This window comes from Loxodonta africana, chromosome 8 (genome assembly GCF_030014295.1).
Source record: "Loxodonta africana isolate mLoxAfr1 chromosome 8, mLoxAfr1.hap2, whole genome shotgun sequence".
Lineage (NCBI taxonomy): Eukaryota > Metazoa > Chordata > Mammalia > Proboscidea > Elephantidae > Loxodonta > Loxodonta africana.
Genome location: NC_087349.1, coordinates 64,497,239 through 65,073,954, shown reverse-complemented (window position 1 = coordinate 65,073,954; position 576,716 = coordinate 64,497,239). Strand labels below are relative to the sequence as shown.

Here is a 576,716-nt window from a genome sequence, read left to right as displayed (position 1 = left end):
TATCCCACTCCTAAACTCATTAAAATTTTTCATAAACTTTTACATGTTAATTCTAAAATTTATACTAAAGCATAAATTTGAAGAATAGCTAAGATATTTTTGCTAAAAAAAGGTAACTGGGCTGGAGCAATAAAATTTGTTCAACTGAATGCCCAATTGTAGTATAAAGCCACAGTGATTAAAATAGTGTGTTATTGGCACAATAAAAAAAAGACCAATATAAAAACAAATTAAGGTTCCCAAAATAGATCCATGAATATATATGAAAACCAAATAATAGAAGAATTACAATGGCAAATCAGTTTCCAAAGATACTTGACCTCAGGAAGATTCAGTAGGATATAAACAAAAAAGGAAAGCTAGACACCTTTTTCCATACGGCAGTCTGGCAAAAAATAAAAGGCTTATTGGTGAGGAGAAGCAAAAAAAAAAAAGGGTATTTTCATACTGCTGGTATATTAGTACAACCACTCTGGGGAGTAATTTGGCAGCACAGTAATTAATGAAAACTAAAAATGTGCATATCTACTTTTAAGCACTTCCTCTATAAAAACACTTGTACTTTTGCACAAGAAACAAATTGAAGATAATTATTTTCAGAATTATTCATAATGGCAAAAAAAATTGAAAACAATCTGAATGCCTGCTGTTAGAGGAACAGTTAGATAAACTACAGCAAATTCACGGAGTGGAATACTATACATCAAAGAATCAGGTGCCACTATGAGAACTAGCACCAACATGGAAAATATGCACACATTCAGAGATTTGCAGAATTCATTCAGATATAAATTAAATATCTGTAAGAGTTTTGTAAGCTTCAGTGATAGGCAGTGTTGGTAGGTGGTATGTGAAACAAAATTTAGGAAGAATCAGGAAAACTGAAAAGTATTTAGAGTTAGAAACAAACCCATTGCCCTCAAGTCAATTCTGGCTCAGAGTTACCCTGTAAGAATAGGTAGAATTTCCCCACGGAGTTTCTAAGACTGTAATTTTTACAGAAAAGCAATGTCACATCTTTCTCTCTTAGATTGGCTGGTGGGTTCAAAGTGCCAACCTTTCAATTAGCAACTAAGCACTTAACCACTGCATCACCAGGGATCCTTCATTTTATACATAGGGATGCAAAATTTAAATCAAGAGATATTGCCAACTGGATGGGAATTACCCATGGAAGCAGCAGTAAAGAAATCAAAAGACACATTGCAGTGGGCAAATCTGCTGCAAAGGACCTCTTTAAAGTGTTGAAAAGCAAAGATATCACCTTGAAGACCGATCCAAGCCATGGTATTTTCAATTCATCATACGCATGCAAAAACTGGACAATGAATAAGGAAGACCGAAGAGGAATTGATGCCTTCGGATTGTGTTGGTGAAGAATTTTGAATACACCATGGACTTTGGACATGTTGTCAGGAGGGATCAGTCCCTGGAGAAGGCCATCATGCTTGGTAAAGTACCAGGTCAGCAGAAAAGAGGAAGACCCTGAAAGAGGTGGATTGACACAGCGGCCACAACAATGGGCTCAAGCATAACAAAGACTGTAGGGATGGTGCAGGACCAGGCAGTGTTCTGTGATAACATAGGGTCACTATGAGTCAGAACTGACTTGATGGCATCTAACAACAACAAACAATAAAAATCTGATTTAATTGATAGATAATGATATGACTCAAATTCAGGGATGTAAGCTTCATATGTGGCCAACCCATTTAAGAAGCTATAGAGTCACTGATGCTGCAACTATTCATATAAATAGGGTTCAGTACACATCATCACTGTCACACTGATCCAATCACATCCCAGTTTGTATCCTCTGTTTGTTAGAAAATTTCATCAAGCAAAGAAAGCAATCCCAAAATTATGTAGAAAGGTAACCCTAAAAATCATGTGAGATGACACAATTTTTCTTTAGTAGTCTTTCAACCACAAAAAGATTTAAAATTAAGTATAGAAGTGTTGAAATAAAAAATTTGTATTATCAATAAATTAGTATTGAGAAATTTGTGCATATTTATAGTCTATATACCTGTAATGTTTAGAACTTGGTCGAGTAGAGTTATTTATTAGAATAACAGTTTTGTGATTCCAATTTAAACTGCATTGTTGGGTAATTTATTTAGATTTGTGATTTTAATTTAATGTGTATGCTTCATAAACATTCTTGGAACACCTATTTATAAATATAATTTATTTTATCTATGAGTTATTTAAGTACTCGGGAAAGTTTTATTAAACAGACAATTTAGAATTTAAAAAGAAATAGAATATATCGGCATTATGAATGTAGTTTGAAATAAAGTCTAAGTTTGTAAAAAGATCTTAACATGAATCAAAGACCTGTTACTAGTGATTGTTAAAAGTTCCTAGACTCCTGAAAAGAATAATAAGATTTGTAAAGCCTACCTTAAAAGTAAGAATGAAGCTTCATAATCTGTAATTTTAATAAGCTGTTAATTTTTAAAATCAGTGACAATTCTCTTAAGAGTCTTTTTTGCAGCAAAAAAAAAAAAAATCTTCAAGACATGAAAAAAATGAGTTAATAATATTTTTTAATAAACACACACATAATATAAAACCATGGTTCTATTGGTACATATATAAGGAAATAATAGGCAAAGAAAAGAATACATAAGAAATTGAAAGCAGCGTTTTGCTCTGGAGAAAGGTTAAGGAGACTTTAATTTTATCTGTCATCTTTGAATATTCTTACAATGAGAAAGCATTCAGGTATTGCTTGTGTAAGTAAAAATATTAAAGAAAATTCTTTGGCACGACACATGTAACCATTTGGGATTCAATAGTCATGGTCAACATACTTCTGACTCTGTATTGTCTCAAAATGAGTCTGTGTCAGGCTGAATTAACCTCACTTCTTTTATTATTAACAAAGATTTGTTCTCCTAGCACTACCATTTCCAACCATTTTCCTGTTTGAGGGGCTTTATATAATGAGTAAAACTAAAAAAATATAAACAGGACTCCAGAGGTAATTTTGGTACTAACGTTGAGAGCTTAGTTGTACGTGTCAATATTACCATACAAGAAGCAAAATAGTTTAGAGAATACCTATGAAAAAAGCAGGAAAGCACGATTGAAAAGGGGCACCATACTGGGGAACAACTGTCATACAGGGCCGCATTTTCCAAATATTGTTGTTTGGTGCTATCAAGTCAATTCTGACTCATAGTGAACCCATGTGACGGAGTACAACTGCCTCATAGGGTTTTCTAGACTGTAATATCACCAGGGGCAAATTGCCAGGTCTTTTCTCCCACAGAACCTCTGTGTCAAGTTTGAACTGCCAATCTTTCAGTTAGCAGCCCAGCTGCTTAACCATTGTGCCACCTTTTCCCAGGTATAACCAGGAGAAAGCACTTGTTAGTTTCAAAGGGCTATACGACAGGATTCCTCTTAGGAATGTGAAGCTCTTGTTTGTTAGCAAAACAACAACAGGCAGTTGGTTGTGAAATGATAGGCTTTGGGTCATGGTCTGGAGGAGAAGGCAGAACAGAGGGAAGGTAGAAATTCTTGGTTTATAGATTTCATCCTAGAGCAAAGTCCTTTTTTAAATCGTGGTTTATAATCTTCTCTTAAAGAAAAAATTAGCATGCCCTGAGATAATATTTAAACCAAAAACATTCTCTGAAATCTTAAAACCAAACAATAGCTGGCCTTAACTAGTAAAGAATGTCCGCCTTGGAGCATTGTGCTTTTTAAGGTCCATCTATATAGGATCAAATTGACAACAGCAACTCAAAAGATTAGACAGGAAACTTAGAGGGCCGTGAGTTTATGGTTAATGGGGGAGGAACAACTTGGAAAAGGAGGGGTAAGAATGGTTGCATAGCTAGAAGAATGTAATCAATGTCACTGAATTGTGCAAGTAGAAAATGTTGAATTGGTCTATTTCTGCTGTACATTCTCAAAAACAAAAATAAACTATAAAACAAGAAGAAATCAGCAAAATAAAATGACACTATTATATGCAAAAGTTTGCAAAAGACAGGATGTTTTATTAAAATTACTGCTAAGGAGCCCTGGTGGAGCTACCTGCTGAAAACTTGTGATTAAGTTAAAACATATTATTATCAAAGCCAAACTAGTTGCCATAGAGTAAATTCCAACTCCTGGCAATTCCATGTGCGTCAGAATAGAATTGTGCTCCATAGGGTTCCTATAGCTGATTTTTCAGAAGCAGATTGCCAGGCTTTCTTCCACAGAGCCTCTGGGTAGACCCAAACCTCCAACTTTTCAGTTAACCACCAAGCACGGTAACCATTTGTGCCACTTAAAAAAAAAAAAAAAAAATCACTGCCATCAAGTCAATTCCAACTCATAGCGACCCTATAAGACAGAGTAGAACTGCCCCATAGGGTTCCAAGGAGCAGCTGGTGGATTCCAACTGCCAGCAGTTGGTGGATTCCAACTTCCAGCAGTTGGCGGGTTCCAACTGCTGACATTCTGGTTAGCAGCCAAGCTCTTAGCTTAGAGACACCAAAACATTCTATTAGGTTGTAAAATTGTGGGGTTTTAAATTGTTTTTCCCCTTAAGAATTAAGTCACTAGAGTATATTGCCTTTCTTGATAAGGCTTTAGTAATATCCTACAAGATTATAAAACACCTTGCTAAAATTCTGTTTAAAAACTGATCAGGCATAGCCCTTCCCTCCCCACCCACCCCCCCCACCCCGACCCCACGACCTAGAAACTGGATCAAGAAGCTGAAAGGCCTGGTGCAACTTTCCTTTGCCTTCATGTATCCATGAGTAGGAATTGACTTTAGGGCATTTTTTTTTTCTTTTTAACATCTCAGAAGAGCAAGAATCCCAGTCTGCTCAGGTGAGACAGCCAACCACTTAGGCACAATTATATCTGCAGGGCTCCCTCACCCCCATAGGTAAGCAGGGGCTTTCCTCTACCAAGTCCCACTAGAGGGCAACAATAAAAATCATTTCTGTTCCCACCTAGTCAGGCTGTTAATGTACAATTAATGGAGGGAAAGCAAATTAAGATTATTTACAGAGAAACGCCACCACTTCTCTGTCAATTTGCCTTACTGCGGTGGCTTATGTGTTGCTGTATACTGGAAGCTTTGCCACCAGTATTTCAAATACCAGCAGGGTCACCCTTGGAGGGCAGTTTTCAGCAGAGCTTCTGGACTAAGACAGACTAGGAAGAAGGACCTGACAGTCCTTATGGAAAAAATTGGCCAGTAAAACCCTTATGAATAGCAGCAGAACATTGATATGGTGCTGGAAGATGAGCCCCTCAGGTGGGAAGGCACTCAAAATAAGCCTGGGGAAAAGCTGCTTCCTCATGCCTTAAGGACGTGAATGGAGTGAAGCTTTCAGGACCTTCATTTGCTGATGTGGCATGACTCAATATGGCAAGAAACAGCTGCGAACATCTGTTAGTAATAGGAATGTGGAAGGTACCAATTATGAATCTAGGAAATCATCAAAAATGAAATAGAATGCATAAAAACAGATATCATAAGCATTAGTGAGCTGAAATGGACCCGTACTGGCCATTTTGAATAGACAATCATACGATCTACTATGCCAAGAATGACAAATTGAAGAAGAATGGTGTTGCCTTCATTGTCAAAAAGAGCATTTCAAGATCTATCCTGAAGTACAATGCTGTCAGTGATAGGGTAATATTGATACCCCTACAAGGAAGACCAGCTAATAAGACTATTACTCAAATTAACACACTGACTACTAATGCCAAAGATGAGGAAATTAAAGATTTTTAGCAATTTCTGCAGTCTGAAATTGAAAAAAAATGCAGTCTACATGCACTGGTGATTGGGATGTGAAAGTTGGAAAAGAAGAAGGATTGGTAATTGGAAAATACTGCCTTGGTGATAGAAACTACACCAGATGTGACATGATTAGATTTTTGCAAGACCAACAACTTCTTCATTGCAAGCGCCTTTTCTCAACAACATAAATGGCAACTATACAGGTGGACCTTACCAGATGAAATACACAGGAATCAAATCGACTATGTCTGTGGGAAGAGAGGCAGGAAAAGCTCAATATCATCTGTCAGAACAAGGCCAGGGTCTGACTGAGGAGTAGACCAACAATTGCTCCCATGCCAGTTCAAGTTGAAACTTAAAATAAGTCCACAAAAGCCAAAATATGACCTTGAGTACATTTCACCTGAATTTGGAGACCATCTCAAGAATAGATTTGATGCATTGAACACCAATGACTGAAGACCAGACTAGCTGTGGGAAGACACCAAGGACATCATGCACAAAGAAAGCAAAAGATCGTTAAAAAAAACAGGAAAAAAAGAAAAGACCAAAATGGATGTCAGAAGAGACTCTGAAACTTGCTCTTAAACTTAGAGTGACAAAAGTGAAAGGAAGAAATGAAGTAAAAGAGCTGAACAGAAGATTTCAAAAGACAGCTTGAAAAGACAAAGTAAAAAATTATAATGAAACGTGCAAAGACCTGTAATTAGAAAACCAAAAGGGAGGAACATACTTTATATTTCTCAAGCTGAAATCACTGAAGAAAAAATTCAAACCTCAAGTTGCAATTTTGAAGGGTTCTATGGGCAAATTACTGAATGGCACAGGAAGCATCAAAAGCAGATGGAAGGAATACACAGAGTCACTGTACCAGAAAGAATGGGTTGATATTCAACTATTTCAGGAGGTAGCATGTCTTCAAGAACTGATGGTATAGAAGGAAGAAATCCAAACTGCACTGAAAGCATTGGCAAAAAACAAGGCTCCAGGAATTGACAGAATATCAATTGAGATGTTTCCACAAATGGATGCAGTGCTGGAGATACTCACTAATCTATGCCAAGAAAATTGGAAAACAAGCTACCTGGCCAGCTGATTGAAAGAGATCCATATTTGTGCATATTACAAATAAAGGATATCCAATAGAATGTGGAAATTATCAAACAATATCATTAATATCACTTGCAATTAAAATTTTGCTGAAGATCATTCAAAACCGGTTGTAGCAGTACATCAACATGGAACTGCCAGAAAGTCAAGCTGAATTCTGAAGAGGACATGGAACAAGGGATATCACTGCTGATACCAGATGAATCTTGACAGAAAGATGTTTACCTGTGTTTTACTGACTACACGAAGGCATTCAACTGTGTGGATCATAACAAATTATGGATAACATTGTGAAGAATGAGAATTCCAGAACACTTCATTGTGCTCATTAGGAACCTGTACGTAGACCAAGAGGCAGTCTTTTGAAGGGGGTACTGAATGGTTTAAAATCAAGAAAGTTGTGCATCAGGGTTGCATCCTTTCACCATACTTATTCAATCTGTATGCCAAGCAAATAATCAGAGAAGCTGGACTATATGAAGAAGAATGGGGCATCAGGACTGATGAAAGACTCATTAACTCATTAACTGTGATATGCAGATGACACAAACTTGCTTGCTGAAAGGTAAGAGGACTCGAAGCACTTACTGATGATGGTCAAAGATTACAACCTTCTGTACGGATTACACCTCAATACAAAGAAAACAAAAATCCTCCCAGCTGGACCAATAAGAAAAATCATGATAAATGGGGAAAATATTGGAGTTGTAAAGGATTTTGTTTTCCTTGGATCCACAATCAACACTCATGGAAGCAGCAGTCAGGAAATGAAATGACATACTGCATTAGGCAAATCTGCTGCAAAAATCAAAGACACAAGGGAAAGATTAGTCCAAAGGACTAATGGACCCCAACTACCACAACCTCCACCATACTGAGCCCAGAACAACTAGATTTTGCCTGGTTACCACCACCGACAGCTCTGGCAGGAATCACAATAGAGAGTCCCGGACAAAGTGGGAGAAAAATGTAGAATGAAATTCAAATTCACAAAGAAATAAAATAAAATAAAAAGACCAGGCTTGTGGGTCTGACAGAGAATGGAGAAACCCTGAGAGTACGGCTGCTGGACACCGTTTTAACTCAGTGCTGAAGTCACTCCTGAGGTTCACCCCTCATCCAGAGATTAGACAGGTCCTATAGGGCCAACAATAACACACATGAAGGACATACTTCATAGTTCAATCGTGTATACAAGACTAATGGGCACACCATCCCAAAATCAAAGCCAAGAAGGCAGGAAGGGACAGTAAAAACAGGGAACTTGGGGTGGAGAAGAGGAGAGTATTAACACATCATAGAGCTGGCAATCAATGTCACAAAAAAAATTGTGTATTAACTGTTTAATGAGGAACTAATTTGTGCTGTAAACTTTCATCTAAATCACAATAAAAGAAAATCTGCTGCAAAAGACCCCTTTGAAGTGTCAAAAATCAAAGATGCCACTTTGAGGACTAAGGCGCACCTGACCCAAGCCATGATATTTTCAGTTCCCTTATATGCATGTGAAAGGTGGACAATGAATAAGCAGGACTGAAGAACTGATGCCTTTCAGAAATGGCATTGGCCAAGAATATTGAATATACCGTGGGCTGCCAGAAGGACAAACAAGCCTGTCTTGGAAGAAATACAGCCAGAGAGTTCCTTAGAAGCAAGGATGGAGAGACTTCATCTCATGTACTTTGGACATGTTATCATGTCCCTGGAGAAGGACATCATTCTTGGTAAAGTAGGGAGGGTCAGAGAAAAAGAGGAAAACCGTCAATATGATGGATTGGCACAAAGGCTGCAACAATGGGCTCAAACATAACAATGATTGTGATGATGGCGCAGGACCAAGCGGTGTTTCGTTCTGTTGCACGTAGAGTCACTATGAATCAGAACCAACTTGATGGCATCTAATAACAACAGAGAAACATCCTTCACTATTCTCCTGGGACAATAAGAAAATGCACAAAATTTTGCTTTTTCCCCAGGCAGATCCAAGAGGGAGAAAGAATGCCAGAGAAATGGATTAATGGCAATACAAAATGGGGGACCACTGGGCCCAAGGAGAAATTAGGACCAGAGAGAAATGCCTGGTGGTGAGGACAACTGGCAGCTGGAACAAGGATATGCAAAATAAGGATATTTACTAATAACTTTTATATTGTGTAGTTGGCTGTGCTGTGAGAACTCCCCACCCATCCTCAGTACCCAGTGGCATATACATTTATTATCTTAGTGGTTCTTTATGAATTAAAATTAAAAAAAAGGGAAAGAGGCTGAATGTCATAGGGTGGAGAGAAGAGAAGAAACACAAGAAATAAGACACAGAGAACAGGTGCAGAATTCAGTGTAAACAAACTTCACCTCAGGAAACTGTGGAGATATTTGGAGCAGTAGATTAAGTGAGGTGTGGCTTGAACAAGTTTAAAAAACATATTAAAGTGAATGACACTCCAAAATTTGTAGGTCCGGAGACCATGCAGAAAGCTGGCATGTGTATTAGCTAACCATTGACGCCAGTCAGACTTGGATAAATGAAGAGCTCAAAGATGGTTCTACATATTCCAGTGGACTCAGATTCATTTTCTACTTTCATCCATCCATCCATCTAGCCATCCATCCATTCTATCACTGAATTTATATATCAGCTTGTCTACCCCCAATATTCCTTAACATCACTCAATTTCTTGTTGTTATATGCCATCCAGTCAGTTCCAACTCATAGCAACCCTATGTACAACAGAACAAATATTGCCAGGTTCTGCGCCATCCTCAGAATCGTGGTTATTTTTCAGTCCCTGTGTCAATCCATCTTGCTGACGATCTTCCTCTTTTTCTCTGACCCTCTACTTTACCAAAAATGATGTCTTTCTCCAGAGACTGGACCCTCCTAATAACATGTCGAAGGTATGTGAGATGAAGTCTCTCCTTCTTTGCTTCTAAGGAACATTCTGGCTATACTTCTTCCAAGACAAATTTGTTCATTCTTCTGGCAGTCCATGGTATATTCAATATTCTTCACCAACACCACAATTCAAAGGCGTCGATTCATCTTCAGTCTTCTTTATTCATTGTCCAGCTTTCCCATGCATGTGAGGCAACTGAGAACTCCATGGCTTGGGTCAAGCGCACCTTAGTTCTTAAAGTGACACCTTTGCTTTTTAACACTTAAAAGAGGTCTTTTGTAGCAGATTTGCCCAACGCTATGTTTTGTTTCATTTCTTGACTTCTGCTTCCATGAGCATTGATAGTGGATTCAAGAAAAATGAAGTCCTTTACAACTTCAATATTTTCTCTGTTTATCATGATATTACTTATTGGTCCAGTTGTGAGTAATTTTGTTTTCGTGGTATTAAAGTGTAATCCACTCTGAAGGTTGTGGTCTTTGATCTTCATCAGTAAGTGCTTCAAATTCTCTTCACTTTCAGTAAGCAAAGGTGTGTCATCTCTATACTGAGGGCTGTTAATTAGTCTTCCTCCAATCCTGATGCCACGTTCTTCTTCATGTAGTACTGCTTTTCAGATTATTTGCTTAGCATACAGATTGAGTAAGTATGGTGAAAGAATACAATCCTGACACACACATTTCCTGAATTTAAACCATGCATTATCCCCTCGTTCTGCTTGCCTCTTGTTCTATGTACAGGTTCTTCATGAGCACAATGAAGTGTTCTGGAATGCCCGTTCTTCACAATGTTATCCATAATTTGTTATGATCCACACAGTCGAATGCCTTTGCATAGCCAATAAAACACAGGTAAACATTTTTCTGTTATTCCCTGCTTTCAGCCGCGATCTGTCTGAAGTTAGCCATGACATCCCTCATTCCATGCCTTCTGAATCTGGCTTGAATTACTGGCAGTTCCCTGTTGATGTGCTGCTGCAACTGATTTTGAATGATCTTCAGCAAAATTTTACTTGCATATGATATTGTTTGATAATTTCCTCATTCTGTTGGATCATCTTTCTTTGGAATAGATACAAATACGGATCTTTTCCAGTTGGTTGGCCAGGTAGCTCTCTTCCAATTTTCTTGGCATAGGCAAGTGAGCACCTCCAACTGCATCCATTTATGGAAACATCTCAAGTGGTATCCTGTCAATTCCTGGAGCTGTGTTTTTTGCCAATGCTCTCAGCACAGCTTTGACCTGTTCCTTCAGTACCATCAGTTCTTGATCATATGCTACTTCCTGAAATGGTAAAGTGTTGACCAATTCTTTTTAGTACAGTGACTCCAAGTATTCTTTCCACATTATTTTGATGCTTCCTGCGTCGTTTAGTATTTTCCCTGCAGAATCCTTCAATATTGCAACTCAAGGCTTGAATTTTCCTTCAGTTCTTTCAGCTCAACAAGTATAAAGTGTGTTCTTCCCTTTCGGTTTCCTAACTCCAGGTCTTTGCACATTTCATGATAATATCTTACTTGTCTTCTCAAACTGTCCTTTGAAATTGTCTGTTCAGCTCTTTTACTTCTTTATTTCTTCCTTTCACTTCAGCTACTCTAAGTTTAAGAGCAAGTTTCAGAGTCTCTTCTCTCTTTTCTGTCTTTTTAACGACATTTTGCTTTCTTCATGTCGTTAGTGTTCAATGCATCAAATCTGTTCTTGAGATGGTTTCTAAATTCAGGTGGGATATACTGAAGGTAGTATTTTGGCTCTCATGGAGTTGTTCTAATTGTCTTCAACTTCAGCTTGAAATTACACAGGAGCAATTGATAGTTTGTTCCACAGTCGGCCTCTGAACTTGTTCAGAATTTATGATATTGAGTTTTCCCATCACCCCTCCAGAGATGTAGTCAATTTGATTCCTGTGTGTTCCATCTGGTGAGGTCCACATGTATAGTCACCTGTTTGTGTTATTGAAAAAAGGTATTTGCAATGAAGACGTCATTGGTCTTACAGAATTTTGTCACGCGATCTCTGGCATTGTTTCTATCACCAAGGCTGTGTTTTCCAACTACCAGTCATTCTTTGTTTCCAGCTTTCACATTTCTATCACCAGTAATTATCAATGCATCTCAATTCCATGTTTGATCAATTTCAGAGTGCAGAATTTGGAAAAATCTACAATTTCTTCATCTTTGGCCTTAGTGGTTGGTGCATAAATTTGAATAATAGTCATATTAGCTGGTCTTCCTTATAGGCATATGAATGTTATCCTATCACTGACAGTGTTGTACTTCAGCACAGATCTTGAAATGTTCTTTTTGATGATGACGGCGACACTGTTCCTCTTCAATTTATCATTCCCAGCATAGGAAATCATATATTGTCTGATTCAAATGGCCAATACCAGTCCATTTCAGCTCACTAATGCCTATGAAAATGATGGGTTTAATGCCTATGAAAGTGATGTTTATATATTCCAATTCATTTTTGACAACTTTCAATTTTCCTAGATTCATATTTTGTACATTACATATTACTATTATTAATGTTTCTTCTAATTTTGAGTCATGCCACATCAGCAAATGAAGGTCCCAAAAGCTTGACTCCGTCCATGTCATTAAGGTCAGCTCTACTTTGAGAAGGCAGCTCTTTCCCAGTTGTATTCTGAGTGCCTTCCCACCTGAGGGGTTCATCTTCCAGCACTATATCAGACAATGTTCTGCTGCTATTCAAAATGTTTTCATTGGCCAATTTTTTCACAAGTAGACTTCCAGAAGTAGTCCTTCTTCCTTGTCTGTCTGATTCTGGAAGCTCTGCTGAAACCTGTCCTCCAAGGGTGGCCATGCTGGTACATAAAATATCAGTGGCAAAGTTTCCAGTATCACAACAACACCCAAGCGACCACAGTACAACAAACTGACAGACACATGGTGGCTTCAATGCATAAAGAAATTTCTTTTCTTGTTAATAATAGTGGTCCAAGCCAAGCCTGTTGCCATGGAGTTGATTCCAACTCATAGTGACCATATAAGACAGAGTAGAACTGCCCCATATTTTTTCCAAGGAGCAGCTGGTGGATTTGAACTGCCCACCTTTTGGTTAACAGCCAAACTCTCAACCACTATGCCAACAGAACTCCAATAATAGTGGTAGATAGTGGTAGACTTATTAAAAATGGATGCCCAATGTAAAGTCTGTGGTCACACCAACCTAAATCAAACAAATGAAAAAAAAAAACACACAGTCCTTGTAAACAGGACAACTGAGTGACTGATGTGTTTTTTCTTGCAGTTTCTTTCTTTGGTGGCAGGTGGTCACTTACCAAGGATCTAGGAGACTGCCTAGGTGAGTTTTTCTGTAGCTCTGGGGTGCCACGGGGACACCTGCAAATTCCAGGTCACCTCTAAAGCTGCCTTTGGGCTTGGAGGAGTCAGCGGTCCACTCTTGTGGGCAGGCACAAACCTGGAGTCTGAGCTGAGGCTACTGCCCCACAAGCCCTCCGTCCTCTTTCCCACTTCTCCTGTCTGCTCCTCACTGTTCTTTGTCCGATTTCCTCTACCAGACATTTTCCATTTTCCACTGACCTGCCAGGACACACTCCTTTGATTTTTTTGTACTCATGGGCCTCTAAGCAGTGCCCCACATTGCCAGATTGGCTTGTATTCTTTCTCTCAAGACACTGAAGTAACTGCAGCCTCTTCTTACAAAAGAGTCATAGACTTTTTAAGATTGTTTTTCTGATATATATTACTGTTAAGGAAAATAAAAGAGGTTATTTCATCTCCACATGGAAGGAGATAATTGGAAATGAGAGATAAGGCCGCAAAGGATACTGAGAACTTAATGTAACACCTTCTTCTCCTCTGCAATTAATCATACTCCGTGGAAACAGCCATTATATTTGCTTACTTTAAGTCAACATATATGATAAGCACTACCTGCATTGAGAATAAGAAATAGGCATGCAGCTAACTCCCATGCCAAAAGGGAGCTCACCTGCCCTCTAAGCATCCAGGAAAATTCAAGCTCCACAGCTTTTGTGAAATAGAAAATAATGGAAAGAAAATGCTCAGGCTTAAAAAGAAATAATAATAATAATAAACTGTTTGGAGGGGAAAAAAAAAGAAAGGTAGAAAGGAAATGAAGGATGTCTCCAAAAGCAATTCTGTACTACTCTTATATCTATTCTCTTTATATAATGCATATGAAATAAAATGTAAATTCATCTTGCTTCTCTGTGCGGTTATACAGATACCTCATTTAGCAAAGGCGATGGGTTCCTAGAAGTGAGCATGAAAAGAATGAGCAGTCTCAGGGTTTTTACAGTATTGTCATTACAGCAATAGTTTCTGGCATCTCCTATGGACTATCACTGTTTTTTCTCTGCTTCAGACTGTGGTTTGTTTTGGTTTCTGTTCACTAAAATGCTGCCTGTCCTCCCAGGCTACAGTCAGGTTCCTGATGCCCCTCACAATGTCAAGGGCTACCCCCAGTCTCTGATGATCTCCTGATTTTTACACCCTGTTCCTCCAATGTTTACTTAGACATGCTTTGAGTGCCTCATCTGAAAATGACATCTGCCATGGTATTCTTTGTTTCGTTTTGGCAGGCCCAGTTCTATCATTTGCATTCCTTTTGTCAGCCTGTATGAATCAAAACTGTTCACCAGAACATAGAGCAAATAGCAGGCAAGGATCCTTAAAGAAGAAAATGATAAGCATTTCAGAAAACTCACCTTGGGATAGCACAATTACTAGAAGGAATTATCAGAAGTTTTTGCTTTAGTTCTCACTAGATGAGAGTACATGGTAGCCCTTGTAGCTTAAGAAAAAAATACTTAATAATGTACCATGATGGGCTATTTTATGTGTATATGTATGTAAGAGGAATTGTGATGTTGGTAAAAAATATTGAACGTACCATGGACTGCCAAAAGAACAAACAAGTGTGCCTTGGAAGAAGTACAACCAGAATGCTCCTTAGAAGCAAGGATGGTGAGATTACATCTCACAGACTTTGGATGTGTTATCAGGAGGGATCAGTTCCTGGAGAAGGACATCATGCTTGCTAAAGTAGAGGGTCAGCAAAAAAGAGGAAGACCCTCAACAAGACGTATTGACAGTGGCTGCAACAATGGGCTGAAGCTTAACATTAATTGTGAGGATGGAGCGGGACAAGGCAGTGTTTAGTTCTGTTGTATATAGGGTCGCTGTGAGTTGGAACTGACTCGACAACACCTAACAACAACACCTAACAACAACATACGTAAGATGAAAATATTTCAGTAAAAAAAATTGCATTATAAAAATTAGCACTGTGCAAAGAGGGATTAAATAGAGTATGTATGAAGTGAGAGGCTACCATATTTTAAAAAGAAGGCAGACATTAAAGTAGTGTCATTTCCTTCCAATGGACATAATTTAACATAAGTCCTCTTCTCTATTCTGTCCCCATTAAATGTAAAAGTTTACTGCACTTTGATCCCATTTATTTACTCACTTAATAAACACTTGTTGAATCCCTCTATGTGAGTCTTTCCCATCTCAGCTAACGGCACCTCCATCATTTCAACTGCAGGACAATAACTTTTAATTCATCTTTGATGCCTCTCTTTTTCTCGTTTCTCACATTCAGTTCATCAGTGAATCCTGTCTCTTCTCTCTCCAAAAGCTATCTAGAATCCCAGCACATTTCACCATCTTCTGTGTGACCACCCTGGTCCACGCGCTATTGTCAGTCTCCTAATGTGTGTCCCTGCTTCCAAACTTGCCCCACTACAGTTTATTGACAACACAGTAGCCAGAGTGATTCTGTTAAAACATGAGGCAGGTAAGTCACTGCTCTGCTCAGCCATGCACTCCTACCCCGTGCCTTCCCATCTTGCTCAGAGTAAGAGCTAAACTTTATATAATTCCCAACAAGGATCTTCATGGTGTGACCTCCCCCTGCTACTCTCTATCTTGCTCGAGGCCTCCTTGTTGTCCCTCAAAAACACCAGGTATGCTTCCTCCTCAAGGCTTTGTGGCCTTTGTACCCTCTACCTCCTCTTTTTCCTGATAACCACAGGGCTCACTCTCACCACTTCTTCAAGGAGCTATTCAGTGTTGCTTTTTGGTGAAGCCTTCCAGAAACACCCTTATTATAATAACAATCCCACTTCCCACCCTTCGCATTTCTCGTTTTCTTTCTTGCTTTGTTTTTCTCCACAGCACTTATCACCAAATAACATAATACGTACTTCACTTATCTGTTTGGAGTCCTTGCACATGACTGGTAACCAAAAGGTTGGAGGTTTGAGTTCATCAAGAGGCATCTTGGAAGAAAGACCTGGTTAACTACTTCCAAAAAAAAAAAAAAAAAAAGCCATGGAAAACCCTATGGAGCACAGTTCTAATTTGACACACGGAAGTCACCATGAGTTGAAGCTGAGTCAGTGGAACTGGTTGGCTGTTTATTGTCCACCTTTTCCCTCAGAGTGAAAGTATGAAAGCAAGGATTTTTATTTGTTTTGCCCCAGCACCTAGAAAAGGCCTAACTCATAGTAGAAGTTTTTGAATATATATGGAAGCAGGGAGAATGGTTAAGAGCCTTTGAAATATTCTAGGCAAAGGATGACGATGTTCGAGTAGATTGGTAATATTGAAATAGTGAGATTCTGGATATATTTTGAAAATAAAATATGGATGTGGGGTATGGAAAAAAGAGAGGAGTTAAGAATAACTAAGATTTTTGGCCAGGTAAGGAGAATAAATGGGTTGCCACTTACTTAAATGAGGAAAACAACAGGAGACACAGCTTTGGGAAGGAGCATAGATCAAGTTTGATTTTGACCTAGATAAATTGGAAATTACTTAGCATTCAAGTGGAGATGTCAAATAGTTAGTTGACAACATGAGATAATAAGTCAAGTAAGAGGTCCCAGCTGAAGAAATACATATGGGAGTCATCAATACATAGGTGGTACTTAAATACATGAACTGGATGAGATCAACAAGAAAAGAAATGTGAATTAAAAAAAAAAAAAGATGTTGAAGCACAAATCCCTGGGGCATGAAAAGAGACTAGGGTTTCCTAGCAAAGGAGACTGAGAAGCAGTGGTCAGAGAGGTAGGTGGAAAACTAAGAGGGTAGGGTATAGTGTAGACTCTCTGGGTGGTACAAATGGTTAACAGGCTTTAGTGCTAACAGAAAAGTTGCAGGGTCAAGTCCACCCTGAAGGTGCCTCAGAAGAAAGGCCTGGTGATTTACTTCCAAAAAATCAGCCATTAAAAACACTCGAAGACATTATGTTGAGTGAAATAAGTCAATCGCAACAGGACAAATATTGCAGGACCTTATCTATATAAAAAGGCAAGAAAAGGCAAATGTATAGAGGCCAAAGTTTATTAGTGGTTACCAGGGGCAGGAGGGAGCGGGAAAGAGGGGGAACGGTTAATTTAATGAAAAAAATCACATTGATAAAGGGTAAGTTGCACAGCCAAACGCAATCGTAATTGCTGTCAATAAGTTGTGCACCCGTAAAAGCTGAATTAGCAAAAGTTGTGATAGATATATTTACAACAATGATTTAAAAAAAAAAAACAAGTGTAGCTTCGGAGGCTGCTTATGTACAACCAAAAATCTCATGGAATTTGGTTCCTTGGTTTGGAGGTTTAGGGTCATGGTTTTATGGGACATCACAGTTAGTCGAGCTAATAAAGTACATAGTGCTTCTGTTCTACCTCCTAATTCCTTGCATAGTGCCTGGGATTTTAAAAGCTTGCAAGCAGCCATCCAAGGCACAATTTGTTTCTGTTTGTCTGAAGCAAAGAAGGAAGGAGAGTCAGGAATAGAAGGAGGATATAGAACGTGTAGCTAATTGCCTCCATGAACAACTGCCTTGATTGCCATGAAACCAGAAGAACTGGATAATGCCTGGCTACCATTGCTGAGCATTTTAATCAAAGATTTTACAGAAGAATCCTGATCAAAAGGAAGAAAATACATACAGAAGGGGATTTCAAATTCTCATGGACTCCAGGCTTTCTGAAGCCATGAAGCCTGGATGAACCCCTGAAACTATTGTCGTGAGATAATTTTTAAACCTTAAACCAAAAATATCGCCTGAGGTCTTCTTAAAACCAAACAATAGGTTACCTAGTAAAAAAGGCCTGCCTTGAGCATTATGCTCTTTTAAGAGCTATCTATATGGGATCCAACTGACAACAGCAACTTGAAAGATTAGATAGGAACTTCAGGGGGCAATGAGTTTATATTAATGTGGGAGGAGCGACTCAGAAAAAGAGGGTGAGAATTGTTACACAGCTCAAAGAAAGTAATCAATGTCACTGAATTGCACAGATAAAGACTGTTGAATTGGTGTACATTCTGCTGTGTTTATTTTCAATAATAACAACAAAATAAAATAAAAACCCTATGGGGCACACAGTTCTACTGGGACGCACACAGGGTTGCCATGAGCTGAAACTGACTTGATAGCAATTGGTGATGGTGGTAGTATGGTACAGTGAAAGCCAAGTGAAAATGTCTACAAGGGAGTGACCTGCTGGTAAGTCAGGTAAAATGAGAACTTACCAAAGCAATCATTTAATTACGTTGATGAGAACAGTTTCACTAAAGTGAGGGGGTCAAAAACCTGAAGAGTGTTAGTTTAAAAGACAATGATTTTATAAATAGATCACTTGACAGTGGTGGATGGTTCGGAAGCTTAAGAGTGGAGGCAAGGGGCCAGTGAGGACAGAGTTATGATGGTCTGGGTGACACTCTGGCTGAGGAAGATGGGAAACTGCCTCAAACACTTCACTTCAGATGACTTCTCCCTGCTTCATGAGTCTCAGCCAAGGTAGGAAGCTTTGGAGACAGCATGGAGCTAAATCAGGCATCAGCACGGCCACCTCAACCACCATATCAGGAATGATAAACAATTCCGACTCATCCTGTATACCTAATGAGACATACTAGGTAACAGTGGACTGAAGAGAAGCAATTGAGATAGGTTGAAAAAATAGGCCTTATTCTGCCTAAAGAGATTTATGCACTGGAGAAGATGAATCAGAAAAAGGGTCCAGGAGTGTTCGGCTGTATAAAGAGAAAATGGAAAGAGAGGAATCGGTGAGTGTTGGGCCTGGATAAATATTTCAAGTAATGTTGCTATAAAGGAGAGCAGAGACATGAGAAGGGTAAAGTGAGACCAAGAGGGTTTTTCTTTTCAAAAGGACAAAAATTACAATATGTTTAGGTACTGTTGAGAATGATGCAGTAAAGAAGAAAAAAATGATGATGCAGGAGAGCATGGGGACAATTGTTGGCAATATGTCCTTGGGTATACAAGGGAGGATTGTATCCAGGTGCTCAAATAGGGAAATGGCCTCAGTAGCAATTAGGCATGAAGATAAATATTTGGGACCAAATGCAAGTAGGTGGGTTGATGTGGCAGCAGAAACATTAGAAAATCTTCTGTTGGTATCTATAAGTTCAGTAAATTGGGGAGCAATGTTATCAGCTCAAAGTAGCTGGGGGTAAGGATGGAGATGTAAGAGTAGGACAATGAGTGGACCAATGAAAGGTGTTAGGATTGCTGGGCTGCTTTAAGCACATATCTGAGGTGGTTATTGTTATTGTTAGTTACCATCCAGTCGATTCCAAGGTTAGTGGCCATGAATTTGATGTAAAGGAGTCAGTGCAGTTATATGTTTTTCTCCAGCCAATTCAGCTGTACATGGGTAAGTATAGCGTAACCCGTTGCCATCTAGTAGATTCCAACTTATAGCAACCCTATACAACAGAGTAGAGCTGCCGCATAGAATTTCCAAATTGCCAGCCTTTTGGTTATCAGCTGTAGCACTTAACCACTACACCACCAGGGTTTCCAAATATAGCATAAAAACTAGATTTAACAAAGGGTTGGAGAGTTACCAAGAAAGTACGCAGAAAGGAGAAAGGGAGGAAAGGGAACCGAGACATATGTAAGGGAGTGAATATAATGACACATCATGGAATCTGAGCTGTATAAAGTGGGAAGAGAAGACATGACAGGAATCAGGGACAGTGAAAAGGTGATAATTAGTGCATTGCAGTTTCAAAGAATTTTTGAAGGTGGAGTACTAGAAAGAATGAGCTAAAAATGTAGGTGGCGATTGGAAAATAGGATCTCAAAATTGAGATTTTAGAGGTGTTATAATTACTGTCAATGGCACAGGCTTAGAGTATACCTACCAGGAGTAAGTGGCAGAGAAGGGTAGAGACAAGGTCACTGGAGGAAAGGAGGTTATGGAACTGAAAACTTAGGGTATGGAATGGTTTTACATATATGGAAATCAAGAATTTTGACGGTGTAGTGTAACAGGGAGTGATCATGAGCCAGGGGCTAGAACCTTCAAGGACAGAGGGGAAAGTGACCTGAAATGGAGGTCAGTAGACAGCACATCAAGTTGAAGAGAATATTTATAAAAGACATTGAGGATATAGGGGATTTTGTTAAAGACTGACTAAATTTCAGAGAACACAAGAAAGAGTTTCAGAAGTTGGGGGAGAAGTGAGAGATGGGGCAAAGTACTCAGCCATGTGGAGACAAAAGTCCGAGGATAAAGGTTGACTAGGGAATCTGGGCTTCAGCAGGTGACCACAGAAAGATAAAGGATCTAATGAGATTATGCAGATATTGGAGGTGAGCCAATGTGTTGAAGGAATGAGGAAGAGAAAGGTCTTGCCAGAGCCAGAAACATGCTCCAATTCTCCCTTGTCACTCTTACAAATGGAATTATAGAAGCTGGGAAAGGGGCTGTCTTACGTGTTTTTTTTTTTTTTTATGTCAAGCACAAGTTAACCCTGGACATTCTTTCCAGTTTCTCCCCCCACGCCATATTCCATGTGGTTTCCAAGCTCGGTGGAGGGATGGCAAAAAGGTTTCATTCTCTGTGGACTGGTAGAGACTACCTTGAGAGCTATGTTGTAAGAATTTCAAGTCCCCATATCCAGACTCATGGAAAAGGGAAAATGGCTGCATTTATGCCAGAATCTGCTTTCCCTAGTTTAGGGTGAACCCTAAAGCTTAATTCCTAACTCTCTAGCCCACTTCCTACCTTTCTACCTGTCTCCTAGCCATTTAAACAGACCCATAATTTTTTTTTTTTAAAGCTTTTACAACATTTACATTTACCACCTCACTTCAGGTTACAGCCTCAAATGTTCCTGAAGGTCACCTACTCAGCTTGCTGAGCTCTCAGCTAATGACTCCCAAGTCTCCACCTCCAGGTAAGATTTCATTCCTAAGCACCAGACACTTGTCTGCAATTGCTTCCTGAGCTTCAAACACACCAAATATGACGTGTCCCAAACTGTACTCATCATCTTTCCCCCAACTCTGCCACCCCAATCTGGTCCTCCTCCGTCCCAGTGTTGTTGTTAGGTGCTGTTGAGGTGGTTCCGACTCATAGGGACCCTACATGCAACACAAAGAAACTGTGCCCGGTCCTGTGGCATCCTCACAATTGTTGCTATGTTTGAGGGCATTGTTGCAGCCGCTGTGTCAATTCACCTCGTTAAGGGTCTTCCTCTTTTTTGCTGACTCTCTACTTTACCAAGCGCAATGTCCTTCTCTAGGGACTGGCCCTCCTGATAACATGTCCAAAAGTACATGAGACAGTCTCATCATTCTCTCTTCTAAGGAGCATATTCCCATTCACCCATTTAAACAACCCAAGTCATCTTCAATTCCTTTTTTCTCCCCACATCCTACCAGTCAACCATGTCTATTCATCCAACCTCTGAGATTCCTTAAATCTGTTCCCTTGTCTCTTTCCCCACTACTTCCGCCTTGTTTGCATCTGTATCTTCTCTTAAGTAGGCTTGAAGCGTAGACTCCAACCTACCTTCCACACAGCCATCAGAGTGATCTTTGCAAAACATGAATGTTTCTCCATCCCTTCAATGCCTTTAGTGGCTTTACAGTGCATACGAGATAAAGATCAAAGTTCATAGTCCCTGACACATAACAGTCTATGTGTTTGTCTAGGTGTGTGACCTGTCACGCTAGACTGTGACCACCATCGAGGCAGGAGACATATGCCTCCTTTATCTTTGAATTCCCAGTACAGAACGTGATGTTAAGTGAGTTAATGCAAGCAGGCAGAGGAAAAACATAAAAAACAGCTGAGTTTTAAACTCTCTTATGAGAATTTATATGAGCTTGTTTACAATTGTATCAGCTCATTCATCTCTGCTCTTACCATGGGTAGCAAAAGAAAAGAAATCTATTTATTTGACAAATAACAAAAGATTCATTAAAGCGGGGATGGGGTCTGCATATAGATTTCTTATATTGATCCTGGCTCCACTATGTTCCAGGCATATGGGAATAATAATACAGCAAAATCTGCAGAAGCCGGAATCTGTGTAAGGCAGAAACCTATCCAAGAAGGAAAACTCAAATGTTTCCCACTAAAACAAGCAACAGGGAAGTGGTAAGACCGCATCCTGTCAAAAGTAGAAAACTTGTGAGGCCCAGAAAAACAAGGCAGTCTTGTCAAATTCTGGCTGTCACAGGTTTCCCTGTATTACCTAATTCCAATGGTGGTTGCGGAGATTAAATGAAATGGTGTATGTATAGTGTATGGAGTAGGAAGTGCTCTGTGGTTATTGTTTCAGCTGACCCTAATCCCTGTGGTTTCTGAAAAGGGTTGCACATATGGTTTATTGATAGAAAACTAGATACAATTTTGCTATTAAAAAAAAAAAATTTTTTTTTTTTTTGCTAATCGATTTGGGAAATATGCATGGATTTCCTAGGATATGGAGAAATATGTTGCCTTAGTTGCCTTGAGCTACTGTAACAAAAGATACCACAAGTGATGGCTTTAAAGAACAGAAGTGTACTGTCTCACAGTTTTTGGAGGCTAGAAGTCCCAATCAGGAGATCAGCTCTAGGGTAGAGTCCCTCCTTCGTAGGTAGCCCCAGGAGTGTCTTGGCATTCTTTAGCATTCCTTGGTGTTCTTTGGTATCAGTGTCTTCTTATAAGACACCTCTCAGAAGTGATTAGGCTTAGGGCCCACCCTGCTCAGGTATGACCTAATTAACATAACAAAAGAAAACCATTGTTTCCAAACAGGGTCACATTTACACGTGCAGGGACTAGAACTTCAACATAATTTTTGGGAGGATACAATTCCATCCATAACATGTCTTTATTTTTTCCATTGAGTTCAGGTCATACAGAGTCAGTCTCAGATGGAAGTTGGGGAGCTTTTGTCTCTGTCTCTCCCTTTTCACTCTCCCAGTCTTTTCTACTACTCTGTCCTCTCTCCCTCAGGGTTCCACTGCTCTTGGGAGAGGGGCTGCAAAGTCCCACGGCCCTCATAGAAGTAGGGTTGTGTCTGATAGGAACAAGTGGGCCATCTGACCTAGACTTCAAGCTCACCAAGGACCTGAAATGTTGACTTTGAACTTTATCTCAGAATTCATTTATTCCTACATCATAGAGATACATTAGGAGCCCTGATGCTGCAGTGGTTAAAGCACTCCGCTGCTAACCAAAAGGTAGATGATTTGAAGCTACTAGCCTGCTCCACGGGAGAAAGATATGGCAGTCTGCTTCCATAAAGATTTACAGCCTTGGAAACCCTATAAGGCAGTTCTGCTCTGTACTGTAGGGCTGCTATGAGTCGAAATTGATTCGACAGCAGGGTGTTTGGTTTAGTTTAGAGGTACATTGGCAGGATCAGGAAAAAAAAAGAAGCATATCTGCCTTAGTTATCTAGTGCCGCTATAACAGAAATACCACGAGTGGATGGCTTTAACAAAGAGAAATTTATTCTCTCACACTCTAGGAGGCTAGAAGTCTGAATTCAAGGTACCAGCTCCAGGGGAAGGTTTCTCCCTTTGTCAGTTCTGGAGGAAGGTCTTTGTCATCAATCTTCCCCAGTAGAGGAGCTTCTCAGCACAGGAACCCCGGCCTAAAGGATGCGTTATTCTCCTGGCTCTTGTTTCTTGGTGGTATGAGGTCCCCCTATCTCTCCGCTCTCTTCTCTCTTTTATAGCTCAAAAGAGATTGACTCAAAACACAATCTCATCTTGTAGATTGATTTCTGCCTCATTACCACAACTGCCTCTAATCCTGACTCGTTTACATCATATAGGTAGGATTTACAACACACAGAAAAATCACAGATGACAAAATGGTGGACAATCACACAATACTGGGAATCATGGCCTAGCCAAGCTGACACACATTTTTTGGGGGGAACATAATTCAATCCATAACAACATCTCATTCATTTTAAACTTGAGTTCCGTTACTAGACAACTCGTCCTATAGTAAACCAGTGATAAATGTACAGTGATTTTGTGACTAGCACATTATGTCTTGTTTTATATTCATGTATGTTTTTAGAAACCCTGGTGGCGCAATGGTTAAGTGCTACGGCTGCTGACCAAAGGGCCGGCAGTGCGAATCCGCCAGGCACTCCTTGGAAACTCTATGGGGCAGTTCTACTCTGTCCTATAGGGTCGCTACGAGTCAGAATCGACTCGACGGCACTGGGTTCTGGGTTTTGAGTATGTTTTTAACCTCTACAAACAGCAATTTCATATTGCTTAACATAAAATTTGAAGAAGGTTAATTTGTTAAGTATAAATATTAAAAATACACAATCATTTTTCTGGATTTGTTAGTATATTGGAATTCTTAGAAAATGGCTTGAGAAGCCCTGGAGTGGAACATAACAAGGAAAATCTTTCTCATGCTAATAATAGGCATATTTTATAACATCTCTTCAATGTATTTTTGTGTTAAAAGATCTTCCCTCTTTTTAAAACAGAGGTAAGGAGTAGAAAGAATAAAGGGGATATGGAGGGACCACCTTGTCTGTCACATATAAAAGGACAATCATCTTGAGGCATCTATTTCACAAAATTACCATAAATATTATATGTGATAATACACTGCAGTGAGGTTTAAAGAGTTAAAAGTACAATCATAAAAGGCAGTGCCACTTCAAGTAGGGTCCAAGGACCATTTTAGTCTGTGAACTCTGTTTTTGATCCATGGTGAGGTAAGTACGAAAATTGATAGTAAGCATTTAGAAAACGTTACAGAAATTTGACAAAGTAATTCTATGCCTGTTGAATCAAATAATAAAAGATTTGGGTTTGTATTTTTTATGTCTGATTTTTCATTCATTTTCTAATTATTCCTTTTCATTGTATTTTACAAAAGTGTCAGTCTGTGACAAATTGGAAATAAAGAAAAACTCGTCCTTCACTAGACAGTTTGAGAAGCACTGACATAAGGTATCATTATTTTTGAAATTTTGCTTAAAAACCATAAAATTTCTAATTATAATCTAATCTTAAGTTATTATTTGATAAAGACTGTTCATACCAAGTATAAGGAGTTGCCAGCATATAAACAGGTTCCAGGGAAATTTGTTTTATATTCAGTAACTTGATTATTTGGTAGTCAGAACCAATTTTCCACATGAAATAACATAAACTGGGGGTTATGTTCTTGGTGTAGCCTATAAATCCCAGTTATCTCAAAACATTGTTAAGCTCTCTTATAACATTTAATAGCCAGTAATAACAGATATAATATTCTTAGAGGAGCCCTGGTGGTACAGTGGTTAAAGTGCTGGGCTGCTAACCAAAATGTTCTTTGTTCGAACCCACCAGCTGCTCCACGGGAGAAAGACGTGGCAGTCTGCTTCTGTAAAGATTTACAGTCTTAGAAACTGTATAGGGCAGTTCTACTCTGTCCTGTAGGGTTGCTGTGAGTCAGATGGCAATGGGTTTAGTTTTAGGGGCCCTGGTGGCGCGGCAGTTAAGATCTATGGGGAGCTACAGCTGCTAACCAAAAAGGTTGGCAGTTCGAATCTACCAGCCACTCTTTGGAAACCCTATGGAGAAGTTCTGATCTGTCCTATAGGGTTGCTATGGGTCAGAATCAACTTGATGGCAATGGGTTTTATGACATTCTTGGGGACACTGATGGTTCAGTGGTGACATTCTTGCCATATTTACAGGAAACTGGGCTTGATTCCAGCCGGTGAACCTAACGTGACACCACCACTTGTCTGTCAGTGGAGGCTTGTGTGTTGCTATGATGCTGAACAGGTTTTAGCAGAACTTCAAGGATAATAGGGACTGGGAAGAAAGGCGTGGCCATCTACTCCAAAAATCAGCCAGTGAAAACCCTACGGATCACAACAGTCCAATCAGCAACCAGTCATGGAGATTGTGCAGGACCAGTAGCATTTTCTTCCATTGCACATGGGTGACCATGAGTTGGGAGCAACTCAGAGGCAGCTAACAACAAACCCCATAACGTAACAACTGGAAAAGATATATGTTTCTGATTTCCTAATTGGAAAATATCTCTTCCCATCCACCTGTGAGAAATGATGATTTCTAGCCCTAGCATGGTAGTGGGGCTGAGAAGATAGAGCTTGTGGGAGCTCATTGGTCATGTTAGTAAAAATTGAAATGACGTTTCTCTAAGATTCTCTAAGATTGTGGTTAGGTAGGTTTTGCTGGACTCGAAAGCCCTGGCTCTTTACCACAACTGCCTCTGTGCTAAATTCCAGGACACTGTTCTCTTTGGAAGAGCTTGGCTGCTAGCCAAAAGGTGAGCAGTTTGAATCCACCAGCTGCTCCTTGGAAACCCTATGGGGCAGTTCTACTCTGTCCTATAGGATTGCTGAGTTGGAATTGACTCTACGGCAACAGGTTTGGTTTGGCTTTGGTTCTCCTTGACTTCCCAGCACCAAGATGGCAAATAGGGTTCATCCTGGATTGAGATCTGTCAGTGGCCACTTCAGGGATTTGTATTTCTCTTTTTCTTTTGTTTTTTGAAAAGATTGTGAGGACAAGTCTGGTCTTGGTAAGAAATTAGTGATGTCTGACATGGGCAAGGGGAGGAGTCAGCACTAGAGCTATTTTTTTTTTACAATCTTGAGACCAGCCTAAAAAATGCAGACATTCTACACTTTAATTTCTGTGTAATAGCCAAAAAACAGACCAAACTATGAAGAACATGACTTTTCTAAAAATGGGGAATGATAAAAGGGAAATAACCTTATAGAATAGCATGCAACTAAAACTAAACCAAACCCATTGCCATCAAGTTGATTCTCACTCACAGCGACTCTATAGGACAATGTAGAACTGCCCCCATACGGTTTCCAAGGAGTGCCTGGTGGATTTGAACTGCCAACCTTTTGGTTAGTAGCTGTAGCTCTTAACCATTAGACCACCAGGGTTTCCAGCATGCAACTAGGTTTATCTTAAACAATCTTGGGTTTCCTCATTTTGTGACACATGTAGGGAGTCCTCTGAGTCTGGCTCCTGATTTAGAGTCCATGAGGCATAGGTTTTTGTATTGCCTGTATCCAGGAATCCTTGAGAATAAGGCTTGCAGACTGGCCAAGGGAGAAGCACAGGCAGTTGTTACCGACACTCTGTTTTAGGTCCTCATTTTACATTCTGATTTAATATTTGAGGCTCTTCACTTCTCCAGTGATTGACATCAAAAAACGTCCCTGCCTACCTATACAGATATGCCCCTTTCCACCCCTGCCTACACAGACATAGCTTTACCCTATGGAAGGATTCTTTTGTTGTTGTTTGTTGAGAACATACACAGAAAAACATACACCAATTCAACAATTTCTACATGTACAATTTAGTGGCATTGATTACATTCGAGTTGTGCAACCATTCTCACCTTGCTTTTTTGAGTTCTTCCTCCCCCACTAACATAAATTCACTGTACCCTAAAGCTCCTATCTAATCTTTCCAGTTGCTGTTATCAATTTGGTTAAGGAAGGATTCTTAACGCAAGTTACGAAAGGATAGAATTCAGTGGGGTTCATACACCTAGATGAAAAAAAAAATTTTAATTTCACATGGTGCAAATGTTTAATATGATTGGCTGCTAACGAGAAGGTTGGTGATTCAAGTCCACCCAGAGGCACCTCAGAAGAATGGTCTGCTTATCTACTTCCAAAAAATCAGCCATCGAAAACCCTATGGAGCATGGTTCTACTCTGACACACATGGGGTTGCCATGAGTTAATTATGAAAGTAGACAACAAGCTCAGTGGTATTACCAGTACTTCTGACTTTGTTACTAATAGAAATGGCAGTTATTTTCATTATTACATTACAGTTATGGCAGATATCTCGAAATAACATTTAGGCTTATCACTATTTGAAAGAATGGTGCTCCATCTTGTTATTTAATATGTCAATAATGTAGCACACATAATACTATAGCAAAAAATTGTTTTTGTTAATATTTTGATAGTTGCATTTCAGAGTCATTGGTTTCCTTTGCAATCCTACGTATTTTATTATATACACTCACAAACATTATTCTGAGAAGGTATCTGTAGGCTCACCAGACTGTCAAAGAGGCATATCACACAAAAAAGGTAAAGCCCCTGGACCTTCGAAGGACAACTGTATCCACCATCCAGTAGAACTCAATATTCATTAGGCCTGAATTAGGCATAAGCACAGACAGAAGGAGGAGAGTCATTTTTGGAGGGAGGCCTTAGGGGGAAGGTGAGAAATTGGCGTCTGCTTTTATTTACTGGTTGTTAGTGAAATCGTTGTTGAGAATTGTTTTAACTGTGACATTTCTGCCTACATACTGTGGTGCTGGGCAAAATGGAAGGCAACGGTGACCTAGCGGTACCTGGCTCTCCGCTATCAGACCTTCCACAGGCTATAGTGTGAAAAGTAAACACTGAAAATCATCAGCAGCTTATTTCTGATCTACTCATGTATAACTGCCTCAGGCTTAGTGGGTAAGTTTCTCTTTGATACATATACATATGTATATGTTTTCCTTTATTTCTTCACGTTGGTAAAGTTAAAAATAAATTAAAAAAAAAAAACTTTTAGTCCCATAAACTGGGTTTGGATCAAAAAGAAGTGTCTAAATCCTTAGGTCTCTAGGCTAGATGAAGTATTACTAAATACAGGACGTTCCTTTCCTCTCATTACCATCCTGTTGTAAAAAGTGGTAATTCTGACGTGAGATACTTACATGTTCGTTTCCTTTTTTTTTTTCCTGGTAATTAAAAAATAAAAAATATTAGTTTCTTATCAGAATAGCGAGTAAGGAACCTCTTGGAAGAGTGGGAAGTGAGAATGGTACGCATACTGCTTTTGGGTTTTGTGTGGGCTGGTTGTTCGGAAAAGGAGGAGAGGGAATTCCAAGTTTCAGCCGTCAGCTTAGACCAGGGCATGGGGGACGGTTCCCCGTGCCATGGAAAGTATCTGGGGAAGTATGCTTTGGGGGACATAGGTTTCTGGGGACAAAGGCCGAGGGCTGGGCCGAGGGCGGAGCCTCCGTGGCCCCGGGACAGGGGCCCCGCAGAAGCCGGTGACGGGGCGGAGCCCGGCCAGGCGCCGGCGTAACAGGGAAGCGGGCACCGCCCGTTGCACTGCCTGCCCAGGCCGGACGAGGCGTGCGCCCGGCTCCCGCGCCATGGGGCGGCTGGTGGCTGTGAGCCTGCTGGGGATATCGCTGGCGCTCCTGGGCGAGAGGTTCCTCGCCCTCAGGTAGGTGAGGCCTTCTCCAATGGAGCCCTCGTGCGCGCAGCCAGGCCAGCGAGGTGTGCCCCCGGACACCCCTCCCCGGCAGCCTGCCCGGGCCCCTGGGTCCCCAGCCTCGGTTGCGGGAGCCCGCAGGCAGCCGCCGGCAAGGGCGGAGGCCGGGATTCCAGAGGCGCGATTCTGGGGCCTGGGACCCTCGGCAGGAGTTGAAGAACTTTTGATTGTCTCTGCTCACTAGTTAGTTGAATATCCCCGCCCCCACGCTCAGCTTTTGGTTAAACCAGCCAAGTTAGGACAGAATCTGGGCAACCTTCTAGACAGTTTCTAAGCCTCTGCTACTTTCTTTTCAGCCTAGGTTGACAAGCTGTTGCTTTGCATTGGTTCCAGGGCAAACGTAATGTTTTAACTTAAAACAAAAGTAATTACTCATGCATTGAAACTTTAATTATAAAGACTTATTTGAGGTCATTGGTATTGCTTTTCTTTTGTTGCTCACGCCAGCCCGCGTCCTTAGTAAAATTGTTCTTCATCCTTCTCTGCATAGTTTGAGAAACTTCTGCTCTCTAATCCTGGCCCTGTAGATCAAAAACACTTGAGATACTCAGCTACTGCTCCTACATCACTTCCGTATTTACCTATTCACCTGGGAACCCTAAAGTTCAGAATGCCGAATACATGCAGGCACTACTACGGCTCACATTTTGGTTATAGCCAAAAAAAAAAAAAAAAAAAACTGCTGGTGGGTAGACATCATATTTTTTTAAGGTACCAATTCAAATCTTATAAGCCTCATGAAAAAAATTTCAAGAAATCTGGAACACCTAACGATGGATAATATGCTTTTCTAGGTACTTGTAATAGAGTACTAAGGCATTTACTGTATTGTAAGGGAGGAAGAAATTAAATATATATCCAGGACAGATATAAGCAAACCCCTATAAGGCTTGAAGAGGAGGGATTACCTTCACTGAAGATGGAGTTGAAGAAGGAGGAGGAGACATTGACATTGGCCTTGAAGGATGGGTGGAGCACTCTGGGGATGAAGGAGGCCATACCAGATGGAAAGTGCAGTGTGAGAAAGGGCAGTAAGATGGGAAAGTTAGGAGACTAAAAATAGACCTATTGGAGAGTAGTATAAAGTTAAGGGATGAGAACAGTAGAGGATGGGTAAGGATAGGTTTCGAGACTGTTAAAATATAGGTTGAAAAGTTGGCAAAGGGAGACTATTGATATATATATATTTTTATTGATATATATATTTTTAAAAAGGATTCTGTGTAACCAGTTGGAAAGAGCCCTGGTGGTACAATGGTTAAAGCACTCAACTGCAAACCAAAAGGTCAGTAGGTTGAACCCACCAGCTGCACGGAAAGAGAAAGATGTGGCAGTCTGCCTCCATAAAGATTTAAAGCCTTGGAAACCCTATGGGGTAGTTCTACTTCATCCTCTAGGATCACCGTGAGTTGGAGTTGACTCAACGGCAGTGGGTTTGGTAGATAACCAGTTACGTTTTCTAGAGATGAACCTGGAAGGATGGAGTGGAGTAGAGCAGTGGTTCTCCATTCCGGCTGCACATCTGGGTCTGCTGAAAGGCTGATGTATAGGTCTCACTCCCAGAGTTTCTGATTCATTTGGTCAGGGTAGGGCCCAGGCATTGGTAGTTTTTATTTTTAAAGGCTCTCCTGATAATTCTAATGTGCAGTCAGGGTTAGAAGTACTAGAACACAGAAGAGTATGCTAGTTATCTGTGGAGTCAACTCCAACTCATGGTGACAGAGTAGGACTGTGTCCATAGAGTTTACAATGACAGATTTTTTTGGAAGTAGATCACCAGGCCGTTTTTCCTAGGTGCCTCTGGGTGCACTAGAACCTCTGACCTTTTGATTAGCAGCCAATCGTGTTAACCGTTTGCATCACTCAGAGACTCCAGAGAGCATAGATACAGGGAAACTAGTTAAGACACTGCAGTACTTTGGAGAGAATAACAAGAGTCCAAACTCCTGAATCCCAGGGATGACAGGGAAGTCAAAGGTAATACTAGAGTTTTGGACTCAACTGTCTAGTGGCTTCATCTGATGAAAAAAGGATGCAAGGAGAGGGGTTACATGTATGGGTAGGGGGTGCCGGATATGAAGGAGGAGGCTTAGAGGTAGGATATGGACCTCCTGAGCTTACCTTTCATGTTATGTAAATATCAATCCTGCTCTGCAGACCATTCCTGAATTGGATGATTTTGTATAATCTGTCCTACCCTCAGTTTCAAAGACAAATCAAAAAACCCAAACTCGTTGCTGTCTAGTTGATTTCGACTCATAGCAACCACCCAAATTCACAAGCCCGTGAAGTTGTCACTGATGTTCACACTACCAAGTTAGAGTTTTCTCCATTAACAGTAAATGTTTTTCTCTTCTTATTAATTTTAAGGTTTTAAATTTAAGCCCCTTTGAATGAAAACTGTTATAGTTGCAAACTAAGAAAAGGTAAATAAGGCTTATTGACATAGAACACGCCTGATAGGTAATTTATAATTTATTCATCTTTTCTTAATAATGACTGTATGATAAACTTTATTGGGTAATAACTTTATAGGGCAGTAACTTTATTGGATAAGAGGCCTGGTGGTAGAATGGTTAAGCACTTGGCTGCTAACTGAAAGGTTGGTGGTTCAAACCTACCCAGCGGCTATACAGGAGAAAGACCTGGCAATCTGCTTCCGTAAAGATTACAGCCAAGAAAACCCTCTGAGGGCAGCTCGACTCTGTCACATGGTTGCTATGACTCAGACAGAGTCAACTCGATGGCACCCAACAGCAACAACTTTATTAGATAATTGAAGCCCCAAATAAGCTGATGTGAGGATGTTGGTTTGGGATGAGAGTTGCTAGATTTAGCAAATAAAAATACAGACTGGCTGTTGAATTTGAATTTTAGATAAACAACAAATCATTTTTAGTATAACTATGAAATATTTGAGACATCATTATACTAAAATATAATTCATCATTTATCTGAAATTCGAAATTTACCTGGGCATCCTGTATTTTACCTGGCAGTCCTATGTGGAGGTGAATGAGGACAGGAGCCCACTCTTTACAGAGTTTGCTGGAGTGCTCAAAAGCATGACATTTTTCCTTTGGGAAGCTTAGAGTCTATCTGCAAAAGTAGCATGTTCCTACCTTCCCAAAAAGGAAAGACTCTTCAGAGGAAGAGGGAAGGACAGAGGCTGTTTTTGTTGTTGTGTTGTTTTGTTTTTAACTCCAGTCGGGTGCCTCCTATTTCACTATTCTATTTTTGAAGATGATGCTTTGTCATTAAAGTTATTTTTTTTCTCCCCAGAAATGCACAGATAAATTTCAACTTGAATTTCAGACCAACAATGGATAGTTTTTTAATATAAGGTGTCCCAGATGAGAGTCCTGGGTGGCGCAGGTGATTTAGCGCTTGGCTACTAACCAAAAGGTTGGTGGTTTGAATCCACTCAGAGAAAGCCCTGACAACCTACTTCCAAAAGATCATAGCCATTGAAAGCCCTGTGGAGTGAAGTTCTTCTCTGAAACACATGATACGTCACCATGAGTCGGAATTAACAACAACTGTTTTTTGTTGTTGTTGCTGTTTTTTAATGTCCCGGATAAATAAATGTAATTAGAGTTGCCTCATTTTCCTTCTGAACAGTAACTGGCTAAGGTTCCCAGGGGAAGATGACATACTACACCTACCTTTTCTACCCCTCCCTAGTTGAGCCATAAAGGAGAAATGGAAATACGCAAATATTCCCAGGCCAGTGGCTCGCTATTGCAAAGTGCATGACTTGGAATGAATCGAGATACTAGTGTGCATCAAACACCTATGAGAGGGCAGGAACTCCCCAAAAAATTGTCTGAACATTTCACTGGATGCCAGAGAGAGACCTTTTATGACAGCTCCACCAAGAAGCTATCCAGTCTGCATTTGAACACACCTCTGAAGGAGCCTCCTTTTTTTTTTTTTTTAACCACCATCCTCACCATTTATTGTGTAGCTACTATGTGCTGGTCACTGTGCAAAAAGTCCCAAAGTGTAGAAGGTTCTTTATATTAGACCAAAGTATCTGACATTTGGGAAGAAAGCCCTTTTATATTTATGCCTTCACTATATTCAGCCTTCAGAGATGTCTTCACTTCTATATTATAGATGTCAGAGCAGGCTCGGCGAGGTTAACTAATTAGTCTGACAGGTAGGTAGTGCTGGAACCTTGACTCCAAGCTAGGCCTTCTGAATTCAAACACAGTTTGCCTAGTTCCTCCACAGACTCTTATTTTCTGTGGGAAGATTTTCTGCCACTGGAGCACATTTTCTCCCAGCTTTACATGCCTAAGCCCGAATTCGTAGTTAATTAGTGTAGGTATCACAGGGGCCCCAGGAGCTTTGCAAAGTCTGTGTATAAAAGATAAAGCTCTAGTTCGTCTGTATGTAAATGTGTATATAAAAGGATTTCATAATCTACGGATTGCAAACCAGTGTTTCTGAACCCAAAGGCAGTGAGATGTGGAACAAAGTAACACCAGGTGGTAACACCCTATTTCCAATTGGCCGAGGGATAGTGGCGCCACAGCACAGTGTACCCTTGCTGTACAGCAAATGCACGGTGATGCAAGAGGGTAACTAACAACCCCAAAGAACACCACACAGTCTCATTCCACTCGGGATGGGGAATGCTATTTCTGAAGTGAAAGAAATAGAGATTGATTTCGTGTTAATAACTGTTGGTTAAGAGTTTGTGCTTTAGGGCAGATAGCCTGAACTAATTTCCTGACTCCACTAAACCAAACCAAACCCATTGCCCTCCAGTCCATTCCAACTCATGGTGACTCTCTCTGTAGGACAGAGTAGAACTGCCCCATAGGGTTTCTAAGGCTGCAATCCTTATGGAAGCAGGCTGCCACATTTTTCTCCTGCAGAGCAGCTGGTAGGTTCAAACTGCTGACCTTTTGCTTAGCAGCTGAGCGCTTAACCACTGTACCACCAGAGCTCCTTAATCTGTAGGCTGGAGATAATAATACCACCTGCCATGGAGTGGGATTGTGAGAAATAGATGATTTTATACATGCAAAATACTTAGAATAGCGTGTGGGTTCAGTGCCGTGCACACACATAGTAAGTGCTCAGTAGGAGTCCCTGGGTGTGCCAACAGTTAACAAGCAACTCAGCTGCTAACTGAAAGGTTGAAGATTCCAGTTCACCCAGAGGTGCCTTGAAAGAAAGGCCTGATGATCTGCCTCCATAAATCAGCCTTTGAAAACCCTATGGAGTGCAGTTCTACTCAGACACATATGAGTCGATTCTGACTTGACAGCACCTGGTTTTATGATGACAGTGATGTCCAACGTAGGTTCTTGAACGTTTTCTGCCACGGACCCCTTTGGCAGTCTGGTGAAGCTTTGATGACTCCTCAGCATAATGTTTTTAAATGCATAAAATAAAATACATAGGATTGCAAAGGAAGCCAACCATATTTAAATACTGTCATCAAACTATTTTTAAAATCTAATTTATGACATAATAACATTGTTTCTTTTTAAAGTATCTGAATAGAATTTAATGTAAAAGTAATAAAAGATCTAGATGTAGATTGATATCTAGCAGTAGATATTTTGGCAAAGTGGTTAGTGTAAATGGTATTTGAGATATCTACAACTGAAATATGTTATAAAAATATCTGTAATTTTTCTTCGTGACAGAGTCAAAGATACTGCTGGTAGTACTGTGGTTTGTTGCCCACATTCATCATCAAAGGAAATGCTCATTTTCCGTTAGAGATTAAAATAGAGATTATTTTTTTCACGACCCAAGTTCCTTGAATTCTGTCCGTGGACCTTTTGAAGGTCAGTGGACCCCTGGTAAGAACCCTGATCACATGTTTCCTGTGAGGGTCATTTGGGCAGTGACTGCCAGCATAATTGAAGGAAGCCAGTACTGTATATGCTTTTTCCTGAATTATGTTGTTGTTGTGTGCTGTTGAGTCGATTCTGACTCATAACGACCCTATAGGACAAAGTAGAACTGTCCCATAGGGTTTCCTACTCTGAAATCTTTCTGGGAGCAGATCATCAGGTCTTTTCTCCCATGGAGCAGTTGGTGGGTTTGAACTGCCGACCTTTCAGTTAGTGGCTGAGCACTTAACAAGTGCACCACGAGGGCTTCTTTGCTGTATTATACCCACTGTATAATTGTAATTAAAAGGAAAATAACAGAATTCCAGTGGAAAAGCAAACAAAAAACCAAAAAATGAAGGAAAAGAGAGAAAAACTGAAGGAACCTAGAACGGATAAAGCAAATAGGTCTCATCTTGAGTGTCCATTTTAATAGATTAGTAGTGGTTGCCTTGAACACCCTCTGAAGTTGGCTCTGGGTGAAAGGGAAAGACTGGTGTGATTGATGACGTTCGCATGGCGGCAGAGTGGAAACAGCCACGCAGTCTGAGAACAAACTGGGTGCAGTACTCTGCAAGTGGCTACTGTTATTATTTACGGCAATAGAGAACAGAAAGAGAAGGTGAGAAAACCTATGTGTGTCCTTCAAAACGATAGGTCCCACATGTGGTTGCCCAAACTGCTTCTTGAGAGGAAGGGGGAAGATACCCTATTCGTGTTCAACATTCTCTCATTATTATTATTTTTTATCTATTTATTTATATCAAGGGAAGAAATGTTATAGGAGGAGCAGTTAAAGTAAATGAATAAATATTAAAAAAAAAAAAGATAAAGAGTGCAGGATTGTGCAACGATGTAATATGTTTCTAAGCCAACACTATTTGGCTTGATACATGATCTTTTCTTTGTGTGTGTGCTTTAAGTGCAAGTTTCCAGTTCAAATTAGTCTCTCAAATTAGTCTCGTTGCTTTCTCTATAATGTGACAACACACTCCTCCTTTCTACCCTGGATTTCCCTTGTCCGTTCAACCAGCTCCTATCCCTTTCTGCCTTCTCATCTCACCTCTGGACAGGAGACACCCATTGATTAGTCTCATGTGTCTACTTGAGCTAAGAAGCACACTCTTCACAAGTATCATTTTATGTCTTGTAGTCCAGTCTAATATTTACCTGAAGAGCTGGCTTCGGGAATGGTTTCAGTTTGGGGCTAACAGAGAGTCCAGGGGCCATGTCTTTCAGGGTCGCTCCAGTCTCAGTTAGACCATTAAGTCCTGTCTTTTTACGAGAATTTGAGTTCTGTACCCAACTTTTTTCCTGCTCCGTCAGGGACTGTCTGCTGTGTTCCCTATCAGGGAGGGCATTGGTGGTAGCTGAGCACGATCTAGTTCTTCTGGTCTCAGGCTGTTGGAGTCTCTGGTTTATGTGGCCCTTTCTGTCTCTTGGGCTCATATTTTCCTGGTGCCTTTGGTGTTCATTCTCCTTTGCTCCAGGTGGGTTGGGACCAATTTACGCATCTTAGATGGCCACTCGATAGCTTTTAAGACCCCAGATGCCACTCACCAAAGTGGGATGCAGAACATTTTCTTAATAAACTTTGTTATGCCAATTGGCCTAGATGTCCCCTGAAGCTATGGTCCCCAGACCCCTACCACTGCTACTCTCTCCCTCTAAGTGTTTGGTTGTATTCAGGAAACTTCTTAGCTTTTTGTTTAGTCCAGCTATGCTGACTTCCTCTGTATCATGTATTGTCCTTCTCTTCACCTAAGATAATTCTTGTCTACTACTAGTTAGTGAATTTGCTTCTCCCTCCCTCCTGACTCTCATAACCATCAAAGAATGTTTTCTTCTCTGTTTAAACCTTTTCTTGAGTTGTTATTATAGTGGTCTCATACAATATTTGTCCTTTTGAGACTGACTAATTTCACTCAGCATAGTGCCTTCTTGATTCATCCATGTTATCAGATGTTTCGCGGGTTCATTGTTGCTCTTTATCAGTGCGTAGTATTCCATTCTGTGAATATACCGTAACTTGTTTATCCATTCATCCGTTGATGGGCACCTACGTTGTCTCCATCTTTTTACTATTGTTAACAGTGCTGCAGTGAACATGGGTGTGCAAATATCTATTCATGTGAGGGCTCTTATTTCTCTAGGATGTATTCCAAGGAGTGGGTTTGCTAATTGTATGGTAGTTCCATTTCTAGCTTTTTAAGGAAGCACCAAATCGATTTCCAAAGTGCTTGTACCATTTTACATTCCCACCGGCAGAGTATAAGTGTTCCAGTCTCTCCACAACCTCTCCAACATTCATTATTTTATGATTTTTGGATTAATGGTAGCCTCGTTGGGGTGAGATGGTATCTCATGGTAGTTTTGATTTGCATTTCACTAGTAGCTACTGATTGTGAGCATTTCCTCATATATCTGTTAGCTGCCTGAGTGTCTTCTTTGGTGAAGTGCCGGTTCATATCTTTTGCCCATTTTTTAGTTGGGTTATTTGTCTTTTTGTTGTTGAGGTTTTGGAATATCTTGTAGATTTTAGAGATTAGATGCTGATCAGATTTTTCGTAGCCAAAAATTTTTTCCCACTCTGTAGGTTGCCTTTTTACTCTTCTGGTGAAGTCTTTGTATGAGCATATTAAGCATTTGATTTTTAGGAGCTCCTAGTTGTCTAGTTTCTCTTCTGGTGTTTGTGCATTGTTAGTAATGTTTTGTATTTTATGCCATGTATTAGGGCTCCTAGCATTGTCCCTATTTTTTCTTCTATGATCTTTATTGTTTTAGATTTTGTTTTTAGGCCTTTGATCCATTTTGAGTTAGCTTTTGTGCATCGTGTGAAGTATGGGTCTTGTTTCATTTTTTTGCAGATGGATATCCAGTTATGCCAGCACCATTTGTTAAACAGACTGCCTTTTCCCCATTTAATGGACTTTGCGCCTTTGTCAAATATCAGCTGCCCATAGGTGGATGAATTTACGTCTGGATTCTCAATTCGGTTCCCTTGATCTATGTATCCGTTGTTGTACCAGTACCAGGCTGTTTTAACTACCATGGTGGTATAATACGTTCTAAAATGAGGTAATATGAGGCCTCCCACTTTGTTCTTCTTCTTCTTCAGTAATGCTTTACTTATCCGGGGCCTCTTCCCTTTCCATGTGAAGTTGGTGATTTGTTTCTCCATCTCATTAAAAAATGCCATTGGAATTTGGATCGGGATTGCATTGCATGTGTAGATTGCTTTGGGTAGAATAGACATTTTCACAATGTTGAGTCTTCCTATCCATGAGCAAGGTATGTTTTTCCACTTGTGTAGGTCTCTTGATTTCTTGCAGTAGTGTCTTGTAGTTTTCTTTGTATAGGTCTTTTATGTCTCTGGTTAGATTTATTCCTAAGTATTTTATCTTCCTGGGGGCTATTGTAAATGGTATTGATTTGGTGATTTCCTCTTCAATCTTCTCTTTGTTGGTGTAGAGGAATCCAACTGATTTTTGTATGTTTGTCTCATATCCTGATACTTTGCTGATATCTTCCATTAGTTCCAGTAGTTTTCTTGTGAATTTTCTTTGGGGTTTTCTGTGTATAAGATCGTATCATCTGCAAATAGAGATACTTTTACTTCTTCCTTGCCAATTTGGATGCCCTTTATTTCTTTTTCTAGCCTAATTACTTTGGCTAGGACCTCCAGCACAGTGTTGAATAAGAGTAGTGATAAAGCACATTCTTGACTGATTCCCATTCTCAAGGGGAATGCTTCCAGACTCTCTCCATTTAGAATGATGCTGGCTGTTGGCTTTGTATAAATGCCCTTTATTATGTTGAGAAATTTCATTTCTATTCCTATTTTGCTGAGAGTTTTTATCATGAATTGGTGTTGGACTTCGTCAAATGCCTTTTCTACATCAATTGGTAAGATCATGTGGTTCTTGTCTTTTGTTTTATTTATGTGATGGATTACGTCGATTGTTTATCTAGCGTTGAACCATCCCTGCATACGTGGTATGAGTTCCACTTGGTCACTGTGTTAGTCATCTAGTGCTATTATAACAGAAATACCACAAGTGGATGGCTTTAACAAGAGAAGTTTATTCTCTCACAGTTGGGTGGGCTACAAGTCCAAATTCAGGACGTCAGCTCCAGGGGAAGGCTTTCTCTCTCTGTCGGTTCTGAGGAAGGTCCTTGTGATACATCAGTCTTCCCTTGGTCTGGGAGCATCTCAGTGCAGGAACCGCAGGTCCAAAGGACACGCTGTATTCCCGGCACTGCTTTCTTGGTAGTATGAGGTCCCCACTCTCTGTTAGCTTCACTTTCCTTTTATCTCTTGAGAGAGAAAATGTGGTGCAGGTCACACCCCAGGAAAACTCCCCTTACAGTTGATCAGGGATGTGAACTGGAAGGATATTACAATCCCACCCTAATTCTTTTTAACATAAAATTACTATTCCATCCTAATCTTCTCTAACATAAAATTACAATAAAAAATAGAGGACAACCACACAATATGGGGAATCATGGCCCAGCCAAATTGATACATACATTTGGAGGAGGGGGGACATAATTCAGTCCATGATAGCCATAGTGAATTATTTTTGTGTTATGTTGTCGAATTCTATTGGCTAGAATTTTGTTGAGGATTTTTGCATCTATGTTCATGAGGGATATTGTTCTGTAATTTTCTTTTTTTTTTTTTGTGGTGTCTTTACCTGGTTTTGGTATCAGGGTTATGCTGGCTTCATAGAATGAGTTTGGGAGTATTCCGTCCTTTTCTATGCTCTGAAATACCTTCAGTAGTAGTGTTGTTAACTCATCTCTGAAGCTTTGGTAGAATTCTCCAGTGAAATAGTCAGGGCCAGGGCTTTTTTTTGTTAGGAGTTTTTTGATTACCTTTTCAATCTCTTCCTTTGTTATAGGTTTATTTGTTTTACCTCTGTTTGTGTTAGCTTAGGTAGGTAATATGTTCTAGAAATTTGTCCATTTCCTCTAGATTTTCAAATTGATTAGAGTACAGTTTTTCATACTATTCTGTTATGATTCTTTTAATTTCAGTTGAGTCTGTTATGATATCCATCTCATTTCTCATTTGGGTTATCTGCTTCCTCCCGTTTTTCTTTTGTCAGTTTGGCCAATGGTTTATCAATTTTGTTGATCTTTTCAAAGAACCAGCTTTTGGTCTTGTTAACTCTTTCAATTGTTTTTCTAATTCTCAATTTCATTTAATTCTGCTCTGATTTTTATTATTTGCATTCTTCTGGTGCCCAAGGGCTTCTTTTGCTCCTCTCCTTCTGTTTGTTAGAGTTGTAGTGTTAATGTTTTTGATTTTGGTCCTTTCTTCTTTTTGGATGTATGCATTTATTGCCATAAATTGACCTTTGAGCACAGCTTTTGTTTTGTCCCAAAGGATCTGATTCTATGAATTTCTTTATTTTGTCCTTAATTTCTTCTATATAACAGAGTAGTTTTTGAGCAAGGTGTTGTTCAGTTTCCATGGGTTTGATTTTTGTTTTTCCTTGCTTTTTCTGTTATTGATTTCTACTTCTATGGCTTTATTGTCAGAAAAGATGCTTTGTAATATTTCAATGCTTTGGATTCTCTTAAGGATTGCTTTATGGCCTAATATGTGGGCTATTCTGGGCAATGTTCCATGTGTGTTGGAAGAGAAAGTATACTCGGCTGCTGTTGGATGGAGTGTTCTCTATCTGTTTATGAGGTCAAGATGGTTGATTGTGGCATTTAGATTTTCCGAGTCTTTATTGAGCTTCTTTCTGAATGTCCTGTCCTTCACCAAAAGTGGTGTGTTGAAGTCTCCTACTATTGTTGTGGAACTATTTCTCTTCTCAATGCTGCTAGAGTTTCTTTTATAAATTTTGGAGCCCTGTTGTAGGGTGTATAAGTATTTATTATGATTATGTCCTCCTGGTGTATTGACCCTTTAATCGTTATATAGTGTCCTTCCTTAATCCTTTGTGGTGGATTTTTCTTTAAAGTCTATTTTGTTAAAAAAAATTTGTTAGAGATTAATAATGCAACTCCTCCTCTTTTTGGATAGTTGTTTGCTTGATATATTTTTTTTCCATCCTGTGAGTTTTAGTTTATGCCTTTAAGTATAAGCTGTGTCTCTTGTAGGCAGAATATAGGTGAATTGTGTTTTTTTTTTTTTTAATCCATTCTCCCACTCTCTGTCTCTTTATTGGTGCATTTAGTCCCTTTACATTCAGCGTGATCATTGATAGGTATTAGTTTAGTGTTGTCATTTTGATGCATTTTTTTGTGTGTATGTGTGTTGTTGACAGTTTCTTCTTCCTGATCTTCCTGAAGTGCTCTGTATATTAATCTTTTGAATTCTACCTCCAGTAATTCCAAAAAATTGCTTGCTGAATCTATCATGGTCTGCCCCTTTATGTGATTTTATATTGACTCTTGTCTCTGAACCATCAATAAGTTATTATATTTATTTAGTTTATGTTTGCTTAATGTGTCTTAGATTCTTGTTTTGTTTCATTTTGATATGCCCAAATAGGCTGTTTGTGTGAGCTAGTTTGATTATTGGTGCCACTCACATCCTGTCACCCGGTGGTTAGAGCTACTACTAGGTATGTGAGCCCAGAGTCTGTTTACTTTTCTTATATGAATTCAGCTCAGGTGTCCTGGACTGGAGGCACCACTTATTCGTGGACCACTGTCATGGGTGGTTAGGTAGTATAGGTGGATCCACCAGTCCTCAGGCCCCTGATGTGGGTACATGAGGACCCTGCTTAATGGGCAGAGTAATGTCAAATGATTCAAACCTACCACTCTACCTTATATGTGATACAGTTGAAATTAGGCTTCAGGGACTGTTGCACTGTGCTAATGAGGGCTACGCTGTTGAAATGAGCCCATACAGGTCTATGCAAGGGTGGATGGCATTCAAGGTCTGTGGACCTCTTCTGTCTGTTCCTAGGCAAAGGAGCTGTTCCTGCCCTGAATTCCCAGCTTAGAGGAGGTGGCAGATTATTTTTACCTGTTTGCTAATTTGTTCCCTCTCTGAAGCCAGGAGAATGGCTCAGGGCACACTGCTTCCAGCCCAGGGGACATGTTAATGCTGAAGCCGGCCCAGACCCAGTGCAGAGTGGGAAGGGGGCAGGTAAATGGGAGAGAGGTTCTTCCCAAATGGGGTGTTTTTGATCTACATAGTAGATTAGACGCAGGTACTTATTTAGACACATGTACTTATCTTTTGCCGACTGAGTGCCAATTCTCTCCGGTTCTGGAGGGTTGAGCAGACTCTCCACTGCTCAGTTTCTCCTGATGTGGAAAATGCGTCCTGAGCGCCACTGCTTGCCTCACCATGCACACCAGCTGATCCAGCCTGCAGGGTGCTGGTTCCTGCCGGGTCAGGTCTGGCAACTTCTTGCTGCTTCTGAACTATCTCTCCCTCCCCCTGCCCCTCAGTCTGATTCCTCAACTTTGCCGTTGATGTTCAGGGCTCCTAGATTATCATACTTAATCAATTCACTTGTTTTTTTCTGGTCCTTGTTTTAAGAGGGACTGCATGAAGCGTTTGACTACTCTGCCGTCTTGGCCCCTCCTCCTCTCATTATTTCTTGATCGTAGTTTTCTTGAAACAACACCACCAAAACTCATGTTTTGTTAAGTAGTTGGTGTTCTCCAGCCTTCCCATCCCAGTAAATACTGTCATGGGGATGATACTTTCTCCTCTCTCTTATTTCTTAATAAATACTTGTGGGGTTTCTTTTGTGTGCCAGGCTCTAAGCAAGGTCATTTCCTCTTGGTCTCCTTTCCATCACTGTATGATGCTCATATGGTCATTTTTGCAGAGGATTGGAATGTTGTTTGGCTCCTCTATGGCCTCGGATTCTACTCTTTTCCCAGACACTAGAGCTGTGAGAAATATGACCTGGTGTCATGTTTATATTTGCAGAGAAATTTGCATTGGAAGTTTTATTTGATGAGTTATTGGCTTTCTTTTGCCACCTTATCCCTATAGAACTGTGTGATATGCACTTTTTGTTTTAACTTGTTTTCCGTTGCTATTTTATGTTCTTATCCTTGTTTTTCTAGCTTCTTTCATCTGCTTTAGATTTATGCTGTATTTTATATATTACTGTAAGCCTCCTTAAGTCCTTTCTGAAACAAGGCAGGGAATACATAAACAAATAGATGTTTCTTTTTTTAAAACAGAAATCGACTTAGAGCCTCTGGAGGAGTAGAATCCGTAGACCTTCCAAACTGCCACCTGATTAAAGGAATTGGTATGTATGAAAAAATGCTTATTATACAAGCATCGTGTGGCCGCCAGTACTAAAAAAAAAAAAAATCATTACCAGGATTTTGGCATGCAGTTAATGTTTTCCAGCTTATAAATCAGACCAGATGAACAAAAAATGTCTTTGGTCAATCTCTTTTGATCTCATGGACCTTGTATTTCTTCTCTCATACCCTCACTGTAATTTATTATTTATATAATCTTATGTTTATTGTTTGATTTCTTGCTTGTTTAGTGACTTTTCTGAACTATTTTTATAAGTTCTGTGATCTTTGTCACGTGTGGCTACTGAAGTCTAAGTTCTGTTAGCTTAGCGATCAGTTAGTGAAGGTAAGTCAGAAAGAAGGTAAGTTCATATAGGCAGTAGTAGTGTTTATCTTGCTTGCTACCCTGTAACCAGCATCTGGTCTGCTTGATGCATAATTGGGGCTTCACAAATATGTACTGAAAAAAAAATTATTCTTATTTTATCTTCTAAAGCTGTGGCTGAAGAGGGAGAAAAATTGTGGGGTTGCCCTATCCTCTTGACTCTGTGCAGATGCACATAGTGCCAGAGTCTTTGAGGGGGGATCCTGGGAACAAGCCTTCGTTCTCCTGTGGATAGAGGGGCCTGTCCAGATTCACTCCTCCCACTGAGGGTCTCCTCGACTTGCCTACAAGTTCTTCCAGGACAGAATCCATGTCTTGCACTGCCTTGTACCCCCTACCATCTACCAAAGTACCTAGTATGTAATAGACACACAGTAAATATCATGGAATTAATAATGAACAATAAAAATATTGGCTGTTCTTAGAGATAGTTCAAGGTAGGATAGAATCAAAAAGAGTTGTAAGTCAAGACAACTAGTTTCTATTTCTGGTTCTGCCACAAATTTGTAATGTGACTGTCATGGATTAAACGGTTTCCCCCAAAATTTGCGTCAAGTTTTCTAGGCCATGATTCTCAGTATTGTGTGATTGTCCATCATTTTGTTATCTGATGTGATTTTCCTATGTGTTGTAAATCCTACCTCTATGATGTTAATGAGGTGGGATTAGTGGCAGTTAATGAGGCAGGACTCAATCTACAAGATTAGGTTGTGTCTTAAGTCAATCTGTTTCGAGATATAAAAGAGAGAAGCAAGCAGAGAGACACGGGGACCTCATACCACCTAGAAAATAGTGCAGGGAGAAGAGCATGTCCTTTGGACCCAGGGTCCTTGCGTGGAAAAGCTCCTAGTCCAGGGGAAGAGAAAGACCTTCCTCCAGAGCCAACAGAGAAAGAAAGCTTTCCTCTGGAGCTGACACCCTGAATTTGGACTTCCAGCCTACTGGAGTGTGAGAGAATAAACTTTTGTTTGTTGAAGCTATCCACTTGTGGCATTTCCGTTATAGCAGCACTAAATGACTAAGACAGTGACCTTGGGCAAAGCTGGCCCTTGCGTTTTTCACTTGGGATGATTAATGTGTGATTAGACTTTCAGAAATCTTGAACCATTTATTTACAATTTTACTCTGAGGGCCACAGTGTGGAAATAATTAGATTACCACCATGTCTCTTCTAGCCCTTATATAATTATATCCCTTTCTGGAAATGGGAGAAACAGTTTAATGTTTTGTTTTTTAAGAAATTAAAATTCGGGTTACACTGACATGTCCTACTCCTCATAAGTAAAATTGTTAAACAATTTTTGAGTTTCATATATGAATTCTTACACACACACACACAGTTTAAAAAAAAACACAAATGGGATCAAATTATACACATAACATTTCAGAACTAGTGTTTTACACTTAATGTTTTGGAAATTTATGTCAGTACAAATGGAGTTTTTTGTCTTTTTTTTAACAACTACACAGTATTTTTAAATTGTGTGTGTATTATACACGTGCACGCATGCTCATGCTGACAATACGTGTTAAAGCAGTACAGAAAGACATAAAATGGAAAATAATAATCTCTCAGCAAACTCTCCACCTTCCCATCAAAACAACCCCAGAAATAGAGTTTCTAGAAATGTTCAAAGATACACAAAATATATGCATACTCATATGTCTTTTTATCACAATTCCATCTTTGTATAAATATTCTGCAATGTACTTTATTCATAATACAATGTGGACAGCCTTCCATATCAGCACACACAAACTTAACTCATTTCTTAAAATATTTGCAGGGACCATGATTTATTTAACCTATTCCCTCTTAATGCGCATTTGGATTGTTTGCAGTTTTTAGCAACTACAAACAAATCACAAAACATCATTGTACCTATAGTTCTTGTATCTGCGTATCTGTCGGGAAGATCCTTGGCGATAGAGTTGTTGCTCAATTGACATATATGTTTAAAATCGTGATAATCTTTGCTAAATTGCCCTTTAATTGGCAAAACTAAAAAACTCATTACCTCACCTTTGTAACCATATTCACTCCAAACAGCATTCACAATGCCCTTTTTTTTTTCAAATAGGTTTTATTTTTTAGAGCAGTTTTAGGTTTACAGAAAATTGCACAGAAAGTACAGAGCTCCCATAAGCCACCTCTTACCCCTGCACACAGTTCCTCCTAACTTCTTGCATTAGTGTGGTGCATTTGTTACAATTGAGGAGCCAATATTGATACATTATTCTTAACTAAAAGCCATGGTTTACATTAGGGTTCACTCTTCGTGTTGTAGTTTTTTCGAATTTGGCAAATGCATAATGTCATGTATTCACCATTATGGTATTATGCAGAATAGCTTCACTGGCCTAGAAATGCCTTGTCCTCATCCCTACTGTCCTCATCCCTATTGTCCTCCCCGCTGAATCCCTGATAACCACTGATCTTTTTACTGTCTCTACTTGCCTTTTCCAAAATATGATATAGTTGGAATTATAGCATATGCAGCTTTTTTAGACTGGCTTCTACAATGCACTTTTCAGAAAAGCAAACTAGTGACCCTTCTCTGGAACACACACAAGAAGGCTTCACTTTCATGAAACCATCGGTTTCAGAGCATCCTTTCCAGCTTCAGTCTCTTTGCGGTTATTATTTGCCTCTCATCCTTTACACATCTGTTTCCCAGATTTTATCTCCTTTTCTTTTTTCCATTGCTACTTTTGTGTTTTTCCAACCCTATTTCCCTTTGCCTTGGCTGCTTCACTTCTTTCTCTTCAGGTTTCTTCATTTCAGTTGCTCAAACACTTAGCAAAAACAAAAGAAAAAAAAAAGCCCTTTGCCGTCAAGTGGATTCTGGCTGATAGCAACCCTATAGGACAGAAGTAGAACTGCCCCATAGGCTTTCCAAGGAGAGCCTGGTGGATTCGAATTGCCGACGTTCTGCTTAGTGGCCATAGCTATTAACACTATGCCACCAGGGGTTTCCAAACCCTTAGCAGGAGGTTACAAACTCATTACCACATATAAGATTGACTAGATTTGTGCTGGATAATGCAGACAGTTCTAGAACAAAGGTTATTCTGGAGTTCCAAGAAACCCAGTGACTATCCTGCCTTCTGGCCAAAACCAAGAAAAGACCCCTGAGAAGTGGTCACCAAGTAGAGGCCAGATGGCATGTGTCAGGGGTGTAATACAAGGTTAGGAGGTGGGATCAGTGATCTCTGAGGTTACTTTTGCTACTGAGTTAATAATTATCAAATTATTAAACAGCCCTTGGTCCTGTGAAGCCCACTTTCTGTGAAATCAAGTCTCAGAGTGGACACTAAGGCACAGCCAGATACATTACAGGACAAACTGCCAAGTGTATTGCAGTTACAACTCACTGAGTGGAGGGCTCCTCAGAAGACAACAAGCCGAGCAACATTTGTATTCCAAGCAGGCATCTGTCTGTGTTTGTGACCTTTATGTTGTGATGTGTGTGAGCTGCTGTCTGGAATTGCAAAGAATGAGGAAATATGTCACCTATGGCCTCTCTTGTGAAGTGTTTAATGCCTCTGAGGCACTTCAAAAGGCAACAGAGCAGAGAGGATGAGTGATTAGAAACACATCTGGGATACATTTTTAGATCTAATTAGAGTTGTGGTTTTTTACTTTTCCTCTGTGGTTAGCACATACCCTATGAACATTTGTTGAATGCTGTATTAGTGATACGTAATGGTTAATAATAACTTGTGGTTATATATTTTTAACAACAGTTGCTTATTCATACTCTGATATTACAAAGAAGTAACAGTGTGCTAGGCATACATTCCCATATAGACAAAAGCAACTTCTTAAGGTAGACAGCAAGGGTAGAGAGTTGTTTTTAGTTTCTACTTTGGAAACAGTAGTAGCCATGCCCTTGAGGTGACATCCCTCACCCACTCCCCCCTTGCCCTCTACCTCCATAAATGTTTGTGTGTGTAAGTACACACACACACACACACACAAACACTCTACAATGCTACATTCACCATCACTGAAAATGAACTCTTTCCAACTCTTGGTGCTTGTCTCATCTCTTTCTCTTTTAGTAGTCATCTACCATGTATCATACAGGGTATGTGCCTTCTAGGGGGCAGAAAGTAAGTTCACTGTTTATTCCATTTATGTACCCCTTCCAACTCTATCATACAGGCAGAAACTAAGCTTTTACACCCCCAAGATTTGGCATAGTGTCAACATCTAAATAATAAAAGTTGTAATGACAAGAGCTAGTTAATTCTGTTTGAGACTCAAAAGTTAAAAACATCTTATTTTCTAAATGTCTTTGAAAACACTGGCATTCTGAATGCTGGACTAAAACAAAATTTCGAATGGACTATGTCTCTTGAGTTTTATGCATTTAGTAGTTAAGAGCTTCACAATAACTGCTGATCAGGAAATTTTTTTTTTTTAATAAGAATTTGTTGCCTTTTTTGTCATGTAATTTACAATCTTCCTATGATTTTTTTTTAATGAAAAAAAGGAAAACAAGCAAAATAACCACCATGGTGAGATATAGGTCTAGGTTTTTTCTTTTGATGACAGATAAGGAATTGAGGTTAAGCAATTTTTGCAAATTCTCTTTCTAACCTAGTATCTTTTTCCAGGGTGATTAACATACATAGGTTGCTCCATTAACCCACTGCTGTGGAGTCGACTCTGACTCTTACACACCCTATAGGACAGAGTAGAACTGCCCCATAGGGTTTCCTAGGCTGTAAATCTTTAGGAAGCAGACCGCCACATCTTTCTCCCTTGGAGTGGCTGGTGGGTTCAGACCACTGGCCATTCAGTTAGCAGCTGAGCACTTAACCACTATGCCACCAAGGTACTAATGAACTAAAAAAGTAGAAAACAATAGTCCACGTACTGCATTTTCTATTGGGTATGGTAAGGACTAAGTTGCTGTTAAGACATTATAGAAACTTAGAGAAGAGAGAGGTTTGTTCTTCTCTTGCATAGCAGTCCAAAGGTAAGCAAGAGACTGTTGGGGGTTAGATAGCTGTGCTCCATGTGGTCATTCAGGGACTCAGTCTGGGGAAGCAACACAGCTATCTTCAACTTACTGCCTCCATCTTGGTCCAAGGCCAGAACTCCAGTTGTTGCCATTTCCCAGGTAGATAGGAGTAGAAAGAAAAAGGATGTGAACGTTCTTTTTATTTTACTTTGACTCAGTAGTTGCATATGGCAGCTATTTTCACATCCCTGTGACCCACACTTAGACGCATGGCCATCTACCAGCAAGAAACGATGGGAAATATCTGTAGCTATGCTGTCATGGGCTTATTGCTAAAAAGGAAGAAGTGGAATATGAATACTGGGGACTAGCTGGTCATCTCTGACACAGATACATATTTTCTAAAGGAATAAGAAGGGATCAAAATCAGGTGTGCTAAGCTAGGAAGCCTTTCTAGAGAAAAAAAGGGTTTTGAGAGAGGTTTTAAACAAAAGTGAGGGATTTGAATTGATGAGGAGAAGTAAGGAAATTATTCTTGGTGAGAAGCATAGAAGCAAGAATTTGAGGGAGAAAGCCAACAGATGGAATTGACCACAGTGGAATTTACAAAATGAAGTGTCTTTGGAGAGGTGGTTCTAACAAAGGTGTTTCTGAAAGTATATTATTCAATGTTAGGTTGGATATTTTGATTTACTTTTTAAGTCAGACCAAAAGGTTTTAAGTCTCAGCTTCGCACTTTGTAGTTCGTGACTACGAGCAGTTTGTTCAACCTTTCAAAAGCTCTATATTCTTAAGCCTAAAATAAGGGATAATAACATTGCTTCTCAGGATTATGAAAATAATATGAAACCCTCTTTGTAAAACACTTTGCAAAGAGCCTGGTAGTTTGCACTTAATACATGTTAGTGGCTATTATTATTACTACCATCATCATTATTATTATCATTGGAATTAGAAAAGAAAAAATATCTCAGACCAAAGAGGTAGTACAAAGTGATACAAGCCTAGTGTGGTAGTAACTATATGAATGAAAATGAAGAGAGGAAAGTCAGTCTGGAAAATATTGCAAAGAAAACTACTGGTACTACTCAGTCTTTTCATTGAAATTAGGCAGCGGGATTAAGGGGAAAGAAGTTACAATATGGTTGAAATGAAAATATCTTTTAAAAATAGTCTTCTTTTTTTGATTATTAAAATAGTACGTGCTATTTTCAGAAAAAATTTAAACAAAGTTTTAAAGAATTAAAAGGTTTAAAGAAACACTTAATTTTCTTAAAATCCTATCTTTTTTTTTTTCTATCTGTAAAAGCATATACACATTGAATTCATTTTCTTAAATTTTCAGGAAAAACAAATTTTAATTAATTGAGCTCATACTAAAAGTATCTAGAAAGCAAAAGTGGGACTAGAATTTGACCGTGTGTGTGTGTGTGTGTGTGTGTGTGTGGATTTTCCCCCAAAAAACAAACAAACAAAAAAAAACCCAGGCTCCTGTTAATTTCCAGTTGAGAACCACTATAGGATTTAGCCATTTGGGGGGATCACAGATCCTTTTTTGAATCTGCTGAAAGCCAAGGTCCCTTTTCACAGAAAAATTCTCATCTGCATATACACAGGAAATTTTGCATAGAATTTCAGGGGATTCATAGACCCTTTGAAGCCCACTTAGGCTCCTTGGGAATCCACAGGCCACAGATTGAGAATCCCTTCACTATACTATGCTTAAACTTATATTTTTCTTACTTTTAAGGAACAGGCAGATGGATCATCTTTACTAAGTGAAGTTCTTGGCATTTGTACTTCGTTTTTGCTTTTTCCCACTCTGTGGAGCCAGTAACACTGGAGACAACAGGCTAAATGCAAAGTCATGAATCAAAAGCAAAATGGCTGGATAGGTAGACGCTGTTGGGTTTTGACAACCTAGAAATAATCTTGAAGAAATCCGTTGGAGGGGAAGATTGTGGACTCAAAGAATGTGCCATGATTTGGCTTAATTTAAGCCATCTTTATTCCTTTTTTCTTGTGTTTGGGTCTATTATCTATCTGCAGAATTTACACAGTAAGGCCACTGGGAAAGTCTTATGTCTAATTATTTGCTGTGCTCCGTGGAATGTACTGCAGACAATCAATAAACAATCAATAGTAACTGTAGCCTGCCTCAGAGACAGGAGCTAGAAGCTTCAACTGGCTTAGGTACTTGGTATTTTTCATTAATTTTCTTTTGCTAGTTTTTTCGGTAATTTAAAGTCTAAATTTAAAGATTAAATGGAAAGCTTTCTTTGTTTATGAGAACAAGCAGGCATTGTTTTTTTAAAGAGGGCATGTGTAATCCCAGGTGTTTCTTCTTTGTTAATGAGGGAAATGTCTGTGTTTACTTCAGTTTGAATGAGCAGAGAAGGGGACAAGGATATTTGCATGGTTAAATGACTATGAGTCCTTCCTTCTGAAAGTAATATTCCCCTGATGTCAATTACTTTTAGGCAGACATCTGGATGTTTATCATGAGATCATGCAGATGTCAACTTTTTCCGTGTTGTAGCTGTAAATGCGGTGATTACTTGACTTTGATTTGAGTAAACATGCAATATCTAATATTTAAAGTCAGCAGTTCACTGCAGGAAGGAGTTTAGAGTGACGTTTATTAAAGAGAGTGATTCGTTGGAAAAAATCAGAACCATCCCTAAAGATACACTCTGATGAAGTAAACAGAGCCCTAGTTATGCCCTACCTAACAAATAACAGAATTTGAGTATGACATTTATCTACTCCTTGAACTTACAGAAGCTGGCTCTGAAGATATTGACATACTTCCCAATGGTCTGGCTTTCTTTAGTGTGGTGAGTATCTTCTTCCTTCCCTGATCTCAGGAGGGGAGGTGCAAGGGTATTTGACTAGGCCTGCAGAGCAATAACTTGTTTTCCCAAAATTCCATCACTTTCTGAAATGTGTCCTGGTAAAAAGACAAGTCTAACAGGCTCTTGGAAAATTTCCTCAAGCTGATCTAAACATACAGCTCGAAAGTGTTTACCAGCTGATTTATTGCTCTTTATATCCCTCTGCATTGCACTAAAATGTTCCAGCACATTCAGTATGTTAAAACTGTACCATTAAAAAAGATATTTGGGCATTATTGTGCACGTTAGATACTATCGTTACATTGTTTTAAATACTACATCCACACTTCCTCTCATTAGATATTCAAGTTTAAACAAATATTCTTGCTGTTACTTATTTTCGAACAATGTACCGGCTCTCCCAAACCGAGATGTAAGGTTGTTTTATTGTTTTGTTTCATTTCCCTTTATTTCTTCTTTCTGAATAGCTTATCATAAGTAAAAGCCATTGACTATTTATATGCTTCACTTCTGCCTTCATTCATGTTTTTCATTCTGAAAAATAACATCCTTTCTGGGCACATAATAAAAGACTTTAAAATTGATTGACCTTGGTGATGCTGGCCCACACTTATATCCATGCTGATTGGAAATCCATGAAAGTGGCCTGATGAGGAGGCTCTGACCACCTTCATTCCTGGCTTGGCCAGCAGTGAGAGTCTGGGGCATCTTCATGGGTCCATTTTTCTTGAGAAAGCAAATATCCACCTCTGAAGGTGGCCTGTAATTATTCTGTTCTCTCTCAGCACCCATTATTTTCAGGCTCTGCAACTCGAAAGAAATATGAGAAAGGTGGAGATACTTTAGAAGACAACTAATAAAATAGTTGTCAGATTTAAGAGAAAGGTGAGAGAATGTATCTTAGAAGGGAATGAGAGAACACTCTTCAGTCTCCTATGGTTATTAGATGAAAGACTGTGAGCAGCTGGTTGTTACCACTGAGAGGAAGAAGAAATACTGTGAACTTTTAGCAGAAACATGAAAATTTATACTTAATGAAAAAAAGAAATACAGTTTCAAAAGAAAAGTTTTACCCAGTTACCTACACAGAGTGAATAAAGTGATAGAGAGAGGACCCTGGGTTTATTTGGAAGCACGTGCTTGCGCCTGTGTCTATATAAAGTGTCTATAGGCTTAGAAAACACACTGGGACTGCAAGTCAAAATTATTCATGCATTACAATACAAAAATCCTGAAGGAAGTAGAAGGCAGTTACTTTTGCTTATTTTTTTTTTTTTTTTTTTGCAGAGAATGTGTTCTCAAAGATTTGTGTAATCCAGAGTTTACCTATTTCAAGATTTTTCCTTCGTAGGAATAAATCTGAAGTAGGAGGAGTATGGTCTCCAAGCCTGTAATTCTACAGCCATTTTGATTATTTTTTTATTTAAATATTATTTTATTGTGTTTTGGTGAAAGTTTACATGGTAAATTAGGTTCCCTTTGGACAATTTCTATACAGATTGTTCAGTGCATACATTAGTTACATTTTTCACAATGTGTCAGAATTCTCTTTAATGGTGTTCTGGTTGTTCTGTTCCCAGTATTCCAGTTTCTCTGCCCCCTTATCTTCTCATCTTTGCTTTACAGTAAATCTGGACCTTTTAATCTCATATAGATGATTTTTTAGTAGATCGTCATACTTATGGGTAATATCCTTTATTTTGTGCGCCACTCTGTTATTTCATTAAAAACGTAATCTCAGAGAATAGTTTTGGCTCAAGGTTGAAAGAGTATCTCCGAGTGATAGTCTCAGGGAGTCCTCTGGTCTCAACTGGTCCAGCAAGTCTGGACTTTTTAAGAATTTGAGTTCTGTTCTGCATTTTTCTCCCCTTCTCTCAGGGTCCATCTGTTACTGCCCTGATTAGAATGATCAGTAGTGGCAATTGGCACCATCTAGTTTGTTCTTCTGGTCTCAGGCCATGGCTTGTGTAGGCTTCTAGAGCCATTTTAGCTGAAGGGCAGGCTACAGTGACAGTGATCTTGTAGCCATGTGAACAGAATTTTTTCCACATTTTTCCTGCTATCCTTCTTTGGTTTTATGACTTTTTTTGCATATTTAAAAATGTTTTCATTTTAATACTGCTTTTAATTTATTCAGCTTTGTCCTTAGTACTTCCCAAAGTGCACTGCCCTCTAAGTAAAAAGCAGGTACTCATGGCAGTTACTTGGCCTTCTTCCTAGCATTTTAGCCCATCTAACCCATCCTATTCCACAGTTATGGGTATGAGTGTCACCTCATAACTAACACCACACTCAGGGAGGGATTGGACAACATTGCTATAAAAAAGATTTAAATAACAGGGAGCATTCAAAGAACCGTGAATAGCTATCACCATCACTGGTAGAGCTTCCTATGCATGTAAACCATGCTATTGTTTATAGGATACTGATGATGAAGAATGGAAATCATTAACAGCGAAGCATCCCTGTCATACGGTAATAGAAAAACAAGCCAAATCCCCTGCCACGTGGCCAAGTCCGACTCATAGTGACCCTGTAGGACAGGGCAAAACTGCCCCGTAGGGTTTCCAAGGCTGTAAATCTTTATTGAAGCAGACTGCCGCATCTTTCTCCTTCGGAGCAGCTGGTGGGTTCTAACTGCTGACCTTTCTGTTAGCAGCCAAACTTTAACCACTGTGCCACCAGGGCTCCTTGGCAATAGCATAATCCCAGTTTATTCTCTTTACTGGGCCTGCCAGCTTTCAAATTATCTCATGGTTGATAGATTTTTAAGAATTGAAGGGAATTCCTATTGTGTCCAATTTTGTGCATAATGTAAGGCTTTACTATTTTTTTTTTTTGCATTCTTTTAAGTGTACATGAAATAGAATTGCATTTTGTTAGTTAATTCAGTAAGACAATGTATTAAAAAACAAAAACAAAACAAAACGACAACAATGCATTTTCACCAAGAAGACTTAAGACTGTAAGAATGAATCAGCATAAAATGTATATAATTTACGAATTAACTGATTTAAAAGAGAAAAGGCTTAGATCGTTCCGGTGAGTGCTGAAGAAGCACTAAATAAAATTCAACATTCATTCTTCACTAAACGCTCCAAGTGAACTAGAAATAGAAGGAAACTTCCCAGAAACCTGCGGCAAATAGCATCCATAATGGTGTAACATTACATGCCTTCCCATTAACGTACAGAGTAAGAAGAAAATACTCAATAACGACACAACTATCAGTACAAGAAAAAGAAGTGTGAGATAGAAAGTAAAATTAAAATGCCATTGGTTTCAGACAATGTAAATCCCTCTTTTTTAAAACAATCCAAGAGACTAACAGACTCTAGAACTAAGAGGAAAGGTTAGTGAAATGATTGGCTTCAGAATGAACATATAAAACTCAATGACATTCCTATGCACTAGCAAAAATTAACTAGAAAATGTAGTAACAGTCAAGTTCTATCCAGAATATCAAATTAATTTCTAGCATTTATACAGAGGAATAAATGAGCAGAAACAGTTAAGACTGTCTTGAAAAATTAAAGCAACAAGGCTGTGGGGACTTGTCATTCTATATGTCAGAACGGACGATAAGGCCGTAGTAATTTAAAAAGTCGCATATTGGCGCAGGACTGGGTGTGATAAGTCAACATAACAGACTCCCCAAGCAGACCAACATGGAAATGGTGATCTAGTTCATGAAAAAGGTGGTATTAGTGGAATAGGGTGGACTAGATGCCAAGCACTACTCCAGGCACCAGAATCCAGCAGTAAACAAACGAGACAAAAATCTCAGTTCTCACAGAGCTTGTGTCCCAATGGGGAGAGAGAGATAATGAACAGATGTTCTATATGTTAGATAGTGTAAATGCTTTAACAAAAAATAAAGAAGGGTGAGGCAATGGTGAGGATGGAGTCACACTGCTACTTTTAGATGGTTGCACTTTAGATAGGGTCTCTCTGAAAAGTGACATTTGATCAGATATCAGTTGGAAGCAAAGAAGTGAGCCTTGCAGATTTGGGGGAGGAGACTCAGACAGAAAGAAAAGGAGCACAAAAGCTTGGAGGAGGAGGTGAGCTTGCTGTGCTTAAGGGACAACAGTAATTTTTTCACTAGCTTTTCTGTTTCTACTCGTAAACCCTTAAGTTTATAGTATTTATATATGTATATATGTCATATGGTGATACGGGTAGTGGAGAAAAGTAAACCAGGGTAAGGAGGACAGGGAGCAGCAGGACAAGGAGGCGTTTGGGTTGGGGATGGTCTCACTGAGAAGGTGTCTTTTGGGCACAAACATGAAGAAATTGAGGGAGGGAGTCCCAGATCTCTGGAGAAAAAGCATTCCTGGACAGAGGGAACAGTGTGTATGAAGGCCCTGAGTGAGAATGTGTTGGGCTGGTTTGAAGAACATCAAGGCTAGTGTGGCCAAAGTAGCCTGATTGAGGAGAAGAGTAGTAGAGATAAGGGCAAAGAGATGAGGTGTTTGGGATGGGGAGAATGATGAAAGATGAGAAGGGCAGATCATATAGGGCCTTCAGGTAATAGTAAGAATTGCCTCTCTTAATCTGAATGAGTTGGGAAGCCATTAGAGAGTTTTGAGTGTGATATAACCTGACATAATCTGGATGCTGACTTGAGAATAGACTGTAGGGGGTTAAGGACAGAAACAGGAAGGCCAGTGATGGTGCCTGATATAATAGGTGATGGTGGTTTGGATCAGGGCCATCATGGTGAAAGCAGTAAGAAATCTTCATTCCTCATAAATCGATGAATTTTCAAGGTAAAGTCAAAAGGGGTTTCTGATAGATTGAATATGGGATGTGAGACAAGGAAGTGAGTCCAGACTTACTCCATTGACCAAGATTACTGGCAATCAAGAAATGAAATGGTGCATTGCATTGGGCAAATCTGCTGCAAAAGACCTCTTTAAAGTGTTAAAAAAGCAAAGATGTCACATTGAAGACTAAGGCCCACCTGACCCAAGCCATGGAGTTTTCAGTTGCCTTAAATGCTTGCGAAACCTGGAGAATGAATAAGGAAGACTGAAGAAGAATTGACGCCTTTGAATTATGGTATTGGTGAAGAAATATGAATGTACCATGGACTGTCAAAAGAATGAACAAATCTGTCTTGGAAGAAGGACAGCCAGAATGCTCCTTAGAAGCGAGGATGTTGAGACTTGGTCTCACATACTTCGGACATGTTATCAGGAGGGATCAGGCCCTGGAGAAGGAATCATTCTTGGTAAAGTAGAGAGAAAAAGAGGAAGACTGTCAACAAGGTGGATTGACACAGTGGCTGCAACAGTTAGCTCAAGCATAGCAATGATTGTGAGGATGGTGCATGACTGGGCAGTGTTTCATTCCGTTGTACAAAGGGTCCCTATGAGTTGAAACCAACTCGATGGCACGTGACAACAGCAACAACAACTGGCATTTGGAAGCAAATCACAGACCAGTGCTTAAGTCAGTATGTAAACTTTCACTTTTTCTCACTCTCAACTCTGCCTAGTGTCTCATGCCTACCAACCTTCTGTTTTACCCTCTGAAGGGAATAAACTCCATCTTCTTCCCCAACCCAGCAAAATCAGTTACTTTCCAGCTTCAGATTGTTTCTATTGTTTCCTCTGTTTTCTTTGTGTTTGTGGCTTTTTGCCATGATCTTTAACCAAAGTCCCTATCATTTATTTGTAGTTCTCACTTTAGTTCATTAAATTATTTAAGCCATTTGTATTTAGCTTTTTTTCCCCCGCTCTGTTTTGGAAAAAGGGTCTAAAGCATCCAGGACTCCACAGCTTTGCACCAGATAAGCCTGGAGGAATACTAATGATGGATTTGAAAGAAGAAAAACCGCGGGCACTGGAATTAAGAATCAGCCGTGGGTTTAATTTGGCTTCATTTAATCCACATGGCATCAGCACATTTATAGACAATGGTAAGAGCTAAAGAATTATAAACATTAAGAAACATAATTGTTTACACATGACTATGGAAAATAGATTTGGATCGTATTGATTGGAAGAGAAGAACAATTAGCTTATGAATTACTGTGTTTTTCTTTATGCAAATAAGTCAATTGTTTGACTCTTCGGCTAGCAGTAAGTTATGCTACATTTTGAAATTCTAACAGTTAATACCTGAAGGATGGTTTAGATTTCTTAAACTTTTCATATACCTATGATCAAAGCATTAAAAATGGCTATGTTCCTGAACTAAACAGTAAACAGATTATTCCTGAATTCTGTCTATGGAGTGGGAAACATTCTATCTTAAAGGTCAGAGGACCACTGATCAGAGATAACACCAGATAGACAGTGATGGGAAAGATGGGGAGAAGAATGCTTCCTTAGGTTGTGTAACAGCTAATACATTCAACCGTTCCTTGCCTGTGGCATTTAAATGTCAGTGTCTGCCCAAAGGTCCTATGGTTATGTCTAGTACATTACAGGCAGTCCCTGAATTAGGAACATCCAGTGTAGGTACAGCCCGTAGTTATGAACCAATCCCTGTGAAGCCTATTATATTAAAAATTCAGTGGTTCGTAATCACAAATGGATGCAACTTTGCAATGCGTATCAAAACGTTATTATTATTACTCTATTATTATGTTAAAGATGTTTTAGTGTAACTGGAAATGTTTCTTTAATGTTTTTTATATATATGGAAAGGTACACTATATACTAAGACAAACATTTGACTGACTTTAGATATGAGCCATATGTAACTGTCCCAACTTACTTACAAATTCAACCTAAAGATAGATTTAGGAACAGATCTTGTTCATAATTGGGGAACTGCCTGTAACTCTGTTCTTTCCATTTTTTAGATGACACAGTTTATCTCTTTGTTGTAAACCACCCAGAAAGCAAGAATACAGTGGAAATTTTTAAATATGAAGAAGAAGAAAATTCTCTTTTGCATATAAAAACAGTCAAACATGAGCTTCTTCCAAGGTACTTGCTCCTTTTGTTCGTTCTCCAATTTATCTCTAGTATTTTCATATATTTCCCCGTGGTGGTCCTCTCAACTTTTATAAGAACCAAAAAAATGTAGTCTTTAGAGCAGGGAGAACAAGACATATGAGAGTGGATGTCAGCCATTATAATAATCAATGCTCTGTGTGGACTTCTTTGAGAAAGGATGAAATGCAGGGCTACAGAGGAGGAGCTGTTTGGGTCCATCTTGAGAGTGGAGACAAACTTCACCATTTTTTCCTGCTAGCTCTGTCACCTTCCATCACCAGAATAATAATGATAATACCTATCTAGCTGAAGAAGATTAGCCTGCTTTATATGCAGTTTGTATGAGACTTTAGCTTTCACAGGGTTAGTGGGGGCTTGGGCTAATGGGCCTGCACAATTGGAGGGATTGGAGTTGGAAGTGAGTCACCACTACTTCGAGAACAGAAAGCTAGCTGATAATGTGGCTGAAAAGAGAATCCTGTGTACCTCCTGGACTAAGCTTGCATTAGCATATTGCTTCTTTTATTTTAAACTTGATGAATATTTTTAATTTCTACTTCCCTATCTAGGGCTTAAGCATGTTTACTTCTGATTATTCTTCCATAAACGCACATCATAATAACTAGGAGCATAAATACCTTTCAGGCATCATGGTGCTCTTTTAGAAAGCGGGGACCCATCTTCCCTGTAGCTTTGTTATTTTTCATTTAACAAAGGATAAAGCAGCTCTTTCAGAAATTTCTGCATAAGGTAATTGCAATTTAAATTTAATAACACCCTTGCCTAACTGCTTTTAAAGATGGAATTGTTTTTGGTGTAGAACTCTCTCACCTGAAACATTGTACTATGGCAATTTCATCATCCATCTCTCTGCAAGTGTTTATTGAGTACCTATTCATTCTCAGCAGGTTGGCTTTGTGAGTAAGGTAGAAATTGAACAGTCAAGCTTAGTTTGACTAATAACTAAGCAGTGGAACTCAGGAAAATCCAGCAACTGAGTAAATGGGAGCTAAAAAAAGGAGCTAGGTGAATGTTATTGACTGCCTGACCAGCTCACCAGCAAACCAGGCTCTGTCCGTCTTTATACCATGGACAGCTCTGTCCTTACATATTGTTTCTTGAACCTTACATTTTTTGCCATTAAAAAACATACCCTGGTAGCTAAAAAAAATGATAATCCTGCCATAATTGCTAAATGACCTGTCTTCAAATTACCTGGTATAGTAAAAAATTGTTCTCTGGCAAACAATATTATAGTGTATTGCATATGACTATAAATCCGTTAAAACCCGTTGCTGTCAAGTCGATTCCAACTCATTGCAACCCTATAGGACAGAGTAGAACTGCCCCATAGGGTTTCCAAAGAGCAGCTGGTGGATTCAAACTGCCAACCTTTTGGTTAGCAGCCAAACTCTTAACCACTGTGCCACCAGGGCTCCAATACGACTGTAGTCTTGTAATTTGAGCTGATCTTTCAAAAATTTAAAGCCTATGTGTAATCCTTCTGGATACTTAATCTTTAATACAGAGACAAACAAGGCTTTTTTTTTCTTTAAGCATGTTATTTTTCTTTTTCAGCGTGAATGATGTTGTGGCTGTGGGACCTGCACATTTCTATGCCACCAATGACCACTATTTCTCTGACGTTTTCTTAAAGTATTTGGAAACATACTTGAACTTAAACTGGGCAAATGTTATTTACTACAGTCCAAATGAAGTTAAAGTGGTAGCAGACGGATTTGATGCAGCAAGTGGCATCAGTATTTCACCTGATAAGAAGTATGACCCTTTACAGAAATATCTTCATTTCTCAATCATGGTGGTGGGCCAAGTTTTTTTTTTTTTTTTTTCTCAGTATGGAAATATCCTTCTTGACATTTTTCTTATAAAAATAATATATGCTTATTGTAAAAAGAATATAGAGACTGTGGAATCATACAAGGACAAAAAGCAACAATGTGGATACAAACACCAGTTAAATTTTGGACATTGTCATTGTAGAATTTAATTTTATATAAGTAAATTTTTACAGAATGGTGTAATATTTATTTATACATATTAAAAAATCTGATAGGTCTTTTCTTTCAAATAAATATGTCATCATTTTTATTGGCTGTATCTTATTATAAGGATAACCCTTAATTTAACCAATTTCCTGTTGATGGATAGTCAGGTTATTTACGATCTTATTGTTCTAAACCGTTGTATAATTCTTGTTTACTGCTGAAACTTATCCAACTATCTTTTTAGGAAGAAATCCTGCTAGCTCTGTCACCTTCCATCACCAAAATAATAATGATAATACCTATCTAGCTGAAGAAGATTAGCATTATAGTGTAATGGTTAAGTTTGTCAATTTTGGAGTCGTACAGACATGGGTTCAGATCCCAGCTAGGACACCAGCTAAATGTGGTTTTAGGAGCCCCACTTCTTTGCACTTTTGTGCAAGCATTTCTGTAGAACAGTCCCCAAACTATTTGCTCAAACTATATTAACACTTTAAAAGTTAACTTTAATAGATATTGCCAAATTGCCCTCCAAAATTATCTTACTACTTTTATATGCCTATAAGAAAGGATATTAAATTCTTTACTAGCTTTCTCTTCTACTACCTTACTGCCTAGAACAATTGAAACTACTAAAAAATACAACAAAATAAATTTGACAGTTTCTGACAACTAAATTTCCCAATGTGGAATCATTTGAATAGTCTATAGCCAAACTGGTCCAACCTCTCCAGCCAAACCTGTTCTTCTCCTTAGTTTTCAAACTTCTGTATGAGACTCAAACTTTACAGTCACCCAAGCTAAAAACAATAATAATAAATAAAAGAGGAGGGGGCTCAGGTTTAACTCCTTCTTCTCTTTCATATCCATACCCAACCAGTGAGCAAGTGCTGTGGATTCTACCTGTGCCTCCTCCTCCCACTCTCATCCCCCTTTTCCTTTCCCGTTGACACCTTGGCTTAGATTTGCATTCTCTCTGGCTAGAGTATTAAACTTTCTTCCAGGTTGTTTTCAGTCCACTTGCATTTTTTGCATCGTTACCAGTTTTGTCTTTTTATATTCCACTGCCCTTTAAGGGCTTTATAAGAGGGTGCTCTGTCATCTTCACTTTTGGCTCCTCACACTGAGCACAGTGCCACGCACAGAGCAAATACCCAGTAACTGTGGGACAGAACTGACCATTTCTTATGGTGCCACTTCTTTATTCTAAAAATTCAGTGGACTGCAGTTGCTAATCAGCTTAAGGCAGGACTTTTTAAACAGGCTAACTCCAACCTCCCTTTTCTACTGTTCCCATACTTGCCATGCTTCAGATAAAGAACTCATTGTTTTATTAACATGCATCCCTTGTTCTTGCCTCTGTGCTTTTGTGCATGTTTTCTTTGGCCTGAAAGCTGCTTCATCCTAATAATCTTCTGTTCAAATCCGGTCTCCATGCCCATATTCGGTGTAACTGCTTTCTCTTTTGTAAGCCCTTCTGTGCTCTCAAGACCTAGTTATTGCTCCCGTTTCTTGATCTTAAAAACTTCTTATAGTACCAATTATGCTGTTTGAGGTATTTAAGGTGCACGAACCAGTCTGATCTTCCCGACACACCGTAAAACTTTTGAGGACCGAGAAGTGTGTCTTGCTCATGTTTTTATCTTCCACAACCACTGAGTTCACAGCTTTACACATGGTAATTGCTCAATAGATGCTTATGAAACAATTGGAAAAGTAAAATTACCTTAAAAATACTGTATTTTTATGCAAATAATGTGCGCCTTCTACATTTATTTGCCAACTGCTCCCTCTCCCCATGAAGTATTTTCATAAGCGCTGCTATGCTGTTAAAAAAAAAAAATTAGCATAGTGCACTTACAAAAATACCTTGTAGGGGGAGGGTGCAGTTGGCAAACGAATGTAGAAGGCATCCATTATTGGCATGCATTACTTGCACAAAATCAGTAGCCGCTTAATTCATCCCCTCCTAGATGTAGACAGATTGTTCTAACTAGATGCTTATCTCTTAACTCTTAAAAATCTCAGTATATGAATAGTTTACTAAACTGTACATGCATCATCTATTTTTACATGTAAATTATACCTAGAAATATCAAATTAAAATATGGACTGCAGAAACTTTTTTTATGAAGCCAGAACGTATTAGTTTGGTTGTCCTTTCGGTGACACACATCATGAATTTTATATTCAAAATAATGTCATAATATTATTCTTTACAGACCTTTTGAAAAATAATTTAAGAGTTTCGTGATTATTGTCACAACACTGAATTGATTTTGAAAGCTTACTTTTTAAATAAAAATTGACCTTTATCAAGCATTCCTTGAGGGCCTATCATTGATTAACTTCTTGACAGGTTGTTAAGACTTATTCTTACATTCTGTATTAATGAAGCTTTATATTGGCATGGGTCTCTAACCAGTGTGTCCTTTCTGCAAAGGTACATCTATGTTGCTGATATGCTGGCTCATGAAATTCATGTTTTGGAAAAACACACTAATATGAATTTAACTCAGGTGAAGGTAAATTATTTATTTATTTTTTTTTAATAACTTTTATTAAGCTTCAAGTGAACGTTTACAAATCCAATCAGTCTGTCACATATAAGTTTACATACATCTCACTCCCTACTCCCACTTGCTCTCCCCCTCTTGAGTCAGCCCTTTCAGTCTCTCCTTTCTTGACAATTTTGCCGGCTTCCCTCTCTCTATATCCTCCCATTCCCCCTCCAGACAAGAGTTGCCAACCCAATCTCAAGTGTCCACCTGATATAATTAGCTCACTCTTCATCAGCGTCTCTCTCCCACCCACTGACCAGTCCCTTTCATTTCTGATGAGTTGTCTTCGGGGATGGTTCCTGACCTGTGTCAACTGAAGGTCTGGGGAGCATGGCCGCCGGGATTCCTCCAGTCTCAGTCAGACCATTAAGTTTGGTCTTTTTATGAGAATTTGGGGTCTGTATCCCACTGATCACCTGCTCCCTCAGGGGTCCTCTGCTGTGCTCCCTGTCAGGGCAGTCATCGATTGTGGCCGGGCACCAACTAGTTCTTCTGGTCTCAGGATGATGTAGGTCTCTGGTTCATGTGGCCCTTTCTGTCTCTTGGGCTCTTAGTTGTCATGTGCCCTTGGTGTTCTTCATTTTCCTTTGCTCCAGGTGGGTTGAGACCAATTGCTGCATCTTAGATGGCCGCTTGTTAGCATTTAAGACCCCAGACGCCACATTTCAAAGTGGGATGCAGAATGATTTCATAATAGAATTATTTTGCCAATTGACTTAGAAGTCCCCGCAAACCATGTTCCCCAGACCCCCGCACTTGCTCCCCTGACCTTTGAAGCATTCATTTTATCCCGGAAACTTCTTTGCTTTTGGTCCAGTCCAATTGAGCTGACCTTCCACGTATTGAGTGTTGTCTTTCCCTTCAACAAAGCAGTTCTTATCTACTGATTAATCAATAAAAAACCCTCTCCCACCCTCCCTCCCTCCCCCCCTCATAACCACAAAAGTATGTGTTCTTCCCAGGTTTACTATTTCTCAAGATCTTATGATAGTGGTCTTATACAATATTTGTCCTTTTGGCTCTGACTCATTTCGCTCAGCATAATGCCTTCCAGGTTCCTCCATGTTATGAAATGTTTCAGAGATCCATCGCTGTTCTTTATCGATGCGTAGTATTCCATTGTGTGAATATACCACAATTTATTTACCCATTCATCCGTTGATGGACACCTTGGTTGCTTCCAGCTTTTTGCTATTGTAAACAGAGCTGCAATAAACATGGGTGTGCATATATCTGTTTGTATGAAGGCTCTTGTATCTCTAGGGTATATTCCTAGGAGTGGGATTTCTGGGTTGTATGGTATTTCTATTTCTAACTGTTTAAGATAACGCCAGATAGATTTCCAAAGTGGTTGTACCATTTTATATTCCCACCAGCAGTGTATGAGAGTTCCAATCTCTCCGCAGCCTCTCCAACATTTATTATTTTGTGTTTTTTGGATTAATGCCAGCCTTGCTGGTGTGAGATGGAATCTCATCGTAGTTTTAATTTGCATTTCTCTAATGGCTAATGATCGAGAGCATTTTCTCATGTATCTGTTGGCTGCCTGAATATCTTCTTTAGTGAAATGTGTGTTCATATCCTTTGCCCACTTCTTGATTGGGTTGTTTGTCTTTTTGTGGTTGAGTTTTGACAGAATCATGTAGATTTTAGAGATCAGGCGCTGGTCTGAGATGTCATAGCTGAAAATTCTTTCCCAGTCTGTAGGTGGTCTTTTTACTCTTTTGGAGAAGTCTCTAGATGAGCATAGGTGTTTGATTTTTAGGAGCTCCCAGTTATCGGGTTTCTCTTCATCATTTTTGGTAATGTTTTGTATTCTGTTTATGCCCTGTATTAGGGCTCCTAGGGTTGTCCCAATTTTTTCTTCCATGATCTTTATCGTTTTAGTCTTTATGTTTAGGTCTTTGATCCACTTGGAATTAGTTTTTGTGCATGGTGTGAGGTATGGGTCCTGTTTCATTTTTTTGCAAATGGATATCCAGTTATGCCAGGACCATTTGTTAAAAAGGCTATCTTTTCCCCAGTTAATTGACACTGGTCCTTTGTCAAATATCAGCTGCTCATACGTGGATGGATCTATATGTCTGGGTTCTCAATTCTGTTCCATTGGTCTATGTGTCTGTTGTTGTACCAATACCAGGCTGTTTTGACTACTGTAGCTGTATAATAGGTTCTGAAGTCACGTAAGGTGAGGCCTCCCACTTTCTTCTTCTTTTTCAGTAGTGCTTTGCTTATCCGGGGCTTCTTTCCCTTCCATATGAAATTGGTGATTTGTTTCTCTATCCCCTTAAAATATGACATTGGAATTTGGATCGGAAGTGCGTTAAATGTATAGATGGCTTTTGGTAGAATAGACATTTTTACTATGTTAAGTCTTCCTATCCATGAGCAGGTATGTTTTTCCACTTAAGTATGTCCTTTTGAATTTCTTGTAGTAGAGCTTTGTAGTTTTCTTTGTATAGGTCTTTTACATCCTTGGTAAGATTTATTCCTAAGTATCTTATCTTCTTGGGGGCTACTGTGAATGGTATTGATTTGGTTATTTCCTCTTCGGTGTTCTCTTTGTTGATGTAGAGGAATCCAAGTGATTTTTGTATGTTTATTTTATAACCCGAGACTCTGCCAAACTCTTCTATTAGTTTCAGTAGTTTTCTGGAGGATTCCTTAGGGTTTTCTGTGTATATAATCATGTCATCTGCAAATAGTGATAACTTTACTTCTTCCTTGCCAATCCGCATACCTTTTATTTCTTTGTCTAGCCTAATTGCCCTGGCTAAGACTTCCAACACGATGTTGAATAAGAGCGGTGATAAAGGTCATCCTTGTCTGGTTCCCGTTCTCAAGGGAAATGCTTTGAGATTCTCTCCATTTAGAGTGATATTGGCTGTTGGCTGTGCATAGATGCCCTTTATTATGTTGAGGAATTTTCCTTCAATTCCTATTTTGGTTAAGAGTTTTTATCATGAATGGGTGTTGGACTTTGTCAAATGCCTTTTCTGCATCAATTGATAAGATCATGTGGTTTTTGTCTTTTGTTTTATTTATGTGATGGATTACATTAATGGTTTTTCTGATATTAAACCAGCCTTGCATACCTGGTATAAATCCCACTTGATCAGGGTGAATTATTTTTTTGATGTGTTGTTGGATTCTATTGGCTAGAATTTTGTTGAGGATTTTTGCATCTATGTTCATGAGGGATATAGGTCTATAATTTTCCTTTTTTGTAATGTCTTTACCTGGTTTTGGTATCAGGGAGATGGTGGCTTCATAGAATGAGTTGGGTAGTATTCCGTCATTTTCTATGCTTTGGAATACCTTTAGTAGTAGTGGTGTTAACTCTTCTCTGAAAGTTTGGTAGAACTCTGCAGTGAAGCCGTCCGGGCCAGGGCTTTTTTTTGTTGGGAGTTTTTTGATTACCGTTTCAATCTCTTTTTTTGTTATGGGTCCATTTAGTTGTTCTACTTCTGAATGTGTTAGTTTAGGTAGGTAGTGTTTTTCCAGGAATTCATCCATTTCTTCTAGGTTTTCAAATTTGTTAGAGTATAATTTTTCATAATAATCTGAAATGATTCTTTTAATTTCATTTGGTTCTGTTGTGATGTGGTCCTTCTCATTTCTTATTCGGGTTATTTGTTTCCTTTCCTGTATTTCTTTAGTCAGTCTAGCCAATGGTTTATCAATTTTGTTAATTTTTTCAAAGAACCAGCTTTTGGCTTTGTTAATTCTTTCAATTGTTTTTCTGTTCTCTAATTCATTTAGTTCAGCTCTAATTTTTATTATTTGTTTTCTTCTGGTGCCTGATGGGTTCTTTTGTTGCTCACTTTCTATTTGTTCAAGTTGTAGGGACAGTTCTCTGATTTTGGCTCTTTCTTCTTTTTGTATGTGTGCATTTATTGATATAAATTGGCCTCTGAGCACTGCTTTTGCTGTGTCCCAGAGGTTTTGATAGGAAGTATTTTCATTCTCGTTGCATTCTATGAATTTCCTTATTCCTTCCTTGATGTCTTCTATAACCCAGTCTTTTTTCAGGAGGGTATTGTTCATTTTCCAAGTATTTGATTTCTTTTCCCTAGTTTTTCTGTTATTGATCTCTAGTTTTATTGCCTTGTGGTCTGAGAAGATGCTTTGTACTATTTCGATGTTTTGGACTCTGCAAAGGTTTGTTTTATGACCTAATATGTGGTCTATTCTAGAGAATGTTCCATGTGCGCTAGAAAAAAAAGTATATTTTGCAGCAGTTGGGTGGAGAGTTCTGTATAAGTCAATGAGGTCAAGTTGGTTGATTGTTGTAATTAGATCTTCCGTGTCTCTGTTGAGCTTCTTACTGGATGTCCTGTCCTTCTCCGAAAGTGGTGTGTTGAAGTCTCCTACTATAATTGTGGAGGTATCTATCTCGCTTTTCAATTCTGTTAAAATTTGATTTATGTATCTTGCAGCCCTGTCATTGGGTGCATAAATATTTAATATGGTTATGTCTTCCTGATCAATTGTCCCTTTTATCATTATATAGTGTCCTTCTTTATCCTTTGTGGTGGATTTAAGTCTAAAGTCTATTTTGTCAGAAATTAATATTGCTACTCCTCTTCTTTTTTGCTTATTGTTTGCTTGATATATTTTTTTCCATCCTTTGAGTTTTAGTTTGTTTGTGTCTCTAAGTCTAAGGTGTGTCTCTTGTAGGCAGCATATAGATGGATCGTGTTTCTTTATCCAGTCCGTGACTCTCTGTCTCTTTATTGGTGCATTTAGTCCATTTACATTCAGGGTAATTATAGATGAATAAGTTTTTAGTGCTGTCATTTTGATGCCTTTTTATGTGTGTTGTTGACAATTTCATTTTTCCACATACTTTTTTGTGCTGAGGCGTTTTTCTTAGTAAATTGTGAGATCCTCATTTTCATAGTGCTTGACTTTATGTTAGTTGAGTCGTTACGTTTTTCTTGGTTTTTATCTTGAGTTATTGAGTTGTTATACCTTTTTGTGGTTACCTTATTATTTACCCCTATTTTTCTAAGTATAAACCTAACTTGTATTGTTCTATATCGCCTTGTATCACTCTCCATATGGCAGTTCAATGCCTCCTGTATTTAGTCCCTCTTTTTGATTATTGTGATCTTTTACCCATTGACTTCCATGATTCCCTGTTATGTGTATTTTTTTTTTTTAATTAATCTTAATTTGTTTGTTTTTGTGATTTCCCTATTTGAGTTGATATCAGGATGTTCTGTTTTGTGACCTTGTGTTGTGCTGATATCTGATATTATTGGTTCTCTGACCAAACAATATCCTTTAGTATTTCTTGTAGCTTTGGTTTGGTTTTTGCAAATTCTCTAAACTTGTGTTTGTCTGTAAATATCTTAATTTCGCCTTCATATTTCAGAGAGAGTTTTGCTGGATATATGATCCTTGGCTGGCAGTTTTTCTCCTTCAGTGTTCTGTATATGTCGTCCCATTCCCTTCTTGCCTGCATGGTTTCTGCTGAGTAGTCAGAACATATTCTTATTGATTCTCCCTTGAAGGAAACCTTTCTTTTCTCCCTGGCTGCTTTTAAAATTTTCTGTTTATCTTTGGTTTTGGTGAGTTTGATGATAATATGTCTTGGTGTTTTTGTTTTTGGATCAATCTTAAATGGGGTTCGATGAGCATCTTGGATAGATATCCTTTCGTCTTTCATGATGTCAGGGAAGTTTTCTGTCAGGAGTTCTTCAACTATTTTCTCTGTGTTTTCTGTCCCCCCTCCCTGTTCTGGGACTCCAATCACCCGCAGGTTATCCTTCTTGATAGAGTCCCACATGATTCTTAGGGTTTCTTCATTTTTTTTAATTCTTTTATCTGATTTTTTTTCTGCTATGTTGGTGTTGATTCCCTGGTCCTCCAGATGTCCCAGTCTACATTCTAATTGCTCGAGTCTGCTCCTCTGACTTCCTAGTGCGTTGTCTAATTCTGTTATTTTATTGTTAATCTTTTGGATTTCTACATGTTGTCTCTCTAGGGATTCTTGCAACTTATTAATTTTTCCAGTATGTTCTTGAATAATCTTTTTGAGTTCTTCAACAGTTTTATCAGTGTGTTCCTTGGCTTTTTCTGCAGTTATCCTAATTTCATTTGTGATATCATTAAGCATTCTGTAAATTAGTTTTTTATATTCTGTATCTGATAATTCCAAGATTGTATCTTCATTTGGGAAAGATTTTGATTCTTTTGTTTGGGGGGTTGGAGAAGCTGTCATGGTCTGCTTCTTTAAGTGGTTTGATATGGATTGTTGTCTCCAAGCCATCACTGGGAAACTAGTTTTTCCAGAAAATCCGCTAAAAAAAAATGCAGTCAGATCCCTATCAGAGTTCTCCCTCTGGCTCAGGCTATTCAGATGTTAATGAAGCCGCCTGGGGAGGGTGGGGGAGGGAACAGAGAGATAGGAGAGTAGCACCTCAGAATATAGCCAGAGTTGCTTGTCTTGCTTGGAATGACTATTATATCTGAGATTCCCGCGGGACGTGTCGCGTATGTGTGCTGGCTGTGTGGAGATTGCCCCCGGGGGGTCTGGCCCGCTGGAGTCACGGTCAGATCCTCCGCTTCCAGCCCCACGCCCAGCGTCAAGGCTCCCCTACTGGGACGGCGCACTCTCGACTCCAAAATCAGTCGCTGCCTCCCGGGGACTTCTCTTCCCTCCAGCCACGTGGCCGTGCCGCACCCGAGAGCCAGTTGGGCCTCCTCCCGGGGTTAGTTCAGATGGGTGGAGCAGCTCCCCGTGCTTGTGCCGTGACCGAGTGTCCCGGCTGGGATGCTGTTCTCCCCGCTCCAATACCAGTCGCTGCCTCCCGGGGACTTCTCCTACCGGCTGCGTCCCACGCCGCCCGCGCAACCCGGCTGGTCCCCTTCCCGGGGTTAGTTCAGGGGGGTGGAGCAACTCTCCGTGTTTATGCCGTACCTGCGTCCAGTCCAAATCCCTGCGGGACGGTTCCCCGGCTCGGACGCTGCTCTTTCTGCTCCAAGACCAGTCACTGCCTCCCGGGGACTTCTCCTACCGGCTGCGTCCCACGCCGCCCGTGAAACCGGCTGGTCCCCCTCCCGGGGTTAGTTCAGGGGGGTGGAGCAGCTCTCTGTGCTTGTGCCGTACCTGACTGGTACGCTGGCTCCAGGCTCTGGAAACAATCGCTGCTTCCCCGTATTAGTTCGTTCTCCGTCTCTAAATCTGTGTTTGTTGTTCAGCGTTCGTAGATTGTTATGTATGTGATCGATTCACTTGTTTTTCCGTGTCTTTGTTGTAAGAGGGATCCGAGGTAGCGTCTGCCTAGTCCGCCATCTTGGCTCCGCCCCCCGGTAAATTATTTTTATATATGTAATGCAGATTTTCATCTGTTGTATTTTGAAATTATATAACTATAATACATTTTATCATCATCTTATTTAGAACAGAATGTGAATGCCAGGTGTAACTATTCTGGGTTTTTTGTTGTTGCTGTTTGTTTGTTGTTTTTTAGGATTATCTTCTTCCAACTAGAGAAATCTCTTGTTCCCAACCATGACCATGCAGCAGTGGGTTGGGAGTGATATTTGCATCAGATTTAGGGAATCGAGGGCACTGGGTTCCATGAAGTACTGATGGCAAGAGATGAATTCCAATAAGAATTTCCACAATTGAAAAGACTAATAGATGAATTCTCAAATGAAGACTTATGCATGTTGCCAGTTCTTTCAATAATAAATGAGGTAGAAATTGAATTCCACACCATTATTATTTTCTTCCGGCTTGACAACACATATTTTAGGCTGATTAAGAATTTCCAATCTTGCTTTGATTGAGTTCCTTGAGCTAAATTTTCATCGTGCATCGTTTAAGGGAGAAGGAGTTCATTTTTTGAGCCAGATATTTAGATAGATTGATTATCACCCTAACTTCCTTAATTTCAGGGAAGGATGAAAAGTGGTTCCAAACCCACTTATTAATTTTATTTTAAGCAATATTGATGCCAGAAAGATGGAAGCATAGAGATGTGTGTAATTTCCCCACATGCACAGAGGCAGCAAAGGTTAGCCCTGAATTATTTAATCCAGTCTCTCATGTCATCATTTAGATATTGACATTTTTAAATTTGAAAGGTACTCAAGTTGGATACACTGGTGGATAATTTATCTGTGGATCCTTCCTCGGGGGACATCTGGGTAGGCTGTCATCCTAATGGCCAGAAGCTCTTTGTGTATGATCCGGACAATCCTCCTTCATCAGAGGTTTTTATGTTTTTAATTTTTCAACCTTATTCAAGTCATTTTTGAACTAATAATACAGTAAACTGTTATGGGGGGTTTGTTTAGTCCCTATGAACCTAGAACTCACTAAAGTATTATGTAGTGGCTTTGTAATTGCTTTAAGCCAATAATTGGCAGATTTTAACATTGTGCGTGTTCTTTAACAAGGGTAAATCTTTTGATATGTTCAATTATGGTGGAAACTAGTCAAAAAGCATTTTTATAAAGACATGTCCTTCTTGTATGGTATACTAGCAAAGTTTTAAATACCTGGCTTATTGTCAGGTCACCACATGACATGATTTTTGTTCATGTTAAAGTGGCATGACAGTACATACATTACTGTGGAAGTATATTTATTAATGCTGAATAACTATAATGACACTAAATCCTGTATTGTCATGGGATAACTAGATGGTTTAAGAAAGTACTTTCTTTGAAGATTTGAGAAAGTACTTCAATTTAAACATTAAAAACATTGGTAACTGCTGTTTTCAACAGCAAGTCCTCTTAATCATTGTGTCATTGTGGAAGATAGGGACTAGGTGATTGAGTGACATGGGCGTATGTATGGTGGTTCTGTAGTAATCCTTTGTATCTCCTGAACAGATTCTCCGTATCCAGAATATTCTAACTGAGAAGCCTCCGGTGACTACAGTTTATGCCAACAATGGATCTGTTCTTCAGGGAAGCTCCGTGGCCTCAGTATATGATGGGAAGCTACTCATAGGCACTTTATACCACAGAGCCTTGTATTGTGAACTCTAAATTGTACTTTTGGTATGCAAATAGGACAACTTCTCTTAACAATTTTCTAGGAATTGCTAATTCTGAGCAAATCTACCCACAAAATTCACCAAGAAATGTATGGCATGCACAGTCCTCAGTGTCTGCAGGTTTCACATCTGTGAATTCGACCAACCACAGGTTGAAAATATTCGGGGCAGAAAAAAACCTTTTTTTTTTTGGTCGTTATTCCCTAAACAATACATTATAAAAACTATTTTACATAGCGTTTACATTGTATTAAGTATTTTAAGTAATCTGGAGATGATTTAAAGTATATGGGAGGACGTACGTAGGTTATATGCAGATCCTATGCCATTTTATCTAAGGGACTGGAGCATTCTTGGATTTTTGTATCCATGTGTGGGGTCCTGGAACCACTTCCCTGCAGATACTGAGGGACAACTGTATAGTTCATTTTATTTCAGTAAGGAAAGTCCCCTTCAATTCTTATAACATTTTTTATATAAGAGGAAAATGAACACTTAAAAAAAAATGCCAAGAATGAAAGAAGAAAGCTGCTTTCGGGTAAAGTAAATACCCTTTGCACAAAATAAGCCTCAACTTTGCCTTCCTAATGCCAGAGCATGAATTCCACTGATCTCCATTGAGTTTTATCTCCTTAAAATGCGAGGGACCTCAGTTCCAACTGTGAGACCACTGTGACTGTTTAGAACTACTGATAGAGAACATTTACTGATGTTTTGCCCTTACAATTTTGTTTACTGCTTACAAGTTGGAGTTATATTAAAGACTAACTAAAGTAGGAGTTATGTCGGTATTTAATTCACAAGGCATGCCCTCAGGAGGAATGACAAGGCAGCTGCTTCTGTATGGTGTTTCCTTGAAAGAGGAGGGCATGGCAATGTTAATTTCTCTCATTGAAAGCTGAATGTGAATGGGCTCTTTATTTAAAAAAAAAAATGAAATGAAACAAAAGATCAACTAAATACTGTAACTTGAATTCTCAATTAGTATTGAGTATTCCACCAGCCATCTTCCCTAATGGGAACCTACCCTGGACACAAAGAGGAAATAAAAGGCTGGAGCTGGCAGATCATCCTGCCTCCTCACTGAACAGATGTGTGAACTGGTGCCAGGAGAGATGAAGTCAACAGTCCAGGCCACAAGAATAACCAGCAGCAATGCTGGGATCAGCCTGCCTCATAGGGGAGAGCTCTTTCCACTCATTGTACCTCCCAGAAGACCATCTTAAACCTGGAGAGAGACTTTCATGTTTCTCTACACTGCAACCTCTCAAAGCACTTTACTTCAGGTCTCATACTTTTTTCCCATCTTCATCATCATCAAAATATTTGCTAATTACTTTCAGTGTGCCAGATAAAATCCCAAAACCAAACCCATTGCTGTGGAGTTGATTCCAACTCATAGCAACCATATAGGACAAAGTAGAACTGCCCCATAGGGTTTCTAAGGCCAGAATCTTTATGGAAGCGAACAGCTATATCTTTCTGCCTTGGAGCAGCTGATAGTTTGAACTGCCGACCTTTTGGTTAGCAGCTGAGCACTTTAACCAGTGTGCCAGCAGGTCTCCAGATGTGCATGATAATAACCTATAATGATTACATGCATTATCTCATTTAATCCTAATCAGAGCCCTGAGGGAGTAGGACTAACAGTTCACAGACATTCAAGATACCCACCTAGTAAGGGTTGGCTCTCAATCTACCTCTGATCCCAGAGCCTGCACCCTTATACTACGTGAAGCTACTACCATAGTACTAATGGTTTTAAAATATAATTTTACAGAAGTATTCTTCAATTTGGCCTCTGTCAATTTGGCCTGCGCTTTTACTTATATTTTAAAATAATCTGTTAATAATGTATATTGGATATAGTTTATGCTAAAATAATTACTGTTTTTTGCTGTCTCCATTGGAAAGTGTTAAGTCACAGATGAATACAGCGAGATTAAATATCTTTCACCAACTGACCCAAAACCAGTAAGTATGTCTTTTAGATTTTAAGGGATTCTAACATTGATTACCTATAAAGCTTTATTCATAAAAAGTTCCTGAATACAATAGGCAAAAAATAAACTTCTGTTGTCTTTATTACTTATTATCTTTGTTAAAAATTTTATTTGGCAAAAGTAGATATAAGTTAATAAATATATGTATTTATTTGAGATAGGAATTTTCAAAATAAACTTTGATTTGTGGCCTCTGTGTGCCATGAGGGAGTCTTTTTCATCAAATCATAAGTATTTTTGTGCACCTATGTATGGTGATCTTATTGTGATCATTTACGGACTTTTAACAGTTTGGTCATTGACAGGTCAGATCATTCAAAAGAATTGAAACTGCAATTCGGATATGTCACCACTAGGCGGACATAGGTGACATATTTGAGTGTGTGTGTGTGTGTTAATCTTTTAAATCTGAGATCCTATTCAATGACAATATATAGGATGTAGAACATTTTCTTTACAAACGGTGTTATGCCAATTAAGCTAGATGTTTCCTGAGACCATGGTCCCAAGCCCTCAGCCCAGCATTTCAGTCCCCCACGGAGTTTGTTTGTGCATATGGGGCTTCCATGACCTTGCCTTGGTCAAGTTGTACTGGCTTCCCCATTATTTTGTTCTGTCTTACCCTTCACCATAGTTACCATTTACCTATTGTCTATTTAGTGTTTTTCCCTCCCCACCTGTCCCCTCCCTCAGAATCATCAAAGATTGTTTCTTTTTGTGTGTAAACCTTTTCATGAGTTTTTATAATAGTGGTCTCATAAAATATTTCCCCTTTTGCGATTGACTTATTTCACTCAGCGTAATACCCTCTAGATTCATCTATATTGTGAGATGTTTCCCAGATTCATCATTGTTCTTTATTTTTGCGTAGTATTCCATTTTGTGTTTAAACCATAGTTTATTTATCCATTCATCTGTTGATAGGCACTTAGGTTGTTTCTATCTTTTTGCTATTGTGAACAATGCTGCAGTGAACATGGTGTACATATCTATTCATTAGACAGATCTTATTTCTCTAGGATATATTCCTAGGACTGGGATTGCTGGATCATACAATATTTCTGTTTCTAGCTTTTTAAGGAAGCACCATACTGTTTTCTAAATTGGTTGTACCATTTTCCATTCCCATCAGCATAGCATAAGTGTTCCAATCTCCCCACAATCTCTTCAATATTTGTTATTTTCTGGTTTTTTGATTAGTGCCAATAATGTTGGGGTGAGGTGGTATCTCATTTGTGGTTTTGATTTGCATTTCTCGAATGGCTAGTGGGAAACTCTGGTGGCATAGTGGTTAAGAGCTATGGCTGCTAACCAAAAGGTTGGCAGTTTGAATCCACCTGGTGCTCCTTGGAAACTCCATGGGGCAGTTCTACTCTGTCCTATAGGGTTGTTATGAGTAGGCATTGACTTGACAGTAGCGGGTAATGGCTAGTAATTGATTGTGAGCATTTCCTCAATGTGTCTGTTAGCCTCCTGAATGTCTTCTTTGGTGCACTATCTGCTCCTTTGCCCATTTTCAGTTAACTTTTTAAATTTCAGTGTATTGAATGGCTTTCATATGGCCAGTCCTGAGCTAACCATTAGGATACAACAGTGAACCAGACACAATGCTTGTATTTCTAGTGGGAGATTCAACAAACGAGCAACAAAACAAAACAAAACAAAAGGAGTGATGATGAGAGGAACAGCACAGAGAAATGTGATTAGAGGATAATTTGGAGAAATCAAATAAAAAAAATTTAAGTCTACAGAAGAGTTGAAAGAGTAACGCAGTGACTTCCTTATACTCTACCTATAATCTGTTATCATCAATTATCACTTTGTCACATTTTCCTTACCTTCCTGAGTATAGATGTTTTTATATTTCTGAGCCATTTGAAAGCAAGATGGAGATATGCGAAACTTCATTCCTGCGTACTTCAGCTTGCAACTCCTAATAATAATGTCATTCTCCCACATAATCACAATGCTATCATTTAAAGAAAAAAAAAAAAACCGTTCCCGTTGAGTCGATTCTGACTCATAACAACCCCACAAGGACAGAATAGAACTGCTCCCGTAGGGCTTCCGAGGAGCAGCTGATGGATTCCAACGGCCGGCATTTTGGTCAGCAGCTGAATGCTTCACCACTGCACCACCAGGGCTCCCAATGCTATCATAGCAGGTAAGAAAAAGGAGTGATACTTCGATAATATCTAATATCTAGTCCAGATTCAAATTGCTTCAGTTGTCTCCAAATGTCTTTAATAGCTACTTTCTCTCTCCCGTCTCTAATCCAGGATCCAGTCAAGGTTCGTGATTCATATTTGCTTGTTATATCTTTAGTCTTTTAATCTAAAAACGTTACTCTATCATTTTTTTGTTTTGTTTTTCATGGCACCACCTTTTGTTGAGTGCAGGCAAGATGTTTTGTGGAATGTCCTGCATTCTGGATTTATTTTTTTATTTCTTCTTGGAGGTCTTAATTCAACATCATTTATATTCCCTGTAAATTGGAAGTTACTAGAGGCTTAATTAGATTCTGGTTTGCCAATTTTGGCAAGAAAACTTCACAAGCTGTATGTGTTTCATTTTGCATTGTATCAGAATATAAGGACAAGTCGTTCTGCTATTGTTGTTGTTAGGTGTCGTGGAATAGATTTTCAACTCATAGCATCACAATGTGACAGAGTAGAACTGCCCCATAGGGTTTTCTAGGCTGTAATTTTTACAGGAGCAGATCGCCAGGCCTTTTCTCCTGCAGAGCCACTGGGTGGGTTCAAACCTTCAAACTTTTGGTTAGCAGCTGAGTGCTTAACTTTTGTGCCACAGGGCTCCTAGTTCCACTATCAGTGATACAAAATCTGAACAATAGGTTAAGGTGGTGATCACCAGCTCTATAAAGATAATTTTTTTTTTCTATTTATAAATCTGGATGAATACCCTGTTTCCTAAAATCTTTCAGCCAGTAGTTTTAGCACATATTAATGACTCTGGCCTGATCAGTTTCTGGTAGTCCCTGACTTAAAACGGAGCTCCATTCTGACAACTCCATCGCAAGTTGGCTCTGATGTAATTCGAATACCTCTTTTTTTTTTTTTTAAGTTTTCATTATTATTGCCTTTTATTTTCGGTATATTTATAAATCATAGCATTGAACATTTGCAAGTGAACATCTGAGAATTATAACATCAGCAAATTATGTACTGCAACACTGTATGTAGTACATATTACTAACAATAAGGTGTACAAAAAAAAATAAACAGATGGTCCCAAGTGTGGTTTGTCGTCACTTGAATACATTGTAAATAAGGGGCTACCTGTATTATATTGCAAAATAGTGCTTTTTTCCTACCATTTTTTTGTACATATATTGGTGGGCAGTACTCTATTTAAAAAAAAAAAAAAAAAAAACTCTCTTTGCACTGCTCTCATTCTGCCCCTCAGGCTCTTGTGTATTCTCTCTGTGTGTCTCTCTTTCTGTATCAGTTATGGATTGTGGATTTTTTTATTCAGTGAGTTATAATCAGTTATAATGGTAATTTGGGATATTCAGCTTCTCTCACATTGAGCCAGAAGAAGCCCATCAAGCTGGCTCCAGTGTTGTCATGACATAAGCCGATCATACTAGAGCCCCCCTTGCTTTTTGGCACAATGTCATGTCCCAGACTCTGTTCTTTCTCTCCTCCAGACTTGGAGTCAGCCACCACTGATTCCAAAAAAAAAAAAAGAAAAGAAAGGAATTCTTTGGAGAAATCAGTGCCTGCCAATAGGGTCTCTATGAGTCAGAATGGAACTTGGTGGCAACAGGTTTGGTTTTGTTTTTTTTAATATGCCACTACTAGGTGGATATAGGTGCCATATTTTTGTGTGTATGTGAATGTGTTTTAATCTAGGATCCTGTTCAGTGTCAAAAAAATATCCTTTTGATTTTTCACAAAACCTCAGCTCTTTGACAATGGCTGGGTGGGAACATGAATACCCAATACAGTGAGCAAGAGAAATTAAAAATAATAGATGTGCCGCTAGTGGTGGCATATAGGTACTGATTTCTCTATGGAATCCCAATTTCTTTTTTAAATTTTATTGTGGTAAAATATATATAAGGAGCCTTGGTGGCACAATGGTTGAGCACTCTGCTGCTAATCAAAAAGTTGGCAGTTTGAACCCACCCAGCTTCTCCACAGGAGAAAGACCTGGAGATCTGCTCCCATAGAGATTACAGCCTAGAAAACCCTATGGGGCAGTTCTACTCTGTCACATGGGGTCATTATGAGTCAGAATCAATTCAGTGGCACCCAAAACAACTATATATGTATCTCTCTCTCAGAAAGTTTGCCATTTTAACCATTTTTAAGTGTATAGTTCAGTGACATTAATTACATTGACCATGTTGAGTTACCATCACCATAATCTATTTCCAGAAGTTTTACATTACTGCAAACAGAAACTCAGTATTTTTTCAGCAATAACTCCCATTTCCTCCTCCCCCAGCCCCACTTTTGAATTCCTCTGTCCTCTCTTTCACTGACAACAAGCGCTTTTTATATACCAATGTACCTAGTGGTCTCTGGATGAAGCCAATTTGACCTATTGTCAGAGTTTTCTGTGTTTTGTTTTTTTTTTTTTGGCTCACTGACCATCAGTAAGGAGCCCTGCTGGCACAGCAGTTCAAGTGCTTGGCTGCTAACCAAAAGGTTGGTGGTTTGAACACACCAGCCCCTCCTCCGGAGAAAGATGTGGCAGTGTGGTTCCTTAAAGATATACAGCCTTAGAAACCCTGTGGGGCAGCTCTTCTCTGTCCTATAGGGTTGCTATAAGTCAGAATCAACTCAATGGCAGTGGGTTTGGTTTTTTCGGTTTTGGGCCATCAGTAGCCTTCAAGGGTCGTTATGAGTCGGAATCGACTCGACGGCACTGGGACTGGGTAGACTTCAAAGATAAGATCTGGATGAAGGCCCCTTCCCCACAATCTCACTACCAGGTGGTATGGTCCAATAACCACAAGTCTCAGGGAAAATCTGCTACACAAGTATTTATTAACAAGGAGGTGTAAAAATTTTGCCCTATAGCTTGTTTGGCAAGCTCAGCAATGTCCCAGCTCAGTTCTTTTCATTATTTCAGCAAGCACCTGACAAAAAGTTTCAGTCTGAGGCAAAGGCAACAAAATTCTGAAAAGATTTAGCTCATCTCAGGAAGGAATTCACAGAGACACTGTACCAAAAAGGACTTCAGGAAGTAGCATATGATTAAGAACCCGTGTACTGAAGGAAGAAATCCAAGCTGCATTGAAGATATTGGCGAGAAACAAGGCTCCAGGAATTGATGGAATACCAAGCGAGATGTTTCAACAAATGGATACAGTGCTGGAAATGCTCACTCGTTTATGCCAAGAAATTTGGAAGACACTACCTGGTCAGAACTGGAAGAGATCCATATTTATGCCTATTCCAAAGAAAGGTGATTCAACTGAATGCAGAAATTATCAAACAATATCATAAGTATCACAGGCAAGTAAAATTTTTCTGAAGATCATTCAAAAGCAGCTACAGCAGTATATTGACAGGGAACTGCCAGAAATTCAGGCCAGATTCAGAAGAGAACATGGAACCAGGGATCTCTTTGCTGATATCAGATGGATCTTGACTGAAAGCAGAGAATATCAGAAAGGTGTTTACTTGTGTTTTATTGACTATGCAAAGGCATTCGACTGTGTGGATCGTAACAAATTATGAAGAATGGGAATTCTGGAACACTTAATTGTGCTCGTGAGGAACCTGTACTTAGACCAAGAGTCAGTCATTTGAACGGAAAAAGGTGATACTGCGTGGTTTAAAGTTGGAAAGGTGTGCATCAGGGTTGTAGCCTTTCACTATACTTATTCAATATGTATGCTAAGCAAATAATCTGAGTAGCTGAACTATGTGAAGAAGAACATGGCATCAGGATTGGAGGAAGAGTCATTAACCACCTGTTATGCAGATGACACAACCCTGCTTGCTGAAAGTGAAGAAGACTTGAAGCACTTACTTAGTGAAATCAAAGGACGACAGCCTTCAGTCACGGATTATGCTCCACATAAAGGACACAAAAATCCTCACAACTCGGCCAGTAAACAACATTATGATCAACAGAGAAAAGATTGAAGTTGTCAAGGATTTAATTTTATTTGGATCCACAATCAACACCCATGGAAGCAGCAGTCAAGAAATCAAATTGCATTAGGCAAATCGACTGCAAAAGACCTCTTTAAAGTGTTGAAAAGCAAAGACATCACTTTAAGGACTAAGGAGCACCTGACCCAAGCCATCATGTTTTCAATCACCTCATATGCATGCAAAAGCTGGGCAATGAATAAGGAAGACCAAAGAAGAATTGATGCCTTTGAATTATGGTGTTGGCAAAGAATATTGAATATACCATGGACTGCCAAAAGAACAAACAAATCTGTCTTGGAAGAAGTACAGTCAGAATACTCCTTAGAAGCAAGGATGGCAAGACTTCATCTCATATTTTGGACATGTTATCAGGAAGGACCAGGCCCTGGAGAAGGACATCACGTTTGGTAAAGAGGGTCAGCAAAAAAGGAAGACCCTCAACGAGATGGACTGACACAGTGACTGTAACGGTGGGCTCAAGCATAATGGTGATCATGAGGATGGCGTAGGACTGGGCAGTGTTTTGTTCTGTTGTACATAGGGTCACTATGAGTCAGAAGCAACTCCATGGCACCTAACAACAACAGCGACAGATCAGAAAATAATCTTCTTTGGTTAGTCATATGAACACAGCACCCAACAGGGTTCTAGAGCTACTTGTACAATGTATCTTGCCCATCCACGTACTTCAGACAAAACCTGTTTCACTATGAATAATTATTTCTAATCTCTTGTACAAATGAATGAACTGTCCATGTGCAGATTCAGATGATGTCACTTGATAGGGCAGCCTCCAGAGTCTGAAATTCAATTCTAACTAACCATGCTGGGGTTGTGCATTATTTATTATCATATTCAGATGGTAACTAACCACTCTCAGGTTTAAAGTTAATGTACACATACACATATCCCTCTGGCTAAAATGAAGAATTTTTAAACGAATTACAGATAACACAGCTCACTCAATCACTTGCCTCCAAATCTGCCTCTTCCCTTCCTACCTTCTTCATGCTGTGTTGAGAGGCAACAAGCAATATGAGGAACATGAACCCTGGAGTCACTTAACTGGAGTCCAAATGGATGCTGTAACATTTCTTAGTTATATAACCTCAAGTGAGTTATTACTTGACCTCTCCAAGCTTCACTTTCCTTATTTGTAAAACGAGGTGTCGTGGATTGAATTATGTCCCCCCAAAAATGTGTGCATCAGTTTGGCTGGGCCATGATTCCCGGTATTGTGTGATTTTCCTGTGTGTTGTAAACCCTGCCTCTACGATGTTAATGAGGGAGGATGGGTGGCAGTTGCGTTAGTGAGGCAGGACTCAATCTACAAGATTCAATTGTGTTCTTGAGGCAATCTCTTGAGATACAAGAGAGGCGAGCAGAGAGAGAGGGACCTCATACCACCAGGAAAGCAGTGCTGGGAGCAGAGCGTATCCTTTGGACCCAAGGTCCCTGGGCGGAGAAGATCCTAGTCCCAGGGAACATTGATGAGAAGGCCGACAGAGAATGTGTCTTCTCCCGGAGCTGACGCCCTGAATTTGGACTTTTAGCCTACTTGACTGTGAGGAAATAAATTTCTCTTTGTTAAAGCCGTCCATTTGTGGTATTTCTGTTACAGCAGCATTAGTGACTAAGACATAAGGATAACAAAAACATAATGTGATAGAGCATGTAAAGCATTTAGCATATAGTATGATTATTACTATTTTCTCTTCTACGCCATTTCTTCTTTAAAAATAATATTATTGTGGTAAATACATATAACAAAAATTTGCAATTTTAGCCATTTTTAAGTGTATAATTCACTGACATTAATTACATTCACCATGTTGTATAACAATCACCCCTATTTTCAAAAGTTTTCAGTGTCCCAAATAGAAACCCAGTAATCCTTAAGCAATAAGTCCCCGCTCCATCCCTAGCCCCTGATAACCACTTATAAACTTTTGTTTGCGTTTGTTCCCATTCACCTATTCTAGATATTTCATATAAGTGGAATCATACAGTATTTTGTGTCTAACTTATTTCACTCAGCATAATGTTTTCAAGGTTCATCCTTGTCATAGCATGTATCAGAACTTCATTTCTCTTTATGGCTGAAGAATATCCATTTGTATGTGTATACCCATTAAAAACCTTTTGCCATCAGTTGATTCTGACTCACAGCGACCCCATACGACAGAGTAGAACTGTCCCATAGGGTTTTCAAGGAGTGGTGGTGTATTCCTACTGCTTACCACTTGGTTAGCAGCCGAGTTCCTAACCACTGCACCATTAATGCATTCATCAGTTGAAGGACACTTGGGCTGTTACTACCTTTGACTATTGTGAATAATATTGCAGTGAACACTGATGTACAACTGTCTGTTGGAATCCCTGCTTTCAAGTCTTTTGGGTATATACCTAGGAGTGGGATTGCTGGGTGATATGAAAAACTGCCACAGTACTTTTCGTAGCAGCAGCGCCATTTTACATACCCACAGCAATGCACAGGTGTTCCAATTTCTCTACGTCCTCACAACGTTACACCTCCCTCCCCCTTTATTTTTATAATGGCTATTCTAGTGGGTGTGAAGTGGTATCTCCTGATTATAATTTGCATTTCCCTTATGACTAATGATGTTGAGCATATTTTCATGTGCTTATTGACCATTTATATATCTTCTTTGGAGAAACGTCTATTCAAGTCCTTTGTCCATTTTTTAATTGGGCTGTTTGTCTTTTTGTTGTTGAGCATTCCATTTTTTTTATTTTTCCATTTTTTCCTTCTCCCAAGTCCATACTTTGTATCCATCAATCTAATCGATATTTATTGAGCAACTATTAAGTGCAAGGTGCTATGGCTGGCACTGGAAGACCCAGTGATAAATGGCATGGGACCTCTCCCCACAACTGAGCCTACAATCTCACATGGAGTTTCAGACTTAATATCCATTAGTGCCAAGTTTATTCTGACTCATAGCAACCCTATAGGACAGAGTAGAACTGCTCCATCGGGTTTTCAAGGGGCAGCTGGTAGATTCAAACTGCCTACCTTTTGGTTAGCAGCCAGATGCTTAACCACAGCACCACCAGGGTGGCTCAGACTTAATAATTATGTTTATTGACCTCTTACAATGTAGCAAGCACAGTGCTGAGAACTTTACACTCATATAAGGAATTTATGAGGTGGATGATATTTTACAGAAGAACAATCTGTAGCTTAAAAGAGTAAGCTTTTCCAAGCTGGATCCAAACCCAGTGACTTGGCTCCCAAGCCCAAATTCTGCACACACACCTGTACCACACTCTTGGCCCCACAGCTCCAGGGCCCTCCTCTCTTTGTCATATCTTTCCTCTTAAGTCCTAGTGAAAACAACATCAAATTCATCCTCTTTTAAAATTAATCAAGTTAAAAATTCTTTTAAAAATCTATAGGTTTTACAGTGTTCTTTTAGGACAATCCATCTTCCTTAGCTTTAACAGAGGTAGCATGGTGGAGGCAGCACTGTTAAGGGCACAGGCTTTGGAGCCAGACTGCTTGGCTCTGCCACTGAGTGACCTAGAGCAAGTTACTCAACCACTCTGTTCCTCAGTTTCTTACCTATAAAACTGGGATAATGTTACCTACCTCGGAGGTTGTTCTGAGAATTAAAATCATTAACATATGAAAAGTTCAAAATTCTAAACTTTGAATTAGTGTGAGCTGTGTTAAGTGTTAGGCTTCATTACTCACAGTGTAATTATGTATTCATACTATAATTATGTATCCCATAGGTAGGGACCAAATTTTTTAATATCTCCAGGTCTAGTAAACCTTGGTCTCTCAACAAGAAATATTTATGCTTAAACTCAGTAGGGCTACCATTTCTTTCTGTTGGTAAATAAAAACGGATCATGCTTGAAGATTCTACCTTGCTGTGCTCAAACTCCTCAAATTTTCCCCATCATCTGCCATTGGTCCAGCCCCTTCCCTCCAAGGTGATCTTCATTATGAAAGCGGAAAGGGCATTTCTCGCCTAGAGGAACTGAAGGCCTAGGACAAAGATCAAGTCTTTTGAAAGCCTAACCTACCAAGGAACCCTGCTCATCTTCCTTTTTCCTATCTTATTTCCTTTCCTTCTCTCCCTCTAATTTTTTTGTTAATCCCATCAACAATGGGGGCAGATAATGGTATTCACAAAGATTAACTTGGTACGCCCCGTTTTCGACATTCAGGTAGGGCATGGAGGCCATGAGACAAGGTCCGGTGCCCTAAATCTTGGAGAAGCTCTTCGCTTCAATTATCCCTTCCCTCGACGCCTCCGTGTAGCTCGAGCGCATTTCTGTATCTCAACTCATAACCGGTGGTCGGTCCAGAAGCTCGAAGTTCCGGGTTCTGAACTCAAGCTCCCCGCCACTCTGCTCTTTCACCCCTCCTTCCCCCCGCCCCCCCGTCGATTTAAGGAGCTCAGGTAGAATGCTGCGACTGTTAACAGCAAGTCCCCTCCACCGTCCCACCAGCTGATGTGTTGATGCCAAAGCTGCCAGAGAACGCCAGACCTTCTCCCGGCTCCCTCTCTGGGAGTTCAGCCTTGAAGGGGGGAAGGAGGTTGGGCGGAACTTTTAAACTTTCAGATCTTGAATCTTGAAAGTTGGCCTTGAACCCCAAACAGCGGAGAACTGGCGGGAATCCCTGCGCAGAGCAGCACCGCCCGGGCCGCGCATCGGTCCCGGGAGAGGCCAGTGGGCGGGGCCGGCGGGCACCAACCGGCTGAGGAGCCTGCCTGCCAGCAGCGCCCTCAAGCAGCGCCCCGAGTCGGTTCGCCGCAGCCTGGCACCCCTAGACCATGGGGAAGCTGGTGGCGCTGACCCTGCTGGGGGTCGGCCTGGCCCTGATTGGGGAGAGGCTATTGGCGTTTAGGTGAGTTGGCATTTTGGTGGGGGCTTCTTCTGCCCCCTTTCTGGCCTCTTCCAAGTTGGTCAAGGGCTGCCCGGTGCCCCCTCGAGGCCTCACTCCTCTCCGATCCCTTGGGAAGCTTCCTTTGTGGAAAGTGGACTGTTGTACTTTCTAAGAGGGTGCCCCCGTTTATTTTCTGAAAGTCATATCCCCTGTCTCAGGTCGCCCTTGCCATTCCGCTCGTGCGGAAACAAACTTCCAACTTAAACTTCCAGCTTGGAAGTGTTGGCCGTGGGGGAGGAGACCAGGCTCCCAGCTGCGTGTTTATGGCTGACACAGGCTTTGCCCAAGCCTGGTTAACCACTGAGAAGTACTCGGTTACAGAACCCTCCAAGATTAAAAGAGCTAGCCAGACAGGGGGGAAATGAGCAGGAGGGATCCGGCATATTCTGGGTATCCAGCCTTTTTAAGCGGAAGATCAGGTGGTAATATCCATCTCAGAAATGCCTCAGGAAAAGTCAATACTGGGCTCGAAAGCAGAAATATTAAGTGATGATATGCAACCCTGAGTGACTCTAAAGCCTCTACTAGCTTTCGGTTGTCTTCGTATTGTTTTTATTTATTTCCCTAAGTAGAATCTGGTATCCTCCAGGTTTTACATCGAGAATTTCTTAAGGTGCCTAATGCCTTTTGGCAATAATTTCTAGTCCAGCTTGAGAGTATTTATTATTATATTTGCTACCTGTGTACCCAAGTGAATCATTTAAAAAAAAGATTAAGAGGTATTTTTCGAAGTGACAGTAAGTATAAGTCTTTCTGAACACAGTTTAATAGAAGTTGAAAAAATTATCCCTGTATTTAGAAGAGTGTTTCAATGTGAGAACAAGAAGACTATATTGAAAAATAATTTGGCCAATTGCTTAGATTGTGGTCAGGTTAATGAATTTATGTACTTGTAAAGTAAGTCAGTATAAAATTAAGAAAATAAAGCTAAAGTAAAAGTTAAAGGATATAGCTATTGGGAGACCCTATTGATTTGGGGGAAGGCAGTTGAGGGGTTCAAAAAGCAAAATATTGGGGTTCGGGGGGAAAGTGCATATTTATAATAGTACGTTGGCAAACTAGAGAATGTTATTTTGTATATTTAAATTAATAATATTGTTCAATGAGGATACTATTAAATTTTGTCCTTTATTTGGGCAGCAAAGTATTTTCCTTATATAATCAGATTTGTATCTTGTAATAACTGAGTGAAGTTAGCATTATTATCTACATAGTGTCCACATTTACCAGTAAATAAAAAGAGGCTCCAAAAATTTACTTGTTATGTCACCGTTGAATTTTAATAGCGCTAACCAATAGGAAAGCCACGTTTAGACATTGATTTTGGATGTTGTACAGTGACCTTCAGTGTTGGTTTTTATCTGCAACAGACAAAGAATGAATGTGTCACGAGAAGTGGAGCCAGTAGAGCCTGGGAACTGCCACCTGATTGAGGGAATTGGTATGTATGTGCAGTACCAAAAGGGGCCAGCACAATTTCTTGATCACCATCTGCCTGAGTGCCAAGTTAAGCCTCATTACTCCTTAGACCCTCATAGTAGCGTTGTTATCCCCATTCACTTTACCCAAGCTACTCCATCCAAGGTCTCCATGGATCTCCTGAATGCCCAAATCTGGCTTTTTTCTCAGTCCTTTTCCTTACTAACGTCTCTCTGCCATTTGAAGAATGTCAATGACTACTCCTTTCCCTTTGGTGATATCTCATATCTGTTGCCTGTGTTGCTTTTTTGTTTGTGTGTTTTTTCCTTCCCTCCTTTTCTCCCTCCCTCCCTCTCTTTGATGACATTTCTTGTTTCAAGTGTGACTTCTTTCAAAATTTATCTGCAAGTATCAAGAAGAATATGACTTAGCCCTTACTCTAAGAACCTTCCAGCCTCCTGAAATTCTAAAAAATAAACCTAAAAGCTGTAGCCTCATCCCCAAACTCTCAAACTGCCGGCCTTCATTTTCCAGCACCAAAGGGTAGTTCCACCTCAGACTCAGCCTAATGTAAAATCTACTTCATGTTTCTGTAATTTCCTTCCTCATTTCCCAACTCATAACCATCTATTCATTAAAATTTCTCCTCTTTAAGGCACCCCCATTCTCAAGAGACTCAGTTTAGAATCCAGGGACCGTTTATTTTCCCTTTGTCCCTCATACTCCATGTATGACATGCTGCCATGATTTTTCTTCTCTGTCTCTCCACACAAAACTCATTTTATCTACTAGCCACTGTCAGAACTCCTTATCTGGGTTCTTACCCTCCAGTTCTCCCTGGCACTGCTACTAGAAAAAAAAAAACTTCAAGTTAGATTCTGTTCACTGTTCTGGGAATGTGTTCCTTCAGTGTCTCGCCTTTGCTCGTGAATTCTCTCCACTTATTTCTCTGTCTCTCCTTGCTGAAAAAAAAAAAAAAGAAAAGCAGCTGCAAATTCCTCTCCTTCCTCTGAACTCTCACAGCACTCTGCAACTATAATTTACTTACGACATCAACCACACTTGTTTATTTTGGAGCTCTGAGTGTTCTCTCTAACTCTCCCTATCAGATTTTAAACTTCCTGGGGTCAAGGACTGTGCCACATTTATCAGTGTATCATTGATTGTGATGTGAATTTGTGTTTTATTTTTCTTACTATAAAAGAGACAGAAAGAATAAGAGCCTTTCATGATTTTTTTTTCTTTTCTTTTTTTAATTTCTTCCTCTTAATTTCTAAAAAAAAAAAGAACCTTGTGCTCCTTAGTCTCAGGAGAGGTTTGTGCTAGGGGGTGAGAAAAGTAGAAGTAGCTGAAGACAAATCCCTTCCTGACTTTTGTTTTCAAAAACCTGAGCTCTTTCTAGGGACTATGATGGAGAAAGGATAGAATACGTGGATTTTTTTAATAGCAAGGACTCTTGCCCCAATGCCTGGTAGCATTCTGGGGAAGGAGCAAGACCTCAGAAGGAATGGATACAAGGTATATTTAAGGAGGCTAGACCCTTTGCATTGTGCATCTCAAAGACTTTGCACCCAAACATGGCATGAAAGTGACAGAGCTATCTAATGTAAAGAGACCACATGGGCATGGCAGTGAGTAATCAGTGGTGGCTAGTGTAAAATGAAGACCGTATGATCTTCGCAAAATATTCCGCCCAGTTTTAAGGCCTACAACCTAGGATCTTTGCACACCCTAGCAAAGAGACACAGTAATTGCTTTGATCAGCCTAGTAAAATGTGGGCTCAAGGTCAGATTGAATTTGATTTAAAAAATAACAAAACATGATATTCATTCATTTATTTAATGTTTTGTTGAGTAATATTCGTACTTGCAGTATATATAAAAAAAAAACTCCAAAAATATGAGTCTGCCCAGTAAGTTAGAGGGGTAGTTAGACAAGATGATTGCTAAGGTCTGATATGGCTCTCAAATTGTATAATTAAACTAGAGCTGAGAAGAACCTTTAGCTAATATTGTAAGACATAGGCCAAAGTTCTGATTATCCAAATACTTTAAATAGAATGACTTAAATGGCTGGAAGCTGGCTGGGAGAAGAAAAAAATGCCATGTTTCTTGTGTCTGTTGGCATATTTGAACTAAGCAAGCTGGCATGATTATAGGACATTTGTCAATAGGGCAACACTGATATTATATATATGTGTGTGTGTATATGGTGTGGGTATATATATACATATATATATAATAACAACTCAACAAGACAAGCAACCCTATTAAAAAATGGGCAAAGGACTTTCATAGACACCCTCCTCCCCCTCAAAAAAAAAAGTGTGTATATATACAAAGGGCCAATAAGTTCATGAAAAGGTACTTAACATCATTAGCCACTAAACCTGTTGCCATCAAGTCAATTCCAATTTGTAGTGACCCTATAGAACAGAGTAGAACTGCCTCCATAGAATTTCCAAGGCTGTAAATCTTTATGGAAGCAAATTGCCACATCTTTCTCCAGGGGATTGGCTGGTGGGTTGAAAAGTCCAACCTTTCTGGTAGTAGCTGAGTGCTTAACCACTGCACCACCAGGGCTCTTTCATTAGTTATTATGGAAATGCCAATAAAAACCAGGAGATGCCACTTCACACCCACTAGGATGGCTATTATCAAAAAAGGGGGGAGGATAAGAAATGTTGACAAGAATGTAGAGAAATTGGAACCCCCATGCACTGCTGTGGGAATGTAAAATGGTGCAACTGCTGTGGAAAGCACTTTAGCAGTTCCTCAAAAAGCTAACATAGAACTACCATATGGCCCAGCAATCCTACTCCTAGGTATATACCCAAAATACTTGAAAGCAGGGACTCAAACAGATATTTGTACATCAATGTTCATTGCAACATTATTCACAACCGTTAAAGGTGGAAACGACCCAAGTGTCTTTCAACTGAATGGGTTAACAAAATGTGGTACATACATACAATGTATATAAAGAGAAATGAAGTTGTGATACATGCTATGACAAGGATGAACTTTGAAAATATCATGCTGGGTGAAATAAACCAGACACAAAAGAATAAATATTCTATGATCTCACTTACATGAAATTTCTACAACAGGCCAATGCATAGAGACACAATTTTATTAGTGGTTATCAGGAGCTGGGAGAGGGAGGCAATGGGAAGTTATTGCTTAAGGGTTCTTGAGTTTCTGTTTGGGGTGATGAAGAACATTTGGAATAGAATAGTGGTGATGGTTGTGCAAAATGGTGAATGCAATTAATGTTAGTGAATTGTACACTTAACATGGTTAAAATGGCAAATGTTTGTTATATACATTTTACCACAAAAAAGTTCAAACGTATATAAAATATGATGCCATTCCAGTTACAACAATAAAAATTATCAATACTAGCAAAAAAAAAAAAAGCAGCTGCCTTATCAAAGGCTTACTGTCTATGAAGCATGCTGTTGGCTGTTGAGTCCTATACAAACACCTGTGTCATCCTCTCAACCCTCCTGTAAGGTGAGTGCTGCTATCTGTGCTTTGCAGATTAGGAAACTGACAGTTGGAAGAATTAAGTTCCTTGCCCAGTGATCCAGAACTAGTGGGCGACGTGCCTAGATTATGAACCTAGGGTTGTTTTTTTCTTCTATGCCTGTGGACTTTCTGTTGTGTGACACTGTCTTTGCTATCTACTGACAACACATTTTTATTATGGAACCTTCAGGAAAGAAGTACTGCAGCAGCAGGAAACAAAATCTGAGACCAAAAAACAAAATATTAATAAATAGGAGCTGACCAAAACTCTGAAAAGGGCAAGCTAAATATTCAAATAAAGATATCTATTAAGACTATAATAAGCAATAGAAAACCACTGAAGTATTTTAGTCAGGGGTGTGGTGGGCAGTAACAGAGCTGGCGGAAAGTTCTGATTTATGTTTTCTTCAAGACCCAGACATTTGGAGTCAAATTTATTGGTGGAAGAAACTCTTCCTTTTTTTCTTTTTTTTTTTTTTTTAATTTTCCTTCCCCAGTATTCTTTCTGGAAAGAAAGGTTGGAAGATTGAACTACTTTTCCCTCCAGAATCATATCTTACAGATGTTTCTGTATGAAGCATATTTTTGTTCCAAGACTTTGAAGGTCAAGGGTTGTTTTAACCAGGAAGTTTTTTGGCTGTCCTTGACATTTGACCAAAGCTGAACTTGAAATATGAATAACGTTATCAGGGCCTGCCCTGGGCAGAATTATCAAGGGGATAACCCTTGTAATTTATATCTTCCTATTTTCCCTTAGGAAGTCTTTTCTCCCTTTCTCTGACTTCTCCACTCTCCACGATATGGTTCCACCCCAAAGTCGGTCCCAGTTGTTTTCTTAGCTGGCTTTCAGAATCCTCTCTCCAAATTGTGAAATGATAATGATGATATTAACTGGTAGTAATTTTTGATGTGACCGTTTCTCAGGGTTCCTGTAGTTTCCAGTGTATAGGGGAATAGCTGGAGGCCAAAGAAATGAAGTTATACCAAATACTGGGATTAACGGGTCAAAAGCAGAGACCCTGGATGGCACAAAAAGTTAAGTGCTCGACTACCAGCCAAAAGGCTGGTCCTTTGAACCTGTTTAGAGGTGCCTTGGAAGAAAAGCCTGGCAGTCTGCTCCTGAAAGGTCACAGCCATGAAAACCTTGTGGAGCAGTTCTACTCTGTATACATGGGATTGCCATGAGTCAGAATCAATGGCGGCTAACAGCAATAACTATTCATGAGGCTGATTTTAAGTTTAGGATTGGGGTTTTAATGATAGTTGAGCATAGGCTAATGAGTAAGTAGGGAAGACTCACAGGACAGTGTCATATTCCCATAGGTGCCACTGTTGTTGAGATGCACTGGGCCCTGTGAAGCAGGTACAATGTTGGCAGGGGTAGGAAAGAACGGGAATAGTGTGCAGTCAAAGGGTAATTTTTTCCACTTTTGAATGCAAAGTACCAGCTTCCCCATGTTCTAGATGGAATGAGTAAATAAAAACAGGTACAACCTCTCTGAAAAACTGCCTACTCCTGTTATTATAGGAGTGGGTAGGTTTATGTTGTCTTAGGAAATATGCAAAATGGTGTTGGAATAAGAAGCCAAGCCAGAGAGCAACTCAGGATATTTTGTTCTCAGAAATTAATACTCTCTTGCAGCCGTTTAACCCGAGACTCAAAGTACAAGAAACTAAACTTGTTTGTCTTGTTTATTCAATTAACCAGCACTTCTTGCATACTTTTGCAGTGAAAATGTAGGCATTAAGTTAAGTGCAAGGGTACAGCATGAGAAAAAGACCTGGAGATTTATTCCCATAAGACTTCAGCCCAGAAAACTCTCTATGAAGCAGTTCTACTCGTCACATGGAGTCTTTACAAGTCGAAAATCTATTCAAAAGCGCCTAACGACAACAAGGATACAGTACTGAATAAACCCGGTCCTTGTCTCCAGGAAGCTGACTGTCTAGTAGGAAATTAATAAGTAAACAGATGATTGCAGCACAATGTGAAATATCTGATGATGGAGGTAGTCACAGGTGACAGTATTAGTACATAAAAGGGACTCAGGCCCCAAGGAGGTAGGAAAGGCTGAGGGCATGGCTCCCATGGTTATCCCCAAGAACTTAGGTACTAAGCCAAGGGTAGGTGAGGGTGTGGTGGGAAAGGTGCAGGTGTGCCAAGAAGGAGAGAGAAGCATGTGCGTAGGCATGCAGGTGAGGAGTCTGCACGTTTTACAAGCTATTAACACGAGTACTTTAGCACAACTGGAATGTGGAGTAAAGTGTGTAAACTGCAAGAATGGAGCCTGGGACCAAGATGTAGAGTGCTTGGGATCCCAGACCAAGGAGCTTGGGCTTCACACAACAATCTCTGGTGAACCTCTGAAGGGTTTTAAGCAGGGGAGTGACAAGGTCAACTCAGAGATTAAAAAAAATGATTCAATCTGCTGTGCAGAGGATCATTGTAGGGGAGCAAAGCTGACTTATTAGGAACCTATTGTAGAACTCTAGGAGGGAGTTCTAGAGTTTAAATAACTGGTGAGCCATTGAATTTGGGGAAGAGGGGGGCATTAAAGAAACTCCAAAAGGTCTGTTTTGGGTACTTGAAGAATAGAAGTGCCATCCAATGAAACAGAAATAAAAGAAATGGAGCTGATTCAAGGGGAAAATGTCCAGGTCGGTTTGGGACCTGTTAACTTTGAGAAGTCCAGGTAGAAATGGCCAAAATACAGGTGAATTCAGAGGTCTAGAACTTGGGAGAAAGATCTGGGCTTGATTTAGAGACTGCGTAAGTCAAGAGCATGCTGGAGGAAGCTGAAGCCATGGTAGTGGGGTAGATCATGCAGTGGAATGGATGCTCTGCCGTAAGAGCGAGCCAAGGGCAAAGCTTGTAGAATATCCACATTTAAGAGAGAGGTGGGGAAGAGGTTAGGGTAAAAGGAAGACAAGCAGGGGTGTTCAGAGAGGCAGGAGAAACAGCAGAAAAGTAACCAAGCAGTGTTCAATATGATTTTTTTAATTTTTTAATTTAATTCATTGGATTTTCCCAATGTCAGTGTTACTCCATTTGGAAATAGCATTAAATATTTCAGGCCATGAAGGTATCATCTACAGGTAAAACTTGATTAACCAGAATTCTTTGAAAATAGAAGTTCTTATTAAATTAATTTTCAGGTTACTAATTGAGGATGAGTTTTAACCTTTAGTATAATGAATAAAATTAAATATCTGCTTTCCAATTTTCAATGCCTGTTGTCCACCATTCTAATGATTCAAATTTGCATTTTCTTTGGCTTTGTCCATTTTTATTTTCTGAATTCTCCCCTGAGCTCTCCCAATTGCCCATTGGCACTCTAGGAACCCATTTCCCCAGGTAACCATTTTCCCACATGTTCTAATTACTATGGCTGTGTAATAAACCACCCCAAAAATTAGCATTAGCTGAAAACAACAATATTTATTTTTCTAACAAATCTACAATTTTGGCAGGGCTCAGTAGGACAGCTCATCTCTGTTCTATTTGCACCAACTAAGGTGACTAAAACACTGATAATTGGAGTCATCTGTGGCTCCCCAAGCCTTTCTCTGAACCTCTGTGTGTCTCTATAGACTCTTTGTAGCCTCCACTGTGTAGCTTCAGAGAAGGCAGATTTCTTACATTTGGTTCAGGGCTTGCAAGGTTCGTGCCTTGGGAGAGCAAGAGAGAGAGAGAGAGAGCAAAAGAGAGAGAAGTTGAAAGAGAGAGCAAGAGAGAGAGCCAGATGGAAGCCCTACCACTTTTTATGACTTATCCTTAAATCTCCTAGCATCACTTTCACCTTATTCCATTGGTCAAGGCAGATGCAAAGGTATCTGGAGGCCCCTCCCTCTTGATAGAAGGGTGTCAACATCACATTTGGAGATCATGTACCTGTGATATATATTGGTGCTGCCATATTTTTAAAATACAGTCTGATACATTGGATACCCATCACCTTCACACGGCCTGCTTAGGGTGTGAGAGTCTCTCTCTCTCTACTTGGAGCACCTTTTTCATCCTGTTCACAATTTAACCTATTATTTGCCCTTTTCCACAGGGTAATGCTCCAGATCCACTCTCAATGAGGAAGATAGAACTGACTCTTTCAAATCTATTTATACTCGGTAGTCTGACCTTAGACCTGTTACTTTTATAACAGAGATCAATTCTTCAATAATTTTCCAATATGCTTATATAATACGTTTTTAGGTCTCAACAGCAAGTTGGAAGAGGAAAGAATTTTGACAGAAAGGGCTTCATAGTGATGACTTTCCAAATTTTCTCACTCAGTCTGTTTGACCAGCCTTGCATGGAGAATAAGGCTCAATGCTCAGGACACACCCTGGAAGTTGTTACTTAGAGAATAAATTTAGCTTATGAATTTGTTTTCTAGTTATTTGTCTCTTTCTCCTGAAAGCGGAGTTCCAAAAAAAGAATTTAGTATTTGAGGAGTCTGATTTAGGTTTTATTGTAGAGTAGCATGCCTGTGGTATTCCTGAAAGTTAATATTTTCCCAAGAAAATGGTTGAAACAGTCAGTGTAGTTTCCAAAAGAAACTCAAAGTTTGGACTGTGAGATTTATTTTTTAAGCCTTCATACATGCATCTTTTTGATCCCACACTTCTTTTGCAGAAACTGGCTCTGAAGATATTGATATACTTCCTAGTGGGCTGGCTTTTATCTCCAGTGTAAGTATTTTCTGTGCCCCTCAGATGCTCATATCAATAGCTATATAGACAGTGCATTAATGTTGTTTGCCAGAGTTGCCAGATGGACCCCTACACATTTATACCACCTCCTGGTAAACTCAACCCAAACCCATTGCCATCAAGTCGATTCTGACTCATAAACCAGTCAACTAAAAATGCCTCAACGGGCTTCTGGAGAACTAATCAGGACACCACAGGAAGGCCCAGCCTTGCCTGACCCATGGTGGGCAGCTTCCTGTGGGCAGATGTACACTCAGTAGGGTCTCAGTAAATGCATATCGATTTCAAGTTGATTCCTGGGATAGTCTCTAAATCTGTCCTGTTGCTCTCCATCCCCATCATCACCTTACTTGGCCAGGCCTCAGCCTCTGTTAGTCGTCTTCTCACTAACTAGTCTTCATCTCACTGTACTTGCCTGAGTTTGGAGCTCTGTAAGTGTTTGCAGATAGAATGATACCATGTTACTTGATTCTAAACCCTACACACTTTCCACCTTGCATTCCTTGCCCTTTCTTCCAGGTCTTTGAAAGAAAAGTAGAGAACAGCCTACCTTTATTCCCAATACCATCTTCACAGGTTTTGTGATGATCAGGAAGCTATATGAGGGACTGAATTTCAATCAACTAAAAATGCATATACTGTGAAGATGTTGAAAACTATCATGTATTTGTTAAATCAATTATAATTTGGAGCAGGAAATAGATTTTGAAAAGATAAATCCCATTTTCAATGTGGATTCTTATTACTGGAATTGCTTGTCTAATATTCCATTTTCACCAGTAGAATACCACCAAAGAATAGGTTATTTTAAAATCTAAATATTTGCTTCCAAACAAGGGGCGTATATAGTAACCCTTAAACCAAAACTAAAACCATTGCCGGTGAGTTAATTCTGACTCATAACAACCCTATGGGACAGAGTAGAACTGCCCCATAAGGTTTCCAAGGAGCAGCTGGTGGATTCAAACTGCTGACCTTTTGGTTAGCAGCCCGAGCTCTTAACCACTGAGCCACCAGGGATCCATACTAACATTTAGCAGCCTGAATTTTTGAAATTCTTCAGGGTGCACAGTAAAGTATACGAAAAAAAAAAAAATTGCTGTCGAGTTTCATTCCAACTCACAGCTATCCTATAGGACAAAGCAGAATTGCCCCCATAGGGCTCCCAAGGATTTACTGTTTACAGAAGTAGACCGCCATATCTGTCTCCCACAGAGTGGCTGGTGGGTTCAAACTGCAGACCTTTCAGTTAACAGCCAAGTGCTTAACCACTACACCACAAGGGCTCCCTATAGTAGAGTACAGTGAAGACCTTATCTGTGGATTAAACTGCTGAGGCTGGTGATGGTGGTGGACTTGTGTGTGAAAGGGATTTCATTTCTTTACTTTTCCACCAAAACCAAAGATAACACAAAGCTGTCTATAACAGCGTTTCTTTGCTGATTTAAATTTTCTATTGTCAACTTATATTTTCAATGTTATGCCAAATAGCCTTTTTTAAATGATTATTCTATAGCTAGGAGATCTCTTTTCTGTTAGGAAATCATATTTGTCATTCCTACTGTATGCTTTTATTTTATTTTCATTGGAACTGAAAACACGGAATTATTGCTATAAAGAAAGTAGAGATTTTCGTCACAAAGAATTCCATGAGAAACAGAACATGAAGCTCTAAATAAGAGAGCTGTTTTTGTAAACTAACAACCCATGCTTATAGGCAAAGGAGCATGTTCTTTGCTTATTTTTAATCTTTCTGCACTATAATAAATTCAAGTCCTCATTGTCCTTGGTTTCTCTTACCGCCCTTTCTTGCCATTCTAGAACATGGTTTGGAAGCTACTGATTTAGAGAGTAATTCCACTCAATAGGTGCTTCTAGTCTATTTAGAGGTAGCAAACATGTTATGTGCTTCCCTGAATGCTGTTCTTTGCTTGCAAGATTGCGCCCTTCTTCACACATTGCTGGTTAACTTCTATTTCTGTGTAAGTCTTCCTGTGGGGGCATTTTACTTCTTCCAGAAAGTCTTCACTAGCGCTCTTCTGCTGGGTGAGGTATCTCTTCTGTGGTCTCCCACATCCTTTGTGCTTAGGCAATTTTTTACCATACTGATGTGCTTGCTTGTTGGTGTGTCATTGGCATATGCAAGTACTGAAATATTTACTAAACATTGGCTGAACACATGCAATCATGAATGAGGGTAGTGGAGGCTTTCAGTCCCTGTATTAAATAAAATGCCTGCAACTCCAAGTGATTTTCACCATTTTCAGTGGCGAATGATATCGAAAGAATTGCTTACAATCGGTAGACACCAGTGGGGCTGCTGCCCTAAATTTTTACCCAACTGCCTTGAACAGAAAACTAAGTGAGTGTGCAGCTGTTTGTCAGAGGAGTTTCATATAATATAGGCCAAGTTTGTTTGCACTGCCCCATCCTCACCTCCATATCAGATCATTTCCATTTCCAGAGCATCTTGCCCTTCCACTAGCTGACAGTATCCTTACATGTCCCCAAGGCTCCTTGTGGTGTTCTGCCATGAGCTGACTTCCTGAGAAGTAGTCTCTACTTTCAGAGATCTGTACAATTAACAATCTGATGATTTAGGCAAGTCACTTCTCTGGGCTTCAGTTTCCTCACATGAAAAGGGAAGGTGTGGGATTAGACGATCTTGACCTTTTTTTCCAGTGCCAAATTCTCTAAGTCACTAGGCTTGGTGACAGGCTGACTATTGCGGGAAAGGTGGACTTGAAGACTGACTTATATGGCCTGGCATTGGGAAGAATAGTGATGCTCTTAGACAAGAATAATAGATACAAACAAGAAGGATTCGAGAGGAGAATTTTGATTTTGACAAGATTTTGAGCTGCCCTCAGAAGGAAGCTGGGAATGCAAGCTACAGTTACAGAAAGAGGTTACAGCTAAGTATGAATATTTTAAAAGCCTTGGTGAGCTCTGGTAGACAGTGGTACAGAGAAACTGCCTGAAACTGCTGAAACCTTATGAATGAGACCCACGAAAAATGAATACAGAGTGAGAAGAGAGGAGGGAAGGGTGAGGACAGGAGAAGGAAGAAATCCAAGAAACAAGAAGAAAATCAGCTCTTCTATCTGGAAACTCTTTCTGCTTTTGACTTTTTGACAAGAAATAAGGGGGTATACTATAGCATTAAATGCTACAGATATGCAGATAAAGATAAGTAGACCCATTGCAGTCGAGTCGATTCAGACTCATAGTGACCCTAGAGGGCAGAGTAAAACTGTCCCGTAGGGTGTCCAAGGATCGGCTGGTGGATTCAAACTGCCAACCTTTTGGTTAGTAGCTGTAGCTCTTAACCACTGCGCCGCCAGGCTCCAAGATAGTTAGAGGAGTTATTAAACAAGATATTTTGGAGAACATGGATATGATCTTGATAGAGCTGTTTCTATAAACTGGTAGTAGTAGATACTAAATTCAAGAAATTGAGAGTTAAGCCATTTAAATCAGGCAATAAGATCAGATGATGTTTATAAGAAATTTGGTGGTGAAGAGGAGAGATAAATATGTATTTAAAGAGGTAGCAAAGGTAGGAGAAGATTTGGTTCAAGGAAGAAGAAACATGAGCGATTTTGCAGGCCAAATAAGAGACCTCTGATGAAGTATGAGTGGGAAAGCAAAAGAAAGGGATTATAATTAATAAAGACAGGCCCTAGAGAAGAGTGAACCAAGAAAACAGGTGGAGGTGTTAACCTAAGAACAGGAGAGGAATATTTCTCCCTTGAGAAAAAGGGAGGAAGGAGAGGATAGATAAAAATGAAGAAAGAATACTGAGACAGAAAGAAGGGAATCAGAGGAAATTCATTTAAAATGGCATGATCTTTTCGCAGAAGTCAGAGGTGAAGTCATCCACTGAGAATAAAGAGGCAGAAGAGGTGAGCTCTAGAAGATAATGGACCAAATTTAGAACAGATACTTGGAGAAATGCAGTAGGTTAGCTATCAGAATGAACACAGGATTGATAAACAGTATTGAATGTGTGACTGAGGTTGGGATAACTACTTTGTAGTGGAGTTTTTTAGCATAATTTTAGACTTGCCCCATGTAGGAACTAGGAGCCCTAGTGGTTCAGTGGTTAAGAGCTTGGCTGCTATTCCTTGGAAACTCTGTGGGGCAGTTCTACTCCTTCCTATAGGGCTGCTATGTGTTAGAATCGACTGGACAGCAACAGGTTTTGGTTTATGTAGGAACTAGGCCAGAGAAAAGGGAGTTGGTGCAGAATTTGAAAAGGAAACAGTAAGCACAGGGCTGTTATGATGTATGATGATACAACTGAGGTCTGGAAGCAAGGGTTTGTGGCCAGGGGCATGCTGATTCCTCCTGCAGGTGTGGTGACATAAGAATGAAAGAGACACCTTCTCTGCTGGGCAGTGCTGCCTGGGGAAAGCCAGCTTTTCCATAAGGTGTAGGCAAGGAAGGAACTGTTCTAAGAAAAAGGTTGAGGATATAGGTAAGTTTGTTCAGAAAAGAATGACTACCCCAAGGGGGCCTAGTGGAAGAGCCAATAATAGTATTATTATAAAACCAAAAAAAGCCCAAATCCATTGCTGTCAAATCAATTCCGACTCGTACAGACCCTGTAGGACAGAGTAGAATTGCCCCAATGGGTTTCCAAGGAGCCATTGGTGGATTCGAACTGCTGACCTTTTGGTTAGCAGCTGAGCTCCTAACCACTGCACACCAGGGCCCCAGTATTATTGTAAATTTGGATAAAAATGGATTAAAAAAAAAAAGTTTGTGAGAGAGACAGACAGAAGGAGAATATGAAGGGGAGATTTTAAATTGTGCATAAATGGAAATGGTGGTCCAAGAGAAAATATAACGTTGTTGATAATGTTGTATGTCAGAGTAATGGAGGAGGGACATGGGGGAGGAAGTACGTTGAGTTTTGTGGTTGATGTAGAGTAAACCAACCCCACGTTTTGACACAGTGACAGAGCAAAGGCCCGATACATTTAGCATGCCTGTTATTGGTTGATAAACTCCTGGTCCTTCTAGTAAAAAGAGCTAGTCTTCAAATTAGTGGAATCAGTTTTTCCTCCCTATGTTAATTCTTGGCCTGATTCTACTACTTGCTACTACATACAATAACCAATCTGGGAATGGAATCAATCAAATGAAACTATACATCCTTTCTCTCTGCTTTGAGAAAGGTTAATTATAGAATATCGGGACTAGAAAGATCTTAGCAATCACTTAGTTAAAGTTCCTCATTTTAATATATGAGGAACCTGAGGCACAGGCAGGTCATGGGACTCATACAAGTAAACACAGCTGAGTCTTTTGTGCAGTACTCTTTGACTTAACCCCTACTCACTCATATTGAAAATTCTATCTTATCTTGATTCTTCCCATATGCATGGCCAAGGCTTAGATGACACTGGTAGCTCCCCAGATCAGATAATGACAACAGCTGACAGCATGAAAACTTCCAGAAATCTAAAAGAAGTTTAGAGCTCTCAGTGTTTTTGTTTGGCTTCGAGATTTTAGCTTCGGCATAAAAATGATGTTTTGAAATGTGTATGTGTACTTACTTGTTTTCTGTTTTTCAAAGGGATTAAAATACCCAGGCATGCCAAGTTTTGCACCAGATAAGCCAGGAGAAATCTTTTTGATGGACCTGAATGAGCAAAACCCAAGGGCACAGGCATTAAAAATCACTGATGGATTTGACAAAGCATCATTTAATCCACATGGAATCAGTACTTTCATCAACAAAGGTAAAGCCTGGATGCATAAGAATAAGGGGGAAATGAAGAATATCCAAACCACACATGCCCAACTACTCAAAATTTATGTAAAGGTAGGGGGATGGTATTTTACCATAAAGATGTATATTATAACAAGATGTGTGTTTTTAAAAAAAATTTAAACATTACCTTAAAGAACACAGACTAATACCTTTGGCTGTAGATGATCTCTTTTTTTTCTCCTGCTCTTCTTCTTTCTTATTTGGCTATCACAGCCAGCTTGAATACTGTTCTTAGAAATTTAACATATAAACTAAGGGCTCCTTGAGAACAATTCTGTGACATTAAAAAAAATAACATAACCAAAGGAAAAATAGATAAATTTCATCAAAATTAAAAACTTTTGTGCTTCAAATGTTACCATGAAGAAAATGAGAAGATAACCCACAAAATGGGAGAAACATTTGCGTATTATATATCTTATAAGAGACTTATATCTAGAAAATATAAAGAATGGTTATAACTCAATCCAATTAAAATGTGTAAAATATCTGAGTGGACATTTCTACAAACAAGATATACCATTGATCCCATGAAAAGATGCTCAACATCATTCGTCATTAGGGGAATGCAAATAAAAACCATAATGAGATACTACTTCACACCCACTAGAATGGTTATAATAAAAAAGGCAGACAATAACAAGTGTTGGCAAGTGTGTGAAGAAATTGCAATCCTCATATGTTGCTGGTAGGAATGTAAAATGGTACAGCCCCTGTGGAAAGCAGCTCGGTACTTCCTCAAAATATGAAACATATAGTTACCACATGACCTAGCATTTCCACTCATTGGTATGTACCCAAAGAATTGAAAACGTATGTCCACACAGAAAACTGCACTAATGTTCATAGCAGTATTATTCATAATGACCAAAAAAGTAGAAACAACTCAGATGCCCAACAACTGACTAGTAGATAAACAAAATATAGTATAACTATATAGTGGGATATTATTTGGCAATAAAAAGGAATGAAGTACTGACATGCTGCAATGTGGATGAACATTGAAACACTCTGCTAAGTGAAAAAAGTCAGTCACTAAAGATTACATATTGTATGATTCCATTTATATAAAGTGTCCACATTGGGAAGCTCACAGAGACAGAAAGTAGATGAGTGGTTGCCAGGGGCTGGGGGAAGTAGGGAATGAGGAGTAACAGTTAACGGATAAAGGTTTCTTTTTGGGGTGATGAAAATGTTCTGAAACTGGATAGTGGTTATGGTTGCACAACTATGATATTAAAAACCACTAAATTGTACATTTTAAAAGGGTGAATTGTGTGATATAGGAACTAGATCTTAACAAAGATGTTATTAAAAGAAAATATAACATAGTTATTAGTACATTATATATCCTTTAAAGCAATAATTTTTTTAAATTGTACTTTAGATGAAGGTTTACAGAGCAAACAAGCTTTTCATTAAACAATTAATACACATACTGTTTTATGACATTGGTTGCCAACTCCACAACATGTCAACACTCTCCCTTCTCAACCTTAGTTTCCCCATTGCCAGGTTTCCTGACCCCTCCTGTCTTCTCGTCCTTGCCCCTAGGCTGGTGTGCCCATTTAGTCCCATTTTGTTTTATAGGCCTGTCTAATCTGGCTGAAGGGTAAACCTCAGGAATGACTTCATCATTGAACTAAAAGGGTGTCTGGGGGCCATACTCTTGGGGTTTCTCCAGTCTCTGTCAGACCAGAAAGTCTGGTCTTTTTTTTTTTTTTTGAGTTAGAATGTTCTGCATTTGAGAAAAATGTTCTACGTTTTTCTCCAGGTGTATCCAGGACCCTCCTTTGTGATCCCTGTTGGTCAGTTGGTCATGGTAGCCAGGCACCATCTAGCCAGGCACCGTCTAGTTATGCTGGACCCAGTCTGGTGGAGGCTGTGGTAGTTGTGGTCCATTAGTCCTTTGGACTAATCTTTCTTTTGTGTCTTTGGTTTTCTTCATTCTCCCTTGCTCTAGACAGGGTGACACCAGTGTAGTATCTTAAATGGCCACTCACAAGCTTTTAAGTAGAATGTATAACATTTTCTTTATAAACTATGTTATGCCAGTTGAGCTAGATGTTTCAAGAGATGATGGTCATCCCCATAGCCCTCAGCCCAGTAATTTGGTCCCTCAGCGAGTTTGGGCATGCCTACGGAGCTTCCATGACATTGCCTTGGTCAAGTTGTACTGGCTTCCCCATTATTGTGTACTGTCTTACCCTTCACCAAACTTACCACTCATCTACTGTCTGTTTAGTATTTTTCCCTCCTCACCCCTCCCTACCTCGTAACCATCAAAGATTGTTTCTTTTTGTGTGTAAATCTTTTCATGAGTTTTTATAACAGTGGTCTCATACAATGTTTGTCCTTTTGTAATTGACTTATCTCATTCAGCATAATACCCTCCAGATTCATTCATGTTAAAACAATAATCTCTAATATTAGTTTTGACTTGTTCATAGTTCACAACTCCAGACTAATTTAATTTTTAAATACACGACTCGACGGCACTGGGTTTGGTTTTTTTTGGGAGGGAGGGCAGGTCCGTAGAGCTTATAGAAAAACAATTGTTACGACAGGAAGGGAAGCCAAATTGGAGTGTTGAAATTCAGAATTTTTAAAGAAATGGGATTTTAATGCTCCAAGTACATACTGGAGTTACAGAGTAACTCTGCTGAGAATGATTTTAATGAATAGAATGGAATGATTAATAATTATTTCCGTCCACTTATCCAGCAGATCTTTGTTTGATTCCTTTGATCTGAATCAACACAGACTTTTTTCATTTGTAAATAAATGGGTTGCTTTTAAAATGTTTGAATACTGCTCTATTAGGTACGGTAAACCCTGAAACTGCATATATACTATTTATTTGCTTAGTAAATCCTGCTTTAAAAGATAGTTGTACCTAGCAAGTAGGTATTGCTTTATAGTTTACAAAGCATTTGCATATATAACAGCTTATTTATTCCTCTAAATAAAACCCTGGGGACCAAACTTGACACCTTCCTTCTCCTCTGACTTACTCATTCAACTCGTCACAATGTTCTGTCCAATCTACCTCTCAAATATCCCTTCAGTCTACCCACTTCTCCCATCTTCACTGTTACCATGCCAGTCCAAGCTCCTGTCATGTCTCCCCTGGATCCCTCAGTGGTCCCTAAATACCTCCCCATCTTCCTTTTATACCATTTCAGTCCATTTTCATAGCCAGAGTTATTTTTATGCAGATTTGATCATGTTACTCTCTTCTTAAAATTCTCCATATTGCTTCCCTTTACTCTGTAGATAAATACCCCAATCTCCAGAATGGTCTGGATTTGTGGACTCTACCCTCACCTTCTGTTTCTGTGTGCTCTCTCCAGCCTCTCTGGACACCATTCTCCTCCTGATTCTCTAGACCAACAACACTAAATTTCTTTTAGTTCTATAAAATGCCTCATGCCTCAGGGCCTTTGAATCTGCTGTGTCCTCTACCTGGAATGTCTTTCCACTACCTCTGGCTTACACATCTTCATTATTCAGGCTTCAACTAAAAAGGTTGCCTTCTCAGGGAACCCTTCTCACCAGGTTCCAGGTTATGTACCTTGTTATATTCCCTCTCAAGGCACTTCTCCTTCTAGCACTCATTAAAATAGTAATTAATGTTTTTTATTGTTAAAAGATACCAATGTTCTCTCTCTCTCCTGCTGTTGCTCTATAGCAAGCTCCTTCTCATTTTCAGAGCCAAGCTTAACTGTCACTCTCAGCTAGTGACACTGTAAAGAAGGCATCTCCCCACTCCAATTTGTGTTTTTAATTTATTTACTAATGACTTCCTCCCTGTTTTCCTGTCTAGAATATGAGCACCATAAAGGTGTATGTGACTTGTTCCTTCCTGGATTTTCAGAGTCTAGAACAGTATCTGATGCACAGTAGGTGCTCTGTAAACATGTGTTAAATGAACATGAATGAACCCCAGGAAACAGGCAGAACAGATATTAATACTCCATTTTATAAAAAAAAAATTTTTTTTTTGATGGGGAAGATGAGGTGTAGAGAAACACATTCAAGTGGGACTTCTTTTCAGTAGTTAGTTAATAGCAGATTCAGAATTAGAACCAGATTCAGTATTAGAATAGTGTGCCCTTTCCAGGGGTGGGATTGTGTTCCAAGCTTTATTTAAACAATTCGAAAGTCACCACTTTCTTGCTTGATACCATACTAGACATAAGATGCATTATTTGAGTGGGTATAATGAATGATCAGATAAACCTAGGGTTGTTTCATTGCATAGGATAGTGCTAGGGATGTTTTTAGTTGTATTTTTACTTTTGTTTTACTGAGATGAGACTTGTTTACAGATTGACCCTCTGGCATATATAATCAGGCTTTCACAAGTTGAATATGTTGTTATTGACAGCTTATTTTATTTATTAGTCACCCTCCTTTGTTGAATATCTAATTTATAAGGCAAAACATTATACCTACAAATAGAAGTGGGATGAGAATATAGAGGACAAAAGCATTCTCACCAGGCATATTTGATATGGAAGAGGGGTCCAGGAGTTGAAGGCGTAAAATCAGGGCAGCACATATGATTGTTCAGTCTGTGTCCAGCAACAGAGTACGTGCTTGAAGGGACTCATGGAGGCTGAGGTCCAGACCTTGCTCTGCTTGCCAAACTCCGGGCCCTAGCACAAAGCTGGGTCAGTCCAGAATCTACAAGAGCACCTTTCCCTAATTTGCATAAAGTTGCCCGATATGTTTCAGGGAACTAAGCTCTGCATATCAGGACTTGGGCTTGCTCCATTGCATGCTTGGAAACTGTGTCAGGGAAAGGAATAAAGAAGAAAACAGATCAAGTCCCACTGTGGGAGAGCGGGGCCATGTCCTTTAAAACTCCAGAGATCATCCTGCCTGGAGCTCCTGATACCCAGAAAACAGCTCTGTGAGAAGCCAGGTTACTGTACTCAATGCTGTTCACAGCAGTTCACGTTCCAATATGAAAACAAATAGATGCACATTCTTCAGTTTGGTAATACCTGGAATTGTCTAGTTTGTTTTCTCTTGCATTCATATTTACTTTCCATACCCATTGGGTTCACTAAATGTTGTTATTATTGCAACCTCAGGTAGTTCACTCGTGTCAGAAGCTCATTCTCTAGATGGGAAATGTTGCTTATTTTAAGGTATTTGCACAGCCTTGACTTTTATTGAACTTGTGTTGCAATGTAGACAATTGTCACAAGAAAGAACTCTCAGCAGATTTTTGTTTGTTTGCACCTACTTCTCTTGTTGAAGGGCCACCCAGGGAAACCACATCCATGTTTATGCACCACTGTAGAGAGAGGATTTGCAGGTCATGCTGAAGAGACCATTGCAGAAACGTCCTGGGCTTGGCTTTGCCTCATGGTAGTAGTGAAATGGCTGAGGAGTCATTAACCTTCTGAGCCTTAATTTCCTTAACAAAATGAGGATTCTAGAATTTCCTTGACTTACCTAACAGGTGGGCTTTAAGTATCAAATGAAAGATGTTTGAGAAAAGTCCTTGGAAATGGCAAAGTTGTACAACAAGTTTAATAATGGTGTTGCAATAGAAGTAAACTTTAAATTATGCCTTCTTTTCATTTTAGACCATTCTGTGTATCTTTATGTTGTGAATCATCCCCACATGAAGTCCACAGTGGAGATATTTAAATTTGAGGAACAACAACGTTCTCTCGTACACCTGAAAACTATAAAACATGAACTTCTCAGAAAGTATGGAATTAAAGTATTTTATGCTTCTATTTATTTTGCACCTCTTCTGTGTGCTTTGTTTTCTTTGCTTCAGCAGGCTTTCTTAAACTTTTGTTTAGTAGCATTTTTTAATAAAGTTTTCCAAAGGTTCCCATGGTAACACTGCCCAGCACCTTACTAGAAATTGCTGTATTCAGTATTGAATATCCCTACATTCTCCAACATTTTGAAAGCATTTTAATCCTATAAAGGTGCTCAATTAGATTCCCCACTTTAATTCCATCCTGTTTACCACAGCAACTTAATACCTACTATAGGGCACTCTTTAAACACCTACACTCTTTTCTAGTTGTCCTAGTAGGTTATATTCTGAGAGCTTCACCTGCTGGGTGCTATAACCAACCTCCAGATGGGCCATTTCTTTGTTCGCTTGAGCTTTAAAGTAGGATTTGAAAAAGAGTCCATGGGCACTGATATAAATTCACATCTATTAAGCATTGACTGCATCCCAGGCATTACACCAAACATACTAATTTAGTTCTCACAACAGCCTGTAGTAATAAAAAATAGACATGAGTAAATTGAGACTCAAGGAAGCTCTGTGTTAAGTATCTTGCCCAAGTTGCACAATTGTAAGTGGCAGAACTGGAGTGTAAACCTAGATTCATCTGAATTCAAACTGGGGCTTTTTATCTCAACATTGAACATCTTTCTTATTGTGTTCAGAAAAATAATACGTTTTTAATGGATGAACTGCCTGCTTCAAGGCTGGAACAAACAATGAAGAATTTGTGTTTTATAAAATGGACTTAATACTAAAAGATAAGCTCTAAAACGGTGGAGGTTGACCTTTCCATGGGATAGGAATATAAGAAAAGGAAAGGAAGCTGATCTGTCCCACCTTTACTCTCTTTCTAAATATCACTTATGAATTTATCCCCATAGGATTTGGAGACAACAAGAGCAGAGAGCAGAAGTCAGGGAAATTGAAGTTATTGAACTCCTTCTGTGGTACATTGTGCTGAGTTTGAGGCTGCAGTGAGGACCAGGGTGGTTGGGAAACTGAATAAGACAATATTTCTGTGTCTGAATTTCCTCAGCAAAGTAGGGTTCTCTCAGTGACTGACTCACCTAACTGTAGATTGCGAGGATCGAATGCAATAACATATAGCCTCACAAAAAAAAGAGTTCCACAGAAAGCACAACCTAAGGGAAAACATTTTAGATAGCAGCCATAGCTCTTAACCACCATGCCACCAGGGCTAACCTACTACTTTATTAGGGTGTACAATTCCAGAAAGCAGAAATGAGAGAACAGCCTGAGGCAGGGAAGGGGAAAGAGCCTATACCAAATGTATCATCAGGTCAACCATTTCTTAGTGCAATTGAGTGATTGAAATCATGGGGTTGTCCTCTAATAAGCAAAATGAACCTTACTTCAGGACAATCTGGCCAAGATAAGAAAGAGAGAAGAATTTATCCACTGGCCCCATCTCCTGTTAGTCAGAAGTTTGCCTCAAGGGGCATTAACTCTAGGGACCCTTGCAACCCCTGCATTCCTGGTTGTACATGTGCAAGTCACATCTCGTGGCACCCTAAGCTTCGATATCAACAAGGAAGCCAGGAGGCCCACACTGAGCATGAGGGAAGGTACTATCAGGTTGCATCTGCGGGAAGTCTGTCAGATCCTGTATTTGTGGGAAGTCTGTCAGATCCTGTATAGAGCTGATCAAAGGACAGATGCTGGAACAAGGCAGGTGAAGCTGCAACAATCTGAAGAGGTGCTCAGGAGGTGCCTGGATACACACATTGACCAAGCAATCACAAGGGAGCAGAACAGTGAGCTACTGGAAGCAACTGTGAGGGAATATCACTTCATCTAGGGTGCTCAAGAGATGCCTAGATACGCACATTGACCAGGAAATCACAACAGGGCAGAACAGCAAGCTGTTGGAACCAACTGTGAGAGAATTCACTTAATCTAGGGTGTCAGGGAATACTATTTGGAGGAAGGGACATTTAAGCTGAGACCTGAAAATAAGTAGCCCAATGACCTTGCAAAAGTCATTGTACCACAGAACCTCAAAGTATTTCCTTATTTACCCAACTTTTTCTTTCCTAAAATTTAAACTAAAAATGTTTAATCTTTTTTTGTTGTGGTGGCAGTGAAATATATATAACAAAACAATTACCATTTCAACCATTTTCACATGTATAATTCAGTGGCATTAATTAAACTTCCCGTGTTATACAACCATTATCACTATTCATTTCTAAAGTTTTTATCACTCTTAACAGAAACTCAATACCTTTTAAGCAATACCTCTCCATTCACCTCTTGCTTAATCCTTTTTTAACATTTCCAAGTCATTGTGCTCTTTTTTTTTTTTTCCAAAATTGAAATGACTTTATTGTTTTTTATTGGTTGTAAGAGTAAAACTTGCTTAGTTTAAAAACCTTAATGGTATCAAAGAACATAAATAAGAAAGAAGATCACCCATCTACTCAAAGAAAATGTAATGGTCAGGATGGACATGGTTATACTACAATAACTGAAAAGAAAAAAACCCTAACATCTTAGAGGCTCAAAACTACAAAGCTTTATTTTGTTTTTGTTGTGTTGTGTTTTCTCACTTATGCTACATATCCAACATGGGTGCCTTAGGGACTCAGTTTCATATTTTCCTCACTTAGGACCCTAGAAGAATGACACCCTCTATCTTCAGCAAAGTTGCTGAATTCTGTGGCAGAGTGAGGGAAACACGGTGGATCATGCACTGGTTCTTAAAGTGTTCCACCTGGAAGCTGCACACATCCCTTTATTTCATTGGCCAAAGCAAATCACATGGTTATGCCTAGCTTCAAGGGGATAGAGAAGTAAAATTCCCCCTCCCCCCCCCCAAAAAAAAGAACCAGAAACGACACCACAGGTAACCATTATTAACATTTACAAATCAACATATTTTGGAGTTTGAGGTTTACCTGTATGTTTATTTATGTTTTGCTCACTGCTGGGGAAGAGAAGAGTGATAAAATAATAAAAGTTTAAAAGAAAATCCATCAGGGCAATGCAATATCATGCATTTTCTCTGAAATTATTTAATTCTACTGTTGTTATTGTTGTTGAGGAGCCCTGGTGGTGCAACAGTTAAGCACTTGCCTGCTAACCAAAAGGTCAGCAGTTCAAACCCACCAACCATTCTTTGGGATAAGATGTGGCAGTCTGCTTCCATAAAGATTGCAGCCTTGGAAACCGTATGGCTCAATTCTACTCTATCCTATAAGGTCACTGTGAATTCGAATTGGCTTGACAGCAGTGGGTTTGGTTTGGTTTGGGTTGTTGTTGTTAAGTGCCCTTGAGCCAGTTCTGAATCATAGCAACCCTTTGTACAACAGAACAAAACTGCCCAGTCCTGCACCATCCTCACAATTGTTGCTGTGTTTAAGCCCATTGTTGTATCCACCATGTCAATCCATCTCATTGAGGGTCTTCCTCTTTTTCATTGACCCCCTACTTTACCAAATTCCTACTAATTCATGTATAATTTTTAAACCTGATGAACAGATTAGTCTTTATAGAATTGTAATGATTTTCACAAATGAACAGAATATTTCAATACCTCATGGGTTTTTTCTTTCTTTCTTTTTTCACTTCAGTGTGAATGACATCGTGGTTCTTGGACCAGAACAGTTCTATGCCACCAGAGACCACTATTTTACCAACTTCTTCCTGTCACTGTTAGAGATGGTCTTGGACCTTCACTGGACTTATGTTCTTTTCTACAGTCCACAAGAAGTAAAAGTGGTGGCTCAGGGATTTAGTTCTGCCAATGGAATCACTGTCTCACTAGACAATAAGTAAGCTCTCTTAGAATTTTCCCACCCTTTCCTCTTGGCCATTGACATTCTAGTGGACTCCTTCCCTAGACAGATGGCTCCTTTCTTAGGCTTAAGTAGTCAATAATGTGGCTCGTCCAGGGCTCACACTAAATGTGTCATCTTAAGCAAGCCATTTTTCTCTGGAATTTCAAGTTTCCCCCAATAAAATGAGGGATTTGGATTCAAGGATCTAAGGTCCTTGTTCCAAATTCTTGCATCAACACACTTAGCACACTGAAGAGGAAAACAAATGTATAATACCTCTGCCTTTGTAATGAGGCTAAAAGGGGTTTAACCCTTATAGTAAGTTCAGTTACTCAAAAGCTCTTCTTAGAGAGGGAGGCCCAACTTAGATTAGGCATGTGATTGTGTAAGTCACAGACTTGCTGATATCTTACAGCAGAATATTCTCTGAGGAAGTACTCTTTATTTTATGCAGCAGGAAATTTTAAGAGAAAATACTCTTTAGAAATGTTTAAAAATAGAAGATTAAAAAAAAGTACCATGAATATTAACATGTAATTTTGAAATAATGAACAGACATGCTCCCTGTGGAAAACAACTCTAAGTATTCTTCCTCTTAAAAAATGACTGTGACTGAGCTTCATGATCATCAGATACTTCTTTTCAAGCACTTGTGTTTGGAGCTATAGGTCCTTATGGCCTGGTAACAGATCCACTTATCTTCGCTCGCTTAAAAAAAAAGTGGGACTCCAAAGTAGTGAGATTGAGCCTATATGTCATCTAAAAACACCAGGTTTATTACTCTTCAGTCATATCTCATATTCAAAGCCTACTTAAAGCATTTCAAGAATATTAAAAATACCACTCCATTATCTTACTGTGGTTTAGAAAGGCGTTGCAGTGATACTTTGAACTACTGTGAATTTTTATGCCTCTTCTCCAAACTAAAATTAATGTCATCTCTCATTACTGCATGTTTAAATGAAAATATTGTTTACTTCAAAGGTATGTCTATGTAGCTGATGTATTTGCTAAGAACATTCATGTAATGAAAAGAGACGACAACTGGGGTTTAACTCAACAGAAGGTAAAAGCACCCTGATTGATCACACAACATGGCTTCTTATATTAGCTCCACACTTGACCTCAGAATGTGCTCCTTCAGGGAAGGAAACATGATGATTTTACAGGAATGCTAGTAAGATTGTGCTTTCACTTCTAAAATGCCCATGAAAAATATCAATTTCTGAAGTAAAAAGGTGGTGGTGGGAGGGAGGGGTACAGAGAAGGAAGTTAAGAAAATGTCTTCACTACTTCCTCTTCGTTGGAAGGTAATACAGTTGAACACCTTAGTGGATAACTTAACTGTTGATCCTGCCACGGGAGATGTTTTAGCAGGTTGCCATCCTAATGCCATGAAGCTGCTGGTCTATAACCCCGAGGATCCTCCAGGGTCAGAAGTAAGTTCCTATACTTCTCTCAGCTCACACACAAACCTGCAACAAAAAAATTGTTGAGGTAACAGGAGAATTTAAGCAGGTCATATTTCATGTTCTAGAATGGAACAAACCTACATGAGGAAAGACTAAAGACTTTGGTGGGATGGGGAGATATGGCCACCAGGTGCCGAAGTAATCCCAGTGGGTGCCAGAGAGCACGTCCCTTCATTGCAAGAGTTTAACTTGTTATTGGCAGTAATGGGAAAACATGATCCTGTTTATTTATGCTGACCTAGGTTGCCATATCATATCTTCAGTCAGAATGTAGGCTCTGAGCAGGCCTAGCAGTTAAGCAAATGGAGAGTCATGAAGCTCAGATAAAAGGGTTTAAGTGACTATAGTCTCAAAACGAAATTAGTTTTTGCCTACAGGTCTTAAGATACATGATGGTGTTGGTTAACGTCTCACATTAAAGGTATCATTCGTGTTATTTAAAATATCTCTTCTAAAACAATAGTATAAACTACTGAATTTTCTATGACATTGAGTGTAGGATTTTAAAAAAAAGCTGTAATGAATTTAAACATAGATATAATTTTTTGGCACATATGCTTTGGGAGATTTATTCACGAAAATTGATTGAGCACCTGTAAAGTACCAGGCATTGTTCTAAGGTTATATCAGAAAAGGAAAAGGACAGAGATACCTGCTCTTAAGGAGGAGGGACAGATGATGAACAATAAACATAAGAAATAAGTAAATGATATGTTCGAAGGTGATAATGTCTATAGAAAAAAATAATACAGCAGAGTAAAGGGGATCAAGATTGCTGTGAACAAGGCAATGGGTAGTTCCCATGATTAAATATAGTGATCAGTGTAGGCCTCACTGAGAAGGGAAGATTTGGGAAAAAAAAAAAAAAAAACGTAACGTTTGGACCCAGATTTGGAGAGTTGAGAAATTGAGATTCAAATACTAGGCCAAGAATTGGCCCAGTGGCTAAATTAGAACATGTACTTATTTTGCTTCCAACATTGCTATTCTTCAGTTAAAAAAATAAGACTTTTATTGACATATAACTCATAGCTTCTTAAAAATAGAACACCAGAAAATATAAAAACAAACAGATGTGCAGCCTGAGCCTAGAGTCAAAGAATTGCTACCCTAAGCTAGCAAGTTACCCTTGCCTCAGAAATATGCCTTAAGAAGTCATAGATAAACCTTTCCCCCAAATGCCCAATAACAATGTTTTTTGTTTTATTTTGTTAGTTGCCATAGAATCAATTCCAACTCATATGACCCCATGTGTGCAGAGCAGAACTGCTTCATAGGGGTTTCAAGGCTGTGACCTTTCAGAGGCAGATCACCAGACCTTACTTTAAAGCCACCACAGGTTGGGTTTGAATTGCCAAACTTTCAGTTAGTAGTCCAGTGTGTAACCATTTATGCCACCCAGGGACTCCTCATGTCTGCTTTAAGGAAATGAAAATATGATCTATAGAATGATTTGAAAATTAATAGTCTAGAGTACCTTTTTTATACCTATTTTCAAGTTTAATCATTTGTATATTTTAAATAAGACTTCTTACTTCCAAATCACTGATACCCGTTACTTCAGTTGAATCTCATGTTTTCTACACAAAGATCCAAGCTTGAGTATCTTTGTGTAAAAAAACCTGAAATCAAGGCGTACAATCTTCCTAAAGACAAAAAACAAAAACAAAATAAACCTCTATTCTAATAAGAAATGTCAACACAGACTCATAGGAACCCTGGTGTTGTAGTGGTTAAGCGCTTGGCTGCTAACCAAGAGATTGGCAGGTTATAACCCACCAGCCTTCAGTGGGAGCAAGATGTAGCAGTCTACTTCCATAAAAATTTACAGCCCTGGAAACTCTTTGGGGCAGTTCTATCCTTTCCTGTAGGGTTGCTGTAAGTCAGAACTGTCTCGACAGCAATGAGTTTGGTTTTTCTGGTTTATATGGACTCGGGGGCACTGGGTCTGGGATAGACACATAAATTTCCAATTTTTTTTATTTTTAATTCCTATTTTGTTCTGTTTAAGAGAACTACATCCAGGCTGCTTGGAAACACGAGCTCTTATATATTTACCAATTAGCAAAGTGTATTAACCATGGGGATCAGTTACAGTATTAGGCAGTGATGTGTTAGATTGAATTTCAAAGTATTTATTCCTTAAACTCCTTCACCACTTTGTGGGTGTGAGGGCCCCCCTCTGTGACGACTGCCATCCCACTGATTACCCAGTTGGGTTGGTTGGGTATCTGGATTATACCTTTGTTATTTTGTCTTATCTTTCCCTCCCCATGCTGTGGAACTCAGTCAAAGGCAAGAACCTTCCTACAGAGAGAGGGCCATTGTCTGTTCAATAATTAGATAAGGACATCCACTGGCTCTTACCTCCTTCTATAAGAGACACCTGAAACTATTGAAATTGCATAAACCATATTTTGAGGGATTTGGCTAATATCAGATAACCAATTTGCTTTAGTAGATAGATATCGTTAGGACATTAGTACTTTAATCAGAATAAGATAAAACTATTGAAGATATACAGATTTTAGTTTACTGATCTCTGAAAAATTGAGTCCTGGAATTTGGGAAGGAAAGCATTACTGGATGGCTGTGTATTCCTACTGTATACTAATGAATGTCTTCTCTTGACAGGTACTTCGCATCCAGAATGTGCTGTCCAAGAAGCCCAGGGTGAGCACAGTATATGCAAACAATGGCTCTGTGCTTCAGGGCAGTACTGTGGCTTCCATGTATCATGAAAAACTTCTCATTGGCACGATATTTCATGGAGTTCTGTACTGTGAACTCTAGACTCCAGATATTCATGAAAGTGAAAAAAAAAAAACAAAAAACCCTAAGTGTATTGAAATTGGAACTGTCAGTAAATAACAAACACCAACAAGCGTGTGTCTGGATTTTTTTTTTATGCATAGAAGTAAAAGAACACATAATATCTACCAAATTGCAAGTCAAATTAGTGACAGTCTAAGCAGAAGCCAAACCTCTCAACTCTTTGTTTAGCACTCCTACAATAAGATGTTGTGGTGTTTGGTAAGCAAGGTCTCCATGCCCACCTAAAGCCCCTTGGTAAGTGTGACAGCAAAATTACCATGTACAACTGTGATATTATGAGCCTCCTGCAGTCCAGGAGAGAAGCTAATGTTCAAATATTTGCAATTCTCCTCTTTCCCCAGTTGTGCTGGGCATAAACTGCTAATCAAGTGCTCAGCTCCACAGATAAAAGCAAGCATTGGTGTTACGAGATGGTCCAAGCCCTCCTCTAACTTGCATTCTTTCTGAGTACGGATGCACAGGGCATCAGATTCTGGGAACTCTGTCAGAGATGAGCTTCGCTGGCTATTGTAGAGCAGGGCTGGATGTATCTATTCATTTGTAATAAGTTAGTAGTTCTACTGACACGTGTATATCAAGTATTGCTAATCTCTTGGATCTGAATGAAGCCTCAGGGTAGTTATCTTCAACCGTTTTCAACTTGCTCATCTGGTTAATTCAATAAAAATACTTATTAGGCAACGTTGAACAGACTTAGCCCTAAGGAATTAGAAATGAATAACACAGTTCCAGCCTAAAGTCCTGCCTAAGAACCAAATCAAACTTAGTATAATGAAAATGAATAGATGTATTCCTTTCTAGCTCAAAAACCAGGATAACCTTTAGCAAGTCAATAATGGGATTCAGTATACCCAAGCACCCGTCTCCCCTTTTTGTGACTTTTATTAGGGGGAGATTGGGTGATTTTTATTTCCCTTCTGAGGATGAGCAGTTGGGGAAGTCTCTTTCAATCCTAAAGATATGGCTTGCTGATGCATGTGGGCTAATTATTGTAAAAAAAAAAAATTTTTTTTTATTTTTTTATTGTAAGGGTACCTGAATTCATTCTTAACCTTTTGAGGTCAATCTTTAAGGAGCATCATGGGTGTTGTCAAGGGCTCTTGTAGTTGTTGTGTGCTGTTGAGTTGATTCCAACTCAGAGTCAAGGGCACTAAAAGGGACTATAAAATACAAGAAAAACCACAATTACTGAATTTAACTAGGGATTAGGTAGAGCTGAAGAGATCATTAGTGAAATGAAAATAGTTCAAAACAGATTATACCCAATATAACACAGAGAAACCAAGAGATGGAAAATCTGAAAGAGATATGGAAGTTAAAGTGAGATCTAGCAAATGGCAAATTGCACCCCTAGAAAGAAAGTTAAAAAGAAAAAATTGGGTTGAGAAAATGTTTGAAGTAATGTTGCTGAGAATTAGAAAACCAGACCTCGACAAATCTTGGTGGAACTTCAGGACATTAAACTCAAAAACTTTAAAACAGCCAAGGGTGGGTTATATCATTATCAATCAAAATAGACCATAAGAGAAAAAGCATTGCCAGGGATAAAAAAAGATTACCTGGAAGATATAACAATTCTGTCCTAAAGGGTCACTATGAGTTAGAATTGACTGAATGGCAACAGGTATTTTTTGTTTTTTATGTAACTTCTAATACAGCCTTGAAGTATATAAAGCAAAAATTGACAGAATTGTGAGGAGAAAAATACAAACAGACTATAGCAATGGTGGAGTTCATCTCACATTTCTTGTTTATTGATACAAGTAGCAGATAAAAATATATTAGTAAGGACAGATGCTAAAAACACACAATTAACAAATATGACCTAATGAACTTATATAGAACCTTGTGCCAAGTAATTATAGAGCATACACATTTTCAAGTTCACAGGGAACATCTACAAAAATTAACTATATCCTGGTCCATAAAGTAAGTCTCAATAACAGTATATGTTGCCTGACTACAATACAGTCAAGCTTGGACTCAATTTTTTTTTCAAAAAACTTAGAAAATCCCATAGATTTGGAAATCAAGTAACAATTCTAGATAACCCGTGAGTCAAAAGAAGAAAATGGAAATTAAAAAATGATTTTAAGTGAAAAATAAAAAAATTCCTATATAGGAAATCTTATAGGAAGCAGCTAAAATTGACACGAATGAAATTTATACTCTTAAATGTATGCACTAAAAAGAAGAAAGCTGATACTAAAGAAGTAAGCAAATTCATTAGAATTCATGGAAAAAAACAGAAAAATAAACCCAAAGAAAATTCAAGAAGCAAAATAGTAAAGATAAGAGCAAAATTTAATGTAGATAATTAACCAGCTCCGAGATGGCCCACAGTAATCCTTACTTCCTGCCATTAGTGTCCTTGCATAGTTCTATCCCACATCATATATGACTAACATGTAACCAATAGGGTAGTCTAGAAATGATGTGTAACTTCCAAGGCTAGGGAAAAAAAAAAAAAGGCAGTATCCACATTGCTTACAGAAACTGTGTATCATGATAAAAATTTCTGGTTGTCTTAAGGTGCAGAGTTTTGGAGTAATTTGTTATGATAACTAATACACCTAATAAAACAGAAAATCAACATACACTGGAGAGATGGACAAAGTCAAAGTTTATTCTTCAAGAAGATTAATAAAAATGAATACACATCTGTTGAGACTTATCAAGAAAAAGGATGGCTCAAACAACCAATGTCAGAAATGAAAAATGAGACACGCAGTTGCTATAAACATACAAATATAAAAAGAAGTTGATGAACCACTTTATTTCAACAAATTTGAAAACTTTATGAAAAGGACAAACTCCTAGGAAAAAAAACATAACTTACTCTATTAATTAGAGTAAGGCGAAACTGCTTGTCATGGATTGAATTGTGTCCCCCAAGAATGTGTCAACTTGGCTAGTCCACAATTCCTGGTATTTTGTGATTGTCCACCATTTTGTTATCTGATGTGATTCTGATGTGATCAGAATGCCTAATGTCTTAAGACCAAGAGCTAGAAATGACACGCATCACTTCTGCTTACCTCCTGTCTCAGTTATTTAGTGCTGCTATTACAGAAATACTGTAAGTAGATAGATGGTTTTAACAAATAGAAATTTATTCTTTCACAGTCTAGGAGGCTAGAAGTCCAAATTCAGGGCACCAGCTCCAGGAGAAGTCTTTATCTGTTGATTCTGGGGAAAGACCATTGTCATCAATCTTTTCCTGGTCTAGGACCTTCTTAGTACAGGGACCCTGGGTCTAAAGAATGTACTCTGCTTCTAGCACTTCCTTCTTGGTGGTATCAGGCCTCTCTCCTCTTTGCTTGATTCTCTCTTTTATATCTCAAAAGAGATTGACTCAAGATACAACCTAATCCTATAGATTGAGTCTTGTCTCATTAACATAACTGCCTCTAATCCTGCCTCATTAACATCATAACCCACATCATAAAGGTTAGGATTTACAACACATAGGTTAATCACATCAGATCACAAAATGGTGGACAACACACAATATTGGGAATCATGGCCTAGCCAAATTGATACACATTTTCGGGGGGCACAATTCAATCCATAACACCTCCCAATTGTAAAAACATTTCACCCTTTGGCCCCCAAAATTCATACTCTTGCCACATGTAAAACACGTTTGCCCCATCATATCATCCCAAAAGTCTTAAATCAACTCCAGGTCCAAATTCTATCCTGGGGCAAAATTCTTCATCTGTGAAATCTAGAATGCAAGTTATTTGCTTCCAAAGTACAATGGTGGAACAGGCACAAGGTAGACATCTCCATTATACATGGGAGAAATTGGAGGGAAAAAAGGAATAACGGGCACTGTTGTTGTTGTTGTTACGTGCTGTCGAGTCAGTTCCAACTCACAGTGACATTGTGTAGCACAGAACGAAACACTGCCTGGTCCTGTGCCATTCTTACTATCATTATGCTTGAGCCCATTGTTGCAGCCACTGTGCCAATCTATCTCATTGAGGGTCTTCCCCTGTTCCACTGACCCTGTTCTTTACCAAGCATGATGTCCTTTTCCAGGGACTGACCCCACCTGACAACATGTCCAAAGTATGTATGCCATCCTTGTTCTAAGGAGCATTCTGATTGTACTTTTTCCAAGACAGATTTATTGGTCCTTTTTACAGTCCATGGTGTATTCAATATTCTTTACCAACACCACAATTCAGAGGCATCAATTCTTCTTCAGTCTTCCTTATTCATTGTCCAGCTTTCACATGTGTACAATGTGATTGAAAATACCATGGCTTAGGTCAGGTGCACCTTAGTCTTCAAGGTGACATCTTTGCTTTTCAACACTTAAAAGAGGTCCTTTGCAGCAGATTTGCCCAAGGCAATTCATCTTTTGATTTTTTGACTGCTGATTCCATGGCTGTTGATTGTGGATCCAAGTAAAATGAAATCCTTGACAACTTCAATCTTTTCTCCGTTTATCATGATGTGGGTTATTGGTCCAGTTGTGAGGATTTTTGTTTTCTTTATGTTGAGGTGTAATCCCTACTCAAGGCTGTGGTCTTTGATCTTCATTAGTAAGTGCTTCAAGTCCTCTTCACGTTCAGCAAGCAAGATTGTGTTATCTGCATAATGCAGGTTGTTAATGAGTCTTCCTCCAATCCTGATGCTCCATTCTTCTTCATATAGTCCAGCTTCTCAGATTATTTGCTCAGCATACAGATTGAACAGGTGTGGTGAAAGGATACAACCCTGACACACACCTTTCCTGACTTTAAACCACTCTGTATTTCCTTGTTCTATCCGAACAACTGCCTCTTGATCTATGTACAGGTTTCTCATGAGCAAAATTAAGTGTTCTGGAATTCCCATTTTTTGCAATATTATCCATAATTTGTTATGATCCACACAGTGGAATGCCTTTGCATAGTCAATAAAACACAGGTAAACATCCTTCTGATATTCTCTGCTTTCAGCCACAATCCACCTGACATCAGCAATGTTATCCCTGGTTCCACATCCTCTTCTGAATCCGGCCTGAATTTCTGGCAGTCCCCAGTCGATATACTGCTGCAGCCATTTTTGAATGATCTTCAGCAAAATTTTACTTGGGTGTGATATTAATGACATTTTTTGATAATTTCCACATTTGGTTGGATCACCTTTCTTGGGAATAATCATAAATATGGATCTCTTCCAGTCTGTTGGCTAGGTAGCTGTCTTCCAAATTTCTTGGCATAGACAAGTGAGCACTTCCAGCACTGCACCCATTTGTTGAAACATCTCAATTGATAGTCTTTCAGCTCCTGGAGCCTTGTTTTTCACCAGTGTAGTGCAGCTTGGACTTCTTCCTTCAGTACCGTAGGTTCCTGATCATATGCTACCTCTTGAAATGGTTGAACATCGACTAATTCTTTTTGGTATGGTGACTCTGTGTATTCCTTCCATCTTCTTTTGATGCTTCCTGCGTCATTTAATGCTTTCTGCATAGAATCCTTCACTGTTGCAACTCAAGGCTTGAAGTTTTTCTTCAGTTCTTTCAGCCTGAGAAACACAGAGTCTGTTCTTTCCTTTTGGTTTTCTATCTCCACCGCATGTCATTATAATACTTTACTTTGTCTTCTCGAGCAGCCCTTTGAAATCTTCTGTTCAGTTCTTTTACTTCATCATTTATTCCTTTTGCTTTAGCAGCTTGACATTCCAGAGCAAGTTTCAGAATCTCTTCTGACATCCATCTTGGTTCTTTCTTTCTTTCCTGTCTTTTCAGTGACTTCTTGCTTTCTTCATGTTTGATGTCCTTGACGTGATTCCACAACTCCTCTGGTCTTTGGTCATTAGTGTTCAATGCATCAAATCTATTCTTGAGATGGTCTCTAAATTCAAGTGGGATATACTCAAGGTCCTATTTTGGCTCTCATGGACTTGCTCTGATTTTCTTCAGTTTCAGCTTGAACTTGCATAGGAGCAATTGATGATCTGTTCCACAGTTGGCCCCTGGCCTTGTTCTGACTGATGATATTGAGATTTTCCATCATCTCTTTCCAGAGATGTAGCTGATTTGATTCATGTGTTTTCCATCTGGTGAGGTCCACGTGTATAGTTGCAGTTTATATTGGTGAAAAAATGTGTTTGTAATGAAGAAGTCCCTGATCTTGCAAAATTCTACCATGCCATCTGTAGCATTGTTTCTATCACCAAGCCCATATTTTCCTACTATTGATCCTTCTTCTTCATTCCCAACTTTCATATTCCAATCACCATTAATTATCAATGCATCCTGATTACATATAAAAATCTTAAATTTCTTCATCTTTGGCCTTAGTAGTTGGTGCATAAATTTGAATAATAGTTGTATTGTTTGGTCTTCCTTGTAGGTGTATGGATATTATCCTATCACTGACAGCGTTGTACTTCAGGATAGATCTTGAAATGTTCTTTTTGACGATGAATGCTACGCCACTCCTCTTCAAGCTGTCATTCCCGGCATGGTAGACTATATGATTGTCTGATTCAAAACAGCCAGTACTAGACCATTTGAGCACACTAATGCCTAGGATATCAATGTTTATGCCTTCCATTTCATTTTTGATGATTTCCAATTTTCCTAGATTCATACTTCATACATTCCAGATTCTGATTATTAATGGATGTTTGCAGCTGTTTTTTCTCATTTTGAGTCATGTCACATCAGCAAATGAAGGTCCCGAAACTTTATTCCATCCATGCCATTAAGGTCAACTCTACTTTGAGGAGGCAGCTCTCCCCCAGTTGTATTTGAGTGCCTCGAGGCTTGAAAATAATCCTCTGTTCTCTGAGATCATCTAGGCAATGCTCCTGCTCTGCAGACTCTGGGTGTTGGCCATGCTCTCTGGATTCTGGGTGGAGGGTCCTTGACCCTGGGCTTCAGCTTCACCTAGTCCATCTAAGTGGCAACCCTACCCCCTCTGCCCTGGTAGGCCCCATTCTTCAGCCCCACCCCCTCTGATTTGGGCAGCAGATTCAGCCCCAAGCCCCTGGCACTTATGAATGGTAACCTCACACTCCGGAACTGAGTTGGTGTAGATCTGACTCTTTGAAACCTAGGAGGATGTGGCCCCACTCTTTGAGTCCCAGCAGGCTGTGGCTCCACCCTTTGAGACCCTAGATATCATGGCCCTACCCTTTGAGACCTAAGCAGCTGTGCTTCCTATGTTCCTTATCTCGTCAGCTTCTGCTTTCTGGTTCCTTGTCCTCTCAACCCCTTGGTCCTCAGGCTTCTTGGGTCAACTCAGCCTCTGCCCTGCTCAGGCAAATGTTACAAAGCTCTTTAGTGCCTGGAGCACCAACCCCACCAGTAAGCCTCTGCCTGAAGGCAATAAGCTCTCTCACTCTGTGGGTTGGCAAGCCTAACTCCACCAATAAGTCCCCAGAGGCACCCCACTCCACCAGAAAGCCTCCATCAAGAAGGCACCCCATTCTCTTACTCCATAGTTTGGCTCCCACACCATCTCATGCCAGTCTCCCAGTTCTGCTCCTGCTGTTTCTCTGCTGCTACTTCTTGCCATCTGCGCCATCCCTGGTATTACGGCTCTCCTCACTTCCTTCTGAGCCTTTACCAGAATTACCTTCGATGTCCATAATTCCACCAATGGTCTCTTCAAGGCAATCTAGGCTTTTACTATTTCAAACCCAAAACCAAACCCATTGACATCTAGTAGATTCTGACTCATAGTGACCCTATAGGACAGAGTAGAACTGCCCCATAGAGTTTCCAGAGAGCAATTGGTGGATTTGAACTGCCGATCTTTTCGTTAGCAGCCAAGCTCTTAACTGCTATGTCACCATGGTTTCCATTAGGCACCTTAAAACTCTTCCAGTCTCCACCCATTCACAGTTTCAAAACCACTTCCACATTTATCTCTTGTAAGAAAAAAGATGATGAAGGCCTCACCCCAGGGGAACTCTCCTTACATCAGATCAGGGTTCTGGACTGAATAAGGGTGTTGCATCTCTCCAATCCTCCTTAACATAACCTAATCTTGCCTCATAGGGTCGCTATGAGTCAGAATCGACTCCACGGCACTGGGTTTTTTTTTTTTTTTTTTTGGTAAACTTGCCTCATCAACCACAGGCAGAGATTAGGATTTACAACGCATGGGACCATTGCATGAGACCTCAAAATGGAGGACAACCATACCTAGCCAAGTTGACATACATTTTGGGGGGACACAATTCAATCCATTGCAAGACCCAACCTGGAAATGGCACAAACCGCTTTTCCTGACAATACGTTGGCAAGACCAGTATTATGGTTACACCTAATTGGAAGGGAGGCTGGGAAATTTAGTTGGGCATTGGCAAAAAACAAGGCTCCAGGGATTGATGGAATATCAATTGAGATGTTTCAACAAACAGATGCAGCACTGGAGGTACTCACTCATCTATGCCAAGAAATATGGAAGACAGCTTCCTGGCCAACTGGCTGGAAGAGATCCATATTTATGCCTATTCCCAAGAAAGGTGATCCAACTGAATGTGGAAATTATCGAACAATATCATTAATATCACAGGTAAGCAAAATTTTGCTGAAGATCATTCAAAACCTGCTGCAGCAGTATATTGACAGGGAACTGCCAGAAATTCAGGCGGGTTTCAGAAGAGGACATGAAACCAGGGATATCATTGCTGATGTCAGATGGATCCTGGCTGAAAGCGGAGAATACCAGAAGGATGTTTACCTGTGTTTTATTGACTATGCAAAGGCATTCGATTGTGTGGATCATAACAAACTATGGATAACACTGCAAAGAATGGGAATTCCAGAACACTTGATTGTGCTCATGAGGAGCCTTCACATAGATTAAGAGGCAGTTGTTCGGACAGAACAAGGGGATACTGATTGGTTTAAAGTTAGGAAAGGTGTGTGCCAGGGTTGTATTCTTTCTCCATTCCTATTTAATCTGTATGCTGGACAAATAATACAAGAAGCTGGACTATACGAAAAAGAATGGGGCATCAGGATTGGAGAAACACTCATTAACAACCTGTGTTATGCAGATGACACAATCTTGATTGCTGAAAGCGAAGAGGACTTGAAGCACTTACCAACGAAGATCAAAGACCACAGCCTTGAGTAGGGATTACACCTCAACATAAAGAAAACAAAAATCCTCACAACTGGACCAATGAGCAACATCATGATAAATAGAGAAAAGATTGAAGTTGTCAAGGATTTCATTTTACTTGGATCCACAATCAATTCCCATGGAAGCAGCAGTCAAGAAATCAAAAGATGCATTGTATTGGGCAAATCTGCTGCAAAGGACCTCTTCAAAGTGTTGAAGAGCAAAGATGTCACCCTGAAGACTAAGGTGCGCCTGACCCAAGCCATGGTATTTTCAACCACATCATATGCATGTGAAAGCTGGACAGTGAATCAGGAAGGCCGAAGAAGAGTTGATGCTTTTGAATTGTGGTATTGGTGAAGAATATTGAATATGCCATGGCCTGCCAAAAGAACAAACAAATCTGTCCTGGAAGAAGTGCGGCCAGAATGCTCCTCAGAGGCAAGGATGGTGAAACTGCGTCTTACATACTTTGGACATGTTATCAGGAGGGATCAGTCCCTGGAGAAGGACATCATGCTTGGCAGAGTACAGGGTCAGCGGAAAAGAGGAAGACCATCAACGAGGTGGATTGACACAGTGGCTGCAACAATGAGCTCAAGCACAACAACGATTGTAAGGATGGCGCAGGACCGGGCAGTGTTTCATTCTGTTGTGCATAGGGTCGCTATGAGTCGGAACTGACTCGACGGCACCTAACAACAACCTAGTGTCCAGAAAGAAGGGGAAATGGATTTTGATGGGCAGCTAGTACCCTATACTAGAGTTGATTGAACTAACTGAAAAAGAATGTGGAAATAATTATAATTCTATAAGCATTAAAGAAACAAAATTAATAATTAAAAAAAAATCTCCACATAAAACGAAACTAAAAACCCGAAACAATGAAATTTCCATAAATATTGAAATGGAAATAAACCTTAGTGTATTTATACAATGAAATACTATATAGCAATCCCACCAGCATTGGGTAAGGGTTCCAATTTCCTTGCATCTTCACCAATATTTGTTATTATTATTTTTTTAATCTTTGCCTTCCAGTGGGAATGAAATGGTATCTCACTGTGGTTTTGATTTGCATCTTTCCAGTGGCATAGTGGTTAAGAGCTAAGGCTGCTAACTAGAAGGTCAGCAGTTCAAATCCACCAGGTGCACCTTGGAAACAGTATGGTGCAGTTCTATTCTGTCCTGTAAGGTCGCTATGCGTCAGAATCGATTCAACAGCAATGAGTTTTGGTTTGGATGGCTAATGACATTGAGAATTTTTTCATGTGTTTGAATGTCCTCTTTGGTGAAATGTTTATTCAAGTCCTTTCCCCATTTTATGGTTGGGTTGTCTTTTTATTGTTAAGTTGTCAAAATTTTATGTATTAGATTCTTGCTTGGTTTCAGGAGATATTCTCCCAGTTGGTAACTTGTTTTCACTTTTTTGGTAAAGTCTTTTAATGATCGAAAGTTTTTAATATTTATGAGGTTCTCAATAATTTTTAATGTATGTGTAAAAGTAAGTGTTCATGAAAAGCTAATTCAATTTCAAAAAACAAAAATTAATATCAATGGTAGATGTCAAGGATTGAGTTGTGTCCCCCAAAAAATATCTGTCAACTCGGCTAGGTCATGATTCCCAGTATTGTATGATTGTCCATCATTTTGCCATCTGATATTATTTCCCTATGTGTTGTAAATTCTATCGCTATGATGTTAATAAGATGGACTAGCAGCAGTTATATTGATGAGATCTACAAGATTAGATAGTGTCTTAAGCCAATCTCTTTTGAGACATGGAAGAGAGAAGCAAGCAGAAAGACTCTGGGACCTCATATCATCAAGAAAGCAGCACCAGAAGCAGAGTGCATCCTTTGAACCCGGGATTCCTGTACAGAATCTCTTAGAGCAGGGGAAGATGGGTGACAAGGACCCTCCTCCAGAGCTGACAAAGTGAGAAAGCCTTCCTCTTAAGCAGAGGCCCTGAATTTGGACTTGCAGCTTGCTAGACTGTGAGAGAATAAATTTCTCTTCGTTAAAACCATCCACTTGTGGTGCCTCTGTTATAGCAGCACTAGATGACTAAGACAGTAGACATAATAATAAAAACAGTATAGTGCTGGTGCAAGAAAAGACAAATAGACCAATGGGACACAGTGGAGATATCAGAAACAGACTTATTTATGTACAGAGGAAAAAAAAATTTTTTTTGAGTTAATATAAAATAAAGTTAACAATACCAATCAATAAGGAAAAGATGTTCTGTTTAGAAGATGGCATTAGGAGAACTAGTTCACCTTGTGGAAGGAAATAAAACCGTATCTTACCGAACACCACCGGGTAACTGCCTTACAAGTGTCAAATTTGGGTGGGTTAAAAAGCTAAAGGCAAAAGATAGCCTTTAGAATTAAAAGAAGACAATGCAGGAGAATATCTTTATGACCTAAGGGTGCATGGATTTTTTTAAACAAAATTTAAAAAGCATAAACCCTGATACAAAAAAGTACTTAAGTTGGAGTCACCAAAATTAAGGATTTTCATTCAGTGAAGGACACCTTGGACAAAGATAATAAATATCAGAATGAGAAATATTTTAAATGTCAAACTCAAAAAGTATTATTTAGTAGACTATATCAGGAACTCATGGGAATAACAAAGTGCAAATAGTAACCCCAAGGAATAACAAGCAATGGTTTGAAGATGCAATTTACGGAAGAGCAAAAATAAATAAATAAATAAAGGACATAAAAGATACTCAGAGTCTTTAGTAATCTGAGAAGTGCCAATAAAACTAGCATTCTCAAATGGTTGTTAGGTGCTGTTGAGTTGGCTCTGACTCACAGCAACCCTATATACAACAGAAGAAAACACTGCCAGGTCCTGCATCATCCTCACAATTGCTGCTATGTGTGAGCCCATTGTTGCAGCCACTGTCAATCTATCTCATCGAGGGTCTCCTTTTTTGCTGACCCTCTGTCTTACCAAGGAAACCCTGGTGGTTAAGTGCTATGGCTGCAAAAAAAAAGGTCCACAGTTCAAATCCATGAGGTGCTCCTTGGAAACCCTATGGGGCAGTTCTATACTGTCCTATAGGGTCATTATGAGTCAGAATTGACTCGATGGCAATGGGCTTTTTTTTTGTTGTTGTTGTTATCTTACGAAGTATGATGTCCTTCTCCAGGGACTGGTAGCTCCTGATAACATGTCCAAAGTACATGAGACAAAGTCTCCCCAACCTTGCTTCCAAGGAGCACTCTGGCTGTACTTCTTAAAAGACAGACTTGTTCATTCTTTTGGCAGTCCATGGCATATTCACTATTCTTCACCAACACCATAATTCAAAGACATCAATTCTCCTTTGGTCTTCCTTATTCATTTTCCAGCTTTCACATGCGCATGAGGCAATTGAAAACACACTGGCTTGGCTCAGGTGCATAGTCATGGATTAAATAATTGTATCCCCGAAAAATACCTGTCAACTTGGCTTGGTGATCATCCCTAGTATTGCATGATTGTCTCTCACTTTGTCAACTGTGATTTCTCTATGTGTTATAAATCCTATCACTATGATGTAATGAGATGGATTATCGGCAGTTATATTGATGAGATCTACAAGATTAGATAGTATCTTAAGCCAATCTCTTTTGAGAAGCAAGCAGAAAGGCATGGGGACTTCATACCACCAAGAAAGCAGTGCCTAGAGTGGAGTGGGTCATTTGGACGCCGGGTTCCTGCACAGAGAAGCTCCTAGATCAATGGAAGGCTGATCTTTGTTTTTTTGTGTGTGTGTGTTGAGGTGTGATCCATAATGAAGGCTATACTCTTTGATCTTCATCAGTGAATGCTTCACATCCTCTTCACTTTCAGCAAGCAGGGTTGTGTCATCGGCATAATGGAGGTTGTTTATGAGTCTTCCCCCATCCTGATGTCCCATTCTTCATATAGTCCAGCTTCTTGGATTATTTGCTCAGCATACAGATTGAATATGTATGGTGAAAGAATACAACCCTGATGCACACCTGATGACAAGAACCTTCGTCCAGAGCTGACCAGAGACAGAAAGTCTTCTGCTGGAGCCAGAGCCCTGAGTTTGAACTTGTAGCCTACTGGGCTGTGAGAAAATAAACTTCTCTTTGTTAAAACTACCCACTTGTGGTATTTCTGTTACGTGCACTAGATGACAAAGAAATGCACGTTAGTCCTTAAAGTGACATCTTTTTTTTTACGTTTTAAAGAGGTCTTTTGTAGCAGATTTGTCCAGTGCAATGCTTCTTTTGATTTCTTGACTGCTGCATCTGTGGGCGTTGATTATGGATCCAAGTAAAATGAAATCCTTAACAACTTCAATCTTTTTTCCATTTATCATGATGTTGCTTATTGGTCCAGCTGTGAGGATTTTTGTTTTCTTTATGTTGAGGTGTAATCCATACTGAAGGCTGTGGTCTTTCATCTTCATTAGTAAGTGCTTCAGGTCCTTTTCACTTTCAGCAAGCAAGGTTGTGTCATCTGCATAACGCAGATTGTTAACCAGTCTTCCTCCAATCCTGATGCCCCGTTCTTCTTCATATAGTCCAGCTTCTCATATTATTTGCTAAGCATGCATATTGAATAAGTATGGTGAAAGAATACAACCCTGATGCACATCTTTCCTGACTTTAAACCAATCAGTATCCCCTTGTTCTGTCTGAATAGCTGCCTCTTGATCTATGTAAAGGTTCCTCATGAGCACAATCAAGTGTTCTGGAATTCCCATTCTTCACAATGTTATCCATAATTTGTCATGATCCACACAGTCGAATGCCTTTGCATAGTCAACAAAACACAGGTAAACATCCTTCTGGTATTCTCCGCTTTCAGCCAGGATCCATCTGACATCAGCAATGATATCCCTGGTTCCAGGTCCTCTTCTGAATCCGGAAGGAATTTCTGGCAGTTCCCTCTGAATGTACTGCTGCAGCCACTTTTGAATGATCTTCAGCAAAATTTTACTTGCATGTGATTGATATTAATGATATTGTTCTATAATTTCCACATTTGGTTGGATCACCTTTCTTGGGAATAGGCATAAATATGGATTTCTTCCAGTCATTTTGCCAGGTAGCTGTCTTCCAAATTTCTTGGCATAGATGAGTGAGCACTTCCAGCACTACATCCCTTTGTTATAAATCTCAGTAGATACTCTGTCAATTCTTGGGGCCTTGTTTTTCATCAGTGTCTTCAGTGCAGCTTGGACTTCTTCCTTCAGTACCATCAGTCCCTGATCATATACTACCTCTCGAAATGTTTGAACATTGAACAATTCTTTTTGGTATAATGACTGTATATTTGTTCCTCTTCTTTTGATGCTTCCTGCATCATTTAATATTTTCCCCATAGAATTCTTCACTATTGCAACTCGAGGTTTGAATTTTTTCTTCAGTTCTTTCAGCTTGAGAAATGACATGTTCTTCCCCTTTGGTTTTCAATCTCCAGGTCTTTGCACATGTCATTATAATACTTTGTCTTCTCGAGCTGCCTTTTGAAGCTTCTGTTCAGTTCTTTTACTTCATCAGTTCTTCCTTGAGCTTCCAGGCTACGATAGACTAGGAAGAAAGACCCAGCAGTCTATTTCTGAAAAGATTTATCCAGTGAAAACCTTATGAATGGCAGCAGAACATTGTCTGATATAGTGCTGGAAGATGAGCCCCCCAGGTTGGAATGCACTCAAAAGAAGACTGGGGAAGATCTGCCCCCTCAAAGTAGAGTGAACCTTATGACATGGATGGAGTCAAGCTTTCGGAACCTTCATCTGCTGATGTGGCATGACTCATCATTAGAAGAAACAGCTGCAAACATCCACTAATAATCGGAGCGTGGAATGTACAAAGTATGAATCTAGGAAAACTAGAAACTGTCAAAAATGAAATGGAACACATAAACATTGATATCCTAGGCATTAACAAGCTGAAATGGACTGGTATTGGCCATTATGAATTGGACAATCATATGGTATAATATGCCGAGAATGACAACTAGAAGAGGAATGGTGTTGCATTCTTCATCAAAAATAACATTTCAAGATCTATCCTGAAGAACAATGCTGTCAGTGACAGGATAATATCCATATGCCTACAAAGAAGACCAGTTAATATGACTATTATTCAGATTTATGCACCAACCACCAAGGCCAAAGATGAAGAAATTGAAGATTTTTACCAGCTTCTTCAGTCTGAAATTGGTCAAGTATGCAATCAGGATGCATTGATAATCACTGGTGATTGGAATGCAAAAGTTGGAAACTAAGAAGAAGGATCTGTAGTTGGAAAATAATGGCCTTGTGACAGAAATGATGCCGGAGATGGCATGATAGAATTTTGCAAGACCAATGACTTCTTCGTTACGAATACCTTTTTTCATCTACAGAAACAGTGACTATACACGTGGACCTTGCCAGATAGAAAACACAGGAGTCAAATCAACTACATCTGTTGAAAGAGAAGATGGAAGAGCTCAATATCATCAGTCAGAACAAGGCCAGGGGCCGACTGTGGAACAGGCCATCAATTGCTCATATGCAAGTTCAAGTCGAAACTGAAGAAAATGTGAACAAGTCCACGAGAGCCAAAGTACAACCTTGAGTATATCCCACCTGAATTTAGAGACCAACTCAAGAACAGATTTCATGCATTGAACACTAATGACCGAAGACCATATGAGTTCTGGAGTGACAACAAGGACATCATACATTAAGAAAGCAAGAGGTCATTGAAAAGGCAGGAAAGAAAGAAAAGACCAAAATGGATGTCAGAAGAGGCTCTGAAACCTTATGAGTTACAGATACCAAATTACATCCTGTGCTTTGGCTTCAAGAGAGTTTGGGAAATGTAGTTTCTAGTTTCTGCCTCTGCAGGGCAGGAGAGTGTACTACAAAAGTGGAGTCTGACATCCCCACCTAGATGGGGTCCTGACACCGTTATTTTATAACAGCTCCCCATGTAATTTTAATCCATCACCAGGTTTTAAAACCATTGCTCCTTTATCAAAGATCTGTTGAATATGTTTGTATGGGTCTGTTTCTGGGCTCTCTATTATGTTCCACTGATCTATTTGTCTATGCCTTCACCAATTTCACAATATCTGGTTCACTGTAGCTTTGTAGCAAGTCTTGAAGTTGGGTGGTGTCAACCCTCTAACTATATTCTTTAGTGTTGTGTTGGCTATTTGGGGCCTTTTGCCTTTCCATGTAAACTTTAGAATCACTTTACTTATATCCACAAAATAACTTGCTAGGATTGTGATTGGGATTACAACGAATCTATAAATCAAGTTAAAAAACCCATTGATGTTGAATTGATTCTGACTCACAGTGACTCTGTAGGACAGAGTAGAACTGCCTCATAGAGTTTCCAAGGAACGCTGGCGGATTCGAACTGCCAATCTTTTGGTTAGCAGCTGTAGCTCTTAACCACTACACCACCAGGGTTTCCATAAATCAAGTTGGGAAGAGTTAATATCTTAATAATATTAAGGATATTATTAAATTTTGAGTTTTCCCATACCTGAAATTGCTATATATGTCCATTTATTTCCATTTTCTTAGTTTCTATCAGTAACATTTTGGAGTTTTTTGGGGTAAAGGTTTTGCATATCTGCTGTTAGATTCGTTCCTAAGAATTTGCCATTTTTTATGGTATTTTAAAGAGCATATTTTTAATTTTTTTTTTCATTTTCGAATTGTTTGTTACTATACAAAACCAGGAGCCCTACTGGCACAGCTAATTTACTAAGAATTTTTTTTATTATTTTTTAAACTCTAAATGAGTTTGAATATTAAAAAAAAAATCATTTCTGCATTTTTTGAGATGGTCATATCCATTATTATGTTAATTATATTGATTGATTTCAAACATACTAAACTTGCATACTGGACATCAACCCACTTGGTCATGGTATATTACCTTTTTATATATTATGGTTCAATTGGTTATATTTTGTTTAGGATATTTACGTCTGTGTTCTTGAGAAAGACTGGCCTGAAATTTTAATTTTCCTTTCTTGTAACTGACTTGTCGGGTTTTGGTATTAAGGTTATGTTGGCCTGATTAAAGAGTTGAGAATTCCTTGTTTGTCTATTTTCGGAAGAGTTTGTATAAAATGTACTGGTTTTTCTTCCTTAAATATTTGGAAGAATTCACAGGTATAACTACCTGGAACTAGAAATTTCCCTCAGGGAGATTTAAAATTATGGATTAAATTTCTTTAATAAATAACGGAAATACCGAGATTTTCTCTTTCTTCTTCTGTCTGTTTTGGTAATTTTAGGAATTTGTCTTATTCATCTAACTTTTCAAAATAGTGGAATAAATTTACTTTTTACAAATATATGTATGTGGGCTTATAAATTTTTTTAAGCATTGCTTTGGCTTCATCTTCCAGGTTTTGACATATTCTATTTTTCACTATCATTCCATCTAAATATCTTACAATTTGCATTGTGATTTCTTTTTTAACTTACGAGCCATATAGAAGTCAATGGCTCAATTCCCAAAGATTTGGGAATTCTCTAGTTATCTTTCTGTTATTGATTTCTACATTAATTCTATTTTTATTTTAATCTTCTGAAATTTGGTCCTGATTTTTGCCCAGTGCATGATCTGTTTTGTAAATATTCCATGTGCAATTGAAAAAAATGCAGTTATTTGGTACATGTTCTGAATATGTCTATTAGGCTAGGTTTGTTAATCAAGTTGTTAAAACTGCTATATACTTACTAAATTTCTTGTTCACTTGTTCTATTGATTATTGAGACATGTTACAATCTCTCAAAGTGAGTATAAAAACCAAACCCTTTTCTGTCGAGTCAATTCCAACTCATAGCCACCCTACAGGACAGAGTAGAACTGCTCCACAGGGTTTCCAAGGAGCGCCTGTTGGTTTGAACTGCTGACCTTCTGGGTGGCAGCTGAACTCTTAACCACTGTGCCATCAGGGTTTCCAAAAGTGTTATAGATTTGTCTCTTCTCCTATTATTTCTGTTCGTTTTTGATTTATATATTTTGAGGCTCTGTGTTTAGATGCATATAAATTTATGATCAGCAAATCTGGACTTGCAGATTTGGGGCTCCTGGTGGTGTAGTGGTTAACAGCTATGGCTGCTAATTAAGAGGTCTGCAATTTGAATCCACCAGGTGCTCCTTGGAAACCCTATGGGGCAGTTCCACTCTGTCTGATAGGGTTGCTATGAGTTGGAATCAACTCGATGGCAATGGGTTTGGTTTGGTTTTGATTATACTTCCTACTGGATGACTTTTTCTAAAATTTTAGCCCTACCCTTTTTACCAGGATGCTGCGAGATAATAGAGGTGAAAGCACCTTGTAAACTTTTAGGCTTGGAAAGAACTTTATAGTATGCATTGCATTGCTTTACATCTGTATAGTGGTTTTACAGACATTTTTTCATTTATTTTATACTGCAAATGTGCAGGAATTCTCTCCATTTTATAGATGTCATTGCCGCAAATATAGAATCCAGTGTTCAAAGTCCAATTTTTTTCTCTCTACCGCAGCTCCCTCATGCAGAATGGTATTATTGGCATTCTTCTGATATTGGAATTTTGTGCTTTCAGGCACTTGAGAACATTGCAGCCATAGCCAAAGAGGTTCAGCCTCTTCCGTGGAGGAAAATTACTTAGCATAGTAACCAAATCTACCAGTCTGTGCCTGCACACAATTAAACTTTGCAAATTTGGCTCTGGTTCTCTGCCAATGCATTGGCAGTTTTTACTGAATACACAGTGAATCAGGCTCTTTGTGGGAAAACAAAAGAATTAGTAGACATGCTCTTCACCAAATATATTTAGGAAGTAACATATGAATGTACGCAAACAAATAAGTGTTTAGCATCTGAGGGTGGAGGGGAAATGCAAAGGAGTTATAAAAGTCAAGGGGAGGTCTGAGTTTTTTTGTAGAATTTTTTTTAATGTTGGGTTATGAATTGGTGGTGATAAAAAATTGTAAATTATAAGAACTTCCATAAATTCAAAATTTTCATATCTCATGGACTTTAGTATATACTTTTTTGAACATTTTAACACCTATGATTAGAAATTATTCTATAATCAATGGTATCTTAGCTCTGTGTTGTAGATTAATTGTTTTTTTCCTAGTGGTACACAAAATAAAATTTTGTATCTTATCATTGATAGCATCTTAAGGTAAATAAAATACAGTATAATAAGTATTCCAGAGTCTCCTGTAACTCTTTCTATTTTTCTACCATTTATGTATTAATTTATCCAACAGTATTTATTGATCACCTACCTTGTGTTAGGAGTTATATCAGGCACCACGGTGTTATGGGATGAATTTTTCATCCCCACCCCCCCATCCACCCAATATGCTGAAATACTAACCTCTGGTACCTGTGGATGTGATCTTATTTGGAATAAGAACTCTTACAGATATAATTAAGGTAACATGAGGTTGTATTGGAGTAAGGAGGGTTCTAATCCAATATGACTGGTGCTTTTACAAAAGGAGAAGAGGCACAGGTAGAGAGACTCTGAGGGAAGCCGGCCATGTGAAGACAGAGGCGGAGATTGGAGTTATGCTGTCACGAGCCAAGGAAGGCTTGGGGCTACCAGAAACTGAAAGAGATAAGGGTCTTGCCTCTAAGGTTCTCCCTTAGAGCTTTTGAAAAGCTCTTGGCCCTGCCAACACCTTGAATTCAGACTTCTAGCCTCTAGAGTTATAAGAGAATAGATTTCAGTTGTTTAAAGACACCCAGCTTGTGGTACTTTGTCATAGCAGGGCTAAGAACAAAACTAATGCTGCCTGTTAAGGACTCTATCACTTCTGCTTTTATAACACTCCTCACCCTATGAAATCATCATGTTTATCTATTTCTTTCCTTGTATGCAGCCTGTCTTCTTCCTAGCCTATCAGGCACTTGAGAACATTGCAACTACTGCCAACAACGTTACTTCCTCTCTTGGAAGACACTAATACCCAAACTCGTTGCCATTGAGTCGATTCTGACTCATAGCGACCTTATGAGACAGAGTACAACTGCCCCATAGGGTTTGCAAGGCTGTAATCTTTACAGAAGCAAGCTGCCACATCTTTCTCCCATGGAGTGGCTGGTGCATTCGAAAACCATCAACCTTTTGGTTAGCAGCTTAGCACTTTAACCACTGTGCCACTAGGACTCCTTCAAAACTAATACACAGGGCTATAATAAAAAATAAAAAATAAAAAAAACGGAATTTTTATAAAGGCTTACTGTTAGTGAGAAAAACTGAAAAGTAATAGGGTAGTAAGTAATAAGGGATAAGAATTATAATAAAGATGCATGGTAGAATGAGACATATGAGAAGACTAAGATTTAGGGATCAGAGAACACTGCTGTTGTTGTTTTTGTGTGCCATTGAGTCAATTCTGACTCACAGCGACCCTAGCAGAACACTTCAGGGAACCTAGCAGAAGTGAATTCCAAACTGATGTCGGAAGGAGGAAGTAGGATATAACCTGTTGCCGTCAAGTGGATTTTGGCTCATAGCAACCCTATAGGACAGAATAGAACTGCCACATAGGGTTTCCAAGGAGCGCCTGGTGGATTCAAACTGCCAGTCTTTTGATTAGCAGCCGTAGCACTTAACTACAATGTCACCAACGTTTATATAGCCAGGCCAAAAATAGAGAATAGAGAGATTATGGACAAAAGTGTTTTTAGACAAAAGGAGAGGGGATGCAAAGGCCTACGGCAAGAGGTTCACAGAGAGTAGACCATTTCAAAGTAATTGATAGCCCACTGGATATCATTAACTATTCAATAGGGTTCACATTTTTTTTAGACAAGCATTCATTATATCTGGGAAGGTCAAGGTGGGCTTCAGGGATGAGTGTATGAAACCCTTGGACTCTAATAATCATGTTGTGTGTAGGTACGAATCTAAGGATATGGTTTACTGCATTCTTCAGTCTCAAAGTGGGTTGGTCCTTTCAAAAACAGGTATGAATCATTGCTATAGTGTCTCACAGAGAAGAACAAAGAAATTGGAAAGCAGATGCATATTGTATAATTTATGGATGATTTGTACTATAAACTTATGCTTTAAATGATAAAACCAATGTGAGCATCCATTCATATTCCTTTATAAAGAGGTCTCTGGATGTTGACAGTAATGTTCTATGGATTTTACTCTTGGAAGCACCAAGAATCTCGTTCCTGGGGCTAAGTATTTATCCTCCTTTATTCCAACAAGAACTGAGAATGACTCTCCCTTAGAAAACATGTCACAGCCTGAAATAACTGGGCCACCCTTATCTATTGTACTCCATGCACCCTCAGAACACAAGTTGACACATAGCAACACTTAAACCAGCACCCCTAAATTCTACCTCACCCCCTCACCTTTACTCTTGACTTTAGAAACTTTAGCTCCTTCAAGTAGCTTCAATCATCTTATGATTCTAGAACCAAGTGTGGAAATACTTCATGCCCTGTGAACCTTAGGGGAAAAAAGACAGGGTAAGTTGGAAATAAGAGAGGAAGAGAAATAATGGGACCTCCCAACCCCTTTATGGACTTACCAGTGATTAATCTTTCCAAATAGACTGGAGAATAGTAAAAGATAAGTTCTCAATAGGGAGTAGCAAATCGTATGCTCAGTTAGATTCTGACTTCAGAGAAATACACGCCTCTCCCCTAAGAGATGGGGATCAGAAGCCAAGGAGTATCTTCTTTTGGATTTGGATAGTCATCCTCTTCCCTCCCCTCTTTTCCTCCTCTCTTTACATAGTAAATTATCCTGTGAATATTGGGGGTGGGGATGGGGACACATTTAGTTAGATTAAGTGTTTGGGTCACAACAGAAGTCAACTATACAACATATAGTCTCTATCTTTGCAGCACATCCCACGTTGCTCTATCTCGTGGGTTGACTTGGGCAAAGATCGTTCTTGGCTTTGAAACAAATGAATAGGCTGGGAAGGGAAGGAGGATAAGATTGGCTGAGAAAAGAGAGAAAGGAGTACAGAGGACAAACATCTAATAGAATTTCTGTGTGGGAAAGTCTACCTGTGCTCTTTGATAGGACGACTGGGTCAGAGGAAGAGGGGAAGTAATATTTTGTCTATTCAACCCACCCTTCATTCTTGCCTCCTTATGCCTACTTTATATGAATTTGCTGTGAAGACAGAGGTGATAGTGTCTTTAACAACCGGTATAGCATAGCCTCAATCAGCCACAAGTTAACAGGACACCATTTGTGAGCAGGATCCTGGAGATCTCTGTTGTGGCAGGCAGTAACTCCTTAGTTGCTGGACCATGCTAAACTACGGGAGTTCCAGGAGAGGGTAATGGTTCTTGTTGTGGGGGAGCTTTTTGGAGGGGCTTGAAGAAGTAGCTATTTACCAGCCAGTATGGAGAAGTATGGAAACCCTGGTGGCGTAGTGGTTAAGTGCTATGGCTGCTAACCAAAGAGTCGGCAGTTCAAATCCGCCAGGCGCTCCTTGGAAACTCTGTGGGGCAGTTCTACTCCGTCCTATAGGGTCGCTATGAGTTGGAATCGACTTGACAGCACTGGGTTATGGAGAAGTATGTCTCTATTCTAACAATCAGTAAGTCTGGTGCTAACTGTTTTGACTATCAGCTCAAAGGTCTTAGTGATTGGCAGTAGGAGAGTGTGTGGGAGGAGGCTACTGTAGATAGCGGCGTTGGAGAAGGCCTCTCTGAAGAAGTAACATTTTAGCTAAGATCTTAATGACAAAGAAGAGAAATGGAAGGAGCAAAGAGAAACTGGAACAGATGAGAGGATGGGGAGAGCATTCCAGCCAAAAAAATCCAAAAACAAAAAAACCCAAACCTGGTGCTGCATAGAGTTTCCAAGGAGTGCCTGGTAGATTCAAACTGCTGACATTTTGGTTAGCAGCCACAGCTCTTAACCACTATACCACCAGGGTCTCCTGCCAAAGGATAGCAAAGGCAAAAAGGTGAGATGGAATAAGTGCAGCATGTTTATAGAATGTTACGAAAGTAATGTTTCTGGAAGATTATACTTAGTGAATGATAAGAAATTAGGTCAGATGAGTAGGCACCAGCCAGATCATATGGGACCTTTTAAGTCAGGATAAGAAAGAAAAATGAGAAGCCATGAGAGGGAGAAATTTGAGCAGGGAAATGATATGATCTGATTTACATTTTTAAAAGATTACTCTAGCTGTGGCGAGGAGAATGAATTGAGGAGTCAGAGGAGACAGCAGTGAAGAGGTTGCTCCAACCTAGAGACAATGGTGGCTTGGACCAGAGTGTTGGCAGTGGAAATAAAGAGAGGAGGATTGATACAAGATTTATTTGGAAGTTATGATACCTGTAAAAATATGTCCACACGTTCTCTGATATACCTCCCCTCCAGAGGTGGAACTTAACTTTCTTTTCCCTTAAGTGAGAGCTAGACTTGGTAGAAATTATGGTGATGTCACTTCCAAAGTTAAATTGTTAAGAGTCTGTAGCTTCCATTTTGAGGGCACACACTTTCTGTTTCTTGGATTGCTCACCCTGGGGGAAGCCAGCTACCTTATCATGCTACAGCTCTGTGGGGGGGTCATGTAGTGAGGAACTGAAGCCTGCTAACAACCATGTGAGAGTGCTTGGAAACTGATCTCATGTCTATACTTCCAGTCCAGTTGAGCCTTCAAATGAGACCACAGCTCTGGCCAATGGCTCAGCTACAAACTCATGAGAGAACTTGAACCAAAGGCACCCAGTTAAGCCAATTCCAGATTCCTGACACACAAAAAGTATGAGATAATAAATTTTTATTGTTTTAAGCAGCTTAATTTTGGCTTGATTTATTGCAATAGATAACAAATGCCAGAGGAGAGCTTATGGGACTGACTGATCTATTTGCTGCAAGAGAGTGTGGGGGTTTGTCTTGAGCAATTGGATGGTAAGTGGTGTCATTTCTTGAAGTGTGAAACTTGGAGAAAAGAACATGTTGGGGTGGAAGGATAAAGAGTTCTGCTTTGGATACATTTTGAGGAGCCTATTTTATTAGATATCCAGACTCCCTGAGTCGTGCAAATAGTTAAGGCATTTGGCTGCTAACTAAAAGGCTGGAGGTTCAAGTCCACTCAGAGGTGCCCCAGATGAAAGGCCTGGTGATATACTTCTGAAAAATCAGAAATGGAGTGCCGTTCTACTCTGACGCACACAAGGTTGCCATGAGTTGGAGTCAACTTGGCAACAACCGGTTTATTAGACAGCCAAGTGAGATTGTCAACTAGGTAGACAGTGAGTACAAGGTGAACATACGCCAGCAGCTAAATATCTAATAAGGAACCACTCTTTGTCAGGCTCTTTCCTATGTCCTGGGGTCATAATGAGGAATAAGACAAAGTCTCTGACATCACGGAGCTTCTATTCCTGCAAGCAGCAACAGACTATGGATGTATAAATAAATAAGATTATTTCTGAAAAAAATGAAGTAATGAAAAAATTGGATAATGTCAAAAAGTTGCTGGAGGTGGGGTATGCTACTTTAGCTCAAGTGATCAGCAATGATTTGTTGGGTGGTTAAATGCATGAATCAAGAACTACAGTGAGAGGCTTGAGCTGGGCGTATATATTTTGAAAATATCAGCGTATTGATGGCATTTAAATCCTCTGGAATCGATGAGGTACCTCAAGGGAGAATGTAGAAACAGAGATATCTCAGGACTAGTTGTAGGGTACTTCAGCATTTAGAGGTCAGTGACAGGAGGATCCTGCCAAGAAGACTGAGAAATTATGAGGGAAAAAAAAAGCAAAACAAAACTGTGTGAGAGTGGGACCACCGAATCCAAGAGAAGAAAGTGTTTGAAAAGATGTGAATGGTGATCTGTGTCCAATGTGGTTATGAGTTAAGTATGATTAAGGCAGAGAAGTAACTATTGGGTTTGATAACATGAATGTTATGGGTGGTGTTAATAAGAACGAATTCTTCAGTTGAGAAGAAAGAACACAAACCATATTAGAACAGGTTAAAGAGAGAATAGGAGACTGGAGATATTCCCCAAAGTTATTTGCTACACCAAGCAATCATTTTATTATGCTCCTAGTGAGTAAGGGGCTTGGGCACAGCTCAGCATATAGGTTCTTCTGTTCCACATAATGTCAATTGGGGTTTATCAGTGATGTTCAGGTGGTGGCTGAGCAAGTCAGGAGGGTTCAAGAAGACTTCACTCACGAATACTTCATGGTGGAGACGGCTGGATGGCTGGCTTTAGCTGACCACACCCCCTCTCCATGTGTCTCAAGGCCTTTCACATGGACTGTCCAGCGGGGTAGTCAGATTTATCACACAAAGGTTCCAGGTTTAATAGCAAGTGTTCTAAGTGGCAGGAAGTAGAGGCCACTGTCTTTTAAGGCTGTGTCTGAAAACTGTACCATTTGTTGTTATTAGGTGCCGTTGAGTCAATTTTTGACTCACATTGATGCCATGTGACAGAGTAGAATTGTCCATAAGGTTTTGTAGGCTGTAATCATTGCCAGAGCAGATCACTAGGTCTTTCTCCTGAGCAGCTGCCAGGTGGGTTCAAACCATCAACCTTTCAGTTCACACTGGAGTGCTTATCCATTGCACCACTATTATCTCCTATTAACTAAAGCATTAACAGAAACTGCACAGATTCAAGGAGAGGGGTCAGAGGCCTTGCCTCTCAATGGGAGGAGTATCAAGAAATTTGAAACCATTTTTAATCTGCTATGGGCACAATAAAATGGAACCAGGCACTGTTGACAAACCTTTGGAGGAGATTTAAAAAAACAAAAACGAAAACAGGAGGAACAAAGAGAAAGGAAAGAGTGATGCTAAATCATATTAGTATCTAACAGCAATATTCCAGGAGAGAGAAAGAGAAGAGGGTTGCAGGCGAGAGATGGTGTAATTGTGAGTCCAAAATCTTTAAGGAGGAAAGGAGGAAATGGACTGGGGACAAATGCAGGGGCTGACCTTTACAGAAGCAAGAAACACAAGAGAGATGGGCTTACAGAGGTACTGCCTCAGGTCTCTGCTTCAATGTCTCCTATCATTGAGTCCTTCCCTGACTTCCCTTTCTCAACTGGCATCTCCATCATTGCCTATCTCCCTCCCCTGATTTTTCTCCATAGCATTTTCCACTATATATGTAATGGAGATATATTTTACTTATTTATTATCTCTCTCCCCCTTCCCTTCCATTGGAATGTAAACGAGATGGGAATATTTGTCATGTCCTTCCAGCATCTAGAACAGTGCCTGGCACTGGGCAGGTGGTCAGTAAATGTGTGTGGAGGGAAGGAATATGGGAGTGATGTGCCTGAGTTTGGCTGTAAGGACAGGAATGGTGATGAGAGAACGAGATGCTTAAAATCCAGATGTTTGAAGGTGAGGGAAAGTGGTAGCTGGGTGGGAATGGAATTAGATTTCAGGGGTCCCAACCACATCTTTCCCTTCTTTGCCTCTTCTGGCTGTCACCCTGATCAAGTTACTGCACCTGCCTGGGTCACAAGGATTAAGACCTTGTTAGTACAAAGTGAGCGCTCACCAAAGCTTGGCTCCCCTTTCCCACGCCTCTCCATTTTCTCCAATTTGCTTGCTCTCCCCACCTTGCAGGGTCTAGGCGACTGTTCTCAAAGTCCTCTCTTTAAAATCCGGTGGAGCAGTACGAGGCACCTGACCCAGAGAGAGCAGCTCCGGACCCGGGCGCTGAACCCGAGCCCATGCCGTCGGTGCGCGCCTCCGGCCCTGCGAGCTTTGGACCTGGCGGGGCGGGGCCGGGAGGGGTGCGGCGGGACTGGTCAATCTCAGCGCGGCCAGTGCTGGGCTCTAGCTGTAGGCAGGCAGGCAGGCTCTCCAGGCTTGTCGGGGCATCCACGCGTCAGACCATCTGTCCGTTCAAGGCCATGGCGAAGCTGATATTACTCACCCTCCTGGGGCTGGGACTGGGACTCATCAGGGATTACCGGTCTACTTACCAGTAAGTTGGGTCGTGGGGAAGGCTGCAACCCCCTTACCCCCACCTCCACCCCACTGGCCCCAGGAGCCCCAGAAGGAAGGACCCCAGTTCTGAACAGAAAAATCTACAGGCAGGTTGGATGTATATCCTGCAGGGGTTGTGCAATTTTCATGTGCCACTTGAAAATTTAGCCTTGCCCACAGTCTGAGCAATGTGGTAAGGAGACCATGGTCACTGATGTGAGTAGCCAAGTTGTAGGCATGTCCAAATAACTTTTCCTGCAGAGCTGTGTGCTTTGGCTACAGATTCACTTTTTAGCCTGTCTTCAAAACAGATGAACCGACTGCCTGCTGCCCCTCTCCACCCCCCACACTTGTGTGAATCAGTAAAAGGAGCCCCAAACGTGGCTGTCTGGGCCTGGTGGAAACCTAAAGACTTGGAGATTCTCAATTTGAGGCCATGCTGAGAGACAACAAGGGAGCGTGTGGACCCTGGCAGATGCGAGCCAACGTGCGCTGTGTTGGGCCCTCTGCTCCAGGGGGTGCGGTGGAAAGAACACTGGACTTGACATTTGATGCCCTGGGTTCTGGCTTCTGCCTCTTCCAGTGTGGGATGTTGGGCCAACGACTTTCTATCTTTAAAACTAGTTGTTAAGTTGCCCTCAAGTCAGCTCTGAGTCATTGCCACCTTATGCATAACTGATCTTAGCTGCTTCAGTAAACTGGAAAGAGTAATATACATGTATATATGAAGTAACCAACACATTGCCTAGTACCTAATAAGTATTCAGTAAATGTTAGTTCCCTGTTCCCCCTTAAAGTGCTCTATAAACTGTTTGGTGTTATACAAGATCAAAGAGCGTTTTAAGAATCTGTAGTTTTGCTGACTTTTTTACAGGGGTCAAAATCGAGAGATCATCCTATTCTCTAAGGCTTAGGCAATAGTATCTTTTTATTTACTCTGAAGTAAAACATTAATAGAAATTAAATTGAACATTTTTGTTTTTTTTTTAATTATATGATCCTGTGGATTGATTAAAAACTTACATTCAGAAGAGGTTTTTTAAAACGTTTGTTTTTTTTTTTTTCTATTCGTTAATTATTTTTGAAATCACAGAGTGTTAGAGAAATGTCAGGCAAGAAGCTGTTGGTGATTTTGGCTTTTAAATCATGTTAAAATTACAGTTTGTGAATTTTCATTAGTCATTTGCTGCCAAAGGGTTTTTTTTTTTTTTTTTTGCCACAGATTATTAAAACACTTTTTTTCCCCCTCATATTAACCTGGAATAGAAGGAAATAAGATATTGTAATCATCCAGCACCTGATCTAGACTTTTTCAGCCTCAGTTCTCCACTTCCACCTACACGTGGATTTGTTCTGCTCACACTCTCCCAGTTGCCCCACACCAAGATGGCTTCCAAAGGATAACAGGTCTGCCAGGAAGGAGGGAGGGTCAAGCTTTCTGCTTTACTGTTCCTTACTTTACTTTAAGAATGGAGACGACAGGCATCTTTTATAGGTTTTTGTGTAAAAGTATGGTTTTACCATCCCTACCCTAAAAAGTTTCTCTTTCAACATGAGGTCTTAAGTGCCGTTTTATTGAAAATTGGTGTTTTCCCAAGTTCTTTCAACTGTGTGTCATGAGATGTGCTCCATAAAAGGAGGGTTCCTTGGACAGAAGTTCGGGAAATGTTTTTTATTAATACCTTTCTCTTAGAGATTGGCAGTGTGCTCTGGGATATTAAAGGCCTTCCGTAAAGAAAACAATTTTGCTTTAAGTCAACATTTTGCTGAATTATTTGCCCACAACCTTCACTCCCTTTTTTAGTACCAGCTGTGAACGTCCTACAGAACTCTGGGACACACTTTGAAAAGGGCTATTCTGTACCACTAAATTGCAACAAGACTTAGATTTTAACCCCCAAAATTGGATCTTGGCTTTGGACTGAGTAGGAATCTATATATAAAAATAAAGAGAATTGTCAAGGGCAGTTGGTTTCTGGGCCCCAAGCTAATTCTGATCCACTTTTTCTGAGAGGGAGCAAAGCACGCTGTGGCCCATAGCTAAACTCATTATTTCAACGTGAAGTTAGAGGGACCAGTGTTGTCTTAGTTCCCTGGTAGCAGCCCTCCTTCTTTTGGTGGCATTCCTCATGGTTGGATGTGGCAAACAGGGTGTCTACAGGAAATACTTTGACACCAGGGATACTAGAGTGGGAAAACCTGGAGTCTGATTTGTAATTAAGAATGTACTATTTTATTTTCCGGGGTTTGGGAGCACCTGGATCCAGTGAGCATGAAGGGGGCTTGGTCCTCTAGCTTCTGGCTATAATCAGATGACTGAGAAGAAAAAAGAAAAGTGGTAGTGGGACTTGCTTGCTTTTAGAATGGAAAAGAGGGTTAGGTAAGTCACAGCAGGAATAGGAGCAACGTAGGGATGAGAGTGGTAAAGTGGAGTCCCAACCAAAACAAGAGAAACCCTCAATGAAATAGAGTGACACAATAGCTTCAACAATGGACTCAAACACACCAATAATCATGAAGATGGCACAAGACCAGGCAATGTTTCATTCTGTCATACGTAAGGTTGCCATGAGTTGGAACCAACTTGATAGCAACTAACAATAACAACAGGGATGAGAGGATGGTGGTCATAGGAATAGAGGATGGAGTAAGTCCTCCTGGGATAATACAGACAAAGCAAGGTGGGAAAATTTCACTGACTGTCCAAAAGGCACCAAAGCCTTGCTACTCAAAGGAGTCTATGGACCAGCTGCATCAGCATCCTGGAGCTTGCTGGACATGCAGGCTCTCAGACCCCACACCACCCCACTGAATTTGAATCTCCTTATTAACAATCTCCGCAAGGGACTTTCATAAACTTCTCTAAAGGACATTCAAATCTCTCTATTACCCATGTTGGAACCAGATCAAAGTCAAGAGATCCTGGAAGATCAGTAAGCTACCTTTACCCTCATTTTAGAGCTAAGGTACTGGAGTCCTGGAGATCAGGGACCTGCCCAAGGGAAAGAAGGGAAGTCCTGAGGCCTGCCATCGAAGGAAAACTGGATCCTCAGAGTGGAAACCAACTTTTTTTTTTTTCCAGGAATGGAGCATATGGTGTGCAGATGGCCCGAACGTCAACTTTGCATTCATACTTTGGTTCCAGTCCCAGCTTAGCCACTTTATAACTTCGTGACCTTGGAGAACCACTTACTTTTAACTTTGTCATCCGTAATACAGGGAAAATAATACCTTAGGAAGGTGTTCGAAGATTAAAGGAAGGTGTTACAGTACCTGAAATGTAGTAACAATGATTATCCTGTTGAGATGTGACTTGTGTGGGCCACATATTTGAACTCAAAGCAACTGGGTGCTAACTTAATGCTTTTTTATGTACCTTAGACTCCCTCTTTCAGGTTAGAGATCATCTTCAAGAGCAAAAAGTGTGAATTAGAATAATTATAATGGGGCTGAAAAGTTCTGCTTTTCTCTGTCCTCTGTGAGCCCATCACATTTATGAACCTTTCAAGTCAGGCAGCACGCCTATTAATCCAGTGTGGTTTTGAGGCTACGAAAAAACAATTTGGCTATCTTTGGCATTTTTCATAAATCTTGGCCTACTCAGCAATTTCGTGTCTTTGAATCTCTTCTTCCGTACCACTCTTCACATTGTCCTTGGTCATGACCCTCACCCTGACTTACATCTTGCACCTGTCTTTTGAGTTCTTTGGGGCACTCCATGAATATTCCCTATGCCTTTTCTAGACCAGTATTTTCAAAATGGAAGGTCACAAATTCAATTTAGTAGGTTATGACCAACATTTTAAAATAAATGAAATATCGTTGAATAGAAAAGGTTAGAATGTATCACACGTATTAGGGTGAGGATTGTTTTATGAATCTTGTTTCAGATGCATGTGTGTGTGCATGTATGTGTATACTGTGTGTCAATACTGTGTGTTTGTACCATATAAAATGCTTTTCCTAATGTGAGTCTCAGTCTCAAAAGTTTGCAAATCACTGCCCTATTGCTTCTTTCCTTTATTTTGATATTTTGTGACTGTAATGCCAGATTTCTATTTTTGAAATACCTTTTAGTGTCTCTGGTCATGGGTTGAGTCCCAACTTTCCTTTCAAGCCTGCTCTCTAAATTCATGTCTATCATTCAGCAAACTCCGACCTTGTTGTAGACTAAGCTTTACTCAGGTCTTCATCTCTCAGCATCTCCAGCACTCAGTTTGCTGCTCCTTGTGCCTCAAGATGAACTGTGGTGCTTTTAAAAGTGGATTATTGGACCCATACCTAACGTCTTAAGTCAGGTGCTCTTATAGGGTGGAGTTGATAGCCATGGCATGATACATAGTGGGAACACACTGTATTTTTTCTGAATGAATGAAAAACCAAATTGCCTCCAAATTCCTATCACTTTGTACCATATTGGTAAGAATTTTATCTAGAGTATCAGTTCACTTCTATGCATTCTCCTTCTGTGAAATTTAAATTCTCAGTAAGGCAAGTTAAGCATTTATATATCTGTTAATTTATATTATTTGGTTAATTCATATTAACCAAATAATATTTCTAGGGATTCTTGGATAATTGTCACTGCTCACAGTAACTATATTATTTATTCTCAATAAATGTTTATTGTTTAAACCTCTTCACTGCTAACTTTGTAGTCTGTATCTTTTTTTTTTTTTTTGTATCTTTCAAATGCCTCATCAGTAAATTTGCTGTGGTCAGTGGCCTGCTGGGTACTTACTTCTCACATCTGTTCTTTTTTCCTTTGTCCTTTGCTCAAATGTTCGCCATGATGTTTATATGCTCAGATTTAATAAGTTGTGTTGTACGTGTGTGTGTGAAATGCTTTGTATATGCTGGCTTTGGGTATGATTGTCTGAAGTTATAAACTCTTTGGGCACACCTGCATTATTCAAATGACACGCTGAGGCCAGGCTGTGGAGCCAGACTGGCCAGATGGGCAAGAGGCCCATCTGTCAGCAGGCCTAAAACATCAGTGGAAGAAATTGGGACCATGTTGTTATTGAACCCAGATTTCCACATAGGACTCCTTATATACTGTTGAAATTGTTTCTGCTCCTGCTAAAGTGTACAGAGGAAAGGATACTACATATCTCTTTTGTGTATCTGTACACCCCCACTAAATAAATATTAAATGTTGTGCCCCTCACGTGTCTTGCTCTGGCCTTGTGTGATAGAATTGTCCAGGTTTCAGGAACCACTAACTCTGGGGTTGAAACCTAGGCAAAGTAAAGAACTTTATAGGTTGCTTACCTTTGAAACTTAATTCTGTTTTCTGCATAGTTTTATATGTATTTTATTCCTCCCCCGCCCTTACAGAAAACGACTTAATGCGGCCCGAGAAGTGACACCAGTGGAGCTTCCTAACTGCCGTTTGATTAAAGGAATAGGTGAGTATGTGAGAGGAGCGAATACCTCATTTGTACTTGTCGTATTATCTTGCTACTTAGTTGATCAATACACCTGCTTAATTTTGTTCAAAAATAAAACTTTGAACCGGAAGAGTATTATTAACTCAATAACTAGTAGCTGTTGAGTTGACTCTGACTCATGGCAACCCAGTGTGTGTCAGGGTAGGACTGTGCTCCACAGGATTTTCAATGACTGATTTTTCAGATATAGATCACCAAGACGTTCTTTCGAGCCATCTCCGGGTGAACTTGAACTTCCAACTTTTTGGCTAACAGCAAGCTCGTTAACCATCTGTACCCCCTGTACCCCCAGGGATTCCATTAACTCAGTAGGCAACTAAAAACTAAGGCATTTGATTTTGACTTCGTCAACATATTGCCAAAATGTTGACAATTTTTTGTTTATCTATTTTTCTTTTTGTTTGGTCAGTTTTGTAAGTACAATGTTCAGAACAATATTTATAGTAATATAACCAGAGGAGTTGGAAGAGAGATGAAAGGAAGAAAGACGAGGGGAATAAAGCAACGAGTAAAGGATATATTTTTTAAAAAGCAGTCATACATCTTTACAATTATCACGAGGCTTCTCCTCACTCATCTCGCTTTTAGTATTGGGGAGGAAAAATTTTCCCAGAATTCCTCAGCAGACTTCCTCCCCTATCTCATTAGTGAGAGCTGAGCAACAGCTCATGCCCTAGCTGTAAAGGAAGCCAGGAAAGTAATTATCTGGCCTCTGTTGTGGGAGGCTGGCTCTGTCAGCAAGAATAAAAGGGCAGGGGAATATCTGTTGGAGGACAACAAACAGCATCTGTCACAGGGCTCAAATCTCCATCTGATCTCAACTAACCAGCTTCGTAACTTGAGGACAGCTTGTTTGTGATCCGTGGGTTTTTTGTTTTTTTTATTTGTTTATTGTTTTAGTATTGTTTATCTCAATTGACAAAGGTTGAGAGAATACTATATAGGCTGGAGCAGAAGACATGTTCAGCTAGCATCATTAAACCTGGCCAGATATGGTGTAATTTTTTTTTAGAAACAAATATTACATTTGATCTCATTGGGTATTCTATAAAGAAACATCTCCACCAAGAGTATAAACACAAAATCACACATGTCATTTGTCTCCAGATTATTTGAAATTTTTAAAATGTGCATATGCTTAAAGTATAACTGGAAGATAGTGAATTTTACCTATATTTATAATTAATAGTAAATTTATATTCTTGGTTGTTTGAAATATGTCCCTGTTTTAACTTAAGCATTTGACACTTGCTTATATTTCCAACATAACTTTCAAATGTTTTAATTGATTTGGAACTATTAAGTATCAATGCATATTTGTAGTTTACTCTGTATCTTTAAAAAAAACCAGCAAGCTCTTTTCAAATAATCATAATTTTTTGTGTGTTATATGAATTTCCATAAGTTTACATGAGGTTTCAAACTCTGAGAAAAGAAGTTCTAGTCCATCAATTTAAAACATGTTTATTAAGGTATGGATTTAATTATACTTATTTTTTATTATACTCATATCTTTTACTTTTCATTTAATCACATTAATCAGTGAATTAAGAAATTGAAAGAATGAATTATTCTGAACATATCAAAGAAGAGCTAAATACGTCACCCCATTTTCCAGTCAGGAGTGATGAAGAAATGGACCACTGATGCTTTCTGCAATAGGCTGAAACAATCCGTTCTGTCTGTTCTCTTTCCCGGCAGACACTGGTTCTGAAGACTTGGAGATACTCCCTAATGGACTGACTTTCATTAGCACCGTGGGTATTTTCTTTCACTTATTGTGCTCTAGAACATTTTATAGGACTGACAGCTTAAGTCTTTCCTTTAAAACCCATTGCTGTCCAGTTGATTCTGACTCATGGCAACCCCACGTGCTACAGAATAGAACTGTGCCATAGGGTTTTCTTGGCTGTAATCTTTACAGAAGCAGATCACCGGGCCTTTCCTTCTGCAGTGCCATTGAGTGGGCTCGAACCGGTAACCTTTAGGTTGAATGTAAACCATTTACGCCTTCCAGAGACAGGCACTTTTAAGTAAAGTGAGAAGAGTCACATGTCTCAAAAACAAACTGTACAGGCATTTACCACTAGTGTAATAATTATGATGGTGTGTATTCTGTGCATATTTGTATTCTGAGTGTACATTGAGCCCTTATCTTACCTTATCTTCCCATGTAGCAATTTATTAAGAGCGGCTTCCCATTCAAGTGTTTACACCTTAAAGCACTTAACTAGCATACTCAATATTTGCTCAGTAGAGTATATGTTTGTGTATACCCTGTGACTACATAACATTTAGATATTTACTTTTTTTTTTTTTTTTTTTTGCAATTTTCAGAATAAACCATTTAATTTAAAATTGTTGATAGGTCTTTCCGTGATTTCCAAACCTTGAAGGGAGAATCCACCACGTTTGTTGAACAGCTCTTGTATACAAATCACTATGATTAGGTGAAACAGCTCAAAACAAAATAAGCCAACAATCTGGTCTAGAGATTTACAACATAGCAAACAGAGTTGATAGGATACAATGTACGAGTCATCCAGCCATTTAAAAGCCTTTGCTGCCTGTTATAATTTTCTCTTACAGAGCACTAGTCATCCTCTAAAGCAGTCCACTGCAAACCTTTTTTTAACTAACGAAATGCGTATTTCAAGCAAAATCTTATATGGAACCCTAACATATAAAACAAATAGCAGCTTTGTTGTACTGACTGTAAGCTAAGAAAGGAAAGTTACCAGGGTCTAGTGGATTTTCCTTAAACCTCTGTCATCTTCTTAAGGTACTACCAAGGAACCTGCCAGGGGACAGTTTGGAAACCAAACCAATGCTCTTTCTGTATTCCTTGCTTGTATTATTGCAGACCATTAGTGATTGCCCTTTTGGTCTGTTTTTCCATTGTTGCTCTTCTTCATGGTCTGGAAGCTGTGGTTTGGTGCAAATGTGGCTTTGCTTGGGGTGTTGGAAGAGCCTGTGCTGATGTATTGTGTGGGGGAGCCCAGGAACATGTGTCTTTCAGGGATCTCCATGGGCCTGTCTTGAAAGTCAGCCATGAGGCTTCCTGTGTGGTCCTGTGGCCTATCCTGTGGCCTCGAGCAGACGAGGTGAACCCATGTGCTATCTGGCAGCTCCAGCAGCATTTGAAGTATTTGTATGTACTGTTTACCCTCTTCCGTTTTCTATAAGGGATTACAATATCCTGGAGTAAAGAGCTTTGAACCCAACAAGCCTGGAAAAATCCTTCTGATGGACCTGAATAAGGAAGACCCAGCAGTGTTGGAATTGAAAATCACTGGCAATAACTTCAATTTGTCTTCATTTAACCCTCATGGGATCAGCACATTCACAGATAAAAGTAACAATATTTAATTTTTATTAAAAACAAAACCAAATTTAAAAAATTCTAATGAATGAGTATTTCTTCTTATCCAACCAAAGTGTAATCATGAATAGTGTTCTAACTCTAGGTTTCAAGCTTCCCTGTATGTTAATTAAATATAATATTATAACCACTTAAATGCTTGAAAATGTGAAAATATTTAAGATTTGTGAAGCACCTAATTTTCTTTTAGTAACATTCACCTTAGCCTTATAATTACTCTAGCAATAATATTCAGCCCTAATCTTTATGGGGGTTTTCCATTTTAAATAATTTTATAGACATTTAGAATAATTTTATAGATCTAGGCATTAATAAGAATAGATTTTTCTAACCTAAGGCATCTGCAACCTATAGATCCAAGGACAGAAAGTCACCATTGTCAGCTTCTTTCAGCCCCTCATCTTCAGTGCCTCCTTCTCTACTAGTTCCTCTGTTCTGTCTTCAAGCTGGTCCTTCACATTCTGGAACCCACCGCTTTTACTTTCTTCCCATGTCATCCTTTCTATTGGCTGCCATTTACTTGATTTGTGCATGAATTCTCAACCCCAGTTGCACACAGATTCACCTGGGAATTTATAAAAACCTGTTGCCAAAGCCCTAGCCCCAGAGATTCTGATTCAGTTGGTCTGTTCAGTTGATTAGAAGTGCGTTCGGTGGTCAAATGTAAGGTCAGGGCTGAGAACCACATCTATGCCCACAGCCTCCATTTGCTCATCAGCCATTCCTTCTTTCAGTCCTTTTCCCAGACTTTTCCCCATTGTGAATGGCTAAAATTGCTGCCTTGAAAGTCATTAGTGGTATCCTTATAAATAAACCTTCTCTGTTTCTTCCCTCTTCCTTTTGTCTTTCTGTCTCCTTTCCTTCCTCTCTTACTCCTTTTTTGCTGCCTTCCTTCCTTCCATTCATTTCTACCTCATTTTAAGCTGTTGAGCATTTCTCCTTCAAATGACTTGCTCCTCCCTAGTATTCCAAGACACTTTCTGTCCTCATTCTGATCCTGCTGCAGCTTTCTCCCCTGCTCATTGGTTGGTCTTTTCATTTTCAACTCTGTGAGCATGCCCCAATGACTTCATCTTCAACTTCTTTCGTAGTTTCTCTGTTTCAGAAAGTTCACCCATGTTACAGCTTGCTTTTGAGGAGAATGCCTCCCAGTGTGGGGCATTTATTTGTTTATTTTTTAAATAAGCTCTTCAGCTCTACCCCATTACGTGCTTACTAGATACTTTGGCTTGGATGCCTCTCTTTTGGTCACTTTAAACTCAGAAATGTCAAAAAATGATTTCAGTTCTTTTATCTTCCATGCTTTTCCCCATATATATTATATCCATATGTATATATGGAATGTATATATACGTTTCATGTATGTGTATACTTCCTTAAGCAAAAAAGAGGTACTATTACATAAACGCTTTTATAAATTGTTTTTGCGTTAAACCCTCCATCGTGGACTTCCTCTGTGACAGTGCATTCATTTAGAACTACTTTGCAATGGTTGTGCGGATTCAGTTGTGTGGGAGTACCACAATATAGTTTATCTGCTGATGAGAGATATGTGGGTTGCTCCCAACTTTATGCTTATTGCAAGCAATGTCAAAACAAACATTCTTGTGCACCTCTCTTTTCTGTTTCCTTAGGATATATTCCTAGAAGGAGTCTGCTAGGCAAAATATTCACCAAGGTTTTAATCCTCACTTATGTTTAATTTCTAACTCTCTCATTCCTCGGCCATCACCAAGGTTTTTGATTCTTCCTCTCAAATACCTGTCTTTGCCTTTCCTGCCTTTTCTTGTCAGTGCCATCCTCCTGGTCCAGTTCCTTATCTCCACAGCCTGATTATTGCTGTAACCTCAGGTCATGGAGCTCCTTGGCTCAAAGCCCTCCAATGAGTAAGCCCTGGATCCTTATCCTGAACTCTAGCAAGACTGAGCCTCTATGACTTCATCCCTCCCACTTTCCCACTCATTCTACTCTCATCTCTCTTGACTTCTTGCTATTAAGTGCATATGCTGGGGAAGCTCCTGCCTCAGGGCCTTTGCACCCTCTCTTCTCTCAGCTACCCACGTGATTTGCTCCTTTACTTCATTCTGGACTCTGTTCTAACGTCACCTCATCAGAGAGAATATCTCTGACTCCCCTGAAGAAAAACAGCCCTTTACTCTCAATAAAGGTTATCCTGTTTTATTTTTTCTCTGTAGCACTTCAAAAAAAACAAAACTGTAGCACTTAACACCAACTAAAATATACTAAACACTTGCTTGATGAATGCACTAATGAAGAGCCTCCTTGCTGGCTTCTCTGACTGCCGTGTCTCTTCAGTTCAACCTGCCAAACTTTGCATTGTTTTCCTTGAGGCATCAATTTGATCATGTCCAAGGCTTCCAAAGACTTACTGTTTCTGAAGGCAAAGACCATAATCTAACTTTACTTGCCAAATCTGGTCACACCTCCTTGACCACTTAGACTGGTCTCCATATCTCAAAGTCTTAGTGACTCATGGAAGCTGCCTTCCTTTGCTACTGTGTCTCAGGTGTTCCTCTCTGGAATGTATTATCTTCCCCTGTGTAAGCCTGCACTTGCCATCTCATATTGGTATTTCTTTCGTCTTCTATCCCTTTTATCTCAGTTCTGCATCTCACTGAGAGCGGGTTGAACTAGAAAGCTTAACAAGCTTTTTGGAGTTTTAGTGTCAGTGGTGATCATTTTTAAGTTGAGGATTTTTTTCCCCCTATGGAGCTTTGGGTTTTCAGAGACTGTCACTGGCTCTTCCTTTAGCCACTTTTCTTTGGAGCAATCACAAATGCTTCTCTCTACAAAGAGATGAAAATATTCCATCTGCCTGACATCCTAAATACTACTTGGAGGTGGGTTGAAATTGCTTTTTGGAGACAGGGCTGACAGCTGAGAGCTCAGTTAATGTTTCAATTTTTGTTTTTAATCTCTCAGATAACACTGTGTACCTGCTGGTGGTGTCCCATCCAGATCTTAAGTCCACGGTGGAGTTGTTTAAATTTCAAGAAGAAGAAAAATCGCTTTTGCATCTGAAAACCATCAGACATGAACTTCTGCCTAAGTACTGTCCTCAGATTTATCATATTTTTCTTTAACTTCAGTGGATGACTAATGCCCTTTTAGTTTTTCTTTTGGCCAGGGTGACTATAGCTGTTCAACTTTACCTTCTAGTGATCACAGACTCTTCCAAATGTTTCTGCAAAAGCTTTTGAGGATGCAAGTCCCTCAGAGACCCTCTTCTTTCCTCATTTCAGGGTCTGCATTTGACCTTTACCAAGAAAAAAATGCTGCTTTTCTCACAAAACAGACTTAACATTTCCAACCTAAATTCCGTATCTTCAGTTTTATTTATTATTTTTTAAAAAATATAGTCTTAGATATTTCTGTGAATTAGAAACACATGTCTAAGAGGAAACCTGATGCATTTAGGACCTCACTGTGCTACCTCTGCTCCCGTTTATTTGCACATAGCCTGTGGAATAACAGATCCGTGGTACCACTCAGCTTGATCCTAGGCTCTTTGACAATATAACATATGGAAGAATGAAAACACCCAAGGATCCCTGATCCTGGTTAACACACACAGAATCAATTTTTGTCTCCTCTTGCCTATGGGAATTTGGTTTATAAGACCAGCAAAAATTTTAGGATAACAATCTGCCACTAGCTTTCAAAACAATTTTTACCCCTAGTCAAGATTTTGTCTAGAATCTGAAACTCTATGTAAATCTAGATTTCTATTAAAGAATTGATTATTTACATATTTACATGCTGTACCTAGCAAAGTGCCTGGAACATAGCATGTGCTCTGTCTTACCAGTGACCATTCTTCTCCTTTTTATCTGGTGGTTTTTAAGATGAGGAAACTGAGATTGAGAAAAACTGAGTTACTAGATGAAGGCCAATCAACTAATTAGTGGTTGAATAAGAACTACAGTGCAGGCCTTAGTCTATGATGAGTGAAATTTCCAAGAGCAGCTTTTGGTGAGAGAGTTTATTAGTGCATTCATTTAACTAATATATTTTGAAGAGAGAATAATGTCATTGGGTGACGGGAGAATGCGCATAACGGCAAGCTCTAACTCAGGAAAACCGATGTAGAACAGAGAAGCTGGGATAATAGTAATAGTAGCAACTTAATGGGCTTTAACTCTAACCAATTGAAACAGATTATTATATTGACTTTTTGCAGATACCTTCTCTATTAGGTTTTACTATTATGCCCAATTAGATTTAAAAAAAAATGAAGGGTTGGAGTATTCATGAATTTGCCACAGAAGACACAATCAGTAAATGCTAAAGCTGAGATTTTAATCCTGGTAGCTTGGAGTTCATGCTCTGAACCACTATGATTCAATGAAAGCCTATTTTATTTGTTTCACTAATTCTGTAAATCTCTGGTTTGTCCAATTTCTTGGAGTTAATGTATTGTTTTTCTGGTCCAGTTGCAAAAGTAGTAGTCTTTGGCATCACTGAGCCAGACTGAAAATAACCACAGTAGTGCAGCAATTAACCAGAATTCCACTCTCTCAACCCAAGGATTAGTGAGGCTTTTTTTTAATAACATTAATATCCCTGTTACTAAATCTATTACAATTTATTATTATTAATAATAAAACAGTGGTCATTATTGATCATTTACTATAGGCCAGGTATGGTTCCAAGGCCTTTACATTCATTATTTCATTTTATGCTTACCCTAACCTTGCAAGGTACAGAGGGGAAACTGAGACTCAGAGAAGTGGTTGGGAGTTTAGTGATGTGCTGTGGCCTCGGCAATGATAACAAATGGGGTCAGGATTCAATGGCAGTCCATCAAGTTGCAAAGCTGCTACTTACTCTTAATCATTCCACAGACTTCTTTTTTTTTTTTTAATGAAAAAACAGGCCAATGCTAGCAAAGCCTACTAATTTCAGAAATTTACTGTTCAAAAAGAGAGAGGAAATCCAGCTTGCCAATTTATTTTGGTGCCTGTGCAGAGTAATCCAAACTTCCTAGACCTTTTTTTCAGGTAGTAATAGTGGCTACCATTCATTGAGGATTGAGCAGGTGTCAGGCTCCCTGAGAAACACACAGCAGGCACTGTCTCATGGCCATTCCCACCGCAACTCCACAAATTAAGATTCTGACCCTTCGTCTTCTGCTAATGAGCTGTGTGACCTTGGAAAAATCATTTAAACTCCCTTTACAGATGAAAAAACTGAGGCTTCGCGAGCTTATATAACTCGCCCCAGAGCCCAGAGCTGCATCAGAGCTCCTGTTTTGGTGATTATGCTCTTCTCAATGGAACAAAGATAATTCTCGCTCAGATAGTGGCCCCAGCAATTTCCATCACCTCAATCAGCATGGAATGACTCACTTATGTGTTCAGTATTGTACCTATTAAAGCAGAAAAATAGACTCATATATCTTACATTCTCAGTAAGAGAGAGAGAACCAAAATCAGAAAATAAGCCATAGCATCCTATTTCTGAGTATTCCTGTTCACAGACACTTTACTCAGTTTAGAATTATGAAACTTTCCAGCTGAAAGTGATCCTTTAAAGCTGAGAGATAGACCAATCCATCACCCCCCTTTTACAGAAAAGCAAATTCAGGCACAGACACATGAAACCGTTTTTCTTAGATCACACAGCTAATAGTAGGGGCTTTAACTCTCCAGACTGCTGGCCAGTGTGTGTGTGCATGTGTCTGTACGTGTGTGTGTTGTTGTTGTTGTTTGTTTTTATGATGCTTTGGACTGACTGGAGTTAGATTCTGTATAAACACAGATTAATTTTGCCCTGATAGTGATTCCTGGCCTAACTTAGTGTCTACTGAATTTAGTACATCTAGACATACACACACACACTATATACAGTATTTTTAAGTAATTATTGTCTTTAACGATTGTTTAGGTGGAACCGATCTCTTATTACTTCTTTGCCACAATAGCTAGTGTAAAGGCTCCATCCCATATCTTGATTTTAGGAATAGACATTCATGAATGTCAGTTCATAAGTCCATCATGTACGATACCTTCACCTGTATATCATGTGTATTTTAATTGCAGTTTGAATGATCTTGTCGCTGTGGGACCAGAGCAGTTTTATGCCACAAATGATCACTATTTCGTTGACCTCTACTTACGATCCTGGGAAGTGTATCTGGGTTTAGCATGGTCATATGTTGTTTACTACAGTCCAAACGACGTTCGTGTTGTGGCAGACAGATTCGATTTTGCTAATGGAATCAACATTTCACCTGATGGGAGGTATGTGAATTCTTTAATATGAAATGCATTTCCCCACATTCTCATTAGATATCTTTATAATATATTCCTTTTTTAATTAATGTAATGGATCTTAACATGTTATTCTATTAGTAAGAAATTAGGCAAAGCGTAAAATATCTTGATATGTTTTTAGAGATGAAATTTGTCAAATCATAATTTTCTACTTTGCAAAGTCATACTGTCTTTTCTTGTTAGAAAAAAAAGATATGCTTCAAGAAGGGAAACAGTCATAGACATTTAGTATTCTTAAATAACTCTGCTTTTAGGGATGAGTTTTGAGTGTATAATGGGATTAATAAAATGTAGAAATTTATTTCAGTAATGCATGCTGGGGACAAGAGAAAGAGCTTAGACCAAAATGTAAATCAAGGCATTGCTTCCTTCATCAAGAAAGTCTTACCGTGAAAAACAGTCAGCTTAGCTAAGCCGTGTGCTTAGTGATACAGCTGATCTACATTATTATCTTGTGGTGGCCCTGCAAGAAACAATTCATGGAGGAGTGATGGTCTGTGGGCCACACTTGAGATAGCCCTGATAACATATACATAGATACCTACATCTATTTTATACATACATAAAATCTATGTATCCATCTACCTATGCCTTCCTTACCTTGTATTATTGAAGATTTCAGAAGGTTAGTCACCTATATTTAGTAAAAACTACATGGACATGGACGGCTTTCAGTTATTCATATCATCCCCTGTTCTTCAAACTAGCGATAACCAAGCACTCTTTTTTCTCTTTTTGTTCTGGGATACATCGTGTGCTTAGACTAACTACATCTATTTATGTGGTGTTATACTCTGTGCGAAATAGCAAACCCACAGGTCCAGGACAGGCTCAGAGTAGGAAGACTTCACTCAGATCCAGGACAAGCATTTCGTCTTCTCTCACATCTTCGCTAGCCGAAAATCAGGGCCTTGTCAGAAAGCTTTCCTGCAGCTTGTCTCCCTAGAACTCCCTGGCCTCTGTCATGAAGAGCCTGGGACTTGCCTCTATATTGATAAATAAAGACAGCCAATGTAATGCATTTTGCTCCCAGATACAAATCGAGAGCTGGTGTTAGAGTTAAAATTCTTCCCTTCTGACCGGGAACAACTAGATTCCCACTTTTAAAAATAACTTTTCAGATAATAAACCCCTTCATGCCCTGCAAACTCATAGAGTTCTTTCAGAGTTTGGTGTGTTTTGAGATAGGCTCCATTTTCCAGTCCCTAAGCAAAGTTCTTCCCTAAGAGGAGTTATTACAACCCCACCTTCTCCTTTTGAATTGCATTACATCAGGTGCTTTGATGTACCTCTTTCTTCTTTGAAGGTATGTCTATGTAGCGGAATTGCTGGCTCATAAGATTCATGTGTATGAAAAGCATGCTAATTGGACTTTAACTCCATTGAAGGTAAGATGTATTAACAGTGTAAGTTTGCAGAGTGTTAATTAGATTCTAATCGATTTGCGAAATTAAAAGTGAGGAAAAAAGGATTGCCTAATGGGAATGGGTGAGAACCAATTTTTCACTCCTTTATTAAGAGTCATCAGCATCATTATGTGTTTGTTGTTCACTTTTACTCAACTTCAGAGTGCGAAGCAGCACACTACATGTCTCACCAGTGAGACTTTGATTCTTTTTGCTCTATGGAGATTTTAGCTTGGCATTGAATTCATAGGCTTTTCCTTCCTCCCTTCCTCTTCCTTCCTTCCGCTCTCCTTCTTCCCTCTGTTCCTCTTTTCCTTCCTTCCTACCTTCTTCTCTCCCTCCCTTCCTTCCTTAATTTGAGACCACAGCCAAGATAAACCCTCAAGTTGTATTGAATACTGGAGTGCTTTCCACAATATTTATAAAGCCCAAGCGCTCACAACGGCCACCTGTCACCTCTCTGCCTTATCTCCTGCCGTTCTCTCTCGCTTCTCTCTCCACCTCTCCTGCCCTGGCTGTTCCTGGAACAGACCAGTGTGATTCTGCCTCAGGACCATGCCCGTGGTGCTTGTTGCCTCTGCTTGGAGGATCTTCCCCCCGGAATTCTGTTGCTCCCTCCTTCATCTCCTTTGGTTTTTACTAAAATGTCGCCTCAACAAGACCTTCCCTGGCCACCTCATCTAAGCTCGCAACTTCTTCCACCACCACCACCACACATATATCCTATCACCTCTACTGCTTTATTTTTCTCTTTAGCATTTATTACTAACATACTACATAGTTTATTTATTTATTCTTTTTTTTTTTTTTTATTGTCTGACTACTACCAGGGTATAATCTCCACAAGGACAGATTTTTTTTCCCTGTTTGGTACTAAAAGAGTTTGCAACACCTAGTAGGGACTCAGCAAATGTGTCAAATTAGTTAATAGGATGAGGCTGGACATACACCAAGGGTTCATCTTCTACCACCACCAATTTTGATCCGTTCTAAGTTTTGGGTAAAAGGGGTAAAAACACAAAAGCAGGGAAAGGGAGACTGAGAACATAAAAACAAACAAACAAAAAAACCCACTGCCATCAAGTTGATTCCGACTCATAGAACCCTATAGGACAGAGTAGAACTGCCTCATAGGGTTTCCAAGGCTGTAATCTTTTTTTTTTTTTTCTTTTTGTACTTTAGATGAAGGTTACAAAACAAACTCGCTTCTCATTGAACCGTTACTACACATAGTGTTTTATGACATTGGTTAACAACCCCACGACATGTCAGTATTCTCCCTTCTTGACTTTGGGTTCCCTATTACCAGCTTTCCAGTTCCCTCCTGGCTTCTAGCCTGTGCTCCTGGTCTGGTGTGCCCCTTTACTTTTGTTTTGTTTTATGGGCCTGTCTAATCTTTGGCTGAAGGGTGAACTTCAGGAGTGACTGAGCTAAAAGGGTGTCCAGGGGCATACTCTCAGGGTTTCTCCAGTCTCTGTCAGGCCACTGTCTGGTCTTTTTTTGTGAGTTAGAATTTCGTTCCACATTTTTCTCCAGTTCTGCCCATGACCCTCTATTGTGATCCCTGTCAGACCAGTCAGTGTGGTAGCTGGGACCCATGTAGTTGTACTGGACTCACTTTGGTAGAGGCCGTGGTAGTTGTGGTCCATTAGTCCTTCGGACTAATCTTTCCCTTCTGTCTTTAGTTTTCTTCATTATCCCTTGCTCCCGACAGGGTGAGATCAGTGGAGTATCTTAGCTGGCGGCTCACAGGTTTTTAAGACCCCAGACGCTACTCACCAAAGTAGTATGTAGAACGTTTTCTTTATAAACTGTGTTATGCCAAGGCTGTAATCTTTATGGAAGCAGATTGTCACCTTTCTCCTGTGGAGCGGCTGGTGGGTTTGAACTGCTGAACTTTCAGTTAGCAGCCAACTGCTTTAACTGCTGCACCACCGGGGGAGTGTTATTTTCTACAGTAGCCCACCTCCCCAAAAAACAACACAACATTGCTCTCCTGTTGTATATGCCCACAGCATGAAGCACTATCACAGAGAACTGTGTGACTGTTCCCACTAGCATGTCTGAGGTAGTCTTGTGAAGCCTCACAGCAAGAAAATCACCTCAAAGCAACATCAAATGTAACATCATGTTTGCCATTAGAAGTCATTGGCAGAGCTAGTTTGGTATTAGCTGAAGTAAAATGGAATTTCATACACTTATACAGGAGGGAATAAAAACAAACTATGGGTATACCAACGTGCTTCTGTAAATTGAAAGTTACAGAATTTTATAAGAAAATCTACTCCAGTATATCCAACAAGAGAGAAGGCCAGGCTTCTGGTAGGCCTGGCCCCCAACTGGGGCAAGACCAGTCCAGCCTTCTATGGGAACAGCCTAATGGAGGCCTTTCTTCAACTCTAAGGTCACTTTTCCTTTTGAATGATCATATTAATCAGTATCAGCTTATAAAATTATTTGAGAGGGCTAGGATTAGCTGAAGCTAAATTCCATGAGGAAACCCTGGTGGCATAGTGGTTAAGTGCTACAGCTGCTAACCAAGAGGTCGGCAGTTTGAACCTGCCAGGCGCACCTTGGAAACTCTATGGTGCAGTTCTACTCTGTCCTATAGGGCCACTATAAGTCTGAATCAACTCCGTGGCAGTGTTTTTTTTTTTTGGCTTAAATTCGATGAGATATGCGTGGGTTTCTATCCTGCTCCCTCTGTGGACTTCATAGAAATTATGTTGGAGGTCAACAGTAGGGCCGTATAACTTAAGTCAGAGTCCCAGGCCCTAGGATTGGTGGGGAAGATTTTTTGGGTTAGTTGGACCTTTGAAATTACACGATGAGCATGTCACACTCAATGACTAGTAAGATTGCACTAGTCAGAGTCTATCTTCATGCAGAGTTTTCGAATAAAGTTGAATTTGAAATGAATGCAAGACACATTAAGTTTCCAAGACCCAGTCAGTGAATTAGTTCCACTTCAGTGAACTCTAATTATCTAAAAATTGAGATATTTGTTAACAGAGAAGACAGGTTTTTTTTTTTTTTTTTCCAAAGGAGACTAATTTGTTAGAAGTTTTCTTGACTGAGGAATACAGAATTTTCCACTTGGTTCTGTGGAAGTGTGGTGTGATACACATGTGCACTGTGGTGCATTGGCATTGCTAGGAACCACTTATTTGCAAGGCAAGAGTTTTCATGGCTGTATCCAGAGTGGGATCCCTGCTGACTGTTAGCTCTTGGATGGTAGGAGCCATATTTGCCCTGTACTTAGCACTCCCGACTCATGGTGACCCCATGTGTGCAGGGTGAAACTGCTTCACAAGGTTTTCAAGGCTGTGAACTTTTTAAGGCAGATCATCAGGCCTGTCCTCCAAGGTGCCTCTGGGTGGGTACAAACTGCCAACCTCTGAGCTAGTAGTTGAACACTTAACCATTTGCACCACCCAGAGACTCCTAGCACAGGGTAGGAGCTCAATAATTGCATAATGAATGAATGAGGCCCCTGGGTTCTGTGTCCTTCTCCCACTTGCCCTGCCACTCTCATCTCAGCAGGTTTTCCTCTGCCACAGAATTCACCCATAGCGGGTACTGACCCTTCCAAAGATAATAGCAGAGCCTTGAGACAAATGTCAAACGCTTTCCTCACTTAAAGACATTAATGTATCAGAGTGGAGCATCTGATGCTGTGATGGATGGGTGGAAAAAAGGCCTGGAGCTGATTTGGACCAGGGGATGCCTGCTTAGTCCCCCCATCTCTTTGGCCAACTTTTCCAATTTTCAGGGTAAGAAGGATGATGACTCCACATGCAGGTGAGAAAGAGACTCCGATGCTAGAAGGCCACCAGTCCCTTCGGTGGATGGACATGTGGGGACAGCTCTTACTTTGAGTGGGAAGCTTGGGGCAATGGTGACTCACTGCAGCTGCCTGCATACGTGCCGGCCTTTGTAGTGAGTCACAACCAGTTATTACGGAGTCTCTAGGTGCTGAGGTATGCTGGGCTCTGCTCGAGGTATAGGGTAGATATTGTTTTTCCATCTGAGAGTTAGAGGTAAACAAATAGATGGAATTTCTCCCTGGTAGAAGGCAGCCAAGATGATGAATGGTGGAATTAAGAATCGTTGGTATTATTTATGACTCTGGTACAAAGCCTTGACAGCAATCTGTGCAGTCATCGCACACTTGCAACTTATATTTAGCAAATAAACAGCAGAAGAGCAGGAAGTTGAATAACCTCGGGAAACTAAACAAGAAACTTTTCTTCTACTCCGAGGCAAAAATTAGACCCAAGTGATCATTTCTTCTCTGGTTCTCAGCCTATGTTTAGCCATTAAAGAAGTGCCTAGATTTCATCAATGTCTTTATCAGAAATGAATCTACATTTCCTGGTGCTTTCTGAATGCTTATAAAAATATCATTTGTGTATGCTATTTTAGGAACCGCTCTATGCTACACTTAAAAACTTTTCTCCCCCCAGTTTTTGGTTTATGCAGTGTTAGGGCTGATATATTCAAATGATTTAATCCAACTTTTAATAGCCCCTTGTAGCTTTCCATATCTCCCCCCTAGCCATCTCTCCTAGAAACTGACAAAATACTAGCATGGGTGGAAGGTCAGAGAAATTCCCTGTGCTCAGTTGCAATGGAGCAGAATTGTGGTATCCCTGGAACCTGCAGTGTGATGGCCAAGGATAACAGCATAGTTTTCCCTGACATATTATTCTACCACATCTCAATTTCTCTTCACTTTCTGTTTTTTTGTTCTCTCCTTGTTTTTAATCTTGGAAGTCGCTGACCTTTAACACATTGGTTGATAACATATCGGTGGACCCAGTGACAGGGGACGTTTGGGTTGGATGCCATCCCAATGGCATGAGACTCTTCTCCTATGACGAAAAGAATCCTCCTACATCAGAGGTTAGTTTGAAAAATGAATCAGATCTGTGACCTTATTCCAAGCTACCATTTTCAGTTGAAAAACATAACTCTCACTTATTTGTGCAAATAAGAGAAGGGAAATGGATAGATGATCCAAACGTTCAGAAATAAGGAGGAATTTGACCCAAGGAGGTGTTGCAGTCAGAGTCCAGGCAGAAAACAGAGGACACAATCAAACTGGGTAATGTGAGGGGAGTTTAATAAAGGAACTATGTAACAAAGTGTGGGCAAAGTATAGGGAAATCAACAGGGATAATGCAAGAAGAGTCCCTAGGTGGTGCAAATGGTTAAGCGCCCAGAGGGACCTTGGAAGAAGGACCTGGCAATGTACTTCCAAAAGGTCACAGCCATTGAAAACCTTATGGAGTACAGTTCTACTCCGAAACACATGGGTCACCATGAGTTCAGGGAATGAATACCAGAAGCCAGAAGAAGAAGAGAGCTAAGTATGGAGAGGATTGCCTGATAAAACTCTGGGCAAGGGAGAAAGCCTGGAGGGTAAATACCCCAGTTCTCTCAGTCCTCTCCTACCCATACTCCTCATTGGCCAAATCTAACTGGAAGCCAGAGGGAAAGGGAGCCCCTCAAAGTAAGCCTCCATACTAGTAAGAGTTGAAGGCAGCCTGGAGGACTGGGCTAAGATATCCAGCACTGAACGTGGTTCCATACCTTTATTTGAATAGTTTTTTAGTTGAAATTTGTTTGTCTTTTCTCCTATTTGGGAATTCACAGTAGTTTAAAAAACTTAATAATGCCACTCTGCTATGGTCTAATCATTCGTTATCTGCCTTCTTACTCAACTCCCCCTTCCTGTGTGTCAGTATCACCTCTCAAGTTAATACAAAGGACCAGCCCTAAAACACAATGAATCGTCCTTTCTAGACCATTCCTACAGAATGGGAAGATAAATCATTTGCTGGAGTTATTTTGGCTTAAAAGACCTTTTTCTTCCACCTTCTAGTTACAAATCTTTCAGTTTTACAAAAAGACTCTATTTGTGTCCGTGGTCTTTATTCAGTGGGCTATTTTGGCCATGAAAATAAAATGTGAAACCAACTTTGCCATAGACATTTGAACACTTACTAAGACTTCTCTGGTGTTTTCTCTTTTGGGTTTTCACTACGTAATAATTGTTTTTACATCAAGTACGTGATTTCATTTTTTATATACTTGTCTACTTCTCTGTATTTTTATTTTTTTGTCCCCCTAGTCTATGGCCCCTCACCTTGAAGGCTAGAAACTTCACTCCGTGAGGTGTTTGGTTATGTTTAAGAAGTTGCCCTATGGCCCTTGTGTGCCCTATTGTCTATATTAATATATAAGCAGCACCTACAGTTATGTATATAGAAATACCCACCACCAAACCAGTGTCTGTGGATGGGTGGATTTCCTTATATGCTCCCACACCTCTTGGTATACCAATCTACCTATGTCTGCATTTGTAAAATTATTGTTTATTAATACTATTGTTGCAGGATTGTCTATGCTATAGTAATTACCATTGTTGGCCTTTGTTCTTGTGTTCCTCTCAGTGTCCTCCCATGCCTTGGTCATGTTTTGCTGACTTCCCCCATATTGTGTATTGCCTTTACCTTCACCAATATAAACATGTATCTTCTCTTTGGTAATTTTCCCTCCCTCCCCCTCCCATCCCTGGTAACCATCAAAGAATGTCGTGTGTGTGTTTGGAAACCTTTCCTTGTTTCTTTATATATATTTCTCTATATTTTTAAGGCTTAGTTGTAAGAGTCAGTTGCACCTTCCCCAACAGTATGAAAAAAAAATTAAAGACTGTCTTCGGATTAAAAAAAAAATGAGTATTTTCACATTACTTTATGGCCCTTCATACATTTTCTCCCTACGTTTATTTGACAATTGGGATCATTTTTAATGGCAATCCTTTGTGCCTTTTGCTAGACTTTAGCTATTAGGATTGCTATATGCTGTGATAGAATTGAAGCAATATATGCTGTGGGGTGTTCGCTGTTCAGAGCTGAGCAGAATGTTAGATTCTAATTTGTTCTTGCTTGTTAGCTCATTTGGGGAAATTGGGTCATTTGCTATAGCATGGACTTGGTTTGTCGTTCTAGAAAAATACTTTCTAATGATGGATCTGGGAAGGAAGAGCAAAAATTACTAACAATCCATTATCAAATGCACCGCTCCATAGAAGAGTGACTTAGCATTATTAGAAAAGTCTTCCTTAGGCCAAGGTGCACCAACTATTTTCTAGTATAACTGCTGTAACTTAATGCTATGGCACTTTCCTAAGAAATCTGTCTTTGGTACCAGCTGTTTTAAAGAGGTGATTTTAAATGCTCCCACTGACTCTTTAATATCTAAGCACCGGCCTTCCTAATCTGCAATACTAGTTGTTTTCATGACATAGATATCCTTTCTGGAAGTCACCATATTTCGTACTAAAGTCTGAAGAGTAAAATTAGGGCTTGAAAGGGAACTAACAGATAACTCAGTCCCACTCACCTCATTCTACAGATGAGAAACAAATGGTGAAGTGGATCATGTAAACGTGACCTGGTTCTCCTGCCTCACGGTGTAGTGCTCTTTATAATAAGTTGGAGCATATAAAATTGCCATTCTTATAGATTAAAACAGTCAAATATTATCATTTCTTCTGGGCAGCCTAACAATAATACTACACTGCTGTTAATTAATGATACAATCAAATTGCTCCTTAAGTAGGTGAAGGAGACTGAGCTTATAAAAGCTTCCACATTTAGAGCTGGGACCTTAGAAGAATGGATAGGTGCAGTGAAGAGATGTGTTATTAGGCCATACTTTTTTTTTTTTTTTTTCTGCTTTAATTTTGATAGCCAGCATTTAAAAACCAGGGATTAAATGTAAATGTCCAAATTCCTAGCTTATTTAAAAAAAAGAAAAAAGGAAATTGACTTGAAATTCCAGCATGACAACAATTAGCTGTGACTGAGTAGCAGCTGCTCCTCCTCCATTTATCATAGTCCCCAATGCTCCCTAATGTCTTACATCCTGGCTATGCTACGTATTTACATTTCCTGACTAGCCATTATAGGCCTATGTGCTCATTACCTCTGTTAAAGATCATCTGATCAAAACCTGTCATCCAATGAACGAAGCATCAGATGTCTTAAATATACAGTAATTATAGAACAAAATATGATTTACCTAAAGGCATCTTATGGAGGAATGACCCCATTTTTAAAGTTATGTTTAAGTGACCTTTTGTTTATTATTAATCTAATGCTATTTCTTTGATAGGTGATCCAAATCCAGAACATTTTAACAGATGAACCCAAAGTAACAGTAGTTTACTCGGAAAATGGCACAGTATTGCAAGGAAGTACAGTTGCTTCTGTGTACAAAGGGAAACTGCTGATTGGCACCGTGTTCCACAAAGCTCTTTACTGTGAGCTGTAACAGGCCTATTTGCATTCATACCATGGAAACCATCATTTTCAACCAGTTGCCACATTCTAAGGGGCTGCAGTGATCTCATCTGAACAATGAATTTAGACCCTAAATTTGGACATCATGAGGGATCAACGTGCTATTTAACTTGTAGCAGATACAATGTGTAAGGCTGTTCTGAGTATGAAATCACTTTGGTCTCAGAATACTTGAAAACTTCACTCACCAATAAAAATTCTTTTCAATAAAATAGCTGAAATTGTCATGTCAATCATGATGTCTTAAAAAGTTGTTTGTGACTTAAAAAGTACTTTCTCTAAAACATGTGTCTTCTTCAGAAAATAAAGGAGAACAGAATGATCTCATGTAATGTCAGAATTCCAGTACCACCCAGGGATGCCAGTTCCATGGGCCAGAAAGCTAAGTGGGCGTTAATAAATTACATCTCAATTCCAAGAGTATCTCCTTAGTTATGGCCTTAGACATACTGGCATAAAAAAAAATTTTTTTTCCTTCTACGTACAGCTTTCTTAGCAAATTAATCTAATTACTCCAACTCTTCTATTACTCTTGCTTTTCCAGTTCTAGCAAAGGCATGTAGGAAAATCTTAAAATTCGGGGAGTGTTGTCACATGTGAAAATTGTAAGAGTGACTGTTATCTCAGCATGGACATAAGGGTAGCAAACCTTAAGTTACTACCAAAATTGTACACACTGGTTTCTTTGACCAAGTTAAGGAGGTGGTTTGTTTACTTCAATAAATGGGTACAGAATGGATTTCATAATTATCTGAGGTAAAGCCAAGTACCCCAAAGAGTACGTTGTTGTTGAGGTGGTAGTAATTGTGGTTTCTTCTCCCCTCCATTTAAACTTGTGAATGTTGAGAAGAGAAAAATAGAAAGGTAAACAAAAATTAAAAAAAAGATCAACAACATTTGGCTATCCTGTGAAGGATATAACCTAGGAGGAAAACATGACTTCTTAAAAAATCATTTTCTTAGAAAAGCTGGTATATAAAGGAGTCCCTGGGTGGTGGTACAAATGGTTAACATGTTATGCTGCTAATCCAAAGTCACCAGTTAAGTTCACCCAGAGATGCCTGGCATCTGGCGATCTACTTCAGAAAAATCAGCCATTGAAGACCCAATGGAACATGGTTCTACTCTGACACACGTAGGGTCGCCATGAGTTGAAATGACTCGACAGTAGCTAGTCACTGGTTATCTTTATTTTTTGTTGTTGTTGCTTCAGAGGTATGGACTCCTTGCTGGATTATTTCTTTAGGACGTTAAGGCAGTCACTTTAGAAACAAAGTTTTTCTAAGGCACTTAGAGAATGATGGTGATTTGGCATTTTGGGAAAACTGTTTTTCTGAGAAATTGGGAACCGCCAACAGTTTAAGACCACTGACTTAAAGTAATAACAGAAACATTTTGTAAGGATCAAAAAGCACTTTCCCTCACATCAGGATTTGAATTACTTTTTTTTTGGTGCTATTTCTGTGGAGCACAATATCATGTGCCCAATGAGTGCTCAATTATTCAGTGACGCTGTTCATAACCCAGGGAGCTGTACTCTTCTGAAATACTGTTTTGAGATCATCAACTATGGCGCTTAGGAAAAAAAAAAAAAAATCACATATTTCCTTTAAAAAGAATCCACTTGAGAAGCTAGCCTCTATAATATTATCAATAAAATGACCCCTACTCTGGTTCTCTTGTTCTTGATAAAACAAGCAAATTCTGCCAAAAATAAGAAAGCTACCCAATTTACACAGGTAACACTCAAGATCACTCAAAAAGGGACACGTGCTTCCCCTTGCTTAGGGATTTCATAACACACTCCAAGGAAGAGGAAAACAGCTTAATTCACGCATTCCATGATGCCCAGGTCTAAACTTTTACATTACCAAAGATTTAGTTACAGATAACTGTGTGTGTGTTGAGAGAGAGAGAAATATCCCACACCTCATTTGTTACATCCAAGTCTTCTACATTTTTAAGGTTTTAGAAATAAGACTATTTAAAAAAAACCCTGTACTCACATGGGCCTGGCTTTTTTAGCTTGGCCTACACTGTGTGAGGCCAACTGCTTCATGGATTTGTCACAGACCTTTTCCTGGCTGACAGGCATCAGAAACTGATGGTTAAGCACCAACATGGGAACAAAAAGATGGGTGAGGGAGTTTTTGGTGGAAGCTCTGCTCTTTTAACTTTATGCCTAGCCCCATAATTGTGCTTTCAAATGTAATTCTAGCTGCCAATTTACACTTTACCAGAGTTAACACTTATTTTTAGTTTCATTTCCATGGAAAATGTGCACTTTGCTCTTGATTGATAGATATATTTTGACAGTTAATACCGGTTTACTCAGTCAGGGCTTGTTTTAGTTGAAGGTGAAAATGGAAGAAAAAAAAATTACTTTGACAGATTCTAGTATTTTTCTTTTTATTGCATTCGTTGTCTAACAACAATAATACTCATTGGCAAGAAATTTATGTACACTAACAAATTAAATTTAACCACAGGTATTTTTAGATTGGTCAGAAAACAAAGGACCACTGTGATATTTTTCTTTGAGTGTCTCTGAAAGCCATAGACTAAGGAATGTCATTTAAAACGGAACGATCTAGAGAAGTACATATTAACCAAGCACAAGAGAACAATTCAGACGTGGCACTATTGTCTCTTCCATGCAAATGATCAGACGTCAAAAATGTACAAATTAAGTTTCAGATAACATGCTATCCATACTTATTGGACTTAAAATTATTTTCAAACAACTCTTTTCCTTTAGTGATAGATAAAGATGAAAATAAATCAACTTCTTACAGTGGAACAGAGTTCAGTCTTTTTTTTTTTTTTCCCCAGCTGCCCAGTTTTATTAGTAATATGTAGCAGGTATATTAGTGGTTTAACTGCAACACCACTAAAAAATACAAAAGCAGTAGTTATGACATTAAATACTATTGAGGAAAAATATACATATATATTTAAGGGATTTCACTAAGCACTAAGTTTGATGTTGCTGGGAAGCATTACCTAGCTAGAGTGTCACTTAAATTTCTACTTTTTAAGGTAATTTAATAATTTTGGCCAATTGTTCTTTCATGAATGAATGATAAAATCCTTAACAGAAAATCTAGGTGTATGGATAAAATAGCTGAAAGAAACAGAAGTGTACACCTTCCAACAACATACTCGTGCTCAAACCCACTGCATTATTTTTGGCATTGATCCAACCATGCCATCACTTGGGACATGAATAAGTGGTCATGTGATGGCACGCTGCCATCAAAGAGTCAGTAGTTTATGACTTAGGCATCACAGCTACCAAATATGTCGTTTGAGAAATGTGAACAAATGCGTGAGAACACACAGTGCAACTTTTAGTCAAGAAAACTCCAGTCTTCAGTTGAAAATGCACAAAGCTGCATAAACTTCTGAGCTCCAACTCAAAAATGTGCAATCTTGACAGCAAAGCATTAATCAAACATTTGAGGACATTTTACCTTGTTTAAAATACCAAGTTATCTAATAAAGCAAATTTACCAAAATATATAAACATTGTAGAAGATTAAGTGCATTTAGCAGAAATATTTACATTAAAAAAAATCTCTTAAAATCTTATGAGCCATTCAATGTATACACAACACAAAAAGTGGCAATAAGGCTATGATTACAGCTCTGGGTCATAACTGACATTACCAAGTTACATATACAGTATTTTTGTTTATGCCATATGATTGCTGTGTGTGTAAAGGTGGAGATGTATTCACACATACGGAGTTCTATACGTCTACACAAGTGGCATGCACGTGACTGAGATGTCTGTTGACCCTCTGTCTACCTGAAAATAAAATTTGATGCTGTCATTTTTCAGGAAGAAATTGATTCTGCAGGCTTTTTTCTTCGCCCTCCAACTTCACTGTTGGGCTGATTCTATGCTGCTACTTCAAGTTATTCAAATGTGTTTTGTCTAGCATTATTTTTTCCCCAGTGTTTTGGACCAAGGCTGAGTTTCCCGAAAATTTAAATACCTAAGATGAATGCAAACAAAGCCTGCCTACATACCCAGGCTGGTGTTCAGGAGCGCCTCAATGAAGGAGTGCATCGCTTCACATTTCTTGCGACACTGCTTTCTTTTGAAAATGAGCCTCGCCCCAGGCCCAGCGTAAGGAAAACTATTCTAATAGACATTATGGATATTTTATTCTGGACCGCATCCATAAATGCTTAGCTTTAGAATCACGTCCAGACAGATCCTTGATTAAAGGTAAATTTCAGAAAGCACTAAGGCTTTAGCATTAAGTAGGTGACCACTGCCCACCAAAGTGAAATGCCCCCAACCTGCTGCTCTGTTGGGAGGTATCTTTTGTTACTCAAATTGAATTTGGTCATCCTTATATCTCAGTGTAATGAAGGGGACAGGGGGACAGCACAACCAAAGCATAGATGTTTCTATACGTTGGGTTTCCACTCTTGAAGCTTGGTGTATGTAACCTTTAACCTTTAAATGAGAATCTCCACATAAACTCAAAATGGCGTTTACCTTTTTTAATGTATTTTTAAATCACATGCTAATCCTATTGCCCAAAGAACCTCGATGAGAATTCTTTGTCTTCACCAAAAACCATAAAGGCTGGGATGCTAGATCGAACAACCTGTGACCATTTTTCTAGCTGGGGCCTGGGATATTTTAGGATTTCAGGCAATAGAGGACTATAGGATCATAGGCAGTGTCAAGGGTTAATTTGGTTCCTCACTTGTCCTCCTCCCACTTTGTTCCCAAGTATGCGCACTGTAGATGTTGCCATCTCATGTCTGTTGAAAGTTGTTTGGCATTAGCACCTATCATACTTCAATCAGGATCCAGTGTGGGTTAAAAAATGCTTATGTGATGTTGGGGGTGGGCAGCCAGTGTTAACCCCAGCTCAAGAATGCTAGACAAGAATAGCTGATTGTCAAGAACCTAAAGCTGAACTTCATCAGTGTGTTAGATTAAGCAAAATTAGGTTTCTGTCTTAACATCGCTCTGTAGTAAATTACTTCTGATTCAGGTCAAACAAGGAATGAGGAAAGTATTACGGAAATTGAGTTACTTTACAGGAGATGGTTTTAAAGTAATCTGTTATAAAACTAAAGTATTTTAATGGAAAACCCTGACCCAGACACTCAGCTCATACAATGCTGTCTACAACTTCGACTCACCATTTTCCCTCCCCCGCAAAGCATTGTTATTTTAGGTGCTATCAGTTCTGACTGACAGCGGCCCTATGTACAAAATACGCCTGGTCCTGCACCATCCTCACAATTGCTGCTCTGCTTGAGCCCACTGTTGCAGCCACTCTGTCAATTCACCTTGTTGAAGGTCTTCCTCTTTTTTGCTGACCTGCTACTTTACTAGGCATGATGTACTTCTCCAGGGACTGGTCCCTCCTGATAACATGTCCAAAGTACATGTTGAAATTTTGCCATCCTCACTCCTAAGGTGCATTTGGGCTATACCTCTTCTAGGACAGACTTGTTCATTCTTCTGTCAGTCCATGGTATATTTAATATTCTTTGCCAATTACATAATTCAAATGCAAAGTGTTACTATACCCAAAAAACACTTTTGGCTGGTTTTAGTATCATACTGAGCTGTCCTTTAGGGAATACAGTTCATGGTAACCAGATATTCCCTTTTTATTCACTATCTGATAATTCATTAAAAACCTGCAAAATCTTTAAGGTTCATGAAGCAACAATTCTGTGTTAAATTACACAGACACTAAAAACTACTAGCATTAAAGTAGAAGTTGTGCAACACACTGGAACCTTAATTAGGCATCATGCACTAAAGTCAATAAAAGAGAGAATAGGAAAACAAAATGCTCAGAAGATCTGTGGTCCTTCACTTTGTTTTCATGCCCTTAGATCAGATCAGTCAGCTTATCTTTTATCCTTTGTCAGAGAATCAAATCAAACATCTCTTACAACTTCAGCAGTATTAAGAAGCAATGTTAAAACAACTCATTAAAACCTAAGATTACTATAATTTAACTTAAAAAAATCAAAACAGTTATAAGCTCAATGATTCGAAGAATAAGAATTCGATTTATAACAATGTCAGCTGGGCGCTGATCTAAACATTGGAAATGTAAAAATAAAGTTATAAACACAGAAGAATCCTTTTCACACATTTAAGAAAACTCAATAGATCATAAATTATGTGCAGAGATTTATAGATATTTCCAGTATATACATCTATTTTCAAATATAACCAAACTATAAACACAACTCATGATAATCACTCGACTTCTATTTCCACTCCTGAAATGACTACAGTGAAACTCCCAGTGTGATCCAGGCCACTGTTTCCAAAGTTAAGCAACAATCGCACCCACCACATTCACCATGACAAGCTTCACTATTACCAGGTTTTGACTAATTTAGTCTTTTAGCGTCACAAAGATTTGTCGCGTTTTGTGGTTCATTAATAGTGGTTCTTTGTTTCTCACGGTATTAATAAATAGCAAAGTACCAGACATCTCAAGATAGTGATAGAGTATCCAGCATGGCTGTTTCATTATCATACCCAAATAAAGATAGAGAGAAAAACATACATGATGGCTTTGGTAGTTGAAAAATAAGATGTTACTTTATGTCAACCTTTTTGAGGAATGAATAATGATTTGTACCTATTGACGAAAGAGTTGAAGCTTAACAGATGCCACTCGGGCACGAAAAGGAACAAGTCCTGGGGCCGGGGGCCAGGGAGGAGGGGAGAACAGGATTAGACTTCTAGTTTAGATAATTCCAGAACTCGGATATTTAGACAAGCAAAAAACAAAAATTACAATGTTCAAAAAAAAAGATGGGGCTGTATGGGCAGGAGCCCCCTCAAATTATCTGTAACCTGAGATCTTCAAAAGCCTTCTCCCAAGCTCTGCGTATACGTGTCCAGCACGAGGTATCAGTACTGCTGGGAACAGAGCAGTGAGCCTTGTGTAGTAAAGGAAGTAAAATACTTATCCATGACTTCTCCCGGCCTTGTCTTATTCTGAAACCCGGCCCCTGAAAAGGTCAGTGGTGATCTCATTTTTAGAGCCAATGCAGCAAAGAAAACCAGAGACGTGAACATAAAAAGCAAAAAGCCATCATGTGAAATTTCTCCATGAGTTTATTTCCTCCTTCTGTCCCAGGCCCCTGCACTTGAATTAGCTTGATGAAATACTGAAATCCTTAATACTAGCTTTGAAATAAGTAAATCAGTATAACTTCCCCCATTGCCAGACTGCACCCTATGTACTGTCTTAAACTTTAACTGTAAAGTGAAACTCACTAAAGTGCCAAGGACAATGGTTCAGAAAAAACATTCGAAACATCTCTAAAAGGTAAGTGATAACTCTCCTTTACATGAACATTCTGTTTGCTCAAAAAAATTGGTTCTCTGGCTGAATGTTACTCAAAACTAAATTTTCTCTAACTAGTATTTCTATTTTCCTTAAAGGTACATTTGTTAAAACCCTAACTGAGCCCACCTGGGAAATCTACAGCAGAAAATACGTGATGTTTCCCAACTGTGTCATAGCCAGGCTGAAGACCAGCCAGAATGTTCCCCAGGAGAGTAATCTGAAAATGTAGGTTTCCTTAAAAATCAATTTCCTGTTCAAAATGTGTTGGGGGACAAAAAGGAACTGTATTGTGTGTGTCAGTATTCCTAAAACACTGAACACGAGGCAGTAGCAAAATAAACAACAGATCCCAATACCCGTGGCTTGCACTAGTGTCTACTTTCTTCTTTGTTCGGCTATATCTGGAGGATAAATAGTTTACCTTAGAACCCCAAGGTAATACCCACATCCACATTTTCAAGGCTTTGTTTCCTTCTGGGGTTGACAAATAACTGAAACTGTTTTCTCTTTTTCTGATGCCCAACCAGCAAGCAGAACAGTCCACTTGCTTTTTCCCACTGCAGGTAACTATGTGACAGAGCACCCACGTTTCCAGAGTGGGGCTGTCTCACTGTGCAGACACAGAGGTGAGGGGGAGCCTTTGCCGCACATTGGAGCAGGTTTCACAGCCCTAGAAGAAAGGACTGATCCCAGGTCCCATGGTAAGGTGATGCTCTCTGTCACACGGATACATGCAAGTGCAGTTTCAGAACTCCCAGAACCCTACACTGAGAACTCACGATGCTCCACTGACAACATGGGGATGTATCACACTCTTGCTGGGCGGGGCTGCACTAGCTCTCTAAGTGACACAACAACCAGAGATGTTGGTAAGTAAGAGAAGGGAAAAACACGGTCACTTGTATCTCTCACAACTGAGATCCCCGTTTTTTTAATTAACCAAAGGTGGTTCGGGATTATTTCAGTAGGTTAAAATACACTCTGAAAATGCAGTTACTCAACACACGGTTCGTCAGCCCTCTATCGTCAGTTTCTTTTGTCCTCTGGAGATGAACAGAGAAGGAAGAGGTGGGACTCTCTTGGAGCACCTCTACCCTCTGTACTGGGGGTGTGTTACTGCTCACTAGCACCTTCTGTTCCATCTGATGTTGTCTTTTCTGTCTTTTTGGACTTCCTTTGCATTTGATCTTGTTCCTTCCGCCTCAGCTTTTCTCTTTGTTTTTCCATTTTCTCTTGAGCCTTCCGGGCCTTCTCTAAAGACATCTTCATTTCCTTGAGTTTTTTTTTGACGACAGCTCGGTCCTGGGATGATGTCATTCCAAGAGCCTAAGAAGGAAACACATATGCAAACCAAATTTGAGAAACTGATGACCTCTCTGCTTATGATGAGGTTGGCATCACATTGTGTTCAAATTCACAAACTAATTTAAGCATAGACAGAAGACGTAAGAACTGAGAAAGAGCTGATTATATTTGCCAAAGAATACATTGGAGGGCTGTGCTTTACTTGTTCTTCTAAGACTCCAGCACAGTATAATCTAAACCTCACTAAGTAAATGCTTTTCAGATTGGTAATTAATCGATGGATGAATGACAAAAAGGGCATAATTCTGCTTTTCCAACATTTGGGCTGTAGACATTTACAGGCAAAAGGATTGTTATATTCATAAACATTTTCAAAGGGTAGTAGCGGACACCTGAGGCTACAGAGGACTCCAAAAAGGGCAGGAAGAATAGAAATGGTTTCCTTTCTGCTCATGCATTCATTTACAATGAGAACCAAAAACATCTTTGGGACCAGAATGCTCACGTCAGCAAGACCAGCCATTCTCTTCCTGTAGGCAGGCCTATAAAGGAAGCCTGATTATAATGAGGAGACTTTCGAGGAGCTTGGAATTCAGAATAAGGGGACTTGGTTATATACTTTAAATGTTTCATGACCTTAAGAATCAACAGCCAGATGCATCCATCTCCCCGACAGGGACAGCCTTGTCAATGGGGCCTTCATATTCACAGGCTATTGATTGATCTCTAACCTTTTCAAGGCTGTCAAGAGACACTCATCTGCCCATAAGCCTAGCAGGCGGTGGAGGAGGAGCTGGCTCTAAGCTCCTTTTTTGTCCTTTTTGCACAGGAGTGGGTTCCACCTCAGTCTCTAAGAGAGATGAACTGGATGAGTGGAAATGAAAGTACGATGGAGGGGAAGGGAAGAGAGGGGCTGCATGTATTTGGGGAACAAAGTTCTGGGGAGACTTTTGGAGTGGTATGCAGGGAACAGTGGGTGTGGAGGAGAAATGAATAAAGAAGGGAAGATGCATGAATTTGGTTCTTAATTCTGAGGTGATGGAAGAAGAGTCGACACTGGCCGTTATTAAAACTCATACTACATAGGAAGTAAGTAGGTTAATATATAGACCACGTATTGCCAGGTGGAAGCAATGGAGCGGTCCCTCACTCTCCCAACCAGCAGCCTACTGTTGGATTTCGAATCCCTAACGGGATTACTACACTTCACTTACTATTCAGAAATAAGTCAATGTCCTTTCTGCTGACTGTTGATGAGAATTACCTTTCAGATAAGCAGAATGCTCTTATCTAATGAAAACATTTTAGGTGCTACAAGTAACAAATTATACCTGGTAACCTAACACAGACATATCATTCTTTACCTTAAGTTTACTTCCATCCAACTGCAGGAGTTGCTCTCCAGTGATGTTTTGGGCACTGAATTCAGATACATACTGCTCCAGATTTAGGCTCATTAACCAGTGAGAAACCTGCTGCACACTCCATTCATGAACGGCCCGATTCTGACACTGACTGTGTTTGGGAGACTGTCCATCATCAAGGATCTGAGATAGGAATGTCATGCAGTGTTGTTAAAGGACCACAATGCCATGGCTCAGCGTGGCACATTATGCTGTAAAAAGGAGTTTCTTGCCTACTAGAGCCACACTTAGTTTTAACTCATAAAATGATAAGCTAATGGTTCTGGTAGCATATATATATGGTTAAAAAGAAACATACTTATTACCTACATGTTTTTAGATATTTGTAAATTTTAAAAAATTCCCCCAAATAAAGCAGTATTATTAATGTAGGAAGTTTAATAGTGAAAATACACTCTGATGTTGCACCTTGTACGTTAAAACACTTTGGAAACATTATCACATGTAGATAACAAATATTTCATCAATGGTCTCTATATACAATGCACCACTCTGTATTTGTCCTCTGATAAGACATTAGAGATATTTAGAAATGCATTCTAAAATACAGCAGGGCCTGCCACTTGGAAGAGGAGAGCATTAAGCCCTCAAGCATTCTTGGGGAAATGTCACATCCAGTATTCCATTTAAGCAGCAAAGCAAACCTGAGAGTAAGGTACAGCAGGTCATATTCACAATTACTTCTAACAGATGAAGAAATTGAGGCTCAGAAAAGTCTACATGATCTGTCCAAGTGGTAGAGCTCAAGAGTGTGCTTGTATTCCCAATCCCAGGCTTTGTCCAGAGCAGAATATTGTTTTAATAGTGAAAAGGGGCATGTCGTTCCTAGAACCACTAAGCTAAGAGGAGATGGAGGTGATGATAGGTCTTGGGGGAACATAGGTGTCACCTTGGTGACCCTGCAGGGAACATAGAATAGGGGATGGGTTAAGCTGGGATGATGTAAAGAAATGAAACAGAATGGATCATATCAAGGCGATGGTGATGGGAGACAAAGAGAGGAACTCTGAAGGTGGAATTGGAGATCCTCTTAACTCAGGAAAGCTTTTTAAACTAAGATATAGACAAGGGCAGAGAGTGAAGCTTTTTAAACACAAGGAACTCTTCCACTCTAGAGGAACGTTTTCTTGTACCGTTTGATTTTTATAGTATCGGCAAAGAGAGAAAACAAGGTTCAAACAATATCACACGAGCCACCACACACAGCCCCCTGATAGCTCACCTCGTCATCTATCATGTCCAGACTCTGAGTGAGGGAGCAACAAAGGAATCAAAAAGAAAAGTGTTATAGAAACACAAGACACACAAATACTGTGTAAAGTCTTATAAAAATTAACATCGCACCAAGCTTGAGGAATATGGGTAGAAAGGTTTAGTCATGTCAGAAAGGAAAATACAAGAACAAATATTTAGAGCGAAAATACCTTTGTTTACAGTGTCCCCCCTCCTCCCCAAATACTCACATATATATTTTTTCTACTCATCTTTTGGGGGAGTAAGTCAATCACAAATGTAATTTTTTACCTCTGTTGTACAAGACAGAGGGAAAAAAAGAAATAATCAGGACTTCATATTAAATATAAAACCGTGGCCCTGATGATTTATATGTAAAATCTACCCTAAAAAACATTTTCCCAGAGATAGCTCATGGATAAACTGTATGATTTCAGGAAGCCATGCACGCACCTCATCTGATGACAGTGCTAAGGACTGAGAGAGTCCTGGTGTTTTAGGTTCTGCTCCCAGGCCACTCAGCTCTGCCGAACTGGTACTGCTGGGGCTGAAGTCATCATTGAAGGTAAAATTCTGAAAAAATAAATAAAGCCCAGTGTTAAGTGAACACAGTGAGTGAATTCGAGGTAGGTGTGTTTCCAAGTTCTAAAAACGTTCTTTGTAAATAATCTTATAAGAAATTCATGTTCAACTTGGTGATGACCTTCAACCGGGCTGTGGTTGAGAACACTGCCTCTTTTGTGGCTGAATGGGAATTCTGGGTGCTCTCTCCATCTGATAGAAGGATCGGTGTTTTAGAGAAATGATTCTTCGGTCTTTCTTCAAGGGTACAGAATACACTGTCCTCTGCAACTGCTCAGAGGAATAATATTAATAAGCCTATCTTCTTTGGCCCTAATTGTGATGAGTAACAACAGTGTAAGTAAAAATACAAGATGGTGTGGAGAGGCTGAGTTATTAGGAACAGATGGCAATCCATATCAGAAAGGTAGCTATAGCACCTCCAGGGAAGGACTGCTTGTTGTCGGCCATGATAAATACTGTAAGAAATGGCAGATCCTCTCCTAGATGTACCCTTCAAGATGATGAGCTCTGGGGGAGGTCAGAATCTGACAATACACCGGTAGGCACATGCTAAAATACAACTCACGCAGCTCCAGCCGATTATCGAAGAGGTTGCAGCATAGAGCAGATACACGTTCCTAAACGAACACCTGGGGTGGGGGTGTGGGTGGGCTTTAAATAAAACTTCCCCAGAATTTCATTAAAAATGTTCAGTGAATATTAAAAGCAAATAAATTAACAATGGCTATGTAGCTACATTTGGGAATACATTTTAAACAAATCTGGAGACTCTCCAGTGTAAGATAATGGCAGAATTATTCAAAAAACATTTAGATGTTTCAGATACGATGCTGAAAAGGTTTAAAAGTCAAAGTGGCCTACTGATGTCAAAACTTTTGCTAATAATGGTATATGGCTGGCTCCCCAGGAACTCTAGGCACTTGACCAACACCATCTTGTTTCATATTCCACTTCCTTAGGAATTGGACCGTTACCTTTCAGTTAGGTTCCATTTTATTGGGTTTAGTTGGATGTCAATAATAAATACCACACCAGAGGCTAGAGAATTCAGTATCAAACAAATTCCATGGTTTTCTAAAACTTCAGAAAGGGAGTCTAAATCAGAGCACATGGAGCTAGGCTAGTAGAACATTTAAGCAGGAGGGCATTTAACACAGAACATTACCATCTGACATCATCTATGGAGCCACCACCCCGAACCCTCTGAGCTGTGGACTTCAAGAAAAGAATTAAATTCAAGTAACATTAATCACACGTTTCTGTTTGAGAAAGAAAAGCGAACATAGATAAAAGGAGACCAAACAACATGTGAAAGTTAGCCACCATATGTGTTTCAATAAAATGTTAGGTAAGGTTTGCAGCGTCATGCTGGAAATAACCATCGTGTGTTTAAAAACAAGTTAACACCCATGCATGTAATTCCTAATTCTGCTAAAGTTAAAGGACTTTGGTGATAGAATAATAAGTTGTTCAACATTCAGTTTGATATTAAAAGAAGAAATAAGTGAGGGTGCTATGTCAGCTTTGCTTTGTTTTAAAGAGTTTCACTTAGATGTATTGAACATACATTCAGCCCTAAATTTATTTGTTTTCCAGTAAATCTTGAAGAGCACAGCAAAATAGTTTTGTAATGTAATTTAAAGTGGAATACTTGGTAAACAAATCTATCATACTGTTCAATGATTCAAATGCATCTTTCCCAGCATGGCTTAACTGTCAAACTGAGATTAAATAGTCATATGTGAAAAGACAGGCAAATCAAAGAGTAATGTACAATCTAGAATGGAACAGTATTATAGAGGTGATGGTTAAATAAGGCTTTCTCTTTTCCCACACAACAAATACCATGCATTGTTTACTGCCGTGTTATCACATTGGTTTCTCAGATCCAGAGTACACACACGAGTTGAGAGTGCCTTCCAAAGACTGAGGAGGAGAATGGGTTTGGGTTTTTCTTGTTTGCTTTTTTAATCCATGTGTTTTCTACCTTGGACCCCTTTTTATCTGAAATTAGAGTCTCAGGAGAAGGCTGAAGGGGACTTGTAGGTGAAGGCAGGTTCTTGAAGGAATAAGATCCTTTTCTGCTTTCATGAAACCATAAGAAAGGTATGCAAGGTGAGCGAATGGAGGCCTGAGCTGTGGAGGGTGGCTTGGGCTTCCAATTTTCCAGTCTGCCTCTGAAGACCCTGTTTTATAAAAAGAATGAATGTGTTAGACAATGAAGGGACAGATGTAAGACTTACTGAATTCTGAAGGAACCCTGAATACAATTTAAAGTAATAGATGGAGAAACTGTGTTACATAATGGAGAATAAAAAAATGTGTGCTTTTGACTAGAATATTAATCTTAACAGTTACTTTTTGCATCTAAATGGGTTCTATAACAATGATCAACATTCTTGTACTGCTACTGCCATGATGAATTTTTATTAAATGTGCCTATTAAATGTATGTGGATATATTAAAATCACAGAAGGGCACAGTCTCTTAGGAACTTGCTATGGGTTTAGCCATCACGGCATTCCCTTTACCTGAGTGACATCCCAGTAGCTCACTGCTAGTGATATTAGCTCAAGACCAGCATTCTTTCCTGTCTTCCAGCGGACTCGTGCTCTTGGTTTGGGACTTTAGAAAATTATATACTTAAATGACTCAGAAATTTCACGGCTCACAATACATGAAACAGAACCCACATCCCACTGGTTGTCATCACAATTTTAGTGCCTAACACTGTAGTTGGAGGTTCAGGATCTACCGCCTCCTGAGTACATGGCCTTGGTCTTCTCTCAGCCTCTTGTTTCCTCATCTGTAAAATGTGGATAACTTACAAATCTCATAGGTTGTTGTGAAGAGTTAATGAGAGAATGCCTTATTTGAAAAGGTCTTTTAGTAGCCCCAAATCCTGGACAGGCAGCTTTTGAAACAAAATCTAAAGATGACATTTAATTAAAACTCTTTCACAACATTCTCACTGAAAACAAATGTTCTAGACTAAATTCCACATGGGCTTGTATATCCAGCACTAAGGTCAGGGCCAGAGGCCACACTGTGAATGTGGTCTGCTGGGAGCCAGGCTGCAAGGGCGGCCCCTCTGCACCCACTGCCCCCAGCATAAACATCAAAGAATCCCTGAAAAGTCAGGAGGAGCCAGGCTGCAAGGGCAGCCTCTCTGCACCCACTGCCCCTAGCATAAACATCGAAGAATTCCTGAAAAGTCAGGAAGAGCCAGGCTGCAAGGGCGGCCCCTCTGCACCCACTGCCCCTAGCATAAACATCGAAGAATTCCTGAAAAGTCAGGAATATCTCTGTCATCTGTGTTATGTTTCTGTTTCATTTTCAGCCTGTGTATAGCAGAATGTATAAGCATAAAATTCCATTATAGATTTAGGGACCTTTGGACGGGGGGCGTCCTACTCATAATCCCCTGGTGAAATCCCGGGTAGGGACAGCCCGTGTATTACTTGGGGATCAACATGAAGTTGTCTTAGGGGAAAAACAAATAGCTCGACTATGGAAAACAAAAACAGGATGGTGGAATCCTGGTATTTACCGAGGCCCTTTTTGTGATTAAACCACCACCCACACATGATCCCATAAAAGTGGAAAAACAAAAGGCAGTAAGTTCTCTCAGCCAATTTCTCAGCCAATTACAGGTCAACCTTCTCGTCTACCCCGCTCACTGCTGCGCTTGACTGGTCTTTGGGTATAGAGATTGGGCTAATTGTCCTTGGCATAATCGCGGACAATATGACGTAACCCAAAGTGGCTGGACTTCAAAAAATCTGGCCACCCTGGACAAAATGGACAAAGCCTATGTGGCAATGGTTTTTGCAAAAAGATTAATTATTATAAAAACTGTGGAAGGAATTGCAAGATTAAGCATAAGTGTAAAGCAGTATGAAGTCAATTGTTACTTTGTGTAAAAATCAACAAAATATTCTCTTCAATTAAACAAAAACTCATTGTACTTGTGTGTGTATGCGGAACTGTACTATGTGTCACTTGGAAAATTATGTCTCTGGGAAATGATGTTTATGATTATATCTTGTACTGCCCCTTTATTGATCATGCGATGTTATGCTTTTGTAAGCTTATGATATAAAAGACCATGTAAAAAATAAAGAGCAGGCTTCTTTTTCTGCAAAATGAAAATATAAGACACACTACCTCTCATTCTTTTTCGCCGAACTCTACCCCTCCTCTGGTAACCCTGTTCATTGCTGAGGCTGGCCCCCGGCAGTGGTCAATGAGATCAAGGAAGTTCGTCCTCTGGCGATACCAGGAGCTTTCTTTCTCCAGCTTCACGCACCAAGGTGACGTGTGGAATGGTGGGACAGTGAAGTAGAAAGGAAGAAAAGCCCACTTCTAAGGAGACAATCACTATCTGACTGCCACATCCTGAGGTATGCTCTGAAGGGCATTTTCCAGTTCTCCAAGAGGCGTGACTGGGCCCTTGCTGAGGCTATATCCTTATTTCTTTGTGTATCTTGACTCCAAAAACGGATGTAATCTCTGTGTGTTTTCTAGTATCCTTAAAGGGTTGAACAGTAGCATGCATCCATCTACACTAGGGTGTAGAATATATTTTTTTTAAAAAGTAAACTTTCTATTACTTTAAAATTACTGACCTATCAGCTTACCTGGAGCCCTGGTGGTGCAGTGGTTAAGAGCTAGGCTGCTAACCAAAAGGTTTGCAGTTCAAATCCACCAGTCACCAAACATTTTTTCTAAAATATGTGCCAATTTCCTTCTGGATAAATCAAACTTGTGGGCCTACAAAAGGAGGAAGAAGGGTTTGGGAACAGTATTCTATTACTGACCGCTTATAGTCTGTTCCACTTTGTGGAGAAATTTCTTAGGAATGACATGAAATTCTTTCCTAATTACTTCCTTAATTTCTTCTTTCCTTCATTTCCCCCTCCCTTTTTTCCTTTTAACTTTTTTGACTCTGAGGGCAGTTTACGGGTTAAGCTGCATAAACTCAATATAGATCTTTAATGATTCCCCTGAAAATGGACGTTGGTAGAAATGAGCTCTTGATGGATCTGAAAATAATTTCCAGAGGATCAAAACAGGTATATGTTCTATACTCACTTTTTACCTTCATTTTTAGATTGTACCAATAATGGCTTGCTATCATTTTGAGAAAAAAAAAAAAAAATAGAATTAACAAGTCACCATCATACCCCTGATAGCTTTATTATTGGGGACTAGGAGAAATAATGGGTTCAAATCAGGTCTTTACAATCCAAAGTTGTCATTTTTGGGGGGGTAACTGTGCCCTGACATTTACGGTTTTTACACCCACTCCTCACTTATTGACATGGTTAGGTTCCAAAGACTGGGTCATTAAGCGAAAATAGGCATTATGCAACCACATCACATCACGACATGGAGGGTAACTACATCGTTACACAATTGGCAAATTATATCATTACCCCCCCCAAGAAAACCAAACTGCCGTAGAGTTGATTCCAACTCACAGCGATCATTACATAACTGTTAAAGTACATAATTACATAACTGCCAAACCACTGAAAATCATGGCCTAACCAAGTTGACACGTAACCTTAACCATCACAGCCAGTGTTACTTTTGCCTTGTATCTCAGCATTTGTTACTGCCAGATGTACATCGTTAATGCACAAAATAGTTGGATAGTAGATTTTTTACTACTGTAAATGCTAAATGTCTGATAACAAGACAGTCGATAAGTGAGGAGTGGGTGTAGTTAACAACTCTGCATAACAACTCATTTACATACATCTTGAAACCAATTTATCTCAGGGTGTGAGCATCTAAAACTTAAACTACTCAGTTAAACATTCCACGGTGGTGTTTTTTTTCCTTGCTTTAACTTTGAGTAAAAGATGTGTAAAGTATTCAGAATCTAAACTTCTGGAACAAAAAACATATGAAAAGAATATACAGCCCAAGAAGGCTGTCCAAACTCCTTGCCATCAAGTCAATTCTGACTTATAGAGACCCTATAGCAGAGAGTAGAACTGCTCCGTAAGACTTCCACAACTGTACTCTTTACAAAAGCAGACTGTCACATCCTTCTCCTGTGGAGGAACTGGTGAGTTCAAACCACTAACCTTTTGGTCAGCAGCCCAGTGCTTAACCACTGCACCACCAGGGCTCCTTAAGAAGGTAGTAAAGGAGGTTAATTGAACAAAGTTAGCTGCAACCAGAGAAAGGTTGTGGACTTCAATTTATTGAAATAAGTAATTCTGTAGGGTTCTAACATCTACCAAAGAGATGGGTTAGAAAGCCAGCCCCATCTGAAGGGGACTTGGAGACTCTACTGCATAAAAGCTATGGAAAACACATATCCATCTGCTCAGAGACAACCATCCTGGACATATTCTGCTCCCAGATCCCAAGTTCTGATTAAATCTCTGATCAATAATCACTTAAGCGCATATGAGATGGTTAATGTAGTCTTCAACCTTAACTCACTTAAGATGGTAAAACTGTTTCCTTAATGAGTCTTCCCAACACTGAGAGGGTTGAAAATGAAATAGCAAGTTGATCATGTAAACCACATTCATACTATCGAAACACAAATGTTAAGTTTAGGAATCATACAGTGTTTAAGAAAACCTGCACTATTAAAATTCTGAGAAATTTGTCTATTGATTCTACCTTAAAACATTTAAGCTGATTTTAGACTTGTGTTTTTAAGGTGTAAAATAATTTAACAACATTGTTAAGAGCAGTGGGATGTTAGAACCGCTGTATTTTGTGTATTTATAGTTTCAACTTATTAGATTTATGAGAGGTTTTTAAGTACAGAGAACTGTTTTGCTTGTTAGGAATGTAAGCTTGTCAGGTTTCAGCTATTTGGAGTGCTTAAAAAGGACAGTGAATACATTAAATTTATAAATGCAGCTATAAATGAGACAGCCAGTCAAGGGGGATAAAGTCTACCCTATTAAGGCTAAAGGAAAAAAAAAACCCAGTGCCAGGCTAAGCAAACATTAAACAAAGGTCTCCACGAAAATGATGGCTTTTATTTTACATAAAATTTTACAGAATGTATGAACAAAATAACAAGATTTGTAAGTTGAATGAAAACTCCTAAAAAATACTAGATTTTGAGATTTGAGACATTAATAAATAACTCTTCATTTAAAACCCAAGTAATCCTTTCTTTGAGCAGCTCTACCCTGTTGCTGAGTAATCTCAAACTCACTGTCGTGCCATGATTTGTCTAAAGTTCCTCTGAGAGAAATAACATCCATGAAGGATTGCCTAGAGTATAATCCATATACTTCACTCATTCTTCAAGATATTAGAAAAGTTATCCTTGGATGAGTAAGACTGCCAGCAAAAAAAAAAAAAAAAAAAACATATGGAGAATACTTTGTTTTATATTCCTTCCACCAGAGTTGCTTTAAATATTAATAATAATAATGATAGCAGTTTATATTTATTAAGGACTTAAAATGTGGTTAAATGTGACTCAATCCTCCCAAAGCCCGGTGAGGTATGTATATGTCTCTATTTATGGATGAGGAAAGTGAGGCACAGAGAGGTTAAGTACTTGCCTAAGATGACAAGGCAGAACTGGGACTTGAACCCAGTCAGTCAGTCTCACTCTACAGCCTGCCTCTTAACTACTTTAACATGCTCCCGGCTTTCACTGAAGGCCATTATTACATTTACTGTGAAGATATTGTTGAAAATGTATACTAAGTGCCAACCTTTACTTACTTTTTGCTTTATCTTATTTCCTTCTACCCAATTAATTTTTTTAAAGAAAATATATTGTGATATTGTATGTACTTTTATATATAAACAAATTATTTTTGCAAAAAAAGTAGACAAAAAATATAAAAAAACAAACAAAAAATTAATACATGTTGATTTATAGACTAAGTGAATAATGAGTTAGAAACAAAAAATTTGTTTTTCACAGAATCATACACAGTCAACACTGCCCAAGAGAAACAAAATGTGAGCAACATATATAAACTTAAATTTTCTAGTCACGTTAAAAAAAAAAACTAAATAATAACATATTTTTAACCCCAAATATCTGAAATACTATTGTTTCTACATGTAATCCATATTACAAAATTATTAATGTGATATGTTACATTGTTTTTTTGTTTTTTTTTTCATATTAAGACTTCAAAAACAAACACGTATTGCCTCCTATGGCACATTTCATGGACTAGCCACATTTCAAATGCTCAATAGCCATGTCTGAGTAGAGGCTACCATGCTGAACAGTGCAGATACGGATGAGTAGGAAGTTAGAGACATGTAGTTTTAGTCCAACTCCCCCTTTTTTTTCTTTTTATAAGAAACCCAGGTCTAAGGAATTTAGACTTACCTACAACAAAAAAAAAAAAAATTTTTTTTTTTTTTTTTTTTACAACAAAGTCAGGGTTTCCTTGGGATATACTGGATTCCAACTCAGTGTTCTTTCTACCACTCACACTTCTAAGGTGAGTGTAAGTTTCTTTCCACAGACTTCCCTTCATCTCCTTTCCCCATCATTTTCCCACACACCATCATTCAGTCAGGAGCCTCTCCCACAGAGCTCCAAAGTAATGTGCCGCTGACATCAGTGGCTATTTACTCTAGGGTTTAGGATGATATTTTACTCTTTAATGTGTACTTTAAGGAATACATAAACACTGACAACAAAATGTTGCCTGCTTTTATCATCTGCTATCCTGCCTGCTTAAACCAGATGTTAACTGAGCACATATTTGAAGAAGACAGAACCATATCACATTTCTTTGTGGGGTTTATGTATCACTATTATTTTTAGCTCATCTAATTTCTCTATTTGTCTCATGCTGGTCTTGTATCTCAGTCATTAGGTCATCACATGAGACACAACAGAATAAACTCTTTACAGTCTAGGAGGAAACCACTAAAACCAAGACGAAACTTAGCAAATATCTTGCCTTTTTAAAGTCAGGTCATAGCTAACTGAATGACCTAATCAGATTATAACAACCTAATAAGAACTGGATGAAAAGCCTAAGAGATATGATTTAGTAAGTCAATTCCTGAGTGGTTCTCCTCCTGTTTCCAAGAAAGCCTCGCAGGGAGGTGAGTTTATTGCCAGTTCTTCTCCTCAACTGCAGCGTGACCCCGGAGCCCAAGGCACTTACCACCCCCCTACCTTCAGGGACCCTGTGAAACCAACTCAATTGATTAAGCTCCTACTGGGCAGTAATTCTGCTCTTCCTGGAATATGTTTTATAATGTGCTGGGCCCATTACCAATCTTTACAGGAGAACAGAGGCTGTCATTAGGTTTGATTAGTGCTAACCAATTACTGTGATAGCTCAGAAATAATTTTTTTAGACACATAAAAATGTTCCTCTTCTTCCCTTCTTCTTCTCCTTCTACTATTTCAGTGTCATGAATTCCTTTCAGTTCTGCCAAAAATCCTACTGTAATTACAAATAATTATAAAATTATGTTTCTAATTGGAAACTATTCTGTACTGTTGGCACATGTGGAACACTGCACTTTGTGACTACTGAAACAGAGGGACTCCAGAGTTCATGTTTTACAAATACAGAGATGGCCAGGAAGCTGGCTAGAAGCCTGGCTGCTGGTTCAAAAGCTGACAGCAGCTGTGGTAAAGCAGTGTGCTGAGGACAGCTACCACCCACTAGCCCCCGGGTTTATCCCTGCTTTTGCTAAGTGAAAACTCACCAACAAAATCAAGATTTACTTGATTTTCAACTGGAATTTATACAATGAGAGGATAAACTCTGGCTACTATGACTGAAACTCAGACATTCTCCCTGTTGCTATATGTCTGTGGTTATCTTTTTTAGGGAGGAGCCTCCAAGGTCAGAGGTAGTGACTTCCTTTGATGGCTGGGACCAAAAGGAGGGCACTGTCACTTCAAAAGTGTCCGAGTTTCTCTCCCATTGTGTATTTGTGTCTCTCTCTCGCCCATGAATGGAAGAATGTGCTTTTATTTCTGAATATATTTGATAGTTTTCTATTCTTAATCTTAAGGCACAATGTAGATCATTTTACTTCTCATTCCAAAACCAAACAAAGTTAAATTGCTTTTGACCTGCATATGGTCTCTGATTTACCTTTATTTTTCCTGAGGTGGCTGTTTTCAATATAAAAAGTTTCCTATCCTTTCTTCATTATACAGCATAAAGAAAACACAGACTAATAAAAATGAGTAATTTGGGAATTTTCTCTCCTCATCTCCCACTCCCTGTCGCTTGTAATCCCAAGAAGAAGGTACAACTTCCTCATCAAGGATAAATGCCCAAAAACAGAAAAAGAAGAAAAAGAAACATAGAGAAGACAAACTATAAAATAGATAAGTGGTCCTCTAATACTTTTACTTTCTTTTTTCCTTAGCATTTTGTCTGTTTCTTCCTTAATCTATCATAGAGATGATTCTAAAATTTCACAAAGAAACTTAAAGGTCATTAGATGCATAACTAACTGGAGGTAGCATGGTGTGCTGGGAAGAGATTTAGACGGAAGGCAGAAGCCCCAGCGTGACATTAATTGCCTGCTGCTTAACCCTGAGCACATCAATTAAATTCTATGAAGGTGAAGTTCCTCACAATAAAGGTACTGTTATCTGCCCTCCTAATCTTATTGTAAGGATCAAATGAAGAAATAAATGTAGAAGTGCTTTGTAAATTGCAAATAATAATAATAACAAAAAATAATACCAAATTGCTACCTTAATTATTATTTTTGAATACGTTCTATGTGCTGGGTACCATGTTAAGTACTTTACATAAAAACTCATTTAATCCTCACAATTACTTTATGAGGTAGGTACTATTATTACCTCCATCTCATAGAGAAGAAAATGGAGGCACTGAGGGTTAAATAACTTGTCCAACATTAAAAAGATGGCAAGAGGAAGAGTTATGATTCAAACCTAACAGTCTGACTCCAGGGCCTTATCCTTTGTCTTCCTATACAAACCTAAATTTAAAATTTATGTAATCTCAGGATAAAATTAGAAAAACTTGACAACATGTTATAGAAAGCTCACTTCTAGGGAAGTCTTTATTGAACAGTAAGCATAGTCTTAAACCAAAAACCAAACCCGTTGTTGTTGAGTCGATTCTGACTCATCCAAAAGCCAAACCCATTGCCATTGAGTTGATTCCAACTCCTAGCGACCCAGTAAGGACAGAGGAGAACTGCCCCAAATGGTTTCCAAAGAGCAGCAAGTGGATTCCAACTGCTGACCTGGTTAGCAGCCAGACTTTTAACCACTATGCCACCAGGGCTCCTTCAGACTCACAGTGACCCTAAAATCAATTAAACAGGCAAGGGCAGCCAGGACGGTGGCCATTCTTACATGCGTATGGAAAAGACAATCTTGAAAGACAACAAAGTAACTCAAACCATTAGGCCACCAGGGCTCCAAAAAGGGTGTCTGCCTTCCCATCAGGGAAAACCTTATGTGTGTCTAAAGTCTCACACAGAATTTTTATACTCTACTTAAAGATTTATGGAAACTGTTAATATGACCATAATTCTGCAATCAAGGACCAGTTGGTATGTCCAAGGCCTGATATGTGCTGTAACTGGAGATGGAAAAATATAGTCTGATTGTGCAGTTTTTCTTATATGTCAACTCTAGGTATTTCACTTCTGCTCAAAGATACCGAGCAGTGATTTCAGTTAACTATGGAAGGGGGTCAGAAAGTTCAGGTACAGAGATAATCTATGTTCCTAATCACTCTCCCGTACCTGCTACCTGGAGAAAACCTACTGGCTTCTTTTTCCTTTTCTTTCCATTTCTTCCCCTTGTTGGAATTCCTTCTCAAAGGCACCCTATAATGACAGCACACAGTCAGAAAGGGGAAGTTGAGATTTTCTTCTTTAATTTCCCTTTTACAGAAGGCTAGTTTTTAATATCATGACATGCTTACCCCAGATCCACAAACTTCTGCTTAATTTTTCCTCCTTGTATCACCAGTGAACTGGATGCCTTTAGTGATTTGGAACCTTTGGCATCATCTAGGACATACACATATATGGAAAAGATAAGTTATTATTATTATTATTTCTTTCAAGGCCCAATTATTTCCTGCTCTGAACTTTTTGCCGATACCATGCGTTTTCAGTAACGGAGGGCATGCTGGGTCATTGAGTGTATTTGAATTTTTGGTAGGAAATACAGTTTTTATTTTATGCCTTATCCCACAAATCTAAACTTTAGAATCCAAAGATACATATGTGTATCCTCTGACACCCCAAATTCTAGCCCCAGAGACCAGAGGTACATACGTATACCAAATAAAATTTTTCAAAATTTGTTTTTCCTACCAAAAATTTAATGATTCAGTACCACCTCATACAATACCCTGTAAAAACAGTAATTTGTGGTACATGCCCATTTTTTCCATTTCAAACTGTTATATAGGGCCCTGACTGCTGGCAGCACATACTGTCAGTGGTACAATAGCTCCCCAATGAACCCCAGAGGCTGGAAAAGTAGGTGTCAGCTACATATACCACAGGCCACGGAAGGGTTAAGGCTATGAATCAAAAGTCAGTGCATATCTGAATCTAAGGGATTTGCCTAAATTTCTAACTATAAAAGAGAAAATAAAAAGAATGTCTTTTTATAAGATGCAGGAAACAGCTACATTGGGGAGTATTCAGTTAAGCTAGCAGAAGTCTTGTTGGGCCTAATGTTCACCACAAAGAATTTTCACTTCAAACATACTAGAATGAGAAAGATAAGCAAGAATAAACACTATCAAATCATCCTTTGCATTCAAAGCAGAGATCAAAGGACTTTCCTTCTGTTCCTTCTTTAGCTACAACCCTTTGCTTCAAATGCCTGGGCTTGTCCTCCATGCCTTTGGTTAGTGCCTTCTAACACTTGTCTTTGGTTAATGCCTTCTGACATTTCCCTCATAACTTCAAAGCCCAGTACTGAACGTCACCACTGAGAGTCTGGGACATTTTGAGGGAAAGTGAGAAGAGAAGTGTTCCTTTTGGTCTCTGTTTTTAATAGGCTGTGGCCAGTCCTGGGACAGGGAAGGGCATAACATGGGGGAGACTCCTAAGCAGGAAATCAGCCATAAAACATTTGTATCTTGTGAAAGGTTCCTCTCAGAAGTTGGGTTTGAGCACAACTTGGCGGCCTCCCATGATGCAGAAGATGCCAAAATCTCATTGTGTGGAGCTGACTGATCTTTGCCTCTTTGAGTTATGCTGGCATTCTAAAGGGTAGCAGCTGCTGGGGGATGGGGACACTCGAAAGGACGCTAAAAAAACAATCAGAGGACAGGCTTTGGGGACCCAGTTTAACATCATACAGAGGAACTAGATTACTATAGTGGCACTTGCTCTAACTCCTAAGGCTATTCTTGGACTATTCAGATACTGTTTAGTTTTCTACTTCAGCATATCCGATTACCTGAGATGATTAACAAACTTAGTGTTTTAAATTTAATGTATATTTGCGTATGAAACTACCCTTCCCTAATTGTCTGTTGATGTCTGTCTGTCTGCCTTATCTTTTTAAGACTGTTAAAAATTTCAGGAACTTTCTGGAATGGAATGCAGAGAGAGTAAGAGTCCTGCTCAAAAAGGTATTCAATTAACCTTGCAGGTCAATTTTGCTTATGCTTTGTGTTTTCTTCAGGAGAAATTTCTAAACACACATACATCCTTAAAAAACATGAAGTGGTCACAGAGTTGAACCACAGTTAAGAGTCTAGGTTTAAATCTCTAAAGCAATACACCCACCCCAAAACCGGGCACTGACAAATGCTTCAAGGGTCTTTAGCAATGAGCTTTTCATATTTTCAGTTATGGTAATGATACTCAGATTACAATAATCAATTCTTTGACATGTACATAATGAAATCCAAGAGTCAGAAATATATCCATGTCAAAATTCACTTCTAGTCTCAGATATTTATTATGGATATTTACATCATGACTCTTTAGGTAACTGAATTAAATAGCCATAGATATGGCACATAAACACACACACACAAATCACAGACATGGTACAAATGCCTTCTAAGGTGATTCTGCCAAAGGACATTTAAGAAAAAAAGCAAGGCTTCAATTTTCTTAAAAGGGGCTGAAAACAAAAGTGCTGAATTCTTCCAGATCAATTCTAAAGCAACTCTGAACGGCTAGGACCGCACACAGTGAAAAGGGAGATCGCCTAATTATTTTCTGAATTACAGACAGCTGAGGATTTTTTTTTTTTAAACAAGTGGTAAGAACACCAGATGAGACAATGTACATGGAAGCATTCTGTAACCACTTATTTGGACATCTCGGGACTAAAAACCTGACTTTGTCAATAACAGAGCCCGCTGCTAGGCAACCTCCCATCATTTTCTCACACATTTACCAAATTGTGTTCCATGGAACACTTGAATGAATGCTTCCAAAAGGCTGAAGAGGCAAGATTAATAATTCACTTCCCAATTTTCAACCAATCCAATACATCATTAATGTATACGAGAACTTCTATTCTGCATTAAAACCAACATTGGCTTGGTATGATCTCAGCAAAAGAGAAAGAAACGTGACATGCTTTTATTATTTGTTTTGTTAGCTTTATGTAAGTTTCCATTAGGCTTTTTGGAATCTCTCCAATACCACCTCATGAGCAATTAGAAGTCTAGGCCCCCAGGTTGGGTGCTTCAGTTTTAAGCCTTTTCATTTTCAATGGTTATAAATGATCTTCTGATAGCTAAATCTTTCTTTTCTTGGTCTTCTTAAACTCTCTACAGTAAGACTCTTGACTACCTCCTCTTCATTGAAAACAAACAAAACATTGCCGTCGAGTCAATTCCAACTCACAGTGATCCCATAGGACAGAGCAGAATTGCCCCACAGAGTTTACAAGGAGTGGCTGGTGGATTTTGAATTGCCAACCTTTTGGTTAGCAGCCAAGCTCTTAACCATTGTGCCACCAGGACTCCTAAATCTACCTCCCAGCCCTGGTGTTTCTCCTGAGCCCACCACCTCCCTTTCCCTTTTTCTGAGTTAATCATCTTTCCTCATAATGTTTCTGATGTCCTATTTTCAGATAATGACAAGACATTCTTGCTGAAGCTAGAAACTCTATCAGTTTTGGCTCTCATTTTCTTCCACCTAGATCTAGTCAACGTACTTTTCAAAGGCTCTTGTATCATTCTTTCCTGTCATTGTCTATTACGGCTCCTTAGAGGTTATCACCCACAAAGAGACCATTGTTATTGTTTCCTGACTCATCTTCATCATAGCTAATGTCTTTTCCTTTTTATTCCTCTGTACAAACATTTCGTGGTTTCCTCATATTATAAGAAGGTATCTAAGATATTTAAATTCTAGAAGTATAGACTTAACCTACCAATTCCATTCTACATGCAATCGCTCTACATAAACAAACCGCTTCAGCCAGGCTGGGACAGCCCCGTTCCTTTAAATCCATCTTATGTATGCCTGTCTGGGTTAATGCCATCTCCTTGCCTGATACACCTTCCTTAACTATCCTTTTTTGTTTGTTTCGTAGTCCTTCATAAACAGAAACATTGGTTACCCTAATTCTACTTCCTTTGTCAAGTTTCATTTATCAACCTCAGCTGCATGTAATCTCTCCCTCATTTGAGCAGTGGTATAATTTACTACATACTTATAGTATATAAAAAAAAAAACTAGTTTTTTTTTTATAGTAATATGCTAATAATGAATATAACATATTAAAAAGAAATGAATCCTGTACAGTTTTCAAAATGCCAGGTTATACTTATCAGGATATTTATTCAACAAATATTTCTGAAGGCATGCTCTGTGTCAGTTTGCTCATCACACATAAAGTCAAAGTAATAATCTCTGGTAATCTTGAGTAGAAACTGATAGTGCTTAATTTACTTAAACATGTCTGAACAGGGCCCCACTGCTATGTGAGTCTAGAGACCAAAATTTTAGTGTTAGGCTTCTCAGAGAATAGGCATGAGGAAAATATTTTCATGCCTTCTACAGCTATCAACCTTTTTTTTTTAAAACAAATATTTAGAAATTATGATCTTTTACTTCTAATTTTAACAGAAATGCAGTTAGATGTTTATTTTTTACCCCATAATAATGGGATCTTTCTATCTCAGTTTCCTCTGAAGTCCCTCAAGTATGAAAACAAAGTGATGGTTTGTGAATGTGGTATTGAGGCAACTTAGAAACCACCCAATTCCAATTAGAGTAACCAGAATATAGGCCTCAGGATTGTAATCAAATACATCTATAATTTAATTACCTCTGTAGTAATTTAATAGACCAAAAGTAATGGCATCTTACTAAAAAAAAAAAAAAAATTCTAGATAAATGACAACTGATGACTAAGACATTTGCAGAGTTTATTCAGCAATGATGAGTGGAAGGAAACATACTTCTAGAGCAGGGGTTGACACACTTTTTCTGTGAAGGGCCACACAGTAAATATTTTAGGCTTGTAAGCCATATGGTCTCTGTTACAATTACTCAGCTCTGTCATTGTAGCATGAAAGTAGACAATACATAACTGAATGAACATGGCTATGCCCCAGTAAGACTCTATTTACAAAAACAGTTAGGGGCCAAATTTGGCTTGACGATTCCTGTTCTAGAAAACATGCATTGATTATTTGAAGAGACATACTTATTAATTCATCCACAAAATTTATTGAACATCTATTATATACTCTTTGTGGGTCTTCAGTGGGGACCAGGAATGTGAAGATGAATAACATGAATGAGAAAACCTTGACTCCCACTAGACAATGAACTCACTTAGCATATACAAGATAATAGAGGCAGAAGCAATAGGCTGAAAAATTCTGTGGGATCATAGAAAAGAGAATACTTTATTCTGCCTGGGAATGGAGTGTGTATGGCCAAGGCTTCACTAAATGGGGTACAATTTAAGCTGGGTTTGAGAAGGTTCAGGATTTTCCTAGAGTGGGGTGGTGAGTACGGATATCAGAACCTGTGAGTATCACTAAACCCCAAGCCATATCCTTTACTGACAAGCCAATGAGTCAAAAGAACCCCACATTTAAATAAACACACAGAGGGAAATCAGGTTAACCCTACCTAACCTCTGCAGATGATGCAACCTTGCTTGCTAAAAATGAAGAGGACTGATGAAGATCAAAGACTACTAATTGGATCAATAAGCCACATCATAATAAACAAAGAAAATATTGAAGTTGTCAAGGATTTCATTTTATTTGGATCCATGATCAATGCCCATGAAAGCAGCAGCCGAGACATCAAACGACTTATTGCCCTGGGCAAATCTGGGACAAAAGACCTCTTTAAAGTGTTAAAAAAACAAAGATGTCACCTTCAGAACTAAGGTATGCCTGACCAAAGCCATGGAATTTTTAGCTGCCTCTTATGCTTGTGAAAGCTGGACAACAGATAATGAAGACTGAAGAAGAATTGATACATTTGAATTATGAAGTTGGCAAAGAATCTTGAATGATTAACATGGACTGCTAGAATAATGAACAAAACTGTCATGAAAAAAGTACAGCCAAGAGCGCCCCTGGTGGCAAGGATGGTGAGACTTCATCTCTCCTATTTTGGGCATGTTATCAGAAGGGACTAGTCCCTGGAGAAGGAAGGACACCATGCTTGATAAGGTGGAGGGGCAGCAAAAAAGAGGAAGACACCTCAACAAGATAGATTGACAGAGTGGCTGCAACAATGGGCTCAAACATAGGAACAATTGTGAGGATGGCACAGGACTGGGCAGTATTTCGTTCTGTTGTTCGCAGGGGTGCTATGAGTCGGAACTGATTCAAAGGCATCTAACAACAACCACCACCTCTAGAGTAATGTCTTAACAAAGGAACCATGGGATTTTCCTAAAGTCTGAAGGCTACTGAGGTCTATTTCTTGGGAAAAGGGTAGGGAAAGTCCTTGAGGGGCATGAGGGACATGGGAGAGCTGTAGCAATGGTGGTTCTGCAGTTAAACCAGACAATTCCACAGTAAGTCAGTCTAATGAAAATGTTCCACATACACATCCAGTTTAACCTTATTCTAATTTCATACTCACTGAGGAACTTTCTGGTTTACAAATCTACAAACCAGGAGAGAGAGAACTGAACAAATGAATGATGTTGGTTATGTTATCTGTATTTCCCAAAGTGGATCAGGAAATTAATATTCTGTCTCTCTGGTTGACATCTTTCCAGGCGCAACAGCATTTCAGAGTAGAAGGTAAGAAAGTATAGGGCCTTCCAGCAGTTGTTGATGGTTTTGGTCATGGGGTGTCAGGGAGGCAATGTCTGTCACCAAACAAACAAAAAACAACAACAAAGAAAGAGAGATAGAGAAACAGTCACAGATACAGAGACTTGAGTCTGTAAACTCTTTGAGAACAGTGATGGAATCTTGTTTATCACTGAATATCCAGCCTTTAGCACAATCATGACACAGAGTAGGTGTTCAATAATTATTTGTTGAATGAATACATGAATGAATTTCAATATCAAATGAACACGGAAAGCACAGAAAACTCTTCAAGGCTGGGAACTTTTATCAAAGGAAGAAAAGAACCTGAGGCTTCAGTACAGTTTTCATCTAGTCACAATTAGGACCTGATAATGGTCATCATACTAGTAACTATTTATAAAGTTAGTACTACAAACGCTCAATTACCTGCTTCTGGCATGTTATTCAGAAGGATGATCAACTCAAGAAAATTGAAAATGAAAACGCCTAAGTACTTGATCTTTGGAGAAGAAATCATCTATTCCCTATCTTGCTCCTGCCTACTATTCCTACTATACTATGAGGATGGAATTCTCATATTTTACTGCTATATTACCTGTAAAGAACTGCAAAGCACATTTTATACCCACGTACTACTACTCCAATATGAGAGGAAACATCCGCTGACTCCAAAGAATCATAATTAAATTAGAAGCAACAGGCACAGGGAAATGAATCTGGACAAGAGTTACCTGCTTTTAGAAATCTTTGGGTCAGATTTCATGTGGAGCAACCCATTTCCTGACTGCAGTGTAATTTTTTTCAGCTAGTCAGTCATGTCTGATAAACATAAACAGTGGGCTGCAAAGTATTAACCACCATATATGTTTCTGTTGGAAACCCTGGTGGCATAGTGGTTAAGTGCTACGGCTGCTAACCAAGAGGTTGTGAGTTCGAATCCGCCAGACATTCCTTGGAAACTCTATGGGGCGATTCTACTCTGTTCCGTAGGGTTGCTATGAGTCGGACTGGGTTACTGGGTATGTTTGTGTTGTTTTGCCTTCTTACGGACCAGAGTCTATAAATATTTTTTTTGAAGAGATGACAGAGGGCTTCCCACAAAAGTCCTGTTAAAACCCACCATTTATATTTCATGAGAATTTTTGAAACTTTTAATTCTTTTTAAAGTAGGCCAAAATCACAGTGCAGATCCTTTGCCAATTTGACAACCACTTTTGATTAATTAGCAGGTCTGACATTTATTCTCTTGCCTCCACTGATATCTTGTATTCCCCAAGTACTTAATTTTCACCTTAAAACCGCTTCTAGAAGTACTGTGCTCAAGACTAGTCTGTGGAAAATAATTTTAGCAGTCAACAGGCACAGGAAAGGAGGCCAAGTGGAAACTATCAGGACAAATCTATGATGTTTACTAAGAGTTACAAAATAGTTCAAGCATCTACAGTCAACTGTACTTCTATGTTCACAATGCAACTGTCAATCGGTTAGAATTCTCGATCTGGTAGAGATGAGTATGGATTTTCAAAAACGTAGGGATGGGCATTCACACCTACCATGCATGAGTGTGTCCTATATCACGGATGGCACTGGTTGTTGGAATTCTTTAAAAGTTTTGGCAATCTGGTGAGTATCTAATTTAAATGATCATTTCTCTGATTATTAATGAGGGTGATTATCTTTTCTTATATGAATTGATTCTTATTTCCTTTGCCTATTTTTTACTTTTATTTTTAATTATACTCTTGGAGTTATTTGTAAATTAGAGATAAAGCCACAATGAAGTTTGTGTATGGGGTCCTTTCACATTTTTACTGACTACTAAAATCAAGAGTATTTATAAAATAGGCGTAGAGTATAAAGGAAAAAAAGTGACACAAAAACCCATTTGCCAGTGCCCTGCTGCAGTTCATACCTATAAGTGTGTCCCAGCTTGTTCTCATTCCCCCAACTAATTTACTTTATGATTCCCATATTTAACTTCAAAATTTTACATCGGTATCTCTAAGCAATCTGTTATTTTGTTTGTGTCTTGTCTTTACATAAATAGAATCATATATATTTTTTTGCAATTTGCTTTTTCCTCTCCATGTCATATTCCGGAGATTCACCATTATGTTTCAGCATAGCGTATTCACTTACATATGGCACATATTCGTTATACGAATATACTACAATCCATTTATCCATTCCACTGGTGAAGATACTTGAGTTGTTTCCAGGTTTTGCTATTGCACAACAGAGCTGCTAGGAACTCCTGTACATGATCCTTGGCAGACATGTGCAGGATGTCTCTTGGATACATAAACAAGAGAAGGCTTGTTGGGTCACAGGGTACACACATCTTCAATTTTGTTAGGTAATGATTTCCAAAGTGCTTGTGCCAATTTACACTTCTGCCAGCAGATTACTAGATTTCTGGTTGTTTCACATATTCACCAGTACTTGGTAAGGTCAGACTTTAATTTTTTTTTTTTTGCAGTCTGATAGGTGTAAAATAGTACCCCATCTGGTTTAATTTCACACTTCCCTGATTACTAACAGGGTCGAACACCTTCTCATAAACGTTTTGACCGTCTGGATTTCCTGTTTTGTGAAAGTGCCTGTTCAAGGCATTATATACTTTTCTCTTGTGTTATCTTTTCTTAGTGATTTATTGGAGTTATTTACACAATCTAGATATTCATCGTTTGTCAGTTTCATTTGCAGTAAATATTTGGGTTTCTTCATTGTGTCTTTTGAGAAATGGAAGCTCCTCATTTTAATATAATTTGACTTTATCAATTATCAATCTTTTCCTTTATGGTTTATGCTTTTTGAGCCTTGTTTCAGAAATCTTTTCCTACCCTGAGTCAAAAAATATTCTCCTATGTAATCTTCCAAAAGTTTTATAGCTCTGTCTCTTACAGTTAAATCTTACTTTGAGTTGATGTTTCTGAATAGTGTGAGGTGGAGGGGGGACATCTACTAACATTTTTTTAAAAATATGGATACTCATTTTTCCCAGAATAATTTATTAAAAACATTATTCTTTCTTCACTGATCTACCTATCCAACTATCATAAGTTAAGTTTCCCCACATGTATGGATCTGTTTCCGAGCTCTCTATTCCATTGCGGTAAATCTCTAAATCATTTTTGAGAGAAAAAGATGTTTCTTTTTGCCACTCAATTAAAAAAAAAAAAAAAAATGAAAGGATTTTATGGTAAACTTCCATATATCCACTCTCTAGATTCTACACAGTAATCCCTCTTCCCATCCATTAATCCATCCATTTTGAAATGTATTTCAAATGAAGTTGCTGACATGTCACCTTTATGTACATCAAGCTACTGATTATATGTATTTCATTTATATCTGGCCACTTTATCTTCTAAAAAAAAAACAACTCATTGCCGTCGAGTTGATTCCGACTCATAGTGACACTATAGGTCAGGGTAGAAACTTCCTAGGGTTTCTAAGGAGCGCCCGGTGGATTCGAACTGCTGACCTTCTGATTAGCAGCTGAACTCTTAACCACTATGCCACCAGGGTTTCCATTTTCTAGATAAACAATCATATAATCCTCAAATAAAAATACTCTGTCTCTTCTGTCCCAAAATTTAGACTGATTATTTAATTATCTTTCCACAAATAGAAAATTCTCAAAATCATTGTTAAAAATAGTGATGATAGTGGGGCTTCATGTCTTATTCTGATGTTTGTGGAACTGGCTTTAGTATTCGTCATTTAATATGACGTTTTAGGTTGGTCTCTGGTAAATAATTTATCATTTTTACTTAATTTCCTTCTAATCCTATTTTTAGTTAACAAGGTTTTACTGTAAGGATCTGAGGAATTATACCAAATGCCTTTTTAACTTCTATTAATATAATATCATACTTGACCTTTTCTTTTTTGATATGATAATATTGCTATATTTTCTAATGTGGTGCCTTATTTTATCACATTTTTACAATCAACCCAACCTGCTTATGGAATATACTCCTGCTTATGGAGGATTCAATTTACTAACATCCTATTTAAAATAAAAGCAATTTAAGATAAATCACTATGCATTAGATTTTTTCTTTTGCACAATCTTAGTTTATAAGACTATAACTGCATAAAATAAATGAGAAACATTCTACCTGAGGTAATTTACATAAAATACCCACTGCCATCAAGCTGATTCTGAACTCATGGCAACCTCATGTGTTTCAGAGTAGAACCGCATTTCACAGGGTTTTCCATGGCCGTAAACATCTGTATCTCCTTTCTTATTCTAATGCTACATTTTTTTGTTTTCTCTATTTTTTTCTTATCTCATCCTTCAAGGGGCTACTTTTTACCTGGAATAATTTACATACTTTTACTGTGGTTTTTAGGGGTGGGGGGAGAGGACAAAGAGAAGGTTTTTAATTTCAATAAAAATTCATTAATCTCAGTTTATGTCTTTATTATTTTCTCTCTTTTTTTAGTTGTTTTTCTATTATTTTAATACTTATTTTCAGCATTTCATTTTTAATAATAAAAACACTTAAATTTATAAATTAAAATTTTTTAATTTATAAAGTTTCCTTCGAGTACAAGATACTTTGACTAATTCATCTTTTGGAAATTTAGTCTATAGAAATAAAAATGCTATATATAAGACCATAAGCAAAGGGATGTTTGCTATATCATTTTCCATAGTGGTAAGCAAACAAACAAACAAAAAAGTATACAGCCTACATACTCACCAATACCGTTATGGTTGCCTCAGTTATATGACAGGCTCACTACGGAATATTATCTTGTTATTTAAATCTGTGTATCTTGCTCTGGAGGAATGTTCATAAAATATTGACATGGGTATGACAAGGTTGAAGAGTAATGTGATTAGTAGGACTCCAGTTTTAAAAAATATATATGTAAAATCAAATCACATGCACACTAAAGAGTATTTTTGCTTTTGTATATATGTATGTTTTTATGTGCAATATGTTTGTGAAAGTCAGTATAACCAAATCTACTTGGTTATCTTAAAGGAACAGATTTAATATGCTAGGAGGAAAACAAACCTACTGCTTATATATCTCCTCATCATTGTCCTATAGGGTTGCTATGAGTTGGAATTGACTCGACGGCACTGGGTACTGGGTTAAAATGAATTCATTATTTCTATAAATTAAAATATACAATTAAAAGGACACAGGTCTATTGACAACACTATGAAACTTCTGGTGTTAATTTGAGGAACTTATTTTTATATATATAACCTTTATCATAACTTTTTTTTAATCAGGATTTTTTTTTGCAATATAATCATTATATTGAATTTTTTTTTTTTTTAAACAAAAATCAATGGGTTACAGCCTACACTATTTTGATCTTCATATTCTTTTCTTCTTCTTCTTCTGTATGGCTATGTTAGTGTTCACTGAAACTCTGAGTTGTTAGTCTATGAAATCTCTGGACGGGCCACTGAAAAATTCCCTTCAACAGTAAACTTGTGGAGACCTGAAGAGATAAAAATACTAACCAGATAGGAAAAAAATTACAAAAAAAAGGGAGGAGGGAGTTCTCTTATTCCATAACATAAAAGGAAAGCAATGCTAAGCATTAGTTGTGAGAAGACAAGGGACTTATGATTAAGTCCGTTTTTATGCTGCACAAACCAGGATGTTAGTGAAGTTAGTCAAAGCAAAAGCAAAACAACAAAATAATCAACAATACCTTTTCCTTGTAATATTTTCTTGGTGGTGGCTTGATGGTGGCAAGGAGATTCTTCCATATTATGATCAGATTTTGAAGGAGAGAAGAGTGAGGTGTCTTCCCAAATAGAGGAGAAAGGCCCTCTTTCTGGGTGCTGCTGTCTTTCTTGAAATTCAGGTGTGTGGTCGGACGAGGAGGATGCTCTGCCAGCCACTGGGGCCAGGAGCAGAGCACCAGAATCTGATTCTGGAGAAGAAGATCTCAAACCCTTGGGCAGAAGTGATTTGGTAATATGCATGTGGTTATAGAAACTGTTTGAAGGCTGTGGGTATAAGAGATTATAAAGGAGGTTATGCTACTGAGTATTAGTATCATTGATAATACTCACTTTGAAATAACACCAATCTTTTGTTACTGAATGCCCCTGAAAACCAATTTTTGTTTGTTGGTTTACAAATGAGAAAGCACAGTTCACAACAATTGACCATATTACCATCGTAGCTAACACAGATACCTAAGACATATAGAAGTGATTTTCTATACATTATTTCCCACTAGGTAAAACCAACAGCTGAATATCAAAAGCACCATCATGAAATATGACAATATGGATAATGCTCTTAGTTAGTTCATCAAATGAGTAGAGAAAATCATTTCAATTACAACAACAAATCAAGTTGAGTAATAATTCAAGAGACAAAGAAACGAAGTATTCCAGTTATTTCCAACTAGGTAGGGCACAAACCTGGTTGCAGAAAAATCATCGTTATCAATACGCTGTAAGAACAATAATACAGCACAACACTGCAAGTCAGAAAACCGTCAAGGGTGCTCACCTTTCGCTCTAGACTGTCCTCCCCATCTGTGGAACTGACGCTGTCATAGAGTCTTGTCCTGGAGGGCCTCTGACGTTTGTTCTTCACAGAGAGCTGGGCCCGAGTTTTCAGTGCCTTTGAATCTAGGCGCTCTGTCTCTGGGACGGCTTCATTCAAGTCTAAGAAAAGAATTTTGCAAAATAATTAGTGAGAGAAACCTTTGGAGAGGATTGACAGAGAGACCACACACACTGATAATAAAATCTGAAGGTTATTAGTAACACCAGGCAAGAAACAGCTGACAACCATGACAGCCAGTCTGATATGCCACAGGTGACAAAGGAAGCAGTAAGATTTTGGATAAAATGTACGAAGCCAAAAGGGAGAAACCAACACTAAAGATAACCAAAGCCAACAACAAAAATCTAACATCCAAAGGTAGAAGAGCATAAAATGGTCCTACAACGTAAGTACAAAAAGCACTGACTTGAGTTTGCTTATTTATGTGTATGCATGTTTGAGTGTTTGATGAACAAAGATATAAGGGGAAGATATATCCAAGTTGGGAGATTTTAGAAGCCAAGGACAAAAACCTATAGAAGTCAGTTTGCAAGGTCAGATGTAGGCAATGTTAACGTGACCGTCAGCATAAACACAACTCCATTTGAATTACTTTTTTTCTAAAGCAAAATTCAATAAGCCATAAAGGCTGTACCATTTCGGGCTCAGATTTTTTTTTTTTTTACCTAAAACAGAGTTTCTGAAAATCTAGCTTGTTTGAACCCTCTAGCAACACCATTGGAGAACTAACCTCAACAGCAAATTTAAGGCAGCTGAGGAGATAAAAACAAAGAAGGTCAGATTACCAAAACAAACAAACGATCACAAGGCCTTGTAATTTCGCAGTGTCAGGGATGGGGTGGAAACCCTGGTTGCGTAGTGCTTAAGTGCTATGACTGCTAACCAAAAGGTCGGCAGTCTGAATCCACCATGTGCTCCTTGGAAGCTTGATGCGGCAGTACTGCTCTGTCCTATAGGGTCGCTACGAGTTGGAACTGACTAGACAGCAATGGGGTGTTTTTTTTTAAGGATGCGGTAGGCTAAGCATGTCCTTTACTTTCGTTAACTTCTAAGTTCATATTCAAAGTTATTTCTATGTGCTTCTGTCTGTCTCATTTGTTTTCCTGGATACCTTCTCTTCCCACCTAAAACTATCCTGATTTTCCACAGGAAAACGTTTAAGTCTTTAAATGAAAAGTCTCAAAGAGAAAAGAGTAAAGTGAAGCACAAAGAAGATGAAATCAGTAAAGGCTAAAGGGAGAAAGCCCAATGTAAATCCTATTTTATCTCTCAAGGGGGCAGCCATTAGATGAAGTCATCATGTTCAAGTAATTAAGTGCACCTCAATTTAAATTATTGGAAATTAAGCAAATAACTAAATTGCAGAATTTTTAAAATATTTTATTGTGTTTTTGGTGAAGGTTTACATAGCCAAGTTAGGTTTCCATTTGACAATTCTACACAAATTGTTCAGTGACATTAGTTATGTTTTTCACAATGTATCAAAATTCTCTTTAACTGTGTTCTGGTTGTTCCATTTCCAGTACTCTAGTTCCCCTGCCGCTTTATCTTCTCACCTTTGCTTTAGAGTAAATGTTGACCTTTTGCTCTTATACAGATATTTTCTTAGTAGAGCACTGTTCATATGTGCAATATCCTTTATTTTATGTGCCATTCTGTTACTTCACTAAAAGGTGATTTCAGGGGATAGTTTCAGTTCAAGGCTTAAACAGTGTCTCAGGGTAATAGTCTCAGGGAGTACTCTGGTCTCAACTGGTCTAGTTAGTCTGGCTTTTTTAAGAATTTGAGTCTTGTTCTACATTCTTCTCCCATTCTATCTGCAACATCTATTGTGACCCCAGTCAGAATGGTCAGAGGTGGTAGCTGGGCATCATCTAGTTCTTCTGGTCTCAGGGTAGATGAGGCCCTGGTTCCTGTAGGCTATCAGCCTCGTAGATTTGTTTTTTTTCTCTGAGATTTTAGTTACTTTTTATTCTTTGCTCCAGACAAGTTGAGATCAATAGTTGTATCTTGGCTGCCACAGGCTTTTAAGACCTCAGACGCTACTCACTTCACTAGAATACAGAACATGAACTTTATGAATTATGCCAATTGGCTGAGTTGTCCCATGACGCTATAGTTCTAAGGATTCGAACTTAAAAAAAACAATCTCAGAAGGTATTTGATTGTATCTGAGGAATATCTGTAGTTGTGTCTTCAACGAATATATGTGCCTGAACACACATATCTGTATTTACACATATATACTTCTATCTGTCCTCACATATGCATACATCTGTACCTATTCATATAACTATATGCCTACACTCATCCATAGGTGATCACACACTCCTTTTTTGGTCTTTCTTGGAGTTGTTGCCATCTTAAAAAAAAAAAGAAAATTTTTTTTTTTTTTAGGTATGTCAAATTCTTTAGTACAGGCATCTTTTCCTCTTAAGCGCTTCTCAGTGACATCATTTACTTTGGTTATTCTGTGCTCACTACCCCCACATTCGGTGCCACTTTTTCCATTACCAAAAATAACAAGTATCAATGATCTAAAAAGCATGCTTCCCCTCCCCTCTCCCCAACTTCTCTCTGGTAACAACCAATGAACATTGGTCTCTTTATAAATATCTATTCTCATCTTCATATAAAAAAGGGATCATTTAATATTTGTCCTTATGTGCTTGACTTATTTCATTTAGCATTATGCCCTTCAGTTTCATCCATGTTAAAATGTGTTTTGCAGGCTCATTATTGTTCTTTATGGTTGCACAGTTTTCCGTTGTATGTATGTACCACATTTTGCTTATCCATTCATCTGTATGGGCACTTCAGTTGTTTCCATTTTTTGCTATTGTGAATAAAGCTGCAATGAACATAGATGTGGGTATATCTATTCCTGTCACTGCTTTTAGGTCTGTAGAAGCCCTGGTGGCGAAGTGGTTAAGAGCTCAGGCTGCTACCCAAAAGGTCAGGTCTGCAGTTCCGATCTGCCAGCCACTCCTTAGAAACCCTACAAGGCAGTTCTACTCTGGCATATAGGGTCTCCATGAGTTGGACTTAACTCGACGGCACACAACAACAACAGGGTAAATACCTAAGAGTGGGATTGCTGGATCATAGGGTAGTTTTATTTCTAGTTTTTTGAGAAAGAGCCATACCATTTTCCATAGTGGTTGCACCATTTTAGAGCTCCACCAGCAACGGAAAAGGGTTCCAAACTCCCCACATTCTCATCATCTGTTATGTTTTTTTTTTTTTTTTAAATTAGCACTATTTTAGCTGGGATGAGATGGTATCTCCTTACAGTTTTGATTTGCATCTAATTGTTAATGGGAAACCCTGGTGGCGTAGTGGTTAAGTGCTATGGCTGCTAACCAAAAGGTCAGCTGTTCAAATCCACCAGGTGCTCCTTGGAAACTCTATGGGGCAGGTCTACTCTGTCCTCTAGGGTCGCTATGACTCAGAATTGACTTGATGGCAATGGGTCTGTTTTTTTTTTTTTTGGTTAATGGTTAATGATTACGCACATCCTTTCATGTCTTTGATGGCTCCTTGGACATCCTCTTTGGCAAAGGTTCTGTTCATGTCCTTTGCCCATTTTATAACTGGGTTGTTTGTCTTTTTGTTGTTCAGTTGCTAAAGTTTTCTATAAATTTTAGAGATTATCATAGTTTTATGCAAATAATGCAGACCTTCTACATTTGTTTGCCAAGTGCCCCCACCCCCTGCAAGGTATTTTTTTAAGCACGACTATGCCATTTTTTTTTTTTTTAAAAAAAACATTTTATTGTGGTTTAGGTAAAAGTTTACATAGCAAATTAATTTTCTAATCAATGGTTTTTACACAGATTGTTTTGTGACACTGGTTGCCAATTCCCATATGTCAGCACTCTCCTCATTTCCTTCCTGGGTTCCCTGTTTCCATTAGTATGGCTTCCCTGTCTCTCCCTGTCGTCTCGTTTTTGGTTTTGGGCAACTGTTGTCCTCGTCTCGTATAGTCGATTATTCTAAGGAGCACATTCTTCACAGATAGTTTACTTTACAGCCCCGTCTACTAGCTGGCTGAAAGGTGGCCTCCGGGGGTGTCTATAGTCTCAAGTTAGAAAGTTGTCTTAGGGCAACAAAATCAGGGGTTCCTCCAGGCTCTTTCAGACAAGAAAGTCTGGTCTTTTTTTTTTTTATTTGAATTTTGTTCTGTATTTTTTTTTTTTTACACATTTTATCCAGGACCTTCTATTGTGATCCTAGTCAGAGTGATCAGTAGTGATAGCTAGGCACCACCTAGTCCTTCTGGTCTTAGGTTAGAGAAGGCTGTGGTTCATGTGGGCCATTAGCTCTTTGGATTAATTACTTGCTTGAGTCTTTGGTTTTCTTTGTTCTCCTTTGTTCCAGGCAGGAAGAGACCAATAGTTGCTTCTTAGGTGGTTGCTTGCAAGCTTTTAAAACTTCGGACGCTACTCACCAGGCTAGGATGTAGAACATTATCTTTATGAACTGTTTTGCCAGTTTACCTAGTCGTCCCCCGAGACTATGGTCCTTAGCCTGCATGTCCAGTAGTTCAGTCCTATTGTCTAAATAGTTTCTATAACTGCACCCTATATGCTCTATTATATATATGAGTATACCTGCAGCATTTACAAATATGTTTGTAGAAATATCTACACATACCTGTATATGTACACGAGTATACTACCATACAACGCTCATACCTACTTAGCATACATATCAGCCTATGCATCTACTCCCAAATTACTGGTTGTTATTACTGTTGTCACAGGACTGTGCATGTTACAAAGTTGCTCTTTATTCTTGTGTACCTTTCAGTGTCTTCCTTTGCCTTGGTTATGTTGTACTGACTTCCCCCATATTGTGTAACGCCTTGCCTTTCACCAGAATTAACACTTGTTTACTATCTAGTTAGTGATTCTCCTTCCCTGCCTGGTAACCATCAAAGAATGTCCCTTTCTGTGTGTGAAACTATTCTTGATTTTTTATAATAGTGGTCTCATACAATATTTATCCTTTTGTGATTGACTTATTTCACTCAGCATGTCCTCAGATTCATCCATGTTGTGAGCTGTTTTGTGGATTCATCATTATTCTTTATCATCATGTAGTATTCCATTGTGTGTATGTACCATACTTTGTTTATCCATTCATCCACTGATGAGCATTCAGGTTGTTTCCGTCCTTTTGCTATTGTGAACAGTGCTGCAATGAAGATGGGTGTGCATATGTCTATTCACGTTATAGCTCTTATTCCTCTTGGATATACACCTGGGAGTGGGGTTGCTGGAACATATAATAATTCCATTTCCAGCTTTTTAAGGAAGTGCCATGAGGTTTCCCATAGTGGTTGTACCAATTTAAATTTAAATCAGCAGTGTATAAGAGTTCCAATCTCCCCAATGATCAACGCCATTATTGTCTAGGCGAGGTGCTATCTCATTACAGTCTTGATTCTTTTATATTTTTACTGGCTACTAAAATCAAGAGTATTTATAAAACAGGTGTGGAGTACAAAGAGAAAAAACAGTAACACAAACATCCATTTGCCATCCTCTCGTATCTATGTTCGTATCTATGAACGTGTCCCAGCTTGTTCTCATTCCTCCAAGTAATTTACTTTACCATTCCCATTCTTAACTTCAAAATTCTTAACTTCAAAAAATTCAATCTGGGAGAGGTGGGGCCAAGATGGCGGACTAGGTGGACGCTACCACAGATCCCTCTTGCAACAAAGACTCGGAAAAACAAGTGAATCGATCACATATATAACAATCTACACATAACAGGAAATCATGGAAATCAATAGATAAATGATCACAATAATCAAAAAGAGGGACTAAATATAGGAGGCATTGAACTGCCCGATGGAGACTGATACAAGGCGATATAGAACGATACAAGTTAGGTTTTTACTTAGAAAAATAGGGGTAAATAATAAGGTAACCACAAAAAGGAATATCAATTCCATAACTCAAGAAAAACGTAACGACTCAACAAACATAAAGTTAAACATTATGAAAATGAGGATCTCACGATCTACTAAGAAAAACGTCTCAGCACAAAAAAGTATGTGGAAAAACGAAAAGGCCAACAACACACATGAAAAGGCATCAAAATGACAGCACTAAAAACTTATTTATCTATAATTACGCTGAATGTAAATGGACTAAATGCACCAATAAAGAGACAGAGAGTCACGGACTGGATAAAGAAACACGATCCATCTATATGCTGCCTACAAGAGACACACCTTAGACTTAGAGACACAAACAAACTAAAACTCAAAGGATGGAAAAAAATATATCAAGCAAATAATAAGCAAAAAAGAAGAGTAGCAATATTAATTTCTGACAAAATAGACTTTAGACTTAAATCCGCCACAAAGGATAAAGAAGGACACTATATAATGATAAAAGGGACAATTAAACAGGAAGATATAACCATATTAAATATTTACGCACCCAATGACAGGGCTGCAAGATACGTAAATCAAATTTTAACAGAACTGAAAAGCGAGATAGACACCTCCACATTTATAGTAGGGGACTTCAACACACCACTTTCGGAGAAGGACAGGACATCCAGTAAGAAGCTCAATAGAGACACGGAAGACCGACTTACAACAATCAACCAACTTGACCTCATAGACTTATATACAACTCTCCACCCAACTGCTGCAAAATATACTTTTTTTTCTAGTGCACATGGAACATTCTCTAGAATAGACCACATATTAGGTCACAAAACAAATCTTGGTAGAATCCAAAACATCGAAATATTACAAAGCATCTTCTCAGACCACAAGGCAATGAAGATAGAAATCAATAACAGAAAAACTAGGGAAAAGAAATCAAATACTTGGAAACTGAACAATACCCTCCTGAAAAAAGACGGGGTTATAGAAGACATCAAGGAAGGAATAAGGAAATTCTTAGAAAGCAACGAGAATGAAAATACTTCCTATCAAAACCTCTGGGACACAGCAAAAGCAGTGCTCAGAGGCCAATTTATATCGATAAATGCACACATATAAAAAGAAGAAAGAGACAAAATCAGAGAACTGTCCCGACAACTTGAACAAATAGAAAGTGAGCAACAAAAGAACCCATCAGGCACCAGAAGAAAACAAATAATAAAAATTAGAGCTGAACTAAATGAATTAGAGAACAGAAAAACAATTGAAAGAATTAACAAAGCCAAAAGCTGGTTCTTTGAAAAAATTAACAAAATTGATAAACCATTGGCTAGACTGACTAAAGAAAAACAGGAAAGGAAACAAATAACCCGAATAAGAAACGAGAAGGACTACATCACAACAGAGCCAAATGAAATTAAAAGAATCATTTCAGATTACTACGTAAAATTGTACTCTAACAAATTTGAAAACCTAGAAGAAATGGATAAATTCTTAGAAAAATACTACCTACCTAAACTAACACACTCAGAAGTAGAACAACTAAATAGACCCATAACAAAAAAAGAGATTGAAACGGTAATCAAAAAACTTCCAATAAAAAAAAGTCCTGGCCCAGACGGCTTCACTGCAGAGTTCTACCAAACCTTCAGAGAAGACTTAACACCACTACTACTGAAGGTATTGCAAAGCGTAGAACAAGACGGAATACTACCCAACTCATTCTATGAAGCTACCATCTCCCTGATACCAAAATCAGGAAGAGACATTACAAAAAAAGAAAATTATAGACCTATATCCCTCATGAACATAGATGCAAAAATCCTCAACAAAATTCTAGCCAATAGAATCCAACAACACATCAAAAAAATAATACACCCTGATCAAGTGGGATTTATACCAGGTATGCAAGGCTGGTTTAATATCAGAAAAACCATTAATGTAATCCATCACATAAATAAAACAAAAGATAAAAACCACATGATCTTATCAATAGATGCAGAAAAGGCATTTGACAAAGTTCAACACCCATTTATGATAAAAACTCTTACCAAAATAGGAATTGAAGGAAAATTCCTCAACATAATAAAGGGCATCTATGCAAAGCCAGCAGCCAATATCACTCTAAATGGAGAGAACCTGAAAGCATTTCCCCTGGGAACGGGAACCAGACAAGGATGCCCTTTATCACCACTCTTATTCAACATCGTACTTGAAGTCCTAGCCAGGGCAATTAGGCTAGACAAAGAAATAAAGGGTATCCAGATTGGCAAGGAGGAAGTAAAGCTATCACTATTTGCAGATGACATGATCGTATACATGGAAAATCCTAAGGAATCCTCCAGAAAACTACTGAAACTAATAGAAGAGTTTGGAAGAGTCTCAGGTTATAAAATAAACATACAAAAATCACTTGGATTCCTCTACATCAACAAAAAGAACACCGAAGAGGAAATAACCAAATCAATACCATTCACAGTAGCCCCCAAGAAGATAAAATACTTATAAATCTTACCAAGGATGTAAAAGACCTATACAAAGAAAACTACAAAACTCTGCTACAAGAAATTCAAAAGGACATACTTAAGTGGAAGAACATACCCTGCTCATGGATAGGAAGACTTAACATAGTAAAAATGTCTATTCTACCAAAAGCCTCTATACATATAATGCACTTCCAATCCAAATACCAATGTCATATTTTAAGGGGATAGAGAAACAAATCACTAATTTCATATGGAAGGGAAAGAATCCCTGGATAAGCAAAGCATTACTGAAAAAGAAGAAGAAAGTGGGAGGCCTCACTCTACCTGATTTCAGAACCTATTATACAGCTACAGTAGTCAAAACAGCCTGGTACTGGTACAACAACAGGCACATAGACCAATGGAACAGAATTGAGAACCCAGATATAAATCCATCCATGTATGAGCAGCTGATATTTGACAAAGGACCAGTGTCAGTCAATTGGGGAAATGATAGTCTTTTTAACAAATGGTGCTGGCATAACTGGATATCCATTTGCAAAAGAATGAAACAGGACCCATACCTCACACCACGCACAAAAACTAACTCCAAGTGGATCAAAGACCTAAATATAAAGACTAAAACAATAAAGATCATGGAAGAAAAAATAGGGACAACCCTAGGAGCCCTAATACAGGGCATAAACAGAATACAAAACATTACCAAAAATGATGAAGAGAAACCAGATAACTGGGAGCTCCTAAAAATCAAACACCTATGCTCATCTAAAGACTTCACCAAAAGAGTAAAAAGACCACCTACAGACTGGGAAAGAATATTCAGCTATGACATCTCAGACCAGCGCCTGATCTCTAAAATCTACATGATTCTGTCAAAACTCAACCACAAAAAGACAAACAACCCAATCAAGAAGTGGGCAAAGGATATGAACACACATTTCACTAAGGAAGATACTCAGGCAGCCAACAGATACATGAGAAAATGCTCCCGATCATTAGCCATTAGAGAAATGCAAATTAAAACTATGATGAGATTCCATCTCACACCAACTAGACTGGCACTAATCCAAAAAACACAAAACAATAAATGTTGGAGAGGCTGCGGAGAGATTGGAACTCTCATACACTGCTGGTGGGATTGTAAAATGGTACAACCACTTTGGAAATCCATCTGGCGTTATCTTAAACAGTTAGAAATAGAACTACCATACAACCCAGAAATCCCACTCCTCGGAATATACCCTAGAGATACAAGAGCCTTCACACAAACAGACATATGCACACCCATGTTTATTGCAGCTCTGTTTACAATAGCAAAAAGCTGGAAGCAACCAAGATGCCCGTCAATGGATGAATGGGTAAATAAATTGTGGTATATTCACACAATGGAATACTACGCATCGATAAAGAACAGTGACGAATCTCTGAAACACTTCATAACATGGAGGAATCTGGAAGGCATTATGCTGAGCGAAATGAGTCGGAGGCAAAAGGACAAATATTGTATAAGACCACTATTATAAGATCTTGAGAAATAGAAAAAACGGAGAACACCACATACTTTTGTGGTTACAAAGGGGGGAGGGAGGGAGGGAGGGAGAGGGCTTTTTATTGATCAATCAGTAGATAAGAACTGTTTTGGGTGAAGGGAAAGACAACACACAATACAAGGAAGATCAGCCTAATTGGACTGGACTAAAAGCAAAGAGGTTTCCGGGATAAAATGAAAGCTTCAAAGGTCAGCGGAGCAGGGGCTGGGGTCTGGGGAACATGGTTTGAGGAGACTTCTAAGTCAATGGGCAAAATAATTCTATTATGAAAACATTCTGCATCCCACTTTGAATTGTGGCGCCTGGGGTCCTAAATGCCAACAAGCGGCCATCTAAGATACATCAATTGGTCTCAACCCACCTGGAGCAAAGGCAAAGGAAGAACACCAAGGCCACACGACAACTAAGAACCCAAGAGACAGAAAGGGCCACATGAACCAGAGACCTACATTATCCTGAGACCAGAAGAACTAGTTGGTGCCCAGCCACAATCGATGTCTGCCCTGTCAGGGAGCACAACAGACAACTCCTGAGGGAGCAGGAGACCAATGGGATACAGACCCCAAATTCTCATAAAAAGACCATACCTAATGATATGAATATGACTAGAGGAATCCCAGAGACAATGCTCCCCAGAACTTCTGATGGCACAGGACAGGAACCATCCCTGAAGACAACTCATCAGGCATGAAAAGGACTGGTCAGCGGGGGGGAGAGAGATGCTGATGAAGAGTGAGCCAATTAAATTAGGTGGACACTGGAGAGTGTGTTGGCAACTCTGGACTGGAGGGGGGATGGGAAGATAGAGAGAGAGGGAAGATGGCAAAATTGGCACAAAACGAGAGACTGAAAGGGCTGACTCAATGGGGGGAGAGCAAGTGGGAGTAGGGAGTATGATGTATGTAAACCTACATGTGACAGACTGATTGGAATGGTAAATGTTCACTTGAAGCTTAATAAAAATTAATTAAAAAAAAAAAAAAAACCTAAAAAAAAAAAAAATTCAATCTGTTATTTTGTTTGTGTCTTTTCTTTACATAAATAATAGCTAATGATTGTGAGCATCTCTTCATGTGTTTGTTAGCTGCCTGAATGTTTTCTTTGATAAAGTGTTTTTCATGTCCTTTGCCCATTTTTTTTATTGGATTGTTTGTCTTTTTGCCGTTGAGGTGTTGAAGTTTTCTATGTATTTTGGAGACAAGACCCTTGTTAGTTATGTTATAGCCAAAGTTTTTTTTCCCTGTCTGTAGGTTCTCTTTCTACTCTTTTGGTGAAGTCTTTTGATGAGTGTTAAGTGTCTAATTTTCAGGAGATCCCAGTTATTTAGTTTATCTTCTGGTGTTTGCAGAAGTTTAGTTATGTTTGGTATACTATTCATGCTGTTTATCAGGTCTTCTAGTGTTGTCCCTGGAGCCCTTGTGGCACAGTGGTTAAAGGGCTTGACTGCTAATCAAGAAGTCAGCAATTCAAATCCACCAGCAGCAACTTGGAAACCCTAGATGGCAGTTTTACTCTGTCTTATAGGGTCACTATGAGTCAGAATCGACTTGACATCAACGGGTTTAACGTTGTACCTATTTTTTCTTCCATTTTGTTACAGAATGCTTACAAAAATACCTTGTGGGAGGAGGGTGCAGTTAGCAAACAAACTTAGAAGGCGTGAGTTATTTGCGGAAAAATATGGTAGGCCATTATAGGATATGATGTTTCTGATGATTTCTTCCCAGTCTGTAGGTTGTTTTTTTAACTCTTTTGATGAAGTCTGAAGAATCTGATCCATTTCGAGTTTGTTTTTGTGTATGGTTTGAAGTATGAGTCCTGTTTCATTTTTCTGCAAGTGGATATCCAGTTACGGCACCACCATTTATTAAAAAGACTGTTTCTGCCCCATTGAATGGACTTTGGCCCCTTGTCAAAAATCAGTTGTTCATATGTGGCTGGATTTATTTCAGAGTTCTCAATTCTTTTCCACTGATCTATGTATCTATCATTGAACCAATACCAGGCTGTTTTGATTACAATGGTTGTACAGTATCTTTTGATATTGGGGAGTTTGGGGCCTCCTGTTTTGTTCTTCTTCAATATTGCTTTGGCTATTTGTGGTTTCTTTCTCTTCCATATGAAGGTGGTCATTAGTTTTTCCATTTCAGTAAAGAATGTTGTTGGGATTTGCATCAGGATTGCATTGTATCTGTAGATCACTTTAGGGAGAAATGACAGTTTCACTATATTAAGTCTTCTAATCCAGGGGCCTGACCCAAGCCATGATACTTTCAATCACCTCATATGCATACAAAATCTGGACAATGAAAAAGAAGACCAAAGAAGAACTGATTCCTTTTGGATTATGGTGTTGGCAAAGAATACCAAATATATCACGGACTTCCAGAAGAATGAACAAATATATCTTGGAAGAAGTACAGCCAGAGAGCTCCTTGGAAGCAAGGATGGCAAGACTTTGTCTCATGTACTTTGGACATGTTATCAGGAAGCCTCAGATCCTGGGGAAGGACACGATGCTTGGTAAGATAGAGGGTCAACGAAAAAGAAGAAGACCCTCAACAGGATGGATTGACACAGTGGCTGCTACAATGGGCTCAAGCATAGCAATGACTGCAAGGATGGCGCAGGAGTGGGCAGTGTTTCATTCTGTTGTACATAGGGTCGCTGTGAGTTGGAACCAACTTGACAACACCTAACAACAACAATCTATGAGCACAAAATGTTCTTCCATTCATGTAGGTTTCTTTTAGTCTCATGTAGTAGTATAATTTTCATTGTATAAGTCTTTCATGTCCTTGGTTAGGGTAATTCCTAGGTATTTTATCATTTGGGGGGCTATTGTAAATAGTATGGTTTTCTTTTGGAATAAATCTTTGTTAGTGTAAACAACCCTAAATGATTTTTGTGTCTTGATTGTGTACCTTGCAATGTTGCTGAATTCTTCTATTAGCTCTAGTAGTTTTCTTGGGGAATCTTTAGGGTCGGGTCTTCAATGTACAGAATCATGTCATCTGCCAATAGAGATAGCTGTACTTCTTCCTTTCTGATTTGGATATCCTTTATTTCTCTTTCTTGCCTTATTGTTCTGGCTAGGACATCCAGTAAATACTGAATAAGTGGTGATAATGGGCATGACTGGCTCTTTCCCATTCTCACAGGGAAGGTTCTCTGTCTTTTTCCGCTGAGTATAATGTTGGTTGTTGGTTTTGCATATATGCCCTTAATTACGTTGAGAAATTTCCCTCCTATTCCTCAGGTTTTTTTTAATCATGAAAAGGTGTTGAATTTTATCAAATGCCTTTTCTGCATCAATTTGATATGATCATGTGATTCTTTTCCTTTGTTTTATTTATGTAATGTACTAAACTGATTGATTTCCTAATGTTGAACCACTCTTGTATAGTTTCAGTGTGAATCCCACTTGATCATGGTGTATAATTTCTTTGAATGTTGCTGAATTCTGTTGGCTAGAATTGTGTTGAGAATTTTTGCATCTATGTTCAAGAGGGATATTGGTCTGTAATTTTCTTTTTTTGTTTGTGATGTCTCTGTCTGGTTTAAGTATCAGGGTTATGCTGGCTTCACAGAAAGAGTTAAGGAGTATTCCTTCCTCTTCTATGTTTTTGAAGACTTTGAGTAGAACTGGTGTCAACTCTTCTCTGAATGTGTGGTAGAATTTCCTAGTGTAGCCATTTGATCCTGGGCTTTTTTGTTAGTTCTTTGATGCAGAAAATTAGTATGTACTGTATTAATGGAATATAAGATTTCTTATAATATCACTCTCTCAGATTTCTTTTCATAATATTATTCTGATGGTATGCTCTAAATACGTCACATTGTAAAAGCACTTCAGATTGTGCATCTTCTAGTTACAAAACCTACCACTGGACATACAGTTCTGATAAATAAAACATATTTTTTCCCCCAGGAGATATATCCATTGAACGACAGTATTTATAGAAGGTTCTAACTATTCATTTCCTATAACTACAAAAAGAATGAATATTTAGAAAGTCAGGCAATTCAGGTATACATAAAGGACTAGATATTTTCTAATGAGTATTTTTTACTTGCCAATGAAGAAAAAAAAATCTCTTTGATCACTTTAATTTCCCTCTTTTAGTAAAATCTAAATTTGCAGCTGCCTGTTAAGAGTTCATTATTTGTGGTTATTGAGAGAAAGTTAATCTTACAAGCTCCTGTTTGCTAATAAAACATAGGAAACACCACATAGGTTAAGCAATAATATAATTAGAAATTCTGTAGTACTCGTATGTTTTATATCTTATTTATTTCATATTTGGATAGCACCTTCTAGAATATGAGGCACTGCCATATACCTCATCTTATTTGTTCCTCGCAACAAACAACAGTCAAGTATAGTTTTCTTCTCCTGAAGCTCAGGGAGCTTGAGTAACTTTGTCCTCATGTAACACCTAATTGAGGAGTTGACATGAATATTTGAACTTTCTGGCTCCCAGATTTTGCTACTATTAAAAAAGAACCATCATACGATTTCAAGGCTGCTGGAGTTTAGTGTTTTAGGTTATAAAATCACATATAGATGTGACTAGTCCAAGAAGTTCACTTCTGCAATAGGCTACATGCACAATACATCATTAATCTTCCATACATGTAATAAAAAAAACAAAAAACCTATTGCTATCAAGTCGATTCCAACTCATAGCCACCCTATAAAAAAAAAATTTTTTTTTTTTTTTTTTTAGAGAACTTTAAAAAAAAAGGAGGACTTATTGAATACCATAGAACAAATTACTTCACAGAACAAATTACTACCAAAGACACTATGAGTAACATCCACCTTAGGAGTATTAGTCAGAGGAGTGGTTAGTAGATAGAAGGAAAATGTGTATCTTGCAAGACTCATGCTGCTGGGTCACAATAAAATCCATTGCTATCGAGTTGATTCCGACTCATAGCGACCCTATAGGACAGAGAAGGACTGATCCATACGGTTTCCAAGGAGCGCCTAGTGGATTTGAACTGCCAACCCTTTTGGTTAGCAGCCATAGCTCTTAACCACTACTCCACCAGGGTTTCCATAAGGGTGATCTATTTGACCACCACAAGCTACCTTTTCCCATCATATCATATAATAATCAGAATATTACAACTCAAAAGAACTTCAGGGATTCAATCTTATTTCTCAGATTACAGGACTGAGGCTCAAAGAAGGTTATTAATTATGTACTAATTTGTACCACATGGATAATTTGCAGAAGAGCCTGGATAGAGCTTAGTCTTCAGAAGCCTATGCTTATTCTAGAAGGTCACTCTCAAGTCTGAAAGTAAACTTCACAATCTTCGGCCTTCTTCAAATACTCTTTTTAGTTTTTAATGTTCCAAACTAAAATACAAGACAGCAGCTAACTCACCAAAATTCCCAGAAGTATATAGCATGAGAAATTAAAAACAAAAAACTGAAGGGTTTTATTTGGCTTTATATTATCCAAGGAATAAAATTCTCACTTAAAAAAAAAATCAGCTGTCAGCTTTGTGGATGTCAATGTGGCAGGAGAAATCCAACCAGCTGAAGGCTGCTGAGTGATGTACTGCTAAATGCAAAGGCTCAGGTGGGCACAGATTCTCATTGTCATTCATTCCTTACAGAGATCTTAATAACACAACACTACTCTTATAAACCCAAGACCCCAGGCTCTTCCTTTACCCCGTCTCTCCAATGCGTCTTGTTATTCTGACCGTAAGGGTGAGAGAAAAATTTCCTTTTCCTCCTCTGCTTTCTTCTCTATTCTTTCTTTTAGAGTCTCCTACCTATTTTTTTTTTTTTTTTTATCTCTGACTCAAATGCAGCTAGAAACATGAAAGAAGAGCAGATATAAGTGGATCAACAAACAATGACAGACATAAACGAAAAAGATATATACTACCTAACAATATGGTAGTTTTGAGTGGGTGGGACTCAGCCTTACTACACTTGTATTTTAAGGCTAGTTTCAATACTTTTTTTTTTTTGGATCCTTTGAAAGAATTTAATGGATTCGATTACAAGTTTAGCAGCTGTTATGAAAAATGCTCTGTGAAATTAGGATGTTATATCTCATATTACACAGAGGCCAGTTCCCCAAAGTAATGCTGTGAGTCACTTCGTTTTTTCACTAGATTGCCGTTATTTTTGACGTAAATGGAAGGCTGCCATGGAGGCAAGGGAACTAGGGGAATGGAATGGCATAACAATGGGTCCGCTCTACATTTTTATGTGCATTATTCCTCCCAAATCAGTGGGACATGGAACAGTCACACCTCTTACTATTGCTCTGCCTTGCTCCTGCTATTATACTCTGAAATGCTAAGCATAATGAGGCACTCAGTGGCATTTCTGAACTTGAACTGTATCTGCATATCATTCACAGTCACTGAAAGTTCATAAAAGACAGGCCCACTGAGGTTTGGGCTGATAAACATCAAACTCAGGAGGTTGGTTTGTGCATCTCAGAGAGGCAGTGTAAAACAGTCACCAAAGAGTAGATCTGGACTTAGTCTTCTTCAAATAGAATCCAGAACAAGTGGCTCTGCCAACATATGGGGCAATTTACTTAACCTCTCTGTCCCTCAGGATCCTCAACTGAAAAACATGCATGATAATAATAGTAATATCTGCATTTTCATGAGGAATAAATGCATTAATGGATATAAAAGTGCTTAGAAGAGTGACTGGTACATAAAAAGCACTCAATAAATGTTTTTATTTACTGACATGGAAAGGTCAGCAAGCCATTCTTAAGTGACTAAAGCAAACTGCAGAACATCTGTTTTAAAAAAGTTTAAAAAAAGCAGTAATATAAGACATATTTCCTAACAGTAAATTTATGCATATAATTGCATAAGAAAAAAGAATTGGAAAGATACATTTCATACTGATAATGGTAGTTACCTGTAAGAAAATATTAGGAGATTTTAGTCAAAGTGTATGTTAATCTTATTTGTCATTTTAAACTTCACTTGTACTATTTTGTATTACGTATTTTTTGTATTTATGTATTACTTGTGTAGTTGAAATTAATTTGAAATGAGACAAATGCACATATTCAGTACATTTTTCTTTTAGCAGCATCTTAATTCCATTCTAATCTGATGAGCTGTGGTGTTTGAAGACTCTATTCTTAGATGTTGATAATGGCCCAGGGGGAAAAAATTATTTTATTTTATTTTTTATTAATAAAAATGTTGGTAATGGCCCAGGGAACTCTGTCAAAATGTCTATGTGACCATCAGTCCTCCCCACATGAGAAACCTGCTCTTTCATTACATCTATAGTGACTGTTTCCCTACCTTGTTATTTTACTAGCTGTCAGATAATTTGGCCTAAATGGTTCAGCTTCCAGTTACTACTTTGTTTCAGTATGAGGAAGATGTATTAAAATTTCTCCTTATAAAGCACTTTGAACCAACCAGATATAGTAATCTTAGACCCAGTTACTGAACAGCTCAGTGTATGGTAGCACTTCGGTTAGGAACCCATTCATGCACAACTCTTACCCTGAACTCTAATAATTGGTTTCTTCATTAGCCACCTAAAGGCTGATAAATTTTATACCTCAAATGCTGTTTATAAAATTTTTCAGGTAGCTGCTTTCTTACTGTTTCAGAACCAGTAAAAGATTATTGCTATTTCCTAATCTTCTAATTGTCTGAGTACTGCTGTACTAATTATACATTTCAAGTACCCATCTTTGAAGGAATTTCAAGGAATTCTTTTTTACCTCTCTATTAGAAAGAATTGATGCCTCTGAACTGTGGTGTTCGTGAAGAATATCAAATATACCATGGACTACCAAAAGAATGAACAATTCTGTCTTGGAAGAAGGACAACCAGAATGCTCCTTAGAAGGAAGTTTTCTTGAAAAGGAGCTAGATCTCACATTTGGCTTAAAATTACCTTTACTTCCAGAAGATCAAAATCTCCTCATAGTTTTATTGCAAATAAAATTCAAAAGCCAAAATAAAATATAAAGTAGCCAACTTTTCCTAAAATGAACAAAAATTACCAAGTTAAAGCTCATTCTGACAAAATACCTTTGCACTTCCCAACACAACTTTAGGTGCTGCCCAGTATTAATGTACATCTCAGTAGGACTGAAGGAACTTATGAAGCTGCAGTGAGAGATACGAACCAAGGAGAGCCACCATTTTGCAACTCGATATCTCCTTTTAAATATCTCAGTGATTTGGCAACAAAGGTCTTAATGGCTTACATGTAGACAGATGCGAAACATGCACCAAAGCGGACAGGCAATTTGGGTGCTTTGCTTTTTGAGTAAGAGGACAGCTTTTGACCTTAATGATATGCTAGAAAATTATCAATAAATATTGATTTCTCATTAATTTGGCTTGTTCATTAAACATTTTCTATAATGATTCAGCAGGAATGTTCACTTTTTAATTAGTGCAATTCAATATTTTATGTTCAAAATTATTTATTGGGAATTAAAAAGAATTGAAAATAATTTGTTCAGGAAACATAAAAATTGTGAAAGCCTACCAAGAAATTATATCTGTATGTATGATTAAAAAAAAGTTTTAATCTACTCCAGAATTCCTCCCCCACCCCCAGCCCCGAATTAGAACTAAACAATGTGATGGTATGGAATAATTACCTCACTGCTCTGCATCTAATGCTCTTGTATGAGACACTCCTGATGATGTAGTGCAAGCATTCATTTTCCTTTCAATGACTGTCCATCTAATGAATGCTGGCTTTAATCATGTCTTTAACCTTATTTTAAATTCTGGGCTCCACTGCTAAAAGTAAATCCTTAATGTACTCTCAGGCTCTATCAGGATATAAATCAGAATTGGTGGTTGGGGTCTGCATGGCCCCATAGCCACAGGTATCTGGAAAGAGCCACTAACACTGAGGGCTCCAAAGGAAGGCAAAAGGGTCAAAGATAATGTATGGTTCCAGCCTCAGCAGAAAAAGATTTCTTAGAAGAGTTCCCCGTCCTCAGAAACCTCCTAATTCATGGGAGTAGCTAGCTAGTGCTAGTCTTTTTTTCCTTACTAAATCTTAAATTAATATTTTAAACTTAATAAAAAAGATCTTTTGTGGTTTTTCTCACTTTTACTCTTCAATTCTTTTTTTTTTTACTTAAAATATCTATTTTAAAAATATCTGATTCATACAATAATTACTATATATGTAGGTCATATAGAAAAATAAGAAAAAAACACCTATGTACCTACCATCTTGCCTAAAAAATAGAATTGTCAGTAGTTCTGAAGCCTACCATAGGCTCCATTTCCAGTTGCAGCTCCTGCTTCTTCTCCTAGTTATTCCACAAATACATGCCTGTGGTTGCTGTGTGCCATCCAGTCAATTCCAACTCATAGTGAGTGACCCTACAGGACAGCACAGAACTGCCCCATAGAGTCTCCTAGGCTGTAATCTTTATAGAAGCAGACTGTCATATATTGATTAATTTTGTTTGCTTTTTAACTTTATACACATGGTTAATGTAGTGCAATATTCTGCAAACCTCTTTTTTTTTGTTTCTTCAACATGTTAAAGGCTGTGACTAGGATTAATTCATTTTTTACTCCAGTTTTGTAAACAATGCTGGCAGGAGTTTTTGGAATATTTTAGTAAAGATAACCACAAAGAAGTGAACTTGTGAGGCCACAGAATCTGCACGTCTTCCACTTTACTGGATAATACTAAACTGTTTTACCAGTTGTAAGATTTTCCCTTTTTCTGTATTCTATCACGTTACTGTGAAATTCTGCTTGCCAACTGTTTTATTTTTGCTAATAATATTGAACATCTATTTTTGTTCACCAACACCTGGGTTTCCTTTCTTATGAACTCCCTACTTATGTGTTTTGCCCATTTTTCTATTATGTCAGTTGTGCTTTCTTATGATTGGTGTGAGTTCTTTATATATTCTGGATAACAATCTTTTTTCTCAGTTATATGTGCTGCAAATATCTTCTTCTAGTATGTGGCTTCTCTTTTCCTGTACTTCCTCGTGCCTTTCGATGACCAGAATTTCCAAAGATTACTATGGTCAAATTCATCAAATTTTTTATGATTTGGAATTTTTGTGTCTTAAGAAATCATATAAACATTTTCCTACATTTTCTTCTAAGTGTTTTAAATATTCTTTCATATTTAAGAGTTTAATTCCATATGGAATTCACTTTATGAATGACATAAGCTGGAGTTCATTTTCATTTTTTCCATATGGATGGCTAGCGTAGTGGTTAAGTGCTATGGCTCTTAACTAAGAGGTAGGCAGTTCGAATCTGCCAGGTGCTCCTTGGAAACTCTAGGGGGCAGTTCTATTCTGTCCTATAAGGTCATTATGAGTCGGAATTGACTCGACAGCAGTGGGTTTTGGGTTTGGATGGCTAATTTTCCCAATGCCATTTTTTAGTACATTCTTTTCCCACCGATCTGCAGTATCAGCTCTGTGTTATTCTCAAATTGCTATGAATGTGGCAGTCTGTTGCACTGGTCTATTGGTCAGTTGCTGAGACGATACCACACTATTTTAATCACGATTACTTTATAATAAATTTTAGTATATGGAAGAACATTTTCTCTCACTTTTTTCTTCTTCTTGAAAAGGATATAAGCTATCCTCGGCCAAGTTGCTCTTCTATAAACATTTTAGAAATAACTGCCAAGTTATAAGGAAATTAAAAATCATTCAAATGCTGACTGAAATTGTAAGGAATATATAAATTTGGGCACAATTGGCATTTTTATAATATTGAGGCTTCCAAATTATTTAGGTCTTTAATGTCTTTCCATCGGACTTGAGCATCTTCTGTTAGATTCATTAATGGCTCGCTTATTAATATTTTTTTGTTGCTCTTGTAAATGGCATCATGTAAAACATGACATTTTCTGTGTTTTGAATCGACTGATGTCTAACGATTCTTACAGCCATCTACCCTGCTTAAATTCTAATGATCTGCAGGCTCCTTTGTATTTTTCTGTATTCAATCGTATTACCTATGAAAAGTGACAGCTATGTTTCTTTCCTTGCATTCTTTATATTGTTTATTCTTTTTGCTTGGCTGATAGTACTTGTTAGAACCTCTAGGACAACACTAAATAGCCCTGGTGGTCCAATGGTTAAGCACTCAGCTGCTAACTAAAAAGATCAACAGTTTAAACCTACCAGCCAGCTCCGCAGGAGAAAAGACCTGGTGATCTGCTCCCATAAAGATTACAGCCTCGAAATGGATACGAAAAGAGAGTGGAGGGAGAAAGCAGGCTGTCTCATTAGGGAGAGAGTAATTGGGAGTATGTAGCAAGGTGTACATAAGTTTTTGTGTGAGAGACTGACTTGATTTGTAAACTTTCACTTAAAGCACAATAAAAATTAAAAAAAAAAAAAAAGAGTTCTAAACCAAAAATTGAGAAATTATGGCCTATACGCCAAAACTGCCCTGCTGCCTGTTCTTGTAGGATTGGCAGGCTAAGAACAGTTTTTATATTTTTAAATGACTGAAAAAAAAAAAAAGAGAAGAGTAATATTTCTGATATGAGAAAATCTTGTAATTCAAATTTCAAGGTCTATAAATTAAGTTTTACTGGAACATAAAAAAAAAAAAAAAAGATTACAGCCTAGAAAACCCTACGCGGCAGTTCTACTCTGTCATAGAGAGCCACTATGAGTTGGAATCGAGTAAGCTTGTGGAGGCCCCAATCCTGGCTGACACCCAGAATGCTCATTCTCTCAGCTCCCTACGCCAACTCTCAGATTCTTGAAGAATTTAGGACTTGTTCTGACTAGGTCCTTGTAATATCTTATTAATTCATGGAGCTTATAGAAAATTTAAATTGAATATAGCAGTCAAAAGATGCCTTTCTGTATCTAGAGCTGTTTACAGACCACTGTAAAAGGATAGTCAAAATGCTCAACATAGCACTGTTGTTGTCATGCTAAAATGATGGTAAGTACTAAGTGAGCTCTTTCTATATGCTGGGTACTGAACAAAGTATTTAACTAGCATGGTCTCATTTAATCCTTTTAACAACTCTGTAAAATAGCTTTTATAAAGCTATTTTTCTACCTTTCTAAGACCAGAGAAACTAACTTGTTCCTATTCACACAATTAACATGTGGAAGATTTGATATTTAAATCCCGGTCTGTATGACTCTATAAAACTCATGCTATTTCCCACCATGCTACCTCTGCTGACCTGGGTATGATATATCCTATTTTTTGAAAAGAACAATCTTCTATTCTCTCAAAATTTTAGAATTTACTCAAATTGTATGTCAGCTACTTCCTTTACCAATTATATTTTGGAGTTACTCAGGGTAATGTTTCATCTGATAAACAGGTGGTCTGCAGACAAAACCATTATCACATAAATCAGGTAAGAAATCCATCAGGGACAATAACATACATAACTTCAAACTTTTTAAAGGTATCTTTGAGTCTGCTTAGGAGAGTCAATTATGGGCTGAGTTGCATGAACTCAACAAAGAATCTATACCATAGTCCTAGCTCAAGGCTCAGTCTATTGGAATATTAAAACAAAGTAAACAAAAAAGCCCCAAAATCTGTATTTCAGCATAAACCTGCTTCTTCTTAAAGTCTTTGTTAATTATTTAATACAATATTTAATGAGTTATAGAATTAAAAAAGAGCATTCTTTTATAAATAGATGATACAGTTTTACTTTCTCCCACTAGCAGTAGCTTACACAGTTAACTGAATCTGCTGGCTAATTACCGCTAAAAAAGTGAACTACAGATCAACTATTTTAAAACTGAAATGGTCATTTTTTGGCAGGAATTCTCCAACTTTTAATTTATTCATAAATAACAATTCCATATTAAGTTACCTCACTTCAATAGTAGAATATTTTATTTCTGTGGGTATACCAAGAAGTAGCATTACTTAAAGTAAGTCATACTTCAGGGTTCATTCACGGGGTTTTATTTAGGATGATATGGGCATTTGTTTACATTTACCTTAATTTTTTTCAGTACGAAATTATTATGACCATTATGGGATTTCATTTTCTCACTTACCTCGGTGAAAGATTTTTTTTTTTTTTAATTAAGAGAATCCTGGCCAGTGTTCACTCTGCCCAGCTTAGGGTGGAGGAGGGACGATTCTCCATTCCAGAATACAACTGTGTTAGACAGCTTAGGTCTCATAAACAAAATCATATTAACCCTATCTCCAGCTCAATTGTTTGTTAAAGTACATTTATCTGTATCCATTAGTCATGCAGTAAACCATACCTGAGGCATTTGTCAGGAACTATAACCTTTAGCTCATTGCCACTACATATTTATTAAAAGCTCTTTTAAGAACTACAACACTTGGGCGACTTCTGAATGAGTATTAGGTCCATCCTCTCCTCTAAATATTCTAAATTATTTCTGTAGGTATCTACTAAAAGAATTATAGAAGTTAATAAAGGGAAAATTGAAATAAGAAGAAAAACCCATTTAATCCCAATGGCAGCAAGAAAACAGATGGAAAGGGACAAAGAAAGACAACTAGGAAACAAGGAGTAAAATTTTAAATTTAAACTGAAATATATTGGTAATCAAATAGCAACTTTCTAAACGCATCTTAAAAGTAAAGATTGAGAGACTGCAATAAAAACAAACAAAAAAAACCACTACATGCTGCTCACAAGAGATGCTGAAAGGTTGAAAGTAAAAGGATGGAAAAAACTATACCACAGAAACATTAACCAAGAGAAAGTTGGTACAGTTCTTTGACTATTAGACAAAGTAGATAATTAGGTGAATTACTAGAAATAAAGAAATATATTTCCTAATGATCAAAGATCAATCTACTGGGAAGGTATAACAATTCTAAATTGTATGCATTTATTAACATCCCTTCAAAACACATAGAGCAAAAATGGATATAACAAAAAGAAGAAATAGATAAATTCCAATTATAGTTTGATATTTCTAGCATATTTCTTTTAGAAACACATTCTAGATGTTTTGAACATGGTCAACAAGTTATATGTGAGCACCAAGGTGGATCAACAGACAGCTATTTTTTTTTTTTTTTAGTAATTTAAATTGCTTTTATTAAGTGATGCACTGTATATTTCTGTTATGCTGTTAACCTACACGGACGGTCTCTATGCAGAAAAAAGTCAATAAAATCACTAATGAATCTACTATAAAATGTTATCCATATTAACAGTACTGTTCACTACAAATCATACATTATTTTATCTTGCCACCAGCAGTTATACTTCTTTTGAGCAGATGGTTTGCTTTTATCTTACAAACACTGTGAATAATTTAACGGACAAGGATTTCTTTCCTTTTTGGTAACTAGAAAGCTTAGAGATAAATTAAGGGCTTCATCTTAGACACAGTATGAACAAGTATGGTATATAAACTTGCAGCAGCATTTCTGGTTCCACTTGTCCTCACTGTCATTCTTTTTCTTATCTTGCTGCTTTTAATTCATCCTGTTCTGTAATATGCGGAAGCAGCAGTCAAGAAATCAAAAGACGCATTGCATTGGGTAAATCTGCTGCAAAGGACCTCTTTAAAGCGTTGAAGAGCAAAGATGTCACCTTGAAGACTAAGGTGCACCTGACCCAAGCCATGGTATTTTCAATCGCATCATATGCATGTGAAAGCTGGACAATGAATAAGGAAGACCGAAGAAGAATTGAGATGGCTTAGAATTGTGGTGTTGGAGAGGAATATTGAATATACCCTGGACTGCCAAAAGAATGAACAAATCTGTCTTAGAAGAAGTACAACCAGAATGCTCCTTAGAAGCAAGGATAGCGAGACTGCGTACATACTCTGGACATGTTGTCAGAAGGGATCAGTCTCTGGAGAATGACATCACGCTTGGCAGAGTACAGGGTCAGCGGAAAAGAGGAAGACCCTCAACGAGGTGGATTGACACAGTGGCTGCAACAATGAGCTCAAGTATAACAATGATTATATGTAGCGCAGGACAGGGCAGTGTTTCATGCTGTTGTGCATAGGCTCACCACGAGTCGGAACCTACTCAACAGCACCTAACAATAATTCTGTCATATTAGGCAACTCTTCAAGTTACTTCTAGACAGTAAATGAATAAATGAATGAAAAGATTTAGGTGATGTAAAAGGCAGATGTAAATGGCAGCTGGTTACTTCCTTTCCCTTGCTCTTCTAGATAAAGACTTTATTTAAATTGGAGTAAATTTCAGATAGGTGATTAAATTCAGAGAACTCAGATTCTATGCAAAACATAAGCTAACGACTGGGTCACAACAAGAAAATTCCATGTGGATGGGGACTAATGATCAGAGAACTGGCTGGCCTGAATACCTAAGTAGGCTCTGTTATTCAGCAACATGTCCACAAGTCCTGGGTTTGGGATTAGGCATACAGGGTTCAAAATCCAGGGGTAGACCACCATCTTAGGGGTCCACTTTTGGTAAATCAAGGCCTTATGTGCAATACCCAAACCACTGTGTAAAGAGTGAGGGAAAGGAGAGAAGGCAAGAGTGTGTTATTTCCAAATCCTTATGCTGTTTCCTCCAGGATATTCTTAAATCTCCTGAAAAATAGGTAAGAACTAATCTTATTTTTAAAGACACCCAGCATCGAGGAAATAATTACAGCTACAATCTATTCTCAAAGTCTAAAATTTCCTACAATTCCCCATCTTGAAGTTTAAGCCTTTTCTTGCTCAATTCTTACTAGAGCTAAAGAACAGTAAGGAATTAAAAGAACTAAGAATAAAATGCTTTACAGAATTTTCCATGTTCACACTTATGGGAAGATAACATGCAGTGTTATCTAACTGGTGGCACACCGGTTGAGTAGATGGGTGTGAGAAAGAAGAAGCATTTGGTAGCTTCACAGGGATCCTTGAACTACACTTACAAACCCTGTTACATCTCAAAAGTGTTAATGGGTCACAACGTTTACAGAACCAATTACATGCTCCTTTACATTCAAAACCCTCTGGGTGTACCCAACATGCATTTTTAGCCATATTTCCCACTTTTACCCAAGAACATCCTACTATGCTACTTCAAACGGCCCCATTTTCACATAAAATCTATGAATCCGGAAAAAAAAAAAATCATTCTAATTTTATTCAGTTTTTTTTTTCTTCTTTGAACTCCCTCATATCTCTTATGATGCTTATATAGTACCTTATATTGTATTTATTGGGCTCACCAAAGCCCTCATATTCCTCATCCTCGACACCAGCTACCCCACAAATTACATTACCTTGTAGAGCCAGCCTAGCATTGCTCTTTCGGCTTAGTAGCCATTCTTTTGCCTTGCAAATCAGTGTGCCATCTAAAGCATGACTAGAAGCAGGCTTTCAGTGCTCAAAATAACTTTTTTTTTAATGATATGCTACTTACCTCTCAAGGTAAGATAACTGTAATCTGCCTGCTTATATAACTTCCATCTATTGGTTCTAGACTTTCTTTCAGTATCTTCATTGTTGTTGTTATTTTAAGGTGCCAACGACTCGGTTCTAACTCATACTGACTCCATGTACAACAGAATAAAACAGTGACCGGTCCTGCGTCATCCTCACAATTGTGGCTATGTTTGAGCCTACTGTTGTAACCACTATGTCAACTCATTTCATTCAGGGTCTTCCTCTTTTCCACTGACCCTCTACTTTAACCAAGCATGATGTCCTTCGCCAGGGACTGGTCCCTCTTGATAACTCCAAAGTATGTGAGATGAGGTCTTGTCATTCCTTACTTCTAAGGAGCATTCTGGCTCTACTTCTTCCAAGACAGATTTGTTCGTTTTTCTGGCAGTCCACTGTATATTCAATATTCTTTACCAACACCATAATTTCAAATGCATCAATGCTTCTTCAGTCTCCCTCATTCATTGTTCAGCTCTCACAGGCAAATGAGATGACTGAAAATACCGTGGCTTAGGTCAGGTGCACCACGGGGCTTAAGGTGACGTCTTTGCTTTTTAACACTTTAGTAAAGAGGTCTTTTGCAGCAGATTTGCCCAATGTAATACTTCCTTTGATCTTGCTTCCATGGGCATTGATTGTGGATGCAAGTAAAAGGGAATCCTTGAAAATTTCAATATTTTCCCTGTTTATCATGATGTTGCTTATTGGTCCAGTTGTGACGATTTTTTATTAATGTTAAGGGGTGAATCCATACTGAAGGCTATAATCTTTGATCCCCATCAGTAAGTGCTTCAAGTCCTCTTCACTTTCAAAAGGTGGTATCATCTGCATAACACCGGTTGTTAATGAGTCTTTCTCCAGTCCTGATGACATGTTCTTCTTCAAATAGTCCAGCTTTTCAGATTGAATAAATATGGTGAAAGGATACAATAGGATCACAATAGGATACAACCCTGATGCATACCTTTCCTGATTTTAAATCACTCAGTATTCCTTTGTTCTGTTTGAAGGACTGCCTCTCCGTCTATGTACAGTTTCTGCATGAGCACAATTAAGTATTCTAGAATTCCCATTCTTCACAATGTTATCCATAATTTGTTATGGTCCACTGAATTCTGTCCACCAGGTGTGACCCTGCTGGTATTTGAAATACTGGTGGCATGCATTCCAGCATCACAGCAACACGCAAGCCATCACAACATAACAAACTGACAGACGAGTGTTGGCAGTATCTTTATGGATATGCATACTGTATTTTTATGCAAATAATGTGCACATTCTATATTTGTTTGACAACTGCTCCCTCCCCTGTGAGGTATTTTTGTAAGTGCACTATGCTATGTTTTTTAACGGTAACATGTAAAGAAAAAAAAAATGGCATAGCAGTGCTTACAAAAATATCTTATGGGGGAAGAGAGCAGTTGGCAAACAAATGTAGGAGGTGTATATTATTGGTCTAAAACTTTTTACAAAACAGTCGTTAAGATACATGAAGCTGAAATGGTGTCATCATAAAGATACTAGGAAGAGCACGTTGTTTCAGTGACTTTTCTAGGAACTGTAATCAAGACTACAATCCTGTTTTTCTACGAAGATTTCTCTAACAGGCCTGTCTCTGCTTTTAGTCTAATCTGACCTGAATAGGTGGGCAGCACAGACACTCTAGTCACTTACAGGACCCTGGGAGGCAACACAGAAAACTCTTACATATGCCAGCATTGCATAGGAATGAAGAAATGGCAAACGTGGAACATGACAGTACAGCAAAATAATCATTTTTTTCATTCATGGCACACATGGAAAATAATATTTAACCAGTATATTTTTTTTATATTGAAGTAAACTAGAAGGAATCTGGGGCTTGTTATGAGTCCAGGTGAAAAAATTTATTACAACTGCTTTATGCAATTATAAGAAAAAAGTATTTTAATAAGATGTTTGAGCCTTATTAATTTATATAGATGGTATTCAAATAGAATTTCAACGGTGGTCAATTGTGTGTGGCTTAAAAAACAGTTTTGAATTTTTTATCACTGTAAAAATTTATAGTAACTCATGGAGAGTCTCATAATTAATCCACTGTCAGTTGGGAAGCTCTGTCCTAGAAGAACTTGAGTCCATGTGAAGAAATGGCTCCTTACAGGCTTTCTTTTGCTCCTCTTTCCTTTCTTCCTCTCTATTCTTTTCCCTTTCTCTTTCTTTCACTATTTCAGCCTGACACAGTTTTTCCTTGACCTGTAATTGATAATTCTTTTGCTTCATGAGCTGCTTCAAGGCCTAAAAGCATGCTAACCCACTCATCTTACTGATAAAACACTCCAGTGATTGTAAAGGCAATCAGAGCTGGACTATCCAAAGGAGCTGGGGTGCATGAGCACTGCATCTAATGCGCAGAAACTAGGGGAACTGACTGTAACCGCTGCACCCGTCCTGTTGCAAAAATGTGCCAGGGGGGTCTTTAAATGCTGAATGGCCTCTGTTAGGTCTGCAGCTCTACTCCCCTTTCTAAATCTCTGGCACTTCAGCGTTCCCTAGCAACAGTAGCAAAGGATCAAATTAGAAAAGTGCTTTCCAGAGCATTCTTATCTAGCTACTGACCAAGCCATTTTTGTTTATGTGATCAAGCAACTGAAATTCAAGGAGATTTATTACAGACTGTCCTCGGAAGCAAAAACTGGAAGAGCACTCTTGATATGTATGCTACTAATGTCTGAGATGACTGATTCTATCGTGACTGCACAAGCATGGATTGGTTTCAGTAAGAATTAGTAGTCTCAGCATCTCGCCGTGAACCGACAGTGTTGCCAGGGAGACTGATAATTACATGACAAAACGGAGGGTGTAAAGTAGAAATGTTCAGAAGAAATGTAAGGTTTTGATCCGAATCAGCACATTAATAGTATAGTTTGTTGATCTTCTCTAGTCATATAATTTAATAAATACCATTAATTATATGTTTGACAAGATACAGATCTCTGAACTGAAAGAAATGAACTGAAATGAATTGAGCCATGGAAAGCTACTCTTCGCTGATCATACTTTATGTATGCCACAGCAGGGACACATTTATTATCAACTACAATTTTGAAATTAAAATACTCAAAAAAGGTAAGAAAACAAATTGGTTTGATTTGTTATGTTTTCTCTTGCTATCAACCTTCCAGTGTTCCAGAAATAAAAATTATAATTTCATAATAGCTCTAATAAAATTGCTTTTTCCCCCTCGTAAAAGAAGTTATATATCCTCAAAACACCCCGTTAGGCGGAGAAGAAAGAAGCATTACTATTTCTATATTAAACACAGTAGAAGCAACCCAGAGAATCCAAATGACTTTCCTGAAATCACACAGCTCCTCAGTCCGTGGTAAAGCTTTCAGCAGCCACGGAGCCATTATATATAGATTCTACCTGTTACGGGAAAACCAATCAAAAGGACATAAACCTAGTGCGTGGTTTCAAATGTCTCTACACAGCTTTAATTTTAAATGAAAATTTTCAATATTTAGCCTTTTTAATGGCTAAAAGTCTAGTTCTTAAAGTTAGCAATATAATATAAATTTTTTTTTTTTTTAAAGTTTAGTTCTTAAAGTTAGCAATATAAAATAAACACTTGTTCATCAGGAAAATCTCGTTACTGACATGTTAATATGTGAGAAAATTCATCAAAAATTTAAACAGCTCATTAATGAACAGGGTGTCACTGCAAGTCCAATCATGGCCTATGAGTTGTCAGGGCTATCATGGCAATCCTGCTGCCCAACAGTCTTTTAATTTCAGTTTTTCCAAGGATTTCTGTGTATATATCTTAATAGATAAAACTAAAAGGTTTATCTTCTTCTGGGTATTTTTCCTTACAAATTCTTATATGTTTTCTAATTTATAAATATACTACAGAGATAAAAAAAAATTCATTCATATGCGTATGCCCACAATCTATTTATACTGCGTGTCAGAAAGAAAACAAGTGATTTGTGGTTGGTGTGTAACAGAAGACAACCATTCCTGATAGAAAATGTTTCCAGTGTTTTAGTCTTCTTATTTGGTCTTTGAAAAAGCCCTGGTGGCACAGTGGTTAAGCACTCGGCTGCTAGCTGAAAGGCCAGCGTTTGAACCCACGAGCAGCTCTACAGGAGAAAAGACCTGGTAATCTGCTCCCATAAAGATTTCAGCCTAGGAAACACTATGGGGCAGTTCTACTCTGTCTCACAGGGTCGCTGTGAGCCAGAATTAACTGGATGGGACACAACAACAACATTTGGTCTCTGGCAGGAAAGAAGTGAGAAGTACACACAGGACACCAAGGAAAAAGCTTCTTAGCTAAATGGATTGCCAAGTGCTAGAAGCAGGCAGTCAAGACTTCTGAAATGTTACAAAAAAAGATCTTTATTTTAGTGATTTAAGAATTTGAGCCTTCCTCATTAATACCTAATGGAGCCTTGGTGGGACAGTGGTTAAGTGCTCAGCTGCTAACCGAAAGGGCAGCAGTTCAAACCTACCAGCCACTCCATGGGAGAAAGATGTGGCAGTCTGCTTCAGCAGATAATAGCCTTGAAAACCCTGTGAGCCAGAACCCTGTCCTATAGGGTCGCTGTGAGTTGGAATCGACTCAACAGCAATAGGTTTGGTTTTGAGTATTGTGCAGATCACCCTATGTGGGATGGACTACTATTTTTAAGGCAGTTAATCAAATCTATCACTTTTACGATGGTTTGAAAATAATAATCTTTGGTTTGACATTAGTTGAAATTTTATTAATTCTTTACATGAAAGCATTTATTTTTGATAAGACATGAGCTAAAATTATAGGTTTTTATTTTGATAAACCTTTTCTGCTTTCCCATAGTATGAAGGCTTTCTCAGGTTTTAAACCCCTATATAAGAAAAAGAAGAATATAAGGACAAATCACTCAGTCATTAAAAACGATTTCTGTTGTGACGTTAAACAAACCTTGACTTAAGCCATCTTGATAAGATGTTTGTTTGACATCCAAGTTCTCCATGGTATCTCCCTTAGAGACGTCACCAAGAGATGTCCTTCTCTCAAAGATGTTGTTGTTATTGTTAACTTGAGTCCCATTTTGCTTCAGTAGCCTGAACACCTCAGCTTCCAAATCTCTAATCTAGGAAAAACAAATTCATTCATAAAACCCTAAGCTAGCACTCCTCTCCAAGTACCAGGCAAAATCATCTCATTATTTAGTGGCTTTGGAAACACAACTCACCCGCACTTGTAGGCCTTGAACTTCCACGAGATGAGCTTTTTCCAAATCTTCTATTTTCTTTCTTTCAGCTTCCTGTCTTTTGATGAAATCAAGTTCTCTTAAGAAGAAAATAATAGATAAATAAGGAAACGTGAAAAGTTCTTATCTGATGCAATAAACTGTGCAGTGAGATAACTGGACAGCTATTTAGGTAAAAACTCAGTCACAGTTAGAAGTAGGCAGTCAGGCCTTCTGAAATGTTAGAAAAGGTATATGGCCATAAAAGAAAATAAAAACGTCTTTAATAGGTCGCAACGTAAAGAAAAATGCTTTAATTCTGCTTATTATGATTTTCATTTGTAGCTCCTGATTCTAGAGAACCTATACATAGACATGAGCTATTGCACTAATGACCCACTCTGGGTAATTTAGTGGCAATAATAGCATATCAAATAGAAATCATTCTACGTTTGCAGTGTCATATACACAATAAACTGATGGAACTGGATGGTGGGATTTCAAAAAGATAATCATAATAAGATTGCTTTCTACCAAAAACAATGGAGAGGGGGTTGGGTGGATCAGAAACACTGAAGTGGAGCACTTACACACCTAAGGATAATACGGGGAGGAGAAATATCTCCATTTTGAGAGCCTGGAACAGAACATGCAAATTTAGCAAAACCCATTACAAAGTTAATAGATGAAATAGAGTTAGGTATGATATTTTTGGCAAGAAGAGTTAAAATAGTGATGTATTGAATTCATGGTTGCAAAGAGTGATTCCCTTCCCTGCTTTTCATAGTAAACTTTTATAACAACCCCTTTTAAATATTGAAAACATTATTTCCATGATAGAGGTATGGTGACTCTCACATATATGCTTAGCTTCTAAGGCTTGGCATGGAAGACCAGAAAAGACACTGGCATTAATTTTCGTTGTCCTAGCTAGTAAGAAGTAACCGCTGAAAGTAGCCCGTAAAAATCTCCCTGTCAGTCTCCCCAAAATTACACCAAGATCCAACATACAGAAGCGACAGCAGTAGCTCAGAAAGGACTGCTGAAATTCAAAAGCAGGGACAGGTGACAGTCCCTTTCACTGCAGTGAACTGAGGCCCTTGTGGCTCTCTGAACAGTGGCTGAGCAGAGCGGCAGGGCAGAGATTCTTGCCAGTCAACATTAACACTATCTGCAGTGGGAAAATTCCATAGTTATTGATTCTAAGAACAGAGATAGCAGCAGCTTGATCAAGGCCCCTATTGACACTTCGCATGCACCACACCCAAAAGTCATTCTACATTACTTCAGCTGAGCTTCTTGCTTCTAAATCACAGAAATGTTTCAAAAAGGATAAAACGATTCAAACGTTACTATCAATGATTGACTATCCAAAAAAAAAAAAAAAAAAATCAGGAAGCAACTGGTTGCCAAAAATTGTAAAATATACAAAATATAATCTCATATGAAAACAAGTGGTTTCTAAAACTTGACGGCACTGGGACTGGGTTGATAATGTCTATGCTGTAACTATGCTTCTGAGAAGGATAACTCTGAGGTCATCTTTTCTTTTATAGTAGATATTACACAATTACTGGATGTAAACCTTCTTTGGACTTATACAACTATTCTTTAGTCACTAGAAGCTACTTACTTTTGTTGAAAATCCTTGATCAATTTCTTTGCCTTGTTGTACTTCTTTTCCAATGCCTGATACTGGGTTTGAGTCTCTTTGAGGTGTTCGTTCACTGTATGGCATAACGTTTGAGCTTCAATCCAGTAGCTCTCCAACTTCAACATTCTTTCTTTATTCTCTTCTATGTTCTGTTGGAGTTGGTTTTTCTCTAGTTCCCACCGTACTTTCTCATTTTCTGCTGCTTGCAGCTGAATAAAGCAAAAGCCAAGGCAAGGATCATCTGGTACTAGTACAGCGAAAACCCCTCATGTTCTTATAGCATGTATCAAGACTAAATTCCATTATTACATACACTGGGTCATCAAAACACTTTGGGATAAGAAGAACAAGTATTATTTTAATCATCTCATAAATGATGAAATGGAAACCATGAAAAGTAAAATGACTTATTCAAGGTCACATGTCTGTTAAGTGATAAAACACAGACTTCATTCCAAATCTCGTGATCTTTCCATCACACCATGTGGTCTGAAGTTCTGTGAGACATTTTAGAGTTTGACTAATTTTATCCAATGACTTCAACACATTTTCTATGAGTTTTTTTTTTTAATATATAATTCTGTGTTTAAAAAAAAAAAAAATTAACAAATGAGTAGGAGAGGTAGGTTGGGAACAATGGAGGTGTAGTATGGCCTAATTGCTAAGAAGGGAACTCTGAAGTCATTCAGCTTAGGTTTGAATCCCAGCTCAACCATTACTGGCTGTTTAATCTTGGGGCAGTAACTGAAGTTCTCTAAGACCCAATTATATCATGTATAAAACCGAATTGTGACATAACACATCGGCGTGCTTAGAACAGCTCCTTGGACATAGTAATCATCTGGTAAATATTAGCTATCTTTACTTTGCTTTTAACCCTTTTGATGATATTATTCTTTCTTTCATTTCAATTGACATGGATATAGTCTGCAGTTCATTATTTTGCAAGAAGTGTTATGAATTTCTAGAGCTTATAAATCTTTTTTTTTTTTTATAAATCCCATATTTACATAAAAGTAAAAAAGATAATATAAGTAAAAACATAAATCATTGCTGGATTAATTTAAATGCATCCAATGCAATAAAAAAGCAGCTTCTTCTAGTTTCTACTTCCAGGGCCTCTTAGGAGTAGAGAGTATATTACTTTAATCCCCTCATTTCTACAGAAATTCAAGGCTGAGCCATTAGGTGAAGGATCAAAGGTCATTTAATCACAACAGCTGTCTGACCTTCAAACCAGTGCTTCATCTACTTCATATGCCTCCTTTAAAGTTCAAAAGGAAGCGAAGTCATTATAAACTATCAATGCTCAAAATCCAAGACATTCTAAAACCATACAGCATTCACAAATGGAAATACGTGTTTGTAGGTGTATTTCTAACTAAACACATTGGCAAAACAGGTTACAGAGCAAAAAAGTAACAACATTTCAAAATCAGGAATTTTATTATCAACAAGGGTAATAAAAAGTCATAGTAAAGTAAGCCACATCTATGGATATTATATGTTAATATAACAAGAAAAATATAAAATACTAGTATATAAACTTTTCTAAATTAAATGTTTATAGTCTAAGACATAAACTCCATTAAAGCACTTACACTCATCGGGGAATCTTTTTTTCTGCTTCCAACCAACAATTAAAAAAAAAAAAAGCAAACAACTATTCTCTTTCTATGTCAAGAAATAATAACAACTTCAAACAGGGCTAGGTTGTTAAATACATCTTTTAATAAGCAATGCTTTGTATTCAAGTTGTTTATTTATCAAGCATCACTAATTTAAAAATTATTATTCACAGAGCTGAGCTGACATCATGAATGATATACAGACATGTTTTGACTAAAGAGCTACAGCGGGTATTAGCTGAGAATTCCATTTAACCAAAACAGCCTTGCTAATTTATCTTCATTTAAAGCACACGGAAAAAGAAAACAGTGTTCAATGTGAACAGGAAAGCAGATCATTAGTGGTGGGGGAGGAATTAAGCCTTAATTTTTAAAAGACCATAAAAATAATAAAGAATACTGCTTTAAAAGCAATTCAAAAGATACTTTTAAATCTTTGAAATTACTTACTTGATAAAACTAGACACAGTTCATACAAGCACCTTATAACTTACCAATTAAAAATGCCCTTTTGAATCTTCTATTATTCCATATATAGATCAAAAATACATACTCCCTTTTTTCAAGACCTGTTTTTTCCCCCACAAATTTAAATAATGTGAACTAAACTTGTCTAAAAGTTTCCAGTAGCACCTGGCACCTAAAATCAATTAAGCATAGTACACAGTCAGTAAGAGTCAGAATCGACTCAACAGCAATGGGTCTGAGTATTATATTAAATCTGTAACATTTAATTACTAGAAACTTGACATTTTTTTCTGTCAAAAATAATGTATGTGCTGTGTTAAAACAATACACTGGTTTTGACAAATAAGTTAAAAGTAAATTATTAAATCTATTTAAAATAGAGGAGATATAACAGCTTGTGTTTACGGTATTAGTGATCGAAATATATTCAGATGCTTGAGCCACTAAAAGTCACTTTTTGATTAAAGTTCAGAAGTAATTGGATACGTATGTGCAATTATGTAAATGTCTATGTCTTAAAATACTAGTTATTTGTACTGAGGGTGGGAGTGGGAGGTCTTGTTCTCACTGCCAGGTTTTCTCAGCATCTAACCCTGGAATTGAATCTCTAGCATTTGTATTCTTTTACATGCACAGGAACAAATCCTTTTGTCCTAGGGCTGAATTTATTCATAGTATCTGGTAAAAAGTACAATTCAGGTACCATATATTGGTTCTTACCTTTGTCTTCAATTTTTGAATCTCAGCTTCTGTAACTGCATGTTTGATTTGCAACTGAAAAAAGAGGAAAAATCTGAACTAAGAGAGTGTATCTATATTGTTAAAGCCTGAGCAGCCAGAAGGATAACTTATTACATAGCAGAAGGCCTAGAAGAGTGCTGCAATGCAGCAGGTTATAAATTAAAATGTCTAGTGTGTACAAGGACTCGCTGGGTACGAACTAATTAAACATAGGGTTTATGGCCCACACTCCCTAAAATCACATTAGGTTACCAATTTAATTGCTCAGGGACCAAAGAGAAGAAAACATATTTTCTTGCCCTCTTTGCAGCTTTTCCTTTATGATTTGAGTGTCAACACATCCCACAAGGGATAGTTTTCTTGCAGTCTTGCCGACTGAACTGCTTAAGCAGGCAAAACAGCCAGTGGCAATGTGAAGAGTCAATTCCAAATACTGAAGAAAGGTGGCACTCTGGTTCCATGAGTCGCAAGCACATTCAGATAAGCAGCTCTTTTCCCAGCTCAGACTGCTGCAGAGAGGGAGGCGACGATGAGGCAGTTTCCACAGTGAAACTTGTGAATTCTACATCTTAATTGGAGGAAAGGGTACAGATTCAGATTTTTTGTCTTCAAAACATCTATTCTGTTGAAGTCCCAGACCTGAAAATCTTCAGCTACAGCTAATTTGCTACCATTTACATAGGTTTGTTTTGCTTTCTCCCACTTTGTTTTCCCTGTAACGAAAGAAGAAACAATCTCCTTAAGGAATTAATGCTGTTTGTTGTTCTCAGTTGTCCTCAAGTTGAGTCAGACTCATGGCGAACCCATGTACACAGAGCAGAACTGTTCCATTGGGTTTTCAAGGCTGTGGCCTTTTGGAAGCAGATCTCCAGGCCTGTCTTCCCAGGTGCCTCTGTGGGTTCAACTGGGTAACCATTCTGCTAGTAGTCAGCGCTTAACTGTTTGTGCCACGCAGAGACTCCTAAGGGAAACAACAGGTTCACAATCTCTTATCTGAAACCCCTTCTGGGGCCAGATGTTCTTGGAATTCAGAATTCTTCTAGTTTCAGAATGGTTAAGAGGATGCACCTTCTAGAAACTATGAATTATCCACAGCAGGGTCTATGGAGGCATCCTGTCATTAAACGCATTAGTATTTTTGTCATCGACATAGGAATATTCCTACTAAGTGAGGTACAGAAAGACTACAAATAGCATCTTGTCAGTTTAGGTCAGGTTTTACCACTGAATGAGTTTGCCACAAACTTACAAAAAAGACTTTTCAGAAATTTAGGATTAGGACTTAAGATTATACACAAGAGACTACAGACTTCTAATATGACTAAGTCTAAGAGGCTTTCTTACCAAAAGAAGCAATGGTACAGGTGACTACATTGCCAGAGGGACAGAAATATGGAGTTCTTAGACCAGCAATGTGAACACTGGAGGCCACAATGGGTCTGTAAGCCTCAGCTCTCTCTTTGTTTTATAACCTGCATTTCCTTGGTATTTACTCAGCTGGTGGGGATATACCGGAAGTGTGAAGACAGGAAGAGGAACAATCAAGGGAAGGCTGATTCAACAGCCTTACATGCCACTGGGAAACAGTCCAGGCCCTGAAGGCCCCACTTAGTGCCTGGCCCTGTCATGCTCACGGAAGCATGATCTGTACTCTGGCAGCTCTGCCACAGTTCTTGGTTTGTAGAGGTGATCTTGAAATTGTGGTATGTTTGACTCTGTCCCACTCACATCACTTATCTTGCCTTCACTTATCTGACCTGGTGACTCCTGCAGTCTTGCCGATGTGGTTATTGCGCCTTCAGTCATCGCTGGTTCCTGGTAGCATCCGCACTCTAACAGCCTCCGAAGAGGAAGGGTCCTCCCGTGCCAAAGTTATAATTCTTTTGTGAGCCTCAGACAGTTAGAACTGGCTCTCTTAGTTCTTTACCCTACCCTAGTGGTGGTGGTAGTGATTCCAACACTTGATATGGCATTTCGATATCGTGACTGTATATGATAGAGTATAACTACCCATAGGGTTTCCTAGGCTGAAATCTTTATGGGAGCAGAATGCCAGGTCTTTCTCCCACAGAGTGGCTGGGGAATTCAAAACACCAACAACTGCACCGCCACCAGGGCTCCTTCCCCTAGTGGTATAATTCTAACTTACTGTCATTTATCAGAAGTTCAGAGCACTAATGTACCTGGCAGAGAGTGTGTCACAAGTTTTCTTAGTGACTTGATGGGAAGAGGCTACAAGACACTGCAGTGCTGCTCCAAAATCACAGCAATAGTGAATCACAAATTAGAACCACAACAGGAGCCTGATCTTTGGGTTCCTAATCCAGTAATTTTTTTTCCTTAGAAAAGCATACAATAAGCCCCCAATCAAGTCAGCCAAAAGTAAGAAGGAATGATCTGAACTCAAATATCATTATCCCAACTCTATTTCTCAGTTAAAAGTACTAAAAGCATATGATGTCACACTTGAAATAAACAAACAAAAACATCTCTGGTTCTATTTGAAGAGTAGTAAGAAACCAGAAGGGGACATTTCACAGGGAACACTGCTCTATGGGGGAAATGCAGGATTTTTATTTTCTCAGCACTTAACTCCTGGTAAAATAACCAAGGATATGCATGCAATTTGTGGGAACTCTGGCCTTTCTTTGCTCAGATCACTGTGGCCTCTAGCAAGTTGTTTCTCTGTGCCTCCATTTCCCACATGAAAACTGAGTGGGCTGAACAGGAAGAACACCAAGGCCCTCTCAAATATTACAGATGTCGTATTTATGAGGAGCTCTGGTGGCGCAGTGGTTAACAGTTTAGCTGCTAACCAAAAGCTAAGAGTTTGAATCCACCAGCCACTCCTTGGAAACCCCATGGGGCAGTTCTACTCTGTCCTATAGAGTCGCTGTGAGTCTGAATCAACTCGAGAGCAACAGGTTTGGGTTTTTTCTGGGCCTTTATGAAATGAAGAGCTCGAAGGTGGCTGTCATGATTGCAGAGTCTACAAATCCTCAACTTACCTTCATTTCTACGACTGCATAAACTACACAAATATACTGACGTGGGAGACCAATCCTAGGTAAAACTGCAAAATAGCTCGAGTTGATCTCCAGTTATTCCGGCCCTCCCATTTCACCCAAAATGGCTAGGAGGAAGGAGCTGAACTCATTAGCAACGGAGTGAGGACTGTAGATGCAAGCTTAGAGTGTTACCCCTCCAGCAGAAGAGAAGAATAAATTGTGCAAATACAGACATTATTCAGAAGATGGGCAGAAGTTTTAGGACAAGGTTTCCTTAGGACTCATGAATTCTAAAATTATAGATATGCAATAATTTTTATTCTGCTTGCACACGAAGAAACCTTCTACAGATCCAACCCTATTCATAGGAAAAGCATAAAAAATCAGCTAATTAAACCCTTTTGTACAGGACAAAAACTGTTGTTCAGTAAGCCTAATTCACAGAGCCAGGTTTTATAAACCTCAGTTCACAGTTCTTTCCACCAATACTAACTTTCCACATCTGTAGAACCATTTATCCTTTTTTGTCATCTCCCTTTATACCTGCAGATGACACTGTGAGGTAGGCAGCGCTGGTACCGGTGACCTCATCTTACAGACAGGAAAGAGGCTCAGAAAAGTTTCATGGATTGTTCAAGTTTCCACTAGAAGTAGGTGGTGGAATGGAAATAGCCCCAGATCTGACTCCCCCTACCCCTGTTCCTCCCTGAAAGGCGGAGAGACAGAGATCAGAGGTGCCATCTTTGCTCTCAGAAAGCTGCTTTCAATTCAACTCATTCAATTACTATTCACCGCGAACCTAATCTGAACCAGCTGCTTTGGAATGCATTTCTCATTTAATCCTCACAAAAACCGTGAGGCATATGTCATCATCTTCTCCAACGAGAAATTATTACTCAGGCTGAAAACCACGGATCGCTTCAGGTGGTCTGAGTGTTCTGACACTGACTACAAAATGGTACTCAATCAGCTGCTGTTGTTATTAACGGAACTTAGAAAGGACATTTTGCTCGTTATTCACCCAGTGTTTGCTGAATGATGCTCTGAGCCAGGTACTGTGCTAGTCACTGAGGACACCTGAACATGACATAGGCTCTACCTTCAAGATACTTATTACATGGAGATTAATAAACACACCTCCTGAGAAGTTCTCCAGATCACACATACAGGAAGGTCATAGGGAACCTACTTGGTTAGTTGATTGATGGCTTGATTAGTCTATTATTCCCTCTAACCAGGTCACATGATCTTTGACTTTGGCCTGTTTGTCATACTTCAGCTTTGACTATGCACTTGACTTTCCAGGCAAAGTGGACTCGATGTGCCTGAGAGACCTCCATTTCACGAGGAAGAGAAAACTGCTTTTCAAAGTGGTGAAGAGACAGCAAAAGACACAATTGGTAAAATGTTGAGTTTTCTAATTCTAGAGCAGTTCTCTTTCCACATGCTTAAGAGCTTTATGTCAGGGATCAATAACCTTTCCAAAGTACAGGTCCAAGGGTTCACACATTTACCCCTTGAGAATGGTCAGGCTGACTGACTGCAGGGAGAGAGGAGGTCAGCAGGTTTGGTTAACAGAAACCAGAAACAGAGTTTGAAAAGCCTGTTGGAATCTCTGGGTCACACAGGATCTAGGTCAGAGGAAAGACTTGGGATGCGAGGACATAAATAAAAAGAAGGGTTAAGGATTGCAGGTCAGTGTCATTTGAGTCACAAGACCAGTCTCTTTCATCTCTTCTGTCATCTTTAACATGAATACCATAGAAGTCTATACCAAAATCACAGCACAAATAAACATAAATTTCCCCACAGAAAAATAGTAGCTCTCATTTAACATTCTGCAAGTGTACTTGTTCCATATATTTTGTTTCCTTAAAAAGGAGGAATAAAAAATATGTAATCATATCACTGGATCAATATAATCCAAATATAACTACTCTAGAAATAGAAACATCCTTATACAGAAACATAAACAGTGAGATTGAACTTTTGCACTCTTTCCTTTTTTTTTTTCCTTATCCTGCACAAATAGGGAAAACATTTTTCTTTAAAAAGTGAAAAATATTATCTTCGCAGGAAAGACTTAAGAGGGCTCTAGTGTTATAAATTTTACAATCAGATAGGAGCAGCATTCTCTGCCCTTACAAGGGTAAAATGATAAATGATATTTACACAGAACTTTAAAGCTGCTTCAGCACTGAAATCATGATTTTTAGAATTATCTTTGTGATTATCTGACTGATGTCTGTCTCACCATTGACAGTGTAACCTCCACAAAAGCGAGAATCAGAGCTATTTTTGCCTACATTTTGGTAGTGTTAAACAATACAATAGTCAATGACTTTAGGGTTTTGGGTTTTCCTAATCAACTCGACGGCACAGGGTTTTTTTATAGTCAAAATGAAGCTGTGCTGTATTCCTTTGCAATTTCTGTCCAATGCTTTATATATGACACCTATCTTTACACTAACGGAAGTGTTTTTCTCAGGAGACAGTTTATATAAAATTAGCTGAAAAGGCAGATTCATAACCTTAATTGTTTTAATGCTTAAACAATAAAGCATGGTAACAAATTAAAAATTTATCACTAAAGTAAGAACAATAAAACACTCCTAAGGAAAACAGCATGATGGAATCAATAAAATAATAACAACAATGAAGGCAGAAATGACTGAATTAGGCAAGGGAAAACTTCCAGTTTAGTACAACATAACAAACTAACAAGAGCTATTTCCTGCCTCTCTTTAATTCAGTTTTGGAGATGCCGAAAGAGAAGGAACACTGATCGGCTTAAGGGTCTTGCTCATCATTTAACAAAGACGTTTGTGAGGAATTCTTAGAGATATAACATAGTTGTTTTCATGTGTGTTTGAAAAATGGGATCTGAAGTAGGAGAATGCCAGCAAGTGGAAATGTGGGGCAGCAATCTAATAAATCTTTCCTCTTCCCCATGTAACCTGGGTGAGTCTGCACCTGCAGCTACATCAGGGACAGCCTACTCCACTACCCTGAAGCCCAGACCTCTGGGTCACCAACTCCATCTCTGGGGCCGTGCACTAGGAACACTTGGTGTCATGCGGTCAGAAAGGAGTTGCACCGGAGTCCATGGTGGATTTATATCAGGGCGGCACTGGAATCCCATTAGAGCTGGAGAGAGGGAAGTGTCGGTGAGCTAGAGCAAATTATTTTGTAAAAGTTATACCTATACAACTTTAACTAAAGCTTGTGAAATACAAAAAAATAATAATTGGGGAGAGGAAGAGGACAGGTGAGAGTATTCTATGGTTATGATTTTATTAAAAGGTAAAGACATAGTTATTGATCTCCTTTGTATATTGCATAACCTAAGATTGAGTCGAAGTAACTCAAGGGTTTTTTTTTTTTTTTTATTAAAGTAGTCTCCAGAATAATAGAATTAAAACATATAACTTTCAAGTAGCAGATGAATATCTGATATATCTAATGAAAATTATGTAAAAAGAGAAAACAGACAAGACGAAAGCATGAAAACTATAAAATATAAAATAAGGTGGTCGATATAAGTTCTAATATTAAAGTGATTAAAGTAAATTGGCTAAACTCACCAATTAACTGATAAGCATTCCTGGAGTAGAATAAAAGTAAGATTCAATCCTCCAGAAAACTACTGAAACTAACAGAAGAGTTTGGCAGAGTCTCAGGTTATAAGATAAACAAACAAAAATCACTTGGATTCCTCTACAGCAACAAAAAGAACATCAAAGAGGAAATCACCAAATCAATACCATTCACAGTAGCCCCCAAGAAGATAAAATACTTAGGAATAAATCTTACCAAGGATGTAAAAGACCTATACAAAGAAAACTACAAAGCTCTACTACAAGAAATTCAAAAGGACATACTTAAGTGGAAAAACATAGCTTGCTCATGGATAGGAAGACTTAACATAGTAAAAATGTCTATTCTACCAAAAGCCATCTATACATACAATGCACTTCCAATCCAAATTCCAATGTCATTTTTTAAGGGGATAGAGAAACAAATCACCAACTTCATATGGAAGGAAAGAAGCCTCGAATAAGCAAAGCATTACTGAAAAAGAAGAAGAAAGTGGGAGGCCTCACTCTACCTGATTTCAGAACCTATTGGTACAACAACAGGCACATAGACCAGTGGAACAGAATTGAGAACCCAGATATAAATCCATCCACATATGAGCAGCTGATATTTGACAAAGGCCCAGTGTCAGTTAATTGGGGAAAAGATAGTCTTTTTAACAAATGGTGCTGGCATAACTGGATATCCATTTGCAAAAAAATGAAACAGGACCCATACCTCACACCATGCACAAAAACTAACTTCAAGTGGATCAAAGACCTAAACATAAAGACTAAAATGATAAAGATCATGGAAGAAAAAATAGGGACAACCCTAGGAGCCCTAATACAGGCATAAACAGAATACAAAACATTACCAAAAATGATGAAGAGAAACCAGATAACTGGGAGCTCCTAAAAATCAAACACCTATGCTCATCTAAAGACTTCACCAAAAGGGTAAAAAGACCACCTACAGACTGGGAAAGAATTTCAGCTATGACATCTCAGACCAGCGCCTGATCTCTAAAATCTACATGATTCTGTCAAAACTCAACCACAAAAAGACAAACAACCCAATCAAGAAGTGGGCAAAGGATATGAACACACACTTCACTAAAGAAGATATTCAGGCAGCTAACCAATACATGAGAAAAAGCTCTCGATCATTAGCCACTAGAGAAATGCAAATTAAAACTACGATGAGATTCCATCTCACTCCAACAAGGCTGGCATTCATCCAAAAAACACAAAATAATAAATGTTGGAGAGGCTGCGGAGAGATTGGAACTCTTATACACTGCTGGTGGGAATGTAAAACGGTACAACCACTTTGGAAATCCATCTGGCATTATCTTAAACAGTTAGAAATAGAGCTACCATACAACCCAGAAATCCCACTCCTCGGAATATACCCTAGAGAAACAAGAGCCTTCACACAAACAGATACATGCACACCCATGTTCATTGCAGCTCTGTTTACAATAGCAAAAAACTGGAAGCAACCAAGGTGTCCATCAACGGATGAATGGGTAAATAAATTGTGGTATATTCACACAATGGAATACTACGCATCGATAAAGAACAGTGACGAATCTGTGAAACATTTCATAACATGGAGGAACCTGGAAGGCATTATGCTGAGCGAAATGAGTCAGAGGCAAAAGGACAAATATTGTATAATACCACTATTATAAGATCTTGAGAAATAGTATAAACTGAGAAGAACACATACTTTTGTGGTTACGAAGTGGGGAGGGAGGGAGGGAGGGAGAGGGTTTTTTACTGATTAATTAGTAGATAAGAACTGCTTTAGGTGAAGGGAAGAACAATACTCAATACATGGAAGGTCAGCTCAATTGGACTGGACCAAAAGCAAAGAAGTTTCTGGGATAAAATGAATGCTTCAAAGGTCAGAGGACCAAGGGTGGGGGGTTGGGAACCATGGTTTAAGGGGACTTCTAAGTCAATTGGCAAAATAATTCTATTACGAAAACATCCTGCATCCCACTTTGAATTGTGGCGTCTGGGGTCTTAAATGCTAACAAGCGGCCATCTAAGATGCATCAATTGGTCTCAACCCACCTGGAGCAAAGGAGAATGAAGAACACCAAGGTCACACGACAACTAAGAGCCCAAGAGACAGAAAGGGCCACATGAACCAGAGACCTATATCATCCTGAGACCAGAAGAACTAGATGGTGCCCGACCACAATCGATGACTGCCCTGACAGGGAGCACAACAGAGAACCCCTGAGGGAGCAGGAGATCAGTGGGATGTAGACCCCAAATTCTCATAAAAAGACCAGACTTAATGGTCTTACTGTGACTAGAGGGATCCCGGCGGTCATGGTCCCCAAACCTTCTGTTGGCACAGAACAGGAACCATCCCCGAAGACAACTCATCAGACATGGAAGGGACTAGACAGTGGGTAGGAGAGAGATGCTGATGAAGAGTGAGCTAATGATATCAGGTGGACACTTGAGACTGTGTTGGCATCTCCTGTTTGGAAGGGGGATGGGAGGATAGAGAGAGTTGGAAGCTGGCAAAATTGTCACGAAAGGAGAGACTGGAAGGGCTGGCTCATTAGGGGGAGAGCAAGTGGGAGTATGGAGTAAGATGTATATAAACTTATATGTGACAGACTGACTTGATTTGTAAACGTTCAGTTGAAGCTCAATAAAAGTTAATAAAAAAAAAAAGTAAGATTCAAGAATAGGCTGACTAAAGAAATACACTTGAACACAACGATACAGAATGGTTGAAAAGAAAGAAATAGAAAAAATAGATGCTGTGAAGCAAATATGAAGCAAAATAAAATCCATGTTGAATTTTTACTATCAGACAAAATAAAATTTGGGTCAAAAATGCATCAAGAGGAACAAAAAAGATGTTACATAAATGAAGAAGTTATAACAATCTTGAGCATATATGCAGCTAACAACAATGTTTTGAAACACATAAAACTATAATAGTATATAAGAAATAAACAATTGTACCTAGTAATTTTAAAACAAACCTGTCAGAACTGGTAGACCAAGTGAACGAATATAAACCATGTTATAAAACAAATGTGTGGGTATTTGTAATATTAATCTTATTTATATACATGAAGACCATAAACTTCACATTCAAACACAGGAAAATGAATTATTTTTGCATACATGAGGAATATTAAAGCAAAACTTAAATAAACTGAGCTATCAAAAAAGTCTCAAAAATTCTAGACAGTAGCTATCATATGCAATATGTTTTCTGACTAGAGTACAAAAGGTTTAGAAGTCAATTAAAAAAATAGCAAAGAAAGTTTCCTATGTCTGGAAAGTAAAAAATATACTACTAAATAATTCTTGTGTTAAAGAGGAAATCATAAGAGAAATTAATAAATGACAATGGCATTCTACATGTAAAAAAGTGTGACATATGCCTAAAGCAATATTCAGAAAAAAAATTACAGCTTTAATATACTTATTGAATGAGTTATAAAAAATAAATATACTGAGCCCAATTAATATCAAAAAACAACGAAAACAACAAAATAAGTATTATTTTGAATTGTAAAAGAAACAATTAGTAATCTAAAAGCTAATATGACAGAAAAAATTCTAGAAAAAACAACTAAGAAAAAGTTAAAATATTCAAATAAACAAAAAGAAAAAATTTAAAGAGAACTAATTATATATATCGGATTTCAATATTTTAAAAATTACATTATAAAATATGAGCTAATAAAACTGAAAACCTATATGAAATATATGAATTTTTGGAGAAATACGAAAAACCAAAATTAGTCCATGAAGAAATTGAAAACTTAGAGTAATAAATATTATAAAAGGTATTTAAAATCTCAATCCACAAAGGCACCAGGACAAAGAGTTTTATAGCAGAGTAATAACAAACTTTGAAGGAACAGAAAACGTCTATCTTATACAAGTCATCGATTTCTCTTACACAAGTAATTTCTAAAAATTGGGAAGTAGGGAAAACATCCTAAATTATACTGAAGCAGCTTTTGATAATCCATTCTAGTCAGATTTTCTTTTACTTACAGCTGAACTCTTATCTAATAGAGGGTATTAAAAAATTTTACAGAGGGTCAGAATAAGACTTGAATTAAACACATACATTCCATAAGCTATGGAAACCGTGGTGGCTCAGTGGTTAAGAGCTACAAGCTGCTAACCAAAAGGTCAGCAGTTTGAATCCACCAGGTGCTCCTTGGAAACCCTATGGGGGAAGTTCTCCTCTGTCCCATAGGGTCTTAAAAAAAACCCAGGGCCCTATAGGGTCTTATGAGTCAGAATTGACTTGACAGCAGCAGGTTTGGTTGTTTCCTATCTTATTCCATAAGCTTGGATCAAAGAGACAATGCGATTTAAAAAAAAAAAAAAAAAAAAACAGTTTTCTAAAAACTAATTTACTAAGTTTAATATAAATATAATCAAAATTGCAATGAAGATTTTTCAAGGGAATTAAAGTGATTGAAACATTTTCTTGAATAATAAGTTGCAAAGTAAAGGAATTTTTAAAGAGTTGGATGGACCTGACTTATTCTGTCAATGTTAGTATATATTTTAACAGTATGCACTTCAGAAAAATGAGAAGATAAAATAGAAAATGAAGGCCAAAAGCAGTCCACAGTGTAAGGACACAAATTCTTTAGCTAGTAATGCTGTCTCTTCCAACGAGAGGGAAATAGGCAAATCAGCATTTAATAAAAGTACTTGTCAACTATTTGGAAAAATTAAATTAGGTATTTGTGTTTCACTACACAAATTGCAGTACATGTTTGATACCATTCACTGAATAAACATTTAACTACTAACTATATGCCAGGAGCTATGCAAGAACTAAGGATACAACGGTGAGCAAAAACAGAGGAGCTTAGAGTCTAGTAGGAAGACACATAGCCTGTGGGACTGACTAAAGTAACACTGGTCTGATGTGCTTTGCCCAAATAGTACAACACATACTTTTGCTCAAAATAATGTCAACATGGAAGAGCTCTATTACAGGTTTTCACAAACTACTTCGGCTTCTAATATTTGTCAAAGTTGGATTGAGAGTTACAACATTCAAGGACGATCCTTAAAGAACAAGAAGCCCGTCCACTCTTTTAGATAATCTATATTCCTCAGCCAAATCAGAGCCACAGAGAAATGGGGACCTAGATTCCACCTCTTTCCCCCACTTAGTCGCCTCCTGCAGAAGAATTCTGCTGCTGCTGATTTGCTCTTTGGTTTGATGCTATCAGTTAATCTAAAAACTTTTATAAGAAATGACGCTAAAATGGATATTGCTGCTTCTACTATAAGGGAATTCTGAGTTTTGTGATCACTAAAAAAAAAAAAATATAATAGTGTATTCTACTGACCTATTTATGATACACCAAAATTAGAAATTATAAATGTAAGAAAATTAGAAATTATAAATACAATTAAAAGTTATAAATGTGCAATTTTCAAAAATGTTTTTCAAGTATAGGTTTTCCCCTCATGATGGTCAAGTCCCTAACAGGCTTGAAACCACAGAGCAGTGGTTTTCAAGCCTCAGCGCTTTAGGGTAATTTTGGGGAAGTTTTTGGTGTACATAATGACATATTTGTCTCCAAACAACAGAGGATATTCCCCAAAGCAATGAAGAATAAACTGCTTGGCGACCTGTTCATCACTGTTTCTGTTTTACATGTTGGGGTTCTGAGTAGTTAATTTGACAAAAGCATTTATGTGGTTAGCTGTACTTGCTGTCCCCTCTGACTTCAAGGCTCCATCAAACAGGCTCCCTTGCCTGGGTTTGGCCAATAGGAGACATCAGTAGGAGGAGGGCAGGATCAGGTATTTACTACTCCTGCCCCTAGAATATAGTTCTTAGCAGTGGCTGCATTCTCATAAAGCTGCATATGTTTGAATAAAAGGTACTATTCCCCCTCTCTGCCCATGAAGCCAAAAGACGGAAAGAGTGTCCTGCCATTGGCAGCTCCTATGCACTTCGCTGGTCCTTGTTAGTTCTTTTAACCCTGTTTAAAGGCCATTCATTAAATTCCCTTCAGTGAACCCTTTGGGTATGCCATCTGATTCCTGCTGGGACTCTGTCTTTTTAAGGAAAAGATCCTAATAAGAGCCTTTTTAGAAAATCACTGCTTTAAAGGAAAGTTTATCACCAGGTACCAAAAGTTCTGTAAAACTGGAAAAAAAAAAAATTACCTGGATTTATCACAAGAACTGTACACTTAAACTGTACCTTGAAATTATGGGTTAGACCTGTTGTAAACTGCCACTATGATAAATAACAGTCTTTTGAAGACTGTACAATGACATCTACTTAAATTTTACCTAGAAGTTCGATGAGATTCAAGGCAATCTGGAACTAAAAAAGCTTTCTTTTGAAAAGAAATTCTTACTATATTATTATTCTTAGTATATTATTCAAACAAAAAATATACTTCATAAGTGGACAGGTGTAGAGAAATATTTTATAGACCAACAACTTACCTCTTTGAACTTGTGGCTGAGCTTGCGTGTGTCCAGGTCTGATGGGGAAAACATGTCCTCATTCTCAGGCAGCTCAAAGACTTCAATGGCCATGTCACTGCCAGGAAGGACAGGCCCTACCTCATCCTCCTCTTCATCTGTGGCATATTCCCCTGTCTGAAAGGAAGAGGATTTCAGGAATCCAGCTGTCCTTACCCCAGGTGGAAGTGGGTTATTTGAAGGTATTTTATAAAAGATAAATAAGAAATGTCACTAAGTGGTAAAAGAGTAAGTAGGTTTTTAAATCAATCATGCCTCATGCAGTCAATGTTACAAACAAGTGTTAGTGCAAAGATCCAAAGCGGCATGTCTCCGCCATACACAAGTACATCACTAAAAATCGATTAATAGTATCCGTAGCATCTTCAGTAGAGCAACAAGAGTTGCTTTTTTTTAATCTGAATATTTGACGGTTTTACTAAGTAAAATTAGGTTGCTTAGGGAAATAAGCAATTTCTTTAAATTCCCACCAGCTGTGTGAATAAGCCACCCAATATTGGGAGCACGGAAGAAGAAGAGATCAAAGACTCAGAGCTGGAAGGGACCTTAAGCCTTGAACAGGTTTAGTAAATTAATTCTTCTAAGCTTCAGAGTTCAATCAACTCTGCTCTGTTTGTTTGCTTTTTAACTATCGTGGTGATTAACTAGTGACCTGAGGGATAAACTGAAGATTCATACTTGAAGTCCACACATGTGCATCATTTTGCCTGCACAGAACTTTTATAAATCTGTGTATTTTGCTAATGTTTCAAAAAGTAGTATTTCCTTTAAATTCTAGATTTCCAGCTTCTCTTGAGAAGCTGAAGATCAGGCAATATAGGTACATTGCTATGTGATAACAACTGGCCAGAGTTGGTAGTGGTTATCCCTTTCAGTTGGGTCTTGCACGTTCTCACTCATCACAACTCCCCAACTCAATATTGTTCAACCCAGTTAGTTTCCCTCCTTTACCATACCTGTGAGCCCCTGTAGGTATCTGAGTTCATGACCCCTGGAATAAATGTTTCTCCTCACACTAACTTCATTAACATTAGTAGAAAGTAGCTCTCCTGGCAGGATACGGCTATGAGACTCCAAGTCAAATAATTGTTTCAAATCTATATATTATGATGTAATTTAAAGATAAATTATTGATTCATTGTGTTGAAAAGTCAAAGTTCATTAAATTTATCCCTGTTCCTTCAGGCAGTACTATTAGGTATATAAAAAAACAGAGAAAGGAACTCATATTGCCTTTAGAAAAACTTTCATAATGATCTATGGAAAAAAAAAAAAAACTTCCACAGATCATTCAGTAGACTGAATGATCTATTATTTTGATTAAATACGCTTAGCATCTGATTGGTGTTTTTCTCTTTTGGTTCTGTACTACACTCTTTTTGCTAAAGCTGAAACCCTATTTCTTCCTTACTATGTTTGTACACAAATGAAATCTTGTCATCAACCTCAGTGTAATAATTCATAATGCCTTGAAGACCATTATTAGGTTGCCATTCAAACTTCTCTTTCTATATAAAGTAATTCTGGTCTCCTCATAATTCTCATTCTATATAAAGTAATTCTGGTCTCCTCATAATTCTCATTCTCTTTCTCTGTAATTGTCTTTGAGACTGTTCTCTGACCTCTCAAAGTTCTCTGCATTCTTCTTAAGTTGTGGAGCCAAAGGACAACACAATCTCTAATAAAGAATCTGGGGGCCATGGACCATGATGAACAAACTGCCTTAGCATCCTTCTGACTCCACTTCCCCATGAGGAAGCTGTCAGTGTGAAGACCTTGACTGTGATGGCCATTTGCATATAATAGTGAGCTCAGGATACTTCATAAACAGCAGTGCTTTGCCAAACTGGTTATATATTAGAAAATGTTTCTTCCAAATAAAATCAGGAATGCTTTGATTGAAATGGCTGAGGCTCTCTACCTTGATCCTGTATGACTCCTCAGCATCTGGAGCCCTCGGACTCTTTAGAGCCCCATCTGAAAATCTCTATACTACCATTCCAAGAACCGTTAGAGCTGGCAGGAGAAGGTAGCTGAGGAGTGGGGAATGATTGGGTCCAGACAGCTTTATTTGTTGTTTCAGTGAGATCCTATAAAACTTAAAAGGGCTTTAATTCCAGATTCAGTGCACTTTTTTATGGTATTCTATTACATATTACAAATGTATGTGTGAGTATGTATATGTGTATATAACTTATTGTATGTGAAAGCTGGGTGATGAATAAAAAAAACAAAGAAGAACTGGTGCCTTTGAATTGTGGTGTTGGAGAAGAATATTGAATATACCACGGACTGCCAAAAGGATGAACAAATCTGTCTTGGAAGAAGTACAACCAGAATGCTCCTTAGAAGCAAGGGTGGTGAGACTACAGTCTCACATAGTTTGGACATGTTGTCAGGAGAGATCAGTCCCTGGAGAAAGACGTCATGCTTGGTAAAGTAGAGGGTCAGTGAAAAAAATGAAGACCCTCAACGAGATGGATTGATACAGTGGCTGCAACAATCGGCTTAAGCATTTAACGATTGTGAGGATGGCGCAGGACTGGGCAGTGTTTCGATCTGTTCTACATAGAGTTGCTATGACTCAGAACCAATTCGATGGCACCTAACAACAGCAACATGTAACTTATACATGTGTGTATGTATATGTGTCTATATATGTGTGTATGTGTGTGTGTGTATGTATATATATATGTGTGTGTATATATATATATATAATTAACAGGTACTTTGTAAATTCTAGTGTTGTTAATAGGAATGTGGCAAGGATAGTAAGTGAACAATTTCAAGACGCCTTGCTGACAGCTTTGATTTAGAGGTAGAAGAGCGTGTTTGTTTTTAAACCTGGTAATTACAAAAAGGAGCAAAACCATACCTTTATTACGAAGGCTTTAACCAGCTCTATAACATTCACTTCTACATCATCAGCTGGATGAATTTCATGAATGGCTCAATGAAATCTTAAACTAAATTTAAAGTGTGACTAAGCCATGACAATGTGGCACATTTTAAACATACGGGCTGATATGAACAATTTGATTTGCCTTTGTCAGCTTGAAAATAGGTATTTGTTCACTGTATGTGAGGGAATTAATATGTGCCATATTTTTTTTTTTTTTTATAGGATGGTGCCTGATATGTAACAGGATCTCAAAACATTTTTACAAGAATATATCAGAGAATGCCAATTTCATTTACTCGGTAATATCTAGAACTTCCTAAGGAGGTTTTCAATAATGCAAAAAAAAAAAAAAAATTAGCTGTGAATTTGTGAGAAGGCAGTATCCTTTCATACATTTTTAATCCTCCTTATAATGAATAATAAAATTAGGGTATATATAACATATATAATTCCTGCCTCTTAGTGTAGTTCTGGTTTTGTCATCCATTTTAGTTGTCAGAATTATCCTCCTAAATGTAAGTTTTGGAGCCCTGGTGGTACAGTGGTTAAGAGCAACAGTGGTTAACCAAAAGATTGGCAGTTCAAATCCACCAGCTGCTCCTGACAACCCTATGGGGCAGTTCTACTCTGTCCTATAGAGTTGTTATGAGTCGAACTCGACTTGACAGCAATGGGTTTTTAAATGTAAGTTATTGAGAATTCTTTTGTGATTTTTTTAGTTTTGACTTGGCCAGTCTCCTCTCCTTCCCAATAACTAAACTGTCTACAATCCTGATACAATTCTTTCTATCTTTCATTTCATCTTTCCATTTACACATGTTTTCTCTTTCTAATTAGTCTTATACTAAGGATAAGATATACCTTTTACAGTTTCAATTCTACTTATTACTTATTATAGTACCTGGATGGGGCACTTAATGTTGCCATTCCCAATCTGAATAGGCTTTAGAATAAAGGATGCATTTATTATAGCATCTCATAAACATCTGGGAGTAAGAAAGTTACATTCAGTTAACTAAGAATAATATTTCGCTGCTATTCATAAGGTTTTCACAGGCTAATGCTTTTTAGAAGTAGACTGCCAGGTCCGTCCTCCTATATTTATAGGGTCCTTCTTCCATATTTATGCCTATCCCAAGAAAGGTGATCGGACCGAATGCAGAAATTTTAAAACAATATCATTAATATCACACACAAGCAAAATTTTGCTGAAGATCATTCAAAAACAGCTGCAGCAGTATATCAACAGGGAACTGCCAGAAACTCAGGCTGGTTTCGGAGGAGGTCGTGGAACCAGGGATATCATTGCTGATGTCAGATGGATCCTGGCTGAAAGCAGAGAATACCTGAAGGATATTTACCTGTGGTTTATTGACTATGTAAAGGCATTCAACTGTATGGATCAAAACAAATTATGTATAACATTGTAAAGAATGGGAATTCCAGAACACTTAATTGTACTCTTGAGGAAACTTTACATAGATCAAGAGATGGTTGTTCGGACAGAACAAGGGGATACTGATTGGTTTCAAGTCAGGAAAGGTGTGTGTCACAGTTGTATCCTTTCACCATACCTATTCAATCTGTAGGCTGAGCAAATAACCTGAGAAGCTGGCCTATATGGAGAATGGGGCATCGGGGTTGGAGAAAGACTCATTAACAACATGCATTATGCAGATGACACAACCTTACTTGCTCAAAGTGAAGAGGACTTGAAGCACTTACTAATGAAGATCAGAGACCACAGTCTTCAGCACGGATTGCACCTCAACATAAAGAAAACAAAAATCCTCACAACTGGACCAATGTGCAACATCATGATAAAAGGAGAAAAGATTGAGGTTGTCAAGGATTTCATTTTACTTGGATCCACAATCAACAGCCATGGAACCAGTAGTCGAGAAATCAAAAGACTCATTACATTGGGTAAACCTGCTGAATTACCTCTTTAAAGTGTTGAAGAGCAAAGATGTCACCTTGGAGACTAAGGTGCACCTGACCCAAGCCATGATATTTTCAATCACATTATATGCATGTGAAAGCTGGACAACAAATAAGGAAGACCGAAGAAGAATTGATGCCTTTGAATTGTGGCTTTGGCAAAGAATACTGAATATACCATGAACTACCAAAAGAATGAACAAATCTGTCTTGGAAGAAGTGCAACCAGAATGCTCCTTAGAAGCAAGGATGGCAAAACTACGTCTTACATACTTTGGACATGTTGCCAGGAGTGATCAGTCCCTGGAGAAGAACATCATGCTTGGCAAAGTACACGGTCAGTGGAAAAGAGTAAGACCCTCAACGAGGTGGACTGACACTGTGGCTACAACAATGAGCTCAAGCATAACAACGATTGTAAGGATGGCGCAGGACCAGGCAGTGTTTCATCCCGTTGTACATACAGTTGCTATGAGTCAGACAAGAATAATGGGTTCTTCTGTTTCTTCCATCTTTACTGAAAATGAAAATTATTTTATGGTTACTCTGCAAGTAAAATAAATATGATTGGATTAATCTAGCATCTACAGTAGAATATGGACAATGCTGTACAAAAAATACATATATATATACACACACACACTGTCTTGGAAGAAGCACAGTCAGAATGCTCATCAGGAGCAAGAGTGGCTGAACAATGGGCTCAAGCATAGCAACGATTGTGAGGGTAGTGTTGGACTGGGCAGTGTTTCTTTGTCTTATACATAGGGTTGCTATGAGTCAGAACCAATTCGACAGCTCCTAACAACAACAACATGTACCCACACCCACAGTAAAACCTGCGAAAGCCAGAACCTGTGTAAGGCGGAAACCTGTCAGAGAAGGAAAACACAAATATCTTCCACTAAAACAAGCTATAGAAAAGTGGTAAGACAGCACCCTGTGAAAGACAGAAAACTTTCAAGAGCTGGAAAAACAAGGCAGTCCTGTGGAGTTGCAGTTCTCACAGGTATATACCTCCACCACTCGTCTGTCAGTTTGCGAGTTGCTATGATATGATGCTGGAAGCTATGCCACTGGTATGTGAAAACCCAGCATGGTCACCTATGATGGACAGATTTCAGTGGAGCTGCCCAATTAAGACAGGCTGGGACCTACTTCTGAAAAAACTGGACAGTGGAAACCTTATGGATAGCAGTGGCACACTGCCTGATAAAACGCTGAAAGATGAGTCCCTCAGATTTGAAGGCACTCAAAATACAACCGGTGGCTGCAATGATGGGCTCAAATATAGCAAAGATCGTGAGGATGGTGCAGGACCAGGCAGTGTTTTGTTCTGTTTTACACAGGGGTAGCTATGAGTCGGAACTGACTTGATGGCACCTAACAGCAACAACTATATATAAGTTAACATAAAAATGGCACTTTAAATATATATATATATATACATACATCATACATATATGTGTGTGTATATATATATATATTTGCTACAGTAAAGTATTTCCATTGGTAGTTAGCTCCTTCATTTTCTTCCCGGCCAAGTTCAACATTTTTCAAGTAAACAGAGACTCCTGAAGCTCTTTGTCCTAATCCACAAATCCACTTTAAATGAGGCAAGAACAGATCCTAGGGTAAGAACCCACAGAGTAAATGTTCCTTTTTATCACCATATCTTGCCCCATAAAAAGGGGCAAAAATGAATAGTGATCATTTTGCACCATTTAGAGTGTACCCAACATTGCTCATTCCTTAACAACTGTATGATGTAGGTATTAATACGCCATTTTAATCTCAGGCAGTTTACCTGAGGTCAGACAGTAAGTTTTTGAAGTTACATCTAACAGATTCCAAGGCCTGTTTAGAGTCTGCTGAAACTACAGCTTTGAAGACTATAATCTGGGATACATTCTGTTCATATAGCCCCAATCCTAAACACTGCTGCACAATCCTGGTATGTTGTAATTCTCCTTCCACAACTCTGACCATTATCATTCAATTCACTTTGAGGATCTGTACCTGTTTCAAGGGAGCTCCAAAGTTCTTGTCTTCTTCTTTCCTAACAAGTTCACCCCAGGTAAGTATATAGCAGAAGTCCCCACGGAAAGGATGGGTAGTTGGTAGGTTAATTGCAATGTAAAGGGAAGAATCATTAAAAGGAAAAAAAAAAAAGTGCCATTTTTATGTTAACTTAAATCATAAAAGTAATAATTTATTTGCCTATTTTTTAGTTGCAGGGCTAAGTCCCTCTTGGCTTCTGGGTCTGCTGACAGGTGTTTTATGTATACTTTCTTATATATTTTTTCTTATATAAAACAGAAGAACCCTGACACAGAATCTAAAAAAATCATTGCAGTCTCTTTAAAATGGATGAAAACCGGAAGATATTTGCAAGGCAGAATGGGTGCAAAATGTCCCTCAATTTTTAGGGTGTGTCTCACCTTTTACATTTCCCTCTCACCTGAACTTCCTGAGCTACCAGCCTTACTGAAGCTTTCCAAAGCATTTCACCTAGCTTTCATAGACACAACTTTTTTTTTACATTCATATTACAGCAGACCCCTTAGTATAAACGAAATTACATAATTACAATAACAAATGCAGCTGATAGGCTCTGCCTCTTGGTAAACACAACTTGACTGGGGGTCCCAGAAGTATGTGGACATACTAGAGCCTCTAACACTTAAGAGAGCTGTAGATATCAGTCTTAGTTTTACAGAAAGAATGAAGAGTACCTGTTCAATTGGTAAACTGGTTAAGTGAACATCAATGAAAGGCTCGGCTTTAGAGTCAGTTAGGCCTGGGTTCAAATCCTAGCCCTGTGACCTTGGGAAGGTGAGCTTCTAGACCTAAGCCTCTGTCTCTTCGTCCATAATACAGGGATAGTAATAGTTCCTTATAACAAGGTTATCATGAGAATTAAGTAGATGATGGCTACAAAGTCTTCTTAAAACAGGCCTGGGACATGGTAGGTGCTCAAAGTAAGTGAGAAGCTGTAAAACAAAATAAGCTGCTGCTGCTGTGGCTGCTCCCAATACAACACCAGCAACATGCTAAAGGCTCTTCAATTTGTATCTCATAACCAGTCCTCTGCTAAGCCTTGCATTTTGTAAACAGAATGGCCTATGAGATCTCGCCACGTGAATTTTATATATGCAAAATGGTCATTTCTGAAGAAAAACCTTCTCTTCCCTTAAACCCGCTCTTCTTCCTAGCTTCATGGCTTTGGTGCAGGTACTAGCTTCAACCCAAGCCCAAGAAAATTTCCATGCCTCTGTTCTCCTGACTCACCACCCCCAACAAGCCCCAATGATCCAAGTTGAATATCCCTCTACATTAACACATCCCATGAAGCTGCTGCCCTTAAGACTTTTTGCTAATCTACTCGTTTATGCTTCTAGTACATGTGGTAACACTGCCCATTCAACTTTGCTGTTTTTATATCAGCCTTCTCCCATTAATTTCTTTCAACTATAAGCTCCTTGAAAGAGGCACGTATGATTTATACCTGTAATCCTAGTGTGGCTAGCACATTGCTTGGCATATAGTAGGCACTGAACAAATGTTTGCTGAATAAATTAAGAGTTTTAGCCACATCTGCACAGCACAGCAGAACCTGATTTTCCTGTTAATTCTCAGCTTTCAAGTAAGAAATATAGTGAAGCACAGCTGCAGCTGGGGCCTAAATGACCCTTTTGGGGATTTTCTCTTGTTGTTAGGCTCAACCATTAGCAGTAATTTTTGCTATAGCAATGTTTGCTCTGATAAATTCAGGGAAGCTAAATGGCGCTAATCATAAAAATAGCCTTAATTATGCAGTTTTTGTTGGATTTTGTTTACTGGATTTGAATTTGGTTATATATATTTTCAGACACTGTTCTGTGAGAGAATAGAAGAGAGTTGCTTTTTCTCTGGAGGAGAAAGACCTCAAACTAACGCTTTAATGTTTAAAATTCATAAACTGTGCCAACTATCCAGATGGTTTTCAGCAAAAGCATCCCATTCTCTGCAAAGGGATCTCTCCTGCCATCTTTTCAGTGGCTTCCATAGGTCTTAGCTTCGCAATGTTATGTAATGTCAATTTGCTCATCTATAAAATGGGGATAATGGCAACTTCATAAGGTTGTTGTGAGAATTTGCAGTAGTGATAAATGCAAAGTTTTCCTCATGGTGCCTAGAATATGCTGAATGACTACCTGGTTGTATGACTGATTATTTTCACCAACCCTTGCTTGTCCAGGACAACACAGAGTAGTGCAATGAAAAGAGTATGGACTTTGGGGTTAGAGAGATCAGGGCCTCAAAATACAAAACCCTTGATTTCACAGTTGTACGAGGGCATAGCTTTACTCTTTTGTGGTCTCTTCTTCTATAAAGTGGGTCAAAAGATATAAATCTCATATAAATCTCTTCTCATATATTGAGAAGATTAAAAGAAATAAAATACATGAAACCGCCAACACGGTGCCTGGCCCCTCGTACACATTCATTTCTCCTTCCATTTATCAATTCAGTCAAAATTGTTTAGTTAATTTTTTGTTCTCAGAATGTTTTCTGATTTTCTCTCCATTCTTACTTTTGTCACCAGGTGAAGTAACATCTAAAATTCATATCTGGATTACTAATAGGGCGTCAGTGTTCCTTGTTTTCAGGTGCTCAGCTCTTCAGGTCATTGTTAACACTGCTGACAAATTATTCTTCCTAAAATTCTGAAAATTCTGACCAAATAGGGTAAAGATGTGCCTATAAAATCTTTTTCAACAACTAAACCTTGTCTTTCCCTTCTAAAATTTTTCTAGCCATTGTGGTAGACAGTTCGTAAATTAGCATTTGATTGTACAGTATTTTAAAGGCTTCCTTAATTTTTTTCCCTTCCTTCTAGAAAGTATACTCCTCTAAAGCAGGGACTCAATTTCCTGCTGTGGTAGGCAGACTGTAAACTGGCCCCCAGTGATTTCCACCTCCACGGTACTCATGGCCTTGTATAATCTCCTCCTCTTGAGTGTGGGCTGGATCTACCGACTCACTTCTAAGACAACAGAAGACCCCACAAAACTGATGGGATGTCACTCATAAGATTAGGTTACAAAAAAGACTGTGAACGTCCACTTGCCTCACTCTTTGTGAGCCTTTGTTCTGGGGAAGTAAGACACTATCTTAAAAAAAAAAAAAAAAAAGTAGCAAAATGGAAAGGCTCAAGTGGCAGGAATCTGATGCTTCTGACCAGTACCCAGCAAGGATCTGAGGCCTGCCGATAGCTGCATGAGGGAACTGAAAAGTGGATCTTCCGAGTCCTGAGAACAGATGTTGAGTGAGCTTGGAAGCAGGTTGTCCCTGAGTTGAGCCTTTAACTGACTGCCACCCTGGTAAATGCCTTATCTGCAGCCTTGGGGGACATTTTGAGTCAGAATTACCCAACTAAACTGACCCAGAGACTGCAGAATGTAACATACAAATATTTCTTGTTCTAAGTAGCTAATTTTTAGTGGTAATTTGTTATGGAACAATAGAAGTACAGTGCTATCATAATAAATACTGAAATATGGGAAGTGGCTTTTAAAACAGGCAGTGGGCAGAGTCTGGGAGGGTTTTCAAGAGTGTGCAGAGAAAGCCTAAACTGTCTTGAACAGGCTATTAGAAATCTAGAAGAAAGGTCTTTGTCATGTAGTGGCAGAAAATTTAGCAACATTATCACCTTCAATAACATAAAGTAGGAAATGTGCCTAGAGAGTTGAGTAATCTAGCTGAGTAAATTTCCAGACAGTGTTGAAGGTGATGATTCATTTCTTATCATGCTGCTTATAATGTGAGAGAAGAGAAATAAATTGAGAGTAGGAATGCTAAACAGAAAGGAAATAAGACTTAATGGATTTGAAAGTCTCATTTCTAAATTTAAGAAATGGTTTGCAAACTAAGTTAAAATACAGGGTTTAAAAAACATAGTCTAAATATAAAGCTGAGGGCATGACCATAAAATCTTTAGTTAAGAATCCTAAGCTTGTTGTTGTTGTTAGGTGTTGAGTCAGTTTCGAGTCATGGCAACCCTATGTACAACAGAATGAAACGCTGCCCGGTTCTGCGTAATCCTCATAATGCTTCAGCCCACTGTTGTAGCCACTGTGCCAATACATCTCATTGAAGTTCTTCCTCTCTTTCATTAACCCTCTACTTTACCAAGCATGATGTCCTTCTCCAGGGACAGGTCTCTTCTGATAACCTGTCCAAAGTATGTGAGACACAGTCTCGTCATCCTTGCTTCCAAGGAGCATTCCGGTTGTACTTCTTCCAAGACAGATCTGTTCGTTCTTTTGGCAGTCCATTATATATTTGATATTCTTCACCAACACCAAATTTAAAGGCGTCAATTCTTCTTCTGTTTTCCTTATGCATTGTCCAGCTTTCACATGCATATGGGGTGACTAAAAACACCACGGCTTGGGTCAGCCACACCTTAGTCCTCAAGGTGACATCTTTGCTTTTCAACACTTTAAAGAGGTCTTTTGCAGCACATTTGCCCAAGGCAATTCATCTTTTGATTTCCTGACTGCTGCTTCCATGCGTGTTGATTGTGGATCCAAGTAAAATGAAATCCTTGACAACTTCAATCTTTTCTCTACTTATCATGATGTCGCTTATCAGTCTAGTTGTGAGGATTTTTGTTTTCCTTATGTTGAAGTGTAATTCATACCAAAGGCTGCAGTCCTTGATCTTCATCAAGTCCTCTTCACTTTCAGCAAGCAAAGTGGTGTCATCTGCATAATGCAGGTTGTTAGTAAGTCTTCCTCCAATCCTGATGCTCCGTTTTTCTTCATACAGTCCAGTTTCTCGGATTATCTGCTCAGCATACAGTTTGAATAAGTATGGTGAAAGAATGCAACCCTGACACACACCTCTCTTGACTTTAAATCACGCCATATCCCCTCGATCTGTCTGAACAACCGCCTCTTCATCTATGCACAAATTCCTCATGACCACAATTAAGTGTTCTGGAATTTCTGCTCTTCTCAATGCTATCCATAATTTGATATGATCCACACAGTCGAATTCCTTTGCATAGTCAATGAAACACAGGTAAACATCTTTCTGGTATTCTCCGCTTTCAGCCAGGATCTGTCTGACATCAGCAATGATATCCCTTGTTCCACGTCCTTTCCTAAATTACGCTTGAATTTCTGGCAGTTCCCTGTGGATGTACTGCTGCAATCACTTTTGAATGATCTCAGCAAAATTTTACATGTGTGTGACAGTAATGGTATTATTCGATCAGTTTCACATTTGGTTGGATCACCTTTCTTGGGAATAGGCATAAATATCGATCTCTTCCAGTTGGTTGGCCAGGTAGCTGTCTTCCAAATTTCTTGGCATAGACAAGTGAGCACTTCCAGCACTGCATCTGTTTGTTGAAACATCTCAACTGGTATTCTGTCAATTCCTGGAGGCTTGTTTTTTGCCAATGTCTTCACTGCAGCTTGGACTTCTTCCATCAGTGCCACCAGTTCTTGATCATATGCTACCTCCTGAAATGGCTGAATACTGAATAATTCTTCTGGCATGGTGACTGTGTGTATTCCTTCCATCATCTTTTGATGCTTCCTGTGTAGTTCAGTATTTTGCCCATAGGCTCCTTCAATATTGCAACTTGAGGCTTGAATTTTTTCTTCAGTTCTTTCAGCTTGAGAAATACTGAGCATGTTCTTCCCTTTGGGTGTTTTAACACCAGGTCTTTGCACCTGTTATTATAATGCTTTACTTTGTTTTTTCGAGCCGCCTTTTGAAATCTTTTGTTCAGCTCTTTTACTGCACCATTTCCTCCGTTTACTTTGGCTACTCTATGTTCAAGAGCACATTTCAAAGTCTCTTTTCATGTCCATGTTGGTTTTTTCTTTCCTTCCTGTCTTTTTAATGACCTGTTGCTTTCTTCATGTATGATGTCCATGATGTCATTCCATAACTCATCTGGTCTTAGGTCATTAGTGCTCAATGGGTCAAATCTATTCTTGAGGTGATCTCTAAATTCAGGTGGAATATACTCAAGGTTGTACTTTGGCTCTTGTGCACTTTTTCTAATTTTCTTCAGCTTCAACTTGGGCTTGCATATGAACAACCAGTGGTCTGTTCCACAGCCGGCCCCTAGCCTTGTTCTGACTGATGATATTGAGCTTTCCACTGTCTCTTTCCACAGATGTTGTCAATTTCATTCCATGTATTCTACCTGGCGAGGTCCACATGTATAGTCTCCATTTAAGTTGCTGAAAAAAGATATTTGCAATGAAGAAGCCACTGGTCTTGCAAAATTCTATCACGTAATCTCTGGCATTGTTTCTATCACCAAGGCCATATTTTTCAACTACTGATCCTTCTTCTTTATTTCCAGCTTTCACATTCCAATCATCGGCAATTATCAATGCACCTTGATTGCATGTGTGATCAATTTCAGATCACGGAAGCTGGTAAAAATCTTCAGTTTCTTTGTCTTTGGCCTTAGTGGTTGGTGCAGAAATTTGAGTACTAGTCATATTAATTGATCTTCCTTGTAGGCATATGGATATTATCCTATCACTGACAGCACTGTACTTCAGGATATATCTTGAAATGTTCTTTTTAATGATGAATGCAATGCCATTCCTCTGCAAGTTGTCATTCCCAGCATAGTAGACCACGTGACTGTCCAATCCAAAATGGCCAATACCAGTCCATTTCAGCTCACTAATGTATAGCACATAGATGTTTATGTGCTCCATTTCATTTTTGAAAATTTCCTATTTTCCTAGATTCATACTTTGTACATTTCACATTCCGATTATTAATGAATGTTTACAGCTGTTTCTTCTCATTTTGAGTCACGCCACATTAACAGATGAAGGTCCCAAAAGCTTGACTCCATCCATTTCATTAAGGTTGACTCTACTTTGAGGAGGCAGCTCTTTCCCAGTCATCTTTTGAGTGCCTTCCAACCTAAGTGGCTCATCTTCTGGCACTGTATCAGACAATGTTACGCTGCTATTCATAAGGTTTTCACTGGCTAATTTCTTTCAGAAATAGACCATGAGGTCCTTCTTCCTAGTCTCTTTTAGTCTGGAAACTCAGCTGAAACCTGTTCACCATGGGAGAGCCTGCTGGTATTTGAATACTAGTGGCACAGCACCCAGCATCACAGCAACACACAAGCCCCCAAAGTACAACAAACTGACAGACTCAAATTTTTAATAATGGGCCTTTCTTCCTGCCTGAAAACAAGACATTATCTCTATCTTCCAAGGCTGTTCACTATACAAAAATAAACAAACAACAACTAAACAAAAAACCAAACTCCTTGCCATCAAGTTGATTCTGACTCATAGCAATCCCATGTGTTACAGAGTAGAACTGCTCCATAGGTTTTTCTTGGCTGTTATATTTTATGGAAGCAGAACGCCAGGCCTTTCTTTTACAGTGCCACTGGGTGGTTTTGAATCTCCAACCTTTAGGTGAGTAGTCAAGAACAAACAGTGTGCACTACCCAGGGACCTACACAAACATCACTGAAAAGATAGTCTAAAACAAAGATCTTTGGTGCCTCTGCTTACAAGGCATGCAGAGATGTATGGGGAATTAATTATCTCCCAACAATATCTACCTCATTTCTATACTGTCTTTGTTTCCCATGAGTATGACATTCCTTCAGCCATGTTAATCACTGTGACCAAGGTGGCCTAGGATCAAATCCACTCAGTTTTACACATGACTAAGGCTACTTATCAACTGGACTCCAAGCAGCAGTGTTGAGGTAAACCATACTGCACATCTGAAGGCTATGTGATCTACTGCTGGTGATTCCTGAAATACATGGAGATCTCTTACAACCACTCTTAAGGGGTAGTTATATGAACAGCCCATGTTTTTGATAAGTTGTCGCAATACTGTTTCCACCATTTGCCATCCCAACGTGCATGTCTTTAATCTGTCACTCTGTAATTTTGCAAGTGATAGACCAAATTGCTGGGTCATAGGCAACAGTCCAAGAGTCAGTAAAAATATAACGATATAGTACTGACCAACGCTATAAGAATGGCCTTGAGTTCTGCTCACTGAACAGTGTGGCCATGTCAATTTTTGTTTCTGCATAGCTGGTGGTGAAGCTGAATGAATGCCCTAGTAGACAGCACTGGACAACTTAGTTGAACTATCAGCACCAACATTTCAGTAAACCTCTTTAATTGAAGATCCTACTGAGCTACAGCTTTATTTCAGGAGTAGAGCAGTAGATACAGCTTTCTCCAAAAGGAAAGTGGGCATTTATTCATGTAAATCTGAGATCCTATTGAGCCAGGTTGGTTGCTTTCCTCAATATTAACGTTTCCATTCGGCAAGCAAGGTCTGTTGGGCCTTTCAACCTTGTTGGTCAGTGAGTTCAAGTTGACCCACCTCAAACGGAGATTATCATCATTACTGACACCATATATTTAGTTTGGGGGAATCTTTTACTCAGAACCCATAGCCTTGACTCACACAGCAATGACTTTTTCTTAAAGGGTACACCTTAATCGGGGGTATTTGTTGCCCCATTTATATGATAACATCTGTCAAAGTGACACTTTGTTATGGAGTCCATTCTAATCTTCGATATTTGCTGCCCCACTGTCATTATAACATCTCCTTAAATTATGGTAACATCACTTTACGCATGGTTTTAACATAAGGAATAGCAGAGTTTTCCAGAGTGATGAGGTTGACAATAGAATTTATTTAGATTGTTCTGGAAGTTTCTCATTCTGCAGTGGCTAACCTTCATCAGCATTACAGACCCAATCCAGGGCACTTAAGGCCCAAACAGACAGGAGTCTGTCTGTCTCAGAGAAATATTCCCTTATAGCTGTCATGATCTACTGCAAAAATCTCTGAGACCTTCTACTGTCTGAATGAACCTAAAGTTGGCATGGTAGACTGACTGCATAAGGGATTGTGGCAAAAGGAAGCCAACTGTTCCATTACTCCTTAGCTAGCTAGCGTTACATGCCCCACCTCATCGTCTCATAAGTAAACCAGCCAAAGTTCTAAGAATTCACCAGGCCTCTCACCATAAAAAAACTGCAAATTTCCTTTTTTTCCTACCCAGTGTAGGTGTGTCTCTCATCTCTGGAACTGTTTTGTGAACAGGGTCAGAATCTTCCTCCAACTCAGATGGTCTCTGTACTAGCTGATACAAAATATCTTTTTTTTTTTTTTTGCTGGTTCTTCCAGCCACAATGTCCAAAGAGCAATGCAAAGGCCAGATGATGCCTGCACACACACAGGTGTCAGGAGAAGAACTCAGAACTTAGGTAACCTGAATTTTTTGTAATAGGCAATAAGCATGCTTTCCCTTTGCTCCAGAGGGAAAGACTCATTTTCAAGGCTGCTCACTACACAAATACCATTGAAAAATCAGTCCGGAATGAAGGGAAGTCAGTGGCTCGGAATGCAAGAGACTTGTGGAGCACTGTCTCCCAATAACTATTTAATGGGAAAAAAGTGTTTACAGATACAGTTCATTTTTAAAATTCTACCATCTTGTTCAATTTACCTTTTCAAATACTTTCTCAACATTAGTCTTTCCCTGTGTACTCTACCCTGCAGTTAAACTTGTCTCTTTATTTCTTGAAAATACCTTATATTGTCCCAGCTTTTCTTGTGTTACAGGAGAAAAGCAACAACAAAAAAACTTAGAAAGAAAGAAAAATTGGAACCACAAACCTCAAAACTCATTCTCTGTTTCTTTTACACGATGATTATCTGACCTTTTGATGGGCTACCTTGAAAATTATTTAAATTCTTTGTCATGTATATTGTTCCCACAGCTAAACAGCAGGCTTCTTGAGAATATAAAATATATTTTTCCATGACTAACTATTCCTAATTCCTTTTAATAAATGTTACCTACTTACTAACTAAGAGATAAATGTCATTGTTTTTAAGTTCCTCATAAATATATTTTATATGAGGAAAGAATCAGTGATAACTACTTTTCCCACTGAGATCTAGAACTAAACAGTCAACAGGCCAAAGCAGACCTCTGTAATTCAAATGTCACACTGTAATTTCAAATTGGCAGCCTTCCTTGCATTTCATTTTCTTTGCCAAGGAAACAATGAAGCACTTATTCTGATGCCAGCAGAACTGTGGGAAGAGACTGAGAGATTTGTACTTCCCTGAATTTTTAATCTGCAGAAGAGAACAACTACAGTAACCGAAGAAGCATGCATTACTATTATTTTAATAATTCTGTAATTATACAACTAAGTAAATCTTGGAAAATATGGCATGTTTCTATTAAAACAATGACGAATATAACTGGGAAAATGCTAAGAGATCATCAAATAGAACAAGAAATTATAGTTACAGAATTTATAGTACAAAAAAAAATTAAAACCAACAAAAATGCCATCAATGGCATCTCTATGGATTATCATTAATCTACAGATTAATTCCTTCTTACAAAGTGTCTTTAATATAGGACTCAAAGGTCTTTACTTCAGTTTTCCTGGCATCTTTATACTGTAACACTCCAGCTCTGATTGTGTCTAACTCCTTTCTACGAACTCCAGCAGCCCTAGGTCCCCTATAGCGCATATTTTGATTCAGTAGGTCTGAGCCTGGTTGGAGAAATCTATATTTTTAAAAAAGTAACAAGCAATTCTCATGTTGGGGCAAGTTTGCAAAAGAGAATCTTAAGCCATTTTATAAGTTCACAGAGAGCAGGAGCTATGTCATAATCATTTTATATCTATATATTTGCATATTACAGGGGATTTCAAATGGTAGCTATTAGAATTTTATTAAATGTTGAGTCGATACAAAAGAATACTTAAGGAATATGTAGAAAATATAATGAATATTGGTATAATAACTGCCAATGAATTAACAACTTAGTTCAAGGAAAGAAACAATACTGATACATTTCAATTACAGCCCTCTATGTGTTCCTTCTTGATCCCCTGCTAGTCACTTATCTTTCAGAAGCAATTGTGCTGAATTATATTATCATTCTTTTTTTTCTTTAGTTTTACTATATTTTTGGATAACTAACTACATAGTTTTACTGGGTAACTACATAGTTTGTTTTTATATGATTTTAAACTTTATATAAATGGAATCATATTGAATGTATTCTTCTGTGGAAACCGTGGTGGCATAGCGGTTAATCAAAAGTGCTGATCAAAAGGTTAGCAGTTCAAATCCACCAGGCTGTCCTTGGAAACCCTATCAGGCAGTTCTACTCTGTCCTATAGGGTCGCTATGTGTCATGGATTGAATTGTGTCCCCAAAAAATATCTGTCAACTTGGCTAGGTCATGATTCCTCTGTATGACTGTATGACTATTTACCATTTTATCATCTGATGTGATTTCCCGATGTGTTCTAAATCCTATCACTATGATGTAATAAGATAGATTAGCTGCAGTTATATTGATGAGGTCTGCAAGATTAGGTAGTGTCTTAAGCCAATCTCTTTTGAGGTATAAAGAGAGAAGCAGGAAGAGAGACATGGGAACATCATACCACCAAGAAAGCAGTGTCAGGAGCAAAGCATGTCCTTTGGACCTGAAGTTCCTGCATTGAGATGCTCCCAGACGAAGGGAAGACTGCTGACAAGGACCTTCCCCCAGAGCTGACAGAGAGAGAGAAAGCATTCCCCTGGAGCTGGCACCCTGGATTCAGACTTCTAGCCTACTGGACTGAGGGAATGAACTTCTCTTTGTTAAAGCCATCTACTTGTGATGTTTCTGTTATGGCAGCACTAGATGACTAAGACACTATAAGTCAGAATTCACTCGATGGCAATGGTTTTTTTTTTTTTTTTTTTTGTATTCTTCTGTAACAATGTGTTCCTGTGATTCAGCTACTTGTTGTGGATAGCTGGAATTCATTCATTTTTACTTCTGTATATCATTTCATTGTATGAATATACTATATTTACCATTCTCTTGTTGATGAGGATTTCCATTAAAGTTTTTTCTGTTATAAGAATAATAGTAAACATGTCTTACGGCTCATATACAGCAGAGTTTTACTAAGGTCTTTAACAAGAAATAAAATTATTAAGTCAACTTTATACTAGATTAATGCCACATTGTTTTGCAAAATGGTTGGGCCAATTTATATTCCTATGTGCAGAACACAGATATCTCCTCTTGTTCCACATACTCACCAAAACTTACTACTATCTGATTTAAATCGATTCCATCTTTGGCTTTAAATTTTCATTTCTACATTGCTAGCATGGTTGAGCATCTTTTCATATGTTCATTAGCACTCAGGTTTCCTCTCCTGTGACATGCAATTACCCGTATACTGTCTTTTCTTATTGGCTAATACAAATACTTTTTATATAATTTTCTTCCAGATATTTTTCAAATATTTCTCCAGTTCTTGGTTTGTCTTTTCACTTTCTTTAAGGTAGTCTTTTGATGAACAGAAGTTCTACATTTTAATGTAGTCTATTTTTTCAGTTCTTTGTTTTATGATTTTGCTTTCTTAAAGGTCTCATTTAAAAAACTTTTCTTCCAAACTGTCTTTTAAATTTTTATAATTGGTGTTTCACTTTTAAGTCGTCAATCCACGTGGATTGGAGTTTTGGGTATTGATTGGGATGAAGGTTCAAATTCATCATTGTTCCTAATGGAGATTTAAATGCCCCAAAAACATTTACTGAAAAGTCCAACATTTCTCCACTTATCTACGGCACAAATTTTAAATATCAAAAATTCTTTGTTTTTGTTTAGTTTTACTATACTACCCACTCCTCACTTATCAACACAGTTAGGTTCCAAAGAACAGGACTTTATGTGAAATCCGGATTATCTGAAAATGGAGGATTTTTTTTTTTTTTTTTTTCTGTTTTCAGATCATCCATTTGTCCAATTTTTTTTTAATTAAGGAAACGTGATCATAGAAATAATAACAGCTAAGATTTACTCATGTGCTCATCACTGTAATGAGTCCAGTTATTGATTATTTCTATGCGGGGAAGGAGGTCTGGAGGAGACTAGATAAAGCTGGGCTGTGTGACTGAAGGACCTATAGCTTAACCACGTCACCTTCCTCCTGTGCTGGGTCAGAGCTTCCTTCCTGGAGCTGCCCCCAGCACTCCACTTCTACTCCTCTAAGGCCTGCATTCATGATCCCAGAGCTTGCTTTGCCTTCTGGCCTAGTGAGTTAAAAAGCTCAGGGTTCCTGCAAGGGTGCTGGGTGTCTGGCCATACACCCTGACCCACTGAGGCAGAGGCTTCGGGCCTGTGGGATGTCGGATTACGTCGGGATATCATCAAACTCACATCCATTTCTTCCAAACACCCTCTCCAATGTCTCTTTCTTTCCTCCCTTCCCACCCCACAGCAATTTTGAGCTATATAGGACCTCAGGCTGTATAGACACTGGGAACCCAGAACAGACGCCTGCTGGCTTGATGCTGCCTGCGTGTTCACCTGCAGGCTGTGGCCATGGAGGAGGCCAGCCCTATGCAGCAGGGCGATGCCTCTGACAGGAAGGAACAGAGAGTGCAGGGCATTGTACCCTAGCTTCCTGGAGGCCACCCAGAGATCCTACTCGAGGGAGGGGAGACTGACAGTAGGTACTGCCACGCCTTCTGCCTTGTTAATGTGCAAAACAGCTGGAAAGTAGATTTTTTACTATTGTTGTAAATGCGAACTGTCGGATAACAACAAGATAGTTGATAAGTTAGGATTAGGTATATTTTTTGTACAATTAAATAATGTTTATTTTATGTGATTTTAAAACATATAAATGGAATGATATTGTATGTATTCTTCTATAAGTGCCTTTTTGCTTTCATATATGGGAGGGGACTAGAAAAATCAATACCCTTATACAAGATATGAATCTTGATCCATAATTCATACCATATATAACACTTAACTCAAAATGGATCACAGATTTAAATGTAAAAGCTAAAGTTATAAATTTTATCTTTTAACTTATAACTTTTAGCTATAAAGTTAAAAACTTTCACAAGAGGGTATAAGAGATAATCTTTGTGACTTTGGATTAGGCAAAGATGTCTTAGGTATCACACCAAAAGAATGACCTATAAATGAACAAATTAATAAACTATACTTCATTAATATTGAAAACTTCTGTTCTTTAAAAGATACTGTAATAGGATGAAAAGACAAACTATATGGGATATAATATTTGAAAATCACATATCTGATAAAGATTTGTACACAGAATACATAAAGGACTTTCAAAACACAAAAATAAAAAATAAACATTCCACTTTAAAAATGGGCTAAAGATCACAATAGACACTTCACTGAAGTTTAACAGATAACAAGCAAGCACATAAAATAATGTCCAACATTATCAGAATTTTAGGAAATATAAATGAAACCAGAATGAGATGATACTAAACACCTATTAGATCATCTAAAACAAAGAAGACAAGACCTTAACATGTGTTGGTGAAGAAGTGAAGAAACTGGAATTTTCATACACTGCTGGTGAGAATGGTACAACCACTTGAAAAACCATTTAGTAGTTTCTTTAAAACTCAAACATGTTACCATATGACCCACGTCTAGGTATCTACCCAAGATTCATGAAAGCATATTTCTATCTAAAGATATGTATTTGGATGTCTATAACAAGGAAAAACTGGAAATAATTCAAGAGTCCAGCAGTAGGTGATAAACAAAATATGATACATCCTTACCATGGAATACCTCTCAGTAGCTTTGTAAATAATTGTCCAAAACTGGAAATAATTCAAATTTCCATTAACTGGTAAATGGATAAACAAATTGTGCTAGGCAAAAATGGAGTATTACTTGAGGATAAAAAGGAATATACTACTCCACATGGCTGTATCTCAAAGACACTATGATGATTGAAAGAAGGCAGACAGAAACAAGTATATGCTCAATGATTCTAGTTACATAATATTCTAGAACCGGAAAATTTAATCTATACTGTCAGAAACAAATGGTTGCCTAGGGTTAAAATGATTGCAAAGTTCCACAAGGTAACTTTTTGGGGTGATGGATATGTTCTATATCTTGATTATGGTGGTAGTTATTCGTCAAACTGTTAACCTAAAAGACATTTAAAATAGGTGTGTTTTATGGCACGTAAATTAGTCATCATTAAAGTTGATTTTAAAATCTGAAATACAGATATATGATGATAAAAATATTATCAAATTACATACCTAAAATGTATGTATTTCACACTGTGTGGTAAAGAATTTAACCTGTTCAAAGAGAGAGAGATCTGACCTTTGTGCTTAGCTCCTGGGAGGTACTTTCTAAGTCTTTGGAATATCGAGGTGCCTGGTAAAACTATATTTACCTGAGGGCCTTGGGCCACACCAGAGACTTCAACAGTGTGATTTATGTTAAGGCCTTTGCATCATGCAGTATCTGCTTGACTTCCAAAGGGGCTAGAGATTGAGGTTGGCCAGGTCAGTAGTCAACCGTGTCTACATGACAGAGCCACAAGAAAATGTCTGGACACCAAGGCTCAGGTAATCTTTGCTGGCTAGCAATACTCCAACAATATTGTCACACATCGTTCCCAGAGAGTTAATGCTGTCTGTGACTCCACTAGGAGAAGATACCAGGAAGCTCCATGTTTGGAACTTTCCTGGATTTTGCCCCATGCAAGTCTTCCCTTGGCTGATTTTAATCTATGTTTTCGCACTGTAATATACTGTAACCATGAGTATAACAGCTTTCAGTGAGCCCTTTCAGTGAACCTGAGGGTGTAAGAACATGTAATTCTGCCTGAACTTGTAACTGGTGTCAGAAGTGCGGGTGGTCTTGGCAACTCCCAAATTTTGCATTTGATGTCTGAGGGTAGTCTTGTGGACTGCTTTAAAACTCTGTACACACTAAGTAAATTTTATCTCAATAAACTAATTTTAAAAATCCCGTCAGGGAGACTTAGGGTCATAGTCTCGTATCAATTCAGTCAACTGACATAATGTAGTTGATAAAGTTCATATTCTACATTCTAGTTTGGTGACTGTCTAGGGTCTTAAAAGCTTGTGAGCTGCCATCTAAGATACAGCTTTTGGTCTCTATTCATCTAAAGCAAAAGAGAAAAAAGAAAATCCACGAATCAGAGTAGGACCCAGAACATGGGACTGTCTCCATGAACCACAGTCTCTTTTATCTTGAGACCAGAAGAACTAGATGGTGCCCTGCTATCACTACCAAGTGTTCTGATCAGAGTCACAATAGATTCATCCTGATAGAAAGGTGAAAAAATGTGAAACATAACTTCAAGTTCTCAAAGAATTCTAAACGGATACCTTGAGACTGAAGGCATCCCCAAGACTGTTACCCTAAGATACTTGTTAAATCTTGAACAGAAACTAGCTCCTGAAATCACCTTTAAACTAAATAGCAGGTTAGCTCAAAAAGTAAAGAATTTTACCCTTGAGAACTGTGCTCTTAAGAGTTATCCATATGAGACTAAATGGACAACAGCTGCTCTATAGCACAGGTAAGAAGTTTGGGGGCAGTGAGACTAAGTTAATGGGAATGGAACAACTAGAATGAAAATAATGAGAATGCTGACACAAAGTGAAGAATGTAACTAATGTAACTGAGCATTATGTGTAGAAATTGTTGAATGGAAACCTGTTTTGCTATGAATACTTCCACCAAAAAAACAACAAAATATTTTTTCAAATCCCTTCAGGAACTGGAATTCCAGAAATCAATTACAGTTTTTGCCATCCTTTCCCACATCAGTATCAGTTTAAAATTAATAGTGGCTTTAAGAGGCCTGGAAAACTCCCTGTAAGATAGCTTTAACACACCAGTCCTTGGTCAGGTCACCATTTAGTTATTACTTATTACTCACGAAAACTATGATGAAACTTTCTAAGATAGAAAATGTATTTCCATGATTGAAAAGTGTTTCTAAGTTAATATACTGGGAAGAAGATGGTTATTTATGCAGTATTGACCTTGAACTCATTTAGGCCATTTTGAATTTTCTATTTCTATGGTAGAGGTTTACTCAGTTACAACTAAAAAGAAGTTATTTCAATGTGAGTCATCAAGTTGCTATTTCTGAAGTCCCAAATGTTTTCGAGGAATGAAATATGCATATTCATTTTTTCTGATTTTTACATTCAGAGGATTTTGGTGCATGTGATAGAGATAGGATCCTCTTACACATTTCATGGTCTCCCCAGACAATTAAAATGTGGTAGACAAAGCCCATGGCGAGGTGCTAAATCCCAAAGCACCAAAGGGCAAAAACAGATTATTCCTTTAGTTCTGTCCCTATTTCCAATCTCTTGTCTTACTAGGTTTGGCATTCTTTTTATTACTGTATTCTATACCATGCCTCACATGCATGCAAAAGCTGGACAGTGAATAAGGAAGACTGAAGAAGAACTGATGCGTTTGAATCATGGTGTTGGTGAAGAACTTACAGACTACCAGAAAAAAAAAAAAAAATCTGTCTTGGAAGAAGTACAGCTATAACGCTTCTTAGAAGCGAGGATGGAAAGACTCCATATCACCTACTTTGGACATGTTATCAGGAGGGACCAGTCCTTGGAGAAGAAGACCACGCTTGATAAAGCAGAAGGTCAGTGAAAGAGAAGAAAATCCTCAATGAGGCAGATTAACACAGTGGCTGCAACAATGGGCTCAAGCACAGCAATGATTGTGAGGATAGCACAGGACCAGAAAATGTTTCATTCCGCTGCACATAGGGTTGCGATGAGTCAGAATCAACAACATTCTATACCATTCTTCCCTCACTTCCTCAGATTATGCTCCTGACTAAATTTCATTCCCTAATTTAACTCTACTCTCCTGGTTTTTGGGTTCTCCCGTTTTCACCTTAATCTCTTCTGTGTGATTAAATTCAGTTCAATTTCTTGGCCTCCTCTAATTGGCCCAGTTCTGTGCTCATCTCTGGATATTTTAAAAATCAAGAAGTTATCGAAACCTGTCATTGAGGATATTACATGCTAGTGGGGGAAAGTAATGGGTAAACAATGATAGAAAGAGAAATACCTGTTGCTAATGAAGCATTAAAAAAGAGGCACCTAGCCCAGCTGAGAGGGTCCAAGGAAGTTCTGTGGAGGAGATGAAGCCTAAAGAGAGCCCTGAAAGATGAACAAGTTGAGTGACCGTACAAGGGCCAGTACAGGGAAAGCATTCAAGGTAGAGAAAACAGAAAGAGCAAGGATGTGCAGAAACCATGGCAGTTCCCATCATTCACAAAAATTAAATTTGTGGTTCCAAAGCTAGAAAGATCCATTTTTCGTTGTGTCTTTTAGCACTTTAGAACTTTTTGGTAAATAGTTATATTTAACATAAAATGTAAATGTTTTTAAAGCTGGAAAAATACTGTCATTTGTATTTGTTTCTAGAATATCTTTTTAACACTGCAACCTCTATAGTTCATCATTATAGAATTTTTCTAGTGTGGTTTCTAGGGAATATACAGTCTGTACTCTCAGCGGAATTTAATGACATCAAAGAATTTGATACAGTTCCTTTCGTATCTAGAATCTGGCTCATGAGTAAATATAACACTGTTATACTTGGAAAGAAAGAAAATAACAGGAAAACAATCAAATCACTTCTATCACGATAAACAAAATAAAACAAAGAAAAAGAGCTATAAAAAAAAATGGTATCATTTAGGCAAAGATTCCTATCCTAACCCTACCTCCCCTTGACACTACCCATCTCCCTGTCTGTGTTCAGTGTTATATATAATAATGTCTCTACACAGAAAGAATATCATTCCTAGAAAAGATATTCCAAGTAGAGGAAAATGACCACTTCCTGGGGATGGTGTATGTGGGGGGAGGGGGGTGTGGGCCCATGTGCATATGTATTACATTACTTAGGCTAATTCAGCCACTGATAAGGCCTCCACTTAAATACTTTCCAAGCACCTTCAAATTCTTGGTTTCACAAACCAAGGAATGCAATTAAATTTAATAATTTTAAAGATCAGGTCAAATTGGAGTCCTATCTTTAAAATTAGCCATTTTAAAAGGTTTTTTAATTTCTTTCACTCTTCAGGATTTCTAACTACCATAAGCCAATCTCCCTTTCAAACGTACTTGATCCAATTTTTAAGCTCTTCCATCTCTGTGGCTGGCAGATAATAAGGATTTTATTTTTTAAAGTATACAGCCTATTTAGACATTTTGGTATGTCTACCATACAAGTCATATGAATGAATACTGCTATAATTGAAACATATATGCAATTAGGCTTTTAACATTAAGCTTTTTATTTTGAAAAATTAAGAACTTTGTATCAAAAGAATCCACCATATTCTAAAGACAGTATCAGTTATTGAGTGCACTGTATTATATAAACACCATATATGCCCTGGTGTGGATATATACATTTTTTCTCTTTAATTTGAAACGCAAAAAGTTTAAAGTGTTACGGGTTAAAAACATCCATGGTTAAACATTAGGAAGTGAATCAAACTGCAGAACTAGTGCCCAAAATAAGTGCTATGTTTCAGAATTAAATATTATTTTTTTGGAATAATTATTTCCATATTAATATTCAGCAAATGAAACACACAGCTCTAGAGAAGCTCTTCAGAGCACAGAGCTAGTTAATAAGACAAATAGAACATTTAATTTCACACACAAAGCAGGAAGGTAAAATCAGCATTATTTTCTTCCAAAAAACAAACCTTAAGGAAACAGTTGTTATTGTTATTGTAGTTGCCAGAGACTCCTTGCAATTCAGTCACAGTGTTCTAAAATGGTTGACAACAAAAATTAAAGAAGGCTTTCCCCCACCTACAGAGAGCAGTCTAATGATTAAGGATAAAAAAAGAACACCGACCATCCACTGCCCGCTGTAATACACAGTGCTGAGTACTAAGAGAATATTGCTACAGCCTGATAAAAATGCCTCTACTCTCAGTTTCTCCATATTATATACACAGCATAAAGTCAATTCATACTATTAAATTCACATTATTAAAAGGGCATCCATAATAATTGCAATATCTTGTTCATCCAGCACAAACTGTTGCCAACCAGGAACAGCAAACAGCATGAGTCAAATTTAATGTTATCCCTTTAATGCTTTTCACGTGAAAATCATATCCTTATAAACGTTTTAATACTTGTATAAACCATAGCTTTCATATCTCTGCCTCTAATTATCATACACTAATACAAGCAATAAAAATCCATATCCATGTAGGAAGCTGCTCTAAATTGTATTCGACAGTTCAAAAATCCTAAAAAATAAGCTAATATTGTCATGATATTACATTAATTTTCAGTAATGAAAACAAATTAGGAAAGACAGATTAAATTATATTTTACAGAGAGCGGCTTCAGATTCTGGAGTAATGATTAACGTTGTTATGAACTACTGCCTAAAGAGGCTTTAAAATACCAACTATAGTCTAAGGCTTTAAAATGTAATAAAGTTTATGTTTTAAAAGAATATTTAAAGAAACAAAGTTATCATATAATTTTAAAAGTGCATGTAAAATAGTTCATTTTAATTAGAATGATGATATCTACTTCCTCATTTTAAAAATTGGTCCTGTACCAGTTCATACTTCATTTACAGTCTGAGCTCAGAGCATTTCAAATTACATAATGCTCTTTGATAGAAACAGATACCCAAACTACACAACATGTCCCACACTCCACAAAATATATACCAGAATTACCTCATCCCACCACTACAAGGCTAAACACTGATAATTGTGAAATAGGATGGAATATTAAATTTGTTATTGAAAATTAAAATCTTGTGGAAAAATTTACCATACCCCTAGAATTTCATGAGATAGTGGTGACTGTCTGAGGGGGATATTCAAATCCTCCATGGTTACCTTTCAGATTGTTTAGGAAGAAAGAAGGAAACAAAGAAAGAGAGAAACAATAATTCTATTAAATCCAGAAATGACACCACTGATCAGATATATTCAGATATATATTTAAATTTTTTTAATTCTTCAAATTTACATCTCTTTCTTCAGAAATGATACTACCAATCACAGATATATTCATATATTTTTTTAATTTTTTTTAATTCTTCAAATTTACACCTCTTTCTTTTTTATAGGATCCCACCTTTTATTCACTAGGATTTAAGCGAAGCCACTTCAACTTTTTTTTTTTTTTTATATCAGAATGTTCAGCAAAGGGGAACTGGAAAATGAAGGTAAATTAAAACTGATTCGGCTTTGTGCTTATTTTAAACTCTTTCAGTTTAAATATTTGAAGAAAAAAAGCAGAAATTTAAATAGGGTTTATAGATTATTACAGATTTAAATTTTTTGGTGTATGACTTATAATCATTTCCTAAAACATTAAAACATATTTTATACACACACACACACACTCATATATCTATGCAGTACATGATGAGGTGCTCTTATTCCTAAATATGGTTCTAATAGAGGACCATCTTAGTTTTATAACTCAGGGATCTATTTCTCACATTAAAATGTTTTCCCCAGCCAATTCAAGCAAGCAAGTTTACTCTGTGGATGTGACAAGTTCCAAGTCTGAATCAACCTTGGATGACATGATCAAAAGTAGAGGCCATCTATCCTTCACCAGACAATGTTGATCTAAATGCTGGCTCTAGATATTAGTTAGATGAACTTGGTTGCTCTGCATCTAATTAAAGGTGTTTCTGGCTTTTTCTGGCTGGTCCAGGAAATGTTACAGGGGACATTGTCAAATAAAAAATGATTCTAATTTTGAAATCACAAGCTGATTCTATAAATTATAAGAAAAGGGAGAAACCAAGTGATTGACTACATATATTCAGGATTTGTTCTAACAAAGATTTATAAATCAATAAGCCGTTCAATTACATATGAAATTAACTCAGTTATTCAAGGACCATTTATCCACTGGATATCCAAGCCTGGCTCTTCTCATTTCCTTTAGCATCTTGGACATTTTATTTTTCATTAACAGAGAAAAAGTAAATAGAGAAAAGGAATGTAACATTTCAATGAACCAGTTTAATAATATTTGGTAGCATTAGTAAAGAATCAAGTAGACACACTGAAGCCTTTACACAGAAGTGAATTTTCATTATCTGTACAGCTTTCATTTCTCCTACACACAAAAAAATAATGGCTGATTTTACGTGGGCATGTTTTAGTTAGAATGTTTTGGTGAGGCAAGAAACGGAGAAAACACAAGTCGAGGGGAGGATGAAAGATAGATACAAAGGAAAAGGCTCCTTGACCTTTTCAGGAAAGCTAGGGTTACTTGAAACATACTGGCAAGCACCCAACTTCTTCAGCTTGCAGAAAAAATAAACCATTTTACTTAAAGCTAAACACTAATGTTTTTGGTAGAATATTTGTTTACTCAATTATTTTTCCCTTTAAGCACTATAAAGATGGTATTTATAGACTGCTACCTAGAAAAAAATGATTTGCCAAATATTCTGATTCCTCTATTATTAGAAATACAGAAACTAAGCATTATAAGAGGTTCCAGCACCCAAAACAGGAAGTCTCCTTCCAACATTTCTTGTTACCCAGTTTATTCAGTGTGTGCCTGAATACAGCCAGACCCATCAGGAGAGTATGTCCACTCCATTCAAAAACAGTACAGTGTGTGGTGAAGAGTCCAGGCTCTTTAGAGACCCTATTATTCCAATTCTAAGTTTTCCAACACTAGCTATCACTAGGGAAAGCCTCAGTTTCTGCATTTCTAGGAAAAAAAAAAAAAATCTCTTCTGGTAGCTATACAGATGAACTAAGATCATGTAGGAAAGGCGCCTTGCCAAGTACCTGGTCCTCAGTATTTATTTACTCTCCTCACCCCTGGAAAATATCCCCTCAGGTGGCAATCAACTCTGCTTTCCTTAAAGAAACATGTCGACAAAAATCCCACAGGCAATCTTCCACTTGTCCTGTGATGTGCTACTAAGTATAAATGCTGGGTGGCAAATATTCAGCTTCCATTTACTCAAATTTTTAAACTAGAGAAGATTCTAAAAGGGGGAAAAGATTTTAGTTGTTTGAGTTGAAAACTTTTAGAGATAAATGGAATCAATTCCTCAGAATAACTGGAGGAAGTACGTTATCTAAAATTTTCACTTGGGGAGCCTGAACAATTTATCTTAATTTCCTTCTCTCCTTGCTAGACCTGATGCCTTCTTGCAGGCTCATGGAATGTTAGGAGCTAGAAGGAATTTAGAGAGGCAAGCCCATCCCTGTACTTTACATCCAAGGACACCGAGGAACACAGGCTAGAAAGCTTGGCCGCCTCACTTTCCACCATTTGATGTCACCATACCACCCTCAAGCTCAGATCCAGAATCTTCCTAGCACAATGAGGAGGTATATGCGGCTTTCAAAAAACAAATCTGCACAGATTGGTTCTACAGTATTAAAATGGGTTTGCAGTGAAAGCAACTCAGTGTCTCTGATAAAATACAAAATACTACTGCCGACAATTAAAAATTAGGTAACAGTGTAAGTTCAAATATTTGAGAAAACAGCTTCTTTTATAGTTCCAGAATTTAAGACAAGGTATTTTCATATATATCAGTATAGTGCGAAAATATTTGCCATTTAAATGAATTTTTCAAGTGAAAAATTATGTCAAATAATTAGAATTCTAAGAGACTAATTCATTCACATAAAGGGGTTTTCAAACTCCTGAATCAAAAATAAATCTGACACTTCTCATTTTTTACTATAAAAAATGGAGAATGCATTCTTATACTAAAAAAAAAAAAAAAAAAAAAAACATGAAACCTTAATACCTTTTTGGGTTAAAACATTTCAAGCCGAAAATATGTGGGAAATGTTTGGATGTCTGTTTATTAATCTCCACTATGCCCTAGCTATAAATCAAAAAAGTTCTAGAAAATAATATATTCAGATCAGTAGGGGCTCAACATATGAAGTTGTACTATGCTTATATAAGCTTGTATAGAGAAGAGTATTTGTTTTACTTGAATATTTATTATGTTTATGAAGTATGAAATACTAAAACTAACTACAACTAAATTGTTGATGGATTTTTTGACATGCCAATATGAAACGTGTATGTTTAAACATGTTTATAATAAAACATGTTGTTCCATTATATCCATGTATATTTGGCATTCACATTAGAAATAAACCAGCATCTGTATTATATTACAACATACAAGGGTTCCAGAGAGCCGTTTTCACTTGGGGGTTAGCTTCATTCATTTACTTGATCTTCTACAGAGAACAGGATGCAAAATTATTCCAATATGTATATACTCTACAGAACATGTGCTAGTGGAAAAGCTTTGTTCTGCTTTATGTTAGCACAAATCACAGTAAGCAGATCCAAAGAACTTTCTCTTCCCGGGAGAAAAAAAAATTCTTGGAAACATTTAGCAATTTTTGGTACTTTTCTGTGAATGTGTGTGTGGATGTATGTTTTTCGCTTAAGATGTTTACTGATGTTTTGAAGAAAAGCATTACATGCTTTTTGTAGAGAATTGGAAAACATATAAAGCAGGGGAAGAAAATCACCTAATCCCAACACTTAAAGACAACTGTTACTCACATTTTATTTTTACCTCTTTGTGTATGCCTACAAATTTCTTTATATCAGCGTGACAAAAGACTTATGTGATATGTGATTCCAAAGTCTTCATATTGTAAATAGGATACCATTATTTTGATTCATAATTAATATCAAACACAAATAATATTTCTTTTCTGTGGAATTCAGTTTTACCTGAAGGCAGACAGATCCTCCTTGCAGATCTACAAAGAACCTGTCACACTTTTCATACAGTAGAGAGTCTTATAAAACAGGAAATACAGTGAAAAGAACTGCAGCAAAAAGAACATATGTAAGTTCTACTTACCTCATCATCGTCAGCATCGTACTGGGCATAGTGCTGCTCAAGCAGCTCTCTTTGGCGCCTTTCTTGTTCCAGGGTCTGGCTTATCAACTGGGCAACCTCACTCACTTGTCCTGGTCTTTCCCGCCCAATAACAAATCTGTAGAAAGGTTAAAGAGAACTAATACAGTTAGACTCTCCAGCAAAAATGAGTGCTCAGAAAAGTAATCAAGCTTAGTATCTCAGCAGGGTACATGAAGCTTCAACAAAATAATATCACCTATATACTTCACATGACATGCCTGGGTAGAAGAAAAGGTTAGCTGAGCAATTAAACCAATTTTTGAGGACACAGCCCATAAGGAAAAAGAAAGAGAAAAAGTAAAAGACCATAAAAATATCTTAAGAATTATCACTGGGAGAAGGTATAACAGATGTAATCCATTCTAAAGTACTTTACACATTTTTGATACCTTACAAATGAAAGCAAACTAAAAATGTAGTCTTTATAATGAAAAACTGCTTCAAAAACATTTTAAAGTGCAGCATACCTTAGCTGAGTAAATAAATGGAGGGGCACTGAATTTTTTGTTATTACAACTTTGGAGAAAAATGAGAAAATGAAGGGTAAACAGAAATACTATTTTTTTAATTTTGCTTTTAAAATGGAGAACTAAAATAATAAGAGGTGCTGAACTAATTCAAATCTCCTTCTAGAGAAAGAGGGAAGGGTGAGGCTTCTAGAAATAAAGGAGAAAAGGAAAATATCTGTTGATATTCATTCTCGTAAGAAAAAATTCTAAAGACAAAAACCAGAGAAGACATTTACTGACGGCAAGCAACAGTTATGATATAATCTCATCAACAAAACATGTTTTGTTCAGCAAGTTAATATTCACTTTTTAACATCTTTTCATAATAATATATGGTTCTATTATATTGAAAATGAAAATGTCTCTAAGATAGTTTCTAAATATCACATCATTATTTTAAATGTGAGTTTAACGTTCTAATTCTTTACTTGATTTTTTTCTTCTTATAACATGCTGCTGTATTTAAGCATAATTTTAAATTAAATACTCCAGTATTCTCTATAAAACGAAACCAAACCCATTGCCGTATGGTCGATTCTGACTCATAGCAACCCTACAGTATTCTCTATAGAAATGTATAAAAGCTCAAAATTTTTAAAGTTTAGAAATATTTTTATATACTTTCAAACAGGACTTACTTTTCAAATTATGCTTAGACGTTCATTTATCATTTAAGTTATTTACCTTTGGGCATTAAGTATTAGTAGAATTTATAAGTGCTACAATTTTTCATCTTTATTGAAGTATAATTTATGTACAATAAAATACATCTATTTCAAATGCACAGCTCAGTAAGTTTGACAAACGTATAATCGTCATATCAATCAAGATACAGAACATTTCCATCAATCCAAATATTCCCTTATTCCTTTTCCCAGTAAATTATCCTCACCCTGAGGCCCAGGAAACCACTAATATACTTTCTGTCAATACATATTAGATTTGTCTATTCCACAGTATCATATAAACGGAAATGTACAGTGTCTGGCTTTGTTCACTCATAATAATGTTTTTGAGATCTAGTCATGTTGCAACTCTCAATAATTTGTTTCTTTTTATTGCTGAACAGTGCTTCATTGTATTGGATATATCACATTAGGTTTATCTATTCTTCTACGGATGGATATTTGGGTTCAGTTTTGGATATCATAAATAAAGCTACTATGAATAATCTTGTACATGTATTTAGACATAAGTTTTCATTTCTCTTAGATAAATAAGAGTAGGATTAATGAGTCATATGGTAAGTGTATGTTTAAATTTTTTAAAAATTACCAATTATTTTTCAAAGCAGTTGTGCCCTCTTATAGTCTCATGAGCAGTGCATGAGTTACAGTTGTTCCACATACTCATCAAATCTTACTTTTTTAATAATTATAATTATTAATTATATATTATTATAATTATGGCTTTAATTGGCAATGCATTGATGATTAACCATGCTGAGTATCATTTTATGTGCTATTGGCCATTTATATATTTTCTTCTGTGAAATATCTTTTGAGTCTTTTGCCCATTTTTACAAATTGGGTTGTCTGACTTTTTATTATTGAGTTGTAAGGTTTCTTTATATATTCTGGATACATATTCTTATCTATATATAATATACATACATACACTTGTTTATTTTAGCTTCTCCTAGTCTGTGGCTTGCTTTTTCATTTCCTTAATTATCTCTTTCAAGGAAGTCCGATTTATCACTTTCTTAAAAAGAAATCTTTTGTTTTCTATCTAAAAAAATGTTTGGCTCCCTAAAGACTCCTGCTCTTCTTCTTAAAGTGTTATAGTCCCTGGGTGATGCAAATGGTTAACGCACTTGGCTACGAACCAAAACTTTGGAAGTTCAAGTCCACCTAAAGGCACCTTGGAAGAAAGTCCTGGTGATTTACTTCTGAAAAACTGGCCACTGAAAACCCTGTGGGGCACAGTTCTACCCTAACACACACACGTCCCGTACGTCGGAGCAGAGTCCACAGCATCTGGTTTTATGACGCCTTACGAATACAGCTTTATGTGTGATGTGTGGCAGGGATGGAGTTTTATTTTTTTTCCAAAGGGATGAACAGTTGTTTCAACATCATTTGTTAAAAAGACTATTCATTATCCCTACTGAATTACTTTGGCACATTTGTTAACAAGATTGAAAATTCATGAAGTCCTTATAACCTGACAAACTAATCCAGACACTTAAAAAATGAAAAACCAAACCCGTTGCCATCGAGTCAATTCTGACTCACAGTGACCTTGTAGGACAGAGCAGTACACATAATAACTATGCTGAATTCATTATATTTTTGGTAACAATCTAAAAGTGAGAGATGACGTAGTGATATAAAGGAATTGAGAAATACATACCCTAGAATGGTAGTTTCAGGAAAGTCCAGTTTGACCTTTTATCTTTTATTTAAACATATAACAGGGCAGGTTGGGAAGGAAGCCATTGCTTATCAACTATAAAGTTGGTAAGAGACTGAAGGAAGCAATTAATGTACAAAATGCATATTAATAGAAGACAGTAGCCAAGTTCAACATACAAGGTAAATTAGAATTGATTCATTCAAGCCATAATTTTTTTAACTCATTTGAGAATTACATTGTCAGATTTTTTAGCTCAACAGTGTTCCCTCAAGAATGCGAGCTTCCAGACAACTGTCTAAAGTTACTCTGAAGGGAATTAAGACAGAGAAATGGATGTGATTCAGAAATTATCCATTTCCCAAAGAGCTGAAACCACTGCTAATTACTTCTAAAGATGAATAAAGGAGTCTTAAGAAAAGTCTTGCGAGAGATCTTAAAGCATGAAATTATAATTAATTATTGTTGTTGTTAGTTGCCATGGAGTTGATTCTAACTCATTGAGACCACATGTGTGCACAGTACAACTGCTCCATAGGGTCTTCAAGTCTGTGACCTTTCAGAAGCAGATCACCAAGCCTGTCTTCTGAGCTGCCTCCGGGTAGACCTGAACCACCAACTTTTCAGTTAGCAGTGCAGCACTTAGCCATGTATGCCACCCAGGGACTCCTGTAATTAATTATATAATAGTTGATTATATCACTATATAGTGATAAACTACATATAGCAGATCGAAACTCCAATAATTACGTACGAGTTTTTTTTTTTTTTCATGATTCAAACAAGGGTTATTTGTGAAATAAAAATTAAAAGGTATATATACATGTATGTATAATCAAAGTTTCAGAGGAAATAATAATTCATTCCACACTCCATAAGAAACTAGTATTTTAAATCATTAAGGCACAATTTATCAAAATCACCACTTGGCTTTCTGAATTTGCATCAACAGTTCCACATAAACTATTATTTGCACAATATTAGTTTGTATGCAAAATCACTGTCCAGTCTGATGAAATAGAAATGATTTGCAGTTACACAGAACAAGGGACAATGCCTCTCATGAAATATACTTGCGGGTTACGTTTTGCTTTAAAAAAGTGTTATGCTAAAACACACACGTTTTCATTTGTGCAGTCATTTTGGTCAGTGTTACAGCATTCAGCTACACACATCCATTAACCTGTGTAATCTAGTATAAAGGAGCGCTGGTGGCACAATGGTTAAGCGCTCAGTTGCTAAACAAAAGGTTGGTAGTTGGAACTCAACCAGCCACTCCCCAGCAAAAAGACCTGGCGATCTGGTCCTGTAAAGATTAAAGCCTAGGAAACCCTATGGGGCAGTTCTACTCTGTCCTGTAGGGTCACTATGAGTCAGAATCAACTCAACGGCATACAACAGCAACAAACCAGGATAAATTATAGTACAGAACTTGCAATAGCAGAATGTTATCCTGTTAAGTATGGGTCAGAGGAAAAGCACACAGAAGTAGAACCAAATAACTCTCTCTGCTTCATTTCCCTCATGTGAAAATTAACATTTACCTCATGGGTCTCAAGAATTGATAAAAGAATAAAATGTGGTACAGGCATGAAAGGACTTTAAGGCATTATTATTATTATGACAAACCAGATAAAAGGTGCCACATTTCAAAAATGTGTAACATTCAAAATCCCCTTCTATACGCTCTAAGTGTTTGGTCAGTTTTTAAGCTTTGTAAGTATGTCCTGTGAGATTTTATGTATAATCTAGCATATATAGAATTGACTGGAAACTGTAAACTTTAGGGTAAAAGTTATCTAAATTATGAATTTAAGGAGCATGAATATGCTATAGTAAAAAAAAAAACTTAAAGGTCAAAAGTTTCTCTGAAAGAGAAAAATGGCTTTGATAGGATGACTCCACCAAACTGTAAACACCACTTAACTACCTCCATGATCTTGAATGTATTAATATTTCTGTACCTCACTTTCTTTCTTTGTAAAATAGGTATAACAACTGTAAGAGATAAATATTACATAAGCCATATAAAGGAAACCCTGGTGGCGTGGTGGTTAATTGCTACGGCAGCTAACCAAGAGGTCGGCAGTTCGAATCTGCCATGTGCTCCTTGGAAACGCTCTTGGGCAGTTCTACTCTGTCCTATAGGGTCACTATGAGTCGGAATCGACTCGATGGCAGTGGGTTTGGTTTTTGGCAGCCATATTAAAAGCTTAACTGAGTACCTGTTGCCCATTGGGTGTTTAATAAATGTTTACTGTGTTATCCTCTAGATGATGTATTATTATTATCTAAGTAAGGTCCAATATTTAAAGTACTAATTGTACAAACTGTCCCAATTATGTCTTATCTGATCACACTGGTTTTAAAAACAGAGTGAGATTTTGTGAGTCAACCATAAGAAAAGTACAGCCTATTTCCATTAAAGTTGCCACTGAAATATATAAGTATGAATTATATAAATATTTTAATTTTTAAAACCTTCAAAACTATAACTAATGAATAACATCCATCAGAAATAATCAATTCCTCTAAATAACTGACCAATCCTCATTCCCCACGGTATGTTTCTGCGCAATTAAGATTTATAACATAGACATTATCATTGCTAACTGCTTATGACAGTGCATGTATCTGAATCAGCTTCTTTCTAACCTTAAAGTTCTTTGAAGAGAAAGGTATTTTTCCTGTCTCTTCATAACAATTTTTTTTTTTTTTTTTTGCTTCAACAGGAAACATGATCTTTTTATTTTTTAGTTATAAAGATGGAGGCAACAGAAAAGAAAATCTTTTGGATATTTAAATTAAAAGTTGAATATTTTCCAAGTTACGATTGCAAACAACGGCAATACTAAAACCAAAATCTACAGTTAGGGTTTATGTTTTTAGTTTGGCTTGTTTCTAGGATTTAAAAAAAAAAAAAATCACCTTATTTAAATGTATATTATTTACTAAAAACTGCCCACTCTTCCCCTCAGACTGACATATAAGAGGCTAAGACAGATGAATCAGTTTGTCCTTTCCTTTTCATCTATTACCAGATCAAACAATGTCCATATACTGTACTCAGGAGTCTAGATGACTACATTATATGGGATTCATTTGATTAGTCCATTGAATTCTCTTGTGAGCTGTCAAACAAAAACTAAGCAACTATAAAACTGTACTTACAATTTGCTAAATCAAAGCCATAAAGATCTCACATGTTCTGTGTGAATGATGTGAGCGGTTAGACACAAAAATGATAATGTATGTATTCTTTTTCAGACATAAGTTGTTCTAAGACAAGTAATATTAACCAAAGATGACATTTAAGTGATGTCAAAATTTAAAAATTCTCAATGTGGAAGTAAATGAGTCTAGAAAAAGGAAAGGCTGTAACAAGATATAGTTATTCTTATATAATCAATTCTTGCAGTTCAACATTCTTTAAACAAATATTTATTGAATACATACCAAAAACCTAGAATGGTAAGTCTCTAAAAAAAAAAAAAGAAAGCACAAGACTAATTCCCATTAAGATAAGCCTTGTACCATAAGATCACACAGTGCTTTTAAAGACTTTTGTTAAAAGTATCTCATTTTTCCTACGCTGATCACATTATATGGTCTAACTCAACTCAATCCTCAAGTAAGTGGTGGTAAATGTGTATCCAGCTATATTGACTAAAGTTTGCTGACAGCATTTAGAGGTTAATATTCTAAACAACAAAACACTTTTCTCTTTCTTGTTTGCATACACATATACTTCTCCTTTCCATACTGGAAGCTTGTATTTGAACAAATGTTTCTTGATCTATGTACAGGTTCCTCATAAAAACAATTAAGTGTTCTGAAGTTTCCATTCAAGAAGCAGGCATTTGAAAAGAAGAAGGGGATACTGGGTGGTTTAAAGTCAGGAAAGGTGTGTGTCAGGGTTATATCCTTTCACCATACTTATTCAATCTGTATGCTCAGCAAATAATCTGATAAGCTTGACTACATGAAGAACAGGGCATCAGGATTGGAGGAAGGCTCATTAACAACCTGTGTTATGCAGATGACACAACCTTGCTTGCTGAAAGTAAAGAGGACTTAAAGCACTTACTGATGAAGATCAAAGATCACAGCCTTCAGTACCAATTACACCTCAACATAAAGAAAACAAAAATCCTCACAACCGGACCAATAAGCAACATTATGATAAATGGAGAAAAGATTGAACTTGTCAAGGATTTCATTTTACTTTGATCCACAATCAACACTCATGGAAGCAGCAGTCAAGAAATCAATAACACATTGCACTGGCAAATCTGCTGCAAAAGACCTCTTTAAAGTGTTGAGAAGCAAAGATGTTACTTTAAGGACTAAGGTGCTCCTGAGCCAAGCCATGGTATTTTCAATTGCCTCGTATGCATGTAAAAACTGGACAACAAACAAGGAAGACCAAGAAAAATTGATAACTTTGAGTTATGGTGTTGGCAAAGAATATACCATGGACTGCAAAAAATGAACAAATCTGTCTTGAAAGAAGTACAGCCAGAAAGCTCCTCAGAAGCAAAGATGGCAAGACTTCATCTCACGTACTTTGGACATGTTATCAGGAGGGACCAGTCCCTGGAGAAGGACGTTACGCCTGGTAAAGTGGAGGGTTAGAGAAGAACAGGAAGACCCTCAACAAGATGGATTGACACAGTGGCTGCAACAATGGGCTCAAGCATAGCAACGATTGTGAGGATGGCACAGGCCTGGGCTGTGTTTCACTCTGTTGTACTTGGGGTCACTATGAGTTGGAACCAACTTGATGGTACCTAACCACAACAACATTGGAAGCTAGATTAATATAATATATAAACATTTGAAAATCTCAAAAATCAGGGCCACAATAGATGAACCCTGATAGGAGGGGAGAAAAATGCACAACAGAACTCAAATTCTTAAGAAGTTCAGACTTACTTAGCCAGTTGAGACCAGAGGACTACCTGAGACTATCGCCCTGAGATATTGTTTAAACCTTGAACCAAATCTATTCCCAAGATCACCTGTTAGTGAAATAACATAGTGGCATACAAAATAAAGGTTATCACCCCTAAGTACAGTGTTCTACCAAAAAATCATCTATATGAGGCCAAAAGGTCAACATTTACTCTAAAGCAAACATGAGAAGATAAAAAAAAAAAAAGATAAGGGGGCAGGAAAACTAAAGTACTTGGAAATGGAACAACCAGAATACAATTAAAGAGAATGCTGACTCATTGTGAAAAATGTAACTAATGAAAAATACGTATAGAATTTGTCAAATAGGAACCTAACCAAAAACACCAAATATTATTTTTTAAAATAATCTATGAAAACTTTTGCTTTTTATTCAATAAAAAGAAATGAAGTTCTGATACATGCCACAACATGGATGAACCTTGAAAACATTATGCTAAGTGAAATATGCCAGATACACAAGGATAAATAAGGTACAATTCCATTTATAGGAAACATCTATAATGGGCAAATACATAGAGACAGAAAGGAAATTAGAAGTTATCAGGGGATGCGGAGGGACAGGTAAGGAGTTTCTGTTTAGGGTGATGAAAAAGTTTTGGAAATAGATACTGACAATTGCATAACACTGTGAATAGAACTAGTCCCCCTGAAAATGATTAAAACGGTATCTTAGAATATATTTTACCACAATAAAAACACAATATAAGAATTTTATCTTAAAAACAAAAACTTGCTTTCGAGAGCTGGATCTGAAACATTTTAACTTAATTGTAAGCATTACTTCTTTGAAATTAATTTTTTATCTTATTATACTAATTTTAAGAATTTTCTACACTTATTTCAATGTTGCAAGCATGATGAATACACAACTATTGACCATATATAGCAGATAGCTTTCAAAAAACATAAAATTGAATGCAAATGGCACTGAAAAGCAAACACAAATTGTTAGAAATTTCCTTATATTGAAGTAAAATCTCTTCCCTATAACATTTCTTTCTCACAATTTCTGTCCATCTGAACTAGGGTGAGTCATCCCAGATTAAAAGAATACTTAACCCTTTTCCCAGAGATCATTCTTTCTAATGTTTTACAAGTGTTACCATGTCTTCTTTAAATCTTCCATTTAAATCTTTAAATTGTTTACCATGTCCTTGTTCAAAAGACATGGCATTCCTTTCCAAATCACCATCACAATCAGTATCATTAATTAGCATGGTGCTTTTAAATGCAGTCATAACTGTTATCCTACTGAGGGCTAATTTACATACAGTAAAATTGACCAAATTTAGGTTGACAATCTGATGAGTTTTGATAAACGCATACACAACTGTGTAACAAACATGACAGCCATAATACAGAACACTTCCATCACCTTGAAAACATTTGTTCCTGCCCCCTTTGCAGTCAATCCCTTCCCTCCACCCCTGATTTCGGGGAATCACATATCTTCTTTCTGTCACCACAGTCTGCCTTTTCTAGAACTTTATATAAATGTAATCAAGCAGCATAGGCTCTGTGTCTGGCTTCTTTTACCCAGTACAACAGTTTTGAGACCCATACATGACGTTCAATGTATTCCTAGTTGATTCTTTTGTATGGCTGAGAAATATTTCATTGTATGGAATATAATACAATTTGTGTATCCATTTACAGTTAAAGGACATTTGAATTTTTTCTAGTGTTTAACTACTATGAATAAAGCTCATATGAACAAAATATAAATCTTTGTGTAGATATGTGACTTCACTGGTTTTGAGTGAGTAATTAGGAGTGAAACTGGTCAGTGATATGGTAAGCATATGCCTAACTTTATATGAATCTGCCAAACTGTTTTGTGAGGTGGCTGCGCTATTTGGCATTTCATCAATGAATGCACATTCAAGTTACTCCACAGCACAATCAATGCATAGTGTTACCTGTCTTTTAAATTTTAGCCATTCTAGTGGGTATGTGATAACTTCTCCATGTGAATTTAATTTACATTTCCCTGAGGATTAATGACTCATGGTGACCCCATGTATGCAGAGGAGAGCTAGTCCCCAGGCTTTCAAAGCTGTAATCTTTCGGAAGTAGGCTGCCAGGCCTAATTTCAAGCTACCAACTTTTCAGCTAGTGGTTGAGAGCTTAATCATTTGCTCTACCCATGGGGTTGCCATGAGTCAGAATCAACTAGTGGAAACTAACAACAATAACAATGATTAATGATACTGACCAGAATTTCCTGTGCTTAATTATTTATCTTCTTTGATAAAGTATGTCTTAAATGATTTACACATATTTTAATCAAGTTGTTTATAGTCTCATTGAATTATAAAAGGGCTTCTTATATTTTAAATACTAGTCTTTTACCAGATGATTTTGCAAATATTTTCTTCATTTTGTTGCTTGCTTTTTCATTTTCTTAAGGGTATTTTTTGAACAAATGTTTTAAATTTTGATGCAATTTATCAATGCTTTCCTCTTATACCTCTTGCTGTGTGTCCTTAAAAATCTTAAACCCAAGTTCATGAAAGTTTTGCATGTTTTCTAAAATTTTAATGGTTTTAGCTGTTTGATTTAGATGTGTGATCGATTTTGAGTTAATTTTTATATACTCTGTGAGATGGGGTCAAGGTTGTTTTTTTTTTTTCATATAGCTATATAATTGTTCCAGCACCATTTATTAAAAAGACTATAATTTTCTCCCACTGGATTACCTTGGTGCCTTCATCAAAACTCAGTTGTCTATCCGTGCAGGCCTATTTTGGAACTCTCTATTCTGTTTCCTTTATCTAGATTTCTATCCTTATGTATAGACCATACTGCCATGATTACTGTAGCTTTCAGGTAGCTAAAGTCCTCAAGCTTTGTTCTTTTTTTAAAAAACTATGAATTTTTACAAACAAGCCTGCTGGAATTTTCACTGGCACTGTATTTAATCCATAGATCAAACCGGAGAAAACTGAAATCTTAACAATATCAAGTATTCTGATCCAAGAACATGGTGTATTTCTGCACTTATTAAGGTAATCTTTACTCCTTGGCAATCTTTTGTTTTAAATGTGGAAGTCTTAACGTATTTTGTTAGACTTAGATATAAGTATTTCACGTTTTTGATGTTACCATGTTATTTTTTTATGTTCTTTTTAATCTGAATTTCCAAGTGTTTGTTGTTGTTAGTATACAGAAAGATAATTTTTGTATATCAACCTTGCCTCCTGTAACCTTGTCTGATTCACTTATTAGTTTCAGTAGCATCTTTTGTAGATTCCTTAGGATTTTCTACATAAATAATCATGTCATATGCGAAGACAGAGTTTTACTTCTTCCTTTTCAATATGTGTGCTTTTCCTTTCTTATTCTCACCTCAGTGAACTAGCTATGACCTCAGTACAATCTTAAACAAAAGTGGTGAAGGTGGATATCCTTCATTGTTCATGATACTAGGCGGAAAGCCTTAATTAAGTCTTTCACCATTAACTCTGATAACAGCTGTAGGTTTTACTTAGATTCTATTCATCACACATTAAAGAAATATCCTTCTAGTTCAAGTTTCCTATATTTTTTAAATCATTAATTGATGAACTTTATCAAATATTTTTTTCTACAATTATAGAGATGGTCTTATGACTTTTCTCCCTTATTCTGTTAGTATAAAGAATTTTATATAAGTTGATTTTCAAACATTAAACCAACCATGTATTCCAAAGATATATGCCACTTGGCCATGACACATCCTTCTTATATGTGGCTGACTTAAATCTTCTAAAATTTCACTACGGATTTTTGTATCTACACTCATGGAACAATTGTGTGTAATGATTATTATTTTAATGTCTTTTTTTGATTTGGGTATGAGCATAGTGCTGGCCTCATACAATTAGGTTGTATCCACTCTTCTTCTATTAACTGGAAAAGATTGTATAAAACTGGTATTTCTGCCTGTAGTATCTGGTAAGATTCACCAGTGAAACAAACTGGACCTGGAGTTTTATCTGTTCTAACGACTTTATAGTCTGCAGTTTAAAATTTGCCTATAATTAAACATGGTCCCACAAATATAATTTGGCTTTTAAGGATATCCAAGAGAAGCATCATTCAGTATATTCTAAAAGAAAATTGAATAGGTGGATAAACTTGCTGATTCAAACAAACTGAATCTAAATGACTTAAATTATTAGATAATGCAATGATAATGAGAATGGAACTTTATTCTAACTTTTTAAGTATATTTGGTGAGTAACATTCTATCAACCATCATAAAGACTATAGGTTTTTAATGATAATTACTTTTTTTTTTTTTTAGGTTTTCGCCAAGAACATTTGAAATACACAGTAAATGCATATTAAATGTTATTAATCTAAATTGAAAAGGAAAGAGCAGTAAATACATTACATAATAAGTAATGTATAGCATAGGCTAACCTAGAACCAGTCTGGATCAACTAAGTGCTCATCACCACAGTTACCTGGAGCATGGTACTGACCCTTCCCTGGTCAAAGTTACTGCAATGCACTAAACAGTAGTAAATGATATACTGCAGATATGGGTCAATGACTTGTTTCAGGGCAAGACATACCAGCCTAACAGAACTGTTTAGTAACAATAATTGGATTTATTCCTTGTGCTTGATTTGGAGGAGCCTGGGAGTTTTCAATGGATGAGGCCAGTCAAGTAGTGGGAACGTGCCTAAGTGACCAGCTTGCTAAGAGACCCCTACTATACACAGATCTTTAATAATTCACACACATGCCAGTGACGGATCTGGAGCCAAGCGAGTCTTATGCTACCCAGAGATGGGAAGGCAAAGAAGACTACCCCTGAGCTCTCCATACCACCCCAATGCTTATCTTTCTCCTGCTGTTGCTATACTATACCGTTTCTAAGAATACAAGGAGTTTTCTGAGTCCTTTTCCTAATCATTTACTTGATTAATGTGATGTTAGCACAGTAATGTCAGATATTTGTTTTTTAAGTGATGTCAGAAAATAGGGGAATTAATAATAGTTTTACCAACGCTTTGAGCCAGGTCTGAGTTTCAGATCCCCCAGGAACTTAGCCTGGTTTGAGCTTAACGTTTTTTTTAACACGGGCCCAATATGTACATATAAATGATACAGGTTGAAAATGAAAATGTGTATATTCTTGTAAGTTATCATATTAAAATACTTACACTATGATTTATTTAGTGTGCTAAAAACGGCATATTCATGGAGATTTCTTTGGTACTATTAGCTCATAAAGGTTCCTGCATGGCACATATGGTTTGCTCTTGACTACTAACGTAAAGGTTTGTGGTTCAAACCTACCCAGCAGTACTACAGAAGAAAGGCCAGGCAATCTTCTTCCATAAAGATTATAGCCAACGAAACCCTAGGGAGCAGTCCTAACCTGTAACATATGGGGTCAACATGAGTCAATCTGATAACAATGGATATTTTTAATTAGTTCATAAACTTTCACATAGCAATGAATCTTGAAAAAACAAAGCAGTGCAAGAAGTTAGAAAGAAAATGATTCCCTGTACTTGTGGGTAAAGTCACAGAAATTGTTGTGTGATTTTAATTCATATCCAGATGTGGATGCCAACTTCATACATATATTTCCAGGAAATAAAAATTTTAATCTCCAATACTTAAAAAAAGATAATCACAATCTAATCTCAGTATTGATTTTGTCATCACCACTACTAGGCTTCATATCATTCCCCCTCCTGGCTCTTTAAAATCATGACTTTTACACATCTCTCCTAGGCCTGTGCTTAGTAGCTAGAAAATGTCAAACTAAATTTAGTAAGCAGATTACATCTCTATTTGAAAATAAATTTTAATATTTGCCAATGAATAAGAAACATAGAAATGTACATACATCACTTAATGTCACGTACCGCTTAACATCCACGATACGTTCTGTGAAATAGGACGTTATGTGACTTGGACGTTGTGCGAACATCATGCCAAATCAGGTCCCTGGAGGCCACTGTCCTACTGCCCAGGGTGGCACATGGAGCACAGGGTCCATGAAACATCAGGGCATGGAGACCCCAGGGCTCAGGAGAGCCTGGTGCAGTCAGCACAGGTTATCCACAACCAAGACCTCTGACTTTCCAAAAAGACCAGGAAAGTCCTATTGTGTTGTGTTCGGTCCTGTTCTCTGATATATATCCTATTCACTGATTAGGATTTCCAAACTCTGTTATGCAGCATATGACTGTCTTTTTTTTTCTATTATTGTACTTTAGATAAAGGTTTACAGAACAAACTAGCTTTTCATTAAACGGTACATATGTTGTTTTATGATATCAGTTAACAACCCCAAGGACATGTCAGTACTCTCCCTTCTTGACCTTGGGTTCCCTATTACCAGCTTTCCTGTCCCCTACCTTCTAGTCCTTGCCCCTGTGCTGGTGTGCCCCTTTAGTCTCATTTTGTCCTATGGGTCTGTCTAATTTTTGGCTAAAAGGTGAACCTCTGGAGTGACTTCATTACTGAGCTAAAAGGGTGTCCGGGGGCCATAGTCTCAGGGTTTCTCTAGTCTCTGTCAGGCCAGTAAGTATGGTCTTTTTTTTGAGTTAGAATTCTGTTCTACGTTATTTTCTCCAGCTCTGTCTGGGACCCTCTACTATGATCCCTGTCAGAGCAGTCAGTGGTGGTAGCCGGGCACCATCTAGTTGTACTGGACTCCGTCTGGTGGAGGCTGTGGTGGTTGTGGTCTGTTAGTCTTTGGGCTAACGTTTCCCTTGCGTCTTTGGTTTTCTTCATCTTCCCTTGCTCCTGAAGGGCTGAGACCAGTGAGGTATCTTAGATGGCAGCTCACAGGCTTTTAAGACCCCAGATGCTACTCACCAAAGTAGAATGTAGAACATTTTCTTTATAAACTATATTATGCCAATTGAGCTAGATGTCCCCTGAGACCATGGTCCCCACAGCCCTCACCCCAGTAATTTGGTCCCTAAGGGAGTTTGGATTTGTCCATGGAGCTCCATGACTGTATTTTAAAGTTTTTTGATGCTGTTTTTATATTAATAACTTATGAAGAACTTCCATCTAAAAAATATTCAGATGATGGAAATATTCTTTCCAATAAGGTAAAATTGAGAAATGACTTTCTTCTTACTAATATTCATTTAATTAAGACACTGGATTAAATGATTTCAATCATTTAAGACACTGGGTTAAATAAATTGGGGGAGCAAAGGAGGCAAAAGGTCTCATATGTTGATATCAAGATTTTTGCTAAGTGAATGGGGAAATGAGGTGTAGACCTTTAAAAGACAAGGAAAGAATGCTCTGTAACCCCAAGGTCAAAAAAGCAGTCTGAGTGATGAGTGCTATCAGAAAGAAGAACTCACTAGGGGATAGAGAAATCAAGGAGGGCTGCTTGGAGGGCAAATGGCTGAAATATGTTCTCCAAGACAGGTAGGTTCTAAAAAGAAGAGAGGGCATTTTACATAGAAAAAAAACTGGCAGAGAGAATCATAAAAAAGCAGTAATACACAAGTCATGTTTGAAGGATGATGGCTACACAAATATAACTGTACTAGGCATTAATATAGGGAAAGCTAAGTGATAAGACCAGTAATGAAAGATGTTTAATACCAGGCTAAAGATCTTAGATTCTACACAAAATGAAGGGCCACCAAAGCCTGCTGAAGAGGAAAGGTACATGATGAATGCAGACGTATTATTTCTATCTGCAGGTCTTTGTCCTTCTACTGGAGTTACACAAAATGAATCAATTCCTTTTTCCATGATCGTCCTTTAGATATTTGAAAACTGCTATTATGTCCTCCATTAGGAGTAATGATGTGCTCGACAGATCGAAGAAGGGAGAGACTGAAATCAGGAGACCAGTTAAGAAGCCATTTGCAATTTGTGCAAGACTTGAAATGGTAAGAGCACAAAATTATGTGTTGAACAGTCAGGGTGAAAAGACAGACATAAAATTATGTGTTGAACAGTAAGAGTGAAAAGGCAGACATGGCTGTGATTTTATGTAACTACAAACCTTTTTTCCAATTCAGAAATGTTCTTATAAGTTGGAGTATATTCAGAATATATATTATTTATTTCATTATTGAATTTGCTTTAAAGTCTAATGGTCAGCTTAATTCTATCATATACAAACATCATTATTAGCTTTCTGTATTATTAAGACAAACATATTTAAGATTACTTCTGACACAGCTTCAGGGCTCAGTAAACAAATATTGATGTCTCCTTCATAGTAACACTGTTTTTGTGGGCATACTTTAGTATTTTTTAGCACTAATCATAGTTATAATATAAATTAAAATGCTATGTTCTATTCATTGATTATATGAGTTTATGTAATAACTTAAAACATAAATTCACAAGTCATATCCCTGGTGCTAAGAAGTTCATTATACTTGGAATAGATGAAGAGTTATGAAATATGGAAACAGTTTTACCTAAAATAAGATTTCTAACCCAAAACATTAATATTGATTAATTACCAGTTAAGTCATTAGTTCAGGAATGAAGAATTAACTCCACTTACTTTTTAAAAGCTGAGTTACAATAACACTGATGGGGAAAAGGGTCATATGTAAATTTCTCTACCAGGTAATGCATGCCATTTATCTAGGTAATTTACCTAACAAATCATTTTATGATACAACTAACCTGAATACATTTATAAATATTTTATGGTATTTTGCATTCCAAAGTCTAGGATTTCATGTATTATAATCACTAGAAGAATCGACTCGATGGCAAATGCGGCTTTACTCAGTATTTGCTCTGGAAGGAACTTGACAAATCATCTAGAATCAACCCTCTTGCTTTATAGGTGAGAAACTGAAGCCTATGTAAATTTAGACTTCCAAAGTAATAAAGTTAATGGCAGAGCTCAGGTTAAAATTTGTCTCCTGTCACCTAGACTCTCTCTGTTATTCTAAACATGATAGCATGTTAGCTGAAGGTGCTTTGAACTTGGAACTTTATACCTATAACAGGTGGAGGCAGTGGATGATAAACTCTAATCCATCAAGGACCAAAAAAGTATCATTAAAGAGTAAAGAAGACCAGGCATAAGAAAATAGGACTAGGGGGCTTTCTTTGTCTACAGGCATTAAAATTCAAAATTTTAAAAACTTTTTAAGACAACACAACATACATGTAGGCCAACTCCTATGCAAACTCACCAGCCTTCCACTTTAAATCTTCTCTCACATTAATACTCTATGCCAGTGGTCTCCAAACTTTTTTTGATAATTACTTTATATTAAAAAGGAAAAAAAGCTCTAGCACACCCCATGCTATATGTTTACACGAGAGCTTTATAAACAAATGCACTAATTTTAGTGATGGTTTTGGCATTTTTATCATAACTTTTTGCTACATTTCAACTAATATATTTATTTTAAAAGGAAACTGAAATGAAATTCCAGATCTCAGTTCCACATGTATATGTGATGAATATTTCTGCAATGTGTCAAAATGCCCACAGAGTTCTGGGCCCTTTCCTAGAACTAGCAGCTGACCAACTACCAATAACTGAAAGCAGGCCAAGAGATGGTGGGAGTTCCCAATATGTGGTCCCCAGTATGTGGTTCCCACCACAGCTTCTCTCAAATTATCCTTATCTAGAATTAAATACTTTAAAATAAAATCCAAGTTTGAGGAGGTTGCTTAAACCCTACCAAAGATAAGCCTAGGCTCAGAGATTGTTGAAACACAATGTGAACTTATTATTATTATTATTATTATTGTGGAAATATAGACAGCATCACATTTGCCACTTCAACATTTTTCTCGTACACAGTTGAGTGAGATCAATCATATCAACCATGTTATGTAACCATAAACTTTTTTTCTTGGACTCACTTCTACCCTAAAATGTCACTGTGGCCCCAAGAATCTAGGAACTTGACACTCTCAGACCTTGGGCCCAGAAGAGACAGTCTTCACCTTTCTTCTCACATTTGGCTATAGATGATACAACAGCAGAAAATCTGGGAACAGACTAGGCACATCCAGGCAAGACCTTACTTTAAGATCTTTCCATAATGTCATAGGCAAATTTCATTTTGAATGAGAAGAAAGACAGGAGAACAATAATAATAAAACAAGTGATGAAATTTCATATCAATTTAAAATGTATCAGATTAGTTTACGGAACTGTCTTACTGTGATTCTCATTCTTTCCTAACCCTCATATTAAGTTACCACCACCAGTACTAACACCAACCCTGTTCTACTCTGGCCCAGTCCCCACACATATAAGTATCTGTGTGACAATAATTCCACCTGTACCTCACACAAAACTTCCCTGCAAAATAAATGCACTGCCAATGATATTAATAGGGGTTTCCATATATCACATCATTGTCCCTTTGATTATAAGAAGCAACAATAATATCGAGCAAAAGTTATTACTCTATAAACAGGTAAGTCGCCTAACCAAGTTCAAACAGCAAGTACTGAAACTGAGTTTCAAACTCAAGTGTTACGATTACAGCTTCCAAACTTTCTGCTCTTCCTGATGACAGGAGGGAATCAGTATGACAATAGCAAACGTAGCCCTCTACTAAGATCTAGAAACTTGCAATATAGTCCCACTGTCATCACTTGCTCCCCAGTAACCTCCAACAGATAACTGAGGTTTGTTTTTTGTGTTTTCCTGGCCTCCAGTTTTCTCACAGGTAAAACAGGATTAGACAGTATGAATTTTAAGATACTTTTCAGTTCTAATAACAAATGTACCTATCATATCTCTGTAAAGTAGATTCGTACCCATTTCCTCATTTGAATACTTCTATGGTCCTAAAACTTAAAATATTTTATTTATATGCCAGTTTTTTACTTTTTTGGCCAAGAAGAACAGACATAATATGAACAATGTAACAATTTCATGTTTTAATCACAATTATAGCTTATCTAACACAGAAATCAAAATTGAGTCCTATATTATCACTGAAAAATGCAGTCCCAAGAACAGACAGCAATCTGCAAAAAGACAATCACATCTAAAGAGGAGTCCATCAGATTAGACAGTTTTAACTGCCCTCTTTTCAATTATTTTACATACATTTCTCAGGGCCCTTGGTATTCTAAAAGCATCAACATAAAATAGCACCCATAAAAGTCTTTTAGGTTATATTTCTCAAAACATTCCTTCATCATTGAAGAGTGCTTTCCAATTGAAAAAGCAAGAAAGTCTAAAAGTCTAATATTTAAACTCATGCTTGTACAACATAAAGCACACTGCAATAAAATCCAAATGTTACGCTCTTTATAGCAATATTAACTCACGGATATTTTCAGAATATTCTAGAAGTTTCATTTTAATAATGAAAACAATAAAATACATTCCTAAATACACTAATTAAGTAAGGCCTCCTGATGTGCTCCTTCATAGGATTTATGAAAAAGTATAAAACATAAGCAAAGATATATTAAAAAAATAAGTAACCTGGGACCAAATAAAAACTGATTTCAAACCTTGACTTTAGTTGGTTCAGAACTTCTTTCTTATTCTTTTTCCAATCTACAATTTTCAGAACCTCAGGACTGGACCAAAATTTCTATGTTCAAGGACCATACTCTTTGTCTCATTAAACTGAAAAAATTATACTTAACCAAAGAGTGATCTTAACTGATTAACTGATTCTTAAAAACAATAGAGATTTTAAAAATGTATTCTTTGACCACTGAATATGTTCAATTTCAATTTACTATGTAACTGGTTTGGTTAAAAGAATTTTGGCCTAAATTCTTATTTATTGAGGATTTAACTAGAAATTCTATCTTCCTAGTAATTCTTACTGTATCACCAATAAGGCATATTAACATAGCTCAATAACTAACCACACTAGATTCACACAGTACATTTACTTGTCTTCATATCTTTCTAGAATATTATGACTTTTAATTTGAAATTGCATTCACATGAAATAATTATGATAAAGAAGGAAAAATTAAAACTAAAGGCAATAAAAGAGACAAATAACCCAATCAAAATATAGGCTAAGGACTTGAATAGACATTTCTTCAAAGAAGATATACAAATAGACAATAAAAATATTAAAAAATGCTCAACACCATTAGTCATTAGGGAAATGCAAATCAAAACCACAGTGAGATATGACTTTATATCCACTTGGATGGCTATTACCAAAAACATGAAAATATCAAATGTAGGTGAGGATGTGGAAAGATTGGAACCCTCACGCTTTGCTGGTTCCTCAAAAAGTTAAACATAGAATCACCACGTGAACCAGCAATTTCACACCTGGGTATATACTCCAAAGAACCGACAGCAGGGAGGCAAACAGAAACTTGTACACCACTGTTCGCTGTAGTATTATTCACAATAGCCAAAAGCTAGAAACAACCCAAGTGTCATCAACAGATAACTGGATAAACAAAATACGGTATATATGTAGAACGGAATATTATTCCAGCACAAAAAGAATGAAGTTGCAACACATGTACAACATGGATGAACCTTGAAAATATGCTAAATGAAATACATGAGACACAAAAGGACATATGCTTCCATTTATACAACAAATGCACAGAGACAGAAAGTAGATTTGTGGCTACCATGCACTGATGTACTAAAGGCTCTCTGTTTGGGGCGATGGAAAAGTTTTAGAAACATAATGGTGATAGCTGCACAACATTGTGAATGTGATGAATGCCACTGGACTGTATACTTGAAAATGGTTAAACAGGCAAATTTTATGTTGTTTATATTTATCACAATTAAAAAAAAAGGAAACTAACAGCAAGTTTTTAGTACTTAGATGAAATTCTTATTATAATTACATAGATTTATAGGGTTGCAATGCATTGGAATCGACTCAACAGCAACAGGTTTTTTAATAGGTATAATCATAACAAAACTAAAATTCAACAAAATATAAAAACCAAATCGTGCATATGTAAAGTCTCTTATTTACCTGACATTGCCCTTTGTGTTTCTGAGAACTGTTGCAGCAAAATTCTGTGTGACACCCACCAAGCTGATTCCATCCACTTCCACAATCTGGTCATTGACTTGTATTCTGTGGGAGGGAAAAAAAATAGGTAAAAATTACCCACAGTTAATTTTTCTGATAGTACTTTATCATTCCCAATGAATAAGTTGACAAAATGTTTAGTTTTTAAAATTTATCCAAAATTTATCTTTTATATACAAGCTCTAGATACAACCTCCAGATCTTAGTCATATGCTTAATGTTTCTGAAAGACGGTTTTGAAGAATAGAAATAAATAATAGTAAATGGAGAGAGTCAGTTTACCAAATATGCATTTTTTTCTCACAAAGAACTGACAGCTGCTATATGGTAGTACGGAAACCCTGGTGGCATAATGGTTAAGAGCTACTGCTGCAAACCAAAAGGTCAGCAGTTCAAATCCACCAGGCGCTCCTCGAAAACCCTATGGGTCAGATCTACTCTGTCCTATAGGGTTGCTATGAGTCGGAACTGACTTGATGGCAATGGGTTTCGTTTTGGTTTTTTGGTTAGCCCTGATAGCACAGTGGTGAAGCACTTGGCTGCTAACTGCAAGGTCAGCAGTTGAAACCCACCAGCTGCTCTGTAGGATAAAGATATGGCTGTCTGTTTCTATAAAGATTTCAGCCTTGGAAACCCTATGGGCAATCTACTCTGTCCTATAGGGTCGCTATGAGTTGGAATTAACTCAACAGCAATGGGTTTGGTCTTTAATGTATGATATATTTACATCATATTTTGTCCTTAATACATTAAATAAAACATAACAGATCCAGTTGAGATACTGTTGGCCTTAATTCCCAGTTCCTCACCCCACTTCTTTCCAGGGAATACCACCACCAGCAACTGCAGAAAATATTTTTTTTTTTTATTCAAGTTATATACTTTAAAAACATAATGCTTATAAATACAGAGACATAGATAAATATATATATATATACATAGATGAACACACACATACATATGTGTGGGGTTTGTGTGTGTATATTTAAGAACAATATACAGTATTAGTGTTTAGTGCATAATACTTTTAAATTAATACACATTTTGTTTTAGATATGCCATTTTTATTCTTCGTAATGAAATATTTCAGACTTGGAGAAATGTAGAAGGAATAAGATAATAAGCAATCATGTACTCAACTTTCAACTCTATCAAATTTTAACATTGTGCAATATTTTAGTAAGATTTTTTTCTCAAGAAATACACTATAGGAAAGTTGAAGCCCCTTTATTATTTGTCTCTAATCCTATTCCCCAGATGTAATCATCATACTAATTTCTGTGTCTAGCATTTCTACTGATTTTCTGAAATAGAAATAATCTGTATGAATGCATAGGCATAGTATGTGTACATGTGCCGTGTTTTCAAAATTATGTAGTATACCTCTCTCTTTCTGCAATTTAGGTTGCTTCCTTCCCATTGTTTGACATTTATTCATGGCGCTAAATGTAATTCTAGCTAATTCTTTTTAATAACTATGTGGTATTACCTTTTACAAGTAAAACAAAGTATATTTATTCATTATTTCACAGATGGACAATTGAGTGGTTTTCAATTTCAGCTATCATAAATAATGTTGCAATAACCATGTCGTATGTATATTCAACTTCATTCCTTTCTATGCCAGAATAATATTCCGTTCTACATATATACCATATTTTGTTTACCCATTTATCTGTTGATGACACTTGGGTTGTTTCTAGCTTTTGGCTATTGTGAATAATACTGCAATGAATATTGCCTCCCTCCTATCAATTCTAATTAGGAAAAGCAAAGACCCAAGTACAGCTCAGGAAAAAGAAAAATGAAGATAATGAGCCAGGTTAGAAGAACATTTTATGAAATGTCAAAAATAATTATGAAGGTATATTAACTGAGACAATGTAGTACTGATGAAATGATAAACAGACACATACAACCAAATTGAGAACCCAGAAACATGTTGATGCACATTTGAAAATATGACAACGATAGCACTATAAATCAGGGGTGAAAAGAGCAATTCTTCATTAAATGTTGCCATGCCAATTGTTTATACATTTGGAAAAAATGAGATTGCTAACACATTATAATAAAAAAACAATTTCAGATTTATAATTACCTAAATGCAGAAAAGCAAAAATATGAAGACCTTTAGAAGAAAATATAGGATGTCTTTACAGCCTTGGGGCAGAGAGGGATTACTTATACAAAACGTAAAAAATACCTAATATAAAGGTAAAATTACAGGTGTGATTTTATTTAAAATTATTTTTCTCAAAACCGCTATCTTTCAAAAGAATGTAAAAAGACAAGCTATAGATTGTGTGAAAAGACTTGGAAAAAAGTAGATGCCCTGTTTATTCCCCATTCTATAATTCTGTTTATGCCAACCCCTTTCCTGCAATGGCATCCTCTCTTGACAAATTCTCATTTAAAAATGTTCTCTCACAAACTTTGTAAAGACACACCTTTCTCAAGTAAACGTTACCTAACCTTAATACTTTTTTAAAATTTTATATCTTTCTTCATGTGTAGAAACAACTTATACCATATAATTTAATATTTTCTGTACTGCTTCATAATATTTACTTTGCTGCTGTGTAGGGGTGTGTTGAGCGGGCGGAAACTTCGTGTTATAAGTTGATTCTAAGTTACTTTAATGGCCAAAATTATGCCTTGTGTCTCTTCTTAACCTTTATATAAAATAAAATAGAATACCCATGAAAGTAATATGGGCTCAAAATACGCTTTGATAGTGACAGATCATCAGTGTTTTTGAGTGACCAATGATTATATTTATACATGTGTGGCAACTATCCCAAGCAAATTTATTCTTCGCAGTACAAATTGATTGAATTATCATGCACTCTGCTAACCAAAAGGCTGGAGGTTCAAGTCCATCAAGAGATGCCTTGGAAAAAAGGCCTAGAGATTTACTTCCTAAAAATCAGCCAATGAAAACCTTATGGTGCACAGTTCTACTGACACACACACGGTCACCATGAGTTGGAACTGACTTGACAGCAGCTAATACTGGTATAAAAGATAAAGGCAAGAAGAAATATTTTATCTTTCAAATATTTTAATTTTAAATACGCTTTTTATTTTGAAAGCCAAATTAAGTTTGAAGTATGAAATTTGAAAGACAAGAGTTGGTCTTTCAACAACAAAAAAGAAATCAACTAATATCACAAAACAATATGTGTACTAATTGCTTAATGAGAAGCTATCTTGTTATGTAAAACTTCATCTAAAGTACAATATATATATATGTATACATACATACATATATATATATATAAAGTAAAAGTGGAGTTTCAAAGTACCAAAGAACAGTCATATTTAACTAAACGAAAAGATAAGGCACCTTTAATCAGGTAAGAACATTTGAGAACGTAGGCATTTTACGGAAAGACAAAAGTTTACAGGTGAATAAGGGAAGTTACTAAATAAGGATAAGAAAATTTTAAAAGGAATTCCTTTAAAAAAGTTAGTACAGACAAAGCTTTGGAAGGAAGTCAGAATAAAAGAAAAATACAGGTTTTTACATTATCAATAAACAGAATGATCACTGGTAAAAGAAAACTTGAGTGAAAAGTGCTTTAATGCATAAAAATAAAGAACTTCAAGCTAGGTCAAAAAAGTTTCTGAAAATAGACATCCTTGTACAGAATGATTTAGATGAAATGAGTATAATTTAAGGAACATTTCTAAGTACCCTAATCAGAAAAAAAGACAGCAAAAGTGATAGAAAAATATAAGTAGAGAAAATAATATGCTTGCTTCATTTATTTGACTGATTCATTCACTCAGTAATTTAGCAATACTGATTCAATTCTGACTGTATTCCAAGGACAGAGTTTTTGGGATACAAATATGAGTGAGGTTTGGTCCTTGTTTTGTAATAACATAAACATAAACATACATATACATAAGCACACATCTATATACATATATAGTAATATGTATATGAGTTGCAGAGATTGGAGGCATGGGGGCGTGGTAGGTTACAGGAAATATTACGATACATGTATTAAGGAAGTTCTGAACAAAGTAGGCTGGTGTTAAGAAAACCCATTGCTATCAAGTCGATTCCAACTCGCAGCGAGCCTATGAGACAGAGCAGAACTGCCCCATAGGGTTTCCAAGGAGTGGCTGGTAGATTTAAACTGCCAATCTTTCGGTTAGCAGCTCAACGCTTAACCACTGTGGCACCAGCACTCCAATTTGGTGTAAAGAGGAGAGGGCTACTGACTCTGTGAGGTAAAGATTAATTGGAGCAATTGCAAAAAAAAAGACTGAGACAAGAAGGATTCACAAGGAAATTATGTTTTTCCAAATAAGCGAAGAAAATCAAAAAACGTAATATATAATACTGTCACAAAAAAATGGTGATGTGACTCTCAAAAAGGTTAGATTACTGTGAATCACCTTTAGGAAAAATAAGAGCACATATATAAAAAATAAATAAAATAAAATCATACGGAAACTCGCAACAAAAAAGACTGATTCCTAGAACTGGAATCAATCCATCCACAAATGTGCCTGACTGCTTATCAAGAGTCAAGTACTGATAAAGTACTATATGACACACCAGATACATAACCATGGTTCTCGCTTTTAATAAGTTTGCCATGAAATCTAGAGATAGACACTCAACATAGCATGATGGCTAACAACTGAACACAAATACATGTGCTATAGGCTACTATTCTCAAGAGTACAGAGGCCAGAAGTTCAGCTGAGCTCAACCAGTAAGAGATAAAAGGTTTCATTGAGGAGGTGGGGCCAAGATGGCGGACTAGGCGGACGCTACCGCGGATCCCTCTTGCAACAAAGACTCGGAAAAACAAGGGAATCAATCACATACATAACAATCTACGAACTCTGAACAACAAGCACAGACTTAGAGACGGAAAACGAACAAATACGGGCAGACAGCGACCGTTTTCAGAACCAGGAGCCAGCGTACCAGGCAGGTGACCTTCGGAGCCTGATCTGGGGCAGAGCCCAGGGGGGCAGACAGCACAGAAGGGGGGCCCAGCCCTTCCCCCCTCCGAACCCATCCCGGGAGGAAGTCTAGCTGGTTGGCGCGGGCGGCGTAGAGGCGCAGCCGGAGGGAGAAGCACCCGGGAGGCAGTGACTGATCTGGGAGTGGGGAGAACAGCGTCCCAGCTCGGGAGCCGTCCCACCGGGAGTTAGGCGAGAAGCGGACAGGGCGCAAGCGGGGTGGGGGGGTCAGCTATATTTCCCTAAAGTGACCCCGGGGCGGGGCCCACACGTTCGTGCGGGAGGACGCACACCCAGTCTGCGCGTGTGGCACGGCACACCGGAGGGAGAAATCCCCGGAAGTGACTGGTCTCGGAGCAGGGAAAGCAGCGTCCCAGACGGGGAGCCATTCCGCTGGGATTTGGGCGTGCGCGCAGGCGGGGCGTGAGCGCGGGGTCCATTTTTATTCCCCGGAATTGACCCAGGGGGCGGGCCCACCTGGCTGTGCGGGTGACGCCCACCCAGTTCACACGAGAGGGGTGGTGCACCGGAAGGAGAAGTCCCCGGGAGGAAGTGACTGGTCCCGGAACGGGGAAAGCAGCGTCCCAGCCCGGAAGTCGTCCCGCTGGGATTTGGGAGCGCCCACGGGCGGGGCGTGACCGCGGGGCCCAATTATATTCGCCTGAATAGACCCTGGGGGCGGGCCCACCCATTCGTGCGGGAAACACCCACCCAGTGCGCGCGAGCGGTGCTGCGCACCGGAGGGAGAAGTCCCCGGCAGGAAGTGACTGGTCTCCGAGCAAGGACAGCAGCGTCCTAGCCGGGGACCCGTCCCACCCGGATTTTGGCGAACGGGGGCGGAGCGTGAACGCGGTGTTCAGCTCTATATTCTGTGGTGCTACACTCCTAGCTCTCTGTTCCCTCCCCCACCCTCCCCAGGCGGCCCCATTAACATCCGAATACCCGGAGCCAGAGGGAGAATTCAGATAGGGATCTGACTGCATTTTTTTTAGCTAACTACCTGGAAAATCTAGTTTCCCAGTGACGGCTCGGAGACAGCAGTCCATATCAAACCACATAAAGAAGCAGACCATGACAGCTTCTCCAACCCCCCAAACAGAAGAATCAAAATCTCTCCCAAATGAAGATACAATCCTGGAATTATCAGATACAGAATATAAAAAACTAATTTACAGAATGCTTAAAGATATCACAAATGAAATTAGGATAAATGCAGAAAAACCCAAGGAACACACTGATAAAACTGTTGAAGAACTCAAAAAGATTATTCAAGAACATAGTGGAAAAATTAATAAGTTGCAAGAATCCACAGAGAGACAGCATGTAGAAATCCAAAAGATTAACAATAAAATTACAGAATTTGACAACGCAATAGAAAGTCAGAGGAGCAGACTCGAGCAATTAGAATGTAGACTGGGACTTCTGGAGGACCAGGGAAACAACACCAACATAGCTGGAAAAAAATCAGATAAAAGAATTAAAAAAAATGAAGAAACCCTAAGAATCATGTGGGACTCTATCAAGAAGGATAACTTGCGAGTGATTGGAGTCCCAGAACAGGGAGGGGGGACAGAAAACACAGAGAAAATAGTTGAAGAAATCCTGACACAAAACTTCCCTGACATCATGAAAGACGAAAGGATATCTATCCAAGATGCTCATCGAACCCCATTTAAGATTGATCCAAAAAGAAAAACACCAAGACATATTATCATCAAACTTGCCAAAACCAAAGACAAACAGAAAATTTTAAAAGCAGCCAGGGAGAAAAGAAAGGTTTCCTTCAAGGGAGAATCAATAAGAATAAGTTCAGACTACTCAGCAGAAACCATGCAGGCAAGAAGGGAATGGGACGACGTATACAGAGCACTGAACGAGAAAAACTGCCAACCAAGGATCATATATCCAGCAAAACTCTCTCTGAAATATGAAGGAGAAATTAAGATATTTACAGATAAACACAAGTTTAGAGAATTTGCAAAAACTAAACCAAGACTGCAAGAAATGCTAAAGGAGATTGTTTGGCCGGATGACCAATAATATCAGGTACCAGCACAACACAAGGTCACAAAACAGAACGTCCTGATATCAACGCAACTCAAATAGGGAAAGCACAAAAACAAACAAATTAAGACTAATTCTAAAAAATAAATAAATAAACAAAATAATACACATAACAGGAAATCATGGAAATCAATAGATAAACGATCACAATAATCAAAAAGAGGGACTAAATATAGGAGGCATTGAACTGCCAGATGGAGAGTGATACAAGGCGATATAGAACGATACAAGTTAGGTTTTTACTTAGAAAAATAGGGGTAAATAAAAAGTAACCACAAAAAGGAATATCAATTCCATAACTCAAAAAAAAAGCCAAGAAAAACGTTAACGACTCAATAAACACAAAGTTAAACATTATGAAAATGAGGATCTCACAAGCTACTAAGAACAACGTCTCAGCACAAAAAAGCATGTGGAAAAATGAAATGGCCAACAACACACATGAAAAGGCATCAAAATGACAGCACTAAAAACTTATTTATCTGTAATTACACTGAATGTAAATGGACTAAATGCACCAATAAAGAGACAGAGAGTCACGGACTGGATAAAAAAACACGATCCATCTATATGCTGCCTACAAGAGACACACCTTAGACTTAGAGACACAAACAAACTAAAACTCAAAGGATGGAAAAAAAATATTAAGCAAACAATAAGCAAAAAAGAAGAGGAGTAGCAATATTAATTTCTGACAAAATAAACTTTAGACTTAAATCCGCCACAAAGGATAAAGAAGGTCACTATATAATGATAAAAGGGACAATTGATCAGGAAGACATAACCATATTAAATATTTACGCACCTAATGACAGGGCTGCAAGATACATAAATCAAATTTTAACAGAACTGAAAAGTGAGATAGACACCTCCACATTTATAGTAGGAGACTTCAACACACCACTTTCGGAGAAGGACAGGACATCCAGTAAGAAGCTCAACAGAGACACGTCAGACCTACTTACAACAATCAACCAACTTGACCTCATTGACTTATACAGAACTCTCCACCCAACTGCTGCAAAATATACTTTTTTTTCTAGTGCACATGGAACATTCTCTAGAATAGACCACATATTAGGTCATAAAACAAATCTTTCCAGAATCCAAAACATCGAAATATTACAGAGCATCTTCTCAGACCACAAGGCAATGAAGCTAGATATCAGTAACAGAAAAACTAGGGAAAAGAAATCAAATACTTGGAAACTGAACAATACCCTCCTGAAAAAAGACTGGGTTATAGAAGACATCAAGGAGGGAATAAGGAAATTCTTAGAAAGCAACGAGAACGAAAATACTTCCTATCAAAACCTCTGGGACACAGCAAAAGCAGTGCTCAGAGGCCAATTTATATTAATAAATGCACACATACAAAAAGAACAAAGAGCCAAAATCAGAGAACTGTCCCGACAACTTGAACAAATAGAAAGTGAGCAACAAAAGAACCCATCAGGCACCAGAAGAAAACAAATAATAAAAATTAGAGCTGAACTAAATGAATTAGAGAACAGAAAAACAATTGAAAGAATTAACAAAGCCAAAAGCTGGTTCTTTGAAAAAATTAACAAAATTGATAAACCATTGGCTAGACTGACTAAAGAAAAACAGGAAAGGAAACAAATAACCCGAAAAAGAAACGAGAAGGACCACATCACAACAGAACCAAATGAAATCAAAAGAATCATATCAGATTACTACATAAAATTGTACTCTAACAAATTTGAAAACCTAGAAGAAATGGATAAATTCTTGGAACAATACTACCTACCTAAACTAACACATTCAGAAGTAGAACAACTAAATAGACCCATAACAAAAAAAGAGATTGAAACGGTAATCAAAAAACTTCCAACAAAAAAAAGTCCTGGCCCAGACGGCTTCACTGCAGAGTTCTACCAAACCTTCAGAGAAGACTTAACACCATTACTATTGAAGGTATTTCAAAGCATAGAACAAGACGGAATACTACCCAACTCATTCTATGAAGCTACCATCTCCCTGATACCAAAACCAGGTAAAGACATTACAAAAAAAGAAAATTTTAGACCTATATCCCTCATGAACATAGATGCAAAAATCCTCAACAGAATTCCAGCCAACAGAATCCAACAACACATCAAAAAAATAATACACCCTGATCAAGTGGGATTTATACCAGGTATGCAAGGCTGGTTTAATATCAGAAAAACCATTAATGTAATCCATCACATAAATAAAACAAAAGATAAAAACCACATGATCTTATCAATAGATGCAGAAAAGGCATTTGACAAAGTTCAACACCCATTTATGATAAAAACTCTTACCAAAATAGGAATTGAAGGAAAATTCCTCAACATAATAAAGGGCATCTATGCAAAGCCAACGGCCAATATCACTCTAAATGGAGAGAACCTGAAAGCATTTCCCCTGGGAACGGGAACCAGACAAGGATGCCCTTTATCACCACTCTTATTCAACATCGTACTTGAAGTCCTAGCCAGGGCAATTAGGCTAGACAAAGAAATAAAGGGTATCCAGATTGGCAAGGAGGAAGTAAAGCTATCACTATTTGCAGATGACATGATCGTATACATGGAAAACCCTAAGGAATCCTCCAGAAAACTACTGAAACTAATAGAAGAGTTTGGAAGAGTCTCAGGATATAAAATAAACATACAAAAATCACTTGGATTCCTCTACATCAACAAAAAGAACACCGAAGAGGAAATAACCAAATCAATACCATTCACAGTAGCCCCCAAGAAGATAAAATACTTAGGAATAAATCTTACCAAGGATGTAAAAGACCTATACAAAGAAAACTATAAAACTCTGCTACAAGAAATTCAAAAGGACATACTTAAGTGGAAAAACATACCCTGCTCATGGACAGGAAGACTTAACATAGTAAAAATGTCTATTCTACCAAAAGCCATTTATACATATAACCCACTTCCAATCCAAATACCAATGTCATACTTTAAGGGGATAGAGAAACAAATCACCAATTTCATATGGAAAGGAAAGAACCCCCGGATAAGCAAAACATTACTGAAAAAGAAGAAGAAAGTGGGAGGCCTCACCCTACCTGATTTCAGAACCTATTATATAGCTACAGTAGTCAAAACAGCCTGGTACTGGTACAACAACAGGCACATAGACCAATGGAACAGAATTGAGAACCCAGATATAAATCCATCCACGTATGAGCAGCTGATATTTGACAAAGGACCAGTGTCAGTCAATTGGGGAAATAATAGTCTTTTTAACAAATGGTGCTGGCATAACTGGATATCCATTTGCAAAAGAATGAAACAGGACCCATACCTCACACCATGCACAAAAACTAACTCCAAGTGGATCAAAGACCTAAACATAAAGACTAAAACGATAAAAATCATGGAAGAAAAAATAGGATCTACCCTAGGAGCCCTAATACAGGGCATAAACAGAATACAAAACATTACCAAAAATGATGAAGAGAAACCAGATAACTGGGAGCTCCTAAAAATCAAACACCTATGCTCATCTAAAGACTTCACCAAAACAGTAAAAAGACCACCTACAGATTGGGAAAGAATATTCAGCTATGACATCTCAGACCAGCGCCTGATCTCTAAAATCTACGTGATTCTGTCAAAACTCAACCACAAAAAGACAAACAACCCAATCAAGAAGTGGGCAGAGGATATGAACACACATTTCACTAAGGAAGATATTCAGGCAGCCAACAGATACATGAGAAAATGCTCCCGATCATTAGCTATTAGAGAAATGCAAATTAAAACTACGATGAGATTCCATCTCACACCAACTAGACTGGCATTAATCCAAAAAACACAAAATAATAAATGTTGGAGAGGCTGCGGAGAGATTGGAACTCTCATACACTGCTGGTGGGATTGTAAAATGGTACAACCACTTTGGAAATCCATCTGGCGTTATCTTAAACAGTTAGAAATAGAACTCCCATACAACCCAGAAATCCCACTCCTCGGAATATACCCTAAAGAAACAAGAGCCTTCACACAAACAGATATATGCACACCCATGTTTATTGCCGCTCTGTTTACAATAGCAAAAAGCTGGAAGCAACCAAGATGTCCGTCAACAGATGAATGGGTAAATAAATTGTGGTATATTCACACAATGGAATACCAGGCATCGATAAAGAACAGTGACGAATCTCTGAAACATTTCATAACATGGAGGAATCTGGAAGGCATTATGCTGAGCAAAATGAGTCAGTTGCAAAAGGACAAATATTGTATAAGACCACTATTATAAGATCTTGAGAAATAGAAAAAACGGAGAAGAACACATACTTTTGTGGTTACAAAGAGGGGAGGGAGGGAGGGAGGGAGAGGGCTTTTTATTGATCAATCTGTAGGTAAGAACTGCTTTGGGTGAAGGGAAAGACAACACACAATACAAGGAAGGTCAGCCTAATTGGACTGGATTAAAAGCAGAGAGGTTTCCGGGATAAAATGAAAGCTTCAAAGGTCAGCGGAGCAGGGGCTGGGGTCTGGGGAACTTGGCTTGAGGGGACTTCTAAGTCAATGGGCAAAATAATTCTATTATGAAAACACTCTGCATCCCACTTTGAATTGTGGGCGCCTGGGGTCCTAAATGCCAACAAGCGGCCATCTAAGATACATCAATTGGTCTCAACCCACCTGGAGCAAAGGCAAAGGAAGAACACCAAGGTCACACGACAACTAAGAACCCAAGAGACAGAAAGGGCCACATGAACCAGAGACCTACATTATCCTGAGACCAGAAGAACTAGTTGGTGCCCGGCCACAATCGATGTCTGCCCTGCTAGGGAGCACAACAGACAACTCCTGAGGGAGCAGGAGACCAATGGGATACAGACCCCAAATTCTCATTAAAAGACCACACCTAATGGTATGATTGCGACTAGAGGAATCCCAGAGACAATGCTCCCCAGAACTTCTGATGGCACAGGACAGGAACCATCCCCGAAGACAAATCATCAGGCATGAAAAGGACTGGTCAGTGGGGGGGAGAGAGATGCTGACGAAGAGTGAGCTAATTAAATCAGGTGGACACGGGAGAGTGTGTTGGCAACTCTCGACTGGAGGGTGGAAGGGAAGATAGAGAGAGAGGGAAGATGGCAAAATTGGCACGAAACGAGAGACTGTAAGGGCTGACTCAATAGGGGGAGAGCAAGTGGGAGAAGGGAGTAAGATGTATGTAAACCTACATGTGACAGACCGATTGGAATGGTAAATGTTCACTTGAAGCTTAATAAAAATTAAAAAAAAAAAAAATATATAACAAAGAAAAAAAAGAAAACAACTGAGAAAAAAAAAAGGTTTCATTAAGGAACTGGACCCTAAATCCAGCCTTGAAGTAAAAGTAATAAAATGTTGAGAGAAAGATTATTCTGGATAGAGGTGAAGGGTATGAAGAGAAATGTGATATTAAAAAAAGAAACTAACCTCCCAACCAAAAAACAAACAAAAAAAACCAAAGTCACAGGACAGTTTCACTGGGGAATTCTACTAAACATTTATAGAAGTGTCACCAATCCTTCTTAAACGCTTCTTTACAAAAAAAAAAAAAAAAAACAAGGAGAAACACTTCTCGATTCATTCTACGAGGCTAGCATTACCCTTGAAACAAAAGCCAAATAAAGACACCACAAAAAAGCTACAGACCAATATCCCTTATGAATATAGATGCAAAAATCCTCGACAAAATACTAGCAACTGAATCCAAAGGATTATACACCGTGATCAAGTGGGATTTACCCCAGGAATGCAAGGTTCAACATTAGAAAATCAATGAATGTAATCAATCAGGTTAACAGAACAAAGAAAAAAGCCATATGATCAATTGATGAAGAAAAAATATTTGACAAAATCTAATACTCTTTCATGATAAAAACACTCAACAAACTAGGAATAGAAGGAGAATTCCACATTCTGATAAAGGGCATTTATGAAAAACTCATAGCTCACATCATACTCAGTAGAAAAACACATTTTCCCTTGAAATATGGAACAAAACAAGGATACCCGCTCTCACCACTACTATTCAACATTGTACTGGAAGTTCTAGCCAGAGCATTAGGGAAGAAAAAGAAATAAAAGTTATCCAAATTGGGAAGGGAAAATTAAAAGTATGCCTTTTCATGGATGACACGATCCTATATAAAAAACCCTAAAGAATCAACAAGAGAGTTACTAGAGTCAATAAGCAAATTCAGCAATGTAGCAGGGTACAAGGTCAACACACAAAAATCAGTTGGATTTCTATACACTTGCAATGAGCAATCTGAAAAGGAAATTAAGAAAACAATTCCATTTATAATAGTATCTAAAGAATAAATATCAAGGAATAAATTTAACCAGGGAGGCGGAAGACCTGTACACTGAAAACTTTGAGGTTTTGCTGAAAGAAATTAAAGGAAACCTAAGTTAATGGAAGGATATTCCATGCCCATGGATTGGAAGAGTTAATACTGTTGAAATGTCAATGCTACCCACCATGATCTACAGATGTAACACAATCCCTACCAAAATTCCAACAGCCTTCTTTGCAGAAACAGAAAAACCAATCCTCCCAATTTATATGAAAGTGAAAGATCCCCCAAATAGACAAGAAATTTTGAAAAAGAAGGGGAATGCATACTTCCCAATTTCAAAATGTAGTGTAAAACTAGAGTAATCGTAACTGGTGTAAGTATAGACATATATACCAATGCAGTAGAATTCAGAGTCCAGAATAAACCCAAATATCTATGGTCAATTGATTTTCAACAAAGGCTTCAATAAGTCCATTCAATGGAGAAACACTAGTCTCTTCAATAAATGGTGCTGAGACAGCTAGGCTTCCACATACGAGAAAATGAACCTGTATCCATACCTCACACCATATACAAAATTTAACTCAAAATTGATCAGAAACCTAAATACAAGAACTGAAACTTAAAATAAACATAGAGGTAATGCTTCAGGACCGACTTTTCAACAACGGATTCTTAGATATGACACCACAACTACCACCAACAAAAGACAAAACAGATGAATTGCATTTCATCAAAATCTAAAACTTTCGGGCATCGAAGAACTTGATCAACAAAGAGACAACCTTCAGAATGGGCTAAAATATTTGGAAATCATATCTGACAAGGGCTTAATACAGAGGATATATAAAGAACTCTTACAACTCAAAAACAAAAAGACAACTCAATCAAAAAATGAGCAAAAGACTTGAATAGATATTTACCAGAGAAGGTACACAAATGGTCAACAAGCACATGAAAAGATGCTCAATGACATTAGTCACTAGAAAATGCAAATCAAAACCACAATGAAGTATCATTTTCACACCCACTTTTTTTTTTTTTTTTAAGATAGCTCTAATCAGAAAAATGGAAAACGACAGTTGTTGGCAGGCATGTAAAGAAACTGGAACTTTGATTCTTTGTTGTTAAGATTGTAAAATGGTGTAGCCACTGTGGAAAACAGTTTGGCAGTTCCTCAAAAAGTTAAATAGAGAATTATCATATGGCCTAGCAATCTCAATCCTAGGTATCTACCCAAAAGTATAATTAAAGAACTGACACAAACACATACCTGAATAACAATGTTCACTGCAGCACTATTCACAATAACTAAAAGGTGAAAAAAAAACCAAATGTCTATCAACAGATTAATTGATAAAATGTGGTATATCCATACAATGAGATAGTACTCAGCCATACAGAAAAATGTTCTGATACATGCTATGATAGGAATGAACCTTAAGAACATGCTGAATGAAGTAAGTCAGACATAAAAGGACAAATATTGAATGACCCCACTTCTAGGAAATATCTAATTAGGCAAATGCATAAAAACCAAAGTTTATCAGTGGTGGGTAGAACAGGGAAAGAGAGAGTTATTGCTTAAGGGACACTGACTGAGTTTCTGTTTAGGCTAATGAAAAACTTTTGAAAATTGATAGTGGTGATGACTGTACAACATGGTGAATGTAATTATCGTCACTGAATTGTACACTTAAAAATGGCAGATTTTTTGTTGTATATATTTTACCACAATAATACAAATAATTTTAAGTAGACTGCTCTCTGCATCAGACCATCTCAGAATCCAAGGACTAAATATTTATAGAGAATCTAGATTTTTCAAAAATTTTCCAGAATAACAAAGGAAATAGCCTGTCTTTTCCTGGAAATAATATCTACCAAAGTGGAATTTATGAGAACGTAGCTGGCTGAGTTGGTAAAAGCCATCTAGTCCTGGCTAGTTCCTCCATAGTTTCTAAGCACTCTTCAGCTCCAGTCTGAAATTTCTTATATTCCCCAATTCTTAATCTAAAAACCAGAATCGACGGGAGTAAGGCTAATGAAAATATATAAGTTGGACTATTCTAGGGTTTGTTTAATATTACTGGATAGTTATTTATTGACTCTGATGTTTCTGGGAAAGGAAAAAAAAAAAAATAAAACTCTACCTCACAGGGCTTAAGAAAACAAAGCAACCAAAGATGAATTAAAACGGAGACCAGCTGCAGCAACATTAATGAACTTTGGTCAACAGAGTCTTCCCCCAAAATGTTAGATAGTGAAGTTTTAAATGCATGTGAAAATACATATCAAAGCAGTAATATATGAACTCTCTAGGGGGTGAACAAGCAAAATATGTGATTAGAAGAGTGACAAAAGTGTTTGCACGAAGAGGAAACCACTGACCAAGACATTATGACAGATGGACACAATTAAAACAGCAGCTTTAATTCAGAGTTCTCGGAAGGGTCCTGTGGAAGGGTGAGTTTGCTGCCGGGGTAAGCATTAAAACAGGACCCTATGTCTTTTTAAATGTTGGTCTGACCCAAAAGATAGTCAAAAACAATTATGATTTAAAAAGCATCACTTGAATGAAAATAAACTACGCAGCACCTTAATTTCACATCTGCCCTATCTTCCAATAAAACTGAAAAAGAAAAATAGCCAGAAACAAAGCAGATCCTCAGTGCATTTTTAATTTGCCTGTTGAACAAAGCACGGTCAATGTCTTCTGTCAGTTATTACCCACGTGACTTAATCTACTATCAGCATTTGAATTGTGTTATTATGAAACTTATTTTAACTTTACGCAGTCAAAAAAGTCGGCTGAAGAAATCATTAGTGTGTGAAAGTGCCCTTTGTGCAATCGTAAAATTTACAGCAGCAACAAATAATAGCTAATATATGGAATATTATTTTACCAAAACTTTAGAGCTAAAACAGAAGGTGGAAATGGCTATCATGTCATTCAGCTAAACAATAAATTTCCCCACAAGAGGTGAGTTGCACTAAAAAATAAAAAAGACGGTAAAAATGTTAGACTTAAGTAAATGTGTGAAAAATGATTAAAGCTCAAGTATTCACTCATTCAACAAATATTTACTGAGCATCCTACGTTTAAGGCATCATACGAGAAAGCAGAGACATAAAAATCTTGACAAAAGGAAATTTTAAATGTGAAACATAATATTGAAGTGTCAGGAAGAGTCAAAACTGTACTAGATAACTCAGGAGATTAATACTCAGAGCAAATTTTAAAACGCACCCTTACTGTGGTGAGAGGTTTAGAAGGGGGTAAAAACAATCACATCAAAAAGGCTTTGTATGTGGTGGCGGGGCAGGTACAGGACGGGGAGAAAAGAAGCTTTTGTATATGTTAGTTTATCTAACAGTCTTTGCTGTATACACAGAGCCCTGGTGGTGCAGTAGTTAAGAGCTCAGCTGTCAACCAGAAGTTCAGCAGTATGAATCCACCAGCTGCTCCTTGGAAACCCTATGGGGCAGTTCTACTCTGTCCTAGGGTTACTGCATCAGAATTGACTTGATGGCAATGGGTTTTTTTTATTTGTTATGTACATTATGCAATTTCTGTAATGTCCTTAAGCCACATAATATGTACAAGACATTGTTACATATAAGGCATTTTATTATGTTATATAATATGTATAAGACATTACTATGTTTGCTTTTATAAATGCTCTTAAACCACAGATGCACAAGTCATTTGTAATGTGACTTAAAAGCAGACAATCTCCAAATTTAAAAACAGGAGTATGTGAAGCATGTGAGGTATGTGGTAAACAACCTCTCTGAATTGGCTTGACTCATACCTGATATGATAAATGTAATATACAGTTATATCTCTGTAAGATGATCTTGAGACATTAGGAATGTTGTAAACAGCCCCTTAATCTCTAAAAGATACAACATTAGGCAAATGTCAGAGGTTGAAGAAAAGATGCAACACACTAAACCTGGCATCATCTAACTCTTATCCTGTGAAGCCAAGGTTATAAAATTGTATATAAGCAATGGACTTCTGTGTCTTCCTTAAGAGAAGATAGAGGCAAGAGATCCTTCTGTAGACTAATCATAATTGTTATGATTCTCCAGTCCTAAGTGAACATCTCATGGTCTCACGATGACTATCTTGCAATAAACTAAAGCAGCCACACATGACAAACTTCAGCATTTCTTTATTCATGTTCAAAATTAAATCCTAAGGGCAGTCCTTAAAGGAAGTGTGACAAACCTGAGATACATTGAAATAGTTTTCTTATATAAGAAGTGCTATTAAGAAACTGAAGTGACTAGAGGTCTAAAGAAAGTTACTTGCCCAAGGTCACATGGTGATAGCTTTTTTTAGTTGTAGGTTAAAAAATAAATGCAAATTTTTATGATTCTGTGCCTATTTTGTATAACTTTTTATAGCTTTCAATAAGAGCCTTCCTATAATTAAGTGCCATGTTTTACTCAATTTTAAACTTATTCCTATTTGGTTCAAGAATAGTTTCATATACCAACATTACTGTGTAAAATTTCTTACTTACATGAGTTTATTTAATGCTTACAACAATCCTGCAATGTCAATAAAAAAAAAAAAAAAAAACTAAGTAATTTGTTCAATATGCCACAACTGGCAAGGGGTAGGTATGGAATTAGATTCTTGGTCCACTTGATCCCAAAGACTGCTCATTCCTCTACATCACATTAGCTTTATTAATATAGTCACTGAGGTATTTATTAAACACAAATTATAACAAGAGCAGATTTATTACACTAGGTAAACATTCATTTAAAAAAAAACTGTGGAAATGTAAACTAGGACTGATAAAGTTCTCATATAGGTGTAAATACTGGAACTAAACAGGTGGAAAAATCAGGAAATAGGTTAATAAAAAACAAACCTGATTTTTAAAATGAGTTCTGAGTTTAGAACAAACAGGAATCGGTTAAATGGTGAATATAAAATTTTCTTTCTGTTTTAAGTTAATTTGTATTTTGCTTTGCCTTTGTGGTTGATTTACTTATTTTTACTTAATTAGACAATAATTTAAATTGTTTGGATACTAACTATAAGGACTATATAACTATAAAAATTATTTCCTATCATTTAGGATGACTTAAATTTTTCATGAAACTTCAAAGATAAATGAGATAGATTTTACAAATTTTAGCTCACTTGGAAGACAGGTGTTAAATTAATAATGAGAAGTATTTACTACGCCTATTACGTAATTCATTGACAGGGCAAAGGGGTTATTTCTTAACTATTTTGAAATGGATTGACATTTAATAAATTACTTTCAAACACAAAATATTCATAATCCACTTTCTTTAAGTATGATACACATGCAGTTAGTTGAACATCCACTCAAAAGATTCATTTCAAATGTTGTCTATGAAAAGCATATATAAATCCATCCATGCTCTATAGGGTTGCTATGGGTCGGAATCAATAGACAATGTTTTTGGTTTTTTTGGTAACAGGAGTTCAAATAAGGCTGTTGACTAAAATATGGCCCCTGACCTCATGGAAAAGAGATGATACTGAAGACGTGCCTTTCTATCTAAAGAAATGAATTTATTTCTCCTTAGGAAATATCCTTGGTATATATCAACACGTGTTTTTAAGATTACAAAAGAAATAGTGCTACTATAGATCTCACCAGGGGTTCACAAATTATTTTCAATGTACTGTATAATTTCCTGAGAAGATGGTTAAGTGATATACACTTATAAATTGGAAAAAAAAATCAAAGCCAGTTATTCAGTGTTCCTAAAAAATAAGATAGTATTTCTTTGAATTTGGCATTCATATTTTTGGGTTTACTTTTATTTCTATTGCCAACCTTTTGCTTCAGCCACAACCTGAAATCTTTATATTAAAGATAAACATACCTTGAGATTATGAAAGCTATGACCTAAAACAATAATTATTTTATGGCCTGGTGTACCTCAGAATTATCCACGGTGGCTGTTTAAGTTCAGGCTGCCACACCCCACTCCTAGATATTTTAATTCCCCAGGTTTACATTGTTCTCAAGAACCTGTTTTCATATAGAATGCATTTTGAGAAACACTGACCTACTTACTGAATTACCATCAATGCGGAATTAACCAAAAAAACACATACAAACAAAAATCCATTGCCATCGAGTCAATTCTGACTTATAGCAACCCTACAGGACAGAGTAGAACTGCCCCTTAGGGTTTCCAAGGAGTGGCTGGTGGATTTGAATTGCTGACCTTTTGGTTAGCAGCTGAGCTCTTAACCACAATGTAGAATTAGCGTTCCTATTTTCCATACTACCTCTGTCATTTTTAAAAGATCCAGAACTATTGTTTTCGTATTTCTGATATACAACTATACAGTGATCTCCCTAGGTACACGTTCTTCAACTATATACACTCATGCTTCTACTCACTTCCCACTAGATGGATGAATGAATGGATAGGTACAAAGGTAGACAGATACAGATAAACTGATCCATCCATCCATCTGTCCATCCATCCGCTCATTTATCTAATACATACTAAAACAAGCAAGCATTCTGCCTGTGAATCATAAAGTCATTCAAGGGCTTTAACGTTTTTACACCCAAGACACACTCTTAAATTCTATTCTAAAAAATTAAAAGCAAGCTACTATTGAAGGAAATTTCCAGGAAAGGTTCCTAAATTTCAATTATTAACAACAGTAATTAGCTTACCTGCCATCCCGCTGAGCAGCACCACCTTCTGTTACTGTCTTGACAAATATTCCCAGTTTTTCAAGTCCAGCATCTGCCCCAACACCCATTCCAATAATACTTATACCAAGTCCATCCTCATCTATAAAAAAAGACAAAAAAGCAACAAGCTAGGTTTTACAATAGCTCATATTTAACTAGTGAGGCCTATTTGCTGCTTCTGATTTTTTTTTTTTCTTCTTCTTCTTTACGAACTGGCCATACGACATACTTGCCTTGGCAGAATTTTCTTCTGTTCTGTGGAACAGGGATATCAAACAAGACTCCAAAAAAGGCATTGTTAGCAATTCACTGTGATTCCAAAAAAAGGTAATAATTTGGCTACTGAATAATAAATCTTCCTTAAAACACTGACTCTCTAAATAATCCTAGGAATTATTTTAGCCATAAGCACACACACACACAATTTTAAATAAATAACATATTTAAAATTTCCTCTTTCTTCAAGTGGTCTGCGTTTCTTTTTTTCCACTTGTTCTATACTTGCTAATAAAATGATGTGCTTCTTTGGGTACTTTCCTTAAGGCTACTATACCAAGATGTATACTTATCTACAGCTAAAAGGAATCCTGGTGGTGAAATACTTCAGCGCTAGGCTGCTAACCAAAAAGCTGGCAGTTTTAACTTACCCAGAGGCTCCACGGGAAAAAAGACCTGGTGATCTGTTCCCATAAAGACTACAGCCTAGAAAACCCTACCGGGGCAGTTCTATTCTGTCACATGGGGTCGTTATGAGTCAAAAATAGATTCCATGACAGCTAACACCACCACCACCACAATATATGCATGTACATATTTATGGAGGGCTTGTTTTTACTTCCTATTTGCTTTACACAAATATTATACATACTTCTCTGCAACTTCCCTAATTCATTACCTCATGGATATCAACTTAGCTCTAAATCATTTTTAATGACTGCATAGTATTTCATGGGGAGATGGTAGCATAACTTACCCATTTCTCTACTAAAAGACACTCAGTTTCCATTTTATTGGCCCTGTGAACAATACTGACAAACATGTTTTTTTGTTCACTTATAAATCATGTGTTCATTTATCCATATTTCTATTTGTTCATCCCATAAATATATATTTCAACACCAATGAAATAAAAGACAGATTCCACATCTTTGGTTATCACTCAATGTTATATTCTGATAGTCTCAGTCTTTGCAATCATGGTTTCTAACTGCAAAAAAAAAAAAAAACAGACACTAACTTATTAACAGTGATGATTTATTACTGGAAAACCAGCCCATGTTCTCACTAGAATGCTTCAGATGCTTAAACAATTTTTAAGCTCTAATCGCTACTACAGAAAGGGCTCATCTCCTTGGTTATCACCTTTTATAAAATTCTGCTTTAAGTATTTTTTTTCTCATGGGCATCTAGTGCAATGTTTATTTAGTATTTCGTGTGTGTGTGTGTGTGTGTGTGTGTGTGTTTAGGTGAAAGTTTGTAGACCAAATTAGTTTTTCATTAAATAGTTAATACAAAAATTGTTTCGTGACATTGGTTACCAACCCCATGATGTGTCAACACTCTCCCCTTCTCCACCCTGGGCTCCCTGCTTCCATTTGCCCAGTTTTCCTGTCCCTTCCTGTCTTCTCATCTTTGTTTTGGGGCTGGTGTGCCCATTAGTCTCATATACCTGATTGAACTATAAAGCACACTCCTCACGTGTGTTATTGTTTTGTCTAAACTTTTGTCTGCTTTAAGTATTTCCAAGTACAATTCTCGATCCTACATTTTCATTCTATGTACGTTTAAAAAGATATCCTTTTGCAAAAGTTTTATTTTTTTGCTCAACTGTGTGTTAAAGCAATCTTTATAAAGAGAGTTTTCCCAAGATGACTTTTGGGATGGGAATTCCAGCTGAAGGCATTTCCACATTGATTTTCAGCATAGGTTATTTCTCCAAAGTGAAAACTTTCACGTTGACTAATCTATGAGCAATCACTGAAGACTCTTCTTCATTCATTACATTTAGAATGTTTCATACATGTGATTTCTCGTATTCCATTCACATTGTTCTCTGGCTTAAATAATGTTCAGCAAAAGGCTTTCTCTTCCTGAAGATCTTCCTACATTCAGCATATTTTTAGAGTTTCTCCCCAGTATGAGTTTTCTTGTGCAAATCAAAGCTAAATGTATGAGTGAATGCTCTTACAAATTGGTAACATGTATAGGGGTTCTTTTCTCCCACATGAATTCACGTGTCTATATAGAAAGGCTTGTTCTATGACTGAATTTTCACTCATATTCATCACATTCATAGGGTTTCTCTTGAGTGTGAATTTGTTCACGTTGATGAAGTGACAAATGCTGGCTGCAAGCCTTCGCACAGTGTTTACATCCATAAAGGATTCCCCTCCCCATGTTTGTTCTTATGCTGTTTAAAAGAAGACAGATCACCATTGGCTCTTCTACACTGGATGATGACAGGGTTTCTCTTCTGTATAAAAATCTCTGGTGTGTATGAATTTTAGATCTCTGGCTGAATTCCTGCCCACATTCATTATATTTATAGGGTTTCTCTTGAATATGAATTATCATATATCCAGCCAATGTTGAGCTGCAAGTGAAACTTTCCCATACTCATTACACTCAAATGTGAGATTTCTGTACTGTTGTGACATTAAATGGTTTCTTTCTCAAAATACCATGCATGAAAATTACTTCTTACTTTTTAAGCCCACTTTCCCTGCCTGAACTCAATCTTTGGTGAAAGTCTCTTCCTTCCTTTCATAGCTCTTCTCCTTGCTCTAACTAGGAAATTACTAGTATTTAAAGAACTGAAAACCTGGTTGTGGGAAAGCTATATTAACTTGAGCTATCCTCAATCCCAGTACAAAATACCTAGAAGGGCAGGGTGGAGATTGGAGGGCAGTACAAGGAAGAGCACAGTTAACCCATGAAGACCAGATGACTAGTATTTTTTAACATCACAACTCTGTACAGCTTTCCCTGAGATGGGTCAAGCACGAGTGAAGTCCAGAGCCACATGCTCAAAGGCCACTGATTCCTGTGGCTGTACTGTCAAGAACCGAGCAGCCACCCTGCATTTCTCTGTTTAATGTCCTAGAGAAAGGCAGAAAGCCAAGTAGGCAAAGCAGGACAGGAAGAGATGGAAGAGACAGCAAGGTTGGTTACTATTAAAGATGCTATCACCACACACTGGGGCACAAAGCTTGTTTTCTCTCTGAAGAAAGAAATCTATGTTGATTTAACATTCTCCTTATTAGTTTTTTTTTTTTTTTTTTTACTAGTGACATATGAGCCTCTTTTCATATGAGCATGGGTCACTGAATTTCCTCTTCAGCATACTGTCAAATTTTATACTGACTTTTACCTCTTCTTTTTTTCCCAATAATTTGTAAGGGTTCTTAATATAGTATAGATACTAAGTACTTGCCATCTATAATGCAAAATTTCCTCCATGTTTATCACCCATGACTTACCCACTGATTTTGTTTTATATCATTGCCTTTAATTTTATTTTAATTTTGGTGATTAAATTGGTTCATCTTTTATAATGTCTGGGTTTCCCATCTTATTAACGTTTCTCTTCCCATGGGCCTAGATGATAGATGTAGCCTGTAAATTTTCTCCAAATGCTTTTATTTTATTTTTAATACTTAATTATTTAATCCATATAGAGTTATTTTCATATATGATGTAATAAAGGTATCCAATTTTATTTTGATACCCTAAAAAATCAAACCCATTGCCACCGAGTCAATTCCAAGTCACAGAGACCCTATATGACAGAGTAGAACTGCCTCATAGGGTTTCCAAGGAGCTGCTGGTGGATTTGAACTGCCAATCTTTTGGTTAGCAGCCGAGCTCTTAACCACCATGCCACCAGGGCCCTTTCTTCCAGAAAGATGCTCAATTACACAAGAACAATTTATACAGCACTCACCTATAAATTGAAATGTCATTTATGTGTCATACAGTAAATTCTCATGCATACTAAGATCTTTCACTGGATTTTCTATTTTGCTCTAATGATCAAATGCTATATCGATACACTTTGTTTTAATCAACGAGGCTTTACAAATATGTTTAGATATTTGATAAATTAAGTTCTTTCATATCCTCTTTCACACTTACGTATGTATTTTTCCATATAAAAGTGAATATTATTTTACCCAATTCCCTCCTCTAACCCAACTTTGTTGACAGTTGTATTTGGAACTGTACTAAATTTATGTATTAATTTATAGAGGGAATTTTCTTTCCATTTACTTAGATCTCATATCTTTCAGAAAGGTTTTATACTTTTCTAAAGATAATTTCTATGTTTTTCTTAGAAATGAATTTAACAAGTATTTTGTTATTTTGTGCTATTATAAATGAATGATTTTTCCCATACTTATTTCTAGGTTCTCACTGTGAATATGAAGAAAAACTACTGGTTTTATTAAATGTATTTTGGACCCAATCTCCTTGACAAATTAGCTTATCAATTCTGAGATTTTTAAATTAGAATGAAATTAGTTTTCTAGGTATACAATATCATCAGCAAAAAGAGATACTTCCATCATTTATTTTCTGTTGTTTACACTGATTATTTCCTTTTTGGTCCTTTAGAGCTCCTTTGAGATCCTTTGAATCTCTAATGTAACATTGAATAATAATAGTGATAAAGAAAAGTCCAAATTAGACTCCTAGTTTTAAAGGAAATGTTTTTTAGAGTTCCCTTAGTTTAAAAACAGAATTTTCTGCTTGTATTTTAATCAATAATTGGTATAATATTTAGGTATTTTCTTTTATGTATTAACTTATTCAAAGTTTTTACCTGAAATGGCTGAATTTCATGAAAACCCTGAGCATATTACCCTAGGTTTTTTCCTTTCAATTTCATGTGGATAAACTTCCTAATAATGAGCCATCTTGTATCCATAAACTAATATCCTATTTGTACAAAATATATTCTTTTCAAACATTTCTATATCTGATATGGTACTGTGGTTTCAGCAGTACATCAACAGGGAACTGCCAGAAATTCAAGATGGATTCATAAGAGGACATAAAACAAGAGATATCATTGCTAATGTCAGACAGATCTTGGCTGAAAGCTAAGAATACCAGAAAGATGTTTACCTGTGTTTCTTTTACTACACAAAGGCATATGATTGTGTGGATCATAACAAATTATGGATAACATTGTGAATAACGGAAATTCCAGAACATTTGCTTGTGCTCACAAGGAACCCGTACAAAGACCAAGAGGCAGTCATTCAAACACAACGAGGGGATACTGCATGGTTTAAAATCAGAAAAGGTGTGTGCCAGGGTTGTATCTTTTCACCAAACTTACTCAGTCTGTATGCTTAGCAAATAATCTGAGAAGCTGGACTATAAGAAGAATGCAGCATGAGGACTGGGGGAAGACTCATTAACAACCTGTGATACGCAGATGACACAACCTTGCTTGCTGAAAGTGAAGAGGACTTTACGCACTCACTGACGAAGATCAAAAACTACAGCCTACAATATGGATTACATGTCAACAAAATGAAAACAAAAATCCTCACAGTTGGACCAATAAGCAACATCATGATAAATGGAGAAAATATTGAAGTTGTCAAGGATTTCATTTTACTTGGATCTACATTCAACCCCCATAGAAGCAGTAGTCAAGAAACCAAATGAGGTATTGTATTGGGCAAATCTGCTGCAAAAGACCTCTTTAAAGTGTTGAAGAGCAAAGATGTCACCTCAAGGACTAAGGTGTGCCTGACCCAAGCCCTCGTATTTTAAATCACCTCATATGCATGCAAAAGCTGGACAATGAATAAGGAAGACCAAAGACTTGGTGTACTTGAATTATTATTTTGGTGAAGAATATTGAATATACCATGAACAGCACAAGCCTGAACAAATCTGTCCTGGAAGAAGTACAACCAGAATGCTCCTTAGACTCAAGGATGGCAAGACTTCATCTCACATAAACTTTGGACATGTTATTAGGAGGGACCAGTCCCTGGAGAAGGACATCATGCTTGGTAAAGTCGAGGGTCGTTGAAAAAGAGAAAGACCCTCAATGAGATGGATTGACACAGGGGCTGCAATAATGAGCTCAGACACAGCAATGATCTGGCAGTGTGTCCTTCTGTTGTACACAGAGTCAGTACCAAAATGACAGCACCTAACAACAACAACGTATCTGATATTTTATTCCAGTTTTAAAACATATACTCATAATGGAGGTTGTACTATAGTATCTTTTTTGCACCACAACAGTTTTCAGTGTGAACTGCTACATTGTTTCCATATATGAATTGAAGAACTTTACAAAATAATCTAAACAACATTGGGTTTACACGTTCTTTAGCGGGACCATAGAATCATCTGGTTCTAGGGCCTTTTTAATGCTATATCTTACCATTCCAGTTTCTTCTATGGAAATTAATTTATTATACTTTTACTTGAGTTGATTTTGGTAATTCATATTTTTCTAAGAAACAGTTGATTCCTTCTAAGTACTTGCCCTTGTTACCAAAGAAACCCAGTGACTGACTACTTTTATAAAATATACGTGTATGCATTTGCTTTCCATTCCTAACTTGTATGTATTTGCTTTCAAATTTTGTTTAGTCAGTGTTGTGAAGGGTTGATCTATTTTTTGGTCTATTCTATGAAAATGCTTTGCCTTCATTTGTATTAGAAAAAATTTTTTTTTTCTTTTGTATCTCATTAACATTGTTTTTATTTATTCTCTTCCCTGGTTTGATCTATTTTGTGGTACTTTTCCTGATTTCTAAGATGAGTATATTTTTTTTTTCTTTTACTTTTTATCTTTTAGAGAAAGCATTTAAGGCTATTAACTTTTCTCCTGGGTAAAACTTTTTTTCTGTGTGTGAAGAATTTGTTAAGTGTAATCTTTTCCCAGATGGTTTGAAATTTTAATCATCTCTGGTATAAGGTTTTCTAGGAATGAAGACAATTTTCAAATCCTCCTGATATTAAAGGAGTTGTTTTGTATTTTTTCAAAAGGATAAGTTTTTTTTTTTTTTTTAGTATAGCTTTAAATAGAGTTCATTGATTACATTAATCCACTCCTCTATGTTCTTATTTTCTGTCTACAGATCTGCCCAGTTCTGATAGAAATGTATCAAAATGTCCAACAACTGTTTTTCATTTGGTTCTGCTGGTTTAAATTTCCAGTTCAATTTTTATTATGAAATACAGCACACATATGAGTTTATAAAATATTTATCTACAAAACATTATGTTTAAAGAGCAAAAATAAAACAAATACCCATGTATCAACAAAGACACAGAGCATAATCATACTCCTAAAGCCCACTGCCTATCCCTCTCCCTGATAACATAGCTCTGCCCCCAGTAATTGTAATCCTAAATACTGTATTAATCAGTCCCTTCCTTTCCTTAGTATTGTTTTTTAATACCACTTATTTGTGTACCCCTAAACAATATGTTGTTTAATTTTTCCTGGTTTTGAAATTTAAATAAATGGAATTATACTGATTGACTTCCGTGATTTGCTTTTTCTTTACCCTCAACTTCATGTTTGTAAGAATTATATACATTGCTGCTTGGAACTGTGATACATTTGTTTTCACTATTGAGTAATATTTTATTGTTTAGATAACTACAATTTACCTATTCTACAACTGATGTATATTTGGATTGTTCTCTTTTTTTTTTTTTTTTTGCTCTCACAGGTACATAATATTACAGCCTATGGGCCAAATTTGGACCCAGGCTGTTATCGTACAGCCTGTGAGCTAAGAATAATTTTTCCATTTTTAAATGTTTGAAAAATGAAAGTATCACTCTCATACTCTTATTGAAATTGTCTTTTAATAGGAGCATTCGGTCAGTCATGTTTAGTATAACGATTAGTATTCTTTATATTTATGCGGTCTGCTAATTTTACACTTAATACTAATAAAGTTTTCACCTCCCTTGTCCTCCTTTTGTTGTTTTGAACAAGTTGCTCTTCATTTCTTTTCCCCCTTGGTGATTTGAAAGCGAATTACTCATACGAATTATGTGGGCGATATGTTCTTTAAATCCATTAAATTTCTTTCTTTTACCAGAATAGGTAAATGTTCTCGGGGCGAGAGATAGGATTCTGGGATCACTGTTCTTTTTTTCTTTCAGTAGTGTATGTATGACATTGTATCTCCCTGTTTCCACTGCTCAGAATGAGAACTCTGATGCTAGCCTATTTTTCCTTTGTAAGTAATTTTGCAAGGAGCCCTGATGGCACAGTGGTTAAGCGTTTGGCTACTAACGAAAAGGTCAGCAGTTCAAACCCACCAGCTGCTCCACAGGAGAAAGATGTGGCAGTCTGCTTCCGTATAAAGATTACAGCCTTGGAAACCCCATGGGTCAGTTTTACCCTAGAAACCCTATAGGGCAGTTTTACTCTGGAAAGCCTATGTGGCAGTTCTACTGTTTCCTACAGGGTCGCTGGAGTTGGAATCACCTCTACAGCAATGGATCTGGGTTTGGTTGTTTGGAAGTAATTTTGCTTGTTTTTTTCTTTTTTTTTTTTCTTTTGGCTTCGTATTTTCAAAGATTTTTGTTTTATCTTTGGAGATTAGGATTTTTTTTTTTATGTAGGAATCAACTCAGTAGCAACTGGTTTATGCCTATGGGTGGGGCTTTTGTTTTGTTTTGGCACTCTCACTTGGAACCAGGTAAGCCCTTTCTAATATGAGGCTCAAGCCGTTTTCTCATCTCAGAAATTTTTCTTGAGTTATTTGTATAATAATTGCCTCTCGACCCCTATTGGTTTTTTTTTTTTTTCCCCATTAGATCTTCTTCATGATTTTTCCCCTTGGATTTCTTGCTCTGTCGTTTGAGAATTAGTTTGAGACATTTCTTACACTTGATCATCTAGGTCACCAATTTGAGTCTCAACAATAACCATCTCCTCTTTAATTCCTATACTGAAATTTTTAGTTTAAAAATCAATATTTTTCTTAAGAAGGTCTTTTTAAAGCCATACGTGAGTACCTTTACTGGGATTATTTTATTTCTTTTTGTTATTCAAATTGTCATCTATTTATTCTGCTTTTTTTTTTAAAAAAAAAAAACTCCCAAAGATGTTTTATATTTCTGTTCATTGGTCCTCAGTCCAGCTCCTGGGTGCCCACCTTACATGATAATAAACAGGGCAGCCCCTGGTCCTGGGGGTTAGCAGGTACTGCAGCATGCATGCTGTCATTCCAGGGAGGGAACTTAGGATGAAGTCCCTCTGCTCCCTGCTGTCCCTGTTCTCATTCAGCACTCTCCCCTCAGAGGTGGTGAGGACGTATTGCTGTCATTTAGATCTTCCTGGATTCCACAGAAACCAGGAAGATCAAGCACGGTCATGTAACAATGATGATCTTTATACAGTGGGGAGCTGCAGCCAGCTCGTAGTGGCTCATTTTTTAGAAATACTGTGAGCCAGTTGATGTTAAGTTGGTTACCTGAAATCGGTCATGGTGGGAATTATTTACCCATGGAAACTGATAAAATTATATAAATGAGGCCCTTCGTACCCAACAGCCAGTTGTTAAACATTTAGCAGCACACCACTGCTTTCAACCCAACAGTCCATAATTCTCTAAAGGCAAGCTCTCCCCATATTTAATCTACCACATTCTAAACCTAAGTATGACTACTTTCCCTCCACCAAAAGTAAAATAAAACACATGTCACCTGCTCCAAGCAATTCTCTCAGGGCTTTCACCTCTACCAGCTCTTTCCGGGATAACCAATGAAGCATTAACACTCACTCAGAGCTCCCCAGTCCTCACTGCCATCCCAGATAACTAAAGCAGATGAGTTTCGGTTGGAGTGGAAACGGAGGAGAGAGTCTTTCAATCCACCATCTACCTAGAATCCATATCAACTATTTTTGAAATTTAATAAATAAGATACTCCATGAGAACTAAAACTTTAGCCAATCATAGGAAAAAGTCTACCTCTAGGAGAAATAAGTAATTTCTGTATTATTAACATAGCAACATAATATTATAAACTTTGTAGAACTCATATACCTTTCTCTAGTTCCACTGGGAAAAGTTCCAGCTTTTCTACACGCTTTTCAAGTTCATACTCAGCTGAAGCAGCTACAGGGTCAACTTCATCATTTCTCCTATCATAGTCTTCATTGGAGTATGTGTTGAAAACCTGTAGTAAGAAGCAAACAAAAAAAGATAACATAATCCAAAAAAAAAAGCTTTAGGTTTTCCATCGGTTAAAAAATTCAGCTAGATATCCAAACTTAAGTTTAAAAAATGTATGATGAATTTCCTCTAAACAGTTATTTTTTCTTTAAAATTAATCGAGATGCTAAGAAAATGAAACTGAAGCAAAATAAAAATAATTTGCTAATCAAAAATATTTGAGTCATTCTAACACTTTTAATAAGTTAGGAGACAATAGTAGCCACAGAATACATTATTTGAATAGCAATATTCATTGTCTTTTACAAATTCAGAATACCCCATATTAGCTGCAATGCTCTATTGGTTCCTGATAAAACTAAAATATCCTGAAGCTACCTAAGCAAACAATCTCACTGAACCTGTTTTATCCTATGATCTATACTAGCCCCAAGATTATAGTTTGCCAGTATTATAACTGTATTTCAATTATATAATGATTGAAACTGATTTCTATTCCAAATTGAACTGGGTTGTATTAAAGTGTTACCATCTGCCATCTATAATTTTACTTGCATATAGATTTTAATTCAATTCTCATTGAGCTTTTCTATGAAATGACTATCAAAGTATTACTAAAGAGCTGAAGAATAAATAGGATATTTGACAGCTTTTTCTTTCTAACCTAAACCTTTCAAAATACCACTAAATTTGGTCTTCAGATGTAGCCATAAGAAACTCATGTCCCTCATTCCTACCCAAATATTTTATTTATTGGAAAAGAACTGAAGATATGTATCCAATTCCTCTCTTAATATAATAAATACTTGAAAGAGATGCATATGTTATCAAGTTCATCTAATATAATAAAAACTGATTATCTTCAATTAAATTCAATTATTAAGTATCTAAACAGTGCCTGAAAAAAAATCTGAAGTGTTCTCAAAAATCTTAAAATTTAAGAATAAGGGACTTTTTTTTTTAACATATAGAAAGGATTATAATAAAATAAAAAGCAGAACAGAATGTCAAAGATGAGAGAAATCATGTCTATTGCCTACAAAGCTGGCCCTGCTAATTCAGCTGTGCTTTGCATTCAGATTATTGGAAAACTGTCAATGTGTGTATGCTATATATAAAAAAAAATATATAGTAACCTAGGAACACACACTGCCTACACAGAAGTGGGAAGCCCTGGTGGCACAGTGGTTAAGAGCTTGGCTGCCAACCAAAAGGTTGGCAGTTCAAATCCCCAGCCGCTCCTCGGAAACCCTATAAGGGCAGTCAGTTCTACTCTGTCCTATACGGTCACTATGAGTCAGAATGGACTCGATGGCAAACAACAACAGACAAAAACATGTATTTACTGCTTTTCAAAAACACTAACACTTGTTAAGATTACAGCGCAAGATGGCTAAGGAAGTGAACTTTAAATATGCAAAAAAAAAAAGTTAGCTGGGATTTGGGTCTCACATGCCCTGAAAATCAGTGGTTGGTTGCTTGGAAATTATTCCATTAATGTTTGCCACTGGGCTCCTTCTGCTAATATGTCTGAGTGTTTGATTATAAAACAAGGGTTTAGACGATATTCACTTTGGAACATAGCTCAATTTTGTTAGAATACACTCTTTCTTTCTTTAAAAATTTTGAAAAGTAAATATGGGATAACTGTTAGAAATAAATTAACACCTTCCTGATATATTTCCAAGATCTAAAAATGCTCTGAGTCCAGTATAACCAGTACAGCACTAACTGCTCTGACAGGGATCACAATAGAGGATCCCGGACAGAGCTGGAGAAAAATGTAGAACAAAATTCTAACTCAAAAGGAAAGGCCAGACTTTCTGGCCTGACAAGACTGGAAAAAGCCTGAGAGTATGGTCCCTGGACACCCCTTCAGCTAAGTAATAAGGTCACTCTTGAGGTTCACCCTTCAGCCAAAGATTGAATAGGCCCATGGAACAAAACAAGGCTAAAGGGGCGCACCAATGTCGTGAAACAGTATGTGTCCTGTTTAATGAGAAACTAGTTTGTTCTGTAAACATTCATCTAAAGTACAATTTAGAAAAAGAAAAAAAAACGCTCTGTTATCGAAATATTCTTCTCCAATCAGGCTAGTTTGTAAAGTTCATTTGTGCTCATTATTTTATTTAAAATAAAAACAAATCTATAAAGCAAAAAATAAAATAAAATAAACTCTAAGATAGCATATAGGAAATGGTATGTGACACATATAATTTTGGAGGCATCTAGAAATAAGACTATCACCATTTCATTCTGTAGACAAGAAATAATGTAAGATACTTTTAATCTTCAGCTTGCTTATACTTGGGTAAATTGTGTGAGCATCTAGGAAAAATATATAAATAATTGAAAAAGGAAAATCAGAATTCATTATTTACAGATTAAACTATTGTATACCTAGAACATCCAAGAGGCTTAACAGAAAAACTATTAGAAATAATCAGAGTTAATAAGGTAACAGGATAAAAAAAAAAATCAATATACAAACAAAATATCAAGAGCTTTAGAAAATGTAACCCAAAAAACCCAGAAACTATAAAATAAAATACCCAGGAATAATTAGCTATAAGTGTGCAAGAACTTCCTTCTCAATAAAGCATAGCCAAAAAACACAAAATACCCTGAATAAATGAATAAATATAACGCCACAGTCTTAAGATTAAAAGCCTTAAGATTATAAAGATGATCATGCTCAAAATTACTGTAATAAATGTCTGTATCTCATTTAACATACAAATTCAAGGCAATCAAAATTAAAGTCTTACCCAGGTTCTTTTCATAGAAACTAACAAGGCGCTTGAAAAAGAATTATGGAAACAGGTCATATGAGATAGGAAAACATACAATCAAAACCTCATTTAAAAGATAATACAGTTTTGGCCTTGAGAAAGTTTTGTTTTGTTTTGTTTTTTTAAAGCAGCCATAAAATTTACTTTATTTTGGTTAACTGCCTAAAACTTTATTACCTAACAGTAAGACAACTGTAAATTAAATCTAAACAATACACTACTCTTACAGAAGGCATGAGATTTCCCTCCTTTATTAAGTTCTTATTTTAGAACACGTCAACTCTCACTCCTAAGAGGCATGGAATTAAAAAAACAAAAAAGGTGAGTTTTCGCCTCCTGCTTCCAACATTCATGTATCAATCACCCTAGATGATCACAAGCAGAGCTAAAGGTAAAACTTAACATGTACAATACATTATCACAATTGTCCAGTTGAATTTTTTGTCTAAATGGCACTTCTGTAAATTAAAATTACCAACTAAATCCAGTTGCTGGGTGAAAAGGATTTTGAACTTCAAAGCAATTATGAAATTAATCTGGAAACTCAATGTTCTAACTCAAACACAGCACCACGAATTAGAAGTCAACTCCTAATAATTCTAATTTATGATGTGGATGTATATATACATGTATATATGCATATGTTATAAATTTGTGGGTTTTTTGTCACCTCTTCCAAGATTAACAAAGAGGAAGATGAGTAATCTATTTAAAAGTTTTTTGTACAAGGTGCTAATATAGATGGTCTATGAAACTGTTAACTGAAGCTTAGGTAAGAATAAGGTCAGTTTGGGGAACAGCATTTATCATTGCCCTAAACAGTTCAGGAAATGTTAGATTATAAAATATATTTAGCTTGAACTATAGCTGATAACTGAAAAATGTTTCTCAACTTTTTAAACAAGTAAATTTTTCTCTACCTGCTAAATCATTGGAAATTTTGCACGAAGAATGTCATGTCATTCAAGTTTTCTAAAATTAGAATTTTGAGTTTACATTAAACACCTTCAAAATATTTCATCTTTTTTTAAACAATACTGTAGTGACATGCATTTGGAAAACATCTAATTATCTAGATTTAGATAAAAACAAACAAGAAACTTAAGAAGTGAAACCCTGAACACTATTAATCCTTTCCTACTTGAAAAGTACAGATATTACAATATTCACTAAGTAAAATGAAAGGATTACCTGGTTTCTAAGGCACACCATTAGCTATAACACCTAAAGTGGGACTTATCTGATGAACCGAATTACGTTCTCAGAACATCTTCTGCAACTCTTGTAGAAACAGACAAGTATTCACAAGTCGATCCACAGTCAAGAAAGGTATTTCAACTAAAACATGTCAGTTCTAACACCTGAAATCAATCAGACATTACTGACGCGAGATTTGGAAGAGTTTCTGTATAGAAGATTTTTTATGATGACATATGATGCTCAGTGTTTTAGAGGTAAACTCAGTTCTCTTTTGTTCAACAATGCTTCGTTTCCAGTACATAAAGCTTGGTCTCCAGTTCCACTACCCACTGTCTGCTTTCCATTAAAGTCATATTCATTGGTACCACATAAAATGATTACATTATAAAAGGCTTCTAGATCACTTGGCTCAAACATAATAGCTGGTTTCTATAATGTTCCACCCCCACGTGTGTGTCAGTTTGTCGTACCGTGGGGGTTTGTGTGTTGCTGTGATGCTGGAAGCTATGCCACCAGTATTCAGATACCAGCAGGGTCACCCATGGAGGACAGGTTCCAGCTGAGCTTCCAGACTAAGACAGACTAGGAAGAAGAACCCGGCAGTCTACTTCTGAAAAGCATTAGCCAGTGAAAACCTTAAGAACAGCAGTGAAACATTGTCTGATATAGTGCTAGAAGATGAGCCCCCCAGGTTGCAAGGCACTCAAAAGATGACTGGGGAAGAGCTGCCTCCTCAAAGTAGAGTCGACCTTAATGACGTGGATGGAGTAAAGCTTTCGGGACCTTCATCTGCTGATGTGGCATGACTCAAAATGAGAAGAAACAGCTGCAAACATCCATTAATAATTGGAACCTGGAATGTACGAAGTATGAATCTAGGAAAATTGGAAATCATCAAAAATGAAATGGAATGCACAAACATCGATATCCTAGGCATTAGTGAGCTGAAATGGACTGGCATTGGCCATACTGAATTGGACAATCACATAGTCTACTATGCTGGGAATGACAACTCAAAGAGGAATGGTGTTGCATTCAACATCAAAAAGAACGTTTCAAGATCTAGCCTGAAGTACAAAGCTGTCAGGGATAGGATAATATCCATACGCCTACAAGGAAGACCAGCTGAATTTTGCAAGACCAATGACTTCTTCACTGCAAACACCTTCTTTCACCAACATAAACGGCGACTGTACACATGGACCTCACCAGATGGAACACACAGAAATCAGATTGACTACATCTGTGGAAAGAGACGATGGAAAAGCTCAATATCATCAGTCAGAACAAGGCCAGGGGCTGACTGTGGAACAGACCATCAATTGCTCATATGCGAGTTCAAGCTGAAACTGAAGAAAATCAGAGCAAGATCACGAGAGCCAAAATATGACCTTGAGTATATCCCACCTGAATTTAGAGACCATCTCAAGAACAGACTTGACGCATTGAACACTAGTGACCAAAGACCAGATGAGTTGTGGAATGACATCAAGGACATCATCCGTGAAGAAAGCAAGAGGTCACTGAAAAGACAGGAAAGAAAGAAAAGACCAAGACGGATGTCAGAGGAGACTCTGAAACCTGCTCTTGAGCGTTGAGCAGCTAAAGCAAAAGGAAGAATTGATGAAGTAAAAGAACTGAACAGAAGATTTCAAAGGGCCTCTCAAAAAAACAAAGTAAAGTATCATACTGACATGTGTAAAGAGCTGGAGATGGAAAACCAAGAGGGAAGAACACGCTCCGTGTTTCTCAAGCTGAGAGAACTGAAGAAAAAAATTCAAGCCTCGAGTTGCAATACTGAAGGATACTATAGGGAAAATAATAAACGACGCAGGAAGCATCAAAAGAAGATGGAAGGAATACACAGAGTCATTATACCAAAAAGAATGAGTCGATATTCAACCCTTTCAAGAGGTGGCATATGATCAGGAACCGATGGTACTGAAGGAAGAAGTCCAAGCTGCTCTGAAGGGACTGGCGAAAAACAAGGCTCCAGGAATTGATGGAATATCAATTGAGATGCTTCAACAAACAGACACAATGCTGGAGGTGCTCACTCATCTATGCAAAGAAATATGGAAGACAGCTTCCTAGCCAACTGAGTGGCAGAGATCCATATTTATGCCTATTCCCAAGAAAGGTGATCCAACCGAATGTGGAAATTATGGAACAATATCATTAATATCACACGCAAGCAAAATTTTGCTGAAGATCATTCAAAAATGGCTGCAGCAGTATATCGACAGGGAACTGCCAGAAATTCAGGCCAGTTTCAGAAGAGGACATGGAACCAGGGATATCGTTGCTGATGTCAGATGGATCCTAGCTGAAAGCAGAGAATACCAGAAGGATGGTTACCTGTGTTTTATTGACTATGCAAAGGCATTCGATTGTGTGGATCATAACAAACTATGGATAACACTGCGACGAATGGGAATGCCGGAACACTTAATTGTGCTCGTGAGGAACCTTTACATAGATCAAGAGGCAGTTATTCGGACAGAACAAGAGGATACTGATTGGTTTAAAGTCAGGAAAGGTGTGTGTCAGGGTTGTATCCTTTCACCATACCTATTTAATCTGTATGCTGGACAAATAATACGAGAAGCTGGACTATATGAAGAAGAACGGGGCATCAGGATTGGAGAAAGACTCGTTAACAACCTGCGTTATGCAGATGACACAACCTCGCTTCCTGAAAGTGAAGAGGTCTTGAAGCACTTACTAATGAAGATCAAAGACCACAGCCTTCAGTATGGATTACACCTCAACATAAAGAAAACAAATATCCTCACAACTGGACCAATGAGCAACGTAATGATAAATGGAGAAAAGACTAAAGTTGCCAAGGATTTCATTTTACTTGGATCCACAATCAACAGCCATGGAAGCAGCAGTCAAGAAATCAAAAGATGCATTGCACTGGGCAAATCTGCTGCAAAGGACCTCTTCAAAGTGTTGAAGAGCAAAGATGTCACTCTGAAGACTAAGGTGCGCCTGACCCAAGCCATGGTATTTTCAATCACATCATATGCATGGGAAAGCTGGGCAATGAATAAGGAAGACTGAAGAAGAGCTGACGCCTTTGAATTGTGGTGTTGGCAAAGAATATTGAATATACCATGGAGTGCCAAAAGAATGAACAAATCTGTCTTGGAAGAAGTGCAGCCAGAATGTTCCTTAGAGGCAAGGATGGCGAGACTGCGTCTTACATATTTTGAACATGTTGTCAGGAGGGATCAGTCCCTGGAGAAGGACATCATGCTTGGCAGAGTACAGGGTCAGCGGAAAAGAGGAAGACACTCAACGAGGTGGATTGACACAGTGGCTGCAACAATGAGCTCAAGCCTAACAACGATTGTGAGGATGGCGCAGGACCGGGCAGTGTTTCGTTCTGTTGTGCATAGGGTCGCTATGAGTTAGAACTGACTCGACGGCACCTAACAACAACATCAACATAATGTTCCAGGAGCAATGGAACACTCTCTAACAATTCTCAGGTTGATAAATTTGATTTTCCAAGTATTTTCCACAAAAGGTCAGCATATGGGTCCAAAATTTGTTTAAAAATGCCCAAACAAGTGTTCCCTTGGTGGACAGTCTCAGCACTCCAACCATAACTAACCCATGGGAAGAGGAAGCACACGTCATTCCATAGGAATCTAGGTTGGGGCTGAGAAAAAGAAATTCTTCTTTCACTAGTGATAACAAATGGAGGCTCACAATTTCTGTTCATGGTAGTCTACACATTTTGTTGCCATGTGTTGTAATAAAACCTAAGCTTGACATCATGCCAGAAGTGGTGTGTTCCGCATTCATCTTGAGGTAGTCCCAGAAAAGGGTTCTAAGAATTAAGAGGCTCACAGAACCAGTGACGGAATTCTGCTAATTGTCAAAAATCAACTTTTTCAGCTTTTTTTATCTTCTTCCTCCCGTTTCTGAAAGAGTTGGATGTCTTCTCTCTTTGTCATTGGCTCTGGTGTTTCAGTTTCAGTTGTGATTGCTTTTTTCAATAACCTTTTGAATACTGAAAAAGATTATCTTTCAGTAGGTGGAGATATAACCACTCCCTATGCTAACAAGTACTTAAATATTATTTATTGGTGGACTTTTTTATGCTTCAGAAGTTCTTCTACACTTTGACAGCAGACTAATATTACACGAATGGCATCTTCGTGGTCCTTAGGCTGCACCAGGTGGTTGGTGATGGTGTCACACAGGGCCATGATCTCATTGTTCTACAACAGGCCGAGCAGATTACCACAGCCCTCCATCTCTGGCTGAGCCCCAATATCTCAACCCCAAAAAAGGCGGCAATAATGTTGTCGCTTGCAAGTCAGACCTATTTTACACTCTATTCTGTTCCACTGATCTATTTTTCTACTTAAACTAATGAGAGTGATCTACTGAGTAAATGGTATGCAGAAAACGAAACTAGCTATCCATCTGAAAAGAATATTCCTATTTCATATCACTAACTAAAATCAAGAGCAGTTAGGAATAAAAAGATTTATAAACTATGAAGATACTAAAAGAAAATATAAAACCAAAACCCACTGCTGTCAAGTCAATTCTGACTCAAATCAACCCTATACGACAGGGTAGAACTGCCCCCACAGGGTTTCCAAAGCTGTAATCTTTATGAAAGCAGACTATCACATCTTTCTCCTATGGAGTGGCTGTTGGGTTCAAACCGCTGACCTTTTGGTTAGCAGCTGAGCACTTTAGGACAACGTTTAACTAATTTAGGCTATAAAGAGCCTCAATAAAAAGTCACAGATCCTAGAAGTCCTAAAGGAAATGAATAAATTATTCAACTTTAAAAAAAAAACAAAACTGCTGTACAACAAAATATACCATAAAGAAGTCATGAAAAAAAAAGTCAAAGATTAGGAGGAAATATTGCTTCATCAACTCAAACAATTGCATATATAAATAAGGAAAAAGGAAACTGATAATTTAACAAATTAACTAATATCTAATAAATACTATAAAGATGCTCAGCTTCATTAAAAAATAAGCAAACGCAAATTCAAACAAGTACTGTTTTGGGAGAACCACGTATTCACCCAGAAAAAGTGATTTAAAAAAAAAAAGACCAATAACATCCAGTGTTTGTGAGGATACAGGGAAAAAGATATACTTTGAAAAGTACAGGGAAAAAAACATAATTTGAATACAGCTATCAGCATTTTATCAGAACTCTAGTGGTGCAGCGGTTAAAGAACTCAGCTGCTAACCTAAAGGTCAGCAGTTTGAACCCACCAGTTGCTCAGCAGGAGAAAGATGTGGCAGTCTGCTTCCTTAAAAAGTAGGTTTACAGCCTTGGAAACCCTACGGAGCAGTTCTGCTCTCCTACAGGGTCGTGCTCTCCTATGAGTCAGAATTGACTCAACGACAGTGGGTTTTGGGGTATCGACATGTCATATGTGACCTGATAATTCCACATCTATTTGTATAAATACTTCCAAATGTGCACAAAGATGTACGTACAAGGAAATTCACTGCAGCACTGTTTGTGACCCAAAGTGAGAAATTACCTAATTATCCACAAATACAGAAAATAGCTTAATAAATATGACATATCCAAATACATAATTCTATGCAGTGGTTAAAAGAGCTACCTCTACTGACATGGAAGACTTTCTAATACACACATTAAAAAAGATTAAACAAAAAGACTAAATTGCAGAGCAGGGCGTGTGTGTACAGTATATCCCAATTTTAACCTAATTTAAAGATCTCCTAAAGTCCCTAGCTACGCAGCTCTTTTCAAATTGTAAAATAACTCTAAGCTTCAATTTCCTTATTTAAAAAATGGCTAAAATAATAATTCCTACTTCATAAAGTTGTTGTGAAAATGAAGAGATAATCCCTGTAATTATGCCTGGCTCAATGTGTGAGGAGAAAAAGTTTTCCCAAGGTAATGTAAAAGATAGTAAAATTTCCCCAGACACCTACCATTCATTTCATACTCTTCTCTATTAACAAGTTTTGAATATTTCATTCACTATTACGCTCAATGTCCTTTAAACAAAAATCTACATAGCAAATTTGATATTAGATTGTAGACTGGCCTCCCAAAATCCCTACATGTGCCCAGAGCAATGACTATCATTAGACAATGGTACATCAGCTCCTATGCTTTCTTTCCGTGTTGCCTTGATCAAGAAGAATCTCAGCAATGAAAGGAAAACTGAGGTAGGTAAACATAGCTTCTCTTTCAACTATATGGTCTTGATTCTTTCAATTTTCTTACAATCTTTCTATTATTTTTATGTACATTACCTCAGTAATATCTTTGCAAAATATGAATTATGAATTAATCAAAAAAAATCAGATCCTCATCATGATATTATTGCAACACCATAATGCCTAAAGGCCAATAGCATCCAGAGCCCTAATATTCAAATATATATATACACACATATATACACACACATACATACATATAGGTTTTTGTTGTTGTTGTTTAATTTTGTTCAGCTACCTTGACATTGTTTCTGTGCTATTTCAGTGACAAAAGCAAACAACAGGATGTTTAAATTTAAGACTTCTTGTTTTGGAGCCAACAAGAGATATTCTGTTCCTTGATCAAAGAAAACAAAGCAAGACCTCATCCGTCGCTTTACAGCAGACAAAGCTTTCAGGGATAATAAGTTTAGAAACATAGTTAGCAATGACATTTCTGACAGTGCAACCCAAAGCCATAAAAAACAAAGTAAAAAATTAGCTTATTAAAGGATTTCAACTAGAGTCACTACCTTATTTACAACTTACATATTTGTAATTTGAGCTACAACACTTTTTCCAAAACAACAGCAATACTTTTCCAACAATAAGAAAAAAAAAATCTCTTATTTCCTCTACTTCTTTGGGACACATTTTCTTTAATCAATGTAAGTCAAAATAAATTCAACATTTTCTGTAAATATTGACTGGAAGGAATCGCCCACAATGCTTCCACAAGGTCTCAGATCCGGCTGAAGTCTGGGTTCTGCTTAGTCTTCCTGACACATGAAAGATGGAAAATGTTCCAGAGTCTACCATGCTGCGTTTCAGATGATGGCTTGGCACAGTGTGCTCCTGGAGATAAGCCAAGCATTCACATGCTTCCATAAGCAGGATACACTCCTCACAAGCATCCTTGGCAGGAGCTCACCTTCACATAATTGTAATGGTTCTGCTAAAGAGAACTCTAAATTGAAAATAACAGGAGGCAAGGAGAAGACAGTCCATGTCTTAAAATTTAAAAAACAAAATTGGCAATAAACCATCCTGAGAAAAGAGTATCCCAACAGTCCTAGAGTAATGCATAACCTTAACTTTTTTTTTTTTTTTTTTTTTTGCCAAAAACCAATAAGCCAGTTCAAAGACTTGCAATAATAAATAATAAGGGCTATCATTTCTTCAAGGGCTAGTGTCTGCCAGGGAGTATGTTAGGTACTTGCTGGGTGGGAGCTGAAGTAAGCTAAACTGGAGTTCGCAAGTATCAGGCATTTTGGAATAAACATTGGTAGTCTCCAAAGATTCAAAATAGGTGAGGGCTTTAGTCCTCCCTTCTAGTGAACAAGCAGAACTTGAACCTCCTAAGCTCTGTGAAGTTGACTGGCTACTTATGCCTCTGTGGGCTCAGACGTTCATGTGCAAAATAAGAAAGGAACACTAATCCTGACACCCAGGCTTCTGGGTTATAGGAGTCTTAATCAAAACTCCTGTCACTACAGATTATTGTGATGACAACTCTTTGACTACTTACACCTACTTTTAGATGGTACTTAATCAAAAGCATAAATGCTTATTCACATAAAAACTACCCGTTCAGATTTAACATTACCACATAATATTGATGAAATCCTGTGTAGCCTCTGACGAATGGCTCACCTAAGATGGATATTTCCATCCAAATCGTATCATTATATGTTTTACATAGTTAAGCTTTTATTGATTTTAACACTCCATTAGTTTCACTGATGCTTCATCCCTAACATATATAAACAGTCTAGTAAGCATTACAAGTAACAAATCATTTTTCACTGCTCTCAGTTAAATATGGCTCAGCAAGGCAGCTGAGACCCCTCTACTCAAGGAAAAGAAAACACCCATACTATACTTTAGCAGGTAGAGGTTTCTGACAGATACCCCATTTGAAGGCACTGATGAGTGGAACGCTCTCCCTCACACACTCAAATCTACGTAATAACTCAAATCTACATAATGACTAAACAGTAATGTAAAAAAAATTAGGAAGCTTAATAAGTATAAAAACTTCATCATTTGCCAGTTAAGGTTAAGAAGTTGTTATTGAAGTTATTTATACTTTTTTTTATATACAGGACACTTTTATAATCTATCTGAAGAGTCAAAAGAATGGTGCTGAGTAGTTTATCTTTATATATTATCTTTTCCTCTTACTCGTTGTTGATTTTGTTTCTGCTGAATCTCTATTTTTTTCTTGTATTTTATTTTGGTGAGTAGGATTGTTAGTTTCCTTTGCGGTTACCTTACTATTTGCCCCTATTTCTCTAAGTTTAAACCTGACCAAGTGGGATTCGTAACGGGTATGCAGGAATGGTTCACCATTAGAAAAACAATTAATGTAATCCATCCTATAAATAAAACAAAACACAAGAATCAAATGATCTTATCAATTGATGCAGAAAAGGCATTTGACAAAGTTCAACACCCATTCAGATAAAAACTCTCAGCAAAATAGGAATAGAAAGAAAATTCCTCAACATAATAAAGGGCATTTATACAAAACCAACAGCCAGCATCATCCTAAATGGAGAGAGTCTGAAAGCATTCCCCTCGAGATTAGAACCAGACAAGGATGCCCTTTATCACCACTCTTATTCGACATTGTGCTGGAAGCCCTAGCCAGAGCAATTAGGCTAGATAATGAAATAAAAGGCATCCAGGTTGGTAAGGAAGAAGTAAAAGTATCTCTATTTGCAGATGACATGATCTTATACACAGAGAATCCTCAAACTGAAACTAATAGAAGAGTTCCGCAGAGTATCAGGATACAAGATAAACATATATAAATCACCTGAATTCCTCTACATCAACAAAAAGAACATCAAAGAGGAAATCACCAAATCAATACCATTTACAGTAGCCCCCAAGAAGATAAAATATTTAGGGACAAATCTTACCAGAGACCTATACAAAGAAAACTACAAGACACTACTGCAAGAAACCAAAAGAAACTGCCGTAAGTGGAAAAACATACCTTGCTCATGGATAGGAAGATTTAACATTGTAAAAATGTCTATTCTACCAGAAAGTGATCTATAGATTTAATGCGATTCTGATCCAAATTTTTTAATGAGATGGAGAAACAAATCACCAACTTCATATGGAAGGGAAACACGCCCCAGATAGGTAAAGTATTACTGAAAAAGAAGAACAAAGTAAGAGCCCTCACACTAACTGATTTTAGAACCTATTATACCATCACAGTAGTCAAAACAGCCTGGTACTGATACAACAGATACACAGACCAATGGAACAGAATTGAGAATCCAGACATACATCCATCCACATATGACCATCTGATGTTTGACAAAAGCCCAAAGTCAGTTAAATAGGGAAAAGACAGTCTCTTTAACAAATGGTGCTGGCATAACTGGATATCCATCTGCAAAAAAATGAAACAAGACCCATACCTCACTCCACGGACAAAACAAGCTCAAAATGGATCAAAGACCTAAATATAAAATCTAAAACGATGAAGATCATGGAAGAAAAAAACAGGGACAACGTTAGGACCCCTAATACATGGCATAAATGGTATACAAAACATTATTAAGAATGCAGAAGAAAAACTGGATAACTGGGAGCTCCTAAAAATCAAACACCTATGCTCATCCAAAGACTTCACCAAAAGAGTGAAAATACTACCTACAGACTGGGAAGAAATTTTCAGCTATGGCATTTCTGATCAGCGCTTGATCTCTAAAATCTACATGGTACTGCAAAAACTCAACTACAAAAAGACAACCCAATTAAAAAATGGGCAAAGGATATGAACAGGGACTTCACAAAGGAAGACATTCAGGTAGCTAACAGATACATGAGGAAATGCTCACAGTCATTAGCCACTAGAGAAATGCAAATCAAAACAACAATGAGACACCATCTCACACCAACAAGACTGGCATTAATCCAAAAAACACAAAATAATAAATGTTGGAGAGGTTGTGGAGAGATTGGAACACTTATACACTGCTGGTGGGAATGTCAAATGGTACAGCCACTTTGGGAATCAACTTGGCGCTTCCTTAAAAAGCTAGAAATACAATTACCGTATGATCCAGCAATCCCACTCCTTAGAATATATCCTAGAGAAATAAGAGCCTTTATGCAAACAGATATATTCACTGCAGCACTGTTTACAATAGCAAAAAGATGTCTGCAACCAAGGTGCCCATCAACAGATGAATGGATAAATAAATTATGGTATATTCACACAACTGAATACTACACATCGACAAAGAACAATGATGAATCCATGAAACGTTTCATTAACATGGAGGAATCTGAAAGGCACTATGCTGAGTGAAATTAGTCAGTTACAAAAGGACAAATATTGTATGAGACCACTGTTTTAAGAACTCGAGAAATAGTTTAAACAGAGAATATTCTTTAATGGCTTCGAGAGTGGGGAGGGAGGGAGGGAGACGGGTATTCACTAATGAGAGAGTAGACAAGAACTATTTTAGGTGAAGGAAAAGACAACACAGAATATAGGAGAGGACAGCACAACTGGACTAAACCAAAAGCAAAGCAGTTTCCTGAATAAACGGAACGCTTCAAAGGCCAGCGTAGCAGGGGCAGGGATCTGGGGACCATCTAGGTCAACGGGCATAATAAAATCTATTAAGAAAACATTCTGCATCCCACTTTGGAGAACAGCATCTGGGGTCTTAAACGCTAGCAATGGGCCATCTAAGATGCATCAATTGGTCTCAACCCAACTGGAGCAAAGGAGAATGAAGAATACCAAGGACACAAGGTAATTATAAGCCCAAGAGACAGAAAGGGCCACATAAACCAGAGACTACATCAGCCTGAGACCAGAAGAACTAGATGGTGCCTGGCTACAACCAATGACTACCCTGACAGGGAACACAACAGAGAACCCCTGAGGGAGAAGAGCAGTGGGATGCACACCTCAAATTCTGGTAAAAAGACCAGACTTGTGGTCTGAGACTAGAGGGACCCTGGAGGACATGGTCCCCAGGCCTTCTGTTAGCCCAGGACAGGAACCATTCCTGAAGCCAGCTCTTCAGAGAGGGATTGGACTGGACTATGGAGTAGAAAATGATACTGGTAAGGAGTGGGCTTCTTGGATCAAGTAGACACATGAAACTATGTGGGCAGCTCCTGTCTGGAGGGGAGATGGGAGGGCAGAGGAGGGGTCAGAAGCTGGCTGAATGGACACGAAAATTGAGAGAGAAGGAGTGTGCTATCTCATTAGGGGGAGAGCAACTAGGAATATATACCCACCCATATCCAGTGCTCTCGAGTCAATTCCGACTCATAGTGACCCTATAGAACGGAGTAGAACTGCCCCATATAGTTTCCAAGGAGCGCCTGGCGGATTCAAACTGCCGACCTCTTGGTTAGCAGCCATAGCACTTAACCACTATGCCACCAGGGTTTCCAGGAGTACATAGCAAGGTGTATATAAGTTTTTGTATTAGAGACTGACTTGATTTGTAAACTTTCACTTAAAGCACAATAAAATTAAAAAAAAAAGAAAAAAAGAATGGTAACCCAGTCTATTTACGGAGACATTAGTACTGTTTAGCACTATTTCCAGTTCTCCTCCTTCTGGACACACTTTCTTATAGATGAGTGGGACTATTTGAATAATTTTAGCCAATGGGTTCTCAGCAGAAGTGATACGTGTCTCTTTTCACTTAAGGCATTCTGTCCAGAGGAAAGAGCTTCCCGCGTTTTCTTCCTGTGTCTCTGTGATCCTGGAAGTATACATGATAGAGATGGAGCCTCTACAGAACCTAGGAACCTGAGTGACTATATCGAGCAGAGCTTCCCTTTTGACTCACAATGGGCACATAGCATGAGTGAGAAATAAACATTTGTTGGAAGATTTGGCGGTACTTTGTTAGTGAAATATAAGCTAGCCTACCTTAATGAGTCTACCATTTAAAACGACCACATACTCACTGTGAGTATGGACTGCAAAAATCCCTATTTTGGTTTAAAAAAAAAATGGGGACATGAGCTGGATCTAACAGAAACCTTTCACTTCATTTTAAGGGAAAACATTAGTGACAACACCAGATAAAGAACCCAGAAAGTCTCAGAATCACTGATCACAAAAAGTATGACTGCCTACCTTCTGCTCTTCTGCCAAAGAAATCTAGTTCCAGGAGTGGAAGGGCCTCAGGAAAAGGACTAAATATCATCCCCAGCTTAGATCTTCTTCTCAGCTTTTATTCATCCTCGGCTGTGGGCATCCAGGGGCGGTTTCCACCTGTTACCTTGTTGTTGCTAGGTGCTGTCGAGTGGGTTTCGATTCGCAGCAACCCTATGTACAAAAGAACAAAAAACTGCCCCTTCCTACACCATCCTCACAATCATTGCTCTGTTTGAGCCTACTGTTGCAGTCACTGGATCAATCCATCTCCTTGAGGGTCTTCTTCTTTTTTGCTGACCTTTTACTTTACCAAACATGATGTCTTCCTTCAGGGAATGGTCCCTCCTAATAACATGCCCAAAGTAGGTGAGACAAAGTCTCTCCATTCTCACTTGTAAGGAGCATTCTGGCTGTACTTCTTCTAAGACAGATTTGTTTATTCTTCTGGCAGTCCATGGTATATTCAATATGCGTCACCAACACCATATTTCAAAGGCATCAATTCTTCTTCTGTCTTCCTTATTCATTGTCCAGTTTTCGCATGCACATAGGCAACTGAAAAGACCATGGCTTGTCCTCAAAGTGACATTTTTCATTTTTAACACTTTAAAGAGGCCTTTACAGCAGATATGCCCAATGCGATATGTCATTTGATTGCTTGACTGTTGCTTCCATGGGGGTTGATTGTGGATCCATGTAAAATGAAATCCCAGACAACTTCAATATTTACTGCTTATTATGCTGTTGTTTATTGGTCCAGTTGTGAGGATTTTTGTTTTCTTTATGCTAATGTGTAATCCATACTGAAGGCTACAGTCTTTGATTTTCAGCAGTAAGTGCTTCACGTTCTCTTCGCTTTCAGCAAGTAAGGCTGTGTCATCTGTATATTACTGGTTGTTAATGGGTCTTCCTCCAATTCTGATGTCCTGTTTTTCTTCATATAGTCCGGTTTCTCAGATTATTTGCTCAGCATACAGACTGAATAGGTATGGTGAAAGGGTACAATCCTGACAGTCCTTGTTCTGTTTGAACAACTGCATATTGGTCTGGGTACAGATTCTGCATGAGCACAAGTAAGTGTTCTGGAATTCCCATTCTTCGCAATGTTATCCATAATTTGTTATGATCCACACAGTCGAATGTCTTTGCATAGTCGATAAGACACAGGTAAACATCTTTCTAGTATTCTCTGCTTTCAGCCAAGATACACTGACATCAAAATGATATCCCTCATTCCACGTCCTCTTCTGAATCTGGCTTGAATTTCTGGCAGTTCCCTGTTGATGTATGTTATAACCATTTGTGAATTACATTCAGCAAGATTTTACTTATGAGTGATGTTAATGGTATTGTTTGATAATTTCCACATTCTGTTGTATTACCTTTCTTTGGAATGGGCATAAATATGGACTTCTTATGATCAGTTAACCAGGTCACTGTCTTCCAAGTTTCTTGGCACAGACAAGTGAGTACCTCCTGCGCTGCATCTACTTGTTGAAACATCTCAATTGGTATTCCATCAGTTCCTAGAGACTTGTTTTTTGCCCATGTCTTCAGTGCATCTTGGACTTCTTCCTTAAATACCATCAGTTCTTGATCATATGCTACCTCCTGAAACTGCTGAATTCTGACCAATTCTTTTTGATACAGTGCCTGTGTATTCCTTACATTTTCTTTGGATGCTTCCTGTGTCGTTCTAATATTTTGTCCATAGAATCCTTCAGTATTGCAACTCAAGGCTTGAATTTTTTCTTCAGTTCTTCCAGCTTGAGAAATGCTAAGTGTGTTCTTCCTTTTTGGTTTTCTAACTCCAGGTCTTTGCACATTTCGTTATAATACTCTACACTTCTTCTTCTCGAGCTGCCCTTCGAAATCTTTTGTTCAGCTCTTTTACCTCATCGTTTCTTCTGTTTGCTTTAGCTACTCTACATTCCACAGCAAGTTTCAGAGTCTCCTCTATCATCCATTTTTGTCTTTTCTTCCTTTCTTGTCTTTTCAATGACATTTTGCTCTCTTCACGTATGATGTCTTTGATGTCCCCCCACATCTCATCTGGTCTTTGGTCAAATCTATTCTTGAGATGGTCTCTAAGTTCAGGCAGGATATACTCGATGTCGAACTTTGGCTATCGTGGACTTGTTTTACTTTTCTTCAGCTTCAACATGAACTTGTATACAAGCAACTGATGATCTGTTCCGCAGTTGGACCTTGACCTTGCTCTGACTGATGACATTGAGCTTCTCCATCATCTCTTTCCACAAATGTAGTTGATTTGATTCCTGTGAATTCCATCCGGCCAGGTCCACATGTACAGTCTCCATTTATGTTGCTAAAAAAAGGTATTTGCAAGCCACCATGGTATGACAAACTGACAGACGAGTGGTGGGCACATTACCTACTTCTCCTATATTTCCTCCTGACACAACACAAAGAGGGGCAGTTTTCAGAAGCAGTTCTCATCTAAGGACTAAAGAATTGTCAGAGGTACATGATGGAGGTACTAGGAAAAGACAAATTTCCCTGCTTACTAAAAAAAATAAGTCCTCTTAATTCATATCTTCAAAGTGTTTTCCTGATATCAATTGAAGTATTGTCAATTTTCATATGCCCAGGCATATGCACAGCATGTGTACAAAAGCCCATGATAAAATCAAGTATAAAGTATTATTTTATCAATGGTACTAACCATCTCATACCTATAGATAATCAATAGCCAAATATAACCACCCAAAAACCAAGCCCAATGCCGTCGAGTCAAATTCTGACTCATACCAATCCTGTAGAACAGCGTACAACTACTCAATAGGGTTTTCAACCGTAAATCTTTACAGAAGCAGGCTGTCACATCTTTCTCCCATGAAGTGGCTTGTGGGTTCGAACTGCCAGCCTTTCGGTCAGCAGCCAAGAACTTAATCACTGGGCCACCAGGGCTCCTTATCTAAGTATAAAGGATCTTAAATCTTCAAATTTAAAATAGCTATTGTTGACTCTGTGGAAAGATATTTCAGTAAAAATTTTCACATATGTAACATATTTGAAGACTTTTAATGAAAGAATATTTCAAAATAAATAGTTTTATTAAAGTTACACATAGAAATTATTAAAGTAAAAAAATTAGAGGGCCCTATGTCCCTTGCTTTTGACAAAAGTGAATTAAATTATAATTATATATGTTGCTAAAATACTGGAAAGCAGTTTTTAAAATATGTTTAGTGTTTTCTTAAAAAAAAGTTTACTCCATTAATCAGGAAAGATTTCCCTCATAAACAAATATAATCTTATCCCACTCCAGCCAAATTTGGGCAAATTCTAAGACAGTGAAGCCCAAATTAGTGAGTTTTTCCCAGTAGACAATTAACAGGAAACTTGGTGATGCTACAGATGTTCATGTTTTTCTTAGTATTTTCAAATTATTATAAACAAACATATCCGTGAGAAATTAGCAATGGGTTCTTTTAGCACCACCAGACTTTCAGTTTAAATTGGGGACATACAAACTAACAACTGGTGGTCAGCATGAAGTAAGTTGGTAGCCTTGGTTTAGCTCCCATTGGACAGGTGTCCTTACCACAGAAAAATTTAACAAAGTAGTAGCAATTGACACCTTTTTTTGAAGGGGAGTGGGCAATTGCCCATGAGGAATAACTGATTTCTTGTTTCCAGAAGTTAACGTACAGATGCAAGTCAGTTTTTGTTGCGTTTGTCTTAGCAGTTGGTATTTGCTTCATCTTTCTCTGCGCTTCTAAAGGCCCATGGAGAAAGCTTATTCTGAATCGTCTAAACAGGAAAACAAATGCAACGGGAGTACTATAATGTATGAGGGTGAGGTTAAAGAGGAAAAGCAGGGGAAGGACATGGGCCACACCCAAGAGGGTCTGAGACCTTCTCTTGAGTCTGGGGAGGGAAAGCAGGATTTCTGGGTTCAGCAGGTACATAAGTTTACACTCCCCCATGCAAAAGCTCCAAGGATGACCACGCCTCTGATGGCAAGCCAAAAGGGTACCATAAGAGCTAAACACTAAACTCTGAGGTCTTGTGAACCTTGGAAAGAGCACCCTAGTTCCAGAATTTTGCTGAGAAACAGAGTAAACTAGCTTTGAATGGAACTTGACTATTTGTTCAAGGAGATGATCAAAAGGAACAGTGTGGGGTCAAGCAGAAGGGCTCTGACCACAGTGAAACTTTGTAAAATTCCCAGGAATTGGTATTACCCAGGAAGAAAACACCAAAACATGGATGAGACTAAATTACCAGTCAAACAAGTGGGTGAGGATATTGAGCAGGTTAACTTCAGTGCAGAGAAGAAAGTCATATGATGTAAAGCATGTTAGTGGTGAGTGAACTAAAGTTGATTTCTACTCCTTAGATAAAAAGCGTTGAAAACTGGACACTTCACACTGATTATGACAGTCTTTTGACATGTAAACTTGACTTGGCTACAGTACTCAGTTATACAATCAAACACTGACCTAGGGGTTAACGTAAAGGTCTTTTGTACATGGGTTTAACGTCCATAATCAGCTGACTTTAAGCAAGGAAGATTATCCTAATTTGGATGGGCACTATTCAATTAGTTGAAAGATCCGAAGAGCAAAGCTGAGGCTTCCCTGATGAAGAAGGGATTCCATCTGTGGATAGAAGCTTTAGCTGGTTCCCAAGAATTCCAGCATCCCCTTCCTGATAACTTGCTCTATGGAGCCAGCCCCCATATTCACATAAGCCAATTCTTTACTATAAATCTCTTAAATATATTTTCTACTGGTTCTGTTCCTCTGATTGAGCCCTGACTTATATACTTGTGCCTCAACCCCTCATTGTAGGATCAGGTGCAGTTATTTAGAGCAGTAGTTTTTCAAACTGCTGACTGTGACCTATACCAAAAAACCCTCTGCCATTGAGTTGAGTCCAACTCATAGTGACCTTAGAGGCCAGAAAAGAACTGTCCCATAGGGTTTCCAAGGCTGTCACTCATTAGAGAAGTAAACTGCCACATCTTTCTCCCATGACTGTGACCTGTGACCTGTAGGGGTTGTAAAATCAATGTAACGGGTCATGAACAACATTGACAGAAGTTAAATAGAAAACATTAGAAAATATCAACATTCGTTACAAGGAGTAAGAGTACATATTTACTTTAAAACTTTCTATTTCAAATAAACACATACATATGTATGTACCATGTCTCAAAGTACAATGGTTATGATTTAGAGCCTAAAGAAACAGTAGCACTTGAATGGTTTTTAAAAAATCTAATCTACACAGAAATTCCCATTTAATTTACATTCTATTCTTAAAAGTCAAAGCAGGGAATACAGACTTTTTAGACTACTGAGCCCATGAACGATGACTTCAAGTGCAGAAATAATTACCCTTCCCACTTCTTCTTCTCGAGCCCTTGAGTCTTCTTGAGCAACAGCTAAGTGGTTGACACTGTGCTCAGCACTGGGAATACCTCATTAATATCAGACCTGTGACTGTAACCAGCATAAGAGCTGTATAGAGGAATGCAGACAATGCTATGGGAGTGCACATCGGAGACATCTAAGCCTACCTGGGAGAGAGTGAAAGAGAGTGGGGAAGAAAGGATTTCCACTGAGATCCCCAAAGCAGAGTCCCCAGCCAGCTGCAGTTAGAGTCAGGAAATAGTGAGTGGGGGCAGTGAGTATGCAGAAGGCATTCTGGGAGGAGGAGTAGCTTTGGCAAGGATAGGCATAAAAGATAAGAACAGAATTATACAGAACACGAGGTAATTTCATATGGCTGAGACTGGAGTGAGGAATGAATGGTAAGAGATGAGGTCAAAGTATATAGGGAGGACTTTGTAACACATGGTCACTTGAGTAAAGTTCACTCAGGATATAGAGTCACTGAAAGCATTTTTCTTTCAGAGAAATGGAGTTTATAAAGAGGATCTGAGGGGATCAGAAATGGAGGGATAGAGGTGAGGTAGGAGCTCCAGGACTCTTCAGTCTTCACACCTCTTCGGGGACTTTGTGAGAGCCTAGGCCCTCCTGGTACTAAGCGACTTTTCCCAAAGTGCCCTGATGGTGTGGCTGGCCATTCACACAACAGCAGAAAGAAGGCAGGGAAATGTCCACACAGCCCTTGCACAGGGACTGAGAAGGAGAAAAGCAAAAGTATCAGCAATCCCACAAGGCATATGAGAAAACTAAGGTCCTGAGAACTGAAGTTCCTTTTCCAAGGTCAGTCAGGCACAACAAAGGCATGAGAGTGACAATAATAAAGGCCTGCCTTTGCCAAACATGCCTGTAACATTTTTAGGGTGAAATTATACATAATAGATGCAAACTAAAAGCCTATCTGCAATCCTGCCTGGAAGTGGTGTCTGTTTCTTCAAGAGAGAAATCATACTTGAGGTTTATAACCATCTACCAGGGGTCAAATAATACAAGAAAAGGATGCATAATTTTCTAAAATCTCAAAGAGATTCAAATGCTGATAGAACTAAAAACAAAAAACTATTTTAGCAAGCATTTCTAACGCCAGTTGAGACTTATACAGCACAACTAAAAATTTTAATTTCTGAAAAGGTCATGAGTAAAATAAGCTTAAATTTTAAACAGCAAGCCAAGGCTAGACATCACGTGGTGGAAAAAACAAAAAACAAAAAAAAAACAAGACTGAAGCACAAACAAGCAACTGTTAGGGAACGCATATATACACAAGGACGCTGAGGCCATGATACAAGCCCAAGCTTGTAAATCCAAGCCTGGAAGCAAAGGGAACTTTACTGCATTCTGGACAACTGTGACCCATGTTAAAATTAATCACATTACCTCCACAAAGCAGAGGCTATTTTTTCCCTCATAAACAAACCATCCCTTCTATTTCAACCTCTCCAAGCACGATAGTCAAATATAATTGACATGTTCTGGATCATCATTGAACATGTCAACATGCAGCTAAATCTACAAGTCATATCTGCTTCATGCTTCCCTAATTTATACGTGAAACCTAAAGAGCAAGAGTATGTTACAGGAAACAAGATAACCGGAAATCTTTGTCAAAACATGTGGAGAACAGTGTTGTCGCATTACTCTTGGTGTGTTTGAAGCCAAAGCAGCTGTCACTACCATTATCGTAGCATTAAGGGTCAAACTTGAGGATCACTGACCCTTGAATCACACTAACTTTGACCACGTATCTTCCAAGAGAATTGATGGCTTTGTAAATATTGTGCTAACCACCATCCTTCTTAAATCAATTGTCTGCACAACTTCGTTATCTAGAGAATAAACTTCAAACACTTTAGCAAAACATCCAAAGGGCTTCAAGGTCTGGCTGCAGCCACTACTTCCTTGCACTCACCCGATTATACAAATAAACGTCGTCGCTAGTTTGTTATATGTTTGAAAAGTTTTCTTACTTTTTTTTTTTTTTTTCTATTCAAAATATCTGTAAGTTCCTTAGGGGTGGGGTACAGTCTTATTATCCCTGAGAAACTTCATCTGCCGGTGCCTGTACTCTCCCAAGCCAAAAAAAACTGCATATAAGAGCTGAAGTCTGTCAATACCTGTGATCACATCATTTCCACCTGCCATCCTGACATCAAGCTGGTCAATGTGTGTGTGATGTGAAAATTAAAATGTTCAGATTTCCTTTAGTCTAGATCTTAGGAGTGGTGGGAAACAGTAACACAGTATGGATGTACTCAAATGTCCTTGAGTCTCTTATGAATCAATCTTGCACAGCCAAAGCACTTAGAAGCAAAGTTGAGCAAAGAATTGTGATTCATTCTTTCGTTTCGGAAGAAACCAAAAAACACTGCCCCGGAATATTGGACTTAATTTGTCGAATATTTTGAAGCCTCACTAGGACAATATCCTCTGACATTCAATGACTTCCCTTTACTCCAGAACTCTTCAAGTCCTTTATTATTCATTTAGTACTTATGGAGCCTTGATGGCACAGTGGTTAAGAGCTTGGCTACTAACCAAAAGGTTGGCAGTTCAAATCCACCAGCTGCTCCTTGGAAACCCTATGGGGCAGTTCTACTCTGTCCTATAGGGTTACTATGAATTGGAATCAACTCAATGGGAATGAGTTTGGTTTTTGGTTTAGTACCTGTATCTTGCCTTTCATGTGTTAATAATATTTTTATATGCTTAAATCTCACTTTACCACTTAACATCTTGAGAACAGGGCCAGTGTCTGTTTTCCCCTTTTTATCCCCAATACATGACATTGTGCTTGACAGAGGGTATCTGCTCAACAGATGCCTGTTGACACAAGTGTCTAATAAGGAATACTGATTGATAAATGCAGTTCTTTTGGAAATTCTGTAACTAAACTCCCTTGAATAGGCATGCCATTCATTCTTGACACAGTTATTCAAGTTTTCCAGACAAACTGGCAACACAAGGAAAGGAATCCTCCCCAGTGCCTGGGCTACTTTACAAGCACTGGCATTTAGGGCACCCAAGGTTCCAGCAATAGCAACCCAACCCAGTACCCAGTGCCGTCGCTGGCATTTAGGGCACCCAAGGTTCCAGCAATAGCAACAGGCAGCAGAAAAATGCAACACAAGGAGCCGGCCCTTAATAAAAAGGCAGTATCAGAAACGAGATACCAAAAGCTAGACCTTGGTGGTTGGGCCTGGTCATTTCTGGCTCTCTTTCCACTCCTTTCAAACAGGCCTCATAAGAATTGAAAAGAAAATTTCAACAGTGACGACTAGGTGGACAATTCTGTTTACAGGCAAAAAGCAGGCCTCCACAGACTCTTCCTTCAGTTATGTTCAAAAATGCCTAGGCAGAGAAATGACAGGTAGGTGATAATGAGGAGATGAAGAGAAGAAAGGTAATTCTGCTACTTTGTGGATAGTTGTCTTATTTAAATCTTGTTAACGATCCTATTTTGCAGATCAGTGACCTTCAGACACATAGATGACAGGTAGTTTGCTCAAAGACACAAAGTAAATACATAAGTGACAGAACTGAAACCTAACCCAAGGTCTGGCTGAATAAAAGTTGATGCTCTTTCCTCCATGCCACACTGCTTTAATAGAAGAAACATTATTAAAAACAAAAGATAAAATGAGTAGCCTTACATAAAATAAGCAATACTTATACACACAGGAAATATAAATGATCCCAACTATGTGTCTGTGTGTGTGTGTATATATATAATACATATATTTTTATATAAACTTACAATAAATATTTTATGGATGAATATTTTATGGATTATGAATAATTTTTATTTCCTTTATATTTCCTCTACCTTTTTATATGTAGAGCTTTGGTAAACAGAAGAAAAATAATAAATATTATCATAAAAATGTTCATTATCAAATCTTGAATGAACAATAAATCTTTCCACGTATGGAAAAAGCAAGTTTGTCTGGCTTTCTATTACTTTAAAACATATTTTAATAGCACTTTCAGTGTTAATTTATATAGTAATAACTGATGTTAACAATTATGTGCCTAAGGAACAAAAAGACTTCGTGCCTTGTAAATCTTATTTGTAAATAAAATCACATTTAGCCTGTTTTTATTTAAGTAGTAAGCATATATATGTCAAGCACTTTAGAATTATGCTTTACAGTTAAGCTGCCACTGACCAAAAAAGTAATTAGTGAATTTTAGCCTTAAACACTGAAAAACCACCAAAGGCTCGACCCTCAATAACAAAGCTAAGATTCCACTTCTTATTCAAGAGAGTTTAGTTACTGGAACACTTTGACTTTAAATTTGAGAATATGCACAGGAAAGTCAACTGTACATTCTATTCTTTCAGACATCTGGCTGAGGGTCTGCTCAGCAGAAAATTACTGCTCATGCTGAGCAAATAATAATAATAACAATACCATGCTTCAGTTGACACGTACTGGGCTTAGTTCACAATGGCTTTGTGAGTGTGTGTTTATGTGGACTTTTTTTTTCTACTATGAAAACAGAAGAACTAGTCCCCCACGTTACAGATTATTACAGCATATTGTTCAGTTTGCATAAGAATATAGCTTTACTTAAAGCTCCATAAAATTCAAAAATAGTTTAATTCAGAAAAATTTAGCTTCTAAAGTAGAAAATCACATAATTTGATAACTAGAAAAGGTCTTAACAATCACATAAACAGGGATGCAAATAAATGCCACACATGCTTCCCACTCCTCCTGGTGAAGAGTGCTAAGCAAGTGCAGTCATCTTCCCAGAATCTTCAGAGCAGCCACTTCCCAACTGATCAAGTTAGGCGAAAAACAAACAAAAAAATCTATTTGCCATATCCATAGTGGCTAAGAGCTCAGCTGTTAACCAAAAGGCTGGCGGTTCAAATCCACCAGCCACTCCTTGGAGACCCTATGGAGCACCTCTACTCTGTTCTACAGGGTCACTATGAGTCAGAATTGACTTGACCTCAACGGATTTAGTGGTTTTTTTTTTTTCTTTGTCTAGTCCCTCATTTTAAACATGAGGGGAGACAATCTAAGACTACACAGTTAATCAAAGCTGATGTGAGAACTAAACTGTCTAGATACATTAGAGTATTCTTGATATTACCTCATATTCTTTCAAAATGGTTCTCTATGAAAAGACAAGTAGCAAAATAAGTCCTTTCACGTGAAACAAATTGATAGTCCTTCTCAGAAAATGATTCCAATTTGGATGTCACAGTTATACTTCACATATGAGTTTCACGCATTAAAAAGCATGTGAAAAGAAAATATGTAAAACTGATACAAGTTGTTTTAAGTTAACTGGATTATGAATTTGCTTTATTGCCTTTAGTAGGCTCATATTTTGGTTTTCTGCACCAAAAAAATGGAAATGAGAAAATTCACTTAATTTTCTATTAAAAAGCAATACATTAGCATTCCTGCTTATAGATGTTGGCATGGTGACTCAGATGATCTGCTCTTCTGCCAGTGTTATCTTAAGTAAGCTGACCTTTTTAGGCCACATTTTCTTCATCTATAAAAATGAGGGAAATGAATTAACTGCTCTCCAAGATCACTTTCTGCTCTAAAATTCTACAACTATACCTATGATCGATCTTGCCATTTGAAAGTAGCATGCATCACTCCATTAATGGTTTCCAGTCTCAGCAGGTCTAGCTGTTTGGGAAAAAGCAACAACCTTCCCCCTGCCTTCATTTTTCTTGTGAAGGGACATCAGTTAGTAAAACCCCTTCAAGCCTACCTCACTGACTCATACCCCCCAAAAAGAAAGATTCGCTTATCTGGCTCATCTATCAGTTATAAGAAACTGAGCCTGTAAAACTCAGGCTTTTCTCCTTTGGGAATAGGCTGCCTACTGAGTGCCCACATTCTGGTCTGCTCCCTGGTGTTGTAATTTTTAGGGCTGGGGAGGCCAGTGGTTTTTTCAATACCAACAGGTACTGAGCAGATAATTTTGACTGATACTGGAGCTAGGAATTTCCCAAAATCCATTGCCATCGAGTCAGTTCCTACTCATAGCAACCTGATAGGAGACACTAGAACTGCCCCATAGGGTTACCAAGGCTATAATCTTTACAGAAGCAGACTGCCACATCTTTTCCCCGTGGACCAGCTGGTGGGTTCAAACCACTGACCTTTCAGTTAGCAGCTGAGCACTTAACAACTGCACCACCAGGATTCCTTTTATGAACTGAGGATAGCCATCACTGCCACACACCTATGCCACATCCTCCTAGTTAGCCTTTAACAAAAGATAGTTAATGCTATAGCTCTAACTTCTGCCTATGGAATGCCTAGGTGGCACCAACAGTTAAGGGCTTGACTAGTAGCTAAAGGTCGGCAGTTCAAATCCACACAGAGGTGCTTCAGAAGACAGGACTGGTGATCTACCTCTAAAAGGTCACAGTCTTACAAACCCCATGGAGCATTTCTACTCTGCACAAACGGGGTCACCATGAGTTGGAATCAACTCAATAACTAACAACAACTTTTGTCTCATCTCTCAAGTGGTTCAGAATATGGCAGAAAAGAAGAATACTGTTCTTCAGGCTCCTCAAACTCCACCATCCAAAATATGGTTTGTTCAGTAAACACAGGCAGTTTCAGTTACGGGAGCGGCTTGTCCTCTTTTAACTTTAAGGTTCCTGGGTTGCATATTGTTTTCTAAGTGTTTAAAAACACTTGTGAAATTTCCAAAATTCAAAGGAAATAGGAACTGGGTATGTGTAAGGGCACTCTTGTAAGGGCACTGCCATGCATTTAATTCTCTTAAAGCAGAAACTGGGCCATCAGGTCCAGTACACTCCATCTCTTACACAGCTTGAGTTTCTTTCTTCTTCTCCAAAGTGACAAATGTGCTTCTCATTTATCACCTTGAATATTAAGCTATTAAGTCCCAATTCCCAGCGACTCAGTTACCACTCTAATCACCTCACACTGTCACTGCCAGACCACTGTATCAGCCAGAGCTCTTCACAGAAACAGAACCAAGAGGAGATTTTATATACAAAAACATATATATATATATATATTTTTTTTTTTTAAGGAATTGGCTCACATAATTGTGGGGGTTGGCAAGTCTAAAAACAATAGAAAGAATCAACAAAACCAAAAGTTGGTTCTTTGAAAAGATCAATAAAATTGACAAACCACTGGACAAATTAACAAAAGAAAAACAGAAGAGGATGCAAATAACACAAATAAGAAATGAAAAACTGTACTCCAACAAATTTGAAATGGACAAATTTCTAGAAACACACTACCTGTACCCATTGCCGTCCAGTTGGTTCCGACTCACAGTGACCCTACAGGACAGGGTAGAACTGCCCCATGTGGTTTCCAAGGAATAGCTAGCCGATTTGAACTATCGACCTTTTGGTTAGCAGCTTAACCACTTTGCCATCACGGTTTCCGTAGAAACACACTACCTACCCAAATTAACACAAACTGAGGTAGAAAATCTGAACAGACCCGTAACAAGAGAAGATAATTTATAAGGTAATAAAAAAAATTTTCCCCAAAAAAAAGCCCTGGCCCAGACGGCTTCACTGGAGAATTCAACCAAGCATTACGAGAAGAGCTCATACCAGTACTACTCAAACTATTTCAGGGCACAGAAAGGGAAGGAATATTCCCAAATTCACTCTTTGAAGCCAGCATAACCCTGATACCAAAGCCAGGTTACGGCAAGACAAAAAAAGAAAATTACAGACCAATGTATCTCATAATTACAGATGCAACAATTCTCAAGAAAATTCTTGCCAAAAGAATTCAGAGTCATATAAAATATATATATAAACATACACACTGCAACTACCTGATCTCAGAACCTACTATACAGCCATGGGAGTCAAAACAGCCTGGTACTGGTACAACGACAGACACATAGACCAATGGAACAGAAACGAGAACCCAGACGTAAATCCATCCACCTACGGTCAGCTAATCTTTGACAAAAGCCCAAAGTCCATTAAATGGAGAAAAGGCAATCTCTTTAACAAATGATGCTGGCAAAACTAGATGTTCATCTGTAAAAAAAATAAAACAGGACCCAAACCTCATGCCATGTACAAAAAAACAATTCAAAATGGATCAGACCTAAATTTTTTAAAACCTATTGTCATCAAGTCAATTCTGTCTCATAGCAACTGTTCAGGACAGCGTAGAACTGCCCCAAAGGGTTTCCAAGGTGCAACTGGCGAATTCAAATGGCCAGCCTTTGGTTAGCAGCCAATCTCTTAACCACTGGCTCCAAGACCTACATACAAAACCTAAAATTATAAAGATCGTGGAAGAAAAATTTGGGACAATGCTAAGGGCCCTAACAGATAGGGTAAATAGTATACAAGCTATAACCGACGATATACAAAGACCAGAAGATAAACTAGATTACTGGGATCTCCTAAAAATTAAACACTCGTGCTCATCAAAAGACTCCACCAAAAGAGTAAAAAGAGAACCTACAGGCTGTGAAAAAAAAATGTTAGCTACAACATATCCAACAAATCTCTAAAATCTCTAAAATACTTTGATACCTCAACAACAAAAAGACAAGTTATCCAGTTAAAAAATGGGCAAAGAATATGAACAGACACTTCACCAGAGAAGACACTCAAGCAGCTAACAGACACATGAGGAAATGCTCAAGATTATTAGCCATTAGAAAAATGCAAATCAAAACTAAAATGAGGTATCATCTCAAACCAACGTTACTGGCACTAATAAAAAAAAAGAACAACAGTAACAAATGTTGGAGAGGGTTGTGGGATACTGGAACTCATCTGCACTGTTGGTTGGAAGGTAAAATGGTACAACCACTATGGAAAATGACATGGCAGTTCCTTAAAATGCTAGAAATATAAATACCATACAATCCAGCTGTCCTCGTCCTAGGAGTATATCTTAGAAAAATAACACCTGTCATATGAACAGACATATGCATACCCACGTTCACTGCAGCATTATTCACAAAAGCAAAAAGATAGAAACAACCTAAGTGTCCGTCAACAGATGAATGGATAACAAATTATGGTACACACACAAAATGGAATACTAGGCAACAATAAAGAACGATGACGAAGCTGTGAAACACCTGACAACATGCATGAATCTGGAGGGCATTACGCTGAGTAAAATAAGTCAATCACAAAAGGACAAATACTGGATTACACCACTATCATCAAAGCTCAAGAAAAGATTTACACACAGAAAGAAACAATCTTTGATGGTTACCAAGCAGGGGAGAGATGGGGATGGGAAATCACTAACTAGATATTCAAAAACCAAAAAAAAATAGTACGTAAGTGTTAACTTTGGTGAAAGGAAAGGCAATACACAATATAGGGGAAGTCAGCACAACTTGACCAAGGCAAAGTCATAGAAGCTTCCTGGACACATCCCAACACCTTGAGGGACCAAGTTAATGGGACTAAGGGCTGGGGACCATAGTCTTGGGGGACACCTAGGTCAACTGGTATAACATAGTTCATAAAGAGAATGTTCTACATCCCACTTTCATGAGTGGTGTCTGGGATCTTAAAAGCTTGTGAGTAGCCATCTAAGATACATCTACTGGTCCCATCCTGTCCGGAGCAAAGGAGAATGAAGAAAACCAAAGACACAAGTGAAATATTAGTTTGTTCAAAGGCCTTATGGACCAAAAGTACATAGCCTCTTCCAGCCTAAGCCTAGAACAACTAGATGGTGCGCGGCTACCACTGACCTCTCTGACAGGGTCACAATAAAGGGCCCTGTACAAAGAGGAAGAAAAATGCAGGAAAAATTCAAATTAACTAAAAAAGACCAGACTTACTTGTCTGATAGAGACTGGAGGAACCCTCAAGACTATGGCCCCCAGACACCTTTTTAACTCAGAACTGAAATTACCCTTAAATTTCACCCTTCAGTCAAAGATTAGACAGGTCTATAAAACATAACAATAACACACATGAGGAACGTGCTTCTTAGCTCAATCACGTATATGAGACCAAATGGGCAACAGCACTGTGCCACTAGGGCTCCAATTAGTCACTAGGGAAATGCAACTCAAAATCACAACATTAGTCATTAACCAAAAAACCAAATCTGTTGCCACAGAGTCAATTCTGACTCACAGTTACCCAGTAGGACAGGGCAGAACTGCCCTATAGGGTTTCCAAGGAGCGGCTAGTGGACTTGAACTGCCAACCTTTTGGTTAAGTAGCTGAAGGCTTATCCAATTAGCCATTAGGGAAATGCAAATCAAAATCATGATGGAATACCACTTTACCCCTACTAGAATGCCTATTATTTTTTTTTTAAAAAAGGTATTTAAAAAAAAGAAAGTATGTATCCTCAAATAAAATATTTAGGATATGCCTGATTAGAGAAAGAAAAATTAAAAAAAAAAAAAAAAAGACAGCAATTTCTCAATGGGATAAAAGTAAACACCTGGGCGCTGTACATTCACATCTAATTATGCTTACATCTATGGCTTAAAGCTGAGAGAAAATTACACTATCTCAGCACAACTCCATTAGGTGGCTTATCAGAATGGAATGACAATAAAAATGTTTATAGGAGTATTTGGAGTCTTCATACAATGAATTAGCCTTATACTTTGGGCCCTGTTATATTCTAAACTCCTTTTTTGAACTGAAATACCACTTTCATAATTTTACTGACTTCTTGTCTGAAGTACCAACTAATTTATGAGTTATGTTCACTATTTTCCTTGATACTATTGTCATTAATCTTGGGCTGAACTTCAAACATGAGTGTAATAACCCCCTTTTGAATCTTCAAATTTTAATGTGATATTTTACTAGTGAAGTTCAGTAGAAATGTCTAAGAAAAGGAATGCTTTGCCCAGTACAGCGAAGCAAGGCCTTTGTTATCTTTTTAAGAAAACTCTTTCTAGTATTTAGAGGTAAATAGAAAGGTCCTTTGATGATACTGAATTAACTCCTTACTTCAACAAATCCTACAGCTGTAAGTACTGCTGAAGAATCCGAAAGTCATTTCGTCAATGAGAAGACAATAGACTCAAACAAAACACTACTTGCCAAGTTAATTAAAATTCTTTCCCATATCTTTTTCATTTTCCCTTGTAGTTTTTTCTAAGACTTCTATTACCATGCAATGTGTCCTGGATCTTTAATTTCCAAATTAGTTCAATTTAAAACCAATGCCAAAATCAGAAAATTTCTCCAAGTTTTCATTAAAGTTTCTTTTTATTTCATGTAGTCCTTTTATTGCTCTCTGCCTTTTGTACACAATCCACATATCTAGTAACAATCAACCTATTTCTCTGCCCTGGTTGACCTCTAACAAACACAGGATTTTATCCTAAACTTCTCCTTTAACACATGCATTATATTTTGTTTCAGTTCATTGGTAAATGGCAACATTAAATATTATTTTAATCAACTTCAATGACCTTGTCAAATCTGAACTGTAGGAGACAAATTTTGCAGATACAATTTTCAAAAATACAGGAAATTATATCACAATTTAATTGTCATTATTTACATTTTTTTCCATGTAGGCTTCACTTTAATTCAAATTAAGAGATGAAGTGAAGTGAAATATACTATAAGTCCTTTATATGAAAGTAATCAGTAGACACTATATAAAGATTCCTTCATGTTTTTTTTTTTTTAAGGCTATGTTGTTTAATGACTGCGTAAGATAAAGCATCTTGGGAATCTTTACAGTTTCTTAAGGCAGAAGACGGGGTCACTGATTTGAGACATTTCTTCATTTCTATTATAGGCATTTGATGATATAAACATCTAAGTACTACTTCAGCAAATTTTGATATGTTGTGTTTTCATTTTCCTTAAATTCAAAATTTCCTTTTGATTTCTCCTTTGACTCATGGGCTATTTATTTATTCATAGTTTTTACTGCGCTTTAAGTTAAAGTTACAAATCAAGTCAGTCTCTCACACAAGAACTTATATACACTTTGCTACACACTCCCAACTGCTCTCCCCCTAGTGAGACAGCCCGCTCCCTCCTTCTACTCTCTCTTTTCATGTCCATTTCGCCAGCTTCTAACCCCCTCTACCCTCTCATCTCCCAAGATCCAAGAAGCTCACTACTCACCAGCGTCTCTCTCCAACCCATTGTCCACTCCAATCCCTGTCCGAAGAGTCAGCTTTGGGAATGGTTCCTTTCCTGGTCCAAAAGAAGGTCTGGGGGCCATGACCACTGGGGTCCTTCTAGTCTCAGTCAGACCATTAAGCTTAGACTTTTTACGAGAATTTGGGGTCTATATTCTCCTGCTTCCTCAGGGGTTCTCTGTTGTGTTCCCTGTCAGGGCAATCATCAGCTGTAGCCAGGCACCATCTAGCTCTTCTGGTCTCAGGCTGATGTAGTCTCTGGTTTATGTGGCCCTTTCTGTCTCTTCAGCTCGTAATTACCTTGTGTCCTTGGTGTTCTTCCTTCTCCTTTGGTCCAGGTGGTTTGAGACCAATTGATGCATCTTAGATGGCTGCTTGCTAGCATTTAAGACCCAGATGCCACTCTCCAAAGTGGGATGCAGAATGTTTTCTTAATAGATTTTTTTATGCCAATTGACTTAGATGTCCCCTGAAACCAGACTCATGGGTTATTTAGAAGTATATCATTTAGTTTTAAACATATGGGGATTTTCCAGAGATATTTCTGCTATTGGTTTCTAATTTTAGTCCATTGTGGTCAGAGAGCATGCTTTATATGATCTGAATCTCTTTTTAATTTATGGAGACTTGTTTTATGGCCCAGAATGTGGTCTGACTTGGTAAATGCCCCAGGTGCACTTGAAAAGAACTTGGACTCTGCTGTTGTTAGGTGGAGTGTTCTATGAATGCCAATTAGGACCAGTTAGAGTGTTCAAGCCCTCAATATCTTCATTGATTTTATTCAATATTTTTACAATATTTCTTCTATCAACTATTGGCACAGGGATGGTTTCATCAATTTCTCCTTCGAGTTCTATCAGTTTTTGCTTCTTGTATTTGGAACTCTGATATTAGATGTATAAGCATTCAAGGTTGTTATGGCCTCTTGGTCAAATGATACCTTTATTATTATAATATGGTCTCCTTTTAGCTGTTATATTCTATACACTGGAATTTCCTTTGTACGATATTAATATGGCTACTCCAAACCAAAAAACCCACTGCTGTCGAGTCGATTCCAACTCATAGCAACCCTACAGGACAGATAAGAACTGCCTCACAGAGTTTCCAAGGAGCGCCTGGTGGATTTGAACTGCCGACCTTTTGGTTAACAGCCATAGCACTTAACCACTATGCCACTCAGGTTTCCATAGCTACTCCAGCTTTCTCTTATTAGTACTACTGTGATATATCTTTTTGAATTATTTTGCTGTAAACCTATTAGAATCTTTATATGGAAGTTGATTTTATAGGCAGCACTTGCTTTTAACCAATCTCTACCTTTTAATTGGGTTATTTAGAACATTTACATTTAATGCAATTATTGTTAGGGTTGAGTTTAAATCTACCAATTATTATTTCTTTCTTTTTCTGCCCCATTTTTTCTTTGTTCCTTTTTTTTTTTTGCCATGTTTTGGATTTACTGAGTATTTTTTATGATCTATTTCATCTTCATTTTGCCTTATTAGTTAGAGCTGTTTCCTATGTTATTTTTAGGGGTTGCTTCACAGTGCGTAGTATGTAACATTAATTAATCTCAATCAACTCCCAAGTGATATTATACTATTTTGTACAGATAATAAAACCCGCTGCCATGAAGTCGATTCCTACTCATAGTGACTCTATAGAACGCTGTAGATCTGCGCCATAGGGTTTTCAAGGAGCACCTGGTGGATTTGAACTGCCAACCTTTTGGTTAGCAGCTGTAGCTCTTAACCACTATGCCACCAGGTTTTCTGTATAGAGAATAAAAACCTGCCAACAGTATACTTGCTTTTCATCTCTTCTATCATTTGTGTTATTATTATCATACATTTCACTTCAACATATGTTATAAACTCTACAATTCATCTTATTATTTTAGCTTTAAGCAGTCAATCATATTATAAGGAGACTTAAAGACAAGGGGAAAAAAGTATTATATTTATTTTTGTACTTAAAAGTTTCTAGTACTGTTCAATCGTTTGTGTATATGCTAGGTTTCCAACTGACATCATTTTCTTTCTGCCTGAAGGACTTCCTTTAATATTTTTGATGTGCAAGTCTGCTGGTAATTAAATATTTCAGACTTTAGATGTCTGAAAAAAATCTTTATTTCATATTAGTTTTTCAAAATAGCCAACTTGATAGGAGTGCTTAGGTTGACAGCTTTTTTTGTAAGGACTTTAAAGATGTTGTTGCTCTGTTTCCTAGCATTTCTAATGTATTTCTGATAAGAAATCTGTTGTCATCTTTGTTTTTGTTCCTTCGTTTTTTGGTTTTTTTCTTTCAGCTACTTTAAAATTTTTGTCTTTATCACTAGTTGTAAGCAATTTTATGTCATTTTTTTGTTTTTGTTTTTCTTGAGGCTGGGTTCATGGAACTACTTGGATGTGTGGATTTATAATTTTCATCAAATTTGTAAATTTTTTATCATTATTTCTTCAAATGTATTTTCATTCCCCAACTTCATTTTTTAATTGAATTACACATAAATTTGTTGTTGTTTTGTTTCTTTAGTGACTTCACTAGAATAGTTCTGTAAAGTCTGTACTCCTTGTGGTATGCAGCCACTGAAGTCTTTGCTTGGTTAGCTTACCAGTTGCTGTCAAGCCAACTCCAACTTATGGCAATCCCATGTGTGTCAGAGAAGAACTGTGCTCCATTGGGTTTTTCCAATGGCTGATTGTTCAGAAGTAGATAACCAAGTCTTTCTTGAAGGTACCTCTGGGTAGACTTCAACCTGCAGCTCTTCCATTAGCAGCCAAATGTGTTAACCATTAGCTCAGTGAATGGTTAGAAAGTGGACAAGACTTCCTTAACTTTCTGGAACCAATAAGTCTCCCAATCTTTGTAGAGGGACTCTGTGTGTGTGTGTGTGCTGGGGCATGCCTTCAACACTGACCAGAAGTTAAACAACTCTGCCCTAGCCTTTACTTCCTGTTTGCACAGAATCTCAGTGTCAGTCAGAGGTGAGAGCCTAGGGCCTTCTCAGGTTTTTCCTGAGCATGCGTACAGCCCAGGGCAAACACACAGAACTACATATGCTCACGGCTTCCTAGAGTGACAAGAACTTGACGGAGCTATTCAAAGCCCCCTGTGAGCATCTCATTCCCTAGCTTTTCCTTTTACACATTTTTGGTTACCCTTTTTGGTTGTCCCAATTATGATCTCTGAGTCAGATCAAATAAAGGCAAGCCTTGCATATGGGATCTTCCAAAGAACCACTAGACAGGTCAAATAATGATAATTCTCCACATATGGGGCTTTGAAGAAGTTTCAACACCATTTGGGCCCCTCCAGTGGCTGCCAGACTGCGGATTTTAACTATAATTGCAAGCTGTTGGTTTTTAAGGTTACCACAGAGCTGGGGGGTGAGGGTGGGAGCAACTTATATTGCCACACAGATTGCTGTTCCTATTTTCAGCCATTTTTCTTCAATAAATGCTTCACAAATTATTGCAAACCTTTGGCTAATTTCCAGAGTCTAAAGATGTTGTTTCTGACTTATTTTCGTTGCTTTTATGGAGAAGGTAAATTTTGAAGTCCTTATTCAGCCATTTCTGTTAAGTTCACTGCACATATATTTAGCCACTTGAAACATCTCACAGCTTACTGATGCACCTTTCAAGGTTGTTGATTTTTTCTTCATTTTTTGTTCCCTTTCAGTTTCCATTTCTATGTCTTCAATTCGATTAATTTTTACTTCTCCAAGTCTAATATGCAGTAAATCCCAATCCACTGTACTTTTCATCTCAAAAAAGAAAAAAATTATGTTATTTATCTCTAGAAGTTTCATTTGGATATTTTTTATTTCATACTCTCCATATTTTTACTTAACATTTTCAATCTCTTCTCTAGCACCTCAAACATATGGAACACAGTCATAATAACTTTTAATATCCTTGTCTACAAAGCTATCACCTGTGTCATTTCTAAGTCAGTTTTGATTGGTTTTTTTTTTATTATTATGCCTTTCTTTTCTGCTTTCTTACGTGACTGGCAATTTCTTAGTAAATGGCAGATATTGTGAGTTTTATTTTGTTGGGTGCTGAATATTTTTGTGTTTCTGTAAGTATTCTTAAGTTGCAACCCGCTCCCCCCAACCCCCAGATGCGATTAAGTAGTTTAACCAATTCAGATCTTGATTTTAAGCTCTGTTAAGCAAAAATGGAGCTGCATTTAGTCTAGATTTACTTTTTTCCATGCTACAGAGGAAAGATTCTTCTTTAGTACTCTAACCAATACCCACAGAATTATGAAATTTTCTACTCTGGCTGTTGGAAATAGACACTAGTGAATATCCTAGATGAAACGTTTGGGCTTCCTTCCCTCTAATTCTTTCTGGTGGCTCATTCTATAGCCTTGGGTAGTTTTCTCATATACATTAACTAGTCAATCTTCAACTGAATCTTTGAGGTGGACCCTCTGGAGATCTCTAGAGTTCTGTCTCTGTTCTGCTCTCCCCTTATGAGTACTCTGCCCTGTGTATTCTAGCCAACTTACCTTCCCCAGACACTCAGCTATGTCACTTCATCTCAGTGACACTGACTGAGATGCACTTTGCAGCACCATAGTCTGGAAACTTCCTCAGAAGCTGGGATAACTGTAGGACTCAACCATTTTTTCCCATCTCTCAGGGATCACTGTCCTTCCCTGCCTGATGTCTAATGTCTTCGTTGTTATTTCACATAGTTTGTGCATTTTTTGTTGTCTTTGTTTTAAGTGGAAGAGTAAATCCTATCCTTGTTAGTCCATCATGACTGGAAGCAGAAGTTGAATTTACTCTTTAAATGAACTTGGGAAGAAGCCCAAGTTCTACAGAGAATACAATGGGAAAGATAAATAATAAAAATGTAATAATTTTAAGCTTACTTATGTATTACGTTACTAAAACTCAAAAGCAGCCACAGTAATTGCTTAGACTTTAAATCTACAAACTTTCTTGAAAGAAAGGGTATTTTATTTTTCATATTATTTTTATTTGCTGGCTATGATTATAATAAAAAGGAAACTGCCTTTTATTCAGCTATATTATTATTTTTAAACTTCCTATCTCTACACTGCTTGTATGCAAGGCACATGACTCCCATTTCCCTGCCACTGGTGTGACGCTCAGTCATGTAAAGACACTAGAAACATGCACAGAAACATGCAGAGCCTAATGCGAAATACATTGCACTAGAGTTTTTTCTCAAAAAGTGTGTGTGCGTGTGTGTGAAAGAGAGAGAGTATGTAATAATGAATACCAGTCAGTGCAGAGATTTATCAAAACAAAGATTTGACAAATTGGAAATTCATGGTATGAAAAGACTGGTGAGCTTCAAATCATTTGTATAGTGCCAAAAAAAACCCAAACCCAGTGCTGTTGAGTCGATTCCGACTCATAGCGACCCTATAAGACAGAGTAGAACTGCCCCACAGAGTTTCCAAGGAGCACCTGGTGGATTCGAACTGCCGACCCTTTGGTTAGCAGTTGTAGTACTTAACCACTACGCCACTAGGGTTTCCTTGTATAGTGCAGGAGTCAGCAAATACGATCCACAGCCTGTTTTTGTAAAGTCTCTAAGCTAATAATCGTTTTTATATTTGTCAAGGGGTATAAAAAAGAAAATAGAAATAATAAAACAATGAATCTCTGACAGAGACTGTATGTGTCCCACAAAACCTAAAACATTTGCTATCTGGACCTTTACTGGAAAATTTCCCACGACTGATACAGAGAACAAAGGCTAAAGAAACCTGGAAATTACATACTAATATATAACATAATAATCATAAGCATTTCCTATGTAAAAGTAACATTTGTAGGAAAAAATAAGTGTTTCAGTGGAAATTCACAGATCTTATACAGCATATCCTGGGTTATCAGATTCTAGTCATGCTGTCCTTGAGTTATTTTGCAACTCTGTAAATTGGAGGTAACTGATATATATGTAAATTCTAAACTGTCAGGGAGTGATTTAATTGACTTCCTCTCTCTGTGGAAAAACCAGTTTTGTTACCATTTGCAAGTCATCTCAACATTCTTATATTTCATATAAACCTGAGTCGTTCTGACTTTTCCTTTCAACCTGTTATAGCATCTACTTGGTTCATTGATATCATGTGAGTAAAATAAATTCCTTAACACACGTCCATTCTTAATCTTATTTGAGAGATATGATTTCGCCTTTTTTTTATTATTATTATCTTTTAACGCATTAATAAAAAAAAGATGAGGGAGAAATCAAGGGAAAAGGAAACAGATGTAAATTAATAACCTTGGATTCAGTAACAAGTTGGTAATGGATAGCCTTTACTTCATTAATAAAAGATCACAGATTACTTGATTTAAATTTTAAAGATTACTACTCTAAGTGCAAATAAAGAAAACAGGCTGTAAAGCAAAAAACAGAAAGCCCTAAAAACAAAAAATATAACAAAGTAAGCTGGTAAAACTAAGATCAAACATTGTTGTCATAACAATAATTACTCGGCAAATTCACCCATTTAAAGGAAAAATAACTTCTGACACAATTAACAACTAAAAGCCAACTATATATTTATATAAACAGTTCATTTAGAATAAAGTGATATAAAAAGCTTTAAAGTAAAGTGGCACTGTCTGGAAAGAATCATCCAGGAAAATGACACAAAAAGTAAAAGATGTAAACGTTCAGTAAAATGATACAAGAGAAAGAAGTAAAAGATGTAAACACTCAGATAAAGACATCGATATTGGAAGAAAAGAGACCAAACTATCATTTACAAATGATATAATTAAAATAAAAGAATAAACTGAAAAATACTAGCAACATTATAACTCAGTAAGGAATCAGGTTACAAACTAATATGTATAAACTGAGAGCTTTCTCATATATAAAACAATAATGACAGAAAATCTAATGGAAGAAAATATACTAGTTATGATCACCACAGGAATTAAGTCTCACTGAATATTAACATGTTATATCCCACTTAACACATCTTGTAAATTCAATGGAGTCTCACTTTTATACAGAGTGAACTCTGAAAAAGGAAGAAATTATTTGAGACCGTGTCTTTTTATTTTTGTCACAACACTATTTCAGAAATTTTCATAAAGGTAGCAATGACATTCTACTGATTTGCAAACTCAATGGTTATTATCAAAGTCAAAGTAAGGTTTAAGAATACTTTTAGTCTCTTCTGCCATAATCCCCCAAAGTCACTTCTTCAATTTATCTTACAGAATAGAGTGTCATTCAGACAGACTCTCGATTCTCCCTGACAAAAAATTTATGAGAACTTGAGTGAAACATCAGGCTCACTTCACAGGTCTTTTCACCTTGTAATAATTTTTAAATGAAATTTAAATTGTTATTGTGCACAAGTTTCAGTTCAAATGCAAATGCATTTTGGAAGAATTCTGTCACCTTCCCATTAAAAAGAATATTCAAGTTTTGAAGAAAGCCAGCCCATAATATTAAAATACATATTCTAGATATCTTTAAAGAAATATATAAGCTCCCCAACACCACCCTACCGCACACACAATCTATGAACTTCTTGGAACTCAAACAGAATGGTCCATTGTATTGTGAAAGCACTGCAGAAAGTCACTGCATTGAATAATAATGATAAATCAAAAGATAATGATAGGGACAGCATAGGGACAGCGAATAAGGAAAAGAAAGGAACAACAACCTGGAAAGCTATCAATTAACTTTGGAAAGATAGTAGCTGCAAGTATGTTATTTCAGTTTTAAAAGAGACAGGCAAAATTATCAAAAAGCAGGCCCTTGGCAAGTATTCTTTCTAGAAAACAAGTTCTAGACAACTATACTCATTACCATCCAGTCGATTCCAACTCATAGCGACCCTATAAGTACAGAGTAGAACTGCCCCACAGGGTTTCCGAGGAGCGGCTGGTGAATTCAAACTGCTAATCTCTTTGGTTAGCAGCCTGAGCTGTTAACCACTGTGCCACCAGGCCCTGTAACAAGTATACCAGAGTCCCAATCCAAATTTATTACTATGTTGCATTTTATACATAAGGCACCCTGGTGGCCCAGTGGTTAAGCCTTGGTGGTGCAGTGGTTGGCTGCCAACACAAAGGTCAGCAGTTTGAAGCCACCTTGACAAAGATGTGGCAGTCTGCTTCTGTAAAGATTTACACAGCCTTGGAAACCCTACAGGGTCACTATGAGTCAGAATCAGCTCTACGGCAGTGGGTTTGGTTTTATATCTTTATATGTAACTATAATTAAAACTCATGAGTCAGAATCAACTCGACAGCATGCAACAACATAATTAAAACATTAATTCATAGCATAATTCTTAAACCATCAAAAGTGATTATGTATTTTCTTTTTAATAAGAGCTGTCTTATTAAATATTATATAAATATTCAAAAATTAAAAAATAAAATAAACAGTATTTCCTTAAAAAATAGCTAAAAAAGAGGGTTAATACATTATAGTTTTAACATAAGCACATGTATCTCTTTTATAATAAAATCAGTCAATAAAATTAATTCACTTAAATATGAAATTATGGTTCATCCACATAATAGTATGCACCCAATAAAATTATACTGCAGAATAATATTTAATAAAATGGACTGCTATTTAAAATATATTAGTTACTTGGAAAAAGGACGACAAAAGGGCACAAAATATGATCCTTTAAAAAATAAATGTATATTTATTCATAGTAAAATAGATGGAAATTTGGTTTCAAATTGTAATACTAACACAGGGTAATGGAGCTACAGGTAATTTTTATCTCTTCTTGCTGATGTGATTTCTATATATATTCTACCATAAACATAATCTTGTTCTTGTAATAATAAAATATTTTCCTCTTAATTTTAGTAAGTACCGGATCCTGAGCAATTCAAAAGTCTTGGCTATCCAATATAATAGCTCTAAACAGCTAACATTTTTATATACTCCATTTTGTGCTCATTTAAATAAAAGTAGAAGGTGAGTTGAGTCAAGCTTTTCACAACTACTATTCTGTCACACTTTGTTACTACTCCTAGAACTACCACATAAAAAAACATTCAACTAGGTAACATTAACCCATTGCCATCAAGTCAATTCCGACTCACAGCAACCCTATAAGACAGAGTAGAACTGTTCCCATAAGGTTTCCAAGGAGTGGCTGGTGGATTCGAACTGCCAACCTTTTGGTTATATCAAATGTTTAACCAATGCGTCACCAGGGCCCCAGGCATTACATCTAGGAAATATAAAATTTAAAAACTCAATTTGCAAACCATGATCTGATACCTTTGCAAGAAACTCCGGAAATAGATTAACATGTATCATATGCCCTCAATCTTAGCCTTTTCCTAGTTTCTCCCACTGTACTACAAATACTTCTGAGCCATTGCTAATTCACAACAAAGAGGATCAAAACCCCAAAAAAAACCAAACCCACTGCCCCCAAGTCGATTCCGACTCACTCAGCCTACAGGACAGAGCAGAGCTGCCCCGGAGAGTTTCCAAGGAGTGCCTGGTGGATTCGAACTGCTGACCTTTTTGTTAGCAGCCGTAGCTCTTAACCATTACACAACCAGGGTTTCCAACAAAGAGGACAGACTGAGGTAATTATTCTCCATATTCTAAAACCTCATAATTTCATATATTTTTAGATCATCAATATATTTGTAATACTGAGATATTGCGTACTAATTCTGCCAGGCATTGCAACAATATCAAACCATTTCTAAGAGGACTTAGTTGTGTGAGCATTGAATATAAGTGGACCAAATGAAAATCTTTAATTTACAGTCTCAAAAATCAACTTCCAGTTTGAGACAAATCATAAATGTCTCTAGTACCTTAATCAAAAAAAAAAAGCTTCCTAGATTATTTTTTAGCCAATTATCATTATCCTGATCAGCTAAATACTGCTTCCCGCGATGTTCAAAATTTCAAAGTAGAAACCATTGTTCATTAATATTTTCTCTTTTTATAGGAGAATTCTCATAACAATTTTATAATACTCTGAAAAGAAATACTAATATAAGGAGTTGAGATAGGTTTATGATTTGTTGTTATGATTATCCTTTGTATACTACTCACTTCAAATTACTCTAGTATTACCTTACGCTGCTTAAAGTGGTACCTGGGGTAGCCAGAGGGTTTTTCTCAATATTCCTGCTCCACCTTCAGCTTTCAGGCTTCTCTGTGCTCTTGCACCATAGCTGAAGGCCCTCGCCATAGTCTTAGCCCTCCTTCTGCAGCACACAGTTGTTACTTATTATTTAGTGCTTGCTAGCCTGGAGGGAAGGGGCCCTGGTAGTGCAACAATTAAGCACTTGGCTGCCAACCCAAAGGGCAGCAGTTCTAACCCACCCACTGGCTCTGTGGGAGAAAAGATCTGGTGATCAGGGTTTCCCCTATAAAGATTACAACCTAGAAAACACTATGGGGGCAGTTCTACTCTGTCTATACACTTCCTGTGAGTCAAAATCAACTTGAAGAGACATAACAACAGCCTGAAGGGAGGAAGGTGAGGACTAGAGAATATTCTTTGTCGTCCTAACGCAGCCTTAGAGAGGTCCTGTGTGACTGGGTTTCAGGAATAGGGGCTTTCTCAATGATCCTGTCCCTCTACCCCCACAGAGTCAAAACTCTGCTTGCTGGCAGGCCTTGAGCAGGAGAGAGTATCCTATCCCTCATCCAATGATTAAATGGTTCTCCCTTCCTCCTTGCCTGCACTACCAATCTCTGCCACTCAATCTTCTCATGAGCACCTGGTACAAGTCTGTGGAGAAGTGCCTGAGAGTAGGTGCGAATTTCCCTGTGTCTGCAGTTCCCACAGTTCTAAGCTCCATCCCTAGCCCACACTCAGCCTTTAAAAGTTCACAAAATATTTTAGCTGAATTCCTTCCATCGACTTTGTTAGTGCCCAGTGCCTCTTTCTCCCTTGCTCTGTCACAGACCAGCCAGTGCTTCCTTATCATCTCCCCTTGGAGGAGCTCATCTTTCCTTGGTTTTCAGGTTATTTGGGTATCATCAATCTCAGCTCCCTAATGGGTTCAAGAAAACTTATGTTTTTATTTCATTTGGCTTTTTCCTTGATGATCACGTGGGAGTAATATTCTTTCAGCTTTCTACATCCTAGTCAGAAGTAGAACTCAGGTATGGATCCAAATTAAATCACTACTTTGGCCTGTGCAGAAGGTGGGTTACTTCTTGGGAATAACCGTAGTTTATTGTCAGCTTAATCAGGTGGTGCCTCTAATTACAACAGATGTAACCTTTTTGTGGAACAAATCACTAAAGCCCCTGAAAAGCTGCATATATCTAACAATCTGGAAAATACTTTAAAAAAATAAATAAATAAGCTTAAAGTCTTCCAAAGTAATTTAAAAAAAAACTATACTTATTAGGATGTATATATGTAGAATGATGGTGAACTAGCTACTTGAGAGAGAAAAAGAAGAGTGGATTGAGCATTAAAATGCTTGGCCTCCAGTTCCATTCCACAACTGAGTAGACAGGTCAACTGCGGCAAATGACAATCTGTCAGTCTTAATTTCCTCAACTAAAGATCAAACTGATGTTGTAGCTAAAGATCCGCCACCATCAAGTGGATTCCAACTCATATCGACCCTATAGTACAGAGTAGGACTGCCCATAGAGTTTCCAAGGAGCACCTGGCAGATTCAAACTCCCGACCTCTTGGTTAGCAGTCATAGAGCTTAACCACTACGCCATCAGGGTTTCCGTTGTATCTAAAGTACTATGAAATCCTATAAAGCACTATAAAATGAGGCTCATTTTATTATTTAAAAGTGAGTTTTTATAATCAAAACTCATTAAAATGTTATATACTACATCAAGAGTTCTAATTGATCCTCTAGATTCAATGAGGATGTGATTACATGAGTTATGCCATTATTTAAAATTTCTACCAAAATTACCTATTTTAAAAGATAAAAGAAAATTTCTGAATGTACAGAATTAAACAATTTGAGAAGTTCTAGTTAGTTGTTAGCAAGATATATTGATCTTAAAAGTCCCCCATTTTTATAATAAATTTTATAATGTCCACTTTAGTATCTTGACATGAACTTGCATGATAAAACTGACCCCAAATGTAATTACAAAAAATAAATATTGTGCCTTCCCTGTAATATAAAGGAAAAATAAGAGGAATATAATTTATGATAAAATAATGTGTTTCATTATGTATATACTTCAGAAAGAGCCCTGGTTGCTCAATGGTTAACCACAGCAGCTCTGTGGGAGAAAAGACCTGATGATCTGCTCCCGTAAAGATTTCAGCCTAGGAAACTCTATGGGGGCGCTATAAGGCAGAACCACTTCAATGGCACACACCACCACCAGCATATCCCTCAGAGTAGACTACACTAGAAGACAAATCCCCACACATGTCCACAGCTCTCCTGATGATAACCATCCATTTATTCGATTCTTTGGTAGTTTTAAGAAAACTGTGATTGTAGTATACACAGTGGCCATTATAATGTGCAGCTAAAGTAACATCTAGTAAGCAAAATGACCATATCTAAAGTTTATCACATGTACCTGTGAATGAGCAGATGCATGTAAAACATATCTTTAATTGAGTAAGGCACATATTACAGGGTTATACAAGATTAGTTTGTGAAATGAAACATACAATAAATAATGGAACTGCTTTCTCTTTCATCAAAATACTCTATTAGTGACACTGTTTCCAGTCATTCCCCAGAGTCCTCTTAGTGTTACAGCCTGCCAGCTCCCTGCCAAGAAACCTCAACACTGCTCTGCATAAAAGTTTCCACAGCTCAGAGAGATGTGTTGGCTCTTTTTCACATTAGACTTTCAGCTCTGCTTCATTGCAACGCCACTCTATTTGACCAGTCCGTTTGCAATGGAAGTTTACTTTCACAACATATCCAAGACTGCAGCTGCAGCCCTGAAGTCCCCATCTACCATCAAACACCCACAACCATTACTGATACCAAGCAACACTCCTCTTTTCATAAAGGAGAAACACAGATATAAGTGCTTAGTGGCAGCAAAGCCTATTGGGATATTTTTCTTTAAAACAGTTAATGATTTTGTTGGAACAAAAAAAGGGGGGGGGGTTTAAAAGGAAAAGTACAGTCTTATAATTAGGCTGGTAACTATCATAGCCGAAAGGAAAAGAATCACTCTATGAGCTGAACTGCTTCTATTTGGAGAAACAAGACAAGCCTGCAAAGGGCATTTCAAGTTCTCTTTTACACCGAAACATAGGGAACTGGGAGAGCTGGGGTTTTGCAGTTCCTTTCTTATACCTCCCCAAACGTGACCATAAACCAGGGTGAGAGTATTGAGTCTGAAGACGCTGGTGTTTGAATATGTACAATAAAGGGCAGAGTCTGGGCAGCTTGCTCCACTGACCCTGAAAGGTCACCTAATTCATTTCCCTGACTCTAAGCACCCTGTCAGCTGTGCAGAACATGATCTCTCCTATCTTAAAGATCTACACAATCTCCCTTGTCAAAGGAAAATGAGAACCAAAACGATTACCAGAGGATGCAAGCTAAAAGATCTCTCTTCAATTAAATTACCTGGGTGGTTTAATTTTAAAAGAATTTGGGACCCTAGTATAACACTTTGTCATGGTAATCCAGGTTTGTTCAAATCACTAAGGTATTGTAAGTAAATTCTATATTCACTAGCCTGATAGGTCACTGTTTTTATTTTCAAAACCATTACTTTACAAGCAATTTTCAGCTGTACTGCTCTGTATTAATAAAGTTTTATTGTATTTTGACAATACTCTGCATCATATTGCTAATAGGGACAAAGGCATATCCTAATAAACGCCATCCGAAGTATAATGGCTGGTCACATTTTAAAGTCTCCTACTTAAAAAAAAAAAATCCGTTATCACATGACTGATAGCATTCCAAACTTCATTTATTAGAATAAACCCACTACCATCGAGTCAATTTCAACTCATAGCAACCTCATAGGGTTTCCAAGGCTATAAATCTCTACAAAAGCTGACTGCCACATCTTTCTGCCATGGAGCTGCTGGTGCTTTCAAACCACCCTCCTTGTGTTAGTAGTAGATCGCTTTAACCACTGTGCCACCAGGGCTCTGTTTTATTATAATATAACCTACAAAAAAATTGCCGATACTAATTGAACTGCTAGTCATTTAATATTTTTCTAGATGTTAGCCCATATACGTGCTAAAGAATTCCTATAGATTTCTATGTTGTTCTTAAGTGCCATCGAGTCAGTTCCAACTTATAGAGACCCTATGTACAACAGAAAGGAACACCAACCCCACAGTCCTTGTTTGACTCCATTGGTGCAGCCACTGTGTCAATCCATCTCATCAAAGATCTTCCTGTGTTTTACTGCCCCTCTACCTTACTAAGCATAATGTCCTTCACCAGGGACTGGTGCCTCCTGATAATATGTGCAAAGTATGTGAGACAACTTGCCATCCTCGCTTTTAAGGTACATTCTGGCTGCACTTCTTCCAAGACACATTTGTTCATTCTTCTAGCAGTTCATGGTATATTCAATATTCTCCATAAACGCCATGATTCAAAGGCATCAATTCTTCTCTGGTCTTCCTCATTCATCATCCAGCTTTTGCATGCATATGAGATGACTGGGAAGACCATGGCTTGGGTCAGGCACACCTTAGTCCTCAAAGTGACATCTTTGCTTTTTACCACTTGAAAGCAGTCTTTTGCAGATCTGCCCAATGCAATGCATCATTTGACTTCTTGACTGCTGCTTCTGTGGGCGTTGAATGTGGATCCAAGAAATATGAAATCCTTGACAATTTCAATATTTTCTCCATTTATCATGATGTTGCCTACTGGTCCAGTTGGGAGGATTTTTGTTTTCCTTATGTTAGGGTGTAATCCATACTGAAGGCTGTGGTCTTTGATCTTCATCAATAAATACTTCAAGTCCTCTTCACTTTCAGCAAGCAAGGTTTTGTCATCTGCGTATCGCAGGTTATTAATGAGTCTTCCTCCAGCCTTGATGCCACATTCTTCTTCACATAGTCCAGCTTTTCAGATTATCTGCTCAGTATACAGATTGAATAAGTATGGTGAAAGGATACAACCCTGACGTACACCTTTCCTGATTTTAAACCATGCAGTATCCCCTTGTTCTATTAAAAGAACTGCCTCCTGGTCTACGTACAGGTTCCAGATGAGCACAATTAAGTGTTCTGGAATTCCCATTCTTTGCAGTGTTATCCATAATTTGTTATGATCCACACAGTCAAATGCCTTTGCACAGTTAATAAAACACAGGTAAACATTTTTCTGGCATTCTTTCCTTTCAGCCAAGATCCAATTAACATCAGCAATGATATCCCTCATTCTACCTCCTCTTCTGAAACCAGCTTGAATTTCTGGTAGTTCCCTGTCGATGTACTGCTGCAACCATTTTCTGAATTATCTTTAGCAAAATTTTATTTGCATGTGATATTACTGATATTATTGGATAGTTTTCACATTCTGTTGGATCACCTTTCTTTGGAATGGGCACAAATACGGATCATCAGTCAGAACAAGGCTAAGGGCTGACTCCAGAACAGACCACCAATTGCTCATATGCAAATTCAAGTTGAAGCTGAAGAAAATTAAAACAAGTCCACAATAGCCAAAGTATGACCGTAAGTACATCCCCCCAAATTTAGAGACCATCTCAAGAATACATGTGATTCATGGAACACTAATGACCAAAGACCAGATGAGCTGTGGGATGACATCAAAGTCATCATACATGAAGAAAGCAAAAGGTCATTTAAAAGACAGGAAAAAAGAAAAGACCAAAATGGGTGTCAAAAGAAACTGAAACTTGCTCTTAATGGCACAGGTAAAAGGAGCATGGCCTGGGTGATGAGTCATGGCCACTTCACCTTTCTTTTACAAGTCTGCTCTTTATTAGTGTCTGAATTCAGTTGCTAACTTGTAACCCCCCTGCTCCATAAAATCAAGTGATATAATCCCAACTCTGCCCCACACCTCCTTGCCAAACTGCATGGCTGCCTTGAACTTTCACTATTGGAGGTTTCCAGTGTGGTACGTTCAACCTATCCACATACTTCTTTGTCAGTCACACATAATTGTATGGTTAAGTACTCAAATACCTTGGATTTCACTTTCCTAAGGCACTGCAGAACTTAGAGAGTTGGTGTCTTAGAGTCAGAGTCATAACCTCTGCTGTGTAGGAAACCTGGGGATGGTAAGCTTTACAGAGCCAACAATCTATATCCAGGATTTTTTTCCATCTCCCGGAACATTTCTAAGCTGTCAGCAAGATCTCTCTGTTGTTTCTCCTACACCCTATTCCACTCCCACCATCAGAGACAAAACATCTCAACCACATGTTTTTCAGGGACTCCATGATGTCCCAGACTCCCTTCCTAGTCTTGCAGGACAAGAACATACATGGTGTCACTCCAATTATTCAGAAGAAAAGTCTTTCTAATTCCTCATCTGTTAGCCATACCAAGTCGGAATCAACTCAATGGCAATGGGTTTGTTTTTTGTCTTGTTTTATTTTTAAAGGCTCAAAATAAGAAAATAAATGGATGATTAGGGAAAAGATACGTGAAACAAATTTAAGAACAACTGTTCAATACAATTAATTTCTCCTCAATATTATACTGAAATGGTATTGGAAAGGACTCAAATGAATTCTGTTACACATATAATTATTCCAAGCAGAAAATATGGTAAGTGGAAAAGGATAAAAATGAGTAAGGAAAAAGGACCATTATTAACAAGTAAGTTCAAAACGGATTTAAAAACAACACACACAGAAAAGGGCAGTTTTCCAAGCTGTCTTTATTTATTTATTTAAATGTACCTTAAATTCATCTGCTAGTTTCTGGTTGGGAAAAAATGGCCTGACTTCATGGAGTAGACCCAAACTGAATCTCTGTACCATGACCATAATTTCTCATAAACCGCCCCAGAGATGTAGAATATCCCACATCTGCACTAAGTTGAGGAAAAAAACATTTGATGTCACACTACAACCAAGATAGTTACTACTAAGTTGTAGCACTTCCACTGTATGAATTATTCAGTTACTATGGAGAAGTTCAAATTTTCCCCATTTTGTTTTCTTTACTGTATTCTTTGCTTTTTCTTCACATGCAGAAAAAAAATCAACTTCATATAATCACAATGTGTACATATCTAAAACAGCTGTGGCTGAATGATGTACTATTGGAAATGCCCAATTTCTCTGAGTGAGAAGATAGAATTTCTCGGGAACAAACAACAGCAAAAAAAAAAAAGGAAAGGGGGAAAAAAAACTTCAGCACGAAAGCCAAACACATTCCCTAATGAGGCTTTTGATGAAGTCATAAATTCCTCATTTTCTTTTCTAAGTAAAGTCTCCAGACAGTACATGTGTCACACACAGAGAGAAATCAAAATCCGACAATCGTTTAAAAGCAGATCACGCTTATAACTTAATCAATTCCTACAAAAAAATTGACGTCTCACAGATTTTGTGATGGTGTGTGCAATTATTTTTAAAACTGCCCTGGCTGAATTACATAGCAAGTGTCCAAATATAAATAACTCATTTAGATTTTGGCCCTTTCAAGATTCAATGCTATGTGAATTCATTTTTTCTTAAGAGCTGCTGCTAAGGAAAATACCTACAAAAATATACAACATTTGGTTTAAACAGATTAGCGATAAGTTTCAAGTGGTGAGTTAATACTACACACAGCTGTAAATGCCATTAGTATTACTTCAGGTAAACTTGGCTATCACCAAGCCACTTCTGGGAATATGGTGATATAATGTATGCAGTATTCACAAACTGAAAATTGCAGCAAAATCATACAGCAGGAAAAGCCTATGATTGTGTCACACTATAAGCCTACCATGGTTAATAAGAATGCAACACTTCATCAACCTCACACTACTGTGAGTTTCAGGGTCTGAAGTAAGTAGTACCAAACGGAAAATAAAAACCTGCTATGCTGTTCAAAGTAGCCCAGGTTACACAGAAATTATCTTTGCGTGACTATAAACCAGTGTGTTGATTTGTTGGGTGGGAGGGTGAATACCACACAAATGCCATGGCTATAGACTTTTTCCTGGATAATGAATGATTACAACAACACAATTAGCAAATTCACTGAACTCTTGTCATTCCAATTTAATTTAGATAAAAACTTCTTAGATCCTTGAAGTTCTTTAGCACACAAAATCATAGGCATCAAGTATGCTAATGATAACAAAAAGTCCTGCTTTGAGAAAACATAAATCATACATTCAGTTTTAACAACTGTAAGTGAGAAAATAATATGTACTAATAGTATGTGCCATTGATTGAAAGAAGTATGTGACACGGCTCTTGTCTTCTGAAAGGGTACGAATTTTTAATGATGACAACACATTTATGCATAACAGTAAAATACCACAAGACAGTAAATAACTGCGTAACACCTAACTTCAGTTGCTTTGAATTGACTTTTTGTAATGATTAAACAAAAGATTTAGCATATTATTCCTGGCATATAGTAGGTACTCAAAAAACGGAAGCTACACTAGGTACATAAACGTGTATGTGACACAAAATAAGTGCAAGAAGTTTTTAAAGTATGTTGACATTAAATGTGAAGCATGTTGTCAAATGTGGAGAGAGTACTTGATCAGAAGGGCAATCTGGGTTAGAGTGAAAAACAGAAAACACACACACACACGAAGAAATGAGTGTATTAATAAGAAATCAAGAAGACGGACATAATGCAGAATTAACACGCAGAGTATTACTTTAGGAGACCCCAAAGGGCAGGCTTACGAATGTAGATGTTTTCAACTAGGCTATGGAGGAATTACTTACTGAAGGTTATTAGCAAACATCACTTTTAAGGAAGATTAACCTGCCTCTGGTGAGTCAGATGGGGGGAAAGAACACAAACATGTTAAAATGTTATCACAGCAATCTAGGAAAATGGGATGAGGCACTGCTAGAGTTGGTGTTAAGTAGTGGCAATAAAAACTGAAATTGGAGCTGTTTCAAAGGAAGAATTAATGGGGCTTAGAGACTTAACTCCACGTCAAGAATGAAAGAATGAATAGAATGAAGAACAACTCTAAAGTTTCTACCCTTGAGGTCTCAATAGAAATGGGAAAGTTGGAAACAAGCAATGTTTTAAGGAGAAAGAGAAGTGTTTCAATAATGTATGACAGGTTAACACCTTCAAATTACAAAATGCCTCTTAAGAGTTTGTATAATCCTTTCCCAAGCATTTATTTGATACTAATAATGGTAAGATGGTAAATACTCGTTTGACCCCACTTAACAAGATTTGGAAATCGAGGCACAGGGAAGGAAGAACATTCAGTGAAAGCTTATGACAACCCAAGGAAAAAGGCCCCTCTGCCACCTATACCAAGGTTCTTTTCCCAAAAATGACTTTTGTTTTTAATGCCATGATATGTAATTCATCTGGAGTTGGTCATTTAAGTTATGATAATCAACTTGCTTTTTATTTATTTGACAAATGTTTTGAACCTTATAAACCAGCACTGTCCTAAGCATTGGAAGTAGAGTACTGAATAAAACAAACACAGTCCATCCTTGCTCTTTATTTTATGGGGGGGGATGATAGACAAACAAGTGGACAAATACGCAAAAAAAAAAAAAAAATTTCAAGTAGCATTAAGTGCTATAAAAACAAAGGTTGATGTGATGGGAAGGAGAAGGGCTACTTTAGATGAGGTAGACACAGAAAGCCTTAACGATGAAAAGACCTAAGTAACAAGGAGTTAGCCATGTGAGGATCTGGGGGCAAAGTGTCTCAGACAGGAGGAAGAGAAAGTATAAGACCCTAAGGTAAGTATAAAACTCGGCCAGTCAAGGAAGAGAAAAACAAAGAGCGCAGGATGAAGGAAAGAGTGGCAGATGATGTGGGAGAAACAAGAAGGAACTAGGAAGGCAGGGCCCACAGGGCCTTGCAGTTTGGGTAATCATACATTCTAATGTACCCAGGAGAGGGCTGGGTGCTCCTGTTCTTCCAGTGCAATCAGTAACAGCATTTCCTTTCACTCTCAAAAGTAGTTATAATTTCCATGACTAATTATTTTTATTTATTTATTTTTTTTAATTATATGATCCACCTAGTTCTAGGCAATGCACGGTAAGGACTTAGAATTAAATACACAGTATAGTGGGAAATCATTGGAGGAAGCCTAGTGGACTAATCCAATATAACTAATGTTTCCATTCCAAAATGTATGCTTTTCTATTTACTCCACATAATCTATATATGCTTCCTTAGCTGTTTTAACATTCTCCTTCATTAGACTGTCTTTATACGCTAAACATTGTTTCATGATTGCTCTTCTCTGATTCTTTCCTATCTTCAATATACCTATATGACTTAAACTATATATATTTCTAGAAAGCAGTCCATGATGTATTTTGTTAGAGGGCTTTCCAAAGCAGTGTGGTTTGATTTTTCCATGCTACTACTCATTTCTCAAATACAACAACTGATGAGGCTTCCAAAGTTTGGTAAGAACCAACCAAAAAACCAAACCCACTGCCGTCAAGTCAATTCCAACTCATAGCAACCCTACAGGACATAGTAAAACTGCCCCATAGGGTTTCCAAGGCTGTTGGAATCTTTTCTGCCACATCTTTCCCCCAAGGAGCAGCTGGTGGGCTTGAATCACCAACCTTTTGGTTAGCAGCCAAGCACTTTAACCACCACGCCACCAGGACTGTAGAAATCTAAGTGAGGGAAGCAACCACACTGAACGTGTAGGCTCACAAAGAACTTTTGGACTGAGCTGCTCTCTTATTTTCTGGTTTAGAGACCCAGGTTGTTAAGGGCTCTTTGCAAAAAAGCGAAATGCCTCTCTCTCTCTCTCTCCCCTACCTTAGTTTAAAAGTAAAGTTACATCTAGTATTAAGCTTTCTTTGACATTTTCAATATTGTTGCCAATGTTATCTAGTATTTTTTATTTTGTTGGAAACAGGAGAAACTTATAAACTTAATGAGTTTTGCCGCAATATTTCTTTCATGTACATGAGTGAGATTCCCCAGAGCCAACTGTATTGTGTGAAAAATTGAGATAAACTTCCTCAGTGTGAGCTTAAAATTCCAGTCACTTTACTTCCAATTCCTCTGCTTTTAAAATACTGACGAGCATGTACCAGTGTCTTACTAAAAAAATAACCTATTCCTATAATCTTCCCTCAGATTTGATTTTGCGAAAACTTCAGTCATGTTGTTTGCTTATCTTTTAATAGTGAGATCCTTCACATCCATGTAAACATACAGAGACCCGAACTATGAACAACATTTTAATAGGAGCCCCCTCACGAGAACAGAGGGGAGTATTCCCCCAAGCCCACTGAAAAGCAATGAACCACCTCTGTAACAGCAGCCTGGTTTATTATGAACAAAGACTGCTCTGAGGGCTTAGTCAATAATGAGCTGTAAGGCAGAAGAGACCAGAGGCAAGCCGAAAATTAGAAGGCTTTTGCACTTTCCCGAGTGGAAATGATGAGAGCATGACATAGAGCAGGGACAGTGACAAGAGAAAGGAATGGAGGTAAAAGAAACACTGCAGACTTAACTGAAGGTACTTGGCAACCGACTGGACCCAGAAGGTGAGGGAAAAGGAAAACTGAAGATGAGTCCAAGTTTCTGTCCTGAGTCCTGACTGTTGGTTGATGCCAATAACTAAAATTGGGAACACAGAAGAAAATTAGGCTTTGGGGAGAAGATGAGGCAATGACAGAACACCCATGTAATAGAAAAAGAATTTTTTAAAAAGAATAATTGAAACATGAATTCTACATCATGCTCCTGAGTGATCTGCTATGCTTAGTAAGATGGCTGAATTTTCAGAATTTCAGGAAAGGGTATTTATTCACTTTAGTATCTTTGAGTATTTATCAAATAAGTTTAAAAATATCAATCTATTTTCCATTGTCAAAAGCAAAGAAACAAGTATAATCTCACGTTATTTTATACAAAAAGCAATACAGCAACCAGATATGTTTCTTTCATAAAATGGGACACTCTCAATACCAATCATCACCAAATAACTTATTCTGACAAATGTTTCCCAAAGAAGTTTCTTATGTGTACTATAATTCTTCAAATGCTGACTCAGATACATAAAACAATTATGAAAATTAAAACCTATTACAAAATTTTATAAATTCTGATACCCATAGAAAATGAATCAATGCAGAATTTTTATAAACATAAACAGCATTTTTTTTTTTTTTAAGTTTTGTTATAGCTTTATGAACCTCTAATGCTTCGAGTCCGTGCCAAATGTCTGATTTTAAATTGTTCAGAAGGAATTTGACTTCTTTAACCAAAAAGAATTATGGTCTTTAAGATGACAAAGACTGGTTTCATACTCAAAACTACTTTGAGATCATCAAATGAAAATTCCTTGATAAAAACAACAAAGTAGAAAAGGTCCATGCTGAAAGCACCTGGTCAACACAGTAATGCTGGAAAAACCTTGGTTCTGAAAGCGAAGTCAACACTCAGGGCTTATAGGAAAGAGAAGAACATTCTAACCCTGAGGTGAGCACAGGCAAGATAAACCCTCTATGACGTTTTCTAGAGAAGCTTAATGGAAGGACAGAAGGCAGATCTAAATCAAAGCATTATTTACAGAGTTGATATTACTCAATTAGAGGTCCGACCAGAGAGGAAGCCAGACCAAAGAGCCATTTTCAGCAAAAACTCAAACTTCTCTTCCCAACTATGACAGCCCTGAGAGCAGCTACACTTGCTCACTAAATCCTGAAATCCTGCAGCAAGTCTGGGCATTCATTTTCAAAATGAACACCTTTCACAGACTCATCACATGACAGTGGGTGTACTTTAGCATCAGCTGACTGAGAGGGTATAGAATGACCAGTAAGTTTCTGGGAATTTGATAACTGAATAAATGTATTTGCATTTCATTAACAGGACAGCTTTGACCCACACTTGGAAAACAGTAATACATATGTGAGTTATATATTATTAATTCAGCCTACAGTCAATGCCGGGATTGCTTAAATCTATCACCCACACAGAGGCTGGAAATCACTGGTACAACTTCTCTCCGGTGGTTTTCTTAAAAAGTAGAAATGATGATGTAGCCTGTTGACTTTTATTCATTCCTTATTTGTCTTTGTACCACTGCTTCCAGTAGGCGCTTCATTCATAGCTGCTTGTATATGTAAATTATGAATTGACACTTTATACTGGGTTTTTTTTTAATGAAGAGTGTGACTTGCTGATGATATCTGTGAGTGTTACAAACTTTTTTATCCAGGAAGCTAACAGGCTACCAAAGAAAGAAAACTGAAAAAGTTCTTAAATCTGTAACAGAATCAGCCAGAAAACAGGACGGTATTCAAATAGGATAGGAGTTACGAAGTAAAAGAGCAAGTGCAGAAAAGTTTTAGTTTAGTTTAATAAGGTACCCCAGACCAGAAGCCAGAAACTGGGTTACAAATGGAATTAAGAAGACTTAATGGGACAAGTCTAGCTCATAAATATTTATTATTCTGCTGCATGGAAAGGAAGTTCAGTGCACTGCCTAAGGGCATTAATTTTGAAATCAAAAAGACCTGGGTTTCAATCCCCACTCCATCACTTACTGGTTTTCAGCCCCAGGGGAAACTATTTAATCTCTCTAAATCTCCATTTCCCCATCTGTAAAATGGTACTGACACTGACCACCTCCTCCAAAACTGTTTTAAATATTAAATGATGTTTTCATGGATGGAATTGTGTTCCCAAAAAATATGTGTATCAATTTGGCTAGGCCATTATTCCCAGTATTGTGGGATTGTCCACCATTTTGTCTTCTGATGTGATTTTCCTATGTGTTGTAAATCCTATCATTATTATGTTAATGAGATGGATTAGTGGCAGTTATATTGATGAGATCTACAAGATTAGATTGTGTCTTAAGCCAACTTCTTTTGAGATATAAAAGAGAGAAGGGAGCAGAGAGACAGGGGGACCTCAGACCACCAAGAAAGCAACACCATGAGCAGAACGTGTCCTTTGGACCCAGGGATCCTGCACGGAGAAGCTCCCAGACCCAAGAGAAGATTTATGACAAGGACCATCGTCCAGAGCCAACAGAGAGAGAAAGCCTTCCCCTGGAGCTGGCACTGAATTCAGACTTCTAGCCTACTAGACTGTTAGAGAATAAACTTTTCTTTGTTAAAGCCATCCACTTGTGGTATTTCTATTATAGCAGCACTAGATAACTAAAATATAATCTATGACTAGCACTGAGCACAATACTTGACTCATTATTATTATCTTACCATATAGTCCAGTACTAACCTGCTTCCATTTTTCAAAGGTCATTTACCAGCAGTAGGTCCAAGACAAAATCACATGGTTTTTAAAAAGGTATCCAAACTTCAATACATATGTAATGAAAATCACCATCGTCCCCTATACCTTCCTTTTCTGCCTGTATTCCTTATTCAGGGGATGAGACCACCACTCACTGGACAGCCAGAAGCATGACTGTGATTCTCAACTCCTCGTTCTTAACAGTTGGGTTCATTCCATCTTTCAGTTAACCCTCCAATATTTCCACTTTTCTCCATTCCCTCTGCCACTGTGTTATTTCAGGACATTTTAATTTCTTGTATGGACTGCTAAAACAGGTTCCTAACTTGCCCTCTTTCTCATTCTACTTTGTTCCACACAATCCTCTACTAGTTTGGCAAAACAATCTTCCTAAATTTCAAGCCAATTAATACATCTCCCTGGTTTTAAACCCTTTACTGATTCATTATTCCTTCATAGTTAAGAGGCAATGAATATGAAGTGCATCTGGTTCTACAGATGTTCAATAAATGGTGGCAGCCACAGTTGTAATTTTGTTTTGTTTTGGCACAAAGGATCCTTTACAATTGGGTTTCTAGTTACCCCTCTAGTTTCATCTACTTTGAATGTTATGTTTCAGTAATGCCAAACTGGGTAATCCCAGAAAATATTATGCTTTTGCACATGTTAGTACATTTATACAAGCTAGAGCTTCCCACCTCTGTCCTACTAAACCAAAAAAAACCCACAGCCATTAAGTTGATTCCAACTCATAGCAACTTTATAGGACAGAGTAGAATTGCCCCATAGGGTTTCCAAGGCTGTAAATCTTTACTGAAACAGGCTGTCACATCTTTCTTCCACGGAGTGGCTGGTGGGTTCGAACTGCCGACCCTTCAGTTAGCAGCCAAGCACGTTAACCCCCATGCCACCAGACCTCCTTTCTGTCCTACTAACCCATTGCCGTCGAGTTGATTCTGACTCATAGTGACCCTACAGGACAGAGCAGAAATGCCCCATAGAGTATCCAAGGAGCGCGTGATGGATTCAAACTGACGATCTTTTGTTTAGCAGCTGTAGCTCTTAACCACTACGCCACCAGGGTTTCCTTCTGTCCTACCAGGAAACTTAAATTTCATGTTTTTAAATTCATTGTATACTTTTCTTCTCCAGACAGCCTTCCCTTACCTACTCAAGCTACTCTCTCTTCCAAGGCACTCCTATAATATTTCTATTATTATACTTCTTGCACAACATTTGTTTGTCTTTCACATCCAAGTTTCTCATGTTATCTCTTTGAGGAAATGACTATCCTGTTTATATTAAAATCACACCAGTCACATCATTCTTTTTTTTTTTTAATTGAATGGACAAATTGAAAAACAGTAATAAGTGTAAGGATTACAATGCAAGAAGCCCTAAGTTAGATCTAATGGATGTTAACTATTTAGTGGGACAATTTTCCTGAATTTTTATCATTTTAGTCATTGAAAAATAAATGTCAATATTCGTACTGTGGCTAGGTTTATGTTAGATGTTGCTACTAGCATCTAATGTACATTTTGTTTTATTTAAAATTAGATGGAAAATTAAAAATATAATGAAGTCCTCTTTTCTGTAAAGAGCTGTTCTTTTTTAAATAATCAATGGGAAAACATAACTAAAGTCTTGTTTTAATTTGATCATACAAATAAAACCATATTCTGTCTGAGGAAAATTAGGAACGATCTATTAACCAGCATGCCTTTTTACTTACAGTTTGTTGTATTTGCTCAGCCTACAGCATACATTTTATGAAAACCTTCAAACACCTCCTGTATCGATTACTTCCAACTGCAAGGCCTAATAAGCTGCCCTAACAACGTGTCCCCTTTTAAATCTATGCCCCTACCACAAAGCAAAAGAAGAAAGTGGTCTCTAGAGAAATCAATCTCCATAGCTGGCAAAAGTTACTGCAAATCCAAATGGAAAACTGAAGGCAGTTAAAAACAACCCAGTGAGGTTGGAAAAATGCTTCAAAATCTCCTTTTTCAGTTTTAGCAATGGTACCGCCAGAGAGAAAGTGAACTCAGAATAGATGTTTTGGGCTTAACTAGCATGGCAGTGAGGGCACTCAGCTACTACATTTACAACAAAACAGTATCAGAAACATTCTTTACTGTGAATAAACAGTAAGTTCATTCAAAATAGGCACAAAAAGATTCTGGAGAAATGAAGCCATTATGGCCCAAGAAATGATTTTTTTTAAACGACTGATTTATAGTAAGCTGGGAAAAGATAATTAAAGATTATGTTGCTGAAAACTAAAACTATTGGTGGCTCTCTAAATTGACATGGATCACAACAACTAAAAAATGAACTCTAAAGCAACTGTTTGGAAAAGCCCACTGTTAAGAATTAAGTCCTTACTGAAATACTTGATTCATTTATACTATAGAAGTCAAAAGCTGTTAACAAGAATACAGAGACACTGTTGTTGTTGTTGTGTGCCATCGAGTCAATTCTGACTCATAGCGACCTACAGGACAGAGGAGAACTGCCCTATAGAGTTTCCTAGGCTATAAATCATTATGGGAGCAGATTGCCAGGTCTTTTCTCGTGTACAGCCATTGGTAGATTCGAATTGCCAACTTTTCAGTTAGTAGCCAAATGTTTAATCATTGAACCACCAGGATATGTTGACTTTAATCTCAGGACTAGAACTATTGTACCATTAGTGGAGGTGAAGGTGAAATCGCTTTTGGATGCTACCAACAATGGTGTAGGTTACACAGCACCTGGAGTGCTCTAACTCGATGTCTCTCTGCTCTCCTGAATTACTCCATTGTTGAGATCAACAAATGCAGCAGTGAGGTCAGCAACACAACCAAGACATATAAAACCTGTCTATTACAATATCACAACACAATTTGGCTCAGTAGTCACAGATGAGTGTAGGTCATTGTTTCTCTGAGAAGGAACAAGGAAAGAGGACTTCATCAACCAAGATGGTTATAAACATTGAGGAATAATTTTGGAATGCAAGGTCAAGAAGACCTGAATGTTTCCTTTTTATGAGAGGATCCGTAGGCTTTTATTATTGGTCTAATTTAGTCAAAGATGACGGATTATTTAGAAACAAGTGCTTGCAAACTGGTAGGAAAAAAGAGGAGGTGAGAAGTCAGTAGCAAATAAATAGTCATTGTCATCTGAAATCCATGACAAAGAATCCTCTGGGCTCAATCCAACCATTACCCACTCAGGCTTCTATCTTTTCTCTCTGAAAAAAAGTATCTTCTTAGAAAATGTGCATGGTAAGAAAAGTTGAAATAGGAGAGGAAAAAAAAGTGCTTCATATGATGCTACATAATCCAGTATTATAACATAAGAGTCCAAAAAGTTATAGGCAATGCAAGACGTTATCAGATCATCTGCTTTTCAAAAAGACAGTAACTGAAACATTTAAAAGAAATAATACCTCATCTTAATGACACTCACTGATGAGAATTCTGCATCCTCCTTTAGCAGCCTCTTTCAGCATTTAATAACCCTTTTGAGTCAGAGGTTCTAATTAACTACCCTCTGTTGCTGTAATTTAAATCCATTTTCTCCTTTTGATTTTTTAAGAGATAATTAGTTTGTTTGTGTCAATATAATATTTCATAAGCTTGAAGGAGTTGGAGAATGGATCACCTTACCTAATCTCATAAGGGCACAATAAAGTTCCACCCCCTTTTCGTGTTTACTCTTAGGAACTATTTTCTATTCTTTTCATCATTTTTGTTGCTCTTTTCTAAATTCACTCCATTTTGTTTTGCTGTTGTTGTTAACAGCCATCAAATAAGCCCCCAATTCATGGACACCCCATGTACAATGGGAATGAAATGGGACTGGTCCTGTGCCATTTCCATGATCGGTGTTGGATCAGGCCATAGTAAGCCACAGGGTTTTCACTGGCTGATTTTTAGAAGTAGATCACCAGGCCTTTCTTCTTTTAAACCAAAGTCACCCCATTAACAAAAACTGGATCAAACTATACCAGGCTCTACAATGCAAAAGACTGTTAATAACACCAATTTATTTATCGTATAACCCTTCACCTTTCGAAGCATTCACACATTTATTTTCCTTTTTAAAGTCATAAGAACCTTTTGAGTTAAAAATAGAAAAACGGAAATTATATTCCTGGTTTTACAAATGATACTGCAGAGGCATGATGCTCATATTTTTTCTTTCAAACTTCAATTACTTACATATATAAGAGGAGATAAAAAAAAAAAAAAAAAAGAGTATAAGTGATGATAAAGAGCAACAGTTAAGGTGGAAGAGAAGGAAGTAGAAGGAATTTATTTCAACCGACCTCAAATCCATTTAGTAAATAGGAGGTGAGAGTGATGAATAAAGTGTGACTTTTTTTCAGGAGAGAAGAAGCAGTTTAGAACTGTCACTGGGGTAAAATGACCGGAAATTAGCTACGAACAACTAAAAAGCTATAACTGCCTCACGTTCCTCTCACTTAGTCTAATATTTCTTTCAGTGTCAAATTCTGAAACATGACTCTAATTTTCTTCTGAGAGAAGCAGAATTTAAATCTTGGTCAAGCCAAAAAGTGATCCACTAAATCTTACCTCTAAATTACCTTAAAATCCAAGAAAATTAGTGAACTAAAGGCTTAGGTATTTAAGAGAGCTGGAGTGAATTAAAATGTAAAGTAGAATCAGGAGTAGAACAAAAATAGTGTGGGCAGTCTGTGGGAGGTAGAAAGATAAGCCCATATTTAGAAATGATGTCTTAACAGTTTATTATTAAGAGTATATAATTTATGTTTTTCATTCATTTGTGCTATGTTATATATTACTATCCAAAATATTTTAATTTTATTTAAAGTGCAAGCAAGAGTATTTACTGGAACGTGTCTGCTTTTTCTCAGCATAGTTCTTCAAGGCAGAAATAAGTCTTACCATTCTGCTTGCATTATCCTAATGAGGTACCACTAATTACCTCATGGCGTACACATACCTCAGTGGAAGAGAACCCAAGAGGAATTTAAGTCTCTCTAGAATTTAATTTAAAAACTCATTCCCTTAAGTGATAGAAGTACTACAATGGAATACAATATAACAGCTTTAAAGAAAGTAAAGAAGATCTAGTTTAGCAGTTTCATTTTTATACACGTTACTATGTGTTATGGATTGAATTGTGTCCTCGAAAACTGTGTGTCAACTTAGCCAGGCCATTATTCCCAGTATTGCCCACCATTTTGTCATCTGATGTGATTTTCCTATATGTTGTAAATCCTATGTCTATGATGCTAATGAAGCAGGATTAGAGGCAGTTATGTTAATGAGACAGGACTCAATCTACAAATCTAGACTGGATCTTGTGTCAATGTCTTTAAGATATAAAAGACAGAATCAAGTAGAGAGACAGGAGGCCTCATGCCACCAAGAAAGTAGTGCCTGGAGCAGAGTGCATCTTTTGGACTGAGGGTTCCTGTGCTGAGAAGCTCTTAGACCAGGGGAAGATTGATGAGAAGGACCTTCCCCCAGAACCGACAGAGAAAGAAAGCCTTCCCCTTGAACTGGTGCCCTGAATTTGGACTTCTAGCCACCTAGACTGTTAATAAATTTCTGTTTGTTAAAGCCATCCACGTGCGGTATTTCTGTTATAGTGGCACTAGAAAACTAAGATACCATGATTGTACAGTAGCAAAATTTCCGTAACTCTTAGGTATGTAGTGAAAATATTTTTAAAATGCGGTTCTAAATTAGTGAAATTACAAGGCAAATAGGATACTAAAATCTGTCTTAAGTAAACAGTTTTCAGCAAAAATATGCTTTCATACCAAAACCAAATCCATTGCCATCAAGTCTATTCCGACTCACAGCAACCCTATAGGACAGAGTAGAACTGCCCCACAGGGTTTTCAATGAACAGCTGGTGGATTCAAACTGCCAACCTTTTGATTAGCAACCGAGCTCTTAACCACTGTACCACCAGGGCTCCATATATTTTCACATAAACCAGGAAAATAATAAGCTCAAAATCAGAGTTACCAGCTAAAGGCCTAAGACTGTTGTTTGGAATTTATTTTAACACATAGATGTTGATAAAAGCATTGTATTTTGGCCGTTTGATACCTTTTCCCTTATCTTCAATATTTACAAGAAATTTTACTTCATAGATCAAGAAATCATGAGGTTTCCATTATTATATACATGTGAAGAAAAAGTATGTTGTACAGGAAAAAGATATTTAGAAACTACATAATAAGGAAAACTGACACACTGTCAAAATTTTAAAACCTATATGAATCACAGTGTATGGTTTATTTTTCAAGGCGTCATAAATGTGGCACAGTTTTATCAAAATTGGATATTTTCCTTTGATAAAACTAAAAAAAAATATAGATGCTTAACACAAAAATAGAACCCTACGACGGCATTCTTAAACATATCTAAGGTGAAAAGTTCTCTATCTAAAGAGACTTGCCCTCTGACTTTTCTAATATAGCACATCAGTTTCAAAAAATAGTAGTACATGTATGAATTTCAAGTTTTTAACCCAAACTTTTAAAAAAAGGCCCATTTCACTGCACATGGCACATCTGCATCAAGGATTCCCTAAGCATTTTTTTCCTCCTTCTCCACTCCTAACTCTACATTTTCTGAAAGAGTCAATATTTATGGTGTAATCTTAAAACTAAATGCTTAGATATATTTATGTTTCACACTCAGCGAGACAGGGAACACCCTAGGGGCAGCAAGAGCACGCTTGGCTACCCTCTTTCGTAACAGCTCAGGTGATAACCTGCTCCCACAGGCTCAGGCACGTCCAGGCCCAGAACCAGATGGATCCAGGCCCAAATAGCTGTTAGGACACTCTCCTCACCAGTAAGGGAGATCTAGAAAGAGTCTACTGTTTCCAACGATACACTTCATGACTTAGAATGCATTTCATCCTCTACGTATAAAAAGCTCCTATGTAAAGCTGTAACTTCTGCTTGCAACAAGTGTGAATGGTCATTCTCTCAAACTAGCCCTCCAGCCCAGGTCCTGGCAGTCTCACTGAAAACTGTTTAAAGAAATAATGAATTTTTTAATTATTATAATACAATATCCACTTAAAAAAAACTATTACATATATATACATATTTGTTGTTGTTTTCATGTGCCGTAAATGACTTCAAAGTGCTTAAGGATATGAAAATAAATACTCAATTATCCCTACTCTAGTAAAACAACGGATTTCCAATCACAAGAAATTGCGAATAAAAGAATACTCAATGAAGTACAGCTTCTGCAATAGAAACATCACGAAGTATACATTCAGATTTTAGAGGGACAACTGGCTAAATGTAAATAATAGCTTAGAAAGGCTAGAAAAAAGCAGCACAAAAGCTTATAAGAAACGAAAAGTATGTTATTTTTCTCAATTTGCCAAATAACCCTACATTCGCATTGTCAAAATGAAATACAACTATGAATGAAATAAAACTGAGCTCTCTGGAAGACTTTAAATTCTGCCAATACAAGTTTCCAAAAACACAGTTAAAATCTTTTTTCTCCTGAGATTACGAGCGGAAGGGTTTTTCCTCCTATTTTTCTGCATGACAGTCTTTGCAGATCATAAACAGACATACAGAATCACTTCTAAAAATCTTGGAGAAAAAAAATCAGCATTTTGAGAATAGCCTCCTAATGTATGTCATGACCTCATATGCAGCTGGCCTATTCTCCACGCTCATTACTACCTAGATGACTTTAGTCATGCTCTTCCCTTCTGCTCCCATTCCCAAATGTTCACATTCTTCCTTCAATCCCAGCATTTCCCAAACTGTGCTCTGCAAAACATTAGAGGCCCAGGAGACATTAAATGGATATTTCTGTCAAATACGTTTGGAAAATATTGCAGAGGATATCTCCTTTCAGAAATTACAAACTATAGTTTGGGGCAAGATTTTACTCTGTAGGCAATGTGAGAAGTGCAAGCGATTTTAAGCAGGGGAGAGATAAGATTAATCTGTTTCCCAGAAAATAAACAGGATGCTGGGAAGACAGTATTAAGAAAACCAGTTATGGAATCATCAAAATAATCATGCAAGACAGGGCAGGGTTGAGCAGTAACAGTAAAAGTGCAGAAGAGAGAGCATGTTAAATCATTTCCAAGGAGAATAAAAAGTGCCTAGTAAAAATGGGATGCGGGATAAAGGAAAGGGCAGTGATGAAACGACCTAAGTTCCCCACAGTCACTATTTTCTCGATAAAACAGTAGGCATGATAACCTGAGTGAACTGGAAAAGAAAATTTAAAGAAATGTGAGGAGAATGGTGAGGGTCAAGTTTTGTATTAACTCCTGTGTGTCACAACAAAGGGAGCTGACTGCCGATGAGTAAAATAATGACCCAACGTCATCATTCACGGAGCCATTTCTGATCCAGCCAGCCAGCAACTATCTTTTCCGTCTCTGAATCTCCTACAACACTTATTTTTTTTGTACTTACTTTGTAATCTCTGTTGTATTTTATATACTTTTGTTACTTTATTCTACTAAATTTTAACTAGTTGACCGGGGGAAATGAGGTTATTAGGTCTTATTTATCCTATATTACCTCCTATAAACATGCCTTATATAAGGCATTTTAAAAATTCTTGTTAAATTGAAGGTATTAAAAAATCATCAACAAATATTCACAACCATGCTTCAACGTTCACCTTTCTTATCCTCCTCTATACATAAGGTATTTTTATTTTCCTCTGGTTTATTACAAGATTTCCTTTTTGTCTTTGGTTTTCTGCAATTTGAATGTGATGTGCATAGGTGTGGCTTTTTTGTTTTGGGTTGTGTTTTTGTTTGTTTTTCATCTGAGCTTCCCGGGTGTGTGGTTTACTTTCTGTCATTAATTGGGGGAAGTTTTTGGCCACCATTACTTGCAATATTTCTTCTGCTCCTTTTTCTCTTTCTTGTCCTGTTGCTATTCCAAATAAGCATATGTTATACCTTCAAAAAATGTTCTTAATTTCTGTTAAAGCATTATTTATTTCTAGCATTTCTTTTTTAGTCTTAGAATTTCCATCTCTGATTACAAGGCCCATCTGTTCTTGTGTGGGGGCTACTTTTTCCATTAGTGCCCTTAACAAATTAATCATAGTTATTTCAAATTCCCATCTCATAATTCCAGTAAGTGTGTCATACCTGAGTCTGGTTCTGCTGATTGCTTTGTCTCTTCAGGCAGTGCTTTTTCTTGCCTTTTGGCATGCCATGAAATTTTTTGTTGAAAGCTGAACATGTTGTATCAGAAAATAGGAACTGAGGTGAACAGTCCTTTATTGTGAGGATTTATGCAAACATAGCAGTTGGACTGTTTATTTGCTTTAGCTATAAGTGCCAGAGGCTTCAAATCCTTTTAGTGTCTTGTTTTTGTCTTGCCTTTTGACTTTGAACTTACTTAAATACTCCTACTCAGAGTGAATCCGTGTCTCATGGTTCTTCCAGCTGCAATCCACTGTGTTATACAGGAGGACCTGTTGCTGTGATGGTAAAGTGTGGGCAAGAAGCAGCGTTCTATAATCTTCTGATTAAATTTCCATCTTTTACTGGGCCTGTATCTCTAGCCTATGACCTTCAGAAGTGTTTCTTCTTGTATAACTTTTATCCCACCTCCATAGATGAGATAAGAAAACTAGGAGGGACTGGACGGAGTGTAACCCCCTTTTCCCATGGCTCTGGGACAAGGCTCAGATAAAGTCTTTTGTCCTGGAGAGCAGGCTTCGTTATGGTGAAGACTCTGGGTGTATGTCACAATGATTACTCATCTCCTCCTCCTGCAAGAGCCATAGCAGGCTAAATCTCAGATCTTCACATGGCAGGGGTTTCTGGAGGTAAAGCCCACAAACATGTGAGGGTTCCTCTAAGACTGAGACTCCCAAAAGTTTCTAATGCTAGCACTAGTGCACAATCTCCAGTAACTTGTAACAATTACCACTTAAATGTTCCTGAGTTGGAACTGACTCGACAGCAACCAACAACAGCAGCACCATTTTATGGCTCCAGAGGCTGCAGGTGTAAGTCTTGGCTGTGACTCTCTAGATATGCCTCAGTTCTCTGATGGGTCAAAGAAAAGTCATTGATTTTCAGTTTTTCCAGTGTTTTCTTGCAGGAAGGGAGTGCATCTTCCAAGCATTTTAAATGTCAGAGCTGAAAAAGGAAATAACATCTTCTTTTCATATTAATTCCAGCCTGTTAAATAAATTTATGTATGTGTGTGACCCTAGAGGACAGAGCAAAACTGCCCCATAGAGTTTCCAAGGAGTGCCTGCTAGATTTGAACTGCTGACCTTTTGGTTAGCAGCTGTAGCACTTAACCACTAAGCCACCAGGGTTTCCTACGTATATGTATAACCCAAACCCGTTGCCATCCAGTCGATTCCTACTTATAGCGACCCTACAGGGCAGAGAAGAACTGCCCCATAGAGTTTTCAAGGAGTGCTGGTGGATTTGAACTGCCAACCCTTTGGTTAGCAGCCGTAGCACTTAACCACTACGCCACCAGGGTTATGTACATACTCGTTAAAACCAAACTTGTTGCCATCGAGTCGATTTTGACTCACAGCGACCCTACAGGGCAAAGGAGAACTGCCCCATAAGGTTTCCAAGGAGCAGCTAGTGTGTGTGTGTGTGTGTGTGTGTGTGTGTGTGTACGTGTATGGGGCCCTGGTGGCACAGTAGTTAAGCATGTGGCTGCTATACAAAAGGTTGGCAGTTTGAATCCACGAGCCGCTCCTTGGAAATCCTATGGGGAAGTTCTACTCTGTCCCATAGAGTTGATGAGTCAGAATCCACACAACGGCAACAGGTATAGAGAGAGAGAGAGAGGGGAGCTCTGGTGGTGCAATTCGGCAGCAGCTCCACAGGAGAAAAGGCCTGACAATCTGCTCCAGTAAACACTAAAAAAAAAAAAATCCATTGCATCAAGTCGATTCCGCCTCACGGGGACCCTGTAAGATAGAGTGGAACTGCCCCACAGGGTTTCCAAAGAGCAGCTGGTGGATTCAAACTGCCGCCCTTTTGGTTAACGGCCATAGCTCCTAAGTACTGCGCCACCAGGGCAGCCTAGAAAATCCTATGGCGTAGTTCTACTCTGTCCTACAGGGTCGCTATGAGTCAGAATCAACTCAATGACACATAACAACAGTAACAATATATATATGAAATGCATACACACACATACAATCCCATTCTTCCAGATCCCAACTCTCAATAAAGGGGTAAAAGAAGAAAACGTATGTATACAGCACATTTGAAGGTACTAACGAGTTAACAGCAACTTAGCTATGTTACAAGGGTACAAAACTGGGATTTAGAGTCAGGAGACTGGGCCTTGTAACTTTTCAGATGAGAAACATCAAATCCATCATTTAACTTCTCTAATCTCAATTCAATCAAATAGATGTAAAATCACTTTTTAGTCATAACATGTGTGGGTGTTAATTATCATTATGATAACCCCAGCTAGTATTTTCATTTTAAAATAAGAAGCTGAGAGTAGCAATCCTTTATATTAATAAAGGCAATCACTAAGGAAATAATTTCAGAAAGTAAGGATATTCCTTCTGTATAGGTCCTTATCACTGTGACCCAATTTCTTTGTTTTACTGCTTCTCTCTGTTCGTTCTTTCCAAAAGTGAAAGTCATTTTTTAGGTCCAAGAAATATGAGGAAAGGTTTACATTTACATATTTTCTGAGTGTTTAGTTATGGAAAATTTTGCCACTAGTGAGCTGTTTGGAAAGTTAAGCTTGAGTAGAAGAGTATGCATAGATGTTGAGAAAATGAGTTGGATACTATGCACTGATAGTCTTATCTGCCTTTCCGTCCTCTATTTAGATATTTGGAGAGGTTGGTGAGCTAAAAACACTTCCTCTGTAGAGTTCTGGATGAGAATTAGGCTCTACAAATAGAAGCAATTCATCCAAGATGATGAAAGCAAAAGTAAAGCAGAGGCCACTTTCCGAGCCCCTTTTAGCTGTTTCTTATAAACTGCAAACAAAGGCAAAAAATGTGAGATTTTGTACAGCACTGCTTACAGTGGTACTTTTCCCAATTTTATGAGTGTCAAGTAGCAATGTCTTAGTTACCTAGTACTACTGTAATGAAAAACACAAGTGGGTGGCTTTATAGAAGTTTATTTTCTTATAGCTCTAGAGGCTAAAAGTCCACGTCAATTCCTTCTGTGAGCCTCTCTCCTAGTTTCTGGTGTCTTCCAGCAATCCTTGGCATTCCTTTGCTTGCAGACAGATCCTCGCAAGGCATCTGTCTTCTCCCGTGTGTGTCTGTGTATAATCTGCTCTTTTTGTAAGATACCCACTTCGAAGTGACTAGGTTTAGGACCCACCCTACTCTGGTATGGCCTTATTAACATAACAAAAGGAAAACTCTACTTCCAAAAAGTCCTATTTCCAGGTATAGGAGTTAGGATTTCAAAACACCTTTTGGGGGGGTCACAATTCAATTCATGACAGGTTATTATGGCCACAGAAACAGCAGTTTAATTCTGGTTTCCCAGTTGCTTGATTGTAGGCATGGCGGTATATTTTCAAACTCATACCTCAGGTGTAAGCAACTCTTCTGTGGATCAGTACTGTACTCTATGGAAGTTATTCCAGTAGAACAGCCTAGAACCCATTCTTTTGATTTTGTGACAAATTTATAAGCACCTAGTTCTTTTGCGTTAAATATCTTTCTGTTTAAAAAATACTTGTTGTTTCTGCTTCCTGGACTGAATTCTGACTTATTCACTATTTGATGAATCAGTGTATGTCAGTGTAACTAATACAAAATTTCCACAAACTAACATTCACCTTTATTATATGTAATACACTAAATATTCTATTTTACTTGTAGCCATTTAAAATTCCATGAAGTTTATATTTATTCTTTTAAATTTAAATTCTGAACTATTCTATGGCTATATGTTAAATAAATAGGTTTAATAATTGTGATACCTAAAATCAATTTCATGACTCAACAATGGGTTGTGAGCCTCAGTTTAAAAGGCACTGCTTGTGCTATAGTCTTATTAAGGGAACTTTGAGCATAGTGTTGAAAATCACAACAGCATTTACTTATTTTTCTTTTATCCCAACCTAGCCTTCATGAGAGACAATTTGGAATTTTTCTAGTTATCATTTAATTGACCTTGACCTAAGTAGGAGACAGCTCTCAGCCGTGTCTCCACATAGCTAAAATCTCTATTTTTAATAAACAAAATGGAAAACAGTATAAAAGAGGGGAAAGTGGTCTGACTGACATCAAGATTTTGGGAAAAACTTCTCTGGACCTAAAAATGTACATGTTTTTCATAGTGATTTTCTGAAAGCTTTCATTGACCAGACTTGATTTTGTTATTAAAACATACCTCCAGAAACCATATGCAATATTTGATTTTTTTTCCTTCATCCACTCATTAGTCAAACAGAAATAAATCTAAAGGGAACTAAAGGAAAATTTTCAAACTAACCATCCTAAAATTTTGTTGTATGAATAGTGAACTGTATTCAGTTTTTAGTTCTTGACTCCAAAACCAATAAAATCACAGCAAAATGTTAAATGAATCCACAGATCTCAGAGGATAACAGATCATAAAACTCCCACAGATTTGGCAAGGTGGCAGTCACTGACAGAAGGAGAAAAGATATATAAATATACACTAAGATTTTACATTTTTCTATCCTAAAAAATTGAGGCTTACGTAAAGAGTGAAGGTCTTAAATATAATTTTTTTCTATTTTAACATATACGGTATATATTTATATAGTACCATATTTATGCATTATATATCCTACCTTCTATAGAAAAAATACTTTGAATCAACTTCCTCAAAGTTAAAGCTCAGGAGGCTTAAACTTTGATACTAATGTTTTGAACGGAAATCTTTCCAAAATATATTATCTTCCTTCCTGCCTAATAAAACAGATTAAAATGAACATTAATTAATTCGTCTTCTTAATACTTCAGGCTTTCATTATCGTAATCAATTTCTGTGCCACTCTCAGGAGTTACTGATATGTGGCAAAATGTTGGAGTAAAAACATCACAGACTTTGGTATTAGACACAGGTTTTCAGATCACAGCTTACTAGGCCCTGTGATATGGGGCAAATTAATTAACATTCCTATACTTGGGTTTCACCTGCTATAAAATAAGTACTGGTAGTGCTGCACATGGAGCCCTGGTGGCACATGGTTAACAACTACGACTGCTAACCAAAAGGTTTTCAATGCGAATCCACTAGCCACTCCTTGAAAACCCTATGGGGCAGTTCTACTCTGTCCTACAGGGTCACTATGAGTCAAAATCAACTCAATGGCAATGGGTTTTTGGTTATAGTGTCACATTCCTATGGTTGTTATAGGATTAAATGACAGAGTTCTACAAGAGAGCATATACTATTAACCCTACGTAACGCCCTGGAAACTCTATGGGGCAGTTCTACTCCATCCTATAGGGCCACTAGGAGTCGGAATCGACTGGAGGGCACTGGGTTTCTGGGTTTTTAACGCTATATATACTGCTACATAATAACGCTATTAACACGAAAATAAAAAATATGTTACCTCAAACTAGAATACTCTGCCATTCTGAATAATCTGATACAACTGCACAAATAACTGGTGGGTAGGTGGGGCACTACTGCATTTGTGAATCAAACACCATAAACTTTTAGAGTTGAAAGCACAAAATAAGATGGTATATTTAAACCTTAACTTTAAATATACAGAAAATAAATGCTACTATAAATTATATCTTTTTAAATTTCACTTTGTTTTTTGCTGGTATAAAAACTTACAACTAATTTTTATTTTATTTTGTATTATAATAGAAACCTTGATAAATAGGGATACATCTACACAAAAGACATACAAACTTCTGAAGATAAATTTACAAAATTTTATTGAGAGATATTCAAGAAGATCTAGATAAATAGCAAAATACACCATGTATATGGATGGAAGAGTCAATATCACAAAGCTGCCAATTTTCCCCAAATTGTTCTGTAGATACAATGCATCCCCAATCTCAAATCACAAAAAGGTTTTGTATGGAAATCGACCAGTTGATTCTAAAGTTTATAAGGAAACACAAAAGGCTAAGCTAAGCATACACACTGCAATCTTGAAGAACAGAGTATGAGAACTCTATCAGATATCAAGGACTATTATAAATGAAAAGTCGTTACAGCTGTGATACTGGTACAGCAACAGAAAAACAAAAGACAAATGGAACAGCCTAGAGAACCCAGAAATGGACCCATACATGTACACATAAGTGACACTTCTGGGGTGACGGCAACACTCTATTTCTTGATGTGGTAGGTGGTTATGGGTATTTATTTTATAATTATTCATAATACAACATAATTGTTTTATACACTTCTATGTATGTGTTATATTTTGTAATAAAAGCAGATTATTTTTAATGTGTACTGAAAGAATACAAGCATACCAGATGATAATTTTCTAGATAACCCAGGCTACATATCCAAAAAACTAAGTTTCTCCTTAAAAAATTAAATTTTAGGTTCAAATTTTCTCACTTCGTTGTTCTACAGTCTAACAGGCCATATGAAGATACCAAAAAAAAAAAACCCAAAGCTGTTGCTGTTGAGTCAACTCTGACTCATAGTGGCCCTATAGGACAGAACAGAACTGCCCCATAGGATTTCCAAGGCTGTAATCTTTATGGAAGCAGCCTGCCACATTCTCTTCCCACAGAGTGGCTCGTGGGTTCAAACCACTGACTTTTTGGCACTTAACCCCTGTGCCGCCAGGGCTCCTCATACGTAAAAAAAAAAAAAAAAAAAATTTGTAGATATGAGATATATTGCTTTCTCCAGAGAAGGCTACAGAGAAGAGGTAACATTTGGTCTGGGTCTTAAGGGATAAGATTTAGATATGGGTAGACTGGGGAAAAGGAGCCCTGGTGGTGCAGTGGTTAAGCACCTGGCTGCTAACAGAAAGGCTGGCTGTTCGAACCTGAGGGAGAAAAATGTGGCAATCTGCTTCCATAAAGATTACAGCCTTGAAAACCCTCTGGAGCAGGTCTATTCTGTCCTATAGGGTCACTATGAGTTGGAATCAACTTGATGGCAACAGGTAGATTGGGTAAAGAATTCAATTAGTTCCACTAATCCAACTGTCAGTTTGATGAGCAAAGCTTCCCAAGTTAGGTTGCTTCCTGGGGTCTCAGTTCTCGTTCAATTAAAATTCTCAGTTTTCTCATTCGATTAAAAAATAAATAAGTAAGGATTACATCTTAGTAAAAATGCAAGTATCATGTTTTCTCTCCCAGGTGATATACCTTTACAACATGCACATTTGAGGAGTCCACAGATCTGGCCTATTAACTCTCATTGTGATTTTAAGCAACCATGAAAGGTACAGGGGATAGAGCTTTGGCTGGGTACACAGGAAAAGTGACAAGCTGCATCTTTTGACTTCAACCAATGTGCATAGTGAAATTAGATATATTGGGAACCAGGCAATTCTGGGCCTGTTACCCTAAATTTCAATTAGGAACAATATAACCGAGTTGGTTCTAACTCATAGCGACCCTGTGTACAACAGAAGGAAACACTCTCTAGTCCTGCACCATCTGCACAATCATTGCTATGTTTGAATCCACTGTTACAGCCACTGTGTCAATCTACCTCATCAAGGGTCTTCCTCTTTTTTGCTGACCCCCTGTATTACCAAGCAGGATGTCCTTCTCCAGGGACTGGTCCCTCCTGATAAAATGCCCAAAGTACATGAGACAAAGTCTCATCGTCCACACTTCCAAGGAGCACGCTGGTTATACTTCATCCAAGACAGTCTTCTTCATTCTTCTGGCAGTCCATGGTATATCCAATATTCTTCATCGACAACCATGCTACGTATCTTAAAAGCCATATTATCATAGTGGTTGCCAAAGTGACTTGAAGGGGACAGACTGTAAAGAGGGCCATTGCTTCTGAACATGAGTAGGGTGCAGGAGAAGTAGCAGGAGACAGGAGTCAGAGGTTCTGACTCTGGCATTTACCAGCTGAGTGATGAGTAGAGATAAGTTGGACCAGTCTGGTTGAAATAATTCAAAGTTCCTTCCATCTCTGCGATTATATGTAAATGGGTTCTTCCAAAACTATATACCATCTAGAGTGCTAAGCTAAAAAAAAAAAAGCTCTCCTAATACTGCTGTTATATGGAATCTAATAAATAAAAATCCAATATTATTACCAAGATAAATTAAAATCATCACTTTATGAAAGGATTAAAACTAAGGTTTATTTAGTTTTCCTAGAGCTTATATTTGTATTTATTAAAGTTGACATTTTATATATACCTTTCTTTAAAAAGTAGTCCCTGAGTGGTACAAATGATGAACATATTTGGCCGTTAACCAAAAGGCTGGAGGCTCACGTATACCCAGAGGAACCTCAGAAGAAAGGCCTGGTGACCTACTTCTAAAAAATTAGCCACTGAAAACACTGTGGAGTAGAAGAAAACTCAAATTCTTAAAAAAGGCCAGAATTACAGGACTGGTTGAGACTAGAGGAACCTCAAGACTGTTGCCCTGAGATACCTTAAAAACTTTGAACTGAAACCACTCCCAGAGGTCACCTTTCAGCTAAATAACAAATTGGCTCAGGAAAAAAACAACTTCACCCATGAGTACTGTGCTCCTTTTAAAAAAAAATCACTCACCTCTGTGAGACCAAATGGTCAACCATTGCCCTAAAGTAAAGATCAGAAGGTGGTGGGGAGGGAGGCAGGGAAACTAGATTATGGAAACAGAACAACCAGAAAAGAAATACTGAGAACACCAACGCATTGTAAAAAACGTATCCAAAGTCTGAGAACAATATGTATAGAAATTGTTAAAAGGGAACCTAATTTTCTGTGTAGATTGTCACCAAAAACACAATAAAATATTATTTAAAAAAGAAAGAAAGAAAACACCATGGAATACAGCTCTACACTAACACACATGGGTGTCACCGTGAGTCACAGTAAACTCCATGGCAAATGGTTTTTCTTTAAAAAATGTGTTTAATGTGAAAATGTAAATGATACTAAAGCTATACCTACAACTGATCCCCAACCAGAATGCTCCTTAGAAGCAAGGATGGCGAGACTGTGTCTTACATACTTTGGCCATGTTGTCAGGAAGGATCAGTCCCTGGAGAAGGACACCATGCTTGGCAAAGTACAGGGTCAACGGAAAAGAGGAAGACCCTCAAAGAGATGGACTGACACAGTGGCTGCAACAATGGGCTCAAGTATAACAATAATTGTGAGCATGGCAAAGGACCAGGCAGTATTTCGTTCTGTGGTATACAGGGTGGCTGAGTTGGAACCAACTCGACGGCACCTAACAACAACAACACAACTATCCCCCACAGCTAATTAAAGAAAAATAGGGAAGATCAAGTTTCTCTTAAAACAAAATTGAAAACCGGGTATAATAAATCCAGTTTTTAGATATACACATTTAGGTAAACTCAGGGCTGATAGCTGTCATACCAGTTTCTGTACTACTTAGCCAGCAGCCACTGTTCAACAGAAGACCCCAAACTGCTCCTTTCCCACCCAAGAGGCCCAGTCTACATGCCCCAAATTAACCTCATTTTAACAAATAAAGATCTAAACCCTAATATAGCAAGAAGGTCCCAGGATGCTAGTCCATGCCTAACTCCTGAGAGCCTATGCCACACACACAAAAAAAAAAAGCCGACCGTTGTCAAGTCGATTCTGACTCATACTGACTCCATAGGGTTTCGGAGGCTAAAAATCTTTATGGAAGCAGACTGCCACATCTTTCTCCCCAGTAGATCTAAACTGTCAAACTTTTGGTTAACATCTGAGTTCTTTAACCATTGTCCCACTATTTATTAAATATTTGGAAAATCACGCTTGGGTAAACTGTAAGTAAAATATGTTTTCTGAACTCTCAAGGAAAAATAATAGTTTTAGAAAAATGGATCTGATATCAAATGTCACTATCCTATTGGTTGAATTGATCAGATTAATGGCAGCATTATACATGTAGACAGCTAGAGTCACCCTTTGTCCTTTCCTGGGTTGCTACCTCCCTCTCCTTGTTGTCATTACAATGATAAGAATTTCAGAACTAACACTTGGACATGAAAGCTTTGCCCCTAGGAAAGCAGGTATCAAAAAGTATATGGCAGTCTCTTTCTCTGATCTCAATTTGTGTCCCAAAAAAAGTTGATTAAGAAAATAATTTTCAATTAAACACATTAAAATACAGTTTTTCCTCTAACTTACATCTCAGAGAAACTTAACAGAACGGGCCCTAAAAGAAAAAAGAAAAAAAAATCCATTACCATCAAGTCGATTGAAACTCAAAACGACCCTACGGAACAAAGAACTGCCCCATAGGGTTTCCAAAGAGTGCTTGGTGGATTCAAACTGCTGGCCTTTTGGTTCACAGCCATAGCTCTCAACCACGATGCCACCAGGATTTCCAGAATGAGCCCCAGAATATGTAAAATCCTCAAATTCAGAAAAGATTGTCAGCTCAATTAAATTTACTGGTTGAACATCAGTGAATTAGGGAAAATAACATTTGAAGAATGCTTCTTTAAAAAGTTTTCCTAAATGTTACCTCATTTGCATATGACTGTTTATCCTGACATAGATATTATCATCTTTCATTGGTGAGAAAATTGATGCTCTGAGAGATTTGACCAGTATTACTCAGTTGGCAAGTGAAAGAGCTGGGATTTGAACACAGGAATGTTGACATCTGAAAAAACAAGGAATACCACAAAGCTAGGCACTGTGTACAACACAAAAGAAGCCTAAGGTGCTTCTCGAGAAACACAGAATTCCAACTGAAGGAGAAGCTCAGACAGATAAATGGCAATGGAGCCTCTTTTACATTGTCATTATCGTATTCAACCTATTACACAGACAAGAGTGAAGTAATGGAGGGAGCCCCAGTGCCTATGCCAGCTACACTACTCAAGCTGGGCCTACTGTCATTTTAAGATTGTAACATGGAAACCACAGGGCAGGCATAAGCTAAACACCAACTAAAATGATAACATATATTAGCTCTGATTCGGTAAAACACGTATCAGAAATGAGAAATCAAACATATATCTAAAATAACTTTCCAAAAAGCAAATAATTAACAAACATGACAGAAAGACATGTTTCAAAATAGGATTCTCCTTCCTGGGACTTGTTAGATAAAGATCCCATTTAAAAATTAATTATAATAATTTCTGCAGTATAATAATTTCAGGAGCTTGTTAAGTTTACTATACCTAATAGTTCTTCGCCGAACTTAAGAAGAAAAAAATCATGTCACTTTAAAAATACACTTCTTCCATAATTTCTTAAGACTAAACAGACCTTACGAATTCTTCTATTAATATAGGATTCACTAACAATAAAAAATAAATAAGTAAAAATACATTTCAACTCATGTTTTCATACCATCTTTTAAAAAACTTGCTTGCCTCTCCATGAAACACTTCCTCACCCTGTGAAAAAGATTTGTGACAAAGAAGTGTGAGAAAGTAAAGTATCCGATGTAAAAAATACACAGAGCCTCTGTATGTTAACATTTATCAATGCTACAGTGTCTAGGATGCAGTCTAGAGCTTACCATATAAAAGGCAAAAAATATTAAATGAAGCTCTTTAAACGGGAGGCTCAGCTGTGACATATGCACCAAAAACAGAAGCTCTATTTTCTTTGGCTTTTAAAAAATAACTTCTGAGAATTTCTTCTGAGACCAACCCGCAAATAGACTGTTCACACTGACCGCCTTGTTTGTCCAGGCATGGCTTAAGGAGTGAAACCACAACGTTTGGTCAGTAAGCTATCTTCCTGCTTCAGGCTCCACTCAAAGAGACCTATTATGTCAGTGCAGCCCTGCTACAAACAACTTCTCTAGGTGTTTCATTTCTGTCACTGGGGATCATCTGTCATGGACTTTATTTGTATGTATTATACAGGATGTTCTCTCTGTAACAAGTATATCAGAGTAAAACGTATGAGAATATTCTAAGAGCATTAAATTACTTCACAAAAAGTATTTTTTCTTTACATTAAAAAGAAAAAAGATGCTTTCTCTTGAATCTTTACACCATGCTTCACGTTCTGTTTAGCCAGGTGGAACACACATTCTTTAGTTCTTAAAAGGTTACTCAATACTTGCCCATCACATACTGTCTAATAAAAATTTACCTAGATTACTAAATGTTGGTATGTGCGATCATGTAAAAATATATATTAATAAAATTTGTTGTGGTAATTTTTAAACTTTCCTTGAGCAAAGCTTATGAGATTGCAATTGCAAATCATTCCAAATATACAGTAAGCAATATGAATTTAAGAAAGGGAGAAAAGGCCCTGAAATCAGAGGGTGCCTGTTTGAGGGATAGCAAAGAGACTGGTGTGGTTAGAGAAGCAAGTAAAAGAAATAGACTATACTATTTTTTTTTTTTTAATCAGGGAGGTAATAGGGTGTTGAGTATGGAACCTAGAGACTTAGTAAGACAGGGAACAGAGGGGCCCCCAAATCTGCAAACAAAGTAACAAGAAATGGTCCAGGACGCAGAAACAAAGCCATTCCCCAGAATAATGGGGCACGGTATCTAAAAATGGCCCGCAGACTTCTTTAAAGTTGCCTTCCAGAAGCAGCTGGAGAAAACAAGGCCCAGGGACATGCGCGGAGCATCCACCTATGACCACTGTGTGACCTTTCACCACAGGCAGTGAGGGGCTACAGCCCCAGTCAGGAAATCAAACCCGGGGAGCAAGAGACTGCACGGGTGCGACAGCCCATAATAAGTCCTGCTACGAATCGCAGAAGCCTCCAGGACAAGTGCTATCTCAGAAAGCTGCTGCACGCGGGCACCTTAGTTAACATATCTCCACCTGTGTCTATGAATAAACATGAATCTTCCCCCCCCCACACACACACACAAGAACTTTTAAAAACCCAGGCCCATCTTTTGTTCTGAGATGGGGGCAGGGTATGTGTTTCTCTAGGCCCTCCTCATCTCTGCTTGCAAGCCTCTTCAATAAAGCTTTGCTCGTGTGGAAAACTACACGCTTTACCTGCTCATGCTTGACCAGTGAGAGGCAAGAACCTTATTCCGGTAATAAACTGATTTTTATTTAAGAAAAATTAACTTTCCTAACATTTCATTTATACTGATTATAAGTGGCAATTAGCACTTCCTGACTAATCCAGACAAAAGGTAGGTTTTCATCTTCGGGCAACTGTTTTCTGGTTGTCCAACTTCACACTACCAGATAGTCTAAACTTATCAAATACTCTCTTAAAAGATTAACATGATTTTCTCTATGATTAAATATTCTAGATCACGCCACAATGTTCTCCTATGAAGTGATATTGAATCCTAAAAGACCAAGTTACAAACATTTGTAATTACAGAATTTCAGTGAAGAAAGAACCTTTGGAAATTGGACACAACCCTAAATTTATACTTATGAAAAGTGTGGCCAATTAAAATTCAACTACTTTCATGTTATCCCCAAACCTAAATAAAAAAAAAAAAATTTTTTTTTAAATATATGGCATTAAATGGCCTAAAAGTAAATATATAAGCAGATCACATCATGTGAATAATATATGAAGCAAATAAAAATGAAGCTCTTTTATATTTTTCCTTAAAAATAGAATATTCAAAATTACAAAAATAAAAAGTAATAAAATTACAAAAATAAAATATTTAACTTAAATTCTGCCTTCCTTTTTTTATTACATTGAGAGTTAATTGACACACAATGACCTACACATTTAGAATACACAATTTGATGAATTTTGACCTATATACACCTGTGAAACCATCAACACAATGAAGATAACATTTCTACCAGCCCCAAGAGTTTCCTTATTAACGTTGGGAATCCATCCCTCGCTCTACCCTAGTGCTGGGCAACCATCGATCTGATTTATATCACTACAGATTTGTTTACACTTCCTAAAATTTTTTTTCTTTTTTTTTTTTTTTTAAATTCTGTTTTAGGTGAAAGTTTAAAGCTCAAGTTAATTTCTCATACAAAAATTTATACACTTCTTGTTATGTGACACTAGTTACAATTCCTATAATGTGACAGCACACTCCCCCTTTCCACCCAGGTTTCCCGTGTCCATCCAACCCAACCAGCTCCTGTCCCTTCCCGCCTTCTCATCCTGCCTCTGGACAGGAGCCGCCCATTTGGTCTCGTGTATCTGCATGAACTAAGAAGCATACTCATGATTCATGAGTGTTATTCTAGGTTTTACTCCAGTCTACTGTTTGTCTGCAGAGGTGGCTTCAGGAATGGTTTTAGTTCTGGGTTAACAGAGCATCCAAGGGTCCTGGCTTTGAGAGTTCCTGCAGTCTCAGTCAGACCATTAAGTCTGGTCTTTTTACGAGAACTTGAGGTCTGCTCCACACTTTTCTGTTGTGTTCCCTGTCAGGGCAGTCATTAATAATGGCCAGGCACCATCCAGTTCTTCTGGTCTCAGGCTGATGAAGGCTCTGATTTATGTGGACCTCTCATCTCTTGGGTTAATATTTTCCTTGTGTCTTTGGTGTTCTTCATTCACCCATGCTCCAAGTGGGTTGGGACCAATCGATGCATCTTAGATGGCCACTCAAAAGCTTTTAAGACCCCAGACGCCACTCACCAAAGTGGGATACAGAACATTTTAATAAACTTTGTTATACCAATTGACCTAGATGTCCCCTGAAACCATGGTCCCCAGACCCCAACCCCTGCTACTCCATTCCCTGAAGTGTTTGGTTGTGTTCAGGAAACTTCTTAGCTTTTGGTTCAGTCCAGTTGTGCTGACTTCCCCGGTATCGTGTGTCATCCTTTCCTTCCCCTAAGATGATTCTTGTCTACTGTCTAGTTAGCAAATTCCCTTCTCCCTCCCAACTCTCATAACCATCAAAGAATCTTTTTTTCTGTATTTAAACCTTAAGTTCTTATAATATTACAACTAATTTCACTCAGCATCAAGCCTTCCAGATTCATCCATGTTGTGAGATGTTTCATGGATTCATCATTGTTCTTTATTGTTTCATAGTATTCCATTGTGTATGTACCATAATTTGTTTATCCATTCATCTGCTGATGGGCACCTAGGTTGTTTCTGTCTTTTTGCTACTGTGAACAGTGCTGCAATGAACATACGTGTGCATATATCTGTTCATGTGATAGCTCTTATTTCTCTAGGATATAGTCCAAGGAGCAGGATTGCTGGGTCATATGGTACTTCTATTTCTAGCTTTTTTAGGGAGCACCAAACCAATTTCCAAAGTGGGTGTACCATTTTACATTCATGCCAGCAGTGCACGAGTGTTCCAGTCTCTTCACAACCTCTCCAAAACTTATTAGTGTTTTTTTGGATTAGTGCTAGCCTTGTTGGGGTATGAGATGGTATCTCATTGTAGTTTTGATTTGCATTTATCTAATAGCTAATGATCATGAAAACTTCCTCATGTAGCTGTTAGCCACCTGAATGTCTTCTTTAGTGAACTGTCTGTTCAAATCCATTACCCATTTTTTAATTGGGTTACTTGTCTTTCAGTTCTTGAGGTGTTGCAGTGTCTTGGAGACTTCAGAGATTAAGCCCTTTTCAGATCTGTTGTAGCTAAAAACTTTTCCCAGTCTGTAAAAAAAAAACCATTGTCATCGAATCGATTCTCACTCATAGCAACTCTACAGAACAGAGCAGAACTGTCCCACAGAGTTTCCAAGGACAGCCTGGTAGATCTGAACTGCCCACCCTTTGGTTAGTGGCAGTAGTACTCAACTACTACACCGCCAGGGTTTCCTCCCAGTCTGTAGTTTGTGGCAGTAGTACTCAACTACTACACCGCCAGGGTTTCCTCCCAGTCTGTAGATTGTCTTTTCAATCTGTTGGTGAAGTCTTTTGATAAGTTTAAGTGTTTAATTTTTAGGAGCTCCCAATTATGTAGTTTCTCTTCTGCTGTTTGTACATTGTTAGCTATGGTTTGTATTCTGTTTATGCCATGTATTGGGTCTCCTAGCATTGTCCCTATTTTTTCTTCCATGATCTTTATTGTTTTAGATTTTATACTTAGGTCTTTGATCCATTTTCAGTTACTTTTTGTACATGTTATGAGGTATGGGTCTTGTTTCATTTTTTTGCAGATGGATATCCAGTTACACCAGCACTATTTGTTAAAGAGACTGTCTTTTCCCCCATTTAATGGACTTTGGGCCTTTGTCAAATACCAGCTGCTCATAGGTGGATGAATTTACATCTGGATTCTCAATTTTGTTTCACTGATCTATGTATCTATTGTTGTACCAATAGCATTGTGGTAAAATAGGTTCTAAAATCAGGTACTGTGAGGGCTCCCACTTTGTACTTCTTCAGTAATACTTTACTTTTTCAGGGCCTCTTCCCTTTCCACATGAAGTTGGTGATTTGTTTCTCCATCTCCTTAAAAAATGCCCTTGGAATCTGGATTGAGATTGCATTGTATCTGTAGATAGCTTTGAGTAGAACTGATATTTTCACAATAGTGAGTCTTCCTATCCATGAGCAAGGTATATTTTTCCACTTTGGTAGGTCTCTTTTGGTTTCTTACACTAGTATCTTCTAGTTTTCTTTCTACAGGTCTTTTACATTTCTGGTTAGATTTATTCCTAAGTATTTTATCTTCTTGGGGGCTATTGTAAATGGTATTGATTTGGTGATTTCCTTTTCAAAGTTCTCTTTGTTGGTGTAAAGGAATCCAGCTGATTTAGTATGTTTATCTGCATTCTGATACTTTGCTGAAATCTTCTATTAGTTTCAGTAGCTTTTTGGGGATTCTTTGTGGTTTTCTGTGTATAAGATCATATCATCTGCAAATATGGACACTTTTACTTCTTCCTTACCGATGTAGATGCCCTTTATTTCTTTTTCTTGCCTTACTGCTCTGGTTAGGACCTCCAGCACAATGTTAAATAGGAGTAGTGATAAAGGGCATCCTCATCTGATTCCCATTCTCGAGGGGAATGCTTTCAGACTCTCTCCATTTAGGACAATGTTGGCTGTTAGCTTTACACAAATATCCTTTATTATATTGAGGAATTTCCCTTCTATTCCTATTTTGCTGAGAGTTTTTATCATGAATGGGTGTTGCACTTTGTCCAATACTTTTTCTGCATCAATTGATAAGATCACGTGGTTCTTATTTTTTGTTTTATTTACATGATGGATTACATTGATTGTTTTTCTAATGCTGAACCATCCCTGCATACCTGGTATGAATCCTACTTGGTCGTGATGAATTATTTTTTTTGCTATGTTGTTGAATTCTATTGGATAGAATTTTGTTGAAGATTTTTGCATCTATGTTCATGAGGGATACTAGTCTGTAGTTTTCTTTTTTTGTGGTGTCTACCTGGTTTTGGTATCACAGTTATGCTGGTTTCACAGAATGATTTCAGGAGTATTCCATCTTTTTCTATGCTCTGAAATAATTTTAGTAGTACTGGTATTAACTCCTCTCTGAAAGTTTGGTAGAATTCTCCAGTGAAGCCATCAGGGCCAGGGCTTTTTTTTTTGTTGGGAGTTTTTTTTATTACCTCTTCAATCTCTCTTTTTTTTTTTTTTTTTTTCCATGTATTTTTATTTTTTTCCTTGCTTTTTCTGTTATTGATTTCTACTCTTATGCCTTTATGGTCAGAAAAGACACTTGGTAATATTTCAGTGTTTTGGATTCTGTTAAGGCTTGCTTTGTGGCCTAATATGTGGTCTCTTCTGAAGGATGTTCCATGTGCACTTGAAAGGACAGTACTCTTGGTTGCTGTTGGGTGAAGTGTTCTGTATATATCTATGAGATCAAGTTGGTTGATTGTGGCATTTAGATAGTCCATGTCTTTAATGAGCTTCTTTCTGAATGTTCTGCCCTTCAATGAAAGTGGTGTGTTGAAGTCTCCTACTACTATTGTGGAGCTGTCTATTTCTCTTTTCAATTCTGTTAAGAGTTTGTTTTATGTATCCTGGAGCCCTGTCACTGAGTGCATAAATATTTGTTATGGTTATGTCCTGGTGTACTGACCTTTAATCATTATACACTGTCCTTCCTTACCTTTGTGGTGTTTGAACAACTGGCCTTTAGATTGGCAGCCAGACATCTAACCATTGAGCCAACAGGGCTCAATGAAAACACAGAAAATAAAATCCACAACCATGGTGTATGACACATACCATGAAAGAAAAAAATGATTTATTGGACTGCATAAAAACAATAAGCTTTTTCTCTTAAAGAGAAACCATTTGGAAAGAAAAGGCAAAATTGGGAGAAAACATTTGCACGTTTCCATTTATAAGCAGTATAGTTTTAAGTTTTACACACTGACCTACAATCCATTTTAAGTTGACTTTTGTAGATGGAAACCCTGATGGCATAGTGGTTAAGTGCTACAGCTGCTAACCAAAGGGTCAGCAGTTCGAATCCACCAGATGCTCCTTGGAAACTCTATGCAGTAGTTCTACCCCGTCCTATAGGGTCGCTATGAGTTGGAATCGACTTGACGGCACTAGGTTTGGTGGTCTGGTTTGTAGATTGTGTGTGGTAAGGGTTGATGTTTATTTTTTTCCTGACAGATATCCAGTTGATTTGGCACCATTTTCTAAGAATGCCTTCCTGTCCCCTTAGTTACACCTTGCCTCTGTCAAGAACTATGAAGGGTCTGAGATTTTACCCTACTTGCAAACTAATAAGTTGGCCAGTCACAGTTTCACAGATTCTGGGAAAAGTCATATGACTCCTGGGTCTGAGACAAGGTACTTTATTACTCTCGGCATACCACGTAGCATGAGCTTCATGTTCCCATCAGTTCCCCTTATTCCTCAAGTCCTGAGAGGCAATGCAGGGACATTAATCATTTATCTCCCTAAAACGTCTACCGAGTTAATGATCCTAGTCACGCTTTCTGTGAGAAGGCAGAGAAAGTTTATGCCACAGCCAGAAAATTCTTCTTTTAGATCAAGTCCCTCAGCATTCTCCATTCTCCTTCTCTAGACTTTTCACGCCATTCTCTACAAATAAAAACCTTTTTTTTCCTCAAAGTGTGAATTTGTTCACTCTTCTGGATGTTCACTTATCCCTTATTATACGAAGTCTGGAATGAAACAATACTCCAAAGGTATTCTGAATACGACAGAGTTCAGGGGACCCCTTGGAAACTATGATTTAGAAACTATGGCTACTATAGTCCCTTGCTACTTTGGCAATTTTAGCAGATTTATCATATTTTGGCTCATATAAAACATGTGGCCAACTAAAACCATTTTACATAGTTTTCATGAGCTTGAGTGACTGTTACATGCACAGGTAGTCCACAACTTACAATGTATTCAAGTTACAACGGAACGCACGTACAACCATGCAGTTTTGTTTTGTTTTTTGGACATTTTATCACTGGTAATATGTATTACATACAATGTTGCAACATGTAATTTGCTGGTGTTATCATTTTTAGATGTAAAGTTTCCAACCCCCAAAGACTATAAGATCGGATTTATAAAGATATTAATAAACCCAAAACCAAACCCACTGCCATCGAGTCGATTCTGACTCATAGCGACTCTATAGGACAGAGTAGATACTAATAAAGAAGGGCAATAATAATCAAAAAAAATGACGTATTCGACTTACATTAGAACTGACAACGGAGTCGTCATGAGAATAGAACTCCATTAAATGCAGTCATATACATTTATCCATAATAAATTGTGCATATCAGTCCACTGGGATAACTTTAAATTCTAATTTGTCCACCCAACGTATTAGCTATTTCAACTTTGCATGGCCTAAATATTTGTTTTGTGTGTCTTCATCTAAGTCATCTAAGTCATTCATAAAAATGTGGAACAAAGTTAAAGAAAGAGCTCTCTTTCCAAGCTGACACTGATCCATTTAGTCCACTCTCTTTGGAAACTTTTAACTACCCAGCTGTGAATTATTTTAACTGATCATTTGTTCCCTCCAGTAGAGTAGATTTTGAATGCCAGTCCTTGAAACCATTCCTGACTAGTAGTAAAAGTGTGATTAATAAATTCTAATTGAATAAAAGTGAAAAATATTAGGTAATTGGAAAGGAAGATATTGTTTATTGAAAATATAAAGACATACTGATAAAAAACACACATGTGACAATTACTTTTGAAACATTTTCTCAGGTTTTAACTTGACTGTATGGTTTAAAGAAATCAGAAAATAAATAGCATCTTTATTTCCCCCTACAATCAGGAGCTCACAAAACAAGACCACAATCTACCAAGACACTCCTATGAAAAGAAAGTCATACCCACTCTGAGAAACAAGTGCTTGCCAAAATTTTTCAAATGCTTTTACTTGTAAGATAATCTAAAAATCAACTTTGGAAAAAGAAAGCTCCTATTGTAATTACCATACTTAAAAGCCTAAAATTGATTCTGGTGTGCTTAATTCAGATTTTAATGTCTGAATAATTCTCATTTCAAATTTAACATAAAATTTAGCATAAAGTATTCTGGATGTGATATGCTGATATGAAAAACATCTTTAGAGAAAAGAATTCTGAAAGGCAGCATTGTTATCTTAAACTCAGGCCAAGTGTAAAGAGAGTTCTATTCAAAGAGGAAAATTCTCCTCTCAGGCTGCATTTCTGTCAGGCAGGTCATCTAATTTATCGTTTTTCTCCACTTGCCATGTGCAACAATGACATCAGTTCAACATGTAAATTTTTATGGACTGTAACATATACAATTAAAGCAAGATATTAATCCAAGAATATTGCTCCTTTGACAACTCCTCCTGTGTATCATTAAGTTTTAAAAATTTTATTTGTTATAGCAACAGAAGGTACCAGCACAGAGTGAACTTCTTTCAATTTCCCCCAAACATCTCTGAAATTTTTATTTCTATCAACCAAGAGACATTTAAAAAGTTATAATAACTGCAATTTCACAAAAACGTACTTTGATCATATATTTTAGGATAAACCAAAAGAGAAAACAAGAAAAAAAAAAAACTGTTCCAAGGCCTACTAACTATAGAAAATATTTAATCTGTCAATCTACTGTAAATACTGAGTAGCTATACTAGAAGATATAGACCTCGACTTAATATTACATAACTTGGCCCCGTAAAAGAGTCTGCTGCTACAATTCATCATGAGTGGGATTCAATGACAGAAGCCAAAAGACAAAGTAAAATTAAAATAACAAATTCCCTTTCATTTAAAAGCAGAGACAATTATCAAACTCGCAAAAAAAAAAAAAAAATGGGAGATGTTCAGAGATGAGATCAGATATAGAGGAAGGTATGAAATTCAATATTTGCAAATAGTCTTTGATTTTAACTTTCTTGAAAATGTTAACATTCTGCACCCTCTAAATAGTACATATAGTCCAGGAAATGCTAAGTATATTTTCCATAAGATTTCTAGCATCGAAAAATTCCTAATAGGCCGTATCATTAATTAAATGAGTACATTTAATACTAAGTTCCTCTGTTTTTCTTATGTGCGAATATTTACTACCCACCTGTCCATATATACAAAACCTGGTACCATTTATCCTCTGAAGGAGCATTGCTTTCTTGCTACGTCATTCTGCCCTCTAACCTCCTCCCTACCTTGCTAGACTACAAGGTCTTCGGAGGAAGGGAAACATATACCATATAAACTATTACAGCCTCTTTATGTCCAAGTAATTAAAATGTTTCAATCTTTAGCAGTCTATGAATATGTATTTCCCTCATTGTGGTTGGTTCTCAATGACTCTAAGCCCCTACTTGCTTGGCCAAGACTCTAAACTCTACCTGTTTGACTACTAGAGTTCAACTTTTTGCAGAGTTGCATAACACCCCATATTCCTGAAAATCAACAAGAGCACTTACAAAAGTCCATGGATTACTCTCGGTCTCTACTTCCTATCACGAGTCATCAAGATCCAGCCCTGATGGGTCTGAGAGGTGCTAATCAAAGCTGGCACTAAATAATTCCCTAATACCTAGATGCAGGTAGCACTGGAAAGCTATCACTTCTTGTTGCCAAGACAAAGGCTCAACACTAATGTTCAAGTCAGTTTTTCTATTATCCCTATAAAATTAATTCATATATTATTCTAAACCATTAGTTTTATTAAGTGTCCTTAATAAACTGTAAAATGTCACCATATTTAGCCCTGTGAAAAAAACTATAAATGAACTGTACTATGTAATTATAAAGAGAAATAACAAGAAGAAAGAATAAAAATCAGTAAATGACTGCATAAAAAACTTAAAGCATTTATACTACCTCTTTTGCCATGAGATCAGAAGAAATAGATGGTGCCTGGCTACCATTACTGAACATTTTGACCAAGGACCTACTAGATGGGTCTTGATCAAAAGGAGTAAAAACGTGGAACAGAACTTCAAAATCTTGGAAACCACACTTACTGAATATCTTCAGACTGGAGGAACCCCCAAATCTATTGCCTAGAAACAACTTTTAAGCCTTCAACCAAAACTAGCCCATGAATTCATCTCTAAATTAAACAATAATTTACCTCATTTAATAATGAATATTTACCTTGAACATCTCAATCTTTTAAAGGGTTATCTCTATAATATTAAATGGACAACAGTAACTCTAAAATACAGGCAAGAACTTAAAAGGTAGAGAGTCTAAATTAATGGTGGTGAAAGAATACGGGTAGAGATTGGAAGAATGGTGACACAATGTGAAGTATGTAATCATTATCAATGAACTGTATGTGTAAAAACTGTCGAATGGGTGTATGCTTTGTTGTGTATATTTTCACCAAAAACTATATATATATACACACACATATATAATAAATTAAAGCATTTAACTCACATTGCGGATATGACAGTGAGCAAAACACACAACTGCTGCCCTTGTGTAACTAAGTAGTCTACTGTCCTGAAACCAAACCAATAGAACGCAAATTCTAACATAATTTACTAACAAAAGAGTATGCGTTTCTATAAAAATTACTTCCAACAATTCTGTTGTAGGATCATCAAAAATCTTTACCCAACTATTGACAGAAAAAACATTTCCTTCTTTTCCATCAGCTCTTTGATAGGGTATAGGGTGCCATCAGTGGGAGGGGATCATCATTTCCCATCTTTTCTTTCCTTCACGATAAGGATGTGCAGAGCAAACTGAATGAATTGGGTGTATCCATCTGTCATCAACAGTACATTTAACCAACAGCTGTTGCTGCTGTTGTGTGCTGTCGAGTCAATTCTGACTCAAAGCTACCCTACATGACGGTGTAGAACTGCCCCTTCCAAAACCAAACCAAACCCATTGTCGTCAGGTCAATTCCAACTCATAGTGACCCTATAGAGGGGGTCTCTCTAGTCTTTACAGAAGCTATCACCAGGCCTTTCCTCCTGCAGAGCACCTGGTAGGTTTGAACCACTGACCTTTTAGTTAGCAGGCAAGCGCTTAGCCATCGGGCCATCAGGGTTCCTTAACCAAAGGCTACAGGGTAGCAATAAGCTAACAGGACACCAATTATGCACTATGCTACTCCGGATTGGCAAAAAAGCAAATGTTAAATTAGGCATATAATGTCTAGAATTGCTATTAACAAGACAGATTTCTATTCTTCTATTCCTAAATATCTATGAAAAAATATTTATTGAATACATTCAATAAATATTTATTCATAAATCAGTTAATTTAGAAATGTATAATTAACTTTATACAAAAAAAAACTTTATACAAACTTTATACAAAAAGTGTAGCATAAATGGGATAATGACAAAGTAAGCTTTCTTTAAAGATATTAAACACTTCTCATAGAAATGGAAAGAGACACAACGTAACCCAAGTGTGTCCTCTCTCCCTCTCCCTCTGATAGCTTTTTTTGGCTCTCTTGCTGTTTTAAAATAAATTTCTTTACAGAATTACTGGTGATTGCTCTGCCACAGCATAGCCAGAGACCAAAAGGAATGCTTTTAAAGTTCTTTGGTTTGAAGTGATACACACAAATCTGTTCCATTCATATATTTTCTGACAGATTACCCGAGACTTTTGGCACAGTAATTTTTTTCCTAAAATGCTAGAAAAACAGAAGATGGTCAACTTTTTACTCAAACAGAACGAGAAGCAAAAACAACCTATAATTCCCTCCACTCCTGGCAATAAATGTCACCTCACTGCAACATTCAAGAACTTTACTTCCAGTTCTGCACGTTGGCCTGTGTGCCCTGGTGCACAGGATGCAAAAGCCAGCCATACTCTCCTGCTCCCGTACCTCACTCCCTATACAACAAGCACAGACAGGTAAGCTAATGCTACAAGTTACCCCTTTCCCTTTCTGACTTCATATTAAAAATTAAGCTGCATGTTTCTAAGGCAGTGGTTCCCAGTCCTGACTACACATTAAACCAAAACCCACTGCCCTCGAGTCTATTCCAACTCATAGTGACCCCACAGGACAGAGTAAAACTGCCCCCGTAGGGTTTCCAAGGCTGTAAATCTTTATGGAAGCAGACTGCCTCATCTTTCTCCCATGGAAGGGCCAGTGGGTTCGAACCATTGACCTTTTGGTTAGTAGCCAAGCTGCTTTAACCACTGCGCCATCAGGGCTCCTTAACTGCACATCAGAATCCCCTGAACCAAAAACCAAGGAGCCTTGGTGAATGGTTAAGCACTCGGCTGCTACCCAAAAGTTTGGCAGTTTGAACCCATCAGCTGCTCTGCAGGAGAAAAGACCTGGCGATCTGCACCCATAAAGATTTCAGTCTAGGAAACCCTATGGGGCAGTTCCACTTTGTCCTATAAGGTTGCTATGAGTTGGAATTGACTTGATGGCACACAACAACAAACTAAAAGCCAAACCAACCGCCATCAAGTCAATTTCGACTCATAGTGACCCCATGTATTTCAGAGTAGAACTGTACTCCATAGGGTTTTTTCAAGGCTGCAGCCTTTCAGAAACAAATCTCCAGGTTTTTCTTCCAAGACGCCTCAGGATGGGTTAGAACCACCAACCTTTCAGTAGTAGTCAAGCACTTAACCATTGGTGTCATCCAGATGACACTCCTCAGAATTCCCTAAGAAATTCAAATATCTATATCCAGGATCCACGCCAGACCAAAAATTAATCAATCTCTGGGACTGAGATCACATTCATAATTTTAAGAAGCTCCCCAGGTGATTCCAAAGCACAAAGTTGAGAGCTACTGTATCAAAAAAAAAAAAAAAAACCAAACCCAGTGCCGTCGATTCCAACTCATAGAGTCCCTGTAGGACACAGTAGAACTGCCCCATAGGGTTTCCAAGGCATGCCTGGTGGATTCGAGCTGCTGACCTTTTGGTCACTACACGGGTAATCAGCAGGTATTTAGCATATGTCTGGGATTGGTAGAATTACTTCCCCATACTTTAAACTATTTCTGTAAAAGATTGAAACTAGGATTTCTGATCAAAAGAGAAGATTTTTGTTTTAGTGTCAAGAGACCAACAGATATTATATTTTTGTTTCCCCATCAGAGAGTTTTGGGATTTAAGGAACATCCCCTTTAAAATACCATGTTCTATATACTCTACATAGTAGATTTTAATTTGTAAATGATTTTGCTTGGAATCAATAATGAAACATTTTTCCCAAGGTACAAAATTATAAGTAACCACAAACTGTAATGACTAACAGAACCAGGAAGTTTTATTTCCTTGTTCATTTCAGAGATGAGACTGGGCCTATTTTTATGTATAATTCATATTAAATTGAGACATAAAAATAATTACTTTTAAATTTTTCTTAAGAGGTTTGAATCTGGCTACTGAAAACAGTAGGATACAACTGTTTAGTCATTAAGAATTATACATTACGAAAATAATTTTTAAAAGATAGTAAGAATAGAAAAGAAATAACCACTTCACATACTTAAAAGACAATTTTCTGCTGATTTATCCTCACACACTTTTTTAAAGTCATGTCCTTTACAAGTATTCCAATGGGACTTTTTTTATATGTTATGATGACACTGGCAACTCTCCAAATAGCCTCATGATCAGGTTCCCACAGACACATCCACTGGGTACTATTTCAGCGTGGCTATCCAAGGAGCTTTGAGGCTAGCCCTCCCTTTTCGAGACACAGCTATTACAGTTATCTAAGATGAGATGAAAATACAGAGTAAATGCAGATGAATACTTTCACCACAGTGTTAGGGAATCTGAAGAGAGCAAATTATATTCAGGTTAACTTAGACCCACATAGTCTCATTCAATTAGCAAGTTTCAGGTTGAAAACACAGTATGATTTCTTTCTGACTCCACTTTTCTGTTTTTCCTACAAGATGATATTTCCTTTTTCACTTTCCTTTTAGTTCATTCTACTTCCAACTCTAGGTCATGTAATAGCTTTCAACTCTGTATATTTTACATTAACTCTGCATTCCAAGGCCATAAATGCAACCACAGGTCTAAACTGGTCTCCTCACCTTCATCTGAGTGTTCATATCAGTGAGGGTCCTTGGATTCTCCTCCCAGGAATCCCTAACTAGGCTTTGCCTTGACTTTAGCCATCTAGCACCTTTCTCAAGTCCCTAAAGGCTGAGCTTACCCCTATATTGATGTGTCCTACCTAGACACCCACCCCAGTTCCCTCTCAATTCTTCCTTCCTTTCTTTCCTTCCTAGAACCTACAGGAGGTGAATAAGTTCCCAGATGATCATAATCCTGATGCCTGCTTCCACAGCCTCCTTAAGTGTAACAGCCGCCACATCTTCGTATGACACATTCAAGGCAGTAAAAAGATTTACTCTCTAATTTGTAACTTTTGTGGTGATACCACACATACTGCTAATCACATATTTTCCAACAGTTTAAAGCCTCCCTTCAGCCACTGAGAATTAACAAATTTCAGTATAAAAGGCAATTTTCACCCCCACAAAGGTATTTTTAAGGGCTATTTCCTCCTTAACAGATCAACTTCAATATTTACCACAGATGAGGCCACTTTACAATTGCTGCAGAAAAGGCACCTATACAAATTTCTCTTTTCTAAAAAGCATGGCTTGTATTATATGACATAAAGGTTCTTATTCACTGCAAAGATTTAGTATCTTTTGACTTTCACCTTCTTCTCCTTTATATAGAAATGTATGCCTACCACGGTGATGATTATTATGCATGAGAAAGGAAGAGGCCATTGAAAACCTTCAATTTCTCTGCCTCGAAAATAAGGAGCCCTGGTGGTACAGTGGTTAAGAGCTAACGGCTGTTAGCCAAAAGGTCGGAAGTTTGAATCTACCAGCCACTCTTTGGAAACTCTATGGGGCAGTTCTACTCTGTCCTATAGGGTCACTATAAGAATTTATGCAGAAATGTATGCCTAAAAATAAATAAATAAATAAAATTTTAAAAAATTTATATATATATTTTTTATGCCTACCACTGTGATGATTATTATGTATGAGAGTGGAAAGACCATTGAAAAGCTTCAATTTCTCTATCTCAAAAATGAGATAAAGATTTTTTTTTCTTTTGTAGCTTAAAGGAATAGTTACAAGAAGACTCAAATTTTAATTATGTCAGCCAAGTCCTTGTTTACAACAGCTATCCCTGAATTTAAGCGCAAGTGCACTTCCAAACCCAAACAATATGGTTCCCTTGAGAGATGTGAATTTCAGACTAGCCTCCCACCAGTCAAAATTCTTATCTGTAAAACATCAAATTACCACAGCAGTAATGACAGATTTGGGAGTCATTGTTTTCTCACCATCTGCTTATATCAGTAACAAATTATTGAATTGAGAATGTTCAGACACAATGCCCTACACAAGAGAATTATAACTATGAAATTAAAAAAAAAAAAAACAGAACCAGAATCAACATTTCAATCTATATAATCTCCACTATGTTGCCATTTCTTTATCATTCTAATTAAAAATTGCAAATCGATTCTAATAAAAATTAATTTAAATGAATACAGTATTGGTCACTTTTGAAGACAGTGTAGAATCTGCAGAAAAAACACTGGCCTCGGAGTCCTAACCCTGCAACTTAACTAGCTATACAACCTGAGAGAGACACTTCTCTGCACCACCTAACCTTACCTGCCTACCTACCTTACAAAGAAGTTTCGGGAGCAAACAAGATTTACTGACATTCTTAAATTGATCTGTCTTTTCTAAATGTAAATCATAATTGCTCAAGAAGCTACAAATTATATTCCCAATAGGTGAAGATTTTTCACCCAGGAAAAGAAAAAAAATCTAATAAATCCGAGTTATTTGGGCTATAGGAAGTGTACATAGTAAAGTAACAATTTACTACACAAAAAGATGTAAGATTTTAAAAAATCAAATGAAGGGTCAATGTTAGAAAGAAATGGCTGCTAAAGATATCACAATTAGACTGTTCATGTATGTGTGTGACATGTGCGTGCAAAAATCCATATGAGCTTAATAACAGCTATGAAAGAAGGGCTTTCTCAAGACCTGCATTCCTGCCCATGAGCAAGCACTGAAATGGGCACGTGCGTGCTCAATTAGGTAAACTGACATTCAATGACGGAGCAAATTTATCGTCTCATCTCACAATTCCTGAACACCTTTCACACGAGAAGCCCTTTGCTTTGTGCTAAAAACACAAAGCCAAGTTAAGAGGAAATCTTCCTGAACTGCCCACAGAAGAGCTACACCGTAACTCATGATTAGTCCTACTATAATGAAGGTAAAGTAACTGTTTTACCAAAGTGTTAACATATCCTTCTTGTTCTATTAAGGTAATATAGTTTAAATAGTTACATCAAAATCATTAACAATTTATTTTGGAATTTTTTTTGGTTTTACTGGATTTGATCCATTCATTCATTGGACAAATATTCATTGAGCCCCTAATAGTCACTACGGATGTGTCTTGAAAGAAGTCTTAACTCTAAGACGTATCCAAACCCAAAAAACCAAACCCACTGCAATCGACTCATAACAACCTATAAGACAGAGTAGAACTGTCCCATAGGGTTTCCAAGAAGCAGCTGGTGGATTCGAACTGCTGACTTTTTGCTTGAAAGCCTAGGCTCTTAAACACTGTGCCACCAGGGCCCCTCTAAGATATATACAAGGGCACAACGGATGACTAAATTATTTGGTGTTTTCTGTGGATTTCCTTTTTAAATAGGAAGAAAAATAATAGAATTGCAGCAATATAATTCTTCAACATTAAAAGTCCAGCTACAACCCGTAAACTACAGAGATGGAATAATGCTACATCTGTACTGCCTGTCTATTCCTCATTTATCTATGACAACTACCCCATTTTCACATCATAGGTCACACTGATAAAGCAGTGACCCATCATTAAGCTTTTCAATTCTAACTGCAGAAGCCCCAGATGCATTTCTGCCAAGTAATACAGTACAAGCTGTTCACATTCCCTGCTTCCTTCAATAAGAAAACTGTCCCAACAAGTTAAGGTCACAATCAATGATCTACCATTTGGACTTCAAATTATAGGATTCTTCAGAATATATCCCAGGTTGCTTCCAGGAGATTAAATAACATTAGCACAATAATTGAAGGAGGTGGGGAATAAAACAACTATACATGTCTACCACCTTCATATGGCGTTCCTGTGAAATGGAGAAGCAAACATCTAACATACAGAAGTGTTGAGAAAGTAGAACAAACCAAAATGCTTGGCTGGTTTTAAAATGAACTATCCCAAGACTGTTTAAACAGCTACAAGATACAGTAGACTCCATATGAGCTCAATGCACTACACAAAGGTTAATAGGAAATGGGAGTTCTCTAAAAATCTCATGCTGAAACAGCTTAAAATCAAAAATACCTGATTTTTTTAAAAGCCCAGCTGGCTTAAGGAGAATCAAACACTGAGTTAAGATATGAGAGGTCTTATTTCAAATGCAAGAAAAAATGTTTATAGGAAAGACAGTTTAAGATTCACTACTTTAGGACAGAACAGTTGACCCTTCTAGAAGTTAGTTTCCTCATATGTAAAATGAGAGGGGTAAATAGTTCACTGGTCTTCAAATTTTATATTCAGAAGTACTACAGTACTTCAGGAATAGGTGGAAACCAAGCCAGTTCCAAACCGCATTAAAACCAAAGCAGCCAGAGTTTTAAGTATTTTCTATATTTGCATCCTGTGTAGAATTTTATTAAAAAAAAAAAAAAAATCTTCTGCTGAAAAGAATTACTTAGAAAACAACAAAAATAAATAACCTTAGATCACATTTATGCAAAGTCATGATTGTAGTAAATACTTCTATTAAAAACAACTGTTCCACTTCCATAATGGAGTAAATGGAACTGATCATGCCCTCTAACCACAAATGACTAGAAAACGGAAGAGAGATTTTTAAAACATTAGAAAACAGGGGGTTCAGGAGTATGATCCCTGAGTGAAGAAAAACAAAGGAGGTAAACCCTTCTTCCAGGAGGCACTTTTCCATAACACAGTGCAGGGAAGGGGAACCCAAGTAGGCCATGGCAGTCTCACTGAGTTGAGGAGACAGAGACAAGATTTTACGGAGACTGAAGACTGAAGAGGTTGGAATATGAGGGTCAGAGTACTAGACAGTTGGGAGCTAGATAGAGAAAAAGCTCCAGAAATCAAAGCAGAGGTCTCTTGAGCCTTTGACTCGTATGTAAAGGGAAGCCTCCATGACGTCAGGGAGCTATAAACTAAACAATCCTCAGTGGTCCTACTGGACTAGGAGATATTTCAGCTCTGACGGTCATGAGTAGACTCAGTGAATACCTAGACATTGATTAGACACCCCAGAAGGGTCACATCTTGAAGTAGGACTAAAACCCTAAAGTAAAGATGTCTCTTGACCCACTCTAACAAAGCTTTGAAAAAACCTCAAAAATAACTTATACAACAGTAACTTAGCCACCACCCAAAACAAAATTCCAAAAATGTAAAAGAGAGCAATAAAATCTAGACATTTACCAGCATAATAGTCACAATATCCAACAGCTAATCAAATAATTCCAGGCATGAGTAAAAAGATAAAAATAAGATTCATAAACAAGTGAAAAAAAAGGAGAAAAGAAACATCCCAAAACACAAGAAATAATAAACACGGCAGACAAGGAAACTGTAATACAGTTAATATGAATAAGTTCAAGTGTTTAAAATAAAATATGAATATGATAAAAGAGGAAGATTAAAAAGCAATTGGAACTTCTAGAGATAAAAAGCACAGTATCTAAAATAAAACATTCACCACATATGAAAAGATCAGTAAATTTAAAAACGTAGCAATAGAAATGAACAAAAATTAGAGGAAAAAAAAAGACTGCAAAAAAAGTAACCTGTGAGACAATATTAAACAGTCTGATATACATGTAATTAGAATCCAAGAAGTAGAGAAGTCAGAAAAAACATTTGAGGAAATAATGGCTAACAATTTTCTCAATTTTTATAAAAATAAACTCACGGGTAAGTTCAACTAGGATATGAACAAGCACATCAAATATCATATTTCTGAAAAATGATAAAGAGAAAATCTTAAAAGCAGCTGTAGAAGCTCTTTAAATAGTCTACATAGAAGTCCTTGTGTACGGCAAATATTTTCTCCTACTCTCTAGTCTTCCCATTTATTTCTAAACAGTGTCTTTTGATAAGAAGTTTTTAACTTTAAAGAAGTCTAAATTGTCAATTTTTCTTTTATGCTTAGTGCTTTCTGTGTCCTTAATTATTCCCTATCTTCAAGCCATGAAAATATTCTCCTATGTTTTCTTCTAGAAATATTAACATTTTAGGTCTATCAAAAAAACCAAACCCATTACTGTTGAGCCAATTCTGACCCATAGCAACTGACCCATCACAAATACATTTTTGTATATAGCATGAGATAGAGATTAAGTTATATTTTTTTTTCCAAAAAACATATCTAGTCTTTCTAGTGAGACTGGAAAATCTCATAATTTATGGGGTAGTGGGTAGAATACACAGAGGCTTTTGCCTCAGTTGTTGAGGAATAACGAGCTCTGAACTAAATGCTGCTCTTGTCCTGCCCAACAAATATTTAAAGCAAGATGCAAAAGGGCTGAATTTTTTTCAAGTCACTTAACTTCATCCCAGGAAAAAACTCAAGAATATTTATAGGAAAACAAAAATATGTAGCAAGACAATATTCACAATGTATAGCATGCAAAGATTATCAAAAATGCAAAAGCAAGAAAATTTGAACTATGACGCTGAGAAAAACAAATCAATTGTAGCCAACCCAGAACAGGCACAAATTTTTGAATTGGCAGACAAGGAAATAAAACCGCCATTGTAACTATATTCCATATGGTCAAAAAGTTAAGAGACACGGGAGGTGTTAGAAAAAAACCCAAATCAGGCTTCTGGAGATGAAAATTGCAATGTCTGAGATGAAAAATGCAAAGAATATCACCAGTGATGAAATTCACAGCAGATTAGATATTGCAGATCAGTGAACTTGAAGACATAATAATAGAAACCATACAAAATAAATCACCAAGAGAAAAAATAATGAAAAGAATACCAGTGATCTGGGAGACAACGTCAAGTAACTGAATATACATGTATTTGAGTCCCCAAAGGAGAAGACAGGAAAGACAGAAAAGAAAAAATATTCGAAGAAAAGACTGGCAATTTTTTTTTCCAAATGTCATAGAACTATAAACCCAGAGATCCAAGAGACTCAACAAAAGCCAAGTACCAGGAATATGGGTAAAAAGCATCAAGGCATATCAAAACAGAATTACTCAAAACCAGTGATAAAGTGAAATTTTCTAGAGCAGTCAAAAGATGAAGATAACAGGATATTTCTCATCAGATATAATGTAAGTAAGACAGTGTGGCAACATCTTTAATAAAAGAAAAAAAAATCAATCTAGAATTCTATAATTAGTGAAAATATCTTTTAAAAAATTGCAAAATAAAGACTTTTTCAGTTATATAAAAGCCAAAAGAATGAAAGAATTCATCACCAGCAGACCAACACCAGATGTGATAAGGAAAGTAATCTGGGCAGTAGGAAAATAACAGAACAAGAAATAAGGATCTAATCAAAGGGATAAAGAACACGGAAAATAGTAACTATGAGGATAAATATATATATGTATATATACATATATAATTTTGTTATTCAAATCTCTTTAAAAGACTACTAGCTATATAATAAAGCATATTGTTTTGTAAGATTTATAATACATATTTGAAAATAGAAGAAATGGAAATATATTACTATTAACATATTTTACCATAGGTGAAGCCGTATAATCTTGCTTGAAAATATATCATGATAAGTTTAAAAGGTATAGTATAAACCCTGAAGCACACACTAAAATTTAAAAAAAAAAAAAGTCAATTCATCTACAAATGGGTTAAAATAGAACCATAAAAAGCACTTAATCCAAAGGAAAGCAGAAAAAGAGACCAAAAAACAGAAGAGAAAAATAGAAACCAACAGCAATATGATAAATTTAAATCGAAAGAGATGAATAATCAAATGTAAATGGTCTAAACACTCAAATTAAAACAGATTATCATATTAGATTAAAAATACTCAACTAAATGCTGCTCAAAAGAAACACACTTTAAATATAAAAACACAAATACCATAAAGTATTAGAAATGGAGAAAATATTCCATGTTCATATTAATTGAAAGAAAGCTAGAGTGGCTATATGAATACCATACAAAGTAGATTACAGAACAAAGAATATCACCAGTGAAAAATACAGCCAATTCATGAATGATAAAGGGGTAAATTCATCAGGAGGACATAAAAATCCTAAACATTTATATACCTAGTAACAAAGCTTCAAAATTCAATGGTAAAAATGACAGAACTACAAAGAGGAAGACAAATTTACAATTATAGTTAGAGATTTCAATACCCCTCTCTCAATAACTGATAGAAGTAGACAAATTCAGCAAAGATATAGAAAACTTAAAACATACTAGCAACAAATTTCACTCAACTGACATAGAACACTTCATCGAACAGCAAAATAAACATTCTTTTCACACAGAGTTCTACAATACATATGCTAAAGCAGTAGTTTTTCAAAATACTGTCCCTAAACCAGCAGCACCAACATCAGCTAGGAAATTGCTAGAAATGTATATTGTCAGGCCATGTTCAGACCTTCTAAATCAGAAATTTTGGAGATAAGGGCTCACAATCTTTTTTCTAACTTCTAGGTGATTCTGAGGCAAGTTAACATTTGAAAACTACTGGGGTAAAAGATTCCTCACAACTGAGATAACCACTGTTTGGGGGTTAATTACATTTTGTGCCCTGGTGGTATGGTGGTTAAGAGCTCAGCAGTTTGAATCCACCAGCCACTCCCTGGAAACCCTATGGAGCAGTTTTACTTTGTCCTATAGGGTTGTTATGAGATGGCAATGGGTTTTTTTGGTTTATATTTTACATTTTTTTCCTTTGCAAAGTTGAAGGGATCACCATAGTTAATCAGTAGTCTTAAAAAGAAGTAAATAGTCTAAAAGATTTTATTTAAAAATATGAAAAAGCTAAGCACTGGGAAAATCTGGCTAAATCAGGAGTTACATAATAGTAGAAATACATTACCAACCACCACCACAGAATGGAGTAGGGATGGAGAGACAGGGTGTCAATCCAATCCAAAATGTTAGGACAAAGAAGAGTACAAGTATTTGAGTAAAATGTATTCTAAATCTGAGACTTAGGTTATTTTAACATCTAAAGAATAGTTTACTCTCAACATATATTTTGACTCAATCTCTTATTTTCATTTTTATAAAGTAATAGAAGTGTCTCATTTCACTTTTCCACTGTTTCACCAAAGGTTAAAAAAATGTAACTGAAGTAATTACCTACATAATTCAGACACCCAAACCCTGCTTTTACATTCAATAGAAATTATTTAGCCTGGCTTTCTAATCTAATCAGGTCTTTAAGAAATTGGCTCACCTCTTCAGTTTACTAACTGCTTAAATACACAGTGTTACACCTTGGAAACTTAATTTAAAAAAACTTACATAACTACTCAGTTGGCCTCTTATCCAGCAATTTTTTTTTTAATTGGATAAATCTTTTCTTAAGAAGTCAGTTAAATTATAAATGTCTCAAAAAAAACACTAAAATATAAGAAGATATAAAACTTCTATTATCAAATTATAAAGGAGTTTTAATAATCCTGATGTTTTGTTTTGTTTTTACTGAGTTATTTCCTCCAAAGTTGCCATATACACATTTGGGTTATGTCTACCTAGTCCCAACAACTGCTTCTAACAAAATTTTCTGGTATTTTAGTTATAAAGAAGACCAAACATCAGAAGGTAAAAGTTTTCCATCTGGAAACACAGATGACAAATTCTTAGGCCTCTTGCCCACGACTGTCTAAGGTAATGAACCTCTGATTCAATTGAGTTAACTATGTTAACTATTTTTTAAACAAAAAAAAAAAACTTATACAAAAAGGTATGTGCTATCTCACCTTTAAGTTAGGATACTATGTTATTTCAAATACAAAAGGTGGCAAGAGATCTGCACTTCAAAGGACAGTTAATTTGTTACAAGGAAAAAGATGATGGAAATCTGAGTAACAACCCACATGTATGTAACAGAATAAAGAGTAGTTGGTAAAAAATAAGTTAACAAAATCAGAAGAAAAAAAAATTATTCTAAACATGTTTCCCAAAGGAAAGGACATTTTTTAAAAATAAGGAATGGTCATACATAATAGTGGCATATATTTCATTTTGTAAAACATTTTTATATTTCTCACATTGCTATAAAAGCCCCATAAATATCCCTTTTAATGACTGCATAAAATAGCATTTAGGGAAGATATCTAAAATGTTCCACTTTTAGGGTAAGGATATATAACTTTTCACTAGTATAAATAATGCTACAGAGAACACTTAGGGTCATGGTTTCATGGGACATCTCAGTTCATTGGCCTAATCATATGTTCAGTGCGTCTGTCCTACCTTCTAGATCACTGTGTAGTGCTTTGTGCCTTTTAGGTTATTTAGATAGGGTACACTGTAAGAAGTAGGTCTCAAAGGATAGGAACATATTTTGATTTGGGGTAGAGAAAATACCTCTTCCCTTCCTGTCATATTTGATGTAAAAGGAATATTACTTTTGCTATAGCTAAGACTGTGTACTCTTACAGAATTTAATTTTCCAATTGCCAACCATTTATGTGGTTTCACTGAATTCACAATTTTTTCTTTTAAGCAAAACTAGAGAGGCCACTTATCTGCTGAATAGAATATAATCAACTATTTTATTTAGGATAAATAGCAGAGGCACAGTCAAAGTTAGATTTACAAGAGAAAAAGGTTTCAATAAGAAAAACATTTCTAACTTTGTCAATTACTTGATATTGTCTTCTGATTGATACTTTATCAATATTCTTCCATTTCCCATTGGTTAAGGGTAGGGCTGCACAGCTGATTACTGTAATTGCTGTCAGTAAGTTGTACACCTGTAAATGTTGAATTGGCAAAAGTTGTGTGATATATTTAAAACAGTGACCAAAAAAAAAAAAAGTAGTTTCTGAGGCTGCTATGTACACACAACCAAAAGCTCATGGGCTTTGGTTCCTTGGTTTGGAGGTTTAGGGTCATGGTTTCATGGAACATCACAGCTAAGTAGCCTAATAATATGCTTAGTGCTTCTGTTCTAACTCCTAGTTCATTGTGTAGTGCTTGGGGGTCTTAAAAGCTTGCAAGAGGCCATCCAAGGCACAATAATTGGTCTCTATTCACCTGGAACAACAGAGAAAGGAGGAGAGTCAGGAATAGGAGGAACATATGGAACGTGTGGCTAATTGCCTCCATGAACAACTGCCTCCTTTGCCACAAGACCAGAAGAACCGGATGGTGTCCAGCTACCATTACTGAACATTTTGATCAAAGATTCCATAGAAGAATCCTGACCAAAAGGGGGAAAATGCAGAAAAAAATTTCCAATTCTCATGGACTCCAGGCTTCCTGGATCTATGAAGGTTAAACTCCTGAAATTATTCCCCTGAGATCATCTTTAAACCTTAAACCAAAAATATCCCCTGGAGTCTTCTTAAAATCAAAAAATAGTTTAGCTTAACTAGTAAAAAATGTCTGCCTTGAACATTTTGCTCTTTTAAGAACTACCTATATGGAATCAAATTGATAACGGCAATTCAAAAGATGGATAGAGACCTTAGGAAGCAGTGAAATTTATGCTAATGGGGAAGGAACATCTCAGAAAAGGAGGGTGAGAATGGCTGCACAACTTGAAGAATGTAATCATAAGGTCACTAAATGGGACATGTAGAAACTGTTGAACTGGTGTACATTTTGCTGTGTAGATTCTGAACAACAAAAAAAATATTTTTAACATATTCTTCCATTTCCAAATATCTTATTTTTACTGTTAAACCTCACTGGCCTCTTACTTTGAGGTCACCAAGGAACCAGATAGCTCATGTTGTCAATTACAGTTTATGGTTAAGGGGAAGGTGGCCCAGACAAGAAAGCAGCTCCTTGGTTCCTGTCCAAACCCTGGCTGGCCATCTAAAACACTGGAAAGTAGTGGATACTTTTAGAGCATTTAAAGATTTGACAGAAGCCAGTCCAGTTACTAGAAAGACAAAACAATTTACAACTAAAAGAAGCATAGTTTTTTTAAAAGCATACATTCTATCCAAAAGTCAGAGTCATAAATCTCATCTCTAATATCAGTATTTTATTCCACCTATTTTTCTTTTTTTATGACAATAACTTTAATCATTTAGAGTATGAAGTCAGGTGGACAAGAATATTCGGGAAGGGGGAGAAAACAGAACAGGCCCTTCTAGAACTTGAACAACGGACCTATAGATTTAACAAAAAATAAGATACGACTGTGGAGAAAGCGGGCACACCTTAAAGGAACCTATCTAACATATCCAATATTACTCAACTAAGGGTTATAAAGTTTTCCCCATTTGTCAGAATTTTCATCATTGTATTCTCTTCCTGCTGGGCTCTAGTGGCACAGTGGTTAAATGTTAGGCTGCTAACCAAAAAGTCAGCAGTTCAAATTCACCAGCTGCTCCTTAGAAATCCTATGGGGCAGTTCTACTCTGTCCTAAAGGGTCACTATGAGTCAGAATCAACTGGACAGCAATGGGCAGTGGGCTTGGTCTCAAGTTAGTTTCCAAAGCTATAAAGAATTGTGCAATCCTCCTTTCACTGAATATCTGAAAAGACCTATCACTTCCCCTCCTCCCACCTGCGAAATTTTCAACATACATATCTCATTTTTCTCAAAATTTTCTCATGTACATCCATACATGGAAATGCCATCAGCTATTAGAATTAAGTTAACAAATAATCCGAAAGGAAATGTTATGATGCCATTCTATATACACAGCAGTAGAGAGAAGTTTGTAGAAACCCTCAATCATAAGAAGCCCTCCTCAGTAATAACCATAACAATTTCTAAAAACCTCAATTTTGCTTCATGTTTGCTACAGAAATATGGACACCTGTGTGAAAAGACTAAAAACAGAAAATTATATCTATTAGAATAACTCCGTGTGTGTGTGTGTGTGTCAACCGTGGCAAACCACGTAAGATGAGGTTTTGCCTGAAAACACTAAACACAAACCGCAGGCTGAAAATAAAATCACAGAAAAAATGCTAAAAAGAAAATTTTCAGTAAAAGCAAGTCTAGAAAAAAACAAACATTGTACAGTGGGCCTCCCTGCCTAACAGGGCATATGGAAAGAGAACACTCTACCAAGGAAAAAGTATCTGACATTTGAGATCAAAAAGCTAGTCTCTTCTGGCTATTATTTTCCTTCTTTCGACTATATACAAAAGAGATAAGAACTTTGAGCAATCACCTCCCACTATCCCATTATTCCCTACTACAGCTACACATCGATTTATTGAATAGTTGTATACTTGTATATTACCTTGCACACTAAACTAGAAGATCCACAGAGGTGACTTCTGTTGTTAACCTTGGAATACATGGCGGTTAGCTCAGAGCCTGGTACATGACTGCCACTCAACAAAGTTTAACTGTATGAATAAATGGCTCTGTCATAAATATTTCTTAAATTATCTGATGGTATAGATCGTTTTCTTATGACTAGTGGGCTCTAATACTCAGTACTTTTACCACAATTCTCATAAGAACTCCCCCAAAAGTTAGTTACTTTTATATACACTGTCATAGTAAAGCATCCCAAAGAGTTATAGAGCACTCTGGAGATCACATAGACCAGGATTTTTCAAACAAGCAAATCATAACCCAGGGCGCAACGTACCACTACCATTGAGTCAATTCCAACTCACAGCGACCATATAGGAAAGAGTAGAACTGCCCCATAGGGTTTCCAAGGAGGAGCAGGTGGATTCAAACTACCGACCTTTTGGTTAGCACCCATAGCTTATTGTAGCTCTTAACCAACATGCCACCAAGCAAGTCATAACCCAGAAGTATGTTATAAAATCAATTTAGTTCATGACCAATTTTTTTTAAGTTAATTAGAACAGAAAACATTAGAATGCATTGCACAATGTAAAGGTATTATTTCATGAAACTTTTCTTTTATTACATTTTTGTTTTTTTTCTTTTATAGGAAACCCTGGGGATGCAGTGATTAAGTGCTATGGCTGCTAACCAAAAGGTCAACAGTTTGAATCCATCTGGTGCTCCTTGGAAACTCTATGAGGCAGTTCTATTCTGTCCTGTAAGGTTGCTATGAGTTAGAATTGACTCAACGGCAATGGGTTTGGTTTTTTTTTGGTTTTGGTTTCTTCCATATGTATCACATATTACATAGTATTGTATAACACACATATACACACACAAATAAATGTGCCAAGCTGTGAACTGGGCCAGGATGTACAATAAATTCTTTCTAAGAAGTATGAGTTGTAGTCAAAATTCTTTTAAAAAGACTGATCTAGACAATCACACCAATGGTTCTTCACAATTACCATGAATCTTCAGATCTAATATTTAGATCTTCACAGACAAGTACTAAAAGGTACTCCAAGCAAAAAAAAAAAAAAAAAAGATTTTTAAATTGTCAACCAGTATGAATTATATACAATTATTCCCTTCCTCTTATTACGTAATGGAGAATATGCTTACATAACGCCAAGGTAGAATTTGGCTTCCATTATGTGAAATAACTGGTCATAGGATATAGAAGATAGCTGCCCTGTATACGTAAAGAACTCACACAGTTATAACACAAAACAAATACTGAGTAATGAGCCTTGCTCTTCCACCTAAGCCACCAAAGAATTTGATATTTCCTCTGCTGGAAATTGAGAAGCAATAATTGCACACGGTTCAATGGGTATTCAGAAATCTTCTGTGGGTGACCTTGATAATAACAGATTGCAAGTAACTGCAAGTCAACTGAAAACAGCTTTCTAAAAACAAAAAAAAAAGTGTAAGTCCACATTATCTAGAAGTAACCTAAAATTACTGTCAAATCTTTGCATCCATTTGTTAAATAACATTTACTATTAGTGCTTATTATCATCCGTAAATACATACGGATAATACACTCAAACCACACATCCCATTGAGAGATTGCCAACAAAATTCACATGAGACAGCACTAATTCACGGCTGTACTGCCTTAGAAAGACTCAATGATGGAGATATATAGATATGCCCGGCCATTATTAATCTGAAATTAATTTATTACTGAATAACTAAAAATTTATCTGGAACTACAAATATGACAGAGTTGATTTACAAAATAGCAGGAGTCTGTGCAAACATGCAAATTCTAACAATAAAAGAAATGTCTGTCCCTTCATAATTTGCCCAGAAAGCTCCATAAACTTGACTTTAAAAACTCAAACTTGGTCATTAAAAATTCTGGTATTTTAGGAATAAATACTACTCTGCACATAAAAATCAAATGCATAGTGAAAAATGAATCCATCTAGAATTTCCAGAAACATTGAAAAGTTGAAACATTATTCAGAGTGCTTGCATGGGATTACTTCATTCTAAATATGAAAAAAAAAAAAATATGACCAGTGTTTATTTCAGGAAAAGGACTCAGCACTCCCTCCCCTCCCCCAAAAAAAAATCACAACAGAAGAAGTCTTGAGGAATGAAGTGGCAACACAGAATTTTCAAGCAATGTCTGAGAAAATGATGTTTCTAGGAAAAACATCATTCACACCTAAAATTATCTATTAGGCCATCAGAAATTTACTGAAGGGAGCTCCTATAGCATTTATTCATTCTTTCAAGCATTTATTCTTTCAATAGGCATTTATACACCATGCAAAAATTTATTTTATAGTCATAACTTGATGAAAAACATACAGGCTTAATGTTATTAGATAAACATAGTTTGGTTTTTCGGTAGAATTCAATCTCTGGTAAACTGGCACAACTTACCTTCCTAGATTATTCCTTAGCAAGATGTTCTGTAACAGCCCTTATACGTGGCTCAAAAAATGTGAAAGAAAGCATCAAAATCCAATACAACAAAAAAAATAGACAATGCTAAAATAATATTTTCTATAATTTTATATCTCATTGATAATTTGGTAGGTATTTTAATTTTTCGCCCTATTGCCAACTTTATTGGCAGAGGTCAAAACTGCAACCTACAGCTCTACGTGATTTTGATCAGAGACTCACCTTTCCCTAACCCTCAGTGTTCACATACTTTGCATCAGAATCTACTCTGAAGACTATCAGGACTAAACCCATCATGTTTTTTATCCCACTTCACATTAGTTATTTCAAAAAGCTTAAGAAGCCCACGTCCTCTTTCACCTCTGGTCTCTCGTCCCCAAATATTCTCTACGTTCCTTGATTGGCCCCATCACCAATCCCTCTTTAGCTCCTGAAACCCTGTCACCATGCCCTCAGGAACTCACTTGGCTTTAATTTCTCTAACTCCTGTCCTAAACCCACTCCACTCAGGCTTTTGTCCCCGCCTCACCAACTAAACTACCCTTGTCAAAGGTTACCAATGACCTTAATGCCACTCGATGCAAGGCTCAATTTTCATACTAGATGAGCATTTAGATGAGTATTAGCAGCATTTAGCAGAATTCATCATTCCATTTCTTTCTCGAAATACTGTTTTGTCTTCGCTTTGGGGGCACCATCTATACCAGCTCGTCTTAAAGCTCACTAGGTCCTCTCAGTCTCCTCCGCTGATTCCTTATCTCCCTAACCTCCCAATGGTGCAGTGCTCCAGGGCTCACACCTTGGACCTCTCTTCTTCTCCTAAATTCACTCTTTCATGACAATTCCCAAATTTCTATCTTCAACAAAAACATCTCCCATGAACTGCCTATTTAACACTTGTATTTGAATGCCTAATAGCTACCTCGAATTTAATATATAAGAGCATACTTTCAATACCCCCAACTCTCCCAAACCTCCATCTCCTATAGTATTCCCTATATCCAGGTGCTTAGGTCAAAAACCTTACTGATAGATATCTTTGACTCTTAAATCCCACAGCCAATCTGCTAGCAAAGTTGGCTCTACCTCCACAACACATTCAGACACTCACTTTATTATTTATACCATTACCCTGCAAGAAAATAAGTTACAAATGGGAAGGACCCATATCTATTTTGGTCACTGTAGTATCCCCAGCACCTAGAACAGAGCCTGGTACGTAGCAGACACTCAATAAACATTACTGAATGGATGATTAAATGAATGAGAGGTTCCAGATCCTCAACACCTAACCAAGAGCAACTGCACCAGTGTCAGGTATTCCTTCAAGCTGAACCTAAAACAGCCTTAAGCATTCTCATACGGAGCCCCTTTCACTTGAGTATACATTGAGCAACCATGGACAGTCAAAACAAAATATGGATTAAAAATAATGTTAATTATAATAGAGATAATTGACTATACATGGCTTAAAAAATTTTTAAGAGAGCATCAAAATCCAATAGACAATGCTAAAATAATATTTTCTATAATTTTATCTCTCCTTGATAATTTAGTAGGTATTTCAATTTTTTGCCCTATGTAACACCAATTATCACTATCCTTGCTTGCTAGACAACACATAATTTATCAAACAAGCTTTACATCATAAACCCTCATCGGTCTGTTTTAAGATAGAAAGTACTTCACCCTACTAATTAGTGCTGGTTACTAAATACAAGAACACTGGCCATTTTATAGCCAAACCTGTTACACGCGATCCTTGATTTATGAACATGCACTTACCAATAACCCTCATTAGAAAAGAAAGCCGAGAAGGAAGGGGAGAAGTGAAGAAAGAGGATGAGCGAGAAACTAGGACCATCTTTCTAAAATAGTAATCACCTGAAGAATAATAACCGAGAAAGGGCGGTGAAAGGGGAGGGAGGTTGTTTTGCAAATGAATAGTTAACAATTACTGGTTTCCCGCTTGACTAGTGAGATCCTCTGAGAAGATGCTAACCCAACAAGCAAAGATAATCTACTTCTTTCTAACTGATTTGGAAAGTATGTTCCCACAGAAACAATAAATACCAACATTTGTGAGATTGTATGGTTAATATTTAAGGTATATTTTGGGTTAAAAAGACTTGTAAGCTAGGCTGGGAATATAGCCAACGTCTTTTTCTTACCGTTTCAGTGAGGGGAAAAAATGTGTTCCAAGTTCCAAACAGCTGCCTTACACATAAACTTTTGAAACATAGCCGGCTCATGCTGGAAACTGTCTGTATATAGCTTAGGTTTCAGGGGATTCAATTTGGCCTGTGGCATTTCTGAGTATGTTCAAGAATGAGTCACTTTACATTAGGCCTCTTCCACTCAGATGGTGCAGTTGCAAAGACCTCCAGCTTATCCAGGGGTAAATTAACTTGCTTAACATTTTATAAAATCTGTGGCAAAGTCAAAAGAGGGCTTCAAACTGCCAGGCTTCTTTTCTTCATCTATGAATGGACCAGACTAAATTTCCTTTATCACAGTGATCCATACCACTTTGGCAGCTGAAGTACAATGCCACTGCTCATTTGATGTAGAGACCAGAGCTTTTTATATATTCAGACTCTACTAAATAGTACAACCTAGAATGTACTTGTTTTCCAAATTAAGTGGAATTAGAAGTAACTTTTGAAAATTTTAAAATACTAGCTAAAATTATCTGGCAAGTTCTCTGGGGGTCCTGCAAAATATGAACAAAGAATCACTTATATATGGTGAAATATTAGATACGATAAACAAATCTGTCTTGGAAGAAGGACAACCAGAATGCTCCTTAGAAGCAAGGATGGCAAGACTACGTCTCACAAACTTTGGACATGTTATCAGGAGGGATCAGTCCCTGGAGAAGGACATCATGCTTGGTAAAGTAGTAGAGGGTCAACGAAAAAGAGGAAGACTCTCAATGAAATGGACTGCAACAACAGGCTCAAGCATAACAACAATTGTGAGGATGGCGCAGGACATGGCAGTGTTTCGTTCCGTTGTGCGTGGAGTCACTATGAGTCAGAACCAACTTGACGGCATCTAACAACACAACAATAAACATAATAAGATGTCATCAACGCCTACACTGAAATAAACAGGAAGGAGAAGGCATAGGGCCAAATAAGACACTGACACAGTGTCACAGACTAATGCTCTAATTATTAGCACCGCTTCATTTATTTATGAATTATTGTAATGTGTCTCTACTGAATAGTTCAAATGGCTCTCTGAAGTGATGTAAGATAACGTTAGCCATCTCGGCAGCTGCTTGACTGTGCCACAGACATTTATGTACATTTCCCAGGGTTTGAAAAACAAAACAAGAAATGCCAATGTTCTTTTAGAAGAGAAACAAGAATAAACCTATGTTGAGCTGACCTAACTATAGAGACTCATCAGTGTCCTGGTTTTTCTAAGGTAAACGGTCTTGTTCTTCTTCCAGCACGCTTCCTGGATATGTCATGCACTTTCATGGCCAGACAGATGCAACCCATTGCAACACAAATATAAATTTTTACAGGACAACTCTTTCCATTTGGAGGGCCTGTCATCAAATTCATTGCAGTACATAATGACCCTGGTGGCACAGTGTTTAAAGCACTCGACTGCTAATGGAAAGGTCAGTGGTCTTGCTGGACAAATATGTAGCAGTCTGCTTCCATAGATTTACACCGTTGGAAACCCTATAAGGTCCTTACGGAATCAACTTGATGGCAGTGGGGTCTTTTTTAATGTAATGAACAAGCTCAACTTGTCCGAAACCAAACTCACTATTTCACCTCACAATTCTACTCTCCTTATTTACGTTTTCTCCATCTGTGGTTATCCCTGTACCTCTGGCTAGGAATTGTGGTTTAACACTTATATCATAATTGTCTCAAGGGTCTTTTCAAATGCAGATCTCTGCCCTCTTTCCAAAATCGGAACCTCTAAGGTGTCATTTGGGAGATTTTAACAAGCTATGCAGGTGATCTTAACGCACACTCAAGTTTGAGAACCTCAACCTTAGGTTTATCTCTGACCCACTCAGTTCATTCAGTATCTTGCATTCTTCCTCTCTCAAATCTTACTTTGCTACCGGAGTTCAGCAGCCTAAAACCACAATTTCCTAAATGGTGACCACATTTCCTCAAAAAAATATTTCTAAAACACCATTTTTATTTTCCTTGCTCTGTAATTTGCTATGACTTGGATACTGTAATGACAACTCACATTCCTATTTCTGATACTCTGTATAATCTGGTCCCAACTTATTTTTCTCCATTGTCCAACATGAACACTCTGCTCCAGTCACAAACCATTATTCAACATGTTAATTCCTACTTCAATAACTGTACTCATCTTAGTCTCACATCCTCCACAACCAGCAACTCAGCTACCCAAAGTCTATTAACCCCCTCTTACCTATCTACCCCTCAAGGGAATGCCTAATTCCCAAACTCCCTGCAAGGCTCTCAACATACCACATTTCACAATCGCTTTCAGACATTCTTCTATCTTCCATTCACTCTGTATCTCCTACACAATAACTTTACTAAAACACTTTTTTAAAAAATCCTTCTTTTCCAATTAAAAAATCTGTTGCTATCCAGCCGATTTCAACTCATAGTAACACTATAAGACACAATAGAGCTGCCCTATAGGGTTTCCAAGGAGTGACTGGTAATTCGAACTGCTGACCTTTTGGCTTCAGCCATACGCTTAACCATTGTGCCATCAGGACTCCAATAATAGCCAATAAAAAAATTTTTTTTTTTTTTATTTTGTTTTATTTCCCCTGAAATTACATCCAAATCCCAGGGCCAGCATTCAAGGCCCCATCAACTACACTAAATCAGTTAACTCCACTTGGTCAAAGTTCCTTATTATGATTTCCCCCAAACATGATTTTATTTAATTTACTCTTCTTACTTAGAATCATCTTCTTTCTACTTCACCAATCAAAATCCTAGTATTTCTTTCAACACACAAGATTCAGCATCTCTAGATTAAATAAACAGTTCTGGCCCTTTTAAACTTATGAGCTTGTAATATTTATGTATATAAAACACCATAGGAAACAACAACAACCAAAATATGCAAACATCACACTTTTTTAGAAAATAGTGGATATATTTTTTACATTGGTATTTTATGAAGGCTCCTTATTTTCACAGCATTTGAGACAAGGGACAAAAAAGTTTAGGAAGTGAAATCTCAGCTTTGTTTTAAATAAGTAACCTCTACTTCCAATTTTTTTTTTTTTTAACATTCTGTTCAGGGAGTAGTTCCTTTCGCCCCATTAAGAATGTGTTCATTTCACTGGTCTTCATATACTACAATGGAGTGGTCAGAGCCTAGAACTTGAAGTCAGAAAGTGTGGATTAATTCAGAGAGTATTAAAGTCAGAAGACTATTTGGCAAGTCGCTCTGTCTCCCTAAGCTTCAACCTCCTTGTCTTTACCGCACTGGACTCATGATTTGGCCACACTTAGCATTCGCACCACCTAAATCCGAAACTATCCCAGGAGCTTTCAGCCTAATCTTCAAATTAATCTTCCTCAGGCCAGACAGTGCACACTACTTCAACACTACTTTCACCTTTATTGCCCATTCATTTTCTTCTCCCTCAAAAAGGCCAGTTTCTGAGAAGAAGAATAAAAAAGAGGAAACACAGCTGGAACAAGTTAGTAACCTGGTCATTCTCCTCATGCTAGAAAAATCATAAATCTATTATTCATGGGGTAAAGCTTAGCTACTTGCGACAAAACTGAAGGTTGAGAAAATATTTGCACAAAGAGTCATCATACCAGCTGAGTAGGGGCCAAGGTAGAGGTCACTGCCAGAGAATGAGCAGTCACATTTGTAGCAAAAAAAAAAAAGCTTTAACAACATAAATTAGGAATGCATTGCTTCATCTATGAAAGGTTGTTTCCTTCTCCTTTGGCCTATGTTTGATTTGCATCAATGTAATAAATCTTGAAAGCTGAGGTTAATATGAATCTTACCTATCTACATATCTGGAACTAAAACACAAAGTAGACAAGCTGCTGAATTAAAACAGCAAGACCATGAATAATATGTAAGTACCAAACCAAGCATAAATTCAAAAAACAGGTAACCACTCTCATGAGTCATCACTGATGGCCCACAGTCACCTTCTATGCATACATGGGTCATCAGGGCAGAGTATCTTTGTATATATTAAAAGATGGCAGAAATATATTTGTATTTTAATTTAAAATCAACTCATTATGAGAATACATAGAGGGTGATAAGCTGTACACCAATGGAAGAGAAACAACAAATTTTTTTAATGTTGGAAGGCTTATTCTAGGAAGAGCTTTAAATCAGGTTTTAAAGGAAATTATGGCTATAAAAAGACAGAGAAGAATTTAGAAAGGGGAGAAAAAATTCTTATATCCTGACCCAATAATTTCAACAGACAAACAAAGTGTGTTCTATTTTGTTTTTTAACAGCATTGAAGATAAGTTTAAAAAATACTTCAATACTACTTCTACATGTTAGGACAGCAGCTCTCAGCCCACCCATGATAATCATCTGATACAGTGTTTTCAAGTGATTTGACCCCAAATCACTTGAAAACACTGTATCAGATGATTATCATGGTCACCAGGGATTACCACATGCAAATGTTCCAAAATTATATACATTTCACCTGCTAGTTACAAAAGGAATAAACCAAACCAAACCCACTGCCATCCAGTAGATTTAGACTCATAGCAACCCTATAGGACAGAGTAGAGCTGTCCCATAGGGTTTCTAGGGCTGTAAATCTTTACAGAAGCAGACCACCGCATCTTTCTCCTGCAGAGTTGTTGGTGGGTTCAAACTGCTGACCTTTTGGTTAGCAGCTGAGAGCTTTAACCACTGTGCTACCAAGGCTCCTTACAAAATGAATGGAAAACTGAATTCTCTAATGGTAAAAGTGGCTGGCTTACTGCTATGATGTTGGAAGCTATGTGACAGGTATTTCAATTACCAACAGGGTCACCCACAGTGGACAGGTTTCAGCAGAGCTTCCAGACTAAGACAGGCCAGTCAAAAAGGCCTGGTGAGCTACTTCTAAAACTTAGCTAATGAAAACCCCAGAGATCACAAGAGAAAACTGTCCAATATATTTCTGGACGAGAAGTCCCCTAATTTGTAAGGCAATAATCGACTCGAGCATGCCAGCAATCCTGAGGACTGCACAGGACTGGACAGCGTTTCATTCTGTTTGAACATGGGATCACCACGAGTCAGAGTCACCTCCACGGCAACTAACAGCAACAGAACAGCCTACGTAAGAGTTAAGCTTAGCATAACCAGCTTGTTTTACATTCTTTTTCAATAACAAAAACAACTGAGACATCTGGCAATGAAGAGAAAAAAAATTTAAAAAGTTGCAGTCATCTTGTTTGGTCAACTTCAAGAATTCATTTACCCAAAATTTTAAGTATGAAACGACTCCCAGCTAGCTTTTGTCATAAAATGCCGTTTAGCCACTTCTCCACTTGGCTGATTCCCTGAGAGCTGCTCAGTGGTCCGCCAGCACCAGCGACTGCCGCCCTCTGAGGGCCCACCATGCTATCTCCCACCTGTTGACTTGGGAGTTTTGCTTTTTTTTTCCTCCCCCCATACCCCACCCATAGCCTCTGAGCTCCTCTGAAGACACACTATCACCAGGTCCTTGCAAAATTCTGCCACAGTGTAGGTATTCAACACACGCTTGCTGAAGGACGAGAAAAGAACACAGCCTTAAATAGACCGCAGGGATCATCCGGTCCAACTTTAACTCGACATACAAAACCTTAGAGGTATAGAAGGTTTAAAGGACAGAGACAGGGCTGAAACCCCATTTCCACTACACCAAGGCGTTTCCCTATGTTAGTTCATTATATACTGTTATTAAATGTATTTCATTTCAATATTCTGGAAACTGTCCATGTAAAGGCTATCTAGGTCTACAAACCTAAGCACTCAAAACCCCAAACATCTTGCATAGTGAGATTTTTGCTATATTTAAGCAATTTCTATCTAGAATTTTAAATGCTGTGATTGTTTCAATATATGAATATTCAAAAGTAAATCATTTTACTGATAAAGCATAATTGAAGAACCGAACCCAAGAAAGGCAATTCCTTTCTCTAGGAGCTACTATGTATTATACGGCTATTCTGTGGCAAACTTTCTGCCTACAGTGAAACCCACAGATACCCAAATTCAAAAGAGTATATACTTAGTCCTTTTAGGATGAATTCAGTGACACTGTAGTCGTTCAGACTCCCAAGATCAAGCCTGAAATTAAGTTGGATTTCATTATGTTTATGGTATACTTATTTTTTAGATTCCACATGCATCATTTCAATGTATTTTTTAATACAAGGCAATTTTGCTAGCTACTAATCTGAATTTTCAGCATGAGTTTTTTTTCTTTTTTTTTACTTGCATGCCACATGCTTATAAATAGAACTCTAGATTTCTTCCTTATAAGGAATAACTTCTACAATTCTTTAAACAGGAAAGTGAGTATATCTTATAGAAAAAAAGTTTTAAAAAATCCCATTTAAGGTCATGTGTCATAAATGCCCAGCAAAAGAGAGAAAACTCATTTGATAATTTTACATTTGTAAAAATATTAAACAATAGAATTTTTTAAATACCTACTAGTTTCAACTGACAACACAATATCAAACAGCCTTGCTTTGTTAGGAAGCTCTTTAAAAATCTAAGAGTAGCAAAACCATCACAGCTGACAGAACGTAATTAAGATAATTAACAACAGATATCTAAGCAGTAGCATATTTTTACGGTTTGTAAATTTTAGGGCCAATAAACTGCACAGAAACACAGAGTGAATGTTATGGTTAAGGTCGTGAGTCAACTTGACTGGGCCATGATTCTCAGTAGTTTGGCAGTTATGTAATGATGTCAGTTGGCAGTTACATAATGATATAGTCATCTTCCATTTTGTGATATAATGTAGTCACCTTCATGATGTGATCAGTTGATAAATTGTAAGGGGAGTTTCCTCAGGGGTGTGACTTGCATTCAATACACCTGGAGTTCTGGCAAAGCTCACTGGCCTTTGCTCACTCTGAATCCTGCATCTGGCTCATTATAATCTGACCTCTGGTTCTTGGGACTTGAGCCAGTGGCCTGCCATGTTGCCTGCTCTTCTTGGGATTCATCAGCCTCCACAGCCTGTGAACCAGCAGCCTGCTGTCTGACCTGCCAATCCTGGCTTTATCAGCCTCCACAGCTACATGAGTCAGGAAAAGCCTCCAACTGATTCCTGACCCACGAAATGGGGACTTGCCAGCCTCTACAACCACATGAGCCATTTCCTTAAGATAAATCTCTCTCCCTCTTTCTCACTATACATATATACATCCTGCTTCACTTTGCTTCTCTAGGGCTAGCTAAATTAAATGAAGGTGGAGTGGATATAGATCAACTTTTTGTAACTCATTCTATACTAAAAAAAAAAAAAAAAAAAACCTGATACCTAGGTTAACTGCACAACAAGTGAGTTCTAAGAGAATGAGTTTCTGCCACTCCTGATCATTGATAAATATAAATCAAGAGAAGGGGCAGATTTTTTCATCTACAGTAAATCCCAGAAAATTCATTTGGAAGTTTCCAACAAAAAGCCCAATGAAGATTTAAAAAGCAGATTCAGCACATCTCACATAAGGCACATCTTAGGCACATAATGAACATTCAAATATTTCCATAATAATCAGCAATATTCATAAAATAAGGCAAAATGAGCATCCACTGACAAACCCTCACTCAGTATCTGCCTAAATATATTGGCTATACCAATAAAAATCTGTTCTAGGATATGTACTCAAATCACAAGTACAACAAGAGGGTGTTCACAGCTAACATCATACTCAATGGGGAAAGACAGAGAGCTTTCCCCTTAAGATCAGGAACAAGACAAAGATGCCCCTCACAGCACTGCAATTCGACATTGTACTCCAAGTCCTAGCCAGAAAAAGGAATAAAAGGTTTCCAATCAGGAAGGAAGAACTTAAACTATCCCTTTTCACAATGACATAATCTTATATGTTTCAAATATTCCACAAGAAAGCTATCAAAGCTAAAAAATAAAGGCAGAAAAGCAGCAGAGTCCAAGGTCAACATGCAAAAGTCAGTTACATTTTTATACCAGCAGTGAGCACCCTAAAAAGGGAATTAAGAAAACAATTCCATTTATAATAACATCTAAAAGAATAAAATACCTAGAAATAAATTTAACTAGCGAGGGTGAATGACTTATACACTAAAAATTATAAAATATTACTAAAAGAAATTTTAAAAAAGAAATTAAAGAAGACCTAAATAAATGGAAAGACATCCTGGGTTCATGGACTGAAGACTTAATATTGTTAAGATGTCAGTCTACTCAAACAAATCTATAGATTCAATTCACTTCTCATTAAATTCCATCATCCTTTTTTTTTTTTTTCCAAAAATGGAAAAGCCAATCCTCAAATTTATATGGAACACCAACAGACCCCAAATAGCCAAAACAAACCTGAAAAAGAAGAACAAAATAAGAGGACTCACACTTCCTAATACTGAAGAAATACTATAAAGCTACAATAATCAAAACTGGTATAATGACAGATATACAGACCAGTGGAATCAAATTAAGAGTCCAGAAAAAAACCCACACATCTATAAAAAAAAAAAAAAAAACACACACATCTATGGCCAACTGATTTTCGACAAGGGTGTTAAGTTCATTCAGTGGAGGAGAGAAGAGCCTCTTTAATAAATGGTGCTGGGACAACTGGATTTCCACATGCAAAAGAATGAACCTGGACACTTACCTCACACTATAAACAAAAATTAACTCAAAATGGATCAACGACCTAAATGTGAGAACCAAATCCATAAAACTCTTAGAAGAAAATATAGGCGTAAAGCTTCAGGACCTAATTTTTAACAGCTGATTCTTATATATGACAACAAAATCCAGAGCAGCAAAAGATAAAGTAGATAAACTGGACTTCATCGAAATTAAAAAATTTTGTGTATTAAAAGGACTTTATCAAGAAAGTGAAAACACAATGTACAGATTGGACAACATGAACAAGTGTTCGTGATGATGTAGAGAACCTGGAATCCTCACCCACTGCTGTGAGAATTCAATGGTTCATCCACTGCAGAAAACAGTTTGGGGCTAAACAAAAAACTACCATGTTGTTATTGTTAAATGCCATCAAGTCTATGTTCAACGCATAACGAGCCCATGTGACAGAGCAGAACTGCCCTAAGGTTTTCTAAGCTGAAATCTTTACAGAAGCAGATCAGTAGGTCTTTCTTCCAAGGAGCTGCTGGGTGGGTTTAAAAGGCAAACCTTTTGGTTAGCAGCCAAGTGCTTAACTACTGCACTCCAAGGGCTGATCCAGCTACCCCAATCCTACATATATTCCCAACAGAATTGAAAGCAGGAAAGCAAACAGATAACTGTACACTGTTCATTAGAGCAACTGTTCACAATAGCCAAAGGGTGGAAACAACCTAAATCTCCATCAACAGATGTATAAATAAACAAAACGTGGTATATACATAAAATGGAATATTACTCAGCCATAAAGAGAAGTCCTGATAAATTCTACAACACAGATGAACCTTCCAAAAATTATGCTGATTGAAATAAGTAACTCACATGATGACAGATATTGTATGATCCCACTTATATGAAATACCTAGAATAGGCAGATGTATTGAGAACAAAGTTTATTAGTGGTTACCAGGGATGGGGGGAGAAGCAAGGGGAAGTTACTGCTTAGGGGGTATTCAGTTTCTCTTAATGTGATGGAATAATTTGGAAATGGACACTGGTGATGTTTGCACAACATGATGAAGGTAATCAGCGTCACTGAACTGTACATGTAAAAAATGTCAAATTGGTAAATATTTTGTTAAACAAATTGTTATCACAATATAGCAATAAAGGTAAATAATGTAGATAAATTTTTTTAAGTGTTGAAAAGGCCAAGAGAAAAACATGTCCCAAACACTTCAACTCATATTTTAAATAAGCTGCTGCCTAAGAGTGTATTTGTATCCAAATTTGACACTATTTGCTACAATACTACAAATATTTCAAAATAGTTTTTGCAAGGGTGCACCAGTGATTTCTAAAGCTAACCTTAACTCCTTCTATGCTTCAACTTCCTATACAGATAACCAGCTATAACTTCTAAATCCGTCTAATATGGTATTTATAAGGAACCCTCATAGTCATTCTTTTGTTTAAAAAAGTTGTCAGTTTTAGGCTCTGAACTGGCCTTGGTCAAGTGGCTCAGGCTACCCAGGTTTATTTATTAATGAAATGGGAATAACACCTGGAGCCCTGATGAAGTGCTTAAGAGTTATGGCGAGCTATGGCTGCTAACCAAAAGGTCGGCAGTTCGAGTCCACCAGCAGCTCCTCAGAACCCCTATGGGGTAGTCCTACTCTGTTCTATTGGGTCACTATGAATTGGAATCAACTTGATGGAAATTGGTTTGGCTTTGGGGCTTGTGACCCAGCCTAATGGGGTATTAGAATAACACACTAAAAATATTCATGAGACCGTTTTGAAAGGCATAAAATACCTGATACATCAAAAAACTAACTACTCCAGTTGTGCGGAAAAATAAGCCATCCCTGATAAGGTTCAAGTTTCCTTTTTACGGAAAATCTGTCTCTTCACTGGTCATTTTTGTTCCCTTCTTACAAAGGAAAGAGAAGAGAGCAAATCAGGGCCAGGAAAGTAGTGAAATAGCCACTGAGGATTTTCCCACCCTCCCTACATGAATCTTATCTTTACTCAACTCTCCCCTTACCTATTCAAACTAACTTGCACAGAGGAAAAGCTCTGGGAACCTGCAAGCAGGGGCCAGCCTCACAGAACACGCATCTTTCCCTCTCAACAAATGAGTCTATAAAACCAACAGTGACAATTAAGGAACTGCACTGGAAGTTTGCTTTTCTACTAACTTAATACATTAGCAGGGGAAAAGAATAAATGTGAGGACAGGAAACATCAGACACAAGAAACATTTTTAAAATAGATGCAGTCTTCATTTTACTTTCATTTATTTATCTTCTGACAAGGCAGAGGAAAAGCTCTGGACACAAAACAGATCTACACTTAAATTGTGGCTCCACCCCTTAATAATTTTGTGACCTCTGCCATGTTGTTAGCCTTTCTGAACCACTATCTCTTTATCTGTAAATACAGAAACATTATGAGGAACTAATAATACCTGCCTGACAGGTTTATAGTAAGAATTAAATGAATTTGAATTAGGTAATATACAAAAAATAACTGGCAAAGTATGGGTGCTTAGTGTTATTCATCTTCTCTTACTTTCACAAAAAGGGTTTCAGAAGTTCTCTTTTCATTTTACTTTAACCTAAACAAACAAAAAAAACCTATATAAACGATACCACAGGATTATTCTCAGTGTACCTCTTAAGAGCACCCCCCCGCCCCAGTAGAGAGGACACACACAATCCTTGAACAAGGATCAAGAGACTCAGTTCACTGATGATTTTTACTTAATATCAGTAGAATGACCATGGAAGTTGGGGCTGAACAAAATCTTGAGAGACCGCCAGAATTCAATCAGATATCATTTTTAATATTCGTAAGACATTTGTGCTCCTGCCAGACATGGAGAACATAAGAATATTAGTAAATTCCATCATGTTCAAAGGTCTTTAGAACTTGGTGAAAAAATTTTTAATTATCGTGGGAGACAAAAAAATGTAAAATCCAGTCAAGTGTTACAGAGAACTGAGTTTTCTCCCTGAGTAGAACAGGGATGTGGGCTACATGGGTTAAGAAGGGATCAACTTAATAAGTCACTAAAAAAAAAACTGTTATCTATAAATAAGCCTCAACGTCTCTATCAAAGGACCTGACAAGAATCAGACGAGCATTCTGCTCAAACTCTTCATGTAGCCTCAAATGGTTGAGAAATTTGCTTGGGTTGATATAATCCTAAGGATATTTAAAATTGAATATAACAATATGACTCAAACTCATTACCATTAATATTTTTTTATAATAAATTCAATCAGATTTTAAGTATTTGAAACTTTTAATAGAATGTGAACTATTAAAGCGATAGGTCAGCCTTGTAATTACATTTAAAATACAAAATTGATCGATTGATTTGGACATGATTATAAAAAGAAATTATACTACGTCTACAAATAGTGTTGACGTATTTAAGAGAGCTTTAGGGTCACCATGTTCATAAGTTTAATTTGTGAGACGTAGGAGAATTATTTCAGTTCTCAAGAAAGTACTTAAAGAAATCAAATATACTAAATTTATAAAGAGAATTCTAAACGGTTCAAGGTGCCTAATTAAGCTAAGCTTATAAACATGACTAAATATCATTCAAAGATCTTTAAGGTGTTAAAGCTTTACAGCTTTGCAAAATGAATAATACGATTTATAAACTGAACTTAGACACCAAAGGCAAAAAGTTTTTTGAATTTGTAACTTTAAACAAATTCAATATTAATTCTTAAAGTCAAAAGAATCTCTGGATAATTTTTTCTGCCTACAAGCACTACCTTTGACCTCAACAGCACCTAAACCATCACATCAAATAAAGCAAATTTAATGACAGACTTTTAAAGTGGCTATTTCTCTAGAACCAGAATTCTAGAGAATCCCTCCAGGTATAGGTGATTTCTAATTACTGAAAGCATAACTGCTCTTTCAAAAAATCTTGACACATTTGTGCTTTTCCATTTATTTTCAAACAAATCTAGAGTGTCCTTTCATTATCACTCATATTCTAGATTAGTCTGGATGTAAATGAAAATGTTTTGTCTACATCCTACTAGTTGTTTATTCACTATTTTCATTACCTTTCTAGTGCTGATCGTTAACTATTTTCCCTGCTTTTTAAACTGCAAAATATGCTACTATATTCAGCCTTGGTATTTTAAGCCACGCTGCTTAAAAAAACCTGATGGGAATGTGGGCAGCAATACAAAAAATGTCTTTTTTTTTTTTTTTAAATAACCAAGGCAATTAAAAAAATTGTTTATACAATCTGGGATTTTAGCCAGGTTTCATTTTTTATGAATGAAAATACATGTATAATCGATGTAACAAAAAAGCAAGCACAATCTCATGGCTTAATATTGCTGATGACCTAGAGAAACTACATTTACCTCAGAACCCAGACTGGGTTCTGTTATTCATTATACTTTAGAACTCCCGTAGTATTTATTCTCATAACAGCTCCTACAGTACCACCATAACAAATAACCACAACCAAAGGAAAAAAAAAGATCCAGATGAAAAAATTTATGCACTAAACATTTTTTGAGCTCATGTGCCATGCACTGACATAGGTCCTGCGGATAAAGATGAAGGAGAGAAAAAAGGTCTCTGCTCTCTTGGAACATAAATTCTAATAAGACAAACAGACGTGAAACAAATTAAATGAAGAAAAAAACATTTACAGGAGATATGATACAGTCTGAGGGGTTAATTTAAGTGGGGGACAGGGAAGGCCTCTAAGGAGGTGACATTTAGGCACAGTGATCTGGATGTCAGGAACCGGTCATGCAAATGTCTGGAAGACCAGTTGAGGCTGGACAGACAACTAGTTCAAGATTCAGAAGGAAGGTGCAAGCATGAAGGTCAATGTATTTGAAGTCAAATCCTGAAACTCCTCCTGGCATATCACTCACGAAATGTACCTAGTTTCTACTATATTCCAGCAAATGCTAGATCTACTGAGACCAGCAACCATATCTTAGGCTTTTTTGCATACAAAGTACACATTATGTCTTGCCTTCAATGGGCACTTATGATTCACACTTGTGGCTAATTTATGATCAATAAAGAATAAGGGTCTAATACTAATACCTCACCCACTAAGCCACATTCTAATCTAAAGAAAAAGTGTTGTTGTTGTTATTAGCTGCCTGTAAAATTTCTACCCAAAAATCATGCTAACAGGCCTATTAAATCTATACGTACTTTCTCATAACTATTACGCTAAAGATAGAAGAAAAAAAAAAATTAGAGTTGCTTTACTTAGTTCGGCCTACTTGCTATTACTCCTATTGTTCCTAGAGAAACAGGTGTGACGAAAAAAGTTACAGCAAAGTGGGGTAAATATGATATCACAGGTGCCAGTTTATACCTATACCAAAGCTAATCACTGTAGGTCTCTTTGAAAACAATATAAAGAGTAGTAATCTTTTAGGTCCTTTCTGCAAGGATGAAAAAAAAGATGTCTTCTTAAAAGATGAGAGCTTGCACCCACATTTTACAAATAAGTTCAAAGGTAACCACATTTAGAAAAGGAATTAAAAAATAATATGGTTTGATGAATATACGAAATTTATGTTAAGACAAAAGTAAAAATGTGGTGCATACCATTTCCACTAACACATTATACCCAAAGCCTAAACAAATATCCACGTAAGAAAAAAACACGACAATCCCCCTTTCCTCTTGCCTAGACTTTGGAGCACAGCTCCATCCACACCTGCCGATAACTAGCTTATTGTTGTTGTTGTTGCTGCTGTTGTTAGGTGCCGTCGAGTCGGTTCCAACTCACAGCAACCCTATGCACAACAGAACGAAACACTGCCCGGTCCTGCGCCATCCTTACAATCGTTGTTGTGCTTGAGCTCATTGTTGTAGCCACTGTGCCAATCCACCTTGTTGACGGTCTTCCTCTTTTCCGCTGACCCTGTACTCTGCCAAGCGTGATGTCCCTCTCCAGGGACTGATCCCTCCTGACAACATGTCGAAAGTATGCAAGACGCAGTCTCGCCATCCTTGCTTCTAAGAAGCATTTTGGTTGTACTTCTTCTAAGACAGATCTGTTCGTTCTTTTGGCAGTCCATGGTATATTCTATATTCTTCGCCAACATCACAATTCAAAGGCGTCAACTCTTCTTCAGTCTTCCTTATTCATTGCCCAGCTTTCCCATGCATATGACGTGATTGAAAATACCATGGCTTGGGTCAGGCGCACCTTAGTCTTCAGGGTGACATCTTTGCTCTTCAACACTTTGAAGAGGTCCTTTGCAGCAGATTTGCCCAATGCACTGTGTCTTTTGATTTCTTGATTGCTGCTTCCATGGCTGTTGATTGTGGATCCAAGTATAAAAAAACCTTGACAACTTCAATCTTTTCTCCATTTATCATGATGTTGCTCATTGGTCCAGTTGTGAGGATTTTTGTTTTCTTTATGTTGAGGTGTAATCCATACTGAAGGCTGTGGTCTTTGATCTTCATTAGTAAGTGCTTCAAGTCCTCTTCACTTTCAGCAAGCAAGGTTGTGTCATCTGCATAACACAGGTTGTTAATGAGTCTTCCTCCAATCCTGATGCCCCCCTTCTTCTTCATATAGTCCAGCTTCTCGTATTATTTGTTCAGCATACAATTAAATAGGTATGGTGAAAGAATACAACCCTGACACACCTTTCCTGAATTTAAACCAATCAGTATCCCCTTGTTCTGTCCGAACTACTGCCTCTTGATCTATATAAAGGTTCCTCATGAGTACAATTAATTCCCATTCTTCCCAGTGCTATCCATAGTTTGTTATGATCCACACAGTCGAATGCCTTTGCATAATCAATAAAACACAGGTAAACATCCTTCTGGTATTCTCTGCTTTCAGCCAGGATCCATCTGACATCAGCAATGATATCCCTGGTTCCACATCCTCTTCTGAAACCCGCCTGAATTTCTGGCAGTTCCCTGTCGATATACTGCTGCAGCCATTTTTGAATGATCTTCAGCAGAATTTTACTTGCGTGTGATATTAAATATATTGTTCTATAATTTCCACATTCAGTTGAATCACTTTTCTTGGGAATAGGCATAAATATGGATCTCTTCCAATCAGTTGGCCAGGAAGCTGTCTTCCATATTTCTTGGCATAGACTAGTGAGCACCTCCAGCGCTGCATCTGTTTGTTGAAACATCTCAATTGATATTCCATCAGTTCCTGGAGCCTTGTTTTTCGCCAATGCCTTCAGAGCAGCTTGGACTTCTTCCTTCAGTACCATCGGTTCCTGATCATATGCTACCTCTTGAAATGGCTGAATATCGACTCATTCTTTTTGGTATAATGACTCTGTGTATTCCTTCCATCTTCCTTTGATGATTCCTGCGTCATTTAATATTTTCCCCATGGAATCCTTCACTATTGCAACTCGAGGCTTGAATTTTTTCTTCAGCTCTTTCGGCTTGAGAAACGCCAAGCGTGTTCTTCCCTTTTGCTTTTCCACCTCCAGCTCTTTGCACATGTCATTATAATACTTTATTTTGTCTTCTCAAGAGGCCCTTTGAAATCTTCTGTTCAGTTCTTTTACTTCATCAATTCTTCCTTTTGCTTTAGCTGCTCGACGCTCAAGAGCAAGTTTCAGAGTCTCCTCTGACATCCACCTTGGTCTTTTCTTTCTTTCCTGTCTTTTCAGTGACCTCTTGCTTTCTTCATGGATGATGTCCTTGATGTCATTCCAGAACTCCTCTGGTCTTTGGTCACTAGTGTTCAATGTGTCAAATCTGTTCTTCAGATGGTCTCTAAATTCAGGTGGGATATATTCAAGGTCATATTTTGGCTCTCGTGATCTTGCTCTGACTTTCTTCAGTTTCAGCTTGAACTTGCATATGAGCAATTGATGGTCTGTTCCACAGTCAGCCCCTGGCCTTGTTCTGACTGAGGATATTGACCTTCTCCATCATCTGTTTCCCCAGATGCAGTCAATTTGATTTCTGTGTGTTCCATCTGGCGAGGTCCATGTGTATAGTCACCGTTTATGTTGGTGAAATAAGGTATTTGCAATGAAGAAGTCGTTGGTCTTGTAAAATTCTATCATTCAATCTCTGGCATTGTTTCTATCACCAAGGCCGTTATTTTCCAACTACTGATCCTTCTTCTTTGTTTCCAACTTTCGAATTCCAAACGCCAGTAATTATCAATGCATCTTGATTTCATGTTTGATCAATTTCAGACTGCAGCAGCTGATAAAAATCTATTTCTTCATCTTTGGCCCTAGTGGTTGGTGCGTAAACTTGAATAATAGTCGTATTAACTGGTCTTCCTTGTAGGCGTATGGATATTATCCTATCCCTGACAGCTTTGTACTTCAGGATAGATCTTGAAACGTTCTTTTTAACGATGAATGCAACACCACTGCTCTTCGAGTTGTCATTCCCAGCATAGCAGACTATATGATTATCCGATTCAAAATGGCCAATACCAGTCCATTTCAGCTCACTAATGCCTAGGATATCGATGTTTATGCATTCCATTTCATTTTTGACGATTTCCAATTTTCCTAGATTCATACTTCGTATATTCCAGGTTCCGATTATTAATGGATGTTTGCAGCTGTTTCTTCTCGTTTTGAGTCATGCTAAATCAGCAAATGAAGGTCCCGAAAGCTTTACTCCATCCATGTCATTAAGGTCTACTCTACTTTGAGGAGGCAACTCTTCCCCAGTCATCTTTTGAGTGCCTTCCAACCTGAGGGGCTCAACTTTCAGCACTATATCAGACAATGTTCCGCTGCTGTTCATAAGATTTTCACTGGCTAATGCTTTTAAGAAGTAGACTGCTGGGTCCTTCTTCCTAGTGAGTCTTAGTCTGGAAGCTCAGCCTGAACCTGTTCTCCATGGGTGACCCTGCTAGTATCTGAATACCAGTGGCATAGCTTCCAGCATCACAGCAACAAGCCCCCAAAGTACGACAAACTGACAGACGTGCTAGCTAGTAAAGCTAGGCATACTTCTGTCTGTTTCCTGACCACTCTTCCCTCTTCCCAGCCCGGTCATCAAACAACGAAGTGTGAGTTTTGTCCTAAAATTTTGGCTTTTATTCTTACATCAGTACTCCCTAGGAATAGTCTCTCATCTTTTTCTATCCAACAGAATCACTTCTTTTCAAAATCCTCCCTTCCTTAGGTCCTAGTCTTCCAAGAATACTGTCAGTAATATTCACAGGGTTGTGCCAAAAACACAAAAATTTTTAAGAGATAAGGAACTTTGAGGTTTAACCTTTGTCAACTATGGTAACTGAATAGCTAGGCTGAAGTCTGAACTGTCCCATCCCTTTATACTATGAATGACTGAGGCACAAACTGCATTTTCCTCTTCAACCATCTGATACAGTGCCAAGAATAAGTCCATTATTAACATATAAAACTCACTGCAGGATAGTTTTAAACAAAGAAAGATACAAGGGGCCAATTTTTCTACTTGTTCCAAAATAAGATGTAAAACTTGAGAACTTTGGCATTCCATGAGCTCCAAGAAAGGATAAAGAATATAATTAAATTCCTAAAAATGCATTTAAACATTACAGAAACCACTCTGATGTTTAAGAATTGATTTTTAGAGAAGAAGAATAACTGATCACATAGACTCATATTTGGATATGAGGAACTACAAAAACTAGTTCTCTTATAATTACCTATGTCTTTGCAAAACTTGACACATGAAAATTCTAAACTTTAATAGCTAGCTCATCTGGCTGATTTCTATTCAGACATTAATTGAGGGCCTACTATTCACTGTGGGCAAGCACTGAGCCAGGCACTATGGAATAAACAAAGACTTGTCTTCAAGAAGCTATCTATGGATATTTACACAAGAAAATTAACATAAGGTAGATGATATGTGTTTTAGATGATATGTGAATTCAGAAGAAAGAAAAATTACTTCAAGATACCAGTTAGATGCCAAAATTATTTTGAGGAAAGAAATATAATGCACTCATAGCTTGCATTTGCCTTTATATTTGAAAGTGTAGCTCATAAGGGCCAAACCTGAGTGTTATGGAAAACTCTGTCTTACCACTGCTGCATTAACTTGCAAAATGGCCTACTGCTAAAATTTTAACCAGTCATAATTGTGCAACTTCTGCTGACTTACAGAAACTAATCACGGTGCAGCAGCTAAAAACAGTGAGGTGGAATTTCAGTACTATAAAATAATTCTGCTTTTGTCTACCCAAATTAGATATAACAAAATAATTTGGAATACAAAACAAAGAACAGAATTAAGAAATCAACCTTTATACACAAAATTAAAGGTCTAAAATTCTACTCTGAGGATACACAGGTGGTAGTTATTTTTTTTTGTTTTTGTTTTAAATAAACTAGAATATTGATACTCAACAGCCTTTCAATAAAAAGAACATTTCTTTCTTGTATCCAATTTTCTCTTGGAAGTCTACGTAATAAGCCAGAATAGCACAGATTTTATCCTTTCTGAAGTAACCACCGGTACTTCAGAACAGGAATTTAGATAGCAACAAAATGGGCTGTCCAGGGAAGTCAGACATGCCAACTGAAATGATTGGTTTGGAAGTTTATGCACCAGCATTCACAGACGGGAAGAATCCAACTAAGACCGTGGCAGCAGTAGATGGAGAACACATTGGGGAGCAAGACAGAGTGAGCGGCACTCTGACAAGTACAGGCCGGTAGGTGGGCCGGCAGGTCTGGCGGCAACCAGATAAGGTTGCCAAGGTATCACGAAGCCAGGTATCCAAGCACAGGAGGCAAGACAGGGACTCCCATCCTTCAACAGAGAAATGTTATGTTGCTAGGCCCTATCCAGTCGATTTCGGCTCATAGCGACCCTACAGAACAGAATAGGACTTCCCCATAGGGTTTCTTAGGCTGTAATCTTTACTGGAGGCAGCCTGCCAGATCTTTTCTTCCGCAGAGCAGCTGGCGGGTTCAAACTACCAACTTCCGGTTAGCGGCCGAGTGATTAACCATTGCGCCACCAGGGCTCCTTGCAACAGGGTCAATAACCAAAAAAAAAAAAAAAACCCACCGCCGTTGGTTCAATTCCGACTCATAGCGACCCTATAAGACAGAGCAGAACTGCCCCACAGTTCCCAAGGAGCGCCTGGTGGATTCAAACTGCCAACGCTTTAGTTAGCAGCTGTAGCACTTAACCACTATGTTACCAGGGTTTCCACAGGGGCAACAGAACACCTAAATTCCCCAAATTCAAACAATACTGGCCCCAAAGCCTAAGTCAGGACTGACTCAGAAAGTAGGGCAGGTTTACAGGAGTTTGAAAAATTCAGAGACACAGTTTTATGCAGGTTATCACAATGTCTAACTACAAATATGTGAACGAAGAAATCCTTAATCTTCTGCCTCAAATAAGCATTGATTTTTAAAACCATAAACGACTCTGAAACAAATTAGAATGCACTGAGAATAGCTATTGCCCCCTTTTTATTAACTGAAGAAATTCAGTGCCCAGTTAAGAGAAATAAAGAAAATTAACACAAGTCAAGTTCATATATTTTATAGGACAGCAATTAGAGCAAAAAAGAAGTACTATCCAGTGGGAATCAAAAGAAATAGGAGAACTATTTTGGGCTAATTTTGTAATACAAAAAAGACTGTGAATGTCCTACAGGTTATTCTTGATTATCAATCCAAAGCATGAATACAGAAGCATTGATAAAATAAAGCAATCAATATTACAAAAATATTTCTACTTTGATACATATTTTAAGATGTGAAATATTTACATTAAATTTGCTTTACTATTTATGTTTTCTTTTGAACCGTTGGAATCAATTACTGTGCTATTTAAGGCTGCTTGAAAATAATACTGTACTATATAAAAAAAAAAGTCATACTAAAAATAAGAGAGGGGTTAATACCAATAAACCTTTATTAAAGGATGTGCGCTACAAGAGAAAAGAAAATTGCAGAGGAAGACCTAACGTACAAGAATAAATGGTGAAAAAGAAAATGGAAAACAGGAGCGTAAATCAAAATAAACAATGACTGTATTAATAATAATAATTGTCTAATTTGAGAGGTTAAAAAGATAGATCCAAAATATAGACAATAATGTAAATGTAGGAAGAGAAATAAAAAGAACTACTTGTGTAATTTAAGAAGAAAATAGAAATGTCAACTAACTTTAGACTTTTTTAATACATACATTTGTTTGTTTCTCAGGTAACCAATTAAAAACCCAGACTATAACTCCCAAATCAGTAGAGGACACAAAACAACTGGGAAAGAAAAACTCAAACTTTAAAAAAAAACTGACAGGAAAGAAGAGAAAAAGAAACAGATATAGTGAAAGTACAAACAAAAAAACTGTTAAACACAAACATATTAGTAATTATAATAAATCTAAATGGACTAAACTCCCTAATTTTTTTTAAAAAATCTGAATTTTTAAAATATCCAGTGATATGAGTTTTTTGTGTCTGGGATGCTATTCACAAGCAATACTTAAAATATAAGGTTGCAAATAAAAAGATACACTAGGCCTTCAAAGGAAACTAATGTAGCTATATCAGACATAACAGACCTTCAGTAGAAATAATGACATGGCACATTATAATACACAACGATAAAATGATTTAAAAACTATAAAAGGAAACAGAATGCTAAACATGGATATACTTAACAATATAGCTTCAAAATACATTTAAAAAATTGGCAGCAGATTAACATAATCCTCTCATTACTAATAAACAAAGTTAATAAAACACTTAGCAAAAATATAAAGTTCAATAACAAGCTTGAGTTAACAGGATTACACAGAAAGCTGTAGTCATGATCCAGAGACCACAATCTCCTTTCAAGCACACAGGAACATTTTCATAAACTAAGTCTTAAGACAAGTCATACCAAATTTCAAAAAATCTGTATTATAGAGATGATAGGCTCTTGTCATAAGGAAGTTTAAGTCCACAATAAATAAAAACAAAAATATGGTGACGCACACATTAAAAAAATTTAACACATACTTCTATATAATTCACTGTAAAGAAATAATTACAATGGAAATCAAAAGATACTTAGAATAATAACAAACATACTAATATAAAAACTACTGAGATATAGCTAAAGTAATCTTCAGAGTAACATTCAGCCTTAAAATCTTGGATGAAAAGAAAACAGGCTAAAAAATCAATAAGCTAAGCATCAAATTAAGAAGTCAGGAATTCTTAAATACTAAAGAGGAATGATAAGAAAATATAAAATGACAAATACATTACACAGTTTGCCAATCTCTGTTCAGTCTTGACTATTGTTCACTATGTCCTCACTTCCTACACCAGTGTCTGGCATATATTAGCTACTCAATAAATACTTGATGCATGAATGAATGGATGAATGTGTTTCTGAAACAGAGTAGAGACAGCACAGGTTATGCAGCGTAATATTCTGTGCTTTCTTAACCTCTTGGGAAACATACTTTCCACAGGGTTTATTGCTAAAAACTTGGTAAGTTCTAAAGAACTGTCAAGCCATAGATACCTGCACCCTGAGAAAAGAATCAGAAGAATGCAAAAAAACAGGTTAGAGGATGTCAAAGACAGATTTTACCTGTTTTAAAATTATGCCTGGGACTAGTAGTCATGTACCTCAAAAAGAGAAGGCAAAATTAGCTTCCTTTTTCTTCCTACTCCTTATTATATCTCCAAGACATAATAGGTTAAATAAGCATATGTAGGCTAGCCTACAAAATTCTTTTGTAAAATTTTGCTGAAGATCATTCAAAAGTGGCTGCGGCAGTACATCAACAATGAACTGCCAGAAGTTCAAGCCGAACGGAGAAGAGAACATGGAACCAGGGATATCATTGCTGATGTCAGACAGACCCTGGCTGAAAGCAGAGAATACCAAAAAGATGTTTACCTGTATTTTATTGACCATGCAAAGCATTCGACTATGGGGATCATAACAAATTATGGATAACACTACAAAGAATGGGAATTCCAGAACACTTAATTGTGCTCATGATAAACCTATACACAGATGGAGAGGCAGTCATTCGAACAAAGCATAGGGGATACTGTGTGGTTTAAAGTCAGGAAAGCTATGTGTCAGGGTTGTACCCTTTCACCATACTTACTCCGTATGCTTAACAAATAATCTGAGAAGGTGGACTATATGAAGAAGAATGGAGTATCAGGATTGGAGGAAGATTTATTAACAATCTGCATTATGCAGATGACACAACCCTTGCTTGCTGGAGGTGAAGAGGACTTGAAGCACTTACTGATCAAGATCAAAGACCACAGCCTTCATTATGGATTACACCTCAACTTAAAAAAAAAAAAAAATCCTCACAACTGAGCCAATAAACAACATCATGGTAAATGGAGAAAACACTGCAGTTATCATGGATTTCATTTTACTTGGATCCACAATCAATACCCTTGGAAAAAGCAGTCAAGAAATCAAATGGTGTGTTGCACTGAGCACATCTGCTGCAAAAGACCTCTTTAAAGTATTCAAAAGCAAAGATGTCACTTTGAGGACCAAGGTGCACCTGACCTTAGTATTTTCAATCACCTCATATGCTTGGTATTTTCCATCACCTCATATGCATGCAAAAGCTGGGCAATGAATAATGAAGACTGAAGAACTGACGCCTTTGAATTACAGTGTTGGTGAAGAATACTGAATATATCATGGACTGCCAGTAGAGGAACAAATCTGTTTTGGAAGAAGTACAATCAGAATGCTCCTTAGAAGCAAGGATGGCAAGACTTCACCTCACATACTTCAGCATGTTATCAGAAGGGACCATTCTGGAGAATGACATCATGCTTAGTAAACAGGGTCAGCAAAAAAGAGGACTCAACAGAATGAGCAGACATAGTGGCTGCAACAACGGGTTCAGGCATAACAATTGTCAGGATAGTGCAGGACGAGGCAGTGTTTCATTCTGTTGTTACACAGGGCCACTATGAGTAAGAACTGACTCGACAGCACCTAACTACAACAGGCTTGCCTGGGAACTATATCTTCAGTTTCTTTGAGGAAATGTGTGCTAAGGTATACATACCATGCCCCCTCCTCCCCAGTGACTTATAAACAACTTTTGGCATATGCCCCCCGGTTACTTAGAGGATACCTGAACAGTAACCTCCAGCTCTTAAGAATAGTAGTGATTATCTGGAAGGCAAAAAAAACAAAACCAAACTCTGCATGGAGTCAATTCTGACCCATAGCAACCCTACAGGACAGAGTAGAAATGCCCCACAGGGTTTCCATGGAGCAGCTGGTAGATTCAAACTGCCGACCTTTTAGTTAGCAGCCAAATTCTTAACCACTGCGCAACCAGGGCTCCAACTGGAAGGAAAAAAGGAAAGATTAAAAATAAAACTACCTGGACTTCCCAAGTAATTCTGATGTGTTCATCTGACCTGTCCCTGCCTTGTTCCTGTCCCCACATTGCACCAAGTGACAGGCTTCTAATTCATCCTGACAGTCATGTTCCAAAATTCCAAATTAACACATTACCTATTATAATATATACCAGTATATTGTTACAACCCCCCAGTGAACATGAAAGGCCTGCTTTTGGGAAGGAGAACTGGATGCACCATGGGATAGCAGGGTGGTATGGGAGAGGGGTAATACGACCACATCAGGAGACCTGGATAGGCTGTACACAGAGCTACATAGCAGATGGATGGGCCCATTATTTAAGTAATAAAATAGCCTTAGTCACATCCCCAGACATTCAATACCTCATTAGGGATCCTTCCAAGAGAAACTGATTACCAGGCTCTAAGGGTCAGTCCTATCAGAAGGCCACAATTTTACAGACTAGGCTTTGAATCTTACTGTTTTTACCTGTAAATGTTATTAGATACACATTTTTCTCTATTAGTAAATCTTTTAGTTTACTTTTCTATGCAACTTGTTACAAACTATAAACCACTATCATAAAAACCAGCAAAAACAATAAATTAGCAGAAATCCTCCTTAACAAAAAACTGTACTGAGACTCTTCTCAAATACAGTTAACACCTGCCCAGTCACAAAGGTTCTGGAAGTTTCTCTCCACAATGGCACTTTACACCTCTCTGGGAAAGCTGCCTCCTACCTTGGAAAGAACTTATTAGGTGATTCAGGATCTAAACTCACTTTCTTTGTTTGGAGAATTTCTGATTTCATGAGGCAGAGCTCACCTTCCACCGAAGAAGTAGAGAATGCCAGGTAACCCTCTGCTCAGTGGGCTTTGGAGCCAGGACACAGGCACAGGATCTAGGGCGTGCCAATCAAGCCAACCGCCCACAGATTTCAAAACAGAAGCTAGTGACAGAAGGAAGCAAGAAGCACCAGAATCCATTCTGGAAAGGATGAGAGAACTACATCCAGTCTAGAGAGACTGCGGTCCTGCAACTGCCTCCGTGGTGGAGCTTCCGGGGCACGGCAGCGCACACTACAGTATGTCTCTGGCAGCAGGGGTGGGTGTGCCTTAACCAGACCAAGTTCAACAAGGTGATTCTGCCCATTACCCCTGCCTGCGTGGCCTGTAAGCTGAGTTCTCCAAGCTACTCGTGTTGTTTTGACACTTAATTTAATAGCCAGTCTTAGGTAGAAATCTGACTTAAGATATTACTTAAGGCTATCCACAGTTCTCTACATGTTTGACTTTCACAAAAAATCCTGCCTCTGGGCTTGGAAAAATTTCCAAAAAAATTATTCTAAGTCTGAAGAAATGTCTGATTTTCTTCCTAGGAAATATCAGAATATCATCGGTAAGAAGACCATTCTATCAACAAGGATTTTATATCAAGGCACTTACGGCTCCCTGGGTGGTACAATTGGCTAAGCAGTGAACTACTAGCTGGAAGTTTGGCAGTTCCAAACCACCCAGCGGCACCTCAGAAGAGAGGCCTGGTAATATGTATCCAAAAGGTCAAAAACCAAAATCCAAACCTGCTGCCATCAAGTCAATACCAATGCATAGCTATTCTACAGGACAGAGCAGAACTGCCCCACAGGGTTTCCAAGGAGCAGCTGGTGGATTCGAACTGCCAACCTTTTAGTTAGCAGCCAAGCTCTTAACCACTGTGCCACCAGGGCTCCTCTGAAAAGTCACAGCCTTGAAAACTGAATGGTGCAGTTCTACTCTGCACACATGGGGTCACCATGAGTTGGAAATGATTCAACAGCAACTAATGACATTAAACTGTTATATTCCACACTATAAAAAACTATTGAGAATTATAGAATGACACAAAAATGCATCAAGACCTATCTCTTCAGGGACATAATGAAAATTATCTAAGTAATTAATTTCTAAGCAGCCCTAGTGCCACAGTGGCTAAAGCGCTCAGCTGCTAATTGAAATGTCGGCAGTTCGAACCCACCAGGCATTCCACAGGAGACAGATGTGGCAATCTGCTTCCGTAAAGACTACCCATTGCCATCGAGTCAATTCCAACTCACAGTGACCTCATAGGGTTTCCAAGGCCAAGTCTCTACATAAGGAGACTGCCACTTCTTTCCCTATAAAATCACTGGTGGTTTCGAGCTGCCGATCTTTCAGTTAGTAGTCAATTGCTTTAACCACTGCACCACCAGGGCTCCTATACACTTATAACCATGTTTCATGTCACTGGACCTGACTTTTGAACATTTTAACTACGGATTTCTGTCTCACTGCTAGATGCAACTCCACTCCACTCCACACTGCCTACATAACAAAATAGAGAAGGTCCAACTTCAGTTCCTACCCCTACTGAGTTACTAAGTTACACTTCAAAAAAGGAGATCCTAACTCCATCCCCTTCTCCAAACTCCCCAGACATGGCATATATAAGCCCAAATCAGGCAGAAGAAACCTGGTGGTACTTAAGCATACATTTTGATATCTATTTCTCTTTATAGAGAAGGAGGGGAGAGGATGGGAAATCGCCTAACTTCTTTAAGTAATGTTACCTATGAAATTGGAGACATCAAAATATAAAATGCCAAGAAATAACAAGGGCATTCTCCATATTTGTTATTATATTAGATTTCCTTTCATCTGTCTATAGTGTTATTGTCTACCTACTTCGTTTACCTTTGACAGCAATTTTCAAATCCTTATAATCAAAGTTTAAAATTTACAGATTTATTTTGGGTTTAATTTGGAGCTTTATAAGAAACTCTGTACCTTCTCAGCATTAAATGTGCCTCCTTCAGACTACAAGTTTCCAGTGAGTCATTAATAAAAATAATTGAAATGATTATTCAGGCTAATAAGTAATTCTGTATTTATGCAAATCTTTCCGTTGATATGTTCTTTTATTTCTATTAATCGTTGTTTGTGCATATCAAGCAATCAGATTGCTAAGAAAATATTTAAAAGATTCAAACTGTTTTAGCAAAACAAATTTACATCATTGATTCTTTTCCCCAAACGTGTTTTCAAATTTTAAAACTTATGTTTATAAATAGTTTAGCCTATTTCTCTCAATATACTTTAATAAAATGTCATTATCTTCTGTGACTAAACAGCAAGAGGATACTTGCAGACGAGGCATAAATATGAAGTGACTAAAGTGGCAGTTTTGCACCAACTGTATACAAAATGAAAGACTGGAAATTTTTCAGTGAACTGTGACAAGTACAGTGAACCAATTTAAATCATTTAGACACTCTTCCTAAAATATATTTCTCCACCCCCATAAAACCTTCTTCTCAAGATTTCACACTTAATTATCTAAATAACCCTAGCTGTGTTCATTTGACCTTCAGAATTTCTGTCTTTTCTATGTGTCATGAAAATAAGCCTCACAATCTCCACTTAAGAAGGTACAATCACCCTCATTTTGAAAGAGAAAAACAAAAGCACCAAAGGTTGAGTAACTTACCTGAGGATACTCAAGTTCGGAAGAGCTTAGAGACCTAACAGCTTTTACCACCATCCTGCTCTGATTTTTAGCTTATATGTATACAGTATGAAAGTATAAAGGTATATATATTATGTTAAACTCCAATTTTATTTCATCTTCATCACTTTGTAAAAGGAAAGGGAATCGACAGATCTTTAGGAGAAAAAGCTTGCCTCTCAGCTACCATGCCCTTTAGAAAGGTATTCCATCATGAAATCTTACTAAAAATGTAGACATCAAGTACCACACCCCTCAATCCCACTAGGACCAGGCAGAGAATCTGGACTTAAAATAAAAAATTTGATTAAGAATTTTTTTGAATCCTTGGACTCTAACTACCCATATACATCTGAAAAGCATTATCCACAATGCCCTGAAATAATGGAATTCAATCAAAACCCTCTTCAAAGGTAAATGGAATACCAAATCCAGGCAATCTGCTATCTTGAGAAAAAAAAGTCAGACAGCCCAACCAAATAACAAAAAGTGACCATAGAAATTGCTCTGAAAAGGGATTGGGATTTCTACAAATGAACAAATCTGTCAAAGATATGTCTTTGATCACTAGGTCATCACTCTGGTTTTGGTCAAAGTTTAACTTTACCTGCAAGTTTAGGGAATGAGGTGCCCTCTTATTGCTTAAGTAAAAATTAGCAGACCTAAAGAAACATTAATCAATTCTAAGAAGCATGTAGTAATGATGGGTTTTTTTTTTTTAATGTAACACATTTCTACTAAAGTCACAAACTAATTCCTACTTATATATTAAATGTTTAATGAGTTAGTTGTGTAGAGGACACTGTGCTAAGCAGTACTGGAGATAACATCAGGTTATCACTTCATGTAAACATCACTAGAGAGAAGCAAAGGTGGTATATGGGTGAGTGAAGGTGAGAGGGCAGGAGAGGCCCAACTAGGAAGTATGAGCTTAAGAGGATAGGCAGGACAGGTGTTCAGGTGAAAGAAGGTTAAGTACTTTTCAAAAAAGGGGAATAACAGGTTCAGAAACGAGAAAACTGACCATATTTTAAAAAACAAATAATCTGTTTTTGTTATAATTTGGTTTTCCCAGATTCTCACTTCACCACTCATACCTCACTGCACAAGATCTGATTTCTCAATACATATTTCTAGCCTCTTTTATAAGTTATCACTATCAATATCTACCATACCTAGAAATGATGGTTATTCTTAGATCTAATCTTGTAAGAACTGATGCATTCAAATTGTAGTGCTAGCAAAGAATACTGAATATACTGTGGACTGCCAGAAGAACAAACAAATCAGTCTTAGGAGAGATACAAACAGAAGGCTCCTTAGAGGCAAGGATGGCAAAACTTCAGCTGGCTTATTTTGGACACATCATCAGGAAAAATCGATGGCTGGAAAAGGACATTATGTTTGGTAAGTACAGGGTCAGCGAAAACAAGAGAACCCCCAATGAGATGGACTGACACAATAACCGCAACAATGGATTCAAACATACCAACGATCATGAAGATGGCAAAGGAATGGTGTTTTATTCTGTTTTGCATAGGTCACCATGAGTCACAGCTGAATTGAGGGCAACTGACAACACCTTTTAAAATGTTATTATGGACAAGGACCTACTTTTGTGTCTGGTACATAGTACCCACTCAGTAAGTATCATCTCCACCCACTCCTATCCTCAGGGTCTTAAACACTCTGCATTGCAACATGATACTTCAAAACGTTAGTAGATAAAATAGATTCACACCAAGTCTTTACCTCCTCCAGCTCTCCCTGCAGACAACTATGAAATACTCCTAGAGGACAAGGCCAAACCTCTTAATAACAGAGCTAACCAAAGTTAACTTATTTCAGCAAGTACCACTTTACATTTTTTTATCCATTTTATTGCCCATGAACCTGAAATCATTCACAGATGAACATTTTGAAAATTGCTGTGGATCCTAAATGCCATAAGCTAGGAGATCACCATAGAAAAATATACAGCATTTGTTTACAGGAAAAAAAAGTTCAGGAAGTCTTGTTTACGTTCTAACCTATGTGCCAACAAACTTTCAGGAGAAATTTAGAAAACCTAACTTTAAGAGCAATAGGCAGCTTAGACCCCTCAGGGGAGACATCTGATGGCATAAGCTTGTCCCAGAGAGATGAAAACAGATGTCCAAAGAATATAAATAAAAAGACCTGTAAACGTATTTTCATCAGCAGTTTACTCAGTTTTATTAAACCTTGCAACAGTTTCCTGAAATTTTCAGAAAATACATTAAAATCAATAATAAAGATGACATGTTCTATCAAGAATACCTAAATAGTGCAAGAATGGTGAAATGATGCAATCTATGGATTCCAGGTCATGTCTTAGCTCACCTAGCATCAGTGTAGCAAAATCTCAGAAGCTATGTTGTTTTTAGCTGCTGTCAAGTTGATTCCGACTCATGGCAATCCCATGTGTACAGAGCAGAACTGCTCCATAGGGTTTTCAAGGCTGTGACGTTTCAGAAGTGAATTACCAGGCCTTTTTTTATTCCAGGGTGCCTCCAGGTGGGTCTGAGAAGTTAACCATCTGTGCCACCCAGGGACCTCCAGAAACTATGGATAGGTTTTTAAATGAGAAGATTAACATGGTTATTCAAACACAAATATTTAAACCAAAGTTTGTCAGCAAATATTCACTTAAAGAAACTATTGCAATCCTCCAAGTCAGCAGTCAGCAAATATTTCCTGTAAAGGGCAGACAGTAAATATTTCAGGGTTTGTGGACCATACATAGAGTCTCTATGAGCTGCAATCTACTCGATGTTGTCAGGAGTTTGGTTTTTCTTGTTTTGGTTTTGGTTTTTTTTTGGATTTGGACCATATAGTCTCTGTTGCAACTACACAGCTCTGCATCTGTGGTGTGAAAGCAGCCATAGATAATATTTAAAGAAATAGGCGTGGCTGTGTCCCCATACGGTTTAATTTCTAAAAGCAAAGGGAAGTAGATTTGGTCTAGGGGGTATAGTTTGATAATGCCTGTTCTAAATTATTCAGTTGTTATCACTGCCTTTTAATTGATATGGCTAATTTATTCCTGTAATTATTTGCACTCTTTTTCCCCCTTATCCAAGTCTCAGAAGTTGCTGTTCCTGCTGAAGAAAACAAAAGGAGAACTAGTTTGAAGCTCAAATTACACTCTTACGGAATCCTATAGCCTACAGAAACTATGTCTTCAGTGTTATTATAACCTCTGAGTGACTGGCAAGGGAAGAAAGAGAGAGACATATTCTAAGAGAAGAGGGAAAAATAGTAATTGTTGAATAGGTGCTATATACCAGACACAAAGCCTCTGTATTCATTTCATGTAATTGACAAAACCCTATGAGACAGAAATTATTACAGTAAAACTTGCAAAACCCAGAACCTGTGTAAGACAGAAACCTGCCAGAGAAGGAAAACTCTAAGTATTTTCCACGAAAATGAACGATAGAAAAGTGGTAAGGCTTGTGAAACCCAGAAAAACAAGGCAGTCCCATCAAGTTCTGGCTCTCACAGGTTTCACTGTACTATTTTCAGATGAAAAAACTAAGAATCAAAGAAAGTAACTTTGGCCCTAGGTCACAAGGATGTGAAACTGAAACTTAAACAGAAAAGTCCATCACTTTCCAATTAACTACTTTCCCTCTCTGAAAATTCAATAATTATTTTTCTTATTTCCTTAACTACCGTAAAAATACAGATAGGACTCCAACTTATCATCAAGATGAATTTTAAAATACCGTCAGATGCAAAGAAAATATCACTTAATTGTACAAAACTCAACTTTTTTTTAAATAATTTTCATTGTGCTTTAAGTGAAAGATTACAAATCAAGTCAGTCTCTCACACAAAAACCCATATACACCTGCTACACACTCCCAATTACTCTCCCCCTAAAAAAAAAAAAAATTTTTTTTTTTTAATGAGACAGCCCGCTCTCTCCCTCCACGTTCTTTTCGTGTCCTTTTCGCCAGCTTCTAACCCTCTCCACCCTCTCATCTCCCCTCTAGGCAGGAGATGCTAACATAGTCTCAAGTGTCCACCTGATCCAAGAAGCTCACTCCTCACCAGCATCCCTCTCCAACTCACTGTCCAGTCCAATCCATGTCTGAAGAGTTGGCTTCGGGAATGGTTCCTGTCCTGAGGCAACAGAAGGTCTGGCGGCCATGACCACTGGGGTCCTTCCAGTCTCAGTCAGACCATTAAGTATGGTCTTATGAGAATCTGGGGTCTGCATCCCACTGCTCTCCTGCTCCCTCAGGGATTCTCTGTTGTGTTCCCTGTCGGGGTAATCATCAGGTATAGCCAGGCACCATCTAGTTCTTCTACTCTCAGGATGATGTAGTCGCTGGTTTATGTGGCCCCTTCTGTCTCTTGGGCTTGTAATTACCTTGTGTCCTTGGTGTTCTTCATTCGCCTTTGATCCAGGTGGGTTGAGACCAATTGATGCATCTTAAGATATTTTTTTCGATGGCTGCTTGCTAGCGTTTAAGACCCCAGACGCCACTCTTCAAATTGGGATGCAGAATGTTTTCTTAATAGATTTTATTATGCCAATTGACTTAGATGTCGCCTGAAACCATGGTCCCCAGACCCTTGCCCCTTCTACGCTGGCCTTCGAAGCATTCAGTTTATTCAGGAAACTTCTTTGCTCTTGGTTTAGTCCAATTGTGCTGACCTCCCCTGTATTGTGTGCTCTTTCCCTTCACCTAAAGTAATTCATTTCTACTATCTAATTAGTGAATACCCCTCTCCCACCCTCCCTCCCTCTCCCCTCTCATAACCACAAAAGAATGTTTTCTTCTCAGTTTAAACTATTTCGCAAGTTCTTATAATACTGGTCTTATACAATATTTGTCCATTTGCAACTGACTAATTTCACTCAGCATAATGCCTTCCAGATTCCTCCATGTTATGAAATGTTTCACAGATTCCTCACTGTTCTTTATCGATACATAGTATTCCATTGTGTGAATATACCATAATTTATTTATCCATTCATCCATTGATGGGCACTTTGGTTGCTTCCATGTTTTTGCCAAACAGTGCTGCAATAAACATGGGTGTGCATATATCTGTTCGTGTACAGGCTCTTATTTCTCTAGGATATATTCCAAGGAGTGGGATTGCTGGATTGTATGGTAGTTCTATTTCCAACTTTTTTAAAAAGTGCCGAATCGATTTCCAAAGTGGTTGTACCATTTGACATTCCCACCAGCAGTGTAGAAGTGTTCAAATCTCTCCACAGCCTCTCCAACATTTATTCTTTTGTGTTTTCTTGGATTAATGCCAGCCTTGTTGGACTGAGATGAAATCTCATTGTAGCCTTGGTCTGCATTTCTCTAATGGCTAATGATCATTAACATTTCCTCATATATCTGTTAGCTACCTGAATGTCTTCTTTAGTGAAGTGTCTATTCATATCATTTGCCCATTTTTTAATTGGGTTATTTGTCTTTTTGTAGTTGAGTTTTTGCAGTATCATGTAGATTTTAGAGATCAGGCACTGATCAGAAATGTCATAGCTAAAAACTTTTTCCCAGTCTGTAGGTAGTCTTTTTACTCCTTTGATGAAGTCTTTGGATGAGCATAGGTGTTTGATTTTTAGGAGCTCCCAGTTATCCAGTTTTTCTTCTACATTCTTTATAATGTTTTCTATTCTGTTTATGCCATGTATTAGGGTTCTTAACGTTGTCACTATTTTTTCTCCCATGATCTTTATCGTTTTAGATTTTATATTTAAGTCTTTAATCCATTTTGAGTTAGTTTTTGTGCATGGAGTGAGCTATTTCATTTTTTTGCAGATGGATATACAGTTAGGCCAGCACCATTTGTTAAAAAGAGTGTCTTTTCCCCAATTAACTGTTTTGGGGCCTTTGTCAAATATCAACTGCTCATATGTGGATGGATTTATGTCTGGATTCTCAATTCTGTTCCATTGGTCCATGTATCTGTTGTTGTACCAGTACCAGGCTGTTTTGACTACTGTGGTAATATAATAGGTTCTAAAATGAGGTAAAGTAAGGCCTCCCACTTTGTTCTTCTTTTTCAGTAATGCCTTATTTATCCCGGGCCTCTTTCCCTTCCATATGAAATTGGTGATTTGTTTCTCCATCTCATTAAAGAGAGTCCTTGGGATTTGGATCGGAATTGCATTAAATGTATAGATCGCTTTTGGTAGAATAGACATTTTTATAATGTTGTCTTCCTATCCATGAGCAAGGTATGTTCTTCCACTTATGTAGGTCTCTTTTGGTTTCTTGCAGAAGTGTACTGTAGTCTTCTTTGTATAAGTCTTTTACATCTCTGGTAAGATTTATTCCTAAGTATTTTATCTTCTTGGGAGCTACTGTAAATGGCATTGATTTGGTGATTTCCTCTTCAATGTTCCTTTTGTTGGTGTAGAGGAATCCAACTTATTTTTGTATGTTTATCTTATATCCCAATACTCTGCTGAACTCTTCTATTAGTTTCAGTAGTTTTCTTGAGGATTCCTTACGGTTTTCTCTGTAAAAGATCATGTCGTCTGCAAATAGAGATACTTTGACTTCTTCCTTGCCATTCTGGATGCCCTTTATTTCTTTATCTAGCCTAATTGCTCTGGCTAGGACTTCCAGCAAAATGTTCAATAAGAGTGGTAAAAAGGGGCATCCTTGTCTGGTTCCTTATCTCAGTGGGAATGTTTTCAGGCTCTCTCCATTTAGGGTGATGTTGGCTGTTGGCTTTGTATAAATGCCCTTCATTATGTTGAGGAATTTTCCTTCTATTCCTATTTTGCTGAGAGTTTTTATCACGAATGAGTGTTGAACTTTGTCAAATGCCTTTGCTGCATCAACTGATAAAATCATGTGGTTCTTGTCTTTTGTTTCATTTATGTGGTGGATTACATTAATCGTTTTTCTAATGTTGAACCATCCCTGCATACCTGGTATGAATCCCACTTGGTCATGGTGAATTATTTTTTTGATATGATGTTGTATTCTATTGGCTAGAATTTTGTCGAGGATTTTTGCATCTACATTCACGAGGGATATAGGTCTATAATTTTCTTGTGGTGTCTTTACCTGGTTTTGGTATCAGGGATATGGTGGCTTCATAGAATGAGTTTGGTAGTATTCCGTCCTTTTCTATGCTGTGAAATACCTTTAGTAGTAATGGTGTTAACTCTTCTCTAAGAGTTTGGTAGAACTCTGCAGTGAAGCCATCCAGACCAGGGCTTTTTTTTTGTTGGGAGTTTTTTGATTACCTTTTCAATCTCTTCTTTTGTTATGGGTCTACTTAGTTGTTCTACCTCTGTTTGTGTTAGCTTAGGTATGCAGTGTGTTTCTAGGAATTCATCCATTTCTTCTAGGTTTCCAAATTTGTTTGAGTATAGTTTTTCGTAGTAATCTGATATGATTCTTTTAATTTCAGTTGTGTCTGTTGTAATATCGCCCATCTCATTTCTTATTTGGGTTATTTGCTTCCTCTCCTGTTTTTCTTTTGTCGGTTTGGCCAATGGTTTATCAATTTTGTTGATTTTTTCAAAAAACCAGCTTTAGGTCTTGTTAATTCTTTCAATTGTTTTTCTGTTTTCTATTTCATTTAGTTCAGCTCTAATTTTTATTATTTGTTTTCTTCTGGTGCCTGTGGGTTTCTTTTATTGCTCACTTTCTATTTGTTCAAGTTGTAGGGATAGTTCTTTGATTTTGGCCCTTTCTTCTTTTTGGATGTGTGCATTTATTGATATAAATCGGCCTCTGAGCACCGCTTTTGCTGTGTCCCAAAGGTTCTGATAGGAGGTGTTTTCATTCTCGTTGGATTCTATGAATTTCTTTATTCCATCTTTAATGTCTTCTATAATCCAGTCTTTTTTGAGCAGGGTATTGTTCAGTTTCCATGTGTTTGATTTCCTTTCCCTGCTTTTCCTGTTATTGATTTTCACTTTTATGGCCTTATGGTCAGAGAAGATGCTTTGTAATATTTCAATGTTTTGGATTCTGCTAAGGCTTGCTTTATGACCTAATACGTGGTCTATTCTAGAGAATGTTCCATGTGCACTGGAAAAGAAAGTATACTTGGTTGCTGTTGGGTGCAGTGTTCTGTATATGTCTACGAGGTCAAGTTGGTTGACTGTGGCATTTAGATCTTCCGTATCTTTATTGAGCTTCTTTCTGGATGTCCTGTCCTTCACCGAAAGTGGAGTGTTGAAGCCTCCTACTATTATTGTGGGGGTGTCTATCTCACTTTTCAATGCTGATAGAGTTTGTTTTATGTATCTTGCAGCCCTGTCATTGGGTGCATAAATATTTAATATGGTTATATCTTCTTAGTGTATTGTCCCTTTAATCATTATACAGTATTCTTCCTTATCCTTTCTGATGGATTTAACTTTAAAGTCTATTTTGTCAGAAATTAATATTGCCACTCCTGCTCTTTTTTGATTGTTGTTTGCTTGATATATTTTTTTCCATCCTTTGAGTTTTCGTTTGTGTCTCTAAGTCTAAGGTGTGTCTCTTGTAGGCAGCATATAGACGGATCTTGTTTTTTAATCCATTCTGCCACTCTCTGTCTCTTTATAGATGCCTTTAGTCCATTTACATTCAGGGTAATTATGGATAGGTATGAATTTAGTGCTATCATTTTGATGTCTTTTTTGTGTGTTGACAGCTTCTTTTTCCCACTTGATTTTATGTGCTGAGTAGATTTTCTTTATGTATGTCCTTTCCTCATATTTGTTGTTGTTGATTTTGTTCCTGCTGAGTCTGTATTTTTCCCTTGTATTTTATTTTGATGAGGAGGATAGTTTGTCTTCTTTGTGGTTACCTTATTATTTACCCCCATATATCTAAATTTAAAAATAACTTTTATTTCTTTGTATCGCCATATCTTCCTCTCCATATGGAAGGTGTATGATTACATTTCTTAGTCTCTCTTTATTATTTTAATGTTGTCTTCTTTTATGTAATAACATCGCTGTTACCCTGTGTTGGGCTTTTTTTTTTTTTTTTTTAATCTTGCTTTGTTTTTTGTTTTTTTTCCCTGTCTGGGTTGACTTCTGGTTGCTCTGCCCAGTGTTCTTAGTCTTGGGTTGATACCTGATATTATTGATTTTCTAACCAAAGAACTCCCTTTAGTATTTCTTGTAGTTTTGGTTTGGTTTTTACGAATTCCCTTAACTGTGTTTATCTGGAAATGTCTTAATTTCACCTTCATATTTAAGAGACAGTATTGATGGATATATGATTCTTGGCAGGCAATTTTTTTCCTTCAATTTTTTAAATATGTTATCCCATTGCCTTCTTGCCTGCATGGTTTCTGCCAAGTAGTCCAAGCTTATTCTTATTGACTCTCCCTTGTAGGTGACTTTTCTTTTATCCCTCGCTGCTCTTACAATTGTCTCTTTATCTTTGGTTTTGGCAAGCTTGATTATAATATGTCTTAGTGACTTTCTTTTCGGATCTACCTTATGTGGAGTTCGATGAGCATCTTGGATAGATATCTTCTCATCTTTCACAATATCAGGGAAGTTTTCTGCCAACAAATCCTCAACAATTTTCTCTGTATTTTCTGTTATCCCTCCCTGTTCTGGTACTCCAATCACTCATAGGTTATTTCTCTTGATAGAGTCCCACATGATTCTTAAGGTTTCTTCATTTTTTTTTAATTCTTTCATCTGATTTTTCTTCAAATATATTAGTGCCAAGTGATTTATCTTCTAGTTCAGAAATTCTAGCTTCTACTTGCTCAATTCTGCTCCTCTGGCTTTCTACTGAGTTGTCTAATTCTGTAATTTTATTGTTAATCTTCTGAATTTCTGATTGCTGTCTATGGATTTTTCCAGCTTATTAAACTTTTCATTATGTTCCTGAATAATCTTTCTGATTTCTTCAGCTGCTTTATCTGTGTGTTCCTTGGCTTGTTCTGCATATAGCCTCATTTCCTTCCTGATGTCTTGAAGGATTCTGTATATTAAACTTATGTATTCTGCATCCGGTAATTCCAGGAATGTACTTTCATCTAAAAGATCCCTGGATTCTTTGTTTTGAGAGCCTGTTGAGGTGATCATGGCCTGTTTCTTTATGTGACTTGATATTGACTGTTTTCTCCGAGCCATCTATAAGTTATTATATTAGTTTCTGCTTGCTTACTGTGTCATAGCTGCTTGCTTTGTTTTGTTTTGGTATACCCCCATGGGTTGCTTAAGTGAGCTAGCCTGATTATTTTCACCTTTGGATCTCTGGCGTCCTGTCCCCAGCTGGCTAGAGCTGTTATCAGGTATATCATTCTAGGAGTCCATTCAGTTTTCTTGTATGAATTCAGCTCAGGTTTCCAGGTAGCTGATATCAAGCGCGTGGCACAGGCTCTGTCCTACAGCCTTAGAGGGGCAGGGGTGATTGGCGTATATACCCATATCTGATTGCAGCAGGGGATCACGCTCTGAACAAGGCAGGGGGCTGAGAACCGACCCCCAAGTGTCTCTGAGGAAAACGCGTCTCTGTTCCCTAGAGCATGCTGGTGGGTGGGCTCTGCAGAGGAACCATGGGCATCCAAAGTTTTTGTTGTAAGGACTGGGAGGTACCAGTTATCCCTGGACCCCTGTCGCGGGTGGCTGGGTGACCCAAGTAGAGCCACCAGTCCTTAGGTCCCTGTTGTGGGTAGATGAAGACCTTGTTTAATCGGTAAAGCAATGTCAAACGTCAAACACCCACCTCTCCACCTCACAGCTGAAACGGCTGGAGTTTGCCAACAAGGGCCTATTCTCCCGAAATAGGCCCACACAGGTCCATGCAGAAGGGAAAGGTGCTCAAGGTCCACAGAAGGTTTACGCCTGGACAGGAGCCGCTTCTGTCCTGAGCTCCCCCAGTTAATGGAGCTAGCAAATTATCTTTTCCCCCCAGTTGCAAATTTTTTCCTTCCCCAAGGCCGGGAGGACGGCTCCAGATGCTCACCAGGGTCTATCTCAGGTCTAGGGATTCAGCTACTGAAGCTGGTTTTGTGGGGGGAGGGCACGGTAAAATAAACGCCAAGTACTTAGCTTTTGCCGAGAGCACCCTTCTCCTCAGGTTCTGGAGGTGTGAGTGGGCTGTACGGCTGGCTGCTTCTCCCTCAGGAAACTGCGGCCAAATGCTAGGACCAGCCCACAGCCGCTGCTGCCGCCCCCGCAGCTCCAGGAATGGTGCCTGAGGCCTCCCCGCAATTCAGGTCCAGTAACTCTTCTCCGCTTCTGAACGGTCTCTTCCTTCCCCTGCCCCTCAGTTCGTTGTCTAAGCTTGCCTTCCATGCTCAGGGCTTCCAGCTTGTCACAAATATACTCATTTCACTTGTTTTTTTGAGTCTTTGTTGTAAAGAGGGCTCAACGGAAGTGTCTGTCTATTCTGCCATCTTGGCTCTGCCGCCCAAAACTCAATATTTAAATGGAAATTAGGTTCCCATGCTTAACAGCCCATAAAAGCCTATCAGACCCCAAATATAGGTGACTTTTAATTTGGGGAAATGGGTCAAAGCCACAAAAAAAGTTGCCTATTAATTGAGACTTGGCCATTTAGGTATCAAACCATATTTTAAGAGTTATTAGATGAACTCCTTCCTAAAATACACAAATATATTTTTTTGCCTTCTTTGGCACATTGCAAGGGTTTGAATTATCTATGAATCACACTGTCACATACACAGATGTAGGGATTGAGTTAGTAAGCATGAAGACAAGATGCAGGTACAAATACATTAATCTCAACGCCCATACCTACAGTTAGGCTTAAAAAACTCACCACCCACCCACCCACACACTACAGAATCCCATCCTGGCAAAACTGAACTCTGCTTTGGGCTTTGTTACCATTTTTGCCATATGATGTTTGCAACTGCTTCTACATGTCACGGTTGGTTGGTTGGTTGGTTTGGTTGGTTTGGTCAGTTGGTCGGTTGGTCGGTTGGCTGGCTGGCTGGCTGGTTGGCTGGTTGGTTGGTTGGCTGGTTGGTCGGTTGGCTGGTTGGTCAGTTGGCTGGTTGGCTGGTTAGTTGGTTTGTGGAGTTTTTGCCTCTTTCTCTCTCCACTTCCATTTTTATCCTTGTCTCTTTTATGTTATGTCTATTCTATTAAGTCTCAGATTTAAAAAATATTGCTGTGTTTTACTGACAGCATCAAGCCAAAGAGAACATACTTTTCTTTCTTTCTTTCTGGCAAAATGAAGAATCTGTCCACAGATTTCTACCTCTTCTCTGATTTCACCGTGGCTTAAAGGAGTCTCTTAATTACGAGAGACTTTTTATGGCTTACAAAAAGAGTAGAGCTGGGCACAGTGCTTTTTGGAAGAACATTCTAAGACTTCTAGTTTCCTAACATTGTTTAAATTTCCAATTTAAAGAAAAAACTGTCCTCAGTTTTGAAATTCTATGAATCTACCAGAAATTAATATTATATACAATATTTTTTTTATCTTGCCCTCCAGTCCTTGAAGAGAGAATCAGGTTTAAGTAGAGGAAGATAATACAATAGATGAAAACATCTGGAGGGATTTTAACATTTTTTTTATTATTTTCAATAACTCTAGAGACTAACTGAATTTGGTTCATTTTACTTTAAAGCTTGAAGTTATCGTTTTCCATTGTACAAATACAACATAATCCCAATCTCATGTTTATGAGCTATAAATAGCATCATCTTTGGCCCACAAATCAACTGAAGAGGAGAGATTTTTTCATAGTAACTAGAAATGAGTTAGAAGTTAAGGGAAATAGTATTAAGGAGGATGTTACACATTTGGATGAAATGGGCTAAGCTCTAGTTAACTCAGCTGTGGTTAAAAGAAAAAGGAGACCGTAGGTTATACTATGAAGCAAAGGCAACTCAACAGTTGAGGGTATGTTATACCTGAACCTCCTTAGTTAAAACAAAAAAGGAAGAAATGGGAAATGGGTATATGACATTGGGCAAATTATCTAAACTCTCTGAGACTCCAAGCCTTCATATGTAAAATGTGAATAATAACAGTAGCCTCCTCAAGGTGCTTTGAGAGGATTAAATGAGTTATTGCCTGTCTTAGCTATTGAGTACTGCTCTAACAGAAACACCACAAGTGGATGGCTTTACCAAACGTAAGTTTATTCTCTCACAGTTTAGGAGGCTAGAAGTCAAAATTCAGGGTGCCAGGTCTAGCAGAAGGCTTTCTCTCTGTTGGCTCTGGAGGAAAGCCCTTGTCATCAATCTTCCCTGGTCAAGAACTTCTCAGCACAGGGACCCTGGGTCCAAAAGACACGCTATTCTCACGGTTCTTGTTTCTCAGTGGTATGAGGTCTCTGTCTCTCTGCTCACTTCTCTTTTTTACATCTCAGAGGCTACTGACTTAAAATACAACCTAATCTTATAAATTGAGTCATGCCTCATTAACATAACTCACTAATTCCACCTCATTAACGTTATAAAAGATTTTATAACACATAGAAAAAAATCACATCAGATGACAAAATGGTGGACAGTCACACAATACTGGAAATAAGTGGCTAAGCCAAACTGATACATCTTTTGAGGGGCCACAATTCAAGCCATAACAGTCTGTAAATCACTTAGCACCGGACATGTCACATTGTAACAGTTTAATTCATGTTAACCATTATGACCGTTAGAAACTCTGGTGACATAGTAGTTAAGAGCTAGGGCTGCTAACCAAAAGGTTAACAGTCAGAATCCACCAGGCACTCCTTGGAAACTCTATGGGGCAGTTCTACTCTGTCTTATAGGGTCGCTATGAATTGGAAACGTGGCAATGGGTTTTTTGGGTTTTTATTATAACTATTACAGCTGAAATTCTTTTCTGTAAAAAGGCTACTAAATCAGAATTTCTATCTATTCGTGATTCAACAAATATTTATTGAGAACTTATGCTCAACGTACCATACAAAGGGCTGATGGTACAAGAAGAAATAAGACACATCTCTGCACTTGTGGAGCCTGCCATCAGTAATCAGGACTGGTAAAGAAAAGAAGAAAAGAAAGTCTATATAACTGGTTGTAAGGTTGGGTAAGCTAGCATCGTCTCCGTTACACACGGCATGCTCCCAGTCAATATTTACCTAACTGACTAAGTGCTAAGTACACAGTGTATATTTAATATATAGTTTTAAATTATATAAACTGTTTAACATGAATAATTTGTACCCTCAGTCTGTTTTATTGACTGATGCACTCTATAGTCCTCTGGAATACTGAACAGCCCATCATTATGATCAAAATCTTGTCTCTGCCAAAAAACTATGTATTAGATGATTAACACTTCTTTTCTTGACTTGGAAAAAAATAAAGACAGGGAACCTTAATGTTTATATTAAGAAGCAAATTCTTCCAGCTTAATTTTCCCATGCTTTATTTATTCAGCAAGTATTTACTGCACACCAGTATCTACCAGCAGCACTGTGCTACATGCTGGAGTAATTGTTGTTGTTAGGTGCCATTAAGTCGGTTCCAACTCATAGCAACCCTATATACAACAGAATGCAACACCGCCTGGTCCTATGCCATCCTCACAATCGTTGTTATGCTTGAGCCCATTGCTGCAGCCACTGTATCAATCCATCTTATTGAGGGTCTTCCTCTTTTTTCCTAACCCTCTACTTTACCAAGCACGATGCTCTCCAGGGACTGGTCCCTCGTGATAACATGTTCGAAGTATGTGAAAAGTAGTCTTGCCATTCTTGCTTTTAAAGAACATTCTGGCTGTTCATCTTCCAAGACAGATTTGTTGGTTCTTTTGGCTGTCCATTGTATATTCAGTATTCTTGACCAACACCATAATTCAAAGGCATTAATTCTTCTTCAGTCTTCCTTATTCGTTTTCCAGCTTTTACCATGCATATGAGGCAAATGAGTACACAATGGCTTGAGTCAGGCACACCTTAGTTTTCAAGGTAACATCTTTGCTTGTTAACACTTTAAAAAGGTATTTTGCAGCAGATTTTCCCAAGGAAATGCATCCTTTGATTTCTTGACTGCTCTTTTTATGGGTGTTGATTGTGGAGCCAAGTAAAATGAAATCCTAACAGCTTCAGTCTTTTCTCCATTTATCATGATGTTGCTTATTGGTCCGGTTGTGAGGATTTCTGCTTTTTTTTATGTTGAGGTGTAATCCATACATAAGGCTGTGGTCCTTGATCTTCATAAGTAAGTGATTCACGTCTTCACTTTCAGCAAGCAGGGCTGCATCATATGCATAACACAAACTGTTAACGAGTCTTCCTCCAATCCTGATGCCCCCTTCTTCTCCATATAATCCAGCTTCTCAGATTATTTGCTCAATATATAGATTGAATAGGTATGGGGAAAGAATATAGTCCTGGTGCACACATTCCCTGACTTTAAACCATGAAGTATTCCCTTGTACTGTTCAAATGACTGCCTCTTGATCTATGTACAGGTTCCTCATGAACACAAGTAAGTGTCCTGGAATTTCCATTCTTTGCAATGTTATCCATAATTTGTTATCCACACGGTCGAATTCCTCTGCATAGTCAATAAAACACAGGTAAACATATTTCTGGTATTCTCTGCTTTAGACCAGGATCCATCTGACATCATCAATGATATCCCTGGTTCCACATCCTCTTCTAAATTCAGCTTGAATTTCTGGCAGCTCCCTGTCGATGTACTGCTGCAGCCATTTTTGAATGATCTTCAGCAAAATTCTACTCGCGTATGATATTAACGATATTGCTTGATAATTTTCATGTTCTGTTGGATCACCCTTCTTGGGAACGGGCATAAATATGGATCTCTTCCAGTCAGTTGGCCAGGTAGCTCTCTTCCAAATTTCTTGGCATACATGAGTGAATACTTCCAGCACTGCATCTGTTTGCTGAAACACCTCAACTGGTATTCCATCAATTCCTGAAGCCTTGTTTTTTGCTAATGACTTCAGTGCAGCTTAGATTTCTTCCTTTAGTACCATCAGTTCCTGATCTTATGCTACTTCCTGAAATGGTTAATATCGATAAATTCTTTTTGGTATAGTGATTCTGGTATTCCTTCCACCTTCTTTTGATGCTTCCTGAGTCGTCTAATATTTTCTCCATAGAATCCTTGAATATTGCAACTTGAGGCTTGAGTTTTTTCTTTAGTTCTTTTAGCTTGAGTAATGCAAAGCGTGTTCTTCCGTTTTGGTTTTCTTACTCCAGGTCTTTGCACATTTCATTATAATATTTTAGTTTTATCTTCTCAAGCTGCCCTGTGAAATCTTCTGTTCACCTCTTTTATGTCATCATTTCTTCCATTTGCTTTAGCTACTTGATGTTCAAGAGCAAATTTCAGAGTTTCTTCTAACATCTATTTTGGTCTTTTCTTTCTTTCCTGTCTTTTTAATGACCTCTTGCTTTCTTCATGTATGATGTCCTGGATGTCATCCCACAACTTCTCTGGTCTTTGGTGTTTAGTGTCCAATGCATCAAACCTATTCTTGAGATGGTCTCTAAATTCAGGTGGGATACACACAAGGGTGTACTTTGGCTCTCCTGGACTTGTTTTAATTTTCTTCAGCTTCAGCTTGAACTTGCATATGAGCAAATGACAGTCTGGTCCACAGTCAGCCCCTGGCCTTGCTCTGACTGATGATACTGAGCTTTTCTATTGTTTCTTTCTGCATAGGTAGCTGATTTGTTTCCTGTGTATTTCACCTGGTGAGGTCCAAGTGTACAGTCATGTTTATGTTGTTGAAAAAAGGTATTTGTAATGAAGAAGTAGTTGTTCTTACAAAAATTCTATCATGCGATCTCCAGCATAGTTTCTGTCATCAAGGCCATATTTTCCAACTACCAAATCCTTCTTCTTTGTTCTCAACTTTCGCATTCCAGTCACCAGTAATTATCAATGAATCCTGACTGCATGCTGAATCAATTTCAGACTGCAAAAGTTGGTAAAAATCTTCAATTTCTTCATATTTGGCCTTAGTAGCTGGCGCTTAATTTTGAATAATATTCATATTAACTGGTCTTCCTCACAGGCATATGGATATTATCCAATCACTGACAGCATTGTACTTCAGCATAGATCTTGAAATGTTCTTTTTGACGATAAGTGTAATATCATTCCTCCTCAAGTTGCCATTCCCGGCACAGTAGACCATATAATTGTCCGATTCAAAATGACCAATACCAGTCCATTTCAGGTTACTAATGCCTAAAGTATGGATGTTTATGCATTCCATTTCATTCTTGATGATTTCCAATTTTCCTAGATTCATACTATGTACATTCTACGTTTCAATTATCACTGGATATTTGTAGTTGTTTCCTCTCATTTTGAGTCCTGCCACATCAGCAACTGAAGGTCTCAAAATAATTACAACTCAATATATCAATGTAGATATTGCTTTCAAGTTCACATATTCTCTTAATTCTCAAAACAATTCTGTAAAAAAGTATTACTATTCTTTTTCTTAAATGCAGTAGTTGAGACAGGGAAAAAAATATACAGAAAGCCACATAACTAGTAAGCACAAGACTGGAATCTCAAACCTAGATCATTCTCTCTCCAAATTCGACCTCCGTTCTAATATATCCCAATGCCTCCAATGATTCATCTGTCACACTGTAACGAAATCTTGGTTTAGCATCCCTATTCCAGGAAACAAATAACAATACAGTTGCTCACTCAATTCATATTTATTTCTTGACCATTTGGGGAAAAAATTGCTGTCTTTCCCTTAAAAAAAATGGTAGCAGTGTGTCCACAAAAATCCACAAAGTACTGCCAGAACTCTTTCAATCTCCAGTGCTACAACATAGCAATTTTCATGTTTGTACCCCAAAAGGGACCACTTACTTTGAGGAAAACCAACTGATTCTATCTCTGCTAGTCAATGCTCTTCAATGCTCTTTGTTCACAGAGTGGTCTGAAAAAATTAGTTTTAAAATGGGTTTGATCATGAAAGGTGAGAGCCCAGACTGTTTTTGTTTTGACCCACGTATTTGAACTCACTTGCATCTCTGAAACAGGGCAAGTTAAGGAAATTTTTTGAATAAGCCACACTAAGGAAGATAAGAGATACAAACTAGCAATGTTGTTGTCGTTACTAGGTGTCATCGAGTCGGTTCTAACTCATAGCAACCCTACGTACAATAGAATGAAACACTGTCTGGTCCTGCGCCATCCTCAAAAGCGTTGCTATGTTTGAGCTCACTATTGCAGCCACCGTGTCAATCCACCTCATTGAGAATCTTCCTCTTTTTAACTGACCTTCTGCTTTACTAAGCATGACGTTCTTCTCCAGAGACTGGTCCCTCCTAGTAACATGTCCAAAGTACGTGAGACAAAGTCTTACCATCCTCACTTCCAAGGAGCATTCTGGCGCTACTACTTCCAAGACAGATTTGTTCAGTCTTCTGGCAGTCCGTGATATAAGTCAATATTCTTCATCAACACCACAATTCAAATGCATCGATTCTTCTTCAGTCTTCCTTATTCATTACCCAGCTATCACATGTATATGAGACAACTGAAAATACCATGGCTTGGGTCAGGTGCACCTTTGTCCTCAAAGCGACATCTTCACTTTTCAACACTCCAAAGAGGTCTTTTGCAGCATATCTGCCCAGTGCAACACGTGGTTTGATTTCTTGACTGCAGCTTCCATGGACGTTGATTGTGGACCTAAGTAAAATGAAATCCTTGACAAACTTCAGTCATTCCTCCATTTATCATGATGTTGGTTATTGATCCAGTTATGAGGATTATTACTTTCTCTATATTGAGGTGTAATCCATACTGTACGTTGTAGTCCTTGATATCTGTCAGTATGTGCTTCAAGTCCTCTTTGCTTTCAGCAAGCAAGGCTGTGTCATCTGCATATCGCAGGCTGTTTATGAGTCTTCCTCCAATCCTGATGCCTCGTTTTTCTTCATATAGTCCAGCTTTGTGGTAAACAAGGAACACTTTTCTCCTGGTTATAGCAGCAGTGCCACAGTCAACACATTCATCTGTTGATGTGTTGTCAAGTCAGTTTCCCTCAAGGTTGAAAAATTCTGAAGGTATCTGTGGAAGGGAACTAACATTTCCCAAGTGCCTACCATGCCCCAAGTCCCATGTTAGCATTTTATATTCAAGGGCTCTTTTAATCCTTCCAACACCCTCTATTAATATATAATATCATATTCACTTTACAGATGAAGAAACTGATCTCACAGAGACAAGAAACTGGTCTTACATTATTCAGCTATAGTAAATGAAACAGAGAAGATGCTTTCAAACACCTGACTGCAAAGCCTGGATTCTTTCTACTCTACCATAATGCTGATTACATAAAAGTTCTCATCTCCTGACTTCTAATTAGGAGAATTATCTCAAGAGATTCTTAAAACATTTCATTCTGTAAGAAACTACACCTCTGTAATTGGGTCAGAGCTTCTGTAACTTAAGTTGCAAAAACAGAGGTGCTGCATGTTGATGGATGTGGACATCAAAAGAGCTATGTTCTTATGATCCAACTGCACTGGGAAAAAAATTACTTAAGTGTTGAAGTCTATAAAAGACAGGATCATACTTTAAAATGGAGGAGCTGGATACTAATTTTCATATTTCAAGTTTGGTTCAAATTTATTTTTAAACTACAATGTGCTCAGTGCTGGGAATACAACAATGAATAAATTACACTCTGTGTCCCCAAGGAAAGCCCAGTGAAGGAGACAGTCCATACTCTCAATAAAAGGTACTGTGCTAGACCGTCCTATTTTGGTTTTTATATGTGTAAACTCATTCAGATAACTCTAGCTAGATATAAGAACCTAAAGGGATTTCAGATACCACCTTTTCAGCCCTCTAGGGATGGAAGCCCTGGTGGTGTAGCGGTTAAGAGCTACTGCTGCTAACCAAACAGTCAGCAGTTCAAATCCACCAGGCACCCCTTAGAAACTCTATAGGGCAGTTCTGCTCTGTCCTATATGGTCACTATGAGTCAGAATTAACTTGACGGTAGTGGAGGAAGGAGTCAGAATTGAAGAAGTGACTTGCCCAAAGTCAGGAAGCAATTAATGATCACGCGCTGTTAATAATGTTCATTTATTAAACTGCGTTTATTACAGAATTAATGTGTCACACTTGGTAGCATTTCTCACAAATATTTTTTTTGAATTTTTTATTATTTTGTGCTGTTAGATTGGAAACTGTGGTGGCATAGGTCAATGGGGCAGTTCTACTCTGTCCTATAGGGTCACCATGAGTCAGAATCGACTTGATGGTAGTGGAGGAAGGAGTCAGAATTGAAGAAGTGACTTGCCCAAAGTCTAGAAGCAATTAATGATCACGCGCTGTTCATTTATTAAACCGAGTTTATTACAGAATTAATGTGTCACATTTGGTAGCATTTCCCAAATATCTTTTTGAATTTTTAATTATTTTGTGTTGTTAGATTGGAAACCCTGGTGGCATAGTGGTTAAGTGCTACGGCTGCTAACCAAAGGGTCAGCAGTTCCAATCTGCCAGGCGCTCCTTGGAAACTCTGTGGGGCAGTTCTACTCTGTCCTATAGGGCCGCTATGAGTCGGAATAGATTCGACGGCACTGGGTTTAATTTGGTTTGTTTTGGTTGTTAGATTGCTTTCTGAAACATATTACAAATAGGGGAGCCTGAGCAAAGATTGTATGAGTAAACCTTTTAAAGTAGTTTGCCCTGAGATAATGTTAAAGCTGTTTAGGTCAATATACTAAAAAACTTCCCACTAAGTACAGAGAGAATTTATCTAAACAACTTTAACAAGGGCCAGATTCTTTTAACAGCAAAAATGGATTACTTGTTTACAAGATTTAGTCAAAGTTGAAATTAATTTTATCATAATAGCACTTTCACTCACTGAAAACACTTTATCCTAATTCAACATTCATTATTGTAATTTTCAGATTTCTTAGATCACGATTATCTTAGTCAAATAGTGCTGTTTTAACAAAAATACCACAGGGGGATAGCTTTAAAGAACAGAAATTTATTTCCTCACAGTTCTGAAAGCTAAGAGTCCCAGTCAAGGTCCTGGACATGTTGATTTCCTTCTGTGAGACTCTCTCAGTTTCTAACGTTTGCCACTGGCCCCTGGTGTTCCTTGGGTTCCTTGGTGTCTTCTCCTGCGTGAGTCTCTGTGTCTCTGTTCTGGTCTTCTTATAATTCTGAAGTAATTATGTAAGTTTAGGACCTGCCCTATACTGGTAGACCTCATTAACATAACAAAAGAAAACTCTATTTCCAAACAAGAGTACAACCACAGATACAAGGGCCAGGAATTCTACACATATTTGGGGGTAATGAAATTCAAGCCATAATTACTATAAGGGGAAAAAATTAACAGTAAGAGCAACTGAACTTTTGAAACGCAATTCAAAAGAAAAATTCTGTTTTTAAAACTACAATGTTTCCCAAAATGTGTTTCACTAGTCACGGAATGCTGAATATCACTTTTAAAATGAACTGGTGGGGAAGGGGGTTGCAAAAATGCTAACAGTCAAGTGTGGTCTTGGAGCCCTGAATATGCTAATAATCTTGTGACTCTCTAAGGAGATATGGTATAAAGCTTCCCAAACATATTCAACCACAGAGCCATTTTTTCCATAGTGCTTCCTAAGGAGCTAACATCTGGTAAAATGCATCTTCAGGACATGCCACCACATCTTGTCATTTGACTCTGACCTGTACGAAGACCTTGCTCACTTGTGCTTTATAAAAGCTTTGGAAAGGAAGATGTTAGATTAACACCTCAGTCTCACCATCCTCTCTTCTTAACCTCCACCACTCCTGGCAGAAGAAAGAGAAGGAACTGAAGGTGACCAATTTCAGGCAATGAAAATGACCTTTCCATAGGAAATGCAAACCACACAAAGAACACATTTATGAACATACTATCTTTACATCTTAAAGCTCAAAACACTGCATCAATTAGTCTCACACTTTATTATATAATAGTCCATTAGAATTGTAGCTGATGAAAATATTATATTCATTACTTTAGAAACATATGCGAATTTTATAAAGAAAATCTAGAAAACAAGATGAAGGGCCAAAAAATGACAAATAAGGGCACAGATAATAAGTTAAACAGAATACAAAGACACTGTGGATTGCTAACTATACTTGTTTTAATGTATATTCCTAAACTTGCACTAAATCTGTTCTGAATTCAAGGGCCAGATTCTTTAAACAAAACATTTTTATAAGTATGAGAGGTAATACCTGGATGATAAAATTTAAGATAGATCTCAACGGCAAGGCTGAGAAGCTCTAAAATTTAAACCACATGTTAGAGATCTTGAAAGGTCACATTAGAGGATATTAAACAAAGGACAATGTGTTCAAAGCAAGTGTTTGATGTCTAAATTGTTAAGGGTGTGCTGTTGTGACTCAATTATATTTACTGAGCTGTCAGTGAGTCTGATCCAGGGAAGGCATATTAACTGACCCACGGCCCAACAGTCTACTCTGAATACAAAATATACATCAATAAAAGACCAAAATGTTGCAAAACAGAATTATGCATTCAAATTACTCCCAGATCCCGGGTCAACTCTTAATTTACCCTGCTATTGTGCATTTAACTCTTTCCCTCTGGTTCCCCACCTATAAAATAAGAACCATTTCACAGAAGTTTCAAAGAATAGCCAATAAAATAGCATTAACAAAGAAAAACTAAAAATGAGTTTTATTTGTCTCAAAGTGAGAACACACACTTTTTTTTTTTTTTTACTTTGATCATACTGTGAAATGGTAGTCAGTTCTAAACTCTGTTAAAAGCCTAAGAAGGAAAACTACTTTCCAAAATGGGATAAAAAACACAGAAAGAAACAGCTTACCTTGAAGAGTCTATTCTAAAACCTGGCTCCTACATCAGACTTCAGGGTCAGACTACCTAGGCCACCCAGTACCTCCACCCATAAGCTGTGGCTCTAAGCTCAGTGCTTAAACTCTGTGTTTCAGTTCCCACAGCTATAAAAATGATTGGCTATTGTAAAGACTAAGTGAATTGACAATACTAAAAAAAAAAAAATGACTGGCTATTGTAAAGACTAAGTGAATTGACAATACTAAAGCCCTTTAAATAGTGCCTGGGATGGTAAATGTTAGCTATTTTCATTATCATCTACATGATAAAGTCCCATGTAAAAACTTTTTCTTTAGCAACAAAACAAAAGCATTGTTTCCTCTGAGATCATAGAAAATGCTGTTTTTCCTTAGCATTACCCAACCCCTAAAAATCAAACCCATTATCAAAGAGTCAACTCCGACCCTACAGGACAGAGTAGAACTACCCCATAGGGTTTCCAAGGCTATATAATTCTTACAGAAGCAGACTGCCACATCTTTCTCCCATGGGACAGCTGGTGGGTTCAAATCACCGACCTTTCAGTTAGCTGCCCTGTATATGAGTACACCTCCTTTTCATTATGATCTCCAGGATGCTTTAGATCATATGTGAAGGCACAATCAAAGCAACCAACTCTATGGATTTACAATCTCCATAACTGGACTCTTCTCTGCCTTATTCCTGATTCTCTATTGTTGTTTTTATTATGCTTTCTTATTGTACTTGATGTTGAATTCTTTGTGAAATGAAATATATATACTGTCTTAGACTGGGTTCTCTAGAGAAGTAAAGCATATAAATATATGTAGAGAGATTTGTATCAAGGAAATGGCTTACACACTTGTAGAGGCTAGAACATCCCAAGTCCATGGATCAGGATAGAGGCTTCTCCTGATTCACGTAGCCCGCAGGGGCTGGAGTACCCAAGATCAGCAGGGCTCTTGCTCGCTGGCTACGAAGATCAATGAATCCCAAGATAGGCAGGCCAAGACCGCAGGTAAGCTGCTAGCTCAAGTCCCAAGAACCGGAGGTCAGATGTACAGGAACCAGCTGCAGGATTCAGAGCTAGCAAAAGCCCAAGAGCCTTGACAGAAAGTCCACTTATATTTGATGTAGGCCACACCTTCAAGGAAACTCCCTTTCAACTGAATGGCTACTCATAGCAGCTCCCATCATGGAAATTATCACATTATATCAAAAATCATCATGGAAGTGATCATATCATCATACAACTGCCAAACTACATCATAACTGCCAAACCACTGAGAATCATGGTCCAGCCAAGTTGACACACAACCTTAATGATCACATATACCATATACAAAACTACAAAAAAAAAAAAAATTTACTTCTAAAACTAAAGTTTTTCAAGAAAGACAAATGTGTTGCATAAGCAAAATAAAATGATATGGGGAAATGGGAGGAAATGCTAGTAAAAAGGGGAACTAGTCAGAAGGAATACAAAGGAAAAACCCTAGAAGCAAAGACAAAAAATTTGAGTCTTAAGTAGATAACAATGGGAAGATCCATGAAGAAGACCTTTATGGGTGAAGGTGGCAGTCTTCATATGGCAATTTAGTAACAAAATTATATATATCAACTTAACCAGAGCATCTGAACCTTATGGAAAGCGTAACGAAATAAAACCAGATTTAAATTTCTGCTGCTGAAACAGAATCACAATTTGGTTAACTAAAGGAAAAAATCTGGCATCTCCAATTATATGATGCTTACACATTAACAAGCTACAAAAGACAAAAGCCAAAGATTCAAGGACTCCAATGACTTTCTCACAAGGGAAAAATTAAACCATATAAAAGGAAAATAGGAAAAATAAATTACGCAAAAGAGAATGGATACCAATATAAAAATCCAAGCAATATATTTCACAGTTAAATACTTCAAATAAAAAGTGAAATCCAAGTGAATATGGAATTTAAGCTCCACTTCTGTGCACCCCCCAGACTTATACAGAATACACTCTAAGAAGATGCTTGAAATTCACAAAGTATCTCCCCCACTGGCAAAAGAGTTAAGCATGTTATTTGAATAAAGAATACCTCAATATCTGACATAAGCACAATCCCAAATTTGCTGGGATAATGGCAAGTGACGAACAAATTTGTCTGTGAGCAGATAGGGAGATGTCTAAAATACCACCACGCCCAAAAGTATACACAATATTGCAAACCTATCTAAGAAAAAAAAAAAAAAAACCAATCCTCGGTAATTCCAAATTAACCTAAGAAATGAAATGACTTGGCAACCAAACCAAAATGCTATACCAAGTTTTACTTACAGCAGGCTTTGCAGGAAAGGCCAATATCCATTATCAGGGCCGCCTGCTGAGAGCCTGGCTGAGGAACCAACTGGACCACCTCAGGAAGGCACTCAAAAATCTTCATCTCTTCAAAGGTCACATTAAAAAAAAAAAAGGCAGATTTTTCTTTCTCTAATTTTTCTCTAAAAAAGCCGTTTATATGAGATGTACATAGTTCTGTATTAAACCAAACCACTCAGGGCCATATACTTGTAATTCATAGGCCTCATAATTCTAACTGATGCCTTAAGAACTCTGGCAATTAGGACGTATGCTCATATAACTAAACTATAGGTGTCTTAGTCATCTAGTGCTGCTGTAACAGAAATATCACAAGTGGATGACTTTAACAAAGAGAAATTTATTTCCTCATAGTAAAGTAAGCTAAAAGTCCAAATTCAGGGTGTCAGCTCGAGGGGAGGGCTTTCTCTGTCTGCCTTCTCATCAATCTTCCCCCAGACTAGGAACTTCTTGGTGCAAGGATCCTGGGTCCAAAGAATGTGCTCTTTTCCTAGCACTGCTTCCTTGGTGGTATGAAGTCCCCCATCTCTCTGTTCACCTCTCTCTTTGGAGATTGCCTTGAGATATAATCCAAACTTGTAGATTGAGTCCTGCCTCACTAACACAACTGCCACCCATCCTCCCTCATAAACACCATAGAGGCAGGATTTACAACACATAGGAAAATCACACAATACCGGGAATCATGGCCCAGCCAAACTGATACACACATTTTGGCGGGGGGACATAGTTCAATCCATGACAATAGGTAAGTGGTTGCAAAGTGTCATTCATGTCTAATTAATTATTAAGAACCTACTCTGTGTCACAGGCAGTGGGGACATAAAAATGACAAAAACATAAAGCTTCCTGCCTTCAAGGAGCTCACAGTCAGGAAGGTTACTTGATTGAAGCAGAGTAGCAACGGATCTTTAAGTGAGAAGCTTGAGAGATAAACAGAGAACAAGTGAATTTCCTGGAGATCTCAGAGGTAGGCATTCAAATTTGGTACTTGTTAATTGCTGATACACTAGTAATGGACAATGTACCTATATGTAGTCAAGAACCTACAAAAGCTATTTCCTTAACTCTGGAGTCAACGTTTCTTGCTAGTCTATTCGTTAGGTGTTCAAGTAGCTAAGAAAATTCCTTCAATTATTAAGAAATCTCTGGCTGGTTACAGAGTAGAAACAAAGTAATTAAACTAAAATACTACCCAAGTGACTTAACTGGAGGTTATGAGCCCTTATTCTCATGATACCACACTACTTCGCCCTACGATGCCTCTGTAGGTTAGAGACCTGACCATACCGATTCTGAGGTAAGCACAGAGTGTTAACTACATTGGAATTGTGTCTCCAAAACAGTTGAGAGAAGGGAAGAGAATGACTCCCACTTCACGTTCTATTCTGATCTCTCTGCTTGTCTACCTAAATTCAGTGATGACTTAAGAAGCACTTTGATATTTTACATGCTTCAGTGCTATTTCTGCAAATAGTTTAGCATATTTTAACTTCACCTTGATTGTATTTTTGACTTTTCAGAGAAACAGCGACCCATAGTTAAAAACTGAGCCATAATAAATTTCTCTGTTAACCTCCATATAAATCTCCCCATTTCAAGTGGAATCATGGCAAATTATATTCCCAGAGAATTATGAAAGCACTGATATTTTCCTGCATGACGGCAGGGCACAATGGATAGATGGATAAGTGGATGAATGAACAGATGGACAGATGGGCAGACAGATATAGATGTGTGTATGCACACACAGCCAAAAAAAATCTATACCTGTGTGTGTATATGTGTATGTGTTTGTGTACAGTCATCCTTCATTGTTGCTAACTTTATATGCTGTTCTTGTTAGGTGCCATCAAGTTGGTTCTGACTCATAGTGACTCTATGTGCCACAGAAAGAAACACTGCTTGATCCTGCACCATGCTCAAAATCATTGTTATACTTCAGCTCATTGTTGCAGCCACTGTATCAATCCATCTCGTTGAGGGTTTCCTCTTTTTTGCGGACCCTCTACTTTACCAAGCATGATGTCCTTCTCCAGGGATTGAGCCCTTCTGACAACATGTCCAAAGTATGTAAGACGCACACTCGCCATCCTTGCTTTTAAGGAGCACCCTGGTTGTACCTCTTCCAAGACAGACCTGTTCATCTTTTGGCAGTCCATGATATATTTAATTATATATTTTTTTTATATTTAGCCACACGGTGCTAAGTCACTCTGTTCTATGAATACATACAGTGCTCCTGACCCTGGCCATCTCTTTCACAGTTACGTGAAACTGGTCGCACAGAAGACCAGATGATAGAATATGAATGAATCAAAAATCTATTATCTCTCCTGACATATACCTAGGTAGATTGAAATCTCCATCTTCCTCTTTGTAAATGAACAGCAGTATATAATAAAAGGTATAATTATTATTATTGGTAGAGTGGGTGGTTAATTTAACTTACAAACTGTCGTAATTTAGGGCCCCGCCACTCCTCCTTTCCCTTCTTCTCAACTATTCCTACCTATAATTTCAAGGTCAAATGCTCTGAATACATATTCTCTCAATTTTAACACAGGCCTAAATTTAACTTCCAGAAGATGTACTCCTCAAGGTCAAAACTTTCCCTCAAAATTTAAACAATGAACTCACACCTGAAAATAACATTCACAAAAATAAGGGGTCTGACTATTCATCTAGTACATTAAGAAGAATTATATAACAAAGACTTGAAATTTTACATCTAGAGGAGACTTTTAAGATCATCTAAGCAAGCACCTTCATTTCAGATAGTTCAAATGTGGAGCTATTATCAATTTACAGTTTACAAAATTATAAAGCAAAATATAACAACACAAAATCCAAAGCACTTTTCAGCTGGTAAATACTGATTTAAAATAACAAAAATAATAATCCATTCTTAACTAAAGAATGGCAATACCAAGATCTCTTTTTGGCTACCCCGAAGGTGGAAAGGCTTAATCACAAGCATTTGCTAACTTATGCTTAATAGTAAAGAAAACTAAACTTGTATTTACAACTGGCTAATGATTTTTTTTAATGATTAGACCTGGCTGCACAGTGATTAAGGGCTTGGCTGCTAACCAAAAGTTCAGCAGTTGGAATCCACCAGCTGCTCCTTGGAAACTCTATAGGGCAGTTCTACTCTGTCCTACAGGGTCGCAATGAGTCAGAATTGACTCGATGGCAAAGGATTTTTTGGCTAATGACTAGACCAACGCCTACCTTAAGTGAAGTAAATGCCAAGAGCCAAGTCAGTGTAGATTCACCAGCAAAAAATCACTGAACAAGAAATAACCATGGAAACAGCCACCAGAATTAACTACCCAAATACTTTCAGAGACATTCATAGACATAGAAGTGGTCTTCCAAGAACACAGTCAGTACAATTCATATAGAAAAATCCCCTGAAAGGAACATTTACCGTATTATTGGTGTTGCTTACCCAGTATTTAGATAAAACATATATTGTGTGTTCTTTTTATTCATTTTCATGAATAATCTTAATATTCTTATGGTGTGATATTTGTTTCCAAGGACAAAATCTCACGGTATGACATTGGGCCAGTAGGAAATAAGATTTTAATTTACAATGACCTGTTAAAGCAAAAGGCTATTGCTTGGAATCAATTGGGCCATAAATCAGGAGTTACTGTGATACACCACCTGAAGCTCTTCCAGCCGTTAGAGCAAAAAAAAAAAAAATCTTACTGATTAAAACACTTATTTTTACAATGTAAGTTAAGATTTAAAAAGAAATTATCTGTCCACTGCTGACGAAGAATAATATTCATTTATAGTTCTCTGGAGATTTTGTTAAGGATTACTACAGACCCAGTATTTCAAGGAATAAAGACAGCTAGAAAAATCCGCAAAGCATGAAAGAAAAAAGAAAAACAGGCAGCTGACCACACAAAATTATTCTGGACGTAACAGCAAACTGCGTACCTATTTTGGAAGTATACATGGCAGTCTCAGGGCTTAAATTGCAAGACTCTAGCAGCTAAGCATAGCACTGGTTCTTCTGGTGAACTCTAAAACTCTGATTCCAAATCTCCCTCTAAACACCTTTCACAGCCCTAAGTAACAAACTCCTCACCATATTTTAAATAGTCTAGTTGCACTAACCTATTTTACCAGAAATATCTTTAAACCCCTGTACCTCTCTTCCCCATCCTGATTAGCAGTACTCTTCCTCCAGTGTCAGTCCATAAATACCATCACCAGCTTTCCTCAGGATTACTCAGAGCTCCTGACTTTGCCTACCAGCCCACCAGCATGGTTGTCAAAATTTATACTTCTAAAAATCTTTCAGATCTTCTCTTTCAGACTTTCTCAAAAGCACTATTTCCCTAACTCTATTCCTCTGAAATGCATCCGGCTAGATCATGGTACTGCCCCATCAGGACTTACCCCCTTATTCTCATCTTTCCTTTCCTCACAAGTCCCCCCAGTCTTGGGTTGTTGGGTTCCGCTGAGTTGATTCTATCTAACTCATAATGACCCCATGTGTGTCCAAACAGAACCGTGTGGGAAAGAAAAAGAATGGAGAAATGATGGATTTCCTCCAACCTTCCATAACATCATACAGCAGGAAAGTACTACTGCAAAATAACGGGGCTATTTCTTAAAACTCCTCAGTGACTCCCCATGGTTGTTGCTATGCCTCAAGTCAGGTGACTCATATCAACCCAATAAAACAGAACAGAACTGCACCACAGGGTAGTACACAAGACCCTCCTTGAACCTGCTACCTTTTTACACTGTAAATACACTGTAAGTTCCCCTGTTCTTATTTACTTGCATTTATCTAAAATGCTTTCCTTTAGTATGTTCTTGTTGTTAGGTGCCGTGGAGTCTGTTCCAACTCATAGAAGCCCCATATGTAACAGAAAGAAACACTGCCTGGTCCTGCGCCATCCCCAAAATCGTTGTTACCCTTGAGTCCATTATTGCAGGCACTGTATCAGCCCATCTCACTGAGGGTCTTCCTTTTTTTCACTGACCCTCTTCTTTACCAAGCATGATGTTCTTCTATAGGGACTGATCCCTCCTGATAACATGTCTAAAGTATGTGAGACATAGTCTCGTCATCCTTGTTTCTAAGTAGCATTCTGGTCATACTTCTTCCAAGACAGATTTGTTCATTTTTCTCGAAGTCCATGATATATTCAATATTCTTCTCCAACACCACAATTCAAAGGCATCAATTTTTCTTCAGTCTTCCTTAATCACTTCCCAGCTTTCACATGCATATGATGTGATTGAAAACACCATGGCTTGGATCAGGCGTACCTTAGTCTTCAAAAAAAAGTCTTCAAGGTGACATCTTTGCTTTTCAACACTTTAAAGAGGTGTTTTGCAGCAGATTTGCCCAGTACAATGTATCACTTGATTTCTTGACTGCTGCTTCTATGGATGCTGATTGTGGATGCAAGTAAAATGAAGTCCTTGATAACTACAATCTTTTCTCCATTTATCATAATATTGCTTATTGGTCCAGTTGTGAGGATTTTTGTTTTCTTTAAGTTGAGGTGTAATCCATACTGAAGGCTGTGGTCTTTGATCTTCATCAGTAAGCGCTTCAAATCTTCACTTTCAGCAAGTAATGTTGTGTCATCTGCATAATGCAGGTCGTTAATGAGTCTTCCTCTAATCCTGATGCCCCATTCTTCTTCATATAGTCCACCTTCTCAGATTATTTGCTCAATATATAGATTGAATAGGTATGGGGAAAGGATACTACCCTGACGCATACCTTTCCTGACTTTAAACCACGCAGTCTCTCCTTGTTCTGTTCAAATGATTACCTTTTGATCTATGTATAGGTTCTTCATGAGCACAATTAAGTATTCTGGAATTCCCATTCTTTGCAATGTTATTCATAATTTGTTATGATCCACACCGTTGAATGCCTTTGCAGTCAATAAAACACAGGTAAACATCGTTCTGGTATTCTCTGCTTTCAGCCAGGATCCACCTGAGGTCACCAATGATATCCCTGTTTCCAAGTCCTCTTCTGAATCCAGCTTGAATTTCTGACAGTTCCCTGTCGATGTACTGCCGCAACCACTTTTGAATGACTGTCAGAAAAATTTTACTTGTGTGTGATATTAACGATATTGTTTGATAATTTCCACATTCGGTTGGATCACCTTTCTTGGAGATATGCATAAATATGGACCTCTTCTACTCAGTTGGCCAGGTAGCTGTCTTCCAAATTTCTTGGCATAGACGAGCGGGCACTTCCAGTGCTCCATCCATTTGTTGAAACATCTCAATTGGTATCCGTCAATTCCTGGTGCCTTGTTTTTTGCCAATGCCTTCAGTGCAGCTTGGACCTCTTCTTTCATTACCATTGCTTCTTGATCATATGCTACCTCCTGAAATGGCTGAATGTCAACCAATTCTTTTTGGTACAGTGACCCTGTGTATTCCACATTCTTTTGATGCTTCCTGCATCATTTAACATTCTCTCCATAGAATCCTTCAATATTGCAACATGAAGCTTGAATTTTTTCTTTAGTTCTTTCAGCTTGAGATATGTCGAGCATGTTCTTCCCTTTTGGTTTTCTATCTCCACGTCTTTGCACATGTCATTATCATGCTTTATTTTGTTTTCTCGAGCCCCATTTTGAAATCTTCTGTTCAGCTCTTTTACTTCATCATTTCTTCCATTTGCTTTAGCTACTCGACATTCAAGAGCAAGTTTAGAGTCTCTTCTCACATCCTATTTGGACTTTTCTTTCTTTTCTGTCTTCTTAACGACCTGCTTTCTTCATGCTTGATGTCCTTGATGTCATTCCACAACTTGTCTGGTCTTAAGTCATTTGCACTCAACAGGCCAAATCTATTCTTGAGATGGTCTCTAAATTCAGGTGGGATATACTCAAGGTCCTACTTTCAACTTGAACTTGCATATAAGCAGCTGATGGTCTGTTCTGCAGTCGGCCCCTAGCCAGACTGATAATGTTTGAGCTTTTCCATTGTCTCTTTCCACACATGTAGTCGATTTGATTCCTGTGTATTCCATCTGGTGAGGTCCACATGTATAAAAACCCATTGCCGCTGAGTGGATTCCAACTCATAGCAACCCTATACGACTGCCCCATGGAGTTTCCAAGGAGCACCTGGTGGATTCGAACTGCCAACCTTTTGGTTAGATGCCGTAGCTCTTAGCCACTATGCCACCAGGGTTTCCTCCACATGTACCGTCATTGTTTATGATGGTGAAATAAGGTATTTGCAATGAAGTTTTTGGTCTTGCAAAAATTCTACCATGCAATCTCCAGCATCATTTATATCACCAAGTCCGTATTTTCCAACTACCGATCCATCCTTCTTCTTTGTTTTCAGCTTTAGTATTCCAAACACCAGTAATTATCAATGCATCCTGATTGCATGTTCAATCATTTTCAAACTGTGGAAGTTGGTAAAAATCTTCAGCATAGAATATCCAATTTAATGGGCCTTATGAATTCTCATGTATCTTTAAAGCTTTAATTCATGTATCACTTCCTCTAAGAAGCCCTCTCTGATGATCCCCCTCCCCTCAATTAATGTAAACTCCCCTGTTCATAAGTACCACAGCATACCATTATACTTAAGGTGACTGTCTTGGTTATCTACTGCTGCTATAACAGAAATACCTCAAGCGAATGGCTTTAACAGAAATTTAATTTTGTCACAACTGGGAGGCTAGAAGTCTGAATGTAAGGTGCCAGCTCTAGGAGAAGGCTTTCTCTCTCTGTCAGTTCTGGGGGAAGGTCCTTGTCCTAAATCTTCCCGTGGTCTAGGAGCTTCTCAGCACAGGAACCCTGGGTCCAAAGGACACACTCTCCTCCTGGCACGGCTCTCTTGATGGTATAAGATTCCCTTGTCTCTTTGCTCATTTCCTTCACATCTCAAGAGAGACTGACTCAAGACACAACCTAATCTTGTAGATTGAGTACTGCCTCATTAATATAACTGCCGTTAATCCTACCTCATTAACATCATAGAAGCAGGGTTTATAACACATAGGAAAATCACATCAGATGACAAAATGGTGGACAATCATACAATACTGGAACCCATGGCTTAGCCAAGTTGACACACATTTTGGAGGACACATTTAATCCATAACAGTGACCAGGCACACTGGTTTCCGTAGGTCAGTTCTAGGATACGCCAACTGTTCCAGGATAAATATTAAGGGCACCCCTTTCACTCTCAAAGTGTCCCAGTTTCATAAGATTATACGGTCACCTTAGGCAACACATGATACAAAGAAGACTAAGCAATGGTCTATACCCTTTAAAAATTTCAGATCTTCTAATTTTTTCAAGTATATGTAAATATTATCAGCCCCCCTTTTATTCGTAAAAGAGTTACAATTTGGACAACAGATTGTATATGATCACCCTATGTATATACCAATATCACAGTATTTGGAAACCCTTGTGGTTAAGTGCTATTGCTGCTAACCAAAAGGTCAGCAGTTTGAATCTACCAGGCACTTCTTGGAATCTCTATGGGGCAGTTCTACTCAGTCCATAGGGCCACTATGAGTTGAAATTGACTCAACTGGACAGCAACGGGTTTATCACAGTATTTACCAGACAATCCTGTAAATGTTTCCTTCTCTATCTCCTTCACAAGACTAAATTTCTTGAGGAGGAAGGGCTTATTTAGCTCATTGTAATATCCTCACAGCATAGCCCAAAGCTCAATAAATATTAAACATATTCAATAATGTTTGTTGACAGCTATCAATCAATTCAGAAGACAACGCTTCTCTAACTAGCTCCAGCATAACCAGTTATTCATAAATACCTGAATGATAGGTGATTCTGGAAACCCTGGTGGCGTACTGCGCAAGAGCTCTGGCTGCTACCCAAAAGGTCGGCAGTTCAAATCCACCAAGCACTCCTTGGAAACACTAGGGGGCAGTTCTACTTTGTCCTATAGGGTTGATATGAGTTGGAATCAACTGGATGGCAACTTTTTTTTTTTTTTAAATCAGCCTTGACTAATGCCTAAGCAATAATTATAAAATAATCATATTGATCTCAAAATGAAAAATATCAATAGCAATAACATTATATTTGACACAATATTTGGCTCAATTCATTCAAACAACATGGGAACTTTCATATTAATATTCTTGCCAAATTCTGCAAAAGAATGCTTTTATTTAAAAGTGGAAAAACAAGAACTCTCATAGTTCTACTTTTTGAGTAAAGAGAATTTTTTCAGGGACCTCAGAAATACTAAAGTTACTCGTCTACCTCAGTCTTTTTTTTTTTGAACACTTTATTGTGTCTAAGGTGAAAGTTTACACAGCAAATTAGTTTCTGATTCAACAATTCATACACAGATTATTGAGACTTTGGTCGCTATCCCCACAATGTGTCAGCCCTCTTCCCACTTCTACCTTGCTGTCCCCATTTCTGTCCCTCCAGTTCCCCTGCCCCTCCTTGCCTTCTAATCTTTGCTTTTAGGCAATGCTGCCTGTGTGGTCTCCTATAGTTGATTGTTCTAAGGACTACATTTCCTCATACCAGTTATTATCTTATAGGCCAGTCTTTTATTTGACTGAAAGCTGACTTCCAGGAGTAGCTTCAGTTCCAGGTTAAAAGGGAGTCTCAGGACAATAGTCTCTGGGGTTCCACCAGACTCTATCAGTTCAGTGAGTCTGATCCTTTTTATGAATTTTAGTTTTTCTCCCGTTGTAACTGGGACCTTCTATTGTCAGTGGTGTAACTGGACACCATCTAGTTCTTCTGGTCTCAGGCTAGAGGAGGCTATAGTTCATGTGGGCCATTAGTCCTGTGGACTAATTGCTGCTTAGTTGAGTCCTTGGTTTCCTTCACTCTCCTTTGCCCAGATGGGAAGAGACCAATAATTGTATCTTAGGTGGCCACTCGCAAGCTTTCTTTTAAGACCCCAGACACTACTCCTCAACCAGGATGTAGAATATTATCTTTATGAATGACGTTACGCCAATTGACCTAGATGTCCTCCAAGACTATGGTCCTTCGCCTTCAAGCCCAGTAACTCAGTCCAAAGGGGTGTTTGGATATGTCTAAGGAGATTCCATAACTGTGGCCCCTATGCACTCTATTATATATCTGATATTTACAAATGCACACAACTATGCCTATACATGCATACACATACAATCTCATAGGCCCTCCCACATCTATACAGCATACATATCTACCTCTATAAAAAAAAAAAAAAAAAAAAAACCTCTATAGCCACTCACGAATTTTTGGTTGTTATTACTGTTGTTGCAGGATTGTATATGTTATAGCATTCACCATGTTGTTGTCAGGTGTCACTGAATCAGCTCCGAGTCATAGCAACAGGAGGAAACACTGATTGGTCCTGCACTGTGCTCACAATCACTGCTAGGTTTGAGCTCATTTTTGCAGCTATTGTGTCAATCCACCTCGTTAATAAGCATGATAGCCTCCTCCAGGGTCTGGTCCCTCCTGATAACATGTCCAAAGTATATGAGACCTTCGTGTCTTGCTGTCCTCACTTCTAAGTTGCATTTTGGCTGTATTTCTTTCAAGACAGATGTATTTGCTCTTCTGGCAGGCTATGGTATATTCAGTATCCTTCACCAACACCATAATTCAAAGGCGTCAATTCTTCTTTGGTCTTCCTTGTCCAGCCTTCTCATGCATGTGAGATGACTGAAAATACCATGGCTTGGGTCAGGCACACCTTAGTCCTGATAGTGACGTCTTTGCTTTTTAACACTTTAATGAGGCCTTTTGTAGCAGGGTATCCTTTATTCCTGCGTTACCTATCGGTGTTTTCACTTACCTTGGTCAGGTTGTGCTGACTTCCCCCATATTGTGTATTGCCTTTCCCTTCACCAGAATCTACTACTTAATGATTCCCCCTCCCTCCCCTTCCCAATCCTGGTAACCATCAAAGAACACTGCTTTCTGTGTTTAAACCTATTCTTCACTTTTTTATAAAAGTGGTGTCATATAATATTTGTCCTTTTGATTGACTTACTTCACTCAGCATAATGTCCTCCAAATACATCCATGTTATGTTTCATGGAGTCGTTTTTTATCACTGTGTAGTATTCAATTGTATGCCTACATCACATTTTGTTTATCCATCCATCGATGGACACTTAGGTTGTTTCCATCTTTTTGTTATTGTGAATAATGCTGCAATGAACATGGGCATGCATATGTCTATTAATGCCACTGCTCTTATAATCTAGGATATACCTAGGAGCGAGATTGCTGGATCATACGGTATTTCTATTTCTAACTTTTTGAGGAAGAACACATCGTTTTGCATAATGGTTGCACCATTTGACAACCCCACCAGCAGTAGTATATAAGAGTTCTAATCTCCCCCACAACCTCTCCAGCATTTGTTTCTTGGGTTGTTTTTTTTTTTTTATCAGTGTCATTTTTGCAGGGATGAGACGGTATCTCATTGTAGTTCTGATTTACATCTCTCTAATGGCTTATGATTGCAAGTATCTTCTTCATGTGTTTATTAGCCATCTGAATGCCTTCTTTGATGAAGTGTCTGTTCATGTCCCTTACCCATTTTTTTGATTGGATTGTCTTTTTGTTGTTGAGGTATTGAAGTTTTGTATATATTTTAAAGATTAGACCCTTGTCAGATATGTCATAGCCAAAACTTATTTTCCAGTCTTTGGATTCTCTTTTCACTCTTTTGGTAAAGTCTTTTGATGAGCATAACTGTTTAATTTTTAGGAGGTCCCCCGTACCCACTTGTTATCTTCTGTTGCTTGTGTATTTTTAGGTATGCTTGATAGTATTTAAGCCATAGATCAGGACCCCCAGTTTTGTCCCTATGTTATCTTCCAGGAATTTTACCATTTTGGCTTTAACACTTAGGTCTCTGATACATTTTGAGTTAGTTTTTGTGTATGGTGTGAAGTACGGATTCTATTTCATTTTTCTGCAAATGGATATCCCGCTTTCCAGCACAATTTGTCAAAGAGAGTACCTCTTCCCCATTGAATGGACATCAACCCTTTGTGGATGTTCAGCTGTCCACAGCTGGGTGAATTTACTTCTGGGTTGTCAATTCTGTTCCATTGATCTGTGTGTTTCTCATTGTACCAGTATTAGGCTGTTTTGACTACCATCGCTGTACAGTGAGTTCTAAGATGGGGAAGTGTGAGACCTCCTCCTTTGTCCTTCTTCAGTAATTGTTTAGTTATTTGGAGTCTCTTTTCTTTCCATATGAAGTTTTTTTCCATTTCTTTAAAAAAAAAGTTGTTGGAATTTGGATCAGGATTGCATTATATCTATAGATCACTTTGGATAGTACTGACATTTTCACAATATTAATTCTTCCAACCAGCGAGCATAGTATGTTTTTCCATTTATGTAGGTTTCTTTTCATTTCTTGTAGTAGTGTTTTGTAGTTTTTCTTGTGTAAGTCTTTTACATCCCTGGTTAGATTTATTCCCCGGTATTTTATCCTTTTGGGGGCTATTGTAAATGATACCATTTTCTTGATTTCCTCCTCAGAGTCCTTGTTAGTGTAAAGGAATCCACTGATTTTTGTATGATAACCTTGTATTCTGCCACTTTGCTGAATACTTCTATTAGTTCCAGTAACTTTCTTGCAGAATCTCTGGGATTTTCTATGTATAGGATGTCATCTGCCAATAGGGATAGTTTTACTCCTTCCTTACCAATTTGAATGTCGTTTATTTCCCTTCCTTCCCTTATTGCTCTGGCTGGGGCTTCCAGTAAAACACTGAATAAGAGTGCTGATAATGGGCTTCTTTGTCTCATTCCTGTTTGCAAGGCGAATACTTTCAATCTCTCCCTCTCCATTGAGAATAATGTTGGCTGTTGCTTTTGTATATACATATGCCCTTTATTATATTGTGGGATTTCCCTTCTACCCTATTATGCTGAGAGTTTTTATCAGGAAAGGGTATTGGATCTCATCAAATGCCTTTTCTGCATCGACTGAGATGAACATGTGATTCTCTTCCTTTGTTTCATTTACGCAGTGAATTACCTTGACTGAACTTCTGATGTTGAACTACCCTTGCATCCCTGGTATGAATGCCACCTGATCGTGATGATGTATTATTTTTTTGATATGCTGCTTTATTCTCTTATATTTATAAGAAAATAAATATATATAAGATAATAAATATTCTCTTATATATATGAGAATAAAGCAGCATATCAAAAAAATAATACATCATCATTATTCTCTTGTCTAGAATTTTGTTGAGATTTTCGCATCTATATCCATGCGGGTTGTTAGTCTGTAACTTTTTGTGTCTGTGTAGTATCCTTGCCTGACTTTGGCATCTGGTTTATGCTGGGCTTCACAGAATGAATTAGTGAGTATTCCTCCCTTTTCTACGTTCTAGAATAGTTGGAGTGGAACTGATATCAACTTTTCTCTGCATGTTTGGTAGAACTCTCCAGTGAAGACATCGCGGTAGGGGCTTGTTGTTGTTGTTGTTGTTGTGAATTTTTTATGACTTTTCCAATTCTTTTGTTATGGGTCTATTTAAGCTTTCTACCTCTTTTTTGTTAGTTTAGGTAATGTTTCTAGAAATTTGTTCATTTCTTCAAGGTTTTCAAATTTTTAGAGTAAAATTTTTCATAATATTCTGTAATAACCCCCTTTATCTCAGTTGGCTTTGATGTAGTATCGCCCATTTCATTTCTTATTTTGGTCATTTGCATTTTCTCATTGCTTTCCTTTGTCAATCTGGCCAATAGTTTGTCAATTTTATTGATCCTCTCAAAGAACCAACTTCTAGTTTTGTTTATTCTTTTTGTTTTTCTATTTTCTATCTAATTTATTTCTGCTCCGATCTTTATTATTTCCTATTTTTCTGGTGATTGTGGGCTTTTTTTGCTGTTCCTTTTCTATTTGTTCATAGGGTTAACTTATTGATTTTGGATGTCTACACTGCGTTTTACAGAACACTTTTTTTAATGTCTCCAGAAATATACATAAAACCATAAAAAATTACTGCATTTTTTATTTAAAAAGAAAACCACAGGAAAATCACTTTACTCTTCCATAGAGCGTCATTACAAGCTATTTCTGCCTGAGGAAGATGATATACATTTTATATATAAAAAGATTTACATGAACAAGTGAAGTTATTTCATATTTTAACCTAATAACAACTGTCAGACATCTTCCAGACAACGTGACTCCTAGAGTAAACATAAAAACAAAAAGTATGATCTCAAGATCTTGGATTTTTTTTTCCCCCCATGCAGTTTACTACTAATTACTTGCAAGTCAGTAAGAAAAATGGAAAACTTTTTTGGGAGATAAACAAAAGTCATACTCAGCAAGAACTTGACTGGTGTATGAAACAACCAACTAGCGAAATAATTACAAAAGTGCAGCTTAGCTCTGCGATTAAAGCAACACATTCCTAAAAGCAATACTGATGGGGGCAGGGGGATAACCCCCAAAAGTAATTCCACTCCTTTCACTGAAAAGAACAAAAGAAACCACATTTTAATAAACAGATCAGGAATTATAAGTGGGGAAAGGAGACTAAAGGATAAAAACTAATTCAATGCCTTCTTTAATTAGATTTTCAATAATTTTCATTGTAGGAATACAGATCTACTTTTATATTCAAGTTACCAAAGTTATGGCAAGTGAGTCCAATTTCTAAATAAGTAGTTTTACAAGTTTCTGATGGAGCCTCAATTTTTAGATTTTTTTGCAACTAATTACAAGCTTGGGCAATTACTCAAAGCAGAAATAAAGTTCAGGTAAAATGAATACTCTCTCCCCTCGGCTCTCGCTGCAATATCTCACACACCATACTTAAATGACTGTTTCTGGTTACTTATGAACTGTCATTACCTTACAGGGCAATAGACTTGAGATTTCACAAATGACAGAGAACACATACAGCTTCAGCAAGCCAGAGCAGTGGCCAGAAAGGATTACAATCTATAATGGACTCCCTTAGCTTTCATTTATAGCTGCTAACTTGAAGGATTTTACCTATAAATAAATTATACAAGCATTATACATGCACAAATATTATCACCATCATCCCAAATCTGGCTTTCAGAAGAGGATGTTGGCAGGTGGGGCGGGGGGGGGGAAGCATGAATGACAGACATCCAACACAACTAACACTGATCATGGCCTACTCCATGCCAGGAAGAGTAAAAGTCCTATAGGCACAACTATAAAACAGACAAGGCCACTGCCCTCAGAGTTTAAGCAAACATTCTTAAGAAGATCATACATCAGCAGGATCTGAGCCCAGGTCTATCTAATTCTAATCCATGTGCCCTTCCTCAAAATATACCATCCCAAGTGGGGAAACCCTCTTCATCAGGCTTTATTAGAACAAGAGGGACAGAAGGACCAACTCCATTGCTAAGGTATGTGAGAAAACTTGAAATAGTTTCAGAAAGTACAACTAAATAAAAACAACCTGACTAAACATTAAATACATGACATGGAAAAGACACCTTCAAAAATAGTTCATGTTAATATTCTCAGTTTATTTTCATCATCTTCCAGTGAGAGGGATCAACTCTACTTAGTAATTGGTTCCCTTTTTAAATTAAGAATTTTACAAGACAATTAAGGACCAAAACCAAGTAACCCCAAACTAAAACTCTTCAAATCATTAAATCTGCAAATGAGGCAATCTCCTGAGAACTCTGCATTTCCTTAAAGATACCACTCACAGAATTCATTCTTCAGAAAACGCATCAGCAACACAAAAATTCTACAAGTGTCATAATTTCCAATGGAAAAACACAAGTTTCATCTCAGTCTCGGCTGGTTGCATAATTAGTTAAGAAAGCTATCACTGACTCAAATCATTTATGAAGGCAAATTTATATAAGGATTCCAAATCATGACCAGTAAAAATATTCATTTGTTTCCTTGAACTCCAATTTTCTTTATGCAATATACTCAATTTAAAGGAAGAGTCAAAATTTTAAATGTTACATTTATTGACACTTCCTCTTTTCCTTTAATAATCTTTAAAATTATATATAATCATCTAAGTACTGTTACTATAAACTCTGTATTCTATAAAATACAAACAGAATTTGTTAGCCATATTACAGTAATATTTTTAAGTATACCTAATGAAAAACATTAGGGACAAGATTACATAGTAAGGTAATTTAATCAGGGTTTCATCAGGGTTTATAACATTTCAGAATTGCTTAAAACTTTTAAGATTAGAGTTATCAGTTGATCTAATTAGACCTTTGCCTTCTTAGAACAATTAATTAAACCAATTCTTTGAACTTCTAATTGTAGAAAACTCTGCCATCCAAAAGAAAATTATTTTTCTCATAATTTCATATACTATAGTATTAACTACCAAAGCTTTTCAAAGGTGGGACACTATTGGATGCATAAGTGGAACTGACCCTTTCACTTTAAATATATACTACCAAAAAATCTAACCATACCCCAAAGAAATCTCTTTTTGGCTAATGTTTTGTTAAGAACAACAGGAAACTACAGATTGGCTGGTGTTTTGAAACAGGAAACATATTCAAAAGGACACTGTGGAGGCCTGGAACTCAAAATCCTGTTTTTAACTGGGCTTGTGCAAGTTTTTCCGTAGGATTTACATCTAGGCAAGATACTAAGCCTGACATCTCCACTATCTCCACTTCAGAGAGAAAAAGCCTGTCGAGGCTCAATAATCTAACAGATTACAAAGACATGATCTCACATGATAAAAGTGTTAGGCTTTCTTTAACCAAATATTTATAATTGTTATTAAGACTACTCATTAAAATATTTTTACTTCAAATCTAAAATGTATATCCAGTTTTTAAAAGCTTATCATAAGTCACATGTTAGGACATCATGTGCGCAACAACAACTGAAGGAAAAAAATCTAATTCTTACGCAAACATTACTGGCGTAATTTAAAACACACTGGAAGGTCTCCCCCCATAATACTTATAAGCTTAGCCACAAACGTGGGATCAATTTTACTGAGGATTAAAAATATGCGCTTAATTAATTCAACTGTCAAAAGTTCACCCACTTTCTTAAATTAGTGCCTTCTTTATTATATAATTTATACTGTTCAACCAAAAATTTTTTCTGTGACATGTTGTCCTCCAAAGGAAATTAATTAAAAGATCAAATATTAGGAACATGAGCAGCATAAAAAAAATGTTTTTGTCAACTTCTTTAAATTATTATTGCCGATCACTCCAATTGTGTCTACCACCACCACCATTTTTTATGTAATTAAAGAAGTAACATGTGCTGACTGCAGAAAATTTAGGAATTAAAAAAAAAAAGTTAAATATCACCTTTCAGTCTCTCCACCCAGAAATGACCAGAGTTACCATTTTGATGTATTTGCTTTCAATCTTTGTTCTAGGTGTAAATACTCATACTTTTAAAATAAAATTGTGATTAAAACTGTATATTAATATTTTATCCAGCCTTTTTACCACATAATATTTTGTGAAATACGTCTCTTATTATAACTTTCGGAAACTTGATTAATAACAGCTTTATCATACGCATATATCATAATACATTTAACCATTTCCCTATTACTGGATATATAAGTTGTTTAACTTTCTACCAGTACAAATGACACCTGGATATACTCCTTAGTAACACTCACTGATGAAAAAGGCAATAAAAAACACGGAGAACTTGTGTGAAAACAAGGCCTATAAACCCATGAAAATATTCAACCTCACTAACAAATCAAAAAAATATACAGAAATTAAGACAAATCATTTTCTACCTATCAAATTGGAAACTATAAAGAATATAAATAATGCTAAGTTCTAGTGCAAAAATTATAAGCGAAGCATTCCAATGTAATGCTAATTATAAACTAACAACCTTACCGAATAACAATTTGGCAGTATCTTTATCAAGAGCTACTTGTAGCAATCCTATAGGACAGAGTCGAACTCCCCCACAGGGTTTCCAAGAAGCAACTCGTGGATTCAAACTGCCAACCTTTTGGTTAGCAGCCATAGGCCCTTAACTACCACGCCATCAGGGCTCCGTCAGAATCAACTCGATGGCAACAGGTTTGTTATGGACTAAATTGTGTCCTAAATCCTAACCCCTATACCTGTGGAAGGAAACCCTGGTGGCATAGCAGTTAAGAGCTACAGCTGCTAATCAGGTTGGCAGTTTGAATCCACCAGGCACTCCTTGGAAACCCTGCAGGGCAGTTCTACTCTGTCCCATAGGCTCGCTCCGAGTCAGGATCGACTCAACAGCAACAGGTTTTTTTATGACTGTGGAATGGAGTTCCTGAGTGGCACAACTGATTAAGCGATCAACTATTAGCTAAAAGGCTGGCAATTAGAACCTACCCAAAGACATTTCAGAAGACAGGCCTAGCAACCTTATTCCAAAAGGTGCAGAGCTTCAAAAACTCTATGGGGCAGTTATGCTCTGTACACATGGGATCATCATGAGCCGGTATTTATTTTAGGGAAATTAACAACATACTGTGGATATAACCCTATTTGAGAATAAGGTTTTCTTTGTTATATTAATGATGCAGTATCAGTGTACATTAGTACATATTATGTCTTACACCAACCACCTCTGAGATATAAAAGGAGCAGATTAGGCACAAAGAAGGAAGCACAGGTAGGGAAAGATAGATGCCATGCCATCCTATGAAGATCACCAAGGAACCAAGGAAAAAAAGCTGAAAGGAGACGAGGGCCTTCACCTAGAGCCCAAAGTGAAAGAAAGCCTTCCCCTAGAGCCCCTGCCCTGAATTTGGATTTCTAGCCTCCTTTTTTTTAAACTGTGAGGAAAAAAATTTTCTGTTCATTAAAGGCACCTACTTTCGGTATAAAAAAAAAACTTTCGGTATTACTTTTATAGCAGTATTGAGAAACTAAGAAAGGCTTTAAAATATTTAAACCAATAAATTAATATTTAGGAATGTATCCTAAATAACCACCATGTGCCTTGTCAGTTTATCATGCTGTGGTGGCTTGGGTGTTGCTGTGATACTGAAAGCTTTGCAACCAGTATTTCAAATACCAATAGGGTCACCCATAGTGGACAGGTTTCAGCAGAGCTTCCAGACTAAGACAGACTAGGAAGAACAACCTGGCAATCTACTTCTGAAAAAGTTGGCTAGTGAAAACCTTATGAATAGCAGCAGAACATCATCTAATGTAGTGCCAGATGATGAGCTCCTCAGGTCGGAAGACACTCATACTACGACTGGCAAAGAGCTGCCTCTTCAAAGTAGAGTTGACCTTAATGACACGGATGGAGTCAAGCTTTGGGACCTTCATTCCCTGATGTGCCACGACTCTAAATGAGAAGAAACAGCTGCAAAATCCACTAATAATCAGAACATAGAATGTGCGAAGTACGAATCCAGGAAAACTGGAATCGTCAAAAATGAAAAGGAATGCATAAACATCGATATCATAGGCATTAGTGAGCTGAAAAGCACTGGTACTGGCCATTGTGAATCAATCAATCATATGGTCTACTACACCAGGAATGACAAATTGAAGGGGAATGGCATTGCTTTCATCATCAAAAGAAACTTTTCAAGATCTATCCTCAAGTATAACACTGTCAGTGATAAGATAATATTCACACACCTACAAGAAAGACCCGTTAATATGACTATTCTTCAAATTTGTGTACCAACCACTAAGGCCAAAGATGAATACAAGATTTTTACCAACTTCTGCAGTCTGAAATTATCAAACATGAAATAAAGATGCATTGATAATTACTTGCGATCGAAATGCAAAAGTTGGAAACGAAGAAGAACCAGTATTTAGAAAATATGGCCTTGATGATAGCAATGACATTGGAGATCGTATAATAAAATTTTGCAAGAACAATGACTTTTTTATTGCAAATACCTTTTTTTCAACAACATAAACAGTGACTATATACATGAACCTCACCAGATGGGATACACAGGAATCAAATCAACTACTTCTGTGGAAAAAGACAATGGGAAAGCTCAATGTCATCAGTCAGAACAAGGCCAGGGGCCAACTGTGGAATAGACCATCAATTGGTCACATGCAAGTTCAAGCTGAAGGTGAAGAAAATTAGAACTAAGTCCAGGAGAACCAAAATATGACCTTGAGTATACCCAACCTGAATGTAGAGATCATCTCAAGAACAGATACGACACACTGAATACTAATGATTGAATACTAGATGAGCTGTGGAATGACATCAAGAACATCACACATGAAGAAAGCAAGAGCTCGTTAAAAGGACAAGAAAGAAAGAAAAGACTAAAACAGATGTCAGAAGAGACTCTGAAAGTTGCTCTTAAACACTGAGTAGCTAAAGTGAACAGAGGAAATGATGACGTAAAAAACCTGAACAGAAGATTTTTAAAGGGCAGCTCGAGAAAACAAAGTAAAGTATTATAATGACATGTGCAAAGACCTAGAGTTAGAAAACCAAAAGGCAAGAACAAGTTTAGCATTTCTCAAGCTGAAAGAACTGAAAAAAAATTTAAGCCTCGAGTTGCAGTACTGAAGGGTTCTATGGGGAAAATGTTAAATGACACAGGAAGCATCAAAAGAAGATGGAAGGAATATACAGAGTCATTGTACCAAAAAGAATTGGTCGACATTCAACTATTTCAGGAAGCAGCATATGATCAAGCACTAGTGGACTGAAGAAAGAGGTCCAAGCTGCAAAAAACAGGGCTCCAGGAATTGACGGAATACCAATTGAGATGTTTCAACAAACAGATGCAGCGCTGGAAGCCCTCACTCAACTATGCCAAGAAATTTAGAAGACAGCTACCTGGCTAACTGATTGGAAGAGATCCATATTTGTACCCATTCCAAAGAAAGGTGATCCAACAGAACGAGGAAATTACTGAATAAAATTACTAACCTCACACAAAAGTAAAATTTTGCAGATGATCATTCAAAAGCAGTTAAATAATACACGGACAAGGAACTGCCAGAAATTCAAACCGGATTCAGAAGAAGACGTGGAGCCAGGGATATCACTGTTGATGTCAGAGGGATCCTGGCTTAAAGCAGAGAATACCAGAAAGATGTTTACCTGTGTTTTACTGACTATGCAAAGGCATTCAACTGTGTGAATCATAACAAATTATGGATAACATTGCAAAGGATGGGAATTCCGGAAAACTTAACCATACTCATGGAGAACTTGTACTTAGACCAAGAGGCAGTCATTCTAATAGAACAAGGGGATACATCATGGTTTAAAATTAGTAAAGATGTGCATCAGGGTTGTATCCTTTCACCACACTTACTCAATCTGTATGCTGAGCACATAACCAAGAAGCTGGACTATACGAAAAAGAACGCAGCATGAGGACTGGAAGACGACTTGTTAAAAACCTATACTATGCAGCTGACACAACCTTACTTGCTGAAAGTAAAGAGGACTTGAAGCACTTACTAATGAAGATCAAAGATCCCAGCCTTCAGTATGGATTAAACATCAACATAAAACAAAAATTCTCACAACTGGACCAATAAGCAACATCAAGATAAACAGAGAAAAGAATGAAGTTGTCAAAGATTTCATTTTGCTTGGATCCATAAGCAATGCCCATGGAAGCAGCAGTCAAGAAATCAGATGATGCATTGCATTGGGCAAATCTGCTGCAATAGATCTCTCTAAAGTGTTAAAAAGTAAAGATGTCACTGTGAGGACTAAAATGCACCTGACCCAGGCCATGGTGTTTTCAATCACCTCACATGCACATGAAAGCTGGATAATGAATAAGTAAGACCGAGAATAAATTGATGCCTTTGAATTATGGTGTTGGAGAAGAACACCGAACATATCATGAACTGCCAGAAGAATGAACAAATCTGTCTAGGAAGAAGTACAGCCAGAATGCTCCTCAGAAGCAAGGGTGGAGAGACTTCGTCTCATATACTTTGGGCACGTTACCAGAAGGGACCAGTCCCTGGAGAAGGCCATCATGCTTAGTAGAGGAAAAAAAAAAAAAAAACTTTTTTTTTTTTCAGTAGAGGGTCAGTGAAAAAGAGGAAGAACCTCAACGAGATGGAATGACACAGTGGGTATAACTATTGGCTCAAACACAGCAATGACTGTGAGGGTGGCACAGGACGGGGCAGTGTTTCATTCTGTTGTACACAGGGTTGCTATGAGGCAGAATCGACTCAACAGCACCTAACAACAACAACATCCTAAACAATCATTGATAATTCCAGATTTTGAACAAAAATTATATACAGGACCAATTCCCTTTTAATGTTAATTTGGTGTTACACACTTATATCAGAATTAACAAGGACCTGATCATTATCATTCTTGAGTCCTGCTTTTCCTATTATATCACAGATTTTTAATTTCTAGTCCATCTTTTATTTTTCATCCAGCTTATTTGTCTGTTTGTTTGGTTTAAAGTCCAATGCTCAATTTTAAAATATCTAAGATGTAATATCATGCATTGGGCATAACATGTTATATAACAATTGATGTGCAACTAAAATCACTGCATTTTATTACTCAGAATAAACTTCTAGAAATAAACATGTTTTACGTATTGGTATATAAGATGATATTCTAATGCCCTACAATAATTTTTGCCATTTCCCCCTAAGAAGTGGGTTCTTTAAAAAATATGTATACCTATTATATGAGTTGATTTCACATTGAAAAAGGAAATTGTCATTTTTTCCCTTTTAAAACAACCATGTGCATCCATTTTATCTGAAACAAACATTTAGTAAAAGAACTCAATATACAATGGCCCCACAAGTGGACCTTCAAAACTAACCAATAAATGTGCTTTTTCCTCTCCTCTTCTGAGGTCTCTTACACTGAAAGGAAAACTCTTCTAATGCCTAGAAAGGAACCTGACTTTGAGTAACGTAAAATTCTTATATTGAAGATTACATAAATTTTCCTGTATGAATACACCATCCATGAAGCTCTATCCTTACATGTTTCTGAAGGAAAACTGATTTTTGAAAGAGAAATATGACACAGAAGAAAAAACCATTCTCACTGTAGGGTAACAGACTCGAGGCACAGTGATCAATTTCTCGTGGCCTTGCCAGTCCAAAAATGTCAAGAAAAACACCAAATGCCTGGAAGTTTCTCACCTGGTCACTCCTGGGAAGAAACCCCATAGACACAACTCTGTTTACCTTTTCGGCCCTTGCTAAGCACTAGGTGCCCCAATTTAAACCACTATATTTGGCTGGTATGGAAAGTAATTTGGAAGATTAGTTTTCCCCAACACAAAACTCATTACGTAACTTTAAGAGGAAAAACCAAAAAACTCACTGCCATCAAGTCGATTCTGACTCACTGCCACCCTAAAGGGCAGAGTCGAACTGCCCCATTGGGTTTCCAAGGCTCTAAGTCTTTACTAAGTCTAAGTCTATACGGTTGTTATGAGTCGGAATCGACTCGATGGCAATGGTTACGGTTTTTAAGTCTTTACAGAAGCAGACTGCCACATCTTTCTCCCACAGAGCAGCTGGTGGCTTCGAACCAATGAGCTTTCAGTTACTAGCTGTGATCTTAATCACTGTGCCACCAGGGCACCTTAAAAAGAGGGAAGTAGACTAACATGTCTGTGAGCAGTTTCATTTAAAGCCACTTCTCATACATAAATATGGAGAGAACAGTTTTAGCTGTACAAATACATCTTAAAAATCTGTATGAATAAATTAAATAAGTGTAAAATAAAACTTTTCTCATCTTAAAACATAAAATTTCAAGACATTTTTATACTTTATCTGTACGTTGTCCTCTTTATAAGGATAGGTACCCAAGAAGGAGATAGCAAGTTAGGCTGAAAAATTAGAAATTGTGCAAAAAAATTATCAATATCTCAAACACGTTGAGCTGTTCTGTGAAGCTATTTCCAGAGCAAAAGTGAGTGAAGCAATTAATATGTCATCAACTGTATCACAAAACATTTCTTTCTTTATTCTTAGTTTCCTCGGCAGGGTGTTTTAGTATATAGTTCAACCCATACTTGGAAAAGTTAACTTGCTCTAAAAATGCACTCTATGAAACGTACTCCCTTGGATTTCGTATTTTAATGTTTTTTAAGTTTTTACTTTAACCTATAACAAAAATAACATTCCCAAGAGCACTTCAATATAACCTCTTCATTTTAGTATTTTCCCTTTGAAATAACAGCACAAATATCTGTGATTATATAGCATTAATGTTTGAGACAATCATAGAATCACAAAATGTTAAACCTGAGAAGAAATCTTAGTGATAAATTACAAGTAAGAAGCTAATTTGTCTAACTTTACAGAACTAATATCAAGTAACTCTCAATATTACTTTTATCATTACCAGTTAGTAATGTATAATGGTAATATACATAATATGCTTCAGTAGACTATATACAAGAAGCTAAATAAATGCCTGCCCCATATTGCTCATTTTAGAGATGGTTATAGTACAGATAATAGCAAATATGGCACATGAAATCTACACTGAAATATTAAAGGAAGGGGAGAATTTTTAAAATAAAAAGTAAAGTTTATCCATTAACGACTCTAATCAACATAAAATAATAAAAGCAACAATGAGCAAGCAATGTGATAGAAATAAACATCGGATCATTAGGAGAGGACAAGGGTCCCGTCAGGCTGGAAAAGGCCAACACAAAGGTAAAAAACACAGCATCAGCATCATTGGAGCCTTTAAAAAAAAAAAAAAAAAAACTTACGCTGAATCAAACGTACATACTTCATCAATAGCACTTTTAGACTACACTAATAGAAGTGCAATGTCTCACGCAAGGGAGACGTTGCAACCATCATCTTTGCCACATACACCTAATTCTTCCACAGTTTACAGATATCCTTATCCCTTCCTGGATTCTGCTGTCTCCTCAGTTTAATGTCATCTGTCTCTCTATGAAATTGCGTAAAAGAGCAGAAAGCATTTACTGCTATCATATCTTAGAAGCTAACCTTTAGACCACATCACCATGCCCTTCCTCTCTACTTTTCTGAAGTCGGCTATCCTCATAGTCTTTTAAACTTAACATATCTCTCAAACCATACTTACTGAGTCTCCTAAATTCACTTTTTAAAAGCATGCCCTGATTCCGCTTATATTAAATGTCCAGCATAGGCAAATCCATAGAGACAGAAAAGAGATTAGTGGTTGCCAGAGGATAAGGGTAGGGGAAAGGGGAAACTGGGAATGACTGCAACAGGATTAGGGTTTCTTTTCAGAGTAATGGGAATGTTCTGGAATTACACAGCGGTGGTGATTGTACAACACTGTGAATATATAAAAAACACTGAATTGTACACTTTAAAATGGTTAATTTTAAATTATTTGCATTTTATCTCAATTTTTTAAATTATCAAGTAAAGACACACACATCAAAAGCATGTCCCTCCTTCTACTCTCCTTTTACTTTATGAAGTAATGAACTCCCATAAGTGAAATTATTCAAGCAGAAGCTGAAAGATCATCTGTCAGCAATATGCTATTGAAGGGCTTCCTGAAGTGGCTAGGAAATTACACTAGATTACCTTTAAGTATTTTTCATCTCTAAATTTCTATGTCACAAGCCTAAGTGAAGAGATCAGAGCCAGGAGAAATTTTTTAAACACAGTGACCAGGAAGAAAAAATATGAAGCATATCTTGAAAAGCTTTCTTGTTTTTCAAAACGAGAACCACAGAATATGATGAAGCAAAAGACCAAAAATAAACCACCCCCCCCCTCCAAAAAAAAAGCATAGAAAGTTAAGGGGAAAATTTAATTAAATTAGCACAGACCAACAAATTTTACTCAGAGTTTACTATATCAATACCTGGTAAACAAGGTATGAATAACATAATGGAAAGCTATTTTCCTCCAAATTTGGAGTCTTGCCTTTAAAGTCTATGAACCCAACAACTTCTGCTGTTTGTGAGGAAGTGTAGAAGGGGGACAAAGTATGACGTATGATACGCAAAGCAAGAAACTCTAAATCTTTCTACAAGTAAATGCCAACACACATCCGTAACAACTTGCTGTAGAAGAGAATCCCTTTTTAAACACCAAATGACCATTGTTCAGCAAAAAAGAAAAGCCTCATATATACGCATGGATCGTAGAAGAGGAACTCATTTAATTCATTACCTGATTTTACACAGTACATGAAAATAATGTTTGACACATTTCATTTACCTGGTTATGAACCGTATGTTATAAAGTATCAACATTTAAAAGGAAATCCAATTTAAATGTGATGCTGTCAACATTATACAAATAAAAGCTAGCTGAATAAGATGACAATTTTTATACTCAAGACGTTTATTAATCCAGGCTTCCAAAAGAATGGGAGAAGTGTAATTTCTGAGTCTATCAAGAATTTCCTCCTCCTGTGCTTTCATAATTAACAACTCAAACCACGTGAAGAATCTTGGAGGTAACTTTTTATGACCCAAACTCCTTATGAATTTAAGGATCAGTTCAGAATTCAGAAACAGAGTACTTAAGCACTCTACATGCTTAGACCTTGTTTCACCTTCAAAGATTATTATTCCAAGTAACCAGCTATAGCAACCCCCCCGGAAAACAATTTGTTAAATAAGCTTCTCCAACATTTTGTGGCCATCCACTTTCAGAAACCAGAAGACTGTAGTGTCAAATTCATATTCCAAAGCCAGGTTCACAGTGTTAGACATTCATAGACATTCAGGGGCACATTCTGAAAATTCCGTGACTGAAAACTCTGTAGTCCAGAGCCTTGCTACTCAAAAAGTACGATCCCTTGACCAGCAGCATCAGTACCACGTAAGAACTTGTTAGAAATGCAGAATCTCAGGTCCCATCCCATAGAAAACTATGTAAGTTTTCTGTATTATTCGACAATATTAAATTCTGCTGCGTAGGACAAGAAAACAAATGGGATGGATAAAACTCAGAAGACATGATAATCACAGGGTAACTAAGGTTAGTGGCTTATAAAACACAGGCAAGACTCAGGCTCTGTCAAGTATAGATTATGAGAATGCAAGCTTATGAAACAGGAATTCAACAGATGTGTTAAAAAATAAGTAAGTTAGTAACCTGTAAGACAGTCAGTGGTGGTTCAGAGGTATGTCTTGCCTTCCATGTAGGAGACACAGGTTCGATTCCAGCCAAGACACCTCAAATGCAGCCACCACTCACATGTCAGTAAAGGCTTGCCTGCTGTTGTGATGCTGAACCGATTTCAGCAGAGCTTCCAGATTAAAACGGAATATGATGAGAGGTCTGGCGATCTAACCCCAAAAAAATTAGTCCATGAAAACTGTACAGATCACGACAGTCCAATCTTGTGCATGGGGTCGCCATGAGTCAGGGCTGACTCGATGGCAGCTAGCAATAACAACAAGACAACATGCCAAAAATAGAATAGAAAATATGATAGAACAAACAAGAGGTTTACTTATAGGCAGAAGGGGCTGGAAAGACAAAAGTTATGATCATGCTATCTCTGGGCTAACACCTATGACACCCTTAAATTACCCACCCACTGGTGACACCCAATTTGGTCCAATTCTGGATCCACAGTTGTTCTACTAATAAAATGTCAATAACACCCACGGCTCATCAGCAAGCAAACTGGCAAAGTGTGTTGCCCTAGGGCAGCAGCATTGGCCTGTACAGTTCTTCTCAAACATCAGCTTCAGTCCTCATAACCACACCATCAACAGGAAAGGCTGCTTTGACAGACAGGACATACGAACACTGTGTAGCCAGGACTCAGATAGCGGGGCCCCTTCCAAACCTACTTGAACCTTAAGTGTGTTAATTTATCCCCCTGCTTGCCTCTTGCTTCTTACCATGTGTTTTAAATTGATTTGATAAACGGTGTGATTGAAGCATTTTAATTTGGGCGGCGAACCCTTCTGATCCATTACCTCTGGGCTAGCTTCCAGGGCAGTACACTTGGAGACTAACCATTGCATCAAGGTTATTTCCCACAAAACACCTACCGAATCCAGATCTGCAGTTTAACAAGATCCCCAGGTGATTTATATACATATTAAAGTTCAAGAAGCACTGGGCAAGACTATTAGAAAGAGAAGCCTCCACAAAAACAGAAATTTACATCTCAGAAGAACTAGTATGTTCTGAACACCATCTCCAACAAAAGGCCCCATGCCCCGTAACAATACCTCAGAGCCCCCAAAAGAGGGAGAGACTACTAAGGGACCCATATTCAGTAACTATCGGGTAAAGTTCAGAAAGCATTGCTGCCCTTGCTGATACTCCTTTGAACTCCATACCACTTGAGAAAAAAAATTGCACAATGAGCCTCAACATTAACCCTGCAATCTCCTTCTTGCCGAGAGTTAAGAAAATCTACTTTTTCAGATATGCTATGTTTTAAGAACACCAATCCAAAGGACACGAGGCTACCACAAACAAGAGAATGGGTTATAACTTCCTTAATGAGGTTGCAGTGACCTGAGAAAGATCTTCAAAGAAAAAACGCTGGGCAAAAACAGCCTAAGAACCTTCTTAATGAGGCTGTACACATCCCCCCTACCAGCAATTCCTGAATTGATCAGCTCCAGGCATTTTACTTATTTTTAACATCTGCATTTTCCTGACTCATAGTACGGGCTCAATAAATGTTCTGAATTAATAGAAAATTAATGAAAAATGTCACTCTTTCTATCCTTGATTCACTCAAGACAAATCTATTTTCATTCAATCCCTTGGTTTTAAAAAAAAATTCCTGGGATTGAAGGCATAATTCTAAATCTCAAGTTAGCACGGTTCATAGCACTCCTCTCTTTTATATCTTGAAGTCAGACTTCATATTTTCATTTATTGATTCATTCTGCTATTCCATGACCCTGTGAAACACGACCTATACAATACGAACAACTGTGTCAATGAAAGATATGGGAGTCATACTAAATGCTAGACAGCAGTACAGCCCTACCATTTTAAAAAGTAACGATCAATTAAGTAAAAGGCATATGCCACATAGGAAAGATCAGCTATTATTTTGACAACTGTCCAGGTCCAGATTTAAGACACCTGAGGGAAATATCTATTTAAATCATCTATAGAAGAACTAGAATAGAAACTGAGGACAACATCACACGTAAAGCTGATAAACAGGATCTACAACCAAAGACTAAAGGTGCTGAGAATATTTAACCTAAGGAGAACAAGATGAGAATACCAGGAAAAAAATGTAGGGAATGTGTTCTCTATCACCTCTGAAAGAGGAAGTGTGCTTAAATTTCAAAGGAAAAGATTCAGAAGCCTTAACTTCCTATTCCATAAATAAAGCTTTGAAACACATAGAATGGCTGAGTGAATTCCCTTCCAAGTGATCTACCAAATTCCTTTTACTCTGTGCATTTAATACAGCCAAGAATTGTTAAAGTACCTGTAGGATTTAGAAAACACGTCTACCTCAGACATTTTGGCACCAGTTTTTACACTGTGTTATATGGTTTCTAAATACTGTGTGTTTAAGAACTGACTCTGTAAGTTTACAGAGGAAAGGAGTATCTTACAGATTTTTATGTCTTCTGCAGCTCACAGCATAGAAACAGATACACACTAAGCCTTCAATAATAGTTACTGAATTTAATTAAGTATTATCACTCTCTGAGGCAAAAATCTTAATTGGAGAGTAATCTAAATACCACCAACACCCATTACCACCAGTGCAAGGTTGTGCTGAAAATTCCCAGGTGAATCCACTTCCATATTAAGCAATGGAAACAACAAGAGAGAGTCTTTATCTTATTCCTTACAGGAGGCTAAGAATGCATCTTCTATTTGCAAACTTAATCCACTCCAGCTAGTACTATTAACCACCCAATAAAACACAATGCATTCTCCTTCACAAACTTCATGCTTGATCTATGTTCTTGAGGAAATGTGTTAAACTTAAATGTATGTAATCTATTATCAGTGTTTGTTATACTGAACATTAAGAGGCAAGATGCTTACTGTTATAAGTAACAATGGCAACAAACATTCTAATTGCAAAATATCACACCCCAAAAGCTGGTTTATTCACACAGGAACTGACACATTTCAATGATAAATCCTTTAAAATCCATTAAACATATTACTGTGAAGCACAGAACCCAAATATAGGGCTGGTATCCCATTTGGTTGAGTGGGTAGTGCTCTACTTGATAAATTTTCATAAGGTGCTATCCTACTACTAGGGAGTCAGTCACTGGGTTTAACAAACTCCTTGAAGAGTTCATTTCAGTTACTCCTGTTTTACTCAATGTGAAAATTTAATCTTATTGTTTTCTTCCTAAGGGGTAAGAAGATGATGTTCAAAGGGAAGCACCAGGAAGGGAATGGTGAAATTTAGGAGCTCATGGGATAGCCCTGAGGGAAAGGCATCTCTGAAGACAGTGACTAGAGTTGGGGCAGAGAAGTTGGGGAAAGACAGAGGAAGGAGAGAGAGCGTAACAAAGGAAGGTGGTAAGCACTGCAAAGGTACTTACTCGGCTTACTTAGAAACTAGATTCACATCTATAATTTATTTTAAGCATATTTCACCTGACATGGCCCATGCTCATCCAGAACATGTGCCTTACACTAATGAAATTAAAGTTTATCTGTTAATACCTGTAAATAACAGATTATTTCATTTCCAAATAGTATTTTATAATTAAAGCAAACCCAGATTTCTCTTTGAATAATTCCATATAAATTATACATCTTACATCCTAATACAGAAGTTTCATAAGATGGAAAAAAACACAAGCACCATAGTTTTAGGTTTCAAGGACAAAACTGAAAAAAAAAAAGATATCAAATTCCAAATCTATTATATATACACACTGCCTGGGCTAGAGGCTCCTAGGAAATGGTTTCAAACTACACATCCTACTACCCAAATACCTGTAGGAGGGCATGCCAGAATCTTAGGGCTGAGCTGATAGGCAAGTAAACTTAGAAAAAGCACTCCAGAAGATTCTGACACTCAACCAACCATCTCCTGCCCCCATTGTCATTATCAGCTAATAACATTCCACCACCCGCAGCTGATGTACTTTGCGCTACTCTTATATATTAAATGCTGAGTGAAGTTATTAGAATAGGGCATCTGAATTCCACTGGCATTTATCCAGTTTTTAAGAGGTAAAAATAAATCATGAATGAAAAATCAATTTTGCTTCCGTTCACAAAATTTCATTTTAAAACTACCTAGGAAATTCTGAACTCAAGGCTGTTTACAAGTAATAGCTTTTCAATTAAAGTATTTAAGCCAGCTTAAATATATTTCCATAAATCAAACTTTCACTTTTCACCAAGTAGCAGTACAAAAAAAAAGTTCCAATGCTCCTCACAATCCACTTATACTTAAGGGATAACTCAGATTTTTTTTTTTTTTTTAAAGCAAGTAAATACAGAGTATTTCAAGGTTACCATAACTCTCCCATTGTGCATTATACCTCCTATCCTACACTATTTATAGAGTCAGAAAATCATATTTACAGGTACCGTAGGATAAACCATTCAGAGAGTTATTTTTCCAACTGATATTCCCAGATTTCACAGTCTTCACATTATTCAAACTCCAGTCCACTGGAATACATCTCACAATCACTAAAGTTCTTCAAATTTAGTATTACTCTCAATTTTCTGGTTTATGCAACCATAAAGCACATTAGTAAATTTGATGGATATCTCTCAAACTCTAAACCTTTCAATCACCTGACAACATGCGTACATCAACAAACTTGATTCCTTACAAAAACTTCTGGTGGTTGTCACATCTATTCTGCATACAATTAGGCCCAAATAATAAAAACTGAGAAAACATACTTACCTTAATTGGAGCACTACTAAACTTAATTTTCCTATTTGCTGGGATGTCTTCTTCTTCTGGCAATCCAACGATTTCTGAGTATTCCATATCAGGTTGATAGTAATTGTTTTCATCACTATCTTCCTGTTCTTCTTGTTCAGTGCCTGTCTCTGCCCAGTCGGAATTATACCTGGATCTTACCCTATACACATTATAGTCACTGTGCATGTAAACATGGGAATTCTCAAAATTACTTAAATCTTCAGGTACTTCTTTACCATATCTGGATCCAGAAGCATCACCAGAGGTGAAATCACCACATCCAAGTTCTTTTCTCTGTTGCTTTGCTGCCTCATTCCCAACCAAACTAGCTTCAGCATCTTCTAAAGGTTCGTTTTGTGGTGAAAGGATTTTAGACCCTGGCATTGCCTTATTTTCAGTAGAAGGCTGTTCAGAAATGTCTTTGTCAATTCTGTCAGGAGCCTCTTGGTTAGATACTGCGTCCTCGGTTTCCTTGCTCTGCTGTATCCCTCCACTAGGCATTGAAACTAGAGTACCTTTAGAGGCCACTTCCGGTGCTGAAGTTGTATTGCTCTTCTGAGCATCCTCTGCATCAGCACCTCGTTTGTTTGAAGGAGGCCAAGAATTAGAATCCTTAAGGTGTCCAAAAGTGTCAAGATTTGTAACAGTAGATGGCAAATTCAGTGGATAATGCCCAGTCACTGAGTATTCCTCATTGTTTTCAGCCTTCTCTGAAATGATGGCACTGGGAGAATCAGAGTTCTCAAATACTGCACTCAGTTGACTCACAGTTGGAGAGACAGCCTCTGTCCGAGAGCTAAGACTGTCCAAGGAATCAGTACTGCCTCTATTGGACTTGGACCCACCCCACTCATCCTGAGGTTCACTACCTCCAGCTTTCTCCTCTTTCTTTGGGGAATAGCGGTTGTTTTGTCCTGATTCATGCACACTTCTCTCAAACATTTTCCGAGTTTCTGTGAACTTAGAATATGAAGGGCCATCGTACATTGTGTCAAATCTACTAATTCGTTCTGAAACAGAGGACTCCAACTTAACAACTGAGCCATCTGTTTTCTCCAGAAATTCTCTGGGCTTCATTCTTCTCTGAGGAGATGAAGGTCTACCTTTCCCCCTGGTTTTGGCAATGACTGCTGCATTCTCATTGGGTTCCATACCCATCTGCATAAATAAGTTTTTAATTCTATTGACATTGGAGCCATATTTCCTCCCCCTGCTCTGCTGAGAGCCCTCACCCTCTTTTGTTTTTTGCTCCCCATCTGACTTGGGTTTGTCAAAGGTGCTTTTCAGCGCCTGGAACTCAGTTCTATATGCATTCCTGTGAGGAGAGGCACTTCTGAGAGTGGTTCGTTCACCGGAAGACTCAGTTTTCAACATTTTTACTTCAGAAGTGAAAAGCCAATGTTCATAATGATCAAAAAAAGAAAAATATAAAACCACTCTCTTCTCTAATCATCAGTATTTGGCCAAGAAAAAGTATCTCTCAAATGGCACACTCAGTCAGTGATCCTCCCAACAGGTGTATTAGGGAATTATTCACAGGCAACAGTAACACAAAATGGCTTTTTCAAAGCAAGACTAGAAGTTCATCTGTAACAGAAAAGAATGAATTTCTGAATTCATTTATTTATTTGAATGTTTTTTAGTCCATTAATACATACTTTATTTTAAAAGTGGCTTGCCATATTTCAAACAAAAGAAATTACTTATTGAAATGGAAAGTTAAAAAGTCGAGAAGATAAAAGTTGTAATTCTGTCCAGTCTTGGTAACAAAAATGTTTCAAACACAACCTGGAGCTCCCTAACAAAATCACACATACACACACACACGCACACAGAGGCACACACACACAGAGGCATGCACGCATACAAATTAAACAAAGTACACTTGAAAGCAATACTTTAGCTCCAGTTTTGGTTGTTTTTGTTAATGTCCTTAAAAGAAAGCAGTTCAGATATCCTTAAGAAGTCATCAAACTGTCCATAAAATCAATTTCATTTGGAATTATCCAAAATCAGGTAGAATTTATTGTTTGATTACAATTAAAAGTTTGGAATCACTGTTTACAAACTCTTACCATGCTTGCTTCACTCTTTCTGGTCTCATATTCTCATCTATAACATCTCCAAAGCAACACTAGCACAACTTCAGACCAAAACATGCAGAAGAAAGTTTTAAAATATCAGTAAGTTTCACTCTAACTTTGGTTATATCAAATATTTGGAAGTTTTGGAAGGAGATGGAGAAAATCATGGGGATAAATGTATGAGAAAGTGACAACCAGAAAGCAAACACACCATGAAACCTCTCCTCATAGCCTTGATTTGTTTATTCCTTCTTGTCTCTAACTTACAAGCTCAAAATTCAATGCATGCTTGCTGGTCTCCTCTAACCCACAGCTGGATTTTATATTAATATGCCAGAAATCAAATACTCCAAAATCTGCTAAAGAGCAGACAACAGAGTTTCTAGATTTTTTATTTTGTTTTGCTGTTGTTGTTGTCTGGGTTTGTTCTTTTTTTTTTTTTTTTTAATTAGACTGAGCCACATCACCTTAACACACAATCAGCTGAAGAAGCACACACTTTCACTTAAATCCTCTCCAAACTCAGTTCCTGGCCCAGTACACATGCATGGCCCATGCAGACAAACAAGAAGGGCTTTAGAGTGTGGTGCCTGTATTTTTCTTTTTTTTTTAAAGCATAGACAATCTCCTTTTACCCTTACATTTTTTTTAAGCCACAACACCCTCCCCTCCCCCCTACACCCCACTCCCTCCCCCGCCAATTCCAACCCGAGGGGGCGGGGGCGGGGGCGATAGGGCCGACGGGGGATTCAAAACCTGCCCTCACAAAAAAGAAGACAAACATAAATAACACCAACTTGAGAGGCAGCAGATTCCCAAGCCTGTTTCGGGACGCAATCCCTCGGCCCCGGGGCAGGGCCGGGAGAGCAGGTGACGCCAAGCGCTTTGGTAGGAGGTCGCAGTCAAGCTTTGTGCCAAGAAGCACCTGAAGTCCTAACACATTGGCTGCGGCTCCCGGCGGCTGCCAGGCGGATCCCAGTGTGGCACAGGGAAAGCCGAGCTCCCTGGCCACGTTAAAAAAAAAAAAAATTACTGAGTAATGATAATAAATCCCTTTGTTTTTCCTCCCAACGTGCCAGGAAACAATAGATCCCACTGATAATGCCTCGGATCCTCAACCTACGGCTCCCCAACCACAGCCCACCCCCACCCGCAGCCTGCAACTCAGCCTTTGTACATCCCCGATTTTTTTCCTCCTCATCTCCACCCTCCCCAACTCCTCGCCCCGCGCACAGCCTCCCCCTTACCCGAGCGGGAGCCGCCGCAGGCGGGGAGGGTCGGGCCGCCGCGGCTCCCACCCCTCCCTATAGGCGCCCCCCCACCCCACGGTGGCCGCGGCTCGGCTACGCGCCGTCCTGCTCGCTGCCCCGCCACCCACCCGGCTCCTCACGGCGCAGGGAGGAGGGCGGCTGCGGCGGCCGCTGCCAGTCGCGCTTCGGCCCCCACGCGCGCCCTGCCCGTGGCGGGCGGCCCGGGGTGGCGCGCTGCGCTCCCCAACGCCATTGCGGGCGAGCGGGCGGCGGCCCGGGCACGGACGCGCTCGCACACTCGGGTGGCCGGGGTGGGGGTGCGGCTGGGGAAGGGGCTTCGGCCACGTGCGGTCACCCGCGGCGGACCGTTTGGCGGCCCGGGGAGGCCGGGGTGTAATGGAGGGAGGCCTCGTGGGTGAGGAAGGCCCGGGGTAACAGGTGCCTCACCTCGGCTGATGGAATTAACTCTAGGGCCGCAGAGAGAGGGAGCCCGGCAGCAAAATCCCAGGAGAGGGAGAGAGAGGGAGCCTCTGGCGGCCAACGAAGGGCGAAAAGCACGGAGCGGCCCGAGGCGAGGCCGCCCCACCCCCTCGGCCGGCAGCAGGCTAGGGGCCTCTGGGGCCTGGGACAGGCCTGCTCTTCTGGGGCCTGTCCGGTCTCCCGCACTGGTGCAGTTTTGGAGCTTCACGCTGCCGGAACCCGAGTTTGTCTGGAGTGTGTAGTTAACTCCATGACCCTAGGGCATGCAAAACTCCAGGTCACTATTCTGGGCCAAAACCTAGGCCATTTGGCGTCCCAGGCCTCCAACTAGGCCGCTGTGTCCTTAACCTTAGGCCCCAATGATAAAAGGAAAGGGACGAGAGTGTCTTCTCACTTTATTGTCATAAGGTGTGTTTTTCAACCCAGCCACGCTTTTATAAATGCTCAACATCCCCTGCACAAACACAAAATACCGGCAGTGTTATACCTTACTACAAAATATAAAACTGATTATAACTGTCAATATAAAGTTTTCAACCAATCCTCCTAAAAACTCTTATAAAGAAAAAGTTCTTTATTGTTGTTAGCTCCCCTCAGTTGCCCTGATTCATGGTGACCCCATTCACAAGGGATCAGACCATGGTGATCCACAGAGTTTTCATTGGTTGATTTTTTGGAAGTAGATTATCAGGCCTTTCTTTCTACTCTGTCTCAGTGTGGAAACTCCAGCTGAAACCTCACCATAGCAATACACAAGCCTCCACTGGCAGACAATCGTAACTGTGCCTCAGGTACATCGGTGGGGAATTGGCCTGGGTCTCCTGCAGGAAAAGTGATCATTATACTACTGAACCACCATTGTCTTGTACTCAAAAATTTTACTAGATTCTTTAATTAGAGGAGGGAACCACTGAGATGTTGCAATCCATTCAAATTAGAATCTGAAGAACACGCAAAAGCAAAACTGGTTAATATATTGTTGTTAGTTGCCTTCAGTTGGCTCTGACTAATGGCAACTGTTTGTATAGCAGAACAAAACATTGCCTGGTTCTGTGCCATCTTCATGATTGTTGGTACATGTGAGTCCATTGTTGCAGCCATTGTGTAGTGGCTTCCAACCTAAGGGAGTTACCTTCCAGCACTATATTGGACAATATTCTGCTGTCATCCATAAGGAGTTTCCCACTGTCTAATGTTCAAAAGTATATCACCAGGCCTTCCTTCATAGTCTGTCTTAGTCCGGAAGCTCCTCTGAGACTTATCCACTGTGGGTAACCCTGCTCATATTTGAAATACCAGTGGCATGGCTTACAGCATCATAGCAACATGCAAGCCACCACAGCATGACAAACTGACAGACAAGGGATGGAATATTCTACAGGGCACTAAAATAAAATGTTTGGAGTTATCTCTTCTAATGGAAGCCCTGGTGGTGTAGTGGTTAAGTGCTACCGCTGCTAACCAAAGAGGCTGGCAGTTCAAATCCACGAGGTGCTCCTTGGAAACTCTGTGGGGCAGTTCTACTCTATCTTATAGGGTCTCTATGAGTCGGAATTGACTTGAGGGCAGTGGGTTTGGTTTTTTGAAATGGGACAAAACTTAATTGTATCCCTCAAGGACAAACTAAATTTATATTTCTACAGATAAAAGTCATTTGTGTTACCGTAAGTTTCTACAACTCACTTAGCTGCGTAAGCAAAGTCAGTCAAAGATGCAGGCTACTACAGAATCAGATAAAACTCCGGAAGATCGTGTAGATAAAAGGATTTCTTCCACTAATCCTTTGCCCATTTCAGTCTTTCACAAGTCTTTTCAACAGAGCTAATATTATCTGTATTTACAGTTGGGAAACCGAGGCTTGGGTTTAGTAACTTACCCTCAACTTTATCAGCTAGTGGAGCCATGGTGGCACAGTGGTTAAAGGCCTTGGCTGTTGAGCCGCTAACCAAAAGGTTGGCAGTTCAAAGCTACCAGCCGCTCCTCAGGAGAAAAATTCTGCTTGTGTAAAGATTACAGCCTTGGCCTATAAACCAATACCAAACCTGTTGCCATCGAGTTGATCCCGAGTCACAGCAACCCTATAGGATAGAGTAGAACTGCCCCGTAGGGCTTCCAATGAGCGGCTGGTGGATTTGAACTGCCAGCATTTTGGTTAGCAGCCATAGTTCTCCATAGTTATTAACCGCTGCGCCACCGGGGCTCCTGGAAACCCTCTGGGGCAGCTCTACTCTGTCCTACAGGGTCTCTATATGTCGTAATTGACTCGATGGCAATGGGTTTGGTTTGGGTTTGGGTTTATTACCTAGTAAATGGTTATGGCTCGGTATGAACCCAGGCAACTCTGTACACAGAATCTATACTCTGGGAATAAAATCCTCCTCCCTTAAATTCAGAAGGACTTGTAACTACCCAATTCTATATATCTTTTAATTTGAAGAATAAGTTTTTTTGTTTGTTTGTTTTTTGTTCTTTTCCCCAAGCCTCATCAAATTCTGGGGCCCTTCCCAAGAAATTGGCATTTTCTGTCCAGGTAGTAGATGTCACATCTATAAGTATAAACAGATGTAACAGGCAATGTGAGGGGGCTGTGGTTCCAGTATCCACTTTTGGAAGGAGCATTTGTGCTGTCTGGGATAATTTAGTGGAAAAGTTCCTGTCATTTAGTTGCAGTATGGAAACCAGATTTTTTAGGAGAATAAGTTAAATAAATGCAGAACCCCATCACTGAGTTCTGTCTGTAGAAGAGGGGGCAGAGCTGGCAATAAAATCAGTCTTACACCTCTTTGCAATAAGATGATTCATACAGAAAAGCAGCCTAAAGAACTTGGTTGAATTTGGGGTTTATTTTTTGAAAATGTGAAACTTCTAGAAAAACATATACTGAAAGAATGAATGACAGTGTTTTTAAAACAACATTGATAATTTAAGACACTCAGATTGTCCATAATCTACCTCCCACTTCTAACACTTAGCTGATTGTTTGAAGATACATGTGGTTATTTAAATTTAAATTTTGTTGTTGTTGTTGTCAGATGCCATCGAGTCAGTTCCTATTCATAGTGACCCTATGTACAATGGAACGAAACATTGTCCAGTCCTGTGCCATCCTCACAATCATTATTATGCTTAAGCCCACTGTTGCAGCCACCGTGTCAAACCATCTCGCTCAGGGCCTTCCTCTATTTCACTGACCCTGTACTTTACCAAGCTTGATGTCCTTCTACAGAGACTGCCCTTCTAATAACATGTCCAAAGTATGTAAGATGTAGTCTTACCATCCTTCCTTTTAAAGAACACTCTGGCTGTTCATCTTCCAAGACAGATTTGTTGGTTCTTTTGGCTGTCCATTGGTATATTCAATATTCATATTGGTACATTCATATTCAATATTCTTCACCAATACCATAATTCAAAGGCATGAATTCTTCTTCAGTCTTCCTTATTCTTTTTCTAGCTTTCACATGCATATGAGGCCACTGAAAACACAATGGCTTGAGTCAGGCGCACCTTAGTTTTCAAGGTAACATCTTTGCTTATTAACACTTCAAAGTGGTCTTTTGCAGCAGATTTGCCCAAGGCAATACATCTTTTAATTTCCTGACTGCTGCTTCTGTGGGTGTTGATTGCGGATCCAAGTAAAATGAAATTCTTGACACCTTCAATCTTTTCCCTGTTTATCATGATGTCGCTTAGTGGTCCAGTTGTGAGAATTTTTGTTTTCTTTATGTTGAGGTGAAAGCCATACTGAAGACTGTGGTCTTTGATCATCATCAACAAGTGCTTCAAGTCTTCTTCACTTTCAGCAAGCAAGGTTGTGTCATCTGCATAACACAGGTTGTTAATGAGTCCTCTTCCAGTCCTGATGCCTCCTTTTTCTTCATATAGTCCAGCTTCTCAGATTATTTCCTCAGCATGCAGATTGAATAGGTATGGTGAAAGGAAACAATCCTGGCACACACTCTTCCTGACTTTAAACCTCAAAGTATCCCCTTGTTCTGTTTGAACGACTACCTCTTGATCTATGTACAAGTTCCTCATGAGCACAATTAAGTGTTCTGGAATTCCCATTCTTTGCAATGTTATCCATAATTTGTTATAATCCACACAGTCGAGTGCCTTTGCACAGTCAATAAAACACAAGTAAACATCTTTCTAGTATTCTCTGCTTTCAGCCAGGATCCATCTAACCCTGATTCCATATCCTCTTCTGAATCCAGCTTGAATTTCTGGCAGCTCCCTGTCAATATACTGCTGCAGCTGCTTTTGAGTAATCTCCAGCAAAATTTTACTTGCCTGTGATATTAATGGTATTGTTTAATAATTCCCACCTTCGGTGGGATCACCATTCTTGGAAATAGGCATAAATATAGATCTCTTCCAGTCAGTTGGCCAGGTAGTGGTCTTCCAAATTTCTTGGCATAGAAAAGTAAGCACTGCCTGCTATGCATGTGTTTGTTGAAACATCTCAATTGGTATTCCGTCAGTTCCTGGATGCCTTTTTTTTTCCTCAATGCCTTCAGTGCAGCTTGAACTTCTTCTTTCAGTACAATTGGTTTATGCTCGTGTGGTATCTCCTGAAATGGTTGAACATTGACCAATTCTTTTTGGTGAAGTGACTATGTATTCATTTCATCTTCTTTTGATGCTTCCTGAGTCATTTAATATTTTCTCCATAGAATCCTTCAATATAGCAACTCATGGCTTGAATTTTTAATTCAGTTCTCTCAGCTTGAGAAATGCACAGCATGTTCTTCCCTTTTCCATCTCCAGGTCTTTGCACATGTCATTATAATACTTTGTCTTCTGGAGCTGTCCTTTGAAATCTTCTGTTCAACTCTTTTACTTCATCATGTCTTCCTTTTGCTTCAGCTACTTTGACGTTCAAAAGCAAATTTCAGAGTATCTTCTGACATCCATTTTGATCTTTTCTTACTTTCCTGTCATTTTAACGACCTCCTGCTTTCTTCATGTATGATGTCCTTGAGGTCATTCCACAACTCATCTGGTCTTTGGTCATTAGTGTTTCTCTTAGTCATTTTCTTGGTCATCCAGTGGTGCTATAACAGAAATACCACAAGTGAATGGCTTTAACAAAGAGAAGTTTGCTCCCTCACAGTCTAGTAGGCTAGAAGTCTGAATTCAGGGCACCAGCTCCAGGGGAAGGCTTTCTCTCTCTGTCAGCTCTGGAGGAAGGTCCACGTCGTCAGTCTTCTCTTGGTCTGGGAGCATCTCAGTGCAGGAACGTCAGGTCCAAAGTACATGCTCTGGTCCTGGAACTGCTTTCTTGGTGGCATGAGGTCCCTCACTCTCTGCTTGTTTCCCTTTCCTTTTATCTCTTGTAAGATAAAAGGTGGTGCAGGCCACACCCCAGGGAAACTCTCTTTACATTGGATCAGGGTTGTGATCTTAGCAATGGTGTTACATCCCACCCTAATCCTCCTTAACCACAGGCGGAGATTATGATTTATAACACATAGGAAAATCACAAAATGGAGGACAACCACACAATACTGGGAATCACAGCCTAACCAAGTTGACACATATTTTGGGGGGACATAATTCAATTCACGACAGTGTTTGATGCATCAAATCTATTCCTGAGATGGTCTCTAAATTCAGGTGGTATAAAGTCAAGGTCGTACTTTGGCTGTCGTGGACTTGCTCTGATTTTCTTCAGTTTCAACTTTAACTTGCATATGACCAATTGACGGTCTGTTCCACAGTCACCCTCTAGCCTTGTTTCGATGGATGATATTGAGTTTTCCATCGTCTCTTCCCACAAATGTAGTCAAGTTGATCCCTGCGTATTCCATCTGGCAGGGTCCACATGTATAGTTGCCATTTATGTTGGTGAAAAAAGTATTTGCAACGAAGAAGTCATTGGTCTTGCAAAATTCTATCACGCTATCTTTGTCATCCTTTCTGTCACCAAGGCCATATTTTCCAACTACCAATTCTTCTTCTTTGTTTCCAACTTTCACACTCCAATCACCATTAATTATCAATGCATCTTGATGGCATGTCGATAATTTCAGACAGCAGAAGTTAGTAAAAATCTTCAATTTCTTCATCTTTGGCCTTAGTGGTTGGTGCATAAATTTCAGTAATAGTTCTATTAGCTGGTTTTCCTTGTAGGCATATGGATATTATCCTACCACTGACAGCATTGTACTTCAGGATAGATCTTGAAAGGTTCTTTTTGATGATGAACGCAACGTCATTCCTCCTCAAGCTGTCATTCCCAGCATAGTAGACCATATGATTGCCTGATTCAAAATGGCTAATACCAGTCCATTTCAGCTCACTAATGTTTAACATATCAATGTTTATTCATTCCATTTCATTTTTGATAACTTCCAATTTTCCTAGATTCATACTTTGTACATTCCAGATTCCAATTATTAATGGATGTTTGCAGCTGTTTCTTCTCATTTTGAGTCATGCCACATCAGCAAAAGAAGGTCCCAAAAGCTCGACTCCATCCACATCATTTAGGTCGACTCTCCTTTAAGGAGGCAGCTCTTACCCTGTTGTCTTTTGAGTGCTTTCCAATCTGAGGGGCTCATTTTCTAGCACTATATCAAACAATGTTCTGCTGTTATTCATAAGATTTTCAATGGCAGAATCTTTTCAGAAGTAGACTCCCTCATCCTTCTTCTTAGTCTGTCAGTTCAACTGAAACCTGTTCGCCATGGGTGACCTTGCTGGTATTTGAATACCGGTGGCATAGCTTCCAGCATCACAGCAACACACAAGCCTCCACAGTACAACAAACTGACAGACACATGGGGGATTTCCATCATAGAAATTTCTACTAGGCAGTGCTGTTCTAGACAACATTTTCATTCAGCTGCTAACTGAAAGGTTAGTGGTTCCAATTTACTCGGAGACACCTTAAAAAGAAAGTCCTTAAGATTTACTTCCAAAAATCAGCCACTGAAAACCCTGTGGAGCACAGTTCTACTCTACATATATGGGGTCATCATTGAGTAGGGTGATGCGTTAACTAAATTCAAATTTAACTAAGTTTAGCTAAGCATTATCTAAATTCAACAGACCATTCACAGCTGCACCTGCACCTTAGAGTTTCCAAGGCTATAAATCTGTATGGAAGCAGACTGCCATATCTTTCTTCCACAGAGCAGCTGATGGGTTCAAAGTGCCAACCTTTTGTTTAGCAGCTTAGCACTTTAACCACTGTGCCTCCAGAGGTACCTAAAGTTTACTTATAACTACCTGTTTCACATTTGTAAGTATTAGAATGCTTGTCACTTTCAGTCTTGAATGTTGATATTCAGTAATCTTAAAGGGTCCATCTTTTAAAGTGACCATCTTAATTTAAGGTTAAAAGTTTCAGTTTGTTTCTTTTAGTCTCGTGGTATTTCACATGCGCTCTGTCTTAGGCTGGGTTCTCTACAGAAACAAAACCAGTAAAGCCTTTAAATATATAGAGAGAGGTTTATATCAAGGAAACGGCTCATGCGGTTGTAGAGACCGGAACGTCCCAAGTCCTTGGATCAAGATAGAGGCTCTCCTGATTCACATAGCTGCAGGGGCTGGTGAACCCAAGATCGGCAAGTTGGAGAGCAAGGCTCTTGCTCACAGGCTGTGAAGACTGATGAACCCCAAAATTAGCAGGCAAGACTGCAAGGCTTCTTCTGTTCATGTAGCTGTAGGATTCAGAGCAGGCAAAAGCCAGAATGTCTGCTTATATTCGGATGCAGGCCACACACCCAAAGAAAATCACTTTCAATTGACTGACTACTAACAGCAGATCCCAACACGGGGGTGATCACATATAAACACCGAGAATCATGGCCCAGACAAGTTGACACACAACCTTAACCATCACACACTCCACTGAACAGAAAAGTAGAATATACTATCTGAAATAGTAATGGGTAGTCCTCGGGGTCACATCGGAATACAATGTCAGAGATATCTATTGTCAGTCTGATTTTGTGGTGCTAGCTATAAAATTGAGATTAAATAAATAAATACATTTTGTAATTTAGAGAGATGTCATTTATGCCCCCCAAATTGATAATGATTTAGCATGAGTTTCTACCTATACTCATGGGTTGGGCATGCCATTGAAAATTTATACCATCACCTTGGTTCATTTACCATCCTACAATGTGTCTAGTATCTTGAATTTTCAGCCTGGAAGGCGGCTCATGATAGGTTTGAGTATTTGTTTTTATTTGATACAAGCAATAAACTGCTGAACTTTGGGGGATCTTTAAGGTCATTTTTTAAGTTATTTTTAATATTTTATATGTACAAACAAACCGAAGTAGATTTACATAGTGTGTTTAGACTGTCAAAGAAGAAAATCTTGTACTCCGTTAGGAGTGGAAGAAAAGGAGTTTTATTGAGGAGTAATACAGCTGTCTGTGCAGTGCTAGGTAAAAATGCAAAACACTCCACCATTCAAGCAGAGAGAGCAGTCTATACACATAGAGAACAAAGGAAAGGTGGGGGTTAGTGAGTGATTGTAGATAAGATCAGCTTCAGCTTGAAGTCCTTTGAAGTGTAAAGGTCAGCCACTAGGCTAGGAAGGACTGAGTTAACACCTAGGTGAGTGGCACCAGCTGGTTCGGTTGTACATGATTGTAATCGGTCATGAACGGATTTTTCTCCAGGAACAAATTGTTTACACCTTGACACATTCTTCCCAAATCGTTTACATCTTGACCTTTTGTTTCCTGGGAATGCGTGTTGGCCCCGTCATTCTTACGTCTGACATGAGCACCTCTGGTTTGAAACTGTTCTGTCTACATTTTCCCCATTTGATCAAGCTTCTGCTAAGCAGCACTGATCACCCACAATGGTGTAGCCTTTCTTCTGCAAAGACTTTTTTTTACTGAGGAAATTTGGTTAATCAAAAATATTTTCTTCACCTTGCCGAGCTAATAGGCCTCATCTTCAGGGTGAGTAGGTTTTACAGTGAACATCTTAATGGACAAGGCCACATTTGAGGAACATTTCTCAGTCAGGACAGAATGATAGAGGTCAAGTTGAAATACACCCAAGGAGACAAAAAGGAGGTGATTAAACAATATGATCACTGGCGAAAGCCAGTGAAAACAGCATGATATTATATGAAGGGTCAAATGGTTTTGAAGCACAGCATTTCATGAATAAAATGTGTTGGAGTAAAGCAAAACCGCATTTTATAATTACAATAATAGAAACAAAGTGGAATACAAAAATTCCAAAATAAAGTATTAATTTTTTCCATCATGCACCCCAAGAAGAAAACCAATTACTTATAATTTCAGTTAAGGAACGAACAGGACCATTGAGATTCAACACTATCTGTTGCACGTGGGAAGCATAGTGAGTGATATTAGCATTATTATCAGGAATAGAACCACAACAATCAGTTTTAATAATGGCAAAAGTGCCTCTTTGTGCAGCCATAAGGATGTCAAGGGCCATTTGATTTTGAAGAACTACTTCTCTCATCATAGTCATTTCAGTATCCATTTCTTGGAGTCTATGGAAGGAGTCATTTAAAACACTCTGAATATATGTAGTCAGAACTTTGACATGTGCCATAACAAGGCCAAGGCAATACATTCTGTAATGTGATGGATCGCTTTTGTATGGCCCTTCTCACCATAGTCTTGTAACTTTCACCAAATAACTGGGTGGGACTATGCTAATAAGGTGTTAAAGTCCACCAAGAGAATTAGATAGCTTGCCAATAATGTAAATAAGGTGCTGCAGGGGTGGGGCCATTCAAATAAGCTGTATGGAACCCTATTGAGGGGATTGGTCTGTTTTGCCATCCTGATAGGCTCAAGAGCCAAGCCCAGAGCAGAGATGGGACCTGACTACCACCAAGAAGAGACAGGAGAAGAGTGGGTCCTTTGGACCAGGATCCCTGCACTGAGATCCTCCTAGACCCAGGAGACAAATAGAGAGAGAGCTGTAACACTGGAGATGGTAAGACAGCAAGAAGCAGTGGCAGAGAAATGGCAGCAGCAAAGGTAACAGAACCAGGAGACTAGCGGGAGATGACATGATGAGCTTCCAGGTCCAGGGAGCAAGAAAGCTTAGAGCCTTTGGGCAGAGGCTTACTGGTGGGGTGGGGGCACCTCCGGGCACTTATTGGCAGAACTAAAGAGCTTTGTAACACTTGCTTAAACAGGGCACAGGCCAGGCCAAGGGGCCAAGGGTGACAGACAGTCCCGCCTGGAAGCACAGCTGAGAAGAGCCTGTCCTCGTCAAAGAGCTGTATCCTGAATTGTAACCTGTTACTTCCCTAATAAATCCCATAATTGTGAGTATGGTCTATGATATCTGTGTGGCCATTGCAAAAATTATCAAACTCAGCAGAGAAGTAGAGAGTGCTGTGGGAGGGATAACTGGCCAGGATTAGTAAAAAGATTGTAGAGAGAAGGTTTGTCTGACTTCCTCCTCATCAGAATAACCCTTGGGCTGTTGATCTTCATCCTCCACCCTTGTGGAAGTTAGAGGATGTCAGATGTCCCTGCGCCACTATGTTTATGTTTTCTCTTTCTTCCCTATTATGGCTTTATTGATTGCCCACACAAAACACAGAAAAACAAGCGTTTAATTGCAATAGACATTGGTACGGTACATTCATTACTGTCACAACTTCTAAGGTTGAAATAATAGCTGCTACAACTCTTCTTTTTAGTTTTCAGTTTTATGGTGGTGCAAGTTGTATGGTATGTCTAAAGACAAATGTGAATATTTATTTGTTTCTACAGAAGCCCATATTACTTTCAGCAGATTAGCCCCTCTGGCAGGAGGATTCTGGTAGTGGTACTCTTTGCCAATCCACCACCCATATGGTGCGTCTGAAATATGGTACCCTTGGGACTGGCATGATTTCCACCCTGTCCAGAATGAATTAGTATTTTAAGACACACAGATTGGGAATACACAGAGATCCTTCACTGAAAGAATAGTTGGCAATGGGTCAAATTAAGATTCAAGTTGAAATGTTGAACTGGAAAGTATTTTCAGTGCTCTTTTACCCCAAAAGAGCTAAGCCTAGTTCTTGAGATGGGTGATAACATAGCTCTTCTTTTACACAAAATGAGCGGGAAGTAGGGATGAAAGACATTGCTATTTGTGAAAACTGGAGGGAAAGATTCAAAAGATAATGAAGGTATTTCAGGAGTCTATTCCATGGCATTAGCCATGGTGAAGTAACTATAAAAATAAGTAAATACCCCTGTTTCTCTACAATTAAACATGAGACTTGTGTGATTTTATTTCCATTTCCAATCACGTTCTAGTAACAAAACAACCTTAAGGAGGCCCATAACAGTCCTACTATCCACAGAATTCACATGAACACAAACTTTAAGAAAATACTACTATTTAATCTGTGTATGTGATCATCTGCTTTTAAAAATAATTCAACAAGAAATTTGCTCTGGGAGGCAGGACCAAGATGATGAAATAGCCAGATGCTTCCCATGATCTCTCTTACACCAAAGACACGAAAAAACAAGTGAAACAATTATATTTATGACAAGCTAGGAGCCCTCAACATCAAAGGCAAAGTCAGAAAACAGACTGAGCAGCACGAGGATGGAGAGGTGCTTCAGAAGCAGAGAGAGGTTACCAGACCTGAATCACAAGGGTTTCCGTCAAGACCTTTCCTGGGAGCACCTGTGGCAGGTTGATGGTAGCATTTGGACAGTGTCCTCAGGGAGAAGCAGCCAGCCACAAAGCCTACTCACATCTCCAGAACCAGAGAAGAACAGCACTCTCAGGAAAAGCTAAGTACTTGCATATATTTTACCACACCCCCAGCCCCCAAGCTGGTTTCGGTGGCTGTTGATTTCCCTGGGCCTAAGATAGGCAGTATGGAGTCCCTGGAGCCATCCTCTAGGCTTTGGAGTAGGAATAAATTCACACCTGGGGGAAAAGATAACTTGCCAGCTCCACTAACTGGGGGAGCTCAGGGCAGAAGCAGCTTCTGTCCAGGCATAAACAGTCCAAAGACTTTGAATAAGTTTCCCCCCCACACGGACCTGTGTGGGCCTATGTCAGCAGAATAGGCCCTTGTTGGCAGACTCCAACTGTTTCAGTTGTGTGGTGAAGAGGTGGGTGTTTGATATTTGACACCACTTTGCCTATTAAATAGGGTCCTCACCTTCCCACATCGTGGGCATAAGGACTGGTGGCTCCACTCAGGTCACCAAACCACCTGCGATAGGGGTCCAAGGATAACTGGTACCTTCCAGCCATTACAAACAAAAGCATTGGGTGCCCATGGCCCATCTGCGGAATCCACACACCTGTATGCTCTACAGAACGGGGATGCGCTTTCCTCACAGACATTTAGGGGACAGTTCTCAGTCCCCTGCCTTGTTCAGAGTAAGATCCCCTGCTGCAACCAGATACCGGTACCTACACCAATCACCCCTGCCCCTCTAAAACTGTAGGACAGAGCCTGTACCACAAACTTGATGATCAGCTACCTGGACACCTGAGCTGAATTCATACAAGAAAAGTGAATGGACTCCTAGACTGATATACCTGACAACCACTCTAGCGATCTGGTGACAGGACAGCAGAGCTTCAAAGGTGAAAATAATCAAGCTAGCTCACTCAAGCAACACATTTGGACATATCAAAACAAAACAAGAAACTAGGATACAGTAAGCAAACATAAAATAAACTAATGCAATAACTTATAGATGGCTCAGAAGCGACAGTCAATATCAAGTCACATAAAGAAACAGATCATGTTCAACTCAACCGTGTCTCAAAACAAAGAATCAATGGATCTTCTGCACAAAGGTGACTTCCCGGAATTACTGGATGCAGAATTCAAAACATTAATATACAGAACCCTTCAAGACATCAGGAACAAAATTAGGCAGGAGCTTAGGCAATATGCAGAACAAGCCAAGGAACACACAGATAAGGTAGTTAAAGAAATTAAAAAGGTTATTCAAGAACATAATGAAAAATTTAATAAACTGCAAGAATCCATAGAGAGGCAGCAATCAGAAATTCGGAAGATTAATAAAATTACAGAAGTAGACAGCTCAATAGTAAGTCAGAGGAGCAGAATTGAGCAAGTGGAAGGCAGAACTGGTGAGCTTGAAGATAAAGCACTTGGCACCAAATATTTGAAGAAAAAAATCAGTTAAAAGAATTTTAAAAAATGAAGAAATCTTAAGAATCATGTGGGACTCTATCAAGAGAAATAACCTACAAGCGATTGGAGTACCAGAACACAGAGGGATAACAGAAAATACAGAGAGAATTATTGAAGATTTGTTGGCAGAAAACTTCCCTGATATCGTCAAAGATGAGACTATATCTACCCAAGATGCTCATCGAACCCCACATAAGGTAGATTCTAAAAGAAAGTCACCAAGACATATTATAATCAAACTTGCCAAAACCAGAGATAAAGAGAGAATTTTAAGAGCAGCTTTCGATGGCACTGGGTCACTGGGTAGGGGTAAATGAAAAGTCACATACAAAGGAGAGTCAATAATAATAAGCTTGGACTACACGGCAGAAACCCTGCAGGCAAGAAGGCAATGGGATGATTAAAGCATTGAAGGAAAAAAAATTGCCAAACAAAAGTCATATACCCAGCAAAACTGTCTCTCAGATATGAAGGTGAAATTAGGACATTTCCAGACAAACAGAGGTTTAGGGAATTCATAAAAATCAAAACAAAACTACAAGAAATACTAAAGGGAGTTCTTTGGTTAGAAAATCAAAACTATCAGGTATCAAACCAAGACTAGAACATTGGACAGAGCAATCAGATGTTAACCCAGACAAGGAAATCACAAAAATAAATCGAGATAAAAAAAAACACAACAGGGAAACAATGATGTTATTAAGTAAAAGAAAACAACATTAAGCAATAAAGAACGACTAAGAAATGGAGTCATAGATCTTTCATATGGAGAGGAAGACAAGGTGATATAAAGAAATAAAAGTTAGGTTTAAACTTAGAAAAATAGGGGTATTAAGGTAACCACAAAGCAGACTAACAATCCTACCTATCAAAATAAAATACAAGAAAAAAATACTCAGCAGAAACAAAATCAACAACAACGAAGAAGAGAAAAAGACAATATATAAAGACAAACTAGTCAGCACTAAAAATTCAGTGGGAAAAAAACTGTCAACAACACACAGAAAAAAACATCAAAATGACAACACTAAACTCGTACCCATGTATAATTACGTTGAATGTAAATGTACGAAATGCACCAATAAAGAGACAGAAAGTGGCAGAATGGATTAAAAAAAATGATCTGTCTAAATGCTGTCTATAAGAGACACACCTTAGCCTTAGAGACACAAACAAACTAAAATTCAAAGGATGGAAAAAAATATATCGAGCAAACAGTCAGAAAAGAGCTGGAGTGGCAATATTAATTTCTGACAAAATAGACTTTAAAGTTAAATCCATCATAAAGGACAAGGAAGGACACTGTATAATGATTAAAGGGAAAATATACCAAGAAGATATAACCACATTAAATATTTATGCACCCAATGTCAGGGCTACAAGATACATAAAACAAACTCTAACAGCATTGAAAAGTGAGACAGACACCTCCACAATTATAGTAGGAAACTTCAACACACCACTTTCGGTGAAGGATAGGACATTCAGAAAGAAGCTCAATAAAGATCCGAAAGATCTAAATGCCGCGATCAACCAACTTGACCTCATAGACATATACAGAACACTCCACCCAACAGCAACCAAGTGCACATGGAACATTCTCTAGAATAGACCACATATTAGGCCATAAAGCAAGGCTTAGCAGAATCCAAAACATTGAAATATTACAAAGCATCTTCTCTGACCATACAAAAACAAAAAATGACCCTAAGGCCATAAAAGTAGAAGTCAACAACAGAAAAAGCAGGGAAAAGAAATCAAACACTTGGAAACTGAACAATACCCTGCTCAAAAACGAATGGGTCATAGAAGACATTAAGGATGTAATAAAGAAATTCATAGAATCCAACGAGAATGAAAACACTTCCCATCAGAACTTTTGGGACACAGCAAAAGCAATACTCAGAGGCCAATTTATATCAATAAATGCACACATACAAAAAGAAGAAAGGGCCAAAATCAAAGAACTATCCCTACAACTTGAACAAATAGAAAGAGAGCAACAAAGGAAACCCTCAGGCACCAGAAGAAAGCAAATAATAAAAATCAGAGCACAATTAAGTGAAATAGAAAACAGAAAAACACCTGAAAGGGTTAACAAGGCCACAAGCTGGTTCTTTGAAAAAATTAACGAAATTAATAAACCATTGGCCAACCTGACAAAAGAAAAACAGGTGAGGAAGCAAGTCACCCAAAAAAGAAATGAGATGGGCGATATTACAACAGACTCAACTGAAATTAAAAGAATCATATCAGATTACTATGAAAAATTGTACTCTAACAAATTTGGAAACCTAGAAAAAATGGATGAATTCCTAGAACTTACCTAAACTAACACAAACAGAGATAGAACAACTAAATAGACCCGTAACAAAAGAAGAGAATGAAAAGGTAATAAAAAAACTTCCAACAACAAAAAAAAGCCCTGGCTTGTATGGCTTCACTGCAGAGTTCTACCAAACTTTCAGAGAAGAGTTAACACCACTACTACTAAAGGTCTTTCAGAGCATAGAAAAGGACAGAATACATCCAAACTCATTCTATGAAGCCACCATATCCCTGATACCTAAAACCAGGTAAAGACACCACAAAAAAAGAAAATTACAGACCTATATCCCTCATGAACTTAGATGCAAATATCATCAGCAAAATTCTAGCCAATAGAATTCAACAACATATCAAAAAAATAGTTCACCATGACCAAGTGGGATTCAGACCAGATATGCAGGAACGGTTCAACATTAGAAAAACAATTAATATAATCCATCATATAAATAAAAGACAAAAATCACATGATTTTATCAATTGATGCAGAAAAGGCATTTGACAAAGTCCAACAAAGTCCATTCATGATAAAAACTCTCAGCAAAATAGGAATAGAAAGAAAATTCCTCAACATAATAAAAGGCATTTACATAAAGCCAGCAGCCAACATCATCCTAAATGGAGAGAGTCTGAAAGCATTCCCCTGAGATCGGGAACCAGACAAGGTTACACTTTATCACCGCTATCATTCAACATTGTGCTGGAGATCCTAGCCAGAGCAATTAGGCTAGATAAAGAAATAAAGGGCATTCAGATTGGTAAGGAAGAACTAAAAGTATCTCTATTTGCAGATGACATGATCTTATACACAGAAAATCCTAAGAAATCCTCAAGAAAACTACTAAAACTAATAGAAGAGTTCAGCAGAGTATCAGGATACAAGATAAACATACAAATATCAGTTGGATTCCTCTACACCAGCAAAAAGAATGTTGAGGAGGAAATCACCAAATCAGTACCATTTGCAGTAGCCCCCAAGAAGATAAAATACTTAGGAATAAATCTTACCAGAGATGCTAAGGACCTGTGCAAATAAAACTACAAGACATTACTGCAAGAAACCAAAAGAGACCTACCTAAGTGGAAATACATACCTCGCTCATGGATAGAAAGACTTTAACATTGTAAAAATGTCTATCCTACCAAAAGATATATATAGATACAATGCAATTCCAATTCCAATTCCAAAGACATTTTTTAATGAGATGGAGAAACAAATCACCAACTTCATATGAAAGGGAAAGAAGCTTCAGATAAGTAAAGCATTATCAAAAAGAAGAACAAAGTGGGAGGCCTCACTCTACCTGATTGTGGAACCTATTATACCGCCACGGTAGTCAAAACAGCCTGGTACTGGTACAACAACAGACACATAGACCAATGGAACGGAATTGAGAATCCAGACATAAATCCATCCACATATGAGCAGCTGATATTTTACAAAAAGGCCCAAAGTCAGTTAAATGCAGAAAAGACAGTCTGTTTAACAAATGGTGCTGGCATAACTGGATATCCATCTACAAAAAAATGAAACAAGACCCATACCTCACACCATGCACAAAAACTAACTCAAAATGGATGAAGACCCAAATATAAAGGTCATGGAAGAAAAAATATGGACAAAGCTAGGAGCCCTAATACATGGCATAAACAGTATACAAAATATTACTAACAACACAGAAGAGAAACTAGATAACTGGGAGCTTCTAAAAATCAAACCACCTATGCTCATCCAAAGACTTCATCATAAGAGTAAAAAGATTACACACAGACTGGGAAAAAACTTTTAGCTATGACATTTCCAATCAGCATCTGATCGCTAAAATCTACATGACACTGCAAAAACTCAACTACAAAAAGACAAGTAACCCAGTTAAAAAATGGGCAAAGGATATGAACAGGCACTTCACTAAAGAAGACATTCAGGTAGCTAACAGATACATGAGGAAATGCTCACGATCATTAGCCATTAGAGAAATGCAGATCAAAACTACAACGAGATTCCATCTCACTCCAACAAGGCTGGCATTAATCCAAAAACCACAAAAGAATAAATGTTGGAGACGTTGTTGAGAGACTGGAACACTTCTACACTGCTGGTGGGAATGTAAAATGGTACAACCACTTTGGACATCAATTTGGCGCTTCCTTAAAAAAATGAGAAATAGAATTACCATACGATCTCAGTCTTTGGAATATACCCTAGAGAAATAAGAGCCCTTACACAAACAGATACATGCACACCCATGTTCATTGCAGCACTGTTTACAATAGCAAAAAGATGGAAGCAACCAAGGTGCCCATCAACAAATGAATGGATAAATAAATTATGGTATATTTACATAGTGGAATACTACGCATAGATAAAGAATGATGTATCTGCGAAACATTTATAACATGGAGGAATCTGGAAGGCATTATACTGAGTGAAATTAGTTGCAAAAGGACAAATATTCTGTAAGACCACTATTGTAATAACTGGAGAAATAGTTTAAACACAGAAGAAAACATTCTTTGATGGTTACGAGAGGGGGGAAGGAGGGATGGAGGGAGAGTAGTTTTCACTAATTAGACAGTAGATAAGAATTATTTTAGGTGAAGGGAAAGACAACACAACACAGGTGAGGTTAGCGCAACTGGACTAAACTAAAAGCAAAGGGGTTTCCTGAATAAACTGAGCACTTCGAAGCCCAGCGTAGCAGGGGTGGGGGTTTGCGGACCATGGTTTCAGGGGACATCTAAGTCAATTGACATAATAAAATCTATTAAGAAAATATTCTGCATCCCACTTGGAGAGTGGCTTCTGTGGTCTTAAACTCTAGCAAGTGGCCATCTAAGATGCATCAATGGATCTCAACCCATCTGGAGCAAATAAGAACGAAGAACACCAAAGACACAAGCTAATTATGGGCCCAAGAGACAGAAAGGACCACATAAACCAGAGACTATATCAGCCTGAGACTAGAAAAACTAGATGGTCCCTGGCTACAACCGATAACCGCCCTGACAGAGAACACAACAGAGAAGCCCGAGGGAGCAGGAGAGCAGTGGGATGCAGACCCCAAATTCTCATAAAAAGACCAGACTTAATGGTCCAACTGAGACTAGAAGGACCCCGGAGGTCATGGTCCCCAGACCTTCTGTTAGCTCGAGACAGGAACCATTCCCAAAGCCAACTCTTCAGACAGGGATTGGACTGGACTATGGGATAGAAAATGATACTGGTGAAGAGTGAGCTTCTTGGATCAAGTAGACACATGAGACTATGTGGGCATCTCCTGTCTGGAGGGGAGATGAGAGGGCAGAAGGGGTCAGCACTGGCCCAATGGACACGAAAATAGAGAGTGGAGGGAAGGAGTGCGCTGTCTCATTAGGGGGAGAGCAATTAGGGGTATATAGCAAGGTGTATATAAATTTTTGTATGAGAGGCTGACTCGATTTGTAACCTTTCACTTAAAGCGCAATAAAAATTGAAAAAAAAATGTTCTATGAAGTGTTACAACATTTTCTGTAGGCTCTTTCCATAGCCATAATCCTGACAGCCAGCATAGATTTTTATCAAATTATTTTGAACACATTGTTTCAAATAAACTTTAAAAATACATGTATTGCCTTACATATTTGTATGCCATTGATTTATGAATTGGATGAATAATGAACACATATGTATTCTCATTCAGTGGGCATATCGAGAGAAACCAGGCTTCTCATTCTTATTTTAGGATAGTATCTAGTACCTTAACTGTATCTGGGAGCTGGTTTAGAGTTACTTTCTTCCAGATTAAGCCACCACAAAGTTATCCATCATTTAACTATAATCTTTGGTGAGATTCTAGATGCACAAATGGATAACATGCTTTCTGGACTTTTTTTAGTACTGTTGTTAGAAGGAAAAAACTTTCAAAATAAAATTTTAAGATTTTAGTGTTATAAGAAATGTATTTATACAGACAAGGTAAAATAAAAAGACCAGTTTGTCTAGAAAATTGTATTTGTCTTAATCCTGCTCTTGATTTTTTTTTTTCAAGTGAGCAAAACTCTATTAAATTCTATATTTAAGTTGGCCAAGCTGGACTATATGAAGAAGAACGGGGCATCAGGAGTGGAGCAAGACTCATTAACCTGTGGATATGCAGATGACACAACTTTGCTTGCTGAAAGTGAAGAGGACTTGAAGCACAAAGATCAAAGACTACAGCCTTCAGTATGGATTACACCTCAACATAAGGAAAATAAAATCCTCACAACTAAATCAGTAAGCAAATCATAATAAATGGAGAAAACACTGAAGTTGTCAAGGATTTCATTTTACTTGGATCCACAGTCAACGCCCATGAAAGCAGAAGTCAGGAAATCAGACAACGCGTTGCACTGGACAAATCTGCTGCAAAAGACCTCTTTAAAGTGTTCAAAAGCAAAGATGTTGCTTTGAGTACTTAGGTATTCCTGACCCAAGCCATGATGTTTTCAATGCCTCATATGCATGAGAAAGCTGGAAAATGTATAAGGAAGACTGCAGAAGAATTGATGCTTTGAATTATAGCCTTGGCAAAGGATATTGAATATACCTTGGACTGCCAGAAGAATGAACAAATCTGTTCTGGAAGAAGTACACAGCCAGAATGGTTCTTAGAATCAAGGATGGTGAGACTCCATCTCACATACTTTGGGCATGTTATCAGGAGGGACCCGTCCCTGGAGAAGGACATCATGCTTGGTAAAGTAGAAGGTCAGTGAAAAAGAGGAAACCCTCAATGAGATGGATTGACAGTGGCTGCAACAATGAGCTCAAGCATAACAACGATTGTTAGGATGGCACAGGACTGGGCAAGGTTTCATTCTGTTGTACATAGGGTAGCTATGAGTAGGAATTGACTCGATAACACCTAACAACGACAACAACATGTCATGGAATTTTCTGAGCACAGCTCTCGTAAGTATGAAACAAATGATAGGTTAGCAATTATTTGGTGAACATGAATATTTCATTGACAGCCTAGATGTCAATTTGGGCATCAAGTAGTTGCAAACTTCCTGAGATAACCAAGACTGCATTTCAGGGTCTTCAAACTTCATCTCTGATAACTCTATGGCCTACGAGCCAAGTGTTTTTTCCCTTATACAAATTTACTTTTAAAGGAAAGTCATGGGCACAGAGGTGGTATATGTCTATGCAAGAAGTTAATATGCTATTTATATTCTCTATTGAATTTTTATGGATAAAAGCTTAAATAATAATCTCAATATCTTGTGGATACAGAAACAACATGGTGAACAGTTAAAAACAGCTTAATACGTAACTGGACCCTCGAAGAAAATGAAATTCATATTTTATGATACCAATGATAGAAACAAATCTCATTAATGTGAGATGAAATTCAGCTGATATGAATTACAATTTTTAAAGCAGGTTAAATAGTATAGTTTTAAAGACAAAAATGAGGTGTCATCTTTGCCATATATGTAGATTTAGCCTGTTGTAGATTTTAAAAGAAAACTGAATTTATGGGTTTTTTTCTATTCCACTTTGTTCTAGCATCTAATAATCTAGTCTGACATTATTTTGTGAAGCCTGAATAATTTTCTTGTAATAAGTTGCATGCCTGTGAGTACAGTATGCTGTAATGTATATATATTTTGCAAATTCCTGAGATGAATTGATTCAAGAGCCTCAGAAATTAAGCAAGGCCAGCAACATACAACCAAATGATAGGCTACCACATGCTCACCAAAAGGAGAGTTGGACCAAGGCCAAATGAAGCATTTAGATGCATAAATAATCACTTATCATGTGATGTAGTTTTATTTCCTGAAAAGAAAATACGCCTTTGAAAATCTAACATTAAGCTTCAAATTGATATTGGGATACTCTCAGATGGGCACATAGGCATAGTTTTCAAAATATTCTTACATCATCATCAATTCCTCAAAACCATTCTGATGGCTTCTATAGAAATTTCAAATTACAAAGTCATTGGATACCACAATGACTTATTTTACATTAAATGAAATTGTCTCCAATTATGAAAAATACAAATTCTCTGCACAATTCTAACCATATGTTTGGGTATGTAAAACCTAAAAAATATAAAGAACCACTAATTCAGAACTGACCAAGGTATCAATAAAAATAACACAAAATATTTCCAATGGGGTACTATTTGTAGGCTCACCATGTAGAAATCAAACATGCAACTATTTTTAAAGTTCTCGGTAGGATTTAGAAATTTTTAAATATATAAACTGCCTTTATACCGTTGTTCTTGTTGTTAGGTACCCTCGATTCAGTTCTAACTCACAGTGACTTTATGTATAACAGAACTAAATGTTTTCCAATCCTGCGCCATCCTCAAAATTATTGCCGTTTGAGCCCATTGTTGCAGCCATTGTGTCAATCCATCTCAGTGAGGTTTTTCCTCTTTTCCTGAATTTGGACTTCTAGCTACTAAATTGTGAGAAAATAAATTTCTCTTTGCTAAAGCCATCCACTTGTGGTATTTCTGTTATAGCAGCACTAAATAACTAAGACACAAAGTGTCTGGGAGCCATAGTCTCGGGATTCTTCCAGTCTCTGTCAGACCAGTAAGTCTGGTCTTTTTTTGTGAATTTGCATCTTGTTCTACATTTTTCTGTTCTGTGGGACCCTCTACTGTGATCTTTGTCAAAGCAGTTGGTGGTGGTAGCTGGACACCATCTAGGTCTTCTGGGCTCAGAATGATAGTGGCTGTGGGTCATGCAGTCTGTTAGTCCTTTGGACTAGTATTTTCCTTGTGTCTATGTTTTTTTTACTCTTCTCCAAAGGGAATGGAAACAATAGATGTATCTTAGATAGTTGCTTACAAGCTTCTAAGACCCTAGATGCTACTCATCAAAGTAAGGTATATGACCTTTACTTTATGAAGTGTGTTATGCCAATTGAACTAGATGTCCCCTGAGACTATGGTCCCCAGCCCTCAACCCCAGCAACTCGGTTCCTCAAGCTGTTTGGATGTGTCTAGGAAGCTTCTATGACTTTGCCTTGGTCAAGTTGTGCTGACTTCCCCTGTATTGTATGTCGTCTATCCCTTCACCAATGTTAACACTTGTTTACTACCCAGTTAGTGATTTCCCCTCCCTTGTAACCATCAAAGATTGCTTTTTTCTATGTGTAAACTTCTGCTATGTGTGCATTTTTACTTATGATTTATATTCTATTTATGCCATGTTTTAGGGCCCTTAGTATTGTCCCTATTTTTCTTCCATAATCTTTACTGTTTTAGGTTTTATATTTAGGTGTTTTTTGTCCATTTGAGTTAGTTTTTGGGTATGGTGTGAGGTATGGGTCCTGTTTCATTTTTTCAGAGATGGATTCCCAGTGTTGCTGGCACCATTTGTTAAAAATATTGTCTTTTCCCCATTTAGTGGGCTTTGGTCCTTTGTCAAAGATCAGCTGACCAGAGGTGGATGGATTTACATCTGGGTTCTCAATTCTGTTCCATAGGTCTCTCTGTCTGTCATTGTACCAGTATCAGGCTGCTTTGACTACTGTGGCTGTAGAGTAGGTTCTGAGGCCTGTATAGTAGTGTGAGGCCTCCTACTGTGTTCTTTTTCTTCAATAACACTTTGCTTGTCTGAGGCCCCTTTCCTTTCCGTATAAAGTTGGTGATTAGTTTTTCCACCTCGTTAAAGAATGCTGTTGGTATTTGGATAAGGATTACATTATATCTGTAGATAGCTTTGTGCAGAATTGACATTGTCATGATGTTGAGTCTTCCTATTCCTGAGCATGGTATGTTTTTCTATTTATGTAGCTCTCTTTTTGGTTTCTTGGAATAGTGTTTTCTTGTTTTTTTGTATAGGTCTTCAACATCCCTGGTTAGATTTATTCCTAAATATTTTATCTTTTTAGGGATTATTATGAATAGTATTGTTTTCTTGAAGAAGAATTGATGCATTTGAATTACAATGTTAGTGAAGAATATTGAATATACCATGGACTGCCAGAAGAACAAACAAGTCTTTCTCAGATGAAATAGAGCCAGAGTGCTCCTTGGAAGCAAAGATGGCAAAACTTTATCTCAAGTACTTTTGACATGTTATCAGGAGGGATCAGTCCCTGGAGAAGGATATCATGCTTGGTAAGGTAGAAGCTGATGATAAAGAGGAAGACCCTCAACAAGATGGATTGACATAGTGGTTGCAACAATGGGCTCAAACATAGCTTTGATTGTGAGGATGGTGCCAGGACTGGGCAGTGTTTTGTTCTGTTGTACATACGGTTGTTATGAATCTGAACTGACTCAATGGCACCAAACAACAACAACAACAACATAATGCCCCAAGGATTTACTGAACCTCCCACCTGTTTTTCTCAAATTCTGTATGGGAATTTGCAGCATTTATAGTCTACAAACAAATCCACGTTGCTGCAATATGTTGATGATTTGTTAGTTTGTTCAACCTCCCAGCAAGCCTGCCTTGATGAGAGTGTAAGTTAATTAAAACACGTGGCTACTGGTGGCCGTTAGGTTTCCAAAGAAAAATTACAGCTGGCTCAGCCTTCTGTTAAAAATTTGGGCCACCTAATTTCTGCAGAAGGTATCTCTATTGATCCTAAACAGAAAGAAGATTTCTTTGTTTTTCCTATACTTGGAAAAAGAAACAGCTATGGGGGTTTCTAGTACTTTGCAGATATTGTCAAACTTGGATTCCCAATTTTTCTTTATTCGCTCAATCGTTATATAAGTATTTATGCTACTGAGATGGATTAATTCCAAATTGCACAAGAACATCGAGAGGCCATACTTCAATTAAAAGGAGCTTTTTTTTTTTTTTTTTAAGAACAAAGCTGCTCTAGGTTTTCCTAATTACTACCTATATTTTTCCTTATTTGTACATGAACTATCTGAAAACACTTTAGGTGTATTCAAAAACATGGAAGACAACAAAGACCTACAGTTTATTATAGCTTACAGCTTGACGTTGTAGCCAGGGAACCCCTCCCTGCCTTAGGGCTTTGACTGCTACTGCTAAACTAGTGGAAACAACAGCAGGTGTGGTGCTGGAAAACTTTATAGATGTCTGTGTGCCCTGTGCTGTGTCTGCCTCACTTAATTCTGCCTTGGCACAGCATCCTTTGAGGTTCTCCTCCTGGCTGTGTCTTACATAAGGCTACACAGTGTGGCCTGTTTATATCTGGCTACTCTTCTCCCAGCAACTAATGAGAACAATTTTCCTACAAGTAATTGTCTGGACTTCACCGAGCATCTTTTAACCCCTCAGAAAGACTTAAACCACTTTAACTAATCCTGTTTTTTTTTTTTTTTTTTTTTGTGGATGTTTTCTATTAAAAACCTAATCCTACTAGTCCTCACTATAAAGCTGGATATGCTGTAACAACTTATATTGAAGTCCATGAAAGTCAAGTTCTCTCTGAAGCCACGTCAGCCCAACAAGCCAAACTAATTACCCTCACTAGAGCTTGTCGAATTGCTTCAGGAAAATATGTTAATATTTTTATGGATGGTAGGTATTGCTTTGGAATTGTATGTGATTTTAGCACCCTATGGAAACACAAAGGATTTTTAACCTCTTCTGGAAATGCCATAAAAGATGTAGCTTTAGTGGCAGACTTCTACATGCTCTGTTCTTCCCTTTGAAATTGCTGTTATAAAAATACAAGCTCACCAACAAAAATGAGTACCCCAAACTGAAGAAATCAGTGGAAATAATCTTCTCAAGTTACTTCCATATGTATGATAAATAAAGAGACTTCTCAAATTGTGGGCTTTTCTCAAATTTGTCTATTGATAACTCCAACCTTCATGAATTAACTTTAGAAAAACTTTTAAAACCCCAGCAATTGGCCCTGAACCCATTGCCATTGAGTCAATTCTGACTCATAGCAACCCTATAAGGCAGAGTAGAACTGCCCAATACAGTTTCAAAGGGGGGCCGGGTGGATTCAAACTGCCAATCTTTCAGTTAGCAGCCATAGCTCTTAACCACTATGCCACCAGGGATTCCAACAATTAGCCCAAACAGACAAAATTAAGGCATGGAAAAGGCAGACTGTTACCAAGATCCTGCCACTGAATTGTTGCCTGAGACTAATAAAAAAAAAAATGGTTTTACCGAATTTATTGCATGTTCTTACGACATAAGCCTTACATGAAAGTTCGCTCATGGGACAAGATAAAATGATTGAGACCTTAAAAAAATATTGGTGGGGAAAATTTTTCAAGGCTGTTAAACATGTTGTCCCCCCCCCCCCACCATTGCCATACCTGCCCTTGCTACAATCCCCAGAAAACACCTTGAAGTCTTACCGGGACAATGCACTTTACCTTCCAGTACTATGCTTGAATCACAGCTAGATTTTATTCACCTTCTACCCTGAAATGGTTATAAATATGTATTAGTAATGATTGGTAAATTTTCTTATTGGGTAGAAGACTTTCCCTGCCATTGTGCTATTACAGTTTTTGTAACAAAGGTCATACCCACCTGGGGAGCCCCAAAAACTCTTTGTAGTCATCAGGGGACTCATTTAATCAGTCAAGTCATCCAAGAACTGTGTCGAATTTTTCCCATTTATCAAAGGCTACCTTGTCCCTATTATTCTCAGTCTTCTGGTCTAGTAGAGAGAACTAATGGAATAATAAAGACCAAATAGTAAACTCTTGTGAAACTTTAAATCTATCCTGGACTAAGGTCTTTCTCTTATTTCTTTTAAATCTGAGGCCCTCACCCATTGGATCTCACACACTTACTCCCTATGAAATAATTACTGGGAGACCTGTGGTACTTTCTTGTGTTGCCTGCACCAACCCTAACATTGTTCAACCTGAATTACTGAAGTATTGACAGTCTTTAATCCAATATTCTAAAGAATATCTTTCACAGATTAGAGAAACCTTTGAAGAACAGAAACTAGGCTCCTGAAGTTTGCCTAACATCTCTCCAGAAGAATATGTATTTTGGAAGGGATAGCAAATAAAAGACTCGTTAGAACTTCATTGGAAGGGACTAAGTCCTCCTTACCAATTCATGTGCAGCCAAATTAGTGGGAATAAAGCCTTGTATTCATTTGTCACAGTTAAATAGGTTAAGACTCCTCTTTGGTTTAGCCAAATGTCATGAATTGAAATTGTGTCCCCCCAAAATATCTGTCAACTTGGCTAGGCCATGATTCCCAGTATTTTGTGATTGTCCACCATTTTGTCATCTGATGTGATTTTTCTATATGTTGTAAATCCTGTCTGTATGATGTTGATGAGATGAGATTAGCAGCAGTTTTGTTAACGAGGCAGGACTCAATATATAAGATTGGATTGTGTCTTGAGCCAACCTCTTTTGAGATATAAAAGAGGGAAGTGAGCAGAGAGACAGGGGCACCTAATACCACCAGTAAAGCTGCACTAGGAAGAGAGCAGGTCTTTTGGACCTGGGATTCCTGCACAGAGAAGTTCGTAGACAAGGGGAATATTGACGACAAGGACCTTCCCCCAAGATGACAGAGAGATAAAGACTTCTCCTGGAGCTGATGCCCTGAATTTGGACTTGTAGCCTGCTGGACTGTGAGAGAACAAATTTCTCTTTGTTAAAGCCACCCAGCGGTGGTATTTCTGTTATAGCAGCACTAGATAATCAAGACATCAACTCATTAGAGAATTGAAGGTTATATTTAAATACCACTGTGGCCAGAAGGGGATGACATCTGAGGCAGACAGCTGACCAAAGACCGGGTCTGAAAATGCACCTCTTTATCTTTTTTTTTTTTTTTCTGCCTTTGTTACAATTATGCCTCTACTAATGCTTTCCTAGATTGGGCAGATGCTTGTGCTCACCATTAAAAGGTTTACTTGCTGGATGTGTGGTGCTTTCCCAACCTCATTTCAGTCTGGCCCTCCTTGGTAGATCTCTCCACTGCAGGGATCTGATTGGGTTGCTGTTAATCTACAAATACAAGAAAAACGGAGAAATATTTCGTTACTACAGGAAATCACTATTACTAGACTTTCCATTGATAAAAGTCCTCTTTTCAGATCTGAATGAAGCCTAGGCCATAACTTAATCTTTAGTCTTAACAGAACCTTTACTAAATAAAGTCATCCAAGAAGAGCTAGCTGAAGAATCTTCCAAACCCACAAATGGTGCTCTTCGTACTGTTGGTCCATATCAGAAACTGTGGGATAGATTCATCTCGTTAACTCCCCAAGTAGGAAGGCTGTGTCAGGTTGCTCCCCTTTGCTGGGAACAATCTAACCACACCCATATGAATAACATGCGCATGTCTGAATGTACATCAGTTATAACCTTACAAGCTACTGATTGGTTTACCATCAACCAGCTACGATGCTCAAGTAGCCCCTAACATCACCTTTCAGCTATATAGAACCAACCTTTGGCCCTGGTTCCCACCAGGCTGGATTGGAAGATGCAGTCTGGATCTAAGCTGGACTCAAGGACATATTTTAACTACAATCCCTTTATCAGCTGTTGTACCCATACTAAGAGCTCGATGGCCTTTATCATTTAACAGCAATATTTGTACCTCATATAGGACTTGGAGATGTTACGGCACATGCAGAAATATTAACCAAATACGTACAAACTGTCCTAAATGACAGTGCTCATAGGCTTCAAGACATCAATACTGAAATAGCAATGATAAGGATGGTAGTACTCTAAAACAGAATGACCCTTGACATTCTCTCTGCAGCCCAAGTAGGTACCAGTGCCATACCAAAATCTGATTTCTGGGTCTATATTCCTGACAATAGTGCTAATATTACACACTATGTTAAATATATGTAATGTGTAGTATCTCATCTTAACGATCCTGTTCCTTCCTTAACTGATATTATAAATTATTGGTTTTCCTCTTGGGGTGGATGGTGGAAAAAATTAATACTTTATTTTGGAATCATTATATTCCTCCTTGTTTCTATTTTTGTAATTATAAAATGCTGTGTTGCTTTAGTTCAATGCATTTTATCTGTGAACTGCTGTGTTTCAAAACCATTTCACCCTCCACATTAAATCATTCTGGTTTCACAGGCTTTCACCAATGATCATGTTGTTTAATCACCTCCCTTTTGTCTCCTTGGGTATATTTCATCTTGACCTTTATTATTATGTCCTGACTGAGAAATGTTCCTCAAATGTGGCCCTATCCATTAAGATGTTCCCCCATAAAACCTACTCACTGTGAAGATGAGGCCTATTAGCTTGGTGTCTTAGTTAACTAGAGCTGCTGTAACAGAAGCACCAAAGTGGATGCCTTCAACAAACAGAAATTTATTCTCTCACAGTTTAGGAGGCTAAAAGTCTGAATTCAGGGCGGTAGCTCCCAGCAAGGCTTTCTCTCTATGTTGGTGCTGGAGGAAGGTCCCTGTCATCAACTTTCCCCTGACCTAAGAACTTCTCAGCACAGGAACCCCAAGTCCAAAGGACACGCTCCACTCTTGGCACTTCTTTCTTGGTGATACGAGGTCCCTCTCGTCTTTGCTCAGTTCTTTTTTATATCTCAAAAGAGATTGACTCAAGATACAGCCTAATATTGTAGATTGAGTCCTGCTTCATCAACATCACAGAGGTTAGGATTTACAAAATGTAGGATAATCACATCAGATCACAGAATGGTGGACAACCACACAATACTGGGAATCATGGCCTAGCCAGGTTGATACACATTATTAAGGGACACAATTCAATCTGTAACACTTGGCAAGGTGAAGAAAATACTTTTTATTAACGAAAGCTCCTCAAGAAAACAAAGTTCTTTCCGAAAAGAGGCTACTCCATCCTGGGTGATTAGCACCCCCCCAGCTGAGGCATGACCAAAAGAGGAAATGTAAACAAAAAAGGTCTCAAATTGGAGGCACTCATGTCAGACATGAGAATGATGGGGCCAACATGCATCACCTGGAAGCAAAATGTCAGAATGTAAACCATTTGGGAAAAACATGTCAAGATGTAAACAATTTGTTCCCAGGAAAAATGTATTCATGACTGCAATCATATATAACCAAATGGGCTGGTGCCACTAACCTAGGTGTTCCCTACTCCTTCCCAGCCAAGTGGCTGACCTTTACATTTCAAAATACTTCAAGATGAAGCTGATCTTATCAATCATTAACCCCCTGGCTTTCCTTTCTTCTCTATGTGTATAGACCCCTCTCTCCACTTGAAGGATGGAGTGCTCTGTATTTTTACTTAATGCTGCCCAGCTTGAGCTGTATTATTCCTCATTAAAACCCCTTTCTTTCACTTCTAATAGACTATAAGATTTTCTTTTCTGACAGTTTGTTTTATTGTATTTTTGTCACACCCGATTATTGTCACAGCTACAGGTTAACACTGTTTTAGTAGTAGTGTACAATAAATATTATACAGACATATAACAAAATCACTGTTTGTAATGTGGTATTAAATACTGCACAGCTTCATTGTACACTGGGAAGTTGTCTCTGGCACACTAGGTAAAAATGTATAAGAAGCTGGCACAGAATATTGTCTCATAGCCAATTTTCCTTGTTAAGAATGTGATTTCATTGCTGTAAGGTGAATCCAGAGCAAAGAGAACTAATATATATGATAGTGCCTGAAGAGTCATCAAAATCAAGGTTAATTGGTAAGGGGATAACTGGAACCTACGTATACTTTGCTAGGTTTCACATTTCTAGCTTTACAAATGCTTCAGAAGGTATGGAAACAACTTCCTTGTTTCCATTTTTTTTTCCAAGCACTTTATTATTTAGTCGTGTTATAAAATATAAATGCCACATACTATGAAAGTATATAAATGCTTGAGGTCTTTTTTACCTTGGCTTTTTTAATTTGTAATTACAGTTCTTCTGTACCAAAAAAAAAAAAAAAGTCAAACAACTATTTCCCCATGAATCCAGTTGCCATTTTGACTCTGATCCCAGTTCAGGATGGTGAATTCCAGTGAAGCCTCTGTTTCCAGTCTGACAAGAGATGATTTTAGCTGGTACAGCCTGACTCCAATTCATCTTCACTCTGATGAAGTAGATATGTCAGTTCTCTGGTAGTAATGCATGAGCCTAATCCCTTGAACCTGAGCCAGTCACTGAGCCTAACCCTTTCCTACTTTGAAACTAACTCCCTCTCTCTCTCATCACTCATTTTGATCAGAGAGATATCAGAGCAGCTCTAGTGGAGGAGAGTCTGTATACCTGCTTAATCTCAACACCTTTATTTGCCAACAGAAATGGCAAATATATATTCATTTCCTTTGTTTCATATCAGCCTAAGGAATCAAGTTGCATGTGTTATTCATTTAAACAGCAAACTAACAATAAATTTTATTGGTCTAATAGAAATCGAGCAGCTTGATTATTGGTATGAGACTCAATATTTGATTCCATTAAGTGTTTAGAAAACATTAAAATATTTGCTATAAACAAGGCTGAACTTTCAAAAATGCTGGAATCTTTTCTATACGTTTAGAAATATACTAGTTTATAAAACAATGTGTCTTGGTCATCTAGTGCTGCTATAGCAGAAGTACCACAAGTGAATGGCTTTAACAAAGAGAAGTTTACTCTTTTACAGTCCAGTAGGCTAGAAGTTCAAGTCCAGCTCCAGGGAGAAGGCTTTCTCTCTCTCTCAGTCCTGGAGGAAAGTCCTTGTCATCAGTCTTCCCTTGGTTTGGGAGCATCTCAGCACAGGAACCTCAAGTCCAAAGGATGTGCTCTGCTCCTGGCACTGCTTTCTTGGTGGTATGAGGTTCCCAGCTCTCTGCTGGCTTCCCATTCCCTTTTATCTCTTGAGAGATAAAAGGTGGTGCAGGCTACACCCCAGGGTAACTCCCTTTACATTGGGTCAGGGATGCCACCTGGGTAAGGGTGGTGTTGCAAGTCTACCCTAATCCTCTTTAACATAAAATTACAAGCACAAAATGGAGGGCAACGACAGAATACTGGGAATCATGGCCTAACTAAGCTGATACGCACATTTTTGAGGGGACATAATTCAATCCATGACCCAGTGTAAGAAAATCAGTGATGTGCTTGTAAATGTTTAACAACTGGCTATCTGCAGGGATTGAGAGAGTCCTGGTCTGTAGTACTTGTCAATTTCCATGGTGTAAATACTGCAACCATGGATGATTTCAAACTGCCAATGCAAAATTTCTGAAAATTTAACAATCAGTTCTCATAAGCCAGGTCCAACGCACCACTGAAGAAAAACCACATATTATTAAAAAAGAATACCTTGACAGATAATTAATGACAACAAAATACTATTAATTTTCTTTAATTAAAAAATTTAATAGTAAAATTTTTTATATATATGCATGACATAGTAAATTTTGAACATATGTATTGATCAAAGTAAAACAAGATATTTAAGGTACGTTTGTGACTGTATTTTCTGTGAATTCATAAAGTACATATATTATGACAACAGTGGGTTGTATCATTATCAAATAACATAGTTTAATAACATTTATCTAATTACGCAGTTGTACTTCTATTTCTTTTACTATCCGGCAAGATGGGATAGGTGGGTGGTATAAGTGAAGAAGGTTATTTAATAAAAGCAAGTTGCTGAGAGACTTAGATTAGAGAGACCAGGCTAAATTCCAAATGCCTGATCTGCTTCAAAGGAGAAGTGGACTTTAAACAGTTTTCTCAATCACACAAAAAATGTATTTTTTTTTTTTTTCCCTAAGAAACTTGTGATAAGAATTGAGCAACAAGCAATCTAGGACATACTCTTTGGTAGGAATTTGGAATAAACATATTCCGTTTTGCCAAATAAGAATAGACTGATATGCCCAGGCAATCAACTAAGCATCAAAGAAGGAAGATTCTTTCTTATGAAAAGTATGGCCACCAACACGGTACAGGTTTAAATAGAATGCCAGTCTTCCAAAAGAAAATGGGCCAAGGATCTGTTTGTGGGCAAAGCCAAGGTTTTCTTCCAAAAATAATTCTGGGCTTTATCAGAATTTAGATTCTTTTTAATGCTATCTGTAACCGTGAACAATATTGAGAGGATCTGTAGCATTAACAATATTTAGAGGTAAGCGTTAACACAATCTCAATTCTTGGTAATATGTATTACAATCAAGGGATATCTTAGGCTAAAGTCCACCTCACAGGCATATGCTTATTAGCTAAAAGGCACAAGCTATTCTGCAAACTCAAAGAAGTTCCAATTCTCTGTCATTTTAGGCCCTCCAGCAAGCACCTTGCATTACAGTTTCATTTGGAGAGACTGTACATTATAGCAGCAGGATTCAGCTAAGTTTCTTTCAGGGGTCAGGGAACAAAATTTTGTTACATAATTGAATACAGGACAGGTTCAAAATATTAATTCTAGGAAAACATTCACTGTATTTCAAACTTTAAAGTCCATGCAAAACTTGTAAAAATACAAATCTGATTTATTGGGTCTGAGATGGAGCCTGAGATCCTGTATTTCTAAAGAGATCTCAGGTGCTAGTCCAGACCAGAGTTTGAGTATCAGGATAGAGACCACATTTCTTGCTAGATGCTTACATTCTGTTCGTGCAAGAACAGAAGGACATACATAATCTTAAACACCAATGAAAAATTTCTACCATTTCACAATGAAAATATTCTAACATTTCTTATGCTATTTTAAAATGTTCTTGGTATAGGTGAGAGATATAACTAGTTATAATAGTCCTTAAGTGATATAAACGATTAAGGTGTTCGGCTACTAATCCGAAGGATAGAGGTTCAAGTCTACCCAGGAATGTCTCGGAAGAAAGGCCTGGTGATCTACTTCCAAAAAATCAGCCATTGAGCAATAACAACCAAAAATACATATTTGGTTACTGTCATGGATTGAATTTTGTCCCCCAAAGATATGTGTATCAATTTGGCCAGGCCATGATTCCCAGTATTGTGTGATTGTCCACCATTTTGTCATCTGATGTGATTTTCCTATGTGTTGTAAATCCTACCTCTACGATGTTAATGAAATGGGATAGGTAGCAGTTATGTCAATGAGGCAGGACTCAAATCTACAAGATTGGATTGTGTCTTGAGCCAATCTCTTTTGAGATATAAAAGAGAGAAGCAAGCAGAGAGACAGGGGACCTCATACCACCAAGAAAGCAGCGCTGGGAGTAGAGCACGTCCTTTGGACCTTGGAGTTCCTGCACGGAGAAGCTCCTGGTCTAGGCGAAGATTGATGATAAGGTCCTTCCTCCAGAGCCGACAGAGAGAGAAAAAGACTTCCCCTAGAGATGTCACGTTGAAGCAATCTAGGACATGTTAGACTGTGAGAAAAATCAATTTCTCTTTGTTAAAGCCATCCACTTGTGGTATTTCTGTTATAGCAGCACTAGACAACTAAGACAATTACATAGGTGGATATGTATTCACAGTCAACTCACATTATCCACACAAATATGAAAGAAAAATAACACTGATTAACTTAAAACAAAAGAAGATTCAGGAGTGACTATGAGTATCATTTACTATCATGCTGCAATACTTCGACCCCAAATATACACATAATGCCTATCTTTACCCCACCATAATGGTCTTCTGACTTTGCCCTACAGGGCCATCTGGGGAAATGCCTAAGATATGGTAAAATGAAGGAGATAATTTGTGACCTTTTATCATGTAAAGGGATGATAAAAACAGTGTATTGTGTGTGGACATTCATATATATACTTGTATTTTACTTGCCTAGAACATGAGAAGTGGACTTCTCTCAATCATACAAGAAAAGTATTTTTTTCCCTAAGAAACTTGTGATAAGAATTGAGCAACAAGTAATCTAGGACTTACTCTTTGGTAGGAATTTGGAATGAATATATTCCGTTTTGCCAAATAAGAACAGACTGATATGCCCTGACAATGACTAGATATTCATTAGAATAAGATAAAAACAGGAAAAATTATCAATCTGTATCATTTGATTGGAATTCCACCAAGAAACCTAGAAAAAATCTCCCTGGTGATACTAGTCTCTTGATTAATACCAATGTTCTATTATCAACGACCTCGCTTGCAAGCACCAAAATAAAGCAAAGTGAAACAAAACCAGCCGCCATGGAGTTGATTCTGACTCATGCCAACCCCATGTGTGTCAAAGCAGAACTGCAAGTCTTAGGATTTTCAAGATTATGACCTTTCAGAAGCAGATCACCAGGCTTTTCTTCCGAGGCACCTCTGGGTAGGTTTCAACTGCTAACCTTTCTTAACTGCACCACCCAGGGACTCCCTTACAAGCACACTGCTCACAAAGTTTGAATGAAGTTTTATTAAGAGTTGGGAAGACTCAGTAGACATAACAATAGTCCATTGTTCCAATGTTTCACTTGCTGACTACGGAATCTTTGGCTTGTCCCAGAGCTTATCTCACCTAACCAGCTAGCCTGATCTCTGCTGCCCAAATCCCTTTGATACAAATGCAATCTCCCATCTCCACCAGCTCACTCTGATAACAGTCATTGGAACCCTTTTGGCTACACTATCCTCTGCTGGTGCAGCCTAACATTTCCTGGTCGTGACTTCACTAGGCATCCAGGTCACTCACAGTCGCTGAGGATTTATTCAACAAAAAATAAATATCAGTAGTTGCCAGGCACCTTAGATATTTGCAAGAGAATCTTTCGGGAATCAACCTGGCTATTTTCAGCTTTTCCAGACACTCTGCAATTCCAGCAATTGGGTGCCAGGCCTGTTGAAAACTCCCCCTTGGTCTAACCCTTTGTTTTGTAATTCAACTCCATCTTCAAACACTGAATTCTTAGTAATGGGTATACTGCTAACTTCAAACACAGCCTCTCTCTCACTCATTCTAAATCTTACTATGGTGTATTGTTCCAGGTAAAAACCTGGGGTGGCAGGGGTGGGGAGGAATGAAAGGCAATGAAAAAGACACAGTTCGAAAAGCATTAGCTCTTTAAGGAGGGCCCTGAAAACAAAGCAAAAGAGAGGTTAGATAAGAAATATAAATGGGGATATAACAGGCTGATTTACTAGTTCATCCAGAAGACAAACTTCATGATATCTCTTTCTTCCCTTCCTATCTGTTCTGGAATTATAATTTTAAAATGGTTGTCACTGAAACCCGCAGTAACTCGCAGTGACATGTATGTTTAAATTACAAAAGAAAGTTTTTTTTTTATTTGACTTCTGATAGTGTGGACTGGTTTTGCCAATTAGGTCACATGCCGGACATTTTCCATAAATAGAATGAACTAAATATGAAGTGCTGAGGTTTTAACAAAAATATATTTAAAGCACGAATCAAGCATAACAATCAATGATTGCGAAGATGGCTCAGGATAGGGCAGTGTTTCGCTCTGTTGTATTTAGGGTCGCTATGAGTCAGAGCTGATTGGACAGCACCTAACAACAACATAATATGCAATATAATAGAAATGCAACTACCTGAAATTACGATAAAATTTTAAGTTTTATTTTACAAAGTTCAAAGGAACACATAATATTTAAAATTTCTTTTAGGGGACACTTAAATAAAAATGTTTGAACACCGCAATTCTTGGAGACCTCTTACCTCTGAACTCAATTTCTGTTCTAGAAATTGGAAGTCACTTGCTATAGAGGTTCTACTCCCTAAGGAATGAATGACCAACTGTGGATACTTCTTGCTTGTCATCAGTAGCATTGGCAATCTTTCCTAAGAGATGACTTTCTATGTTTTCCCAAGTAAGTTGTCCCCTTTTTACTCAGAGCTGAAGGATAAAGTTTGACCCTTCATACCTAAGTCTTGTGAGTTAGCCGAGAAGGTGGAAATGTCAAGGCTCAGAATTGTTATTTCAGTTCAGCAAATACTGCATGGGACATAATATTTACTATAATTTTACCCAATTAATACACACCTTTTACATTTCTTTGCCAACCGCTCCCTCCCCCACAAAGTATTTTTGTAAGAGCTGCCATGTCAATTTAGTAGTACGTTAATTACATCGTACTTAGGGAATAGCGGCACTTAAATAACTCCAGTGGGGTGGGAGCAGTGGGCAAACAAATGTAGAAGTCACATGTTATTTGTGTTACAACATGGTATATAAAAAATCATTTATCTGAAATTCAGATTAAACTGAGCATCCTGTATTCTTATTTGCCAAATCTGGCCACCCTGTAGCACATCTACTAAACATTCATGTTAGTTCATATTTACTGGCTGCCTAATGGCTGTGCCATAGTGAATGGCAGGGTTTTGTTGTCGTTGCTTAGTTTTACTAGAATATAAAGTTAGGAGGCATTTCAACAGTGTTTTTAGGGAAAGATAGATAAAAACAAACTGGTGTACATTCCAAATAATGCTGTATTGGGAGAAGGAAAAGCACTGACTGATTCTGATCCATGACAGTAAATGCCCTGCTATTCCATGAATGTTAATTTTTTGTTTCCTTTTTAGCATATGTATCTGCTTGTTACTTATTACATGTTTTTACTGTTGTTGTATGCTTGTATATGCTATGGTATTTACTGTGGTTGCTTCTTCCTCTCCCTCTCCCTTTGTGTTCATCTAAGTGTCTTCCTTTGCCTTGGTCAAGTCGTGCTGACTTCCCCTATATTGTGTGTTAGCTTTCCCTTCACCAAAGTGAACATTTGTCTACTATGTAGTTAATGATCCCCCCCCAACCTTTCTCTTCCTTGTAACCATCAAAGATTTTGTCTTTCTGTATGTAAACCTTTTCTTGAGTTTTTATAGTAGTGATCTCATATAATATTTGTCCTTTTGTTATCGACTTATTTCACTCAGCATAATGCCCTCCAGCTTCACCCATGTTGTGAGATGTTTCACGGACTCATCTTCTTTATCGTTGTGTAGTATTCCATTGTCTGTATGTACCATAATTTGTTTATCCATTCATCTGTTGATGGACACTTAGGTTATTTCTATCTTTTTGCTATTGTGAATAATGCTGCAATGAACATGAGTGTACATATGTCTATTTGTATGATGGATCTTATTTCTCTAGGATATACTCCCAGAAGTGGTATTGCTGAATCATATGGTATTTCTATTTCTAGCTTTTTAGGAAAAAGCCACATCATTTTCCATAGTGGTTATACCATTTTACATTCCCACCAGCTATGTATGAGAGGTCCAGTCTTCCCATAACCTCACCAGCATTTATTGTTTTCCAAATTTTTGATCAGTGCCATTTTTGCAGGGGTGAGATGATTATCTCCTCATGGTTTTGATTTGCATCTCTCCAATGGCTAATGATCGTGACCATCTTTTCATGTATTTGTTGGCTGTCGGAATGTCCTCTTTGGTGAAGTGTCTGTTCATGCCCTTTGCCCATTTTGTAACTGAGTTGTTTGTCTTTTTACTGTTGAGTTGTTAAAGCTTTCTGTATATTTTAGAGATTAAACCTTTATCAGATATGTCGTAACCAAAGATGTTTTTCCCAGCCTGTAGGTTCTCTTTTAATGTCTTGAAAAAGTCTTTTTTTGATGAGCATAAGTATTTAACTTCTAGGAGGTCCCAGTTATCTAGTTTATCTTCTGTAGTTTGTGCATTTTTAGTTATGCTTGATATTCAATTTACGCCATAAATTAGGGCCCCTAGTGTTGTCCCTATGTTTTCTTTCATGAACTTTATACTTTTAGGCATTACACTTAGGTCTTTGGTCCATTTTGAATTAGTTTTTGTGTATAGAGTGAGATATGGATCCTGTTTCATTTTTCTGCAAATGGATGTTCAGTTTTGCTAGCACCATCTGTTGACAAGACTATCTCTTCCACATTTAATGTACTTCAACACTTTGTTGAAGGTCAGTTGTCTGTAGGTGGATGGATTTGTCTCTGGGTACTCAGTTCTGTTCCATTAGTCTATGTGTCTGCTGCTGTACCAGTATCAGGCTGTTTTGACTACAGGAGCTGTAGAGTAGGTTCTGAGATCAAGTAGTGTGAGGTCTCCTATTTTGTTCTTTCCAGTAATCTTTTATTTACTGGGGGCTCTTTCCTTTCCAAATAAAGTTGGTGATTAGAGAATATTGTTGGAATTCAGATAGGGATTGCATTGTATCTAAAGATTGCTTTGGGTAGTATTGACATTTTCACAATGTTAAGTCTTCCTACCCATGAGCATAGTATGTTTTTCTATTTATGAAGGTATCTTTTGGTTTCTTGCAATTGCGTTCTGTAGTTTTCTTTACATAAGTCTTTTACATCCCTAGTTTGGTTTATTCCTAAATATTTGATCTTTTAGGGGCTATTGTAAATGGTATCCTTTTCCTGATTTCCTTTTTGAAGTTCTCTTTGTTAGTGTAGAGGAATTCAACTGATTTTTGTCTGTTCAACTTGTATCCTGCCAGTTTGCTCAATCCTTCTATTAGTTCCAGTAGCTTTCTTGCACATTCTCTGGGATTTTCTATATTTAGGATCATATTGTCTGCGCATTGGGATAGTTTTACTTCTTCCTTACCACTTTATTTCCCTTTCTTGTCTTACTGCTCTGGCTAGGACTTCCAATACAATGAAGAGTGGTGATAAAGGGCATCCTTGTCTAGTTCCATTTTCAAGGGGAATGCTTTCTACTCTTTCTTCATTGAAAATAATGTTGGCTGTTGGTTTTGTGTATATGCCCTTGATTAAGTCGAGGAATTTCCCTTCTATTCCCATTTTGGTGAGAGTTTTTATCAGGAATCTGTGCTGGACTTTATCAAATGACTTTTCTGCATCAGTTGAGATGGTCATGTGATTCTTTTCCTTTGTTTTATTTCTGTGGTGGATTACATTGATTGATTTTCTAATGTTGAACCATTCTTGCATGCATACCTGATATGAATCCCACTTGGTCATGATGTATTATTTTTTTTATGTGTTGTTAGATTCTAATGGCTAGATTTTGTTGAGATTTTTTGTGTCAATGTTCGTGAGGGATACTGGTCTATAATATTCTTTTTTTTCAGTAGTGTCTTTGCCTGGCTTTGGTATCAGGGTTATGCTGGCTTCGTAGAATGAATTTTGGAGTATTCCTTACTTTTCTGTGTTCTGGAATAGTTTGAATAGTATTGGTGTCAACTCATATCTAAATGTTTGTTAGAATTCTCCATTGAAACCATCCAGGCCAGGGCTTTTTTTGTTGTTGGTAGTTTTTTTTAAGACTTCTTCAATTTCTTCTTTTGTTATGGGTCTGTTCAGATTTTCTACCTCTGTTTGTGTTAGTTTAGGTAGGTAGTGTGTTTCTAGGAATTTGTCCATTTCCTCTAGGTTTTCAAATTTTTTGGAGTATGATTTTTTATAGCATTCTGTTATGATCTTTATATTTCTGTTGGTTCTGTTATGATGTTGCCCATCCCATTTCTTTCTTTGTGCTTTGGGTGAAAGTTTACAGTTACAGCTAATTTCTCATTAAAAAATTTATACATATATTGTTATGCAACTTTAGTTGCAATCCCCACAAAGTGACAGCACGCTCCTCCTTTCCACCCTGGGTTTCCCATGTCCATTCGACCAGCTCCTTTCCCTTCCTGCCTTCTCTTCCTGCCTCTGGACAGGAGCTGCCCATTTGGTCTAGTGTATCTCCTTGAACTAAGAAGCACACTCTTCATAAGTATTATTTTATGTTTTACAGTCCAGTTTAATCTTTGTCTGAAGAGTGGGCTTTAAGAATTGTTTCAGTTCTAGGTTAACAGAGTGTCCAGGGGCCATAGCTTCAGGGGGTTCATCCAATCTCAGTCAGACCATTAGGTCTGGTCTTTTTATGTGAATTTGAATTCTGCTCCACGCTTTTCTCCCACTCCATCAGGGACTCTCTGTTGTGTTCCCTGTCAGGGTGGTCATTGGTGGTAGCCAAGTACCATCTAGTTCTTATGGTCTCAGGCTGATGGAATGAATGTTAACTTTTAACAGTTGCTCATGGTCCTTCCACGTTTTGCACCAAATGTGCTATCCTAGTCATCTAGTGCTGCTATAATAGAAATAGCACGAATGGATGCCTTCAACAAACAGAATTTTATTCTTTCACAGTCTAGTAGGCTAGAAATCCACATTCAGGGCATCAGCTCCAAGAGAAGGCTTTCTCTCGGTGTCAGCTCTGGAGGACAGTCCTTGTCATCAGTCTTCTCTTGGTCTAGGAGCTTCTCTGCACAGGAACCTGAGGTCCAAAGGACATGATCTGCATTTGGCACTCCTTTCTTGATGGTATAAGATCCCCATGTCTCTCTGCTCGCTTTTCTTTTTTATATCTCAAAAGAGATTGGCTTAAGACACAATCTAATCTTGTAGATCTCATCAATATAACTGCTATTAATCCATGTCATTAACATCATAGTGATAGGATTTACATATATAGGAAAATCACATCACATGACAAAATGATGGACAATCACACAATACTGGGAATCATGGCCCAGCCAAGCTGATACACATATTTTGGGGGGACAGTATTCAATCCGTGCCATTAGCAGATCCTGGGAAGTGATTTAAAAACTTTTATTGTTGTTGTTAGTTGTTGTTGAGTCACTTTCAACTCATGGCGACCCCATGTGTGCAGAGTAGAACTGCTCCACAGAGTTTTCAAGGGTATTACCTTTTGGAAACAGATTACTAGGCCTTTCTTCTGGGGCACCTTTGGGTGGATTTGAACCACCAACCTTTTGTCTAGTAGTAAAGAACTTAACAATTAGCACCATCCAGGGACTCCTAAGAACTTTCCTAAGAACTTTAGCCACCTCCTAAGTCCCTAAGGAATTGGTCAATATAGTCAGCTTTCTAATTTAAGTTAATTGCCTTATTTGTTTGCCTTAGTCAAATGTCAGAGATCAATCTGACACCAGGCTCTGAAGCTACAGTTTTAGAGAGCTTAGGTTTATTCACCTCCTCCAGTCTATGCAGTTCTCCATGTGGAATTTCTCCTTTGATCTTTCCAGGCATGAGACAGATTCAGCAGCAATCTGTTTGGGCATGATGATTATGATATACACTTTTTGTTATCCCTCTTACTTGGGGACCTGGTGGCACAGTGGTTAAGAGCTATGGCAAGCAATGATGAGCTATGGCTGCTAACCAAAAGGTCAGCAGTTCATATCCACCAGCTGCTCCTTGGAAACCTTATGGAACATTTCTACTTCATCCTATAGGCTTGCTAGAATCTACTCAACAGCAATGGGTTTGGTTTTTTTGTTCTTGTTTACTTGTAAAATGATAAGCATGACAGTTTTCCAGGCATATGGCCTTTATGTATGAATTTCTTTTTATAATGGCCCTAAACCTATTGAAAAACCAATTGCTGTTGAGTAAATTGCAACTCAAAGTAACCCTATAGGACAGAGTAGAACTGCCCTATAGAGTTTCCAAGGAGTGGCTGGTGGATTCAAACTGCTGATCTTTTGGTTGCAGCCGTAGCTCACCGTAGCTCTCAACTACTGCACCACCAGGGCTTCTTAAAGGACATTAGGAGTAACATTAATTACGTTGTGCTTGTTGATTCATGAGGCACTAGTATCATTGGGGCATGCACGGTATTCTTTTATTTACTTATTTATTTCATTCCTTTATGGAATGTAAACCAAATCTCATAGATGCATACTTGCTCTCACATTCATCTCATCCAGCCAAAGATAATTTATTTAATTTTCCTCTGTTTTTGAAAGATTCAAAATACACATTACCTCACTCAGGCTTTAGCCAAGGTGCTTTTTAAATTTATGGTTTTTTTTTTTCTTTTCATAGCTTCCATAAGAAACTAAACCAAACTATGAATCTGTCTAAATACTTAGTTTTTATTTTACAAATAACAGCTAGCTCCCAACTAATACCATTGTTTCTTCTCTTATTCATTCATAGTCAGGGATATCAAGCTGTTTGTGGACATTAACAGACTATT

At 37.9% G+C, this 576,716-nt stretch overlaps 4 protein-coding genes and 1 pseudogene across 7 annotated transcripts; 3 read left to right on the top strand and 2 right to left on the bottom strand.

Moving 5' to 3' along the window:
- Positions 1-29,186: 29,186 nt before the first annotated feature.
- Positions 29,187-78,828, top strand: PON2 (paraoxonase 2). The gene is made up of 9 exons (XM_010587257.3): positions 29,187-29,319; positions 43,404-43,474; positions 51,612-51,667; positions 57,446-57,611; positions 58,503-58,629; positions 60,217-60,417; positions 63,088-63,169; positions 71,306-71,434; positions 72,062-78,828. Exons 1-9 carry the CDS (start codon positions 29,246-29,248, stop codon positions 72,218-72,220), a joined length of 1,065 nt encoding a protein of 354 aa, XP_010585559.1. The 5' UTR covers positions 29,187-29,245; the 3' UTR covers positions 72,221-78,828.
- A 6,288-nt stretch (positions 78,829-85,116) lies between these two features.
- On the top strand, positions 85,117-114,654 carry PON3 (paraoxonase 3). The gene is made up of 9 exons (XM_003407131.4): positions 85,117-85,253; positions 86,663-86,733; positions 94,876-94,931; positions 100,537-100,702; positions 106,338-106,464; positions 110,101-110,301; positions 111,292-111,373; positions 111,618-111,746; positions 114,414-114,654. Exons 1-9 carry the CDS (start codon positions 85,180-85,182, stop codon positions 114,570-114,572), a joined length of 1,065 nt encoding a protein of 354 aa, XP_003407179.1. The 5' UTR covers positions 85,117-85,179; the 3' UTR covers positions 114,573-114,654.
- Positions 114,655-141,584: 26,930 nt separating this feature from the next.
- On the top strand, positions 141,585-166,641 carry PON1 (paraoxonase 1). Its single transcript, XM_003407132.4, has 9 exons — positions 141,585-141,658; positions 147,001-147,071; positions 148,815-148,870; positions 150,300-150,468; positions 153,439-153,565; positions 156,558-156,758; positions 158,098-158,179; positions 162,974-163,102; positions 166,382-166,641. The coding sequence occupies exons 1-9, from the start codon at positions 141,585-141,587 to the stop codon at positions 166,538-166,540; spliced, it is 1,068 nt and encodes a 355-aa protein (XP_003407180.1). The 3' UTR covers positions 166,541-166,641.
- Positions 166,642-174,824: 8,183 nt separating this feature from the next.
- PPP1R9A (protein phosphatase 1 regulatory subunit 9A) lies at positions 174,825-532,041 on the bottom strand. Of its 4 annotated transcripts, XM_023544405.2 has the most exons (18): positions 530,581-532,041; positions 335,127-335,259; positions 325,057-325,177; positions 304,924-305,028; positions 284,112-284,247; positions 252,391-252,546; positions 239,295-239,348; positions 236,458-236,687; positions 234,828-234,924; positions 234,554-234,725; positions 203,202-203,359; positions 202,387-202,633; positions 190,387-190,474; positions 190,205-190,288; positions 180,465-180,663; positions 178,346-178,465; positions 176,600-176,782; positions 174,825-175,256 (listed from the first exon to the last, which is right to left on the bottom strand). In XM_023544405.2, the coding sequence occupies exons 1-18, from the start codon at positions 531,973-531,975 to the stop codon at positions 175,044-175,046; spliced, it is 3,891 nt and encodes a 1,296-aa protein (XP_023400173.1). In that variant the 5' UTR covers positions 531,976-532,041; the 3' UTR covers positions 174,825-175,043. The 4 variants fall into 4 exon arrangements, with proteins under 4 accessions (XP_023400173.1, XP_064146062.1, XP_064146063.1 ...); XM_064289992.1 differs by lacking the exon at positions 176,600-176,782 and having other exon boundaries at positions 202,387-202,687; XM_064289993.1 differs by lacking the exons at positions 180,465-180,663; positions 190,205-190,288; positions 190,387-190,474; positions 202,387-202,633 and adding an exon at positions 177,882-177,905.
- LOC104845613 (uncharacterized protein C3orf38 homolog) lies at positions 339,299-343,841 on the bottom strand (annotated as a pseudogene).
- Positions 532,042-576,716: the final 44,675 nt, after the last annotated feature.

Bases quoted from the DNA above. Each gene is read 5' to 3' on its own strand.
- PPP1R9A (XM_023544405.2), bottom strand. From the start codon at position 531,975: ATGTTGAAAACTGAGTCTTCCGGTGAACGAACCACTCTCAGAAGTGCC. The intron at 236,688-239,294 runs GTAAGAACCAAT...TGCTTTATTCAG, and splicing joins TTCAAAAATTGAAGACAAAG to CTGCAAGCAGCAGAAAATGA. The intron at 175,257-176,599 runs GTAAAGAATGAT...TTTCCTTCTTAG, and splicing joins TGGATGGAAGTAAACTTAAG to GCTCTTGGAATGACATCATC.
- PON2 (XM_010587257.3), top strand. From the start codon at position 29,246: ATGGGGCGGCTGGTGGCTGTGAGCCTGCTGGGGATATCGCTGGCGCTC. The intron at 29,320-43,403 runs GTAGGTGAGGCC...TTTTTAAAACAG, and splicing joins GAGAGGTTCCTCGCCCTCAG to AAATCGACTTAGAGCCTCTG. The intron at 63,170-71,305 runs GTAAATTATTTA...TAAATTTGAAAG, and splicing joins TGAATTTAACTCAGGTGAAG to GTACTCAAGTTGGATACACT.
- PON1 (XM_003407132.4), top strand. From the start codon at position 141,585: ATGGCGAAGCTGATATTACTCACCCTCCTGGGGCTGGGACTGGGACTC. The intron at 156,759-158,097 runs GTATGTGAATTC...TCTTCTTTGAAG, and splicing joins AACATTTCACCTGATGGGAG to GTATGTCTATGTAGCGGAAT. The intron at 158,180-162,973 runs GTAAGATGTATT...TAATCTTGGAAG, and splicing joins GGACTTTAACTCCATTGAAG to TCGCTGACCTTTAACACATT.
- PON3 (XM_003407131.4), top strand. From the start codon at position 85,180: ATGGGGAAGCTGGTGGCGCTGACCCTGCTGGGGGTCGGCCTGGCCCTG. The intron at 85,254-86,662 runs GTGAGTTGGCAT...TATCTGCAACAG, and splicing joins GAGAGGCTATTGGCGTTTAG to ACAAAGAATGAATGTGTCAC. The intron at 94,932-100,536 runs GTAAGTATTTTC...TGTTTTTCAAAG, and splicing joins GGCTGGCTTTTATCTCCAGT to GGATTAAAATACCCAGGCAT.